The 429,338-nt window shown below is 39.8% G+C and overlaps 6 protein-coding genes, 124 non-coding genes and 1 pseudogene across 136 annotated transcripts; 129 read left to right on the top strand and 2 right to left on the bottom strand.

The window, feature by feature from the left end:
* Window positions 1-55,546: 55,546 nt before the first annotated feature.
* Window positions 55,547-309,967, bottom strand: LOC106929164 (partitioning defective 3 homolog). 6 transcript variants are annotated; one of them, XM_088014937.1, is made up of 25 exons: window positions 309,358-309,965; window positions 264,891-264,992; window positions 222,785-222,968; window positions 217,545-217,732; window positions 217,330-217,473; window positions 195,324-195,415; window positions 191,961-192,044; window positions 189,236-189,361; window positions 186,663-187,033; window positions 182,424-182,563; window positions 177,254-177,382; window positions 173,260-173,295; window positions 159,500-159,688; window positions 158,966-159,136; window positions 152,256-152,406; window positions 143,048-143,234; window positions 141,949-142,100; window positions 141,067-141,111; window positions 133,729-133,959; window positions 131,491-131,740; window positions 124,854-124,982; window positions 117,171-117,440; window positions 70,725-70,848; window positions 64,075-64,217; window positions 55,547-59,840 (listed from the first exon to the last, which is right to left on the bottom strand). In XM_088014937.1, exons 1-25 carry the CDS (start codon window positions 309,475-309,477, stop codon window positions 59,447-59,449), a joined length of 4,152 nt encoding a protein of 1,383 aa, XP_087871063.1. In that variant the 5' UTR covers window positions 309,478-309,965; the 3' UTR covers window positions 55,547-59,446. The 6 variants fall into 6 exon arrangements, with proteins under 6 accessions (XP_087871063.1, XP_087871064.1, XP_087871065.1 ...); XM_088014938.1 differs by lacking the exon at window positions 173,260-173,295 and having other exon boundaries at window positions 309,358-309,966; XM_088014939.1 differs by lacking the exon at window positions 141,067-141,111 and having other exon boundaries at window positions 309,358-309,966.
* A 7,011-nt stretch (window positions 309,968-316,978) lies between these two features.
* LOC106931314 (cAMP-responsive element modulator-like) lies at window positions 316,979-329,494 on the top strand. Its single transcript, XM_015009370.2, has 8 exons — window positions 316,979-317,075; window positions 318,386-318,484; window positions 318,567-318,695; window positions 321,246-321,334; window positions 321,409-321,551; window positions 322,273-322,449; window positions 327,218-327,377; window positions 327,920-329,494. The coding sequence occupies exons 1-8, from the start codon at window positions 317,022-317,024 to the stop codon at window positions 328,062-328,064; spliced, it is 996 nt and encodes a 331-aa protein (XP_014864856.2). The 5' UTR covers window positions 316,979-317,021; the 3' UTR covers window positions 328,065-329,494.
* Window positions 329,495-335,186: 5,692 nt separating this feature from the next.
* Window positions 335,187-337,481, top strand: LOC106931311 (tripartite motif-containing protein 16-like). Its single transcript, XM_015009366.2, has one exon. It carries the CDS (start codon window positions 335,194-335,196, stop codon window positions 336,451-336,453), a length of 1,260 nt encoding a protein of 419 aa, XP_014864852.2. The 5' UTR covers window positions 335,187-335,193; the 3' UTR covers window positions 336,454-337,481.
* A 3,664-nt stretch (window positions 337,482-341,145) lies between these two features.
* On the top strand, window positions 341,146-343,569 carry LOC148154563 (tripartite motif-containing protein 16-like). Its single transcript, XM_088014590.1, has one exon. It carries the CDS (start codon window positions 341,231-341,233, stop codon window positions 342,914-342,916), a length of 1,686 nt encoding a protein of 561 aa, XP_087870716.1. The 5' UTR covers window positions 341,146-341,230; the 3' UTR covers window positions 342,917-343,569.
* Window positions 343,570-349,533: 5,964 nt separating this feature from the next.
* trnal-cag (transfer RNA leucine (anticodon CAG)) lies at window positions 349,534-349,616 on the top strand. Its single transcript has one exon. It is a non-coding gene; the product is annotated as a tRNA-Leu (tRNA).
* Window positions 349,617-349,913: 297 nt separating this feature from the next.
* trnal-cag (transfer RNA leucine (anticodon CAG)) lies at window positions 349,914-349,996 on the top strand. The gene has a single exon. It is a non-coding gene; the product is annotated as a tRNA-Leu (tRNA).
* A 339-nt stretch (window positions 349,997-350,335) lies between these two features.
* Window positions 350,336-350,418, top strand: trnal-cag (transfer RNA leucine (anticodon CAG)). The gene has a single exon. It is a non-coding gene; the product is annotated as a tRNA-Leu (tRNA).
* A 339-nt stretch (window positions 350,419-350,757) lies between these two features.
* On the top strand, window positions 350,758-350,840 carry trnal-aag (transfer RNA leucine (anticodon AAG)). The gene has a single exon. It is a non-coding gene; the product is annotated as a tRNA-Leu (tRNA).
* A 288-nt stretch (window positions 350,841-351,128) lies between these two features.
* trnal-cag (transfer RNA leucine (anticodon CAG)) lies at window positions 351,129-351,211 on the top strand. Its single transcript has one exon. It is a non-coding gene; the product is annotated as a tRNA-Leu (tRNA).
* A 339-nt stretch (window positions 351,212-351,550) lies between these two features.
* trnal-aag (transfer RNA leucine (anticodon AAG)) lies at window positions 351,551-351,633 on the top strand. The gene has a single exon. It is a non-coding gene; the product is annotated as a tRNA-Leu (tRNA).
* A 288-nt stretch (window positions 351,634-351,921) lies between these two features.
* On the top strand, window positions 351,922-352,004 carry trnal-uag (transfer RNA leucine (anticodon UAG)). Its single transcript has one exon. It is a non-coding gene; the product is annotated as a tRNA-Leu (tRNA).
* Window positions 352,005-352,301: 297 nt separating this feature from the next.
* On the top strand, window positions 352,302-352,384 carry trnal-cag (transfer RNA leucine (anticodon CAG)). Its single transcript has one exon. It is a non-coding gene; the product is annotated as a tRNA-Leu (tRNA).
* A 300-nt stretch (window positions 352,385-352,684) lies between these two features.
* Window positions 352,685-352,767, top strand: trnal-aag (transfer RNA leucine (anticodon AAG)). The gene has a single exon. It is a non-coding gene; the product is annotated as a tRNA-Leu (tRNA).
* A 288-nt stretch (window positions 352,768-353,055) lies between these two features.
* trnal-cag (transfer RNA leucine (anticodon CAG)) lies at window positions 353,056-353,138 on the top strand. Its single transcript has one exon. It is a non-coding gene; the product is annotated as a tRNA-Leu (tRNA).
* Window positions 353,139-353,426: 288 nt separating this feature from the next.
* Window positions 353,427-353,509, top strand: trnal-cag (transfer RNA leucine (anticodon CAG)). The gene has a single exon. It is a non-coding gene; the product is annotated as a tRNA-Leu (tRNA).
* Window positions 353,510-353,848: 339 nt separating this feature from the next.
* Window positions 353,849-353,931, top strand: trnal-aag (transfer RNA leucine (anticodon AAG)). Its single transcript has one exon. It is a non-coding gene; the product is annotated as a tRNA-Leu (tRNA).
* A 288-nt stretch (window positions 353,932-354,219) lies between these two features.
* Window positions 354,220-354,302, top strand: trnal-cag (transfer RNA leucine (anticodon CAG)). The gene has a single exon. It is a non-coding gene; the product is annotated as a tRNA-Leu (tRNA).
* A 339-nt stretch (window positions 354,303-354,641) lies between these two features.
* trnal-cag (transfer RNA leucine (anticodon CAG)) lies at window positions 354,642-354,724 on the top strand. The gene has a single exon. It is a non-coding gene; the product is annotated as a tRNA-Leu (tRNA).
* Window positions 354,725-355,024: 300 nt separating this feature from the next.
* trnal-uag (transfer RNA leucine (anticodon UAG)) lies at window positions 355,025-355,107 on the top strand. Its single transcript has one exon. It is a non-coding gene; the product is annotated as a tRNA-Leu (tRNA).
* Window positions 355,108-355,446: 339 nt separating this feature from the next.
* trnal-aag (transfer RNA leucine (anticodon AAG)) lies at window positions 355,447-355,529 on the top strand. The gene has a single exon. It is a non-coding gene; the product is annotated as a tRNA-Leu (tRNA).
* A 288-nt stretch (window positions 355,530-355,817) lies between these two features.
* trnal-cag (transfer RNA leucine (anticodon CAG)) lies at window positions 355,818-355,900 on the top strand. Its single transcript has one exon. It is a non-coding gene; the product is annotated as a tRNA-Leu (tRNA).
* A 339-nt stretch (window positions 355,901-356,239) lies between these two features.
* On the top strand, window positions 356,240-356,322 carry trnal-aag (transfer RNA leucine (anticodon AAG)). The gene has a single exon. It is a non-coding gene; the product is annotated as a tRNA-Leu (tRNA).
* Window positions 356,323-356,610: 288 nt separating this feature from the next.
* trnal-cag (transfer RNA leucine (anticodon CAG)) lies at window positions 356,611-356,693 on the top strand. Its single transcript has one exon. It is a non-coding gene; the product is annotated as a tRNA-Leu (tRNA).
* A 339-nt stretch (window positions 356,694-357,032) lies between these two features.
* Window positions 357,033-357,115, top strand: trnal-aag (transfer RNA leucine (anticodon AAG)). The gene has a single exon. It is a non-coding gene; the product is annotated as a tRNA-Leu (tRNA).
* Window positions 357,116-357,403: 288 nt separating this feature from the next.
* trnal-cag (transfer RNA leucine (anticodon CAG)) lies at window positions 357,404-357,486 on the top strand. Its single transcript has one exon. It is a non-coding gene; the product is annotated as a tRNA-Leu (tRNA).
* A 339-nt stretch (window positions 357,487-357,825) lies between these two features.
* On the top strand, window positions 357,826-357,908 carry trnal-cag (transfer RNA leucine (anticodon CAG)). Its single transcript has one exon. It is a non-coding gene; the product is annotated as a tRNA-Leu (tRNA).
* A 300-nt stretch (window positions 357,909-358,208) lies between these two features.
* Window positions 358,209-358,291, top strand: trnal-uag (transfer RNA leucine (anticodon UAG)). The gene has a single exon. It is a non-coding gene; the product is annotated as a tRNA-Leu (tRNA).
* A 339-nt stretch (window positions 358,292-358,630) lies between these two features.
* Window positions 358,631-358,713, top strand: trnal-aag (transfer RNA leucine (anticodon AAG)). Its single transcript has one exon. It is a non-coding gene; the product is annotated as a tRNA-Leu (tRNA).
* Window positions 358,714-359,001: 288 nt separating this feature from the next.
* trnal-cag (transfer RNA leucine (anticodon CAG)) lies at window positions 359,002-359,084 on the top strand. The gene has a single exon. It is a non-coding gene; the product is annotated as a tRNA-Leu (tRNA).
* A 339-nt stretch (window positions 359,085-359,423) lies between these two features.
* trnal-aag (transfer RNA leucine (anticodon AAG)) lies at window positions 359,424-359,506 on the top strand. Its single transcript has one exon. It is a non-coding gene; the product is annotated as a tRNA-Leu (tRNA).
* A 339-nt stretch (window positions 359,507-359,845) lies between these two features.
* On the top strand, window positions 359,846-359,928 carry trnal-cag (transfer RNA leucine (anticodon CAG)). Its single transcript has one exon. It is a non-coding gene; the product is annotated as a tRNA-Leu (tRNA).
* A 300-nt stretch (window positions 359,929-360,228) lies between these two features.
* trnal-uag (transfer RNA leucine (anticodon UAG)) lies at window positions 360,229-360,311 on the top strand. The gene has a single exon. It is a non-coding gene; the product is annotated as a tRNA-Leu (tRNA).
* Window positions 360,312-360,650: 339 nt separating this feature from the next.
* On the top strand, window positions 360,651-360,733 carry trnal-aag (transfer RNA leucine (anticodon AAG)). Its single transcript has one exon. It is a non-coding gene; the product is annotated as a tRNA-Leu (tRNA).
* A 288-nt stretch (window positions 360,734-361,021) lies between these two features.
* Window positions 361,022-361,104, top strand: trnal-cag (transfer RNA leucine (anticodon CAG)). Its single transcript has one exon. It is a non-coding gene; the product is annotated as a tRNA-Leu (tRNA).
* Window positions 361,105-361,443: 339 nt separating this feature from the next.
* trnal-aag (transfer RNA leucine (anticodon AAG)) lies at window positions 361,444-361,526 on the top strand. Its single transcript has one exon. It is a non-coding gene; the product is annotated as a tRNA-Leu (tRNA).
* A 288-nt stretch (window positions 361,527-361,814) lies between these two features.
* trnal-cag (transfer RNA leucine (anticodon CAG)) lies at window positions 361,815-361,897 on the top strand. Its single transcript has one exon. It is a non-coding gene; the product is annotated as a tRNA-Leu (tRNA).
* A 339-nt stretch (window positions 361,898-362,236) lies between these two features.
* On the top strand, window positions 362,237-362,319 carry trnal-aag (transfer RNA leucine (anticodon AAG)). The gene has a single exon. It is a non-coding gene; the product is annotated as a tRNA-Leu (tRNA).
* Window positions 362,320-362,616: 297 nt separating this feature from the next.
* On the top strand, window positions 362,617-362,699 carry trnal-cag (transfer RNA leucine (anticodon CAG)). The gene has a single exon. It is a non-coding gene; the product is annotated as a tRNA-Leu (tRNA).
* A 288-nt stretch (window positions 362,700-362,987) lies between these two features.
* Window positions 362,988-363,070, top strand: trnal-cag (transfer RNA leucine (anticodon CAG)). The gene has a single exon. It is a non-coding gene; the product is annotated as a tRNA-Leu (tRNA).
* A 339-nt stretch (window positions 363,071-363,409) lies between these two features.
* On the top strand, window positions 363,410-363,492 carry trnal-aag (transfer RNA leucine (anticodon AAG)). The gene has a single exon. It is a non-coding gene; the product is annotated as a tRNA-Leu (tRNA).
* Window positions 363,493-363,789: 297 nt separating this feature from the next.
* On the top strand, window positions 363,790-363,872 carry trnal-cag (transfer RNA leucine (anticodon CAG)). Its single transcript has one exon. It is a non-coding gene; the product is annotated as a tRNA-Leu (tRNA).
* A 337-nt stretch (window positions 363,873-364,209) lies between these two features.
* Window positions 364,210-364,292, top strand: trnal-aag (transfer RNA leucine (anticodon AAG)). Its single transcript has one exon. It is a non-coding gene; the product is annotated as a tRNA-Leu (tRNA).
* Window positions 364,293-364,580: 288 nt separating this feature from the next.
* On the top strand, window positions 364,581-364,663 carry trnal-cag (transfer RNA leucine (anticodon CAG)). Its single transcript has one exon. It is a non-coding gene; the product is annotated as a tRNA-Leu (tRNA).
* A 339-nt stretch (window positions 364,664-365,002) lies between these two features.
* Window positions 365,003-365,085, top strand: trnal-aag (transfer RNA leucine (anticodon AAG)). The gene has a single exon. It is a non-coding gene; the product is annotated as a tRNA-Leu (tRNA).
* Window positions 365,086-365,382: 297 nt separating this feature from the next.
* On the top strand, window positions 365,383-365,465 carry trnal-cag (transfer RNA leucine (anticodon CAG)). The gene has a single exon. It is a non-coding gene; the product is annotated as a tRNA-Leu (tRNA).
* A 297-nt stretch (window positions 365,466-365,762) lies between these two features.
* trnal-cag (transfer RNA leucine (anticodon CAG)) lies at window positions 365,763-365,845 on the top strand. Its single transcript has one exon. It is a non-coding gene; the product is annotated as a tRNA-Leu (tRNA).
* Window positions 365,846-366,184: 339 nt separating this feature from the next.
* On the top strand, window positions 366,185-366,267 carry trnal-aag (transfer RNA leucine (anticodon AAG)). Its single transcript has one exon. It is a non-coding gene; the product is annotated as a tRNA-Leu (tRNA).
* A 288-nt stretch (window positions 366,268-366,555) lies between these two features.
* Window positions 366,556-366,638, top strand: trnal-cag (transfer RNA leucine (anticodon CAG)). The gene has a single exon. It is a non-coding gene; the product is annotated as a tRNA-Leu (tRNA).
* A 337-nt stretch (window positions 366,639-366,975) lies between these two features.
* trnal-aag (transfer RNA leucine (anticodon AAG)) lies at window positions 366,976-367,058 on the top strand. Its single transcript has one exon. It is a non-coding gene; the product is annotated as a tRNA-Leu (tRNA).
* A 288-nt stretch (window positions 367,059-367,346) lies between these two features.
* trnal-cag (transfer RNA leucine (anticodon CAG)) lies at window positions 367,347-367,429 on the top strand. The gene has a single exon. It is a non-coding gene; the product is annotated as a tRNA-Leu (tRNA).
* A 339-nt stretch (window positions 367,430-367,768) lies between these two features.
* Window positions 367,769-367,851, top strand: trnal-aag (transfer RNA leucine (anticodon AAG)). Its single transcript has one exon. It is a non-coding gene; the product is annotated as a tRNA-Leu (tRNA).
* A 288-nt stretch (window positions 367,852-368,139) lies between these two features.
* trnal-cag (transfer RNA leucine (anticodon CAG)) lies at window positions 368,140-368,222 on the top strand. The gene has a single exon. It is a non-coding gene; the product is annotated as a tRNA-Leu (tRNA).
* Window positions 368,223-368,561: 339 nt separating this feature from the next.
* trnal-aag (transfer RNA leucine (anticodon AAG)) lies at window positions 368,562-368,644 on the top strand. The gene has a single exon. It is a non-coding gene; the product is annotated as a tRNA-Leu (tRNA).
* Window positions 368,645-368,932: 288 nt separating this feature from the next.
* Window positions 368,933-369,015, top strand: trnal-cag (transfer RNA leucine (anticodon CAG)). Its single transcript has one exon. It is a non-coding gene; the product is annotated as a tRNA-Leu (tRNA).
* Window positions 369,016-369,354: 339 nt separating this feature from the next.
* On the top strand, window positions 369,355-369,437 carry trnal-aag (transfer RNA leucine (anticodon AAG)). The gene has a single exon. It is a non-coding gene; the product is annotated as a tRNA-Leu (tRNA).
* Window positions 369,438-369,725: 288 nt separating this feature from the next.
* On the top strand, window positions 369,726-369,808 carry trnal-cag (transfer RNA leucine (anticodon CAG)). Its single transcript has one exon. It is a non-coding gene; the product is annotated as a tRNA-Leu (tRNA).
* A 339-nt stretch (window positions 369,809-370,147) lies between these two features.
* trnal-cag (transfer RNA leucine (anticodon CAG)) lies at window positions 370,148-370,230 on the top strand. Its single transcript has one exon. It is a non-coding gene; the product is annotated as a tRNA-Leu (tRNA).
* Window positions 370,231-370,530: 300 nt separating this feature from the next.
* On the top strand, window positions 370,531-370,613 carry trnal-uag (transfer RNA leucine (anticodon UAG)). Its single transcript has one exon. It is a non-coding gene; the product is annotated as a tRNA-Leu (tRNA).
* Window positions 370,614-370,952: 339 nt separating this feature from the next.
* On the top strand, window positions 370,953-371,035 carry trnal-aag (transfer RNA leucine (anticodon AAG)). Its single transcript has one exon. It is a non-coding gene; the product is annotated as a tRNA-Leu (tRNA).
* A 288-nt stretch (window positions 371,036-371,323) lies between these two features.
* trnal-cag (transfer RNA leucine (anticodon CAG)) lies at window positions 371,324-371,406 on the top strand. The gene has a single exon. It is a non-coding gene; the product is annotated as a tRNA-Leu (tRNA).
* A 336-nt stretch (window positions 371,407-371,742) lies between these two features.
* On the top strand, window positions 371,743-371,825 carry trnal-aag (transfer RNA leucine (anticodon AAG)). Its single transcript has one exon. It is a non-coding gene; the product is annotated as a tRNA-Leu (tRNA).
* Window positions 371,826-372,122: 297 nt separating this feature from the next.
* On the top strand, window positions 372,123-372,205 carry trnal-cag (transfer RNA leucine (anticodon CAG)). The gene has a single exon. It is a non-coding gene; the product is annotated as a tRNA-Leu (tRNA).
* Window positions 372,206-372,542: 337 nt separating this feature from the next.
* Window positions 372,543-372,625, top strand: trnal-aag (transfer RNA leucine (anticodon AAG)). Its single transcript has one exon. It is a non-coding gene; the product is annotated as a tRNA-Leu (tRNA).
* Window positions 372,626-372,913: 288 nt separating this feature from the next.
* trnal-cag (transfer RNA leucine (anticodon CAG)) lies at window positions 372,914-372,996 on the top strand. Its single transcript has one exon. It is a non-coding gene; the product is annotated as a tRNA-Leu (tRNA).
* A 339-nt stretch (window positions 372,997-373,335) lies between these two features.
* trnal-aag (transfer RNA leucine (anticodon AAG)) lies at window positions 373,336-373,418 on the top strand. The gene has a single exon. It is a non-coding gene; the product is annotated as a tRNA-Leu (tRNA).
* Window positions 373,419-373,706: 288 nt separating this feature from the next.
* Window positions 373,707-373,789, top strand: trnal-cag (transfer RNA leucine (anticodon CAG)). Its single transcript has one exon. It is a non-coding gene; the product is annotated as a tRNA-Leu (tRNA).
* A 339-nt stretch (window positions 373,790-374,128) lies between these two features.
* trnal-aag (transfer RNA leucine (anticodon AAG)) lies at window positions 374,129-374,211 on the top strand. Its single transcript has one exon. It is a non-coding gene; the product is annotated as a tRNA-Leu (tRNA).
* A 297-nt stretch (window positions 374,212-374,508) lies between these two features.
* On the top strand, window positions 374,509-374,591 carry trnal-cag (transfer RNA leucine (anticodon CAG)). The gene has a single exon. It is a non-coding gene; the product is annotated as a tRNA-Leu (tRNA).
* Window positions 374,592-374,928: 337 nt separating this feature from the next.
* Window positions 374,929-375,011, top strand: trnal-aag (transfer RNA leucine (anticodon AAG)). Its single transcript has one exon. It is a non-coding gene; the product is annotated as a tRNA-Leu (tRNA).
* Window positions 375,012-375,299: 288 nt separating this feature from the next.
* trnal-cag (transfer RNA leucine (anticodon CAG)) lies at window positions 375,300-375,382 on the top strand. The gene has a single exon. It is a non-coding gene; the product is annotated as a tRNA-Leu (tRNA).
* Window positions 375,383-375,721: 339 nt separating this feature from the next.
* On the top strand, window positions 375,722-375,804 carry trnal-aag (transfer RNA leucine (anticodon AAG)). Its single transcript has one exon. It is a non-coding gene; the product is annotated as a tRNA-Leu (tRNA).
* Window positions 375,805-376,101: 297 nt separating this feature from the next.
* trnal-cag (transfer RNA leucine (anticodon CAG)) lies at window positions 376,102-376,184 on the top strand. The gene has a single exon. It is a non-coding gene; the product is annotated as a tRNA-Leu (tRNA).
* A 286-nt stretch (window positions 376,185-376,470) lies between these two features.
* On the top strand, window positions 376,471-376,553 carry trnal-cag (transfer RNA leucine (anticodon CAG)). The gene has a single exon. It is a non-coding gene; the product is annotated as a tRNA-Leu (tRNA).
* A 339-nt stretch (window positions 376,554-376,892) lies between these two features.
* On the top strand, window positions 376,893-376,975 carry trnal-aag (transfer RNA leucine (anticodon AAG)). Its single transcript has one exon. It is a non-coding gene; the product is annotated as a tRNA-Leu (tRNA).
* A 288-nt stretch (window positions 376,976-377,263) lies between these two features.
* Window positions 377,264-377,346, top strand: trnal-cag (transfer RNA leucine (anticodon CAG)). The gene has a single exon. It is a non-coding gene; the product is annotated as a tRNA-Leu (tRNA).
* Window positions 377,347-377,682: 336 nt separating this feature from the next.
* On the top strand, window positions 377,683-377,765 carry trnal-cag (transfer RNA leucine (anticodon CAG)). The gene has a single exon. It is a non-coding gene; the product is annotated as a tRNA-Leu (tRNA).
* Window positions 377,766-378,065: 300 nt separating this feature from the next.
* Window positions 378,066-378,148, top strand: trnal-uag (transfer RNA leucine (anticodon UAG)). The gene has a single exon. It is a non-coding gene; the product is annotated as a tRNA-Leu (tRNA).
* Window positions 378,149-378,487: 339 nt separating this feature from the next.
* trnal-aag (transfer RNA leucine (anticodon AAG)) lies at window positions 378,488-378,570 on the top strand. The gene has a single exon. It is a non-coding gene; the product is annotated as a tRNA-Leu (tRNA).
* A 288-nt stretch (window positions 378,571-378,858) lies between these two features.
* Window positions 378,859-378,941, top strand: trnal-cag (transfer RNA leucine (anticodon CAG)). The gene has a single exon. It is a non-coding gene; the product is annotated as a tRNA-Leu (tRNA).
* A 337-nt stretch (window positions 378,942-379,278) lies between these two features.
* On the top strand, window positions 379,279-379,361 carry trnal-aag (transfer RNA leucine (anticodon AAG)). The gene has a single exon. It is a non-coding gene; the product is annotated as a tRNA-Leu (tRNA).
* Window positions 379,362-379,649: 288 nt separating this feature from the next.
* On the top strand, window positions 379,650-379,732 carry trnal-cag (transfer RNA leucine (anticodon CAG)). Its single transcript has one exon. It is a non-coding gene; the product is annotated as a tRNA-Leu (tRNA).
* Window positions 379,733-380,071: 339 nt separating this feature from the next.
* On the top strand, window positions 380,072-380,154 carry trnal-aag (transfer RNA leucine (anticodon AAG)). The gene has a single exon. It is a non-coding gene; the product is annotated as a tRNA-Leu (tRNA).
* A 288-nt stretch (window positions 380,155-380,442) lies between these two features.
* Window positions 380,443-380,525, top strand: trnal-cag (transfer RNA leucine (anticodon CAG)). Its single transcript has one exon. It is a non-coding gene; the product is annotated as a tRNA-Leu (tRNA).
* Window positions 380,526-380,864: 339 nt separating this feature from the next.
* trnal-aag (transfer RNA leucine (anticodon AAG)) lies at window positions 380,865-380,947 on the top strand. The gene has a single exon. It is a non-coding gene; the product is annotated as a tRNA-Leu (tRNA).
* Window positions 380,948-381,233: 286 nt separating this feature from the next.
* Window positions 381,234-381,316, top strand: trnal-cag (transfer RNA leucine (anticodon CAG)). Its single transcript has one exon. It is a non-coding gene; the product is annotated as a tRNA-Leu (tRNA).
* A 339-nt stretch (window positions 381,317-381,655) lies between these two features.
* Window positions 381,656-381,738, top strand: trnal-aag (transfer RNA leucine (anticodon AAG)). Its single transcript has one exon. It is a non-coding gene; the product is annotated as a tRNA-Leu (tRNA).
* Window positions 381,739-382,026: 288 nt separating this feature from the next.
* Window positions 382,027-382,109, top strand: trnal-cag (transfer RNA leucine (anticodon CAG)). Its single transcript has one exon. It is a non-coding gene; the product is annotated as a tRNA-Leu (tRNA).
* A 288-nt stretch (window positions 382,110-382,397) lies between these two features.
* trnal-cag (transfer RNA leucine (anticodon CAG)) lies at window positions 382,398-382,480 on the top strand. The gene has a single exon. It is a non-coding gene; the product is annotated as a tRNA-Leu (tRNA).
* Window positions 382,481-382,819: 339 nt separating this feature from the next.
* On the top strand, window positions 382,820-382,902 carry trnal-aag (transfer RNA leucine (anticodon AAG)). The gene has a single exon. It is a non-coding gene; the product is annotated as a tRNA-Leu (tRNA).
* A 288-nt stretch (window positions 382,903-383,190) lies between these two features.
* On the top strand, window positions 383,191-383,273 carry trnal-cag (transfer RNA leucine (anticodon CAG)). Its single transcript has one exon. It is a non-coding gene; the product is annotated as a tRNA-Leu (tRNA).
* A 339-nt stretch (window positions 383,274-383,612) lies between these two features.
* Window positions 383,613-383,695, top strand: trnal-aag (transfer RNA leucine (anticodon AAG)). The gene has a single exon. It is a non-coding gene; the product is annotated as a tRNA-Leu (tRNA).
* Window positions 383,696-383,983: 288 nt separating this feature from the next.
* On the top strand, window positions 383,984-384,066 carry trnal-cag (transfer RNA leucine (anticodon CAG)). The gene has a single exon. It is a non-coding gene; the product is annotated as a tRNA-Leu (tRNA).
* Window positions 384,067-384,405: 339 nt separating this feature from the next.
* Window positions 384,406-384,488, top strand: trnal-aag (transfer RNA leucine (anticodon AAG)). The gene has a single exon. It is a non-coding gene; the product is annotated as a tRNA-Leu (tRNA).
* A 288-nt stretch (window positions 384,489-384,776) lies between these two features.
* On the top strand, window positions 384,777-384,859 carry trnal-cag (transfer RNA leucine (anticodon CAG)). The gene has a single exon. It is a non-coding gene; the product is annotated as a tRNA-Leu (tRNA).
* A 339-nt stretch (window positions 384,860-385,198) lies between these two features.
* trnal-aag (transfer RNA leucine (anticodon AAG)) lies at window positions 385,199-385,281 on the top strand. The gene has a single exon. It is a non-coding gene; the product is annotated as a tRNA-Leu (tRNA).
* Window positions 385,282-385,569: 288 nt separating this feature from the next.
* On the top strand, window positions 385,570-385,652 carry trnal-cag (transfer RNA leucine (anticodon CAG)). Its single transcript has one exon. It is a non-coding gene; the product is annotated as a tRNA-Leu (tRNA).
* A 288-nt stretch (window positions 385,653-385,940) lies between these two features.
* trnal-cag (transfer RNA leucine (anticodon CAG)) lies at window positions 385,941-386,023 on the top strand. The gene has a single exon. It is a non-coding gene; the product is annotated as a tRNA-Leu (tRNA).
* Window positions 386,024-386,362: 339 nt separating this feature from the next.
* On the top strand, window positions 386,363-386,445 carry trnal-aag (transfer RNA leucine (anticodon AAG)). The gene has a single exon. It is a non-coding gene; the product is annotated as a tRNA-Leu (tRNA).
* A 288-nt stretch (window positions 386,446-386,733) lies between these two features.
* On the top strand, window positions 386,734-386,816 carry trnal-cag (transfer RNA leucine (anticodon CAG)). The gene has a single exon. It is a non-coding gene; the product is annotated as a tRNA-Leu (tRNA).
* Window positions 386,817-387,153: 337 nt separating this feature from the next.
* Window positions 387,154-387,236, top strand: trnal-aag (transfer RNA leucine (anticodon AAG)). The gene has a single exon. It is a non-coding gene; the product is annotated as a tRNA-Leu (tRNA).
* Window positions 387,237-387,524: 288 nt separating this feature from the next.
* trnal-cag (transfer RNA leucine (anticodon CAG)) lies at window positions 387,525-387,607 on the top strand. Its single transcript has one exon. It is a non-coding gene; the product is annotated as a tRNA-Leu (tRNA).
* Window positions 387,608-387,946: 339 nt separating this feature from the next.
* Window positions 387,947-388,029, top strand: trnal-aag (transfer RNA leucine (anticodon AAG)). The gene has a single exon. It is a non-coding gene; the product is annotated as a tRNA-Leu (tRNA).
* A 288-nt stretch (window positions 388,030-388,317) lies between these two features.
* trnal-cag (transfer RNA leucine (anticodon CAG)) lies at window positions 388,318-388,400 on the top strand. The gene has a single exon. It is a non-coding gene; the product is annotated as a tRNA-Leu (tRNA).
* A 339-nt stretch (window positions 388,401-388,739) lies between these two features.
* On the top strand, window positions 388,740-388,822 carry trnal-aag (transfer RNA leucine (anticodon AAG)). Its single transcript has one exon. It is a non-coding gene; the product is annotated as a tRNA-Leu (tRNA).
* Window positions 388,823-389,108: 286 nt separating this feature from the next.
* trnal-cag (transfer RNA leucine (anticodon CAG)) lies at window positions 389,109-389,191 on the top strand. Its single transcript has one exon. It is a non-coding gene; the product is annotated as a tRNA-Leu (tRNA).
* A 339-nt stretch (window positions 389,192-389,530) lies between these two features.
* On the top strand, window positions 389,531-389,613 carry trnal-aag (transfer RNA leucine (anticodon AAG)). Its single transcript has one exon. It is a non-coding gene; the product is annotated as a tRNA-Leu (tRNA).
* A 288-nt stretch (window positions 389,614-389,901) lies between these two features.
* Window positions 389,902-389,984, top strand: trnal-cag (transfer RNA leucine (anticodon CAG)). Its single transcript has one exon. It is a non-coding gene; the product is annotated as a tRNA-Leu (tRNA).
* A 288-nt stretch (window positions 389,985-390,272) lies between these two features.
* On the top strand, window positions 390,273-390,355 carry trnal-cag (transfer RNA leucine (anticodon CAG)). The gene has a single exon. It is a non-coding gene; the product is annotated as a tRNA-Leu (tRNA).
* A 339-nt stretch (window positions 390,356-390,694) lies between these two features.
* Window positions 390,695-390,777, top strand: trnal-aag (transfer RNA leucine (anticodon AAG)). Its single transcript has one exon. It is a non-coding gene; the product is annotated as a tRNA-Leu (tRNA).
* Window positions 390,778-391,065: 288 nt separating this feature from the next.
* Window positions 391,066-391,148, top strand: trnal-cag (transfer RNA leucine (anticodon CAG)). Its single transcript has one exon. It is a non-coding gene; the product is annotated as a tRNA-Leu (tRNA).
* A 339-nt stretch (window positions 391,149-391,487) lies between these two features.
* Window positions 391,488-391,570, top strand: trnal-aag (transfer RNA leucine (anticodon AAG)). Its single transcript has one exon. It is a non-coding gene; the product is annotated as a tRNA-Leu (tRNA).
* Window positions 391,571-391,858: 288 nt separating this feature from the next.
* Window positions 391,859-391,941, top strand: trnal-cag (transfer RNA leucine (anticodon CAG)). The gene has a single exon. It is a non-coding gene; the product is annotated as a tRNA-Leu (tRNA).
* Window positions 391,942-392,280: 339 nt separating this feature from the next.
* trnal-aag (transfer RNA leucine (anticodon AAG)) lies at window positions 392,281-392,363 on the top strand. Its single transcript has one exon. It is a non-coding gene; the product is annotated as a tRNA-Leu (tRNA).
* A 288-nt stretch (window positions 392,364-392,651) lies between these two features.
* trnal-cag (transfer RNA leucine (anticodon CAG)) lies at window positions 392,652-392,734 on the top strand. The gene has a single exon. It is a non-coding gene; the product is annotated as a tRNA-Leu (tRNA).
* A 288-nt stretch (window positions 392,735-393,022) lies between these two features.
* Window positions 393,023-393,105, top strand: trnal-cag (transfer RNA leucine (anticodon CAG)). The gene has a single exon. It is a non-coding gene; the product is annotated as a tRNA-Leu (tRNA).
* Window positions 393,106-393,444: 339 nt separating this feature from the next.
* On the top strand, window positions 393,445-393,527 carry trnal-aag (transfer RNA leucine (anticodon AAG)). Its single transcript has one exon. It is a non-coding gene; the product is annotated as a tRNA-Leu (tRNA).
* A 288-nt stretch (window positions 393,528-393,815) lies between these two features.
* Window positions 393,816-393,898, top strand: trnal-cag (transfer RNA leucine (anticodon CAG)). The gene has a single exon. It is a non-coding gene; the product is annotated as a tRNA-Leu (tRNA).
* A 339-nt stretch (window positions 393,899-394,237) lies between these two features.
* Window positions 394,238-394,320, top strand: trnal-aag (transfer RNA leucine (anticodon AAG)). Its single transcript has one exon. It is a non-coding gene; the product is annotated as a tRNA-Leu (tRNA).
* A 288-nt stretch (window positions 394,321-394,608) lies between these two features.
* On the top strand, window positions 394,609-394,691 carry trnal-cag (transfer RNA leucine (anticodon CAG)). Its single transcript has one exon. It is a non-coding gene; the product is annotated as a tRNA-Leu (tRNA).
* Window positions 394,692-395,030: 339 nt separating this feature from the next.
* On the top strand, window positions 395,031-395,113 carry trnal-aag (transfer RNA leucine (anticodon AAG)). The gene has a single exon. It is a non-coding gene; the product is annotated as a tRNA-Leu (tRNA).
* A 288-nt stretch (window positions 395,114-395,401) lies between these two features.
* Window positions 395,402-395,484, top strand: trnal-cag (transfer RNA leucine (anticodon CAG)). Its single transcript has one exon. It is a non-coding gene; the product is annotated as a tRNA-Leu (tRNA).
* A 339-nt stretch (window positions 395,485-395,823) lies between these two features.
* Window positions 395,824-395,905, top strand: trnal-aag (transfer RNA leucine (anticodon AAG)). Its single transcript has one exon. It is a non-coding gene; the product is annotated as a tRNA-Leu (tRNA).
* Window positions 395,906-396,193: 288 nt separating this feature from the next.
* trnal-cag (transfer RNA leucine (anticodon CAG)) lies at window positions 396,194-396,276 on the top strand. Its single transcript has one exon. It is a non-coding gene; the product is annotated as a tRNA-Leu (tRNA).
* Window positions 396,277-396,615: 339 nt separating this feature from the next.
* On the top strand, window positions 396,616-396,697 carry trnal-aag (transfer RNA leucine (anticodon AAG)). Its single transcript has one exon. It is a non-coding gene; the product is annotated as a tRNA-Leu (tRNA).
* Window positions 396,698-396,985: 288 nt separating this feature from the next.
* On the top strand, window positions 396,986-397,068 carry trnal-cag (transfer RNA leucine (anticodon CAG)). The gene has a single exon. It is a non-coding gene; the product is annotated as a tRNA-Leu (tRNA).
* A 339-nt stretch (window positions 397,069-397,407) lies between these two features.
* Window positions 397,408-397,490, top strand: trnal-aag (transfer RNA leucine (anticodon AAG)). The gene has a single exon. It is a non-coding gene; the product is annotated as a tRNA-Leu (tRNA).
* A 274-nt stretch (window positions 397,491-397,764) lies between these two features.
* trnal-cag (transfer RNA leucine (anticodon CAG)) lies at window positions 397,765-397,847 on the top strand. The gene has a single exon. It is a non-coding gene; the product is annotated as a tRNA-Leu (tRNA).
* A 2,061-nt stretch (window positions 397,848-399,908) lies between these two features.
* Window positions 399,909-399,991, top strand: trnal-aag (transfer RNA leucine (anticodon AAG)). Its single transcript has one exon. It is a non-coding gene; the product is annotated as a tRNA-Leu (tRNA).
* A 218-nt stretch (window positions 399,992-400,209) lies between these two features.
* Window positions 400,210-402,173, bottom strand: LOC106931313 (uncharacterized). The gene is made up of 4 exons (XM_088014785.1): window positions 401,104-402,173; window positions 400,802-401,019; window positions 400,377-400,699; window positions 400,210-400,218 (listed from the first exon to the last, which is right to left on the bottom strand). Exons 1-4 carry the CDS (start codon window positions 401,238-401,240, stop codon window positions 400,210-400,212), a joined length of 687 nt encoding a protein of 228 aa, XP_087870911.1. The 5' UTR covers window positions 401,241-402,173.
* Window positions 402,174-410,572: 8,399 nt separating this feature from the next.
* LOC148154688 (uncharacterized) lies at window positions 410,573-411,346 on the top strand. Its single transcript, XM_088014786.1, has one exon. It carries the CDS (start codon window positions 410,645-410,647, stop codon window positions 411,344-411,346), a length of 702 nt encoding a protein of 233 aa, XP_087870912.1. The 5' UTR covers window positions 410,573-410,644.
* Window positions 411,347-412,442: 1,096 nt separating this feature from the next.
* LOC148154689 (G2/M phase-specific E3 ubiquitin-protein ligase-like) lies at window positions 412,443-415,134 on the top strand (annotated as a pseudogene). Its single transcript, XR_015765858.1, has 5 exons — window positions 412,443-412,731; window positions 412,869-413,047; window positions 413,123-413,296; window positions 414,146-414,360; window positions 414,445-415,134. The product of XR_015765858.1 is annotated as a G2/M phase-specific E3 ubiquitin-protein ligase-like (transcript).
* The last annotated feature ends 14,204 nt before the right edge of the window (window positions 415,135-429,338 follow it).

Raw genomic sequence — 429,338 nt, forward strand, 5'->3', positions numbered from 1 at the left:
CACATAACGGCAGAAATATTCATGTTTTCAACGGGAAAAAAATAAACAACATTACAACCAGCATCATGTTCAACCATCAGAGAAGTTTCCAGTGGTTTTCTCACATTATTTCTTGTACAAGCAACATAAAGGATGTTTTAATAAATATTTGGTCATAAAAGTTAATTTTTTACAGCGTTTTCCATAAAGTGGCGTATTATCATCTGACCTGAAGGCAGCTCCAAACTTTATTCATGTAAATACGCAGCACATGATGGAGACAGTGAGTAAATAAGGAAAACGCTCAGCAGCGTGAGAAAAGAAACCTTTGTGCATGAAGGTCAGCTGAAGGACGCCGGTTTGAGGAAAAAACCCTCGTCTAATTGGAAACATTACAGCCTGGGTTAAGGAAATGCCAAATTAAAAGTGGCATTAAGATTAAAAAAGGAATTTGAGGTATTGGAGAAAAACAGCGACTGTGACGCTGTTGTTCTTCGCTGGGAAATCCATGGAGAAGCTCTTAGAGAGAAGTTATAATGATGATGAAGAACAACCTGGAGTGAGTCTGAGCATAAACAGATAAATCACTAACAGCGCCTCTCAACGCCAACGCAGAAAACCACGACTTCCTTACAGCGATCCACTCACTGTTTTAACAATCTGCATTTCTAGGAAAAAATCCCCCTCAAGGCAAAATGTATAAATTCATTTTATGCACAAATTACACTTCAGGCTACAAAGTATAGACCCCAATAGCAAGGCATGAATACAACTGGTAACTATAATTAGCATACTTTGCATATTAATCAGCAAAACCTTGAAAAATCAACACACATCAATGGGACTCCGAGGCGAATGTTTGAGGGGAAATGCCTTCAAAGCAAAAGTGGAAGTAGTGCTGATCTAGGAGTTATCGGATCTGTCCGAGAAAAACTAAACGGGTCTCTAGTTTCACCAACTCAAGACTTTTTAAGATTTAATCTCCACAGAAATGAACCAGCAAACGATAAATCTGCACTTACCCACTGCAGATCCAAAATGCTAGCTAGCTACCTAGTTAGCAACGGTGCGTTAGCAGCTAGTTAGCGGTAGCGCCAACCGCCTCGAGTCGAAAACACTAAGAAAATGTCCGAGTGTGACTCAAACTTTTGCCTGACAGAAAAATTCAGTGAGAAAATAAAAAACATTGAATATAAGAAATTAAGACAATTTAAGACCCGTTAATTAAATTACTTTTTTAAACTGAATTTAAAAAGTTAATTAGATACATGAACGCAAGACCATGTAAGACTGAGCAAACACTTTGTTTGTAATGGAAAGTTAAGTGGAAGGAAAAAAGGTTTTGTAGAAAAAAATAAATGCTAAGCCATCAGGAATAACTGCAGCAACATTAAAGGTCAACTTAATTAAAAAAATAATAATTTAAGGCCTTAATTTTAGATACATTAATTTAAGACTTTGCAAGAATGTGAGGACGCCATGTTTGTAATGGAAAGTTAAGTGGAAGGAGAAAGTATGGTAGAGAAAAAAAGCCTAAGTGATGGTAGCAGACAGTAGGATCAGAGTTGGATTAAAGTCCATTCAGAACCACACAGACATCTGGGACATAGAATAGAATAGAATAGAATAGAATAGAATAGAATAGACTTTGTTGGGTCATAAATTAGCTGTGAAGTCACTCCTGAACCAGAGTCGATGCCAGAAGAGTCTCACTGTGCCAAAGTCTGGAGGGAGAATCCAAACTGATCGAGGTTTTCTAAACAATCAATTAAATCAATCAGGTTTATTTTTCACACATTTCAGCAACAAGGCGGTTCAAAGTGCTTTTCGCCATGAACTCATCATAAAAACATTGTGATCATTAATAATTGATCATCTGATTGACTTAAACATCTGATCTACTGATAATCTGCCAGAGTTGGTCTGAAAGTCGCATTTTTTTTAACTGAACTGAAACAAAGTTCCACAGCACGTCTACGTTAAGGTTTTCATAGTCAAGCTAGCATAACTGACCTACTTCTCTGTCCATTGCTATTCTTTTTAAAATAAACTTTTTCTTGACCTTGTTGTCCAGCTGTAGTATTTACTAAGCTCTTTATCTAGACACCATATTTAAGATGGAACGTGTTATTTTGACAACTTGACAGCTAAAACCAAAGCTAGTCATCGTTGTGATCAGTTTTTCTCGCGTGACGTCACATTGCAACAGGCCCAGCGGCATTGAATTGTCTAAACATGCTGCAAAGGGTGACAATAAATTTCACTGCTCCAACTTATCCAGATTAACCCTTTGATTTACTGAACCTTTAAGTTGGTTCAGTAAATGATTCTCCCATGGTCATGAACTGGAAACCTGTGGGATCTAGTCGGGATTACCGAAACAAAACTAAAACTACTGGAGGTTTAAAAAGAAAAAAGTAGAAAAAATGGAAAATGCATCCATTAGCCTGAAACAGGGGAGTCCAAAGTGTGGCCCGGGGACCTTCTGTGGCCCTTAAAATGATTTTGATCAACTGGTAAAGATTTAATAAAAAACTAATTTCTTCATTTAAATTCAACCCATTTTGTGGCCTGCAAGTTGTTTTAATGTGCTGGTGAAAAGTTTGGACACGAAACAATCAAAGTTTGTATAAATAATTATCCACAGAGAAAAAGTAGTTCAGCATCTGTACCAAAATAAAAACCAAATATTTATTAATCCAGCAATCTGTCGCTTTGCTGCGCTGGCAGAAAACCGGCCGAGTGAACAAAGAGTCCTTCAGAAGCTCAATGACTTATGAGACAATAAGATGTAGAGACGGTGCGGCCGCGACAGCCGCGTCCCATCCATCAGAGCGGTGAGTTTATAGAGGCCGTAAACCATTACGCGTCATCATTCAAAGTAAATGTCACGCTGTCAGTCCGGGCAGAAGCAATATCGCCGGCTTATTGTCAAACTATTGATGGAGAGACAAACAGCACAGCAATGACTGCAGGAAAAACTTGGACATGAAGGAACAAGGTCACGAAGGATGGAGAAGCTGCAGCGTCTGATGGGCGGAGAAATTACAGCGTTTCTGATTCTGCTTCATTTGCATAATCGCACCTGTCAAGGGGAACGGCGTCTGCGGCGGTTATTACCGAAGACGGCACTGGAATCAGAGCGCGCTTCGCCCGGCGGGTCTTTGCAGCCAAACACCTTCAATCCAGAGTTCAGCCTGTTTGTTTAAAAGACACAAAGGTCCTTCACACCTTTTTTAACCCGTCATTTAAAAACCGTTCTCAGTTTAAATTAAATTTATGGAACGATGCATGAATGCAAAGCCTCAGAACATTTTTAAATATTTCGGTGGCGAACAAAAACACGCAGCTGAAAACGATGATGGTTCTGTATAAACAATTTGATTTTAAAAGATGTGCTGTGGTGGCACAGGGGTTAAGCACAACCCACATATGGAGGCCTCAGTCCTCAACGTGGCCGTCGCAGGTTCGATTCCCGACCTGGCGATCTTTGTCATGTGTCCCTTCTCTCATTTCCCACTTTCCTGTCAATTAAGGCCACTAGAGCCAATAAAACCTTTAAAAAAATCTATATATACAGTGCTGCTTGAAAGTTTGTGAACCATCCAAACATGGCCATTGTTTTCTAAAGAAAAATTATAATAATCATGTAAAATGAACATCCAAAGCTCAAATTGTAATGCGGACCTTCCAGATAAGGAACACAAAGACAAAAAAGATGCATCTTTTTATTATTTATTCAACAAAAGTATTTTATCTGTCAAAGACAGAAAATCTGCCAAGTGCAAAAGTATGTGAACTCTTTCAGTTAGTACCTTGTGGCACCGCCTTTTGCAGCCATTACTTCAACTAAACGTCTTCTGTAACCACAAACAAGTGTCTCACATCTGCTTTTTGGGATTTTTGTCCACTCCTCCTTGCAGAACTCTGCCAGTTGAGAGATGTTGGAGGGACATCTGGCATGTACTGCCCGTTTCAGATCTTGCCACAGCATTTCTATGGGATTGAGGTCTGGACTTTGACTGGGCCAATCCAGAGTGCAAATCTTCTTTCTCTTAAGCCATTCTTTGGTACTTTTGCTGGAATGCTTTGGGTCATTGTCTTGTTGCATAATCCATTTCCGTCCCAGCTTCAACTCCCTGACTGATGGCAAGAGATTCTGATCAAGAATTTGTTGATAGCCCTGGGAATTGACGGTTCCCTGGATAATATGGAGTCGTCCAGGTCCAGAGGCAGAAAAGCAGGCCCAGACTTTCACATTTCCACCACCGTGCTTCACTGTTGGGAGGAGGTTCTTCTCTTTAAATTCAGTGTTTACTTTTCTCCAAACATGGCGCCTGTGATTGTGGCCAAATAATATGAGGGGCCGTTTAGGACAAAATTTACGTTTTGTCTCTCACACACTACCAAAAAGTCTCGCATACTCCAAAAAAGTTGCCTCGCATACTCAAAAAAATTACGTTTTGTCTCTCACACACTACCAGAAACTCTCGCACACTCCAAAAAATTACGTTTCGTCTCTCACACACTACCAAAAAGTCTCGCATACTCCAAAAAAGTAGCCTCGCATACTCAAAAAAATTACGTTTTGTCTCTCACACACTACCAGAAACTCTCGCACACTCCAAAAAAATAGCCACGCACACTAAAAAAAATACTAAAATGTCACACACACACAAACGTTAACTGTCTCGCACACATACACTGCTACCAGCTCGCACATTCACAAACGTTAACTGTCTCGCTCACATACACTGCTACCAGCTCGCACACACACACACACAGACGTTTATCTCTCACATACACAAGACTAAAGTTGAACACACAGTACTAAGACTCGTTTTTTGAATGTGTGAGAGCGAGACTTTTTTTGAATGTGTGAGAGCGAAACTCTTTTTGAATGTGTGAGAGCGAGACTTTTTTTGAATGTGTGAGAGTTGTCACGGAAGAGGCGGGGCATAATTTTTGGATCAAACTGCGCATGCGTAGATCCTAAACTATAATTTTCCATTTTTGACTCACTGTATGTTCTATTACTTAGTATATTTGTGCTATATATATTTTAAATATATATAGAACGTTTAACTTTCTTGTAGATTAAATGTGCTATAGAAATAAATTAATTTGATTGATTGATTAAAAATAGCAAAATTGCTGTAGTACAATCTGTCCACTGGGTGCCAGCATTACAGGAATTATTAAGAGGTCTTGTGAGAAATTCTGTTCCCCCGTGAAAATCTGCCCCCTGTGACGGGAGCGCGCATTGCAGCCAGAGACGTGGATCCGGTGAATCTGACCATTTTCACGGCACTTCTGATCGATTTCTCGGTAAAAACTACTCATATGAGCATATCAATGTGTAACTTTCAGTTTAATCGGCAGCTATCAAAATAAAAATACATACATAAATAAACGAGGTCCGGTGTGGAGGTCTTTTTTCGCTGTTTTGTGTTATTTTGAAAGCGAAGAAAATCGATCTTTTTTCAGCTTTTGTCTCGTAAGCCTGACAAATAAAAGTCAGTCAACAAACACAGGTTCCCAACACATAGTGTGCATTTATAATTTTTCATTTCTGATGAAGGAGGAAGGAGATTAATATACCTGCAAGATCTTTTACTTTGTTTTCAAAATATTTGCACTATGTTTGACATTTGTCCTTAACATAGTTTAATATAAGGTAGCTATTGAAAGATAGTTTCAATATATTTATATATATTTAAAAGCACAAATATACTAAGTAATACAACATACAGTGAGTCAAAAATGGAAAATTATAGTTTAGGATCTACGCATGCGCAGTTTGATCCAAAAATTATGCCCCGCCTCTTCCGTGACAACTCTCACACATTCAAAAAAAGTCTCGCTCTCACACATTCAAAAAACGAGTCTTAGTACTACTGTGTGTGTGTGTTCAACTTTAGTCTTGTGTATGTGAGAGATAAACGTCTGTGTGTGTGTGCGAGCTGTTAGTAGTGTATGTGAGCGAGAAAGTTAACGTTTGTGAATGTGCGAGCTGGTAGCAGTGTATGTGTGCGAGACAGTTAACGTTTGTGAATGTGCGAGCTGGTAGCAGTGTATGTGAGCGAGACAGTTAACGTTTGTGAATGTGCGAGCTGGTAGCAGTGTATGTGAGCGAGACAGTTAACGTTTGTGAATGTGCGAGCTGTTAGTGTATGTGAGCGAGACAGTTAACGTTTGTGAATGTGCGAGCTGTTAGTGTATGTGTGCGAGACAGTTAACGTTTGTGAATGTGCGAGCTGGTAGCAGTGTATGTGAGCGAGACAGTTAACGTTTGTGAATGTGCGAGCTGTTAGTGTATGTGTGCGAGACAGTTAACGTTTGTGAATGTGCGAGCTGTTAGTGTATGTGTGCGAGACAGTTAACGTTTGTGAATGTGCGAGCTGGTAGCAGTGTATGTGTGCGAGACAGTTAACGTTTGTGAATGTGCGAGCTGTTAGTGTATGTGTGCGAGACAGTTAACGTTTGTGAATGTGCGAGCTGGTAGCAGTGTATGTGAGCGAGACAGTTAACGTTTGTGAATGTGCGAGCTGTTAGTGTATGTGTGCGAGACAGTTAACGTTTGTGAATGTGCGAGCTGGTAGCAGTGTATGTGAGCGAGACAGTTAACGTTTGTGAATGTGCGAGCTGTTAGTGTATGTGAGCGAGACAGTTAACGTTTGTGAATGTGCGAGCTGGTAGCAGTGTATGTGTGCGAGACAGTTAACGTTTGTGAATGTGCGAGCTGGTAGCAGTGTATGTGTGCGAGAAAGTTAACGTTTGTGTGTGTGTGACATTTTAGTATTTTTTGAGTGTGCGTGGCTATTTTTTTGGAGTGTGCGAGAGTTTCTGGTAGTGTGTGAGAGACGAAACGTAATTTTTTTGAGTATGCGAGGCTACTTTTTTGGAGTATGCGAGACTTTTTGGTAGTGTGTGAGAGACAAAGCGTAATTTTTTTGAGTATGCGAGGCTACTTTTTTGGAGTATGCGAGAGTTTTTGGTAGTGTGTGAGAGACAAAACGTAATTTTTTTGAGTGTGCGAGGCTATTTTTTTGGAGTATGCGAGAGTTTTTGGTAGTGTGTGAGAGACAAAACGTAATTTTTTTGAATGTGCGAGAGTTTTTGGTAGTGTGTGAGAGACAAAACGTAATTTTTTTGAATGTGCGAGAGTTTTTGGTAGTGTGTGAGAGACAAAACGTAAATTTTGTCCTAAACGGCCCCTCATAAAATAATTCAATTTTGGACTCATCCGTCCAGAGAATGGACTTCCAGAAAGCCTCTGGTTTGTCCAAGTGTTCTCTGGCAAACTTTAAACGTGCAGCTTTGTTCTTTCTTGAGAGCAGAGGCTTCCTTCTAGCAACTCTCCCATGAATGCCATGTCTATTGATATTTCGCCTGATTGTAGACGCATGTACATTTATCCCAGACGCTGACAGAGAGGTCTGCAATTCTCTGGAGGTGATGCGTGGGTTGGCCTTTACCTGCATCATTATTTTTCTGGTGCTTCTTTGTGAAAGTTTTGACGGCCGTCCACATCTGGGCAGAGTTGTAGTGATGCCTAGTGCCCTCCATTTGTAAATGATTTGTCTTACAGTGGATGGATGAAGCTGGAATCTTTTGGAGATGATCTTATAGCTTTCCCCAGTCTGATGGGCTGTCACCACCTTCTTCCTGACGTCCTCAGACGTCTCCCTTCCTCTCGGCATTGTTGATCTGGTCTTTATGCCTTGACACAACAGTGGTTTGTTTGGTTTCGTCTCCCTTTTAACCAGTGCACCTCCAAACTTTTCCCAAGGACGTCTCATTTGATTGGTCTGCTTAATTGATTACTCAAGCACTAACATGTGCTTCACCCGAGTCTTTTACCTGATTGTCTTTACCAGTGCAGCTGTGGTTCATTTACTTTTGCAGATGCTCTGATTCCGTTTTTCATTTAGTTTGCTTTCAACTCCCACATTTTCCTCAAAACAAATGAATGGAATTGATGAACATAAACCTGACATTTCATATACAAAAACTGGTAATGAAAAAATAAGAAAATCATGGTAAAAATAAAGAAAAATCTAAACTACTCAACTAGTTCACAAACTTTCAAGCAGCACTGTAGATATATATATGTTTCTTCTGGTCGAATGTGATAAAAATACAGTGTTTCACTGCTGCTAATGCGCTAACAGTGGAGCTAATTTGTCATGTAGTGCTTTTGCTAACCTTGAAAACATTTAGCGCATTTAGATGTCGAACTTTGAGCTGAATTCAACATCTGTGTTGAAGTTTTGGTTTTTGACTGTTGAGAACAAGTAGTTACACATTCAATCATCATTAAACAAATAAAGCATAATGGACATAATAAATAATACAAGGAAGGACAAGATAGTCGATTAAAAAGGAAGGACACAAAGGAGGACTGGTCATTTTTAGACACTGGAATAAAGAAAAATATTTTTTCTATTTACTTCTTTACTTTTTCCAGTCTGGAAAGTGGTGAAATATTTAATTATTTTCTACTTTCCAGGCTGTAAACTCAAGATTTAAGGCTGCGGAACATAACTTTTATACAAATATATTATTATAACTATTATAATATTTTTTAAAAGTGTCACCATGTTGTGACAGTTTAGAGACAGATAGTCTGTGAAAAACTGAGCTCCTCTGATTTCTCCAAGAGCTACATATTAACAACCAATCAGAGCCAGGAGGCGGGCTCTATCGCTGTCAATCACCCTCTGCGTGGTGCTGTTCAATCCCACCTGTCATGAATGCTAATACCAGTTAGCTTGGCACTGATGACGGCGGATAAACGGTTTTCCTGTAACTGTAAGTCGTTTCTCTGCCATCTGCCTCATTTAGCAGCGAGAACATGAGGATGATTGACACCCGCCTCCTTGCTCTGATTAGTTGTTTTTGGTGTGCCTCATAACATACCGTCATGACATGGCGACAGTTTTGACAAATATGTAAAGATATTTATATGAAAGTCACATGCTGCACTGCGAAAATACAAAATCAAACTAAGTGTTTTTGTATAGATTCCAGTGCAAATACCTTAGTACACTGAAAATAAGACAAAACTAAAACTAAGAAGATATAAGAGCTTTTTTAACTGAATAATTCCTTAATATTGATGAAAATTATTTATTCCATTGCCAGATTATTTCACTAATAACGATACATTTTCCCCTTGTTGTACCGTAAGTTAAATAATTAGTATTTTTCACCAATATTAAGGAATTATTGGCTGTAAATGGAGCTGAAAAGTTACCTGTAAATTAGTTTTGTCTTATTCCAATTGTTCTAAGATATTTGCACTAGAAACTTTGTGTGATTTTGTGTTTTTGCAGTGTTTAACTTCACAAAACCACAATAATTAGCATAAAGACCAAACCTAAATGAGTGCCTATTACATCACCGCTCTGAGAATTAATTTCCCTGTTCAGGATAAAAGGATTAAAGCAACGCGGCCCTTCGGCAATCCAACCCCGGTTTTAACCAGCCGACCTCCAGCCTCAAAGCTTTCCACCTGAACCAAAGCCGTAATTAAGAAAACATCTGTTGAACATCCTCCACCAGGCCACTGTCATTACATGCATATTAGGAAATTTATCGCCAAGGAAAACAGGCGGCCGGTCCGCTGGCAGACGCATCAAAGGCTCGGTTCTCGGGAGACGGATCTGAAAACGCCGTCCTGATTAAATCCCCCATGTGGCGGCGGAAACATCCCCGTCCTTCATGTCCGTCTCTCAAACGGCCCGGTTCTGTTACGTTTCATTATGCGCCTCGATAAGAACCAGAGCCGTGTTTTTGCTGCGTGTTATTCCGGCTTTATGAGTCAGTTAGGAGTTTAAGAAGTTACATCGGTATTGATGTTTAAGAAATGCCAGACAGTGATGCAGAATAAAGGGCTTGGAGGAAGGATTTTCACCACGGAGACAATAAAGGTGTATGACCTTTCATATGTGAATGGAGTGTGTTTTATTATCTTTCCCTGATAAGGTCACAGCTTGAGTCTCTGCTTGGAAGCAGCACATCTGGCGTGAGCCTTTAAGACCACATCGTGCAACATTTTTATCATTCCCAGAAGAAAATCTTTTGGACTGTTGTTATAATGAATATTGTGAATCTGCAGGTCAAAATGAAAAATCCTAACTACAGAAATAACTTGTGAAGATTACAGCTAGCTAAACAGATAGCTAATGCCCTAATCATAAACATTAGTTATGCTAACGCTAAACCTCTACACTGAGAGGGGATTTAGCAGAAGCTAATGCTAAAGCATTACACTAACATTTTATTTAGCAGAAGCTAATGCTAAAGCACTACACTAACATTTTATTTAGCAGAAGCTAATGCTAAAGCACTACACTAACATTTTTTAGCAGAAGCTAATGCTAAAGCACTACACTAACCTATTTAGGGAAGCTAATGCTAAAGCACTACATTTAACAGTGTTGATACTCGCTGTCACTGTGCTACATCTTCCTCCTCTGGGTCTTATTTGTTTTTGGACAGTTACCTGGACGGTTTGCACATCAGGAAGTGATTCTTTGAAACAGATTGCGCACCAACAGTTTCAATTTCATAGTTGTTAAGTTGTTAAGTTTTGCTGTTGCTGATTTTGCTGAATTGACCAAAGTAACCAAGTAAATGTTAGCTGACCAAGTTTTTCTTTGTTTGTTTGTGTTGACAAACTTTACAGGCGCTAACGAAGGCGCAGTCACAATGAAGTTGGCCGCAGTCTGAAGAGCATGACGTCATGTTTAAAGGGTCAATACCTCTTTTTAAACAATCTTCACCCACCTCAAAACAAAATAACTAATATAAACAAACTGAAAGTTTACAAAAATGCCAAGTAAATTGGTCCTTCAAATTAAATGCATCTGGAAAAGTTAGCTTAGGGAAAGGAAGGTGTGCTGCTAAACGAAAGATTAGCTCCACTATTGGCGTATTAATGGAAGTCAATAAGAGAGATTTGCCTATATGAGGGACAGAAAAACAGTGCAAATATTTGTATTTTCTGTGAAACTCCCCTGCTGTTTGGCTGTCACCAGCAGAGAAGTGAGCTGCACCTCTTTCCTCTCCTCTCCCACCTCATTATCAGAAATCCATGTCGGCTCCGTCAGGTGTAAGCGTCGGGTGTGAACCTCGTCTGTAACGTGTCACAGCTGCTCAGAGAAATAACCAAACTGCTGCTTCACTTTACCTAAACTGGGGATTTCAGTTGCGCAGAAATCAGCTTTGCATTCCTCCAACTTATGAAAAAACGGTCCGTCTTTGGGGCTTCTTCTTTGTAAATGTCACCCTCCTTCAGACGTCCCTCAGAAAATGTCACCTCTCCACCCTTTTCATTAACTCAGCAGCTCGCCTCTCGATTATACACCATATTCCATTACAGGGATCACAAGCCGAGGGCGAGGTTCCCCCTGCCAGCCGCTGTGATTGAGAGGCCGAGGATGGCGGCTCTGCATGTCCTGCCGTTACGGTCGATCAGCCGCCGCTTATCGAGATTTTCCAACATTCACTGCAAACCTGCAAAAGGGAGAGGAAAAGGTTCACTCCAGATTTTTTAAAGTGAAATTATATAAGTTTAGACGTTTATAGGAGAGAGAAAAATGACTTTTTCCTGCCTGCTTCCTTTGTTGAAGTTTTAAGCTGTAAATGTATTTAGCAGAAGCTGATGCTAAAGCATGACATTAGCATTATAGCATTGTATTTAGCAGAAGCTAACGCTAAAGCATGACATTAGTGTTATAGCATTGTATTTAGCAGAAGCTAACGCTAAAGCATGACATTAGCGTTATAGCATTGTGTTTAGCAGACGCTAACGCTGAAGCATGACATTAGCGTTATAGAATTGCATTTAGCAGAAGCTAATGCTAAAACACAACACTAGCAAGGTTTGTACTCATTAAGATTGCTTTTCTAGTAATTTGTGTCTTTCGTCTGATAATACTGCATCTGTACTCTCAAAGTTTTTCTCAAAAACTCTTCGTCTTACCCTGATAATTTGTTGTAGCATTTTAATTCATTCCTAACCTTCTAGAATGTGTCAATTATATTTGGACTGATTAAATTATTGGTAATTGTCATTAAATTAACTTTGAACCCCTTTAAGGTCATAGTAAGATAACATATTAGCAATAATATAAAGCTCTGAAGGATTCTGGTGTCTCTGCATCGTTACTTTTTAACTCTGGTTGTAAAGAAGCTACCTCAAGCTAAACACATTTTTTTATTGTAGTTTAGGGGGAAAATAGTAACATTTCAGCTTCTTGAAACTATTTATGTCCTTGGTGCAACCCGGTAGATTTAAGAGTGCCAAAGAAATGGTCGATAAGTCAATGGTAAATGAGGTGATTGGGTCTGTGTGCTCTAAATAATTAGCTAATTCCCAATGAGAAGATCCTGAATTTAAAAGCTACACAGGTGAAGAAGAAGAAACAGGTGGGCTTCACCCATTTTCATAAATTTTAAAAAGCTTTCTCTATCTATGATCAAAGATTAGATATTAAAAGTAGTAATGTTTAAATTTGGAAGTATTTATTTAGAGATCACAGGTGAAATACCCAGGACTGGTTCCAGTGGTGTCCACCAGGACTAAAGTTAGGAACCCAAACTTTTTATAATTAATATCAAAGTTAAAGGGTTCACTTTAAAAAACAAATAAATAAATAAATAACTGTCCAAGGTAGAAATGACTTGTAAATGATTAGTTAACAACCCAGTAAACACTGAAATCTCTGAAGCAGAATTATACAAGACATGTAGCTTTTACAAGATAAAGCCATTGGGTTTAGCCAATGACACTAAATCGTAAATGTACGACATATAGAAAAGAAAAAGGGATGCAGTGCTTTGCTACTAATTGTCAACACTATGACAACTAGAAAAGGTCAAAGGGCATCACATATCACTGAAAAGATTTTATTAAGAGAGAGAAGTGAGTCAGTTATGCTAGCTTGACTATGACAATCATAACATGTAGCTGTGCTGCAGAATTCTGTGTTTCTCTTCGGTTAAAAAAAAGGAAAGATTAAGCAACCTAAACACCGACTCTGTCAGATCATCAGTAGAGCAAGTGTTTAAATCAAGCAGACTGGCAGCAAATTAATAACGGAAAAATAAACATAAAAGCCTGAAAACATAAAAACTGTAGCTGACTGAATGTTCTGCTCTTATGTGGGAAATGTTTGAGTGTTTTCTGGTGTTGAATTGTGATGCATTAGTGGAGCTGTTGGAAGTCAGTTGCTATGGCGACGGGTCTGTTAGCGTGGTTTTGAGTTCAACTTTTTTCTACATTATTTTCCCTTTGGGCACTAAATTAATACCTTCAAACTTCTGGTTTCATTTTGTTGATGCAAAATTTTTATTTATATAAATATATGTATTTCTTTTTTTATATCTTAGAATGAGTTTTATTAGAGTTTGAGATTTGGGTTTTTTTCCCAAGTTTGATGGGGTTTTTTGCTGAAAGCTGTCAGATCTGGCAACCCTGTTTTACAGAGATTCAATAAGGCAACATTTCTTTAAAGTGGTTGGTGGAGCTGGTTTTTGTCTTCTTTAAAAAATAAACTCTTAAGGTCTCGTCTCATCTCTTATGTTCTGTATTAATCCCGTCTCGTCTGTATACATCAACCCACCTCATGTTTCATTTAAGCCGTTTTACTTTCAAAATGAAATCTGGAGACCTAATACAGTCTGAAAAGTAGGTGCAGCGACGCGGAGGCTCTATAAATGCAAATTGGACGAATCTCAACGAGAGGAACATCTTCCAAATGAATACAAACGCCCGAAACAATCCTCTTAGTCCTCTCATATTACTGTCAGCTGTAAACCTTTTTACTCGACGCCCGCCATCACTCAAAGTCAAGGACAATATTTGTTGCTGCTGTCATGGAAACGGAGCAGGAAGTAGGAGTTGCACTCTTGACACCAAGCCATAAACAAGCCACCCAGGCATCTGATCCACGATGCATAATGCAGCGCTGCGTAACCCCCATCCTTCTCCACCTTCCTCTGCCTCCGTTGGTTCCCTCCATCTGCTTTAATCACATCCAGCTCTTCCCCCTTTGCCCCTCGCTCCGTCCCACATCAGTCGGAGGTGCGGAGAAAATTAGCTCCTCTAGAAAGCATGCGGGGGAATCAAAGTTCACGTTCGGTCACGGCGTAATTAAAGATGAAAATGTAGATTGCGACATGCAGAATGAAAATAAATTTAATTCAAGATTCAAAATTAAAATTGCCCCCTGAATCGGTCTCCGGTGGATACTTGAGCCGATCGAAGAGGCATGCAATCGTCTTAATGCGTCCGAGAGCCACAGCCGCGTCGTATTTTATGATTAACTTCGGTTGTGAAAAGTTAAACCCACCTTTTGTCTGATGAACAAGGATTCAGGGCTGCGTGGATCCAGGTGAAAGACAGAACAGCAGCAGGTGAAACCAATTAAATCTAATGATGAAATCACATCCACCTGCAGCACCAAGGAAAAAAAAATCAGAAACTTCGCCGTAAAATGAAATAAACCAAGACATATGCATCGGCGTGGTTTTTAATACTCATTAGCGACATGTTTTATTTTCTTCTGCTGTTTACTGACGCTGCACGTGACGTCACTCTCTTCAAACTCCACCATGACGGACGTCATAACAACCACTTTAAAAACCGCACATGTAGTAGTCGTAGTAATCTAATGCCGCTTTTATTTAGTTGATTTCGATGCAGCTCAAATAGACAAGGGTGAAAACCAAACTGCCCATTTTATTTTATAACTTTAATGAGGAAAGATGCGCGGTGGTTGACAGCAGCCGGCAATCGACTGTCGGTTTAATCACGGATTTCCAGCGAACACTTTTTACAACGTTCATATGCTTTATAAATAAATATGATTAGAAAAATATCAAATATTGCCTTATGGAGAAGGTACGTGTCTGACCATCAGTAACCATGGAAACAGTGCTGCGCCGTCATGTAGCCTAGCATGCGTGGGTAAAAACTGGTTAGCATCTCGTTTTTTGAGCGTTTTTAAGGCTGCTGCGGTGTAAAAGGGAAACGCTGTTCATAACATAGTGACAAATCATGTGGTGTGAATCCAGGGAAAGCCGGTAATTAGATCAACACGTCAGGTGGGAGGAGGTTCGGGTCGGTTTCTAAGCTAGCTAGCGCCTCTATGAGCTCCAGCCAGGTGTGTTACGTTCAAGAAGAAGCCATGAATAAACCGATAAAACAACTTTGGTAAACAGTTTCAGTCACTGATCAGTTCAACACTCCCCATCCTCATTTCCAACGTCCATCATGGCGCTTCGAATGATTTTGTGACTTGCAAAGGGTCAATTGTGTTTGTGGCTGAGCTGAAAATCAAATATATTAGGGAAAAATATTAAAAAGCTGCAAAAACATGGTTGCATAACAGAGAAAAACACATCAACACAGCAGGCCAATGCGACCCAAAGCGGATCATTTTAGTTCAGACATAACGTTGACAATTCAACAGCTGAAACCAGTAATGGCCATCATGAGGCTGAATGGGTCTGTAAGTGAGGTAATCAACTACTAATCACTTATTAATAATCAATAAAACATAAAACTGTGATGGACTGAAGGTTCTGTGGTCGTAGACTCCTTCACTTCCTGCTCACAAAACTCGTCATAAAAACAAATTTTTATTCTTTGGTTCATCCTCTAGGATTTGTTTCAATTGTTTTTACTTGTGTTACTTCATATTTTCAGACAGTCATGTGGAGCCCTCTTTCTGTTTTAAAGTATTTTCTGGATACAGTTTCATTGAGGTTTGATGACGGTTCTCCACTCAGGGCGACAGGTTTCACCGTCAGCTCAGCACGGATCTCGTTACACGAAGGTTTCCTTGGTGCCCCGTTCGCCACGGTGACGCCAGATGACGCAGCTCTCGCTCCCATCTGCCCCGGCCTGCAGACGTCTTGCAAACCAGAAGCAGCACAGATTGTGACTCTTGTGTGACTTCGCAGGCACAGCGGGCCGCAGCGCTTTCTCCGAGCCCGACGGTCCTACGTCCCATATGACCCGCGCTGGACGTGGGAAAAGCGCCGGTTGTATGAATGCTCAGTTGGGTATCTCTCAATCTGTGATGACCGTCGCATCGTTTTCAGACTGGACGGCTTCTTTTGAACACGTTCAGCTGGAAAAATGAATAGGCTTGTTGTTAAACCTGAATGCAGTTGATTATATAGACATCAAACGCACAGGATCCCGCCCCAGCTTCCTGCTGGAGGGCAAAACAGGTCGCCACTTCATAACAGTTTAATTCACCAATTTAAAGGTACATCCCAGTAAACCAAAGAGTAAACCTGTTTTATTAGAGCAGTGAAGCTTATTTTAAACATTTAGACACGTTCCAATGTGACTTCATGCGCAAAATCAAGGGGAAAAGCTGCTCACCAACAATGACTACCATCGGAGAAGCAGTGAAGATGTCAGGATAATGTGCTAAATCTTACATGTGCACATGATACATTAAAGAAAAAGGGACGCAGAGCTTTGCTACTAATTGTCAACACTAGGACAACTGGATCAGGTCAGAAAAAAGTTTTTAAAAAAATAGCGAGGGAGAGGGAAGTAGAGAATCAAAATTCCTCTTAATATGTCAGGTGATGCTAGCTTGACTTTGACAACCGTAGCATGTAGATGTGCTGTGGAATCCTGTGTGTTTCGGTTCAGTTAAAAAACAGCAAAAAAAGGCAACCTACACACCAACTCTGACAGATCAGGAGCAGGCAGTTACACTCAGCTAACCGACCACCGCTGTGTTCAGACAACCACTTAGAAATCCCAAAATAAAAATCAAGCCTAAAAACATAAAACTGCAACAGACTGAATGTTCTGTTCATTTTGTGAGAAATGTGTGTGTGTTTTTGGGCGTTGAATCTTGATTTATAGCAGTTTTGTTGTCAGTTGCTACGGCAACAAGTCTGTGGGTAGCGTAGCCGACAAAGCAAAAAAAAAAAGTGAGCGGTTCTGATTTATTCTTCAATGTTTTTCTGCGTTATTTTTCCCTTTTCTGTGGCGCAGTGCAGTAAACTAACGATGCCTACATCTCCTGGTTTAATTCTGTTATTGGATTCGTTCTACAGCAGCAACGCGACTGTCAATGTAAAAGAATCATGTTTCTGTCCTCCAGTGTAGTGCACATGTGTAAAATTTGCAAATTACATGCAACGTGTCTTATATGTAAAATCTGGCGCCATCAACATGATTTGCTTTGGTTTTTTGGAGTTGGACAGGTTTTACGTCATTTTTGGGCTGAAAACTGTCAGATCTGGCAACCCTGAGATTTTATCTGCTTTACAAAACAAATTAACACTTTGACGTAAAGTTGAGACAAGATTCATAGACAAATGTGAGACAATTTTAGGACGACATGGAAATAAGACTCGGATTGTTTTGCGTTTATACAAAAAAATAAAATTGGGCCCATTTTGCGTTGAGCTTAATTTTTCATTGAAGGACATAATAATTACACTTCATGTTGTGCTCAGTGGAGCCCTCCACATTATATTCTGTTCATTAAAGAGTCTTTGGTAACATTTTTAATACGTGGTCATTATGTCAGGCATCATAGAAACACAAGAGGGTAATGAATCAGTGAGTTTCCATCATTAGCTTCTCATGTTGTTTTACTAATTGAGTTTTAAGATGCGGACGATCTCTCACATTTAAAATCACTTGAAAGTCTCCGCAAACACAAGTTGACCAAAAGGCCTTTCGTCTTTTTATATTTGCCACGTCTGATTAATATTTATACGTAAACTGTGTGCAATTTACATAAAATAAAAAGCAGAAACATCGTCCTCTGGGGGAAAAAAACTGGCTTGAAAAACCTTTAAAACGCACCAGATTGCTCCACCTGAAAACATTGGCTTTTCTCTGGTTTCCTACGACGGAGTATTAGGGCCTCGCTAAGGAAAAAATTATTTTAAAGTCATAAAATGAGAAGGTAGTAAGAATAAGGTCGTCGTATTTCTAGAGTCAATTTTACAACATTATTCTCGTAATATTACATTACTAATCTTTTTCAACTATCCTTGTACGACTTTATTCTTGTAATATTTTGTCTTTGTCCTCATAGGGTTGTGACTTTATTCTCGTAATTTATTTAATATATTTTTTAATAGTAAGCAATACTTTGTTGTAGTTTCCTGCACAACTATTAACGCAACATCACTGCTTTAATCAACCATCAAACATGCAAATCTTTGTTCTCTGGTAAGCAAAGCACGTGCAATGTACCTATTACTGATGCATTAAACGCATTTATAAAGCAACAACTCTCGCATTAACTACAGATTGCCACCATCAATCACTATTAGTGCTCCTGACTGCAAAGCTTCGTCCCGTTCTCTGCATCCGATCTCTCCAGTCAACTATCTGTAAACTTACATAACCCATCTGGTCCTCAGGAGGCTGCGGCGGCCGGCTGAGATCGTATCAACGCACGGGTCAAGGAAGGCGATGACTAATTCATGAGGCTGTTTGCAGAAACCCTCATTGAAAGTCATTAGTCGCTTGTCAGCCACGGCGCAGGCAGCAGTGGGTGTCTGGCCGTGTTGTGTGTCATGATGGGGACTTTCACAAACAAGATCTTTCTGTGCTGTTTAGACCCTGCAGTCACAAGGAAGGCAGCAGAGGTGCAGATTGATGCATCAATCTGGACTACGGTTTCTTTTGAATGTATTTGTGTGTTATTTAAAACTGATAGAGATCTCAAATTTAGCACGGTTTTATTCCTGTTTTAACCAATTCCCATAGCAGCCGGTCCTGTGATGGGAAGCTATGTTCACGGTTGATTTCATGCATGTTATGCAACAGTTTTACCATTTAGAGCGATTAAGTCCCACCTTCAGACTCATCCTAGGTCACTTGATCTCATCTAAACATTTTAAGTCTGCAATTTATGCACAGTGTTCACTTACGTTTCATAAAGGTTTGGTTCATCAGGGCATTTTGTTGGCAGGAACAGGTTTCAGTTATACTTCCATAATGCCGTTACCTAGCAACCCCAGTGGAATCCCGCCCGTTACCTAGCAACCCCAGCGGAATCCCGCCCATTACCTAGCAACCCCAGCGGAATCCCACCCGTTACCTAGCAACCCCAGCGGAATTCCGCCCGTTACCTAGCAACCCCAGCGGAATTCCGCCCGTTACCTAGCAACCCCAGCGGAATTCCGCCCGTTACCTAGCAACCCCAGCGGAATCCCGCCCGTTACCTAGCAACCCCAGCGGAATTCCGCCCGTTACCTAGCAACCCCAGTGGAACTCAAACTTATTCACTGTGATTTTGATTGCATTTCTTATTTAATGGAAACACTGCAATTGGGAAACTGTATTTTTTCAACAAAGATTTGCAAACATTTGAAATGAAGAGCAGACAGTCATGTTCCTATCCAATTTTCAAGCAAATTTTTAGTGAAAAACAAAATGTGAATTATGTCCAAACAGGGTTTTGATTTGAACTGCAACACCAACAATAGTTATTATTTGAAACAATAGATTGCCCACAGGCAGGAATAAAGCCGTAAATGAACTGGACAATAGATTTTACAGATACATATAAACCCTGGAAACTATTTTTGCTAGTCTAAATTTGAGCCTGTTTTTTACAAAACTGGAGTCTCTTGAGCTTTAAGATCAAATAATTACTCATGTCACTGAGCCTTTAATAAGTATTATCACAGGACATCCAAATAAAGGACAAACAACACATTTTTACAGACAGAACGTGCCTTACAACAAAAACACTTGAAGAACTGTGTGCTTCATGCCCACCCGACTATGAAAGGACTGAAGACATCTTTCTCTCTCTCGAGGCTCTAATTAAAGTTGTCAGTAGGTGTTTGTGGCACGAGAAAAGGATTATGAGTCCTGGTGCTGGGTCTCAAACTGCGCCGACAATATGGTCCAACCACAAAGCCAGGGACTTCTGGGACCCGCGCCAGGCACTGATAGATCCATCAACATGACGGCTTGAGTCAGTGATGATTGCTCTCCAGAGGAGCAGCTGTTGACAGGGCACTGATGCGTGGATTTTTACCACATCTTGTTCTTCGTGTATTTACACTCAGGATCTAAACAGGTCGAAAAAAACAAGGGACTCGTTTTGTCTCCTTAATGCCACCGTGGGGCGATACAGCAGCTGATCGAGTCCTTTACTAATGTACAACATGGATCTCATGTAACTTTCTGAAGTGTTCTTGACCAATACTACTTCATGAACATTTAAAGGAAGATGAACAGTATCTGAAACTTATGTCTTATGGGTGATCCTTTTTCCACAAAATCATTACTAATTCTAAGTTAGTCTGGTCAAGTTCTGCCTATTTTGAGTTTCAGAATGAGATGTTTTAGGACGTCTTGTCACTTTAAATCCAAATAAGCTGCTGCTGGCCACGCCCCCAACTCAGCGTTTATACTGGTGCGTGAAAATGGCTGCACACGCAATTATACAACTGTACATCTTTGAAAAGCATTAGTAGAGGCTCCTGCACAGCCAACAAGAACTCTGGTTGGGAAGAACAAACACTTGACCTTTTGGTTTCACCACTGATTTTACAGTGGTGAAACCAGCTGACCAAATGTGCTGGGGCTCAGCTTGAATTGCTAAAAAATGATGCAGTGCCATTGAAATGTGACTTAAGAATTGGGAGGGTTTTGAAATGGCTCATTTTCTAGTCACCAAAAAACTAACTTAATGGCAAAAACTGGCTTGGTAGTTGTTTAAAAAAACTTATGCTGTTTCTAAAAGCAGCTGAGATCCACATGGAAGTACAAAATCATGCAAAATTTGAATTTAGCATTATAGGTCACCAGAAGAAAAAGTACCACACTCTGTCCTGACAGCAGAACTCCAAGCTCCTCTGATCCTGATATACCTGCACTATCAACACTTTAAAACATGACCGAATTTGATTTTCCACATTTCTTCCTGCTTTCCTCACATTCAGACCCATGCAACATTTTTAATGTACTCACTTACATGCACCTCATCTTAAATGCATCATGAGACGATCTTAGTTTATTTGACATGGAATTAACTTTCACTCTAAGGAAAGGGGTGTAAAAGTGTGGCTTGGGGGCCATTTGTGGCCCTTGGAACAACTCTGTGTGGCCCCTGTTTACAGTTCAGGAATACTGCATGTTTGTCTCTCCAGTGGGAACTTTTATAAGTTTTTAGCACAAGAATTTCAGTGACCAATTAAACTTTTTTTTAATAGTAAGGGTTTTCTTTTAATTTTAATTTACTAGTAAATAGCTGTTTGGGATTCTGGACACCCCTGCTTAAGGTTTACTATCCCTCTTTTTGTGACCTTTAATCTGAGTTTCTTAAAAAAAAAAAAAAAGTCCTTTCTAGATAATCTGCTGTGACTTTGCCGCTTCCTCAAACAACAAGTCTTATCTCAGCTATTAGCCAAAGTTTGGTGCATGGCTGCAGAGATAGAGGAGCCACAAAGCAGTTCACACCCACTTCCTGGTGCACCATGTGATAACATTGTCACCAAAATGCATGAGTGCACACCCTCTTAAAACGCTGCCTTGAAAAGCTAATTTTAGGCAAGAAAACACAAAGATGTGTGTGTGAACTACGTCACACACAATAGTTCACGTGAGGAAGAAGGTAAACTAGAGAAAAGCCTCACTGGGACGATGAATACTACGTTTCCTTCCTCCAAGTGCTTTCAAAGGCCGGAGTCACACAGACAGGAAAAGACGAGGCTGCGGCTGATAAGACGCGTCAGCCGCTGCAGATTCATACAGTACTTGCGACTTTGTGGATCAGAAACGTCAGAGTAACTTTATGAGAGGTAAACATGGATGCACAAATCAGCATCAATGAAAGGATTCCTCAAAGTACGAACACAAAAAACAGCAAAATGTGTTATTAGGTCACTGCAGCTTCCTGTTCTGATAAAGAGACACGTTTGAGTTCAGTCCAGCTAAATAAAAACTTATTTCTATAGAAATATAAATGCAGGAAATCTGCTGTTGAATTATTTTATAATATATAAGTGATAGTCATACATTTGACAGAAGACTTAACCTAATCCCCAAAGTAAATACATAAAAAAGTTGAACGGTAGAAAAACAAACATAATGGAAAAACTAAACTTATTTTCTCAATTTCCTTCATAATGTCTCAAACTCAGTTTCTGCCAAATCTGCTTCCTCTGCAGTCAACGACATGATTCGTCCATTTTCTTAAATCTGTTGTAATTTTTAAGAGCAGCCATTTTATCCATATTTTTAGGTTTTAATATAAAAGGAAAACAACTTTTACAAAAAGATAAGTATATTTTCTTACATACTGTGTTGTTTTTATGATGTGAAGCACTTTAAAGCTGAAATGAGCTAAAGAAATAAACTTGATTGATTTATGAGATGCTTATATCTGGACATAATTTCCAGCCTAATATTAAAAACTGGATCTAAATGCAAACAAATTAAATGCAATTCTACAAAGAAAATTTGAAGAAAAATCTAAAACCTGTATTTGTTGTTCCATTTTTAAACCTTCAGTTTTTCTTTATAATTTTCCATCCTAATTTTGTCCCATTTTAAGGTCCAAAGAGCCTCGTCTAAAAAACTAATTAAAACACATGTATGGTTCAGTTTTATATGTTTTTGTTCATAGCTATATTTGATGATTTTCACCCAAGTTTTAAAAAGGTTGGACATCCAAGGCCTTCATGTTGCTAAGCAACACAATAATGATGGATGCTAATCTGTTCGCTAACCACTTAGCAGCAACAGTAAATAAAGGCGACTTGTTCACCCCTAGTGGAGGATCCTTTACCTCTAGTTTATATTACGGTAGTACAGAAGTTTTTGTCTGACCCAGATTGAGTGATACTGTTCATCTTTTGTCCTTTTGCAGTCTTTAAATCTCAAAAGGAGGAGAAAAAAGCCCAAACTTCAGCAGCGAGGTGCCAGTCCATCTGCAGCGCCGCACGGCCTGGTTTTCCCTGGTACATCGCACAGCCTGCTGATTGTGAAAGATGATGCACTCGCACCCTGCTAGCAGGTTCACACAAGCCCACATGCTTAAGCCACCTTGGGCTAATTCAATTCCTCTGCCATTCCAGGGTAATGGAGAGCGCCGGTGCCTCCCTCTGCAGTCGCAGCGCAGACAAAAAACTGGGTCGGCAAGGCGGGGCGTCTGAATGTGGTCACGCCAACACCCCTGTACACCCAGGCTTTCCATGTGCTTTGCATCCGGTTTGGATTCATTTCATGCATCATTCGCTGTAGACTGTGAAAATCAGTTTTTGGCATCTCTTAAAAGGGGACGCATTATGTAAAAGTCACATTTTGCCAGTTTTTTTTTGTACTTCCATTTGGGTTTCTACTCCTAAAACTAAAGCTGGGTGGCTGTTAAAAAACAATAAGTTGCAATAAGTTAATGCTTCATGGTGCCTGGCAAATTAGACATTTAAAAAATCTTCCACATGTTGAGTTACAAATAGGCTGGCACTGCCCCTCACCTGGCAACCCCAGCAGAGTTCCCCCGTTACCTGGCAACCCCAGCAGAGTTCCCCCATTACCTGGCAACCCCAGCGGAGTTCACCCATTACCTGGCAACCCCAGCAGAGTTCCCCCGTTACCTGGCAACCCCAGCAGAGTTCCCCCGTTACCTGGCAACCCCAGCAGAGTTCCCCCGTTACCTGGCAACCCCAGCAGAGTTCCCCCCTCACCTGGCAACCCCAGCAGAGTTCCCCCGTTACCTGGCAACCCCAGCAGGGTTCACCCGTTACCTGGCAACCCCAGCAGGGTTCCCCCGTTACCTGGCAACCCCAGCAGAGTTCCCCCGTTACCTGGCAACCCCAGCAGAGTTCCCCCCTCACCTGGCAACCCCAGCGGAGTTCCCCCATTACCTGGCAACCCCAGCAGAGTTCCCCCCTCACCTGGCAACCCCAGCAGAGTTCCCCCGTTACCTGGCAACCCCAGCAGGGTTCACCCCTCACCTGGCAACCCCAGCGGAGTTCACCCCTCACCTGGCAACCCCAGCGGAGTTCACCCCTCACCTGGCAACCCCAGCTGGGTTCACCCCTCACCTGGCAACCCCAGCAGAGTTCACCCCTCACCTGGCAACCCCAGCGGAGTTCCCCCGTTACCTGGCAACCCCAGCAGGGTTCACCCCTCACCTGGCAACCCCAGCGGAGTTCCCCCGTTACCTGGCAACCCCAGCAGAGTTCACCCCTCACCTGGCAACCCCAGCGGAGTTCCCCCGTTACCTGGCAACCCCAGCAGAGTTCCCCCCTCACCTGGCAACCCCAGCGGAGTTCACCCATTACCTGGCAACCCCAGCAGAGTTCCCCCCTCACCTGGCAACCCCAGCAGAGTTCCCCCCTCACCTGGCAACCCCAGCAGAGTTCCCCCGTTACCTGGCAACCCCAGCAGGGTTCCCCCCTCACCTGGCAACCCCAGCAGAGTTCACCCCTCACCTGGCAACCCCAGCAGAGTTCACCCCTCACCTGGCAACCCCAGCAGAGTTCACCCCTCACCTGGCAACCCCAGCAGAGTTCCCCCATTACCTGGCAACCCCAGCAGGGTTCACCCCTCACCTGGCAACCCCAGCAGGGTTCCCCCCTCACCTGGCAACCCCAGCAGAGTTCCCCCCTCACCTGGCAACCCCAGCAGAGTTCCCCCCTCACCTGGCAACCCCAGCAGAGTTCACCCCTCACCTGGCAACCCCAGCAGAGTTCCCCCCTCACCTGGCAACCCCAGCAGAGTTCCCCCCTCACCTGGCAACCCCAGCAGAGTTCCCCCCTCACCTGGCAACCCCAGCAGAGTTCACCCCTCACCTGGCAACCCCAGCAGAGTTCCCCCCTCACCTGGCAACCCCAGCAGAGTTCCCCCCTCACCTGGCAACCCCAGCAGAGTTCACCCCTCACCTGGCAACCCCAGCAGAGTTCACCCCTCACCTGGCAACCCCAGCAGAGTTCACCCATTACCTGGCAACCCCAGCAGAGTTCACCCCTCACCTGGCAACCCCAGCAGGGTTCACCCCTCACCTGGCAACCCCAGCAGGGTTCACCCCTCACCTGGCAACCCCAGCGGAGTTCCCCCATTACCTGGCAACCCCAGCGGAGTTCCCCCATTACCTGGCAACCCCAGCAGAGTTCCCCCCTCACCTGGCAACCCCAGCGGAGATCCAGCAAGTTTGGTCAGCTGGTTGTACCGCTGCATGTGAACTTTCAAACCTGAAATAATTTCCTGGAGGTCCTGTGTCAGGTGTTCAGGGGAAGCTCACCGAATTTTCAATTTAAGTGGGACGTATTGGGCAAAATGAATGTGTTTCACGCTTTTGTATTTCCATCTGGGTTACTCAAGATAATCTACAAATCCGACTTAATTTTACCATCTTTCTACCAAAGACAAACTGGACTTCAGTTCGAAAGCAGAGAATTTATTTGGTTTTTTGTATTTTAACCCTTGTGCGTGCGAGGACTGAGGCAAACGTAGAAGTCTATGGAAAATGATACAGGTTTTACATGTGTGGGTTCAGTTGGACCCCATTTCGACATACAAGGGTTAAATGCTCTTCCATGCAGTTAGTTGTGTGTTAGTTTTAAAGTGAGATTCTCCATAATGCATAAAGGTTTCTTTGCTTCTGCCATTTATAGTGAATTTAACTTTGGTGTTTTCCCACCTTGGTTCAACTTCTTTCTTTTTTGGAAGAAAAAGAATCTAAAGTTCAGTCGGGAAGACTCAGAATGACTTGGTTAACGTTTTCCATCACGTTGATGCTTAATTCCCAACCATAACATCCTTCTTCCACATTTATGCATATGCATCTGCAGCCATGAGGGTTGGATATTGTAATAAAGTCAACTCGGCATATTTTTTGCATACTCTAAATATTCATCAAAAGTGGTTTTTCCCAGAGAATTCCTATTTTCTTGAAAAGAGATGAAGAGTTTGTTATTGCACTCCACTCCAGTGAAGGAGAACAAGCCGAAATTGCAGAAATGCAATCTGCTGTGAATGACTGAAATGGTGCATGAGTGGACGTCGAGCCTCCGCGGCACTAATCGTCTCTTTTTCTCTCATGTACTCCGACTGAACGGCGGTGAATTTTTACAGTGTCTCTGCCTCCTGCCAAACATTCATCTTAAGACCGAAAGTCTCAACAACTTGGCATGAAATTGCTTTTCAGCGTAAAGTCAGTTGATATCCATCCATCCATCCATTGTCTAATAAATCAATTTTAATACTAAAGTGAGGTTAAATGTACTTTGTACCAAAAATAAACTGCTATTACTCTAACCATGTGGGGTTTTTTGCAATTATGTTTGCCTAATGGCTAAGCTTGACTGAGGAGCTGCTAACCTGCTTGAAGGCCTTGCAATCACAACAAAGCTAATGGTATTTATCGTGTCACATAAAACTTCATTAAGAGAGGAGGCTTCTAGCAGTCAGCAAGACTGATGGGCCAAGTTAATAACCTCATTAGCATACTGAGTCAGTTGGAGAACAAATATTATTCATAAAACCACAAATACCCTTTGGGTTGAACAGAAATCACAACTACCAGTTTGGTGCAACGTAAACTTCAATCGTTTTCTTAGGATTGACTATTTTTTTAATAAAGTTATTTTAATTGGTTTGATTAATTAATTGATTTAGTATTTAATTTTCTTTTTGCTGGTGATCTGCGCCGCTCGAGTATGTGGCAGTCAGTTGTGTTGCCTGAAAACTTTCATCTCAGATTTTATTGAATTAAGTTAAGCTAACTTGATGCTAGCTAAAAACATAACTTCTTCAACTGGGTTAATTTTCCTGATAAAAAACTTTGTCTAATTTCACTGGAAACTATTTTCACCTTTATTTGTGTACGTCTTTTTAAGCAGTTGGGTTAAACAACTTCAGTGAGCTTTTGAAGTTTTGGGAGTTGAATTTTGTGGAACAGTAATTGATTACAGTGCTAACTGTTTAAATCAAGCTAAGCTAACTTGAGATATTGAAGCAATAGCAATATTATTAGGTTATTTAAGTTCTTTTTGAAGTGTAGCATCTGACGAGTTTCATCAATTCTCCTGCCAGAAAAGCTTTGTTTAATTAGGATGCTAACTATTTGTGTATTAAGCTAAGCTAACCTATGCTAGCTACAAATATGACACCACTTTTTAAATTTGGTCAATTCTCTTGCCTGAAAGGTTTTGTCTCATTACAGTGCTAACTATTTTTATCTTTGGATTGCTTTGCTTTATAAGTATTGCTATTATGTTTTGGGAAAAAAATAATTACAATGCCAACTACTTTTACATTAAACTAAGCTAACTTGATGCTAGCCAGAAACATAAGACGACGACTTTAATTACTCTCCTGCCTGAAAAGCGTAGTTTAATAACAGTGCTTACTACTTTTATATGAAGCGAGGCTAACTTGAGGCTTGCTAAAAACTACTTTTTTCTAATAAGCCAGCATCAACAGGTTTCAGATTTTCTAAGTTGAATCCACCTAATGATTGCTCAAATGCTTTAAAGAAAAAACATTTTAAAAAATTATAACCAACATCTCTTACATCAGATGAACCAGAACTGTTGAGTTTAGCTCTGAAAGCTATTAAAAAACAAAGCGATATCTCTTTAAAGCAGCCGTGTGACCATTTCATTACAGAAATGAGCTGAAGGGGCCTGACTGTAGAGAAGAGAGTGGCAGGTTCAGCATTTACAACCAGATTAGTCTCTGGAATTAGTCACGATGAGGATGAGGCGGCGCGCAGCCCGAAGCCATCCATTAACTCAGTGTCACCCAGCTTCCTTCATTTTGTTGGTGTTTTTCAAATAAATAAATGAAAAAAAGATTTATGTCAAATTGTGTAATACAGGCATGTTTGTGTTAAATAAAAAACATGTCAGGCACCAGAGTAATTCCTAATCTCACGTCCTGCTGTCAGATGATGCACGCCATTTTCCATTTTATGATCAGGTTTGAGTTATTACCGATGATTACATCATGTCAGGAAAGACGGCTGTACTTCTGCTGTAGGAATCGCGTGACAAAGGGAAGATTTCCCCCGTTTCTCCATAAATCACACTGTTGCTTTGACACAGGCAGTATCTCTGACTTGATGGTTGTAATGCGTTTGATGAAACTACAGAAACATGGAAACCGGCTGCATGTTCTTCCAACAAAGCAGTCATTTTAAAAACAATAACGGTGCTGATTGGGATTCCAGTTTAACACGGACAGTAAAAACATCAGATGTCTGGAGTCGGTCTGAACCTCAGGAATGAACTCTGCAACATCCCAGGGAGGCTAAAGGACTAACATTTCAACCTGCGAGGTTCAAATCCATGCACATCTGTTGAAAAGAACAGCAAAATGTCCAGTATGTGTAAAGAGCTGACACATTATGACTGTTTAAAGAAGCACTGGCCACATCTGGGGCTTCAAAACAGCTGAAATATGTTAAAGTATGACAATACAGCCACGTTGCATGTTATTGTTTACATCCAGAAATTTTGCAAATGTGCACAAGACGATTTTTTTTTTTACATGCTAAGTTGCTGCGGTTGAACGATTAGTTTGCAAAAAGAAACCCTGGGGATGTAGATATTATTCATTTAGTGTGGAACGCTGCAGCAAATGGAAAAACAACAGAAAAACTGCTGAATAACTCAAAACCACTCATTTTTTCTCGCTCTTTGTGTCGGCTATGCTACACACAAACCCGTTGCTATAACAACTGACAAAAAAAACCCTAAAAAACACGCAAACGTTTCCCGCCCGTTTCAGTTCTCTAACGATGACCTGTCAGAGTTGGGTTGCCTTTTTATTTTGTAATTGAACCGAAACACCAGATTCCACAGCACATCTACATGTTAAGATGGTCAAAGTCAAGCTAGCGTAACTGAGCTACTTCCCTCTCTGTTTTCTAATTAAAACTTTTTCCTGACCTCATCTAGTTGTCGTAGAGTTTACAGTAGCAAACCACTGTGTCCCTTTTCCTTTTATACATTACGGGTAGATTTAGGATTTAGCGCATTATTTTGACAACTTCACAGCTAAAACCAATAGTAGTCGTCGTCGGCGAGCAGCTTTATGCCTTTTAGCAGCGTGACGTCACATCTGTAAGTGAAAAAGTCTTTGTTTTTGTTTGGGGGTTTTTAATGGGCACACCAAGAAATTTAACTAGCTGTTCACTTCGGATATCTGTTTTTTGTGGAACAGTAGCCATGTTTTTGTCAACATGTTTTATACCAATTTTTAAGAACTGCAGTAAGAAATGAATAACTTAAATAACTTCTTCAATTTCTTAAGGTTTCTATGCTCACTATTTGTTGGCTTCTCTAAAAAGAGTTAATGCGCTAAAAAAATGGAAACATGTTTTCCAGTTCTGACGTAATGAATCACCAAACCTTCAGCTCAGATTGGAGGACTCTCCATTTTCTGAGATGTTTGGTCCATGGTAGTTTACTACGTCTACTTCCTGTTTATTACAGCCAAGCACATTGTCAACGTCTGATAAATTCATGTTTTTAGCTCCAAACCGCTAGATGGAAACACGCCTAATTCGCATTTTCTTTTTTGCTCAAAACTTGCATACCAGAAAGTCACAAGCTACTTTAGCTAGCTAGCTAAATATTTATTTAATAAATTATAATATATACCATACAAATGAAACATTTAGCATTATTATGAGCACCTGTTTGTACAGGTTCAGGCTGAGGGATGTTAAGAAGGATGTAAGAATTGGTTTGCATCAGTGAGTTTTTCCTCAGGAAGTTTGAATAACGTTCCAATAGAAATCTGTTTTTGCCATAATCGTGTTTATAGAGAAAGTTGGGAGCTTTGCCCCTCAGCTGGCCTCTTACATCTGATGCTCCGCGGTGGATCTGGCAGGAAAGCTCTTCAAATACGGGGATTTTGTCTTTAACCGTTTGTCTTGGAAGCTTGAACTTCCATCTGTCACAAAACAGCAAAGAAAACGCACACAGCTACCTTTTATGGAGTGACTTTCAGAAAATAAATTATCTCCAGTAAATAGCTTGAAAGAAAGTAATTACCTCCTCTTATTATCGTCATGGGATTTTGACTTGTTCCTTTTTCTCACCAGACAACGGCAGAGCTTGTTTAAAGCGTCTTATGCATCCGTCATGTCCTACCGAATGTTTTAATGGAGGATCTTCAAATATGCAGCAAAGATTCAAAAGTCTCCTGTTAAAAACCCCAAACATCTGCATGTGGTGCTGCTTGTGAATGAAAAAAACATCTAACATCATGCTGTTAATTTATATTTCAAACAAATGTTTAATTAGAAAGCTAAATATTTAGCCTCACCTTACATAACTAGCTCTAACCTAAATACTTGGTTAGCAAGCTAAATATTTAGCCCCAAATTAAAAGCTAGCAAGCTAAATTTAGTTTGAGCTAAATATTTGCTTCAAAAAATAGCTAGGAAGCTAGATGTTAAGTTAGAAAGTTAAATATTTAGTGTATAAACTAAACATTTAGCTATAAATAGCTAAGATAGATAGCTAGCAGAGTTAAATATTCCTGCTAGCTAGATGTTAGGTAGCTAAAAGTTATCTCTGATCTAAATATTTGGTTAGCAAACTAAATATTTAGCTACAAACTAAATACTGATTTAGAAAGCTAAATATAGAATTTTAAGCAAAATTTAGTTTGAAGGTAAATATTTTGCCTCAAACAAAAAAAATTAGCCAGCAACATAATATTTAAGTTAAGCAAAAATATTTAGTTAGCAAGCAAAATATTTAGCTCCAACCTAAATATTTAGCCATTATATAAATTCATGTCGATAAGCGGACATAAATCATCAAAATAAAAGCTGGTTATATGTAAACACCTGCTGATGAGACCGTTTAGCTTGAAGCTAAACAGCTAATTATTTAGCCCCCTAACTAAATTTAGCAAGCTAAATACTGACCTCTGATCTAAATATTTAGCTAAGAAGTTAAATATTTTGTTTATAAACTAAAAATTTAGTCATGAAGTAGTTAAAATCCATAGCCAGCAGTTAAATATTTAATGAGCTAGCTATATATTTAGTTTTCTACCTAAACATCAAGTTTGAAATTGTTAGATTTATAAATGTGAAAGTGTAACCTTGAAAAATAAACTCCTAGTTTTATTTCCTTCTATAAAATGCGAAGTAATCCAAATTATTGCTGTTATTTAACTTGGCTCAGACGCTCAGGCACAACGAGTTCCCACGTTTTGTAGAATAATAACTGCTGAAACATGTTGCTTAAACGTTCACACAAGCTTTGATTTGCTGCAGTTTCCCTTTCCAAACATCTTATTTAAACACCAAAACGATTTCACATCCCAGTCTGCTTCATCTCCGTGCTGCCGCCGTTTTCCATGCTAATGTGGGAACAACACGCAGCACTTCGCCGGTGGATCCACACAGCAGCTCAGCAGAGATGAAGCGCAGGACGGCGGTGTGCGCTGCGAGCATGCATGTATGGATTTGTTTGTGCAGGAATAAAAAGAGGATCAAGCGAGTCTGAGTGAGCGAACATCATGTTCCTGTGTTCTTCGTGTGTCTCCAGACCCTCAGCTCTAATCTATCATTCGACAAGTTCATTAGTGTGCGATTCATCAGGCATCTCTCGCCTGGGAATCGACATTAAGCAGCGCATCAACTCGCCATATGTCAAGCTCAAGCAGGACCAGACGTCTCATCCGCACTTTTAACCGGATAGCAGGAAACAGATTAGTTCATGTATTTAATGGAGAAATGAAAATAAAGGCAACAGAGCAGCAAATAAAGAGACCTGAGGAATATAAACAGATTTATAACTTCATTATCAAACACATAATGTTTAAAATAATAACATGCCTGCAACATTCGGCGTGCCAGCGTCTATATGAGGATAATAAAAGGTGTTGAGGTGTGATCAACAGTTTCCAAGGTAACACATGTTTGTTCGCCTATGTGATCTGCAACTAAATTTATTTGGAGTGGATGAAATCAGCAGGCTTTTACATTATAGAGTCTGCAGGAGATGGAGCTACTTCACAGGTATAAAAACACATTTTCTTTAGCTATTATGCTAACATGAAAACCATTTCAGTGTAAATATGGAGCCATTAAAGCAACAGTCTCCAAAACAAAAAAAGAAGCTTTTTAAATATTCACAGTTTTTCCAATGGTTTTGAGAGCAGATCAGTAATTTGTAAAATGTTTTTATTTAAATTCAGGAGTTCAATATGATTTGAGTCTCCCACATTTCATTTATAAAGAATCACCAGAAAATGAGTGTTTTATTCAGATTTATTCTTTAAAAATGTTAAAATGTGTTGTCAACATAAAAAATGTGATATACAAAAGGAAAAGGGACGCAGAGCCTCACTACTAATTGCCAACACGATGACAACTAGGTAAGGTCAGGAAAAAGTTTTAATGAAAAAAATAGCAAGGGAGAGGAAAGTAGTTCAGCTATGCTAGCTTGACTATGAAAACCGTAACATGTAGATGTGCTGCGGGATTCTGTGTTTCAGTTCAGTTAAAAAAAACAAAAAACAAAACAAAAAGACCTAAACACCGACTGACAGATCATCAGTAGAGCAGGTGTTTAAATTTAGCTAATCAACCGTCGCTGTGTTAGCTTGGCTAATAGCAGCGGAAGCTAATCTACCACAAGGATCATTTATTAATAATCATGAAATAAACATCAATCCTAAAAACACAGGACTGTTAAACTTAGTGTTTTTTGGTATCGAATCCTGAAACGTATGGTGGCGTTATTGTTAGTTGCTATAGCAACAAGTCTGTGTGTAGCGTAGCCAACACAGATGGCAAGAGGACAGAAGAATACGAGAGATTTTGAGTTTTTCTGCGTCATTTTGCCCTCTGCTGTGGCGGACTGCACTGAATTAATAATTCCTCCATCTCCAGGTTTAATTTTGGTTTTATTTTGTTAACCACTTCGTTCTACCAGGCAGCGCGGCTACGAACGGCATGTAAAAGAATCGCCTTCTGAACAATAACATGCAACGTTTCTGTTGCTGGTTTTCTCGTTGCTATTCAGTCGGCATGTTTCAGAAGCAAGAGAGATAACAAGAAGTTTCAAGACATTTCATATCTGTAGCCCGGTTTCATGCGGAGGTGAAAAGATGATGACTTTCTGCAGACGAGACAACCTGGACTTGATGCCTTGCACTTATCTCAGCTTTCTTATCAACAGAAATACTTTTATTTATTTTTTTGCAAAACGGATTTTGCTTCAGTGGCAGAGGAGCTTCAGATAGATTACAATCAAATTAATCTTCCTGCTGAGTGACTGGAAGCATAAGGTCTGCATGAGGCACCGAATGTGAAACGAGGAAATGGTGAAAGAAAGGAGGAAAGACAGAAGAGGGCAGAGAGAGGGGCAATAAAACGTCAGTTAAGCCTGTCAGGAGTTTAAATAAGTCATAAAACAGAAAAGCAAAGCAGCCCGCGCCTCATATTTTGGAGGAAATGAATGAAAACGTTTTTTCAGGCTGAGCCAGGCCAAATATTTCCATCCGTTTCCACATTTTACGCAAAGCTGGCCGAGTTAAGTAGCTGCTGGTTCTAACAGACATGAAGCATATCAGATTTCATAGCAGGCAACAAAAAAAAAAAAAGAGTCTAAAATTATTGATTCAGTGGGGAAAATTTAACTGGTTTCTATGGGAAACAAGAAGGAAAATATCCTGATGCTTGTAGTTAATTTTGCCCTCTGGTGAACCGAATGTTTTCATGAAACGAAGAGGTTCAGATGGTTTGTTTTGTTTTTTTTTTTACAAAAGTCATTATGTTTGATTTACCCATTTGTGTGATTTCTGCAGATGAACTCAGTTTTGAAACAAATCCTTGCCAAGATAATTAAACGCGAAGAGAAAGAAAGTCATCTGAATGCTGCTAAAAAACTGCTATTTTATCATTTAAATTCTTAAGTTTTTCTCCGTTTACATCCAGTACTTTCAGGACAACAGGTAAGAAAAATGGTCTATTTATTATTTGCTGCAGCGCCCCCAGAGGCGAGGAGGGGAACAGGTTTTCCAAAGGTTTGGTTTGTTTGAGAAATAAACCGCAAACGCGTTAGGTTCCCATTCGAATCGAGTCTACTGGACTATTGAGTACAAAAAAATGTAAAAAACACCCCAAGGCTCAGTCAGACTAGATGTAAAGCAGATTCTCAGTTTGATTCAGGTCAGCACTTTGACTAGGCCATTTCAGCTCATGACACTGCTTTAATCTAACTGGGAATCTCAAGGAGTAAAGGACAGCAAAGCCAAAGTAAGACTATATACGGAATTACAGAAATTATACCAAGTTATTCTGTCCAGTCATTAACCAAGATTATTTATCTCTCAGATGTTTTGTGACTTCCATTATTGATTATTGATCAATCCAAAGCTTCAGTTAATCAAAACTAACTTTGTTATTGTTTTATAGCTTTTAATTCCCGGCTGTAAACTCCACAACATCTGGATTGCTCTGTGCTGCGTTTTCTGCCATTAATCATGAAGAGTAGCTCAACCTGACGACTCATATGCTCTGATTTACTGCCTCAAGAGAAACTCTGCAGGAATATCCGACCGTAGAGTCTCATGCTAAAGCAGAGCATGTCCAAGAAAACTGAAGGATTTTAAATAAAATGTATATTATCTACTACTTGAAAGTTAATAAGCTTTCAATCTCTTTACTTCAAGCTAAAGAATGGCTCACAATGACTAATGTAATTAATGGTGTCTAAAAAGAGCCGTAAGCAATGATGCAGTGACTTAATCTGCTTTCTGCTGCCGGGCCCATATTGAATCTGTCAATCCGCCCGAGTGCCACAAAAGGCTTTTGTTCAGAGGGGGACATGAAGGATGGCGACTGTCTTTAATGTTAGCTTACACCTGAGTTAACACACGTCTGCAGCTTAAATGGGCTGAAACACCGTCTCTGCCGCTCCATCTGGATGTTTTCTATGATTTACTGGAGAACAGGTGGAGTATTTTAAGAGTTTTTAAGGCTTTTTGTAGAAAAACACCTTCTTTGGTCACAGTGTTGACTCACCATGTTTGTAGCTCCAGTTCGGTTTGTTGGCCTCGGTTTAAGAACTGACGACCGGTTCTCAGTGGGGTTAAAACCTGCAGCGTGTCCAGGCTGCAAGTCCAACAAACTTTCCCCAAATCAGAACATCAGCTCGAAGATCCACGGTTCAGATCGATTGAAGTTGCATCTGGAGGACTTTTGACCCATTTGAGCAGTGGACTGGAAGCAAAGCGACAGATGTAGCACATCAGGATGCCTCGATGTTGGCGAGTTTTAACTTTTTCACTCTGGAGAGGGATGAACAATTAATCAACAATATACATCGCAAGAGACACATTACCAATGTCAATGAATGAAGCGTTGGATTCACTGAACTATGATCCACAACCGCACGGCATTCTGGGAGATGTAGGCGGAGGAAAGAAATAGCAGCTCAACTTCTCACAGCTAGCAAAGTTATGTTGGTGGGATCAACTCACTCTTTGGTTGCCTAGCAACAACCTGCCTAGCAACAAGCACTTCCAAGTTCCGTCCAACTTCGGTTGCCTGGCAACAACCTGCTGAGTAACTGGCGCAGCAGCAGTGCAAATTTTCCCCACCGTGCCTCATAACTGCTTAAAAATAAAAAACAATGATGTGGAGAGAAAACTTGATAAGACAGGAAAGGTCACGACATCAGTTTGGCAGTATTTCAGATATTTATTTGACACGGATTTGTCATCATGAACCCCGAGTTAAAAGTTCAATAAAAGTTTCTGTGATTGAAAATATTTGACTATGATCAGACAGAGAACCCAAAAATTGTACTCAAGTAAAAGTAGCACTACTGCAACATATTTTTATTCAAGTCAAAGTAAAATCTAGCCACCGAAGAAATTACTTGAGTAAAAACGTATTTGGTTGAAAGTACAGAGTAACTGATCAAATTATCAATCATTTAATATTTAAAAATTACATCATCAGAAGAACCAAAATGTAAAATTAAGTGGAAATTTTGGACCAGAATTACAATAATTCATGTAAGTAACAAAAAATAAAATTGGGCAAAATATTTTTTTCCAGATCAGCTTCTATCAATAATAAAAGAAACTTATGATGAAACTTTACCAAAATTGCTGGTGTGTATCTGGTGAATTTTTCTTTAAAACATGTTTGATTTTCAGAAAATCCAGAAATTTTACTCAAGATTAACGATGCTAAATAATAAAATTACTCAAGTAAACGTATCCAACTCTGGCTATGACTTTATGAAGCATTTAGATCCATCAAACCTCTGTGTAGAGCTTTCAGATGTTTTGCCACTGCCAATTTTAAACATCAGGAGTTAACAATATTAATTTTAACTTTCCTGTAAGTGTTTACAACTCATAACTGAATTAAAACTGAAGCATTTGTATCCAAGAACAGTAGAAAAGCAGGAGACAGACGCACACTGCCAACACAAATCTTGCTGTTCTTCACTTCGTCTGGACGCCTGTGTTCAGGAGCCCAGAGGGCCGCAGGTTAACAACTTCCCCGGCCGCCGCTCGACAAATGGATACGAACAATGAATGGTGATGTGGCTGATAAAGTCGGCGCTCGGAGAGGCTGCGAGTCTTTTTGTCTCCACCGCTCCTCGATTCATCAGCCTGGACAGACGGGGCCGGACCTGATGAATTACACTCTTTTCTTTCTGTGTGTTTGGTTGGAGCGTACTGTAACCTGAACGTTACTCTCAGCGTCACAAAAGATACAAAAATATTCAAATATTCTAATTTACCGTAGAATGCAAAACGCCTAATTTACAGTCTAAACGATGATTGTTCAAGATTTTCCCAAGCACATTAAAATATTGAGAGAATTGAGAAATTGACTGTTAACATAACTCAGAGTGAAGCAGTTTTTTTTTGCCCCAAATACAGTATCACAGAAATACAAAGTCATATAAGATAACATACAGTCAACAATATGACACCGGCCCCACCCACATGCAGAAGTGGAGCGAAACCTCAGATTAGGCAAAGACCATGGGCAAGGAAATTCTCCAACCAGTCGTACATCAGGTCTGGAAAGTTATTTGCAGGAAACAGAAATCAACGTTATAGCTCAAGTCCTTCTCAGCAAGAGGACTAATGAGAGGCACAACGTCTCAGTATGAACGCTGTGCAAACCGGGTGAGTAATGACATAAATATTACAGGCTTGTGAAAATCTTCCTTCAGAGAAATGCTTAAAAACAAACAGGAGCATAAAAAGGTGCTTAAATGTAAAAACCGCAGTTACTGCAGCACATTTTCATCCTGCCACAGACCCACCACTGGAATTTACACACATAAAATGAAGCATACCTCCACTTATTGAGCTTTGATTTGACTATCATGTAAAAAAACGGGATATTTACTACCAGTTACCTTCTTGCAGACGAACATGTTAGTTGCCGTTGATAACAGTTCCATTCAACTGGACATGAGGAGGGCTGCAGGCCTGGATCCATTCCAGACTGTTTTGGTTTTGGAAATGTGATAAATTATATTCCGTCCTCTACACGCTTTGGGTAACGGCTGTCAGGATTCCCCTCTGGCAACGTTGGACAATGATTTCCTATTATTTTCCTCAATATCTCTCTGACGTGTTTGCGATGATAAATGTCGATGTTGTTGCAGGTTCAGCTCCTCCAGGGCGGGTTCTTCAGGACAAACCACCTGGACCGACTGATGGAGGATTGCTCTACGTCAGCATGGGGGCGGAGCTGGCGTCATGTCAACTGAGTTGTTGGTCAGTGTTGCATTTATTTTGGTTCTAGTGAAACTAAGTAGGTGGGTTTTTAGTCCAGATTTAAAGGCTCTCAGTGTTTCAGCTGTTTTGCAGTTTTCTGGAAGTTAGTTCAAGATTTGTGGCACATAGAAGCTGAGCGCTGCATCTCCATGTTTGGTTCTGGGGATGCAGAAAACCTGAGACGTCTGGAAGGTTGATATCATTTATGGATATCTCGGTGCAATTTGTACCTGTAATTTTGTTATTCTGCACATTTCAGTGTTAATTTTCATTGAAAATCCAATCTTAACTTCAAGAAATGGAATATTTGTTTAGAGGGTCCCTTCCTTTCACAACGTGTGTTTATTGTTTACATAGAGTTTCACACACCGTATGCGCAGAGGTAAACATACTGTACAATGCACACACACTCACAGTTCATTAATTCAACTCAGCACTTCACAACAGGAAGCAGCGTGGGAGACCGACTCAGTATGCTCTTCTTCAACCCTTCACGTTTATAAACATCTACTGGAAGAGTGGGATTCTCTGCACACCAGGTGTCAGGACTGTAGCAACCATACGGTAAACAAAAGGCTGCTAAGCTAATCAGAGGGAGCAGCTTATTATCACCCAACATCTCCCGCTCATACATGCAGACGTGGACAGGAGCCGCTTTCATTACTGCGTCGCATTAAAAGACAGCACAATGGAACCGAAATGACTCCACACTCCAATAGCTTAATTGCTAATCTCTTCTTTTAGGACAGTGTTTATTCCATTAGCCTCGTTTACGCCAGTGCCATCTCCCCACTAATTAACTTGTTTGGATTGGACGTCTACCCGCTCTTACCAGGGAAGGAGGAAAAACTGCAAGGACCACCGTGACTGCAGCCACAGCAAAAAACAAAACAAGGAGAAGATGATTAGTTTACATTTACTTTGTTTAAAAAGAGCCAAAATTAGAAATAAAACCATCTTGAAGTGAGCTTTTGCCACTCTGACATTATTGGTCCACTCTGATCCGAAGATAACAGCAGGAAGTAAAAGAGAAACAATTTCAGAAATGTTGATGAATCAGTTGGAGATCAAAGAGGATGACCAGGAGGTTATTGTGAAAATATTTTATGTATTACACATATATTTGTCCATGTAAGACAGTGTTCCCACTTTTTCAGACAAAGAACCCATTGAACAAACGCTCCCGGGTCGCCTGACTTGAAATTCAACATCTCCATTTATACCTAAAATTAAAATATTTGTCTCTTAACTCTGTCTTTGTTCATCCTAATGTGAAGGGTGGTAAATGTGATCAGCATAACACTGTGCTGCTTTATCTCCATCTTAAGAATATTTAAACAAAAACATTCATTGAAGGTGCGAGAAAAATAAAGTTTTGATCATTACTGGTTTATGCCTTTGCATGTTTTTGTTCAAAGTTGCTTCTTCATCTCATGTCTGAGTTTGGAAACAGTAAAAAGGGTAAACAGGAGAGTTTCAGGAGCAAACTATCTTAATCCTGCACTTTGAGAGAAACAGGGAGCCGGAGTGATGGAGATGATGAAAGGCAGGCGGTGAGAAAAAGAAAACGCCTCCTCCTTCATGTGTTTCTTTTAACATACTCGTACGTATAAGTGGTGCAAAGGAGCAGAGTGATAAAGGAAGCAATAAGAAAAAGAGAGGCGACGTTTAGAGGAGGGAAGAAAGCGAGCTCTGAACTACTGAGCGCCGTATCTGGCTGTGCACCCAGCCATCTGTACGCGGGGCCCTGAACCCATTTAAATTCACTACGATTGCACTGTTTCTCAAATCCTTCAGAGGCGAATTGCTTTTTGCACCCCGTCGAACAGACTGAACACTGCAGCTGAAAACCCCCAGCATCAGCACATGGAGGACAGGTCTCCGTCTGCTTAGACAAACCAATATTACCTGCCTTCAGGAGGGGAGTCTGGGGCTTTCTGTGTCTTTATGAATAACAGAGAAAAAACACTTTACCCTCTGGGTAAACACTCACTGATTGGCTTTAAAAACATCCTTACAATACATAATATTTAAATTTATTTAGCTCCAGTAACAAACTTTCATCTCAAGAGACTTTTCAACTGTATCCAAGACTTTCTGCTTTAAGTTTCCACAGCAGTTTGGTGATTATATTTTGTGAAAAACTGGCACCAACTTAACTAAAACTGATGACAAATGATAAAAAGCCTTGCTGTTCAGTCTGAATTAGCACCAAAACAACTCAGGGATCAAAATCTGTGTTTCCATTGCAATGTGCTAACCTATGCTAGCTTGACTTTGACAACCTCAGCATGTAGCTGTGCTGCAGAACCCTGTGTTTCGGTTCAGTTAAATTAGCTAATCTACTACCGATCACTCATTAATATTCTCAAAAATAAACATCAAGCCTGAAAACAAACTGTAGTGGACTGAATGTTCTGTTCTCTGTGTGGGGAAACGGTCTCAAAACAACAATATTATCGTTTATCGCAATAACTTCTGGGACAATTTATCGTTCAGCAGAATCTGTTATCATGACAAGTCTTGGCATGTAAAAGATTTGACTTTTTGCCCTCCAGATGTAAACAATAACATGCAACGCGTCTATACTGCTTTCAGAAAACTCATTGCAGTTTTGACAACCTGCAGACAAAAGGTTTAAATAAAACTGTATCTGTTGCAGGAGTCCATAAACAACCATCCCTCGGCCTCCTGGGACGCCACACAGCACTCAAATCAGCGCATCTCATCAGCGTCCTTTCCATCAGCACCTCAACGCCGACACTCAAGGGCAGCTTCCAATTTTAGCCAGTGATGGATGGACTTGAAGGGGCCGGCGGGACGGAGGGGGGCTGGCGAGGTCCAATCAGGGCGCTCCTCCGGGATAGTCATCAATAGGCTACTTCCTGAAACATCTGCTGCCCGGTTATCAATCATCAGATGACCAGAGAAACAGTCAGAGGGGGAATGAAGTCTGGAGAGAGGAATGTGGCAGGAGGCGGACACACAGTAATTTCTCTTTGAACAGGTTTTTGTTGGCTTTACGTGATCAAAATGATAAAATAAGTTGGTAGAAAGAGACTTCGCACGTTCAGCTGGAACAAACATCCAGAAAACTGCAAAACAGCTGAAACATAGAGATCCTAAAGATCAAGGCTAAACGGACACATGGTCGGTACGGAGAGTCATTTCATTCAAAATTAAATAGCGTTATTATAAAAATCTTACATTAAATCAATAAATGTTCCCATGAAATAAAGTACAAATAAAAAAATATAAATAAAAAAAAGAGCTAAAAAAGAAAAAGAGAAAAAAGGTTAAAAAAAAATAAAATCCCTGAAATGCAAAATAAAACAGTCACAAAATGAAACCCAATTAGGAAATGAATAAATAAATCTTGAAATAAATAAATATTGGGGGAAAAATATTTCTATTTAAATGTTTCATTTCATGGGAAAAAAATGTCAAAATTAAACTCAATTATGAAAATCAAATAAAGAGAAATTTTGAGATAAAAATTAACACATTAATTTAAAGGAATATTTAAGACATTTTTAATAACCATTTAATTTTGAATAAACTATTTCTCCATAGTTTGAAGTTTGAACCATAATAACTGGAATATTGACCAACATATTTGATGTGTTTTGATGATGTAATATGTGGTTTCACAACTGTTGACTATATGATGTTTTAATATAAAGCACTTTATATTAAAACATCATATAACCTTGCATAAATAACCTTGTATAACCTTTACAAGGTTATTTGTAAGATATTAGCTGATTAAAGCTAATATCTTTGTTATAAATCTATAATGTCCTCAACAGATAAAATTGTTTATAACCTACGAGGGAGGCTCAGTTCTCTCTAGACTCGCGTCTCAGATACGGTGTTTTCTGCTTTATTTTTTTAACTTGGAGATTTCTTGTCAACTTGCTGAAAGTGGTTTTCTGCACCTTGTACTTAATCAAGCAGCTTTTCAGATGAAATCTTATGAAAATATCAGACCCGATTTGGTTTTGCTGGTGTTTTTATTCCTTAAAAGCTTAGGATGTGTCAAGATCAGAGCGATAAAGTCCAGAGCGTCGGGTGTGATTACTCCAGATGGTGCCTGGTGTGTAACTAATGAGTCGTTCTTCACCCTGGGTCAAGTCTAAGGCTTCTGCTGGGGCTTTGAAGCTTGTTTACCTGCTGCCTCCATGCCCCCATTCCCACTCTGCTCTTCCCCTGGCTTACCTTACAGGCAAATTAAGCCACAGTTCAAGAAATACAGGTCATCCACATGCTGTTTGGTCCTTTATTTGTTTGGGTGTCCTTAGGAAAAGGACTAGAGTTCCATGCAGAGGGAAACCTGTGATGCTAATGCATCAGGGCAAGATTTGATCAAAGTACAAATTAGTAGAAAATTTGAAAAAATCCTTTTTCAAAAACATCCTAAACAGGTACAAATTAAATCAAACTATAATTACATTCAAGTGAATATTAGATTGCAAAAAGGTTGGATATTTGCAATTATAATTCTGTTTAAACGAAAATCTGAAGTGGAGTTCCTCAAGGCACTACGCGTGGACCACCTTTATTCGGTAGCTCCTTGCTAACTCTAGCTAAAATTCAACAATACTTATCCTAATGATCCACAACTTTGTTTCTGCACCACCTCATGACAACTTCCTTTCAAAGCTGAAATGCCAGCATATAAACATGCTAGCTGCTAAACTGTAACGGACAGCTAACAAGTTATGTAGCTAGCTCTTGCTTAGGTACAAGCTAAATTAGCACAACAGCACAGCTTGCAGCTACAAGAAATTAATAAGGTGGCTAAGAGTTTACATGCTGCCTCTGATTTGATAGAGGAAAATCAGCTCAGCTAGCAGTTACAGGAAGTTAGTCAAATATATTGGAGTGTTGGAAGACAGAATTTTTCAGAAATAACTGAAAAATATCCAGTTTACTGCTCTTAAATTTGTCTGGTAGTGTACAAGCTAATGCTAAAGCTAGCAATGGAAACACATAAAGGTTAAAGCTGGTTACTTTACCCATTTCAATGGAGTAAACATGATTCCAAAACATCTAGAAAAGGAACAGATCAGAATAAATACTGAATCTGAACATTGTTGTTAAAGTTTGGGGAATATTTTGATCTATTCTTCAGGACTTTATTACTGCCAGCTCTGTAACCAATCTTGCCTCATAGCAGGTATCCTTGACCCAGTGTCCTGACCTGGAAATAACACATCATTCCAGCTATGACACAGCTGTACCGGCTACCAGTGAGATGCTTTATTGATTTTTAGAAAGTTGTTTGTTTTCAAAGTCCCTGAGGGTTCAGCCCCATTGTACATTAGTGACACGTTAAACTCCTTTTTCCGCCATCAGAGGCCTAGTGTACAAACAAAATGAACACGTACGCTAAAGGGCAGCATATGCTAGTTTCACACACAGTGGCATGACAGTGCTGGCCGTCACGTAATCTCTCTGTGCTAAATTGTGAACTCCTGTCCCTATGTTACTCCAATTGCTGTTTTACCAACCTTTATAACTTGAAGGTGAAGTTAGACATCAAAATGTTTTTATTTTTGAATAGTGACAATGGAAATGGAGAGCCAGAGATGTCAAAAATATACATTACAATCCAAATTTACATTGTTTTTAAAGCAGACAAGTAATTTTGAAATGCAATTTTGACACAAAAAGGCATTGAAGCCAAAATCCAATGAAACAAATTCACATTATCGTCTGTTGACAGCGATTCATTGTCTGGACTCAATTTTTTGGATCTTACAGAGGATTAGGGCCATGATAAAAAACACAAAAAGGAAGAATTCATAAGTCTTCATTTTGGCCGGAGTTTTTATTATCAATTATTTTTAGTGCCAGTAAACACTAAGACGATTGATTTTTGTGTTTAATAGCTAAAATAAATTGTTTTTAGCTATTAAAAATGATTGATTTTAATTGCTAAAAATCTGTTGTTTTTGATAGATTTTTGAAAGGCCAAATTGCATAAAACTAATCGATTTCCTCGATATCCGCCTACATGTGGAAAAAGTCCGTAGATTATTTAAAACACAAGATTACGCCTAAAACCAACGGCAAACATGTACAAATATTTGGATAAAACCTGAAATGTTAAAATTTAGAATGACAAATAAAAATGGCAAACTAATAATAATAATAAACATAATAATAAAAAACAATAAATGAATAATAGATGGTGTGCTGCTGCCAGTTTTGACTAAGATTCTCTTACAAAATGGATATTTTTAAATCCCAGGATTTTCCTGGTGAATAAATAAAACTTTCCAAAAACTTTACTATATGATAATCTGTCATTTCTGAGCGACTGTAGCTCAGGGGCACGTGAAGGAGAGCAGCTGCTAGCAAATAAAAAGCATGGTGGGGTGAAAGTCCCACCTTCCTCCAACCGTAATGGAGAAAAGCCTGAACGTCTGAGGCGGATAAGTGTCGGGGCGAAGAGTCAGGTGGCTCAGAATCAGTCGAAAATAAAAAGTCAAGACGGATTTCAGGGGATTTGCAGCATCCAGCACCGGGTTCTCCAAGAAGGACACGTCTTGACCTCGCCATAGCGAATCCTTTTCTTCTTTCCAGTGCAAGCGGAGAGCAAGGTCGCACTGATTTGACGCTTCAAAGTCATCCTGCTGCTTTTTCCCCCCCAGAGAGTTTGGTTAACAGGGTTTTATTATTTCTGCAGCCCTCATGGGACGGGTCAAAAGTCAAGGGTCAACCAATTGCATCTCTGGTCGCCGGTAAAAGGGGATTTAGTCGCTTTAATCTAAGAGAAGTTATGGCCTTCACTTGTATCCGACCCAAGGGAGGCAGAAGGGCAGAAGATAGTCAGGATCAAAGCCGGTGTGAATCTTCGCTCCTCCATAGATAAACATGATGTAATATCTGTGTAAGCTGGCAGCTGCACCTACCAAGTCCTCCGTGTTCCAGCGGCACTCGAAGCTGGACTTCGATCAAAGAGGAAGGAGATGATTGAGAGGTTTGAGACGCCGGTCGAAGCGCGTAACGGGAAGAGGAGACGGCTTTAAAGGAGGCCGCAAAATGAAGAACAGAGGCGACAAATCTGCCAGGCTCGTCTCATGTGCAATACGGGCTTAAAATTGATTTATAGAAGGAACAGAGGTTGTGTTTTCACTGCTTTCATCTGTTTGTAATCATGTATATTTCATAAAACATCAGATGGAGCTCATGAAGATTTCACCTGCCTTTACTCAGAATGAAAGCTCAATTAATCAAATGATTGAAAACTATAACTAAGCAACATTCTCAATTCAAAAATACTAATGAATAGACATACGAGCAGAGGTGCTGGAGGAAAAGTCAGGACAAAAAGGAATAAAACAAAATCTTACAAAGTAGTTTTGATCTAGTTTGAAGTTCAAATATTTTAGTACACTTGAAAGACAAAACTAACTTACAAGTAACTTCTCAACCAGATATAAAATCTTGTTTTAACTCAGTAATTCTTTAATACTGATTTATAAAAGTGCTAGCTCCATTGGCAGATTAATTCACTTATAACAACATTTCCTCCTTGGTATAAGCTTATATGTTAAATAATCTGCCAAAAGAGCCAGTACTTAAAAAAATAAAATAAAAGAATCAATATTAAGAAATTACTGACTTAAAACAAGCTTTTATATTTTTCTGAAAAGTTACTAGTTAGTTAATCAAGAAATGGATGTAATGTTTTATACTGTTTATAGGTAGCAGTATAAGTTTAAGTAGTATAGAGACAGGAACGAGGCGAGAGCTGTTATAGGCTTGTGGATTGCTTACTGTTGTCATAGCAACTCCATAGCAACGGCCTGACAAGATGACGGTCAGTTACAAAGTTCACAAGTGTGACGTCACATGAGAACTACGTGTAAGGGTCCCGCACGAAAATGGGACAAACATCTTCTACATAAGTTAAAGAAAAAACATTCTTTGGGCCCCTGCAAATAATAAAATATGTATTTTTAATTGTTTTTGGCAGTAAAAGTAAAATTCTGTCTCTTCCAGACCAAAAAAGCAAACGTATCCATATTTAGTGAACACCCCCCTGCATCTGCATGAAATGGTTTGTTCCTGCTACGGCGCACCGACGGACGGTGTTTACAATGGATGACAATAACGATAACATGCTGCCGAGAAAAATAAAACAGGCATTCAAAAAAAGGGAAAAGAACGACAAAAGACAGAATTTCAGCTTTCAATCCATTTTTTCTCTGAAAGAAGCGGGTAGACTTGTGTGTGATTATCAACCTTTTAGCATAGTTAGCTTAGCTGCTACCCTCCATTTTACCACTATTTAGTCAGTGAAGGAAACTACTTACCAAGATATTTATAGATTTAAACTTGTCCCTCAGCTTCTACCGCATTTAACAACAGATGAGTCAGACGTCACAGGAACAACCGAATGATGTCACTGGCGGAAAACCAGAGAAATAAGACAGGAAATACTATTTGGACCGTGGTGCAGCTTGTTTTTTAATTTCTTAAAGCGTGAGCTAACGTGCGATTGCGTAATAAATTGCGTTTAATGGAAACTGCAATTACAAAATTGTGGTTTTTCAACGAAGTTCTGCACATATTTGTAATGGAAATGCAGCTAGTGTGATGTATTTGGTCTTTAAATGCCTTTGTGAGTCTTAGGTCTACTAAAAAGTCACAATAAAAAGAGGTAGTTTAAGTTCAACAGATCCACAAGTTTCACCAACGTTCTTCATCTACTCCTATTGAGCCATTAATCACCAAACAATAAGCCTGGCTGTTGGAATAAAAGTGATACTTTGTGTGTTTTAATCCCTGCAGGTTTGAGGAGAAACTGGAGCAAACATTTCTGTATGCTGCAGCATTTCTGCACGACGGGATCAGAAAATTGCTTCAATTCAGAGAGAGTAGGAGCAGAAAGACTTATCTATATTATATCCATAACCCCAGAGTTTATGGATAGATGGGCCCAGCCTTTTATTTTGATGGAGTGTAAATGGACAGAACCACGTAATGCATGTCAAACAGCTTCGCTCCTAAACACGATAAGGCTGCTGGAATTGGCTGTAAGCAGAAGAGAGCAAAGATGAGCCTGAAATGTAAAACACACGGTGCGTAAACGGCCCCGAAGTGCGTTGTAATGAACATTTAGCTGCTCTCAGTCTGGTTAAATCGCATTTATTGTGGAAATACAGGATCTGCTTCTGTCATCTCTAGAAAGAGCAGCAGAGTCAGAGCAGCAGGAAGACAGGATTCACGAAATGTGATCTTTGGAGGAGGACATCCAGGAGTTACAGCAGGTCTGCATGTGGAACAGAAATCAATGATATCAGCAGGTCTGGCAGCTGATGGACCAGAGCAGATGTGAGCAAAGGTTAACTGCCAAAGGAGCGCAAAACATTTGCTCGTTGAGGAAGATCTATCCGCAGCGGGGGGGACGAGCGCCGCAGTCATTACCGAAAGGTCAAAGGAAAACATGAGTTCACAAAATGTGAAGCTTGGAGGAATGAAACTTGATCTTTCAGACTGGTTTGCATTTTTTTAAACAACAGTAGAAAAGCTATGAATGGAATAATAATTCAGGGACATTTAATAGAAAAGGTGATTTAATTTGTTATTTTTAATCTACCTGCTGTGACTCTGGAGTGTGTTTCGTAAAATTACCGTCAGAAATTTTAAATAACTGGGTTATTTAGCCTGTCATGGTGAAAATATTTACTTATGTTATATCTTATGTTATAGATTTATTTTTAAATCTCAGTTTCAGACTAAATATTTAGCTCCAAACTAAATATTTAGTAAGAAAACTAACTTTTTACCCCATAAATATTTAAAGTTAAAGAGCAAGCTAACTTGTTGGGTGCAATCAAGCTCTGAGTTGATTAAATGGTTAATTAGCTCTGAACTACTTAAATATTTACTTAGGAAACTAAATATTTTGTTTATCAACTAAATATAGACCCAAATTAAATGTTTTTAATTCCGTAAAATATTTAATGAGCCAACTATTAACCTCCAATTTAGCTCCGAGTTAAATATTTAGCTAGCTCTGATCTAGCTAGTTTTTGTTTACTAAATACATATTTAGCTCCAACCTAAATATTTAGTAAGCAAGCTAACCTTTTAGCTCTATAAATATTTAGTGAGGAAATCAGTAAGCTCCAATTTAGCTCACAGTTAAATATTTAGTTTGCTCTAATCTAGTTTTTGGTGTTTCCCAATTAAATATTTACCTCCAACCTCGGTATTTAGTAAGAAAGCCAAAGTGTTCATATTTAATGAGCAAACTAAATTGCTTCAATTTAGCTCTGAGCTAAATAAATAGTTAGCTCTGAGCTAGCTAAATATTTTGCTTTCCAAGTACATATTGAGCCCCAAATTAACTATTTAGTTTGAAGGTAAATACTTACTTATCAAGCTAACTAAGTCACTTACTAGCTTAGTTAGCTTCCAACCAAGTAGTTTAAAGGTAAGCCTTAGCTTCAAACTAAATGCTTAATTTAGCTAGTAAGCTTAGTTACCTCAAACTTAATGTTTAGCTTGAAGCTAACCAGGTTAGCAAGCTTACTAACAAAGTTGTTAGCAAACTCATATCTAAACCCAGTGTTTAGTTAACCACTAGGTTTTTTTTTTTTAATAATTCAGTTGAACCAAATGTTCAAAAGCAACATCAGGTTTTTATTGGTCAATGATTAGAACATTTATGTATTCTTACCTTTGTCAGTTTCAAGTTATTTTAGTGACTATTGTGGGCTTATTTGGTCATTAACAGACAAGCACCAACCATTTTGTCCATATATTTATATCAAATATAGATCTAACTAAATGCATGTGCGACTCCATGTAGAAGAGCATGATGGGTATAAATGAACGTCTGCAGCAGCTCAGCCACAGCCGCCTGTTTGACTGAACAAAGAGTTTTTGCTTGAGGCTGAGGAGAAAATCTGCCGTCTTGATGGCACCAAATCCCTTATTTAGTTTTGTTTCATTCAGTCCCTGCAGTCCCAGATAAGCTGCATGTGTAGGATAAGCGCAGGCTAACCCCGTCTGCCATTACATGCTGGGACCAGGGGCCAAATCTGGACCATGACTGCGGTGGTGGGCGAGCTGTTCGCAGGGCAGGCTGCGGAAACAACGAGGAGAGGATAAAGACGCAAAAAGGAGGAGGAAAGTAACTGTAATCCAATCAGGTTAAGACTTCTGCATAAAATCTGCCTCAATCAGGGTCATCTTATCTGAAACATTCACTGTAAGCCTCCAGGTGGGAGTTTTTCTGCACTTCTTATTCTGAAGTATTATTTTACCAACATAGCTCAGAGCAAGGCCGCTCTTTTAAATCCCCTCTCTGTTATAAATCTACAGATTTGCTGTAGAAATGGACGTGTTGGAGACCATTTCATAACAATATTTACCTTCACCGACTGAAATCTGGGCAATCTTACCGCGCCTCATCTGTCCCTGATGAACTCTGCAGATAAACCGGAAAACAAACGCAAAGTTGAAGGAATAAAATTAATCAGGCTAAAAAAATCCCAGGTGTTTGTTTTATAAAACAACTTCTTCACTTGGGGACTCAAATATTTCTTTAAAAATGTGACAAAGTTTTAACAATGATATTGGCCTTTTACTCTGATAATATCAGATATCTGTTATCGGGAGAGAAAAACGTGGATTGGTGGATCCAGAGTTCGACTTAAACATATGAAAATGCATTCCTGGCAGTTACCAGACAGGAAGTGGGACGACATGCAGTAAGACATCCCGGTCTGAACGTCCCGCCAGGAGCCGCAATGCGACACCCAGACTCAGCAGGGCTTCTGCTACAGAGTGGAGAATTAGCCAAACCAGAAGCTAATCACAGTGATTGATTGGAGTCGCCTTGTGTGTCCAACGCTGATTGTTGGTTTTGGTTAAAGAGAAGACGTCAGAACGTGAGCGAATGGTTCTGCTTCCTTTGTGTTATCGACGTCGGGACGCGTACATGTGGCGGCCGGACCAGGAACGGGTCCAGTGATGGTCCAGATGAAGATTAATGACCCAACCGGGTCGCTGTCTCTGGCTTAATAACGCTTATTCATCACTGTCACACAGGAAGAGCTCAACGCCGGCTTCATAACCGCCTTTATTCTTAATTCCTCATGTTTGTGTCTCTTTCTGTAGATCTGTCCGAGTCGAAGGTCTTGTATGAATGGAAACAACGTGATGTAACTTTTGTAAATGATTAGGAAAAAAATGTGTCCACACGACAGGATGTAAAGGAAATGGTGTAGTAGGTCTGCCAGGCCTGTCGGTGGCGCTGTAGCACTGCCAGAAAACAACAAAAACCAGAAGGGGCCGAATTTATTTACTTTGAAAAGCCGAGAATCTGTTACTGAAGAGTCCATGACGGCGTTTAGGGACAATGTATGTAGAAAAAGAGAAAAGTAAAGTTCTGCCAAAAAGACCCTTAAATTTTGAGATCTCAGAAATTTTCTAGAAAAAAAAAAAAGCTTCTGAAAAGTTGAACATTTGCTAGAAAAACTGAAGGCGTAACAGCGCCATTGGAAATAGAAAACAAATTTTCACAAAAAGCTCAGAAATTTTGAGATTAATCTCAAATTTTCAGAAACAAACTTTAGATTTTCAAAAGCTGGAAAAGTCTAAAATGTTCCAAATTCCTTCTAGAAAGGATTGACCTCAAAATTTGTGAATTCTTTGCAGCTAATTTTTGACTTGAGGAGCGTACAGATTTCCATGTTTTCCAAAAACAATTATTCTCAAAATGTCTTAGTTTACTTTCTTTTATTTATTTTTATTACTTTTGGATCTAAAATTGTGTAAATATATAATATTTATCTACGAATTTTAGACTTTCTACCACATTTTTACATTTTTCACCTTTGAAACTTAGAAATTTACAAAAAAATTTACAGAAAATTATTAATATAAAATAGTATTTTGATGGACATTTACTCTTTTTAAAAAAATCTACAATAGCCCTAGTACGCCTTTATGAGACATTTTATTCTTTTCAACTCAAATTAAAAAAGAATAAATACGTATCTCAAGATATATATATGATAAACCTTCCTTTGTTTTTAAAAACTGGAGCTATTTTGATCATCATCGGTTTAAACAAACTAAAATATATATAATTAGTTTTGCTTTAATGAGACACAAACTTACTTTTTTGTTAAGTTCATGTTTCCCCCTGGTTGCTCTGAATGACTAAACTTTTGCAGAAACCCCTAAAATGTGAGGATGTGACCTGAAAATGGGTGGATCTGCAGCCAGCTCAGCCTGCGGAGCCAATCGGAGCCACGCGAAGCGTGTGTAAACACGTTTTTATGTGATTTGAAAGCACAGGGCTGAGAGCCGATGAAAGGAGGCTGGAAATAAAAAGCAGCCGACATTGTGGAGGAGAAAATAAGGCACCTCTGGCCTTCCACTGCTGCGTGATTGAAAGCCATTTTGTTTCGTGTGCTTCTGCCTTCTTTCTGCAGCACTTCTCCTGGTTAGGCATTTCTCTTTCTAATAGGAAATAAAGAGCGGCGAGCGGCCCAGATAGGGACGCCAAATGAAAAACACGGAGCCAGTGACCCGAGGCCGGGACCCGTCCATCTACGTCGCCCAAAGTCTGAGCTTTTCTCCTCCGTCTGCAGAATAAAGACGTCGTAATATTTCTGCTGCAGACTTGAAGCGTTTCCAGGCTGTAGGTGTGATTTCTATTTATGTGAACGACCGATATAGACGAGCAGAAGGTGACGAGAACGCCTTAATCTCCGTCTTGGCGCAAATTGGATCCTTAAAAAAAAGAAAATCTGTGCTGTATGAAGCCTAATGCACATTAAAATGTTTTCACATCCCTAAACTTTCGCCTTTTGTCTCGATTTTATGTGGAGAACCAACATGAAGTTGTTCAGATCAGTGAAGTGCCAGGAAAATAAATCAGTTTCAATGTTTCCAAAATGTGTGGTTATTTTTTTAAGTGCGACTCTGAAACATCTACAGACTGAAATTCTTCACCAATGACTCAAATTTACTCAGATAGAACTGGGAGTTATTTCTGTTTTTGGCTCAGATTATCCACTATGTTTAGGTCTGGACTTTGACTAGGCCAAGTGTCTGCAACCTGCAGCTCTTTAGAATGATAAAATAAAATTAGAGACTGGATTAGATTAAAATTAATTGACTAAATCACAAAGTTTGTAATTAATTGCATTTTAATCAAAAACCATAACCAACATTCACAATTTAAGAAAATGTTTTACTGCTAAGTTACATTTAAGCTAAAAATGTAAGTTTTTTTTATAGCTTAAATAAATAAATGTATTGTTTTTAATCTGTTATTTTGGCTTTTAAACCATCAGATTTCAGCTTCTGAGTAATAATTCATGAAAACTATATAATTCTTTAGAAATGTGTACCGCGGAAGCTAACATTAGCGTTAGCATCTGTCCTGAGGCTACATGTTTAGCATTGAGATGCTATTTTAGGTTTGAATAATTTCGCTGTTAAGCTAACTCCTTTTAGCACAATAGTCTTTTTCAGCATCCAATCAGATCAGGTTTAAGAAAAAAATTAAACTCCAGTGGGACAAAGGAGAGGCTTTATCGTCTCCGTTAGCGGACGCAACTTGTACGTCAGATTTAGAGGCATACCAGAAACACAATACAAAGGTTCCCCTAGAAACTTCTGTGTATAAAAAAATAATGCAATTGTGTTAAACTAAAATATAAATCATAACTGAACAGTTATTGTTCAGGCATTTTAATGGAATATTTAGAATTGACCATTAGTATAAATGAATACATTTTATCTACATTCTTTTTCATAATATTCAAGTGATTTTCAATAAAATTGTAATGAGATGAAATAAAAACGTGTTCGTTGTTTTATACCCATAAGGGGCATTTGGTCCTCACAGTGTAGTATTAGTTAGAGAAAATTGTCCTCACAAGGTGAGAAATGTTAAAACACACTCAGCTTTCATGCATGTTGTCAGGTTGTGTAAATCCAGATGTTCAACCGCAGCAGGTGGAAATGACCCTCCGCCATGTTGATTTATCCCAACATCTGGATCTGTTCAGTGAATCTTTCCGTCCAGTAAAAACTCAGCCAGAACCCAGACAGTCATTTGTTTTTTACATATAAAACAAACAATAAAAACCATCAGAAACATTTAAAACCCAATAAGAGCAGCTGACTTTACTTCAACTTCTCCAAATATTAAAGTTTTACTGAAATAGAAAGACTAAAATATTAATTCAGACCTTAAATGTGGATGGATGGATGGATAATTGGATGGGGATATAGAATATTGCTCTGCTTCATGTTTTATCGCAATATAAATATTAAATTAAATCCATTCACACTTTAAATCTGGAAACTGGAGCCGCTCAGTTTCCTAATCAGTGCATCTTTAACTTCCTGTTGGTAACAGCAGTTTTCCAAACCAGAACCTGGCTTCCCTATCCGTCTGTTTTCAATATGGCGGCTGCACTTTTTATCCGCTACAAACAGAAAAATCCCTCAAACTGACAGAAATATCACAAAGTTAAAGTTGGGCTTCTCGGCGCCTGAACAGCAAACACTCACCTGCTCCTGAAAGACGACAGGAGCAACAAAACAAAGTTTCTCCACCTGCAGACACGACGGAGAGAAGAAGCGGGTTTATTTTTAGAGGACCAGCAGGCCAAGGAGGAAACACGCTCCAGGTTGGAGAAGCGGATTCAACAGGTGGCTCTGATTGGTGGGGCAGGTGGGTCCATCATGGCGGACAGGAAGCACGGAGAAAACACAACAATAACAATAACAGAGGCCGATCAGCAGCTTCAGGCTCACTCGGGTGATGAAAAGCTATCAAAGTTAGAAATACATTGAAATAAGGGCCTAAATATTAGAATAAAGAAACGCCTCATTAATAATTTACGGATGGATTATTGGATGTTTATATGTATTATTCACTCCACCCAATTTGTTTTGCTGATTATAATAAGTTCGTTTTCCACTGTGGTTCGTTAGTTTGTTAGGTTTTATGTCCCGCCTTAATCAGCAGATATTTCCTAGATGTCATTGAATGCTACCGTTTAGTGCGTTTCTTTTTTAGTTGGTTCCGCTTCGTTCTGCTGAGGAGCTTTAATCACCGAGTGAAGCAACGTGATTTATTTGTGTCAAGGTAAATAAAACCTTTTTTTCCCACAGACATCCTGACGTCATCTGGGCCTGATCCCAACTGGCTGCATCAGAACCGATCGACTTCACTTCTGATTCACTAAAACACTTTAGTTCAGAGGATCAACTTATTCTGCAGCTGTCATTTAAAAAGGCTTTTGGTCTTTTAGATAATAAAACTGTTGTTACATAAACAGTTCTGACTTCGGTCGGCCATTTTGACCGGTAGTTGGGAAAACCAGCCGGTTTGGCCACGGATCGTTATATATTCGCTGTAAATCTGTGAGCGGTCCAGGTCGTTTCACGGGCCGGTTGGGAAACTCTCACCCTCTTTCCAGATGTCTGAGTCCAGAGGTTTAATCTGCAGGATTTCCTCCCCGGTTTCCTCCGCCCCGCTTCGACTTTACAGAGAAAACTAGCAAACATCACCTCCGTTTCCCCTTAAAAAAAACAAAAAAACATTCCACTGGCTTCTTATTTATTAATCTGTCCCCTGCAGAGCTGAAATCTGCAAATTAACCCCCCAAAAATGCAATAAAATATGGATTGTTAATTTATTTAGGTGCATTAAAGGTCAGAAAGAAAAGTAAAATATCCACAATAATTGATTCCATCTTCCGCTCCCTCGGAGCGCCTGCTGCTGATTTATTTGAATGCAATTTAATTAAAGTTGTTGCTAATGAAAATTACTTTAACCAATAAACAAATGAGCTCTACTTTCGTTCCGTCTTTTTCTAAACAAAAAGAAGTGGGTAGAGAACCCAAAAAATTTCACTTCAACATATTATTACTCAAATAAAAGTAACGGCATATGCATATAAAAAGTAAAATCAGAGAAATTGTTCATTTTAAGTAGTCAAGTTTTTCCAGAGCTGTATTTGAAAAGCAGAAGTGGAGCCTCCTGTGCAACCAACAAGAATGCAGCAAGTGGTTTCTTCACAGTAATTCAACAACAAAACACTTGTCTTTCCCAGCAGCCATTGTACAGCATGCAGCGGTAAAACCAGCTGATCAAACCTGCTGGAACTCAGCCACGGTTTCTAGGTAACGGGCGGAATTCCACTGGGGTTGCTTGGTAACGGGCGGAATTCCACTGGGGTTGCTTGGTAACGGGCGGAATTCCACTGGGGTTGCTAGGTAACAGCTAATGTGTGATGTTACATTCCAAAGATATTTCAAAGGGCTCACTTTCCAGACACCAAAAAAACAATTTATAGACAAATAGCAGCTGGGTGGGTTTTTTAAGTGTCTGGTTTGTTTTTAAGTCTTTCAAATGGAAAGACAAAAATGTGCAAAATGTGAATTTTTCATAGTAGATTCAATGTAAGTGCTAAAAAAAATTAAAGAAAAACAAGAAATGCTGCTCACAGCAGTCAGAGGACTCCTCTGACTTTCCCCGTCTGAAGCAGCTTTAATTGTGTTTGTCTGAACGTCACCTTTAACCTTTAGAACAAAACACAGTAGCAGCTCAACAGGTCCCCAGTGAACAATGAGGCCGGACTTAACAGGAAGCCCCGCGGTATTTATGGAAATTAACTCAAGAGACATGCTTCACCGTGGTTTTCACATGTGTGAAACATCCTGCTGTGACGTCAGGAAGCAGTGATGTCATCACATCACCAACGTCTGATTGGATGATCAGAAACAAACAAAACAGCACGAAACAGGAACAGCTTTCTGGTTTATTCCCAACTTGATACGTACAGAAAAAGTGTTTATATTTCTCCAAACATCATGTAAAAGACTTCTGGAAACAAAACAATTGCACATCAGCTTCTTTTTTTTTTTCTTACTTCCATTTCAGTTATGCTTCATCAAAACAAAAAAAATAAACAGTATGGCTGAAGATAAACAGGATAGAAACACTGACGGTGATGGCCGCCGTCGATCTGTGAAACAAATCGCATCGCGTCGACTTTGTGTGAAATGTTCAGATTTATTTTCTCAGGCACTTTTTGAGATATGAGAGAAACACTTCATGTGGTCTGAATGTGGGATTAAAAGCATCAAAACGTCACAGAAAAGGATCTCTGCATGTTTTAAAATCTCCTCGGTAGAAGTAAAGACTCATTTTGATGAAATCTGATCTTTTCATCCGTTTCGCGGCTTTTATTCATCACTTCCTCTTTAATGTTGGACCTCCATCTGGTTTGTTTGCTAGTTATGGTCAGTTTTGCACTCAAGCTCCTCTGAAACTAATTTATTCTTTTTGTCCTGGAGCAGAAAATCTGCCTATCAGCATTTTCCAAGCTGCTGGGAATAATAATAATAATAAAATTACCACCTCCAGACGCTTCAAACCAAGCTTGTAATTAAATTTTTCCAGGTTTTTACCGACGCTAACACACAGGAGATCAATGCAGTGTCACTTGTGGTCCTCGCAGCATCCAGCCTAAGGGCCGATCCCAGCAGCTTTCCACATTAAATCATCTAAATGTGATCCACAAACAGAAACTCATCCTCTCTTTGGTTTGAACTAAAACTTTCTGACACTTTGGATTTTTTATAGCTCATTGACAAAAACCTCTTTTTCAGGGGAAAAATACCCAGTTTTCTTATCTTCTCCAATTATCTCCATGTCACCGTCTATAGATACTGCTGTACATTTTCTTATCGTCTTCTCCTGATTGATACCTTTGTGCTCTGAGATTCTTCTGATCTTTTCTAATTTCTCTGCAAACTTTGGCTTTTAGCTAACAAATCAGAGGAAGAAAAATCCCAGTAGTACAGCTGAAACTTTATCTATGCTCAATCAGACAATCTGTAAAGGTTATTAAAGGTTATTTTGTGAACTGGATAAATGGATAAATGACACGTTACACTGTAAACACACAAAATCTTACCAAGTATTTTCAAGTTTCTAGTGCAAATATCTTTGTGCACTTATGACTTATAAGTAACTGCAAGATAAATAAGATTGTTTTAAGTCAATAATTCTTCAATGTAGATGCAGAAAGTACTAGTTTCATTGGCAGATTTTTCACTTAAAACAGGAAAAATGTCTCGTTATAAAACTAGTCGTTTATCTAGATACAAGAATTATTTACTTTTTCTTGCTAAAAAGTTTCTTCTATGTTAATTTTGTCTTGTTTCAAGTGTGTTAAGATATTTGCACTAGAAACTTAAAAATACTTGGTAGCATTTTCTGTTTTTTAAGTGTAAAGTGGGGAAAATTCTAAAATTTTTCATCTTAGTTTAATTTTTTGCATCATAAAACCTGGCTAACTAGTGGCGGGCATCGCTAGCCATAAAATTAGTCGAGCTAACGCTAAAGCACTACCTGTAAACATTAGTTCTGCTAAGCAATGCAGCAACACAATATTTAGCAGAAGCTAATGCTAACGTGCTAGCCTCAGTTCAAATGATATCTGCTCTTGAGAACCAATTTAATATCTTATTCTGGACGTTTTATTTTGCTAAAAAGACAGAAATGAGGACAGGAAGTGGAACTGCTTTGTAAACAGTCTTCACCCCCTTCAAAATAACAGCATGAATATAAACATTTAACTAGTTGAATAATTTTCAACTAATGTGACAATAAAACTCCAACACAGATGCTGAACTTTATTCAAATGAAAGTTTATAAAGTTGTAAAGTAAATTTGAGCTTTCTTTAGAACATTTTTTTAGGGGAAGCTAAGTGCGCTAAATATGTTAAAAGTTAGCAAAAAGCGCTAAGCAAAACAACCTAGCTCATTTTCTGATTAATCAAATTTGCTGTTTATTTTTTTGGAAAATCAGATTTTTTTTTTTTTTACCAATTGACATTTTGAGTTTTTTAATTCGGAGTAATGTCAGGCCTACCATGTTTTATGACCTGGTTTATGTTTAATTACATGCTTTCAGCTCATTTTAAAGTTAATATTCCATCAGGTGCTAATCCACCTCATTTGCTTTTGCCACCCCTCAAAGTACAAAGTGATCTTTAGGGGGTGTACATACTTTTTAAATGAACTTTCCCAGCTGAGAGCCATAAATGTGACTGCATTAACCTCCATTGTTGTTGTAACAGAATCAAACTCACAACTTGAACCCATCTGCATGAAGAACCTCAGTTTTTTACGCGCTTCCTGTGGTTTTCCAACCTGCTCTCTGTAATCCAGCAGCATTCGGTTCATTTATCGACTGCTGGTTTTAAAAGCAGGATGCGCCCCCCACCCCCCACCCACCTGCTGCCTCTATTTAAAATCACTGCAGCGAGGAGTGTCTGCTAAATGCTTAAAAAGGTATAAAAAAACAACAAAAAAAACACAAAAAGCAATTATGGCAATTTGGAGCAATTAACTCCAGAGGACAATTTTGCCTTTTGTTAAAAACCAGCATAAAGGGGCTGCTGCTAATTTCACACTGGGAGTGGCATTGTCTCCCCGCCGATCTTTATTCTGCCTCCTTTTATTCGGCTCGTCGTGTCAGAAGCCGGGCCCTCTGTCGGAGCCTCTGGTGGCGGCGTTTTTCTGGCTCCGGGAGGCAGCAGGTGGCTTCTGATGAAAAATTCAGTGCAGAGCGCCGACTCGGGAGAGAGGAGGAGGAAGGGAGGCGGGGGGATGAATATGGAGGTGTTGAGGTAGAAGAAAGGAGCGTAATGAACAGAGAGAGGAAGAATGAAAGGAGAAGATGGAGCTCCAGACAGACAGGCAGGGAGGCGGGCGAGCGAGTGGAGCCCAGCGCTGCGCTAAGGGGCCAGGCTAGAGGATCAGAGATGCCTACCCTCTCTGCCTGAGTCTCCTCCATGGAGATAACACACACTATGAATCATTTATGAGGAGGGCTTTTATTAATAACACACACACACACACATTCTCTCTCTCAGGCCTGTTTTCATTCCTTCATAGCAGTTAGCTTTCCGAAGCTAACAGAAAAAAAAATGGCAGTTGGAACGCTATTTCCTTCAGAGCAGTTAGCTTTCCAAAGCTAAGTCCTTTAAGTTAACTGTTTCAAGGAAAGAGCGTTCCAACCACTATTTTTCGGTTAGCTTCACAAAGCTAGCTGCTCTAAAGTTAAGAACATTCCAACTGCCATCTTTCAGCTAGCTTCAGAAAGCTAAGTGCTCTAAAGGAAAGAGCGTTCCAACTGCTCTTGTTCAGTTAGCTTCGGAAAGCTAGCTAAAAAATGGCAGCTGGGAATTATTTCTCTTTCAGAGCAGTTAGCTTTCCAAAGCTAACTGAAAAACAGCAGCTGGAAACTTATATCCTTCAGAGCAGTTAGCTTCTGAAGCTAACTGAAAAATCTCAGCAGGAACCTTCATTCCTTAAGAGCAGTCACAGTTAGCTTTCTGAAGCTAACTGAGAAATGGCAGTTGAATCGCTTTCTCCTTCAGAGCAGTTAGCTTTTTGAAGCTAACAGAGAAATGGCAGTTGGATCGCGTCATTCGTGCGCCCACTCCTCTGCCTGATTGTCGGTCCGTTATGGCGACGAGGGTGGACAAGGCACCGGGGCGTCTGGTGGTTGTTGGTGAGTGACTGATACTTGGTGCGGGTCATCAAACACCCGCATGCCGTTCAGATAGTCGCTAAGCTATAAGACCGCTACGCAGTCCGTTGTCTGCGTTCTGATGCTAATTTCTCCCCCCTCAGGAATAAAAAAGTCTTCCCTTTTCCGACCCCAGTCTGTTGAGCCGAGCTAGCTGCGACGGCGAAGGCGGGACGTCGTGTCGGTACGGGCCCTTCGGCGACCCCGGCTCCTTCAGGTGGGGGACGAACCCCTCGTAGGCGCTGCTCCCGCCGCCTTCCTGCAGCATTTTTCCTTTGGCTTCCTGCTCCCTGCGCCTCTGCTCCTGCCGCAGCAGCTCCTGGGCCTCCAGCAGGACTCTGGCGTTCACGCCGCCGCCGCCCGGGTAGCCGTTCCGGGAGCCCTGGTAGCTTGAGTACCGGGGGTTGTCTTTGGCCGTCTGGAAGACGTCTCCAGGTGGGTACGCCTTGTCCCAGGAGTCCTGGGAGACGGTGCTGGGATTCTTCCTGGGTTGTCTGATGGAGGAAGAGCAAAACAAGGAAACGACTGAGAGCAGCTTTCGATGCAAAGGGGCGCTGCGCTACAGAGGGCGCCAAACAACAATCACTCCTACTGGAGAAGGGCAAGAAGAGGTTAATCAGACAAAATCTAAAATTTGTTGTTAAAATGTCAGATTATTATTATTTTAACGGCAATTTTTCAATATAACAAGAACATTTCTGAAAGATGAAACTCAACGTGAAAAAACTTTGTTATAACAAGTTTATCTGATTAAAACAAAACTAACAAAAATTAATAACACTTTGTCTCGTACATAAGTTTTTCTTTTATCTCATTAAACATGGTCAATGACAAAATGACATTTTTTCATTTAAACAAATTTTTGTTAAAACGTCAGATTATTTTAACCAGAATTTCTTGTTATAAAAATAAACTTGTTGAAATAAGATAAAGCTCAGATTTTTCTCAATAAAACAAGAAACCTGTTATAACAAGTTTTTAAAATCATAACGAAAAATTAACTTCAGAACAACGAGTTTTATTTCTCATTTATACAGCAAAAACAAAAACATTGTTCTTGTTTAAATGTAAAAAGTCGCAACACATCCAGAAGAAACGGATTTCAGTTCAGAACTTTTCATTTCTCGTTAAAACGAGACGCTGCTTCTGAATTTAACGCGCCGCATCTCTGCAGCGGGAAGTTTATACAAATTTGTAATCATAGAAAGAAACCCAGTGAAAAATGCTTTAAACTGACTTCTTGACTCAGACCTCAGTCAAAATGGCCGATGATACCAGCCAATCCAGAAGCACCATTTGTTTTTCTGGTTGCTGATTGGCTGAACCCAAAAGATGAAGACCAAGCGAATCACTAAGACCGTATTAATGCGTCTTAAGGTATATTTGATGCTTGAACTATTAAAACAGTTAAAAAGTCTTTTTTGTTTCCTTTTCCTTCCAGAAAGTTAGAGCGGTGTGAATAGTTCCCTCCAGAGCAGCTTTGGCCAACATGTGACATGAAACCGGCTGTCGGCGACGGCGTCTCTGAAAACAGCGCAGCGTGAAGCATCAACCTGGGCCGACTCGTCCCATCTCACCCATCAAGCAGCGAACCCGTCCTCAACTGGAACCAATCTCCACCGAACGCAAAACAAAGCTCTGCTCTGTTCTCATTAAAGGATTTCCAACAGTTTTTACCCTTTTGTCGCCACTTCCTGCTGAAATCTAAACAGAGGAATAATGCGATTTCTCCACAGCTGGGAGATAAACGCGATAATTATGCCTGGCTCTGAATCAAAAGCGCAACGATCTTCTTCCTCCTCCTCCGCTGCACAAAGGCAGAGCGGCCGACTGGAAATGGTATCTGATGACACACATCTGCATCTTTCTCTTCCACCTCCTAAATGTTTTCTGAAGCTGCCCAGATTCAAAACATATTTTATTTCATACAAAAAGTATTTAGATTTTTTCTTTACCTGCTCAACCATAAACTGAGCAGGTAATTTAGGAAAGTGATGTATAAATCATCAAAGATCCAAACTTTTAAAAAGTAATCCAGTTTTTTGCGTTAACCTGGGGGACCGCAATAAATCAGCCCAGGGGCCGCAAAAGGCCCCCGCTCCACACTTTGGACACAATTTAACATTTTTCTGAGAAACTACGTCTTCGGTTTTCAGCCACAATAATTGATGTTAACAGAAATAAAGATTTAAAGCAGACCTGAACATTCAGGAACACATAAAGGCAATTACAAAGTCGGCCTTTTATCACCCGATGAAAGGAATTAATCCACGAGTTTGAATAAAAAACAAAAACAGATCATTTTTTAATGATATTCCAGCTAATTGAGTAGAATATAATTAAACAGCTCAACGGCCTCCTTGCAGAAGCGGCTGAGCAGAAATTATAACTGATGTCACACATCTGGATCTTTCTCTTCCTGCATGTTTCCAGGTGAAGCTGCCCAGACTCGTGATGCCCGGCCGCCTCGTTTCTCTGGGTTCGCCGCCGTTGCTGCGTGTCAGGTCCGATGCGCGTTCCAGTCGGTCTCGGCGCGGGCCTAATGGTCCGGAAGCGGATGCTGAGGCAGTTAGGGATCCCCGTACAGAGCTGCTGGGCTGGTAGATGCCCACAGGCGGTTTCTGTGAGGCTCATTTCTTATTGAATCTGATGTTTTGCCCTCTGAGGACGCCCACAAACACAAATCTGCCCCTCGAAATCCAACGAGCTTCGAATAAAATCTCAAAAACGTCACAATCTATTCCTGAAGAGGTTTCAGATTCAGTCCTCTATGGTGGAAAAGACACTTTTATTTTGATAAAAAAAGAGACTTTTTGAACTATTTTCCCCAAACGTCCTGAAGCTACGGAGCTCAGACTGAGGAAAAACTCAACTTTGTGCCAAATACCAACCATTCCACCTTAAATTATCCGACATCGTCACATCTTAGAGGATTTTAAGCACAAAATACATTAAAATGATCAAAAAACTGAACAAAATAGATTTAAACACAAAGTCTTAAACTTTCTGGATATGTTTTGTGACTAAACACCAAAATCTGACAAGAGAAAAAACATCTAAAAAAATGTTGGTTTAATTATTTTAAGTTGTAAACAAACAGTAGGCCTGGAAAAGTTTTTCAAGGTTTCATTTAAATTTTTGAATTATTTTTTTTTTTTTTGCTTGCAATAATTTTGGAACAAATTTCTCTCCATACTATAAATTAGGGCCAAAATTTTTGAAACTGAAAACATTTTTACTTAGGGGGGAAAAGAAAAAGATTAACATGATCACAATCTGTGACCAAGAAGATTTTTTTACGGCAGTCAGAGTGAGAAAAATCTTAATTTGGTGTCAAATATGAGCCAATCCACCGTAACTTATCCCACATGACGTTTTAAAAGGTTTCCTGACAGCAAAACACATTAAAAATGATCAAATAACTGAACAAAGAAAGATTCAACCTCAAAGTCACAAACTTTTAGGAATTTTTTCTCAATTTACAACTGAAATCCAAAATCCGACAAAAAAAGAATGAAACTTCTTAAAAAATATTTTTTTCCGTTTCATTTTCAAAATGCATTTTTTTTTACTATTTCAATTTTGAAACATGTTTTTTTTTTTGTTTTGCTTCCAAACATATTAGAACAAATTTCACTCCATACTAAAAAAATGTGTGTGTGTGTGTGTATATATATATATATATATATATATATATATATATATATATATATATATATATATAATATATATATATATATATAAAAGAAAAAAAGATTTGAAAACAAAAAAATGAAAAAAATTTCAGCTAAGTAATTTTTTGGTGAGTTTTAAACATTTTCTGAGAAAAATGCAGAGCAAACTCATCAACATAATTTTTTGTAAGATTTGTGTCGTCTGTCAACATTAGTGGCTAATATATATAATATCAATTAAAGACTGAAAATAAATCCGGACCAAGTGGTCGACAGGTAAACAGGTACCTGGTCCCAGTGGAGGCGGGCCCCTTAGGGCCTGCGACCCGCCAGCTGGCCCAGAAGAACCGTAAATAATAAACACGTCAGCGCTTCCTGGAACCGGCAGATCTCACAGATCAACCGGAATTAGATTATGGAAAAAGGAAAAGATCCATCTGAGACCAGGTCTGTTTCTTCCAACCAAAGCTGTAAACATGAACGAGGGGTTGGAACCGACCGGTTCTGACACAATTTCTGCTGCTATTTAATGCTAATGCTAACAATCAGCCGCTATCTGAGGATAAAGCACCGAGGTTATTACAGAAAACAAAACAAACAAAATAACAACAACTGAATATGACAAAGCATTCTAGTTAATGATAACTCATGGGGAATATCCTTTGTTTTTGTGTTCATGTATCGATTTGACTTTCGAACCGATGTGACAGATTTATTTTTTACGTTAGCTGTCGGTACGTTATGGCGCCGTTTATGCTAGTCCACAAAATGTTCAACAATAACTGAATAAATGTTTTGAAAATGGTGACTTTTGCTAAATATTCATCACAATTGATGTAAAAATGATCAAAATGCTCGTAAAAATGAACAAAAGTAAGAAAAGCCTAAAACTACTACTTTAATAAAAACAAAGCAATATTAACTAATAAAAACAAACAAACACACCTTTACTCTTTTGTTTGTCTAATTCAGCTCGTTTTAAACTACAATGAAAAACCCCAAACTATTATAAACCTGGAGCATGCTAATGCTAACGCTAATGCTAACGTCTCACCGAGGGAGAGAGCTGTACTGCCGCTGCGCCTGGGCGAATGAGTCCCTCTCCTCCTGCCGCTGCTTCTGCATCTGGACCTCCACCGACACCGAGTGCCGACCCGGCTGGCTGTACCCGCCCGGACCGTTGCTGCTGGCGCTGGACTGCAGAGGACAAAACAACATCGTATCATTTTTTCCAGAGCTGCAACACAGATGAAGATCGTGATTAAAAAACATTTATTTTTAGGTAATAAATAGGTTTGACTGCAGCATTCAGCCACAAACAGAATAATGGCTCTCTTCAGGAAGCCAATTACTGGAAAAAATATGATTTATATCAACAAACTGCAAATACTGACTGCATCTAATCATATTTTTAAATGTATTGATATTTTATTGATGAGCTGGTGGAACAAGAAGTGAATAAAATAGTAAAAATAACTTCATTTCCAATCGTCAATTTAAAAAAAAAAAGTTAAAAAAAAAGTTAAAAGTTGAACTATGCATTAGAAGGGTTCAAAGTTTAGTGGAAGGAAAAATTACTGTCATATCATGCTGGGATTTAGTGCATAATACTGTAAAGAGAAAATTTGACTTTAAATCCTTTTATTTATTCAGAGAAACTGAATTTTAAGTTTTCATTCACTTCAAGCCTGAATCATTGATATCAAAAATAAAAACTTAAACCTCTAAAAAAAAATCTTTAAAATTATATTCTAATTATATTGTAATTTATTGAATAAAATATATCAATATTTATATGCAGTCATAATTTATTAGGATATTAATTTTTTTAGTTCAATATATTGTTTTACAACATACTATGTCAACAAATAATCATTTCCTACCAATTAAATAATGTTTGTTTAATTACAGGAAATGAAAACATTACATCAAATGGAATATTACATTAGACCAATAAAAGCTGCATTTTAAATACAGAAACATGTAAAAAATTAAAATTTAGCTGCTCAAAGGCACTTTTTGTATCTTTAATAAATATTTTTTTAACTCTAAGATGTTTGAATGTTTAAATAAATTTAAAACCTTGATAATGTTCCTGTCAGAAGGTTCTTATAAGTTGATGAAAGGTGACATTATGTAGGAAAACATGAGCCGTGTCGCCTCATGCACACGGCGGGAACAATGACACGGTTTCAGATTAACGGCTTTGTGACGGAAAACTGGCGACCTTCCCGTTGACCTCTGATCCGGCCGGAAGGTCGTCGGACCGAGAAAATGATTTCATGATGAAAAAGATGGGATTAAACGCTGGACCTTTACACGCCTCTGAAACTCACCGGTCAGCCGGCGGGATTCGCCGCTCCTCGGAGTGAAGGTGAGACACAGGCAGGCAGGTGAGATGGGAGGAAGAGGAGGGGAGGGGAGGAAGACCATGCTGCAGGCTCAGAGACAGGTTATGGTGATGACATGGATGTTAGTCGGTGTTAATGAAACAGACACTGTGGCGGGCGGCCATTTTCTGGGGTCAAACGCCCCACAGACGAATCATCGGCCCACATTTCTGTTTTTAAAACTCAGATTTATGAATGTCTGCACCAAAAAGGCCTTTTTACTTTATAATCTGCATGTTTGGGTTTTTTCTCTCGGTTTGCAGGTGTAGGAGCAGATTAACAGCCTCTTCCCACACCTTTCTTTACCAGCTACCACATCTGACATAAACCCAAAGCAACTTCTAGTAAAACTTTTCATATTTATCTATATTAAGTGGAGAATCACAGCTGAAGCTGTAACGCTCCACTGGTGAAGGTAAACCAGTTGTGTTTCACCTTCAGCCAGTTTGACAGGCACTCTGCTGGAGAACACACAGAAAAAACACAAAATACTCATAATTTTGACAAGTTATAACCAACAATTTTCACCAAATGTATTTTTATTTCAACCCACAAGAAAAATATTTAATTTAAATAAAAATTTATTATAAAGATTTATAAATTTTTATTATTTATACAATAAAGATTTCAATTTAATAAAAATTAATTTAACAATTTAATAATGTTATTTTGTTATTAGGTTATTATTAAACCTTTAAGCTCCTGAAACTAAGCTCCTCCCTCTGACTGAAGGTTCCTCTTCATCCAAACGTCCCTGCAGTAAAAGTCGAGCAGCAACCCGAGCCGCCGTTGCGCAGCAGCTCCTCCGATGCTCGTTAGCGGCTGCCTGCCGATTAGCCGCCACACAAAGCTGATATAATTACTTTTTATGGGAGCGGCGCAGACATCAGCCGGTGCAAAGGGCCATAAAACGATTACGAGCGCTAAATAGACTCCCCTGTACAACCGAACCAATCCGGGTCCAATCGGCTCCCTGACGGCGCCGGAGGACCGTAAACGTCCCGTTCATCTTCCCGGGTCTGGAGGGAAGACCCACGGTTTCACATGGAGGAAACATTTCTGCAGAGGAGCTTTGAAACGGAGGTGTACTAACTTTTTGGAAACTGAAACAACTGATTAAAATTTATTAAACTGAAGTTACAAGAATTAGTTTATCGGGATTTTCTTTATATTTATTTTTTTATCTACTCAGTAATAATACAAGAGTATAAGGACCATACAAAAATGAAATTACAAGAATAGTCATAAAATTACAAATATAAAATCTGAACATTTCATGAATAAACTCAAAAGGGAATAAAGTCATAATGTCATCTTCATTATGACTATTCTTAAAATATTACTTTATTCTAAGTAAAAACCTCACTTTAATTTTTCTTGTATTTGTTATATTCATTCCTTTGACGTTATTCTCGCATTATTTCAACTTTATTCTCATAATTTGATTATGTTTTATTTTCTTATTGTGGTTCCACCACACTGTCATGTAATTATAAACAGATTTTTATTAAATCTGTAAATTATTAAAGATCTAAAACCCAAAAATGATTTTATTGATTGTTTTCTACTTTGTTGGCCAAATTTTTCTTGACTTCTGCTCAGGGGCCAAACAAAATAATCTGAAGGGCCACCGAAGGCCCCCGCGCCTCACTTTGGACACCCCAGTTTTAACTGAATGTTTGATCAGGATCAATAAAAACTGTTAAACGCTACAGATGAAAATGTTTTACCTCCTCTAAACTCTGAGGTTTAATGGCCGCCATAAAGCGCCCATCACTCATCTGTGATGGAATTAGACCACGTTACCCACAATCCTTTGGTGCTCAGCCACACAACAGAAGGGACCCAGAGGAGGCGGCTAATTGCAGTCGGCTTGTTCTGATATTGGACAATAAATCAGCGGCCGGACGGACGGACGGATCTCAGAGGAGGTTTGATGGAGACAAATAACATTTCTACCTCTGGTTTTATGACTGGAAAACATAAAATAAAAATGATATTAAAAACTATTATTTTTAAACTTATTCAAATCTTTATTTCATCTATTTTGTCTCCTAGAAGCCAAAATTGTTTGACTTAAAAAATATCAGAAAATATGCAAAATGCTAAGATTTGAAAAGATTTTTTTTTATTTTTTTTTACATATTTTTAATTTTTATATTTAACTCTCTAATCTTGGCTTGAAGAAACCAAATGAGATGTGATTTTATATTTGGAATAAAAAGACTGGAAAACAGTGACTTTTTTTAATGATTTACTTTTTTTATTTAATCTTATTTATATATTTGTTATATACAAAACAACTCAGAAAAAGGAAAATAGCTAAGATTTAAAAACGTTTTAAAATTATTTTCTTCAATTGTTATTCAATCAATTATATTTATCTATACATTCATTTACTTAATCTTGGCTGAAGGAGACAAACAGAATATCCACCTGTGATTTATTAACATTTTATTAAAATTTTAGGTTTTAAAAATGTATTTACATTTTTACGTATTCTTTTACATTTATTTGATTTTGTTTAAGGAGCCAAATAACACGTCTATCTGTGATTTTATGAATGGAATGACTTGTTTAATTTGTAAATTTATTTCTTTTTTGGCAGGAAACGGTAGGTTCACAGAAATCCTCTCTGTTTTTACGGCCTGCAGTCGGTGCCCTGCTTCCAAATCTTCATTTGTTTTCGTCGTTTGTATTTTAACGAGTCCAAACTTCACACAGTTCAATCAAACCGTCACTGGAGGCCTTCAGCCTCTGCTGGAGGCTCATCACTCGCATGGAGCAACAAAATGCAACGCGTGCACCTGGACAGGTAATTGAATTTCAAAGTTTTCCATGTGGCGCCTGGCACGACCAGGGCCCGGTCCAATAACAGGCAGTTATTACGGGCGACCCGGTTGGAAGCAAAAGGGACAAGAAAAGAGCATTAGAGGGAAACAGAAATCTGGTTTCCAGTTTTATTTTTGGATTAAACAAGCTTTAATATTCACATAGTTCATGTTTTATTTATGGTAAAAAAGTAAAATATTTAAGGTGCTCTTGTGGGAAAACTAATGAGTCTTCATGGGAAAATGAACAGGATAACAATAGTGCAGGGAAGTGAGGTTTAACATTCTAGTTTTTAATTTAGAGCACCCTCGGTTGTTTCCGGACAAAAGCTCGGATGACCTGCGGCCTCGTTTCCCACACAGTCCTGCGCTGGAATGCGTCCACAGCGGGCCTCTGGTTAACACTGCCAAGAAGATACGTAACACTACACAACACCAGAGCGGAAAACAGCCCGGGTGAAATCCAGCAGGTCTCAACGTTTCCGAAACGAGACGCGCTGCAAAGCCACAGCGGGAATCCCACAAATACAGGAGTTCATGCACAGGAGCAAAACACACAAAACAAAATCCCCAGGAGTGTTTTCATGTGAGTTCTTGTGAAGGACACAAAGTGCAACACACCTTTTTAAGAGATTAGTGCCACCCTTTTCACCCTGAACGTCGATTAATCCGATTGTACAGCAAAGATGTAAAACGTGCAAACTGACTCATTTCAATGAGAAGCAGCTAAAAACAGGAAAACAGCTGAACAGGTTACTTTCTAGAACCTACAGAGAGTTACAGGCTGTTTTTATCATTTTACATGTTTCATTTGAGGACCAGGCTGTCTAGTGAGGCATGAAGTGATACTTTCTAGAACTTACTAGTTACTTTTCCAGGTTGTTTTTGGGTACCAAGATTTTCTATGAAGCAACTTGCAACCTGATACTTTCTGGAACTTCAAGATAGATCTTTAGGTTACTTTCCTAAAACCTGGAGATCACAATTTCCAGGACTTATGAGGTACTTTCTAGAACTTATTTTACTGAAACCATCAAGCTGTTTTTGGGTGTCAGGCTTTTTCTGAGGGGATTTATAAGTTCATAAAGGGCACACACAGGAAATGAGTTACTTTTGGTAATTTACAGAGTACTTTCAATAAAACCAACAAAGTACTTTGGGATAACTAATGAAATTACATGCAAGTTAATATTTTCAAGGACTTAAAAGTTGCTTTCTAGATCTTTCAGGCTAATTTCCCCAAAACAGAAAGGTTTTTTTGGGGCACCAGGGGCTTTTCTGATACTTTCTAGAACTTAAAGATGAACCTTTACAACTTATAGGGTACTTTCTAGAACTTTATACAGCTTTATTATGCAGTAATCTGTAACCTTGGACTTTCTGGAACTTTAATCAATAATTTATAGAACGTATTTACTTCCAATTGTTTCAACTTTATTTACCTTTAAATAAGTTAATTTCCTGAACTTTACAGGCTACTCAAAGCTCAAGGCCGCTATGTTAGAAGTAGCTTCATATCTTCTAAAACTTACCGGCTCCCTTTTTAGAACAATCCAGGAAAGTATGGGTGGTAATCCGTACTGTAATCAAAGTATTAAAATCTAATCTTCAGCTGAGTGTTCTGATTGGCTGCTGAAAATAATGTGAAACCAACAAAAACACAAAACCTTGACATGCATTTCTAGTGCAAATATATTAGAACACTTGAAATAAGACAAAACTACCTTAAAAGTAACTTTTCAGCTAAATATATAATCATGTTTTAAGTGAGTGATTAAAAAAAGTACTACTTCAATTGGCACATTTTCTTTTAAGTGAAAAAATGAAACTGTCAAATGAAACTTTTTGCATCTGCATTCAATAATTATTCACTTAAATTAAGTTTATATAACTTGCTAAAAGTTGCTAAGATATTTTTCCTAGAAATACTTGATAAGATTGTGTGTTTTAGCAGTTTGTTCTTCAGTTGCAATGTGAGGAAGCAGTGATCTGAAATAAATAGGTAAAAATATGACAAGTCATTTCATCACCTTAAAAAAAAGAAAAGAAAAAGAGGCGCTGCGATTTGTTCGCTTCAGGATTTCCCTTCGTTGCTTCACACAAACTAATCATCCCTCGTCTCTTCTCGGCCAACGAGGCGCCGATTTAAACACAAGTCTTAAAAATCACAGGATCCTGTTTGAGGTGTAAAAAAGGCACCGATAAAAGTTTAAAAACAACCCAGCAGTCTGTGATGTTGTGGGCGAGGTCTGTGCGGATGACTGACGGACACAAAAAATGGACGACGGATGAGTGGAGCGGGTCGGGGTTAGTGATGGACTCCGGCATGCAGTCAGTTAATGAATTAGCTCCGTGGAGGTTAGCGCCGCTCCTGAAGTCTGGTTCTCTGCTGGTGGTAGTGGGGTTAGTGATACGGGATCACCACCGGTACGGGTCAGTTTCCGTCCCTTTCTCTCTCGACGTGGATCGGATCAGACACTCACCCAGGACTGCTCGAAGCTGTAGGTCCGCCTGCGATCGTCCCGGTCGTCAGGAACGTTCTGGGCCTGCTGGAACTCCTGCCGCAGCCGCTGTATCCGGTCGTGGTTGCTGGGAGTTAGCCGGTTGCTAACAGGAGAAGAAGAAGAGATGAATGAGCGTGAGAGGGGCCATTGTGTGCGAGTGACCCGGTTCTATCAGCGCCGCAGGATGGAGTTGTTTAAAGTCCGGCGCGCTTTGCCCGCCGATTGATCACATGCGCCGTTGACATTGGCAAGGCGGCGCGGACTCAACCCAGAGAGGATATGATAAGTGAGGGCAGAGCTGAGAGCCAGCAGCAGTATGAATCAAACTAATGCACCTCTGATGTATTATTCAGAACAATGAACAAAGACTGGTGGTGAACACCGAATGCTTCGCTGCAGGCCCGTGGTGCCCACTTCAAACGGCGCTGCCATCAGGGCCACTTCCTCCTGCTACCAAGAACAAATTCATGTTTGGAACAGAAGAGACGCAGAAACGCAGACAAACAGCAGAAAATCTACTTTCATAAATAAAACCCAGTTTTGTTCTCTTTTTAAACTTATTCTAAGAAAATACAGCATACAGTTGCCTGAGCCTTTTGGGACACATAAAGACAGTTACAAAGTCAGCCTTCCATCGCCTGTCCCAGCAAGAGGAACTCATTCATGCTTCACCTTTCCTGCATTGATTACTATTAATGCACTAATTACGACAAATAAACTGGTCTTGATCTGAGAGTCATGGTAAAATCAGCTGCATGTGAAATAATAAAAGATAAATCAGATTTTTAACCAAAATATTAAATAATTTAAAAAAAATAAAAAACGTAAATTTTCCTTAGTTTAGTCAGTGAACTACGATGGAGGATTAGGGCCAGAGGAAGATGTCTCTTAATTTGAGATTAAATTAATAATATTAAAAGAATAAAGTCATAATTGTAATATGAAAAATAAAAACTAAAAAGTCTTACCAGCAATGTTTTCCAGTAATTTAATCAAATTTCAAAGATGCTAAAATAAGTGTTATACTTTTTATTCTGCTCTTTATCAACATTTTAATGTTATTTTTAATGTTTTCTGCACTAAAATAAACATTTCCAACTTTTCCACCTGCTTGTAGACATGAAGATTTTGACCAACATGTTTATTTTATCATCATATTTCAGCTCACACCTCGTTGTTTTGAGTAAATTACCAGGTTTTCCTGTTTCTCTCTGGGTGTGAATGAAGCAAAGTGTCAGGATGTGTGAATAAAAACAGCGAATCGGAGTCACACGTCGACTTTTTAACTTCCTAACAGCTGCCAGGAAATTCCTGGGAAACGTCTCCGAAACTCTTAAGGTCGAGCCTGCATCTCTTTCCCAGGGATTCGGCTTGAAGGGGAAACTTTACAGGTCAAAGGTCGCTAACGGACACCAGGGGACGTTTCCGAGAAAGAAAAAACTCCAGAGACTGAATGAATTCAGGAAGCAGCATCAGTATGTCGGCCTTTAACTTCCTGTTTAGGAGATCATAATGCTGGTTAGTCATCGCCAGGAATATTAACATTTATTTAAAGATGTTGTGAAAATATTAATTTCCACATATTTAAAAGAAAGAGAAGATTTGCAGTGATTTCAACTTTTTTGTGAAAAAAAAAAGCTTAAAAAATGTGTAGCTGACTACAATTTTTGGAAAAGGTGCCACAAAATCAGTAATTTTAACAGAATAAAACAACACAACATCTTGGAAAGATGATTGATTATTAGTTGGAACGCATTTTAGAAAGAAAATAAACTTTTTTCACTTCCAAATTGTATATTTGAGCTGTAGATTCAGTCGATCCGACAGAAAAACAGCTGATTGACTTAAAAATATATATCTTTAAAACACAAACGTACTGAATTACAATTATATCCGTCAACTCTGCACCATTGCAGCAATCTTAAATACACAAACTTGTAAAAACAACTTTAATTTGTTCAATTGGGAGCAAAATAAATGGAAAATAAATAAAAATGTAATATTTAAAAATTACATCAGCAGATGGACCAGAATATAAGGTCAAGTGGAAACTTTGGCATTTTAAGAATGAAAATGACAATAATTCATATCAATAAAAAAACGTAAAATCAGACAACATGTTTCCAAATCAGTTTCTTTTAATTAAAAACGTATGAGACTTTAACAGAAACTGCAGGTTTGTGTCTGATTCTGGTGAATTTCTGGTTAAAACATGTTTGGTTTTCATTCAGTGGGAAGAAAATCCAGAAATTTTCAATTTCTCAAGTCAATTTCAAATTCAAAGTAAAAAGTTCAGCGTAATAAAAACACTCAGAATATTTTTTCAAAGTAAATGTAACTAGTTACCATCTAAGGTAATGTCATTGCTCATAAAACGAATAGAGGCAGCAGGAAGACGGAAACCAGAGGTGGGAACCGGTCATGTCCGCAGAGCGCTGCCGACCCAACGGGTCCAACCGGACGGGTCAGAGCGACGGACATGCAAACAGACTGAGACCGTCAGACACAGAAAAGGTGCAGCAATTTGTCTGGATGTAAGTGTGACGTCTGTTAGATGAAAGATGGCCGCCTCTCAGCCCGTAATCTTCACTACCTCCCGACCCGAAGCGTCCAGACGGGTCGGACGTTTCCCGTCCTGACAAAGTGCTGCAGATCAAACAGAAGCAGAGCAGCGGCGACCGAAAACCCCAGAGAGCCGGCTGGAAGGTCAGCAAACGACTCAGTCCGTGTCTGCTACGGCACAGGGGTGAAAGGTCGCACGGCGAGGCCTGAGCCGCGGTCGGCCTGAGCCGCTGTCGGCCTGAGCCGCGGTCGGCCTGAGCCGCGGTCGGCCTGAGCCGCGGTCGGCCTGAGCCGCGGTCGGCCGTGTGCGGAGGAGGAAGGAAGAGCTTTGAGGAGATGAAATGCTGCCGACCGCGAGCCGACGCTTCGCTGCAGAGCCGAGATCCAACGTAGCGCGAAGCGCCGGGATTTAAAGAGGCTAAAACGAGAATAAAACGCTTTTCTCTTCCTCCAAACTGAACGGGTTTTGGGTCGTTTCTATGAAAAGGCTACGGAAGACCACTGAAAAAAAAATTCTGGCTTTAATGTGCCGAGATCAAAAGTCACAATTCTGAGATTAAACTCATAATTCTGAGAAAGAAGTTAGAATTATGAAATTGAAATAAAAATTTGGAAAAATCAAAGTCAGAATTCTGAGATAAAAGTAAAAATTCAGAGAGAAAAAGTTGAAATTCTGAGATTAAACTCAGGATTCCTTATTTTCTTAGTGGCCCTAATCCTCTCCTGTAAAATGCTGAAAAGTGTGAATAATCCGGTAAATTAGTGATCATTAAAAGCAAACGGAGCCGCTCTAATTAACTTTTCTACAACCTGAAGACGAGGCAAGCAGCAGATCTTGATGCAATTAATTATTTTGACGTAGTGAAATATTGTTTGGCTCCAATAATGAGTTTCCAGACAGAGACCGGGAGGAACAAATGAACTAACCGAAACACTGTGGTGTTTCTCGTGGAGTTCGGCTCATTTCTCACTCTGCTGAACGAGAAATAAAAAAGGAATAAAGTTTTCTGGCACAGGGAAGCAGGAGACCCACTAGCCAACAGGACGACATTAACAAGTTTAATTACAGTTTCAGTTTTACAGAGACGTTAGTTAAAGCTGCAGTGTCTAATTTTTATTAAAAAAAAACAATTGTTGCTGAATCAGTTTGTTTTAACTTTGAAGATCTGAAACATTTAACTGACAAAAAACTGCAAAAATAGAAGAAATCTGTGATAGATTAACAGCTAACTTTTATTTAAAAATACGCAGACTTAAGATAATTTTAAGGAAAAGATAAAAAGCTCCAGTAAAAGTTGTTTGAAAAGAACATGTGATTTCTGTAAATCTGTCCTACTTTGATCTCAGATCAATAAAACCTCCATATTTCACAAAAAGTTAAAATCAGACACGTCTTGGTGGAAAACAAACTTTAGTGAGAAAGATCCGACACTAATAGCAGCTTTCCGGAGTTTTGTTGGTCATAGACGAGGAAGCAATCTAACAGGATTTATCGGATCTGTGTCGTCGCTTTAAAACCCCCTGACACTGATACCAATCAAAGCCGGCCAGTTGGAGACGAAAGGCGTCCGCGGTTCGCCGTGCGCTAAATCACAGAGCCGGCCTGATCCTCCAGATTAAAAACCAACGCTCCCACTCCAAGACGACTCCGGTGGATCTCCGGAGGGTTGAACACCGACTGCCCGGCAGCTTCACACTCACTCTAAACTCTTCCTCGTTTCATTTTTTCTCTCCTCCTTTGCATGAACAAATAACATAAAATCCCATCTCAATCATAACAATGCATGGATTGTATTCAGCGATAGCCCAAGCTAATTCATTCGCCAATAATCCCCACTTCAAAATAATAAACTTTTTAATTAAAAACCGCCATCTTAATTAAAGATTTAATTAGCCATGGGTAGTCATGGGACTCCGTGACTGTTGTACCGACTAGCTCTGTTAAATAAACATTCCCTGATGCAGAGATAGGGGCGGGAGGAAGCCGGACCGGGTCGTGAATGTGCGTCCAGCTGCGGCGTTTGGTTCAGTAAATCTTATCAGATGGGTGAACATCCTCTGACAAAGAGCGAGCAGCCGGTGGAGCCTTCAGCTGCAGTGAGGAATGAGCCGAGATGCTGAAGATGATAATCTGGGTCTATTGATCGGAGGCTCGCAGACAGCCAGGAGGGAGACTGATGCCCTCGCTAACCGATGCTAGCAGCTAGCGCTTCATATTCGAGCTGTTGGGAGTTTTCTTCACTAACCTGGATACTGCTGGCCCACATTGGTGTGTTTATAAAAAATTCAGTTTTTTCTATTGCCACCATGTCGTGACAGAATGTGACAGACAAAGCTAAGGCTAGTTAGCATGTCCACAGATGACGGAAGATAAATGGTTTTCCTGTAAAACTAAGATTTTTACAGAACCTCAGTTCAGTTGTTTTTACAGACAGCTACGATTTAAAGCTGCAGTATGTAACGTCTATGAAAAATATTTGTATTTATATTTGTCAACCTGTGACAGTATGAGGCCGATAATGTGTGAAAAAAAAAAAAATCAAGCTCCTCTGCTTTTTTTGTCCCAGTACTAGCTGGAAACAACCAATCAGAGCCAGAAGGCAGGGCTTAATGCTGTCAATCACCCTACATGTTGCGCTGCTAATTCCCCACTTCCTCCTAGCTGCACTGCAGCTAGCATAGCTTGGCATGAATGCTAAAGCTAGTTAGCATGGCCACGGATGACGGTGGATAAATGGTTTTCCTGTAGCGGTAAGTTGTTAGCACATTTAGGAGTGATTGACATCACTAAGACCCGCCTCCTTGCTCTGATTGGTTGATTTTGGTTGGGAGTTGTGGAAATGGAGGAGGCGGATCTTTTACTAGATTATCTGTCTCAAACTGTAACAACATGGTGACAGCATCAAATACCTTAAAGACATTTTTAAAATAAGTTACATACTACAGCTTTGAGAAGCATTTAATCACATCAAATTACTTCTAAATAAGTGTATCTTTTAATAATATGGTATCTACTTCTAGAAGGAATATTTCTATGCTAGTAAACCAATACATCATGGATAATTCTCAAGGCTTTCCAGAGTTTTTCTTTGGCATGTTTTGCTCATTTTGGTTCGGGCCATTTGTCCAACCAGTATAATTCTGCAACATGTTGAAATAAATTAGACAACTAGACAAGTGGGTTTAGTCATGTCTTCAGTCCATCAGAGACCCGACGACACCTTCATGCAGATGAGACACAGATCTACATCAACTTGTATCTATACGACCGCACAGCAGCGGCGCCGATTCTGAAAATCTAATTAAATTACTAAACAGTTAAAGGTTACTCTAGTGTACTTTGGCTGACTCATGAATTTAATTTGGCTTTTGTATTGATGACAAAACAACAAATACAATGAATTAAAAACTTATTTAAATTTGTTGATGTTGCTCAGAGGTTTGAGTAGTTGTGTATCTGCTTGATACACAACAACTAAAGGATTTGTTAATATTCCAGATTCTTTGGAGAGATTGAAAGATCCAACATGCTGCCATTTCTGAGCCACTTAGCTTCTTGTTGTCTTTGCTGTGGATTACATGGGCTTAACCCAAATGACCCAAAGGAACATGGCAATTAGACGGAGATCGATACAGTATCGCCACACTTAGCAGCTCATTATCAAACCAGCACCACTGGCCCATTGTGTCAGCGCGCTAAGTGAGACGGATCGGGTCGGCAAAATGCACAATCAAATCTGTTGGTATGCAGAGGGAAGCCAACAGATGAGCAGGACTTGTGGAGAAGCTTGTTTTGACGGGAAACCTGAAGAGGCCACCATCGGATCAGAACCAATCTGTCTTCACGGCTCTCAATAAGACGCAAAGCTGAAAACTGATTTCTTTATGATTGTGAGTAAAGATGTCGACTGTAGGGGAGGTGGAGCAACACTGGGTGGTCTGAATAAACATTAAGCAACTAATTCTTAGAAGGTTCTGATCAACCAAGCAGTGGATCCACACAGTCTAAACGGACACGTAGCTTCTCCTCTCCGTCCAAAAATAAGAAAGGATGCATTCACACTAACCCTGCTTAGTCCACTTCAATCAAACTCTAGTCCGTTTGCCTTGAAAGTTCTATTCATTCTGGGAGGTGTGAGTGTGGAATCAAACCCTGGTGTCGGTTCGGTTGAAGTGAACTCTGGTGCGGTTCTAATTCATATGTGAAAGCCAAACGGACTGGAGGCAGCTCCAAAAGCAGGAAGTGGACTAAAGCGCAGGGGATTCTGGGTAAATTCAACCAAAACAAACTCGAAAGTTTAGCATAAGTGAGAGAAATGGCTCCTCATCTTTTACCAAAGAGAAAAAAGAATTCCTCCAACCGCTAAAACCCGATGCTACTCCAGCCTGGCGGGCCACCAGGCTTCACTTGCTCCCCCTCCAGGCTAAGTGTCATTTGTTTATTTCAGATATGGTTTTTAATAGACCAGTAACAGATTCAAAGACAGATTTCGCCCGGTTTACAGTTGAACTGTGTGCATCAATGGCTTCACCAAGGGGTCAACACTTCGACGGAACCGATCGAGTTTAATTGGTTTTAAATTTTATAGGGCACTTCCATTTTTCCGGGGGCGCTGCTGGTCAGAGATATCAGCGATGGTAACACAATCTGTTATTAATGTGCGCTCTCACTCACAGACATTTAAAACGAGATGGGAAGCTGCTCTTCCATTTCAAGCTGAAGGCAATAATGGTGAGGTGTGCAGCGATATGCCTCCTTTTAATTCACGGCCCAATTACAGGCTCGCTGTCATGGGCCGTGTTCACTTACGAAATAATAACATGGGACTTCCTTCCTGCTATTTGTAACACTGCCCTGCTCATAAAAAACACAGGAAGTTTCCTGGGCTACATGGGGCATCTCAGATTTCTATTGCATCCATTAAAACATGTACAAAGATTTAAGGAAAATTTAATGTCTTCTCACCTTTTTAAATAGAAACTTTTAGTAGTGGATTGCAACATGGAAGTTAGCTCTAGAAAGAATACTATGGTTTTTGAAAAGAACCCATTAAGATCCAGAAAGTGTGCTTGATAAAAATTTAAATAGACCATAAAATACTTTTTGTTACGGTATTATTTTAGCAATATTTTAATATTAGTAAAAATTGCTTTGTTTAAACTTCCAATTTATTTTATTCAGTCGAAGTTATTTTCGCCTGACGTTTACTGCTTGCTCTCGGCAGTTGGTGGTTACCGTGGCAACCGGTAACCGTCAGCTCCTCCCCCTTTTCCCGTTGCTGTTCTGTGGCGTCTATTATTATTATTATTATTATTATTAGAATCAGCTCTGTCTCGTCTTTAAAGTGTTACATTTTAAGATGTTTTAGACATACTTCATGTGTAATTTTGCCATGTGTTGTGTATGTTTTTAACGGCTATCAGAATTCAAGCTGCACGATTTAGCCGTGTTTAATTTAACCACTATTAACCGCTGTTAACTGTTCATTGGGAAACATTGCTCTGTAGTTTCTTCAGGGTTACTTTTTGTATTTTATTTAATGTATGATGATGATGATAAACACCAACTTGATTTTCTCTCATGCAGAAGCAGCATTCAGCACTTTGAACTGCCTTGTTGATTGATTAAATAAGTTTTAAATGTTGAGTAACTAAAACGTTGCATTTGTTTCATCATTTTCTAAAACTAGAGTTGTTTGTAGATTAAGTTTTAAACGGTTGTAAGAGTTAAATTTTTTTGTGTGTGTATACATTCCCAGCTCTTATGGTGAAACCAGGAGTTTATTGCCATGGAAACGCAGCATCAGCATCAGCTGATGTCAGGAAAACCCAAAACAGGGAGGCCTGCTCTCCTAACTTTTTTCCTCTGAGATCTCCACGGTTCCCTGGCTGAAGAATCCATCAAACCAAACGTTTCTGACAGAGCTGAACCGACAGATTAGCCTCTTATTGTAATACATCAGCGGTTATGATCCCACCAGTCATAACTAACGCCTCTCATGGTCGATCGGCGTGATTCAGCGCATTCAGTCACCTGTGAAAACTGTAACCAGGCAACTGTGCTTTGGTGAGAGGGTCGTCTGAAGTTGATGGCTTCACCGCTTCCCCTTAATTATTCCTCTTCTGTGTCAACATGGCCATAAAATAGGCCCTCACAGGCCATTAACTTGTAGTGGTGCTTTTACAACTCTGCAGAGAAGTGAAAACTAGTTTCGACCCGCCGCTGCCCACGAGAGCCGTGTTTTCCCCCACAGTTTGTGCAAATTACTGCCGGAGTTTGAGAGAGCGAGATGAAAGTGTGCGAGAGAGAGGAGAGGATTTCCAGCCCAGCGGGGCGAGTGCCGTCTTATCAGCACTGGATTAGCCAGGCATTAGAGTCCAACTTGTTCTTTTTAATTTTTATGAGGTCTCAGCCAAACTAAACACTGATAACAAGGGCAGGCGTTTTCAGACTCATGAATAAAGTTTGGTCTGGGTGAGAAACCACATTTACACGAGCCGGGCAGATAAAATCTCTCAGCATTATGGTGAAACAGATGCCTTTGTTTTCACAGTTGGTAGGAACTTTTACTCAACTACATTTACTTGGGGAGAGTTTTTTATTTTCAAAAATGTACTTTTAGGAGTATTTTTACTAAGCTGTACTTTCTACTTTTACTTGAGTAATTTTATTTGTAAGTATTGCTGCTCTGGAGTAAAACTTCTGGATTTTCTACCCACTGAATGAAAAAAACAAGTTTTAATCAAAAATTCACCAGACACAGAAACACAAACCTGCAGTTTTTGTTAAAGTTTCATAACTTTTTTTTTCAGGAAGAAACTAATTGTTTATTCTAATTTTGTTATTTCTTTTGTTACTAAGGTGAATTATCATTTTGCTCCCTAAAACCAACATTTCCATTTAACTTCATATTTAAATGGAATTTAAATATGAAGTTAAATATTTAAATTTAACTTCATATTAAATGAAGTTAAATTTAAACAGATGTAATCATCAATTACATCTGATGATGTAATTTTTAAATATTAAATGACTGATAATTTGATCTGTTACTCAGTTCTTGAGTCAACTTCTTGTATTTACCAAATACTTTTTAACTTTTACTTTAGCAACAATTTGTTGAAATATTTATATTCTTGAGTAAAAGTTTTGCCCCTCAGTTTTAATGAGGTACCAGGGTTTTGCTCTGGATTTGGTGCAACATTTAACGTCAAATGAGACGTGATCAACAAATTCTCTGGATTGTTTGTCAATGTTTTAACTCTCTGAAGTTTTAGATTAAGAACCAGAAGAACCTAAATCATATTTTGCTTTTGCCGCTGAAATGCACATTTTAAACATATTTTTGAAAATTCCCCCCCCAAAAAAAAAAAATGTGAATTAGGGGTGTTTACATGTACTGGTTTGGGGTGAATTAAGCGTAATTTAATCAAATGTTGACGTCATGCCAGGGTACAATAAACAAGATGTAGAAGTTGGAACCAGCATGGAGCAAGACTCAGATTTATTAAATTATACGAGTTCATGCCTCTGGTAAGGCACAGACGCACCACTTGGTAACTGAATCTAACAACATAAAATGAAAACTGAAACTGAGAAAACATTTTCGTTATCTGAAATAAGATCAGTAATTAATGGGGACTAACTGCAGCTGAGACTGTAGCTTATGTTTATAAAACTAACTAAAACATAGTGAAATTATAGGTGGAGCATCGTTTGTTTTTGTGTTTATGAATTGAATAATCCACCAGACCTATTGATCATGTGTTTATCCCAATATTGTTACTGATTTATTGTCCAGTTCTGCTGATATCCATGTGAATGTGCCTCATGTCAACCTAAAGACTGTGCTGGAGGTGAAAAAGATGTTTCCTTCTCTGCACCTCAACATGAATGAAGATAAACTGCTGTAAAACTTCATGGGTTTGTGAATGACAGATAATAAAAGAGCATTCAGAAGGAAAAGCATACACTAGAAGAATGGGAGAGACTGCATAAGCAGCCAATAAAACTGAAGATATTGGTTGGATATTGGGCTTTCAAGGAACCCAACTTATTATATTTATCCATAAATGCATTAAAGCATGAATTATGCAACGCTGCAGAAGCTCAAAAGAACCCCTCTTTTCCACGGCGGCACAATGAACCTTCATAAGGGAAAAAAGGTGAGGAAAATGGCGAAGTGTGAGGAGCGCAACTCGAGCGATGAATTAGCAAGCAAAGGTTTGACTGATGCTTATCTCCTGATCCAACAGACACATTAAGCCAAGCGGAGAGCTGCAGGAGAATGAAGGGGCGGCAACACCAGGGGACCAGAAGGAAATCAAACTGGAGCAGTCTAATTTCTGGGGCAGCCGTCCTGGTCCATCTCTCTCTCTTGATGACTTCTGGGTGACGGATGGATCCCTACTTGTAATGGTTCCCATTTTCAGAGAGCTGCATAATACTTCCAACGGAAGTGCGCGCAGCATCTGATAAATCATAATCCAAGTCAAATTAGGATCCATTATCATCAAGAGGCAGGGGGTCCTTTTACCTCTGTTTCAGGGCAGCGAGGGAGGTAAATGAGACTAGAAGCATCTTGTGACAGCAGGCAATTTTGAGAGAAAAAGATTGAGCGTGTGCTGCATGATTGCCACTGTAATGTGCGTCCTAGATGGCAGCGAGGCTGCTCAGACAGACTGGAGTTTGGCAGAACCTCAATGCAAATGGAAACCCATTTTAATACGCCCTTTAACAATCCATATCAGCACTACGTCACGTTTCCTGACATTTAACTTCTTTTATTATGCATGAAATATGCAATATTTTGATATTTATGAAATAATGCGTATTTTTTGGAGGTAGCACCTCCAAACTTAAAGTGACATTAAAATTATACAGAATAATAATAAGCCTTTTACTGGATTGGACGTCATGTGATCTATCGCAAGTCTCAATCGCTTTGCACTTAGTCGGGAATATCGATGTTCAAGAAAGTACCGTAACAACACAAAGAATCCGAAAATAAACTTACTGAATCAAATACAGCAACTTAAATTCTGCAGCGCTTTGTTTTCAAAAATGGTGTGGATTCGTCAAACTTTTAGCATCACTTAGAAGGGAAGCACTAAGAAAGGTAAGCTAGCTAGCTAACGTCATCAATCTGCCTTTACCCCGCCATCACAGAGATTTTGTCAATATTAGTGGAATATATTAAGTTAGCTACCTGGGTATAGTATATACTAGTCTCCATTTCTTGTTAGCGGTTTGGCACGTAGCTAGGAGCACAAGCTAACATCACTTAATACTAGTGCGGTATGCTGGCTTTGGTCAATCCAGTGAATGCTGCCAACCCAATAATGTTGCCATAGACTCATAATTACTAACGAGAAGGAAATAGGCCTTGGCCCGGTCGAGTTTAAATATATTTCAGAGCTTTGAGCAATATTTCCTAAGATATTTATGGTTATGTTTGATCATGTATATAAAATTGTGACCCTAAAGCTCCACTGCAAAGTCAAACTTGTGCAGCCATTTTTTTTAATAGCTTTTTTTGCATAATTATTCTATACAGGAAAAAAGTGGTTCAAATGAATCATTAATAGCCCTAAATTACTCTGGTATACCCATGAATATGAGATGTGAACTTCTGACCGAAACTATATACACGTCCCTTTAAAGAAAGACATAAAAAAGTCAAATCAGGGTTTTGTAACCGAGTCATACCATGTATCGTGCATTAGCTGCAAACAGGAAAATATTTGTTTTCCAAGACATTGCTCCTGGGAATGTAGCTAAAGTGCAGCGTTGGTTCAGCAAGCATTCATTAAGGCCTGGGACTCTACACAACGGCCTCATGAAATATTTAATACACAGCAGCTTTTAGAGGACATGTTTTCCGGACGACCAAAGCAAATGAGATATTGAGCAAGAAAAAGTTGCACTACTGTTTTGTAAGCTCTACAGTCTGGAAATATGAGGAGCACAAGAAGTTGAGCTTTTAGCACAGAAATGAAAACTAGATGCCTAAAACTAAACATTGCCTCTGGTATTTCAAGATAGAGTTCACTAGAGGTCAATTTGAGAAACAAATCAATAAATCTGACAACAAAAACAGATAAATAATTGATTTTAAGACTATAAAAACAGTTTGGATGGATGATTTAACCAAACGAAATGAGTCTTAGTCACACTTGAGGTAAATTAATTATTATTATTACTAATATTTCCATTTTTGTGGCAGTAGGGGTCTTTGTATACACACAGGTAAGATTGGGTTGCTAGGTAACGGGGTGGGCTTGGCTGGGGTTGCTAGGTAACCGGGCATTGCCTTCTAGTTTGTGAAGTTACACTCAGAATAAACATCAACTTTCTACCTAAAAAACAGATGGGTGGTTTTTCTAATTACCAAAAGTTAGTATAAAAATATTCAAAATGTGAATTTTGCATAATACGTCCACTTAAAACTCGGTGGTGTCCAAACTTTTTGACATTTGGGTTAAAATTGGAAAGTTGAAAGTATTTACAGGAAGGATATGTAGATCATTAGAGCTGAGACATAAAAATTACCTGGCACTGTTGCTTAATAATAAAAAAACTGACAATTTCCTAATTAGTTGGATCATCAATTGTGTTTTTGGATGGGTAGATTTTTATCATTCATGACTATTAGCATATTTTCTAGGCTGTAAGTTTTATCAGTCAAAAATGTGAGGAAAAATAATTTGCAGGACCAGCAAAACTATGAAAAAAGTGACAGTCTGTAAAAATATGGTATATTTATATTTCAAAAATATGCTGTTGGTGTTTTTATGGTTTATATGTTGTGATATTTTACTTCATGTAACTATGGATGTAAAGTTTGAATTGAATCAAATTGTGATGAGGGGTGAAAACATACACCAAAAAATTACAAAGGAGGAAGAAAAGAGACAAAGAGAGAAAAGAAACTAACAGAAGTAAATACAAAGAAAAAACAAAAAGAAAGAAAAACAACGGCAGGACAAGGCAGGAAGAATGGATGAAAACCAGAATGAAACAGGTGGTAAAAAGAAACTAAGGAGCAAAATAAAGAGCATTTAGAGAATTATGTCTGGATTCAAATAATTTACCGGACAGAAAATCAGCCAAAGAACTAAACTACAACTAAAGCTAAACATGAAGAAAACAGTGATGACTTAAGACTTCTGCACAGTATTCAACAGCATCAGAGTCCAAAAATATCCTGACCTGTGACAAAACGTCACCATGTTGTTGTGTAATACAATAAACCACTAAGATCGCAGTGAACAGCCTCTCCACACATGCAGATGAGTGGTTTTCACTCTGTTGGTAAAAATAGCGTTCCTGAACCAAAGCCGGCTCACCAGAACCAAAACGGGTCTTTCCCAGCGTAGCTGTGGGAACGGGGAAGACGCCGCTGGACCGCTCAGCTGCAGAGGTTTTGGACCTTATGTCAGTCTGTGATTAATTTAGCAGAAGAAACCCTCTAATTAGCTTCATGAAACATTTGCTGAAAAGAGAGGAATCGCTTCTGATCTCATTTTCTTCTCCCCGTTAGCAGCAGAGCTAACGCTTAGCGAGAGCTCCTTCTGCTCAGAGGGAAATAAAACGTGATAATCCTCTTAACATTAACTGCAGATTGTTTAACACTCCCAAACTGTTACAGCGCAGCAGATGTTAGGTGTAAAAACTCGCATCTGTTTGCTTAAAGGGGCAGTACGATATAAAATTGACTTTATGGAGCTTTACATCATGTTATAACGTTATTCCTCATCAAAAACAAACCTGGAGTCTTGAATGCATATTTGATCAATCCTTTAATCTCCATGGCAACCATTCAGCTTTGAAAAACTGCCTGGGTGGACTTAGCCCCACCTTCAAGACGTCACTGAGTTTCCAAGCTACCGAGCTTCTCGCGACTTCCCCTCTCAGCTCCTTCAGACTAGCCAGCAGCAATTAGCAAACATCTGGTGGAGCTGTGCATCTGCTGAGCTCATTACAGGAGCTGCTTCTCAGTGAAAACATTGTTGGAGGGTTAATAGAGGAGCCATGTTGTGATGACTTCCTGAAGGCGGAGTTTGAGAAAGAGCAGGAGCTTCTTAAAGAGACAGAGGCCCAATTTCAAGGTGTTAAATTATGAAGTCTATCAACTTATTTGATGTGTGTTGATTTTGGTGATGGCATTCATCAAAATGTAAAGTTTGTTACTGGTTTTCTCTGTTTTTCTGTCTTTGTAATTTTGTGTTTCAGAAAGAGCAGAAGCTTCTTAAAGAGACAGAGGCCCAATTTCAAAGGCATTAAATCGGGAAGTAAAAATTCTTTCAAGTTACATTTGATATTTAGAGCAGTTTTATAACAACTGAAGGAAACACAGTTGCTTGATTGTGCTATAAAATGGCACTATGTACCTTTAAATCTCAAAAACTTCTAAAAATCATCTTGAAGGAAATCCAGGGAAAGCTCAACTGGAAGGATCCCACTGAACCAGCTGCAACCATTAAAACCAGCAGGCAAGACCTTCCTGCTTCTCTTCCAGACTGACGGATGAAAAGACGGCCATCATGAAACATGCGGGGTGCAGACGCTTCCTCCTTTAAGCTGCTGTCCACATCACACTGTTCCTTCACTTCCTGCCTTTCAAATGAAACTCCACTTTACGCTTACTGGTGGGACTGGGTCGCAGGGCAGAAAACCAGTGGGTTTAAAGGGAAAGTATTATGTAGTTTCCAGTCACACTGTGCCACTTTAAAGCATAATCAAGCACATCAAATATGACTTAAAAGAATTTTTACTTCGCGATTTAACACCTTGAAATTGGGCTTCTGTCTCTTTGAAAACTTTCTGATCATCACAACATGGCTCCTCTATTAACCCTTTAACAACAATTTTACCAGCGATGCACTGATAAGTAGCTCCGATAATGAACTCAGGAGATGTGCAGTTCCACCAGGTGTTTGCTAATTCCTGCAGGCTAGTCTGAAGGAGCTGAGTGGGGGAGGGGGTAACTTATCCACTTTAAGCGTAGCGGATATGCTAACAAGTGTATTTTGAGATTAAACATAAAAGTGAGAAAGTGAAGGAATTTAAACATAAACAACTAAATGTAATTTAAGACCTTGCAGGGTAAAATATAGCCGCATGTAAAACATTTTGAGTTTCAGATTCAACAAAACAAGGCCTTAAAAATGCCTGATATTAATACGTTGTGCTATTTCAGACCCCTGGAGTGTTTTTTGCCTTTTTCCTCATATTTACCAGCTGTGCCAGTAATTGTTGAGGGTGCTGTAGGATTCTCAGCCCTGAATAATTCATATCTTGTCTACCTTTTTCTATAGAGCATATAGGAGGGAAATAAAAAGCAGTCAGGTCCCCACTGAGGTGACTGCCTGCCTGCCTGCAGAAAAAAGCTCCAGACTCCTGTCAAAACGTCTTGGAAGCAGGCAGGAGGAGCAGCAGGAGTCCCTCAGGATGGAGGCCTGACGGCACAGACAGCCGTCCTGTCAGGGCGAATTCACCCAGGGTGTCTGTGTGTGTTTATATACAACATGTGAGGCTGCAGGAGGTACATACTGCTGCTCTTTGCTTCGTCAGAGCAAAGTACCTACCAACAAAAAGTCACTTTTAAGACTCAAACAGTTTGTATTAACAGATTTACATGTTTAAAATTATTTTTTAAAATAAAAATAACCAGAATATGTAAAAATGTTTCATCATAATTTTATATACCTACAAACAAATTGGACATTTGTAAGACTTTTTTTATTTATAAAATAATTAAACACAGATTTATTCACACTTTCATGATTTAGATGAATTGTTTTTTAGAAAAGATAAATGGAAAATGTAAAATATGTTTTAAGATCATAATTTCATGTACCTACAAACAAAAAGTCACTTTTAAGACTCAAGTTTTTTCATGAATAAAAAAAAATATTTAAACAGACATTTTCATATTTCAGATGAAAGTTTTGAATAAAAATATTTTTTAAAATCTGTTTTATGATAATTTTAAGAACCTAAAAACAGTCATTACGACTTTGCCAGTTTTTTAAAGAATCATTTTCATGTTTTCTGTGATGTTTTTAGTAAAAATAACCTGAAAATGTGAAAATAAAACTGTTCTAAGATGATAATTTCATTTAGAAGTGGGAGAAAAATGAATTAAAACCACAACCTTAACTATATTTAGCTCAAACATTTTTAAGAATTTGAAATTTTAAAGACAAGGCCACCAAAGATAATCTCCAAACGGAGCCGTGTCTCAGCCTGATGCAACAAAAAGACACCTAGATGAAAGATGCCCCATCAAAGAGCACCCATGGAAATCTCAAAGGGCCGTCACGTGGTTTCTATCAGACAACCCGTCAGCGCTGCTCGCCACGGTTCAAATCCCTCCAGGGAGGGTGCTCACCATCCAGAGAGCGCTGTCAAGATCCAGAGACGGGATCGCTGTTTGAAGACAGCGCAGAGGAAGATGGCTGAGGGTGGAAGATAAAGAGCCGGAGAGGGAAGAGACGAGGTGGAAGGATAATGGCAGGTAGGGTGACGATAACGACTGATAAAGAACAAAAGGGCCAGAGAAAATGAAAAATGTAAACCTAATTTCATCTTTCCTTTACGTTTCTGTTCAAAACAAACCGAGAAACAGAAAACAAATGCTTCAATTTATGCACCAACTCCAGAGAGCCTGGGCCTAAGCTTACTGGGGTGAACGCCAATGCTTCCAACGCCAAATTAAACGCATTTATAACCACGTGCGCCTGAAACATTCAAGATGTGCTTCTACTGCCAACTTTAAACAGGACATGAAAGTAGGCGAAGCATTCTGCGGATGGATTTTCCACCCAGAGGAGGAAAATATAAAAGCCTTTCAGTTTCTGGATATGGAATCCTCATTCGCTTTTAATTCAAGTGGGAGCAAAAAGCTGAGCTGGAGCGGGTATGGGAGACGGCGACAACAAGTCAAGGACAGGATGTGGGAAAGAAAAAGACAAAATATTTCAAGATAAGGACGAAGAGTTCAGTGGAGACTTAAAGAAATCAGAAGGGTCGGGATGTGTGAGGAAGTTTGGCTTTAAAATTCACATTATGCACATTTTTGTGCTTCCATTTGGGCCTGATAAAAACGGCCCAATCGCAGACAAAAACACCCAGATATTTTCTGGCAATAAGTTAACGATTTTAGTGTCTGGAAAATGAGCCGCCTCAAAACCTTCAATTATTAAGTCACATTCCATGGGCACAGAGCCGTTGCCTAGCAACCCCAGTGAAGGCCGTTACCTGCTGGAAAAGACAAGTGTTATCCTGTTGACTTTCCTTCCAGAAACCACTTGCTGCATCTTTGTTGGTTGTGTAGGAGGCCTTACTAATGCTTTTCATAGATGTACGGTTGTATAATTGCGGATCTGTTTGCAGCCATTTTCATGTGAGTGTAAACGTTGGGTTGGGGGGGCGTGGCCAGCAGCAGCTTCTTTGGCTTTAAAGTGATAAGAGGTCCTAAAACAGCAAAAAATACAGAACTGTTGAGACTAAAATCTCATTATATTGTATAGTGCATAGACATATAAATTGTTCAAGGACACATAATAGTTCACTTTTAAATCTAAAAGCACCTGTTAATCACCTGTCTAAGCATTTTGTGACGTGTGGATGCAGAGCATGACACCCTGTTTGCTGGGAAGCTAACAGAGGGAGGCGAGCGGGTGCAGACTACGTCCTGGCATGAAGTGAATTAATCCCTGGAGATCCTGCAGCCAGCTGCTGACACAGCCTGGTTTCACAGCGAGCCAGGGGACGATAAATAAGGCATTATGGGTAAGACTTGGCTTAAGAGTGCCACTTTAAAAGGCCTGTTTGCCATTAGCGGAGAGCCCATGTAGCTCCAACAGAAAGACCAATGACTGTTTGATCTGGGAGTGACCTCACCGCGACAGAGGGGCATTTTAAAGGCTCGGACCAGACAGAGGAAGGATCCTCAGGGCCCCCCACTCCTGACTGAAGCGCTGTTAATCATACTGTTTGAGCTGCTGTGTAATGGCGTCTAATGGTGGCCATCTTGTCCAGGAATAAAGCTCTTCAATCACTTCTAATAAATTTTACATCGTATTGCCCAGGCTCGAGATGTTGAATTGATTGTGCATATTAAAGCACTTTATCCTTCGTTTATTAGCCTCCTAGATTTTTTATATCTGCTGCAGGTCCAGAAATGGACTGGAATAAAATTTATTCCCCATTTCTCTTTAGATTTTCTTTATCCATCGCATTAGCTCCCAGCTACAAGGAAAATCAATGGCTACACAAAATGGCAACTCTTTAACACTTAACACAAAGAGTAAATCTAACCCAGCAAAAAATATCTTATAAGAAGCAAAGAACACATAAAATACTCCAAAACATTAGCAAAAACAAGCAAAGTTTGGGATTATTACAGCTTTGTAGTTATATTTTATATTTTAAGTGATTTCCCTACAAATGGAGACAAGTGGTTTTATTTGCTACATTTTGCTACAGCAAAGAGTCACGCTGTGCTCTGATTGGCTGGTGGTAGATGAGGCCCCGCCCACAAATCTATAAAGCAGATCCAAAATCTAAAATTAAACATTTATAAAATGAGATTATGAGCTAAAAATATTTTTATGATTCCTTTCCAAGAAACTGAAAACTAAAATGATAATAAAAACAAAATCTTTTACCATATTTTTTTCATTACTGAGTTGGATGTTTTGTCTGATTTCAGTTATAATTTCTTGATAATTGGCTTTAAAAGTATAACAAGTAAACAAATAAATACAGATATATAATGGGTAAAAGCCAATAGTGGGCACATCTCTGCTAATGGCAAAAATACATTTTCATTTAGATTTTTTATTGTGTTTTTCTAACTTTGAAAATGTTTTTAGGTTTTCTTAAATTGATTTTCTGCTGGGTAAACAGTCTTCAACTTCAAAATAAGAGCATCAATATAACCGTAAACTTGAAAAACTGTGAACAAAATTTCAACAGCCAAGTCAGTAAGCACTTTAGAAAACATCAGGAAAAATTAATTTAGGGGAAGCCAAGTCGCTAAACATTTTCAAAGTTAGCAAAAGCGCTAAAATGCTAAACAAGACATTAGCAGAAGTGTGCCCACCAATGAATGATAACTGACTTAAAGGGTAAATTATTTAAAGAAAAAATACACTAAATCTACCTGAATTTGTAGGATTTTTCTGAGACTTAGAAGAGGTAGCATTCAGACAAATTGAAAACAAAACAAAAACATGCTACAACTTGTCTTGATGCCATTCAGTTTCACAGGAAAATCCAATCAAATACAGAGCGCATTTGTCATTTCCATGAAGTTTGTTGCAAAGTAGTAATTTTGCAACCGTGTCTGGATAAAAGCTCCATTTGCATATGCAGCTTTGTTGTGTCTCCATGGTAAAATTTGCCACAAAAGGACAAGGCAATGACCTGTAATTACCACCAACTTGAACATACGTGTGCAGACAAAAGCAATCATCTGTAATGAGCTGTGTGACTAATTCCTCTGCATTGCCTTGAACTGCAAATCTTCACCTTCCTGTTCCTCCCAGGCGAGACAAACGCACCACCTGCAGCTATACATGCAAATGCAATCGCACAATCCAGGAAAACGTCTAGGAAGTAAAACTACAACAGCTATTATCATATAAATAATTGTCATTACCTGCTTCTGTGAGAGTGCGATCACTGGAAAATTCGTCGTCCATGAAGCGGTAAAAACAAAATAGAAAAAAAATCCAGAAAATTTGACAGGATGCAAGCGTTATTTCAGTCCAACAAGTGTTCAACAGTGAAAACTGAGAGAAATTAGCTCCTGAAATAGACGAGGGAACATGGCAGGGATGGAGCGTGGATTAGTGTTAATGATGGAGCGTGTTCAGCCAAATCTTGTGTTTTTTGGGAGGGATTAGCACACTTAATCAGGATGTGATACATGTGGCATTAAATGTTAAAATATGGAAAAGACACTGTAAAAAACTCATAAGCTCCTTTTTATTGAGGATTACTTGTTATTTAAGTGATACAAAGTGAAACCAAATAAGGAGCCGAAAGAGTTCAAACTGGGAGTAAAACCAAAACTTTCTGACACATTGTGCTTCAAAACATGGAAACGATAATCTGGATATTAAACGCACCGCCTGTTTTCGTTGTTTGGGAGCTTTTGCTGTAATTATTCCATATAAGCCAACTTTTGAGCAGTAAGTGTTAACAGATAGTCAAGATTTAACCCACAGGCAAGACTTTAAATGCTGCTTATACAGACATTTCCATATGACCAGAGTATTTTTGGGCGTATCACATGAAGGTCTAGAAAGAATGATTGTTTTTACAAAAAGATTACATTTGCTTTTTTGCATTTTTATTTCTTTTCAAGCTTGTTTAAAGCCAGGAAATGTGTCTCAGTCAATTATAATAAAACATTATACATTTTATTGTTCAATCTTTTGAGTGAATTTGGTGCTTGACCTCAACATATATAAAATCTGAGATGCTGGATACTTTTTTTTTTACATTAAAATTACAGATTTTGCAGAGTTTTCTGTCAATTCACCCACTTTTAAGGTGTAAATAGAAAATATTTAATGGGGATTTTGGACAGATATATTGGCCAAGTTTTGATTTTGATTCCAGAAACATGACAAAGAAAAATGATGGAATGATCAATAGATGGATGGGCAGGTAGAGTGATGGATGGATGGATGGATTATTGGATGGGTACAGATGGATGGATGGAAATGTAGATGGACGGATGAACAAACAAATGGGATTTCAGAAAGATAAAATTGTGGATGAACATGGATAACTGGACAAACAGATGGACGTTTAAATGGCCGACAGACCAACAAATGGATTGATACGACTTTTAGACAGTATAACCTCTGAAAAACAACCATCTTTTCATTCCTCTTTTTCATCCAGCACTGACAACTCCTCCTCCAGACAACGTAGGAACTCTGACATATTTGGCCCGTCAGCTTTCGTTGTCGCTCAGCCGACTCATCCTTAACGCCGGACCTCCCTGCTCATTAAATCGCATTAGCTACAGCGATCGCGTATGGATGAAACATCAAACACACCATGATTGAAGCGGCAGACTTGACAAAGTTGAGAAAAATCCCATCTTGATGGAGTGATCAGCCATTAGAGTTTGAGCGATGATCTCAGATTGACAATCTTTACCAATCTGCATGTCGAAGTCAGAGGCCGAAGCGCTAAGGCTGTTTACTAACAGTGTGAAAGTCCAGATAAAGTATTCATCTTTAAGGTCCAGATGAGGACTTTACTGCGACTGGTGAAATGGACCGGCTGGTAAGCAAACGGACTAAGAAAGAGCTTGGCATAAATCAAGTGTTAAAACGACATTTGCAGGGACTCCAGCGCATATTGATTAGCCATTATTTGTACTAACAGGCGCTGAGGAAGGGGGCTGGAGCTCGGAGAGGACGTGATGGCAATCCATTATCCTAAAGGGGGGAGGAAAAGATGCTGGAAGGGATCGATAGGTCCTGGCTGGGACTGGCAGGTCCACTATTCAAATTCTATTAGGACACTGGAAGAAAAATGAAAAAGGTCTACTGGAGTACCAGAGAAGGGGGAGTTGTAGTCTGAAGCCGTGTTTGTCTAGGAACAGTCACCTCGGGTTGCACATTACATCCACAAACAAACATATTTCACAGAAATTTAAGGTGAAATATGAACATAAAGAAGCGCAGACATATTGCATGTTATTGTTTACATCTGGAGATTTTGCACGTGCGCGCAACGTTGGAGGGCATGAAGGCGATTCTTTTCCTTGCCATCCGAAGCTGCGCTGCCTCTGTAGAACAATCAGGTTAACAAAATGAAACCTGGAGGTGTAGGGATTATTAATTTAGTGCTCCACAGGAAAGGGAAAATAACACAGGAAAACACTCATTCTTCATCATTCTCTTTGTTGGCTATGCTACAAATACACTTGTTGCCATAGCAACTGACAACACCTCTACATGTATCAAGATTAAATACCAAAAAACATGCAAACATTTTCCATCCAAAGAACATTTAGGATTTGATGTATTTTTTCTTGATGTTCATTTTGAGATTATTAATAAGTGATCGCTGTAGACTAGCTACCGCTGCTGTTAGCTAATCTAACACAGTGGCAGCAGATTAGCTAATTTAAACCCTTGCTCTACTGACAATCTGTTAGAGTTGGTGTGTGGGTCGCTTTTTCTGATGTTTTTTATTTGAACTGAAACACACAGGATTCCACAGCACATCTACATGTTACAGTTGTCATAGTCAAGCTAGCGTAGCTAAACTACTTCCCTCCGCCTCGCTATTTTTTTTAAATTAAAACTTTTTCCTGACCTTGTTATCTAGATGTTAGTGTTGACATTTAGTAGCAAAGCACTGCGACCCTTTTTATTTTGACAGCTAAAACTAATGGTAGTCATCGATAGTTACCAGCTTTTTAGGAAGAAGGGGGCGGGATCTCTATTTCACAGTTGAACACCGCTTTGTGTTGGTATTCCACATTAATTTCCAATTAAATATATTTATGTGTGTGGTTGTAATGTGACAAAATATGGAAAGGTTTATCGGGTATGAGGACTTTTACAACCCACTGCAAATGTAGTTTAACAAGACACAAGAAAAAGCAGCAGAAAACCGATTTAAAACACTTGAGGATTTAAAATTCGGCTAAAAAAAACATCATAGAGAAAGAAAGAAAATATCTAGGAAAAGAGAAACTGAAGACATTTTTCTCCCCGAGGCAACAGAGCTGTCATCACCGACTTCTCCACTAAACTCTAACTTCCTTCTCTTCAAGAACATTTCCCAAGATTGCTGGAGAGAAAAGAGGAAAATAAAAAATAAAGCTTTCCTCAATCTCTTTCATCCTAAATTGTCCTCCTCCTTTTCCACCCATGAGAGCAACAGGCTGGCAGTTTGACGCCGGTTGATGTCCGGAGCAGAAAGGCCAGCAGCACGGAGACGTCTGGTTCTAGTCAAAAGTCAACAAGTGGACGTAATATGAAACAGGACATGCATAATACGGAGAGGGAGTGTGATGGTCTGACATCTTGAAAACATCAAGTAATTTTGATCCCTTTAATCTGAAAGGTTTCCTGTGTGTATGATTCAAGAAGATGGTACCAATCAGAGGCAACTTATTGAGTCATTACAAACCGACATGACAAAGACTTTAAATGGAGTCTTATTTACTGAAAAACAAAGAAAAACTGGATAAGTAGATGGAAGAGTCTTACCACTGAAGCTGAAAGCTAAAAACAGATAAAGATAATCTTAGTCTTTTATAATAAAAAAATGTAGCAGCGTGGCTCGTTTAGAGATATGACTATGGAAAAACAGTCCACTGACCAGAGAGGGCTGTGTTATGAAAATATTATATCCCAAGATATAATTCGATGGTGGCTGAACAGGATCACAAAGACTATAAAAACTAACCATTCAGCTGCTGTTGGAATAAAATCAAGGATCATGATAAAAAGCAAGTCTAAGATCAAAGTAAAATTTCACCAACTCCGTCACAAAACCAGAGCTCATGTCCTGCTGCTCAACTACTAATTCACTCCCTCGCATCGGCTAATTTGCTTTAAGCAAACGGAAGCTGAAAGAAATAATTACGTTTTGTCCGGGCCGTGGTTATTACAGCAGCTGCCGGCCGTATTCACAGCACAGCAAAGTCATTTCAGAGCCGCCGTAAAAAGGCCGATGCATATCACCACTGAAATAAAAGATCCAAACATGTAGATTCACACTTTGCTCCAATCTCCAACACACTCCAGAAAAGAGCTTGGAGAGTCTCCTAATTAGATTAATAAGCCTTTTCTTTTTTCCCACTATGGTGAAATGATTGCATTTAATTAAATATGGGAGCAACTTTTTGGGGCTTTATGTGTGTGTGAGTGGAAGAGTGAAAGTGGGTTGCTGTAATTACTTTGGAGCTGTTGAAACAGGAAGTCTCTTAATCTCAAACGCAGTTAAGACTTATTAAAGTGGAACGAAGGAGGAGGAGAATCCAAGAAACATTCGCTTAATTTAACTCCGATGGGAAACAAATAAACTTAACCATCTTATTCTTTTTATAAACCAACAACGCTAAACTAAAATAGGTTACATGAAGTATCAAACGGAGAAAATCAACTTCATTCTCCTCATCCAATCAGTAATTCTGAACTTGAATTATAGTTGATGATTATATTTAGAAAGAAAAAAAGACCTGCTGAGCAAGAAGTACTGAAGCACTTGTTGCTATGGCGATTCCCGCCTTTCTGCTCCCTCTGGAAAAAGGCGGGAAAACTTAAAACATAAACCACATAAACCATTATTATGCAAAAACTGAGCTGTACTGAATGAAAAAAATTTAACCGTGGTAAAAATAACTTTCTAAGAATAGTTAATGTTGGTAACACTTTATTTGAAAGGGGTGAATAAGACTGTCATGACACCGTCATAAACATGACATAACACCTGTCATGAACATGAATAAGCCTTCATGAATATTTATGACTGTTGTCATAAAGCGTCATTCGGTAAATTATGACACTTTTAATACAAAGTTGACATTATTCAAAATGTCTTTGTTATGACAACTTGACATTAACCAGGAAATCATTACTGTTTAAACTTTACCTTTAATAACATAAAGTTACCTGATTTTTAAAGTGCAATCAGTAATACTTTTATAACAAATTTATATCAGTAATGATTTCCTGGTTATTGTCAAGTTGTCATAACAAAGACATTTTGAATCATGTCAACTTTGTATTAAAAGTGTCATAATTTACCGAATGACGCTTTATGACAACAGTCATAAATATTCATGAAGGCTTATTCATGTGCATGACAGGTGTTATGTCATGTTTATGACGGTGTCATGACAGTCTTATTCACCCCCCTTCAAATAAAGTGTTACCTTAATGTTTTGCTTGGGATGTAAATTAATTAGGAAAGTGATATAATCAAAAGCAGGTAGAATAATAGTGTTTACTTCATTTTATGAAAAAAAAAACCCAAAACAAAAGTTAATCAACTAACGAAACAAAACTGTTTCAGCTCTAATATAAAGGTTATGATCATTTTTATTGCATGTTTCTGATTAATAAAGGCAGCACAGTGGGACTGCTTTACTATGCTTTAGTTCTGACTCTCCTCAGCTTCTCTGTGCTAAATAAAAACTATCCACAGATAAAGAGACAGCAGCTGACAGCGGGAGAGGAACTTCCTTTATTTTCCGCTCTCCATGTGGGAAACCCAAGGTGGGAACCACGCTGAGCTGAAGACAAGACTGGGAGCCATGATGCCCATTTCCTGCAATCGCACACGCAGCTGAACGAACTGGGAGTGACATTTAACTCCTGCACAAATGAAGCTGCAGCGATCAAAGCAGCAGCAGAGGCTGAAATCCTTCAGATATCTACAGTCAGAGGATTCAGGAAGGGCGATTGAGATGTTTGCTGGTCCTGACCAAACATCTCTAAATGATAGAATAGGTGGTAAAACAATTGATTTTTATTTACAGGGAAGAGGAAACAAAGAGCAGATTAAAAGACGTCAGACATGACCAAACTACGTTTTGCTTCCTTCGCTCACACACAGAAAACCACAATAATCTGAACAAAGGAGTCCAAGATAAAAATACACAACATCAAGCAGAAACGGTTGTACTCTGTAGTAAATCCACAATAAAACACAGAATCTCACAGAATTAACTGATACCTGAATAAACTGGTCACCTATGGAATAAAGGTCTGTACTTGGTCTTTAGCGCAGCAACAGCAAAGAAGCCAGTCTCTCAAAGACATGATGCCCACAGCCTCCTGCCCTGAGACTCCCTCTCTGCACTCAGTGCTCAGATGTCATGTCCTCTGCAGAGCTGAAACCAGTAGGAGCTGGTGCACTGACAGGATCTCTGACCCAGTCAAACTGGGAGCTGTCGTCAGGGAAGTACTTCCCAAAGAATCCCATCAATGATGAAATATGCTGCTTGATGCAGGGAATCACTGAGGTGGCATCATAGTCAGGAGTGTCAAACTCATGCAGGTTCTCGAATGAATCGGTATTTCCTTCGTCAAAGTGGTCTGCCCCACATTGCAAGCTTTCGAGTGAAAGAGTTGATCTTGCCTGTGGCCTGAGGGAGGCGTTTATCTTTGCCTTGAAGCTGTAGATTCAGTTCGTTAAGCTTTCCAATTATGTCACTCAGGAAGGCCAGTTACGCCAGGAAGGTCTCACCACTACATTGTTCTGCGACTTCATGCTTGTGCTCCTGGACCAAAAACGTTCTCATCTCGACTCTGAGCTCAAAAACTCGGGACCAAACTTTTCCTCATGACAGCCACCGTGCTTCACTGTGAAACAGCACAGCCTGACGTTCAGCTCCTCACAGATGGTAGAGAAGACTCTATAAAACTGACCATACCTGTGATTCCTCATTTAATTCAGAGGAAAGGGGCCTTGAAGCCAGTGCTTCTCTATGTATAACACAGTGTCTCCACTTTTTGATGAGTGTCTGAACTCCTTTTCTCATCCCTGCCGTGGTCTGTGCAAACACCGATGCAGTTCTCCCATTTTAGCCCATTCTCAGTCGGGAAACAGTGCAGGATTTCAAACAGCTCTTCAGCTGTGCCTCTGTTTCTGACATATTTACAAAAAAGTAGATCCTCACACAGGGAGTTTATCACGTCAAAACATACATAGAACACAAAGTCTTTGTTGCAGTCGGTCGCTTCGTCGAATTGTAGGAAAAATGTTTTTCTTTGAGTTTATCTACCAGCTGACCTTAAAGATCGTTAGCATTGTCATTTATACATCTGGCAACAGTGTCATTGCACAGAGGGATAGTTTTTACTTTTGGAGCACTTTTGTCATCCAGCATGACGGAGACCATGTCCAACGCTGCAGGCAGCATCAGCTCCTCCACTGTGGTGTGGGTTTATTACACTGAGTATTTGGCACGCCACCTCGTAAGATGCTAACGGTGCTTGCTGGTTTTCTGAAGTAGCATTCATAAAGCGGGACGATTCCTGGCAATATTCGTCACGTTTTCGACTAAGCATGTGATGACAGTGGAAAGGAATGACTCTTCAACAGGAGTGAACAAAGAGCAGAACCTGGCTGTGGGTTTAAAGGAACAAAAACCAATCAGATGCATCATTTACAGCTCAGATTTGGGAGGCTAACCAAAAAAATCCAGCTGTTAACATGGCAGGTGCCTCCCAGCAGAGCTCTGCTGCACATCTGTTTTGTTCAAGTAAAATAATAAAAAAAAGACAAAGTTGCTTGAGGCAGGAGTCATATCTGAACATCAGAACATGAGCATGGGCCAAAAGCCTTTGTAGAAGTTTACATCCGGAGCAAAATAATGAGGAAGAAACATGACCCAGAGTGTTAATGACTAGCACATCACACATCATCACACAGAAGACGACTCCTTATCATCAGCGTGATGCTTAATGCCCCGAGGGAACAAAAAGACGACGCACGAACACACTTTCCCTCCAGAAGACATTATCTACGAGCTTCATAACCGATGCCCCATGCTGCGCCTGCCGCCGCCATAAAAGCAGCCGTTTTCACGCAGAGCGCTTTGCTATGACTAATGATTAACCGCAGTCTGGACGGGCACAGCCATTCTCCCAACACTTCAAAGGCAGAATGCAAAGAAGACTCAATTGCTTTAATAGGCCCCGGGCCGAACCGGCGCAGAGAGGACCCACTTCAGTCCATCAATAAATGTCACAGGCTATTTAAAGATGAGGGCTCTGATGTAATTTTTATGTGGTGTATGGACAGCGTGCTGCAAGGGAGCTGGGAAAAATGTGCAGCGGATCGAAGAGACGGGCGGGTTTTCTGGTAACGAACTGCCACGAAGTCAAAGTCTGATTTTTACTTTTGTGTTCAATGTCTGTTTTATAACACCTTTACCACCAATGAGAGAAAAGATTTTTACTTTTCCGCTAAATTTATCAACTGTACAAATCTTGTCTCTAAGCAGATAAATGGTATATCAAAAGAGCAGATCAACGATATTTGTCATTAAATTGTTGAGATGAGTGAGTTATCCATCACTAATGACAAAAAAAATAATTTTCTGCAAATTTCACCAACTGCACAATTCTTAGTAAGAGCAGAAGAAATCATATGTTTTTTGAACAATAATATTTGTTACCCGGTTGCTAAGAGACGAGCTCGTTTTCTGGTGACGAAGTTCCACGAAGTAAACGTCTGATTTTTACTTTTCTGTGTAATGTTTGTTTTATATTTACTAGCAATGCCAAAAAGAAAAAAAATCTGCAAATTTCACCAACTGCACAATTCTTAGTAAGTCCTGTTTCAAAAGAGCAGAAGAAATCTTATGTTTTTTTTTTTTAACAATAATATTTGTTACCCGGTTGCTAAGAGACGAGTGCGTTTTCTGGTAACGAAGTTCCACACAGTAAACATCTGATTTTTACTTTTCTGTTGAATGTCTGTTTTACATTATATTTTTCACCAATGACAAAAACATTTTCACTTTAATGCAAATTTCACTGCACAATTCTTAAAAAGAAAGTACTATAAAACAAGTAGAATTTCAAAAGAGAAGAAGAAATCCAATTGTTTTTGAATAACATTTCATGTTAACTGGTTGCTAAGAGACGAGTGTGTTTTCTGGTAACGAACTGCCACGAAGCAAAACTCAGATTTTGATTTGTGTGCAAAAATTTACCAACTGTAGATTTTTTATTTCTAAGTAGATAAGTTCTATTTTATAAGAGCAGGAGAAATTTTTTGTTTTATAAACCATATTTGCTGAATTTTGAAATGCAACGCTTTGATTGAAGGCCAAGATGATGAGGCAAATAAAGGAAAAGCAATCTCCTCAGTCCTCTTTTAACCCCTCATCAGCTCCAGCTATTTTCTAACAGAAGAAAACGAAACAAGAATAACTTTGTGTTTGCAAGCGACGAAAAACAAGTGGTGCATAAATACATTAATAGTGAATGTTACATGTCGCTGGAGAGTAAGCAGGAGAATATGTGATGAGGAGGGAAGGAAAATGAAGGAACAGGAGCCTGGAAATTGTCTGAGAGGATGCTGCAACACGATGCAACTTCCAGCAAACTCGTGCGCTTCATCCCTAATGACTTCTCTGTTCTGTATGCATCAGTGGACTAAAGCGTTGTCCTTCTTTACAACCAAAGTCCCTGCTGGTAAACTGAGCATTTATGTATTGTGTGTTTCTCTAGCTTTGTGTATTGGGGTTGGGAGGTCATTCAGGAAAATGAAAGAGGAAAAGGACAAGTTGATGATGACTGTGGATAAAGGAGGTTGTAGCCAACAGGAAAACAAAAATTTGACCTTTCAGTTGTTTTTAATAACCAGCAACACTGAACATGTCGATACGTTCAGACTTTTTGACACTGCAAACTCTCTATTATTCAAGAATTTCTAGTTTAAGTGGGTCACGGTACCAAATGCCTTGTTTACACAGGAAGATTTTAAAATTGTTGAACGATTTTCAAAACTTGAGACCACACACACACACACGACAAAAGAAAATCGTACCATCTTACATTTTACAATAATATCCAACATGTATTTTCCAGGCAAAGTGTCATTTTGTAGTACAATCAAGAAATTATGTTAAATTATTATAGAAATGATACATACATATATACATATATATATATATATATATATATATATATATATATATATATATATATATATATATATATATATATATATATATACATATATATATATATATCCAGCACACACACCCAAATCCAGCACCCTGAGACTGTACACGAGCCGTAAGGAAGGAGGCAGAGGACTAGTGAGTGTGAGAGCCACTGTCCAGGATGAAACATCTAAGATCCATAAATACATCAAGGACAAAGCCTCAACGGACGATGTGCTCAGCGAATGTCTCAGGCAATGGGGAACAGAGGACGAGGTGCTGGAGGAACCATCATGGGAAGACAAGCCCCTACATGGGATGTACCACCGACAAATAACTGAAGTGGCTGATATCAGGAAATCCTACCAATGGCTGGAGAAAGCTGGACTCAAGGACAGCACGGAGGCCCTCATCCTGGCCGCCCAGGAACAGGCCCTAAACACCAGAGCAATAGAAGCTCAGATCTACCACACCAGACAAGACCCAAGGTGTAGGTTGTGCAAGGAGGCCTCTGAGACAGTCCAGCACATAACAGCAGGGTGCAAGATGCTGGCAGGGAAAGCGTACATGGAACGACATAACCAAGTGGCGGGCATAGTGTACAGGAACATCTGTGCAGAATATGGACTGGAAGCCCCGAGGTCAAAATGGGGGACACCCCCAAAGGTGGTGGAGAATGACCGAGCTAAGATCCTGTGGGACTTCCAGATCCAGACAGACAAGATGGTAATGTCGAACCAACCGGACATTGTGGTGGTGGATAAAGAACAGAGGAAAGCCGTTGTGGTGGATGTAGCAATACCAAGTGACCACAACATCAGGAAAAAGGAGCATGAGAAACTGGAGAAATACCAGGGCCTCAGAGAGGAACTGGAGAAGGCCTGGAAGGTGAAGACCACAGTGGTGCCTGTGGTCATCGGGGCCCTCGGGGCAGTCACCCCCAAACTGGAGCAGTGGCTCAAACAGATCCCAGGAACAACATCAGACATCTCAGTCCAGAAATGTGCAGTTCTAGGCACAGCCAAGATACTGGAGGAACCCTCAAGCTCCCAGGCCTCTGGTAGAGGACCCGAGCTCAGAGGATGAAAGAGACCACCCACGGAGGGTGAGAGGGGAATTTTTTTTTTTTTTTTTATATATATATATATATATATATATATATATATATATATATATTTATTTATTTCAAATATGACTGAAAATCATTTGACTTTGTAATTTAACCAGATATTTGCTGATTGCTGCTGGCTAGTCTGAAGGAGCTGAGTAGGGGAGGAGATGCGCCTCGAAGGCGGGGCTAGGTCCAAGCTGGCATTTTGCACAGCTGAATGGTTGCCATGGAGATTAAACAATTTCTCAGACATGCATGAAAGAATCAAAACAACACTTTGTGGAACTGCTGTGATGACAATAAAAGTGACATTAAGAACTATTTATTTTATAGGTAACTGTATGGTTGAGTCTGCAAGACTAAGCAATCACAGCCTCACAAACGCAAATCATCTTCAACATCCATGTGTAATACAATTATTTAGGATGCCAGTCACCTAAAAAAGTGTAATTTGAACCACGAATATGCAAACATTTAGTCTTATTTTCATATTTATTGGTATTTATTGATACTTTAATTGAATAAACTATGTAGAAAATAGTAAAGCCAACAATCCAAAAAACACAGTTTTTGGGTTTTTAAAAAATGCTTAATTTTCATCTATCGTGAAAACAAACGGAAATTCTTAGGTTAGAAAATTCATACAATAAATGATAACTCACATTCAGACAGTTACCTAAAAAAGATAATAGTCACTTTTATTCTTATCGCAAAATATTGCAATAAAATGTGTCCATATTGCCCAACCCTACACCAGATCTTTATTTTCTTGTTTTGGGTCAACTGGACATTGTGGAGCAAAACATCACGTTCTTCATCATCTTCAGAATAAGATGAAGCTCGGTGCTTCGGTCCTGACTCTTTTAAAAGATGCCCATAACTAAACAAAGCAGCACTTAGTAAGAAGAGGCAGAGCCGCACAATGCAGCACATCCATAAAACATGCGACTTAAGCACACAGTCGCACATGCGGGACTGCAGTCTGACAGCCGAGCGCTGCAAAGAGCCGTTCATGACACCAAATGTGGGTCAGCATCCTTTTAGGGTCAGACCGAGCTCTTAGCCATGCGTGTTGGTCTGGTGCTTAAACCCAAATGGTCAAAAGAACCCCATTTAGACTCCCACTCCCCCCCCCGTTGGTTTTTTCCTACTGGGACGGACTGGATCCGGCTCGCAGCGGGAGACAAAGTGGAAAACGTCCCGCGAGCCGTGGCCATTACCACCACACTAATGTGCAACACACTGGGAGAGTTCGCCCGACTGCAGCCGAGCGCTGCTAGAGTGCTATTAAGGAATGTTGGCAAATTGTTGGATCTGATGAATATTAAATATCATAAGTGGATTTTATGAAGACATTTGTGATGGTAATGGCTTCACTGCTTTCAGGTCCTTCTGTGAGTGGAAGCTGAGGGCTTAAATCTTTGGTTCGGTTTGAATAAATCATCTTTTTCTTTAAAAACTGGTTTTATCAGAAGCTTTCCTGGAAAGCAAATCAATGCTAATGCAGTACAGTATTAAGACAATGCGGTTTATGCAATAATTTTACCTCCAGCGCATCATGAATTAATCTGATTTTATTTTAAGATGGCCTCTTTTCTTGTGTTTTTGAATCTATAATGTTTGAGCTTATTGATCACTTTTAAAATGTGGTTTAAATCTTTAATATTCATATTATAAATTTCACTTTTCTCCCTCTTCTTTTCAGATAATCTAATTTGGTAGTTTTGTGTATATAGTTGTCTTAAAAAACAAAAATACATACTCCTTAGATTGGATTAGGGTTTTTTTTATGCACTTTGTGTTGTAACTTTCATCTTTAATAATCAACAACTCAAGAAATTATTATTATTATTATTATTTTTTTAGATTAGGATTAGATTGTAAAAGTACCAACTGTTCCCCCTGGGTAAAGGTTTCTTTATGCATTTTCTTGAGGAAGGGTTCAATTTATCATATACATTTCTGCTGTAGTTTCATCTTTAATGGGTTTTGGCTTCCAACACCACAACTGATTAGATTGTGATTTTATTTTTGTTTTAACCAAAACTCAAAGGGTTTTAAATGGACGGACAGTCTGGCTCCAAACAGGCCCAAATGACATCATGCTGCTATCAGACAGGGTCAATACTGGGTGGAAATGGCCCTCAACTCGTCCCTCAGCACACACTAACACAGAAAAACAGATGCATGACCTCAGAGGCTGCAAATATACCAACAATAAATCCCCTTTTCCATCCTTTGGAAGCTCCTTCTTCTCTAATCCCTCGCTGTTTGCCTGTGCAGCACCTATTTTCACAGTAATGACTCCATGTTTTCTGCTATTCACTGTAATTCCTCCAGAGTCCCACAGGGATTTTGTCTGCTTCTGAGGGCTTGTGGACAATGTTACTCACAAATGGATAAAGTTATTGGACCAAATACGGAAATATGTATTTGAAGAAGAATGATGGCGACATTTTAGTGGATGGGAGACACAAATGCTGATTGATGCGTCTATCGAACAGCAAACTGGTGTCATGACCGATGAGGTGAAGATGTAAAACTTAACAGCAGAATGAAACAAGATGGAGAAACACAGTTTGATTTAAAACTAAGATAATAAGGTGATGGAGAAAGAAGCCCATCCATCCAGCTATCCTCAACTTAACCAACCAAACAACCATCCGAAAAACCATCGACTGATCTGAACAACAATCCATCCATTTGAACAATCATCCAACCTTCCAACAATTCAAACAACCGTCTAAACAACCATCCAACCAGTCGAACAATCCAACCATCCATACATCCAGGAAGCAAATACAACTAGAAACGACAGGAGACATCAACATGTTGGGCTCTCCATCTCTCTTCAAACACCCTTAGGAAATGTTCAAAATGTCCAAGATGCAATCTGGTCAGCAGAGAGAGCAACCTCCACCGACTGTTTTCAAATCTCAGTGGCGGCTCTGCTCAAAGGTTCTCCCAGAGAAAGGGATTACTCCTCCTCAGGTCAGCATACTGACAGAAGAAGGATCCTGCACTCAGAGGATCACAGCTTTGGACGACTGGAACATTCAAAGGTACAAAACTGGAAATGAAACAAAAAAAAAATGTGCAAAAATAAATGAAAAAAAAAAATTATGAACTTCACCTCACAGATTCGTCAAACAATATTAATCTTGGATTACAGCACACACTCAAGCAGCTTTATACCCAACTCTTAATTTGGCTCCTGATTAGGACTCAGAGGGGGGTAATTTTTGGTGTGATCACAGCACGCCGCCTGCTATTAAAATGTTTGTACCCCCCCAGCATCAATAGTCATTACCGAAAGATGAGACATAATCCTTCTTACTGTGTTAGTCAACAATACAGAGACATTCTGTCATCCCTTTATAACTCAATTTGAGACATTGCTAATGTGTCAACTGTTATAAAAAAGAAATAGCAGTAAAATATAATTACATGACTTTAAATCAATGGTGACTGTTATTACCACTGTTAAGATTTACCAGGTTTAATCTAATGCTGCAATTCAAACATATTAAGGCTCTTTAATCTTCTCTGTTCCAGAAAAGGCATTAAATTGTTTATAAAATGTGACTGGATGACCAAATGTCAAATCTGTATCCTTTTTTATTCAAACATATTTTCATAAAAGGGACCAAAAATTATATTTTGCAGTTTTTTTTAATAAATTCAGATGAGACAGGGAACAAAATGCTTTTAAACTCGTTTCTTCCCAATTATTAACATCATCGATGTCCAAATGTTTTGTCACATGGGCCAAAATAATCACATCAGAATAACTTGGGGACCAAAAAACTATGTAAAAATCAGAGAAATTATTTTTACTCAGCGCTACGATAAACTAAGCATACAACAGTTCAATACAGTAGTAAAGATTTTTGAACGAATGGGGCGTGTAAATCATTATACACCCATAAAATATGGTTTTTGCACATTTGCCTTGTTAAAAAAGGCATCCAATTTCCAATTTGTTTTGGTCTATTAAATAAATCTGTAGGATTTGGGTCAATTTCTTTTAATCAAATTTTGGTGTATTTACCCATTTTATATTAATTAATTTAAATTTATTACACATGTAAATGAACAGGCTTGTCTTTGGTGCACAAAAGTCGACTTTTACAATAAAACCAAAGAGAATGCAAAACGGGAGATTATAAAAATATATTTTCTGTTGCATCAAATATTTTCCAATATAAAAAGATTTTAACTTAATTTTGCCTTGTTCAGTATTAGCCACCAGTGCTAGCGAACCAAACTTGATAAATGTTTTAATAGTAGTTGGGGGGTCACACATTGGACGCCCCTGATTTACATGAAGTCTCTTGTGATTTGGAATTAAAACTAATATTTTCTTTTACTCAGCAGACACAGTCACTAAAAGAACAGCCAGATGTTCCTGGTTTTCCACCAAGGATATGTAGCAGTAAACCTCTCAACAGCTTACTTTGTTCCAACCCAAAAGCGATCCAAACGGCCCATAACAGGCGCTGAACCGAACCGCCTCCCGTATCCCTCCTGCCTGTAGCTTTTGGCCCTGATCCAGGGATTACACATGTAAACGAACGCGCCTGTCTTTATGATTTACAATAAAGCCCATTCCCCTCTATAGCAGCATATGGTGGCCGACAGAATGATTGAAATAAAACAATCTCCTGCTCTGGAGTCGTACACACTGATCTGAGGGACCATTTCACATTATTTTAAAAGGACGTCTCTCATCAAACAGATGTGAGCAGCACAGACGTGTCAACACGATGCCAAGAAGTAAATATAACTATGCTAATTTTTTATTTAGCGCTTCTGGTAACTTTGAAACCATTTAGTGTACTGAGCTTCCCCTAAATTAATTTAGCTAAAGCGCTAATTTACTCTTATTTGAATAAAGTTCAACATCTGTGTCAAAATTTTGGTTTTGGACTGTTAATTCTTCGAGTAGTTAGACGTTTATATTCATGCTCTTATTTTGAAGTGGACGAAGACTGTTCAACACAATATCAGAGTATTATAGAACATGTAAATTAAGTCAAAATGATTAGCTTCTGCTAAATATTGTGTTGTGTAGCATAACTAATGTTTATGATTAGCACTATTACCTTTTTAGTTAGTAAACTATTATACAATAAATTTGTAGGCTCTCAGAACTAAAACATAGTTCATGAAGACAAATATGGTAAAAACAACGTAGAAGAAGAAATAAAAGCTGAAGAAGAGACAGCTTTTGGTGGTTCTATGTGCTAACGAATCATGCTTATCATTTTACGTATTTTAAATTTGTACAATTGTTTTAATATTCAAAACTAAAACAACTAGAAAGATGGTGCACTTTCTAAATATATAGCATTATCCTATTATGCATAGTTGGAAACGGTTCAGTTTTACACCCCTTTAGTTTCCTTCAGTTTATTAAAAACTGTCCTGCTGCAGTCAGTTATTTTTGTTTTATGCAAATGTTTTTAATTAAAAGTCTGAGTTTGGTGGCACCAGTTCAGATTTCTGTCCCCGTTCTCGTCTGCAAACTCCGGTCCCGATATTAGAGCGGCGATTTGATGACCTCCGGCGCGGAGATGTTCCCCGAGCCGCAGTGAGACATCCTGTTCTGCTCAGTAAAGTGGTGAGAACACACATCCATATTCCTCACCGCGGTGAAAGCCAACATTTTGATGGCGAGACCATTGGCACGTTGCGCGCCAGACAGTGCAGCAGCTGAGGCACGGAGGGATGTGACTGAGCTTGTTGCAACGGTGGGGAAAAGAGCGAAAAGTCACAGCTGCAAGTTCTGCCAGTTCCAGGTCAGTCTGGCAAGAAAAGACGCCATTTCTCCACAAATTTCCAGCTCACGCCGGGTTTCACGCAGGCTTAGAAAGATGAGATTAAAGCACCCAAGAGGAGAATATTACGTAGAAAATACGTGGTGATTCTATGTAAATGTGTTATGAAGACAAACTGCTGTCCAAACAGATGAATAAACAGATTAGGAGACTCGTTCAGGTCAGATGTGTGGGATTACAGAAACTGGAGAGGGAAAAACATCAGGAGGCGTCTGATGCTAAATGGATTGTGGGGGATAATGAGAGTGAAAGGTTGTTTCTACAGCTGCAGTCATACAGTGTTTACAGGGCGATGCACTCATTTGCATGTGATTGTGAATGTAATGAGTGTTTGGTTTTTTTTGTTTGTGTGTTTCGGGGTTTCCAACAGGAGCCTCAAAAGAACCTGAGTGATTGTTTGTGCTCTTATGCAACATTGAATGCATTCTGTTGTTGCTTAATTAGCCGCAGCGATCTAAGCTCTTTAGGAGCCGAAGCAAACGTTTCTTTTTTTTTTTTAAGATTTCTGTGTGCTGGGTGCCTAGATGAATTATCTCTGTGTTAATAGGCACAGACAGTGGATACAGGAGCTATACACACTGATTAAAGATGACTTATTAAACTGCCTTGAACAAGTTAGGGTAGTTAGGAGGGGCATTTATTCTTAGATAATGAGATTTTAGTCCACTCTTTTCTGCTCCTTTCAGAATGAGATGTTTAAGGGGGGGTCCTGTCACTTTAAATCCAAATAACGTGCTGCTGGCCACGCCCCCCAGCTCAACGTTCACACAGGCATGTCAAAATGGCTGCAGCCAAATGCGTACTTATACAACCATGTAACATACAGCAGCCATTTTACAGAACATGATGGTAAAACCAGCAGGCCAAAGGTCCTGGAGTTCCACCTGGTTGCTAGGTGACGGCTGGGCTGGCTGGCGTTGCTAGGTAACGCCGGAATGCGTTTGGAATGCGACTTAATCAGGAGGTTTTAGAAACGGCTCATTTTCCAGACACTAAAAAACATCAACTTATTGGCAAAAAATATCTAGGTGGGGTTTTTTAGAAGCAGCTGAGCTCGAAATGGAAGAATAAAACATTCAAAAAGTGAATTTAGCATAATAGGATTATTTAATACAATCATTTCCAAGTCTGAAGTCAAACTATGCAAGAACGAAATAAAAGCCTTACATAGAAAAAGCTGCCAAAGAGCATTGATGAGATGTTAGTAGCACTGAATTATGTTTTGGTGGAAAACACGGCAGCCACCAACGACAGCAGTAGTGAGAGCAACGTCTCCAGCTAGAATGTGATCTCATATATAAACACAATAATAATAAAAACATGTGAAATGTTTGGTGACCATTTGTTTTTGAGGCCTTAAAGTAACTAAGGGATTGGGACAAAGTTCTGTCTTTTATATCTAAAGGTTTATTCCCTCCAGTCCTGTTTAGTTCGCTTTAATCAAAAACAGTCCATTAGCACGACTCGATTTTGGATAAGCGGAATAGGATGGACGGACAGACAGACTGACAGTCCCTTAGCCTGGAAAGTCCAGTTCATTTGGGGAGGTATGAATATTTAATCGAACCCTGATGAGGACTAAAAGAAAAAAAGAAGCATACTCTGACTCGCCTACAAACATTGGCCTCAGTTTGGTTGAAGTGAACTCTGGTGCGGTTTGAATGCATATGTGAATACCAAATAGATCAGAGACCGCTCCAAAAAGCAGGAAGTGGAATACAACGCAGGGCATTCTGGGTAAATATAACCAAAACAAACATGAAACTCAAGCTAGTGGGAGAAAAGGCTCATGGTCTTTTATCAACGGAGAAAAGGTTCATGGTCTTTTATCAACGACAAAAGAGAAATCATACGAACGCTAAATTCTGATGCTACTCCATTTTTGTTTTCATTTTGTGGAGAACAAAGTTGCTCTCAGGTTTTTGAATGTAGTGGTTCTTGGTATAGCGCCACCACAGGCAAGGAGGGGAACATGTTTTTCAAAGAGTTGAGTTCGTTTGACGGTGCAGGATGAAAAAGAGCCACAGCAGCTGAAAATCCAACAAATGTTGCAATTTTGGTCTCCACTCAAACAAAGTCTACTAGACTATCAGAACCTCAAGACTAACATCACACTACTCAATTTTTCAGCCATTTCTTTTGTGTATTAATGGATTTTAACAATGGAACTTAACAAAATGTACCGTCTGTTACTGATTTTCACAATTGTTGACTATATGTTCTTGTATTTTCATAATGTAAAGCACTTTGAACTGCCTCGTTGCTGAAATGTCATGCTGCCAGGTGTGAAAACGCACTAAAATACTTTTTCTCTGAACTGAATTTCTACATAAAGGAACCTGCAGTAATTCCTGGTGTGGGAAGCTGGCGTTTGTACGCACCACCTCGCTGGTTAATTTAGGCCTCGTTTGATTTCGCCGTCAACACCGCGGTGTCTTATTGAAGCCAGAAGCTGCGCAATCACTGCAGGCTACTGCATACCTGTCACCGTTCTCTGTGTACGACACCCACTCACCTTTTAATTCGTCACCGTCGCTCCTCCGCGTTTACAGCAAACATATGTGGCACCGCGACAAAAACAGACAGATACACATGGATCTAAACAGGGACGGATGTTGCTGGCACAAACGCATCTAAAATACAAGAAGTAAAGATGAATTAAGCTCGCACATGCACACTCTCTCCTGTCTTATCAGCGTACGAACAGGAGCAAGGCGACGCTGCCTGTTCGTTTGCTGCACCGCTGTTTTCTGGTGTGTTTGTGATACAACACGGCCCACTCCGAGGCCTCCTATTCCCCCGGCGGAGATGAAATGTAATGGAGCCGATTCAATAAGAAGCGCTGCCTCCTCAGGAAAAAAAAAGAAAACACAAAAAACGCCAGGAATCAAATCACACCGATTCCCCGGGGGATTTCCCAGCATTCACCGCTGCCGCTTAGACGAGAGGGGGGGGAATAAAACAATAGCGCCTAATTCGCTTGGCTATTCATGCAGGGATGGAGGGTGATGCAGCAAACGTCGAGGTCCAACATCCTGGCTGCAGAGATTTTACTGGAGTAACTAATTAACTGCACCAGACAAGGACGAAATGCAGGAGTAATGAGCTGGGAAAATACTTTTTGGATATCCTTCCTGGGGGAAATGATGGAAATCTGCAATATTTCTCTTAGATTTATTGATTTATTGAGTCTCAAAGGTACGATTATGTAACCTGAATGGGAGCCAAAACTGAAACAGAACAATAAAAAAAGTGTTAGTATCATATTATACCTTTCCACCTACACTCAAAATCACAAGGTAACATGAAGTTACTTTCAGGGCTTTTCTCACAGTAAAATTCAAACACAGTAAGTTTTTACCGCGAGTGTGGAACTAAAGATGGTTTCAATTCACGATTACATGAACTTTATTACTAGGCCTGTTGCAATAAGCAATAAATCAATTAATCACATGATAAATTAAAATGAGATCAATAATTTTCTTTTGCATTTTTATCTTTTGTCTCTTTTTGTACCAAAAACTGGATGACAAAAGTCTTCAGTCTCATGTTTTGGTCTCAACTCTTTTTGTCTTCCAGTTCCAGTGTTAAAATATTTATTAGAAATTAAATGCTAGTTGATCTTTGAGAATATGTTCCTGTATTTTTATGCCATTACTTGAAAATGGACTGAAACAATAATATTAGTTTATCGCAATAACTTCTGGGACAATTTATCGTCCAACAAAATTTGTTATCGCGACAGTCCTATTCATTACTGTTGATGATGATACCAAATGATAGTATTTATATTCTACAGCAGAGACTTTATCACAAACCAAGTTTGACGATTAAGCACTTTAAAGGTCTTTATAGAGAAATCAAGAACTTTCCAAACCATTTCAACCTGCTTTGCATAAATTAAAGACATCCAGGGAAAGAAACGCCATATTCTAAATATTGCTCCGTAGCATCGTGTCTTTGTTGAGCCCACCAGACTTTACGGACACGACCAATAAAAGCAAAGAAAATGGAAAACGACTCCCGGCGGCTCCTACTGGTCTCCTTCCCAGCCTCCTCTGGCTGTTTTTGTTTTTCTGCTGTTAAATTGAAATTTGTGACGCCGTGGCGTTTGAAGGAGGAACAGGCGATTAAAAATGAATTGCAATGTGTATTTTTGCAGCTGCACAGACCAGGCAGTTGTACGTGTCACGGCTCCGCCAGGAACCGGGAGAATACGAGCGGTTCTGGGTTTCTCATTAGGGTCGGAGTGAAGGTTAAACACAAATTTCCTCTTGACCAGCACAAGTTGGGATAACATGCTGCAGGAAGATTAAGATGACCGCTTATTACATGGGACTTTTCACCTTTATTCATTTCAAAATGTTGGCAATAATCCCACTTTAATAAAAAATCCCTGCCCCTGTGTCACAACCCAATAAACTAATTCAAATTAAATGCAGATTGGTGTCAAACATTTTTAACTGAGCCTTAGATTATCAACAAATGCATTTAATAAATGCAACGGGAATTTATGTTTTCACTAAAATGTGAGGTGAAGATGTCAAGTTTTTTCATCCTGCCAAGGCCAAAAAGTCAAATTTAAAATTTAAATTTATACTTGCACTCAAGGGCGTAGGTTCGGTCTAAGTTTTGGTGGGGACCTTAGAAGCTGTGGTGTGGTGCATAGAAGCTGAATGCTGCTTCTCCTCGTTTGGTTCTGGGGATGCAGAACAAGAACCAGAAGACCTGGGGGGTCTGGAAGGTTGCTATGACAACAGCAGATCTTTAATGTATTGTGGTCCTAAACCGTTCAGTGATTTATAAACTGACAACAGCATTTTAAAGTCTATTCTCTGAGCTACATGGATCCAGTGTAGTGACTGTAGAACTGGCTGATGTTCTCCATCTTCCTGGTTTTAGTCAGAACTCAGCAGCAGCGTCTGGAGCCGATTGGTTTTTTTAGTCAGACCTGTGAAGACGCTGTTGCAGTAATCAATGTGACTAAAGATGAACGCATGGATGAGTTTCTCTAGATCTTTCTGAGACTTTAGTCCTCTGATCCTGGAGATGTTCTTCAGGTGATAGAAGGCCGACTTTGTGACCATCTTTATGTGGCTCTGAAGGTTCAGGTCAGAGTCTATCCCTACATCCAGATTCGATCCTGATCGCAGGTTTTTAGTTGTAATAACTGAAGCTGCGCATCGACTCCAGAGCGTTCCTCTTTATGTCCAAAGATAATAACTTCAGTTTTGTTTCTGTTCTGCATGATGAAGTTTTGAGTAAAATCCAAAGTTTTAAGCTAAATTACCTGAATTTCTTAGGGATTAATGACATATAACTGAATTGAAAATAAAACACCAGGCACTTACACAATTATCCCAGTTGGTCTTTTGCCATTTTTGTTATGACTGGACTTTTTGTTTGCAGTTTAAGAGGTTTAAAAGGTGGCGTGTAATCCTGCTGAAACACTTGCCCTGCGGCTAAGTACATTCTCTTCAGTATTATAGCGAGACAACATCGCTTTATAATATTTTTGACCCCTATTAGTTTGAGTCTGAGTCATAATCTTGTGATAGTCACAACACAGCAGCAGTACACAGTGTAATAATAACCCACTGTGACAGTTTGAAAGCCACCTCATGCCTGATTAAGGCCATCAGCGACGGACGCTGACCCCAAAAGAAACGTGAAACTGTTTATATTCCAGCTAATTGTAGCTGCCCTGACATTTTCATCTGGGAACTCATTGGTGTAAAACAACATTTCCTCTTCAATATTTTCTATAGAGTTGTTTTTAGTTTGATATCAGCTCACACTGCCATTTAAATCCCAAAACAAACAAAAACACTTTCTGAGACGCGCTGGCCGCCTCTGCCTACCACAGCAGGGGTCTAATTCACTTCCTGCTCAGACGAGAAACAGGAAACGCGCTTCCTGACTTTCCCAGAAAGTCTATTTGTTTTATGTTCTGGTCGCATCTGGGAACAAAACCAAATAAGTCTAAAAAGGTTCGATCTGTGGTGCCTAAACCGCCTCGCCAAGCTTGAAGGAAACACACTGGATACTTTGTCCAGAGTCACATGAAGGCTTATGGACAAATGAATTATTCAAACTGGGAATATGTGAACATGCTTCACGCTCTAAAAAGACCACCAGAGGCAAACTGCAGCGAGAGCCGAGCCTAAGCTCGACAGAAAAGAAACATAATATCTGAAAATGTAATTTCCCCCTGTTATAACCAAATCATATAAAATAGTAATGTCTCTGAAGGGTTTAGAGGGGCGAAAGCCTGAAGGGCAACACTAAGAAATCTAATTACCTAAAGAATTTATGCAGACATTTTTATGTTTTAGGGCTACAACCTTAAACTGCAGTAATCTCACTGAACTTCACTGAAATGTTAACAGTTAGGATGTGAATAAAGATAAAAAAATGCGGGAAATTATTGTTTTTTTGCAAAATAAAAAAGATAAACATGTTTAAAACATGTAATTTTGCTCCTACAATCCATTTGATCAAACATTAAACATCCATTTTTACACACTTTTCACAGGTAATATAATTACAGGTAAATAAAATATGCACTTCATGAGTCAGAAGTAGACATGATGAAAACAAAACAATGAAAAATTTATCTTGATGAAACAGTTACATTTCCATTTTGCTTCTGCATGTTGTATTTGTTTGGTCTTGTGACAGTAACTGAATCAGATGATCATGTTGTCCAACTATTGGCTACTGGCTATTGACTGTAACAATAAAATGTATATTGGCCAAAATGTTTATAGTGCATCCCGAAAATCAGGAAATAAATAAAACAAGCTGTTAAATTTAACTAGCTGGAACGGATGTTGCCTGATCAGTGGGTTTAAAGATAAAAATTTTACAGCTTGTTCGTTCACTCATTTAAAATTGTGAAGTTTAAGACACTAAAGCAGCAAAAAGTTTTTAGTAACACTAAGGGGAAAAGTTTTTTTTGGTAGTAAATGATATAAGTGTGACGGAGTCATAATGTGTTTTCTCATCTGATGGACCAAAGTTGCAACATTTCTTACATTTTCAGCTGCTGTGGTTTGATTTCACACCACACTGTCAAACAAACCAAACCCCTTGAAAAAACTGTTTCCCTATTTACCCAGAATGCCTTGCACTGTAGTTCACTTCCTGTTTCTGGTCCACTTGAGACCAGCCTCTGGTCTAAACTGAGATTGAGGTTTGTAGGCGGATTAGAGATTGATTTTTTTGGTCTGCATCAGAGTTTGATTCACACCTCCAGAAACGAACCGCACTTTCTTGGCAAACCGACTGAAGTTTGATTCAATCAGACCAAACTGGACCATTGAAACGGCACTATATGATCAAATTCTGTCACTGAATAAAATAAAATTCTACCTGTAACGTACACTGAGCGCAGCACTGAAAACTGACAACAGCAGCACAATAAATCACAATACAACGCGCTACATCTAGGGCTGGGCAATAAAACAATAATAAATATTGCAATAGACACGTGATCAATATCAATAGATGGCATGTCAGATTTCCAACAATTTTCAATTTTTTCACTGAATCCTGATCCAGACATTAAAGTAAATGAAAAGTATAAAGACATTAGCAGCTCAACCTCTCGTGGCCGGCTATGCTAGGTTGGTGGAATCCACTAACTCTCTCACTCTTTGGTTACCTAGCAACTCTCTCACTCTTTGGTTACCTAGCAACAACCAGCTGAGTAACTGCAGCAGTTTATAGTTTTGCTGTTTAGGAATAAAAAGCAAGGGTGTGACGGCGTACGTATTGGGAGAAAATGAGTACAACTCCAAAGAAAACTGTGGATAAATGAGGAAACATCACCAGTTTGTCAATATTTCAGATATTTAAATTTAATTCAAATTAAAAATATTTATTGATCCCAAAAGGAAATTAAATGTTGTAAATGTAGATGGACAGGAAAGATCTCCTGTAGCGATCTGTATTGCAACAACAACAAAAGGAATCAATAGTTATCAGCATTCGCTGATATAAACCCTTTACTTGCAGCCCAGACACAAAGGAGTTTAGAGGTTTGGTGTGCATATTTCCCATAGTGAGGCTAAATATGAATGCAAAATATGAGTTTTCTGGAATAATGGACAGCTGCCAATCAGCTGTCAAAAGCTCAGGTCACATTCTCACCACAAAGCCTGGAAAATGCTGCAAAGTGAAAGGTTACATTAAGGTGACATCAACAAGAGAACAGATGATGGAAAGAAAAGAGGTAGAAAGGTCAAGGGAGACAGAAAAAGAGACGGATTTTCAAAGGTCTCCATTCACCCGCCGCTTCTCCTCTGAGCAAACCCCCAGAGAGCGGCGCGTGGCGACTCACAGCTGACATTTACTGCCTGCCTTCTGTTGCTGTGATTATTTTCTTCTCCAGGTGTGAGAGCCAACCTGCGGTTTGCTGCTTTTGGATGAATGTGACCCTAAACGAGTCCCCGAAAGACCGGGTTAGATAAATACTGAGAGTATGACGGCTGAGGCAGAACCAATGGTAAAATGGAGGACGATTGGGAATCTTATAAAAGTTATACAAGTAAAAGGTGAGAAACTCTGAAGATAAATGTCATGGATTTTGTATAAAAAGTCCTAAAAAATTAATGGGTGACTTTTTATGCTTTATTTAACAGGTTAGAATAGGTTTATGATGTATACAAAACAAGTTCAGTACATTTTTGGCTAGAATCTTTCTTAAAGAGATTTTAAATCCAAATGGCTGCTGGCCACTCAACGTTTACACTCGCACATGAGAATGGCTCCAAAAAGATGTAGAATTACACAATCGTACATTTTTGAAAAGCATCATTACACAACCAATCAGAATGCAGCAAGGGTTTTCTGGATGGTAAGTTGACCAGAAAACACTTGTGTTTTCCAGCAGCCATTGTAAAGCGCATACAATGGTAAAACCAGACCAACCGTGCTGAAGCTCAGTTTGGGTTGCTAGGTAACGAGCAGAGTTGTTATGCAAATGGCTGGAGTTGCTAATTTTGAACATTCGGGAGGTTTTTGAAACAGCCAGTTTTCCAGACACCAAAAAACATGAACTTTTGTTTTTTTTTTTTGTGAGTGCTTAAGCTGTTTCTAGAAGCAGTAAAGACCCAAATAAAAGTACAAAAATGTGCGACATGTTAATTTTTGCATAACAGATCCCCTTTAGTAATGAAGGAGACATCAGTTTGTTAGCGTAGCCACACAGCTGCTGCAGGAAGCCTACCTGTCTGTGGATGGAGGCCGGTCGTTTCGGGCCCGGCTGACCGGCGAGTAGAGAGAGTCAGAGTGCTGGTGTTGGTGATGAACGTGGGAATATTCGTCACGGGGGCTGTGGGCCCGGCTGTGACTGCTGTCCATGTTCAGAGGGTTCACGCCGGAGTAGGTGTGATCCTCCTCAGAGGATCTGACCAGCGGGCGGCTGACATCCAAGATCTCCGCGTAGTCCCGTTCCCGGGCTTGGCGTTCCCTCAGCTCCCTCGTCTTGGCTTGAATCCTGGCAGACGAAGAATAGATTTATTAATATTTATTACTGAAACAACTTTCCTGCCTTTAAAAACATAGCTGTGCTAACCCCAAAGCACTAACAATAAACATAAGTTCTGCTAACATTAAAGTGCTACATCAACATAGCATTTAGTAGATGCTAATGCTAATGCGCTAAGGGCAGGCTCTTAAAACAAATCATATAGTTTGTTCTGTGCTGCATCCTTCTGTATAACTCATTTGTTCGTTTTCTGTAGTTGCCATTTCCTCAATAAAGTTTCTTGACACACAAAAGGAAATGGAACTACTCACTTCAAAATAAAAGCATGTACATAATTGTCTAATTACTTGAAGATTTAACTGAAAGTTTAATAGAGTTGTTGATTTTTAGCAAAACTGACACTGACAAAATTGACAGCCATGTAAATAAGCGCTTTGGAGTTTGTTGATAAAATTAACAAGAAGCTATGTGTGCTAAATATGTTCAAAGTTAGCTAAATGCTAAGCTAAAAATTAGCTCTGGTGTTGGCGGGTTAGCAGAAGTGACCCCACCATTGCTGACTATTGCTGCTTGCATGTTTAAAGTTTTCAAGCGGATTGTTTCTAAATGGTCATATTTAAGATTTTTTACATGTTTAAATGACGGTGGCTCATTTCACTTTCAATTAAGCAAAATTAACCATGGAGCTAAGAAATAACTTTGTTCATCTGTAAGTTCTGTCATATAACTGGAATTGGTTTTATTTCACTCATCAATCCTGAAAAATGCATAAAAAGTTCTTTATATATCTAAAGATATAAACTGACTTTTTTTTAAATCTAAAACAAGTTAAAGGAATTTCTGACCGAATTATTTAAAAAAATAACTGCAGTTATTTTTTTCTTTATTATTGCTATTCATAAATCACAAACTGAAGGCCCTACAACAATTTTACTTAAAATTAGTGCATATATTTATGTTTTTTTATTTTGTATGTTCACTTTATAGATTTATGTTGATGACATTCTTGAATTCCTAAAATTTTGCCAGATTTTTGTCATATTTTGTCCTTTTAGCTGAGAAAAATGTTTTCATATCTGAGCAATAAATCAAGAATACATTGGGTTATCATATAAAAATCAAGAAAAGGCTAACAAAGGTTTAATTAGAAACACACTAAAGATGAAATCCCAACATTCATTTTAATATTAAATGCAACTATATGAACTGAGTGCAGAGGTCATCTTTGATTAAACTGAGTTAATGAAACCAACACAATACATGAGATAATATCCACACTGTCACCTCACCAGCGGTGCAGGCATGTATTTTTAGACCAAGTGACTTCTTTCCTACTGCCAGAAACAGCCTAGTTACTCCCTGTGTGCTGGGAGTTGGAAGCCAACTGATGCTACCACAGAAATAATGGGAAAGAAACGGGAAGTTGTGACATTCGGCTCAGGTTCTGTGGAACAACTTTCTGAGACAGGATGAAGAATCCAGAGAGCTGTCTGCTGCTACACTAGCTAGCAGCAAGGATCGTCTCCAACCTGCAGGCAGGTTTTACTCTGCAGACACGGATTCTGGTTCAAAATCAACAAATATTACAGGCAAAGGAGGTTTTATGGAAAATAACAAAAAAAAATACATTAAATTATAAAGGCATATTGCAGAATAAAAGCAGTATAACTCAGTCTCTTTCTTTTTGAAAATAAATAATCTGATTTTTTGTGTGTATTTGAAATATTTCTAATAATCTTTGAGTTGAATAATTTTATTTTACATGAATAGGGAGTAGATATTTAAACTTCTTTCTGCTCCTTTTCATTCATGATTTCTTAGTTGCTACATGATTTATTCATATTTATTAAGTGAATGAAATAAAAAATATAATTAAATGAACCATAAAGCTTGAAATGAAAAGAAAAAGTATTAAAATGCAAATAGTTACAGACAAAACATCAACCAAAAGACTTAGGAAGGATTAAGAATTAATGTAAATAACATTATTTAACCATAATTCTTACAAGATAACACAGCTGTTAAAAAAATTGTAAAAATATTGTCTTTTACGAAGTTTGTATCTATCAAAGGTTTTTAAACTTTAATTAATATAATTCAGTCAAAAGTCTCAGCCAAGATTAAAATGAAAACGCAGAAGAGGAAGAAAAATAATCATAATAAAAAAACAATAAGCCAAGAAGATTAAACTTTTAAAAAGTATTAAAATGCAAATAGAGATGAAAAAGTCGCCAACAAACACAAAGGAAAAAGCTGAAGGATGATTGGAAAATAACCTGAACAGCATATTTTACCACAGTTCTTTCAAAAACACTGTTTTTATTAAACGTTTCTAAACTTCAAATCGATATTATTCAGGGTCAAAAGTCTTGGCAAAGGTTTAAAATGAAAACTTATGAGAAAAAACAAAACATTAAGAAAACAACGATGAAACATTTAAACATTTCCTGCATTACATCTGAAACTGCTGAATGAAAACCTCGTTTGATGCGGCTGATACAAAGTGGAGCAGCATCTCAGTCTCACATAAGACGCTGCGTCGCCTGACGGCTAATTCTGCTTTTCTTTTTCAGTTTCCATTAAAGCAGAGAGAAGACGTGGAGTGTTTACTCTGCCCCCTGTGAATAATAAACTACTACAAGACTTAACCAACAGTCCAGGCGGCCGATGCACCGAACTACACAAACACCTCTGACATCTTTGTGTCTCGCTAAAATAAATAAATAAATCAGCATTTCTACTCCAGACGTCAAGCTTGTGAATAACTTGCACCAGTTTTTAGTGGCAGAGGGGGACTAACGATCGCAGAGACATGCAATTAGAGCCTTGACAATTATCAGAGCTTTACAGCTAGCAATTATCAAACTGCTCTGCTTTCTTTATAGGTCGCTTTCTAACGACGCTGGGAAACAGAACGGGACATCGCCCGCTTGGGAAACCCAGAAACAACTCACAGAAGAAATGAGACCTTTAAAATGTAGGAAAATAATTATAAGCAGACATTTAAGGCCGTTCCCAAACACCCTAGAGCAGCGTTTCCCAAACTGTGGTCCGTGTTTACATGCCAGATACTGCATGCCGTGAAACGAGCACAAAGTACGACAGGTAAAGTTAGCCTACCAAAAGACTGCGCTTGGAAATAATAATGGATACTGGCTTAAAACCGGATTGCTCCAAAGAAAACCGGAAGAGACAGGTGGAAAGTTTCCCAGGGTGAGCTGCAGAAATGTTTTTTAGGTCTGAGCCTGGGCTGAGTGCAATAGGGGTTGAGCAGCGCTGCGCCCCACGCTGACTAACTGCATCTCAACACCTAAAATAAAAATGTTAACAGTCAGAGTTTAAAGAAGCTTTGTTGGTAAAGGAATCAGTTTAAATCTAAAGGCAGTGAATTCAGTTTAAGATGTATTTTTAGTTGCAAGGCAGATCTTTTCGCTGTGTGGATGCAATGGAGAAAAACCATGGCTTCGAAGAGATTTCACAAACAGAAACAAAATTAATAACTTTACAAGAAATTTTTTCAACATAAAAAAAATCTGATGAATCCTATAGCAGGAAAACCTAAAATTTATATGAACAATTTTCAAACTTGCATAGAAACAAAGGCAGAGCATAGGAATATGCTTTTAAGCTGAAATTTTCCTGAACCCCCAGGGGATGTTCTGGAACGGCATGTCAGATTTGTTCTTGCTGTGCGTTGAGTCAGCGATTACCCGACAGCCCAGAGGGATCTGTGTGTAAACCCAAAGGGAGAGCCGTGTTTCCCTTCAGGGCAGCGGCAGCACTCCGAGCAGCTACTGGTTGTATACACAAGGCCAGATAAGACAAGGCCAGAGACGGGACTCTCACCGGAGCCGGGCTTTCTACACGACACGATCGGCTTCTCGTCAAGCGACCCGAGTGAAGAAAAGCCTCTTTTCATAACTCAGTCCAGCTCAGCTTAGATCAGGAAAAGCTCATAAAATCCAAAAATATGTATTTTCCCTCCACGAAGAAAGTCTAAAATTTATCAGACTATTTGTTTCTGCAAACCAAAATATGTGGAACACAAAGGAACTTTGTAACCGACAGGACAGCGGTTGCTATGGAGTTGCTATGGCAACAACAAGCCACAAGCCTAGACCGACCTTTCGCCTCGTTCCAATCCAACTTATAAACAAAATACGTACATTACAATTATTACTCAAATGTACTTTTTGAGATAAATATCAGTGATATTTACTGTAATACTTACTGCCGATTAGCAAAATTAGCCTGGCTAATGTAGCTTTTAGCTGCTAGCTAATGTAGCTTTTAGCTGCTAGCTAATGTAGCCTACATGTTTGGTCCTACATGTACTTACTCTGCCAGTCACTAGAACCTTGTTATTCACAGGAAGAGTTTTACGCCCTGACCTCCATAGTTCAGGGTTAAACGTCAGGCAGAATCTGTAATTGGAAAACCTAAGATCGGCTTGAAGCAACAGTTTCTGGATAAATACTGCAGAACTAAAATTTACATTGAAAAATGTCAAAATTTTCACACAAATATAAAGAAAAAAAAAAAGTTGATCTGGGGTTTGGTTACACTTTAAAAGTCTCAGGCTGACATCTGCCCACCTACTTTTAACTACGATAATCTCTATCGTTTTGTCTTCTGCTCATTTGTTCCCTCCTGCAATACAGCAAATGAAACAAAACCGTTTACTTTTTTAAAGTGTGGAGACCCAAATCTTTACCTATTGTCGATCCTGAAAGCTTTTATGACAGTAGTTTAAAAAAATTCACAAATACCATTAAGCGGTGAGACAGGAAGGAAACCCGAGCTTCTAACGTTTTATTTTTAAAAGCCAAACTCGGTGAGAGACGATTTGAAGCACAAATAATAAAACAATAAAATAAGAGTTGGTGGCAGGGCTACAAGAGAGGCAAGAGACGGTGAATGAAAGAGGGTAAAAATGACAGGATGGGACATTATGGCTGAAGAAATGCATTTGATGAGTGACCTTTCTGCCACATCAGGACAGAACAATGGCCCATTATGTCCCATTGTATTCACAGAGCTACAAAATGGGCCTTTTAGCCGCAACACTGACAAAAGTGTCAGACCGGAGTGAAAGGCAGGAAGTGAAAGAAAGGAAAAGGTCTGGAGGGATAAGATGGCCGCTGAAGCTTCTCCTGTACTGATAACGCACGTTTGGGTTTGTTTTGTTAAAGAGTTGGTTAAAAATCAGCTTTAAAGAGCCAGTAACTCACACAGTACCTGCAAGGAGATTTTTAAACATTTCGCAACTGAAACACATGGAAATCTGAGCAGCTGTGGAGGTCAGAGGAAGTTCAGCAAGAAAATGACTTCATGTTGGACAAACTGTCACCCCCTGCACACAGGCTGGGGTCCTGCAACAACCATGTGGAGTATCAGCTTATTTTAATCCACAGGTGGCTAATAAGCTAGCGGCGGTGGCGGCGGCCAACAGAAATGTTGATGTTGGCCGTTTCTGGATTTCTTTTGGTTGGGGCATGAGGTGATTTTTCAGATCTTTAAGCATTTTTATGCCATCAGGAAGTAACACAGCCTCCAAACGCTTCATGAATTTAAACCAAGTTTTAAAAGAAAGTGGTTAATTATTTAATAAGTGAAATAAATCACAGATTTTTATACTCAGGTTGATCTGGAAAGCATTTCTCCTTCAGAAATGTAGATGTACTTTTTAAATGCTTAGATTCAGGTCAGTGTCTAAAAATACTTTTTCCACAGTTCTGTACAATTTTAGGAAACCAGTATAATTAGTGATCCTTTGTAGCTTTTGTCATTTTTGTATTGTAACGTATTTTTAGAAAATGAACGCCTTCAAAATAAAAGCAAGGAGAAAACTTTCTTATGCAAATTTTTAGGATTTATCTAAAGAAACGATCTTTGTACTTTTGAAACAAGACAAAACTAAATTACAAGCAACTTTTCAGCAAGATGTAAGAGCTTAATAATTTAAGTTAATAATTCCTTAATATTGTTGGAAAAGGTGCAGATTATTTCACTTATAACAAAGGAAAAATGTTTTGTAAAATAATTTACCAGTGGAATTAGTACTTTTTTTAAAATCAACAATAATAAAGTATTAACTCAAAACAAACTCCTTGTAAGTTGGTTTTGACTCATTTCAACTTGACTAAGATATTGGCACTAAAAACGATTTTGTGTTTTTGCAGTGGAAAAAAAAAACGTGTTCAGTTTGCATTTTTGCTGAGTTTGCAAATATTAAGTTTATTGACTAAAAATAAGCTTTTTCTTGCTGAAAAGTTATTTGTAATTTAGTTTCGTCTTATTTCAATATGTTAGGACTAGAAACTACTTGGTAATATTTTGTGTTTTTCCTCTGATTCAGAACAATCCACCAGATAGAGCCACTTTACAGCAGCCATTTACCCCTAATATCACCGTTTAATGTTGGATGTTTGGCTTTAAAAAGCAGCTATTTGGTTCAAAGGTCAAGGATTAAACCAGTTCAAGTATGTGACAAGATTTATTTTTAAATAAAACCTGATCAGCTGCAGCTACCATGAGATAAAACGGCACCAGGTCCATCATCTAACTCTTAATTCAGAGTATAAAACCAAAACCGTAATGGCGGATAACCACATGAAAGACCTGCTGTGAACTTTAAACAACCCAAAACATCAGCTGTGGCATTTGCGTTGAATTAAAACTAAAGACTGCATTGTTGTATTATGCGACTGTCAGCACTGCAGGCATAAAGACAGAATACAAACCAGACTTTTTACAACATGAGATGTTGTATAAACATGGGCTTTAATGACTCCTGCCCTTCAAGCAGTGCATGGGAATTAATTAGCTGACAGAGCCGTAATGGTCTTGGCATTTATAAACTGCTGCCCTCCCCCCCGAAAACAAAACAAAACAAAACAAACTGGCCCGGCGCCCGGCTGGCATTTCAGATTTACCATCCTGGATCCGAATAGTGAGACTTATTAGTATTTACATCTTATTAAAAGTTTGAACAGACGTGGAAGTTTGAGCCCAATAGGTTTGATGATTATCCTTCCTGTTGACCAAATGCATGAAAAATAATCAATAAAAATTGTTCCTGCTAAGGTATTCAGCATTTACAAACAATTCTGATAAAACAAGAGGAGTTTGGTTTAACTTCAGACAGAGGAAATATTTCTCATTCGTCAAAAAAACAGATTTTTACTTCAACTGGAGCAGAAATTCAACTCAATCCCAGTTTGATCCTTTTATGTCACTTTGAATGAAACTGGATGGATTTTTCCTGTCAGTCATAAAAATCCGTATATATGCTTTCATGTGAAAACTGGGGAAAAGTCCGTTTACATACAATTTAGTTCAGGTACACATAAAACTCCAATCATATAAGCAGGTTCAAGGGATTTCCAGGTATTTAACAGGAATAATAAAAGTTTTCTTCACCTCTCCTGCTCCATCCTCATCTTCATCGTTTCCTCATCAGAAACCTGGGTCTCCTCGGACCTCCACTTGCTCGATCCTTTCCGGTCCATCTTCTCCGCTGGCCGCTCATCTTTTCGGTATTTCCCAAACCTGGAGCACCAAACGTGAGTGTTTAATTAAAGTGGGTAATTTACTGGCTCAGTAGATTTAATCGAAGGTGGAACTACATGAAAATGGATGCAAGAAGTTATGGAGGCATTTTTAAGAATTTAATAAGGAAAAAATAGACAGAAATGTTTTATTTTAACTCTCAAATTCAATGCATTTCCATCTTAGTCGCTCTTTCAGTACTTATCCAAACCTGGAAAATGCTCTGATCAAATTCCCTGACTTTCCAGACTGAATATTGAGAGATGGGCAAAGTACCAAAAAATTATACTCAAGTAAGAGTATCACTACTTCAACACATTTTTATTCAAGTAAAGGTAAAAAATGGTCGTCCAAGAAATTACTCGAGTAAAAAAGTATTTGGTAAAAACTCTACTCGAGTACTGAATAACTGATCAATTATCAGTCATTTAAAAATCACATCAGACCAAAATGACAATAATTAATATAAGTAAAAAAACAGCAAAATATTTTTTTTTTCCCCAAATCAGTTTCTTTCGATAAAAAACTGATGAAACTTTAACAGAAACTGCAGGTTTGTGTCTGAGTCTGGTTTGATTTAAAAATGTTTGTTTTTCATTCAGAGGGAAGAAAATCCAGCAGTTTTACTCAAGTCAGAGTAAAAATACTTCATAATAAAATTACTCAAAGTACAGTAAAAATACTCCTAAAAGTATTTTTTATTCAAAAGAGTTGCTCAAGTAAAAGTAACTGAGTAAATGTAACTAGTTACTACCCAACTCTGACCCACAGAGACGGAAACATAAAATCCCCTTGAGCCAAATTGCAGCAATCTGACTGAAAATGCGACTGAATCTCTGCAGAGCGGCGACTTTTCACCGAATCAGTCTCTCAAAATGAAGCATTTAAAAAGTTCTTCTCATGAGTTCAGACCCAATTCAGCTCGTTTAAAGTTGCGGAGCGGACGCAGTAATTATATTCATGGGGAGGGAGCGATGCCTAATGAAATAGGAGCCTTTGCAGAGATATTTCAGCTTGATTGACCCGGTATAAAGCTGCAGCCTGTTGAAGAAATGACTTTGGCACTGAACTCGCTTCCACAATGAACCTGTGTGATTATTCACAGGGAAACTGGTCCGCTGAGAATATCTACGACTTCCAAAGTAACAACGGAGATAGAAACCAAACGGCTGCATGTGAATTAATGAGAGAAGGCAGAGGCAGAGAAAGAAGAGATTTTTTCTTCCCTGAATCAAAAATAAGAATAAAGCCAAACTAAGGAGAACAGGGGCGCCCTTAAGTGAGGCTCCTGTGTGTAAAGACGGAGCCCAAAGTCTCAGGATCAAAAGAAAAGCATGCGATGTTAGTCCCCCAACCATAAGAGCGTCTGAGGATTAAAGAGAGAGAACACAGACGACCTGAATTAGTTATAAAGACAAGAGGAAAATAGGGAGAAATGTTGAGAAAGTCGAAGTCCCGTCTGTGAGAAAATCAATGCACAAGAAAGAAAAACGAAAGCAAAACAAATCAATGACAAAATGTGAAAAACCAACAAAACAAGCAAACAAATCTGCAGAAAGAGACGCCGTGTTAAAAGTACCAAAGCTGAAGAAAGAAGACATACAAAACACAAAGAAACATATAATTACAGAAGAAAATCATTTTTAATAAAGAAAAAAAAGTGAAGAAAATGTCTGTATTATTCATCTTTATTTTTACAAACTAATCAATGTCCCTCAGGGGTTTCGATTTTTATATACTGGAACTGGAAAGCTTTGTTTATAATGAAGCCGGGATGGTTAACAAGCATCATTTTACTGCTGAAGAACACAAAAACTGAAAAATAAAACCAGTTCTTTACAGGTTTTTCCACTTAAAAACAAAAATCAACACGTTTTAATATGATGTTTTTTTCTTGCTGCAAAAAATAAAATACAAACCAAAAATCTAAAAAAAAAAAAAATAAATAAAAACAAAAGCTGAATACCGATTTGAGTGTCACAAAGTGACAGTAAAGAAGCTGAATCCACTTAAAATCAGCAGAAACTTTTGGTTCCCAAACAGATCCACCAACTGGTTCACAAACTGCTGATCTGATTTTCACTGGATCATTTTTCCATCCATGAGCAAAACCAAAAATGTCTCAAAGAACATCTGGGATAAGATTTCTGAGCTGCTATAAAACACAAGAAGTTGGTGGATAGAAACTTCCTAACTGATCAGAACTAAATCATATTTTTGTGAAATTTATGACGTTCCTTTTCAGGTTGTATGTTTGCGTAGCAGAAAGAAGAAGTTTTTTTTCTGTACGTTTTAAATGTGGAACAACCAAATAATCGTCAAGTCGTATAAAAACAAAAAAGAAACTAATGGTTCCAGATGGAAAAAATGGTCAAAAGTTAAAAAGTCAGAAGAAGAACTTTTTCCCCCAAGTTACAAGTGGAATAATCCGTCAGTGGAACTGGTACGTTTTATCAATATCAATTAACCCCTAGCCCCTTAAAACAAGCACCTATATCTTGCTGAACTGTTACTTGTTAGCTTTGTCTTATTTCAAATGAAAACTGTGAAAACGCTGCTGCAGAAATCAATGCAACTAAAGATAAACATGTATGAAATGTTCTTCAGGTGGTAGAAGGCTGACTTTGTAACCATCTTTTTGTGGCTCTGGAGGTTCAAATCCATCAGACCAGACCGATCAAAGGAGAAAATGAGGTGAAATTTCCCTGCGACAGGTGGAAACCCAAACAGGCAGGAACCAGAGGGAGAAACTAAGCAAAGCAGGGAGATAGGAGGTGTGAGGAAAACTGATGGAGTGATGTTCCAGCGCCTGATTAATGTGACCGCAGCCGCCTGAAACGCTCAGACTGACAGCCTGAAGTTAATGCTAAGAGCAGGAGTGATCTATCACAGCTCCACATGGCTGACACGTTCTCTCCCCACACCACTAACTTTCATTAACAGCCCATTAAAAACAGCCTCGTCATACACAAACACACACGCACACGCACACGCACGCACTCGCAATGGCATGCAGACTAAGATTTATGACAGCAGTGGAAAACTTTGCAGAGGAGAAAGAATATCAACCACGACACAAGGGAATTTAACGATCTTGTATTCAAAGCACGGTGAGGCCGGCGGCGGCGCTGAGCCCGACGTGATCGATACGGAGTCTTTGACGGTGGTTCTGCGGTTTTAAACGATCACTTTAAAATGTCAGGGGTTCTGATTCAATTCAGCCGAACGCCTGAGTGTCACTAATAATCCCTTCATTAGGAGAAAAAGCTAAAAGAAATCTGCAGTGGGAAAGGATTTGTGGCATTACAGAGCTGCAAAAAAAAAAAAGTTTTCCTGAGAAAAGCAATAATTAGTAAGAAAAAAAAGGAAAAACAAAACCCTTTGATGAAGTTTTGCTCAAAGAAGCAAAACAAATGGGACAATAAGTTTGGCTTAAACTTTTGTGTTGTTGGTAGAAAAAGCTGGAAATGTGACGTGTATTTGCCCAGCATGGAGCAGAGAGTATATAGCTATAAAACGGTAAATTTTCAAATTAGTCTGCCAAATAATAGCATAATGGCAGTTTTAACAAATGAATAAAACATATATTCTTTCTAAAAGTTACAAAGCATTGGCTAAAGAAATGAAAAGAAATTTGTTACATTTATATTCCCAATTTTCTGCATGTTGGGTCTAAAAATAAATATTCCAGCAACTCAATGTGGTGCTAAACAAAAACAGATTCTAGATACAAATTTTGACAATCTTTAATAGTTAATTCATTTAGAGTCTGTAGCTTCAGTAGATCCCAAAGCTAAATCCCCTCCCAGTCAGAACCTGCTGCTCTTTAAACGCGTTCCTCGTGTGGCATCTTCTCCTTTGGCTGCACGCCACGTCTTATTTTGTAGACACAGCTGGTGCAACATGCAACAGATTACAATGAACACAACATCAACTGCAGCTAAGACTGTGAAGATCAGAGCATGATGCATCAGAGTCCCTTCACCCAGAACAAATCTGAGCGGAAAACCCGTCAGCTGACAGCAAACGGCAACACAAACAAGCTGCGCGCGCACGAAGATTGTAACTGTGCAGTTTCAGGCTTGTTCGCTTGTTTAAGACGCACACAAACACAGAGTACGCCGTTAAATTAGTGCAGCCCTCGGATTTCTGGGCAACAAGCGTCCCAGCAGATGCCAAGCCGACAGACCGGGTGCAGCTTCTGAGTCCAAGAGACGATCAGAGAGAAAGTTGGCAGGCGGCGCTGCTGGCAGGCGTTGATGGTAATGATGCTTTGATTGGGACTGAGAGCGAGGCCTCAGAGACATGAGAGGGTCAGGCTGATCACGCAGCGCCTGACGTGTCCTCAAACACGCCGCCGCCTCACATCAAAGGCCGCTTCCTCACCCTGTGCCCACCCGGCTCCTGCACCGAAACCGAAAGCTCTCCTGGGATCGCCCCGCTCTGCAGAGCGACACTTTCTGAAAAACACACGGACTTTGTTGCCTTCACGTCCAAACCTCTGTGGTTTGGGACGGCGCTCACATCAACACACCGTTTCACCGCGACAAGCCGCCACAGAATCCGACGTGTACTTTCCCCCCTTTTTCTGCTAAACCAAACGTCATCCTCGTTTGTTAATGTCTCTTTGAAACACACCAAGTATTTGTCTTAAAGTGGCAGTAATATTTTAAATCGACTTTTTTATGTTATCCCCTCATCAAAAACAAACCTGGAGTGTATATTTGATTATTTCATGAATGTTTGAGAAATCCTTCGATCTCCATGGCAACCATTAAGTTGTGCAAAACATGTGGGTGGACCAAGCCTTGCCTTCAACAATGAGGCTCCTTCAGACTAGCCAGCAGTGATTAGCAAACACCTGGTGGAGCTGCTGCACTCGTTATGGGAGCCATTTCTCAGTGCAACACTGGTAAAAATGCTGTTAAAGGGTTAAAAGAGGAGCCATATTGTGACTTCCTGAAGGTGGAGATTCAGAAAGAGCAGGAATTTTTAAAGAGACAGAGGCCCAATTTTAAGGCATTAAATTATGAAGTCAAATTTGATGTATTTAGCCTTTTTATAGAAGTTACTTGATTGTGCCATAAAAACATTGAATTTGGAAAGTTGTTTTGAATATTTTTCAGTTTAATTTTTTTTTTCAGTTTCAAACATTTTCTTTACTTTCAAAACGATTTTCCAGTTTAAAATTTCTAATTTTTTTTTTCAGTTTCAATTGTTAAACTTTATGGGCCCAATTTAGCTCCATAGAATGATTAACAACAAAGTTATAGAAAAAGACAGACGTTTCAAAGAGATAAATCAGCCTTTTGTTTCAGGTTTGATGCATCCTAACGTTGCTGGACGGTGGAACTCATTCTGACAGGCAATGAAGAGAAACTGAATAAATACTATGAACCATCCTATAGGTGAAACAGAACAGCTGGATGCCAATAACTTGGTTAGTTGTGTTGTTATTACATCTGTAATTCTGCTGCACAACTCTGTGCTGCATAATGATAATTTAATTGAATCCAGACTCTCCACAGATGGATTAAACATATCTCACATCAGCCGGCGCTGCCAGTAAACCTGGATAAGGATCAAACAGACGCACTAATTGACTCTTAATGGGGCCAGAAATGAGACCATGTTTTAACAATGCACATCGCTCCTGTGGTGCAGGAAGACTTCAGTCTGAAAGGAAAGATATTAACTTCCAGTTCTGTTATAATAAGCCTAATTCATTTTCTGTAAGACGCCACAGAAGTAGTAGTTCTGCAAGAACTCCCAAACTACAGGCACAAGAAGAAAATGAAGTCGTCTTGTTCCTGCAGTTCCAGGTGAAAACTAATTTATTTGTTCTTGTGGAGAATATTCTGTAAAAAAAAAAAAACTCTTATGTTTCCAAATAGGTGCTGAAGTCGTCTTGCTAAACATTTCAGACTTTTCAATTCGACGTTGGCCGCATTTTCAGCCACCTTTAGTCCATGTTCTGATCCTGATCAGAGGATTTTTAAGTGTTTAACTTTGACCCACAAATCATTTACTCAAGAAAAAACCTGGTCTAATGTCGTCCAATAACAGACAACCTCCAAAAACTTCTAATCAGATCTTCAACAAAATTTTTCTGTCAAAATACAGAATTTGTTCCCATTAATTTAAATTTTTCTTCCAAGACTTGATTTATTGTAAAATAAAATTAAGGACTTGGCGAATGTTAAATTAAGTGTAATATACCTTTACAATTCTGATATGAATTTAAAGTTATTATTCTGAGTATTATTTTTAAGCTTTAAATTGAAAGTTTAAAATGTTGTCTACTTAGTATGGCACTGAATAAATAAAAAAATTAATGTCTGATGAAATTAATCTAAAACAGAGTTTTTTTGGTGATATTCTAATTTTTGGAGATGCACCTGAACGTCTAAGCTCTCGATCGATAATGCCGTCATGAAGATATTGATCAATATTGTATTGATGCATAATGTGGCTCTCAGCTTTACAATGATCTGAATCCTGTTTTTACCTGAACATGTCTCCAAGTCCCTTCAACATTCCTTTCTTTGGTTTTCCCTTCTCTTTGTCCTTTTCCTTCCCTCCATCTTGTTTCTTCTTCTCCTTCCCTGGTTTGTCTTTGTCCTTCTTCTTCTCCTCCTTGGTGCGGTTGGTGCCGTTGACCAGGGGCTTTTCGGGGCCGGCGGACAGCGGCGTCTGGTCCGCCATGGTGGAGACGGAGTCTCTCCCAGATCGGGAACTCTCCTCCGTGTCTTCCTCCACTGCAGAGAAACAAACATGGAGACGATTTGGAAACAGAAAAAAGCAGAAAACCTTATTTTAACCTTAATTTGTAGGTTCTGTAAATGTCGTTAGGTTTCTGATTAAACCAAAATACATGTCCATGATGGAAGAGTTCTTATTTACATTTAAATGGAGGCCAATAGACTAGGGGTGTCCAAACTGTGGTCCGTGGGCCATTTGTGGCACTCGAAGTGATTTTTATCTGGCCCTTAACCAAAATACAAAAATGGTAAAAATGTGTTTTTTCACCTCAAAATTCAAGGTTGATGCACTTAAAAAACACCTTTTAGTGAAATTTTTGCTGCCATTGCCAAATAAAGTCCCCTAAATGTAAAATTACTTGTTAAATAAATTTTGTAGCAAACAGAATCACAAACTGTCAGTGGGTTTTACTTTACGCCTCTAAATAAAGCAAATGTTTGTGACAAATGAGCGACCCATATCGTGATGCTGAGAATAAACACAAACAAATCCAAATAGATAAACCATTGACATTTAAGATATAGTTGTTTTTTTAAACTAGATTCAAATAACTGGATTTTATGTTACATATATTTAGTAACTTACAGTTCCCTTTTCTATGGAAATCGCACTTTATTTTATTAAAAAATGTGTGAAATATTTAGTTGTTTTTTTTTATATATTTAATTACAAGATTTAAAAATGTCAGTCTTTTGTTGCCTTTAGTTACTTTCCACCAGTGAATTAGACGCTGGGAAAATAAGGAGAAGCAATAAATTACCTTCTGTTGGTAAAGAAAATAGTAATTTCTGTTTAACTTCTTACAGATTTCGTCAATTTTTTGCTTCTTTGTCCCATTTAATATTTCAGATCAACTAGCAAATACTAAAGTTTAAGATAACTTGAGTAAATACGAGATGCTAATTTTGGGTAAAAAAAAAATATATTTCCAAAACCAACATGATTTGTAAAGGAAAAAGTTAAATTACGGTTTAATTCAGTCCAATTGGAGGGTTTTTGAGAATAAACATGACTTTGACTAGATAGTTTAGTTTTATTTGTTTTTGCTAGTGGCGGGACTTTTAATCCAGCTAATCACAGGTACATTAATTTAACTCAACAAATCGCTTTTTAATTAAACATTAAGCACCATTTCCAATTAAAATACTTTTTGATGGTACATTTCTGAGATTTGAATATTTTGTTTACTTGGGTTATGTTAGTGTTTTTATATTCTTTTTTTCTAAACAGTTATGTCTTGTTTTTTTTATTATGAATGTTTACTGTAAATTACACTACTTTAAGTTATACTTTGAAATCTGTCATAAATCATAGGCCATGTTTGTTTTTATGTATGTTTATCATACTTTTAATTATTTCCATGAACCTGCTGGAGGACTAAATCTGGCATATTTACGTGATGGATTCATGTTGATTAATATGTATTGTCCACTTCATGAAGAATTAAAAAAATCTAAAAATTTTGTCTGATCAACAGTTTGGTGAAGTAAATAAATGTGTAATGGGCAAATACTTCACTGAGTTCCATATATTTTGTGATGTGTCTGGATGCAAGAGCGTCAAACAGAAATAAATCTTCATACATCAACCTACAAGTAAAAATCCTCCTCTGGAGCTAAATCTGCTGCATTTTTCCTTTAAAATAAACCTGTTAAATAAAAACCTGTCCCAGCTAACAGAGAAATGTCTTTGATTTTCATAAAGGTTACAAACCTGATTGATTAAAAAGCCACAGCCGAAAGCATCAACACTTCCAGATATTAGCCATTAGTCAAAATGGCGCCACTCCCATGCAGTAAACAGATATTAGTGGTCGACGCATTAATTAATTAGTGTTACGTGGCTCCACACAGCAAAAAACAACTGATTGAGAGTTAAATCATTTCATAAGTCAGGAAACGTCCGGGGAAACTCAGACTTCTGCTTTGGTGGATCATACCTGCAACAAGAGTTCAAATATTAAATTGATTATTTGACATCTTACAAGTCTCCATGCCCTCGTCGTCGTCCTCCAAGGCGGCTGGCCGGTCGTAGGATTTGTCGATGGCGGCCCGGAAGCTCTCGTTGCAGCCCCGCCCCCTGATGATGCGAGGGCGTGGCCGGTGGAACGGGAGGTCACCGTTGAGGGTGACCTCTGCTACCGCCGTCTGGAGGCTCTCTAGAGAGCTGGACTTCTTGAGACCCAGTGAAGGTCCAACGTCCTTAGTGGAAGAACCTGACGGAGATGATAGAGGGGAACATTCTCTAAATGGACCGGTGATAAGTAACTTTAAGATCCAACACCATCTAAAATGAAGGTGAGGCTCGTTCATGTCTGAATTACATATAAAACTTCTATTTGCTTTAAAAATTTGTCATTTTATTGAAGAGTGATGCAGACATAACTGAGGTAACAATTTATTGTCAAATCAGAAAGGCAAAGTTCACACAACACGCAAATGTGATAGAATATTCAATATATAGAATTCAAGCTGAACTCTGACCCAGAAACTCAAGACAATTCCTTGGTTACCTAGCAACGACCTGCTGAGTAACAAGCAGTTTCAAGTTCCCTCCAACTTCGGTTACCTAGCAACGACCTGTTGAGTAACAAGCAGTTTCAAGTTCCCTCCAACTTCGGTTACCTAGCAACGACCTGTTGAGTGACTTCCGCAGCAGCAGTTTAAGATTTTGTCACCACGTGCCTCATAACTGCTTAAAAAAAAACAAAAAAAAAAAAACATCGTAGGGTGAAAACTAGATAAAACAGGAAATGTTAGGCAAATCGTCGGTCTCCAATTTAACTTTAAGCATATTTTTGAAACATATGGAGAAAATTGATTTCCTGTTTTTTAAGTTTTGCTTCAATGCAGCTGAACTTTAGCGTATTTGCAATTTAATTCTGATCAATTATTCAGGCAGGAAAAAATTTCTAATCTCAAAACAGAACCAGATTCTGTTTACACATACCAGACGACTTACTGTCTATGTTCATGTTGGACAGGAAAAGAACCAGAAATTTAATTTCAACCCACTTAACCTCCAAACAAACTGATGATCTCCAAAAAATGCATCAAAAAATGCTTCTGCTAAGAGAAACATCTGGTCCACTTGAACATGAGAACCCTCCTCAGGGATGGTAAGCAATAAAACTTGACACCAACATGCTGTAACTACAACAGGATATTGTTTTCCAGTCGATCGTGTGTTCACGTGCGTCATTCCTCCTGACTGACTGAAAACTTCATTACAACATGCGGCTGTAAATTAAAATAACCATCAGCAAAATTGGAGAAACATGACACTTTAATTAAAGTGGGTCTGTTGCACAGTTTTAATCCCCATATGGCCCGCTTTTACATGATCAGAAAACAAACAGAGGGAGTAATAAAGGTAAAGAAGTGAAATTATAGAGGTGAAAGGCTTTCTTTACATTAACTATATTAATGTTGCAAACCCAGATCCTACAAGAGGAGCTAGTAAAAATTTAAAATATTAGACAGGCATAGTTGTAGTCGATTAGAAACTTGAATCAATAGACTTTTAGTACAATCAATTAAAAACAAAATTTTAAGTTGTAGTTCAACAGAACCTAGATCATTGCTCTATTTTTAAGCAATTAAAAACCAGTATTTCAAGTATAAAACTATTCCAATTTCTATATTATCATAGTTGTTGTATTCATTTTATTCTTCTAAGCCTATGAAGGTTTTAAAAATGTGTTCTGACACTGAATATCTGGAGCTCCATGTTGGAGAGGAGGGCCGGCGGTGGAAGCAGCATTAGCGTGCAAGTTTGTGACGTTTTTTATGGGGAAAGAATGGGCTCTTTGCACCTAAGGCGTTGACGTCACATCTCCAGGAGCTAATGCGGCTCACTTTTTTCCGCTTTGAGTTACCATGACTGGTAGAAAAGACTAAGTCGTATTTCAGATGCAAAAAAACAATACTATTAGCATTGTTGTCTTCCTAATATAATGGGCTTTTAAGTTTTCGTTAATTTCCAAGCGATCCTGAATTAAGAAGATGGCTTGTAAATATCTGTCGCTACCAGCTAATGCCGCACAGCAAAGTTTGCAGCCTTCACTTCACTCCGGATCAGCCTAAAACTACCGGGGACACGGATGGTAAATAAAGGAGCCTCCCTGAGTTATTTCCATGGAATCACTTCTATATTCAGCCTGAAAGAGTTTATGGGAACGAGAGAGCAGACCAGAGCCAGACAGCCGAGCGACTGATCCGCCTGTACATCCTGCTGTAAACACCGTCCTATCTGAGCTCTTCACAAGAAACATGCAAAGGTAATAAAACGAAATAACACGGAGACATGAAGCAACACGGTCATATTTTTCTAAAAGCAGCAACTTTGAACCTGAACAGCTGAACCAGATCTCTGACACCAGAGCTGCGCTACTGTTAAGCTATGAGGCTTGTTGAGCTCCGTCAGGCTTCGGAAGCTAAAAGCCCGAACCGGAACCTCCCCGTTAGTCTGTGACACTAACGACAATAAACACACATAATATACTTGAAAATAAGATAAATACATTGTCCGTTAGAATGTTTAGATACTTAAATAGCACATTTTACAAGAACAATGTCCGAGAATATTGCCTACTAGCATAAGCTAACCTTAATGTTAGCCACAAAGTTTAAGTAAAACTCACCTTCGTGTCAGTGAATGTATAACGAGGCGAACATCTTAAAACCTTTCTCCAGCTGACTTGTTGGGGCTTCGGATCGATGTACAAACTTTGGCCAAGCCCTGAAAGCACCTAATGTAAATGATATTTGTATTGGATCGGAAACAATCGAGCCGCTTTACCCCGAACGCGGAAGCTGAGGTGCAAAGAGCCCATTTAGTTTTAAAAGCTTCCCAGTTAGAATTTTGGCAGGAAAAATAAAAAATAATTCTTTGTCAGTTGTTGCCATGGTGATTCCCGCCTTTTGGTTATTACGGAATGCAAACACTGACATTAATTTAAAAAAAATCAGAGCAAATAAAGTTAGCAATAAAAGCTGTTTTTTCTAACATCTTTAAATGATAATTTAATTCTATTTTTTTTCTTAATCAATCGTGGGAATCAACGAACAATTGTGGGTTTTTCTTCTCTCATATTGAAGAAAAACAATATCATATTGTGTATCATCAGATTTGAATGTTGATTTGATCAATGCAGACTATATTTATGGGGCGAGTTGTTTTTAGCACCAGTCCAGAAAAAAGAAATGGAAAAAAAAAATCTTTGGGTTTATTTCAAATGATTATTGTGTAAAAGCATTTGTATATAATATAGTATGGCATTTTAATAACTTTTCTTCTTGTAAATTTGAGCTTGTCGATCACTCTTGCTTTTTGTTAAATATGTTTGTTATATTAGTGTGAATCTACAAGCTGGTACACCTGAATTTCTCCATAATCGAGGTTATTTCTATTCTTTTCCATTTTTTATGGTTTTATCTAAGATTCTATTTTTAAAATGCAATTCTGAATAAATTTGCAGGAAAAAATAGTTAAATTTCATATCAAAATAGCAGAATATTCCCAAGTACTTAATGTTGAATGCTTGATTCTGCTAGAAAAAATAGAAATAAACAGATAGAGCCAAAAAAACTCAACTGGAAAATTGAATACATGCAGAGTGAACAAGGCTCTGGGTTAGCGGCCTCCCATTTATTCTCATCAACCTGTCCTGTTCCCTCAGCGTCTCAGCCAGAGCTGGGCTGATAGGCTTTCACGCTGCACACCCACTTTATTTAAAGGCTTTGCCTGCTGCCATTCACAACAGTCACACATCAGTGACAGCATCACAGGAAAAATAAATAAAATGGAGAGTAATTTACACGTTATTGGAGATCTGACAAATGGCACGCAGCCACAAACAGGCAAACTTTTTCTGACTTCGAACTTGGCAAAGTGATTTCTTGTGAAATTCTGCTCAGTCAGCCACCTGCCCACAAACTGAGGAGGAAACACAAGCTAAAAGAAATTAAAATGGGAAGAAAAAACCCAACTGCCAATAAAATCAGGTCACAATGCAATGTTTACAAATCTGGTAAACATTACTCTTGTAATTCCAGCTATAACAAAAAGACTCCAGCTGAATTTAAAGTTATTTCTAGGGTTTATGTCGCTGGGATTGTTCAGACTCACATTTTCTCACAGAGATTTATGACATGACTAACAGATCCTGAACACCAACAGCAGTTCAACACTGTCCTCATTCACCATGTGGCGGTGGTCTGCGTCAATAAACGCTTCAGCCAATCACAGAGCAGGACGAAAACTCCCTTTGGAGACCAAAACATCGCCGGTCTTTGGTTTCAGTTGAACGGCTGGGTTTTGACCTGTCTAAGTGGACTATGGACCATTTATATTTAAGACAAATTAAAATAAATGGTTAAAAATCATCCCCAAGGGCACAAAAAGTGAAAATAAACCTGAGCTAAATGTGAGAAAGTGAAAAACTTTCACAGAAAGTTCACTGTTGATGTTCGTCTTGGTCACAATAGTTGAAATCAGCACCTGTGAACCGTAAGGATTACTAAAACCAGACAAAAGGTTCCTAATTAAAACCGAGATTATCTGAAGGAGTGAGTGCTCTCATGGTATTTGGTCCATTGTTTAAAACTGGAAAACGCCTGAACAAAAATTTAAATGAGGTTTTCTGAGAAGAAAAAGCAATTTTCATGGATCCAGCAACACAGAGACTATAAATATGGAAAATAAACTTTTAAAGCTTAAAACTAAAGATATAGTTTTGATAATGATACATTGGTATTGACATTGATGCCAATGTTAATGTCAATTTATTGTGCATCCCTATAAAACCTTTTTGTTTAGCTAATTAAGACAAATTTTATTTTTCATCAAAGAAACCAATCAGTCACTCTATAGCTTTCCACAATGCATCATCAGCCTGGCGGGTGACCAGGCATCACTTGCCCTCCCTCCAGGCTAAGCTAGCTTTACAGTTCAAACATTGACGAGTTGATCTCGCGCTCTCTCTCTCTCAACACTTTGTCATGCGTCTCTGAATTTTAGTATCTTGATGCGGATTGTGCACCACCTCTCACTCAAAATGAGGGCTCATTTTGCACCACTTTGTGCACCAAGTATAAAAACTGCACCGCCTGCACAATCAACAGTTTCCAACCCAATGGAAAAAAAAACATTACTGGTGGTTTTGGAGTCATTCTTTTGTGGATATTTATTGCAATCGTTCCATGAAAAAAATCTTTAAAACTGCTGAAATTTGCATTTGTTATGTTAAGTACATCAGTTGGTTCAAAGTTTTTAGGAGTCACTGTGGAGGTCTATCTAATGGAAACATAGTTGTTCAGGTACTTTGAGACACAAATTACCAATTCAAACATAACATTAGTTTCACGCAAACCTTTGAAACCCTCCTTTTGGTTTTTCTGGTATTAAAATGTTTACTTTAATCAGAGGTATCGGCGGTTTCTGCATGCCAACTCTTTACTTTTCCTGGCTGCTATCAGATCGTAAACACGGCAGACTCATCTGTTGCCACCATTTGGCAGAAACACCTCATGAAATATGCAAGAACCTTTTCGTTTTTTGACTCATGCTGCCATAACGACAGAAAGTTGGAATCAAACTCCTCTCCGTCTCGTGGTTGCCAACACAGGTTTCGATTAAACCATCAGATCGACGCGTCAGTTTGTGTTTTTTTCCGCGGTTTCACACTCTTTCAGAGACATCTTCATGTTGCTTCAAAACATTTTCCCTCTCCAAGAGTTAAACTCCCTCCGCCTCTTGGTTCTCCTCCTCTACGTGCCGCTGATTTCAGCCTTTTATTCAGTCAAGGCGACAGCGAAACTACACGAGACCTGACAATGACGGATGACTTGCTGTCAGCTCGCCGCCTTAGCCGAGGACAGAGAGCTTTCTGCGCTCTCCCTCTCTGAATCTCAGGCAAAACAATTAGTGCTAAAGCTGCATCTGAGCCAAAAACAGGAGAAAATCAAATCTGCAGTCACCCAAGTGCTTCCACCGCTGTGTTCAGCAGCGACCTTAAACTCACAGGAAGGACTGCAAGCCTTCAGACGGCACGCTGACAAATTTGTCTTGTCAAGAGCGAGCCTGATGCTAAAAGGGTGGGAACGCTGCGGGAATGCATTTAGAGCAAAGCAGTGGGTAAACTGGACAGAAAGAAAAAAAAAAAAACAATCTGCAAGTCTGCTGGTGGATTTATTTTTCTAGATCAATGCGATTTAATGCCTGTCCCGTGTTTTCCTGTACGGTTTGAGTCGCATCCTGTTAGGAATCGATCAGATCCACAACGCCACACAGGCAGCGGGAAATTCATTTGTTCCCAGATGAAAACATGTCCGACTGAGCAATTAAAAACATCTCCCAAAACCTTTAATTGTGCATATTTTAAACACACATTGATCTTCTTTTCTATAAATATTTAACAACCACACACAGATGGATGTGAGACAGAAAAAATTGGTTTGGAGGCATCAAAATCACTGGTTAGAAATAAATTCATATATTTTGATGGGATTTGTAACAACATTTAAGATATTAAGATCCAGCAGATCAGTACTGGACACTCTTCTGCTAATGCACTAATTTTCCACTAATTAGAGGCTGAATCGCTAAGAGCGTTAAACTATGATATTTAGCACGTTTTGCTTCTCCTACATGAATTTCTCGTTCTATATATAAATATATGGCTCATAACTTAATATTAAAAGTCAAAAGAGTGCATTAAAGTACATGTGACGGTGTTGTAAATCGTTTAAAAAAGTAAACAAGCTAGAATAAAAACATTTTCTTTTAAAATTCAGCAAACAAAAATTATCAAAATACCTCATAAAAACAATTAGATCAAAATAGAAAAACTTATTTAATTTTAAAATTGATTTAACATATTTGTGAAACATACAATAAAAGTATATAAATTATCATGACTATGAATTTGGTTACTTTATAACTTAATTTGGTAAAATAAAGTAATGAGTTTCTTTATAAAACTAAAAAAAAGTGAATAGTGAAGTAAATAAGATAAGATTGTGAAAAATGCAAAATAAAACAAGTTCTCCCCCACCCTATTTTTACTGCTCATTTTTGGGGATGTTTTCAACCTTTTGCTGCAAATTGTTTACAACTATTCAGTTCAGAAATGGGTCTTTTCTGCAGTTTTTAACTCTGATTTGGCTTTTTAAAATCCTAAAACAGTCTCTTGTAAACAACTTTCTCTAAAGCATCTAACTGAGTGACAAATCTCCAAAATGCACCTTTTATCAGAAGATGTGAGGCAGAAGGATGTGAAAGGAGAGAAGCTGATTGGAGGTTTCAGTGCACCGGTCCTTACCTGCGTCGGTGTCGGCACGAGGAGTGAGGTTAATCTCGTCGGCTACTGTTAAAGGAAGGAGGAGGGATACAAACATCTGGGGTTAGGTTAAGTGCTCATGACATTCCACATGCAACATCCAGGCTGAGCTGCAAACATCACAAAGGGGCTTCGTCTCAATCAGGACCGGACGCCATGCGAGACGAGGAAGAGGAGGAGAGGTTGGAGAGGTGAGAATACAGTTTGAGAATAGCAATCAGAGTCGTCGCGATATGAACACGGCACGCAGCGGCAATCTGGTCGAGAAGATTAGATATGATTACAGAGAGAGTGCGAGCTGAGAGCCTGTTGCAGCCAAAGCAATCAGCCACTGTTTGAAGACATTTCAAGGTGAATCAACACAGAAGTTCTTGACTTTGGTGAGAGAAGAAGTCTGTTTTTCGTACCGAGAGAGAAAATAGGAAGAGTTTGAACAACAAACCTGGAGCGTGCAGGGAAGTGTCGTCAAGGTGACGCAAATTTCAGGATTTAACCTTTTTGAGATGATTAGGTGTATAATTATGCAAGGAGTTATTTCGAAAGAAGAAAGTAGAAGTTGCATAAGAGGAGGCGTTTCTGGAGCGTTCACTTTTACAGAAACCTGATATTAATTACAGAAAAACAAACTTTCAATTCCTTTACAAATTAGCTTACGCTGTAATCTGGTTCACCGCATCAAATGGTGACATTTATGTTTGAGCTGTATGTTGTTGGAAATAATTCTGCTTTTAAGCTGGGGGGAAGAAGTACTATGAATAATTTGTTTGGTTCACATAAACTGGAATTAATTGGAGTTTTTTGTTCTCTGGGGAAATGTGTAAATATTAAAATAAAACCCAAGCATTGCAAATCAGAGTTCGGTACCTAGATCCATGCTCTTGGACTTGCGCGTCTTGATGATCTCGAGCTGAGCGGCGTCTCCGAACTGCTTGGTGCGTTTCTCCGACATGCTCTGGCGTCCGAAGCCTTCCCTTTGGAACGAGACGTCCGGATCGTTTTCATCTGGACTCAGAGAGCTGCAAGTACAGAGAGAAAAGCCGATTTCACAGGACGGATGTAACTAATATTTATCAGCTCTTTTCAAAGGCAGCCTGTTGCAGAGACGTCAACGATTTTAAGTTGCTGTGCTTGAAATGGGCAGGAAATCATAAGATTTTTTTTCTGCTTTTACTTGTTATCAAGCAGTGCAGTTCAAGTACACCTCGCTGCAGCAAACAGAAAGTGGCGGGACGGACCACTGTCGGTCTCAGACCTTATTTGGAAATGAAACCATTGCACTCCCGAAGTGAAGGTGGCGCTATTTCCTATAATATCCACGGTCTCCCGTTTTTATTTTCTTTTAAAATCTGTGATATATCTTCTTTAGGAAGGAGTTTCACTCTCAGTATGTATTTGAATTTTTCTTATTTTCTCCAGCGCAGCTCACAGTTTTTAACAAAGCTTTCTGTGTACTTCTAAATCTGCTCCTTAGTCGCATCTTTTCCAGCCTGCTACTGCCTCTAGTGGCGTGGGGGTGGTAAAACATCTAATATAATTAAATTACTAATCAGAATACCATTAAGTCTTTATTATTTAAGATTAATTCTGGCATTACTGGAACCAAAAAAGATACATTCCCTCACAACACACCATACCTTTTCAATTTCTTAAGGAACTCATTAAATGACAACAAAACCAGAAAGTGGTTCCAGTTTCTCTCGATGACCAACTTGTTAAAACTACCTCGGATCATTCCTGGACAGTCAGCTCAACTTTGCTGAAAACACTGACTATATTTTTAAGAAATGTTCCCAGTGACTCCATCTTTTAAGAAGACCATTGGAGTTACCTAAGTAGAGGTACAGTTTGCTCAATTATTTATTCAAAGTAGCTTAAAAAGTTTCAACATAAGGAAACCCTGCAGGTTGCATCTACAAGAAGCTGCAGATGAAAATATTTAGAAAAATGAAGCATTTAAATGCACCTTTCGTTGTGAGCAGGCAGCTCTTTGGCCCACGCCGGAGTCACATCAGCCACGAAGCCCACATCGTCATGGGAACTGGACGAGGACTGGTCGGACATGTTGGACGGCAGGAGCGGCGGGCGGTCGTCCTCGATGATCACGGTGTCGTCCTGCGGCATGTTGACGGTCGGAGAGAGCTGATAGTTTCCTGCAGGAGATGCGATTTATTATTCCTCTCATCTCTTTCCAAACGTGCAGTTTTAATCTTCCAGCTGTAAAAGCTGCCAAGCGCATCCTGACTCCGACTGACCAGACATGGTTCAAATGAATAATAAATGTCAAGTTCTTGTGTTAGTCGTCAGGAATCAAAGGGCAAAAGGCTCCTTTCTACACCGAGAACTGATGCAAACTAATATTTCAGAGAGAAATCCATCAAAACTGAAACAAAAGGCCGGCGCCCCGCAGCTTCAGCGCCTCCAAATAAAATACTGCAATCTGTGTCACATTTTAAATCATCCATGTTAAAAACTGACTGGAAAGACTGAATTACCCTCTCCACATTCAGCGTTCACACATATCCCTCATGTTAAAACAACTTTTCCAGAAGCAAATGTTTGCAGTTCAACAGTTTTCACAGATTTTTAGCCATTTTTGAAAGAAAAAATGAGAAAAATTTAGTTTGAATTTAAGGCAGAGGTTCATGTAGCAGACAGACTTTAAACAGGGAAGCTAAAAACGGGTGTCAGGACAGACGGACTCAGATAAACAGATGGATTAAAGGGTGGATGGATAGATGGACAAACAAATTGATTTTTTAGTGAACAGAACATAATAAATATGTAAAGACCTGATTATTTTTACCAACTTTATGGCTGTTTTTATTTTAAAACAACATTCTAATCATAAATATAATTCTTAATTTCTTAAACTGTGATGTTTTTTATTATTTTTGATCCATTTGTGCTCGAACACAAAGTAGTTTTTCCCCCCAAAACTACAAATGCACATTGGTGATGAATTATTCCTCCCTCATTAAAAAGAAACCAATAACAAAAATCATTTTGCAAGTCTTTGGTTTCCCAGTATTTAAAACTAAGTCTACAAAGGTAAACCACATACTTTGGTCCAAAATAAAAGTTGATTAATTATTCCTTTTAGCTGCAGGCAAAAACCTACCAAAGTTCAACCAACAGGAGGAGAAAAACTCATTAAAACTGTCATGAATGTATTGGCCAGAAAATAAAAAACTCCATCAGGAGTGACGGTTATTAGAACATCTATAATATAATTGGAAACTTTGAAGCCCCCCAAAAATACTTTGAGGTCTAAAAGCAAAGAGAAAACGCTCGAAGTTAATCAGCTTTTACCAAAAGCAGTTAGTCAGCGGGGCACAATGGTGTTTCTATGTCAAAACACAAAGATTAATTCAAGCTGTGCCCTCACAAATACAGATAAAAGCTTTCCTCAACTGAGGGGAAAAAACATATAAAAGTCTTCTTTTCCCAGGCAGAGAAAGCACAGCTTAAAAAAGGCATTGATATGCAGCGCATGACTCGGTCTTTAATCTGCGTTTTGAAATTGGCATCAAAAACCGGGGAGCTTCGACGCTTCAGAAAGGGCTTGTGTACCGAGCTTAGGGAGAAGTTTGTTTGTCTTTAGACAGCGTTTGGATGCGTTTGGAGTTTAAAGCTGCAGACCTGAGCCAGCCCTGCTGTTTGTTTCTCATAACTGAGCGCAGAGACGGCCGACGTGCCGCTGGGCCTCCGCTGCTTCCAGCCAGCGGCTGAATGAACCGATGGAAACGAGCTCAAAGGAAAAACAAAGACGGGATCAGGAGAGGCCTGAAGGTATGCAAGTCCGGGTCAATTAAAAACTCTCTGCTTGGTGTTTTCTGTTCCTGAGTGGGACGCCTCAGGATCCACATTTATAAACATATTTCTGATAAAGCATCACTTCTGCAATTAAATCACTTTAAATGGCCAAAAAGAAAAAGAGTTCAGCCCCCAGAGTGAAAGGTCCAATCTGGACAAGATCTGGTTCACAAGACGACCAGCAACAACACAGATTATTCAGTCAGCCAGGAGGAAATGCTTCTGGAGAAGAAGTGGAGCAACAATGACATGAAAAATCTCTGCTGCACTGAAAATTCAAGACGTAAATCAAGATTCAAGGTTTAGATTTCACTGATGTTTAATTTTAATATTTTGTGAAAGGATGAAGAGGCTGGACCTGTCAACAGATGGTGCGTTCAGGGGTAAACGGTTAATAATGACTTGAATAACCTGGACGTGTTGGTGGTACTAGTGCGTGCATGTAGCCTTTAAAAGTGTCAATCCTTCATCGTTTTAGTGGTTTTAGTGGAAAATGCTGCTCCTTCAGCTCCTCCCTGCTGTTCAAGTTGATTCACTGTAATTTTGGGAGTCTGAGTGTTTCAGCTCAGCATCTCTCTCTCCAAGACCACACACACACACACACACACACAACAACTTAATCCCATTTCCCTAAGCAGTCCAGTGTGCAACACTGAGAATCCCATCAATGCCACAGTTTGAATCACCGCAGCACAAAGCACAATCAACTGGCAGCTACTGAGTAGAAAACCAATGAATCTGTCAACTCGGTGGCCTGGTAAGAGCGGAGCGTAAAAAAAGCCTCTTTGTTTTAGAGCCAGGACCCAAGGGCAGCCGTCGTCCAGCAACAATACGCCTGCCAAGCGGAGGGAGAGCACACCCAGCATCACCTGAGGATCAAACCGCTGTTTACGCTCTAATGATCCCCGAGGACATAATAACTTCTGGACGGAGCTGCAGGCAAACAATAGGTGGCAGTTTATTTAGATTCAGCTGTAGAGGCTATTATAATGCTGCAAAGAATGACTAAATACCTGGAGGTAAAGGGGGAAAAAGACGTTTTTGTTGCAAATGGAAATAGGATGGAGTGAGAATAACATGAGGCGAAAGACGGGCAGAGGTTTTACGTCTCCCCTTCATTTCGTCTTGTCTCGATCCATTTGCATAATTAGTAAGGAGGTTATTGCCAGGGGTGCCGGGCCTTGAAAGCCTCTGGCCTGAAGGAATAATTAAGCCGCTCTCTTATCCTTGGCATCTTGAGGGTGAAAAACCAGCGAGTGATCTAAGAGCGTGCAGCGGGGCCAGAAAAGACGATACATTCTGAATAGGAATGATGTTGTCTTCTAAGAAACTCTAATGCATGATTTATGTTTTGTGGCAGCTTTACAACAGACTTATTCCAGGCAACTGTGAAAGGCTCCCCCAAGCACTCTCAATAATCTATTCAAGAGAAACGACCGCCGCCGCGCATGCAGAGCTCCGGCTTTGTGTTTACACGCGCACACATCTGGGAGCCGACAGCCACACGTTCAGCCGCCGACTTCCCAAAGTTTTCCAGATCCGTCCTCGATCCAGTGAGGTCATTTATAAAAAAGCACAAAGTGTGGCAGCAGTAAATTACTCTGCAATGTCTTCAGTAGCTTCAACTGGAGACCACACATGAAGAAACTTGCACACTGTTCTGCTGATCCATCATTGCAAACACAAACTCCCTGAAGCTTTTTCTTTTTAAGCTAAATTAACCCAAATTGAAGACAGATGCACCACATTTGTTGGCCTGGTGGAGGTGGTGAGAAGCCAAAAGGTGATTAGCAATCACTGAAACGGTTTGGAGGGACTTTATTCTGCAAACTACAATATCAAACATCTCATTTACAATGAAATCACAAGACAGTGGGGCCCTGGTATTCACGGCGGCTAGGGGATGCAAACTGCTAAAATCCACAAATTCTTCACACGAAAAATCAGGAGAGGCTCGTCTGCCAGATGTACTGCAATGCATCAAAGTCCCAGAACAAAATCTGGAGGTGCATTCACACCTGTCCTCTTCAGTCCGCTTCAATCCAACTCCACTCCATTAGCCTGGAAAGTTCGGTTCATTTGAGTTCTGGTCGAAATCCGATGCAGACCAACAAGCGAACTCTAACCCACCTGAAAACCTCGGTCTCGGTTAGGCTGAAGTGAAGTCTGGTGCAGTTCGAATGAATATAAGAATGTCTAGCAAACCAGAGTCCGCTCCAAAGCAGGAAGCAGACAAGAGCAGGGCATTTTGGGTAAACGCAACCAAAACAAAAGCGCCAGTCTAGCGTTTCAGGAAAAACGGCTCATGGTCTTTTACCAACATCCACTAAAATCCGAAGATATTCCATTGTTGTTTACATTTTGTGAAGCAGGAAGTTGTCTTCATGTCACGTCTTCTTCTGAGGTTTTCATGTCGTTTCCTTCAGTGGTTCTTGGTTCAGCGCCCCCACAGGCGAGGAGGAGAACAGGTTTTTCAAAGGGTTCGGTTTGTTTGACTCAGTGCAGTGTGAAAGACAATCACAGCAGCTGAAAATGTAACACATGTTGCAAGTTTGAACCGAGTCTACCTGACTATCAGGTGTGTAAACACCTTTGGTGACTCAACAGTAAGTAAGAGAGACTTGGCAAAAATGGCTGCCAAAAAAATAGATCCAAAAAGTATTATGTGTTTTCCAGCCACACACTGCTTCTTTACAGCACAATCAAGTAACTATGTTACCTTGAGTTGCTATAAAAAAGCTTTATATAGCAAACATGACTGATTTTACAAACTGATATATGGAAATTGGGCTTCTGTCTCTTTCAGAAGGTTCTGCTCTTTCCAACATGCCGCCTTCAGCATGTCATTTCAACAATGCTCCTCCATTATGCTGTTTATAGCCGTTCTTAGGAGAGTTGGATTGAAGCGGTTCATATGATGCCGCTAGTCTGGAGGAGCTGAGTGGGGGAGGCGCTTTGAAACAATCAGAGTTGGACAAACTAAAACACACATTAAAAACAATAAAAAGGCTTTTAATTCACAAAATTACCAGCAAAAAATTTGCTTATTTTGTTAATATCTGATTTCTCCATTAAAATTTTAATCAAGTCCAACCACTAAAAATAAACAAACATTTGGTGGCAATGAAAACCTCTATAAAAGCATCTAGGAGAAGTTTGAAGCTTAAAGTGCAACCCTGGAGGTTTTTATCCTCTCTACTTTCCACCACACAGGCAAATTAAACTTTAATCCCCATCTGACCTCTCCAGTCTCCCTCTGACCCAACGCTGCTGAGTAATGCTTTATAACTCAAGTCCTTGGACACTTTTAGGTCAGCAGAAATTTATTACACACTCAATTTTAAATCCATATGAAGCAGAAAGATCCTGTTTTTTTTTTTGCTAATCATATCCGGGTTCAAGTTGCCCCTTCAGATGCACAGACTGTAACAGAACGATCAGTGTTTCATAAGGAGGGAATAAATCATGAGGTTTTGGTATCCAACGCTTGGACCATCATGGATGTTGGACATGCTTTGTGTCCCATTGTGCGGCAGATTCCACATTCACTTTCCTTCCTCGATCGGGTCAATCCGGTGTCACACGTGACGAAGGATCAGAAACGCATTTGTGGAAAGTGTCGGGTTTGATGAATCAACGTCTGCATGGAACGTGTCTTAATCCTCACATGTTGGAAGTGACGAACGGCGGGAGGACAGACGTGGCGGCTGTTAACAGCTGGATTCTCATCAAATTTTTAACCATATTTTACCCCTTATTTAAAGTCAGAAGAATCACAACTTTCAAATGGGTTGAACTTTTAACACATTTTTAATTTCTTTGTGAAAATGGATTTAAATTATTAGTTTTTCTTTTCAACTGCATGCTATGTGTGCTTTCTAAAACCTTTAAATCACTTATAACTTTTTATAATTGTGCTTTAAATATAATCCAAACTAGGTTTTTAACTAAAAATCTTGGATTTTTGTGTTTCTGATTCCTGATCATGTTTGTTGCGTCCCTAGAAAAAGTGCCTAAACGTCCAATTTAAAATACTAAGCTACAGTGGTTTTTCATTTAGGTTTTTTATTTTTGAATCACTTGGGACTGGACAATAAATCAATAAGATATATATTGCGATAGACATGTGATCAATATCAATACGCATGACAGAAAATCCAATGTATAGCACATTTACCAAACTCCAATCTAGAACTGCACAGCATTCTGGGAGACGTAGGCAGAGGAAAGACTTTAGCTGCTCAATCTTTCCCAAATAGCTAAGCAAGACTGGTGGCATTGGTTGCCTAGCAACAACATGCTGAGTAACAAGCAGTTTTGAGTTCTGCTTAGCTTCGGTTGCCTAGCAACAACATGCTGAGTAACAGGCGCAGCAGCCGTTTCAGGTTTTTTCTATGTGCCTAATAACTGCTTAAAAATAAAAAACAACGGCGTGGAGAGAAAACTGGATAAAACAGGAAATGTTAGACTAAAAGTTTCAGATATTTAAAATAAAAAAAACTACTCGATAATTATCAATATAGACTGACATAAAACAGTTAAATCACAATTCAGCCACATTCTAGAATAACTTAAAAGTCAAGAGTTGAAAATGAATCTGAAATGAATCAGATACTCAAAGAAAACTTTGATAAATCATAATAAATAAATCTACATAGAGAAATAAAAGAACATCTCTAGATTTGTGCACAGTATGACATTATGCATAACCTCAGTAAACACTTGCTGCTCTTGTTCTAGAGATGTAACAATCAGCCTGTCTGCTCGGCTAAGTGACAGAGATCTTGTTTGCATGAGTTAAGTCAGGCCCGTTTCTCCTCACTTTCGACCCTGCAGGCTCATTATAAGTTGTTGCTGTTTGTTAAGCATGGCTGAACGTAGCCGCTGCAGCAGCATGATGGAGCTTCACCTATTAACACTTCCTCTGTCACCCTCCTTTGTTTACACTCACAGCGGTGCCAGTGTCAACCAATTTGCATGAAGGGAAAACAGAGTTCTCACTTTAACATTATGTTGCACTGATTAATGAGGCAGAGTTAGCGGAAGCTCATTTAAAAAGCTGATTAAAAGTTGGTGCATCAACTCTTCCTCGGTTAAATCTGTTTGCACTGTGAGGGGTTTTCTGTCAGATTTCCTGTTTGGAGTGACTTGCAATCATCTATCAGAAGCAGAAGAGTTGCTCTCTTTATTTTATTGCATTTTTCATGAGAATAAAAATAAGGCTTTGTGAAATGAAAACAGGGAATTTGTGTCGTTGCACCATCTGGTGTGCAGAAGTCCTTCTTTTCAAGTCATCAGGAAATTTAACCAGCAATCCATCAAGCAATAATTTATGTACTGCACACATGCAATCCTGCACAGCTGCACCTAAAGCTCTTACATATGCATACGAAAACGCTAATCTCCACTTTGTCCGACACACACGTTTCTACAAACCCGCCGACTTCAAAGCCATGTCAGAGCCCGCTTTGGGTCACAGCAACAGAAAAGGTTTTAAGACGTGCAAATCCACACAAACAGACACTGTAAGAGAGAAACTGTAAAAAGAGACAAGTTTTGTTCAATCTGTTGCTCCCTGATGTTGCTAAGAGTTTGAAAAAAGGCAGAATGTGACAAAAACAGAGCAGATGGCACAGATGGCTCACGCGGACGAAATAAAAAAAAATGTAGGGGATTTTTTTTTTATTTGTCGTTTTTCTTCCATTTTAAGAGTCAGAAATCAGCTTTTGTTGCAACACTGGGGAGAACAGAATGAAATAAAAACAAACAATTTAGTTTGATCTGAAATTGTAGCAGCAGGAGGCAGATGTTGTCCTGGGTGGGTGCTCAACAGCATTTAGGGTTAATTTCTGCAACTCCATTTCTTATTTATACCCACTCTACTCAACTTTTAAAGTCGGCTCCTTTTCTGAACAGCAGCGGCTTTTGTCTTCATATTACATCATTAATACTTAACATTTAAATTATTTATTCCATCATATAACTTCTGCAAGTAACTAAGGATCGAATAAATGATTAGTTTAAAAAAAGATTCCTAATCTAATGTGTTGTATTATGAGGTTTTTATGACTATATTGTATCCGATCCGATTTCTTGAATGTTGGTTTTCTCTCTTTTTCTAAAATGGTTGTACATAGGTTTTCTTAATTTTTTAAAATGTTTTTGTTCACAGAAAAATTTTTTATTCTCAAATTTCCTGTTGAACTAAGATTTGTTGTTTCATGTTTTTGTGAAACATTTTTGCAGAAAATGTGACCAAGTCAGATTGTTTTTTGGTGTGAACAAAGAATATTTGTTTTTTTTTAAAAACATTATTGGAAAGTTTGTCTATTTGTTTTAACTATACATTTTTATATTTTTTATGTATTATTCAGGGAAATTTTGTGTACTAGCATTTTTTGTTTAAACTATGATTAAATTTTATCTTTTTTATGTTTTTAACAGCAAATGAGTCTATTCACAAACTGTTTAATTTACATCTTTTTTAATTTTTTGTGAAAAACTAATCGATCCACACACTTTGTTGTATGAAATAAGAATATTCTTTTTTTTATGTTTTTTGTGGAAATTTTGTCTATTTATATTTTGTTCTGTGAACTAATAATATTTCTTTTTTTCTTTAAACTCTGTTGTTTCTAATGTAAAATCTCAAAATTGTATCCATCCATCCATCCATCTTCTTCCGCTTCATCCGGATTCGGGTCGCAGGGACAGCAGCTTCAGAAGGGAGCATTACTTTAATTTTCAGTCATATCCCCCAGCTCTACTTTGTGCTAGTTTAATGAATAGATTCCTGATCTTACGTTTAATTTGTGTTATTCAAGACAAAAAAAACCCAAAACGCTCAGCTTGAGTATCATTAAAAACCCGGACTAGTATTGCAATAAAAAGAGCTCAGTGGCTCATCTTCTACTTGATTTAACATCCCAGGTTGTTAATATCAGTCTGTGTACTTCAGGGAACAGCTCTTACAATCACCTTTTCCAGCTTAGTCTGTTTGCAAGTCCGTTTAGAAAATCTATTGAGTTTTTTTAATATTATCAGATGGTGTTAATAAATCCAGTTTGAAACAGTGTGAAGCTCATAAATATCAGAAAAAAATGAACACAAATACTGACTGCAGTATATAAAGACTCATATCAGGGCTTGTGTTTTATGGGAAAATCAGAGAAATAAAGAGAAGTGGGAAGTTAAACTGTCAGGCTGCTAAGAAGAGATGATCAGAGGTGATGAAGTCTACCGCTCCACGCATCACAAATTTGAAATCCAACACTTGAAAAAGTAAAATCCTTCTGACATTTTATCTGTAAAGAAGCCCTGAGTAAAAACAGGGGGAGCAGAGAGATTTGCATCGTTACCTATTGTGCGTGGAATCATTCCTTGACGTGGCATCAAGTTGTCATCGAGGCCTTCCAGGCCACCGTAGAGGGAGTGGGAGATTCTGCGCTCGTGGTCGTCCAGACTGGTGTTTACCGTCTGCTGGGATCCCAACGGGTTTCCTGGAGAATCCTGAAACAAAGGGAAGAGATGGAGGTCTGAGATAGTTGGCGACTACAATCAGCAGTCAACACATTCAGTTTCAGTGACGCTTCATGAAAAACAAGCAATGATTCACTTTGGAGACAACTTCTCCCAACACTTCCCTGTGTTCTTACAGACATCGTTTGATTGTCGAGTATTGTAGCTAGTTGATTGGCTCATTGTGTCCGAACGACGAATGAATAATGATGAAAGAGAAAATGGATGAAGTGCATACTAGAGGGAGAGAAAATGATTTTCTTTCCATGTTACAGTATAGACATGTTGCAGCATTGTAGCTGCTAGCTAATAATGACTAGCATTGGTATTGGCTGTCAAGATGTTAACATAAAATCTTAAATATATGCGCCATATATATAAAAAAAGGGACGTGGTGCTTTGCTACTAATTGTCAACACCATGATAACCAGATAACAAGATAAGGTAAAAGGTACATTTAAAAAAATACAGGAGAGGGAAGTAGATCAGTTAAGCTAGCTTGACTATGACAATTAGAACATGAAGATGTGCTGTGGAATTTGGTTCAGTTCAGTTAAAAAAGAAAAGAGGCAGACCTCATCCCAACTCTGACAGATCATCAGTAGAGCAGGTGTTTAAATTGGAATATGTCTAATAAAAACAGCGTTCACTTTGACAACAACCAATCACAACCAGAAAATTAAAATACAGCGGTGAATTTAGGAAAACTTAATACAGTAAATACTTTAATTGTGTACTTGAAGGATGTATAGTTAAGCATACACATACTAACTTATCGTTGTCCATTTTGGGTAATATTCCTTTCAATTTGTTTTTAAATATGACCAGCCGGGAGCCAAAAACATTGTATTTCATTGTCTTTAAGTGTTGTCAATAATGTCTTCCAATAACATAATAACCAGTGTTAACATTTTAACACTGGGGAAACCATTAGTGACATTCTGTCATGTATGTTTAGATGCATTAAATGTGTGAGAACTAATGCTGTGCCAGTTTCTTAATAATGTGTCTATTTTCTCCATGAAATATATTTACGACTACTTGAATACAGTGAATAGATGTAGTTATAGTGGGTAGGCCTGTACCAATAAGCAATAAATATACTAATCACATGATAGATTAAAACGAGCTCAATAATTTCCATTTGCATAATCTGTCGGTTTTGTCTTTTCTTTCTTTCTACCAAAAATTGGACGATTTTAATCTTCAATCTGGTGCTTTGGTCTTAACTGGCCCTTTTTTTGAAGAGAATTTTCGATTCCGTAGACATATTTTATTTGTGGTTTCAGTTGTTATATTTCTTTTCTTTTTGATATTTAAAATGTCTTACAGTTCCAGTGTTAACTGTTTTTTGGTAAATTAAGGCCTACTGATCTATTAGAATGCATTCTTGCATTATAGTTCATGAAAACAACAATATTATCGTTTATCACAATAACTTCTGGAACAATTTATCATCCAGAAAAAACTTTGCTATCCTGTCAGGCCTAGTAGAGGGTTCTGCTAAAGGTAGGGATACCCCTAAGAAATCAGATTCGGCCTTATTGTCGTATTTGTCTGACCAGTTTCAATCTTACAGATGTCTATTGACAATGTGGACCAGAACAAACAAAAAGCGTTTTCTCCACTGCGGTCGTCAGAAAACATGCCTGGAGGGAAGCAGCCTTACTAAAATGCTGTGAGCACTAATGGACGAGCAGAGGAGCAGGTTTCCTTGCTAACGCGACCTGTATGATAAGAATAAATGAGCTCAGATTTTCAACAGGCCATTGAGTCACCGGCCGTTAACAAGCCACCTGAGCCATGCAGAAGAAGGTTAACTCGCCACCAGCCTGACATTTCCCTCAAGACCCGCGATGACACTTCCTTGTTTGCTGGACAAATAGACCATTTGCAGAGTGTGTCACCCAGCAGCTCCGGTCCGTGCGCTGGCGTGGGCGTCTCTGCCCTTAGTGTTTGTCCATTGGATCGTTGACTCCATTGATTTGCTGGGGCTTCTGCATTTCTTGCTGACGGTGATGACAGCCCTCGCTATGAAGATAACCACCGTGGCTGGCATCACGTAACAAGAGATAACGCTAGAGTCGATACTGGAGCCAAATTACCCCAATCGATGGCTGTAACTGGCCAGGCTGGGATTCGATTTTGGCAAAAGGTCTTTGACCAATGATCCTTGCTTCTTACTAAACAGCTAAGGTGCCGCAGTAACCACCACAGACAGGATCCTGGAGCAAACATCTGTTTTTTATAAAGGACTCCGCATATGAGAACTACAGCAGAAGAGAAACGTGAAAAAGTGGGGATTTATTAGGTCATAGGTCAATCACATAGCAGCAACTCAATGCTTTTAGGTATTAAAGACAGTTTGTCGGTACGAGATGGACTGGTCCAAGATTGTGTTGTTGTTTCCACCATATAGGCACGTAACATATCAGATATGACTTAAAAATATACATATTTCAGGTCTATTGGGCTTCTGTCTCTTTAAAAACTCCAGCTCTTTCTGAAGCTCCGCCTTCAGGAAGTCATCGCTACATGGCTCCTCTATTAACCCTTTAACGTTTGTTTTTACCTGCGTTTCACTGAGAAGTAGCTCCTATAACAAGCCAGGTGTTTGCTAGTTGCTGCTGGCTAGTCTGAAGGAGCTGAATGGGGAGCAGACCAGGGTTGATTAACTGTTCATGTTAGGGGTGCAACGATTGGAGTTTTCTGGCCCGTTGAAGGATGCAGTCCCTGAATTTGGACACAGCTTGTATCAAATTTCATCAGTTTATTTTTAAACAAAAATTGGTTCATGTATAAAATTCTGAACCTTAAATTACCAGAATTGACCCTTTGCAACTACGTCACTTAATCACTCAAAGCGCGTGACGTATGTCGGAAGTGACATTAGTATTGAACAGAGCGACTGAAATTGTTTTCCAACGTTGTTTTCATCAGTTTATTCATGGCTTCTTCTTGTTCGAGTCGAGCTAATTTGTCTGTGAACGTAACACACCTGGCTGGAGCTCATTGATGGCGCTAGCTAGCTTAGAAACCGACCCAGGCCTCCTCCCTCCTGACGTGTTGATCAAATTACCGACTTTGCTTTAATTCACACCACATGGTTTATATGACTGCGTCATAAACAGCTTTCCCCTTACACCGCAGCAGCCTTAAAAACGCATAAAAGACGAGATGCTAACCAGTTTTCTCCCATACATGCTAGGCTACATGACGGTGCGGCATTGTCTCATGGTTAATGGTTAAACGCGTACCTTCTCCATAATGCGATATTTGACATTTTTAATTACACACACTTATAAACTATATGAACATTAGTCTTCTTACCTTGTAAAAATGTTTGCTGCAAATTCACGACTACACCGAGTGCTGCCAGTCATTATTATTGACAGCTGCTAGTCGTTATCGTTATGTTTAACAGCTGCTATCCATCTTTCCTCATTAAAAGTTACAAAATAAAATGACAAGCTTGGTTTGCACCCTTGTCTGTTTGTGCAGCCAACCGCGCAGCACCCTATGACCATTTTTAAAGTGAAGTCATCAAAATAGAAGCGATTTTAGACTCTAGATGTCCGTTTTTAGCCGAGCTTTACAGGAGCGCTTTGGTTGTTTTGATGTCCGTCATGGCGGAGTGGGCGGAGTTCTGGAGAGCGTGACGTCACGTGCAAAGGGTAATTAGGTTAGCTTAGCTGCATGGATTTTTCTTAAATAGAAATCTTAAATTATTCAAAAATATAATTAGACAAAGAATTAAGCAGACTAAAATATTTTTGAGCATTCTGAATTGATTCAGAGGATTTCTCTACAGAATTGATTCTTTTCTGCTTGTCGGATGGCAGCAGCAGGGTAATCTAAAGTTATTTAATTCATTATCAAATCCTTTGTGTTTAAGAGTGTGACGGCGCCAAACTCCCCCCCAACAGGACAATGATCCTAAACAGTGAAGACCTAAGAGGCATGGGGAAAAAATATTGATTTCTTGGGCCTGAACAAGATTGTGCAATTTGAGGCGAAATGTCAATAAGCAATTGAGACGACAATTAAAATGTTTCCACATCAATACTTTTAAAAACACAAATGCGGCCCAGCTGGCATCCAATATACATTGGGAAAACGGAAGGAAGTTTGAGCAAATTACCTCTGAACAATGGTCAGGAACTGACATTAATGAACGGATAAAGTTCTGATGGAGTCCAGATTTCACTAATACCAGATAAGGTCTTCATTAGCAGTCTCTTTGTTTTAAAGGTAAACAAATGACTGAAATCACAGCAGAATGAAGAAAACCAATCAAAACTTCACACGGAGCCAACAAATCAACTTCGGAAACAAACTAATTTCAAAGGTCGCCATATGGCGCAGCGACTGCTGGCTGCTCTTGACTCTAAATGAGGTAGTTAATGAATTGGCCGACCGAGGAGCGGGGCTGAAATGCCTCCGTAATAGCAGAGGGGATTTAGCAGGCCGACGTCGCATTGACAAATCACGCCGCAGCTCATTGCATATTCTGGCGGGTAGCTGAGCTGGATCCCAGCGGTGGTGTGGAAGTGTGCTGCTCTCAGTTTGGTGTGTTTCTGGGTCTGGGTGAAGGAGCGGGAAGCAGTTGGGCTTGTGATTTATGCAGCGACAAACATTTCAGATTGATTTGAGATTGGCTGTCAGGGGATGGAGACATGGGGAGGAAAGTAAATACAGGATTATTTGATCCCATATGTCAGGAAAATGTCAAAAATGAGCCAAGGCTCTCGTCCCACGGTAATTAGTTATTAGAAGAGCTTTTTTAAATATTTGACTGACAGGCTGGGGAGGACACCATTATTCTCCAGTAGCTTAAAGCTGCAGTGTGTAACATTTATAGAAATGTTTTTTACATGTTTGTTAAAGCTGTCACCATGTCGTTACAGATTAATATGAGCCAGATAATCTGTGAAAAGACTGATCACCTCAACCTTCTACCTGAGCAATTATTGCTGTCTGAAGAAAAGCATCGATCCCGACCAAAAACAACCAATCAGAACCAGAAGGCGGGTCTTAGCACTGTGCATCAACCTCATGTATGCGCTCCTCAATGTTCTAATGGTGGAAAAACAGCTCACAGTTACAGGGAAACCGTCATCGGAGGCCATGCTAGCCAGCGTTAGCATTCATAGCCTTGATTTAAAGGAACTCAGTGTTTCAGCTGTTTTGCAGTTTCCTGTGAGTTTGTTCCAGATCTGTGGTGCATAGAAGCTGAATGCTGCTTGTAAATCATCTCCGTACAGTAAAAAAAAAAAAAAAAAAAAAAGTATGAAAATGATTTTCAACCTTCTTTTGTGGAGAGTTTTTCCTATAAACAAGCAGACACTTGGTCAGCCGTAGGCCAAGCCTCCAGCTATGCATGTGAAACAAAGAGAAGGGCTCTCCAAGGCCGAGTTTTATCCAGTCCTAATTCTCCCTGAGAAGTCTTGCCACCCGACGCATCGTCTAAGCAAACAAACGCAGAAAAAGACCTGAAAACACACACACGCACTACACACTCTTATATGCATACATAAATGGGAGGCTGATGCAAACATGTGCATACACATCGACGCACAGCGAAAAACACCTCCAGGCTGAGCCCCTGCTTTCAATTACCAGGCGGACCGAGGGGAAATCTAAACTTTGACACACCGGGTTGGGGAAGGAGAGCGGCGAAGCCTGGTAGCGCCAGAGGCGTACACTCGCACACCAACACTCACTCAGCCTTCGCTTTCAAGCAGGCGACAGGCCGAGGTGTACAGGGAATGTAAAGACATGACATTGAGGGGAGGTAAGAAAAAAATAAATAAAAATGGCGCCGCTTGGTTTGCAGCCTGTTTTCATTCCTGCCCCCTGGGAGGCGTGTTGGTGTGTGAGGGAGGCATTGGTAAATCACTCTAACCTGGAAACTTCCTGGTTCTACATGAAATAATTAACCGATGCTCACATGACCAGGCGGTCGTGTTTTTACCACTGAAGCTTCACGTTGGTACTAAAGAGTGGAGGCGATAACATCTTCAACAACTATGCTACATAAAGCTGTGCAAAGTGGGATTACAAAATAAATTAGCTTAATGGAAACGTTTTTCTGTTAAATGTTTATGCGGCAGCAAGAGGTGATTTTTTTCAAAACCGGAAGTTACCACTGGTGGAAACGACAAAGAAAACAGTAAGTGGAACTTATCTAATGGAAACAAAGCAATTGCAAAATTGGGTTTTTTCGATATTAGCAGAATATTAAAGTTTTGGACATATTTGTAACAGAAACACAGCTGGTGTCTTGGGAAGGTATTCCTAAGAAGCATTTTTTTTTTACTTTTTGTTGCATTTTACTTTGATTTTATGTAGACCAAAAAAAGTTATGTAGATAATCACGCAAAAAAATAGATTAGGGAAAATGCTGCTTTAATGGCAAAGATAAAACAACTGTTAAAAGAAGACCTTTAAGAAAGTGTAATTGGATTCTGCTGGAAGCTACATAAGGTACATTTATCTTGTGATTAATTGATTAATTAATTAATTGCTTAGTATGACAGTCATTCTTTACCTCGTTTCTCTTGGCCACTCGTCGGGCCACGATCAGCTGGATCATCCCGCGCTTGTTGCCTTCTGTTGACATCGACTTCCTCAGCGTCTCCATGGCGTCTTGGTTGGTTTTCCCCAACAGTGATTCACCGTTCACAGCAATCAGCTGGTCGTTCACCCTCAGTCGTCCATCCTGTTGTCAAAGAAAAATGGTTTATATATTCAGTATTTTTGGTCCAGTTTCTAGTGAAAATACTTACAAAATAACATACAAGTAACTTTTCAGAAAGTTACAGGGACTCATTTCAAGTTAATTCCTTAAAATTGATTTTAAAAAATCCTAGTTCCACTTTTATTCAATCAATATTGAAGAATTATTTACTTAAGCCCCCATTTGTTGCTGAAAAGTTACTTGTAAGTTAATTTTATCTTATTTTAAGTCTAATAGGATATTTTCATTAGAAACTAGACTACAAATACTTGGTGATTTTGCATGTTTGCAGCGTATCAATAGGAAACTTCTCCTTTCTGCTCTAAACAACAGGATGCTCAGTACCTTGCAGGCTGCTCCACCGTTTATGATTGATTTGACAAATATGCCGAGGTCTGCATGGTTTTCCTTGGAGCGGTTGCCTTTCACGCTGACGCCCAAACCTGCAGAACCCGAGTCGCTGAGCGGGATCTCGAAGGTCAGGAACTCTCTGGTCCCGTCGGGAGTCAGGACCAGTTCATCCTCCTCCGTTTTCTACAACAGGAACAAACATCCAGATATTTAACTCGGGGATGGTCAAAGTGCGGTCCGTGGGCCATTTACGGCCCTCTGAAGGATTTTGTGCGGTCGCCCCGACATTTTTCGATCTTGTAAGAAATTTTTTTTTAACAGTTTAAAAAAAATGAGGTACAAAAATATATTCCCAATACTTGATGTTTCTGTATTTGTCTTTGTTTGGTGCTTCAACCATTGGTCCACTTTTACTCAAACGCAAATAAGCTACAAATAAGGTTTGAAACTGTCTTACATTTATGCAATTGTGCAAAACTTTTGTTATGATTTGTAGTATTTACGTTGCGATGATTTCCTGAAGGCAGAATGTCAGGAAGAGCAGGAGTTTCTTAAAGAGACAGGCCCAATTTAAAGGCATTACATTACAAAGTCAAATTATGTTTAAGTCATTATCATATAATTACTTGATTGTGCTATAAAATGGCATTATGTTGCTGCAAAGCAGATAATACTGCCCCTTTAAAATAATTTTTGTGGCTCCGAAGTGATTTCAACTTAACAATTTTGATCTTCATGACAAAAACTTTTGGCACCTCTGATTTAATTGTTTGCTAAAGGTTTATAAAATGTGTTTTACTGTCAATGTGGCAGAAACTGTGAGCATTGTTTCTGCCAGAAAGTTGTTTATAAAACCTGTAGTGCACCTACTTATGCAGGTACACAAACATTTCCCAGGAGATGAATCTCAAGTACCGGTGCATTAAAACTCGCACATTTAGAGACCTTTCTATTGTGGAGCATCTGCAGGTGCAAAACAGTGTTTCAGTTACATAAAACATGATTTTCTGTTGATGATTAAATCATATTGGTGGGCGTATTTTGGCTCCTTTTTTGTATGTGGAGTTAAAGAATGGAAATAGATGCTCAAACTACCAAGCTAATAAAAAAATAAATAAATAAATAAAGCTACCAAGCAAACACATAGGTGTGTAAAATAAAAAGCTAACGGCTAACTAACAGCCCAGCTGTGTGTAAACTTCCCAATCAAAAGCAAACAAACAAATGAGGCATTAACAAGCTAATTTTCATTTCAGTCAAGCCTATTCACCACCAGGCTAACAGCTAACTAGCAACTGAGTTATTCAACCAAACTACCAAGTAAGTTTAGACCTTAAATACTGACATTTAGCTAACAAGACTGCTAGTTTTTTAGTAGAAAAACTAACAGCAAACAACACAGCTATGATTGTAATATACGAGGCTAACACCTAACTAGCAACGTAGACAAGCTAACAGCTAGCATCATTGACTTTGCAAGAGTTAATTGTTTGCTTACTTGTCTTCTAGTTTATTTTCCAACCTCAAAAACCAAGCAAAGCAGATTAAGATGCATGCCAAGAGTTACATGTGTTATGTGTTTTTAAAACAAACATCAAACTGAAAACACCCACCCACAAAGAAAAACAAAAACGCTAGCTAGCATCAAGTCTCAGTGGGATCCTACCTAGTCAAGCCTGGCACAATTTTCTCTGCGTTATAAAAGTCAGCCCAGCAGCATGATAAGCTAGTTTCTAGTGTCAGGGGAAGGAGAATCCACATGAAAACATGGCACAGATCTACTTTACGAATTGGCCTGGTGGCTGGCAGCTAACTCGCAGCCCTGCGGTCCAGGGAAAAAAGAAATAACTTCTTCCCCTCAGAACTTATCATGCTGTCTGGTTCGCCACAGTCAGCGGCACACTTGACTGACATCTCTTCCTGATTTCAGAGTTTACAGGTTCTTCCTGGGAGCTATAATTATAATAGGCAGTGTGCTGCATTTATGTGCAGTGCAGTAAAGTTTTCTTCTGCTACTGCACTCGTTTCAAAACCTATATGTGTCTAAATAGTTGCAGCTTTGATTACAAGTTTGGAAATAACTCGCAATATAATATTTATAGAAAATATAATGGAAGAAGAGATTGTAGCAGGAGAGAAATATAGTAAAATCTGTACCTGAGCCCTGATGTCACCCAGCAACCCGGCACTAACACATCAGCCTAATTGACATGCTGAGAGCTTTCTCGCGCTTCCCTCTACAACAGGTGCTTCTCTCACTTCATTTCTTATATTCATTCTCACTCTCTCTTCCAGTGCAACAATAAAAAGCCATTCTCTCTTGCTTGTTATTTGACAGCTGTCCTGTGAAAAGAAGGGTGCGCGCACGCTGCCGCCTGGCAATTATTGTGCACGCCTAATGAATTCAATCATCAGGCTCGGTGTCAGCATGTCATTAGCCCCCTTTGTTTGCTGGGAGAGAGATGGAATTACTCTTTGTGGAATGGAGGGCGGAGAAGAAGAGGCAAAGAGGGGTGGGGGGCAAAATGAAGATGGAGTTCAGATGAATGAGAGGGAACACAAGAAAAGGGGAAAAACAAGGAAGCATAAAAACCACAGTCAGCCTGGCTATATGTTCTAAAAAACAAAAAAACAATGCAGAAACCAATTATTAAAAAATAAATAAATACATCGGAGGCAGGAATTTATTTTCTAATATTCAAATTATTCCAACAATTTATTTTTTAGCACAATTAACAAAAGTGAGTATGGGATAATTAAACCCGTCTAACTGCAATTTGACTGAGTGAGAAAGAAATCAGATTAAAAGTAATTATAACATACAAAATCTAATTCTGTCTGACGGCTAATGCTAACGTCCTGCTAAATGAATCAAAAGTCAGTCTTTTGAACATTATGCAAGATGTCAATTTATTACCACAAACATAAAGATAACTATTGATGTGTTTTTTGTTGGAATACTTATCAAAAAATGCCATCTTCTGGTTAGAGTAACAAAGTTAGCATTCTTATGTCCCGTATGGAATGCCTGAAATGCCAAGAAAGGACTTCATAAAAAACAATCTATTTTTAGTTTTACCAATATTACAACAAATGTTAGCTAATTGGCTTAGTTTAGAAGCACAACTATTTTGCTTCTTGTAGTTAGCATGATTCAGTTAATTAGAAGATCTGTAAATTATAAGCCTAACTCTGTCTTTCTTTTATTTTTTTTAATGGAATAGAAACTGACTTTTTTATCCTGTAAAGTGGAAATTCAGCTGTTAGCTTGAGGTTGTTCATCTCTCTTCTGAATTTTGGTTTGAAATAATGACGTTTGTTAGCCGTTAGCTTGCAGCTAACAACAGATTTGGTTGTTTACTGTTCGAGTTTGTAGTTTATAAGAGGCCCTTGGTTGTTGGCTTGTAGTTTACAAGCCAACAACTTGTAAACTACAAGTTGTTGGCTTGGGTGGGTGGGTTGATCACTGACAGCTTGTAGTTTTCATCCACAGCTTAATAGATTTTGGTTTATAGTTTACCAGCATGATTTGGTTGATAGCATGAATATATCTACTATATAGATATATTCTATACATCTATATAATATAGACATTCTATAGATATCTATGTTTAATGTTTCTTAAACCAATATGCTACAATAGCATATGCTTATTGTAGGCTTTCGTAATGTTATTTTTTATTGTGCTGCTGTGTTGGCCAAGTTGCTCTTGTAAAAAGAAATGTTTAATCCTGGCTAAATAAAAATGAAAACAAAAATGTAATTTAGATGCATAAATTAGTACTGTATTTTCCATATTATAAGGTACACTGGATTATAAGGCGCACCTTCAATGAATGGCCTATTTTAAAATGTTTTTCATATATAAGGAGCACCGCATTATAAGGCGCATAGAACAGACATTACAATAGAGGCTGGAGTTACGTTATGCATCCACTAGATGGAGCTGCAGTAAAGGATGAATGTCTAAAGCCACTTTGTTGACATAAAGTATGTTAACAAAACAGTCCGACTCCGGTTGACGAAGAGAGCCTTCCGCGACTGGGCCGGGGCGTGGCCGGACGATGGTCACCCTTCTCTGTTCGCGCACAGCATGTTGGTGGAGAACGTGGTGCTACATGACCTGCAGTCGACCTGATTATAGACCGTCGGTAGGTAGATAGGTCAGTCAAACTTTATTAACAAACCAACGTTCTGACGCGCTGCTTTTCTACGGGCGAAAATGAAGTCGGCGGCTGCTTACTGTAGTTGCTAGACCTGTTGTGGCTCAATATTGGTCCATATATAAGGTGCACTGGATTATAAGGCGCACTGTCGGCTTTTGAGGAAATTGAAGGTTTTTAGGTGCGCCTTATAGTGCGGAAAATACAGTAGTTATTTAGCTTTTGGCTGGTAGTTTTTAAGCGAGACTTAAATGTTAGCTTATAGCTAGCAAGTTTATTTTAGTTTATAGACAGTCTGTAGTTGAAATTTACACAAAATATAGATCTAATAACTTGTAGATATAGATTATTAAAATAATACAATAGACTTAGTGAGGATGTCTTATTTTAGATATGTTGGTTTTCTGTCCCAAATCAAATTTAAACAAAAAATGCTAACTTGATCAGTGAAAGTAAAAAAAGAGAAATATACAATTTTCAATAACAGGATTTGCTGGTATTGAAAATAGTAAGTGATAATGTTTTGGTAGAAATAATATCCATTTAAAATTCCTTCATTTTGTTGAGCCAAAAGTGGCCAAAGGAAATGAAAATAGATTTCTTATCTCAGCCCTTTAGACGTACATTAGGTCACACATTCTAAACGTTTCAAAGGATTTTACAATAACAATGAAGACAGGAAAGAGGGAATGCAGCAAAATGTGACAAGGTAAAATTAAATTAAAGACAGCTGCTGGAGGGAGGCGCGACGGCACAAAGAGGCTGAATGAAGGTGAGGGGAGAGAGAGCAGTGATGTGCTGAGGAGATGAAGGACAGAGACAAGCACAGCGAGGGTGAAAAGCCGAGAAGAAACGGGTGAAAAGAATGAGAGAGCGAGAGCGTGACAATGACAGAGCGAGCGGGCGACTGAGTGTGAATGAAGGGCCGCCAGAAAGGGACGAATCCATGTGGAACACAAAATGAGAGACACTGCATCCCTTCAGTCTGAATCTTTTACTTTGTCCCACCTTTTCCTTTCACGGCCGTCCGTCTTTTTATTCACCTGTCTCCTTTTGTGGCGCTTTCCTAACTTCTTCACTCTTTTCCAAACCATTTCTGCTCACGTTCTCGTCTCAACTTTCATCACTAGCTCTCCTCTTTTGTTCCGGTTATCTGTATTTTACTAATTTAAGAGAGAAAACTTAAAGTCGTGAAAATTAAAAATGGAAAACGAAACCTATGATTGCAGAAATGACATCCAAAGGTCTGATTATGTTCAATCAGTTCAAATTATTAAAGTACAAACACAGAAAGTTTTACACTTTAAAAATCACTTGGGAGTCATTTGTCTAAAATAAATTATATAAAAAATAACCGATCAGAATAGGGGAAAAGAAATACAATTTTTTAAACTCTAGTGTTTTTGTAAGGATATTTGTAATATTTGTGATTTGTTGTATTTTTCCCACTTTTGTGTAAACAGTTATGTTTGCAATTTTTAACATTTTTGTTCTTGAGAAATATTGATTTTCTTGTTTGTGTGAGTTCATAAAAAGATGTTAATCGATGTTTTGAAATTGGTTTTGCTTCTGTTTCACATTGTAAGCTTTGTTCAGAATGTGTTCATAATTTAATGATAAAACTGGTTTTTGATTTGTTTCAAACAGGCTTTTAAAAACAAGAAAAAAAATCAATCAGTAGTAAAACACGTGCATACTTAACAAAAACTAAATAATTTGTTTTCCACTGTTCTGTGTGAAAAGGAATAGAAAGAAGTGAGCACTAATTTAATCCTACACCAAATATATTGATTACTGACTCAATATTTATCAAACCAGTTGCTTTAGTTTGCAGTTTAAAACCAGGATTTGGTCATTTTGAGTTCAGATTTTAGTTCGTGAGAATCCCTTGGTTGTTATCTTAGACAGTGAAGCTTAGAAGCATCTGTGTTTGTAAATTAATGATGAATCTGTTAAATTGAGTGAATAAACTGATTAATTGATCTGATTTAATATGGTTTTCTCCATTGGCTGCCACCATCTTTAAAGTTTCTTAAACCAGTTAAATTTCATTTACTTGCATTAGGCCATTTCATAATACGTCATCTTCACAAAAAAAAGTAAATCAAACTTTTAATGGACATCTTACGCCCTGAAAATCTTTGTTATATTCAACAGATGACTACTGTTTGCATTTTAAGAACTACAACTCCACTTTTTCCCCTCTGGAATGATTAAGAGTTTGGCGGCAAACTCAAACAACCCGGACAATTTGATGTCTTCTGGAAAAGTTACCAGAATGAAATTAAAAACAGAAAGTTGTGGGTGATGATTGCTAAGGAGGAGACAGAAGGAGACGGTGATGGAGGTGAAGAGGAGGCAGTGAAGGGTGTAATTGGTCAGGGGAAGTGGAGCGTGGCGGCCATTGTTGGCTGCTGACTGTAGCATCCATCTCCACATGCTCATCCTCCGATTCTGCTGCTGCGTTTATCCGCCGCCATTTTGATACACGCGCTTCGTAAGTTCGTGTGCGACCTGTTGTGTTTGCTTGATCCTCCATCTTTTAAGTGAAAATAAATCCGCCCTCTCGTTTTAATCCGTCCATCAGTTTCTGGTTCCTCCTTTCCGCTGTCCGTCTCTCCCAGCGGCTGCGATGCGCCGCGATGATAGACCATGAATATCAAATACCTGCTTGATCGACTGGGCTGAGAGCGGCTCAGCAGGGGAGGAAGACCGCTGTGTGTGTGTGTGTGTGTGTGTGTGTGTGTGTGTGTGTGCGTGTGTGTGTGTGTGTGTGTCATGGTTCATGTTTTCATTTTAAAATTCTGTACATATTCAGAATTTCCAGGTTGATTTCTTTATGGCAGATATTTCCAGAGAGACTTCAGATAAAACACCTGCAGAGAGAGAGAGAGAGGGATGGATGGATGGATGGATGGATGGATGGATGGATGGATGGATGGATGGATGGATGGATGGATGGATGGATGGATGGATGGATGGATGGAAGGAAGGATGGATGGATGGATGGATGGATGGATGGATGGATAAACGGATGGATGGATGGATGGATGGATAAACGGATGGATGGATAAAAAGATGGAAGCACATATCTTCCAAACGGTTGACTAAATACTCAAACCCAAATTTCTTTACCAGACTTTAAAAAACCCAAATCAAATCCCACAGCTGATATTTTTCCTGCCTTCCTGTGAGAACAAACTGAATAAAAACTAAAATGGCTCCTAAAAGACGAGCTGCCGTTTGGAGGAGGAACCATCTGATGCTCACATCTAATCAGCCGCCCTCTCTCCGTCTCCGTGGCGACCTCCAGAACCCGTTTGTGTCCCGATCCGATCGGAGGAATCACACTAGCAGCTGCTACCAGACGCTGCACATATGTGAGCGCCAAGAAATGGAGCTGCAGCCTGAGACAGAAGAGAGTTTCTCAGTTTGTAACGTCACAAACGCCGAGCGACGGCGGCGGGATGGGACTGAGTTCATCATGACAGATAAGGGCTTTAGACAGGGCAGGGTTGGATGGACGGTTGGATGGATGGATGGATGACTAATCGGACGTACAGCTCTTAGCGTTGGGTGTGTTTGGGTCGACTGACAGCTTGAAGTGTCGCTTTAATGAACCACTAAACCCGTTTTTCCGTTTTTGTTTTTCCATTTTTCTGTTTTTCCATTTTTCAGTTTTTATGTTTTTCCATTTTTCAGTTTTTATGTTTTTCCATTTTTCTGTTTTTCCATTTTTGTGTTTTTCCATTTTTGTGTTTTTACGTTTTCCTGTTTTTCCATTTTTCCGTTTTTGTGTTTTTCCATTTTTCCGTTTTTGTGTTTTTCCGTTTTCCTGTTTTTCCATTTTCAGCGACTCGCCTCATCAGCAGCTCTCAACGCAGCACAGAGATTCTGAAAGAGCTGCAGCCATTCATCAGCTCCACTGTGACAAAAACTTACTCCATGATTCCCTCCGACTTTCCTGCATCTCTGCTCACGTCCAAAACTTACGCAACCTGCTGAAACACTTGGTTTACTCCATATGCTTCGCTGCTTCCTGAAGATCAACTTCAATTTGCTGATTTTGAGGTTCATCAAGACAAATTTTATTAGCAAAACTTCACAAAAGTTTTAAACTACCCTGATTTCTGCCATAATTTTATGTATTCATAATTATATTCATAATTTTATACTAACTTACAAATAACTTTTCAGCCAGACATAGGAGCTTGTGGCAACGTAATATCTTAAAATTGGCGTCATTGGCAGAATATTTCACTTGCCACAAGACATTTTTCCCACGTTACAAGTGAAATTATCTGCCAATAAAACAAGAATTTTTCATTGATATTAAGGAATTATTGACTAAAAACCAGAACGCATTTCTTGCTGAAAAATTACAGCAAAATTTTAGAAACTAAAACACTTGGTAAGATTTTGTGTTTTTGCAGTGCTGGTTCAGTTGAAGTTCGGTTTGAATGCATATGTGAACGCCAAGCAGACCGGAGACCGCTCCAAAAGCAGGAAGTGGACCACATTGCATGGCATTATGGGTAAATACAACCAAAACAAACGACGCACTAGTGTAGCGAGAAACGACTCATGGTTTTTTACCAACGACAAGAGAGAAATCCTACAACTACTAAACTTGGACTCCATGTTTGTTTGCATTTTGTGAAGTGGGAACTGAACTCAGTGTCTTCTTTGTGTTGTTTCCTTCAGTGGTTTTTGGTGTAGTGCCCCCACAGGTGAGGAGGGTAACAGGTTTTTCACCGTGCAGTGTGAAGGAGGACTGCAGCAGCTGAAAACCTAACAAATGTTGCTTCTTTGTCACTTAAACTCAGTTTTCGTGCAAATTTTGGAGATTTATGAAAAACAGGAGGGACTTATTGATGTAATTTGCAGAGGGCCACATAAAAAGCTACGGCGGGCCAGATTTGGCCCTGGGCCTCGAGTTTGACACTCGAGTACCCCATTATTTATTTACTTCTTGATCTGGGACCTGAGTTCGAATTTCGTACCACGAGAAAATGATGTGACAATAAAAGTCCTTGAATTTTAACTGAAAATCACCAGAAAAAGAACAAATACATTAAATAAACTGCAAACCATCAGAAACATTGACATATTTTTGCTGTGTAACGCTTTGCCAATCGCTACCAGCAACAAAACCCTTCGTCATTTCTCCACATTGCAACAGATTATTGCTCCATGACGGCTTTGTGAGCCGCGAGGAGACAGACAGCGTCTTGGCACAGTGTTGATGCTGCACTGCTGCTGCTCCTCTTGATGGCTTCTCAACGCAGCATTGCAGTAATTTTCCATAAGCCTGTGTGACTAATGGCGTAAACAATAGGGCTGAATGTTCATGTTATGGAGCCATTATGGAACTATCAGAGCGCGGGGACGGGGAGACGGATGCCTTTGATCAGCTGCATTGTGGGAGCCAGGTGCTGGGGACGGGGATTTGTGTCTTAAGAGTGGCTTTTAAGAGCCTCACTGACACAACGAGACGGCGCAGAGGAGGAAGAAAGAGATGCAAGAGCTGATGAGGAAGAGACAGGAGAATATCCAGCTAAGTGTTTTGTTTTTACAGACCATTGGTGAAGCAATGGATCGCTAAAATCACTCCTAGCCTTTTGTTGCAGCCGCACAAATTAGCTAATTTTCTTATACAGAATAATGGGCTCAGTGTTGCCATGCAGAAGTTACTTCAATCAGCAAAAGTTTAGCAACAGATCACTAAAAAAAACAAACACAAGGCTGGAAATTATATTTAAAAAGTGTCACACAAAGTTAGGGCAGGAATGTGGCTCCAGTTTCAGTCTCTGGAGAAATCTCAGTAATTTTTTCCACTTCAGTTGCATCATGTCTGATGTGAAAACCTTCAGCAGAAAGATGCTAATCTAAAAAAATCCCAGCTGCAGCCCTGGGAAGGCGTCCAGACATCCATCTGCATGCAGCACACTGAATTAATGTCAGCGCTACATAAAATATTTATGGAATATTCATATAATAATGGAGCAATTCTGATGGCAACCATACAACTTACAAAATAAAACATATTAATAGTCAGTGTAATAACTGCATTGACTATTAATGTAGTTATTACATTGACATTGGTACAATGGAATAATCAAAACATAAGTAAATAAAATTTATGCAACCGAGTTAAAAAAAAAGAAAAACTGAAAAAATATGTAATTAATGCATATTTAAAGGTTATTTTAAAAAATCAATAAAAATGCCAAAAAGTAAGTAGAAAAAGTGTCATTTCATTGTACTAAAAAATAAAACACAAAATGAAAAATTAAAGTTTTCTCTCAACGCTAAGTTTGCAGATTTTTGTCTTTTTAAACAAAAAGGGTAAAAAATGACAAAAAGCTAAGATGGAGAATATACATAATTAAAATATTAAAAAATAAAATAAAATACAAACTAAAAATGATACAGATTAAGTTGCAAAACTAAATGAAAGATTAAACAAAACTCAAGGTATTTTTTTAAATAAAAACTTAATATGAACATTTTATTATTATCTGATATGTGCAAAAAGATATCTAAAAATATTTTTAAAAATAAGTCATTTAAGTTAAAACAAAATCTAAATATTCCAATTTTTGCCTTTTTAAATATTTAAAAAATAAATGTTCAATGTATCCGTTTTAAATGTATTTGTGTAAAATAAAGAAAATCTTTTAAATTAACCAAGTAATCTTGCAAAAAAACTTTTTTAGACAATGCAGTACTAATAAATAATAATATTAATTAGATAATCATGATTACAGTCAGAAATCTGACCTTCTCTACTGGAAACGCTTCCATTTATTGAAATGGGCGTCCATTAACGGGCCGGTCGGCTCGGCTCAGAGTCCATAAAACCTCACAGCATCACCGCGCGCGGCTTTATGGGCAGCAGCATGTTTAAAATGAGGTGCCTGACAGCAGATAACATCTGAAAGGCGCTGAATCCATTATGGCGGCTGATGTTCCGGGAACGGAGCGGAGCAAACAGACTCATCTGGAGGTTCGGGGGTAAGAAGAGACGGATGGGGGCAGGAGGAGGCGGCCCGCCGTGGAGCAGCGGCTTTATCTGCTTGGCTTTTCCTCACATGACTGCACTGATTATCAACAACAACCAAGACCTGACAGATTCACCCTGAGTGGGAACCAAGAAAGGCTTCCTGTGACATTACCAACAAGTTTTAGGAGAAAAGCAAATCAACATCTCATTTCTGATCATTTCTAACAGCTGCAGCAGTTCCACAGCTAATGGTGACCAACATGGACTCAGTGCAACACTGAAACCCAGAACTAAATATTTAGTTAGCAAGCTAAGGATTTAGCTTCAAGAGGAATTTTTAGTTTGCAAACTAAAACAACTTAGCTTCAGATAAATATGTAGCTTGCTAACTAAATATATAGCTTGACGCTACAGATTTATCTTGGTATCTAAAAATTTAGTTTGAAGCTTAGTGTTTAGCTTCAAAATAAATGTTTAGCTGGCTAAATATCTAGTTTGCTAAATAAATAATTTGGAGCTAAATATGTTGCTTCAAAAAATATTTAGATGCTAGCTAATCAATCAGATTTCATGTGTATAAGCAGCTTTCAGCAACAAGGCATTTCAAAGTGGTTTACATCAAAAACACACAGTTATAGAAAACACAGCCAACATTACACTTTGCACATCAGATTATTGATTAATGTTTCATGATTAGGTTTCAAAAGTGACTCTAAGCAGCTGAGTTGTAGTCTAGACTTACAGGAATTCAGGGTTTCGGCTGCTTTGCAGTTTTCTGGAAGTTTGTCCCAGATTTGTGGTGCAAAGAAGCTGAATGCTGCTTCTCCATTTAGCTTGAAGCTAAATACTTAGCTTGATAACCAAATATTTTGCAGCAAAATATTTAGCTTGCCAACTAAATATTGATAATATACTGACTGAAAGGAGCCTCCATTTTTTCCCCTCCAACGAGCCAAATTAATTTCTGACTGTCTAACGTCACAGTCGCCATAAAAAACGACGCTCAGTGATGTAATAATTGCCGGTGTGTTTGTCTGCATTCATTTCAACGCCGCTGATATATGTCACCATGTCTGAACACCAGCTGCCGTCACGGCAACCATGAATGTCCCGCCATAACACCTCGTCATGACGAGCATCATCCACACAGCTGGCCGACACAACCGCCAATCAAATTAACTGGCCGATTAAACTCGTAATGCGGCTCGCAGAACATAACCAATTACCTGCAGTCGGCCAGATGCAACCTGAAGGTAAAGCCAGATGTTTAATTACAAAACTGGATGCAAATTGAGAATTATGGAAAACTGAAGGGCTTTCAAACACAAGCCCCAAAGAAGGAGATGAGCTTTTAATGGCCGATTCAATGACAACGGTTTCAGAATAATGTTGGAAAAGAAGATATAATTGAGATTCTGTGAGATCCTGTTCTGCCCGTCAGGCTGCATGTTGTTTGGAGTCCTGATTTATGTCAGCAGTGGTTCTAATAACTCGTAGCAACGCCTGTTTTTGTTGGATTTCAACTTCAGAGGTTTTCCCTTCAGAACAGAAAACCTTAAAATAACTTTGGTCCAGACCCTCATCTCATCACAAAGGTTTTGTCTTTTAGGTCGCAGAGTTTTGTTAAACCTTTTGAGATCTGGATGAATCTCAAAAGGTTTTTACCTTCATCTCTTTAGTGTCCATGTTTCCCTCTCTTCACCCTTTGAATGTGAGAAAGCGGGCCACTCCGCCATGACGACTGACAGCTTTTATTTAGTTCATTTTATTGTAAAACTGGTCATAGGTTATCATTTCATTGTTTAACGTTTGATGAGGAAAGAAAACAGTAAAGATCTCAGTGTGTTCGCAGATTTGAAGCGAATAGTTTTTACAAGGCAAGAAGATTAACATTCATGTACTTCATACGTAGGTACGTTTAGTATCAAATATTGCTTTAAGGAGAATTCACATGTCTAAGCATTACCAAGTGTCCCATCATTCTTAGCATCTAGACTTTTTAAATCCTCTAAAGATAATTCTTGGATTTTAATTTGTAATTCAAACATTAATCCCATAGCCATTAAATTTCCTCTTCAAAATAAAATAGAAAAAAAGTTAGTATTGATCGTTAGTCATTATGTGAATCAGAAGTGAACAGATATCAGTTTGATTAGTAATAAATTAATTCTATTAGAGACAGCTCCTTGGAAAAGTCAACAATTTAAGGTTCAGGCGGATTTTTTAACATTTTTAGTTTGACGTACTTTAACATCACAGCAAAATATTTTCCAGCTCAGAGAGAAGAAGGTCAGGTTGATGTTATCGCAGGCAGACAAGAAAAAGCTTTTCTGTGTTTCGCTCGAAGGGGAGTTAAGAAGCAAATTATCCTGCAAAACAGCCATTAAACTGTGGTTTGACAAAGCAACTTCAGGAAGAGATTAAAATCAGATTTACGGACTGAATGCATGCAAAATCTAATGTTTTGATCCCAAATGGGTGATAAGGTTTACTGTTCCTCCCAAAAGAAATAAAGAACATTTATGCAAAGAGATGTTGCGGATAAATAAAGGAGCAGAAAAGTGTTGGCTGGTGTCGGGTCTTACCAGGTCTCTGTGGGAGTGCTTCTGGGGTTCAGGGCTCTAAAAAACGTGGAGGGAAATGGGGAGAGGAGGCAGAAGAACCAAAGGAGTCAAGCAACAGATATTCACGAACTGAAACTGTTCAAATTTGATGGTGTGAGTTTCTGCAGATGGAGGAAGATGGAAACATGAAACGGAGAAACGATGAACCTCAGCCGACAGTTTCACAAATCAACCTCGACTTTTTAACTACCTAATAGAAATAATCATTAGTTATGATGGAAGAGAGGTACGGCTCTCCGCCCAGGGTGCTACACCGGCAGAGGGCAACACGAGCGCCTCCAAAAAGACAACAAAAAAAGTTAGCTGCAAATGTAAAGGTTGCCATTTCACTGCTTTTAAGGGATTTTCTAGAACAAAATCTAAAACCAATCCTGAATAGATACATTTATTTTATTTATAAAGGATAAAAAAACAACATGAAGTTTAATGCTTCTTTTTTCTAGCATCTGAACCACATTAGATTGTAAAGCCATGATGCACAGTAAAACTGACCTAATTTTATCTGATGAATTATTAATAAAATTACTGCATTTCAATTTTTAAAAAATGGCAAAATAAGCAATATTTTCAATTGAGAAACCCTTTTTTATGCTAAATTTTGAATAAACAGACATATTTGCTCTCCAAATGAGATATTTGTTGTTTTAATCTGTTATTTAGGTTTTTCAACCATCAGATTTCAGCTTTTCAGTGTTTCAGGAACCCATGAGTATACATGGAGCTTCTTTAACATTAGCGTTAGCAGCTCAGCATGTTTAGCACTAAGATGCTACTTTTAGGCTCGAATAGCTTCGCTAACAACTTGAACATAAACCTTTCCAGCGACCAATCAGATTTTTGTTTTAAAGCAAAATTAACCCTCAGTGATCCAAGAGATTTGGCTACATTGTTCATCGTTGTCGTTAGCGGATGTAGCCTGTGCGACAGATTTACAGGCGTACCAGAAACACAACACAAAGGTTCTGACGTGAAACTGCGACCATGTCTGCAGCTCACACCAGATATTAAATATCTTTGAAAATGTATTTTTATTGCTGCCTTATTTTATTTAGCATTTTTTATTTGTAGTATTGTTTTACAGATTAAATGCATGAACCTGATGAAAACGACACGGAGCAGCTCACAGCAATTATCCTCCAAACAAAACGCCGTTCATGCTGTTCTTTTCTTGACAAAGCATCAAACAACCAAGACTTTTTTTTCCTGCTTCACAGACAAAAAAAAAAGGTTTATTTTGTTTGGTGGGAACGGATTTGTTTCAGCTAAACTATAAAAGAAGAAAATACAGCGAGGCATTCCTGGCAGCTATGACGCCCACACACAGACTCAGAGGATCGGGTTGCCAGATCCAGTTCCCATCCGTCTCCAAGCAGCTGATACAAAGACTTGGATTGTTTTTGTTTTACAGTTTGTTTTGTTGCCTGATTTTATTATGCAATCCATTTGTTATGCAATGATAAATACAGTGAAGTTGGACTAAATTGTTAAAAAATAAATCAGTGCAGGATTTTAGATAAAAACCTCAGAGTTAGGGAATGTTTTCAACTCCGCCTGATCAAATTCAGTCATTTTATGCAGGATTTTTTGTAATAGTGCCAAAGTAGAATAAGAAGTAGCTAAATAATAAAAATAATTTGAAATATGACATTTTATATCAGTGATACAAGCTTTTAAAATACCAGCAGCAGAAACGGTTTAACGCTGACTTGTGTGCCACCTGTGGCAGTAATGTAACAGCTGCTGATTTTATGTTTTCATTACTCTGCATTAGGTGTAATTTATAAGACTGAGTGCCTGTTGATTCATTTAAATTCAACTTACAGTCAGAAATTTAAATCCACTCATCGTGGCCATGAGTATTGCATCATTTTTGATTCACTTCAACTTTTTTCTGCTGATAAAAAGATTAAATAATTATATTTCTATAGTCTGCATCAGGTGAAATTTATACACAGAGGTTCATATGTATGCATATACTCATCTAAGTGTTTTGTTGCCACTTCTAGCCAACTACAGAATCAGCTGTGAAGCATGGTGGTGGCAGAATCATGCAGAGGGATTGTTTCTGTCAGTGTGAAGAAGTCATGAAGAAGTAATACCTCCAAATTTTTCAACTTGACCTCAAATCAGCAGACAGTTGGAATTTGCATAAAATTGTGTCAATGATTCAAAATGTCCATCAAACTGGTTTTGAAATGGAAGCATGGAATAATACCTGACCTTTGACCCCAAAGAGAACAGAGGAAGCTTAAACCATTGTTTCCATCAATCAGTATAAGGATTGTATCCCCTACTTCAACATCTCTGCAACCACACAGCCAGGCGGAGATTTAAAGTGGAGCAGCAAAAGCAAATGAGGTGGATTAGCAGAGCTAGCTAACAACCGAAGGTGTCTCTGCTGCTCCGGTTTTGATCTCTTAACCTGTCATAATAGTAACAAAACTGTCTTACAGCAACAGTCTTCAGTCAGAGGCTTCTTCAGATTAGTTGCAGCACTCACTGCTACTGGAGATCAAGTTCAAAGTTCAAGTTTACTTTCAAAAATGTGAAAATACATTCTCACTGCCCACAGAATCACCATCCACAACGACTCTCTGAAGATACTTACAGGATATCACTGAGGAAAACATTTAATTTCCCTTTGAGATAAATGAAATATTATGGAATTTAACTGAATTTTTTTCATTTAAAACTGCTGCTGCTTGATAACGGACATTCAGAGTTTAGTGCAGGTTAAAGTTTTAACACACTATAAAGATATTTTTGAGTCACTACATGTTAAAAAAACCCCAAAAAAATTCAAACTTATTGATTTTTACACTTCAGTTAAAGCTGCAGTATGCAACTTTAATAAAAACAGAAGATTTGTTCATATTTGTTGAAACTGTTTCCATGTTATGACAGGTTAATATGAGACAGATAAACTGAAAAAAAAAAAATCAAGCTCCCCTGCCTTCTCCCAGTGGTAACTAGAATCAATCAATCAGAGCCAGGAGGCGGGGCTTAGCGCCATCAATCATCCTCAATCTAGTATAGCCGGTTATGGATATTCAGGCTAGTTAACGTAGCCAGGCATAACAGAGGATAAATAGTTTTCCTGCAACAATAAGTTGTTTCTTTGCTGTTAATACATTGAACAGAGTACATGAGCTTGATTGACAACGCTCTGACCCTCCTACTGGCTTTGATTGGTTGATTTTGGTCACATTTTTGTAGACAGCAATAGAAGCTCGATGTAGATTGATTTTTTGAAATTGTCTCATTTTGCACAGTCATACCAGAGTGAAAGTTAATAAATATTTAAATAAAATTTTTTTTTTTATAAAAGTTAAATACTGCAGCTTTAAAGTTAGAGGATGTTTGACAATTTTACTCTGGAAAAGGGAACAAAACAGATGAATATAAGAAATAGGATGCATTCTTTAGTCCTGAATAAGTTTCAAAAAGCTGCAAAAATTGGCATATTTGGATTTAAAAGCTTTGTTTTCAAGTCTATCTGTATTTAGACCTGGATAAATCTTCAAGTTCAACGTTTAGAAACTCCAGACACGTTTCAATCATAAAGATTTCCGTCTCCGTTTGTCGGCAGTGAGATGTGAGGATGGCGCCTGATTGATATTCAAGCCCAGTTTGTTTATTCCCTCCCTTCTTGCAACCTGGCCTGCGTCTGTCTGCTTGTTCCCACATCCATCAATCTGAGAGTCAGCTCTGAGGTAAAACACACAGATGGAGGCGGAAGTGAAGAGATGCAGAGGGGAATAAGCAGGAGAGATAAAGATAAAGAGCGAGATCTCTGCGGGTTTGCCTCCTGATAACAGAGGAGAGCAGCGACAGGGCGGGAAAATCGATCTGCACGCTCAGACGGAGCGAAGTGAAAAGTTGTGACAGCTCACTGCGAGAAAACACACAGAGGAAGATGAAGGGATGAAGAGCAGCAGCGGAGGCGGAGACTTACGACTTCTCTGGGTGGGAAAGCGTCTTCCTGGCGTAGAACCAGCAGCCCCACCGCACCGCCCATCGGAGTGTTCCTGAGCAACGAGACGACCTCCTCCTGCGTCCGGCCGTTCAGGTCCACGCCGTTCACCTGGACCGGAGCAAACATGGCGTCATCAGAGAGGAAACGCAGACATGGCGTCAGAGAAAACGCAAACATGGCGTCAGAGAGGAAACGCAAACATGGCGTCAGAGAAAACGCAAACATGGCGTCAGAGAAAACGCAAACATGGCGTCAGAGAAAACGCAAACATGGCGTCAGAGAAAACGCAAACATGGCGTCAGAGAAAACGCAAACATGGCGTCAGAGAAAACGCAAACATGGCATCAGAGAAAACGCAAACATGGCGTCAGAGAAAACGCAAACATGGCGTCAGAGAAAACGCAAACATGGCCTCAGAGAAAACGCAAACATGGCGTCAGAGAAAACGCAAACATGGCGTCATCAGACAGGAAACGCAAACATTCCGTCATCAGAGAGGAAACGCAAACATGGCGTCAGAGAAAACGCAAACATGGCGTCAGAGAAAACGCAAACATGGCGTCAGACAGGAAACGCAAACATTCCGTCATCAGAGAGGAAACGCAAACATGGCGTCAGAGAAAATGCAAACATGGCGTCATCACAGACAAAACGCAAACATGGCGTCAGAGAGGAAACGCAAACATGGCGTCATCAGACAGGAAACGCAAACATTCCGTCATCAGAGAGGAAACGCAAACATGGCGTCAGAGAAAACGCAAACATGGCGTCATCACAGACAAAACGCAAACATGGCGTCAGAGAGGAAACGCAAACATGGCGTCAGAGAACACGCAAACATGGCGTCATCACAGGGAACACGCAAACATGGCGTCATCACAGACAAAACGCAAACATGGCGTTATCACAGAGAACACGCAAACATGGCGTCATCACAGGGAACACGCAAACATGGCGTCATCACAGACAAAACGCAAACATGGCGTTATCACAGAGAACACGCAAACATGGCGTCATCACAGAGAACACGCAAACATGGCGTCATCACAGGGAACACGCAAACATGGCGTCATCACAGGGAACACGCAAACATGGCGTCATCACAGACAAAACGCAAACATGGCGTCATCACAAAGAAACCGCAAACATGGCGTCATCACAAAGAAACCGCAAACATGGCGTCATCACAGACAAAACGCAAACATGGCGTCATCACAGACAAAACGCAAACATGGCGTTATCACAGAGAACACGCAAACATGGCGTCATCACAGAGAACACGCAAACATGGCGTCATCACAGGGAACACGCAAACATGGCGTCATCACAGACAAAACGCAAACATGGCGTCATCACAAAGAAACCGCAAACATGGTGTCAGTACAGACAAAACGCAAACATGGCGTCATCACAAAGAAACCGCAAACATGGCGTCATCACAGGGAACACGCAAACATGGCATCATCACAGAGAACACGCAAACATGGCGTCATCACAGGGAACACGCAAACATGGCTTCATCACAGGGAACACGCAAACATGGCGTCAGAGAAAACGCAAACATGGCGTCAGAGAAAACGCAAACATGGCGTCAGAGAAAACGCAAACATGGCGTCAGAGAAAACGCAAACATGGCCTCAGAGAAAACGCAAACATGGCGTCAGAGAAAACGCAAACATGGCGTCAGAGAAAACGCAAACATGGCGTCAGAGAAAACGCAAACATGGCCTCAGAGAAAACGCAAACATGGCGTCAGAGAAAACGCAAACATGGCGTCAGAGAAAACGCAAACATGGCGTCAGAGAAAACGCAAACATTCCGTCATCAGAGAGGAAACGCAAACATGGCGTCAGAGAAAATGCAAACATGGCGTCATCACAGACAAAACGCAAACATGGCGTCAGAGAGGAAACGCAAACATGGCGTCATCAGACAGGAAACGCAAACATTCCGTCATCAGAGAGGAAACGCAAACATGGCGTCAGAGAAAACGCAAACATGGCGTCATCACAGACAAAACGCAAACATGGCGTCAGAGAGGAAACGCAAACATGGCGTCAGAGAACACGCAAACATGGCGTCATCACAGGGAACACGCAAACATGGCGTCATCACAGACAAAACGCAAACATGGCGTTATCACAGAGAACACGCAAACATGGCGTCATCACAGGGAACACGCAAACATGGCGTCATCACAGACAAAACGCAAACATGGCGTTATCACAGAGAACACGCAAACATGGCGTCATCACAGAGAACACGCAAACATGGCGTCATCACAGGGAACACGCAAACATGGCGTCATCACAGGGAACACGCAAACATGGCGTCATCACAGACAAAACGCAAACATGGCGTCATCACAAAGAAACCGCAAACATGGCGTCATCACAGACAAAACGCAAACATGGCGTTATCACAGAGAACACGCAAACATGGCGTCATCACAGAGAACACGCAAACATGGCGTCATCACAGGGAACACGCAAACATGGCGTCATCACAGACAAAACGCAAACATGGCGTCATCACAAAGAAACCGCAAACATGGTGTCAGTACAGACAAAACGCAAACATGGCGTCATCACAAAGAAACCGCAAACATGGCGTCATCACAGGGAACACGCAAACATGGCATCATCACAGAGAACACGCAAACATGGCGTCATCACAGGGAACACGCAAACATGGCGTCATCACAGGGAACACGCAAACATGGCGTCATCACAAAGACACCGCAAACATGGTGTCAGTACAGACAAAACGCAAACATGGTGTCAGTACAGACAAAACGCAAACATGGCGTCATCACAGAGAACACGCAAAAATGGCGTCATCACAGGGAACACGCAAACATGGCGTCATCACAGGGAACACGCAAACATGGCGTCATCACAGGGAACACGCAAACATGGCGTCATCACAGGGAACACGCAAACATGGCGTCATCACAAAGAAACCGCAAACATGGCGTCATCACAGACAAAACGCAAACATGGCATTATCACAGAGAACACGCAAACATGGCATCATCACAGAGAACACGCAAACATGGCGTCATCACAGGGAACACGCAAACATGGCGTCATCACAGACAAAACGCAAACATGGCGTCATCACAAAGAAACCGCAAACATGGTGTCAGTACAGACAAAACGCAAACATGGCGTCATCACAAAGAAACCGCAAACATGGCGTCATCACAGGGAACACGCAAACATGGCATCATCACAGAGAACACGCAAACATGGCGTCATCACAGGGAACACGCAAACATGGCGTCATCACAAAGAAACCGCAAACATGGTGTCAGTACAGACAAAACGCAAACATGGCGTCATCACAAAGAAACCGCAAACATGGCGTCATCACAGGGAACACGCAAACATGGCGTCATCACAGACAAAACGCAAACATGGCGTCATCACAGACAAAACGCAAACATGGCGTCATCACAGAGAACACGCAAACATGGCGTCATCACAGGGAACACGCAAACATGGCATCATCACAGAGAACACGCAAACATGGCGTCATCACAGGGAACACGCAAACATGGCGTCATCACAGACAAAACGCAAAGATGGCGTCATCACAAAGAAACCGCAAACATGGTGTCATCACAGACAAAACGCAAAGATGGCGTCATCACAAAGAAACCGCAAACATGGTGTCAGTACAGACAAACCGCAAACATGGTGTCAGTACAGACAAAACGCAAACATGGCGTCATCACAGGGAACACGCAAACATGGCGTCATCACAGGGAACACGCAAACATGGCATCATCACAGAGAACACGCAAACATGGCGTCATCACAGGGAACACGCAAAGATGGCGTCATCACAGACAAAACGCAAAGATGGCGTCATCACAAAGAAACCGCAAACATGGTGTCAGTACAGACAAACCGCAAACATGGTGTCAGTACAGACAAAACGCAAACATGGCGTCATCACAGGGAACACGCAAACATGGCGTCATCACAGGGAACACGCAAACATGGCGTCATCACAGGGAACACGCAAACATGGCGTCATCACAGGGAACACGCAAACATGGCGTCATCACAAAGAAACCGCAAACATTGTGTCAGTACAGACAAAACGCAAACATGTCGTCATCACAGAGGAAAACTTAGATTCCTCCACTGAAGTTTAAACTGATGTACAGAAATTGTAATGATTTAATGATTAACCTTTATTTTAATCATTGCAAACAATGTAAGTTCATGGTTGTGAACTGAACACATTAGACTTTGTTGTTTTTATTAAATTTCTAAATATTGTTTTAGTGATGTAAGGAAGTGAAGAGTGGATTAAATGGACGGAGGATTGAAAATTTGAAAAGTAAATGAATGGGAAAATGAATGAGTGATGGACTGATGGATGAATGACTGATAGACAAATGGACAGATGGACGACTGGATGGACGGACTGATGATTGGATGAACAGCATATTGGATGGATGATTTGACGGATGAAGACAGAAATGATTAGATAAACACAAGGCCTGACGAATGAATGGATGGATCGATAACGAGATCAATTATTGAAACGTTGGGTGGATGGTCGGATCTTTGGTAGATGCGAACTTAAAGTAAATTAATCTGTCGGTTTTGTCAACCATCCCATCAAACCTCATAAAGACGATTGTCAGAAAGTTGAGCAGAAAATCAATAAGAAATCTATCAGTTTAGAAACTGGTCAGTTGACCAATCAGAAGTGATTTTGGTCGAGAGGAGGAACCGAAAACAGACTGAAAATATTCTACTAAAGGAGGATTACAAACTAAACACAAGCAGATGCGTCTGCTTTTCTTAAACTTAATCCACAAAGTGTCTTCCAAACAGATTTAGTCAGTTTTTACATAATTACATTGAGATTCACCGCTGAGTTTCTGATTTGAGCCAGAACGTCTGAGCCTCGCGGTGCGATAATCTGTTATGCAAATTACTTGCAAAGAGGGATGATGCAACTTTAGACGCCGTTCTCTCACTGCAGCACGAGAGTTTGGGAAAACGCTTTGATTTCTGAACAAGACGCAGAATTTCCACATCAAAACCAGGAGCTTTAATTAACAAAACAGTTGGCAGGCAGGTTTGACTGAAACTCTCATCACGTTTAAACCCAGAGAACGTCTCACCTCCAGCAGCCGGTCTCCTGCCTTAAGGCGGCCATCTTGGATGGCGGCCCCCCGGGGAAGGATGTTCTTGACGTAGATCGGAGCGGAGCCGCCGATGGGGACGTCACGCGACGTTATGCTGAAGCCGAGTCCTTCAGGGCCTTCGGGAAAAACAAAAAGCAAAGGACGGAAGATTTAATGGTGGGATTTGGTTTGACCTGAAGGCAGAAGTGAGTAAAAACGCGTTTAGATCCAACTGGCACGGTTCGCATGGATCTGATGTAAGACACGGCAACAATGGAGGAGAAAGAGTTCAGAACGAGGAGGAGAACACGACACATGTATCTGGGTAATTACATCAGATGTTTACAGGAAATAACAGCCGACAACTGGCATATGCAGCGAGTTACCAGATTTATGTCTATATTTAAACATATTTATATTCAAATAAACGCTTCAGTCTCCTCAAATAACCTTTGCAGATTTTCTGGATAATTATCTACGTGGAAAATCTATAATCAATCATTTTCTGGTTGCCACTAAACTGACCACAAGATGCCAAGTTTTTGCCCCAGATCCTTTGTTTTAAGGCAAGGAAGAAGGTAAGGAAGAGGGTGAGGTGAGGAAGTAAGTAAGGAAGGAAGTAAGGACAGAAAGGAAAGAAGGACGGATAAGGAAAGGAGTGTGGTAGGACACAAGGAAGGAGGAGAGAACGGACAATGATGGACGCCTTGAATCCAGCCAGACTGAATCCAGCCAGGTTGAATCCAGCCAGGTTGAATCCAGCCAGGTTGAATCCAGCCAGGTTGAATCCAGCCAGACTGAATCCAGCCAGACTGAATCCAGCCAGACTGAATCCAGCCAGACTGAATCCAGCCAGATTAAATCCAGCCAGATTAAATCCAGTCAGGTTGAATCCAGTCAGGTTGAATCCAGTCAAGTTGAATCCAGTCAGATTGAATCCAGCCAGATTGAATCTAGCCAGATTAAATCCAGCCAGGTTGAATCCAATCAAATTAAATCCAGTCAAGTTGAATCTAGCCAGATTAAATCCAGCCAGGTTGAATCCAATCAAATTAAATCCAGTCAGGTTGAATCCAGTCAAATTAAATCCAGTCAGGTTGAATCCAGTCAGATTGAATCCAGTCAAATTGAATCCAGTCAGATTAAATCCAGCCAGGTTGAATCCAGTCAAATTAAATCCAGTCAAATTAAATCCAGCCAGACTGAATCCAGCCAGACTGAATCCAGCCAGACTGAATCCAGCCAGACTGAATCCAGCCAGACTGAATCCAGCCAGACTGAATCCAGCCAGACTGAATCCAGCCAGACTGAATCCAGCCAGGTTGAATCCAGCCAGGTTGAATCCAGCCAGGTTGAATCCAGCCAGGTTGAATCCAGTCAAATTAAATCCAGTCAAATTAAATCCAGTCAAATTAAATCCAGAGAGATTGAATCCAGTCCGATTGAATCCAGTCCGATTGAATCCAGTCCGATTGAATCCAGTCCGATTGAATCCAGTCCGATTGAATCCAGTCCGATTGAATCCAGTCAGATTGAATGCAGTCAGATTGAATGCAGTCTGATTAAATTCGGTCAGATTAAATCCAGTCAGATTAAATCCTGCTATAAATAAACTCAGTCTCTCTGTGAGAGAGAAAGTTCTGCTAAGTCCTTTAGCTTAGCTTCCGTTAGCATGTCTGGATGCTTCTGCTGCCGTTTCATGACCTCTATCACCACCAAGCTGAGGAAGACCTCCTGTGAAAACCTTCATCCTGCAAAATAATGTTCTGCTGTGTAAACCTATTGTTAAAAGAAGTTTATTTAAGGGCGATGCTGGTTTTATCAGAGTGTTGGCTTTAATCCCACAACAGTAAAACATTTCCCATCCTGTCTCCTCAAACTAATCCCCACACTGATGAAGCAATCAGCTTCCCGCTGCAGACAGGAGCCTCTGTCGGCGCTTCCTCCAGTAAACCGGAGCAGGAGGAGGATCTTTCACTCATTAGCGTGATTAGGACACACCTCGGCCATCTCCAGGACTCCCATTGATTCTGATACTTGACAGGATTTATGAGGGGACCGGTGTCTGATTTGAGGCGGGAGTTTAATCTGCGCTCGAAGCCGTCGGCTTAAATCGGCACTCGGAACAAAACGAGGAGCCACAGCGGCTCCTGGGAACCGCCGTTAATCCCTGCGAGTGTCCGCTCTGAAAACGGCAAACAAAACGGGGGGAATGAGAACAGATTGCCTCTCTGGACGTGAACGGGGCTAAAATACAAGTTAGAGAAACAAACTGACTTGTCTAACTCAGTTTTAATTTAGCTTTTAGAGTTTGTTTACCAGTTTAAATTAGTTTTTATTTTTAATTTAGCTTTTAGAGTGTGTTTACCAGTTTAAATTAGTTTTTATTTTTAATTTAGCTTTTAGAGTGTGTTTACCAGTTTAAATTAGTTTTTATTTTTAATTTAGCTTTTAGAGTGTGTTTACCAGTTTAAATTAGTTTTTATTTTTAATTTAGCTTTTAGAGTGTGTTTACCAGTTTAAATTAGTTTTTATTAGTTAAATACCGTTTTGGTTGTATTGGTTATGGTAGTAATTTTAGTGTTTTTTTCATACTTTGGTTGATTTTTAGGTGCAGAAATAAAAACAATGTAAGTATTTTGATTATGCCTCCATTGGGTAATGCATACTCAACATTGCTGAACATCCGACTGACTGTGGCGTATCGTAATCTGCCCACAGCTGATGAAAACAGCCTGTGTGAGGAAAAAAAAATCTATTTCACATCAGTTCGAAAGGCTAAAAATATTCATAAAAACAAAAACAAACGTATCTATTTATCACAGATCCGAATGCATGTGCAGAACAGTTTTATAACAATTTTGGGTTTTCCATTATAGTTTGTTTTATTTTTTGTGACTTCCTTGATTGTCTAATCCACCTCGTTTTAATTAGTTCTTAGAAATTGTTTGCTAGTTTTTATTAGTAAGTTTTTGGCAGGAATAGCAGACTATATAGGATTGTTTTTCTTCAAACTACTCCTTTTCTTGCTGAACTTTTGTGTTGTGTTAAGATGCGACATGTTCACTTTAAACTGTGAATGAAAGAAATAAAAAAATAAACAGTGAGGAGTACGGAGTATTGTCATTTACTGATAAGCTGCTTGAGTGGAGAGGAAAAAAATATTTCACATAAGTTCAAAAAGCTACTAAACAGATTCATAAACACGAAAATGAAGACTATATCTACATGTTTTATAAACACAACACAGTTCAAATTAGCTACAGTTTCCCCCTTAATTACAGGTTTTATTTATTTCTCAGTTTTTATTATTCGGTTAGTTTGGATTTCGTCAAACCGAAGGAAGCAACAAGCAGCTGGGTGCCGTTTTTTTTTGTCGTTTTATTTTTGTCAGTCTGGATTGATCCCAGTCCAATGAGAGCGGACAGATTTGGGTGAGGATTGCAGTGACACACGATGCAGCCCCGTCAGACTCCTTTCAGGGACCAGCAGCTGCTTAGCAACAAGCTTCCTGGCGCTGACACCTGAAATCCTGCTGGCAGAGGATCACACCACCTGGGCCAGCTGTCACTCAGAACCGCACCGCAGAGAAGACTCAGTCCTGACCCAGACTGCAGCTTCACTCGGTTCTCACTTTCACATCAACTGGACCGGTTCTGGTGATTCTGTGGAGGCTCATCAAGACCATTTCTATGCTAAGATAAGGGAATGGACTCTTTAGTTTTAAATAGAACATTACAGACAAGGTTTGGGTGATACGGACTTAAATTTTTATCACAATATTTTGTGGCACTATCGTGATAATGATAAAAATGACGATAATTATTATTTATCGCTTCCGTTTTAGGTAACTATATGGGTCTGACTGCAATCACGTCCCCACAAACACGGCTCTTAAAAATCATTTCCATTTGTAATATGCTTCTTTAGGATACCAGTCACAAAAAATGGTGATTTGTATCAAACTAATTAAATACCTGCGGTGGTATAACTGTGATTGGACAGCGAGGAAAGTTACAGACACCTACCAAGATGGCTGTCACCTACAAAGTTCCCGGAAGTGTGATGTCACATGAGAACCATGCATTACCAAGAAATGTTTTTTTTTATAAACACCTTGGCTGTTTTTATAAGCAGCAGAAACCAAAATATGGTACAAAATGTGCATAAAAAGTCCCTTTGGAACATAAAAGAACTGATTAGCCTTAAAATCCTGTGGATTGTATTCCATCTCACCTTTCTTGAGCTGAATGTTGAACCGCCGCCCCACCTTTTTGGTGAACCCCGGCGTGGGCGTGGAGCTCAGCGCCCTCTGAGGCGAGTGGGCGTGGCCTGTGGGAGGCTTGGCTGCCGTGACGGCAGGGTGGCTCAGAGGTGGGTAGCCGTTGTTCGGGTCTGGGTGGGTCTGCGTTTGGGATCCGTGGCGGTTCATCCTCTGCGGGTTGTGGTCGACGCCGGACAGCGAGTCTGGGCTGAAGCGCCCCGAGGAAAACGAGGGGTTCCTCTCGGCGTGCGACAGATGCTCGTAGCGGGCCTTCATGGACGACGGCACCACGTGGAACATGATGACCGGGGAGCGCATGGCCTGGCGGAACATGTTCTGAGCTCTACAACAAAGAGCAGAGAAACAACAACAGGAGGATAAGCAGGGGAAGTTTTATTTTGGGTATGAAAAGAGCATCACACACTCATCCAGTGTTAATCACGTCGCCGCCTGGTGAAGCACTCCACCTACCAGATGTCCATCTTCGCCCACCTGAACAATCTGACATGTTAATTAACACTTATTGCCAACGCAAGCAGCTCTAAAAAGAAACCGAACCCTCCCCGACTCCTCCATCACATAATCTTCTCATTTGGCTGCAGATGAAGCAGACCGCTACGCGTCGGCTTGTTCACAGAAAATCCTCTTTAAACCCCTTCAGAAGGTGTGAGTGGAAACTTGTGTTGCCTTGTTAGCACCACCTGTTTCCGTGCAGCACACCCTGACAGCTGAACGGACGTTTAGGAAACTAAAAGGCTCCAGAAACTGAAACGCTTCCCCCTCCTATGGACTAACAACTTAAACTTGAAGGGTTTTTTGGCCGCATATTCCCAGCTGCTAATAATGTTCCCGAAAGACGTCGGGGTCTTTTCACGGCATCTTTACAATTTTTGGCCTCACAAATGGAGTGGGAGACAGGATGTAATATGCAGCGCGCCTCGATAAAAACGCCTTTAATACCAAGGACAACTGCTGCTCTTGTAAAGTGCCTTTGCCTGGAAGGTTTATTCTCCGTCTCTCTGCAAAGGTTATGTTTCAGATGCTGGAAGGCGAGCTTTAACATAACAGGAACAATAAGGATTGAATTACTTTTTATTCTACTGCCAAGAAACCGGCACTGTGCAAAAGTCTCAAGTCGTGTCTCATTACTTTATGTATTGCTTTTGAGAAGTCAGGTTGTCTTGCCAAGTCTTTCTGCAGCTTTCACTGAGATTTGCACCGACTCACTTCTGATACCCATATCTGAGGTTCCAGCCAACAGCGATCGATACCGAAAAACAAACCTGAATTAACTTAAAAACAAAAATTGAATTAGAAATTGACAACTCTGCACCAGTACATAATTAAATACACCAACAGTTTCACAAACTCGGTCAGACATGAAACGACAACTTTCAGTTGTTCAGTTAGGAGAATAAAAACCAAATACATAAACCGACAAAAATAAACTGCAACAAGCCTTCTGTCTTCTAGGAATAATGTAAAATAAATTATAAAGCAAGACGTCGCTCAAAGCATAAATCATAGAATTAGACTGAATAGATCTGCTCTTACGGATCGGGATCAACGTCATCGATACCCGATCTAGAACCATTTTCAATATCGGAACCGATAGATATTAAAACTGGACCGGTGCATGTCTGGTTTTACGTTTGTGTTTAGGGGTCGTTGGCTAAACACAACACTGTAACCGACTGTTTACTTTCACCCAAACTGGGGGATAAATCTGTGTCGACATGCAGGTTACTTTTCAAAAAGTAAGTTTAAAAAACTTGTTAAGAAATGGACAGATTTCCAAGAAACAACCAACCGATAAAGTCCAGGTAGAGTCTAGAAAGCAGTCATGAAAATACTAACAATACTGACGTCAACATTGTAGACATTAGCAGTTCAGTATTAGCTTTTGGTATGTTAGCATAGCACTTTAGCATTAGCAGAACTGATGTTTACGTTTGGAGCTTTAGGGTTAGAAAAACTAACTTCTCAGTTAGAGATGCTCACAAAACGGCATTTCTAACTAGAAAGTGACTTCCTTTAATTTTTTCTGAGCTTTGCTACCGACTGAGAGGAAGCATGGATGCTAAAGCATTGACTTTTGAAAAATGAGAAACTGAACAATTCAAGCTATTGATGAATAACTTGTTTATTTTCTAAATTAGAGAACATATCTGAGTCTTTTCTTAAGCCGTGTGATAGATTTCTGTCTTCTCAGAACAACACTGATGTGAACAAGCTTCCCAAAAATAAAAAACAAACACACAGCCGTGAAAAGCAGGAGCTATAAATGTTAACAGGCCTCCATATTTAGGAATGAAGAAAGTGTTAAAGCAGGAATGAGGAGCAGCAGAGAGGATTTCAGGGTCAGCGTCAGAAGTTAGGAGCTACAGGAGCTAAACTGGGAAAGGTTAGCTTGGCGCTGCGCAGACATCAGAGGAGCCTGGCAGGAGAAATGCAGCGGGTTACAGCGAAGGGACAGGTTCGGGATTGAAGCAAAGATCAGACGCTCCAGAAAACTGAGCCACAGCAGCTTCAGCTTCAGGCTTACTGTTCGAATCGGATGTTTCGCAGGTCTCCGTTATTGATACGGATGATGCAGTCGTTCTCCTGGAAAAGGCCCTGGTGCTCGGCCTTCCCTCCCCTCTCCAGACGCTTGACCAACAAGCCAAGAGTCCTGAAAGGTTCGAAAGCTCATGTCAAACAGATTCAACACAAAATAAAACGAGTTTGACGAGTGAAGAAACAAAATGATCATCTAAACTTAGGCTTGCGTCTCGCAGAGCGTCTCCCTCCCCCGGTCAGCTCCTTCAGACTAGCCAGCAGCAATTAGCAAACAGCTGGTGGAACTGCTGAGTTTAATGAAGGAGCTGCTTCTCAGTGAAACGCTGGTAAAAACGTTGTTAAAGGGTTAATGTGATGACTCCCTGAAGGTGGAGTTTCAGAAAGAGAAATGTTTTTAAAGAGACAGAGGCCCATTTTCAAGGCGTTAAATTAGGAAGTAAAATTTAAGTCATTTTCTTAAATATATGCAGCTCTGGAAAAATCAAGAGACCACTTAAAATGATCAGTTTCTCTGATTTTACTTTTTATAGGTAAATGTTTGAGTGAAATGAACATTTTTCTTTTATTCCATGAACTACTGACAACATGTCTATGAAATTACAAGCAAAAATTTAGTTTTTATTTGCAGAAAATGAGAAATGGGCAAAATAAGGAACAGATGCAAAGCTTTCAGACCTCAAATAATGCAAAGAAATTCATATTCATTTAGAAACAACAAAACTAATATTTTAGTTTTAGACTTTTAATTCAAGATTAAAAGATTTAGGAATCAATATTTGGTGGAATAACCAGGAGGCTTTCAATGCAGTGGGCTCTTAGTTGTTTACATGTATATATAAATATGAAGCTTTTTTTATAACAACTGATGGTAACAGTTACTTTATTGTAATTTAAAATGCCACTTTGAAGGTCCTTATTTAGCTGCTTTATTCCCTTTCACCTCTTATGGAAACAGTAAGGGTGTACTTAGTTTTTTCCCAGTTAGGCTTTATGTTTAATAAATAATCAGCTTGGATGCTTTGTACGTTTCAGGTTGGGTTTGGATGATAGCAGAACATGAATTATTGCTTTGATGCGTAAATTAGATCTTATAAAAATGAGGATGTTATTTAAAGCTCTTTGGTTTTTGCTTCATTCTGCAGGTACTGAGAGAAACGTGTCCGTCTCATCAGGGGAGGCTGTGTTTGCAGCTCTGCTGACAGTTTGCATGTTCAGGTTCCTCTGCTGAGTTTCTAGGTGCTTCAACCCCCTGAACGTCATTAAGGCTCGGGGAAAAGTCGCACAAAGGGAAACCACGCTGAGCCGACAGAGGAAAACGGTTTACGCCCAGAGGCGAACTCCACCTGAAAGGATTACTGACCGGCAGCTCAGGAGGAAAGTCAGCCTCACACAGATAATCACTCCTTCTTCTTCTTCTTTACCATTATTTTCTTGAGGTAGCGTGAGCTCCTGCGTAAATTAGGTTGATTTCAATGTAAGATGAAAAGTTCTGGAGTTTGAAAAAGTAGAGAATTTTTTTTTTGATTGAATCACAGTAAAAAAAAAAACACAATATGATTTGCAGAAGAGGAGGAGAAGCCATTCCTCTGATGAAAGTCGGGCTTCTTAATCTTACTGCTACGCTCGAAATGACGTTTGTCCCAATAAAAAGAAAAGTGCATTATAAATTTGCTTTTAGGCTGATGAAGCTGGGAGTTGGAGGGAAAGGGGATATTATGCTTCGGTTCTGGAGAGTTTTTCTGAGTTTATGGGGCAGATTCATGCTTTTATGGTTTATGAGGGATGCACTGCAAAAACATAAAATGTTACAGGTAATTTTGGTCCAGTTTCTAATGCAAATGCCTTAGTTCACTTGAAATAAGACAACCCAGCTCACAAGTAACTCGTTTAAAGTCATAAAATGGTAAATTATTTCACATAAGTTTGGAAAAATGTCTTGTTAGTAAAATAATCTGTCAGTGGAACTAGCACATTTAAAAAAAAGATCTATATTAAGGAATTATCGACTTAAACCAAGCTCCTGTATCCTGCTGAAAAGGTAATTTTGTCTCATTTCAGGTGTATAACGACGACTAGAAATGAGATTAAAAGTATTTTTATGATTTTGTGTTTCTGGAAGCTCAAAAGCTTTTTCTGTTCGTTAAACATCTGGAAGTGTAAATTTTTCATCTCAGATTCCAGAGTTTTCTTTGCTGCACTGGAATCCTGCTTGTATCTAAACCAGATGCTGAATTCAGCTTTTCTCCATGTGTGTTTGCACGGAGCTGAATGTTGTGAACGCAGCTTCGCAACAACACATTGAACAGCAGCCATGTTGGAATCCGACGGCCGTTTGAAAACAAAAACCAGCCTGATGGAAAATCGGAAACTGGGAAATGGTTTCACGATGCTAAAGCTGGAAAATGAGTGAGTGTGTGTGTGTGTGCGTGTGTGTGTGTGTGTTTCATACGGGTGGATTCAGGTTTGATGGAGTAATGGGGCATCCGAGAGGAATGCCTGTTGTGCATGTATATTTGGGTCTGATGTGATCCAGAACAGATTATATTTCCAGAAGGAAATACTTTTCTTGTTTTAGTAAATCACCAAACTTGTGCTGAGAGAAGTGAGGAGGGGTTTTAATGATTAGAAGACATAACAGCTTTATTTCTTTTATAAATATGGAGTGTTTTTGTGCAGGTTTTGGTCACTCGGAGCCCTTTGGTCATTTTTACCTGCGGTCCCTGCCACTGAAAGGCACCACGTGGATCCCCAGAGGCCCCCCGTCGTTCGACACCTCCACCAGTTTCACAATGTCTCTGGGAGACGCAAAGGTGGCGGAGGGGAAGAGGAGGCAGCATGTGGGTAAAACAAAATAAAAACAAGAAATAAGGCAAAAATAAACATGCAACAAAAAGGCTCCATGTTAATTCAACCCCCATTTTACACTTTTAGTTGCTCCATTTTATCCTAACCTGCTTTTATTTTGTGCAATGGAGAATAAAGGCCACATTAAGCAATTAAAATAATAAAACTACAAGAATAAAGCAGAAATAATACCAGAATAAAGTTGCAGTATTTCAAGAATAAAGTCATAATATAACGACTTTATTCTCATACAATTATTTTCATAATACTGTGACTTTATTACCAAAATATTACTTTAATCTCATATTAGGACTTTATTCTCATTCTTGCACAGCTTTATTTTCATGAAATTATGACTTTATTCTTATACTATGATTTCTGATTCTCATCATATTGTGACTGTTTTCATAATTTTATTATGTTATTTTTGTTTAGTAAGGCCCTAACATGTCGAAAATGAAACGAACTCATCGTGTGGATTTAACCATTAATTATCTCTCTGTTTGTTCAGGTTATTTTCTAATGGTTTTATTTTCATCCAACTGTAGTTCTGGTCCACATTAGTTAGTTATGATCAAACCAAAATATAAATAATGTGATTATCGGAGTTACAACAAAGCTTTGTTTTGTTTTTTTATAACTCATCAGGTTTGGATTCACTGCACTTAAAGGAAATGGGAAAATGTTAGGAAAGCATCAAGTGAACAAACAGACAAATTAACCGAATCCTGGTCATTTCATCTCTTCATCCATTTCATAATTTTGCAGCTTCAGGTTCCTCAAATCCAGAAAAATGAGGAGAAAAACATTTCTAGAACTTTACCTTCTTTGACAACTGAGGACTTGAGCAATAATCTAAATCTGCTGTTTGCTGTCAGGACCTGTGACTAAAGGTTTCTGGTTTGATCAGAATAAAACTGAAGGGGTGAATTAACAAAGAGGCTAATTAAATATGAAAATATGTTGCAAAGGTGACAAACGACAAAAACTTCAAATAAATCATGATGGAGGAAAAAAAACACAACTTTTAAGACCAAAACCCAACACGTGCTGCAACGTAGTGAATAAAATAATGTTCATTTCTTTATATTTTTCTCCTTCGTGGAGATTTTTAATGTGGTCTTCCTGATACTTCGGGTGGTTTTTTCACCCATTTTAGATGCTATTTTTTAAGCAAGAAAATATGTTTGTGGTGAAGCACAAGAACTAGACTGGAAATTTCACAAAAACCTGGAGTAGAAAATATGATCAGTCGTCAAATTATTGCAGAACAAAAACAATAAAAACACAAACAAAGCAGGACTTTTGAAAACAAACCTTGTCGAATTGATCCTGGGGAGTAAAAATGAGTTCCCTCAGGATAAATGTAACTTCCTCTGCTGAAAGAAAAGTCGTAAAAACTTCCTAACAGGATGTGGGATCAACTCATCGGCTTGTTTTCACTCCATGTCGATGAAATTTGGGCCGACCGGCTGCTTTTATCAGCACTTTTATTGTCATTTAGTCTAATTTTCTCAATAACAGAAGATAAAAAAACACCACAAGGCAGCAAACAAGATGCAGAACAGCAGATGCTTTTATTTTGGAAGCAAGAAGCAGGAAATGAAGGAGAAAAAGAGCAAAAAGACGCAGTTTATCCTTCTGCGACCTGCACAGGATGGCTTTTAGGAGAGGCTAAACGATGCCAGCGACTTTGACCCTTTAAATCACAGTGTCAAACTAAAGGCCCAGGGGCCAAATCCGGCCCGCCGTAAAGCTTTATGTGGCCCAGAAGGGAACAGAACCTTGAAAATAACCATAGGAAGATAAACAATATTTTATCAATCAAATGAAAGCAGTTTTCAATGGAAGAAGGTTAGGACCACAGAAGAAACTTTTACAATTTTTCTTAGGATTTTTACTTTTTTTCAAGGAATTTTGATCTTTTTCTCAGCATTTACCAAAATTATTCTGACTTTAATCGTCTAAGATGAAAATTTGAAATTTTGAGAGAAAAAAAGAGGAATCAGTTGAGAGAATAAAAATGTTGAGAATTCTTCAAGTTTACCAGAATTATTCCATTTCTGAATTTCAGCAGAATTATTCTGATCAAAACTCAGAAAAAAAAAATTCTGGAGGGAAAAAAATACATTTTGAGAGAAAAAGTGAAAATGTTGACATTTTCTCAGAAGTCTGACTTTTGATCTCAGACGATTAATGCCAAAATGGTTTACTTTTTCAGTGGCAGTAATCATCTTCCATAGTTTCATATGTATTCTGCCAAATTACATCAGTGTGACCTGATGTTCAACGTTATTTAACTTGTAGTGCAAAGGCGGCTATTTACTCAAATGTTAGAGGTTTGTTAATTGGTTTTATGGATACCTGCCCTTTAAGGACATCCATAATCTGCTTTAAATATAAAAAACCCACCTCAATGGTCTAGGTGTGTTTTTCCCCTCTCTCAGCTGTTTTCTTGGCTGTGAAACATGCACACTCTGGCATATTTTAAAAGCCGTCCCATCTAATCCGCTCGCAGCTTAGATGCGACGGCTGTGATTAGCTCGGGGAGAAAAAGGCCCCCTTGTTGACAGCTAAGAAGGCGGGAGGAAGCCAGACTCAGTGAAATCACAGGAATAATAACACCATACCTGCATATTAAGCTGGAGGCATGCGACAGAGCAAAATAACAAAACAAAGCACAGTTGTTAATAACAGGAGCAGAACAGGTTAGCGCGTGGGCGAGCTCTGACGGCGAGATGAGGATCATTCTGCTCCCACAAAAGATAATTATGTAAATCAGGGAGCGGGCTTTAACGTGAGATTTTGCACAAACAAACCCGGACTGCGACACAGAACCTGCTGCACGGAGCTTTTCACACACGGTTAAGTGTCGAAAAGAGAAGACAAACTCATTCATCCTGCACAGGAAACGCTGTAAAAACAAGCTGCTGATGAATTATCAGAGGGAGAACATTAAAAAACATGCGTTTTATCTTTGGTTTAATAAACCAAACACCATTTCCGACTCCATTTTAGTTTTGGACTTAAACAAGTAAAACTACATTTTGAGATAAGAGTTCAATAGCGAAAATGTTGTTTTTCAATAGAATAGCAGTGTAAAATCTGCCTTGAAACTAATTTAAATTCAGCAGAAAGGTCACCTCACTCAAGCGTTTCCCTTCGGATAGCAAACAAGAGGGAAGTGCAAACAGGAAGGCTAATTAATAAACCCGACTTGGCTGACTTACTCCAGAGATCTGACGGGGGTGTGCTCCATGCAGGAGTCGGCTCGGCCAACCGGCTCGATTCGCCCGTTCTCATCCTCCCTGCTCTCCTCCTCCTGCAAGACAAAACAACCGAGGTTGGAGAGAAAGAAGACCGACCTCTGCTGCATGCCGAGTTTTCCTTCATATGTCTGAGGATTGCCTCAGATTAAAGCGATTAATAACGGCGGTGAGTCATCCTGATATGGTGTTATGAATCTGTGCGGTTCCAGCAGATTTAGCTTTACAACTTCTGGCAACAGGCAGCTGTCCTTGGCAGCTTCCTGCTACAAATTAGCTTTTATTAGCCGATTCTGCTGCCGTTTGTTTGTTTCTTCTGGAAAGAACAGTCAACAAAATAAAATCTCAGATTTTTTTCACGCAGATTCAACTTTAATTGACTTTTTTTCCCAGCTTACTTTTCTAAAATAGAAGTATCAAATAGAAGAAAACATATTCAAAAAGCGGCTTTAATTTCAATCGTTCCTTTTGGGAGTGACCGAGTATTAGTGCCAGATATTTTACTTAAAAGAGTATAATCACACCACCAGCAGAAAAAAATATGCAATTTTACTACAAAAATGTCTTAAAATTATGAGGAAGAAAAGCAGCTTTAATATTAACAAAAATAAAAGCTTGGATAGTTTATTTTTTGTTGAGTTTTGCATGGGAGTTCTCATATAAACTTACAACTTTATTGTCGTATTAGTTCAATTATCATAAGATTTTATTTTCATATTAGTTCGATTGTGTTCTTGTAACATTACGACTTAATTGTCGTATCACTTTGACTGCATTCCTCAAATATTATAACTTTATTCTAGTAGTAAAAATAGAAAAGAATCAGCCAATAAAATTAATGGAAGCTGTAAAAGAAACTTAACAAGAAACCCAACGAGCGCGTTGGTGAAAAAAAGTCCAGATTAATCAATAAAATGTATCGATTAATCGCCCAGTCCCAGTTAACTGAACCATGTTTCTGTAATCCAGTTTTTATGGTTTCTGGCTTTAGGTTCGACTTCACCTTGAGAAAAGCATCTAAATGCTGGATACAGACCAAACAGACGGTGGAGTGATGGATTCCGTGTGAGATTCTGGGAATAAATCGGGAGAATCAGGAATGTTGCATCACAGACTGGAGGAAAAAATATTCAACAGATGAGGGTCAGTGGAGGGTCGGGCGTTTTTACTACTCATCCATTCATTCCTGTGTTTGTCCTTCTGTTCTTGTGCTAAACTAAACTCAGGTAATTTATATGGCAATAATTTAAATGGATTTCTTCCTGCTGAATCAAGTGTTTGCATGATAGGAGAAATGTTCCCCGATTTCAAAACTGCGGCTTGTAGTTCCAGTTTCCAATGTACCAGCTCAAACTCCAGCTCTACGTTAAAACCCTGAAACCTTTGGTTAAGAACAAGCGGTCCATGTGGAGGACGTTGTGAATCGTTCATAGTTGTTTAGTTTCATCGGTTTGTATACAGATTCTGGGGCCACAGTCTGTGTTTTCTGTTACCCTGAAGAAAAAGACACACATTCATCTGCTTGATGTGCATCTTGTGTGGATTCTGAGTTAAACTTTTTGAATATTAATTAAACAGAATGAAATTTAAATGCAGTTTAATGTGTCATTATTGTAAAATCTGATGGGTAGACATGGATTGACAGAATTTCCTTGAAGCAGCGAATCAAAATGACACAATGAAAGAATCCAACGCCATGACTGATCCCACCTAAACCTGTCGCAACAAGCAATACATCAATTAAACACATGATCAACTACAATGAGCTCAGTCATTTCCATTTTCAGTCTGTTGTTTTGGTCTCAACTACGCAGGCTTCATAATTCATATTATTTGTTGCGTCTGTTTTATTTATTTATTTTGGACACTTAAAACGTTTAACTTCCAGTGTTAAATGTTCATTAGAATTTAGAATGTAATTTTGCATTATTATTACCATTAATAATAATAATATCATTTATCGCAATTTATCGTCCAGGAAAATTAGCTACGTCGACAGGCCTGGTCCTACCTTCACTGGTCAACAAGTCAGAATCTCTGAATGCTTCGTCTTTGGAGAACAACTTGGTGAATTACTGCCCCCTAGAGTTCTCAGTATGCTATTGCTAGGATAAATACAACCTTAAGTCAGATTTCTTCTCCATGTTGCCTCCAGTCATCCTAAACGCGTTAAAATCCTCAAACCCAGAAACGAAGCTGAGTGTCAAACCTGCAGACGCCAGGAGCTGCAGACTGGAGGAGGTCCTCCTAACGTATAAAAATACATGCCCTTCAAACGGTCTACCGTCTTCAGACTCGCATCGCCTTTGTTCTCCTCACCCGTCACACTGTGTGTATATGTTTGAACAGTCGAGTTGAGCGCGCGCACACACACTCAGAGGGCACCGTGAGAGTAGAAAAACGAGAAGCAGAGGAAAAAAAAAAGGTCATTAAAATTTCAGGGCGACACCGGAGAGGAGAGACGAGCAGCAGCGGCGGCGGCGGCTCAGACCTCCCCGGCAACTGGCCTCATCAGTATGAAAATGAGCCTGCCGTTACCGTGGCTGCCGTACGGTTGCCATGACACTTTGGTTGCCTGGAGGACATGCCGCTGCAGGGCGGTGGATGAACATGTGTGTCAAACAGGGTGCAAGGACTTTTGACTGGGAGGAGAAAAACTGAGGCGATGTCTCAGGATCCAGACATTTAAGTGTTTATTGGATGAAAAACATGCAAATATCTGTAGTTTATAGCTGCTTTAAATTCAGATTTGACCTTTCTTGGATGTTCTAGATTGAATATTCGCATTATTTTGACTTTTTCAGAGTCTTCACCTAACGTAATAGTATTGAAACGGTATAATCTTCATAAGCAAAACTCCAGATCTGTCCTATTCAGTGCCTCCAAAAAGATGCAAATCTGACATAATTAGTAAAGTTTTCTTTAATGGTAAAGAAAACTTTAAGGAGTAACAATAGGCTATGGTCTTGAACTTCAAGTGACTTTTAAATGGGATTTTGTTTGTACTTATTATTGCGATTTATTATGCTGCCATTAAAAATTGCCAAACGAGTAATAATTTGGATTTTCTTTCTCCAACCCTGCTGTGTAAAACTAAATTAATCTTTCAATGCAGTAACATAACTCTCTACGAAAATATTGGTAAATTCAGCCTGTAAATGCATCATTTTAGTTGCAGCACTTAGTGTGCTATAAAGTTTCACGTGGTTGGAGCGAAACGGATCTGCAGAGAGACACAGATCTTCTTTCTAGATCCTCCAGCATCGTCGTTTCTCTCTTCCTTTCAGTTTATTCTAAAGATGTTTTAACCGGGTTTAGTTCTGGGAAACGTTGAGGCAAAGAAAAAGCTTGATGTTGTGTCTGGTTTGGTGTCTCTGTTGATTTGAGACACATTCTGGATTATTATTCTGTAGAAACACCTCATTTTTCACTGCAAGAACAAAGTCCTACCAAGTATATTTGTCCATTTTGAAGTGTAAATAACGGTGCAGTTGAAATAATATGTGCTTGTTCTAACAATTCCTTAATTTTGATGAAAAAGTTCTGGTTCCATTGGGAGATTATTTCACATATGACAAGATATTTTCCCCCTCTTAAAAGTTAAATAGTTTTTCATCAATGTTAAGGATTTATTTTTCTAAAACAAGCTCTTCTTTTTTGCTGAAAAGGTACTTAAAAGTTTAATTTGTCTTATTTCAATCGTACTAAGATATTTTCAGTAGAAACTAGACAAAAATACTGTAAGATTTTGTGTTTCTGAAGTGTTGAGCCATTTTCCAATTACTGGCAAATACCAGGAATTTTATCTAACATTTCGTGGCATTTGTGTTTTTAAATCTAAAAAGAAAAAAATATTCAACTATACAGTTTCTCAACCTGTCTGATGGATAAAATTAAACCTAAAAAAGTATATTTCTTACCCAAAGTGGGGTTGATGTCGCCGATAAAGGGAGGAATTAAAGGTTGTAAACTTTACTATAGATATTAGTTTTGATTCTAGTGAATGTGTATTGGATCGGTATCGGCCGATACTGAACCTCAGATATCTGTATCGGTATCGGAAATGAAAATGGTGGATAATATCTGTGCTGGAAAGACGTACATCTACCTAATTTAGATGTTTTTCTTTGTCAGCTACTGCAATTAATCTTTACAGGGGATGCCAAGCAGTGTGGCAGATGCTGAGTTTTAATCTAGAAAGGGAATGAGGCAAAATCTGCTGCTGATTCAGGGTAATTATAAATTTTAAGCTGCTTTGTTGCTGACAGACTCCTGAGTTTAGCAGCTGTGAATGACGAATGGAACGATAAACTCCAACTTCTGGCTGAAAAGTCCAGCTGGAGACACTCGGAGAGACACGCCGCCATCAGGACGACGCCCACTCCTGAGGCAGATTGATGGCCGCTTTAATAATTCAGGGTTAATGGCGAGCAGGCAGGCAGGCAGGTAGGCCGGGCTACGAGTGTTTTCCAGCCGAGTCATTGTTTGTTTCCTGGATGTGCAGGGGGAAGAAGGCAGAGCCGGGGGCTCATTAAAGATTAATGGGAGATCCATCGGGGCCTGTCCTTTCTTTCTCTCAGAGTAAATGAAGTGGTTCTGTGGACCTAAGGAAGAGACTCGGCGCAGTAATGAAGTGCTACCTGCTCCTCCTTTTCTTGCTACTTTCATCTTGCATGTGGATGCAAGCAAACGCATCCAGCTCTCTGAAAAACGAACAGGTGTAAAACATCACTTAGTTCCTTGATTGGGAACTAATGGGAATAATAAGTATTCCTTTCCTCAGACTCCACTGGGAATATTGGGAATCAGGTCTTTGAAATGGTTGAAAATACTTGACTAATCCCAGATTAATGTATTATACAAGTTTCCTCAAAGAGTTGTTGGTGGCAGGAAGGATCTCCTGTAGCAGTCTGTGTTACAGCGGCTCTGACAAAGCCTCTGACTGAGGCTGTTGTCTAGCAGGCTGACGAAGAGGAAGATCATGGTTTTGGCTGATATTGAGTGAAATAAGAACCCCATAAAAGAAAATAAAAATAAATATGTATTTTTAGATTGGACTATATGTTAATTATTAAGGCATTTATTTAATTTATTTCATAACTGGTGGAAAAACTCCCTGAAATACATCACATAACTTCACAAAATAAAATTATGAAATAGAGTATTTGCTATTAACACTTTTTTATATATATTTCTAAATGGTGAAAAAATAAAAGTCTCTGAAATATGTAAAGTAGTTTTGCAACATAAAACACCGTTATGAGATAATTAAAAAAATAAAACTCAGTTGTGATTGACAAAATAAGCTCCGCATTTGAAAAAACAAATTTGTATGTAGTTTTTATTTCATGGGGCATATATTTATTTGACAGAGTATTTATCCATTATTTATATTTTTTTATTATTTCATAAACCAAATCCCATTATGAAATAAATAAAACTGTGACCAACTAGGCTCCTACATAAAAAAAATAACTTATTTTATTTGGACATTTTTTTATGAAGTATTTATTAATTTGTTCATTTAATTGTCAATAAAACTCTCTCCCCATTTAACATCAGTGTGACCAATAACCTTAGATTTTGGAGAAAAAGCTGCAATCCCTCCAGATCCACTCAAAAACTTTAAAGGTTTATATGAAATACGTTCTGCTCAGAAAGAGAGTAAACACCGGTGTTTGGGTCAGAGAGTGTTTGACCCTTTCACAGAAAGCAACAAGAAACGACGACTCAAACACTCAACTCCCTGCAGGTGAGCACTTTGCTGATCTGACAGGAGCCTTTACATTTCCACTCAACCCTTATAGGAAGCACTCAAAGCTCATCAAAAGCTCCCTGAGTGGACGATAAAACATCGCCGCGCAAAACTCTAATTATTGGGAAAATCCTGAAAGTAAGAAAAACCCAGAAGATGTCAGCCTCAAAGCAGCCAGTAATTAAATTAAAGCCAGGAGTTTCATTCATCCATAGGTGAGTGTTATGGTTTTTATTTAGAAATATCCTTGAAGGACCAAACAAACAAGGTGGGCCTCATAACGTTTAAATCACGGTGAATCTTCCCACGACGTTTGACAGATGTCGATTCTCGACTCGCGGCAGGACCGCAGCGCATCATTAACAGCAAGCGCTCCGATCCCTGCGCTAATTCAATTAGTCTCTCCAGAAGACAGTTTGATAATGAGATCCAGATGAGCGGACGGCGTCGTCAATAACCTGAGGATTCACTGAGCCGAGGGGGCATCTTCAGGGATTTCCCACACAGAGCAGCGTTTTCCGTTCGGGTTTGAAGGCTCAGCAGTCTCTGTTCTCCAAAAGAGTTTACTATTCCTCTACGTTTTTACATTTGTAGGTTTCAAATGTTGGTCACTTTGGAATATAGTGACTGAATTCATAATAAATTATAGCATGGCTCATCGTGAGTTTGCTTCTGTAGTTCGTTGACAGACTACAAGTGAATGCTGCCACCAGTTCTGCGTTTTCATTAAAATGTCCGCAAAACTTTGCCAATATTCTGCTAATGGTGAAAAAAAAAACCCCACAAGTTCGCAATTGCAGTGTTTCCATTAATTAAGAAATTAAATTAAAATCCAGCACGAACAAGTTTGTTCACACGGTAAGTCATTAGCCATGTCATCTTCGTCGTCGTCTTCATGGTTTGGACCAGTAGAAACATCCGGTTGTTGATCATGTGTTTCCTTTGCAGTTTTACAAACCAATTTTTATACGGCATGAAAAAATCCCACCTCATCCTTCCGCCAAAAACCTTTTATCAAAAAACAAGAGTTTTATCAAAACTGGCATGCTTCCATTATTTATGCAACTTTTATAAAAACAGATTTTTTACACATTTGTTGAAACACAGCTTGGTAAAAAACAGATAATTTATGAAAAAAGTAAAAAATACAAAACTGAGCTCCTCCGCCTTCATCCAGTGCCAACAAGAAACAACCAATCAGAGACAGGAGGCGGGTCTTATCGCTGTCAATCAGGCATGTGTGACCTTCCCCAACATCTCTGCAGACCCCAAACATACTGGACACAAACTGGTCTTTTACTTTAAGGTCTGCTCTACAAGGCAAGGCTTTTAAAAACAGTCACCACAAGAAAGTTATTTATTTATTGTGCTTTCTACTGTTTATATTTCAGACTGAATTTCATCAATAAAAAGGTTCCAACCTTTAAACATGTTGCGCGTCACCCTGGATTAAACTATTTTTTCAGTCGCCTATAAAAAACAAAGATACAAACTCCTTAAAAAGAACCTCAGTGATGTCAAGGCAGCTGCATTTGACTGCAGATGTAATATCTACTTGCTAAAAATGTTCAATATCTAAGTGTGTACATGTAATTTGCCTCTTTTCAACTTGTACTCTGGCATTTCTTTCCCAAGACACTTGTTAAAGAGAATATTAATCTCAAATGTCACCATAAGTCATCGTTTGACCTAAATGCAGACATCAAATGTGTCAGGGAGAATTATGGAAGTCATAATGAACAAGAATCAACCCTATAAATATCAACTCACACCCAAAAACCAAATTAGTGCACCAATCAGCTTAGTGTGTATCCTAATTTTACTGCCTTTCATTTGGTAGCAACTTAATTTCAGCAACAATTTCTCTGCAGTCGACTCCTAAAGCCTCAGCGGTAATCTCAGATGTTTCTAAACTCAGTTTTAGCGTCGGCATAAATCTCTCAAGGGTTTGGATCTCGCTTTATTATGCCAAACAGTTGTATCCTGCAGATGATACGGAGCAATGCATCAGAAAACAGATTTCTTTCCCGCAGAGTGCAGAGGAGATAAAGTGAGTGATGGGACAGAAAACAGGAAAAGCAGAGAGACATAGAATGACAGACGGGGGGCACAGGCTTAGACAAACCGCGACAAAGCTCATTCACAGGCTGAAGAACGACAGGTGGGAGGCTTACAACTTCAAATGTGGAAGGATTCTCTGCTTTTCTTTTAGTTTTAGAACAAAAGCTGCAGTTTAAAAATCTGCAAAAACAATGTGAGAGAGACTAGAAGCCGGCATCAGAAGCTGAGCTAGGGAGGGATTTTGAAATTGTCCTGCCAGACCGTCAGTTCTCGTAACAACATGAGAAAAAAAACTCGTAAAAGCGTACATGAGGTCAGTGCAACCCCGCACAGAGTAAAAGGTTTGTGGCATCCAAAGCACTCCATCTAGGTATAGTTAAAGGAAAAGTTATAGCTACAAAGTATTTCTCTTTCACTGGCTTTTTAAAAAAATATAGAATAGTTTGTAGGACCACAAACATTTAGTAATGTTTCTCAGACACATCTGTGGCCCACCAATTTGTTAAACTTGGCTAAACACTGCAAGGATTTTGAAGAAAGACCTTTTTTTGTAGAGGAGAGGAGACTGACACCATTTTATTTACCTTTTTTTTTTTAAATCAGACCTTCATATTGGTGCTCGACGATTTTGACAAAAAGTTTGTACACTGTTCATCTGAGGATGAAGATTGTGATGAGAGAGAATGAAATACTCTTGAAAATAAAATTTGTTTTTCTGATGAGTTTCTGAAAAATGCAACCATGAAACTTTAATGTTGAGCATCGTGAAGCATTTTTAGTAGCACGACATGATCAATATCAGCACACATCACATCCAATACAACGTTCAATAATTTCAAAGAACTTCTAATGCAGAACCGCACAGCATTCTGGGGAATGTAGGCAGAGAAATTAACTCACTCTTTGGTTACCTAGCAACTCACTCACTCACTCTTTGGTTACCTAACAACTCACTCACTCACTCTTTGGTTACCTAGCAACTCACTCACTCACTCTTTGGTTACCTAGCAACAACCCATTGAGTAACTTGCGCAGCAGCAGTTTCAAGTTTTGACTCCAGACCTCAGAACTGCTGAAAAATAAACACTTGCGTAGCGTGAAAAGAGAAAACGAGAAAAAGGGCTTGAGAGGAAACTTTGTATAAAATTGGTTATTACAGGTCAGATATTTAAAAACAAAACGCTAATCAATATTTATTTATATCAACTAATATGAAGCACAAACTGATAGGTTTTTCACTTTTCTCCAGAAAGAAAATATTTTAGGCAGAAACTAAGTAGAGGCCAAGTTTGCTTTCAGATCAGAAGCTAACCAGAGTTTTTCGCTATAAAGATCTTTACCTATAACTAATGTTATGGCACTGGAGACATTTTTACAGCTACCATAAACCCTCTGTGTGCATATTAACCTGAAACAGACTCCATGTTCTCAGATTTATAGCAACAGCAGCTTCAGCGTCGGGTTTCTGCTGCTGCATGTCGTTTCATCAGATGTAAGGGAGCGACGAGGGGACCTGGGTGGGCTGCGGCTGCTCATGCAGCTTGTTGCAAGATGCACCATTTACCAGGATGGGACTCCCAACGGAGCTGCAGAAATGAGAGGTAAGGCCGGCTAAACAAGACAAGGCGGCTAACGGCAAACCTCACACACCGAGGACGAGGTGTCACAATGAAGGCTGTTATTCTGCACGACTCCAACAGCAATGGCCGCTTCCTCTAAATAAACGGCTTTTTTCAGATGTTTTCTTTGGTTTGCAGCAGAGAAACTTAAGAGAAGATCTGACGAGGTAAATCGATCATTTCTGAAGACATTTTCACTGCTTCTTATTCTTCAGTCAGTTCAGAGCTATAATGTCACTTTCCTCTTATAATACCAGCTGTTTCCAAATCAGATGGGGGCGCTAGAGAGCAAAGTGAAGGGAAAGGTGTTTATCAAAAAGGTTTACGAAAAATAAAGCAAAAATAATAAAACATCTTATTAATTCAATCCCAATTTTGCACAAAACAGCTTTTTGGAAGCTTCATGGCGGTAAAAGTGATGTAAAATGACATCAAGACGTATGTCAGTATAAAACTCATCCTGTGCAACGTGCCTTCCTCGTAAAGGACATAAAACTGTCCAGCCTGATCCAGCACGCGCATTCAGGTTGCTTTTTCCCTTTAACTGCATGCTGAAGCATTTTACTGCTGTCACAATAAAAACAGGACTGCAGTTAGAGCGCCAACAGCACGGCCGCTCTGCCAACTGATTTTATACTTTATGCAGCGGCTAAATGGTTTTTAAAGTTGGCAGGACATTGATGATCTCTGTTCAAAGGCAGCAGGAGCGTCTCACTGGGATTACAGGCAGGATTTTACTTTAACTGGTTCAGATTCTGTGAAAATAAAATAAAAAGATTTTAGGATTTCTGTAGTTACTTTTAGTCAATCTAGTTTTTTGCGGAAATTCACGCAAAGACAACAGATCCTCGCAATTTTTCATGCTAATGCATGATTATAATTTTATTGTGAATTTTCTGTAAAAATGGTAAAAATATCAGATTTAAGTGATGCTAATTCCCACCTGCAGGTGGCAGTATTTCTTCAATGACTCCGCTGAATTAACTTTACTTGATATCAAGTAATGTAGCGAAAAAAGAGATAATTAAAAATGTTTGTGTCCAATCTTCTTCGTTCAGCGGGTCCAGAAATTTTAATCAACGATACTTTGTAGTAAAATTACACAAGTAAAAGTAAAAACTACTCCTAAAAGTATTTTTTTTCCCAATAAGTTACTCGAGTAAATGCAACCATTTACCACCGAACTCTGAATCTCTAACACAACTTCCTGTTTCTGGACCGCAGGAGGAAACTGGAGAAAACCCAAACATGCACAGGGAGGAACTGCATTGGCTCTGAAACCAAACATGCAGAGTATTTTCATGTTGCAGATGGAGAATTATGCATTTCTTCCGGTAGGCAGGATCTTCTCTGCTCACCAGACTTTTAATAATCAGCGGCGTTCCTGTTCCGTCGTATCGTCTCCTCTGATCTCAGCCGCTGTTGTCGTCCGTTTCATCCCGTCTTTGATCGTTTTATAAACCGATGATAAACTCTTGTTCATAAACCTGCCGAGCGCAGCGGCTTTACATATCTGAGATTTTCATCTCTGATTTGTCGCTTTGCTGCGCGCAACTCTGAACCTTCAGAAGCCTCAACAGGTGGATTTCATTCCTGCAAACACCTGCCATCTGTCCAACCCGAGCAGGCCGCTCTTCTGGCGTAATTAGACTGGGGTAGCAGGTGACGAACACGTCGTTTTACGGCTGTGCAGGTTTCTGTAGCTGCAGGAGCCCCTCAGGTGAAGGTTTCACCCTGGAGACGAAGAAAGCTGCCTTTCATCTCTCTGCTCCACGTTTCCCCATCATGTCCCTCCCAGCTGGAGAGGAACCGCGCGCCCAGAGATCTCCAAAGATCAAATGTGATAAGGAGAAGAAAAGCTCAGAGAGAAAGAAAAAGGAGGGGAATAACAAAGACTGGTGTGAAGAGGTGGAGATTTACGGGTTATGAGGCAAAACCTTCTTCGCAAACTCTAAAACGTTAAAATTCAGACGAAGATGGTTTATTTATAAAAATTAAACTTTAGATTTGAAGAAGACAATTCTTAAATTAAATCAGAGTTCACACATTTTTCGGTAAAATTTACATTTTCAAGGTAAGTTTTCAAACGTTTCCAGCGCCTCATTTTGGTGTTAAAAATTATACAAATTAAATAAAAAAGACTGAATCAATTCAATATTATATTATGTAATTTATTACTTATTTGTGGTGGTATTCTACCTTATACAGCAGGGAGAAGTCTAACCAAAATATAATAAAGTGTGTGTTTTGAAATGTCTCTCACACACAACACACACCTGACAGGTCTGAGAACAAAACACTTAACAAAAAAAAAACAATTTCAATAACGTTTAATATGCAAGATATAAGACAATCAATAAGTAATTGAACAATTAGGAATTATATGTGTTCATTACATTGAAACAATCCAAACTAATCCTGTTAAGGTAAATAACTTTCCACATAAAATCCTCAAACACAACATACAGAAAAAATTAAAAAATAAAATCCCTAAAAAATTTTCTCAATACGTTTTCTGGCTTTTAGCAAATATAAATAATTTTGGTCATTTAAACTGACCTAAAAAGGAAATTTTAGTCAGATTTAACTTCAGACAGAGACGAAAATATGCTGTGTGTTATTTGGTTTCAACTATAAATAATGTTTTTCAAATTTTAGCCATTATCCAAATGGTCGATTGCACTTGATTACAAATCTGTGCAGTTTGAATATCAAGCACCTTCAAGGACTTTACACAGAAATCAAGGACTTTCTAAACCTTGAAAACGCCTGATTGAAATTCAAGCATTTTCAAATCATTTCAAGCGTACAAACCTTGAATCTCCTCCTCTAAACGTGCTCTCTGCCCGCTTCCCCTTTTTCAGAGAGAAAAAATACGATTCGACAGAAATCAGGCTGAGACGGGACGTCACCTGGTCTGGCAGCAACTTCAGATGACAGAGATTTTTTTTTTACCTTCTCTCTCCACAGAAGAAGAAAAAAGGTTGATAGCATCCAGGACTCTGGATGATTTAGAGAGATCCACAAAGAGGAATCACCAAAGTTGCACAGACAGCTGAGCAGAAGAGCAACTGATGGCAGTTTGAGAGCAGAATCCAGCTGAAATGGTGTAAAATGGACACCGCTCGATTTAGAGTGCAATACTCCCAAAACGTTAACAGTATCCCTCCTAAAAATGAATTTTATTGCGTCAGAGCCCAAGAAGCAGAAGAAGCTTGTCTGGCAGACATATTTTAGGAAATATTTACAGTGCACTCCACCGAAAATCACTTCAGTATTTACTGATGTTTTAGTGGAAATCTGACTCCACATTATTTGTGGAATGGTATTCTGACCCACAATCCTCACTTTGCCCACCGCTAAAAACTCAAGAAGAAGAAAACGACGACCTCACATTGTGCAGCAACGTGGCTAATCTCTGCGCCGCACTGACAGCCAGCAACGGCTGCCTGGTGCCAAAAAATGGCGCTAGGCACTCGGCTAGCTCATTAAACATGCTGCTATCCAGTGGCAGAAAGTGTGGGAAATGTAGCTAGCGCTATGCTAGCTACTATGAAAGTGCGTATGGTGCCCTTTTTTTTAGTAAAATGAAGCAGCGTATTGTAAATGGGAATGTTTTTCAGGAGAAAATGTTTGTGGCGACACACAGTTGCATAAAAATAGGTAATAAATGGGCTTTTTAATCATAATCTTTATCTATAGTACCATAAAATACTGCTGTAAAATTCTAAATTTTATTGCACGGCTCTCGAAAGTGTTAGATAACCAACTGGCCAAGAGATCTAATCGATTCACTTGGTTTTCTTAATTGATATTGATCGTAATGCATCTTTAGCCTAAAGCATGTTTGATAAATTAGATCACTACTGGTTTCAGGTCTGAACTCTTGATTGGTTGTTTTTGCAACATGCAGAAGCCACTTCATTATGTTCAGAGAGCCAGAAAACCTTTAACTCGGCCTCGTATGCCGGCCACACGGTTTCTAAACAAGCAGCCTGGACAAAAAGACCAAATTACTGTAAGGTGCTACTAAATTACATCTGATGACAGAATATCAAAGGCAGAGAGTGAAGATTATTGGAGGTGAGACGAAAGAGGAACGCAGATGAGTAAGTGGAGACGATGAGAGAAGATATAATGATCTAATGTGAAGCCTGGAAACGGAGCGGTGAGTAAGAAAAAAGCTGCTAGGTGTGAGACAACAATAAGGTTCACAATACAGATGGAAAAGTGAGAAGAGAGTCAGACTAAAGGCTCATTATAACAAGGTGACTGCAGATTAACACTGAAGTGTTCAAACACAAACACACACCTACAGCATTTATCTGTGCATCCATTCACACACCACCAGCATATAGTACAAACAGAAGAGAAAACACACACACACAGATTTACAAACACACCAACCTGCAGGACTTCAGTAGCAGCTCCACAGCAGCACCTGCTGGCCACTCGCTCTGCACCGACACACACCCTGCCGCCCCGAAACGCCGCAGAGCTTCACTTTCATCCCTCTAACCTCCAAACACACAACATGCACAGCAGAGACACACTCACAGCACACAGAGCCGGTCTGAGCGCGCCGGGTTTCCTGTGCATTATGCATGCACATTCAGGTGAACGTTCACACAGTCTGAAGTGATTTATGGGCATATGGCTCAGGCTGGCATGATTTATCCCTCTAAAGATGCAGCGTGCACCTGAGGGACTCAACCCTCCGCCGCACGTACGCGCTGCACGCAAACTTGTTAGTCCGAAGGCAGAGCCGAGCTGTAAGATGTTTGTAGCACACGTTTCCAGTGTAACTTTGTGCTCTGTGTATATCAGCACTCCCGCATTGAAATGATGCATTTATTCTACGAATCAGGTCTGGAGGTGTCTGAGTGGAGTGTGTGCAGATGTTTCCACAAAGCCGTGAGGGATAACGCTGATCCTCTGCAGGCTAATAACCGAGGACGCAGCAGCAGCCGTGCAAACAAAAACCCAATCAAACTTAGCTCTTCTGCTAACATCTCAGAGTGAGAAACAAACTCAATGTTTGTTACAGCTGGTGGAGAATTAGCCCAACCTTCACCTGGGGAGCAGCATCCCCAGGTGAAGCAAAGACTGTTTGAAAAGAACTGGAGTTTGAAGGAGATATTGCAGGCAGAATGGATGTTTTAGATCTTTTTACTGAGCCTGGATTCACTATGCTCAGTTTATTTATGATCTTCAATGTCTGCCGTTTGCGGAAACAACCTGAAGTGTTTTCACACCTCGTAGTCCGGTAGACTCGATTTCGGGGACCAAAATGCCAACATTTGTTACATTTTCAGCTGGTGTGGTTCTCTTTCACACTGCACTGTATCAAACAAACTAAACCCTTTTAAAAATATGTTCCCCTCCTCACCAGCGGGGGCGCTGCACCACTGAAGAAAACATACAAAAACCTCTGAAAAAGACACCGAGTGCAATTTCCTTCCTCACGAAACGTAAATGAAAATGGAGTGGCATCAGATTTTAGCGGTTGTAGGATTTCCATTTTGTCTTTGGTAAAAGACCACAAGCCATTTCTCCCGCTAGCATTCGACTCGCGCGACTGTTTTTGTGTATTTACCCAGAATGCCCTGTGCTGTAGTTCATGTTTTGGAGCGGTCTTTGGCCTGATTGGCATTCACATATGCATTCGAACCGCATCAGAGTTCACTTAAACCGAACAGAGACCGGGGTTTGTAGATGGATCAGAGTTTGATTACATATCAACACCTCCGCAAACAAACTGGACTTTCTAGACAAACTGGTTGGATTAAAGTGAACTAAACAGGGCTGGTGTGAATGAACCCTAACAGAAGTGTGATGTTCGATATGATGGCCCAACAGAAAGGTAGGTGTGATGTTTTGACCGAGGTGTTGGGAATAGAGTGGGTTTTTTTTCTCTCTTTTAGATTCATGAACCAATGTTGAGCAGGAAAAGGAATCAAACTTTTCCAGGGTTTTGTTCTGTGTTTGGAGCAGGTACTGCTCCAAACACAGACTTCTCATTCAAAGGCATTACAGAAATATGCGTTCTCATTACAGAACGCATATTTTGCATATTTCCCCTGTTTTAAATAAACTATTAAACTAAATTTGGAATATCAACAGTAAACGCCGTCTGTTTCTACCAATTTCCCCTCCAGAACCAAACATGGAGAAGCAGCATCCAGCTTCTATGTACCGCAAATCTGGAACCAACACCCAGAAAACTGGCAAACAGCTGAAACACTGAGTTCCTTTAAATCAGGACTAAAAGCCCACCTGTTTTGCTTTTGGAGCTTTGAGTAACGCATTTGATGTGTATTGATGACGGCACAAAATGTAATGTTTGTTACTGGTTTCTTAATTGGTGCCTGTTTTTATGACTTCTTATTCTTCCATTTTTATGATCCAAAGCACTTTGAACTGCCTTGTTGCTGAAATGTGCTTTACAAATAAACTTGATGGATTGACTGACTGATGAACGTTGAGCTCTTCAGCTTTAATCTCCACTTTATTTCGCTGCAGCATTTCCACTGGAGGTCTCAGACGAACACAAAGAGCTTCAAACAAAAGCATAAATTGGCGATTTAAAATAAAAAGCTTCAACAAAAAGCCCCGCTAACCAAGTGAGGAGATGTTCAAAAAGCAGCAGAGTGGATGTAACAAACACAAGCCGACACGCTGCGACACTTGGAGTCCGCGGAGACCGCCGTTCGCCTGCAGAGGTGAGGACTGAAGGCTGACCCAGACAGCGCGCCACACGTGTGTGTGTGTGTGTGTGTGTGTGTGTGTGTGTGTGTGTGTGTGTGTGTGTGTGCGTGTGTGTGTGGCAGCGATGATTGCTGCAGGTTCAGCTCTCTGACACCGCAGGAGGCTGGCTCGCCGGCTTTTTGCCTCTTCCTCTGTAATTGGTTGATTTGCAATGCAGTCGAAGACTTCTCGGATTTTTTTTTGACATATGAAATCATAAATACACACAGACGCACACACACAGACGCGCGCACACACACACACACACACACACACACACAGATGCAGAAACGACTCCGTGAAACACCCACACGCACAGCAGAGGAGGCCTGCTTTCGTCTTTTTGCAGCCGCTGCACCTTCAACCAGCTTTCATTAATACACACTCGACTGACAGCTCCCTTGTTGCCATGGCGACCCCCAACCTGTTGCCAACCGGCGGCTCCAAGCCTTGGTGGTTCCTCCCTCCTCTTCATTTTTCCCCCTCCGGCTCCGTACGTGCCGGCGCACACGTCGCCACTCCGGATCCGTTCGTTTGGACCGAGCCGAACTCGCGGCATTCTTCATTACACGAGCCTCCGTTCGGAAAGCGGCCCGCGCCGTGTTATTTATTCTGGGAAGATCAGATGGAGCCAACTCCAGGAAATTGCTTCGCCTAATTCATCATTCCCAAGCCGCTCACTTCTAATTAAAATCACTGGGTATCCTATTCTCGGCGTCTGATTCTTCTTCCACTTACTGTTATAATTTGTCTTGATAAAGGTTTCTGACACTGCAGGATAAAAGGCGCTCTTGCCTTATTTGGGCCAAATAGTTTCAGTGCGACTGTTGTGTGAAAGGTCAATAAAAATAATCAGAAACTGGCTTCAGTAGGAGAATTTTCTTCAGATTCACCCTTTTGTCACCTCAACCTGCAACTCCTGACCCGCAAGTGGGTAAAAATGTAAAAAAAAACAAAAAAAACAACAGTTTTTACATTTATATGCAACAAACTCAAGTTTTCAACTGTTTTTTTTTTTGTTTATGAAATATTTCTTTTGCATTTCTGTAACAATTACAATAAAAGTACAAGTAATGTTTTTAGAGCTGCACTTTACAAACAAAAAGCTGAAATCCCAAATATTTAAATGAAATGGTGCTTCTTTAAAAATAACATTTTCTAAGTTCTACGTTGTCTTTTTTTAAATAGTTGTGACATTTACAGCTGGAAATGAGTTTTATCCGTCTGGTTTGAAAGAAAAAACGACTCTGGTTGTAAAAGTTGCAAACCTACGACTGAAATGAGGCGTTTTCTTCAAGGTCTGTTCAAAAGGTTCTTCCTGAACCATAAAGCTGGTGAAAATAAACTATTTCACACTGGTGGAGTCACAGCCACACCCAGACTTCTCAATCACAAACAAAGTTTCCCATAAAAGTTAAAATATGCACAAAAAAAATTAAAGTTTTATTGATTTATTTTAAGATTTAAATGTTAATTTCAAGATCAATTTTTGCATTTACTTCATTAAGGTGTTCTAATTATGTTTCTAGAGCAAATATCTCTTTTTAGCAAAATAAATAAGCTTGTTTTAAGTCAGTAATTCTTAAATATAGATGTAAAAGCACTATTTTTAGTGGCTGATTTTGTTCACTTAAAACAGGAAAAATGTTTTGTTGCAAGTGAAAAAAAATCTACCAATAAAACTAGAACTTTTTCATCCATATACAATAATTACCGTATTTTCCACACTATAAGGCGCACGGGATTATAAGGCGCACCTTCACTGAATGGCCTATTTTAGGACTTTTTTCATATATTAGGCGCACCGCATTATAAGGCGCATAGAATAGACGCGTCATACTCTATTATTACACATCCACATTAATAAAGAAATGGTCCCCGAGTACTTTATATAGTAGGCTGGCCCAGTTGTTTCACTCACGGTGTTGGTGTTGCGATATTATGCCCAACTGCTTTCTGGGTAACACAGACCAACCGACATGCTGCAGAGAGTCTCTGTCTCTCTTCCCCTGCCCCTCCCCCCCTGGCTTTAAATGTATTATCAAACTTTATTAACAAACCAACGTTCTGACAACTATCCCAGCATGCACCGCGCATTTCTTCTTCTACGGGGGAAAAAGAACCGTAGTGGACCAACTACGTAAGCAGCTTACTGCATGTCTGTGTAAACATGAGGTCTTTCATTTCGATCTGAGTTAATTAGCGTAGCATTTCTGCCGGATTTTCACAAAATATCAGCCACGACAATGGACAGGGGAACCAACAAGTTCATGTCATCTTTTTTGGACGACATCAAGGTGTTTGAGCCACTGGATGCCTCCAACATTGTGCGCGTCACAGCTAAAAGCTACCGACAGATGAGGAAAACAGCAGATCCTCACACCCTCAGCATAAATATAGCTGTGGACAATATCACTGATGCCTATTGTTCTTGCAAGGCTGGGTAAGTCGGCATTCATGGTTTTGATGGTCCACAATGTACATTAGCATGTGTTTAGTACTGTAGCTTGTGTTTGTGAGACGGTCACGCACGTGGTAGCTGCACTGTGACCTAAAATGGGCATTAGCCAATGAAACGCGGCCCCTGTGGTAAGGTCCGTTGCTGGACCTGTTGTGGCTCAATATTGGTCCATATATAAGGCGCACCGGATTATAAGGCGCACTGTCGGCTTTTGAGGAAATTGAAGGTTTTTAGGTGCGCCTTATAGTACGGAAAATACGGTATTTACTTAAAACAAGCTTCTATATCTTGCTGAAAAGTTACTTTTCGGTTAGTTTTGTCTCATTTCAAGTGTTGTAATATATTTTCACTGGAATCTGGACCAAAGGTTCTTGGTGAGATGTTGTGTTTTTGCAGGGTTTTTTATGGGACTTTTGTTCTGTTGTTTTATGTGATTAATCTGGACCGGCACCAGCGCGGTTCTCGTCATCCGGCCGTGTTGAAACATCCTTCCAGGAACAAAGTGAGTTTCTCAATCAGAGAGACGTTAAGCGCTCACAGCAGACTGGGAGACCGGGCAGCCTGAGACGCTGTAATCCAACACCAAACGCATACATAACATGTGTAACGCGCTCAGTTTCCACCTTTACATCCGAGAACCAGAGTTCATTTTGGAGTCCAGAAAGAAAAAAAGTTCCACAGGCATCTTGAACACCTTGTAACTTGTTTTCTGAGAAATACTTTTTATATTCACACACATTTTTTTATTAAATTACCCAGACATGGAAAAGTAACTAAAACTAAAAGAATGAACCAAAAAATGTAGAAAATAAACGTTAAACTGGATCTTTGGGCTCTTTGTAACCAACAATCTGATCCGTTCTTTGGTCATTTTTATAGTTTCAACTAAACAGACAACGTTTGAAAGAAAGGAAATAAATATTTGTGTTGGTCAGGGTCTGCAGATTCATAATTTTTGTATATTTTTCTATTTGAGCTTTATTTTATCATTTTATTTTTCGATCATTTGTTTTCATATTCAGTTCAAAAATACTTCATTAATCCTGAAGGAAATAAATGTTTTAACTCAAGAATAGTGGTGGATGATGATGGGATCTCCAGTAGCAGTCAGTATTGCAACGAATCAGAAGAGGCCTCTGACTGAAGATTGTTGCCGTTACAGTTTAATGATTGTAACGACATGCTAACAACTCAATATTCTGGGACAGAGAAGATATTTCACAGCAACACGTCCTGGACGACAGAATCAAGTTTTGACCAGCTCTGCTAACCCAGTTCGTTTGCTTTTGCCGCTTCTCTTTAAATCTTTGTCAGGCCGTATGGTTCGAAAGCCAGGCAGAGAGATGCTGGCGTAGGGAATATGATGTTTTGAACTTTCTCCTTTTCTCTACCATCCTCACCTTTATCATGATTGCAATGCATTTTTCATAAATATTGTTCTACGTAACTCGTAATGAGCATCTACTGCAGGAAAACTCCATTCAAAAAGCTGTAATTAGCCTTAGCTAAAGTAATTAGCATGTAGCTAAGTAAATGGATAACGGATACTACATTTCACTTTGAATAGTAATTTCAATCAAGTTTATGTGTATAGCATATTTCACAACAAAGTGCTTTCCAGAAATAAAAAGTAAAAACACCATAAAAACTAGTAAACATTAAACTTTGACGAGCGTCAAAGTCATCAGCCCACATCAATATATGTTCCATTTGTTATGGTTTAAAGTGGCTTTGTAGCCTGGATTTAAAGGAACTCAGTGTTTCAGCTGTTTTGCAGTTTTCTGGAAGTCTGAATCGGATTTGTGGCAGCAGAGGAAAAATTGGGAGAAAGAAAAACTTTCTTTCACTGTGAACTCAAGTCCAGCTGATTCACCGTCACACAGAGAAAAAGGATAAAACAACAGATGAATGTTATGATGATGCTCGGGTTCTCAGAGCGACGCCCGTCTTACTGAAACATGGCGGAAAACCGATTAGCAAAACGCTTCAGATAGACGGAGAAAACCTAAACCTGCTGTGGGAAAAGCCATTTAAACATGGAGGAAACAGATACATGGATAAATCAGCATGGATGCACAAAAAAAGCCACATCGATAATTATCCACTTGCCTTTTACTGTAAAGATGTGACTGAAAAAATAACCGTTTCCCGAGACATGAAACGGTTTACGAGTTTGTGGTCTCTAGTTACACGACTCGGTAAGTTTTAGCATTTTTCAGCAAAATGAAAACTTCACACTCGGCTTACTAAAACAGTCCGACCGAAACCGGCGCCTCATTCATGTCTGTTAGTTACAATGAAACAGGTTCTCTCAATGTTGTTGAGAAAACTGGGTTTAACCCAACAGTGTCCAAACTACCTGCCACAGGAGTCAACAGGGTAAAATAAAGTGTTAATTTAATGATAAAGGTTTCAACACATTCAAACTGTAAATGCAGGTTGGTGCATTTTTTATTGATTTTAATATAAATCTGATTTACAATCGACAACCCATTTAAAAAAACAATCTGATCTCTGTTGTTGAGTTTATATCTCTATTTATCCCATAATTAAGCATAAAAATGTTTTTAATTGAAAATATGTGTCAGTATATGGTTGATTAAAAATTAAAGTTCGTAAAATTAACTTGATCAAAAATATTAATAGAGTCCCACCAATATTTTTTTTTACAATAGAAATAGTAGAACGTTATTTTATTGTTATTTTATTCTTATTTTTAGCTTTTTAAAAATAAACTAAGCATAGCGTATTTTAATGAAATTAAGAAAGTTGTCATATTTTCCATATTAAAAGAAAGTCACACCTCTTCCTCAGTTTTGGGTTGAAATATTTTCCTTGTACTTAATTTTGTATTTTCAAGCAATAAGAACAGAACATGGACCCTCTTAATTATTCTTTATTTTGCCTAGTTTACTGAATGAGTTGCAACAATGATTTTTTTTCATCTGAAGGTCAGTTGAAGGTCACTATCAGTGAAAACCTTGCAATAAAGAATTTAAAAAACTGTTAATTGTCATAACTGGAAATGCAATTGAAGGTTAAATAAAATCATTCCAAGTGTCACAACATATCAGTCATGTTGGGGTTTGGACTTTGACTAGACCATTGCAAAACCTTTATTTTCTTTTTCAGCCGTTCTGCAGTAGTTTTGATGCTGAGTTTGGGATCATCACAACCAAACCTCTCCGCTTTGATCTCATCTGTCCAGACGTTTTGGTCAAGAAAAATTTACCCACTTCTCAAAAACAAAAAAAAAAACCCGATGCAGATTTGAATCCAGGTAGGGATTTGTTTTAGTTTGGTGTGTGCTTGGATGTGTTTGCTCACCTGCTCTTGCTTTTCCAGCCAGCGGTCCACCATGGGGTGGTTGGCGCTGAGCGACGACCTGGCCGTGTCTCTCTGAAACTCCCTCTGATTGGACCAGGTCCCTGCGTCCCTCGGCAGGCTGCGGTACGTGTCCAAACCTTTGCTCTACACAGAAAACAAAAGCTTTACCCCTGAAGTAGATGTGATTTCCAGTAGACCATCGGTTTAACACCCACCTTCCTCTCCAGGCTGTTTGTGCCGGAGGAATGGCGAGCTTTCAGGAAGCCGGCAGTGGTGGACCAGCGAGTCGGGTTCTTCCTGGATGGAGGCTCTTCGGTTTGGACCCGCGACTCCGAGGCGCTGAACGGCCCGTTGATGGTGATGAGGGCGGGGTCGCTGCTGCGCCGGACATGGAGAGGCATATCTGAACAAAGATATGAAATTAAATGTGTACCGGAGAAGTTGGATCACTCGTTTTATTCCCATAATTTAGCCTATGAGACAAATAGTATGAGACAGATAATCTGTGAAAAACATTTGAGCTCCTAGAAACAACCAATCAGAGCCAGGAGGCGGGTCTTAGTGCCGTCAATCACCAAACTTTTTAAAATAAGTTACATTTTGCAGCTTTAAGTTAAATCAGACAAAAAATGTTCCTGTTTTATGCAAGTTAGAATCACAAGAACTATGTATCTTTTCTAAAATAAGAAAAAGAGAATATCTCAAAGATTTATTCGAAATCTTTCGATGGTCACACCAGAACATCGACTTTTTGTCCATTTGGAAGATCCAACCTTCAACTTCTTGGTTGATGCTGCTTCAATATTTCCACATGTTTCTGCATACATTTTATGAAGTGCACCACAGCATGATGCTGCCACCTCCGTACTTCACAGTTAGGATGGTAAGATGTTCATTATGGTCTGTGGGCATTTTGATGATTAGGCATTCCCATCATGTCTTCCCATCATGTCTTCCCATCATGTCTTCACTTGCCTATATTTGTTTTAACAGATTAAACACCTTCCAGCTTCTGCAAATCGTTCCCAACTCTCGCCCTGACATCTTGTCTAATTTATTTTCACTTTTTGCATCATGTTGAATGAGAAACCAGGTGTGTCTTTAAAGGAGGTGTGCCCAAAAACTTAACCTGTCAATTAGCCTACGAGACGTTTTCCAGAGTTGAATTTCCTTTTCTAAGGTTAAAAATAAATGAAATGTCATATTTTTCTTTGCTCTTCTGGAACCTCAGACTGTATTTTCCTCAGTCATTAGTCATGGTTGATGAGACTGGAGGGCAGCATAATGAAGCTGCATTAATCACGATCTTCTGGTAAATTAGTCTGATTTATTCCTAAAGATTCTACTTCCTGTGGGAACATCAAACTTTGGTGATGGGCTTCCATTAAAACCCTTCACTCCATCTAAAAGTCGCATCATGTGGGTCCAAATACTTAAATGATCCCAACAGGAACAGCGAACACGACGCCGTTACAACAGCAAAAAACCTGCTGCTTCTCAGAAAACATCGGCTTATAAAACGACAAACGTTTTAAATAAAAGTGTTGTCTTTTGGTAGCCAAGAGGTCCGGTTCCCATGTTCTGCTGGGAAGCGGCTCACACAGGAAACACTGATCTGCGTGCTGGGTCAGCAGTTCTGCAGCTCTGACTGAGTCCATCTGTGTGTTTGTGCTCCTGGCTGTTTATTTCCTCGTTCTCTCATAAACTGATGAGTCTGGGCATCACTCTGTTTCTGTGTCGCAACGCTTCCTGCTTTTGTTAAACTGTGTGTGTGTGTGTGTGTGTGTGTGTGTGTGTGTGTGTGTGTGTGTGTGTGTGTGTGTGTGTGTTGGTGCAAACTGAAGTGGAATCCTATGGCTCTGTGTGGGTTTGTCAACCATTACTCAACTGTCCAATTGTAAATCTGTTCACTTGTTTGGACGTCTTTAAAGAAGCAGCTGAAGTATCTGTTGATTCAGCACATCTGTGTGTGTGTGTGTGTGTGTGTGTGTGTGTGTGTGTGTGTGTGTGTGTGTGTGTGTGTGTGTGTGTGTGTGTGTGTGTGTGAGTGAGCTTGTTTATATTATCTAATAAGGACCTTGTCTGGTGTATTTACAGTCCCTCTGAAGACAGACGGGCCCGAGGGGCCAAAGCGGGTCCAGGCCCCCTTTCTCATGCTTACTGGTAAAATGTGATTTAACTTTTGGTTATGGTTCGTAGCTCAGGTTAACTGTGGTTGTTAGGCATAAATGTAGTTATTAAAATTAATAGAAATGAACTCAAAGTCCTAATTTGGCTAGAAATAGTGAGTTTCAGACGGCATTGATGTAGTAAATGTTTGTTTCAGCCGTTTTGACCTGACATTTTTAAAAAATTTTAAATAAAAGTGTAAAAACATTTCCTTAAATGCCTAAGTTTTTTTAGATATATAGATTACTTTTGACCAAATCTCCTTTCCTCCCTTTCAAAAAGTTGTAAAAAGTTAGTTTTCTAGAGTTCTCACCTTCTATCAGTTATACTAAATTACTAACGTAGTAATTGGTTAATGGTTAACTGGAGTATACAAAGTAAAAAAAAAGTCAATTTGCTGAAAAAATAACATTCAGAGCAGTAATTAAGCCAAACCTGTACAAAAATATATAAATTTTATTTAAGGAAATAAAAAATCCTTATTTATCTGCATATGTTCTCCCAGAACTCCTCAAGTTGTAGTTTTAGCTTCATTCGATTCAAATAACTTTTTAAAAAAATCTCCCACTAAGCACATTTTGCTATCCAATAATCAGAAATTAGTCAACAGCTCAGCCTAAAGCTGTATTGATGCTAAGTAGAGCAGAAAGGCTGAACTTTTAACGTTGTTTAAGCTGCAGATGCATTCAGTTCTCCAGTCTGGATTCCTTTAAACTGCAGGATTTTATGTCAGGTGACATAAAAGTCTGGTATTTTAACTCCAGTATATGTGCACAGTCAGTCTCCTCCTTCTGTTTGGACACAAATATTACAGAAATTATGCATATTTAGTCTTTTAACAGCCAAATCAAAAGAAATTATTTTAGCAGCAGCAGTTTGTATCATTCTCTAAAACATGATTTATTGAAGATATCTGGATGCAGTAAAACATGACGGGAAAGAGAAAAAACAACAATACCAGGTGTAACTTCTTCAACTTCTTTATAGTTCTTGCATGAGTTTTGTTGCGTGATCTCTAAACTTGATTTATTTTCAGTTTACAAAGCGGCCGCCGTCGCCGCAGTGAGCTCATCTGAGAATCTGGGCCAGCGAAGCCCAGAGTCCAGCGGCTGAAACTCCTGCAGCATAAATCAGTCACTCTGAGCCGTTCTCATTAGGAACTCGCTCAAAAAGAAAATTAATCAAATCCCCTCTCTTCCATGTCAGACATTTTGCTTAACACGTATTAAAATTCAGCTGATGAGACTCTGTGTAGTCAATTAGCAGGGCTGGAATTTATTACGAAGGCGGCTAAATTGGATGTAACCGGCAGGTGTAATTATGCCAAAGATTTCCGTTTCCTTCAGAAAAATTCACGTTCAGCATCTCATCCAAAATGCAATTAGAACTGCAGCGACCAGACGCCTGAGCAGATGCTTTTATATACGTCTATCTTTAAATCTTTCATTATAGTTGCATAAAAATCTATAACTTTAAAATTACTGCAGATATTCTGAGGGAAGTAAAACTGTGTTCATGTTCATATGGCAATACCATTTTTAAATATAAATGGTACATTTTTGCTTTTAAAAGTTGAGCTTTTTATTGGAAATCCATGACCTTAAACAACAACGGCTCTTTAGTATCACTCTTCAAAATGGAAAAAAAATAAGAAAACATGATGTTTAAAGAGCAACTAAACCCCAAATCAACTTTTATTCTGGGTAGATAAACCCAGAATGGACGCTATATTTAGATGTCTGTGCGAATTGTGACATTTTTGTTTAAATGCGTTTAATTCTGATACATTCACTCTAAAACCGTCTCAGTGCTGCCCCCTTTAGGTTGAAAGGTAGCTGATGCAGTAGGGTTTTCCTACTGGCTAAAGCTTGGTTGGACCTTCTACTGAGTCAGGAGTTGCATTTTTTAGCTTTACACATATGTATTTATTTACAATGTGTTTCCATTAAAGAAATTTATTTGTGAAATGTCAAATTGTGAAGTTGGCCAAAGGAAATGCAGCGACAGAAATGGCAGAGCCGGTAAAGCTCATGAATTATGGTGGGGTAAAGACTCTCAGTGGCTGGTACTGAAACCCCCGTTGCAGTTTTCTGCCACATCACCGTATTTATTTTTATCTGATATTGCGAAACCTCACCAGACACAAACGTTCACTTTTTTTTACAAGAATATTCAGTCCCCGTATTTTCCCAACCTAGCAAAGGTTCACGTTTACTGTGAGAGAGCAGTTATGTGTGCTTAATGTGTTTTAAAACCAGAGTTGGACAGTAACTAATTTACGCAATTACATTTACTTGAGTAACTTTTTTTGAAAAATTAAATGAAAAATTACTTTTGCTATGCTGTATATTTTATTTTTTACTTGAGTAATTTTATTTTGAAGTGTCTCTGCTCTTGAGTAAAATTTCCGGATTTTCCACCCACTGAAAGAAAAACAAACACGTTTTAACCAAAACCTCACCAGACACAGACCTGCGGTTTTTGTTAAAGTTTTATAAGTTTTTTAATAAAGGAAACTGTTTTTGTGTTGCTTATATGAATTATTGTCATTTTTGTCCGTAAAATACAAAAATTTCCACTTAACTTTATGTTTTGGCCCTTCTGATGATGTAATTTTTAAATGATTGATAATTTGATCAGCTACTCAGTACTTGAGTCGACTTCTTACCAAATATGTTTTTACTCTTATTGGAGTAATTTCTTTGCACTTTTACTTGAGTAAAAACATGCTGCAGTAGTGCTTCTCTTAACTGAGTATAATTTCTGGTTCTCTGCCCACCTCTGTTTAAAACAGCTAATTTACGCATGATTCCTCCTTTTTCCCTCTTTGCCTTCTCGTTTGTTTAAAATTGTTTAAAATTGTTTGCTTGATAGAAACTGAACCAATCGTCAACAAAAGGCAGCTTCTTGTCGACACTCATGGTAATTAGAGCCAAAGCAGCGACCCGGCCCGGGGAAAACCACGGAGGTGAGCGCGCTCGGTGACAAATTTGATTTAGGAGGCTTCGGATTGAACCAATTAGCCACTTTGGCCGGGGATCAAACGGCTAACTGCGCCTGAAAAAAGTCGCCTCCTGTCCAATTACCTGAATTTATGAACAATGCTACAGCGCAGGGTTATAAGGTGATTTGTTGGGTTTACTGTATGCTGCTGTAGCTCCTGACATTTAACTCAATAAAGACGACAACATGGAGAACATACGGCGAAAGGAATTGATCATTTGGAAGTAATGGCTTCGTTTCTAATTGCATGTACAGTCTCTCCTCCTCTGGCGGCGGGACTCACTGGTGCGCAGGGCCGAAGGCGTGACTTCGATCTCGCTGGCGTTCTGGTAGGGCTGGAACGCCGAGGCGACGCTGCCAGCGCCGAGGTCTGCGGCGAACAGGTCAGGGCTCTGCGTCCCGGTGGAGCTGGCGCTGGTGCCGTCGCCGCCATGATGGGGTTCCTGCTCGTCGTAGACGGCGATCAGCTGCAGGAGGACAGAAGGAAATGGAAATAAGGAACGGAGGTAAAGCTTTACAGAACGATGGATGGATGGAAGGATGGATGGATGGATGGATGGGTGGGTGGATGATGGGTGGATGGATGATGGATGGGTGGATGGGTGGATGGATGATGGATGGATGATGGGTGGGTGGATGGATGATGGATGGATGGGTGGATGGATGATGGGTGGATGGATGATGGGTGGATGGATGGATGGGTGGATGGATGGGTGAATGGATGGATGGGTGGTTGGATGGATGATGGGTGGGTAGATGGATGGATGGGTGGATGGATGGGTGGATGGATGGGTGAATGGATGGATGATGGGTGGTTGGATGGATGATGGGTGGGTAGATGGATGGATGGATGGATGATGGGTGGGTGGATGGGTGGATGGATGGATGATGCGTGGTTGGATGGATGATGGATGATGGGTGGATGGATGATGGATGGGTGGATGGATGATGGGTGGATGGATGATGGATGGATGATGGATGGATGGATGGATGATGGGTGGGTGGATGGGTGGATGGATGATGGATGGATGGGTGGATGGATGATGGGTGGATGGATGATGGATGGGTGGATGGGATGATGGGTGGATGGATGATGGGTGGATGGATGATGGGTGGATGGATGATGGGTGGATGGATGATGGGTGGATGGATGGATGGATGATGGGTGGATGGATGATGGGTGGGTGGATGGATGGGTGGATGGATGGGTGGATGGATGATGGGTGGATGGATGGGTGGATGGATGGATGGATGGATGGATGGATGGATGGATGGATGGATGATGGGTGGATGGATGATGGATGGGTGGATGGGTGGATGGATGGATGGATGATGGGTGGATGGATGATGGATGGGTGGGTGGATGGATGGATGATGGATGGATGGATGATGGGTGGATGGATGGGTGGATGGATGGATGGGTGAATGGATGGATGGGTGAATGGATGGATGATGGGTGGTTGGATGGATGATGGGTGGGTAGATGGATGGATGGGTGGATGGATGGGTGGATGGATGGGTGAATGGATGGATGATGGGTGGTTGGATGGATGATGGGTGGGTAGATGGATGGATGGATGGATGATGGGTGGGTGGATGGGTGGATGGATGGATGATGCGTGGTTGGATGGATGATGGGTGGGTGGATGGATGATGGGTGGGTAGATGGATGGATGGGTGGATGGATGGGTGGATGGATGGGTGGATGGATGGGTGAATGGATGGGTGATGGGTGGTTGGATGGATGATGGGTGGGTAGATGGATGGATGGATGGATGATGGGTGGGTGGATGGATGGGTGGATGGATGGGTGGATGGATGGATGATAAAATAATCCTGAATCCTTCACGTAAACAACAATAATTTAAATCTGAAATCAGCCTCTGAGTTTAAATTCAAGTTAATGAAACTAAAAGGAAAAATAAATAAATCCCAAATATCGAAATACTCTAAAACCACAAAGTCTTAAACATTCAGTGGAAACTGAAACTCAGACTGTTTACCTTCCAATAAACCTAATTTATTCTCACTAAACCAGATATTTTTACGGCAGAGTTTCACTCTGAACTTGGTCCAATCGATACTCAGAAATTCTTCCATGTTTTTAAGCTGAAATTAAAGCCTGGGATGAAATAAACTCTGTTCAGACATGGACAGCGTCAGAAGACGACCCGGTGGTCCCATCAGAGCTGAAACGGATCAGGACCGCACACACAGCCTGGAGGAAGAAGGTGATTCTCCTTCAACACGACTCTCCTTCATTACGTCCAATCGGATTCTCTTTCCGCCCAAAATGCTTCCACACTTTTTCTCTGCTCATCCTCCTGTTCAAAGCTCCTCTCCCTAACAGATCTGATTAATTCCAGCCTCCGCAGAGCCTTTATTAGATTAAAGATGAGATTCGTGGCGTCGCTCTGCGACTCCCACCAGGCCCAGCTGGCTCTACTTAAATGAGGAAGAAAATGAAAAACTCATCCAGCGTTTGCCAATTCGGACCTTCAGCTGTCCCTCGTGGTGAGATCTGATATAGAAGCAGAGCTTGATAATGTCAAAAGTTCAGGCCGCGATGCGGAAAATATCATCCATAAAAGCAGATTCAAGAAAGAGAAAGGCTGAATTTAAAGAAAAAAGTCAAACATCTCGTGCCGAACAGGGAAAATATACAAGGTGTTCTGGTGTCGCCGTTCAGTTTCACTTACAGCTCAACTTTGCTTTTGAGTCCCAAGTAGAGTGAAAATCAGCATAGATGGGATGAAAAGAAAACCACAACTGATGACCCACAACAATAAGTCAATGCACCTTTATCCCAGAAAACACTGACAAGTCAAGCAAGGGAGGTCTCTGGAAAACCGGGAGAGATTAGTAGTTTGGGAAAAGTTCAGATGCTGCTATTTATCCTGAGAGTTAAAACTCAACAAGCTCTGAAGATCAGATACCTTTAAAGTTAGGAGGAAAAAAGAAGAAATTATTGTAAAGAACAAAAATCTACACTTCTACTAATTTGGAAGCTAAAGTTTCCAGATTAGCTTAGCGTTTAGCACCTCTGCTAACTTAAAAAAAGGTTTAGTGCACTTAGATTTGAACAAGCTAAAGCCACACCTTTACTGTTTTTGAAAAAGGAAGAAAGTTGAGTAAAAGGCAGTGATCTACTGACATCTACATTTTTGCTATTCCGCTAATCTGGAAGCTAAGACTTAGCTTAGCGCTTTAGCACATCTGCTAACTTTGAAAGTCTAATCTAGTTGCAGCTCATCTCCTCTGAATGCTGCCAATCTAAATAGCTGCCAAGAGAGGGAATCATGGATATAATAAATGGCTCATAGTTTAAATGTCAGACCGACTTGAAATCATTTCAATAATAAACTGAATCCATTTTTTAAATATTTGAGAAATCTCAATGGGAGTTCATAAATCTGTAAAATATGAACAGAAGCATAGATGTAGTCACAACCCTCTCTGATGGGCACATGGTTCAGCCCCCAGCAGCAGTTTTCCGGTCCATTAAACTTTCTTTGCAGCCACATTTAGTCCGATAGCCCAGGAGTTTTACAGCGTGCCGGACAGACACCCCGATGAGCGGCAGCAGCTCTCCAGGGCACCCAAACATTTTTCCAATTAGCTCCTTTACATAAATGTGAACACATTTAGTTCAAATTAGCGAATTATGCAGCTTGAGGCTACACATGTAGACGCGGTGAAAGGTTGGGAGTGTGTGCGCACCAAGGAGGGAAACGGTAAAACATAACAGTAAGCATGTTTGCTCAGGTGTGTGTGGTTCATGTTTTAGCAACACACGTGGGAAAAGGCAGTAAAAAGGTTTCTCTTTGTCTCGGATTGTGTGTTTTTATGCGTGCAATATAAAACTTCCTGCCTGTGTGACTGACAGAGGACTTCTACTCTTCCCTCATTAGAGCCCGACTCAGTCCAGAGGAGCTGAGTCAGGGAAACATTCCCTTCCCCGGACCTTTCCCTGAGGACTCCCCAGCCAGCCTGGAGTGCTGCTGCAGCCCATGTGGTCGCCATTACAAGGCAATCAGTTCAGCTGCAGTGCACTATATAGGAAAAATGTGTTCAGGCTGATCCGATCTAATCTCAATTAAAACGCAAAAACAAAATGAAGAAAGCAGAAAACACACCCAGCATGCCTCATAAATTTCCTTACAAGTTATAAACCCTCTAAGAAGTCTGAAAGTTGCATTTTAAAAAGTGTTTTTCAATCATTCTGCGGCTGCAGAAAAAGCCCAAAGGGATCTGAAAAGTTTCTGCTTCATCCAATTAACTGCGGCCAGAAAACATGCATCTAATTGTTTTCAACATATGAGTGTTTGAGATAATTTTGCTTACAATATGCACACATTCAGATCACGACACAGCAATACGCATTTCTCTAATAGGGAAACAAAAGCTTGCTGCAGGGAAGCTGATAAGAAACAAATGTAACGGTGATAAGTCCAGCAGTAAACACGCCTAAAGCCTTTCGGACCAGTCAGAAATAATTGTTCCTGTGCACCAAACTGCCTCCATATTACAAACAAACAATAAATAAAATGTTTCGGATATTAAAAGCAGCTCTGCTCTCATTTTCTCCTGTTTTATTGGCGTAAGCTGCAGCTGGATGGACTTTGAAACTCAGGTTCCTGCAGCGTTTCTGTACAGACGCAGAGCCCTCAGAGTGTCGACTGGCTGTCGCCGTTTCTGTTAAACAGATTCTCTGTTTCAGTTGCAACTTGAGCTTCTGATAAAAAAAAAAACACTCAGAGATTAAATCAGACTCTTTTTAACCGCTGGACGCAGAATTAGACCAAACTATCGACTCTCATCACTTTTTTTATTTTATTTTGTTCAACCTTTAACAAGATCGTCATCAAATATTTGGAAAGAAACTTGGAAATATGCTGGATTTCCTTTCCACCAAGAGTGAGCACTTTTATGGTGAACTGATATGAATGAAAAGTGATGCACAAGCAAAGATTAGATTAAATATTTCAGATTTTAGTGTCTTCAGACTGTACTTGCTTGTAAATCTGTTGCTTTTCATGCTGTTCTTCACACCTTGTGTCTGGTAGAGTGACCGCAGTCTGATTAACGGATGTAAACAATCAGGTTGCCATGACGATGCAACAGCTTGCTCAAACGCTCGGCTACATTCTGCAATGCATTTCAGTCGAAGGAAGTCCGAAGACCAGAAGTGATTCGGAAGTTTCCCAGCTGCATTTCCTTTTCAATATTTTAGATCCACAAAAATGTGAATTTTCCACAAACTATCTTGAGTTTAGTGGGAAAAAAATCTATGAATAATGAAACGCAAATAGATGGGGGTTCACTGTACTGAATTTAAACAATTTATATCATCTTAGTTAATCTTTAATGCCAGTTTCCCCCCAACTCTTTTGTAAAATGAACAGAAGAATGTTTCGACTGACAGCAGCTCCCTCCGGACTTCCTGTTTTATTTCAGGTGTTTTGTTCAGTGAACAGTTGTCCATGAAACGGCTCCAACTCAGATCTAATGGCTGAGCTCTGTTGACAAGCATGACCCTGACCCTGCCACAGGAAAAAAGCAGCACACACACACACACACACACACACACACACACACGAAGAGTGTGACAGCCTATCAGCAGGCCGGCGCTACCTCAGGAAACCGACGATGTGAACTAAGAAACAGGTGTTGATTGGCTCATGATGGTGTGATAACTAGGCTTAGAAAAAATACTAAGAATAACACAACTGAATCTTTTATACTATTCATGTCACACCTTCAAAGATGCAAACATGTTACCATAGCAACAAATGCGCAGTTAAGGAGTTAGTTACGGAGTTTCGATGAGATACAATCCTTCAAAGCGATGAGCAAAGCAAACAAAGTCTAAAAGTCTGTTTGGTTGAACTTTTCTCCACAGAAATTCCTTTAAACTTCTTAAAAAAAAAGAAAAGAAAGAGAAAAGCATCAAACAATAATCGAAAAATAAACTACAATGGAAAGTGTGAGTCAGTCCACTTCTGTTGCAGCTCATAAATCATCATCATAGCCGCGGCTCGCTCCAACAGCGAGCTGGCAGCCGGGCCGGTGAGAGGTGAGCGCGGGTCTCCCAAAGGGGAATTAATCCTCAGAGATTGGTGTTGGAGGGATGGGGTTGGATTTAGCCGGAGAAAAGTCGCAGCTTGCACCACATCAGCAACTACTCGCTTTTATTTCATCACAAACCACAGGGCTTATGAGGTTCGGCCGTTAAAGAAATTACATCTGCCTCAGCTCTGCCTCGACCGTCTCTCGATGCTCAACGTCTGGTTCGTTTATTCGCACGTCATTAAAAACTGCAATTTCACACAAACTGACAGAAGTGGTTTCCCCTCGCGTCAAGCTTTATGTTGGTTTATATTGTAATTGTAAATGGCAGATGAAGAGGACATAAAATCAAGAGAGGACTGCTGGTTTAAAGAGGGAACATTTTTCCCATCATTTGAAATTTAAAGAAAATGTTGACTGCAGTTACGAGATAGAAATTAAAGCCTGTTTCCATTTAAATGGTTGGAATAATAGTTATTGTATCTAAAATAAAACTACTGATTGGAAATGCGTTACGTCTTTGCTGCCAAATTAATTATAGGCGAAACTTTCCATGACATAACTTTGTGGCTAAATCTACTTCATTTGTGTTCACAGTGATCTGTAAAAGTAAGAAAGGTTATAATATGACTGCAATATAATCTAACGTAAACAGACATTTGAAGGGTAAACACAGAAATTTGGTGCGTTTGGCCTGCAGTTTGTCAAGTATTTGCATGATAAACACAACGAACCCAGTAAGAACGTTAATGCCAGACAAAATACACCGTATTTGAGAAATTATGTTTTACTGGAAACAGGAATAAAGCAAACATGGATAATTCATAATATAAAAAGTCACATAAAAGTTTCCACTAAAGCAGCAGGAAGTAAATATAAACTGTTTGGGGTCAACCTGCGCAGATTCACCAGTTGGTGGATTTTTTTGTGAAATATAAATCTAGATTTTTTTTTCCATACCTAAAAATTTAGCTTTGGAAGCTGAAATATGAAGGCTCAACCTTATCTGACACCCCATTGGCTGCCATTTGCAAAGCAGCCAATCCATAAGCAGCATTTATTTCCTTGCTGCTGATTGGTTGAACCCACAAGAGGGGAGATAAAGAGTGAAGATATTAGCTTCGCTAGCATAATTTCTACTCTACCTATTAATGCATTATGTGTTTGAACTATTAAACATTTGTTCTGTGATTTCGCAATCGTTTTGTGACATTTCTACAATTAAAAATTGCTGATTTCGTTGCGCTACTTTAGAAAAACTTCCAAGGAAATTCGCTATGATTTTCTTCATTTAACTCCGTTGAAAAAATTACAAACATCTTTATTTTTTAAATAACTTAACTGTTACTTGCCTTATTCATCATAAACTACATGATATCAAGCAGGGTTGAAGCAGCAGAGTAGCAGAAGAAAGAAATACTGACCCCTGCTGGTGGACGTTAGCATCACTTAAACCCAATGTTTTGTTTTTCTGTTGGGGGGTTTTTTAACCATTTTAGTGGGAAATTTAGAATAAACTTGCAATTATGCGTTAGCATGCAAATTGTGTGAAACGGTTGATTTTGTATGAATTTCAGCGAAATTCGAGTAAGTATGTGAATCCCAAAGGTCCACTGTTTAGTAAAATAAATACCGTATTTTCCGCACTATAAGGCGCACCTAAAAACCTTCAATTTCCTCAAAAGCCGACAGTGCGCCTTATAATCCGGTGCGCCTTATATATGGACCAATATTGAGCCACAACAGGTCCAGCAACGGACCTCACCACAGGGGCCGCGTTTCATTGGCTAAAGCCCATTTTACATCACAGTGCAGCTACCACGTGCGTGACCTCTCACAAGCTACAGTAGTAAACATATGCTAATGTACATTGTGGACCATCAAAACCATGAATGCCGACTTACCCAGCCTTGCAAGAACAATAGGCATCAGTGATCTTGTCCACAGCTATATTTATGCTGAGGGTGTGAGGATCTGCTGTTTTCCTCATCTATCGGTAGCTTTTAGCTGTGACGCGCACAATGTTAGAGGCATCCCATGGCTCAAACACCTTGATGTCGTCCAAAAAAGATGACATGAACTTGTTGGTTCCCCTGTCCATTGTCGTGGCTGATATGTTGTGAAAATCCGGCAGAAATGCTACGCTAATTAACTCAGATCGAAATGAAAGACGTCATGTTTACACAGACATGCAGTAGGCTGCTTACGTAGTTGGTCCACTACGGTTCTTTTTCCCCCGTAGAAGAAGAAATGCGCGGTGCATGCTGGGATAGTTGTCAGAACACTGGTTTGTTAATAAAGTTTGATAATACATTTAAAGCCAGGGGGGGAGGGGCAGGGGAAGAGAGACAGCAGCGTGTCGGTTGGTCTGTGTTACCCAGAAAGCAGTTGGGCATAATATCGCAACACCAACACCGTGAGTGAAACAACGACTGGGCCAGCCTACTATATAAAGTACTCAGGGACCATTTCTTTATAAATGTAGATGTGTAATAGAGTATGAAGCGTCTATTCTAAATGCGGTGCGCCTAATATATGAAAAAAGTCCTAAAATAGGCCAGAAAATACGGTAATATAAAATTGGATTCAGGGCAAAGATGCATTATTGGTTTATTATTTTCTTTTATATTTTTTTTTCTTTTAATATAAATTTTATCATCATCTCTATTATTGACCAAAAACAGCTGTGGGGCAGAGATTACCTTACGTAAATCAAGTGTGTAAATCTGTAGTTTACACACTTGTAAAAAGCTTTAAAATATATTATTGGGACTACTTATGATCGATCAACACAAAGTAACATCGATTTGTGAAGTGGAATGAAAAGTTTTTGCATTTTTTCCCCTCATCTAACAAGAAAAGTATTCTAAGATTCAGAATTTAATGTCCCTGTTGATCCTCACCCACACAGCTGCAGGCTGGAAGACAGATTAACAAAAACAACTTTAATGCCTAAGAGTGAAAGAAACGGGAGGGTGTCAGTAAAACAGCAGACACAGCCACAGCGTTTTGGCCTACGCAGCGTTTTGAAACAAAGCGTCTTTCCCAGACTCTCCTCATTTGTCGGGAAGGTGCAGACTATAACATTTCTCTTGGTGAAGTGTGAAGCAGTAGCAGGCCTTCACCCAAAAAAGACAGACATCAAAACATTGAGGAAACGGGTTCCGCAACCAAAAACCACTGAGACGCAGACAGGCAGCGACCAGTTACTGCTGGGTCAGAACACCACAATGTTTATGCCGGGAGTCGGGTTTTAAATGGAGATGTACGGCGATGTGGGCGGGAGATAGACGGACCAGAAATAACTTCCTAAAGGCAACGTCAGAAGATAATGATGTTTTAGTAGGTTATGTTTCCTTCACCACAGTTCAAACTGATATTTTTTTATTTGGTCAGGATTTATTGCTCCAACACTAATAAGACAAACGATCAGATTTCTTTGCTTTTTTTAAGTTAGAGGGGAATTCAGTGGAAGAACCGAGCTGAAGATCTGGTGCTTTGGATCTGTCCATGTGGTATTAAAAGTAATTTTCAAGTTTTCTGTAGGTCTATAACACGAATACAAACAATTAACACACTTACGATTGGCGATTAATGGTTTATTAAATTAAAATGAGCTCCATTCAGTTAAATACCTTCTGCTAAGACCTTCTTTCAGTTTTGTAATGTACATGCCATCCAAAAGAGGGCGCCACTGGTCATCCTTATTAAGAGTCAGTTACCAGAAAACGTCCTTTTCTGATGAAGCTCATAGCTAGACTGGCTTCGGTTATCTTGGACTATTATGCTTCTGTAGGCTTAGGCAACTGGAGGACAATTTTACCACTTTTCTCACTTTGTTCTCCTACTACTCTCCTAATACTCTGCAGTATTTGCTGTTCTTTCCACTATTAACTTTTTGTTTCCTCTCAGTTATTTTTCTCTTCATAAAAGCTACACCTGGTCTGGTGGTTTTTAAAATAATTAAATAAACATTTTATTGTTTAAAAAATGCAACATTACAGCATTCCTTTAGCGAATTTGAACCAGGTGAAGCTAAAACTGGACCAAAGGAATGTTTTGGGAAAAAAAAATACGGTTACAGATAAAGTTATTTTTTATATTAAATGCAAAATGTTTTTATATTTTGTAGAGTTACTTACTGCTCTGAATACATATTTTTTGAGTCCATTTGTTCCAGTTAACGATTAATCGATACTAAATTGGTTGCCGATTATTTCAGCAATCGATTCATCACAATTAATTGGATTAATCGTTTTAGCCGTAGCCGTTAGTCCATAACTGAGAACATTTCTTAGAATAATTTGAATAAATTGAACTTGGTGCACTGTTTTAATAACCAGGACCAGTTGGAATCTGTGATTGGATTGAAATGACTCAAGCAAACATTTGTTGTGAAATGAAAATATATAAATAAACTGAATTGAATTGAATTTCTGGATAAATGGGTGGATTCCTGGATTAGTGGATGGAGAATGTAAGATATTTTAGCATATTTCAGACACCTTGTAATCCTCGTCATGTTCAAGTTTGAACAACGTAAAGCCCAAAGGACTTACTGCAGAACAAAATGTTTTTACTGTGCTCGACACGGTTTTGGTATTGTAACTGATACATGTAATATCTATGCTAAATGTCACGAAGAAGCCATTTTTCCAGTACATTAATTTACCTCTTTTGGGAAGTCTGCACCTCGAATGAAAACACTCATAAAACATGTGTTGAAAGTTAGAAAATCTGACTATTTTAAGCAAAAAATTGGCCGTCTTCCTTTCTGGACCTCTCCATTAATGCTCGTAAAAAACATTCGACATAACCAGAGCAGCCATTCTCATGGATTGGCGCAGAAATCAGCCTGACATTGTGACATGTTTGGAAAGTTTCCCATGGATGTGGAAAGGTTTTCTTCATGAAACAGAAACAAGCAGTTTGGCTTGGAATAAAGACAGACTGCTGGTTCAAACCCAAGACCTGCGAGATGAGCCAGCAGAGAGACGGCCAGGTCCTCCTCAGGATTTAAGAATAATAAATTTAAAAAACAAAACTATTCTTATAGAAACATCTCAATCCAAGAGTTTTAACTGTAAAGCATAAGAACTGACATCGACTTCTCTTATCAGGTTTTCCTCCTCATCACATTCCCTGAAGCACTAACGCTCTTTTTTATCCAAGTTTTATTCATTTCACTCCAGCAATGAATAAAAAACACATTTGAAATTAGATCTTGCTGGAGCACCATCATTTTTTTGCCCATTACCATCACAGTCGAGATAAATTCAAATCAGTTCAGACAGACTTATCTACAAGTTTTATAAGGATACATCTCAGAGCTTTACTGGCACTAGAAACAACCTAAGCAACAACATGCAAGGATAATTACCAAAATGTTATTTGTCCATATTTTTGCAACATCCACAACACAAGTTGTTTCAAATTTTGCCAACTTTTATTGAAAACGAACCAAACTAAAGTCTAAAGGTGACATTTGGTGTGTTTAGAGTTAGCTGAAGGCGGTGGAAGAGCAGCGCAACCCCAAACTCCCACAGAGACTGTTCCAGAGCGAGCAAAGGCAGAGCAGACAGACCTTGACCTCTGCGAGTTCACACAGAAACTCAAACTGAGACGAAGAAAGAGGAGGAGGAAGAGGAGGACACGGATCAAATGAAGGAGAATTAGATGAGACATTACACAGGTATGAGCTCACCTTTTCAGTAACTTTGCAGACACTTTGGTGGTGTTCAGTTCAAAACCGTCTCCGCCTTTGAAGGGGATCTATTATGCAAAATGTGAATTTTGTATAATAGATCCCCCCAAATGGAAGTTTTCTTTACTTCTATTTGAGTCTCTAATGTTTCTAAAAAAAACAGCCCAAGTGTTTAAAAATAAAAGACACCCAGCTGTTTTTTGGCAATAAGTAATTTTTTTCTTTTTTTTTTGGTGTCTGGAAAATGAGCCGTTTCAAAATCCTTCAAAATGAAACTTCACAAATCAGCAGGCATTGCCCGTTACCTAGCAACCCTAGCAGAATTCCACCCGTTACCTAGCAACCCAAGCAGAATTCCGCTCGTTACCTAGCAACCCAAGCAGAATTTCAGACGTTTGGTCAGCAGGTCTTTGTTGCTGTATGAACTGTACAATGGCTGCTGAATAAAAAGTGACTTAACATCCAGAAACAACTTGCAATCAATCAATCAACTTTATCTATACCATTAGGTAGGTTTGGTTACAGTGATGTGAGTCAGTTTTCTTGCTAGGAAACGTTACATCATCACAACAATAAATGTAAATGGAACATGATTCAAAATGGCCCTGTGCTCAATACTTTTGAAATATTAACCACAAAAACAGTAAATGACAAAATAAAATGAAAAAAGACCTAAATACAGTATCAATATTAGGACTAGCTTGAAACAAAAATAAGATAAAATGAAATTAAAACTATGCCAAAACCTGCTGCACTGTTGTTGGTTGTGCAGGAGACTCCACTTCTGCTTTTCAAAGATGTATGGTTGTATAATATTTGAGTGTAAATGTTGAAGTGAGAGGTGTGGCTAGCAGCAGCTTAAGATTTAAAGTGACAAGACACCCTAAAACAGTTCATCATGAATTAAGTAGACTGAAATCTCATTATGCAAGAATGGTTTAGTGTAAAAAATGTAACCAACATACTAGGTGTATAATAATTCGCCTTTAATATCCGTCTGAAAGCGCATCAACATATGTATTGAAGCAGCCATTATGACCAAAATGAGACATTGTGGGAAAATGTACCTTTTGTTCCAGATGATGTGGAGAACATGTTGGGAAACACGAACAGCCTGAGTCAAGGCCAAAGTGACAAAATGAAAATCAGACGGCGCGGTCACGGAGTGTAGGAGGGAGAGGCTCTGAATGTAATTTAATCCCCAGAATGAGAGTCGTGCTGAGTGGTGACTCAAGTCCCTTGTTAGATATTTCTCTGGTTTTATAACCAGGATTTACAGCGAGACCTTGGGCTGAGAAGCGAACGAGAAGACACGACGCGTTAGAGAAGAGGGAAAAGCTGCACACAGGAAGATATTTACTGTGACGAACTCGCATCTTCTCTTTTCTTTTCCATCATCATGACCTCCCCATGACTCTAGTGTTTCTCATCTTTCCAAGAAGCTGCAGCGTCTAGAACAGGTTTTACTTTCTAACTGGGTTCCTTCACATCCTCCACTTCATGTAGAAGATTCAGACTTCCAGCTTTCCAGAGTTTTCAATTCAAGCTGCAAAACATTGAGTTATTACACTTACTATGATTTAAAGAGATTATTTCAGCAGGCTTTAGGGAAGGAAAAATTAATAAAATTGGATCAAGTTCAGCTCGAAAGACTAGGATGAAAAAGAGTAAAGAAAGAAAGGATGGCAGAAGAAAGCAAGGAAGGCATGAAGGAAGGATAAAAAGAGGGAAAGATGGAAAGAGGAATGAGAGAAAGGATAAAAGAAAGGAAAGATAAAAGAAAGGAAGGATAAGAGAAAGGAAGAAAGAAATGAACAAAGGAAGGATTCATGGAAGGAAGAATAACAAGGAAAGAAGGAAGGAAAGACAAAGGAATAAAAGTCAGATTGAAGGACCAGTATGGAACAGAATGAACAGTTCTGGAGGATTGTTGATCAACAACCACTTAAAAGCTTAAAACTTTAGTTTGATGATAAGAAAAATGCATCTCAGAAAACATGACTGGCTTTAAAGCCAAAATGCAAAAACTCATCTTTCATTAAATGTAAATATATGACGTAAAAAGTCACTTTTGGTTGCTTGAATTAGAGCTTCCAATAATTTAATCCCCACTGACTTTTTACTGTCCTGGACATAAAAACAGCAGATACGATGCGGCTCTTCCGGCGAGTGAAAAGTGGGTTTAATTCAAGCAGAGCAGACGGTAAATCCACCGGAGAGGCAGAGAAAATGTTCCTGTGGCCTGAACCGTCATATTGCATCATGAACCCGGAGGAGCTGTCGTCTGCTGTGATCGGTGGAGGCAAAGTGCCGCCGTAGCAGTGAGAGCAGGTTTGTTTCCCACTGAGCCAATACAAACCGAAGATAAATGCACTCAGGTTACTGTGGGGTTTATTCAGAACAGAAGCTTCATTAAATCAGCCGCGTTCGCAGAGACTCTGCTTCAAAACAGAAAATAAATCACACCTGACAAATGGCAAAACCTGCCGGATCTTCTTTGTTTTGATGGATTTCTTTATGCAATAGCTGGAGTTCAGAGCAATAAACTCATAAAACTGCACATATTCTAAGCATGTTAGATGAAAGTAAAACATAATTCGATGCCATTTCAGCATTTTATTGCTTAAAAAACAGTTACAGCTGAAAAAATAAAAGCTTTCGCTGCCATTAAGCATAACCAAGTCTGGTAAGTTTGGATTTCACCAGGTTTTATTTCAAGCTCAGATAAAAATTAACAACATATTTGAAATAACTGTAAAAATCCTTCCTTCACTTAAAAAGCTAAAATAACTTCAACTTTTTTGAGGAAAATTTGCTGATAAGAAATTTATTGATACATTTTTTATAGGAATTTTTGTTCATCGTTGCCAAGGTAAACTGACAGTCCTGCAAAAAATTGTTCACTATTTTCTCCACTATTTGTTAAATAAGAGCATCAATAAGCAAAAATAAATGTGAAAATATGATTAAATTAAGTCACTGCATCAGCTTAGAGATTACAAACAGGAATGTTTTTCAACATCAGTATTTGTGTCTGCGGGGCCATTATTGGTGTGACACACAGTCACAACCATTCAGTTCCCTAAAAATTGTTATTATTTTCCCAATAGTAACATAAAACATTATGATGAAAGTCTTTAAGTCCATGTCAACCACCGAAATGAAAGCCCTAAACAACAAAAATCAGAAATAATCAATTAAAGATGGATTTCATGTTTCAGTAAAAACCTTTCCTACATGTGGAAATATAAAACTACATAACTTTTACCGTTTTACATTTATTTTATGAAGAAAACATTCAGTATCAGGGTCACTTAATGAGTAATCTGTATGTTTTTGCCATCTGCTGGCTCTGCAAAGGTGCATTAGCTTTTCATTTTGCATTCCTGTCTGCAAGAAACTAATACATATAACTCATTGTAACAATGAAGTTGGGGTGAATTTTCCAACTTAAGGAAGTTAAAAATGTCGTTTCCATTGAAAAGTCTCTTCTTTTTAAAATCTATAGGCAGCGTTTGCTGGGTTTCCCCATTAAAACGCTTCACTTTGAATTAACCTGAAGGTTTGTCAGGTATAACAGCTGCACACAGAGAGCACCTTAACGAAGTCTACCTTGCTTTCATTTTATTAGTTTTGGCAGCTTGCACTGATCTCCAGGCTGTATTTATAGGACATGCAGATGTGATTGAAAAGCAGAGCAGCTTTTTCTCTAAATTAATGAAAAAGACACAATCTCTGCGTGTGTGAGAGTGTGATCAGTCGGTTGGGGTGAAAGGGTTGTTAGCTTGCACGCTAATGAGCGCCATACATCACCCTGTATCTGTGCTAGTCACACGTAGGGCTAAATTTAGTCATTTAGTTTCCATTACCTGTTTTCTGTGGGAGTAATCAACACTTAGTAGGCGACAGCGCTGCTGCAGATGTTGCGCCGTGTGCAGCGCTGATTTGTGGATGCTTGGATACTTTGTGTAATTAAGGAAGCACAACTGCACACAAGCATATGGACCTAATGGCTCCAGGCACAAAATGGAAGTCCTCACCTTGAGATCAGGTCAAACTAAGACTTCAAACTTGTTTCTGCTAATGAGTTTATTCAAGAGGAAAAAAGGTTTCCAAACCTACCGGCCCTATGCGAGAAAGCAATCACTCCCTCCTGCTAGAACATGAATAGAGCAGAAACTAAGTTAGTAATCGATTAGTCTCACATTAAAATTATTGGCACGTCAATCAGATTTTTGCAGCACTATAAAACCAAGACTTCTAGCCAGTTTCCTTATAAAACCGTATCTGTTCAGCCTTTTTCATATTGACTACACTAACTGGTGACTGCAGCTGCTAAGCTACGTTCACTCGCCACGCAAATAAGTCCAAATCCACTTTTTTTGTCCGTTTGCGACGCATCTGACTTTCACTGCAGTCTGAACGGCCCGATTCAATCTTTTAACCCCCCAAAAATATCTGTACTGCTTCCATATGTGGTACTAATTTGAAAACATGTATGATTGTTTTCAAAGCGTCTGCAGTCTGAACAGGCATGTCGCATTTTATTCTGCCTTTCTGTCACTGATGTGAGACATGCGTCATAATTCTGCACCAGGAAAAGCGAAGCCAGGATGTAAACATCAGCTAAAAGTTAAGACTAACTCATGAAAGATGTCTGTGTCAGAGACTGAATGCCAACCTCATAAGAACACTTATATTTACCACATTAACTCTGACAAAATGCAGATAATGTGGATGTACGACCTGTCGACAGCATAAAGAATTAGAAGTACACATGGATTAAATTAGCTGAGCTAGGCAAGTTCAAGCGGAGAGGGGAAAATAATGAATAGATAAGAAACAGGGCAAGGAGGGGAAGAGGTTAGATGGAGAGTGAAAGGGAGTGAAGAGGGGGAAGAGGCTTTCCCAGTTCTCAGTAAGAGTCTGGACGGAGACCAACTGTGCTCTAAGCGAGCGATTTCTCCACAGATTCTGGCTGCGACACTCGGAACATGGAGAACTGGACCGCTTCTCTTCGCTCCTTGCCGGGAATCATTCTGTCACTCTCCTGGCCTGGAAAACGCGCCGCGACTCGAGAGCAGATCTATGCGTGAGTGCGAGTGTAGCAACACAGGTGGCACGGCTCGCCCTGGTTCGAGTGACGGGGGCCGTTTCTGTTGCACAACAAGACGGCCATCAGGCCCGGGCGAACTGCTCCTTTCACAGCCAGAAACAAGCTGGATTAGAGACTGTGGGAAAATGGAGGTAGAAGAGCCTGGAAGTAAGTTAAAGAGACATTTTCTGTTAGACGTCAGCAAACAAAAGTAACACAAGGTGTTCATCCCGAGTTCATATGCATCAGTTTTTATTTGAAGTTTTAGGAATTTTGAGAGTAAAGTTTAAACTTCAAAGCAAAAACTAATTAAAAGAAATTAAGGATAGAACACATTGAGGGTATCTGCAGGTTTCAGAAAGTCAAAGCCTTTTTAATGCAACTTTGAATGAAATTTAAAGCAAAAATCTATTAAATATAGGGGAGAGTTGGGGGATCCGCTGTACAAACTGTTAAATTTCTATGGCTCTTGTTGGCTTTGTGCTTGCCGCGCTGCATACGGCACCATAGTGTCGAGCTTAAATGCGCTTAGCCTCGAATCGGTTGGTAACAGAAGTGAGGCGAAAACAAAAGCGTCCAACGTTTAAGGATGCATGGACACCCTGACAATAGATCCTAAATTCTCTAAGTGTTGGAATCAGTTGACATCGCTGTGTGTGAATTTTAAATCAGCTATACAAATGTGTACCCAGGTGTTGTTAGGTTTAGTTGATAAAGTTCTATATTTGTTGTATGTTTGAAACAAAACAATTACAACTTATTTTAGTGACAAAATGACTTTGATTTTATCCTCGTTATCCTAAACCGATGATTGAAATGAAACACTAAAATGCCAATAAGATCAAGATATTTGTTTTGTTGTTATTTGGGCAGTACGGTTATATTCCCATAAATGTAAATAATGTAATTAAAATTCAAACATAAGCAACTCTATAGCTCATCAGCCATGATGTTTGAAACTGGTGTCCCTCAGGGCTGTGTGTTTAGTCCTTTGATAGACCAACAAAAACAATTATGACACAACTGTGTTAGAAAAATAACAAACATACTTCAAAACACCAGGCCTTATAACTAAATGGCACTTTACTATTTGAAAACAAAATGTTTGCTAATAGGGAGAGGGCAGAATGAAAATCGATCGGTTCCTGCTGATATACGAGTCACTCTGAACGAGTCATGAGTCTTTCAAATGACTCATATTTTCCAAAGAAAAAAGAACTCAGACTATAGTTAGGAAGTAAATTCACATGTCAGGGGAAATGTCTCTCCGAATCGTATAGAAAGCGCCAACACAAGCAGAGAAAAAGAGTGCAGCTTGGATTCCCCCTCCTGAAGCCACTAAAGACGACCGAATCTGACCCAGCAGCAGCTACTGGGTTTCTACAGATGTTTCTGTCAGAGGTATTCTCTTAAACCACCCTGGTCCGGGTCATGAGCTGCACAAGAGGAAAGAAAACACACTACAGAGGGTTATTAAATGGGAAAAGAACATCAACAACCTACAGCTGCCCTCTCTAACAAACATACACAGAGCCTGAAGCCTGCAGAAAGCTGCAAACACAACAGAGGATTCAGCTCGCCCCGGTAGCCACATGTTTACTCTGCTGCCTTCTGGGAGACACTCCGGGTCTATTTGGAGCTGCAACTCTTAACTCCTGCTCAGTTTCATCCAGGTGGTATAAAAGAAGCCAAGTCTCAACGGAAAACTGCAACATCACAGCTAAGTGCCATAATTTCATCCTGTGGGTATTGTGAAATACACTGACTCTGCAGGATCTATTTATTATGCTGCTAGCAGATTATGGTACAAGTTACATGGTCTTACTTGCACTTGTACACATTTTGTGTTTGTGACTTTTATCCTTTTTGTGCTGCTGAGATCTGAACTGAAGTCAAACATTGAAAAATAATAATAATAAAAGGTTTTCCAGTTCTTTAAACCTTTACTACAATCCTTCATTTAAGACAGAATCTTCATCAAATCAAATTTAATCAGAGTTCACACATTTTATTCCAGGGAAAATAAAAAATAAACTTTGAAAACAACCAGATTCTGGTCTCTTTTGGTAAAAGTATGATCAGTGTTGACTGGCTGGCGTATGGATGGACAAACGGACGGGTGAATGAAAGATGGATGGACTGAAAGATGAGCGGACGACGAGAAAAACGCATGATAGACAAACAGATGAAAGGGCAAACTGACAAATGGAAACAACTTAAGAAATAAAGTCTGGAAAAACAATATTTCTTCCTGTAAATTTTTCCTTTCTTGTCCCAAACCAGACGTTGAAATTAGTTTCCCAGACTGTGAAGAAGCCATAATTACAGTCACTTAGAAACACCTGAAAACATCTGAACAGAAAGTCCAGGTCAACGTTTCATCTCTCCGATGATTCAGTGTTTTTACACGCTGCCAGCTGAGCAACTTCAGGCTAAACTTTATTTCACCGACTTCAGCTTTTCCAACCATCTACGCTCTTCTTCTAGCTTTACCTTGAACCTATCTCGACAATCCCCCTGGAGAAGTATTTGTAGCACTCAGCTGTGGTTAAACATGCTGACGGATGGAAATCCTCGGTCACTCTGGCATCGTATTGCAGCTACATGCGTCCTGTAATCAAAAGCAACAACAATAATCGCCGATGATGGCTTTCACAGACTGCCACATGATACGGCCTGGTAAGTACGCCGGGATCGATTTCCAAAACCGCACCGCGGTGATTGTTCCTCTGAAGGCTTTATTAAAGAAAACTTGCAGAGCAACTATTAGTGCCGGGCTGCGCCGGTACCATAAATCTAGAGTGGATTTGTAAAAGAGCAGCACCAATGGGAGCATAAGCGCTAATACCAGACATGTTAACTCCTGTGAAATCTGCAGAACCACTCTGCTGCACGGTGTACACGGAAAACATTGCCTCTCTGCAAATCATCCGAGTTTATATGCATTTAAGTCTGGCCAAGGGTTTTAAATCTCAACATGTGGAAATGACCCAGATTTACTGTCTTTTTCCAGCCGGGCGGACGACTCAGAAGCTCGGCTGTAATTAAGGGCCAAGGGAGCACCTCAGGAGTGACGGCCGCTTAATGAGAAATTAGAGTTTTGCTTACGCTTTCAGAAAAACCTGAGTCCATTTCATAGTAATTACATCTCAAATGGTTTGATTGCTCCTAATTTGGATTAAGAAATACTACGACTAAAATAGCAAATGATGAAGCCAGCTGGGACTTTACTGCCATATGAGAGAGCAACATGCAGAACACACACAGATAAAGTTTAGATAAATGTCTGTGGTTACATAAATATGCCATTCTGGTAATTTATCCCAAATTACTGAATAAATCACTGGTTTTCTGTCAACTATGCAGCAGTTACTCCCATCAGTCCAAGAGAAACACAAAGCAGGACTTAGTTAAGGTTCTGGAGGGTCAATAAAGATTTTTTCCCCGTTTGGACAGTTCGTTACCCTAAAAGGAAATCAGGGAAGAGAAATCCCGAACAGCACAATGACTGCATCCTTCACTGGGCTAATAACTGGAAACATAATGTGAAATAAATGTTGAAAGAGTGACAAAGAGAACATTTACATACAATGTGACTGGCTACCCCTGCCGAAGTTGGTATGTGATTTACAGCCTAAGCTAAAGAACTGTTTTTTAGGTTCAACACATTTCTCCATGTCAGCATTCAACACTTTCACCAGAGTAAAAATATCCGTCCTTTGACTGAATGGTTTGAAGAATAAGCGTATGGACAAGTAAATGGAGAAACAGGAGATTAAAAAAATTAAATGGGCAGCCAAACGAACGAGTGGACGGTCAAATGGACCAACAAGAGGACAGACAGGTGGACAAATGGACCAACAAAGAAGTAGGCAAGTGAACCAACAAATGGACCAACAAACAGCAAATGGTGGTGAATTATCAAACCACAGGACGGACTGACGAACGTACAAATGGATGAATTAAGAGGAAATGGACAGATAAGCAGAAAGAAAAAGGGATGGATGGGGAAAACAGAGGGGCGGATGGACGGATGGATCAAACAGCAAAAGCCTGAATACAGACCAAGCAGGAATCCTGGGATCTGGACCGCATTGGACTGTCTCCTGATCAAAATCTAAAATAGTTGGACTGACAAAACCCAAGTTCTGAAATGCACTGATCTTTAAAAGTCAGTTTCAGATACATTCAGCGCTTACAACAAAAAAACCAAAATGCTATTTTTAAAACCTTTCCTGCACCAAACCCCCCTTACGTGGAGCGAAGCATGAAAACCATGCAGCGACTGCTGCCTCAACCGTTAAAGGCGCATTCTTGAATCTCACCAGCCGCCGTACTGTTGGCACCAAGTGGAAAGCCCAGAATCCTGCAGGCAGCAGAGACTTTCCTTTCACTCTAAATATTGCCCTTGCAGATTAAGTGGTTCCTCTGAGTAAGAGAGAGTGGATTTAAGGTGTGATGGTATTAGCCTTGCTAGTTTAGGCCTTAATCCAGGCCGAGGTGGAACGCATGTGAAGGTTTGGCACGTCTCTCTCTCACAGGCATGAACACACAGAAGTTGGCTTCTACCTTAGAAGTACCCAAAGTTCCCTCATCTCTTTTTACACAAACCCATCATCAAACCCCCTTTCCCCACCTCCATCCCCAGGAGACGAGCCCGGCTCTGAAATCTAATTAAACACTCCGAGAGCGCAGCTCAAATGAAACTGTCACATCAAAGTCACAGCTGGGACAGAATGACACAAATCAATAAGAGCGAGAGCTTCGGCACATCCCCGCAGACCCTGGAGAGTCCGGAGCCGACCCGGGCTGGGATTAGAGGAGTCACACTCCGACTGAGGGGAAGGGATTCCTCAAGCTGACTCTCTGTTCATCGGTTTCTGAGCAACAACAAGAGTTTTCTCATTATGCATCACATTAATGCATCAACACTTTACTTTTATTGTGTATGCCGTTTTTTAAGTGGTTTCACAAGACGTCAAAATAAATTCCTGTGTATGGAAACAAATATTTTCTGATTGTGATTCAGAAAATACTGGAAATTAAAACAGTTTTCCATATTTGGTATATTTTTTTTCCCATACTTAACCAAAATATAAGCATATTTTGTACTTTTCCAGTTGATTCACGACTGTTCAAAACCATTGACTCTAAATGCAAATGCTTGCCACACTTTTCAGAATTTTATCAGGTAAAAATTTTGAAAACCAATCAGCATTTTCCTTCCAATTCATTACTTTATGTTGCGCTGTCAGATAAAATCCCAATAGAAAATCAAGTTTGTGGCTGTAACATGAGAAAACGGTGAAAAGTTACTACTTTAGCAACACAACTACTTCTACTTCACTCAGTTTTAACTTATTTTGATGCTTTTAGTTCATCCTGAAGTCACCTCAGTCTCACCTCAGCCAACATGTCCAGAAACTTCCCAACACAGCCAATAAATCCATTCTGCATTTTACCAGACCTCGTAGGATTTACTGTACTATAAACTAGCGGCCAAGCTGAGGAGGTGAAAATCCTGGGTGGCTTAAATTTCTCGCTATCTTTCATCCTAATACCTTGCTGAGGTAGTTCTTAGGGCTTAATGGAGATGCGGGGCACCAAAGTTATTTTCTCACCTACTCAATACCAGCAAGACCAGAAAATATATATTTTATGACCAAATGTAACCATTTGGGGAATGGTTATAATGAGAACAACAATTATTAATATAACCTTTACTACTCATATTAATGTCACAATAAATAGAGAATAAATGCTTTTCGATCTGAGCTTCAGATTAGGGATGGGCGTTTTGACCTTTACACTTTATCAAAACATTTTGTTTTATTTCTCCGACTTTCAAAAAACTCTTTAAATCTACTTTTTCGGGACAACTGTCAATATTTAAACATGAAAATTAAACTTATGCAGTCCAGCAGGTGTAATACTGCTAAGGGAATAGATGGGAGGGCAAAATGTTCCAGCTTGGGGAAATAAAAATAAGAAAAAAGGAGGGATGAGAGGAAGAGGGACTGAAAGAAAATAGGATGGGGAAAAAAGAAAAGAAGAAGAAAATGCTCAGTTTCTGAGAAAAAAAAAACAAAAAAGGGGGGCAAAGGAGACAAAAAGAAACATTCATTTTAAAAAATAGGGGAAATGGAAAAAGTAAAGCCTGGTTTCTGAGAAAGAAAGTGGGAGAAAGGGAAAAATGACAACAGAAAAACTATTTTTGAAGATTTTTAAATAGCAATTTTGTTTTTTAATCACATGTAAATGTCAATAACTTAGGTTTAATACAAATGTATGCCACACTTTTCAGATTTTTATTCTCCAATCATAATAATGAAAATTATTAGATTGTTTTGTGCTGATCCATCGCAAAATTCCCCCCTAAAAAAGTGTTAGCTTGTGGATGTGAAAGTGTAAATGTGCAGTTCATGCAGCTGTAAATCCAGGCTGCAGGACTCTGACGAACTCGAACCTCTGCAGAGTTTCGATTCCCTCCATCCCTCTCAAACCGAAACACTTGACTGAGCCGGAGCCAGGAGACGTTTGGTACAACACCAGCCTGTATTAGCAAATCCATTTCATTTTGTGCTGAATGATCTGAGCCTCCCTGCAGGCCCCAAACTCAATTATGCAGAACACAAAGTTAAACTGCCAAACAACAAATGTGTTGTTTTGCTTGTTTACATCAATCCACCAAAGCGTCCCCATTTCTGCCGAGACAAAAATACACAAAAGGCTGTTTTATATCATCGCTGGGCATCTGCTCTGCAACAACTGATCCCGGGTCTGAACCGGATCCAGATTAGTTTTACAGCTTCGGTTTTCCGCTGTCAGTAGATGGTTACTGGATCTCAGTGGAAGAGAGAAAATAAAACATTTTTAATCCTCCGCAGACGGGAGAAAAAAAGCGACAACGATACCTTTCACAATGCACATTGTTAGAGACGCAGCAGAGAGGGAAGAGAAAGCAAACAGGCTTATTTGCTGTGTGAACAAAGGGATGCATGTGACAGCTCTGCTGCTGCATTAGGAACAGAGAAAGGATTAGAAAAGAGCGCGTGACCCCGCGTTGTACGGCTGTGATCTTCGTTAAAAAGATGCTGCATGCTTGGCAGAAAAATGTCAGCAGAAAGGAAAATAATGGGAGCTGCAGCAGACGTCGTTTCCGTCCTCCCCACGATGTTTATCCTTTATCCCCGCTAAGGAAACGCTGCTAACAACGGTGTCGTCTCACAAGTTTCACAGATGAATCGCACATTTTTCCCTCGACTCCTACAGAGACGAAGGCGTCTTCCTCTTCATCACTGGTACAGTGATGAAGAGGTACAGGCTTTAACTTGTTAAAGTCAAAGCTTGAGGAAAAAATGAGCGGTTTTAATTAGATTTGTTCTAGGTGCAAAACAAACTTTTGAAGAAAAATATCCAGAAGCGATGGATTATTAAGATTAGGTTGATCGCAGCTCCAGGAAGTAAATACCAAACAATCACCATCAATACGTTTAAATTAGCTTTAGGATTTTAATTATTAATTTAAGCTTTTTTCTCAAAGCAAACAACTGAACTGCAAAAGTTTGAATCAGTCAAAAATGTTGACAGACTGAAATACAAGTTTTTAATAAATGGGGTTGTACTTTGTATTTTCTTTACAGGACCAAAGCCAACTAACTCAGTTGTGAAATTTTTTTGCAGATACTAAAATCACTGATTTAGGACAACAATGCTTCAAATGCAACTGGATAATACCGACAAACATTAAACTCCTGGAAACTCAAAAAAAAACTCACCTCAACTGGAAACTTAAAGACCAGAATTGGACAAGATGATTGCCAACGGCCAAAAAAAGTATATATTTAAAGGAGTATGTTTAATTTTGAACCAATGAGGATGTAGTGAGGAAGTGGGCACTTTGCATTGCCTTGTTGCTGAAAATGTGCTGTATAAATAAAATTACCTTTAAGACCAGCTCTGATGGTCACTGCAGGAAGCAACGCTGACTTGGAAACCACCCAAAAACTCTAAACTCCGACTTTCAACTTTTCTGAAAACTATTGAAATAAATATGAATTATGTATTTATCTTCATCACCGCAAATCCTTCTAGAAGAAAAAGGAAACAAAAGACTATTTCAGTGGTGAACAAATATAAAATAAGTCCAACAAATCTTTCAGATTCTCACCTTACAGAATAAAAGTTTTCAGCCAGACTTTGGACTTCTCCTGTCAGTGCCTCATTTTTCAGGTCCATTTACCTCATCGCAGATTCACGAGCAAAAATGAAACAAACCGTGACCCAGGAATATTTTACAAACTATTTAAAATGCAAAACATTTCAACGTTTTCAACCGAGCATTCATTCCCAAACATTCCCAGCCATATTCTCTGAATTTCCTCTCATGAGCTAAGCTGCAACTCCACGTCCGCGAATCTTTTCCTAATTCCTCATAAAGCTCCAGAACTAAGTTCCCATGACTGGGATAACACTCATCAAACCTCTCACATTACAAACATTGCACAATAATTACATCATTTTCATTGTACCATTAAAAAAATAACTGCTTTCTCTTTAGTTGATCCCAGATAGATTCGGTCTAAATTAGCCGTGATCAACAAAAGTTCCCAGCGGGACGCCAACTTCACAGGAAATATTCCCGGTCGCTGGTGGCATTAAAGGCTTTATTATACAGAAATGGATATAGAAAATAATACGAACATGAAAAACAGAGAGAAACCTCAGTGGCTTGGCTGCAACATGACTGCTCAACGGCTCCGACATTAATTCAACTAAGAGGACAACAAGTGCTGCGCCGCTCCTCCAGGCAATTAATCTTGCGTGAGTCGAGCGAAGAGAGATTTCAGAGAGGACTAAATAAGTCTGCATAATTTTTCTCAGCCAATTACGGTGACAGGATGAAGAGAAGGGGGGTGAAGGTTGGGAAAGTTGGAAAAAGGTTGAGAGAGAAAACAACAGAGGAGGTTGGCGATACATTTGAAACGACAAAAACTGATAAAGTGTGAAGATTTGAAGTGTGCAGAGGTTCTTCTGTTGAGGCAAAAAGTCCAACATTTTTGCACCAGGGGCCAAAATCCCCAAGTTTAAAGTATTCATGGGCCATTTTTATTTCCCCCCAATAAAAATGTTTAAAATATATTATTGGGAATTATCTCTGCTTTTTAAACCATAAAAACTACATTTAACATGTAACAGTTTACATTTTATTGAACTTTTACAGTCATTTAACTTTTTGGGTTTATTACTTTCCATTTATTTAAAGTCTATAAAATGTTTTTACTTTATTCTCAGCAACAACAGTCAGACATTTCTACTACAGACTTTGCTGCATTTGGCCAAATGGAGTGGATGTGTGTGTCCAAGCCTGCTGCACTGATCCGATTTTATTTTTATAATTAAATTTTTTATTGAGTTTCCACTTAGAACAAACACAACGAGCATAATCTGGTTGGTAATTTACATTAATTTCAGTATATTCTACATATTATAACTGAATGAATGAAATCTGTTTGACCGTCTGGTTTCTGATTTCTTCGTCTGCTGCTTTAACTTAGCAGTGAGTCGGTTTCTGGCCTTCAGACTCAGAGTCGTAACCACGGCCTGTGTTCAGAAAACTACGCTGATATTTTAGTTCCTCTTGGTGGAAGATGGTTTTTAGTCTCTCTCCTCATTATGATCCTGCTTCTGCTCCGTCACGTAGCGCCTCAAAAAGGAGATTTAACTGCTTTTTCATTGAAGGGAACATCACCATCTATTGTACATGTCCCCATAAATGAGTTTATGCCTCTGATAGCGACATCATTGGATGTTTATGGCTTCAATAATGACGGTTATCTGTCAGTGTAAGTGCATCGCTGACAGCTAAGCTTACTGAGGCAGCCAGAAAACGAAGCTTTTCACCGTCATACAGAACCAATTCACAACAAATGTTTTCTGCAGGCACTTTGAGACAATCCATGTCTAATAACATGGAATCCAATTCAGTCCAGATTGGAATCGGTCCAGTTCATTATACGGTCGTGGTGTTAGTCGTATTCTGACCCGGATGCACTCGGTACCAGCAGAGCTGATTGCATCGAGTCATCCTGAGCAAGCACCTGGTGACAGTGGAGAGAAACGTCTCCCTTTAAACGCGCAGAAAGCGGCCATTTTTCCGAAACCCAAAACCCGAATTTAATCTCAAAATTCTGCCAATCAAACACAAATAAATTAGCCAAAAGTTTCCAGTGGTGTGTCAATTACATTGTGAGAATAATATGCATAACAGGAGCATTTGTAGGTTTTCATTTAATTCCCCTTTGGGATCATTAAAGTATTTTTGAATTTGAACTGAATTTAATTGAAACTTGTACACACAGAAAACCTGTCCCAAAGCTGTTTAGTAGATTTGAGTTTTAGGATAAGGTTTGTTTAATTGTGCATAAACAGTTTAAACAAGAAAAAACAGAATTCTGTCAAAATTCTGAGGATAAAGAAAATTCAGATTAAAATTGGAATTTTGAGATTAAAGTTGAATTTTGAGATTAAAGTCAAAATTATGATATTGGATAGATTTTTTTTTTTTTTGGTGACCATAACTCCCTTTCATAGCCATGCTTTAAATTTAAACAAAATTTAAATTTTAACCAGCTCATACAAACTTAACTACGTATATCTGCCTGACTGGGATGGGAATTTATCAAAATTGTGAAAATTTTCTTACAAGAACTGTGATTCATCACAACAATGATAAATTAGAAATGATGTTTAAAAAAACTCAAAGTTTCTGTTTAGTCCATTGTTTTTACCATTTTCTGCACTGCTGGTTGTATAAAAGCATCAACAAATTCAAAAATATGACTAGATGCAGTTACTGTGTGTAGGAGTTAATTAGCTTCATCGTTGACTTTTTGCGTCAATGGTGAAGCTAATTTCAAAAACTGTATGTTTTCTAAGTGTGGCAAAGAAGTTATAAATATCTATAATGTTATCACAACAAATACTAAATACCAGGAACAGATTTTAGGTCGATATTTCTCACCCTACTGCTTTATAAAGCGATTTATTTTCCTTCACTGTTCAAATGTTGGCACAGAAAGTTCAGATAAGAGGCTGAGGTCACATATTCTAAGTTTTGAACTTCTTTGTGAGTTGCTCTTTTTTAATAACTCATTATCAAATAAGTTTCAGACTTCTCAAGCCGAGCAGAAGAAAGTTCATCCTTTATCTTCCACTCTGCAGTTAATGTTAAATAAAGTCAGACAGGAGACCATGTGCCAATTACAGCCCGGCCTACTTTCTGTCGCTGGGCGGCCACACACCTTTTCTCATTTAGGTGCATCACTGGCCTCATGTGTGTCTGCACTCTCCCCTGCTGCTCTGTCTGAGATTGCAGAGGTTATTTCATAAAGGTCCATCTGCAGGCCCGCCTCAGACCCAATCATCCCCCCAGCAAATCTCATTTACACCAAACCCCGGGGACGCCGCAGCCATTTCTGCCGCCAAGTCTGTACAGCAGCAGCCTGCGGCGGCGGCGGGTTAAAGCTGCAAAAACATGGCGGCGGCGGCGGCACTGAGGCCGTCCTTCACATCACTGTGATTCTCATCAAACTCTGGGCCGAGAACGAGATGATAAGAATAAAACTGCTTAAAGACGGATTAACAGAGACCTGGAGGGATTCAGATGGGGCAAAGAATCGCATCTGAACTAACACTCTGGAAAACAAACTAAGAGAGGGAGGGGGGGATGGACAGAGGGACGGATATACGGAGGGAGGGAGGGAGGGATGGTGGATGGATGAATGTAAGAAATTCAATGCTCTGATTTAAATTAAAATGAAAAAGTTAAATAACTTCTAATCTTTTAAAAACAGAAATATGAGCTGATGCTGTGAAAAGTGAGGAGTTTTCCTCTCGTTCTTCATCTGTACTTTAATTCTGGTCGGGTTCTGGCGCCGGCCCGGCCCGGTCTCCTCTGTTCTCATGATATTCTGCTTCAGAGCATCAGAATCAGGAAGCTGCTTCCTCTCTAATGCAATCAGGCTAAAATGAATGTAAATTCAGTGCCAATGCGACATGTAGCAGCTTTGTGACAAATGAAACCAAATTTTCATCAAAAAGACGACATTTTAAATGTTATCACTTATTCTGAGTGTTTTATGCAAATGCAGCGAGAGCAAAGTGATTAAAGATACACTCTGCTCTCCGTAGATGGTGAAATTAGCATTTTTCCTCCAAGCTGAGGGAGACGGCAAGGAGGGATGTGAGCCTGATAAAAACACTGTGCTGCTCCCTGCTGGGCGGAAGATCTCCGAGGACCTGCTGCAGCAGCAGCAGCACCAGCAGCAGCAGCACCAGCAGCAGCAGCACCAGCAGCAGCAGCACCAGCACCAGCACCAGCAGCACCAGCAGCAGCTGCAGCAGCACCAGCAGCAGCTGCACCAGCACCAGCAGCAGCTGCTGCTGGTGCAGCAGCAGAGTCTGACGATGGAGAGAGATGAAGGTCTTTCTTCATCGTCAGACTTATCAGCGTCTCTGCTGCTTGCATCATCACCATCATCATCATCGTCGTCGTCGTGTTCAGCAGCATCTCTGTTATGACAACCAAACATTCTGTGTTTGAAAATGTGTTTTGGGAGCCGTGAGGAAATAAAGCCGAGCAGTTTGAAGGTTGCTCAACACTTTGCTGAACAGATTCAGCTTTCAGTTTGGAGAATCAAATGATTCCCTCGTCTCATTTCATTTTTTTTCCAGAAGTAAAACCCTACGCAGGGATACATCTGGAAATCTTTTAGGAACCACAACCAATAGCGGCTTAGGAAAATTGCAAACTATTTTTTTCAGTAATTATGAGAAGATTTTCCAGCGCCACTGTCTGCGGCGCTGGGACTTTTCAGCATTTCCAATAAAACCTGACTCTCGCGCTTTCTCTTTTCAAATGTCATACCGAGAAGGATCTCACAGCAAATATGGTCAATTCAAAAGTAAACGTCATGTCTCAGGATTAAAAACAGCGAATCCAATAGTTTCAATGTGTTTGAAGTTTGAACAGTCTTATTGAATTTTGTCCGACTGTTTTGACATCATTCTGCATCGGAAAAAAACTAATCAGGAAGCAATGACTGAAAATTATAATTATGAGATTATGAGAGAAGTCAGTAGCTGCATTCCCATTTCACATGGAAATGCAGCAACAAATCCTTGTTGCTAATGATGAAAAAACTAAATTTTGCATTGAATAAATGAAATTAAAATCACATGAATACGTTTGTTCACGTGATAAGTCTTTACAGAACATGGCATGATGGATGTAAACAGCTACATGAGATTTACTCGTAAATTAGCGACGGTGTCATCGCTCATCATCTACCAGCCAATCAGAGGAGACCCTGGCGTCTTATTCAGGCGTCATGGAAGCGGCTATGTATGCAACATTTTAGGGAAACTGTAGTCCAACACGTTTGAATGAGACAAAACATTTATGCTGTCAGAGGCCTGATTCAGCCAGCCGCACATCGTCTGTAGAAAAAAAAACAAGCAGTCATCCTCACGCTACTGTCGTCTTTTTTGTCGTTTCTGCCAGTAGTAACATCCAGCTGTTGATCATGTGACTTGTGTGATGTGAAAATGACGTTTCCATTGTAGTTTTGCTAAATATATCCATTTCAATGCGGCTGAAAAACCCACCATTCATCCTAGGACAACAGTTTTTTTTGTGAAGAACTTGACTTTTTTTTTTTTTTAAATTGAATTTCTGAAAATAAGTTTGCTTAAAGAAAATATGGCAGTTTGTGAAGTTTTACGGTTAATGGGAACCCAGAAGTGCATCACATTAAAATCCGGCCAAACTTGGTTCCGACTCCTCATCCAAACAGACAGGAGTTGTAGTCATCGCCATTAGTTGTGCTTTCTTTTCATTAGTTTGACATCATCTTGTGACGATACTGTTCAATCTCTCTAAACTTTAAAGTCAATTCATAAACAAATCCATTTATTATAAATAGTTCTATAAGTGCTGCTGCTTCTTCTGTGCATCCGGGTCGCTTTTGGGGACGTAAAACATTTACACAAAAGTCTCATTGCAGTCGAGTTAATTAGCAGTATGAACAACTACACAAATACAATCAGATTTCAGCTAAAAATTGGTGTTGAGTGTGAAGGCCTGCTGTGCGAACGCAGCCACAGCGTTGCGTCTTTAAGGCCGGAGTTGACCTTCTCAACGGAAGTGCCTCTTTCCCAAACACCTCACATCCTCGCTCTTTAGTCACTTCATGCATCAGCCGATAACAGGATGTCTCACCGCTCGGCTTCGGTGTTTGGCTGGGATCTGATAGAGTCAGAAAGCGGAGCGACTGGCCACGAGTCAAGAATCCGCTCGTTTGAAAAACAGGAGAAGGGTTCCTGAGATTTTAACGCCGAGGAGGAAGACACACTTCCGCGCGCCAGCCAGCGCCGGCTTGGCCCTTGCAGATTAGAGGTAATGGCTTGAACATGTGCTGAGTGCAGAGAGGTGGCCGGCCTTATCCTGACGGGTCAGAGCCAGTCAATGAATGAATGCATGAATGAGTGAATGGCAGGATATCAGGGCAGTCAATCACATCTGACAGTCCTGCTCCAACTAAACCCAGGAAGGTTTTCTGCTCCTACAGAAGCAGAAAACTAAGATTCCTTGGACTCTGATTCCAGATTATTAATGGAATATTTGTATGTTTGTGGATTTTTCCATATATAAAACTGCAGTTTGGAAAGTGATTTATACCTCATCAGTGCTTCCATAACAAGAAAGCCAAACCATGCAGGGTGCAATGATCGTTGACGCGTTTATGGCTGGTGTTTGCAAAGCAGCCAATCCAGGAGTGCCACTTATTTTAATTGGTGTTGATTAGTGAAAATAAAGTCTGTAGGTATTAGTATCTGCTGTAGTGCTAAGACGGTTTATTTAAGTATTTAAACTATAAAGTAGGCAGATAAAAATGTTTTTAAGAGACGGATTTAGCTGTGCTCCCTAACCTCTGCTTACAAGTAAGTGTACTTTACCGTTATATAAAAAACTTCAAATAAAGAAAGCTGATAACAGTGAAGCCATAGCATGTTTTTTTTATAGAATAATGATGATAAACATGAGATTTTAGGTGGCCACATCATGTGGTGGATCGATGACAATGGATCTTTTTCTTGGAGGTCAGGGAGTTGATGAGTCGAGTCGAAACCTAACGCTAAGAGAACGTCTGCAGTGCACTGTGGTGCTGGTCATCATTTTTTATAAATTAATCATTTGTAAAGCCCCAAATAAATTATCAAACAAAGTTTGCTTATTAATCCGTAAATGCCTGTCTTATCGTAAATTACAGTAATAAATTACGGTTTATTTTCCGACTTTGATTTATTCCCATGCACCAACAGTTACAGGAAGTGACTGCACTGATTTCAGCACAACATCCTGTTTGTTCGCCGATCAGATCCGTGTCACTTCCTGAAGTAGGAAGTAAAACCTACGGAGGAATTTATAAAAAATGTTAAAGTTTTATGTGTGTAAATCGTATTTTACTGCTCATATAAAAGTTATTGAATGTATTCTGCTTGCGTCTGCCCCCCACCCACCACTGGACCGTAACACAGAATACGAGCTTCTTCCTGTCAGGCTGATGCTCACAGATACTGTAAAAGCAGCTGAACGTTAAACACATTCCCAGCAGACAGGAAGCCCCCAGCGGGGTGTGATGTAAGGCCTTGGAGCCTTATTAAGAGTCCAGCTTCATCCTCCTCATCCTCCTCTTCTGGACCCCTCTAAGCAGCAGGTTCATGTCAAACTTCTCAGCATTAAGTGCTTCTACACTCGGATCCACACTGCCCCCTGGTGGTGGAGGAGGAGGATGAATCCAGGAGCGTTTAGATGAGGAAAACCTCAGTAAATTGAATTGTGAGGCAGCAGATCCAGTCTGTTTAACATCTATGTCAGCCTTTGTTAAATAAGAGACGAAGCAGACCCACAATGCACCAGTACCAAACCCAAACAGGCGGTTCTCACACACCAAAGCTGGCTGGTCCTGCAATATGTCCAGAACTCCTTCGGTTTATTCAAACAAAGCAGAAGTTTGGCTTTTTATTTGTTTTTTTCTGTTAAGATGAAACTACAAAGATGAAGTAGGTTTGGTCAAAGCAAATTGCAGTACTTTAAAATTTCACCCACTGACGAGAGAAATTTAAATGGATTAAGAGATAATTGGATGCATTTGTTGTACATAAAGTATTTCTCCAGATGTTTCAAACCAAAATCCAATCCAGACTCAAATTTCTAAAGTTTTTACCTCTAATTTTCCTTTCTCAGACTGAAATGCTTGCAGTTGTCGGTCTGGTTTTGTCTTCCAGGTTCAAATTTCCGGACTTTTCACTTCAGATTTCACTTTTTCTGACTGAAATGTCCAGAATTCTCAGCCTGGTTTTGTTTTCCAGGGTCACATTTTCTGAATTTTTCATCTAGTTTTACTTTTTCAATTGTAAGTGTCCAAAGTTCTTGGTCTGGTTTTGTTTTCTGGGTTCACATTTACCCTACAGTTTTACTTTCTCAGTCTTAAATTTCCAAAATTCCCAGTCTGGTTTTGTTCTCCAGGTTCAGATTCTCAGAGCTCTCCCTCCAGTTTTACTTTCTTAGATGTAAAAATCAGTAGTTTTTGACTCATTTTCAGATTTTCTTTTGCAGGTTGAAATGCCCAGAGTCCAACATTTCTCTCCAGATTTAAATTTTCTTCAGTTATGCATTATATTTTTACTTTTCAAAGACCAACTTTTTAATTTTATCAGCTTTGCTTCTTTTTCTTTTTTTAAATCAGTCCAAATTTACTGGTAGTGCTCTACCAGTGCTCTAATTAGCGGCTTCCTCCAGTCTTTGTGCTTTCTCAACACTTTCACCCTGTGCAGTTTATTACATCAGATAATAAACTGGCATTTTATTGTCGTAACCTAGGCCCCCCAACTCTGCTGCTAAATCCACAAACATGGAACCATTCCAGGGGAAATAAACAAGCTTGTTTCAGCAAAGATCTTAATCAGCAAAATACAACTTTTCTAACTTTTGTCCTAAACTTAATAATCAATCTTTGGTTTATTTTTAACCAGTAAAAGTTGAAGCAGCCTATTATTAGAGACATAATAGGTTGCTTCAGAAAACTGATTTGTGTAAATTAACAAACACAAACATTAATAACCCACAAATTCAGAAAATTAGAGTAAAATCAAACAAACTTGAGTTAATTGATTTAAATAAAATCGTCCTCTGGCGCCCCCTGGTGTCTTAAATGTGACTAACACTGACAGATTATTTTCAGCATCAGGTTTGAATCAATCAGCCAGACCAGAACCAGAACTGTTCCATCAACAGTCCAGATTCATCCGTTTCTCCTGTTACTAGATCAACACACATGACAAACTAAAACAGCTTGAGGTTGAAGTAGAAACAGAGTGAGAACTTCAAGATCTCACCAAGAATTCAAAACACCAGCCAAACCCTCATTAAGTGCTTTTAAAAACTGATGTTTATTTTTCTTTATTTTGGGAGGGAAAAAGGAAAAATAATTTGGTTATTTAACCCCATAAGATTCAGTGTTGTCATACTAAAACATCTCTATTTCAAGCAAAACATTTTTTTTTTTACTTTTCCTCTTTTCTTTATCCAAAACGTTGCGTTTGAATCCTGTCGTTCAGTTTTGGAATGTCATTGGAGAGAAAATTCTCTACAAAGGGTCACAAACTTTAAAAAAATTTATAAAAAATATTTGTAATATTACATTTTCATAAAAACATTCTGAAAATATATTTTTTATCACTAAAGGACTCGTAAAGAAACGTTCATCATATTTTCCAAGCAAATATAAATAAAACCCTATAATATTCTATTGAATATACACAATACATATTAAACCCTGATAAACGGAAGCAAACATCTGCACCACCACATCCGTTAAAGTCCATAAATCATATAAGAAAAGGTAAACCACATAAAGACACCTGCAGTTACAGAACGCCACCACTAGAGGGAAGACCAAGCCTGTGGTATCAGCTTTTCTTTAGCATCATAGCGACAGGGGGCAACATGAGGACTACTGTTGAATCAAAGCTGCAAACCTGCGACTGCAACACATATTAAAGCCTCAAATAACCTCAAATTACAGAGATGTTTGTAAGAAAAACGTATTTTACAGCCTGAACCAAAACATCTGATCCAACAAGGGGTGAAGGGTGTGCAGATAAGACGGATGAAGAAAAGATAAGAGAAGAATAGGCAGAGGATAGAAGGGGGAGTCCTAATCTCATTACAGCCGACACACACACACAGATATCTGTTGTAATCCTGACAGTCCTGTTGGCTCCACATACAAAGGCTTTGTCTTCTCCTGACACCTTCCTCTGCATAATTAAGACAAAGCACACACATCCAGAAAACCCAGCATCTGCTCTTCAGTTTCTCAAACGAGATTTCGCTCCTCATTATCATATATTGTGACAATGCAAACAATTCACAAAAAACACAGGATTCCTTTAACTTTAATCACTAAAAGGCAGATGTGTCCACAAGTTATCAGTTTTTAAATGCCTTCAAATCCTGGAACATTGTAATTTTTGGAGTCGTTGACTTCATCCCTCTAAAATCTGTTTTTTCCTCGATCCAAGGTGTTCCGGAGATAAAACATGTTGGTTCGATGACCCATTCAGGATGGGAGTTTTAGGAGAAGAAGCCTTGAAGCAATCGTGGAACGAGGAAGCAGACTTGTTAAGATAATTGAAATAAAAACCTGCAATTATCCTGAGGGACTTGGCTTGCACAAAGTTTAGGCATGTACGACACACACAGGCAAACAACGTCGTAATCATGACTCAGGCTGTGTGGGTGACAATTATCTAAGGCGAAATTGCTGAGGCTGCCCGAGTGCCTGAGTAACCACTTCACAAAGCAGCTTGGACTTTAGAAAAGGTGCAATTTTATATATTTAAGGCCTCAGTCGTATTATCTGCTGTAAAACTTTGTAGGTTTGGTTCAAATGATAGAAAAACCTGGAAACTGTTGTTGGTCTCTCCACAAAAAATCTATCGTTTTCATTTGGGGTCAAAGTTCAGAGATGCTAAACAGCTGCTCCCCGTCATACAAAATATATTAATGCCAAAAAGGATGAACAGAAATCTGCAAAACAACAAATCAAAACCGAACAGCGCTAATCTGGAGATAACAGCAAAATACAAGAAAACAAGTTAAACTGGGATCAAGTAGTTTTATTATTGTTGGACTTAAAATAATAATTTCCTGTCAGCTGAAGTGGCAGTAAAGGTTCACTTCAACACCAACTGAGGACATTTCATTGTAATAAATACATTTCTGTCTAGTTTTCTTATAATAAGTGGAGTTGCTGCTTCATGTTATGAATAAAAATGTCTGAACTTTCTAGGTAAACGTTGGTACGGTTGCAGTTCAGACCAGAGGAAGCAGCTTTCAGCCATCAGGTGGGTGGGCAGAGTCACTGTTTGCAGAACAAAAGGCTGGAGGTTGGAACACGACCAGCAGAAACGTCTCCAGGTTTCAGCAGCTTCCAAAGCATTTTTTGCTACATGCGTTTAAACTTGCGGCTGCTTCTTTCTAGATGTTAAACCATAGGTTGACGTGAGGCAATTATGAAATCAATCTGAACACAGACACAGGACAAGCCGTAACCTGAAGCTGCTAGACGGTTTCTGCCTGGTTAAAAGGCCCTTCAGATAAGGTGAAGTGGTGCAGGCTTTGCTGACAGATGGACTTCCTCTGCATCACGTTTTAAAGCACCGATTAGTTCATGTTTCCTTCAGTCAAGGTGACAAATACTTGTTTTACAAATGGGGAGAAAAACAAGAATGTCAGAAAGGCCTCTGCTCTCTGAAACCACCCATTCTGGACAGGGAACACACTACTGGACTAAAAATAATTTAACGTTCCTTTGGGATTGATAAAGTATTTTATAAAAATACTCCCTGCACTGCAAACACACATTTTAATGGCATCTCCAGCTTTTTCTGTTCACCTTCCTAAAATATTTGTCTGCTTTTCCGATCATGCTGCCAAGTTATTCACTTCAAGGCTGCGTTCACAGTGGCAAACCAAAAGCAGGAAGTGGACTACGGTGCAGGGCATGCTGGGTAAATGCAACCAAATCTAGAGTAAAATCCTACAAGCACTAAAATCTGACGCTGCTCCATTTTTGTTTCCATTTTGTGCAGAAGGAAGTTGTGTTCAGTGTCTTCTTCAGAGATTGCGTCATTTCCTTCACTGTTTCTTGTTGCAGCGCCCCCAGAGGCCAGGAGGGGAACAGGCTTTTCAATTATTTTTAGTTCATTTGGCTCAATGCAGTGTGAAAGCAAACCGCAGCAGCTGAAAATGTAACAAACATAACTGATTACTCATGGTTAATCTGATTAATCGTTTCAGCCCTATTTGCAAAATTTTAATTATCACCTAACTTTCACCCATTTTGGTCAGTATGGGTCCCTTAATGAGGGACTTCCTAAAACACCTCTTCCATCCAGCTGAATCTGGTATAAAAACCATCCGGTTCTCATTAGGAGGGGAAAGAGAGGACGAGGAAGAAGAGGAGGGCCAGTGTGGAAGAAATGAGGTCATCAGCCGCCCTGCCTCTGGAGTGAGACTGGAGGAGGGGTCGGTTCGATGAAACGGAGACGCTCAACTCTCAGCGTTACGATGAAAGATAAGACAGGAAGTCATCAGGCTTTCTGAGTTTTATCATGAATCACATCCTGCATTATTCACCTTTTATTCGCTGGGATGTCTTGGAGGAATTTCCTGGTAAGAGAAAATTCTCAGGAAATCATACTTATTTCTGTTTGCAAACCGGAAACCACGTGGAAACTGTTCCATCATCGGAGCAGCGCGTCAACCTGGACCCCAGGAATGTCTTCCAAACACAAGAGGCTGTTCTGGTTCACCCTTTAAACCACCACACATGCTCTGGCTGACCTCTCATCCATCCCAGCAATGCTGTTGTTGGAGCAGCTCCACTCAGGCACCGGTCCAGGCCGCAGTCCCGTCACAGCAGCTCTATCTATGGTCTCCATCTCGCTAGATGGCTTTCAGGCGACGTGACAGACAACGCTTCGGTTAGTTTTACCGGGTAACGGCGAGGAATCAGGCGCCAGAACAGCAAAACTACCAAGTTTATATGAAACGGTGCCAAATGTTGTCCAGATTGTCCAAAATATAAGTATTTAAAGGAACGCGTTATGCAAAATTCATATTTTTCATGGTTTTGTACTTCCATTTGGGTTCCTGCTGCACCTAAAAACAGCACAAACACTTTAAAAAACATCCAGTCACTTTGTGGCAATACATAGTTCTCATGTGACATCACTTCTGGGACAGCCATCTTGGTAGGTATCGGAAACTAATTGTCATAACAGTTGCTATGGAGTTGCTATGACAACAATAAACAAGCCACAAACTTAGAACTAGCTCTCACTTCATTCATATCTGACTTATAAACAACAGAAGTACATTACAACTACTTAATTACAGTTTTTGAGTATTCCATCTTTATTGGTTTGTCTGTGCTCTGGCTGCGATTACCTACCAAGATGGCGGTTCAGTGGCGCAGATCACTTCTGGTTCAGACTTGTGGGATCTTTGTGCAAGTTAATGTTTTTTGGTGGAAAATGAGTCTTTTCAAAAACCCTACGGAATATAACGTCACAAATTAGCAGGCACTGCCTGTTACCTAGCAACCACAGCTGAGTTCCAGCATGTTTGGTTTTACTGCTGTACAATGGCTGCTGGAAATGACAAGTGTTTTGTCGACTCACTACCCAGAAACAACTTGCCGCCTTCTTGTTGGATGTACATGAGGCTCTACTAATGCTTTTCAAAGATGTACAGCTGTATAATTGTGCATCTGTTTCATCGTGAGATTTGGAGAGGTGTGGCCAGCAGCAGCTTATCTGGATTTGAAGAGACAAGATCCCCAAGCCAGCTAAAGGTACAGAACTGATCAGACTAAAATATCAATCATTATCAATGAATGATGAAATATAACGAACATGTTATGCTTCGCCCACAGACATGTCCTAACCTGTTCAAGGAAGCACCACAGGTCAACTAAGTATTTATTCAGAAAAATATCCAGTCAGCACCTCCAGCTCAGGAGGCCCGGTGGGATTTCTTTCACTGCATCTTATCGTCTAAGCACTTAGAAAAATCAATACAGAAACAAACACCAGGTCAATAACTGTAGAGAAACTCTTCTTTTGTGGTGAGTCAGCCTTTCTTTCATCCACATGTTCTCAATTATGACGCCCTCCAATTACCAGGCTCATTATTTTATCACTTCAGCACCTTGAAGTCAGTCCGTTTACTCTGAGACAGTTTAAAACGGAGCATGGAGCGCCTGGCAGCCTGGGAGCCGGCTCTGCCGTAAACGGAGCATCGAAGCGGCCGCTTGGGGAAACTCCTCTGGGTTTATTTAACCTCCTGGCCGCGTCCCGACCGTCACTCCGCCTGTCTGAAGCGCAGGCAGGCTGCTCTATATTCAGCTCATACCAAGAAAGGGCTGGGATCAGCAACAAACACAAAAATCAACTATCTGAGGTGGCCTTCATAACAAAAACTCAAAATCTGCAGAAAACTGGATGCTGACTTTCAGCTAGAACGTCTGTGTTGGATTATTAAAATGAGAAAATCTAATTATTTTAAGAATAATGCACGCAGAGAGCCTAAAACCCTCCGTGGTCGACGCATAAACACAGAAATGTGGCGTTTCCATCACGCCGGGTTGGGCAGCTCGAGTTTCTGTCGAGGATCTCCGTGTCTCCGTGTAATTTGTGGACAGTGTGAGCAATCCTGCGCAAAGCAACTAATACTGAACTTTTTTTTTGTTTTTAGGTCCAGATGTGACTTTGCTTTTTAGTTCAAAGACATTTTAATGGAAAAGAAAAAAAATCAGAGTCTTCCAGACTGGAGTCGTTTTGAGAAAAGAACATTTAAAGACAAAATGCAACAAATACAAAGATAGAGCCTGAAGGAAGAATGAATGAATGAAAGAGGAAGAAAAAAGAAGGAAGAACAAAGGAAAAGACTAAAATGAGAGAAAGAGCACAAGGAACTTCAGCAAAAAGAAAGAAAAGAAGGGAACATCTAAAGAAGGGATGAAGGAGGAAGCAAAGGTTGAAAGACAGAAAGTTAAGAGGAAGAAATACAAGAAAGAGAAGAAGAAAGTTTCAGACAACGTATAAGGAATAGAAAGTGAAAACAGACGTTTTCTAAACTCAGATTTACTTTCCAGTTTTGCCCAGACAGTGCGACATCTGTCTTTACCTTAAATAAACATCTGGACACAAAACGTGCAACAGTCATGTGACTTTTTTCAGCTTAACATTTTAAATATCGACCAAATACTGAAAAGCATCAGAGTTCAGATATGATACGCAGGACAGATACTGGAAACAGAGTTCAACCAGTTCAACTCAAAACTGGACTGATTGTTTTCCAGTTTGAACAATAAAGAAACATTCAGTCTCAAACTGGCAGCCAAGATAAATGAAGTATTTCCCATTAAATTCTCAGAGAGCAGAGCTAATAAAGGTCATTTATCAATAAAAAAGAAACTGGTCTCATTTTATAAGAAGAAGATGGAAAGGGAAGGAAACGGTGAGTGAGGGAGGAAGGGCATATGGGAAAATAATCAACAAGTCTGAGGACGAGCTGCCGCTTTTCCTGGCAGACGTCACACTTTCTGAATCCGTATAAAAGCTGATAATTGCAGACATGACTGGGCTGCAGGGGCCTCGATCACAAAGCGAAAGCACCAGAAAGCTTCTGGATATTACACTCTGAAGATTCCAGCGTGAGCTTATAAATGTGTCCCAGTGTGAAGAGCCAGACATTCCTTCCAGCCTTTAAAAAGCTCCAGAGGAATATCAGAGCCGAGTCGCCAGGAGACCACCAGTCATGTTCAGAGGGGCAGACACCCTCACGCATGTTTTATGTTCCTCCGTCTCATCTCGCTCCAGGTCTACGTCAGCCCGGATCAATGGAGAGACGAGGCCGACATCAAAATAAATACAGCTCATCTTCACCCCTCAAGGGCATCAAACTGGACTTTAACAGGGCCAAAATGGCACCAGCAGGCCCAAAAAATGTTTCACACATATTCACCTAAATCACATAGTTAGTGGTGCTGAGGTTTCCAGGAAGCAGCTTTTAGTAGCTGATGGCTTCTCCACGCTAGTGTAACAGGTTAAATGTGTCTTTAAGTCAGGGGTGTCCAAAGTGCGGCCTGGGGGCCATTTGTGGCCCTGAATACTTTAAACTTGGGGATTTTGGCCCCTGTGCAAAACGTTTGGACACCACTGCCCCAAGCCTGAATTTCACCAAATCACCCATTACTTGTCATGTAAATGTGTTTGTTTTATTTTACTAGTTCCTGTTTGAAGTGAGCATTTCCCATTGCACTTGAACGCACCTCATGCAGCGCAGCCATATAAAGTGATGCATGCAGGAAGGGGTTAAACGCTGCGCTGGGTCCAGATTAAAACATTTTTAACTCACATTCATAAGTTATATATTAGTGTGTTTGAGCGGATGTGTCTTTTCTTTCATTGTGGGTTTTTGTCTGGAAAATTGGATAAGAAATTAAATCATATTTAAATACACTAATATAAGTTCTTGTGTTATGCAACATTAGCTTGATTTCACACAGTTGTGCAGGGTTTTGTTATTTTGTTGGTTTTTTGTTTGATTTTTCTAATTTTTCTTCATTTTGTATGCATTTTCTTGTAAGGGGAGATCAGATTATTCTGCGTTTCTGATCATTTCAGTGCCGGATGAAAATAATCCAAACATTTAGACAGAAAACCAAATCACTCACCAACCAAAGAGTGACGCTTCAATGCTGCCAACAAGGCAGGTCAGTGAATCTAATAAATCTTTTGAATATCAGCCGGCTCTCAGTTCTTCTTTGCACGTTTTATTGCAGATATATGCATATTATAAACAAACTGAGTAGTTTAGATAACCGATATGAGTCAAAATCGTAACAACAAAGAGCCCAGACCTCCATAAACCTTAAAATAAATCCGTTGATTCTCAAGTTTTCAGCACGTTCAGTAAACCATCACAGAAAATCACACCCACACCGTTTCAATGTCCGGTTTGCATTACAAAAACAAAAACAAGCAAATACATTTCTCAGCAAGTCTAACCTCTGACCCCATGTTACAACAGCTTCTGCTCTCAGCCACCGTCCACGTTTTGTTTCAGATAACAGAATTTGACCCCGTGACCTCTGAGCGATAAATCGCGGTTCGCTTCTCTGATGTCAGGTTCACACTCTGAGCACTTCCAAAGACGATGAGAGGAACAGAGGAGCCAAACTTAGCCGGGACGTCAGGATGACGAGTTCAAAGGGTCCAGGATTTACAGCCGAAACCGTTTCACTGATCAATGTAAACAACGGCGCTAATGTCTCAGACAAAAAGAGGCACAAGTGTATAAAACCCATCAGGTTATCAACTCACTCTGTCTTTGTCGTCAGCCACGTCACAAAGCACGTCGTCCAGGTCGAGGATCCCGCCGTCGCCGTGCTCCAGTCGGTGGACCTGCAGCCAGTAGTTCGCATCCTGTTAGACAGGAAGACAAGGAAAAACAGTGGTGAATAAACCCAATAATTAACACTCATAGTGATTTATTTAAAACTTAAACCAAAGAAAAACAAAAAGGTTAAACTTCCTACACATTTTTCAGTTTATGCTCTCCAAAATTCAATTTGCAATTCAAATTCATTTCTCTCTCCCTTGGATATTTTTACCTTTTTCATACAAAGGACAAATACTGGATGGACAAACCGAAGGACAGACTGACTGGACGGACAGATGGATGAACAACAGGACCGTGAATGAACTATGGAAATATTTATGAACTTTTCTCCCTCCTCCATTCAGATATGAAATAAAAAAACATTTCCAGTCAGATCAGGAACATCTTAAATAAACTTTAAAACCTTCTGACACGAACGGGTGAACATCTTCAAACGAGAACAAACGTAACAGGATGGGCTGGCGGTTGAAAGCGTAACTGGTACAAGAACGTAATTATCCTCTAAAAACATCATGGTGGCTGAAATCAGAGTTTATCAGGGGATATGTACTGAAACACGACATTCATCTTCTCCAGATGCCACTGATGTTCACTGAGGCCTCAATAATCATCAGAGCTTGACGGGAATCCACTCACAGCTACTGCAGATAGACTCCCACAGCCAATGTTTTCACATTTAGAAACACAAAAAAAACAGAAATAAAGATCTTTATCAATTTGTCAAAGCTAGCAGGAAAACTTCAGATATGCATTTAAGGCAGAAATTATCAATAAATGGTAGATTTAAAAAAAAGGTGTTTAAAGGATTTACAATGATTGCACAATCAAGAATGTTTATCCAAGGGTTTTGATATGCAAAATGTACACCTTTGTGTAATCACTCATGAGAACAAACAAGGTCTCGCCCTGGTTAGCTTGTGTATTATGTTCATTTGTGTTCAGCTGCAGAGCGTGCAGCACGTGGGCATCAGTCAGCCTGGCAGGTACAGCTTCGCTAAACGCACGATAAACAGATGAGAAAGACGAGCAAAGAGGCAGAAAAAGCATGAATACGGCGCTGCTTTTAATCAGCGTGAGGGGATTCACATGAAGGCTGTTAAACAACAACATGTTGCTGATAAAATGGGACAATGGATCCTTTTAGTGAGACTTTCATTTCCTCTTAAAGTCAGAAACAGTCAGCAGATTGGTCAAAAAGACGGTTTTTAAAAGTCTGTAAATACATGCAGGGTCCAACAAGTCTAAATTTAACAGCATGAAATTTATGTGGTTTCTTTCTTTCTATATTGTGAATAAAATGCCAAATTTATTTTTTAAATATTTATTTTGAGGATCCACCTGTTCAGCCTTTGTCTGTCCCAGTTAAAAAAAGGATTTTTTTCTAAACATCCATTCTCTCTCATGTTACTGTACTAAGGAATCACGTTTCACTGCATTACATTCAGCTCAACACCGTTTGGCACCAGGCGTAAAACATGAATAAAACTTCTTCAATTTAAGTGCATTGCATTACATTATGTACCAGTTTTCGTAAGGAATAATGGATGCCCCCAAATGTGGATTGATTTTAAAGCTGTTGAGCATTCAGAAGAGACAAGTGTCACAAGATCATAAGACAAAGGAAGCCAAGAAAAAACAAACGATGCTTCAAACATGGTTTATGTCCCCATTTACCACATGTGGCTTCTTCTGGTGCAGAATTATGCATACAAATAGAATAAAATGAGACATGCCCTTTAAGCTTTGAAAACTTTCAGATACATGTCAGATTTAGTACAACGAATCGGATTTTCTGGAGGTGAAAAGATCAGAATCATGTTGTCCAAACTGCCTTGAAAACGTCGGATATGGGACGCATTTGTCTGCTGTGTGAATTTAGTCTAAAACCAAAAACATTCAAAGGAGTCACAGTTCAAACAAACAGGATGAGAAGACCTTTCATGGAACACTGTGAAGTGAAATCTGCCATAAAGTTAAGTAGAAACAGTTTACCTTAAACTAGAGCAGCCCAATCCCAGGTTTATGGAATCATTTCTCCAACACACCTGAGTTCCTTCATCAGCAGTTCATCCTGCAGAGGCTTGGTGACGAGACATTCATGTGGTTCAGGTGTGTTGGAGACGGGTTGTTAAATCTGACTGACAGTTTCCAGCCCAAATACAGGGCTTGAACTGAACACAGTGGAACATAGTGACACTTTATTAACCAATGACTATTAATCGATGATGTCATGTTCGACAGATTCTTACAATTGCGTTGTTCAAAAGTCAAACATTTTCAACTTTTGAAACTCTGAAATTTCTAAGTTTTTTCTAGAAATTTCTCAGATTAATGTAAAGTTCTGAGTTTTTTTTCTTGCAGATTTACTCCTTTTTTCTCCCTGCAGGAATATGTTATAGATAAAACGAGTACAAGAACACAGCATTTGAATTGGACTTTCCTATCAGCACTTCCTAAAAACTCACCACATGTTGTGAAAAGCAGCCCAAATTTTAACAACCCGCCCTTTTTTCAAACCTCTGAAAAAAATCAGCTCAACTGAGGAGAAACTCGCCCAATCTGGCAACACTGGCTGGAGAAGGGATGCATCTAAAAGTTGCAGGATCTCCAGGAGTGGGCTTGAACATTCAGAGCTGCAAACATGTTCTATACCAAGAATCCTATTGTTGTTGTTTTGGTTTCAACCAATAAAAGACTGAATTCTCTTCCCACATTGTGCGAGTCTTATGTGAAGTTTATTCTGTTTTCAGGGCCACATCAAACCGTGTGTAAAAATTAGGGCTGTTGTAAACGAATATTTTAGTAATCGAGTAATCTATCGATTATTCTTACGATTAATCGAGTAATCGGATAAAAAAAAAAAGTAAAATGAAATATTGGTAAATCTGGCATAATACCGATGTTACTATCAGATATCAATATCAGTCCAATTTTTCATATTTGAGCATCCCTAACAGTTGCTTTTTTGTAGTTTAGAAAACTAACCTGTAACAATAATAGCTCACTTTCTAAGTTAACCAGAAGAAAAGTTATAGAAAAATCTGAAATTATATTGAATTTAATAACAAAGAGGCAGGCTCACAAATATGCTTATAAAAAATGTCTACAATCCAGCTTTTAGTTTATGTATTCATCTTCAGTGAGTTTAATAGATTAATTAAGCTCACCTTGCCACCTAACCTGTCACGCTTTGGGTTTGAAAATACGGGAAATGCCGCCTGGAGTGGGAGGAGAGGGCGAATGAACGAACGTAAGATGGGGGGGAGGAAATAGACCAGCGGACTGACGAACCGTTAGACCGGGGGACGAACACGGGGGGAAGCAATACGGGATATTTACGACACCTTCACTGGTCACACTCAGAAACTCATCTACCAGCCATGTACGATGCGCTCCGCCACCCGTTTCTTCAGACCGGGATATGAAATTTATTGTGCGGTTCGTCGGTAAAGCTACATTTACACGGTAAGCATCAGCTACTCAGCCGCCCGCCCTGTTCAGTCTATCCGCTCACCTCAGCGCTCTTCCCGCCGTTCGCTTTCAACCAGCAGCCCCGGAGGAGAAATGCTGCCGTACTCCAGGCATTCCCCCAGTCATTTTAAGGATGCTTATTGGTTCCCCAAAAACGATAAAAAGTCGGGCATTATCATCAATCCATAAAATCCCCACGGGCCAATCTTGAAGATTGGACTTTATGCCGCTGAGACTTAGCTTTTGTCAACAACAAAGAGGCGGAAGTGAGAGCTCCGCGCAACGCAAATGAAGTCCCGGCCGGAACACGGTGCGCTAACTAATAAAACATAAATTAACGAAGCTTCGAGGCAGGTAAATTTTCCTCGAGGAATTTTAGTAATCGAGGTACTCGAATCATTCGAGGAATCGTTTCAGCCCTAGTAAAAATGCATGTGTGTGTGTGTGTGTGTGTGTGTGTGTGTGTGTGTGTGTGTGTGAGTGTCATTCTGCGAGGCCAAGCTCGTCGTGCAAAAATAGCTCACAGCAAATTCCCCATGACCAACTGCAAACAGAGGACACATAGTAAACAAGTCAAAAAGCCTGACAGAGGCGGAAAAACGAGTCACACCCACAAAACAGAGTTTCTACTGACGTGGGTCAGCGTGGAAATAACACACGTCACATACCCACAATCTCACTCTCGCCTGTTCCATTTGGTAGCTAATAGAGATTTACACACAGCCCTCGTCTGAGGGGGACATTAAACGACGAGGGACAGATCTGGAGCTGGATCACAGCAGCCGTCGCCTATTGTAGCGCTCATCTGTCCGACAGCAGACCTGGAAGGAGGCCAAAGGCAGGCGCTGGGACAGTCGGCGGGAAGCCCGGTTTCTGATTTAAGGCAGACAAGCCGGCCTGCAGAGCTCACTGTGCAAAAAGAAAAGACCACGCAGCGCGCCGAGGTCCGATTGAAATGTACCGTCTGCTGTATAGTAATGAGAATTCAGGATACAATAGTGAGGTCATTATAGCTTATGAGTGCAGACTGAAAACAAGTCATTGCAATAACACAAAATATAGTTTTGTGTTGTAGTGAAAATGTAACAGCAACAGAAGCAGGAAACATCAAAGTGGAGCAAAATATGACTCAAAATAAGACGAATATTAAATGTATTAATCATGAGGAAAGAACAATATGTGGAAATATTGATGCAGCATTTCAAGACATCAGCCAAGAAGCTAAAGCTTTGGAACAACTGGGATTTCTATAAGTGGAACATTACCCTAATTATGAGTTACAAAGTGACCTGAAGATAACTTCAAGGTTGTTGAATGGCCATCACTAAGCTCTGATTGAATTATTTTACGAGTGTTTTCACACCTGATTGAGTCGGTTTGATTTGTTTGTTGTGTCAAACAAACCAAAACCCTTTGAGCAACCTGTTCCCCTCCCCGCCTGTGGGGGCGCTGCAGCAAGGACCGCTGAAAGAAATTACATGTAAGCCTCCGAGAAAGACGCTGAGCGCAACTTCCTTCTTCACAAAATGTAAACCAAGATGGAGCAGAATCAGATTTTAGCGTTTGTAGAAATGTCTACCAGAAGCCATTTCTCCCGCTAGCGCTAGGCTAATGTATTTGTTTTGGTTGTATTTACCCACAATGCACTGCACTACAGTCAACTTTCTGCTTTTGGAGCGATCTCTGGTCTGCTTAATGTTCACATACACCTTTCAAACCTACAGTAGGATTGCAACTAATGATTATTTTAGTAATGGATTAATCAATTAGTTGGATTTTTATTTAACCACTTAAGAGCTTATTTTTTTTTACATAAAATAAGTAAAATTTTATTTGTATAGGACATTTCAGCAGCAAGGCATTTCAAAGTGCTTTACATCATAAACACAGTCATGCAACAGAATCAACAATAAAAAAATCACAATATTAGGCAAATGAGCAAATACTTTTTATGCATAAAAAACATTTTACTGCATAAAATGAAAAAACAATTTAATGAGTGTGTCATTTGTAGCAAAGGACGCACCTGCAGCTTATCAAATAATGTCTTAATCTGTTGATTATTTGTGAAGATTAAGTGATTAGTACTTGGATACTAAAAGGGGTATGACGGGATTACTTTTATTTTACAGAGTCTGAACCAGGTGAAGCTAAAACTGCCATGTCAGAAGTTCTGGGTCGAACATATTAACTAATAAAGACGATTTTTTTATCTGAAATGTTAAATTTATGGATTTTTTTGGTCATTACCGCTCTGACGTTCTTCCAGCAAATGGCCTGATTTATGGCATGATTAATACGTTACTAAAATAGTTGATTATTTCAAAAATCGATTAATCACAAGCATTTGATTAATCGTTTTAGCTCTAGACTAACCATAATATTTAATAATTTTGGATATGACAACATTACACTGTCTAGGATTTAAATCATTCATAGAAGCCGTCTTTGCATCAGGCCTTTCAAACCAAAACACCTCACAACACCCAACAGCAGAACAGACCTTAAGAAGAACTCCTGATTTGAAGCACAACACCGTTTCCCAGCACCGTAAACACAGCACAAACGTGGCAACAACACTTGTGACCCATTCTGGCCACTTTCAGGGGTCTGTTAACACCTGCTACGCTGCTGTGAGTAAACGTAAAGAGTGAAATGTCTCTGGAGGACCAGATCCCGGACGTGGAGTCGTGTGAAAGTGACAACGAGGTTCAGCAGAACCAGAACCCTGAAGACCAGGAGGAAGATCCCAACAGCCTCTTCAACAATCTCACCTCATTCCAGGGCATTTACACAAACAACCAAATAATCGACAACGAGGTAATGCAGAAAATAGGGGTGCACCGATTGCAGTTTTATGGCCGATCGCAGATTACTGATCTTCAAGAAGCCTGATAAAGGCAGAAACTGATATTTTTTGTCTGAAAAGTAGCTAAATTGTTCTTGATGTCATGTGTGCGAAGTCCCACCCCCAGCTCCCTGCTGTAGGGCAAATCGCTGATCACTGACGATGACTAGCTTTGGTTTTAGCTGTCAAGTTGTCATCATATGATGGTAAATCTTAAATGTACCGTGTGATGTATAAAAGAAAAAGGGGCGCAGTGTTTTGTTATTGTCAACACTACGACAAATGGATAATAAGGTCAGAAAAAGTTTTATTAGAATAAAAACGAGAGGGTGGGAGAAGTAGGCCAGTTATGCTAGCTTGACTTTGAAAACCTTAGCACTTAGATGTGCTGTGGAATTTGGTGCGTTTCGGTTCAGTTATAAAAAAAAAAAAAAAAAAAAAAGGGCGACCCTCACACCGACTCTGATATCGTATCGTGTTTAAATTATTTAATACCTCTGCTGTTCTCAGACGATCACTTACTAAAAATCGCAGGAAACATGATCACCTGAAAACATGATACTGTAACGGACTGAATGTTCTGTTCTGTGTGTGGGAAATGTTAGCGAACACTGATACACTAGTGGAGCTGATGTCAGTCTGTTGCTATGGCAACTCGTCTGTGCGTATCGTAGCCGACACAAAGCAAATAGAAAATAAGTACTCAAAAGTGTTTTTGAGTTGTTCTTAAACGGTTTTTCTGTGTTATTTTTCAGTTTGCTGTGGCGCACTGCACTAAATTAATTATACCAACATCTCCAGGTTTCATTTTGTTACGTGAATCGCTCGACCGCAGCAGCGCAGCCAGCAAAGGAATCGTCATTTCACCTGCCAGTGTTGTGCGCCTGGACGAAATTTTCAGATGCAACATGTCTACACCAAGAAAGTCTCTGAGTTGGAAACAGTGGGAGGGGTTAATGTTACCTGTGAATATGCAGACAAGACCTGTTGGGTGGGTGTATCGGTCAAACCTCTCTCACGGCAGAGGACAGCACTTGATCATTAAGACTTTTGTCGAGGCAGGTAAGAGCAGATCCACATGGAAGTACTGGCTGGTCACTGAACTCCCAAAATTCGGAAAACATAGGCTGATTTATCGGTGCACCCCTACCAAAAACAGATTATTCTTTACTGTAGCTTCACCTGGTGGCTTAGTTTTTAATGCAACATTAACAGAAAGTAATAAAGTCGTACCGAATCTTTGTCCACAGCACGCAAATGAAGCTGCAGAACGACAAGTCACTTACAGCCTGGTTTCAGAGGTGCTTGAACTGTTTCTAGAGACCACTTCACCAGACGAAGACCTGAGCTCGGGCAGCGAGGACGACGACATTTTACAGGAGCTTTCAGGCCTGATTGATGATCTGTTTGACGAAATGTTCTCATCGTCGTCTTCCAGTGAAAACACTGAGCTGGAGGACAGAGACGCGGAGGCGAGGGCAAGGGCTTTGAGAATGGCGGAGGAGGATGAGGTGGCAGAGAGGGCATCAGTGGCACCGGTGGCAGCAAACGAGGGTGAACAGAACAATTCAGAGGAAGTACAAAACCAACAACAGGGAGAAGAAAAGAAGTGAAGCTACGAGAAGCAATCCAGTCCAAACAGATGAGGGGAAAGTGCTGATATTCTCTTAAGAAGATCATACAGAGTGTGTTTTGCCCTTGCAGGTCTTTAGAGAGGATCTAAATTTTTAACATTAAAAGCTTCTCCAATTTTACCAAAAATACTTTCATCTTGTTTGTGGAGCTTCTGAAACTTTTCCCACTGTTGTTGGAAACTGTCCTTTTGACCTAACTATCCATATCTGACAATCTCATCTGGTCATTGTGGTTTTACATCCACTGCACCAAATGTTACGATTTCTGGGGTTTCAACTCAACAAGTTGCACTTCTAGTAAATGCACCGTTCTGACTATCCTATTTTAATATTTAGATTTAGTTCAGTTTTATTACAAAAGAACAGCCATTAAAGTCACGTCTCTCCTCTTGAATATGTCATTATACAGCAGATAATTCAACTTTCTACCAGCAGATAGAGATCTAATGTTTAAATCTGCAGCTAATTATTATTTTATTTACAGAATTTTCTCTTACTTGCTCTGCCCAACAGGCAAAGGGTCTCTTATTTATAGGTCTGTTGCAATAAATCAATTAGTTGCATGATAAACTAAAACAAGCTCCATTTGTATGATTTGTAATTTTTTTCTTTTCTCTCTACATACCAAAATCTTAATGATAAAAGTCTTTGGTCTCAACTAGACCTTTTTATCAAGGACAATTTTCTTCACAATTTAGTTTATTTGTCGTTCTGTTTATTTATTTTGGATATTAAAAATGTCTTCCAGTTCCAGTGTTAAATATTCATTAGAATTTAAAGTTTACTGATCTTTGAGAATGTGTTCTTACATTACTTTGTTGTTATATTACTTGAAAATTGTCTGATCAACAAGATCATCATTTATTGCAACAACTTCTGGGACAATTTATATTCCAGAAATTGTGACAGACCTAATCAGAATATCTTGTGGTGTCGTTCACCATGATAAAGACAAAAATGACATCATCGTAAGGAGTTTGAATATTGATACAGACCAAAACACCCATGACAGTGTGTGAAATATTATTTAAATGTCACAAGTTTTGAAAAGCTGGTCAGTTAATCTGATCTGTAAGTGTTGCTCTAACGTTTAACATCCCACAATTCAGAATGATAACTGCAGACTAATGGAAACCTAGATTACATCAGTTCTTATCCAAAAAGGGACACAAACATGAAGCTGTGGAAGTTGATCCATGAATAAAGGAGGACATGATGGCAGTCAGTGAGTCAGTGCCTGACCTCGCTCGTTGGGGTCAACATAGGGTCTTAATCGACTCCCACTTCATTTAATCTTATTGCCTGCGATACCATCTGCTGCTATTCAGCAAAGGGCCAAAACACATTTATTATTTGTGGGCAAATATGGGTGGAAGTTTGTTGATGAATGCACCTGATTGAGCAAATTTTTTACATTATTTAAACATGCAGCTGAATTTTCAGTCTATTCAAGCAAAGTTTTGGCTCAGTTTGCACCAAAGCGAAACCTTTTCCCTGATCTGTTATAAGAGCTACCTTAAAGCAGGGAGACGGCGTTCTGTCAGTACGACCCAGAAACATGAGCACTGTGTGGAAACCTGCAGACGGCAGCCGTTCCTGGCAGATCGCTTTGTTTTGTTATAATCTCCATCGTTTGCCATGATGGGTTAAAAAGTCTCAGGTTGTAGCTGTACAACCTGAGGCAAGAGGTTGTACCTGTACAACATATGGATGTTTTATGGATATTTTATCCATAAAATATTGACTTATTTCCTCTTTCCCAGCATCTTCACAGGGGAGTTTTGACTCGCTACATGCACGTTGTGAAGCATCAGTGGAGCTTTAGTGCAGATCTGATCTACTTTTAACTCAAGCAGTTGAGCGTGACACTGTTTCAACGCGTTCCCCAGTGAAATGCATCCCCTGAAAAATGCATTTTGCTGCAGCTTTCTTCCCTCCACATTTAGAAAGACGGAGCTGGAAAGTGACTCTGGGGACACAGAAGATCTGAGGGAATAATTAAGTAATTGTAGATTAAGGGTTTTAGAGCAGGGAGGGATTTGGTTTAAACCCAACCAGAAGGAGAAACTGGGATGAACACAATTAAAGACAACGAGATGTAAAACAACATGACACTCATCTCATGATGATTAAAAAAACACGACCCGATACCATCGGGGACAATGGATGCCGCATCCTCACCGCAGGCAGCACTAATAAGCTGTGGATTAGGAGCACACAGCAGGCTTATTGGCACTAGAGCGTGCTGATGGTGTGTGTCCACACACAACCTGTGGAAGAGCTTACATCACCCTGACTATCTGCAACAGGCATCTGCAATTAAACCGGAGGATTTGGATGCCTGCAGCGGTTTCTGGGGCAACGCAGCAATGTATTTATTTTATAATTTAAACCTGTCTTATGTTCATGTTTTACAAGCAGAGAGCAAAAGCATTTGCTTTTTCCATCTGTAAATTCAGAGGACATCAAACCCAAACAAACTGATGCAAGACAGAAAGATTGATCTGAAAACGGCTTGAACTGTTCCACGTTGATGACTTTCATCAGGCAAAACTATTTGGAGTCACTGCTTTCACCCGAAAGTGGAGTTAGTATCTCACACTAACAGAGCCTGGGGGAGGCTTCTTCCACACACCACTGACAAAATAGGGTCAATTGTGACGATGACTCGATTGAAATAATTGTCAGCTGATCTCGTAATGCAGCAGTCATTAGCCCCTAGAACCCGACAGACCCACCGGTGGGTCCAGCTGCCGGGACCTCGGCTCGCTCTGTAAACAAAGGCTCCACGTGCCTTTAAATGTTTTTTTATTTTTTATTATCCGCTAAAAGAGGCTTTGATCTTTCAAAAACTATTCCGCATAAAGGTTTTGCCCAAAATGTTAAGATTTAAATTTATTTATACCCCCTGAGGGTGTAAGAGGTTAATTGGAGTATACAGACTCTAAAAGAACAACAGTCAGAGCTGCAACCAAACCAAAACTGTACAGAAAATATGTACATTTCACATTTAAGATGAAAACACTTATGTCTTTAAAAATTATCTACCCAGAATTTCTCAATTGACAGTTTCAGCTTCAAATTCTGTATAATAAAAAAAAAAAAAAAAAAAACGTATGGCTCATAAAAAATAATCACGAGATCAGCTCTTATCTGATCTTGCGATGTGAACGGCTTAGTCAAAGCAAGACTGAGAGAAAACCAAAGATCCTTTCATAGAGCCATAATGACGCCAGTGAAAAGAATTTGAAATTGCAAAATGTGATTAAAGTGTTACAAGACGTGTGCAGCAAATGTCAGGCGTTCATATTGTAATAAAATAGCAGATTGGATTTGTGCATGCAGACAAGCCTGTGCTTTGTTTGCTGTGTAACAACTGAGGCGCCAGAAACAAAGTCACTTCAAAGCAGGGAATACGTTTCACGTCTGAAAAGTTAGCAGGATGTTTGCGATAGTGGCTGTAAATCCGATTTGTGTAGAAAGAGAATCTGCATGGGGAGAAATCTGCAGAAAACCTGACAATCTGCAAACAGCCTCCAAATGCTTTAGCATGAAGTTAATTTTTAAAAATAATGTGTGAATTTGCATCCTAACTACATCTCTCCTGCCCATCTTCCAAACTTTCCTCCCCAGAGCGGGATTCAAGGACTCTGAAACTCAACCTGCTTTACAGTCAGTCAGGAGTGAAAGGAGAAGGAAGGACGTTTCAAACAAAGCTGAAAAACACAAACAACTTGTCAAAACTCTAAGGAAACATTTACTTTTTTTAATTCACCTCCTGATATTTCTAATCCATTTTTATAAACTCAACATCAGATGAAGTAATATCTTCATGTCAGACTAAAACAGTCGATCCCGGTCAGACAAGCCCGCTCTGTGGTTGTGCATTTCCACTCATTTCCTCCAACTTGTTCCCACTGTGAGTGTTGGATCAGGGTCAATGTCCTCGGGTCGCAGCGCTATCACTCACTCTTTTGTCCTCGTATTGAACCAGTCTACCTTCCCCGACGCTGAACCCCATTTCGCCGAGAAACCGAGGCGAAGGCAGGAAAGACCCAGACACAGAAACTGGAGAGAAACCGCTGGCAAAGAACAAACAGCCTAATGGCAACGAGGAACAATGTCGCCATTCACAGAAACTCTTATCTGATCCAAGCAGGCCAGAGCTTGACAGGTTAACATATTACACTCTAGAAATAGTCAAAATTATGCCGTTTATAAGTCGACATTAAACTGAGGCAGGTAGGACATTTTATTTAGGACATTAAACTTTTAAAACTTTTAACAAGAGGGTTTTTGTTTCAGCGTGGGGGATTCACATCCACATGATGGGTTAGTGAATGTAAACACATGAAGCTAAAATGGAAACCTGTGCAGAATGCAGAAGAGCCTGCAGCCTGATTAACTTTATGAATAATGAAGAGTCACACAGAAGCATCGCGAGTTCAGCTTTCCGTCTGTGGAGCAGCCGGAGAGAACAGAACGAGACGGAGGACGAAGCCGGTCTGCAGGGAGGCTGAGCAACAACACGGCCTTCACAGGAGAGCGAAAAAAGGAACTTTTAATCGCTGAACTGTTATGCAACTTTTTTTTTTACATCGCTATTGCATGGTTTGGTTTTGCTTTAGAAGGCAAAACTGTTTTCTAATTCCAGTTTTATTGCAGTACAGGGGCTCACAGTTCGGCCTGTCACGATAAGTTTAGATGGATGGTAAACAGAAGTTATCAATACAATCATTCCCAAAGAACTTTTAATCTGAAACACTGAACTGGAGCTGGAGGACATTTTAAATATCCAAAATAAATGAAACAAGCAAACAACAAATACAATGAATTATGAAGTCTCTCAAACAAAACTGTCCTTCAACAAAAGAACCAGCTGAGACCAAAACTCTAGACTTTTTTCATCCAGTTCCAAGTAGAAAGAGAGAAAAACAGATCATACAAATGGAATGAGCTTGTTTTAATTTATCATCTGATTAACTGATTTATTGCTACTTACAGTTCATGCAAATCTCCCAGTTATGTTCCGTCATAATTAGTTCATGCTTCATCTTGCAACATCAGATTACAAAACGATGCATCTTTTTCAAAATCTTCCTTCCAGACTGCAGATTTCAGCTTCAGATGCTGGTTTTATTTCTCTGCTACATAAACGTCCATTAGCTACAGACGAACCTTCCCAAAAGTGTGCAGTCGACATTAAACCACGAGATGAAAAAGGTTTGCAGGTGCTACTTTACTGCTCAACTGTAATGCAATGCATGTGCAGCTTTCAAGAAAAAAAGAAAACATTGCAACTGGCAAACATGATTCAAACTGTAAAAGGAAGAATGTGAGGATCTTTACTTTCATTTAAACTCAATTCAACTCTTTGAAGAATCTTGGATAATATGAGTTACAAGATTTTAATTCCCTTTAGGATTAATAGTGATTTTGAACTGAACTGAGTTGATCAGACTGACTCATAATGGAGTTCAGCAGCACAGAAACAACATCAATAAAAAAAGATATCAAAGCCTGAATCCAATGAGAATTAAACACTTTCTATCAGTTCTTGGGTAAGAGACTCAAAATAAAAACCAATCAGGATCAACACAGACCCTCATGACTTCCTCCTGTGTGAAGGTCACCAAACTGACCTTCACGCAGGTTTCTGTTTAACCAACACGTCCTAAAAATCAATGGGAATGTTTCCCCATACAACACCAGATAAACAACGAGACTCACTGATGTTTCTCATTAACCTCCTCTGCTGTCATCCACCTTTGGCTTTAGTTTTTACTCGACGACGAGCCGCTCTGCAACTCTGCTTTGTTCCAAAATATAAATAAATGAATCAAATTCACAGCAGCTAGATTTCATGTTTACTCACAGCAAACCAGAAACTGAAAGCAACATAAATACGTTGTAGAATGTCATCTTTATAAAGCGACTCGACAGGGAAGGAATTAACTCATGAGGAACGAAAATAAAAATAAAAATTATTTCTGTGATTCTCTCCATTGAGCTGAAGCAAACTGGGATAATTCAAAGCCCAAACTACAGAAGTTAATATCCAACTTTCTTTTGAAAAAGCATAAAATCTATTTAGAAAAAAAATAAATATAAACCAGTCAAAACTTTAAAGTCTTTTTGTGATTGAGCAGAAGAAATCTGAAACAACTTTAGTGGAGAATATATGAATAAATAAATTAAGTGACTTGATAAAATCCATCCTCCTTTTCCAGATTGCTTCCTCTTAAAGTGCATTAAATCAATTTTGAGAAGATAAAAACAAACATAAGTGCTTCTTTTCAGCTTCACCTATTTTTACTTGCACTCTTTTAGTTGCATCTTAAAAATGTAAATAAAAACTTACAGAAAGGCTAATTTATATCATAATCACTGGGTTGTAGGTTCAATGGTAACCCAGCAACAAATAATCAGCTTAATCCACATCTTTCATCACCAGCTGAACCTGACAATACAGGTACTTTAAAAATACTCTAAAATATTAGAGATTATTGTCAACTCAACTACTTTTTATATTTAATAAGAATTTCACTCACTGAAATTGTCAGTCTCTTAGAAACGGGGAGGAAAATGTAAGACTCGTAGCACAGCTTCATCTAACATTACACTCAGACGAGTCTACAAAATCTCTCCTGATTCTCAAACCTCATGGAAAACAGGAGTCAAAACCGAGGGGAAAATAAAAACACCAAATGTTTACAATTCCAAATAAGCCTCACTTTTAACTACGGCAAAATAAACTGAGCAGAAGGTGAAGGCTGAGGCAGTTTCACCAGTTTCATAGACTAAATGATGAGGTAAAATGTGTTTTTTTATTCATACACCCAAAGATGCTGCTGCAAACCACAGGAGGAGTTAAAAAAAAAATAAGAGGGAGATCCCATCGTTCTAATTTCCATAAAAACCAAACAAACCTGTAATTATTAAATATAGAACCGCAACAGGAGACAGGAATGTGGAGATGAAATCAGAGCGACTCGGCGGCATCAGAGCCAGGCACCTTCAGTTCAACGAGACACCGAATCCTCTCAGCGTGACGTCACTCCTTACAGCTTCGCTCAAAACTGGTTCCAACAAGAATTCAGTGAAACCAATCAGCCGCATTTCATAGCATTTAGCCACCGATTCCTCGAAGTAAAACAAACCACAACTGAAACACAAATCCAGGTCCAAATCAGTCAAAAAGATTGAAATGAAACGATTAATCGTGATTAATCGTTTGTTGACATAATCAACAAATTTAGTTATAGATTCATCGTTAACTGCAGTATACAGACTGAAAAAAAAACTTTTTGGTGGAAAAATATAATGTATTCAGAGCAGTAATTAAGCCAAAACTGTACAAAAAAATATACATAGTTTACATTTAAAATGAAAACATGTTTTCTGTATGCATGTTTTAGCCAAAACTGCTCAAGTAGAACAGTTTTGGCTTCACTCAGTGCAGGAATTACTAAAGGAATGTGACGGTATTGCATTTTATTCAATAAAATGTTTTTTTTTTTAAAAAGAACTTAAGAGTTGCTTACTGGCGTCTTATAGTGTTTAAAATATTGCATCAAAAATGTTTAAGCTGTCGAATAAAAAATCTGTAGAATGTGCCTTTTTTTATCTGATTGTCAGACTAATAGATTAATTGATCACTAGAATAATTGCTAGCTGCAGCCATATCTGGCTCTAACACTGACTGATTTTCATATTTTTATAGTTGGATGTTTTCTGCTGCGTCAAACAAGTTCAGATCTAAGATCACTTATAAAACCTTTGGGATTCCAGCAGGGTCGGATCTGGGTCCATTATTCGTTTTTACATCCTCCCTTTAGCTGCCATCATGTCATCTTTTAATGACACTTCTTGCATCACTTTTATGCAGATAATATTCAACTGTATGCGACTTTTTAGCCTCTTCAGGTGGATAGGCTGTCACAGATCAGTGACTGGCTTCTCAGCAGCCAACACCAAAAACACTTGGAGCCTGTAGTTCCTTCTTGTTGTCCAGGATTCATTGGTGTAATGTTTGATTATTCGATGGTTTTTGACATGTAAAATCCATCTCGATCCAAGGAACATTTTTGAAACCGTCTGTTGTTCAGGTGAACAGAGGTATTATAGTTCTCCACTTCTTCTCCCATGATGGAAATAGTGTTCAACCTTCCCCCGGTTCTCTTCAAATCTGCAGTCATCTCCTGTGTTTTGCTCACTTTCGGGATAAGATTATTGACACAAAGCAGCTTCATGTACTCTGATCCACCCGACGACTGCAGAGTCATCTGAGGATTCAGCTCGGTGAATATCCATCAGTTGGTAGATTTTCTCCTGCACAAGTTCCTCCTGACTTCTTCATGATGCTGCTTGTTCACCAGAGTTGTCAAACAATCCTCTGATGTCTTCACCAAACAACTGGATTTATCCCGAGGGTAAATTATGCTGGATTTTTAGAAATTGTTCTCTTTCCACTTCACAATCACAGGCTTATTTGAGTTGGTTTGGTACATAAAACCACAATAAAAAACATTTAGGTTTGAGGTTGCAGATCAAAGGCTATGTATACATTGTTTTTTCACCAGAGAAACCTCATCATTTACAGTCGAGCCTCATATATCAGGAATAATTGTGCACCCATGTGAGAACCGTTGCTTTCCTTTCTTCTGCGCAGTAGTTTGGTTGGACGCATGCAGTGGAGTCAGACTTTTAGGAGAAACCAGGGAGGGGACACATGCTGCAACACAATAACCTGGTTTCTAACTTCAGTGACAGTGCGGCTCGGATTTCAAGGAGCAGCTCTGGTTATAGACACTGTGGTGGGGCAACAAGAAACCACACAGCCTGAACTGAGAGAGAAATTATCCTGATACCAAAGCGGCAAGCTGAAGCTAGCGCAACCTGCAGTCATAGGTCGTGTTTTAATAGATGTGAATCTGGTAGTTAATTAGCACCTCATCTGAGTCTTGAGGGTGTTTACTGTTATAGTTGTTACTGATTTATTTATCGTTTTGAAATTCTTCCAGAAGTCTAATTTTATCTGTAACTGTGCATTTCATGTTTGGAATCAGAAGCCAACGTCTCCAAGATCTAAAACACGTCATCGCCAAGACCTGAACTGCTCGATTATTAAGATGCAAAGGTGTCGAAGTGGCGGCACAAGAATGCCGGACGTGCAGGACTGATGAAACGGAAACAAATGCAGCAACAGGTGCAGGCAGCTGACTCGGATCAAAAGGCTGGACAAAGTAAAGCTGTCAGGCAGGGAGGGATCACAGGGTGCTTCATGTCACAAGCCTCTACAAATTAAAAGCCTTCATTGTGAAATTCAGAACCAAAAATGTGGCGAAGTCAACCCCATCTCCACCTGCTGGATGAAAGAAGCCAAACATGGTCAGACTGAGTCGGTCCCTACGTCGCCGTGATTGACTGCTATTAGACGATCTCGTTGTTCCAGTCGGATGGTTTCTGGAAGAATGTGGCAGCAGGAAATCCCGTCTGCCAGAGGTGGAAGTTTTACCGTAACGAGGTTCTTCCACCTACTTCCCACAAAATCAAAGAACCAATTAAAGCCTCAAAGACATTTCCTGTAAACCTAAAGCTCATCAAACTGGTACAACTTGCTAAACTTGTACATATCATCAGCTATGAAAACAAAAAACTTGAGTTGCATCTGTAGTTTGTTTACTTTGGTCAGAGAGTTTGTGAACTTGTAACTTTTTTGAGAAGAAATATTTCAGTAAATCCTGGAGATCACTTTTCATTCACTTTGGTGTTTTGTCTTTACATTTCACAGACATTTTAAATGTTTTATGGATCCATGAGTCCACTATCATTATGTAATGCAATTAATGCAAAGTTTAAAAGTACTTAAATTTACTAATATAAACAGTTTCTTACAACAAAAACATTTCTAAAAATAGTAATGAAAATATATAGTGTGTTTATAAATAAACAAAATCAAACTAAATAATTTATATATTTTATGTCAAAGCAATCGAATGTGAAGTATTTTTAAGTCAAGCTGGTCAGGACCTTTAATAACTTTGAAAATGACACTTAACACCATTTTGTCAAAGTTTAAACATCCGAAGACGAATTTTTTAAAGTGATTACATATTAAAAACAAGAAGAAACTACATATCTCTTTCACAAATGCTTTCTTGTAAGGGAAATAATGTCTCTGTAAAGTTCTGCAGAAAGAAGCCTGTAAGGCAGGAAGTAACTGAGGCTGATGGAAAAGGTTTGATTTTTCATTGCTTCTCGTTTGCCAAGGAGGCGGCCGGAGCTCGTAGAGAGGGTGGGATAAAAATGATCCAAATGTAATCAATCATGTCGTCACTGATGGCAAAGCTGCAGGCAAAGCCGCAGGAAACACCGACTGCTGTCGAGCTTTGTTGTATCAACGTTTTCAGAAACTCTGCGGTTCAAACCCATGTCCCCAAACGCACATTCAAGCCTCCAAGTCCTTGATAATGAAGTCGCCTCTAACTTGGCACAGAAAGAGGCCGATCCAGCAAGAGTTTTCTTTGGTGCCTTTTAAACATTTGTTTTTTAAAAAGCACCCCAGTTTGTCCCTCTGAACGACATGCAGAAACCACCGCCATGGAGACGAGCTGACATCACCACCACACGCGCCATGAAGCTCTCGTTTCAGCCAATCAGGGACTGAAGTGGGCAAAGTGAGCAGAAAAAAAACAAAGTTTGAGATCCTGAGGGCCGTTTGTGGGTAGATGGAGGAGAGGACCGAGTCTGAAGCTACAGAGATGCAAAAAGGTTAAAAAGCTGATAGTAGAAATAATTTGAGCTTTTCAAGATGAAATACCTTATGCAGAGATTTTGGAGCGATATCCAAATAATCGGATTCAACCAAATTTGATCTGTTGCTGTTATTATAAGACAAACTAAATAGCAACATTTATCAGCCAACAGGCAAAGTTAACTACTACCTACTTTATGTTTTTTAGTCAACTAGAGATGATGTCAAACAAAAGGTGGGAAACACAGCAGTTAATGTGAGGTTTGGTTTTGGTGCAATCCAGTGGAGGCTAAAAGAAACGAACAACATTTTGTTTTGTGGCAATAAAAATAAGGATTTATTAAGGATAACCTCTGTGAGATTTCACATCATTTACTGTCTTATATCAGTTAAATACCGTTTGTTACACAGGGAGTTTGGATTCAGTTGTTTACCAAGACGCTACCTCGGGTTGCCGCTAAATGCATCTTGGATTAATCCTTTGGCAGACGAGACCCCTCTGTGTCACTTGGCAAATACAAATTTGAACAAAGGTCATATGTGGAGTTCCTCAAGGCTTTTTTCTCAGGCCAGATTTAATCTTTACTGCTCAGCAGAGAAGCCAGAAGCTGAGATATGCAGAAACAATTGGCTCCTTTTGAATCATCACATTATTGTAGTTTTCCCATAGAGACTGAGGATTACTTCATCAGTCCATTTGTTTGAAATTAGCGTTTTAACATTTCAAAATGATCAAAATGTAATTTTCTTGCAAATTTATTCTTTTATTGCAAATACTCTTGCCTTACTTGTTTTCAAAATGTTTTGTAAATCACATTGGATTAAACTTTACCAGCCAGGACAGTACAAAAAGAAAGAGAGCATTGAATATGACAGACTGGATAAATCCCACCAACAATAGTTCAAAGTTTTGAGGTAAAATGGCCTAAGCCTTCAGGATCTGTTGTCCATCACATTTCATGATACAATAAGAGACGTAATTCCTTCTTAAAACACGGTTCAATCCTTCAGGTTCAGACACGTTTTATATCAAATCTGCACACACCTTCGGCCATTATTCTTCTCATCCCTGTGCTAATAAAAGGCTTCTGAGAGGTGGTTCGAATTAAGACCAGCGACTTGGCCCCGGCGAACAATCCAGCAAACAATCGGTCCCAACTGTCATCTGGCTAAAAACAACCCAAGTACGAGCCGCGCCTGATCCAGTTACGAAGTCCGACGTCATCAGTGGGATTTGGAGACGTATGAGGGGTGAAAGTAGCAGGAACAGTTGGTAAAAAGGCAAACATGAGACACAGCGCATGGGATTATTTCTGCCGAGTCAGAAACTCTGCAGCCTGGTGGCATCATGTGACCATTTGCTGTTTCAGACGGGAATCTTAAACCAAAAAAGTTCAAATACATCATGTATTGCAGGAAGATTTGTTCAACTCCAGCACTTCACACAAGTCGTAACAGGTCACTTATTGACTGAAATGAATAAATTTCCCATTCCTTATGATTCATCATGTCACCGTGAATTCATCAAAGGCAAGAGCCCCAGTTTTACTGGAACAGGTTAAGAAGCATAAATGATAAAAACAACGACCTCAGCAAAGATAGAAGGGGGAAAAAGATGGAACCAGAATGAAAAACCACACAGTCTTATTACTGTACCCTGTTTATAAAGGTTTATAAAGATAGGCTATATCTGCCATCTGCCTTTCCTACAGCTGTTGTGGCGACCTGATACGGTTGCATGCTACATCACCCTGAGGGCGCACAGTGGTTCAAGGCAAACAAGTTCAACATATGTTTAGAAAGCCACAATTTACTACATGCAGCTGAACAACCGGATTATAACTCAGTTAAACTGAATCAGTTTCAGGCTCATCTGCTCTGTAGGAAACATTTAATGTGGTCAAATCTTAGTTATCAAAGCTAAATTAATCTGTGTAGCATTCAGGTCTACATGGGCCTGAACTGCAAACCCATTTAATCACAGACTTAAAGTTTTATCCTGGTGTTTTGTGGTACCATTGTAAAAATGAGGATAAGAACCATTTATTATGTAGGTAACTGTATGGCTGCGACTGCATGGCGCACCAACCACAAACTCAGAGAATGCTCTTGAAAACCATTTGTAATGTACTTCTCTTGGACAAGAGGCAAATAAAAAAGTCCAACTTGTTTCACTGAAAAACACAGTAACTGCATTTACTTATTTACATTTTATATAATTTAAATAATACATATTTATTGAAACTCCTATTGAAGAAACAGTGGAGAAAAAGTAAAAAATAATCCCAACAAAACTGACAATTATTTAGATTTTATTGTGAAGACAATAAATCAAAATTGTCACGATAAGTAATTGATCACCATTAATGATAAACGATAGAATAAATGGCCATTTCTACATCCCATCATGCATAATCAAATGTCTCAGGGTTTTGATGTTTATCTGGAAGCTGAATCAGCGATCTGCTGTCGCACCGACCACTAGAATTAGAAGCACCACTTCAGCCAAAGTTTTGAAATCAGGGAACATTTCTCCATGTAAAGAGATCTCAAGACGTTGAACTGTAATTTGGAGTACCTCCAAATTCTTTATAAGTTGAGAACAAATTCTCATTTTCAACAACAACCTGATCAGGATACAAAAAAAACAAGTCTCTACAATAAAGTAAGTGAATAGGAAAGGGTCTTTTGAAAGTTGCTAGGTGGCGCCCTTGAGCCGTTTCTTGTGCGATTCTTCTGAGTACCTTAAAATACGTAAATTTTCACCGGGCTCTATGCGCCCGCCAAGTTTGGTGAGTTTTTGAATATGATAAAGCCCCCAAAAAGCCAATTTATTTTACGGAAGAATAAGAATAATAATTTACAGCACAATAATAGGCCTTCGCAGCGCTTAGCTGCTCGGGCCCAAATATCGTACAGCAGGAAAAATAATGGTTGAAACATGTTGGATTCAGTTTAAAATCAGTTTGCCTCCTAAACTAAGCTTCAAAGTGTCCAGATACACCAAGTCCCAGCAGTATGACCTCAAGCTTTTATTATTTAGATAACTGAGGAAAGTATGCCCTCACTGTGGGATGTGGACATACCTGTTGACATCTTTGGGAACTTAACAGACTTTTAAGTAGAAAATACTCGTTCTTGTTCCTGACAGGAACAAAAACATCTCTGATGCATGACAGACGCAGCTGGGAGGCAGACGTTTGTTAAAGTGAGGATGGAGAAACGTCTGGAAGTGGAAACAGGACTACTTATGATGCTGCTTATCCTGCAGCCTATTCATTCTTGTGACAACTCTGATCCGTTTCTCCTTTCTCAATCATTTTTAAATGGAAACCATGAGGAGGCCCTCGTAAGGCGGCAGATATGCAAGCTACTATAAAAAAGAAGACAAACTTAGGCCTTCAAAGCTGTAAACATAAGAGAGGAAGGCTTCCTCCAGGACATGGTGGGGGAGGAAAGGAAACTGGGATGAAGAGATGAATGTGGGCAGAAGAGAGGAAGAAGCTCTGGGAGGTGGAGACAGCTAATCAGTCGCTTCCCTTTTGTTCTGGAAAGGAGCTAGAGGGTGTTGGTTACAGAAAAATATGATAATTTCCCTAGTATTAGAAGGAACCCTGGTATGAATCCGACTTATTAAAGTCTCATGTGACTCACCTGTGAAGATTTAATTGAGAATTCCCATCTGGTTGCAAATATTAAAGGCAAATTCTGGACACTGTTATGAGATGTTGAACATGTTCTAACCAAGTCCAGACGTCTAGTTTAGATTTGCACTCTGACAGCAGCAGTGCGGATGCTTACGGTGCGATCTGCACTCGTTTACCCTCTGCAAGTGTAACTCCGGTGACGTAAGAGGATAAACTGCAGGGCCGGGACACTGTCTGCTCCAGTGAAACACGTGGATTTACATGGAAAGCAGGAAACTTTTCTGCACCCAAAGCACAATCACAATGTCACTCATCTTCCTCCAGTGGAAAACACAAAACGCGCCTCAGTCAGTGAGTTGCTGAGGCCGTTTCCCACATGCAAGGCATGCAAGTGACTTCACGTGTTAGTTTTAAATTTAGCTGCATTCATTTGCTTTACAAATATGCTCCTATAATAGCTGCATATTGTAGGAGCATGCTGCCTGTATATTGGGCTGAAATGGCAAAAATAGTGCATGTTTGGAACGAGATACAATCTTGATTTATGAAGCATTTTCTCCCAAAAATACAGTGGATCAAATCAAAACATGCAGAATGAGAATAACTCTTCGACTGCTCATAGGGAGCCAGCTGTACCAGGGCCACAAACGGTCCTAATCTCTGGCAGGAGTCAAAGTGGTTTTCTTTTTAATCCGTCTAGTCTGGATTTTGAAGATACGGGTATTTATGGAGTCTCTTTCTCCATGCCAGCTTTCCCAAAGCCTCGCTGGTCGCTGAGCTTTGACTGCGTGTCAAATGGTGGAAAACAAGCCGAAAACACAAACAAGGCAGAGTCCGCAGCAGATGATTCTGATAAAAATAAAACTGATTGTGCTGTAGCTCAGAGGTGATCAAAGATCTGGGAAATTATCCGCACGAGGGTCTGGATGTTAAAACTGAAGTACCGGCAGGATCCTAGCGAGCGCCTCCAGGGTTTTCTGGTTGTTTCACAGCAGGAAAAGCTTCTGCGGTTGGTTTGTGAATGGAAACAAGCAGAGCGTGTTGACTTGGAAGCTATGGCCACTTTAAATGTAAATCAAGAGTTGGAAGCTGGGGGCATTTCTGCTTGGACAGCAGCTATAGTGATATTTACCCAAACTGTGCACCAAACGTAACAGCAACTCGTCTTTTATTCAGCTTCAAATGTACATGATCACTTATTGCAAAGCAACCGGGAAACTAAGGTTTTATTATGGTGGAGTTTCAGTTTCTATTGGTGGCAGTAAAAAAATGATACAGGTGGTAAAGAAGTACCTTTAAACACTTGTAATGGATTTGCAGCCAATAAAAAAAGAGAACGAAATGCACTAAGAGAAGGAAGGTACAAGCACTAACCTACTGTAAATAAGTAGCTACAAGGTAAAAAGTCACAACCTGTAAATCATCATACGCTTGTAAATCCCAGCTGATACCTGGACATCATGTCTGCATCATGTTTAAAGTGTAACCAGCTTTCCTGTGAAAGCATGACTCCGCCCCCAAATTGTGCCCGAATTCAGAGTCTGCATCCTTCAAAAGGACCCGGGTCCGTGAATAAACGATTCATCGGATTAATCGTGATGAATCGATTATTGAACAAATTTACGAATCAATAGTTAAATAGGGTATGCAGACCCACCATTTGCTGAAAAAACATTTTCAGAGCAGTAATTCATCCAAAATTGTACAAAAACACATGCATATTTAACATTTAAGATAAAAACACCTGTAAATTCCAAACTCCAAATTCAAAGAAATGCTGTGTTATTGCATTCAGACAATAAAATGTTTATTTTCCAATTTAAAAAAAGAATTGAATTGTTTTTTTCCAAACATTTCTAATATTGTATAAAAAGAATGAAATCAGTACAATGTGCCAATGTTTGTATTAAACTACTCAATTAATCGTCAGGATAACCAACAGGATAATTGATTACTAAAATAATTGTTACCAAGACTCTCAAATTCACGTAGCAGCAAACATTCAACTCAAAGAGGGCAGCACTAACATGACTAAACTAAACAAAAATATCACAATTTTTACAGAAACATAAAAAAAAAAAAACATTTACCATTTTATCTGCAAAACAGAAGATGGTTTGGGGTTTAGTTGCGCTTTACGGTTAATTTTTCTCCACTTTGAGACTCTGATAAAGAAAGCAGGATCGGCTGTGGCTGACCACACCAATAGGTTACCAAGGCAAAGGGACGAATCGTTGAGACATTGACCTCCAGTGAAACCTCTGAATCCCCCCGTGGATCCAGACTCGCGTTCTGCGACATGCGTGAGGCAGAAGGAGGAACGCGTCCAGCAAACCGGGTTGAAATCTGGCCCACAATTCAATACATGGATCAAGATGGTCTAAATGGGGCGCTGTTTCAAACAAACGGGCTCCTCTTTGAAATGCCAGGCGTGTTGGGTTGGGTGTCCTAATTCATGTGTGTGACAGAGCAAACTTCAGCACAGACACAATCTTGTCTGATCATGTCAAAGAAGGGAGCAGTCCCACGTCTCTCTCACAGCAAGCTTCCCATCCAGAAAGAGTCCCTTTCTTACCTCAACTGCCACCAGTAAAACAAGCTGCATTCAGGTCTTACAAGAACACACAACTGTTCACTTCAGATGAAGTGAACAGTTTCAGTCTGTGGATGTCAACAGCCACAGACTATTTTCTGCAAAACAAAGCTCAATAGAAGACATTCTACAAGACATTTCGCTGCACAAACTTCATGCATTTGCAGAGAAAAACCAGTTGGAATATTTGCAAAAGCAACACATAAAAAATCCCCCCTTGAATCTGAAGGAATACATGACCAGGGGTTTGGTATTTTTCTTTTGTCGAGCAACTCTTTCTGCAACATTCTTGGAACTGAGCAACAGAAGACACTCCTGCACATCATTACAGACAAAGCACTGCGTTTCCCAACAAACTCCCCACAGCGTTATCACGGCTGCAGCCTCAAACTCTGCAGCCACAACAGATACACCGATTACATTTTCATTTCAGCAGCTAAAGAGCCGCCATTTGCAGGATATTTTATATTAGTGCATCAACAAGAGGCAAAACGATGCAGTTGACATTTGCTAAAAGAAAACAGTGACTTTTCAGGATTTATATTAATCTGCAGAGATTTCTTTAAATTATATCTGGAGGTTCTCATGCTGTAAAAGACAGTGTTTCTCATAGATTAAGTTGCTGCTGCAATGAAAGATTTCAAAGGTTTTTACTCGTCTTTACCAGAAAAGCAACAAGTATAAAGAGAAATTTACATCTACTGCTTTAATATCCCAGTTCAATCGATATAAGAAGCACTGCTGGACAAATACACAAATGCAATATTTAAGAATCGAAATTTCAACATTTATAAAACGTACAAATTATGGAGGAAAAAAAACAAACAAAAAAAAAAAAACAGACGCATAACTACTTTTCTGAGTCATGAATGAATAAAGGGGAACAGACTATCGGTGCAGCTCTGACAGCTGAAGCATTCTGTTTTATGGAGTTTGCATTTTTAGCATCAAACATGGCAGATGAGCAGAAATGATGAGTCAACAAAGAAAATGCACAAAGCACTCAGACGAGCAGTTCTTATTAGCGTGCAACTATCTTAGTTAACTATTTGAACAATCAGATAAAAAGAAAAAGCCACATTCTGCAAAATTTTTTATTTAACCATTAAATTACAATTTTTCTTCAAGAAAAGTTTTATTGTCAAAAATGAATCAACAGCATTCTCTCAGTGAAGGTTTTGTACATTAATTGATTAATTGTTGCATTTAGCAAAAGGTTTAATAGGAGATTTTTTTATAGTATAAAAAGCTGAAACTGTCATTTGAGATTTGGGTAAAACATTTACATACAAAGGATTTTTTTTATCTTAAATGTAAATGGAAATATTTTCGTACAGTTTTAGTTGTACAAATGGACTTTTTGAGTCTATATACTCCAGTTAAACCTTATTTGAGTACTAAATTAGTTGATTATTATGTCAAGAATCGATTAATCGCGATTAATTGTTTCAGTCCTGATTCTTACATCACCCAGTACAGTTGTTGGAATTCATGTTGTGGTTTGGCTGAAGGCAGCAACACAATTTTGAAAGACATGAGAAACGTTGCAGGTTATCGGGTCGCGCCGGTTCTCCCTGTGTGGGTGACACATTTGATCTGTGGATCATCAGCTGGTCAGTCCAAAAGCAGCTTTTCCTGCTGAGCAGCAAAAACTCACAGCGTCTTCGTCTCTGTGGGCTGTAAAATCTGGGTCTCGTGAAACCAGTTCCATCACTTTATAGTCCCACCCAATAAATATATGGGGCGTGAGAAAACATTTTATATGTCATCACATTAAAGAACTGGACCATAAAAGACCCGCCACTAAGACACCACAGCAGACAGAGGCGTTGCACATTTGAAGAGTGGCTCTAATGCCTCTTCTCTGCCCAGAGGCCAATAATCATCCGTCAGAGGCAGAGCTCTCATTTGGCCCGTCCTATATTTAGCAGACAAAGCCTCATCAGACTAAGTACTGAATTCAATTTCTAGGGACATCATTAATCTACACTCATAAATAATTTGAGCCGCGGTGATGTTCGGCAGCTTCATGCTCATTTCCACTCAAAACCACAGCTGAGAAATTTAAGATATTGAATTCATTTCAGGGTTTCTGTGAAGAACGTCATGGTAGGGATTAAACGATTAATTGAATTCATTGGGATGAATTTAAATATTTGTTAATTTAGTAATCAATTAATCACTAACTGGAGTACACATACTTTAAAAATAAAACATTTGGTGAAAAAAACAATCAGTAATTAAGCCAAAACTGTGCAAAATATAAATACATTTACAATGAAATCACCTTTTTCTGTAAATATGTTTTACCCAAACTCCTTAACAGTTTTAGCTTCACCCTGTTCAAATTCACTAAATATCGCTGTATGCCAAGGCATTTTAGGCCATAAAATAATTTCTCGTTTAAGTAATTGAAGTATATGTGTTTAGCACCTTTTCATGCATTTCTAATATTGTAAAGAAAAAAAAAGGTCTGTAGAATGTGTCAATTTTTTTGATCCAATTAATCAATTAATCTTCAGAATAATCAATTATTCTGGAACAACAGATTATTATTGTTTACAAAAAGGAGCTTCAGTTTCCAGACTGAAAACCGTCATTGGGATTCCAGTGAAACAAGCAGGAAATTATCTCAACAAACCAAACATTGAGAACTTGATGGGAATCTCCAGTGATCTGGTTCAACGTCCAGCCTGATGCTGGTCTGGACAGAGACGTACAGTAAATCTGGACCTCGCTGCATCCAGGCAGTCCTCCGAGACAATCCCCTCCTTGTGTCCAGCACACAGCAGGTCCCTGACGTTTCAATCAATTCCAGTCCAGTTGGTGGAAATGGGTGAGTCAGCACTGCCAGCAAGGCCAGTCCGACCCGTGAACAACAAACGTGCATTTATTTTACATCCACCTGATGGTTTGATGGTCGAAACAAGTTTCTGCAGCTTTTATATGCTTTATAAACTCTTATTACAGGGTTTGTAAACTTTTCCTACAGAAAAATTCAAGCATTTTCAAGGTAAGTTTTCAAACTTTTCCAGTACCACACTTTGGAGCTAAAAAGATGGTGTAACTATTATATATCAGTTATTAATCATTTATTTGTGGTTGTATTCTACAGCAGGGACAATGTAAATTCAAGTTTAGAAAATTTTATGTTTTGAAATGTCTCACACACACACACACACACTATTGATTTGACTGGTCCGAGAACAATACACCAATTTAACAAAAACTTCCCCAATTTCAATTACGATGTTTGGCGTGTAAAATATAAGCCAACTTTTAGCCAATTACAGAGATCAATAAGAGATTAGGAATAAATATTCGTCATGCTGAAACAATCCAAACATGTTAAGGTAAATCACCTTCTTGCTCATATTAAATGCTTAAACACAACATGCAAAGAAAGTCACAAAAAAATCTCTAAAGGATGTTCTTGTTAAGTTTTGTAGTTTCTGGCAAATAGAAATAATTCTGACTGAAACTAAACAAGAAAACTTTGGTCTGATTCAACTTCAGACAGTGACGGTAAAAAAAACAAACATGTTTTATTAGGTGTATGAAAATATCCAGTTTAAACTGTAAATAATGTTTTTGAAATTTAGGCTTTTAATCAAACGTTAGCTTGTACTTTATTACAAAACTGCACCGTTTGAATAGCAAGCACTTTCCAGGCCTTGAAAACACGCTGCTGCTAGAAAGGTGATGATAAAGGAAAAGTTTCTATGTGCATATAACGGCATAAATACAACAAATCCCTAAACAATCCTGTTATTATGGTTGTAAAAATCGATACTTAAAAAAACATTCTCAAAAATGCTCATTGTGTCAAAATCAATACAAACTAGCCCATTCAGATTTGCCCAAATTGTGGCATTTGTTGCAGCTGTGCAATAACAGAGAAACTCAACGCCTCCTTCTCTCTGCAGAAGGGTTTAAACTAACATGGCGAGGACATGCAGGGAAAACATGCGATCCTCTGCAGCCAAAAAGGCAATGATGAGAGATACTGTCAGATTCTGACACTTAAACTCAAAAACAACTGGTAGGAATTGTTTTGTGTCAAAATATGAAAAATAAAATCCAAGAAACTGGGTTTAAAGCTTCTAATTTGTTGAAAAGCTGCAATTGTATGTAACAAATCTAAAAGAGTTACATAATTTGAATTTAAAATATTAAGATGTATTACATTTTGAACATTCCTCAGTCTGAGGGAAGACCTTCAAAAAAAAGATAAAGCATTGTAGGATATCAAATTAACGTCTGAAGGTCATTGTATTGAAATAAACGACTGCTGCTTCTACCCACTCAATTCAATGATTTTCAGCCATCATGTTACGTTGTAGCAGAAAAGATCAAATGTTGAATTCACCTAATCTAATTGACTAATCCAATTAGCTCTGCTTCTTTAAATAAATGTCAAACTTTGAGATTCATCTGCTGTACTATAATTTAATTTTTTTACAAAGGCCACCTGTATTTCACTCAGTTACCGTCCAACACAATAGAACCTGATTTTTCTCATGTTTTCTCCTTCCGGTTGTGTTTTTTCACACAATAATCAGCTTTCTGGATCGCAACGCGAACTCCAGCTCAACGGCTTTTGGCACAATTCAGAAAAAATGTTGGAACTTTCTGAAATAAAAATGTGACTTTTGATAAAGTACACAGAAAACGTTTAAGTTAGTTGTGACGCTACAACCACAATATCCATATATTTTACCGTCGTTATTTTTATTTCCCCCCCTCTTTTACTCTTAAACTTTTATTCTGTCGGTTCTCAGAGGTTTAGAGAAAGCCGTTAAACATTAGTGAATTAAAAAACAACCCGAAGACGAAGAAACATAAACATCTCAGAGATGAAGATGTGGAGAAGTTTAAAAAAGAATTGGGTTATTAATGGGATTTTTAATTGCTGAGAGAAATTTCCTAATGTTTTAAATAAAAATATTTCTTAGTGGTAATGTGCTAGAAACTAGGAATGCATTTACTTTTATTTAGTTTGAGATAATGGGTGCAGGTATTTGTGAACTTCCAAATTAAAAAACAAAAACTGTAAACAGCAGGGGTGACGAAAGTCTATTTGTGGCCTGTGGGCTGATTTCATGTGGCCCCCCAACTGCAACTGTCATGACAGCATATGGATGGATTAATGCAGATGGAGACTTTTGATTTTTGAATGAGCAAACTTTTTACAGACAAATTAAAATCTTATGACTGAAGATGTTAGGTGAAACATTGCTGCACCGAAATCAGCTTTTAAGTAGTTTATTACATTTTCTTATTTACATAAGTGTAAATAAGAACATTTATGTTGTTATTTACATTTATGTAAATAACAGGGGGTTTTTTTCTAGTTGAACACAAAAGAATTAGCAACCTGGATGTCTTTCTTTTAATAATGCAACTGTCCTTTTTAAGTTTTGGATGTACCATCAGTGGAAAAAAAGCATCACAAAGAGGATAAAAACATACGAGTCACACCTGACTATAAATTGCAAGATTAGCCAAATTATTAAAGAAAATCTTCAACTTGTGGTCTGGAAAATACAGTACAATGATTTACACAAACCATTTTACCACAAAATGTGATCACTTTCATTTCTTAATTAAAACACTGCAATCTTAGCTTGTTGTCCGGTCTACCAACCCGACCAAACAAACATATTTTTGTGATTATTTTGTGCTTTTAACTAAATAGTTTAGACACCACTGCATAAAACGTGACAGATGTGCTTGTGGCAATAAAAGCAAATCTCTGTATCGTCCTAATGTGACCTACTCTGATCATTTAAACTAAAAACAACTTAATCCTTTCCATAAATTCAATATTAACATGACCAGAAGACTTTTGGGAGCCAAAGGGAGACATTGTTCCTTTCTTTCTGTGCCTGGAGAAAATGTTTAGGCTGTCAGGAACCTCCATGTTTATTATGGGAGTAAGATGATGACTACCCTCCTGGTTGCAGCTGGAAGGCTCACTATAACCCATCAGTCTGGAGTATTTAAGTGTTGCCGAGACTGAAACCACAAAAACTCTGGTGAATTCAATGTGAGGGAAACAGAGGCTTTCACAGGAGCACAATGATGAATACAGTGTAGTGTTCCCAACACAAGCAGTGACATTGTTCCATCATGACCCCAAAAATGCTAATATAACTTTAATGACGTCACACCAAGTAGTTAAAATTTATTAAGTGATATTCTAATAAAATGATCCGTACACAGATTAATCACTGGATTCTCCTGGAAACACAGCAGGTCTCTCAGCCACATGCCTTCATTTTTCCACAAACGTCTTTCTGTGAGGAATAACAAAAAAAACTCCTTTATAAATAAAACCATCGATGACACATCTGAAAGTCCTGGTTCACCAAAGGAAAAAAAAAAGCAGAAAGTCAGACGACGATGCACTTTTATGAGCTTCCTGATTCTTCTTCTTCCCTCCACGAGTTTACATTCAAGCACTTCCCCTGTTTACACAAAAAACTCCACAGCTGAACCAAACAGGAGGGGAAAAAGTGACCTGGCCTCAAAACAAACTCACACAAAGTTCAAGAGTAGCCGATTATTATCTCAACCAGGGTGTCCAAAGTGTGGCCCGGGGGCCTTTTCCGGCCCCTGGACTGATATCCTGCGGCCCATGGCTGCACAGGTGCTTGATGCAGATGGAAACTTTTTATTTTTAACCAGGGTAAAAATGTAACAAATTTAAATTGTACAACAGAAAATGTTGGATATGACAAAGTATCCAATAACCACATCTGTCCCAGCAGGCTTTTATGAACCAATTTCTGCTTTTGGTTTATTTATTCACCTTGGCTCTATAATTGTAATAACAGTGACATAAGTCTTGCTTTTATTACCAAGAACTAATAAAAGAATAAAGTTATATTATTTACAGACAAACCTGCAAATGCCTTTTTACATTTTGGATCTACAATAATTTACAAATCCCTTTACAACAAAAACACTGGCTACTTGTTTAAAGTATAGCACCTTAGCTTATTGTTGAGTAGGTAGAGAAAATATATATATATATATATATATATATATATTACTGTATTTTTCTGTTTTCCCCCCTTATTTTTTGGCTTCAAAGTCCTTTAGACTTGACGATTTTGCCCATGTGACAGAAAGTTTTGACACCTCCGATCTAAACATGGCCTCTCATCGTTTGGGCGTGTTGGATTAAAAAAAGATCATATAATTTATTTTATAGCACTCTGTTAACTTTAAGCCCCCGTCATTACGTCTTATGATCTGGACTGTCATTAAACCGGGCAATCCCTCTGCGTCTCTCCCGCCTCCTCCTGCATGGGGAGGAAATCTGTTTGCAACAAGAGAAGCTTTACAAGTTTTATCTCCAGCAACGCTTTCAAGGACGAGTTCATCTGCAAAAAGCATCTGTGTGGACAGTTTAGGATTACACCAGTTTCCCCAAACAGCCTGTGCTCTGCTTATGCAACGGCTTTATTCTGTAGAGCTCTACATACTTTGATAAAATGAGACCAGCGTGAATCTTAGAACTTTTTACCCCTTTAACATGACCTCTGACCTACACAAAGGAATCTAAATGATTGGAAGAAAATACTGTTTTAGTACAAGAATATTTTCTTGCATAATTTTGCAAATTGTTTTGGAAAGCCAGAGAAGTACCAGTTGGTCATTTGGAAAAACGGACATAACTAGTTTGAAAGTTGTTGTGAAATAGCAGCAACAACAACAGACACCACCTAAGACAATCATCCAAAGCAGGTTTCCCTACAAAGGAGGGAAAAAGGACAACGATGGGCCGTCTGTCTTCCAATAGTCCACAATCACTTAATTATAAAGTTCACAAATGTTTGACACCCAGGACAAAGTAATTAGTTTGTACTTTACAAAAGTCCTGACGGTTTTGCCTGTCTGAGTCTTAATGATTAATATTTTTTAAAAGGCAATTTTGTTCCCAGACTCTTCATTTTATTAATTGTGTCTATTGTGTGGGTTTTTTTATTTCTGTCTTTGTTCTTCATTCACATAAAAGTCAAATTAAAGACGTTTTAAAACCTTTGAGACCTTTACAAATGAAACTTAAGATCTGCATCACAACAGAAATTTACAGAAAAAATTGCATATTTTGCGACGCTCTCTCCATCCCCGTAGCGTTTCCACACAGAACGCAGCTACAGCCTCGGGGTTGGCAACAGATCAGGCAACAGGGAAGACGAACATTGTAAATTTGCTCTTATGTTAAACGCAAAAGCCTTTGTTAGCTAGAAAGAGGATATTTATCAGCTAATATCTGGCAGCTTGAACTGCCTCAAGTCACAGAAAGCAATAAAGATGTCCGTCTGTGAGGGGAATAAACTACTTAGAACATGAGATTACATAGTTCTCCTCAAACACAATTTAAGAGCTGGGATTGATGAATTTAAGACCAGATCACTTTTTACTTAAATAACCGAGACATCTAAAGGTTATATTTTTAGATACACGGATTTAAGACTTCTTAAGGACGTGCAGACACCATGATTGAAGTGCATTTTGTCTTAATAGAGACCGTTTTATTTTTTGTTGTTTTGTTAATTTATTTTGGATATTTAAAGTCTCTTCCAGTTCCAGTGTCTATTCTTCTTTAGAAATTCAAGTTAACTGATCTTTGAGACATTATGTCTCAGATTTTTGATATTATTATTATTATTATTCTTGTAATTGCATTATTATGCCTTTATTAGTTGGAAATGGTCTTAAAACAACAACATTTTAATTTATTACCAAGTTTCTGGGACTACAAGACATGACTAAAGATGATAATAGGAAAAGCTGACAAGAAAACTCAACTTTGGTGTTAATCAGAAGTAGCTTAATTTAACGTAACATGACTGAATATGATGGTTAAATGTTACTTTTTTGACATAATGGATTTATATTTGTTTTTCACATTAGATTGTACAGCTTTTAAATGCCATTAAAGGCAGAACAAGCTGTGAAATAATTGATCTTGGCCTCATTTTCCCAGTTGTGTAGATGTTTCAGATCTTCTTCACTCTTTAGTCAAGAGTGTTAAATGCTAAATGTACGTGATCCTTTCAGGCTCCGACACGGTTTCTCTCATGTGGCTACAAATCAAACGACTCCAATGCAGAAACCAAATGGCTCATATTATACAGCTGCTGTTCTCATTCTTTAGAGAAAACAAAAATCAATCCAAGTGTTTACAGACCAGAAACCTAAGTGCCTAATGGTTCTGATAAATCTTACGGGGCCCGTTTGCTTGGCGGACATGGTGTGGAAATCCCTGTCCGCTGAGGAAACGGATTACATTTGCAGCACATTGCTGCTCTCAAGGTTGTCTCACCAAAACACTGTTTACATTTCTCCAGAAGAGAAATTATGTTTAGACAAAAAAAGAGCACATTTGTGGTTTCAAAGGGTTGGTACAAAAATAGAAACTATGCATATTTTGCACCTCTGCAAAACTACCAACCTCTAATTATGACGTTAGAGTGGAAACATGTTTAAAAACACTGATTTAGCCAAGTTTAGCCCTGAGATAAACTAAACAACAGGGTTGTAATGAACTATGAGGCTGACTGCTGAATCACAGCAAGATGAGTTTAACTGGTCTGAGCTGTTGGAAACGCCAAAGCTTCTGCTGCATTCGTGTTTATGTTCCATCAGGTTTGAATCAGCTTATATGTGTTATTAAATGCTTCAATTAGATCAGTGTTTCTCAACCCTGGTCCTCAGGCCCCCCTTCCTGCATGTTTTAGGCATTTCCCTTCTGCCACACACCTGAACTGCATCTCTGGGTGATTTACAGGCTTCTGCAGAACTTGATGGTCATGCAATCATTTGAATCAGCTGTTCTGGAAAAGAGGCACATCGAAAACATGCAAAGCAGGGAGGCGGTGAGGACCAGGGTGGAGAAACACTGAATTAGACCAAGATATTAGTTTTACACCAATCTTCAGATTTCAGTACAAAACATAAACCTATTTGGATTTTATTGCAAAAATTATTAAACATAATGCTGAAGTTGGCATCTGATTTGGCGGAGCAGTACAGAGATATTTCACTATTTTTGTTCTCGTCATCTAGACAATTTTAAGATTAATTTAAAAATCCATGTTTGGACAAGATTATCCTACATTAAATCCAAACTTATTTTAAAACTGGAGTTGTTCTTGTGCTTCGTTTGGCATTTAAACTAGAAGTTTACGAATCACAGGTTGAGATTAAACGCCCCGATCTTTGAGGGTGAAAAAGTCGTCAAGCTGCTTTTTTTAAGAGTGAACTTTCTGTTAAAGCAAAAACAAAAGGTGGGACAAAAAGCTTTACAAGATGAGCCATTTATTTGATTTAGAAAATCTACCGGTCATGATGTGTCGAGTGAAGCCTGTGGATAAAGAAAAACTCCTACAGCAGTTTGGGTGGTGCTTCTCCTCCATGTTTGTTTGTTTAGGAGTAGTCGGCTATCAAGTTCAATATTTGATTAGTCATTTTCATTTTTAGTGGTTGTACTTGCCCCACTTTACTGGGAAAGTTTTGTTTGGTTTTCATTATTTGAGGTGAACCTCCTCTCTTTATCTTTCTTAAGTTTCTTGTAATAAACCTTTTTCAATTTATATTCTACCAGCTGGACCCTTTTCTCATGTTACCTCCACTGATCCCTTGCCGAGTTGGGTTGTACCAGCAGAAGATTAGCTTCCTTTAAACAGACAATATTTATAATATCTGAAAATATAAGGCGGTCTCGAGGTTCGATTAGGGACCAAAATGACAACATTTGTTACAGTTTTTGCTGCTGTGGTTCTTTTTCACATTGAACTGTGTCAAAAAAAACCAAACCCTTTGGAAAACCTGTTCCCCTCCTCGCCAGTGGGGGCGCTGCATCAAGAATTACTGAAGGAAATGACACAAAAACCTCTTAAGACACTGAGCACAACTTCCTTCTACATGAAATGTAAATAAAAATAGAGTAACTTGAGATTTTAGCGGTTGTAGGATTTGTAGTATCGTATAACACAAGCTATTTCTCCCGCTAGTGCTGGACTCTTTGTTTTGGTAGGACTTACCCAGAATGCCCTGCACGATGGTCCACTTCCTGTTTTTGTAACGATTTCCGTATTGGCATTCATAAATGCATTTGAACCTCACCAGAGTTCACTTCAACCAAATTGAACCGAGGTTTATAGGCAAACCAGAGCTTGATTACGCTTTCACATCTCCCTAAAAAAACTGATTTTTGTAGGGAGTTTGAGAAAAGCTGACTAAACAAGACTGCTGTGAATGCAGCCTAAGAAAGAATCAGGAAAGAACTTTGAGACATTAGCTCGTTTCCTTCAGCACGTCTCCGGTTTCCTTTATCTCACCACAATCTGAAAATAAACTGATAATATTTTAAGCAGAGAGAACTGATCCGACACAGGTTGTGTGCTCCGTGGTTGAATGAGTTCATGTGAGAAAACCGCTTCACTCCTTAAATCTTAATGAGCTCCTTCAGGACGGCAGCATTCTTCCCACCGTCGTCACATCTCTGCAACCTTCATCTTCACCAGGCCAAGCGGCTCAGATTCACCAGAAACTGCTTCAAAATCTCGCCACAAAGCAAAGAAGCTATGATTAATATAATCCATGTTTTTAAATCATGATAAGGCTGACAATTTATGTAAATTCCTCACGGTGAAGCAACATAACTGAGGTGGGTGAGGGGGGGGAAATGGATCTCATCCAAAATGCCGAGCACAGCAAAGAAGCACGATGGGAACGATGGTTATGCGAGCGTCATCAGCCGGAGCGGAGGGTGCAGAATTTCTCATGCCCGAGGAAAAAGCTGCAGGCTGTAATCGTCCGTCCTGTTGTTCAGAGGGTTTTATGTAATATCTGTCATCTTCTTCAACTGCCAACCCAGTTTTTTTTTTTTTTAAAGAAATATGACTTATCTATTTTTTTACAGTGTGAGTTCAGGAGCAGAGCCTCAGATGGTCACATCCTGCACCAGCTTCTTTTTGGGTAAATTTTTCCACTGTGGTTTGGTCAAGGTCAAAGTCAGCGGCCCGCGAATCATCAGCGAAGCTTTTAATCCTGCGCTGTGCTCGTTTTTAGAAGCAGAACCCCCTGGCTGGTACAGCCTGGTGACACGAGGATCAAACAGGTGAACTGTGAAGTTACCAAGGCTTTTCAGGTTGACTGGCCCCCCAGCACATCCTCTTCTGGTGCAACCAGGCCTTAAAAGCTCATCTGTGTCCAAGTTCAGAAAACCAAGAAAGAGAAGGAAACGGATCCAAACCGGACCAATCATGCCTTGGCTGTTTTCACATAAACGTGGGGAACTGGACGGCTTGATGGTCCCAAGTGAGAATCAGGAAATAAACACGTTTGGTGTGAAATATGAAATATCTGCTGCTTATTGCTCTGTTTCAGAGATAGAAGGAAAACAAGTGAAATTCACTGGAAGTCCACACAGCATGACTCCATTTGCACCAATCATGCCTTGTTAGCAAAACGTATAGCAGGGGTTGGGTATGGACCGGTATGAGAGTCCAACACCATGAGTAAAAATACAAGTTTCACAATACTGACGCAAAGATGTGTCAGTATTAAACTGACAAAGATTATACTGACGAAATGTAAGGCTTTTTAATAGGACTGGGATTTAAGACCTTTATATCCACAGAAATAAAAATAGACAATATTAAATTCTCCTGGGAAGGTAAAATTTAAGACCTGTAATTATCACCACCTTCCTAGAATAGTGCGCCAAGTCATCTTTTACCATAAGTGACCATTTCCTTTTTTTTTTTTTTGCAAAAATACCTTTTAGAAAAAAATGACTAAGGCCATTGTTTTAGCAACGTGACGATATTAAAGGAGAACTTAATCAAATGAATTTAAGACATTTTAAGGCCTTAATTTTAGATAAATGAATGTGGCTTTTCAACATTTATTCGCAAATGTTCGTGCAAAATATCGCAAATCTGTTGTCATTCCAATCCATTCATCTGCCACATATCCGGTTTAACTGCCTGAAATGAAATGACTCGGTTCTGAGCTCCAATTCAAAGAACGACGTGAGGACATAATGAAAGGAAAAAGGAAGGATGCAAGAAAGGAAATAGAAAAACAATAAAACGCAGATGGAATAAGGAAAGAAGGAGGGACACGATGTACACAATGTAAAATAGAATAATCTGGAAATAAAAATGTTCATCCATTCTGATTTCCAGATATTTCCAGTCTGTGTAGAAACATCTTAGACAGATTTTGTTAATGAGAAAATGTCAAAAAGGGGCAATTTCTGGCTGCAGAGGTTGCTAGTCCATGACCAAGGCGTTGGAGGAACTTTAATTTACATTATGGGTGTCAAAAATGTGGCTCAGGGGCCATTTGTGGCCCTTGAAATCATTTTATTTAGTCACTGACCACAAGAATGGTAAAGATTTGGCCAACAAGATAGAAATTGTCCGTTTTTCTTATGAAAATGCAACAGTCTGGAGAAATTTTTATGTCTTGGATCTTCAATGTTATTAATGTTCATTAAAGAAAAGCCAGTAGTTTGAATTTTCCAGTTTTGGTGCCCAGGGCAAAAGGTTTGGACACTTCTGACACGCATCAATGGAGTCACACAGAAACTCCGGTAGACAATGAATGTTGCTGTTGAGACGCTGAAGCAAGCTGTGCACAAGCAGACACATTATTATGCTGAGTGCATGTGCTGCTTCACGCATGCATTAACGTTCAGAGCCGGATCCACAAGCTGGAGCCTCTTCCTTTGAAGATGTGGCAAACATGTGTATCTGTTGGCGATGAATGGCATCCATCAGACACACTGAGCAGCGGTTAGCATCTCCAGAGCCCGTCTGCCATCAAAGCCAATGAAGCATTAATTAAAAACAGTCATTTCTACAATGAATTGAGTCATATCTTAAACACTGCAGAGAAATAGCATCAGAACACAATTAAAAACAGACTCATAGGTTTGACTTCATCTGCAGCAAAGCATGTTTCCTCTGAAAGAGGGAGGGGCTCCTCCAAAGGAAACGGCGTGAAACTGAAAGCTGGTGAGAAAAACTCAATTCAGACACCTGGAATCCCGAAGGAGGCTTCTGAGTTTTAGGCAAAAAGCTAAATATCGAGCGCATCACATGAGAATTAGACGCACAAAGTCATTTGTCTTCCATTGAAAGGAATCATTTTAATTGTTATGCAAAAAAAACTAAAAGCTTTCGGTAACACTTTATTTGAAGGGGTTGAATAAGACTGACATGACACTGTCATAAACATGACATAACACCTGTCATAAACATGACATAACACCTGTCATAAACATGTCATAACACCCGTCATAAACATGAATAACCCTTCATGAATATTTATGACTGTTGTCATAAAGCGTCATTCGGTAAATTATGACACTTTTAATACAAAGTTGACATTATTCAAAATGTCTTTGTTATGACAACTTGACATTAACCAAGAAATCATTACTGTTTAAACTTTACCTTTAATAACATAAAGTTACCTAATTTTTAAAGTGCAATCAGTAATACTTTTATAACAAATTTATATCAGTAATGATTTCTTGGTTAACGTCAAGTTGTCATAACAAAGACATTTTGAATAATGTCAACTTTGTGTTAAAAGTGTCATAATTTACCGAATGACGCTTTATGACAGTCATAAATATTCATGAAGGCTTATTCATGTTTATGACAGGTGTTATGTCATGTTTATGACAGGTGTTATGTCATGTTTATGACAGGTGTTATGTCATGTTTATGACAGGTGTTATGTCATGTTTATGACAGGTGTTATGTCATGTTTATGACAGGTGTTATGTCATGTTTATGACAGGTGTTATGTCATGTTTATGACAGGTGTTATGTCATGTTTATGACAGGTGTTATGTCAGTCTTATTCACCCCCCTTCAAATAAAGTGTTACCAAGCTTTCTAAGAAAAAGTGCACTGACTGCTTCCATCAGGGTACGTCCATTTTCCATGTCATGTTTCTAGAGTTTTCAGTCCTTCTCTGCTCATCTTAAAAGGACTAACATCCACTATTAATTTATGGCAGAAATTTTCTGTGTATTCGGGCTTCAAATATGGATTCTGCGAAACAGGCGTCTCCATAGACGTGTGTGTGAGATTTAAACACACACACTAAACACTGTTCTTCGTATATAAACAAATGTGCTCACATCAGTCTCACTACACGCAGTGAGGTTTTTGTTTGACGTGTCCTTTGGTTCAATATTCTCTGAAAAGATAGCCTTTGTAAATCAAGCCTATAAATTCAGGTACATATGAACCCGCTCTGCAAGATCTCCTTCCAAGTCGGCCATATTGAATGAAAGGAGGAGCGAAGGATCCGCACAGAGTTCATTTTGTCAACTATAAACCTAGCTTAACCTGTCTTTGCCATCACTGTTACTGGTATATAGAAAACTATTTAAAATAAATAAATAATTTAAAATAAATAAATAAACAATGATCAGCCTGGTAGGGAGGCAATTACAGCCTGGCAGCCCACCAAGCTCATAACAAACTGAGGGAAACCCTGGAAACCGAAAAGGCCTGGGAAGACATGTTTTCCCATACCGTATCTTCTTTTTCCTTGCATATCCAAGCTTATTATGTCTTTTTTAGGTAACTGCATGGAACGCAGATCCTTAAATCCAGTTGTTTGTGGTGCAACCATAGCACCACAAACAAAAATACTGCTCTTAAAAAAAAATTCCCATTTGAAATTGGCTTCTTCAGGAAGCCACTTACTTAAAGAGTGATTTATATCACTGAATTTCACACAGCAATTACTTTTAAATTATATTTTTTTAATTTAAAGATGCATTTTTGATGCTTGTGGAACAAACAGTGGAGAAATTAGTAAATACTATAAATAATAAATGTAGTAAGACAATAATCAATCAAAATTCTTATAAGTCTTTACACTACATGATAACATGATAAATAACCAAGCCAGTCATTGCTACACCCACAAGCTTGTTCTGCATCACTATTAACGTCACATAGCCAAACACCCCAAACCAACGCCTTCATCCCTTCCACACACACACAAACAAGTTGGAAATAAATACTGGGAATTAATATTGGTCCAGTTGTACTTGTCGGACCAATACCAATGTGGTGCTTCCCACCCCATCGCCTTTGAACCGTGATCTAAACAATCATCATCTCCATTTCCCTGCTTCTGAAGTCTCCCCAGAAGAAGACTCCATTTATTTATTTAGTTTTTTGGTTTCCTGCAGAAAGCATTCCTCTCTAATGATAGGGGAAGTTACAAGGGGGGTCCATGCAAACACTGTGGCAGGAGAAAACACCCAACCTAAATCTGGTCCTCCTATTAAGACAGAGGGTGGGGAAACGGAGCCGAGATCTTCGACACCACATCTGTGACCACCAGACTTCCTGAGACGCGCTCAGGGTTGGTTAGATTAAACAGTCTGGGAGGAACTGGAGCAGTAAACATGGCTATAAGGAGTTCAAATGACAAGGGTGTTGTGTTTTGAAGTAGTGTGTTTTGTTGTGAAGTGTCTACTAACAGTTACACTTATTTCATGCTTTTAATTTGACCAAACGTCTTGGATGCCTCGCTGTCAAACATCAGCATCCAACAGAAGCAGCAGCAGCAGCAGCAGCAGCATAACTCTCCTGCTCTGAAACCACAGACCGTTCACAGCACACTGAGAAAGATGCAACATGTTTTTGCTGGAAATAGTTTGGCTGTACTTGTTTATGGCTCTTGTTGTGGTTTATGTTGTCCTTTCGCCCTGCAATAAGTCCAAACTACTGATGCAGATACTGCTCTTTATTTTAACTCTAACTAAACCTCCAAGGCTTTTTTACCTGGTCAGCCTGCAGACCAGAGCTCTTTGGGTTTCAGGAGCCAAAAAACTAAAAGAGAGACTGGTCGGTAACCGGTTTGGCTGATTAATGAGAAAATTTTCAATGCAAGCTTGTAAAAAAAAAAAAAATCAAATTATGTTCCTCAACTGGAAAGTTAGTTTCTTTTCAATAAAAGGTTCAGTTTTCGCAGATTGTTTTGTGGAACGCGACTCCTAATTGTGGATGTAAATCCTAATGGTTGATATTTTTTTTATGCAGTATATCTGACATATTCCACAGAAAATGCAGCTTGGGACACTGCAATACTTAAGCGCAATCCTACTTGACCCACTATTGGCTCACGTTTGGAAAACAGCAGACCCATGCGCAGCATTCAGCTTCCTTGGCGCTAAACAAGCTGATAAAGAAAACTGGTTCTGTTGTGGGATTATTCTAGAACCTCTGCAGATGATGGTGAAAAGAAATGAAGAAAAAAAATCAAACTGTGAGCATCTTTTTAATGAAGAACCTTGAATGATATGAGTTACAACAACATTTAATTTCCCTTTTGGATTAATAAAGTAATTTTGAACTGAATTGGGTCAACATGCTCAAACTGAAACCAGAGTGTCAAACAAAGTCTCTAGAAAATAATTTACAAATAAACTCAAACAATCCCTGCGATACGAGCATTTCTAATCGGTTGATCTCTAGAAATCAGGAACATAATGACGTCTCGTGGTTTTACAACAGAAGTACAAACAGATTTAGGAACAGCAAAGTGTGACTCCAAGAGTCAGTTTTGTGCATTTGACTCAGATTTTCCATAAGCATCAACTTCCAGTCCTCAAGAACTGCTGTTCTGAAACACACCTAAATCAAGAGTCAATTCCCTAAATCACAAACTGAAAAGGATTTTATCCAAAGTTGATTTCAGCTTTTATTCAGATGCAGAACCTCAGACCACCCCGTTGCTCATTTCTCCACTTACTCTAATATCAGCTAATACACTGAAAATATTCCATCAGTGTATCGTACTTGCAAACAAAAAGCTTTAGTTTGTCATATTGCATGACTTAAAGAACAGAAGCTAAAGCATTGTACTCAGAGAGCAGCTCAGCAGAGACGTCCTCATACCTGCGTCTGTCTGCTGCCGGTGAATTATTCAGAGGAGAGGAAGGAACAGGAAAGTTTCTGGGTCACCATTATTACAGCAAAACAGGCAGGAAGTTAGCAAAGAGAGCAGCAAGGCATCAATGAGTGACATCATTTCAGAGCGAGTTGTGCAATTAGAGATGCACCAATCAGACGTTAACCTCAATTTTCTGATGCCAACAAAAAAATAAAAAATAAAGGAATTACAAAATTATCCACATTTATGATTTAATGCACTAGCCCCTAAGCTGAATCTAGTTATCACTCAAAAATGTTGAAAACAGGGAGAAGTTTTTCTATTTTGATGCATTTAATGAATAGGAAAAAATTATTTTCTCTCCAATTTGACCACCTGAGTATCAGATGGAAAAATCAACTTTTTTTTACGTCTGGACAGTTAAATTATGCATCTCCTAAAACTTAAATCAATCCATTTGATCAACTAGACAACACCTGAACTGAATCATAAGTATGTTCTTAATTTTGAGTGATCAGTCAGTCGATACTTTGATGCAAAACTGACCGGAAAACATGGCAACTCTAGGCAGAAAGACTTGGTGCAACAAAACGGTGCTACCAACTGTTAAACCGTGCAAAATTTAAAGTCACAAATATGATGGATGTCAAATAGCCTTGCAATTTTCTCTCCCATCTTATCTGATCCAGGTGGGGGAAAAATCCCTGCAGGCTTCTGCACCAAGTTAGTTGAGAGGTTATCTGCAGCTGCCTCATAACCTCTGCAGGTCTTTTATCTCCAGGATTTATGCCTCTGGTCCGTGCCTGCACTGGGAGCTTTCCATCAGCATCCTGCAGGATCTGGAACGAGCTAAGGACTCAGAAGTCTCATATAAACTTATTTAAATGTCTCTTTTGTGCATTTATGTCAACAAACGTCTCTGGTTAGCAGCTCTAACTCACATAAAGTTAATCACACTGTCTGGCTGGATTGCTTTTATTAGGAATCCTGCAGAGGAAAATGATGCAGTTCTCCTCAGCTGGCCCCTAAACGCCTCACAGCAGACCTACTTTTACCAACTTGCTACCTTCCTGATGAAAAAATAAATAAAAACTCACTCCCAGTCGAGCTGGAAACTCTAGAAAAGTTCGCAAATTTGTGAAAACCTCCGCTCTGATCCTGGAAAATGCAGTGTGCCTTGCAGCGAGGCGCAGGGAGAATCCCTAAGGAAGTTTTTCTGTTGGTTTACAAACACTGGAACCACAATGGCGGTGCGCCTTTTCTTTGAAAGCAGCAACGTACACGGCGCAGTTTGTGCGCCTTCTTATCTCCGCAACCTGTGCACCAAAACAAGCAAGACAGAGGGGGAAACTAAGCGCCGAACCTCCTTCCTTCCCCCCCTGCAACTGCTTTGCGTCTGCGAAAAGTTTGCGCCATTTTTGAGCGAGCTTGCGGCGCTTCCAGGACAACATGAGCGGGGAAAAGTAGCCTCCACTCACCTTGGCGATGGCTTTCTTGTACCGCATGACAGCCTGCTGGATAAGTGCGTGGACTTTAATGTTCCCGTCCCCGCACGGAACCACCACCCGGGTCCTGCCGAAGCACACCGTCACTTTCATGGCTCAGGCTCCGAGGACTTCCCCAGGTTCGGAGCAAAGCCGAGACGAGGAGGACAAATCCGAGTGGGAAGCACACGGGAGCATGGAGGGGGTTTTGTTGTTGTTGCCCGAGGTTATCCCGGTATTCCTGCCTGGAAAAAGGAGGACTAAATGCCGTCCCGCTTCTCCCCGCCGGACGACATTGTTGTCTGTGTTTTCAGACCACCTGTTTAGCTCCTCTCTCTCTCTTTCTCTCTCTTCTTCCTTCCTTCCCTCTCTGGATCCCAATCCTTCTCTCCGGGCTGAGCTAATGCTCGCTGCTGCGTTCAATGGCCAACAGGAGTATCGGAGTCAAGACGAGCAAACTTTTGTTTAAAAAACGCCATTTAATATTCAGGAAATAATGCTTTAATCTTAAGATTTAAAGTTTTAAAAAAGCATTCCTCCTGATATTTTACAATTATTTATCGCCCTGTGATGGAACAAGAAACTAAGAATAAAACAAGTCTTAAATCCCTGTATTTTGTCAGAGTTGCTAAATTATGTGATTGGATTCAGTGTCTCTAAGATTTTTTTAACTATTCAACGTTCAATTTGTAAATCAAACTGTTTTCACATCACCTTTCATGAAAATACTTTTCAGAATAAGAAAAACAATTAAAAAAATAAACTGTGGGTGGAAAAACTAACCCTTTAGAAGTGACAATGAAAAAAGGAAACTCATAATATATAAAAAATGAAACACCATATTTGTGAATAAATCAGCTTACTAATTTGTAAAGATTTATTTAACTAATACAAATGTAAGATGTATACAAATGACTATTAATGAAAACAATTACACACACGGGCAAAAAAGATAAAAAGCAAGACATTTGGTTTTACTAAAAAGCAGTAACAAAATATTCCATTTATTAATCATTCAGATAAAACCCCAATTTCCAGGTAAAGTTGGATATTTGATATGTTTGATATTTAAGTAAGATTCAAATATCTGTTACAAAAGAGGAAGGTATCAATCTGTGAGCTCTGACTGTGTTTTTCAGAGAGACAGCCTAGATCAGTGTTTCTCAACCCTGATCCTCACCACCCCCCTGCTCTACATGTTTTAGATGAGCCTCTCTTCCAGAACAGCTGATTCAAATGATTGCATCAAATACTGCAGAAGCCTGTTAATCACCCCGAGATACAATTCAGGTGTGTGGCAGAAGGGAAACACCTAAAACATGCAGGAGAGGGGGTCGGTGAGGACCAGGGTTGAGAAACACTGACCTAGAGGAAGAAACAGTTTCTGTAGTTCTTGTGTCATTGTTGGTACAACTTTTATTTTAACCAAAACAAATGCATGATGTTTATAGTGATTTGTAAAAGTACTTTTATTAAAAATAAAAACTAGAAAAGCCCCCAAAAAATAATCAATAGAAATGTTGTCTAAACTTTCCCCCTAAAGTTCTAAAACCTGCTGATAATCAAATTATAAGATTAACTAAACCTAAAACTTCTGAATCCCACAAAATTGCAGTTTTTCTCTCAAGAAGCTGAATAGACACTGTAAATCAATTTCAAAACATTTGGCGATTGTGAAGCTGTAAATTACGAGCTGCTCCTGAACGCCTCAGACAAGCGAGCTCTGGCCCCGCTGTGTGGTCAGGACGGGTAATGTTTGAAGAGCCAGACTCAGCAGTGTGTGGGAGTGGGTAGATCCACTGTAACTCTGTAAGTTACAGCGGTGATTTAGGAAGTCAGTGAAGAGTTTTTGATATAGAATATGATATTTTTTTATTTTGAGTTTAGGATGACTAATAGGAAATAACTGAAGGCTTTAAACAAAGACAATCTAGACTAAAAACCAAACACTTGTTATAAAAAAATATGCTATGCAAAAGTTTTAAAGTGCTACATATTTAATTAATAATTGTTTGCCAAACAATTCTGCTCTTTTTAATGTATTTTTACTGTTTTTTAAGATGAGCAGCAATCCTGTAGTCCTGACAAGGACTGAGGGTATCAGGGATAAGGTCATTTGTGTCATAGTTTTCCTACATGTAACCAAAGAACTTTGGGGAAATCTGCTAAAAGTTTCCATTTTAAATAAGCTCTTTGTTAAAGTCTAACTTGTGGTTATGTTGATGCCATTTTGGTTAATCTCCTGAGTTAAAGACTCTTTTTTATGTCTGAATCTCAGCTCAATTTATTGGCTTAATAAAAAAGTTAATTCAAGAGGGTGTGGAGGGGAAAAAACAGACAAAATCCAAACAGAAACTCCAAAAGAACTCCTTTATTTACTCAGACAGAGACCACAAGGAAATCTGGCAAGTTAGAAGTCAATACAAGGATTAGGATCATAAATGACCCTAATGACCCCATTCTTTGGGTTTCAAAAGCCTTTGGTCCTCAGAAAAGTTTCAGTTTTATTCAGTGAGGAATATAAAAAAAGAAAAGAGTCTCCAGGTTCTGGATTCATGGAAACTGTGTGTGTTTTGTGGCTTAAAATGGGCAGAGTTAAAACAGAAGCTCTCCATCATGTGATGCCAGCACAGCTGGGAGGTTATTTGAACTCCCAACGCAGCTGGACTCCAGCCTCAGCCTCAGCAGCTGTCACAAACCATGTAAATAGCTTCACATGTGGAGAATATGACCAAGTGTTTATGGGGATATTTATGAAAATGTGCAACCAAACCATATGGAGCAAAAATAAAACATAAACATTAGACTAATGCTTGGTGATTGTTTATCTCTTCTGTGCAAAACCACAAACTAAAGATAAAACAGTGGAAAAAATGATTAAACTCAAAGTAGCTTTGAAAAAAGGAAAAAATTTAGCATCTTGTTGTCATTTGTATCCATTTATGGCTTTTTGGTGAGTGTTTACTGAGGAGGAAGTAGATAAATTAAACCCTAAATAAATTAAATAAAAAACAGCAGCAGTGCTACCTTAAATCTGCTTCATCATAAGGAAAACTAGAGCTTACCTGCAGTAAATCATGTTTTCCATAAGAATCCATATGAGTCTCTACAATTTCTTTCATTCAGGCCTCAAAATGATAAAAATATATCAAATTTATTTATTAGTCTGTTTTAAATAGTCATTTATTGTTTCCATGTTTTTTGTGTGATGCTGGAAACTAATCTAATTATAGTATTTTTTTTAAAATGTCAATAAAATAATACTATAAAATAATGTGGAATTAATATTAATATAAACAATTTAAGTAAATGTAGTGAAATCAGGTTTAAAATAAAAATAATTAATAAGCTTAAATGTTTTTAGCACTTTTCATAATTACTTAAAAAATACTATTTTATTTTTCCATTACTTATACAGGTTAAATCTCTCTGAGAAAATATGTCATCGTGTTTAAGGTTTCCACGATTAGTTTGAACACGTTGGCCTAAATGTGTTGTAACTGAAAAAATGCTATTTGTGACACGTCAAAACTCAATTATTTAAAAAAAAATTATTTTGTTACATTTTTCACCCATGGAGGTCGCCATTTTTTCACCTGCGCAATGCATGCTGGGTTGATGACATGATATGTCCATTCTGTACTGGAACACACACAGGAAGGCTAACATTACCCGAGTTGTTTATTGCGCTTGAGTGTAAATTTAGACAATGCCACATTTTGCCGCTGTTGGCTGTAATTTAAAAAATTAAATAGTGAGGTGAGTCTGGATCATTTCCCACATGAAAAAAAAGAAGAAGAGCGCAGTGGGAAAGAGTGGAACACAACTTCTGAAGGTTCCATGGTTGTGTTCTCAACATTTCTCTCCAGAAGACTTTGAGTTATTTGTAAGAGCAAAACTGATAAAGCCTCTAACAGGTGGTTGTTACCGTCACAAGCTAAATCCAAATGCAGTGCCACGCCAGTGTTTTGACAGTCTGTGCTACCTTGCCACATTTTTTGACCACAGACAGCTATTCACATTGCTACATTTACCCAGAGTGCATTGCAGCATAAATTATACGGCAATGTCCATGTGACAATAAAAAGCCTACAATATTATTACTGTATTGTTTATATTTGATATTTTTCAACTAAAGTCTATTGCTACAACTTTAAAGAAATACCTGTTTCAACACCAAGTTTTTAAAAACTATATTAATAACACTAATATTAAAATTAAAATAAGCAATTGTAAATAGTAATATTTTCCAAAATAACAATTAAAAATACATTGACCAATAAAATAATCAAAGTGTGAAAAGCGAAATTATTTTATAAAAATTAAATAAAGAGAAGTATTAAGAGCAGCTTTTTCAAGACTGCAATAAAATAAAATGCAAAAATAAAATTATGTTTGAATATATACACGTTTATAATTGGATTGAAACAAAAGTACAAAAAAATTTCTTATATCTTTAAAAAATATTCTAAACATGAAATAAAGATCAATAATAGCACCATTAAATTTTAAGATAAATTCATTAAATGGGCTGCGATGGACTGGTGACCAGTCCAGGGTGACACCGCTTCTCGCCCGTTGACAGGTGGAGAGAGAGACCAGCACCGCTCCCGACCCCAACGGGATAATGATGTAAGATACAGATGTAAGAAAATGCATGGATGAATTACATGGGCACTATAATAATATTTTAAAACTAAGACAAAAAAAACAAACAAGTTAGTTGAAATGATATTGACATTTATGTTTATAGTATTTTTTAATGATCAAAAAATAAAATAAAGTTATTATAAAGTAAAATAAGCTGCGTAAATTCAAAATGCATTACATTTTCCAAAACGAGTCAGACCTGACGTTCACTGTTAACTGAGAACTGTTTCCGGATTAGTGGTGACATCTAGTGGTAGACTGCATGAAGTTAATATTTCCTCTGCAAGTCATTTATAAAAACAAGCTGTTGATTAATCACTGCACAAAATCTATTTCAGTAAACAGTAAGTTAGTAATGAATTAAAATATAAAAAAAAACAACATATAGAAAATGTTACATGAAAGAATAATGGATCAGGAAAAATGAGCAAAAGCTGATGATCTCGTCCCCATTTAAAGTCTATACATAGAAATGGTTTTAAACAAATGTCATTGGGTTGGTAGCTGTTATTTAAAGCTGTGATCTGGTTGTCATTTATGCCATTTTTCATACATTTTTTGTCTTAAAATTCATGCAAGAATAAATCTACAGATATCATCACAATTGCTATTAAAATTTGAAAAAAGTAATTAAATAAAAAATATGAATAAAAAAAGAAATTTAAGCATTTTAATGTATATGATCTTCTGTAACTTTTTATTGAGATGGCTTCCTGTTTCCTTGTGGTAGAAAATCTACATTAGTAAAACAGTATTCAAAATGGAGAAAACTAGAAAACATTCCATTTAAGCAAAGCACATGTGTGTTGATCTTCATAAGTCAGGAAATGATTACAAGAGAAATCCACTGACTTAAACTTGCCTATTATCTATAACTGAATCTGAAAAAAATAACTTCATTTCTTGCAGTGAAAAGTACTTCAGTAATCAGTTTAATCATAAATTTTGAAAACACACTTACATAATTTTGCTTTTCATAAAGTATTCTTACTAAAACTCAGCATGAAGCTGAATTTTTGCAAACAAAGATTGGTTAGGATGGAGGGCACTCAAAGCATCTCAGCTCTAATCTCTGTTCTAAAATCACTGTTTTAAAATGCAGCAATCAAATTCTAGCATTATCTCCTTTTAAACATTAAATATATTTATATTAATTTATGTGCTACAATTATAAGAAGCTACTAAGAACATAAATAAAGACATCCTCAAGTTTGATTTAACTGAAATATTTGTGAAGTTTCTTAGGTTATGATAGGCAGGAAAAGGGCACAGCAGACGCCTGAACGCATCTTTGATGGTATTAACAGCATGAAATTGTGTTCTAGTCCCAGGCTAATTTTGTGTTAAAGAGAGTCGGTGTGACTCCCTGCTGTCGGCCCTTTGAGCCACCCGAGGGTTCCCCTTCTGCTGCCGGTCCCCGGCCATCTGGACCTCCGTCGGCCATGATGAGGGACAGCAGCAGGGTAAGATGATACAGACCTGAGAAAATAAAATACAACAGCTCTAACTACTTACATATGTTAGTATGTAAAACTTAGAAACAACCAAAATGAAAACATGCTGTATTTTCCATTGTAAGAGACTTTTTCTTACCTGCAAGTCATAAATTTTGCCTCATACCAGAGAGATGGTGGAAACACTTTCTTTTGATCATTTTTTCCTCTATTTATTTTTATCACACTGCTGAGTATTAGCAGAAGATTTGCCCTGTTGGATGGCGCTCTTTGATAACAGCGGGGGCAGTGTTTGAACAGCACGGTCTCCTGTGGCATGCACAGGGGACAGATGGTGACTCTGGGGTCAGTTAGAGTCAGATCTAAATAAAGATTTTTTACCAAGAACACAGAAGATTACAGTACTTTTAAATTACAATGGGAACACAGACGTCATGACATCTAAAGACTGGGATCAACTTAATTACTAACATTACTGATAAGCACTATACTTCATAAACAAAAGCATTTTTCCCTTGTGTTATGCTAGTTATGACTTCTGAATTTTAAGATATAGTTTTATCAAAGAAAACTAATTTTCAAAAATTAAAATGCTTATCTACTGAGAATTTACACATACAATATCTTCAATACATTTTAAAAAATAGATTGTATTAATTTATTCATAGGTTACTTTTTAAAAATTTGAACTATTTTATCATATCGAATTATTTATTAACTGAAAATTGACGCATGTTTGATAAAAGAAGAAGATATTTGAACGTTTTGGTTTGTGCACGATTTCGTGTTGATGTAATACTATCTATTAGACATTAGGGGGCGACATTACTCTGCTCTGATAACAAAACATCCACAAAACCAGACAATATAAATATAATATCTTATTTAGTAAAACATATATTCACCAAAACTGTTTTGTTTTGAACATTACTCTGCTCTGACAACAAAACATCCAAAAAACCAGACCATATAAATTTAGTATCTTATTTAGTAAAACATATTTTCACCAAAACTGTTTTTTGTCTTTCAGGTTCACGTCTTGATATACCTGTCAATACTGTTAAAGTAGGCTCAAAGTAAAGATAAAGTTTCAGTCATTAATATGATAAAATCCTTCAGTTTACAAAGTCAACAAAACAAACCAGAGCCAAAGTTAGTAAAGCGAATTAAAGTACAACGAATTATCTTTAATCTCTACATGTGCCCGCTACTCTATGTAAATAATGCGGTTCGGTCGTAAAAAGACGGGTTACACGGAGAAAAACAGCAAAGTTCAACATCTTATAGAATTAACTTATTCTGGTACATTATGTGGAAAATCGTGGCTACAAATGTCCTCTTTCCCCCCTTTGGCTAGCTAAAAGTCTACAAAAGACGATTTGTGCCAACGGTTGTTTTGTTTGTACCCTTCGGGCTAACTAGAAGAAAAGTAACGAAGTGATTCCTCTTGCGTTCCCTAGACGATCTTCGAAGTTAAACTGACACGTCGAGCGACATTTTCGGCACAGCGTCATCAGCGCTGACGTTCGGGCTACGTGAGAGAAGGCGAGGCGCATGCCGTCCACCCATACTGTCATTAGTGACGAGTCAGACTACGTAAAAACTTCGGTAAGTCGCCGTAAAGCTGTCACTTTCTTTTTAAGAGGGTCAGCGCCGAGCCGCTGGAAAGTACGCAAACGCATCCCCGGTGCGAACTTTTTCCTTGATAAAAGTTTTTTTTGTTGTCGTCAGTAGACAGCAGAACAACATGGTGAGGAAAAAAATTATATCAGAAGGTTCGGCTGTCAGCAGTTTGTGCAGCTCTGCGTCAAGTCCGAAAGTGTAGCGTAGATCGGGAGGACGAGTGAAATATTCCTCTTCAAAATAAAACATCTTTGAAGCAAAACATCTTGAAGACGTCAGTTATTTTAACCTAATGTCTCGAGAAAATATACTTACTTTATTTAAATAAATATTCACAGAATACAGGAGTGAAATCTAAAGATGAAGTAAGAGAATAATATTTTTAAGACTTGAAATTTTATTTCTAAAACTGAGAGTTAAAGTTTTGTCCAACCCGTTAATAAAACGTTTAACTTTTCACGTTCATTCGCTGTCATGTTATTTACCCAAGGCGTGGTTGCGTATAAATAAAATATCACATAGGCCTCTAAAATCGTGACTTCTGCATCCATTAAGAGTTTTGTTTTTTCTCATGAGTAAAAATGTAGAGCTTTAAAGCTGAGATTTTAAAAGTTTGTCATCTTCTTATAATAAATACTGGTATTTTACCTATAAAGTAGAGCCAAACATCGCAAAACAAACATTTCCCAAAGTTAATAATTTAAAAAATATTAATTATTTAAAAAATATAAACAATCTTCTTCCAAACTCTGAAATTGTAAATTTAGGGGAATATATGTATTGTGGAAACTCATAATTTAATGGTTGAAAACTATAGATCTTCTGTTTAATGAATGAAAACTCTGGGTCAGAAGTGGTAAACATTTGGGTCCCAGATATGTTGTGGAACTTGAACTGGTTACCAGTTACACCAGTGGGCAGCCACATATAATAAAGACATTATGTAAGTCAGTGCAAATATTTCACAGACTGAGAAAACAATTAGTTTCATCAAAGATTTGAATTTAAATCAATTTACTTACAAAAGTAAGCAATTGAACTTTTGCCACGTGGAACATGACTTTATTTGACAGCTCTTAGAAAAAATGTAACGTTTCAATTGTTTATTTTTGTGTTTTTATGATGCAAAGGACTTTGAACTGCTTTGTTGCTGAAATAAAATTAAATAAAATTTGATTTGATGTGTATAAAGGAGATATTTGCAATAAATGTATTGTCGAGAAGCCCATTGGCTCTGCCTGATACCGGTTGGTGTTCGTCTCTGTTGCCATGTTGATAATTGTGCGTATGCCTAGGTGACCATGGATTCATCGGTGTCGTCTCAGCTGGAAAGCAGTTTAAATGATTCAGTGACAGATGGAGAGACCAACCAATCTCCTGCAGACTCCAGTCAGGTACGCTCACATTGAGCTGTTGCTTCCTGTCAGGTGTTACGTCAGCAGATTTCTGTGTGACGTCATTGATTTGTACCAGCAGGTTTTGTTGCAAACAGAGGCTGAAGCTGCTGTGGTCCAGCTGTCTGATGGTCAGACCACGTCGGTTCCAGGAGTCATCCAAGCCCCTCAGACCTCGGTGATCCAGTCCCCACAGGTCCAGACTGTTCAGGTGGGACTCAGAGTTTTAATAGTTTCTTTACAGTTTAGTTTTATTTTGATGTGGCTTCATGTTTGTCTAATTCGGTTAGTTTTAATTCAAGTGTGTTTGCTTGTGTTTATTAATTAGATATGATTTGTTTTTAGTTAAGTTTAGTAGTAGTTTTAGTTTTTTGCTACATTTTTCACTACAGAATTTAAAAAGTCAAAGTTTTGTGTTGTGATTATGTATACATTTACTGGGTAATAAACACTCAACAACAGATTATTCAATTATTATTATTGAACAACCAACTGACTCTTGTGTTTTCTCTCAACTTTTGCTGTCGTCATTTTGTGGACTTGTGTAAGTTCCTCATCAGTTCAAAAGGCTAATAAATAGATTCATAAACATGAAAACAAAGGATATGATATCTGTAATTTCAGTATATTTTAGTTAGTTTTATAAATATAGTTCCAGTTAGTTATCGTTTTTACCCCATTAACCCTTTAACCTGCAGTAGAACAGCCGCGTGCCGTTTCTCCATTGGCTCTGGTGTAATTCTAGTTGCTTATCTGCATCCAAATAAAACTCTGAATCTCATTTAGGTCCACATCTAAACATCCACAGATCTAAAGCTTGATTTCATAATGTAGCAGTGTTTGTGAATGAACAGCAGCTCTGTGTGTAGGCGAGGTAAAGCATCTGTTGAGACGTGAAGAAAGTGAGAAGCAGAAACTGAAGTTTCACACTTCCGAAACTAATGCAGAAGATTTTCTGTTTGTTTGTTTCTCACTACAGTAGCAGAAAACAATGCAGACCAGAGAAAAACTCAGCTTTTGGACTGAGAAATAAATATAGTTTCTTTTTGAATCCAGTGCACTGAACAAAGATCTCAGCACATTAGCACTAAAAGAAAAAAAACAAAACAGAGCTTAGAGAAGGGAAATGAAACAATAATTAACAGGAAACAGCATCAGCACATGTGCAACATTAGTTGCAAAGTGGAGCCAAATTGTCATTTCATAAGAACGTGTTTTTATGTGGAAACCAGCTTGCAGAAAGATTAAATCTGTGAATTGCACGGCGGAGCTGCACTGATAAACACCACAAAGTGGTTTTGTTGTCTGTTTCCAGCTGATCCTTCCATTCAGCGTTTGGTAATTGTGTTTTCAGTATTCTGTTTCAGATTAACAGTTTTAGAAAATCCTAATTTAAATGTATTAAAAGCTAAAATAAGATACCTGGCATGCTGTTTAGGATTAACACTACCACATTATGCACATGTAGAATAATTTCTTTCTTTTCAGAGCATGAAATCTGTTATTCTACAACACAGTTGAAGGAAATTGCTGATAAAGCCGTGTTTAACTTGGCACTGTGGTGTAGTGCAAATATCCTCGTCTAATGATACCAAAACAGCCTTTATGTTAGTAATACACAACTATTGCGCCTCAGTCTGAGTCATAAAAGCCAAAAGAGTGATGACACAACCCCAGAACTACTGTATATTTAATTTTAATCCAATAATACACTTTAAAGGCGAGACATTTACAAGCATATTCATGCGAAAATGGACCCACACTTAGAGAGCAATGATTATACAGCATTAAATGGAGTCTGTAGAGTCTCTGTTGAGACTTGTAATGGGTTGAAAAGATTAAATCTGAAAATTATATCCATCTCAAATTCCCTCTTTGACGTCAAAATGACTTGAGCAAAGAAAACACCCCCTGCTCCAAAGTAATAACAATAAACATTAGAGATCTTTGACTCACAATTTGTACAGTTTCTGGCTGAAGGACTCGTATGCTGTGCTGTTTTCCACATTTAGTTACGGATAAAATACCCGGTATTGTATTTTATTTGGATTTTTTATGTTAGATTAACACAAAACAGTGCATAATTGTGAAGTAGAAGGAAAACATGTTGTTTGGATTTTTTTTAAATAATTAAATATCTGAAAAGTGGGTTCAGAAAACACCTGTGTGTAGTTTAACCTCAGTATAGTTTGTTAGAGAACAAAGAGACTTATGCATATGGGGCTGTATTAGTGTCAAAATTTAGACTATTACACACCTGGATAAGGCTACTGTACTCAGTCTGACGTCAGCTACTGATCTGCAGACTGACAGCGGTAACTGAGCCGCAAATGAGAAGGTGAATACTCACTGTGTTAGCTTGAAGAGGCTGGTGGTGGCAGCATCATGCTGTGGGACTGCTTTTCTTCTCCAGGGACAGGAACAATGTCACCTGATGGGAAGATGGATGGAGCTAAATGCAGAACAATCCAGATGGAAAACTTGTTAAACTAGAGTCTAGTATGGACAATTACCATGCACAAATCTATGCATGTTCATGTTTTAGAATGGCCTAATCAAAGTCCAATTTTTCCCAAATGAATTGGATTAATGGAGGCTGAATAGAAATTCGTTCCACGTTTACTTTCCACTTTATAACTATGTACCCTTTTGTTGTATAAAATGCTTTTAAATAACAAAATCAGTTTGTAATTTGGGGAAATGGGGAAAAATCAGAACGGGGATGAATCCCAGGTGTAGCAACTGCTGCCTGTTTGTTCAGATTGTTACAGTTGCTGAACTGGGGGATGGCGGGTCGGTTGGGGACACGCAGAAAAGACGGGAGCTCCTCTCCAGGCGTCCGTCGTATCGGTGAGATCCGATCAGCCGAAAGCGAAATGAAGACAAACAGCCTGTTGTTGAAAATCTGTGTTTGTTTCCTCCAGAAAAATCTTAAATGAGCTGTCGACGGATTCACCGTCGGTTCCTAAAATCGATGAGGAAAAGGGAGAGGACGAAGCAGCGGTCTCCAGCAGCTCCATGGAATCAGTTCCCAACTCAATCTACCAAACCAGCTCCGGACAGTACAGTCAGTACAGGAAAACTTCACTCTGGTTCTAAACACTGGAGACACTGTGCTTTTATTTCCCTGCTTTCCTTCCTTTTCTTTTTTTCTTGTACTATTCTGATTCAGTTTTTAAAGATTTTAAATTTGATGCAGTAGTTTGAATTTATTCTGGATTTTCTCTAATTTGTTGTGTCTGCTTCATAAAATGACACAAACATTTGGATGAAATCCCTGATTCATCCCTGAGTTGTTCCTGGACTAATTTCCTTTAATTTTAGGTGGCAGTTTGGGTAAGATGTAAAACTTTAGCAACAGGTTTCTCTAAACACACATCAAAAATCATTTTGGAGCTCATGAAACTTTACTGACACTAAGCTTCTGGAAACACGTTCCCAAAACCCCGACTTTAACCCTGGTGAAAGTTTGTGTGCTATACTTAAAAATATGATGTATGCGAGGAAACCATTCAGTTTAAATGAACTTTATCAGTCCTGAGAAGATTCAGCTGGATTAATGGAAAATGAATAAAGTATCGATTTGAGTTTTTATGTATAATTTCGACTGAGAAGAAGGAGAATAAATTAGAAACCTGCATCCAGTTTTTGTTTTCATATATCAACAAAACTGCTACTTGTACAGTTGTTAAGCTGTAGCTGAATAATTATTGAAGTGAATTAGTAAAATCTTCATTAAAGGCCATTTGAGATGGCAGCCTGGTTAAAACTGAACTCTGACCTCACAGTTGCCATCGCTCAGGGCAGAGCGATCCCACTGACCACCCCAGCAGTGGAAACCCTTCAGGGGACCCAGACCCTGACGGTGACCGGCTCCCCGACCCCCCAGACCGGAGCCGCCGTCCTGCAGGCTGCAGACTCATCACACCAGTTCTTCTTACAGGGAGGACAGGTGCTCATCCAAGGTAATGTGGCTCATCATCACAATGAAAAAGCTCCAGTTCCACTGGCAGATTATTTCTCTTATAAGATGGGAAAAATGTCTTGGTTTAAGTAAAATAATCTGTGGAACTAGCACTTTTTCATCAATATAAAGGAATTGTTGACTTAAAACAAGTGGCTATATTTTGCTGAAAAGTTGCTTGTAAGTTAGTTTTGTCTAATCAAGCATATTAACATATTTCCTAGACCAAAAATACTTGGTAAGATGTTGTGTTTTTGCAGTGCATGAGTAAAATTCATAGTAGTTTGCCCAGGAGGAACCAAACCAGTGGCTTGATGTCGCTCACTTCTCCCTCAGGACAGAGCAAAACTGCAGAGCGACTTGTTCCTTCACATGTTGTCACCATTAAAGTCACAAAATCACTGCTAGATTTGTCGCGAGTTATGGAGCCCCCTTTTTTTGCATAAGCAGTTTATTTTGTATATAGTCACAAATGTAAATTTCAAATTTCAAATATATACACATTTAAAGAGCCTCAGTGAAAACAAGATTATATATTCCTAACTCTGTGAAAACCTTATATTGTAGCAGAAGTACGGTGACCCCCGTAAGAAAGACTTTCAGTATTAAATTATGCCGCATGAACTGATCAGTACGTTATTGTGCGAGAATGCAAAACCTATTGCGAGGTAACGCAAACGTTTTGTGAGGTAATGGAAAAGAAAAAAGTGTTTCCCCTGGCGTGTGGAGGGCTCCCCAGCTAGTTTCTTTAAAAAAACAAACCGTCGTTACAATCTCAGATCTGCTTACCCCCCCTCAGCTCATCCCCACTAGGCCACGCCCCTCAGCGCCTATTGGCCCCGCCCACTTTGGTGAATTTCTTTCAGCATTTGTCTGAGGGCTGGGTTCTAGTTTCTCAGAGGGGTTTGTTACTTTTTAAGAGTTTGGTGTTAACACCAAGAAAGGAAATAATGACTACTGTGGATGGAAGACGGTTTTCACTGTGCATACTAATGCATATTGAGGTATAGTTGATGTTTGGATGGTTGTCATTAACATTTTTCTGAAGTATTCACTGGTATCGGCGACTCCCAGGCGGCTGCAGTCGCTGCGCCGTGCGAACACTGAGGTCCACTGTGTGGGGAAGGTTGGGTGAATTCAAACTTTTGCGCTCCTTATTACAAACAGTAACTCTGGTTAATGTTGCGTAATAAGTAAACACCCTGGAAAGCCAATGTTGCCCCTTAATGAGTGTTTGCAAACTTTCCCACTCAAACTGTACCTTCCCTGTTTATTATCAGTAGCAGAAACGTTATTTTTCTCCAGCAAAGACCTGCAGTTAAAATGTTTTCCTTAGGCTCAACTCTTATTCGGTTGGACTCAGCTTGTGGATATAACCTCCAAAATGATGTCAAACCTCAATTATCTTTCCCCTCCTTGTTTTTACCTTCTTCCAACACACACAGGCAGTAAATAACCGCCCGACTGTTTGCATGGCAGCCACTTGGGACACAATATCCTCTTGTTTGTTGAGCGTCTCTGTAGTTGCGTCACTGGTTCTAAAAATACACCGCCCTCCTCCTCCTGCTCTTCATCCTCCCTCCCTCTCTGCCTGGCTCACATTGTGTTTCTCTGCCTCTCCGTCTGATCCGCACGGGCGGAGAAAGGGGAGGAACCAGCGCTATAATCCAGGCTGTTTTACTGACTTCAGCGGGCACCAGTGATGTCACAGTGATGTCAATGCCTGTAATTGTAATCGGGCTGCAAAGTTGGAGTGTGAGCACTCTCAAAGAGGGAGAGCAGAGAGAAAACAGGGAGTAAAGAAGGAGATTTAGATTCAAAAAAGAAGTAGAGGAGGATTTTTGGAAGATTCTTTGCTGAGGTTTTCTCCTTCCTGCCGTGGTGCTGGATTATTGGAAACAAGAGATGGCTGTTACCGGAGATGAGACTGAGTCAGGTAGTTTACTCACTTATTTTTATACTTAAGATGCTAAATGTTAGTTATTGGTGCTATTTTGTGAAATGGAAACAATCTGTAAGTGCAAACTGATCCATTTGGATAAGCTAAGAAGTAGATTTGGACATTGTAGCTTTATGCTTTTATTGGAAATAAGAGATTTGACGACAAATCTGCAAGTGTTCAGTTTATTTGTGTAGAGCTGTCTTTTCTGAAGCAGTAAAACACACACAGATCTTCTTAAGTGGTTGTCAGGCAGGCAGGCAGGGAGGAGGTGAAGGAGCGGGGCGAGTGGGAGGACCGGTGGTGGGGGGGTGAGATAGATGCTGCTTTGACGTCACCGTGTTTCCTGGAACACAAGCAAGGCAGCGAAGAGAGAATGCAAAACGTGCGGCAGAGACGCACACGCTGACGTCAGCCCGAGTCACTGCGTTATCACAACCCGAGAGAAAAGAGTGCAGCGCTCTTTGTGTGTGTGTGTGTGTGTGTGTGTGTGCGCGCGCGCACCTGTTGCGCCTCTTTTTGAATGAGTGAAACTATGTTAGCTTAGAGAAGCGGGAACAGAGCAGAGCAGTTTCTTGTTGAGTCACTTGTCACTTGTGACTCAACTCAAGAAGAACATGAAACCACAAACAGAGCTGCTGCTCCCCCCACTTCACCACAGATGACTTTACTTTCCTTTTTAAGAAAAATGCTGCTTTCCTGCAGTTATCAGCCGCCAGCAGGGCTTCGATAAACACAGCACCACCTCCCAAGTACAAATGCTTTTTCCTCCATGCTGATAATGTTTAGCTTGAATGAACATTTATGAAAATGACTACTATTTGTTTATTTTGGCCCATAAAAGAATGAAAGGATGCAATATATTATAGTCTGACTGTCTTTGAAAAAAGGAGGAGGAATTAAGTCATTCACTATAAATGCTGTTCCAACTATGCTCTGTGATGCTCGTGGTTGTAACAAATCTGGAAGCGTTCAGCTTATTTGTGTAGAGCTGTCTTTTCTGAAGCAGTGAAACACACACAGATCTTCTTAAGTGGTTGTCAGGCAGGCAGGGAGGGTATTTGACTGTATTTATGCAAAAACAATTTACTTATTTAATTTAAAACAGAAGAGCTGCTATACAGTCTAATAGTTATTGTCATAGTTATAGTTATGAAGGTTCTGGGCTCAAATCCAAAGCTCTAAACATGCATGCATGGTTTCCTCCCACACTTAAAAACATGACTGTTAGGTTAACTGGTCTCTGTTAGGTATGAGTGTGTGCATGGTTGGGTGTCCTGCATGTCTCCATGTTGCCTGGCAACCAGTACAGAGGGTACCCCGCCTCTCGCCCAATGGCTGCTGGAGATAAGCACCAAAATGGATAGTAGTTTAGGAATATTCTTCCTTTTTGCTGAAGTTCACTTTAAAAAGTAACACTTGAATTAAATCTAATGTCAGCTCCCCCCAACACCTCTTAATACTGCATTTACTTTAATAAGACTAACAGGTGCCACTGTGAGAGTCCCTATTTTCCACATTTGGAAATATTCTCCATCGGCTTGAATGTGTCCTTCTGTGTTGGGCTTTTTCAGCCAGTTGACAGGCAGTGTGCAGCAGCAGTTCCACACTTCCAGTCCTGTCTTTGAACTTACTCTAAACCAGTAAGTTTAAAGTAACTTACTGGTTACTTTAAACCAGTAAGTTACTTACTGGTTTAAAGTAAGTAAAGTAAAGTAAGTAAATTCAAAATCCTTTTTGAATCGAAAGGATTCCGATTTGAATCCTTTCAAATCGGAGGTACCAATTTGAACGTTTGGGCCGATATCGATATCCAACAGTAATATTGTTGTTATGGCCAATAACCGATATTATATATGTTTCACTACCATTTTGACACCTTTGGAAAAAATCCCAACCAGAAACAGATGGCAACAAGATAAAAATAAATATTGGTTGTTCATATCGACTCAGTTTATTTATCAGACCGATACCAATGTGATAAAAAAAATGACTGAAATCGGCTGATATGATGTTGGTGTGGATATATTGTGCATCTCTACTTTAAACCACAGAAAAATGGTTTGGAAGCCTTTACACTGATTACTGACCCAATGCTTGTTCCAAACGTATATTTTCTATTATCTGCAGATTTTGGGCCACAGAGCTAACCCTGATGTAGCAAATGTGAAACACATTGATGCTTCTTCTTAAATATTTAAGCTGATGCTGAAAAATCTGTTTAATTAATCAGATGACAGATTCATCAATCTGTCCTCCAGAAAGCAATTTAAAGTTCTCCGCAGAAAGTAGAGAGCATAATCATCAACAGATAAACAAAAATAAGTGAAACCAACCATAAACTTTATCACCTCCTGTATAGACAGTAGGAGGTGATTGAGCACCTTCCCATTTTCCCCTGGACAAAAAAAGTGCCCTTCTGAAATCTGGATTCTCTTTCTTTTCTCCTGCCGACCAGACATGTGACTTCCAGGGGCTACAGCCGTTTAATCCTGGAGCGTCAGTCACTGGTTAAGTCATTTACAAGGGGAAAATGAATGAACACATGAAATGACATTTGGCAGCCGATTTCCTGTTTATAGATAATTGCTTTCAGGGATGCAGGAATTTGGAACATGATGACTCCTTTCAAATAAATAGGTTTAAATCAGAGATCACAATGGCGTGTTTATATCTGGCGCTTTAAAGAACCACATATAAACATAGAAAAGTAAAAGCTGCAAAAATTGCGCACCATCTTTATATTTTATGCAGTTTAGGTGAAACAAGAGTGAAAGAAGTTTGCAAAGTGGTCAGTAATGCTTTAGTTTTCTTTCTTGTTGGCCCACAGCTGCCACAGGAGACATTCCGGCCTACCAGCTGCGTTCGCCCAACTCGGGCCTGGCTCAGAGCATCGTGATGGCTGCGTCTCCCAGCAGCATGCAGAGCCCGTCGTCGCAGCACGCCGAGGAGATCACCCGCAAGAGGGAGGTCAGGCTGATGAAAAACAGGTAGGAAACGGAAACTTCCCAGTAATCTACCATTAATGAATGAAACTGGAATGGGCATGGTGTAGTTTTGGGCTTAAACCAATAAACTTGAATGATTCTTGTCAATGACTGGTTTTGTATTGACCAGTGACATTGAAGCTCTAAATCTTAATTTGACATGAGTGAGCCTCAGTTATTAGACACACATTGCTCTGAAACGTTTTTCCATGAAAAATATGAATTTAAGTTCATATTAATCTAATAAAATCTCAGTATAATTTTAAACGTTTAATTATTTAGTGTTACTATGCAAAGATAAAGGGTTTCTGTAAACATTTTATAGCTTATTTCACAGTTCATTTATTTTATTTAGTATTTTCATGTCTTTTATAAGTACAAACACGTATAAAAAACTTATTTTTTCCCTTTATTTTAATTCTGAATGGCTAGTTGGATACATTGTTTTTGCTCTGTAGATGAAAATCAGGTCTGAAGGAGTTAAACCAGTGTTGTTTTGTCAGTTTGCTCTCTAACCGTCGGGGTTTCTCTTCTCTTTTCTGCAGGGAGGCAGCGCGCGAGTGCCGCAGGAAAAAGAAAGAATACGTCAAATGTCTGGAAAACCGCGTAGCTGTGCTGGAAAACCAAAACAAGACACTGATCGAAGAGCTGAAAGCACTGAAGGACATTTACTGTCACAAAGCCGAGTAGCAGGAGACAGTTCACAGACTGCTGCAACATATCAGAAAAGAAGGACTACAGAACAAAAAATAAACTGCTTTAATCGTCTTTGTTTCTTTGCTCACTCAGGCCTGACGTACGCCAAATTATAAAGTGTTGTGGAGATTTCAGACAGCGCGAGCTTGCCAGTTTTGCTCTTGTTCTTAACCTGTGCTCTTTGCATGTGGAGACTCCTGAGTGTCGTAAACTCTGCGCTTGCTGTGGCTGATGTGCGCGAGGCGAAGCCAGCCAATGAGAGCCGGTCAAACGGAGGGGGAGACAGGAAGAGGAGCCGCAGATGCTTCCTGGAAGTCTACTGAGAATTTTTACCAAAAAAGAAAACAGCTGGAGGTGATGGAGGTGGGAAGGGTCAGCCAGGTCTCACAACCAGCAACTGTTTTTCTTTTTCTGTTTGAGTTTTTTATTTTTGTGGAACCTGGGTCAGATGAGCAGGAGGCACCACAAGATCCACCAGCAGCTTCGACTCAAAGCGTGTTTACCTGAAGATGTGCTTCTGTTCTGAAAGCTTCTGTTTTTGGTTGTTGCATCCTCAAAAGCACAATTAGGGAGATGTGATGTCACTGATTTCATTATTTCCGTCTTAAGAAATGTTTCTCTTAAAATTTAAATGAAAATAAAAGAGAATTCATTGTTTATAAGCGAGACTTCAACACCTGAATGTAAACCATGTTAGTAAACATCAAAATAAATTTATTTTTCTCTGCTAAAGTGAAACGAATATAAAATTGAAATCAAAGCACAGAAAGTAACACAATATTTCAGATTTAATTCTTTAAAATAACATATATTCTGTGAACATGTGTTTCCTGTAAAGAGAAATCTATATTAAAGTCTCCACATAAACTGTTTTTAAGTTTTAAATGGGCGTTTCTGAAATCCCCTGATGATGAAAGAAAACTGTATTTGTTTCTGATTATTGAAGATACTCTGTTCAAAGGGTGATGCCAGTTTCTTAATCTGTTTTTTAAAGGACACTTTATTTTAAAATGCAGCTTCTTCTTAATAATTCTGCTGACAGTTAAAAAATTGCTAAATTTCTGTCTGTTTTGACATTGTTGAGTTTATTCTATTAATAATTGTATTAACTTGTTTTAATTTCTGTTTATCATACTGAAATTTTGCCTTTTGGCTGCTGAAGCTCTTCTAGTGGCAGTAAAGTATTTATTTACTGTTTAACTCCTTAACATCTGCACATTTGTCATCAGATTTCCTTTTGCAGTTTGTACTTTCAGAGGAGTTTCGTTCAGTTCAACTCTTAATATAAAGTGAGGTGCATTTCTTTGCACTTAGCTTATTTGGGTTTAAATAACTTCATCTTTTGTGTTCTCTTCTCTTGGTGTATTTTTGTGTTTGGATTGTACAACTGTTTTTTGTTTATCTAATAAAATTTTTAAACCTGACAGATTTTGATTATTTTATTGTCTGTTAAGAAATCAGTTACCTCAGTTTTGCTGTCAAAGCCAAGAAAATGTTAATTAATGCAGCAAAAAGTTGAAGAACACCAACATACAGAGTCAAAAATAGATTTTCCTCACTATATAATAAACTTTTTCTGGTTTAGATCACTTAGAATGATCAGAATTATAATTTACAAATAAAAAAATTACATGATTTTTAATAAACTTTATTACTTTTCTTGAAATTAAGAAGTTTGATTGACTGTTCAATCTTTTAATTTTACCAACATCTCATGATTTATTTTGTTAAAACATATTTGTTCTTCATTCAGTGGGTAGAAAATCCAGAAATTTTACTCAAGAGTTTTAATTTTACCAACATGTGTCTTTAGACTAGAAGTAATATTAATATTTTGAGCAGACCAATCAGAGTCCAGACTTGAATCTGATAGAGAATCTTAAACAGAGCTAACGATTAGGGTTATGGCAAGGAGGGTTTCCTACCTCACAGACTTGGAGCTCATCAAAAATAAATAATAAAAATATCAGTGAAAACCGGTAAAAACAGGTATTTATAAAAAATTGCTTGATTTTACCATGATAACACAAAAATGATCCGTTTTACATCATGAGCCACGATTCCTAATGCCTCTATCCAGCTTACGCTCATCCTGCCATAATTCATAAACAAGACGGGGAAGAAAAGCAGAATTTATGTTACAATTAGGCCCAAAAAGTATAACTTACATTTGTGAATGGGGAGTAACACTGTAAGAGAAGTCCACTGACACCTTAGTCTTTTAATTAGTTGCCAAGTGCTTCTTAGGGGTATTTATCTGATTTGGACAAATTGATTTATAGCCTTATAGATACATAGGGTGGAGTTAAAGAAACACACCAGGTGTTAAGACACTCAAAAAACAAAATGTACTAAAGTAAGAGAAAAAGTTACAACTGGTCTAATTAAATAACTTAAGTATATCATTTAACTTTTTTTTTTTAACTTTTTCATGAGTACTTTTAGTTGATACGTTTAGACAATGTTTGCTTCTTTCTCAGTGAATCTGATTTATTGCAGTCTAAGCACCAGCTGTACTGCTCTCTGCTCCTTCCTCTCTTACGTCAGAACCAAAAGAGAAGGTGAAAGTTTAAGTGAGTTTGTCCTGTTAACGTTTCATGACGCTGCTTTTCAAACATCTTCACGGCCTTTGCTCCAGCTCGGCTAGAGTGGAAATTTCCACCTCGTTTCAAGCCGCCTACAGGAGAGCTGAAGCCGGTCACCCTGGCAACGCGATCGGTGATTCCTTAAGGCGGCAGCGGGAGCCCTCTGCTGGTCATAACACCTTACTGCAACCAAAATCATAAACCGTGAACAACCCCTTGAACATCCATCCATCCATCCATCCATCTTCTTTACATCCTTGTCCCTCAGTGGGGTCGGAAGGGTTGCTGGTGACTATCTCCAGCTATCGTTCCGGGACCGAGGCGGGGTACATCCTGGACAGGTCGCTACATTTATGTAGTCAAAACGTGCCCAAATATTTTATTTTTTCCAAATGGAAAATAGATTATACCCTGCGACAGACTGGCGACCTGTCCAGGGTGAACCCAGCCTCTCGCCCAGGACGTTAGCTGGAGAGGCACCAGCACCTCCCGACACCAACAGGGACAAGGGTGTAAAGAAAATGGATGGATGGATGGAAAATAGATTAGACTATTGATATTAATATTGAACATTGTAGAACATTGTATTCAGTCTGATACATTGATTTGCATGTGTTATGATTAATTTATGTTCATACACTTTAAAATTCAACAGAGGGGGTGCTGTGGTGGCACAGGGGCAAAGCACAACTCATGCATGGAGGCCTAAGTTCTTGACGTGGTCGTGACAGGTTCAAGTCCCGGCCTGCAGACTCTTGCCTTCCTACACTTTCCTGTCTGATCACTCAAATAAAGGTCACTAGAGCAAATAAAATGTTAAAAGAAAATGTAACATGTAAAATTGCTTACAGTTCTCTAACTTATTTCACTATACTTTGCAATACATGTTAGCACACTCCTTGACACTAATGATTATTGTGATCTTTAAAATACTGAACTATCATATCAAGAAATCATTAATAATAAGATATGTACATATACAAGAAGCACGCCCTGACATGTTACTTATCAAAATATGGCAATTCATTTGTCGTAATAAGATGTGTCTTGGTATAAATGCAACATTAGGATGGATGTATATAACATGTTGCTTCCTTGGAGATGCCTGAAAATGTTGTTTATGAACTTCATATAAAGCAATAATCCAGTCAACTTGCATTAAACCTAGCATTATGTCAGGGTCATCTTCATGTAGGCTCATCTGGTGTCTTGGAACAATGCTTATTTTTAATTATATTTAATGTTTAGAAAGAAGATTGTTTAGAGGCATATAACTACTACAAAAGAGAAGCCTGATGTTTCTAAACAAACATTCCTCAAACTTTAGCAGGTCTTTCTCCAAGAAAAGATCTGTTTGGAGATTTTTGCTTGGGTTGCATCCTATTCTTTAGGATGGTGGAAAATGCTGACCTCTGAGGAACACAGTCTGACATCTGATTAGTGCCATGTCACTGGTTTCCAGTTATACTAAAGGGGAGATTAACACAGGGACATGTCTCAGGTGCTAAATGAGCTTCCCTCCAGTCAACTGCTCACATTTAGCTTTCCATTGTGTTTCTGCATGGACTCCTTTAAAGCACTTTCACATTAATTATTTTGAGACAACTGCAATACAGATTGTACAATAGTACATGGCTCCTCTCCATGCACATCTCCAGTTTGAAAAATGGGTAAACACAACCTTGTGAATATTATATATGTTCCAGATACTTTTCCCACGACATAGTTTAAGAAACATCCTCCACAAATGCAACATAAAACCTCTCAGCCACTTATGTTAAGAGACCCAAATTGTAAGTCAATCTTTCAATTGTATCTTCTACAATCGGAAAAAGAAACACAAGAAACCAGTGCAAGTGATCAAGACTCCCCAAACTTCCCAAGTTTCCAGTGACAACCTGAAGCTGTAACTACCATCTGAGGCTGAAATAGCGCCATCTACAGGTTGGACAGACACAGGTCTTCAACTCCTGATTTGTTCTCTCCTGGAAAATAAAAACTCCCAATGTTCAGTGATGTGCAGACCATTTTTGGACATGCATGAAGTGGATCATTCTAGAAACTACTTTAATATTTTCATAAGTTATTCTGATTGTGTGATTTTTTTATGTCTACTTGATCTGTTAAGATTTTGGGTTTGGTTAAAACAACATTTGTAAAAAATGATGGCTTAACAGACATGAAGCTTCTTTTTCTTTGTGAAATGTCTCCTTATACATGGTCTTAGGAGCTCTTCAATGAAATGATTATGTAAAGTAGCATCTAGACATCTTCTTTCAATTTTGAACTTTTAAAAAAGCAGTAGGACACAGTGTTTTGAGTTAATTTAATGTAAAATTACAAGTAATTTCATAATAACTCATAGGCAACAAGTTTTGTCTTCATTGCTTTTCCGTGAATCATCTATTAGTTTTTGCTTTTCAAAGCTTCAGTGTAGGATGTCCACTAGGGAATACCCTTAACCTGGAATTTTCAGCATGTGGAAGAGCACAACATGCCACTTTTAAAAACTGCGGTTTCAAACTTTCTGATGACCTAATGAAGTTTTTTAATCATTGTAGCATCCATCCATTTCTGTCCACCCTTGTCCCTAACGGGGTCGAGAGGTGCTGATGCCCATCTCCAGTGAAGATTTCGGGCGAGAGGCGAGGTCACCTGGACAGGTCGTCAGTCTGTCGCAGGGCAACACAGAGACAGACAGAGACAAATCCACACACTCACATCTAGGGACAATTTGGAGAGGCCAATTAACCTGAGAGTCATGTTTTTGACTGTGGAAGGAAGCCAGAGTACCTGGAGAGAACCCACCATGCACAGGGAGAACATACAAACTCCATGCAGAAAGACCCCGGGCTGGGAATCGATCCCAGGACCTTACAGTTATTCCAACTGTGCCACTGTCATTGTAGCAGTTATTAAAAATAGTTAATCATTCCAAGGTTTTCAATATTGACCTCTTTGGTGGCCTCTGGTGGTCAGAAGTATGAAGAGTTGTGCGATTCATCATATTGACTGATATTTGTCTCTTGTGGTGCTTTGAGCACATATTTGTTGGAGTGAAAACAAATATGTCTATTTCATTGTAAGAATTAATTTAACTCTATTGTTGGAACATGAGTGGCCTCAGTTTGTCTATATTTTCTGATGCTTGTACACATAAAAAGAATATAAATTAATACACATATCTGCTTTGGAGCATGATTATGCTGTGAGGTCTTAGTCTTGCCGTACCCGTGTATTTAACCTATGAACAGGTTGAGTTTTAACTATATATCATAATGTAACTTTGGACAGACGTCCTGCCCATCGCAATGCGGAGAAGCAGTCGCTCTACTCTGAGCCACTGCTGGATAACTGAGATTCTCACCCTCTCTCCAAGGGACAGCCCAGACACCCTGTGAAGAAAACTGATTTCGACTGCTTGTATGTGCAATCTCTCATTCTTTCGGTCACTACCTAGACCATAGATGAAAATAGGACTCGACCGGTAAAACGAGAGAGGTGGAGCTGTGTACTTTTTATGTTCCAGCAGGTCTTTCTAGTCAGTCAAGCTGGATGTTTTTCCAGTGCCGCATCCTCAGGGTGCAGATGCCAGCTGTTGAAAGCTTCTTTCTATTACAGCCACATTAAACTTAATAAGAAAGAAAAGGCTCTAAATGTTCTTCCATAATTGGAAGCACAGTTTCTGTTTCATTCCTCTTATGCATGCAAGGCAATGAGCAACTCTTTGAACCTTTTGGAAAAACCATTTGACGTATTTTTAAATTTGGACTGTTGTGTTTCAGGGATACCTAATGAAAATTTCTGAGTTTCATTAGGTAATTTCCTGATTTTAAAGGTCACCTGATTTAACATCAGGTGAGCCTGAGATTATATAATAGTTTGAATTGTTTCCATGTGAAAAATATTGTTTAGAGGATTGAACAATCATTAGAAAAAAAAATGCTGTTTGATTAACATAAAATCCTTGGAAAATTAGTTTTATTCAACTGTACTTGTGTTTATATTTAAAATATATGAACAATTTAGAATTTTTTCAAAATAATAATGTGACATTCTCTGATAAAGACTGATTTCTTTTGATGCACTAAACCTGTATACATAAGTTATGACTACTGTGGGATTTGAAAAGAAAAAATCTGACCCAACTTAATTTTTTTCTGCCTGTTATTCTAACAATGTTGTGTATGTATCAATTGTGTGACATTGTACTGTATTTTTTGTAGCTATGAGACTTACTGTGGCAAAAACATAAAATTTTCTATCTGTCCTAGGCATACAACTTTGTAAAATATATTGAAGCTCCATCGTTTTCTCTAAAGTCACTCCATTTCCTGGAATCCAAGCTTGATATTCTTCCCTCGTCTGCCTGGTTTGATTATAGCAGTCACACCTTGATTTTAAGGTGTGACTAAGAGATGGGAGTATTTAACGTGGTGAAAGTCTATTGGTTGCATTGTTTTTGCATAAGCAAAGAACTTATAAATCAAAACTCAGGTGGCTGAAACACACACAGTTACTGTTTCTGAAACAAGCTGATGGAGCCGTCCAAGAACCTCCAGGAGAACATCTGCTCTACGCATGATGAGGTGATGAAGATGTTCTGCCGCACTGATCAGAAGTGTATCTGCTATGTCTGCTCTGTGGATGAACATAAAGGCCATGACACAGTGACAGTAGCAGCAGAAAGGACTGACAGGCAGAGAGAGCTGGAGGAGAGACGAGGAAACATCCAGCAGAGAATCCAGGACAGAGAGGAAGATGTGAAGCTGCTTCAACAGGAGGTGGAGGCCATCAATCACTCTGCTGATAAAACAGTGGAGGACAGTGAGAAGATCTTCACTGAGCTGATCCGTCTCCTCCAGAAAAGAAGCTCTGAGGTGAAGCAGCAGATCAGATCCCAGCAGGAAACTGAAGTGAGTCGAGTCAAAGATGTTGAGGAAAAGCTGGAGCAGGAGATCACTGAGCTGAAGAGGAAAGACGCTGAGCTGGAGCAGCTCTCACACACAGAGGATCACAACCAGTTTCTCCTCAACTTCCCCTCACTGCCAGCACCCAGTGAGGCGACACACTCATCCAGCATCAACATCCGTCCTCTGAGACACTTTGAGGACGTGACAGCAGCTGTGTCAGAACTCAGAGACAAACTACAGGACGTCCTGAGAGACTCATGGACAAACATCTCACTGAAGGTCACTGAGGTGGATGTTCTACTGTCAGAACCAGAACCAAAGAGCAGAGCTGGATTCTTAAAATATTCATGTCAAATCACTCTGGATCCAAACACAGTTCACCGAGAATTGGTGGTTTCAGAGGAAAATAGAAAGGTGACACGTATGAATGAAAATCAGCCGTATGATCAGAATTCAGAAAGATTCACTGTATGGACGCAGGTCCTGAGTAGAGAGAGTCTACCTGAGCGTTGTTACTGGGAGGTCGAGTGGAGCGGGAACGAAATTGAAGTAGCAGTCGCATACAGAAGTATCCAGAGAGGCAGCGGAGATGAATGTTGGTTTGGACATAATGATAAATCTTGGTCATTACATTGTTACAAAGGCAATTATACAATTTGGCACAACAACAAGTCAACCTCCGTCTCAGGTCCAGTTTCCTCCAGAGTCGGAGTGTACCTGGATCAAAGAGCAGGTGTTCTGTCCTTCTACAGCGTCTCTGGAGAAGGACATACACTTCCTTCTTTCCTCCACAGAGTCTACGCCACATTCACAGAGCCGCTGCATGCTGGGGTTAGGCTTGTCTACTTTAAAGACACGGCAGAGTTTTGTAAATTTACATCTTAAATTGAATTGCTATATTTTTGTAACGACTATTGATCGTTAAAAGAAAACTCCTGTCTTAACTTTTTCTTAACTACGATTCTTTGAGTGTGTTTATGTGATTGTGCACTATAAATGTCCTGTGCTGCTGATTTTTTATGACCACAGACGTCAGAATATAGCTGACATCTTGGTCCAGTTTTAGTCTTTGTTTTCACACCAACACGCAGAAACAGACAGAAAACACACAGAATAAGTTAGCCTTTTAATTATAATAACTATGAGTCTAGAAATACTGTACAGTTGGAGTAGATTCTGGTTCCAGGTTGCATCAAAGGTGGAGGTGTCTATGTTTTATATACTGCTGCAGGTTTTTCCAGTCCAGTGAGTCAAGGCTTTTATTTGGTGGCAAATATGTGAGGTATACTTCACAACTGAAAATGTGTCTGGAGGAACAATTACAGCATTTTCTATTTATTATTTCCTTAACCTTCTAGATTTATTCTTAAAATGCAATGAAACAATACTGATAACAGTCCAGGGTCTGTATTCACAAAGATTCTCACAGTCCTGTCCAAGTTATCCTATTATAACTGAAAAATTCCTGCTAAAGAGTCTCAGCTAAAGAGTGATTCAGTCAGCTGCTGAGAGCATCTCTAAATGAGGAGATTGATTTTATTCTTCCTGGCAAAATATTAGAAGCTACTTTTGATCTTAGATTCTTTGGGAATTTGGGTCCTGGTGTTTAAGCTGTTCTATCTCAATCACACCTGACTTCACTGGTTACATCAGGTGTGACTGAGACCCAATACGTTCTGCAATTGAGTTTCAATGTTTGGAATTAATTCTTTAAAAAAGTAACTCTTTAAAGAAGTTCAGACGAAATCTGAACTTCTCTAAGTTCAGATTTGTAAAACATTTTAATTACTTAAACTGTTCTTGTGGAATATGTCTGTTGTAAATGTGTGAACACTTTTGAATTTTGTCAAATATAATTTCAGAGGGGGTTAAATGAATATATGTGGAAATGTAAATAAAAGAATAATACCTGACACAGATTATATTTATTTTTTATATTTCTATTCATTACTTTAAAAAGCTGGTCTGCACCATATTTAAGCTATATAATGATCCTTGTTTGTGCATCATTTTCATGTAGACAGAAGGCAGAGTTGTTAGACTTTTCACCATGGGTAAATACAACTTATCTATATTCTCCCACTAGCTCAGGTCATAAAAACAAATAAGATTAACTACCATAACTACACAGATGATAAACAGCTCTACATTACATTGTCACCAGGTGACTCTGAACCCATCCAATCACTGAACAGATGAATATGTGGATGTGGGATAACTTCCTCCAGCTGAACAGAAACAAAACTGAATTCATTATCTTTGGACCTAAAGAGGAGCGAACTAGAGTCAGCACAAAGCTTCAGGTATTACAGCTGGAAACTAGCAATAAGGCCCTAAATCTGGTTGTGATGATGGACTCTGACCTGAACCTGCAGAGCCTCATAAAGACAGTTAAAGTTACAGTTAGATAAGTTGGCCTCCATCACCTGAAGAACATCTCCAGGATTGGAGGACTAATTTCTCAGTGAGTTCTAGAGAAACTCATCCATACTTATATCTTTAGTCACATTAGCTGGGTTGGGGGAAAGGAGCAATGGCTTACAGTAGATGGGTATTTAATATAAACTGTAAACTCTAATTTTGTATTTAAAGAAATAGACTGCAACTTGTTATGGATTCTGTGTCTATCATCTACCTCTTTTATCTACTTACACACACACTGCTGCTTTCATAACAATATGACATAAGACTGGCAACAGTCACACATAAACACAATGAAACTGATTACACTACACTTTACTTTTACACTCACTTTTAATGACAACTGCATGGTCAAAATTTCTGATGACTTAATGAAACTTTTTAAAGCATATAATCTGTGCTGTTATTAAAAATTGGTCATTACACCAAGTTTTTCAACACTCTTTGGTGGCCTCTGGTGGCCAAAGGTATGAAGAGCTGCTTGAATGTGCAATTCTTGGTGATTGTCCATTTCACTGAAATGACAATTTTTGCTTAATTATCATGTGATTATTCTGCTGTATATTCTATAGTCATGATGCATTGAACAAAATTAAAATTAATTAAAATTAATTAAAATTTGAATGCAATTACAAACATAAGTGTATTGAGAGACAATTTATGATCATTTCCTGAGGTAAATAAAAAAATTACCTCTTTACAGTGAGAACATATCCTCACTGTTTTTCATATGTTCAGTTGAACCAGCTTATGACATTTGCCGTAACTTGCCAACCTGATTACAACTTCTGCATTTTACATTAATTACTTTTCTTTTTGTGTATCATATGGTGTTTTAATGAATGCGGATGATATCAATATTTTTGTCATAGTAAAAACACCGCACTACGTATCTATAGTTTGCATGTGTGCTGCTATCGTGTCTTTAGAGAGCTTTTTTTATCCTAAGGGTTAACCTGCTTTTTGTTTAAATATTGTAAGGAAAATATTCATAAATCAGTTTCAGTCTATTCAAATGAATCTGATTCAGCACTTCTCAGAATGTTGCACAAGTTGCTTTACAGAAAGTAAAATCAGAAAGACACATTGAACCACCAAAGACACAAACACTGTAATCAGATTATTAAGTGAACACACCTTTTAGAAATACGTGCTGGGAGTCAGGAAGTGCTTAACCCTTGTGTTGTCTTGCAGGTCAAAAGTGACACATTACCTTGTTTAGCTGTTGAAAAAATACCCTAAACTATCTTTTTAAAGCTTGAAATTTTATAACGTTTCCTAAATTGACTCCGTCATTAGAAAAAGTGATACTTATTTTTGTATATATTTCCATGTGGGCTGTACAGCACTAGGATACAAGGATTGTCTTATGGGTCATTTTGGACCCGTGAATTATAAAACCATTTTAACACCAGAAAAAGGGTTCAAGATGTTCTTGAATATCTTGTGTTCAACATTTTCAATATCTTGAATTGAACATTTTATGTTCAACGTGGTTCAATGTGGGGTTGAACCACATAGGATGATCTTTGTCTTATGTTGAAGATGTTCAGAGCATCTTCACAAGATGAACATCATCATCTCGTAAAGATTTTCTTCATCTTCAATAGCTTGAGATGTTCAACATTAAAAAAAAGTATATTTCTTCAGGATATAATTTTTCAGGATGTTCAATATCTTATATTATTCAGATACATCTTATGTCAACATTGACATAAGAGCTGATGTCAAACTGTTCAGAAAATCAAGTTTTGTTTTGTTGTGTTACGAGAGGTATTTTTATAGTCCACCTCTTAAAAAATATAAAAGTATGAACTGTTGACAAAAAAGTTCTAAATTGTTGACTTTGTGTCCTTTTCAGAATAATTAATTCAGAAGTAATTACTTCACATTTATATAATTACAATAATAAACCTTTACTGTGTAAAAAAATAAATAAAAAAGACTTATGACATTTGGTTTGTGGTAAAAAAAAGAAAGTGTAATACTGTTGATCGTCTTTTTGTATTGTATAACAAAAAATATGACAAAAAATGAATTTAATTCAGCTGAATTGATAAATAACAGATTGCTCCATCATGCAAAATAGGTTTTGGATTTTAGATTTTGTTCTGCCTCATCGTTTATTTTTGTATTACACTTCAAGATCATCACTGGCCTCCATTTACCCCTGTTGAAAACCCTCTGGATACACACCTGCTCAGCTGTCTTAAGAAGGCATTTATTACAAATAATATTCAAACCTTGATACCTGTAAATATTTTGAATATGTTGTACTAAATTAAAACTCAATTAAGTGTTAAACATAACAGGTCTGATGCATATTAATAAATATTATTAATTCAAACTTTTTGTTCTTTGCTTCCACCTCTGTGCTATAATCTACTCAGCTTGAATGCGATGCAAAGTGTGCTATTTATATGTTTTTGATTATCTTTCAAAAACAACGTACACCATCTGTCAGTTTTAAGTTTTTAGCACAAAAGGATTTCAGATAATCAAAAGAGGTAAAAGCTTTACTAACATATAGTAAGTCTTTAAACTTTAAGTTTCTGCTTTAATTTGAGCATAAGAGACTATCCTTCCTCTGAAACCAAACTATAAGGAGAGAGATCTAATTTGTTACTTAAGTTCTCGCCCCTTTGTTGTAATTTATATGTTAAATACATTGTCCCTCTCATTCTAGAGGATCTTTGTTACTCTTACGTATTCATGTGCTTCTGCTCCTCCCCAGATCTTTGACCTCAAAGTGTGAGAACTGGGTAGTAAAGGTCAGGTTTGCCTTATTCTCATTTCCTTGTTCGCCAGGCTGACAGCACAGACCTGCTGCCTTTCAGAGCCAACGCTACGTTCTGTTTCACAGAAAGTGGAACTGTGACAGAAAATGTCACAGTGAGGGCGTCAGCTTGAGCAATTAAAATTCTGCTGGATTTGCTGAAGTATCCAGTAAGTATTCCCAGTGAAGACAGCTACTGTGTGAAGTATTACAACCCTTTTAAAATTCTGAACCTTGAGGCATCAAATTGAGCTAAAATAATAATCTTCTTCCTGAAAAACAAGAAAACAACAGAACTAAATTCAGTTTATTCTTGTCTCATTTCCTTGTTTCACAGAAACACCTTAACTCACGCTGCCAGTTAACCATGCCACTCCTACATATTTCTCCTTTTCCACCGTCAGAGCAGATGGGAAGTTCATATATCAAAATTGAAAGTATTTGAGGGTTACAGTTAAGAGGAAAATGGCGCAGCAAGAAAATCAACCTGACCGACTAAAATTCTGCTGTTCGATCTGTCTGGATTTACTGAGGGATCCTGTGACGATTCCCTGTGGACACAGCTACTGTATGAACTGCATTAAAACCCACTGGGATGGAGAGGATCAGAAAGGGATCCACAGCTGCAGTCAGTGCAGGAAAACCTTCGTTCCAAGGCCTGTGCTGGAGAAAAACATCATGTTAGCTGATTTAATAGAAGAGCTGAAGAAGACTGGACTCCAAGCTGCTCCTGCTGACCACTGCTATGCTGGACCTGAAGATGTGGCCTGTGATTTCTGCACTGGAAGAAAACTGAAAGCCATCAAGTCCTGTTTATTCTGTCTGGCCTCTTTCTGTGAGAAACACCTTCAGCCTCATTATGATTCAGCTACATTTAAGAAACACAAGCTGATGGAGCCGTCCAAGAACCTCCAGGAGAACATCTGCTCTAAGCATGATAAGCTGCTGGAGGTCTTCTGCCGCACTGATCAGAAGTGTATCTGTTATCTCTGCTCTGTAGATGAACATAAAGGTCATGACACAGTGTCAGCTGCAGCAGAAAGGACTGAGAGGCAGAGAGAGCTGGAGGAGAGACGAGGAAACATCCAGCAGAGAATCCAGGACAGAGAGAAAGATGTGAAGCTGCTTCAACAGGAGGTGGAGGCCATCAATGTCTCTGCTGATAAAACAGTGGAGGACAGTGAGAAGATCTTCACTGAGCTGATCCGTCTCCTCCGGAAAAGAAGATCTGATGTGAAGCAGCAGATCAGATCCCAGCAGGAAACTGAAGTGAGTCGAGTCAAAGATGTTCAGGAGAAGCTGCAGCAGGAGATCACTGAGCTGAAGAGGAAAGACGCTGAGCTGGAGCAGCTCTCACACACAGAGGATCACAACCAGTTTCTCCTCAACTACCCCTCACTGCCAGCACTCAGGGAGTCGACACACTCATCCAGCATCAACATCCGTCCTCTGAGACACTTTGAGGACGTGACAGCAGCTGTGTCAGAGCTCAGAGACAAACTACAGGACGTCCTGAGAGACTCATGGACAAACATCTCACTGAAGGTCACTGAGGTGGATGTTCTACTGTCAGAACCAGAACCAAAGAGCAGAGATGGATTCTTAAGATATTCATGTCAAATCACTCTGGATCCAGACACGGCACAAACACAGCTGGCACTATCAGAGGGGAACAGGAAGGTGACCAGAACAAGTAAAATCCAGTCTTATTTTAGTCACCCAGACAGATTCACTCATTACTTTCAGGTTCTGAGCAGAGAGAGTCTGACTGGACGTTGTTACTGGGAGGTGGAGAGGAGAGGAAGAGGAGCTTTTATAGCAGTCGCATACAAGAATATCTGCAGAGTAGGAAGTGGGAAAAAATGTGGATTTGGGTATACTGACAAATCTTGGGCATTAAATTGTTCCCAAGATGGTTATAAATTTGGTCACAACAATGACTGGACCTCCGTCTCAGGTCCAGTTTCCTCCAGAGTCGGAGTGTACCTGGACCACAGAGCAGGTATTCTGTCCTTCTACAGCGTCTCTGAATCCATGACTCTGATCCACAGAGTCCAGACCACATTCACTCAGCCGCTGCTGGCTGGAGTTTATATTTACATCACTGGAGATTCTGCTGAAATATGTAAACTCAAAACAAGTAATGCTTAGGTTCAGTTTCTAACTTTTAGTTCAACTATTTACACTTTATTTCAGGTCTACAACTATATCAGTTCATCACACAAAAAAGTTCTAGTTTGATTTGTTTGGTTTATTTCAGTCACTGAACTCTGAAGTGCAATTTATTCCAGAAAGTGAAAAAATGTGGGAGATATTTTACTCATGTTTCCCTTTGAACACAGTTTGTTGCATCATGACATGATACAGAGTTATTGTGATTTGTGTTATGTTCTAGATATCTTCAGTATAAACTTCTAAATAAAGTTTTTGCTCAATGTTGAACTGTTTGCAGGTTGTAAAAATCAAATCTTTTAAATGTATTTTGTCATTCCAAAGGTAAGAGAAAATAGATGCTGTTTCAAGATTTAAGTTTTTCTACAGCTTCAGCTCTGAAACATTTAGTTAAAATGTAACCGTCTCAATTTCAACCTTTTGTCCACATTTTCATTTTACTGAAACAAACACTTGAAATCAGTTTGTTCATGTGAGTCAGACCCTTTAAGATGGCAAATAGCTTCAAACTTGTCAGCCAGCCTAGAGCTGTAAAACTGCATGAAGCTCAAAGAAAAAGATACAGCTGTGTTGAAAGCTGTTTAAGGTTCACATACTGATTTCTCCCTAAATCAGTTCAGCAAAAAACAAAAGATCAAGGCTAATTTTACTGAAGGGCCTCTAAAAATCTACACTGTAATTCCGATAAATATTCTCAAACTGGAATAAAAATGTCAGCATAGCCCCTACTAGTTCCCTGCAGTCTCATCTTTACTGGCTACCTCCAGTGTTATATAAAAAAGGCAGTGCCTAAATTTGATACCAGAACCACACATTTAAAGAAATGCATGAGTACATGCGACATTCAACTCCACAAAGAGCAAATAGTTTGACAAATTTCTCATTAAACTGCATGGAAGTTGACCCTCTAACCTGGAGTTTAATCAACTTGGGATATAAGCCAAAGAGAATGGAAAAAAATAAATAAAATAAATTAAGGTGGAAGTCAAGAAATGCTTTTGAAAGGAAACACTGGACATGCATATTTAAAGTTATTGCAAAGTGACAAATATGGAAAAGTGAAAATCAAAACATGTGATAGTGTAACATAGTTAAAATGGTTCAGGTTAAATCCTGCTAAAATGCACCATCTGCTAGTAAAAAGTTGTATTGCATTCACCCTAGAAAGAGCGGGGTATTATGGGTAATCAATCCTCAGAGCCATGAGGATCACCGACGAGGTAACGTGTCTCTGCCATGTGATGAAGAAATATTATTTATGCATTTTGTGAAGTGTGTTTGTGGTTTTTGTTTTTGCATATTGTTGAAATATGTTCGGTCTGGGCCACGCTAGTTCTGTTATTATGTCGTTTTTGAGAATGTTTAGTTCATGAGAAAGTGCAGTGGGTATTTCCCACGTGGTAACATTTTGGCTCCTCCTTGCAGGAGCTTGTTTTATCCCAGAGACTGATCTTACTTCCATGCCCGTTGTGTTAAATGCAGGTATGTTTTACCAAATGTCCTGTAGCAGATGGTTAACATGAGACTAAGTTTTATATTAACAGTTTTATAGAATGATATGGTTCATTTATATTTCTGCATTGTTCCAATATGCAAGTTTGTATAAACTAAAATATAAAAACAGAATCCAGTGAATAAAATGTTAGCATTTTATTTCGTTTTTCAGAGCATTTTAATTAATTGCTTTACTTTCTTGAAAAGGACACTCATTGGTTGTTCCGTTATTGTAAACAAATTCCACTATACTTGAAATTCTTGAATAATTAGTTTTTATTCAGCTTGAAATGTTTTTAAAAGATAATAATATAACTGAGAAGTTTCAGTCTGAGTTTAAAGTTGCTCATGGCACTAAATCTGCCGCTCCGAGTGTATAATGATCTCCTCTTAACAGTTGATTCAGGCAACGTTGCTGTTTTATTACTTTTAGATTCGATCTCTGCATTTGACATTGTAGATCATCAGATTCTCTTACATAGATTAAAACACTGTGTTGGCCTGCGAGGCTCAGTATTCGAATGGTTTAAATCTTATCTGGGAAACAGAACTTTCTCTGTTCATCTTGATCAATCCTGTTCTGGGGCCAGACCTTTAAAGTATGGTGTTCCCCAAGGGTCAATTTTAGAGCCCATTTTGTTTATCTTGTATTTACTGCCTCTTGGTAAGATCTTCCAAAAATTTAATATTTCTTTTCATTGCTTTGCAGATGACATCCAGATTTATTTGCCCCTTAGAATGCAAAATGGTACAAATGATTATCTTCAGCTGTTGATAAACTGTTCAGCTGAAGTTAAATTATGGATGGAAAAAAACTTTCTTCACCTCAATGAAAGCAAAACTCAAGTTCTTTTATTTGGTCAAAAACTTCAGACTACAAATCCAAATCAGATTCTTGGTTCCTTGGCTCGGTGTTGTCAGACCTCTGCCAGGAATCTTTGTTTCATTCTTGACAGCTCTTTAAAGCTAGATAAACAAGTTAGTTCTGACGTTAAATCGAGTTTCTACCACCTTCGGCGTTTAGCAAAAGTTAAATCTTACTCCTGTTTTAAGGACATTGAAGGACTTATCCATGCCTTCATAAGAATTCCTTACTGCAACTCTTTATATAGAGGGATAGAAAAATCACAGATTCAGCGACTTCAAATGATCCAGAACGCAGCAGCACGGCTTCTTACAGGAACCAGGAAGCATGACCATATAAGGCCAACTCTGACATCTTTATACTGGCTGCCTGTCTTTTATCGAATAGATTTTAAGATTCTTTTGTTAACTTATAAAGTTTTAAATGGGTCGCAATCTCTCCTGGAGGCGTGGGTTCGAATCCCACTTCTGACACATTCCTTTGCACTTAAGAAAGTGCATCATGTTAGTGCCAGTAATAGGTGCAATTTGCCTCATTTGAGGCAGAGCAAGATGATCTATGGTCAGGTCTGCCAACATTTGTGGGAGATGTTCAGTGGTTCTCCAGAATAAAATCATTCAAAGCTTATTATGGTAACAATTAATAAGGGGGCCATGGCCGGAATGCAAACTCAACCCGTAATTTGCAGAAAACCTGCTGAATTTTGCTTCTTGCTATGTTCAAATAGTCTATTTTCCTTCTTGAATTGTCGTGTTGATCGCCCTTCGAGCATACCGCCTGCGGACGCATTTCACTCTTTGCTCATAGAAGTCAGAATTGCCGAGCGGTCTAAGGCGCTGCGTTAAGGTCGCAGTCTCTCCTGGAGGTGTGTGTTCAAATCCCACTTCTGACAGATTTCTTTGCATTTAAGAAAGTGCATCATGTTAGTGCCAGGAAAAGGTGTCATTTGAGGCAGAACAAGACAGTCTGGTCAAGTTTGCCAACATTTGTGGGACATGTTAAGTGTTTCTCTAGAACACATATGTCAAACTCAAGGCCCGCCATGTCATTTTATGTGGCCTGCCCCAGCATTTTATAGGCCGATGATTTACTTAAAATAGGTTTTGAGCACAAATTGACTACAAACTACATCTGTAGAATGCATGCTGGTAAACATGCATTCCGATGTTTACCAGCCAACATTACGGCTTCTCGCCACTAGAGAGCAGCAGAGTCAACTCAAGCTGCTTATTGATTTTCCCAGCGAATAAAACTGAGACATCCGCAAGCTAACATCAAAACATCCAAGAAAAGAAAAATCGATTTACAAGTAAGACTGTGAATGAAGATGTGTGTGAGTTGGTGTCAGGGCGGCAGGTCGCGCTAGACGTTATCTTGACCGACAACATAAAAAATAAATAAATAAATAAAAATCAGTCATGTACTATTTTTATCCGTGAAATTACAATCATATTAACATCGGCTATTTAGTCGCATTTTATGCGGTTTAGATAATATTCACCGTGAATCCAGATCCCATCACCAATTAAGCAGATAAATGTATCCACATCTAAGCGACTTCACATTTCTAAGTCTTCACAGCGGCGGAGCCTCGTCCGCAGTGGTTGAGCAGCGGACTGCGCATGTTACAGTCTAATTAACTTTTGCATCGTCATTTATTTCCTCCAGATAAACTGCCGGCTCCTCAAATGGATTAACACAACGTTGATTTCTCTTTAGTTTTCTCTGGTCTGTAATGGAGACTTGAATTGTCAACCAAAAGTTTGTAATGCGCTTCCTAACCATTTTTTATTTGCAAGAATTGATTTTACTTTTTAGTCATTTAGCCAATACTCTGTAGAACCATTCGTCTCTGCAATATATTTTTTGATCCCAGGCTTAGTTTATGGACTGAACAGACAGAAACAGTCACCATTATACATTTTGAAGTGTTGATTTTATTTTTGAACCATTTTTTTTAATTGCAAGGTGTTGATTTTATTTTTGAACCCTTATTTATTTTTGCAGTGTTGATTTTATTATTGAACCCTTATTTATTTTGCAGTGTTGATTTTATTTTTGAAACCTTATTTATTGTGAAGTGTTGATTTTATTTTTGAACCCTTACTTATTTTGAAGTGTTGATTGTCTGAAAGACCTTAGACATGAATTGCCCCATACGGGGTTTGAACCGACAACCTCAGCATTACCAGCGCCGTGCTCTAACCTGCTGAGCTAACTCACCTACCTTACAAACTGATGAGTTTCCATGGATTTAAGAACTCACATGATCTTACCACAATGAAGATTTGATAAAAGTGCTTATATTCTAATGCTTTTCAAAACAACATACATAATATTTTATTTTCCAGAGATTTTGTATTTTGAAGTGTTAATTGTATTTTTGAACCATCTTTTATTTGTAAGTATTGATTTTATTTTATAGCCATTTAGCCAAGTCTCTGTAGAACCATTTGTCTCTGCTAATGACATCTTCAATCAATTTTTTGATCCCAGGCTTAGTTTATGGACTGTAATGTGAAATTAGGCACAAGTATAAGTCTGACAGTTTGTTCACCAAGTTACTGTGCTCTCTGAGAGGATCTGTGGTATTTGACATTGTTCCATGCCCATCATTGACGTTACTCTCTAACAAAATGTGGATCATCTACCAGGAACACTGCAAACAGCATGAGTTCCTGTAGTGTAGTGGTTATCACATTTGCTTCACATGCAAAAGGTTGCTGGTTCAAAACCAGACAGAAACAGATTTTGCATGTTCTATTTATCACAGGTGTTTAGTAAAGGTCATCACGGCTCTGTGGTGTCATGGTCTGTACTCTGAATCCAGGCATCTGAGTGCAAACCTAAGTTGAAATTTTCATGTTGCATCTCACATCATCAACTTTGGGACCTCAAGCTGAAACAAAGCACAGAAGTTCAGTTCCTGTAGTGTAGTGGTTATCAAGTTTGCTTTACACGCAAAAGGTCTCTGGTTCAAAACCAGATAGAAATGGTTTTTGTAGGTTATGCATCTTTTGGGGTGCAGTGAGACAAGAGCCTTCCTCTTTGGTGATGGTTCATTTGCCAATCGACTTCAATGTCAGCTTCTTTGAAATCGAAGCTACTTTACTTCAATTACCAATTGGTAGTTCAATGGCGTAATGCACATGTGTCTACATCTACATTTTTCTCATAGTGACAGAAACCACCCCAATAACTTTTAATAAATTAAATTAAGCGACTTCACTTAAATTAGCATCACTTCACCCGCTGGGGTCTGAACAACTTCCTTCTGGTTCCCATCTGCAGAAAAATCTGCGCTAATTCATCAGTCAGTTGGATCTGTCTGATCCAAACAGATCAACTGAACTCTGAGTGTTTTACCCTGTGAGGTCCGGTGTGAGCTTTTACCAGGATTTTTATTTTTTTGTTTTGCGTGGTTTCGCTTCTCCAAAACGGACAGATGTTACGTCTGCAGCTCCTCCAGACGCTCCAAAGCGTCCGGTCCATAACTCTTCAACTCGCTGTCAGCTCTGGTCAGAAAGACGCATTTAGTTCAGAGTCCATGAGATGATATTCAGAAAGGATTTTTAAATTAATTGGTTTCAGTTGCCTCTGAGACTAAATCTTTGCATAAAGTCTATAATGTCTGCCCATGTGACTTGTTTTTATTATTTGCTTGCTCACCTTTAAATATTTAAATATTGTAATTTTTAAACTGAGCAGTAATTTTACATCCATGGAAGCTCAAATGTAATATTTAAAACTTCAATACATAAAATCAGTTATTTAACAATATGAGTTGTTTAATGTATTTTTAACATTGTATTTTTATACATTTATGCTGGGGCTGCCCAAGTCTAGTTTTCCAGAGCTACCATCTGCAGCTTTAGATGGTTCCTTCTGTAACACACCTGGACCATTGACTCATTATAAGCCTCTACAGAACTGAACGAGGGAAGTCAGCCTTTTGTCTGGGGTGTGTTTTAGCAGGGATGCCCTCCTCATTTGTACCGTCAATGTGGCCCATTGAGGGGGGCCAATATGCTGAAGTGGCCCTGGGTGAAACTGAGTTTGACACTCCTGCTCTAGAATAAAATAATTCAAAGCTTATAATGGTAAACTCAACCCGTAATTTGCAGAAAACCTGCCAAATTTTGCTTATCGCGATGTTCAAATAGTATATCGTCCTTCAATCGTGATTCGCCCTTTGAGCATACCGTATGCGAAGACATCTCTCACACTGCTTATGGAAGTCAGGATGGCCGAGCGGTCTAAAGCGCTGCGTTCAGGTCGCAGTCTCTCCAGGAGGCGTGGGTTCGAATCCCACTTCTGACATGTTTCTTTGCATTTAAGAGAGTGCATCATGTTAGTGCCAGGAAGAGGTGCAGTTTATGTCATTTGAGGCAGAACAAAAGAGTCTATGGTCAAGTTTGCCAACATTGGTGGGACATGTTGAGTGGTTCTCTAGAATAAAATCATTCAAAGCTTATAATGGTAAACTCCACCCATAATTTGGCAGAAAACCTGCTGATTTTTGCTTCTCGCTATGTTCAAATAGTCCATCATCCTTCAATCGTTATTCGCCCTTTGAGCATACCGTATGCGAAGACATCTCTCACACTGCTCATGGAAGTCAGTATGGCCGAGCGGTCTAAGGCGCTGCGTTCAGGTCGCAGTCTCTCCTGGAGGCGTGGGTTTCAATCCCACTTCTGACACATTTCTTTGCATTTAAGAGAGTGCATCATGTTAGTGCCAGGAATAGGCGCAGTTTATGTCATTTGAGGCAGAAAAAAAGAGTCTATCGTCAAGTTTGCAAATAACATTTGTGCGACATGTTCAGTGGTACTCCAGAATAAAATCATTCAAAGCTTATTATGGTAACAATTTATAAGGGGGCCATGGCTGGAATGCAAACTCATCCAGTAATTTGTAGAAAACCTGCTGAATTTTGCTTCTTGCTTTGTTCAAATAGTCTATTTTCCTTCTTGAATTGTCGTGTTGATCGCCCTTCGGGCATACTGCCTGCGGACGCATTTCACTCTTTGCTCATAGAAGTCAAAATTGCCGAGCGGTCTAAGGCGCTGCGTTCAGGTCGCAGTCTCTCCTGGAGGCGTGGGTTCGAATCCCACTTCTGACACATTTCTTTGCATTTAAGAGAGTGCATCATATTAGTGCCAGGAATAGGTGCAGTTTATGTCATTTGAGGCGGAACAAAAGAGTCTATTGTCAAGTTTGCCAATAACATTTGTGGGACATGTTCAGTGGTACTCCAGAATAAAATCATTCAAAGCTTATTATGGTAACAATTTATAAGGGGCCATGGCCGGAATGCAAACTCAACCTGTAATTTGCAGAAAACCTGCTGAATTTTGCTTCTTGCTATGTTCAAATAGTCTTATTTTCCTTCTTGAATTGTCGTGTTGATCGCCCTTCGAGCATACCGCCTGCGGACGCATTTCACTCTTTGCTCATAGAAGTCAGAATGGCCGAGCGGTCTAAGGCGCTGCGTTAAGGTCGCAGTCTCTCCTGGAGGCGTGGGTTCAAACCCCACTTCTGACAGATTTCTTTGCATTTAAGAAAGTGCATCATGTTAGTGCCAGGAAAAGGTGTCATTTGAGGCAGAACAAGAGAGTCTATGGTCAAGTTTGCCAACATTGGTGGGACATGTTGAGTGGTTCTCTAGAATAAAATCATTCAAAGCTTATAATGGTAAACTCAACCCATAATTTGGCAGAAAACCTGCTGAATTTTGCTTATTGCTCTGTTCAAATAGTCTACCGTCCTTCAACCGTGATTTGCCCTTTGAGCATACCGTATGCGAAGACATCTCACATGCTGCTCGTGGAAGTCAGGATGGCCGAGCGGTCTAAGGCGCTGCGTTCAGGTCGCAGTCTCTCCTGGAGGCGTGGGTTCGAATCCCACTTCTGACACATTTCTTTGCATTTAAGAGAGTGCATCATGTTAGTGCCAGGAATAGGCGCAGTTTATGTCATTTGAGGCGGAACAAAAGAGTCTATTTTCAAGTTTGCCAATAATATTTGTGGGACATGTTCAGTGGTACTCCAGAATAAAATCATTCAAAGCTTATTATGGTAACAATTTATAAGGGGCCATGGCCGGAATGCAAACTCAACCCGTAATTTGCAGAAAACCTGCTGAATTTTGCTTCTTGCTATGTTCAAATAGTCTTATTTTCCTTCTTGAATTGTCGTGTTGATCGCCCTTCGAGCATACCGCCTGCGGACACATTTCACTCTTTGCTCATAGAAGTCAGAATGGCCGAGCAGTCTAAGGCGCTGCGTTAAGGTCGCAGTCTCTCCTGGAGGCGTGGGTTCAAACCCCACTTCTGACAGATTTCTTTGCATTTAAGAAAGTGCATCATGTTAGTGCCAGGAAAAGGTGTCATTTGAGGCAGAACAAGAGAGTCTATGGTCAAGTTTGCCAACATTGGTGGGACATGTTGAGTGGTTCTCTAGAATAAAATCATTCAAAGCTTATAATGGTAAACTCAACCCATAATTTGGCAGAAAACCTGCTGAATTTTGCTTATTGCTCTGTTCAAATAGTCTCTTTTCCTTCAACCGTGATTCGCCCTTTGAGCATACCGTATGCGAAGACATCTCACACACTGCTCGTGGAAGTCAGGATGGCCGAGCGGTCTAAGGCGCTGCGTTTAGGTCGCAGTCTCTCCTGGAGGCGTGGGTTCGAATCCCACTTCTGACACATTTCTTTGCATTTAAGAGAGTGCATCATGTTAGTGCCAGGAAGAGGTGCAGTTTATGTCATTTGAGGCAGAACAAAAGAGTCTATGGTCAAGTTTGCCAACATTGGTGGGACATGTTGAGTGGTTCTCTAGAATAAAATCATTCAAAGCTTATAATGGTAAACTCCACCCATAATTTGGCAGAAAACCTGCTGATTTTTGCTTCTCGCTATGTTCAAATAGTCCATCATCCTTCAATCGTTATTCGCCCTTTGAGCATACCGTATGCGAAGACATCTCTCACACTGCTCATGGAAGTCAGTATGGCCGAGCGGTCTAAGGCGCTGCGTTCAGGTCGCAGTCTCTCCTGGAGGCGTGGGTTTGAATCCCACTTCTGACACATTTCTTTGCATTTAAGAGAGTGCATCATGTTAGTGCCAGGAATAGGCGCAGTTTATGTCATTTGAGGCGGAACAAAAGAGTCTATTGTCAAGTTTTCCAATAACATTTGTGGGACATGTTCAGTTTTACTCCAGAATAAAATCATTCAAAGCTTATAATGGCAAACTCAACCCATAATTTGGCAGAAAACCTGCTGAATTTTGCTTATTGCTCTGTTCAAATAGTCTCTTGTCCTTCAACCGTGATTCGCCCTTTGAGCATACCGTATGCGAAGACATCTCACATGCTGCTCGTGGAAGTCAGGATGGCCGAGCGGTCTAAGGCGCTGCGTTAAGGTCGCAGTCTCTCCTGGAGGCGTGGGTTCAAACCCCACTTCTGACAGATTTCTTTGCATTTAAGAAAGTGCATCATGTTAGTGCCAGGAAAAGGTGTCATTTGAGGCAGAACAAGAGAGTCTATGGTCAAGTTTGCCAACATTGGTGGGACATGTTGAGTGGTTCTCTAGAATAAAATCATTCAAAGCTTATAATGGTAAACTCAACCCATAATTTGGCAGAAAACCTGCTGAATTTTGCTTATTGCTCTGTTCAAATAGTCTCTTGTCCTTCAACTGTGATTCGCCCTTTGAGCATACCGTATGCGAAGACATCTCACACGCTGCTCATGGAAGTCAGGATGGCCGAGCGGTCTAAGGCGCTGCGTTCAGGTCACAGTCTCTCCTGGAGGCGTGGGTTCAAATCCCACTTCTGACACATTTCTTTGCATTTAAGAGAGTGCATGATGTTGGTGCCAGGAAAAGGTGTCATTTGAGGCAGAACAAGAGAGTCTATGGTCAAGTTTGCCAACATTGGTGGGACATGTTGAGTGGTTCTCTAGAATAAAATCATTCAAAGCTTATAATGGTAAACTCAACCCATAATTTGGCAGAAAACCTACTGAATTTTGCTTATTGCTCTGTTCAAATAGTCTCTTGTCCTTCAACCGTGATTCGCCCTTTGAGCATACCGTATGCGAAGACATCTCACACACTGCTCGTGGAAGTCAGGATGGCCGAGCGGTCTAAGGCGCTGCGTTCAGGTCGCAGTCTCTCCTGGAGGCGTGGGTTCGAATCCCACTTCTGACACATTTCTTTGCATTTAAGAGAGTGCATCATGTTAGTGCCAGGAATAGGCGCAGTTTATGTCATTTGAGGCGGAACAAAAGAGTCTATTGTCAAGTTTGCCAATAACATTTGTGGGACATGTTCAGTGGTACTCCAGAATAAAATCATTCAAAGCTTATTATGGTAACAATTTATAAGGGGCCATGGCCGGAATGCAAACTCAACCCGTAATTTGCAGAAAACCTGCTGAATTTTGCTTCTTGCTATGTTCAAATAGTCTTATTTTCCTTCTTGAATTGTCGTGTTGATCGCCCTTCGAGCATACCGCCTGCGGACGCATTTCACTCTTTGCTCATAGAAGTCAGAATGGCCGAGCGGTCTAATGCGCTGCGTTAAGGTCGCAGTCTCTCCTGGAGGCGTGGGTTCGAACCCCACTTCTGACAGATTTCTTTGCATTTAAGAAAGTGCATCATGTTAGTGCCAGGAAAAGGTGTCATTTGAGGCAGAACAAGAGAGTCTATGGTCAAGTTTGCCAACATTGGTGGGACATGTTGAGTGGTTCTCTAGAATAAAATCATTCAAAGCTTATAATGGTAAACTCAACCCATAATTTGGCAGAAAACCTGCTGAATTTTGCTTATTGCTCTGTTCAAATAGTCTACCGTCCTTCAACCGTGATTTGCCCTTTGAGCATACCGTATGCGAAGACATCTCACATGCTGCTCGTGGAAGTCAGGATGGCCGAGCGGTCTAAGGCGCTGCGTTCAGGTCGCAGTCTCTCCTGGAGGCGTGGGTTCGAATCCCACTTCTGACACATTTCTTTGCATTTAAGAGAGTGCATCATGTTAGTGCCAGGAATAGGCGCAGTTTATGTCATTTGAGGCGGAACAAAAGAGTCTATTGTCAAGTTTGCCAATAACATTTGTGGGACATGTTCAGTGGTACTCCAGAATAAAATCATTCAAAGCTTATTATGGTAACAATTTATAAGGGGCCATGGCCGGAATGCAAACTCAACCCGTAATTTGCAGAAAACCTGCTGAATTTTGCTTCTTGCTATGTTCAAATAGTCTTATTTTCCTTCTTGAATTGTCGTGTTGATCGCCCTTCGAGCATACCGCCTGCGGACGCATTTCACTCTTTGCTCATAGAAGTCAGAATGGCCGAGCGGTCTAAGGCGCTGCGTTCAGGTCGCAGTCTCTCCTGGAGGCGTGGGTTCGAATCCCACTTCTGACACATTTCTTTGCATTTAAGAGAGTGCATCATGTTAGTGCCAGGAATAGGCGCAGTTTATGTCATTTGAGGCGGAACAAAAGAGTCTATTGTCAAGTTTTCCAATAACATTTGTGGGACATGTTCAGTTTTACTCCAAAATAAAATCATTCAAAGCTTATAATGGCAAACTCAACCCATAATTTGGCAGAAAACCTGCTGAATTTTGCTTATTGCTCTGTTCAAATAGTCTCTTGTCCTTCAACCGTGATTCGCCCTTTGAGCATACCGTATGCGAAGACATCTCACACGCTGCTTGTGGAAGTCAGGATGGCCGAGCAGTCTAAGGCGCTGCATTTAGGTCGCAGTCTCTCCTGGAGGCGTGGGTTCAAATCCCACTTCTGACACATTTCTTTGCATTTAAGAGAGTGCATCATGTTAGTGCCAGGAATAGGCGCAGTTTATGTCATTTGAGGCGGAACAAAAGAGTCTATTGTCAAGTTTGCCAATAACATTTGTGGGACATGTTCAGTGGTACTCCAGAATAAAATCATTCAAAGCTTATTATGGTAACAATTTATAAGGGGCCATGGCCGGAATGCAAACTCAACCTGTAATTTGCAGAAAACCTGCTGAATTTTGCTTCTTGCTATGTTCAAATAGTCTTATTTTCCTTCTTGATTTGTCGTGTTGATCGCCCTTCGAGCATACCGCCTGCGGACGCATTTCACTCTTTGCTCGTAGAAGTCAGAATGGCCGAGCGGTCTAAGGCGCTGCGTTAAGGTCGCAGTCTCTCCTGGAGGCGTGGGTTCGAACCCCACTTCTGACAGATTTCTTTGCATTTAAGAAAGTGCATCATGTTAGTGCCAGGAAAAGGTGTCATTTGAGGCAGAACAAGAGAGTCTATGGTCAAGTTTGCCAACATTGGTGGGACATGTTGAGTGGTTCTCTAGAATAAAATCATTCAAAGCTTATAATGGTAAACTCAACCCATAATTTGGCAGAAAACCTGCTGAATTTTGCTTATTGCTCTGTTCAAATAGTCTACCGTCCTTCAACCGTGATTTGCCCTTTGAGCATACCGTATGCGAAGACATCTCACATGCTGCTCGTGGAAGTCAGGATGGCCGAGCGGTCTAAGGCGCTGCGTTCAGGTCGCAGTCTCTCCTGGAGGCGTGGGTTCGAATCCCACTTCTGACACATTTCTTTGCATTTAAGAGAGTGCATCATGTTAGTGCCAGGAATAGGCGCAGTTTATGTCATTTGAGGCGGAACAAAAGAGTCTATTGTCAAGTTTGCCAATAACATTTGTGGGACATGTTCAGTGGTACTCCAGAATAAAATCATTCAAAGCTTATTATGGTAACAATTTATAAGGGGCCATGGCCAGAATGCAAACTCAACCCGTAATTTGCAGAAAACCTGCTGAATTTTGCTTCTTGCTATGTTCAAATAGTCTTATTTTCCTTCTTGAATTGTCGTGTTGATCGCCCTTCGAGCATACCGCCTGCGGACGCATTTCACTCTTTGCTCATAGAAGTCAGAATGGCCGAGCGGTCTAATGCGCTGCGTTAAGGTCGCAGTCTCTCCTGGAGGCGTGGGTTCGAACCCCACTTCTGACAGATTTCTTTGCATTTAAGAAAGTGCATCATGTTAGTGCCAGGAAAAGGTGTCATTTGAGGCAGAACAAGAGAGTCTATGGTCAAGTTTGCCAACATTGGTGGGACATGTTGAGTGGTTCTCTAGAATAAAATCATTCAAAGCTTATAATGGTAAACTCAACCCATAATTTGGCAGAAAACCTGCTGAATTTTGCTTATTGCTCTGTTCAAATAGTCTACCGTCCTTCAACCGTGATTTGCCCTTTGAGCATACCGTATGCGAAGACATCTCACATGCTGCTCGTGGAAGTCAGGATGGCCGAGCGGTCTAAGGCGCTGCGTTCAGGTCGCAGTCTCTCCTGGAGGCGTGGGTTCGAATCCCACTTCTGACACATTTCTTTGCATTTAAGAGAGTGCATCATGTTAGTGCCAGGAATAGGCGCAGTTTATGTCATTTGAGGCGGAACAAAAGAGTCTATTTTCAAGTTTGCCAATAATATTTGTGGGACATGTTCAGTGGTACTCCAGAATAAAATCATTCAAAGCTTATTATGGTAACAATTTATAAGGGGCCATGGCCGGAATGCAAACTCAACCCGTAACTTGCAGAAAACCTGCTGAATTTTGCTTCTTGCTATGTTCAAATAGTCTTATTTTCCTTCTTGAATTGTCGTGTTGATCGCCCTTCGAGCATACCGCCTGCGGACGCATTTCACTCTTTGCTCATAGAAGTCAGAATGGCCGAGCGGTCTAAGGCACTGCGTTAAGGTCGCAGTCTCTCCTGGAGGCGTGGGTTCGAACCCCACTTCTGACAGATTTCTTTGCATTTAAGAAAGTGCATCATGTTAGTGCCAGGAAAAGGTGTCATTTGAGGCAGAACAAGAGAGTCTATGGTCAAGCTTGCCAACATTGGTGGGACATGTTGAGTGGTTCTCTAGAATAAAATCATTCAAAGCTTATAATGGTAAACTCAACCCATAATTTGGCAGAAAACCTGCTGAATTTTGCTTATTGCTCTGTTCAAATAGTCTACCGTCCTTCAACCGTGATTTGCCCTTTGAGCATACCGTATGCGAAGACATCTCACATGCTGCTCGTGGAAGTCAGGATGGCCGAGCGGTCTAAGGCGCTGCGTTCAGGTCGCAGTCTCTCCTGGAGGCGTGGGTTCAAATCCCACTTCTGACACATTTCTTTGCATTTAAGAGAGTGCATCATGTTAGTGCCAGGAATAGGCGCAGTTTATGTCATTTGAGGCGGAACAAAAGAGTCTATTGTCAAGTTTGCCAATAACATTTGTGGGACATGTTCAGTGGTACTCCAGAATAAAATCATTCAAAGCTTATTATGGTAACAATTTATAAGGGGCCATGGCCGGAATGCAAACTCAACCCGTAATTTGCAGAAAACCTGCTGAATTTTGCTTCTTGCTATGTTCAAATAGTCTTATTTTCCTTCTTGAATTGTCGTGTTGATCGCCCTTCGAGCATACCGCCTGCGGACGCATTTCACTCTTTGCTCATAGAAGTCAGAATGGCCGAGCGGTCTAAGGCGCTGCATTCAGGTCGCAGTCTCTCCTGGAGGCGTGGGTTCGAATCCCACTTCTGACACATTTCTTTGCATTTAAGAGAGTGCATCATGTTAGTGCCAGGAATAGGCGCAGTTTATGTCATTTGAGGCGGAACAAAAGAGTCTATTGTCAAGTTTTCCAATAACATTTGTGGGACATGTTCAGTTTTACTCCAAAATAAAATCATTCAAAGCTTATAATGGCAAACTCAACCCATAATTTGGCAGAAAACCTGCTGAATTTTGCTTATTGCTCTGTTCAAATAGTCTCTTGTCCTTCAACCGTGATTCGCCCTTTGAGCATACCGTATGCGAAGACATCTCACACGCTGCTCGTGGAAGTCAGGATGGCCGAGCAGTCTAAGGCGCTGCATTTAGGTCGCAGTCTCTCCTGGAGGCGTGGGTTCGAATCCCACTTCTGACACATTTCTTTGCATTTAAGAGAGTGCATCATGTTAGTGCCAGGAATAGGCGCAGTTTATGTCATTTGAGGCGGAACAAAAGAGTCTATTGTCAAGTTTGCCAATAACATTTGTGGGACATGTTCAGTGGTACTCCAGAATAAAATCATTCAAAGCTTATTATGGTAACAATTTATAAGGGGCCATGGCCGGAATGCAAACTCAACCTGTAATTTGCAGAAAACCTGCTGAATTTTGCTTCTTGCTATGTTCAAATAGTCTTATTTTCCTTCTTGATTTGTCGTGTTGATCGCCCTTCGAGCATACCGCCTGCGGACGCATTTCACTCTTTGCTCGTAGAAGTCAGAATGGCCGAGCGGTCTAAGGCGCTGCGTTAAGGTCGCAGTCTCTCCTGGAGGCGTGGGTTCGAACCCCACTTCTGACAGATTTCTTTGCATTTAAGAAAGTGCATCATGTTAGTGCCAGGAAAAGGTGTCATTTGAGGCAGAACAAGAGAGTCTATGGTCAAGTTTGCCAACATTGGTGGGACATGTTGAGTGGTTCTCTAGAATAAAATCATTCAAAGCTTATAATGGTAAACTCAACCCATAATTTGGCAGAAAACCTGCTGAATTTTGCTTATTGCTCTGTTCAAATAGTCTACCGTCCTTCAACCGTGATTTGCCCTTTGAGCATACCGTATGCGAAGACATCTCACATGCTGCTCGTGGAAGTCAGGATGGCCGAGCGGTCTAAGGCGCTGCGTTCAGGTCGCAGTCTCTCCTGGAGGCGTGGGTTCGAATCCCACTTCTGACACATTTCTTTGCATTTAAGAGAGTGCATCATGTTAGTGCCAGGAATAGGCGCAGTTTATGTCATTTGAGGCGGAACAAAAGAGTCTATTTTCAAGTTTGCCAATAATATTTGTGGGACATGTTCAGTGGTACTCCAGAATAAAATCATTCAAAGCTTATTATGGTAACAATTTATAAGGGGCCATGGCCGGAATGCAAACTCAACCCGTAACTTGCAGAAAACCTGCTGAATTTTGCTTCTTGCTATGTTCAAATAGTCTTATTTTCCTTCTTGAATTGTCGTGTTGATCGCCCTTCGAGCATACCGCCTGCGGACGCATTTCACTCTTTGCTCATAGAAGTCAGAATGGCCGAGCGGTCTAAGGCGCTGCGTTAAGGTCGCAGTCTCTCCTGGAGGCGTGGGTTCGAACCCCACTTCTGACAGATTTCTTTGCATTTAAGAGAGTGCATCATGTTAGTGCCAGGAATAGGCGCAGTTTATGTCATTTGAGGCGGAACAAAAGAGTCTATTGTCAAGTTTGCCAATAACATTTGTGGGACATGTTCAGTGGTACTCCAGAATAAAATCATTCAAAGCTTATTATGGTAACAATTTATAAGGGGCCATGGCCGGAATGCAAACTCAACCCGTAATTTGCAGAAAACCTGCTGAATTTTGCTTCTTGCTATGTTCAAATAGTCTTATTTTCCTTCTTGAATTGTCGTGTTGATCGCCCTTCGAGCATACCGCCTGCGGACGCATTTCACTCTTTGCTCATAGAAGTCAGAATGGCCGAGCGGTCTAAGGCGCTGCGTTCAGGTCGCAGTCTCTCCTGGAGGCGTGGGTTCGAATCCCACTTCTGACACATTTCTTTGCATTTAAGAGAGTGCATCATGTTAGTGCCAGGAATAGGCGCAGTTTATGTCATTTGAGGCGGAACAAAAGAGTCTATTGTCAAGTTTTCCAATAACATTTGTGGGACATGTTCAGTTTTACTCCAAAATAAAATCATTCAAAGCTTATAATGGCAAACTCAACCCATAATTTGGCAGAAAACCTGCTGAATTTTGCTTATTGCTCTGTTCAAATAGTCTCTTGTCCTTCAACCGTGATTCGCCCTTTGAGCATACCGTATGCGAAGACATCTCACACGCTGCTCGTGGAAGTCAGGATGGCCGAGCAGTCTAAGGCGCTGCATTTAGGTCGCAGTCTCTCCTGGAGGCGTGGGTTCGAATCCCACTTCTGACACATTTCTTTGCATTTAAGAGAGTGCATCATGTTAGTGCCAGGAATAGGCGCAGTTTATGTCATTTGAGGCGGAACAAAAGAGTCTATTGTCAAGTTTGCCAATAACATTTGTGGGACATGTTCAGTGGTACTCCAGAATAAAATCATTCAAAGCTTATTATGGTAACAATTTATAAGGGGCCATGGCCGGAATGCAAACTCAACCTGTAATTTGCAGAAAACCTGCTGAATTTTGCTTCTTGCTATGTTCAAATAGTCTTATTTTCCTTCTTGAATTGTCGTGTTGATCGCCCTTCGAGCATACCGCCTGCGGACGCATTTCACTCTTTGCTCATAGAAGTAAGAATGGCCGAGCGGTCTAAGGCGCTGCGTTAAGGTCGCAGTCTCTCCTGGAGGCATGGGTTCGAACCCCACTTCTGACAGATTTCTTTGCATTTAAGAAAGTGCATCATGTTAGTGCCAGGAAAAGGTGTCATTTGAGGCAGAACAAGAGAGTCTATGGTCAAGCTTGCCAACATTGGTGGGACATGTTGAGTGGTTCTCTAGAATAAAATCATTCAAAGCTTATAATGGTAAACTCAACCCATAATTTGGCAGAAAACCTGCTGAATTTTGCTTATTGCTCTGTTCAAATAGTCTACCGTCCTTCAACCGTGATTTGCCCTTTGAGCATACCGTATGCGAAGACATCTCACACGCTGCTCGTGGAAGTCAGGATGGCCGAGCGGTCTAAGGCGCTGCGTTCAGGTCGCAGTCTCTCCTGGAGGCGTGGGTTCAAATCCCACTTCTGACACATTTCTTTGCATTTAAGAGAGTGCATCATGTTAGTGCCAGGAATAGGCGCAGTTTATGTCATTTGAGGCGGAACAAAAGAGTCTATTGTCAAGTTTGCCAATAACATTTGTGGGACATGTTCAGTGGTACTCCAGAATAAAATCATTCAAAGCTTATTATGCTAACAATTAATAAGGGGGCCATGGCCGGAATGCAAACTCAACCCGTAATTTGCAGAAAACCTGCTGAATTTTGCTTCTTGCTATGTTCAAATAGTCTATTTTCCTTCTTGAATTGTCGTGTTGATCGCCCTTCGAGCATACCGCCTGCGGACGCATTTCACTCTTTGCTCATAGAAGTCAGAATGGCCGAGCGGTCTAAGGCGCTGCGTTAAGGTCGCAGTCTCTCCTGGAGGCGTGGGTTCGAACCCCACTTCTGACAGATTTCTTTGCATTTAAGAAAGTGCATCATGTTAGTGCCAGGAAAAGGTGTCATTTGAGGCAGAACAAGAGAGTCTATGGTCAAGTTTGCCAACATTGGTGGGACATGTTGAGTGGTTCTCTAGAATAAAATCATTCAAAGCTTATAATGGTAAACTCAACCCATAATTTGGCAGAAAACCTGCTGAATTTTGCTTATTGCTCTGTTCAAATAGTCTCTTGTCCTTCAACCGTGATTCGCCCTTTGAGCATACCGTATGCGAAGACATCTCACACACTGCTAGTGAAAGTCAGGATGGCCGAGCGGTCTAAGGCGCTGCGTTCAGGTCACAGTCTCTCCTGGAGGCGTGGGTTCGAATCCCACTTCTGACACATTTCTTTGCATTTAAGAGAGTGCATCATGTTAGTGCCAGGAATAGGCGCAGTTTATGTCATTTGAGGCGGAACAAAAGAGTCTATTGTCAAGTTTGCCAATAACATTTGTGGGACATGTTCAGTGGTACTCCAGAATAAAATCATTCAAAGCTTATTATGGTAACAATTAATAAGGGGGCCATGGCCGGAATGCAAACTCAACCCGTAATTTGCAGAAAACCTGCTGAATTTTGCTTCTTGCTATGTTCAAATAGTCTATTTTCCTTCTTGAATTGTCGTGTTGATCGCCCTTCGAGCATACCGCCTGCGGACGCATTTCACTCTTTGCTCATAGAAGTCAGAATGGCCGAGCGGTCTAAGGCGCTGCGTTAAGGTCGCAGTCTCTCCTGGAGGCGTGGGTTCAAACCCCACTTCTGACAGATTTCTTTGCATTTAAGAAAGTGCATCATGTTAGTGCCAGGAATAGGCGCAGTTTATGTCATGTGAGGCGGAACAAGAGAGTCTATGGTCAAGTTTGCCAACATTGGTGGGACATGTTGAGTGGTTCTCTAGAATAAAATCATTCAAAGCTTATAATGGTAAACTCAACCCATAATTTGGCAGAAAACCTGCTGAATTTTGCTTATTGCTCTGTTCAAATAGTCTCTTGTCCTTCAACTGTGATTCGCCCTTTGAGCATACCGTATGCGAAGACATCTCACACGCTGCTCATGGAAGTCAGGATGGCCGAGCGGTCTAAGGCGCTGCGTTCAGGTCACAGTCTCTCCTGGAGGCGTGGGTTCAAATCCCACTTCTGACACATTTCTTTGCATTTAAGAGAGTGCATGATGTTGGTGCCAGGAAAAGGTGTCATTTGAGGCAGAACAAGAGAGTCTATGGTCAAGTTTGCCAACATTGGTGGGACATGTTGAGTGGTTCTCTAGAATAAAATCATTCAAAGCTTATAATGGTAAACTCAACCCATAATTTGGCAGAAAACCTTCTGAATTTTGCTTATTGCTCTGTTCAAATAGTCTCTTGTCCTTCAACCGTGATTCGCCCTTTGAGCATACCGTATGCGAAGACATCTCACACACTGCTCGTGGAAGTCAGGATGGCCGAGCGGTCTAAGGCGCTGCGTTCAGGTCGCAGTCTCTCCTGGAGGCGTGGGTTCGAATCCCACTTCTGACACATTTCTTTGCATTTAAGAGAGTGCATCATGTTAGTGCCAGGAATAGGCGCAGTTTATGTCATTTGAGGCGGAACAAAAGAGTCTATTGTCAAGTTTGCCAATAACATTTGTGGGACATGTTCAGTGGTACTCCAGAATAAAATCATTCAAAGCTTATTATGGTAACAATTAATAAGGGGGCCATGGCCGGAATGCAAACTCAACCCGTAATTTGCAGAAAACCTGCTGAATTTTGCTTCTTGCTATGTTCAAATAGTCTATTTTCCTTCTTGAATTGTCGTGTTGATCGCCCTTCGAGCATACCACCTGCGGACGCATTTCACTCTTTGCTCATAGAAGTCAGAATGGCCGAGCGGTCTAAGGCGCTGCGTTAAGGTCGCAGTCTCTCCTGGAGGCATGGGTTCAAACCCCACTTCTGACAGATTTCTTTGCATTTAAGAAAGTGCATCATGTTAGTGCCAGGAATAGGCGCAGTTTATGTCATGTGAGGCGGAACAAGAGAGTCTATGGTCAAGTTTGCCAACATTGGTGGGACATGTTGAGTGGTTCTCTAGAATAAAATCATTCAAAGCTTATAATGGTAAACTCAACCCATAATTTGGCAGAAAACCTGCTGAATTTTGCTTATTGCTCTGTTCAAATAGTCTACCGTCCTTCAACCGTGATTTGCCCTTTGAGCATACCGTATGCGAAGACATCTCACATGCTGCTCGTGGAAGTCAGGATGGCCGAGCGGTCTAAGGCGCTGCGTTCAGGTCGCAGTCTCTCCTGGAGGCGTGGGTTCGAATCCCACTTCTGACACATTTCTTTGCATTTAAGAGAGTGCATCATGTTAGTGCCAGGAATAGGCGCAGTTTATGTCATTTGAGGCGGAACAAGAGTCTATTGTCAAGTTTGCCAATAACATTTGTGGGACATGTTCAGTGGTACTCCAGAATAAAATCATTCAAAGCTTATTATGGTAACAATTAATAAGGGGGCCATGGCAGGAATGCAAACTCAACCCGTAATTTGCAGAAAACCTGCTGAATTTTGCTTCTTGCTATGTTCAAATAGTCTATTTTCCTTCTTGAATTGTCGTGTTGATCGCCCTTCGAGCATACCGCCTGCGGACGCATTTCACTCTTTGCTCATAGAAGTCAGAATGGCCGAGCGGTCTAAGGCGCTGCGTTAAGGTCGCAGTCTCTCCTGGAGGCGTGGGTTCGAACCCCACTTCTGACAGATTTCTTTGCATTTAAGAAAGTGCATCATGTTAGTGCCAGGAAAAGGTGTCATTTGAGGCAGAACAAGAGAGTCTATGGTCAAGTTTGCCAACATTGGTGGGACATGTTGAGTGGTTCTCTAGAATAAAATCATTCAAAGCTTATAATGGTAAACTCAACCCATAATTTGGCAGAAAACCTGCTGAATTTTGCTTATTGCTCTGTTCAAATAGTCTCTTGTCCTTCAACCGTGATTCGCCCTTTGAGCATACCGTATGCGAAGACATCTCACACACTGCTAGTGGAAGTCAGGATGGCCGAGCGGTCTAAGGCGCTGCGTTCAGGTCGCAGTCTCTCCTGGAGGCGTGGGTTCGAATCCCACTTCTGACACATTTCTTTGCATTTAAGAGAGTGCATCATGTTAGTGCCAGGAATAGGCGCAGTTTATGTCATTTGAGGCGGAACAAAAGAGTCTATTGTCAAGTTTGCCAATAACATTTGTGGGACATGTTCAGTGGTACTCCAGAATAAAATCATTCAAAGCTTATTATGGTAACAATTTATAAGGGGCCATGGCCGGAATGCAAACTCAACCTGTAATTTGCAGAAAACCTGCTGAATTTTGCTTCTTGCTATGTTCAAATAGTCTTATTTTCCTTCTTGAATTGTCGTGTTGATCGCCCTTCGAGCATACCGCCTGCGGACGCATTTCACTCTTTGCTCATAGAAGTCAGAATGGCCGAGCGGTCTAAGGCGCTGTGTTAAGGTCGCAGTCTCTCCTGGAGGCGTGGGTTCAAACCCCACTTCTGACAGATTTCTTTGCATTTAAGAAAGTGCATCATGTTAGTGCCAGGAATAGGTGCAGTTTATGTCATGTGAGGCGGAACAAGAGAGTCTATGGTCAAGTTTGCCAACATTGGTGGGACATGTTGAGTGGTTCTCTAGAATAAAATCATTCAAAGCTTATAATGGTAAACTCAACCCATAATTTGGCAGAAAACCTGCTGAATTTTGCTTATTGCTCTGTTCAAATAGTCTCTTGTCCTTCAACTGTGATTCGCCCTTTGAGCATACCGTATGCGAAGACATCTCACACGCTGCTAGTGGAAGTCAGGATGGCCGAGCGGTCTAAGGCGCTGCATTCAGGTCGCAGTCTCTCCTGGAGGCGTGGGTTCGAATCCCACTTCTGACACATTTCTTTGCATTTAAGAGAGTGCATCATGTTAGTGCCAGGAATAGGCGCAGTTTATGTCATGTGAGGCGGAACAAGAGAGTCTATGGTCAAGTTTGCCAACATTGGTGGGACATGTTGAGTGGTTCTCTAGAATAAAATCATTCAAAGCTTATAATGGTAAACTCAACCCATAATTTGGCAGAAAACCTGCTGAATTTTGCTTATTGCTCTGTTCAAATAGTCTCTTGTCCTTCAACTGTGATTCGCCCTTTGAGCATACCGTATGCGAAGACATCTCACACGCTGCTAGTGGAAGTCAGGATGGCCGAGCGGTCTAAGGCGCTGCGTTCAGGTCGCAGTCTCTCCTGGAGGCGTGGGTTCGAATCCCACTTCTGACACATTTCTTTGCATTTAAGAGAGTGCATCATGTTAGTGCCAGGAATAGGCGCAGTTTATGTCATTTGAGGCGGAACAAAAGAGTCTATTGTCAAGTTTGCCAATAACATTTGTGGGACATGTTCAGTGGTACTCCAGAATAAAATCATTCAAAGCTTATTATGGTAACAATTAATAAGGGGGCCATGGCCGGAATGCAAACTCAACCCGTAATTTGCAGAAAACCTGCTGAATTTTGCTTCTTGCTATGTTCAAATAGTCTATTTTCCTTCTTGAATTGTCGTGTTGATCGCCCTTCGAGCATACCGCCTGCGGACGCATTTCACTCTTTGCTCATAGAAGTCAGAATGGCCGAGCGGTCTAAGGCGCTGCGTTAAGGTCGCAGTCTCTCCTGGAGGCGTGGGTTCGAACCCCACTTCTGACAGATTTCTTTGCATTTAAGAAAGTGCATCATGTTAGTGCCAGGAAAAGGTGTCATTTGAGGCAGAACAAGAGAGTCTATGGTCAAGTTTGCCAACATTGGTGGGACATGTTGAGTGGTTCTCTAGAATAAAATCATTCAAAGCTTATAATGGTAAACTCAACCCATAATTTGGCAGAAAACCTGCTGAATTTTGCTTATTGCTCTGTTCAAATAGTCTACCGTCCTTCAACCGTGATTTGCCCTTTGAGCATACCGTCTGCGAAGACATCTCACATGCTGCTCGTGGAAGTCAGGATGGCCGAGCGGTCTAAGGCGCTGCGTTCAGGTCGCAGTCTCTCCTGGAGGCGTGGGTTCGAATCCCACTTCTGACACATTTCTTTGCATTTAAGAGAGTGCATCATGTTAGTGCCAGGAATAGGCGCAGTTTATGTCATTTGAGGCGGAACAAGAGTCTATTGTCAAGTTTGCCAATAACATTTGTGGGACATGTTCAGTGGTACTCCAGAATAAAATCATTCAAAGCTTATTATGGTAACAATTAATAAGGGGGCCATGGCCGGAATGCAAACTCAACCCGTAATTTGCAGAAAACCTGCTGAATTTTGCTTCTTGCTATGTTCAAATAGTCTATTTTCCTTCTTGAATTGTCGTGTTGATCGCCCTTCGAGCATACCGCCTGCGGACGCATTTCACTCTTTGCTCATAGAAGTCAGAATGGCCGAGCGGTCTAAGGCGCTGCGTTAAGGTCGCAGTCTCTCCTGGAGGCGTGGGTTCAAACCCCACTTCTGACAGATTTCTTTGCATTTAAGAAAGTGCATCATGTTAGTGCCAGGAAAAGGTGTCATTTGAGGCAGAACAAGAGAGTCTATGGTCAAGCTTGCCAACATTGGTGGGACATGTTGAGTGGTTCTCTAGAATAAAATCATTCAAAGCTTATAATGGTAAACTCAACCAATAATTTGGCAGAAAACCTGCTGAATTTTGCTTATTGCTCTGTTCAAATAGTCTCTTGTCCTTCAACCGTGATTTGCCCTTTGAGCATACCGTATGCGAAGACATCTCACATGCTGCTCGTGGAAGTCAGGATGGCCGAGCGGTCTAAGGCGCTGCGTTCAGGTCGCAGTCTCTCCTGGAGGCGTGGGTTCAAATCCCACTTCTGACACATTTCTTTGCATTTAAGAGAGTGCATCATGTTAGTGCCAGGAATAGGCGCAGTTTATGTCATTTGAGGCGGAACAAAAGAGTCTATTTTCAAGTTTGCCAATAATATTTGTGGGACATGTTCAGTGGTACTCCAGAATAAAATCATTCAAAGCTTATTATGGTAACAATTTATAAGGGGCCATGGCCGGAATGCAAACTCAACCCGTAACTTGCAGAAAACCTGCTGAATTTTGCTTCTTGCTATGTTCAAATAGTCTTATTTTCCTTCTTGAATTGTCGTGTTGATCGCCCTTCGAGCATACCGCCTGCGGACGCATTTCACTCTTTGCTCATAGAAGTCAGAATGGCCGAGCGGTCTAAGGCGCTCCGTTAAGGTCGCAGTCTCTCCTGGAGGCGTGGGTTCGAACCCCACTTCTGACAGATTTCTTTGCATTTAAGAAAGTGCATCATGTTAGTGCCAGGAAAAGGTGTCATTTGAGGCAGAACAAGAGAGTCTAAGGTCAAGTTTGCCAACATTGGTGGGACATGTTGAGTGGTTCTCTAGAATAAAATCATTCAAAGCTTATAATGGTAAACTCAACCCATAATTTGGCAGAAAACCTGCTGAATTTTGCTTATTGCTCTGTTCAAATAGTCTACCGTCCTTCAACCGTGATTTGCCCTTTGAGCATACCGTATGCGAAGACATCTCACATGCTGCTTGTGTAAGTCAGGATGGCCGAGCGGTCTAAGGCGCTGCGTTCAGGTCGCAGTCTCTCCTGGAGGCGTGGGTTCGAATCCCACTTCTGACACATTTCTTTGCATTTAAGAGAGTGCATCATGTTAGTGCCAGGAATAGGCGCAGTTTATGTCATTTGAGGCGGAACAAAAGAGTCTATTTTCAAGTTTGCCAATAATATTTGTGGGACATGTTCAGTGGTACTCCAGAATAAAATCATTCAAAGCTTATTATGGTAACAATTTATAAGGGGCCATGGCCGGAATGCAAACTCAACCCGTAACTTGCAGAAAACCTGCTGAATTTTGCTTCTTGCTATGTTCAAATAGTCTTATTTTCCTTCTTGAATTGTCGTGTTGATCGCCCTTCGAGCATACCGCCTGCGGACGCATTTCACTCTTTGCTCATAGAAGTCAGAATGGCCGAGCGGTCTAAGGCGCTGCGTTAAGGTCGCAGTCTCTCCTGGAGGCGTGGGTTCGAACCCCACTTCTGACAGATTTCTTTGCATTTAAGAAAGTGCATCATGTTAGTGCCAGGAAAAGGTGTCATTTGAGGCAGAACAAGAGAGTCTATGGTCAAGCTTGCCAACATTGGTGGGACATGTTGAGTGGTTCTCTAGAATAAAATCATTCAAAGCTTATAATGGTAAACTCAACCCATAATTTGGCAGAAAACCTGCTGAATTTTGCTTATTGCTCTGTTCAAATAGTCTACCGTCCTTCAACCGTGATTTGCCCTTTGAGCATACCGTATGCGAAGACATCTCACATGCTGCTTGTGTAAGTCAGGATGGCCGAGCGGTCTAAGGCGCTGCGTTCAGGTCGCAGTCTCTCCTGGAGGCGTGGGTTCGAATCCCACTTCTGACACATTTCTTTGCATTTAAGAGAGTGCATCATGTTAGTGCCAGGAATAGGCGCAGTTTATGTCATTTGAGGCGGAACAAAAGAGTCTATTTTCAAGTTTGCCAATAATATTTGTGGGACATGTTCAGTGGTACTCCAGATTAAAATCATTCAAAGCTTATTATGGTAACAATTTATAAGGGGCCATGGCCGGAATGCAAACTCAACCCGTAACTTGCAGAAAACCTGCTGAATTTTGCTTCTTGCTATGTTCAAATAGTCTTATTTTCCTTCTTGAATTGTCGTGTTGATCGCCCTTCGAGCATACCGCCTGCGGACGCATTTCACTCTTTGCTCATAGAAGTCAGAATGGCCGAGCGGTCTAAGGCGCTGCGTTAAGGTCGCAGTCTCTCCTGGAGGCGTGGGTTCGAACCCCACTTCTGACAGATTTCTTTGCATTTAAGAAAGTGCATCATGTTAGTGCCAGGAAAAGGTGTCATTTGAGGCAGAACAAGAGAGTCTATGGTCAAGCTTGCCAACATTGGTGGGACATGTTGAGTGGTTCTCTAGAATAAAATCATTCAAAGCTTATAATGGTAAACTCAACCCATAATTTGGCAGAAAACCTGCTGAATTTTGCTTATTGCTCTGTTCAAATAGTCTACCGTCCTTCAACCGTGATTTGCCCTTTGAGCATACCGTATGCGAAGACATCTCACATGCTGCTCGTGGAAGTCAGGATGGCCGAGCAGTCTAAGGCACTGCGTTCAGGTCACAGTCTCTCCTGGAGGCGTGGGTTCAAATCCCACTTCTGACACATTTCTTTGCATTTAAGAGAGTGCATCATGTTAGTGCCAGGAATAGGCGCAGTTTATGTCATTTGAGGCGGAACAAAAGAGTCTATTGTCAAGTTTGCCAATAACATTTGTGGGACATGTTCAGTGGTACTCCAGAATAAAATCATTCAAAGCTTATTATGGTAACAATTTATAAGGGGCCATGGCCGGAATGCAAACTCAACCCGTAATTTGCAGAAAACCTGCTGAATTTTGCTTCTTGCTATGTTCAAATAGTCTTATTTTCCTTCTTGAATTGTCGTGTTGATCGCCCTTCGAGCATACCGCCTGCGGACGCATTTCACTCTTTGCTCATAGAAGTCAGAATGGCCGAGCGGTCTAAGGCGCTGCGTTCAGGTCGCAGTCTCTCCTGGAGGCGTGGGTTCGAATCCCACTTCTGACACATTTCTTTGCATTTAAGAGAGTGCATCATGTTAGTGCCAGGAATAGGCGCAGTTTATGTCATTTGAGGCGGAACAAAAGAGTCTATTGTCAAGTTTTCCAATAACATTTGTGGGACATGTTCAGTTTTACTCCAAAATAAAATCATTCAAAGCTTATAATGGCAAACTCAACCCATAATTTGGCAGAAAACCTGCTGAATTTTGCTTATTGCTCTGTTCAAATAGTCTCTTGTCCTTCAACCGTGATTCGCCCTTTGAGCATACCGTATGCGAAGACATCTCACACGCTGCTCGTGGAAGTCAGGATGGCCGAGCAGTCTAAGGCGCTGCGTTTAGGTTGCAGTCTCTCCTGGAGGCGTGGGTTCAAATCCCACTTCTGACACATTTCTTTGCATTTAAGAGAGTGCATCATGTTAGTGCCAGGAATAGGCGCAGTTTATGTCATTTGAGGCGGAACAAAAGAGTCTATTTTCAAGTTTGCCAATAATATTTGTGGGACATGTTCAGTGGTACTCCAGAATAAAATCATTCAAAGCTTATTATGGTAACAATTTATAAGGGGCCATGGCCGGAATGCAAACTCAACCCGTAACTTGCAGAAAACCTGCTGAATTTTGCTTCTTGCTATGTTCAAATAGTCTTATTTTCCTTCTTGAATTGTCGTGTTGATCGCCCTTCGAGCATACCGCCTGCGGACGCATTTCACTCTTTGCTCATAGAAGTCAGAATGGCCGAGCGGTCTAAGGCGCTGCGTTAAGGTCGCAGTCTCTCCTGGAGGCGTGGGTTCAAACCCCACTTCTGACAGATTTCTTTGCATTTAAGAAAGTGCATCATGTTAGTGCCAGGAAAAGGTGTCATTTGAGGCAGAACAAGAGAGTCTATGGTCAAGCTTGCCAACATTGGTGGGACATGTTGAGTGGTTCTCTAGAATAAAATCATTCAAAGCTTATAATGGTAAACTCAACCCATAATTTGGCAGAAAACCTGCTGAATTTTGCTTATTGCTCTGTTCAAATAGTCTACCGTCCTTCAACCGTGATTTGCCCTTTGAGCATACCGTATGCGAAGACATCTCACATGCTGCTCGTGGAAGTCAGGATGGCCGAGCAGTCTAAGGCGCTGCGTTCAGGTCACAGTCTCTCCTGGAGGCGTGGGTTCAAATCCCACTTCTGACACATTTCTTTGCATTTAAGAGAGTGCATCATGTTAGTGCCAGGAATAGGCGCAGTTTATGTCATTTGAGGCGGAACAAAAGAGTCTATTGTCAAGTTTGCCAATAACATTTGTGGGACATGTTCAGTGGTACTCCAGAATAAAATCATTCAAAGCTTATTATGGTAACAATTTATAAGGGGCCATGGCCGGAATGCAAACTCAACCCGTAATTTGCAGAAAACCTGCTGAATTTTGCTTCTTGCTATGTTCAAATAGTCTTATTTTCCTTCTTGAATTGTCGTGATCGCCCTTCGAGCATACCGCCTGCGGACGCATTTCACTCTTTGCTCATAGAAGTCAGAATGGCCGAGCGGTCTAAGGCGCTGCGTTAAGGTCGCAGTCTCTCCTGGAGGCGTGGGTTCAAACCCCACTTCTGACAGATTTCTTTGCATTTAAGAAAGTGCATCATGTTAGTGCCAGGAATAGGCGCAGTTTATGTCATGTGAGGCGGAACAAGAGAGTCTATGGTCAAGTTTGCCAACATTGGTGGGACATGTTGAGTGGTTCTCTAGAATAAAATCATTCAAAGCTTATAATGGTAAACTCAACCCATAATTTGGCAGAAAACCTGCTGAATTTTGCTTATTGCTCTGTTCAAATAGTCTACCGTCCTTCAACCGTGATTTGCCCTTTGAGCATACCGTATGCGAAGACATCTCACATGCTGCTCGTGGAAGTCAGGATGGCCGAGCGGTCTAAGGCGCTGCGTTCAGGTCGCAGTCTCTCCTGGAGGCGTGGGTTCGAATCCCACTTCTGACACATTTCTTTGCATTTAAGAGAGTGCATCATGTTAGTGCCAGGAATAGGCGCAGTTTATGTCATTTGAGGCGGAACAAGAGTCTATTGTCAAGTTTGCCAATAACATTTGTGGGACATGTTCAGTGGTACTCCAGAATAAAATCATTCAAAGCTTATTATGGTAACAATTAATAAGGGGGCCATGGCCGGAATGCAAACTCAACCCGTAATTTGCAGAAAACCTGCTGAATTTTGCTTCTTGCTATGTTCAAATAGTCTATTTTCCTTCTTGAATTGTCGTGTTGATCGCCCTTCGAGCATACCGCCTGCGGACGCATTTCACTCTTTGCTCATAGAAGTCAGAATGGCCGAGCGGTCTAAGGCGCTGCGTTAAGGTCACAGTCTCTCCTGGAGGCGTGGGTTCGAACCCCACTTCTGACAGATTTCTTTGCATTTAAGAAAGTGCATCATGTTAGTGCCAGGAAAAGGTGTCATTTGAGGCAGAACAAGAGAGTCTATGGTCAAGTTTGCCAACATTGGTGGGACATGTTGAGTGGTTCTCTAGAATAAAATCATTCAAAGCTTATAATGGTAAACTCAACCCATAATTTGGCAGAAAACCTGCTGAATTTTGCTTATTGCTCTGTTCAAATAGTCTCTTGTCCTTCAACCGTGATTCGCCCTTTGAGCATACCGTATGCGAAGACATCTCACACGCTGCTAGTGGAAGTCAGGATGGCCGAGCGGTCTAAGGCGCTGCGTTCAGGTCGCAGTCTCTCCTGGAGGCGTGGGTTCGAATCCCACTTCTGACACATTTCTTTGCATTTAAGAGAGTGCATCATGTTAGTGCCAGGAATAGGCGCAGTTTATGTCATTTGAGGCGGAACAAAAGAGTCTATTGTCAAGTTTGCCAATAACATTTGTGGGACATGTTCAGTGGTACTCCAGAATAAAATCATTCAAAGCTTATTATGGTAACAATTAATAAGGGGGCCATGGCCGGAATGCAAACTCAACCCGTAATTTGCAGAAAACCTGCTGAATTTTGCTTCTTGCTATGTTCAAATAGTCTATTTTCCTTCTTGAATTGTCGTGTTGATCGCCCTTCGAGCATACCGCCTGCGGACGCATTTCACTCTTTGCTCATAGAAGTCAGAATGGCCGAGCGGTCTAAGGCGCTGCGTTAAGGTCGCAGTCTCTCCTGGAGGCGTGGGTTCGAACCCCACTTCTGACAGATTTCTTTGCATTTAAGAAAGTGCATCATGTTAGTGCCAGGAAAAGGTGTCATTTGAGGCAGAACAAGAGAGTCTATGGTCAAGTTTGCCAACATTGGTGGGACATGTTGAGTGGTTCTCTAGAATAAAATCATTCAAAGCTTATAATGGTAAACTCAACCCATAATTTGGCAGAAAACCTGCTGAATTTTGCTTATTGCTCTGTTCAAATAGTCTCTTGTCCTTCAACCGTGATTCGCCCTTTGAGCATACCGTATGCGAAGACATCTCACACACTGCTAGTGGAAGTCAGGATGGCCGAGCGGTCTAAGGCGCTGCGTTCAGATCACAGTCTCTCCTGGAGGCGTGGGTTCGAATCCCACTTCTGACACATTTCTTTGCATTTAAGAGAGTGCATCATGTTAGTGCCAGGAATAGGCGCAGTTTATGTCATTTGAGGCGGAACAAAAGAGTCTATTGTCAAGTTTGCCAATAACATTTGTGGGACATGTTCAGTGGTACTCCAGAATAAAATCATTCAAAGCTTATTATGGTAACAATTAATAAGGGGGCCATGGCCGGAATGCAAACTCAACCCGTAATTTGCAGAAAACCTGCTGAATTTTGCTTCTTGCTATGTTCAAATAGTCTATTTTCCTTCTTGAATTGTCGTGTTGATCGCCCTTCGAGCATACCGCCTGCGGACGCATTTCACTCTTTGCTCATAGAAGTCAGAATGGCCGAGCGGTCTAAGGCGCTGCGTTAAGGTCGCAGTCTCTCCTGGAGGCGTGGGTTCAAACCCCACTTCTGACAGATTTCTTTGCATTTAAGAAAGTGCATCATGTTAGTGCCAGGAATAGGCGCAGTTTATGTCATGTGAGGCGGAACAAGAGAGTCTATGGTCAAGTTTGCCAACATTGGTGGGACATGTTGAGTGGTTCTCTAGAATAAAATCATTCAAAGCTTATAATGGTAAACTCAACCCATAATTTGGCAGAAAACCTGCTGAATTTTGCTTATTGCTCTGTTCAAATAGTCTACCGTCCTTCAACCGTGATTTGCCCTTTGAGCATACCGTATGCGAAGACATCTCACATGCTGCTCGTGGAAGTCAGGATGGCCGAGCGGTCTAAGGCGCTGCGTTCAGGTCGCAGTCTCTCCTGGAGGCGTGGGTTCAAATCCCACTTCTGACACATTTCTTTGCATTTAAGAGAGTGCATCATGTTAGTGCCAGGAATAGGCGCAGTTTATGTCATTTGAGGCGGAACAAGAGTCTATTGTCAAGTTTGCCAATAACATTTGTGGGACATGTTCAGTGGTACTCCAGAATAAAATCATTCAAAGCTTATTATGGTAACAATTAATAAGGGGGCCATGGCCGGAATGCAAACTCAACCCGTAATTTGCAGAAAACCTGCTGAATTTTGCTTCTTGCTATGTTCAAATAGTCTATTTTCCTTCTTGAATTGTCGTGTTGATCGCCCTTCGAGCATACCGCCTGCGGACGCATTTCACTCTTTGCTCATAGAAGTCAGAATGGCCGAGCGGTCTAAGGCGCTGCGTTAAGGTCGCAGTCTCTCCTGGAGGCGTGGGTTCGAACCCCACTTCTGACAGTTTTCTTTGCATTTAAGAAAGTGCATCATGTTAGTGCCAGGAAAAGGTGTCATTTGAGGCAGAACAAGAGAGTCTATGGTCAAGTTTGCCAACATTGGTGGGACATGTTGAGTGGTTCTCTAGAATAAAATCATTCAAAGCTTATAATGGTAAACTCAACCCATAATTTGGCAGAAAACCTGCTGAATTTTGCTTATTGGTCTGTTCAAATAGTCTACCGTCCTTCAACCGTGATTCGCCCTTTGAGCATACCGTATGCGAAGACATCTCACACGCTGCTAGTGGAAGTCAGGATGGCCGAGCGGTCTAAGGCGCTGCGTTCAGGTCGCAGTCTCTCCTGGAGGCGTGGGTTCAAATCCCACTTCTGACACATTTCTTTGCATTTAAGAGAGTGCATCATGTTAGTGCCAGGAATAGGCGCAGTTTATGTCATTTGAGGCGGAACAAAAGAGTCTATTGTCAAGTTTGCCAATAACATTTGTGGGACATGTTCAGTGGTACTCCAGAATAAAATCATTCAAAGCTTATAATGGTAACAATTAATAAGGGGGCCATGGCCGGAATGCAAACTCAACCCGTAATTTGCAGAAAACCTGCTGAATTTTGCTTCTTGCTATGTTCAAATAGTCTATTTTCCTTCTTGAATTGTCGTGTTGATCGCCCTTCGAGCATACCGCCTGCGGACGCATTTCACTCTTTGCTCATAGAAGTCAGAATGGCCGAGCGGTCTAAGGCGCTGCGTTAAGGTCACAGTCTCTCCTGGAGGCGTGGGTTCAAACCCCACTTCTGACAGATTTCTTTGCATTTAAGAAAGTGCATCATGTTAGTGCCAGGAATAGGCGCAGTTTATGTCATGTGAGGCGGAACAAGAGAGTCTATGGTCAAGTTTGCCAACATTGGTGGGACATGTTGAGTGGTTCTCTAGAATAAAATCATTCAAAGCTTATAATGGTAAACTCAACCCATAATTTGGCAGAAAACCTGCTGAATTTTGCTTATTGCTCTGTTCAAATAGTCTCTTGTCCTTCAACTGTGATTCGCCCTTTGAGCATACCGTATGCGAAGACATCTCACACGCTGCTCGTGGAAGTCAGGATGGCCGAGCGGTCTAAGGCGCTGCGTTCAGGTCGCAGTCTCTCCTGGAGGCGTGGGTTCGAATCCCACTTCTGACACATTTCTTTGCATTTAAGAGTGCATGATGTTGGTGCCAGGAAAAGGTGTCATTTGAGGCAGAACAAGAGAGTCTATGGTCAAGTTTGCCAACATTGGTGGGACATGTTGAGTGGTTCTCTAGAATAAAATCATTCAAAGCTTATAATGGTAAACTCAACCCATAATTTGGCAGAAAACCTTCTGAATTTTGCTTCTTGCTCTGTTCAAATAGTCTCTTGTCCTTCAACCGTGATTCGCCCTTTGAGCATACCGTATGCGAAGACATCTCACACGCTGCTCGTGGAAGTCAGGATGGCCGAGCGGTCTAAGGCGCTGCGTTCAGGTCGCAGTCTCTCCTGGAGGCGTGGGTTCAAATCCCACTTCTGACACATTTCTTTACATTTAAGAGAGTGCATCATGTTAGTGCCAGGAATAGGCGCAGTTTATGTCATTTGAGGCGGAACAAAAGAGTCTATTTTCAAGTTTGCCAATAATATTTGTGGGACATGTTCAGTGGTACTCCAGAATAAAATCATTCAAAGCTTATTATGGTAACAATTTATAAGGGGCCATGGCCGGAATGCAAACTCAACCCGTAACTTGCAGAAAACCTGCTGAATTTTGCTTCTTGCTATGTTCAAATAGTCTTATTTTCCTTCTTGAATTGTCGTGTTGATCGCCCTTCGAGCATACCGCCTGCGGACGCATTTCACTCTTTGCTCATAGAAGTCAGAATGGCCGAGCGGTCTAAGGCGCTGCGTTAAGGTCGCAGTCTCTCCTGGAGGCGTGGGTTCGAACCCCACTTCTGACAGATTTCTTTGCATTTAAGAAAGTGCATCATGTTAGTGCCAGGAAAAGGTGTCATTTGAGGCAGAACAAGAGAGTCTATGGTCAAGCTTGCCAACATTGGTGGGACATGTTGAGTGGTTCTCTAGAATAAAATCATTCAAAGCTTATAATGGTAAACTCAACCCATAATTTGGCAGAAAACCTGCTGAATTTTGCTTATTGCTCTGTTCAAATAGTCTACCGTCCTTCAACCGTGATTTGCCCTTTGAGCATACCGTATGCGAAGACATCTCACATGCTGCTCGTGGAAGTCAGGATGGCCGAGCAGTCTAAGGCGCTGCGTTCAGGTCACAGTCTCTCCTGGAGGCGTGGGTTCAAATCCCACTTCTGACACATTTCTTTGCATTTAAGAGAGTGCATCATGTTAGTGCCAGGAATAGGCGCAGTTTATGTCATTTGAGGCGGAACAAAAGAGTCTATTGTCAAGTTTGCCAATAACATTTGTGGGACATGTTCAGTGGTACTCCAGAATAAAATCATTCAAAGCTTATTATGGTATCAATTTATAAGGGGCCATGGCCGGAATGCAAACTCAACCCGTAATTTGCAGAAAACCTGCTGAATTTTGCTTCTTGCTATGTTCAAATAGTCTTATTTTCCTTCTTGAATTGTCGTGATCGCCCTTCGAGCATACCGCCTGCGGACGCATTTCACTCTTTGCTCATAGAAGTCAGAATGGCCGAGCGGTCTAAGGCGCTGCGTTCAGGTCGCAGTCTCTCCTGGAGGCGTGGGTTCGAATCCCACTTCTGACACATTTCTTTGCATTTAAGAGAGTGCATCATGTTAGTGCCAGGAATAGGCGCAGTTTATGTCATTTGAGGCGGAACAAAAGAGTCTATTGTCAAGTTTTCCAATAACATTTGTGGGACATGTTCAGTTTTACTCCAAAATAAAATCATTCAAAGCTTATAATGGCAAACTCAACCCATAATTTGGCAGAAAACCTGCTGAATTTTGCTTATTGCTCTGTTCAAATAGTCTCTTGTCCTTCAACCGTGATTCGCCCTTTGAGCATACCGTATGCGAAGACATCTCACACGCTGCTCGTGGAAGTCAGGATGGCCGAGCAGTCTAAGGCGCTGCGTTTAGGTTGCAGTCTCTCCTGGAGGCGTGGGTTCGAATCCCACTTCTGACACATTTCTTTGCATTTAAGAGAGTGCATCATGTTAGTGCCAGGAATAGGCGCAGTTTATGTCATTTGAGGCGGAACAAAAGAGTCTATTTTCAAGTTTGCCAATAATATTTGTGGGACATGTTCAGTGGTACTCCAGAATAAAATCATTCAAAGCTTATTATGGTAACAATTTATAAGGGGCCATGGCCGGAATGCAAACTCAACCCGTAACTTGCAGAAAACCTGCTGAATTTTGCTTCTTGCTATGTTCAAATAGTCTTATTTTCCTTCTTGAATTGTCGTGTTGATCGCCCTTCGAGCATACCGCCTGCGGACGCATTTCACTCTTTGCTCATAGAAGTCAGAATGGCCGAGCGGTCTAAGGCGCTGCGTTAAGGTCGCAGTCTCTCCTGGAGGCGTGGGTTCAAACCCCACTTCTGACAGATTTCTTTGCATTTAAGAAAGTGCATCATGTTAGTGCCAGGAAAAGGTGTCATTTGAGGCAGAACAAGAGAGTCTATGGTCAAGCTTGCCAACATTGGTGGGACATGTTGAGTGGTTCTCTAGAATAAAATCATTCAAAGCTTATAATGGTAAACTCAACCCATAATTTGGCAGAAAACCTGCTGAATTTTGCTTATTGCTCTGTTCAAATAGTCTACCGTCCTTCAACCGTGATTTGCCCTTTGAGCATACCGTATGCGAAGACATCTCACATGCTGCTCGTGGAAGTCAGGATGGCCGAGCGGTCTAAGGCGCTGCGTTCAGGTCGCAGTCTCTCCTGGAGGCGTGGGTTCGAATCCCACTTCTGACACATTTCTTTGCATTTAAGAGAGTGCATCATGTTAGTGCCAGGAATAGGCGCAGTTTATGTCATTTGAGGCGGAACAAGAGTCTATTGTCAAGTTTGCCAATAACATTTGTGGGACATGTTCAGTGGTACTCCAGAATAAAATCATTCAAAGCTTATTATGGTAACAATTAATAAGGGGGCCATGGCCGGAATGCAAACTCAACCCGTAATTTGCAGAAAACCTGCTGAATTTTGCTTCTTGCTATGTTCAAATAGTCTATTTTCCTTCTTGAATTGTCGTGTTGATCGCCCTTCGAGCATACCGCCTGCGGACGCATTTCACTCTTTGCTCATAGAAGTCAGAATGGCCGAGCGGTCTAAGGCGCTGCGTTAAGGTCACAGTCTCTCCTGGAGGCGTGGGTTCGAACCCCACTTCTGACAGATTTCTTTGCATTTAAGAAAGTGCATCATGTTAGTGCCAGGAAAAGGTGTCATTTGAGGCAGAACAAGAGAGTCTATGGTCAAGTTTGCCAACATTGGTGGGACATGTTGAGTGGTTCTCTAGAATAAAATCATTCAAAGCTTATAATGGTAAACTCAACCCATAATTTGGCAGAAAACCTGCTGAATTTTGCTTATTGCTCTGTTCAAATAGTCTCTTGTCCTTCAACCGTGATTCGCCCTTTGAGCATACCGTATGCGAAGACATCTCACACGCTGCTAGTGGAAGTCAGGATGGCCGAGCGGTCTAAGGCGCTGCGTTCAGGTCGCAGTCTCTCCTGGAGGCGTGGGTTCGAATCCCACTTCTGACACATTTCTTTGCATTTAAGAGAGTGCATCATGTTAGTGCCAGGAATAGGCGCAGTTTATGTCATTTGAGGCGGAACAAAAGAGTCTATTGTCAAGTTTGCCAATAACATTTGTGGGACATGTTCAGTGGTACTCCAGAATAAAATCATTCAAAGCTTATTATGGTAACAATTAATAAGGGGGCCATGGCCGGAATGCAAACTCAACCCGTAATTTGCAGAAAACCTGCTGAATTTTGCTTCTTGCTATGTTCAAATAGTCTATTTTCCTTCTTGAATTGTCGTGTTGATCGCCCTTCGAGCATACCGCCTGCGGACGCATTTCACTCTTTGCTCATAGAAGTCAGAATGGCCGAGCGGTCTAAGGCGCTGCGTTAAGGTCGCAGTCTCTCCTGGAGGCGTGGGTTCGAACCCCACTTCTGACAGATTTCTTTGCATTTAAGAAAGTGCATCATGTTAGTGCCAGGAAAAGGTGTCATTTGAGGCAGAACAAGAGAGTCTATGGTCAAGTTTGCCAACATTGGTGGGACATGTTGAGTGGTTCTCTAGAATAAAATCATTCAAAGCTTATAATGGTAAACTCAACCCATAATTTGGCAGAAAACCTGCTGAATTTTGCTTATTGCTCTGTTCAAATAGTCTCTTGTCCTTCAACCGTGATTCGCCCTTTGAGCATACCGTATGCGAAGACATCTCACACGCTGCTCGTGGAAGTCAGGATGGCCGAGCGGTCTAAGGCGCTGCGTTCAGGTCACAGTCTCTCCTGGAGGCGTGGGTTCGAATCCCACTTCTGACACATTTCTTTGCATTTAAGAGAGTGCATCATGTTAGTGCCAGGAATAGGCGCAGTTTATGTCATTTGAGGCGGAACAAAAGAGTCTATTGTCAAGTTTGCCAATAACATTTGTGGGACATGTTCAGTGGTACTCCAGAATAAAATCATTCAAAGCTTATTATGGTAACAATTTATAAGGGGCCATGGCCGGAATGCAAACTCAACCTGTAATTTGCAGAAAACCTGCTGAATTTTGCTTCTTGCTATGTTCAAATAGTCTTATTTTCCTTCTTGAATTGTCGTGTTGATCGCCCTTCGAGCATACCGCCTGCGGACGCATTTCACTCTTTGCTCATAGAAGTCAGAATGGCCGAGCGGTCTAAGGCGCTGCGTTAAGGTCGCAGTCTCTCCTGGAGGCGTGGGTTCGAACCCCACTTCTGACAGATTTCTTTGCATTTAAGAAAGTGCATCATGTTAGTGCCAGGAAAAGGTGTCATTTGAGGCAGAACAAGAGTCTATGGTCAAGTTTGCCAACATTGGTGGGACATGTTGAGTGGTTCTCTAGAATAAAATCATTCAAAGCTTATAATGGTAAACTCAACCCATAATTTGGCAGAAAACCTGCTGAATTTTGCTTATTGCTCTGTTCAAATAGTCTCTTGTCCTTCAACCGTGATTCGCCCTTTGAGCATACCGTATGCGAAGACATCTCACACGCTGCTCGTGGAAGTCAGGATGGCCGAGCGGTCTAAGGCGCTGCGTTCAGGTCACAGTCTCTCCTGGAGGCGTGGGTTCGAATCCCACTTCTGACACATTTCTTTGCATTTAAGAGAGTGCATCATGTTAGTGCCAGGAATAGGCGCAGTTTATGTCATTTGAGGCGGAACAAAAGAGTCTATTGTCAAGTTTGCCAATAACATTTGTGGGACATGTTCAGTGGTACTCCAGAATAAAATCATTCAAAGCTTATTATGGTAACAATTTATAAGGGGCCATGGCCGGAATGCAAACTCAACCTGTAATTTGCAGAAAACCTGCTGAATTTTGCTTCTTGCTATGTTCAAATAGTCTTATTTTCCTTCTTGAATTGTCGTGTTGATCGCCCTTCGAGCATACCGCCTGCGGACGCATTTCACTCTTTGCTCATAGAAGTCAGAATGGCCGAGCGGTCTAAGGCGCTGCGTTAAGGTCGCAGTCTCTCCTGGAGGCGTGGGTTCGAACCCCACTTCTGACAGATTTCTTTGCATTTAAGAAAGTGCATCATGTTAGTGCCAGGAAAAGGTGTCATTTGAGGCAGAACAAGAGAGTCTATGGTCAAGTTTGCCAACATTGGTGGGACATGTTGAGTGGTTCTCTAGAATAAAATCATTCAAAGCTTATAATGGTAAACTCAACCCATAATTTGGCAGAAAACCTGCTGAATTTTGCTTATTGCTCTGTTCAAATAGTCTCTTGTCCTTCAACCGTGATTCGCCCTTTGAGCATACCGTATGCGAAGACATCTCACACGCTGCTCGTGGAAGTCAGGATGGCCGAGCGGTCTAAGGCGCTGCGTTCAGGTCGCAGTCTCTCCTGGAGGCATGGGTTCGAATCCCACTTCTGACACATTTCTTTGCATTTAAGAGAGTGCATGATGTTGGTGCCAGGAAAAGGTGTCATTTGAGGCAGAACAAGAGAGTCTATGGTCAAGTTTGCCAACATTGGTGGGACATGTTGAGTGGTTCTCTAGAATAAAATCATTCAAAGCTTATAATGGTAAACTCAACCCATAATTTGGCAGAAAACCTGCTGAATTTTGCTTATTGCTCTGTTCAAATAGTCTCTTGTCCTTCAACCGTGATTCGCCCTTTGAGCATACCGTATGCGAAGACATCTCATACGCTGCTAGTGGAAGTCAGGATGGCCGAGCGGTCTAAGGCGCTGCGTTCAGGTCGCAGTCTCTCCTGGAGGCGTGGGTTCAAATCCCACTTCTGACACATTTCTTTGCATTTAAGAGAGTGCATCATGTTAGTGCCAGGAATAGGCGCAGTTTATGTCATTTGAGGCGGAACAAAAGAGTCTATTGTCAAGTTTGCAAATAACATTTGTGGGACATGTTCAGTGGTACTCCAGAATAAAATCATTCAAAGCTTATTATGGTAACAATTTATAAGGGGCCATGGCCGGAATGCAAACTCAACCTGTAATTTGCAGAAAACCTGCTGAATTTTGCTTCTTGCTATGTTCAAATAGTCTTATTTTCCTTCTTGAATTGTCGTGTTGATCGCCCTTCGAGCATACCGCCTGCGGACGCATTTCACTCTTTGCTCATAGAAGTCAGAATGGCCGAGCGGTCTAAGGCGCTGCGTTAAGGTCGCAGTCTCTCCTGGAGGCGTGGGTTCGAACCCCACTTCTGACAGATTTCTTTGCATTTAAGAAAGTGCATCATGTTAGTGCCAGGAAAAGGTGTCATTTGAGGCAGAACAAGAGAGTCTATGGTCAAGTTTGCCAACATTGGTGGGACATGTTGAGTGGTTCTCTAGAATAAAATCATTCAAAGCTTATAATGGTAAACTCAACCCATAATTTGGCAGAAAACCTGCTGAATTTTGCTTATTGCTCTGTTCAAATAGTCTCTTGTCCTTCAACCGTGATTCGCCCTTTGAGCATACCGTATGCGAAGACATCTCACACGCTGCTCGTGGAAGTCAGGATGGCCGAGCGGTCTAAGGCGCTGCGTTCAGGTCACAGTCTCTCCTGGAGGCGTGGGTTCGAATCCCACTTCTGACACATTTCTTTGCATTTAAGAGAGTGCATCATGTTAGTGCCAGGAATAGGCGCAGTTTATGTCATTTGAGGCGGAACAAAAGAGTCTATTGTCAAGTTTGCCAATAACATTTGTGGGACATGTTCAGTGGTACTCCAGAATAAAATCATTCAAAGCTTATTATGGTAACAATTTATAAGGGGCCATGGCCGGAATGCAAACTCAACCTGTAATTTGCAGAAAACCTGCTGAATTTTGCTTCTTGCTATGTTCAAATAGTCTTATTTTCCTTCTTGAATTGTCGTGTTGATCGCCCTTCGAGCATACCGCCTGCGGACGCATTTCACTCTTTGCTCATAGAAGTCAGAATGGCCGAGCGGTCTAAGGCGCTGCGTTAAGGTCGCAGTCTCTCCTGGAGGCGTGGGTTCGAACCCCACTTCTGACAGATTTCTTTGCATTTAAGAAAGTGCATCATGTTAGTGCCAGGAAAAGGTGTCATTTGAGGCAGAACAAGAGAGTCTATGGTCAAGTTTGCCAACATTGGTGGGACATGTTGAGTGGTTCTCTAGAATAAAATCATTCAAAGCTTATAATGGTAAACTCAACCCATAATTTGGCAGAAAACCTGCTGAATTTTGCTTATTGCTCTGTTCAAATAGTCTCTTGTCCTTCAACCGTGATTCGCCCTTTGAGCATACCGTATGCGAAGACATCTCACACGCTGCTCGTGGAAGTCAGGATGGCCGAGCGGTCTAAGGCGCTGCGTTCAGGTCACAGTCTCTCCTGGAGGCGTGGGTTCGAATCCCACTTCTGACACATTTCTTTGCATTTAAGAGAGTGCATCATGTTAGTGCCAGGAATAGGCGCAGTTTATGTCATTTGAGGCGGAACAAAAGAGTCTATTGTCAAGTTTGCCAATAACATTTGTGGGACATGTTCAGTGGTACTCCAGAATAAAATCATTCAAAGCTTATTATGGTAACAATTTATAAGGGGCCATGGCCGGAATGCAAACTCAACCTGTAATTTGCAGAAAACCTGCTGAATTTTGCTTCTTGCTATGTTCAAATAGTCTTATTTTCCTTCTTGAATTGTCGTGTTGATCGCCCTTCGAGCATACCGCCTGCGGACGCATTTCACTCTTTGCTCATAGAAGTCAGAATGGCCGAGCGGTCTAAGGCGCTGCGTTAAGGTCGCAGTCTCTCCTGGAGGCGTGGGTTCGAACCCCACTTCTGACAGATTTCTTTGCATTTAAGAAAGTGCATCATGTTAGTGCCAGGAAAAGGTGTCATTTGAGGCAGAACAAGAGAGTCTATGGTCAAGTTTGCCAACATTGGTGGGACATGTTGAGTGGTTCTCTAGAATAAAATCATTCAAAGCTTATAATGGTAAACTCAACCCATAATTTGGCAGAAAACCTGCTGAATTTTGCTTATTGCTCTGTTCAAATAGTCTCTTGTCCTTCAACCGTGATTCGCCCTTTGAGCATACCGTATGCGAAGACATCTCACACGCTGCTCGTGGAAGTCAGGATGGCCGAGCGGTCTAAGGCGCTGCGTTCAGGTCACAGTCTCTCCTGGAGGCGTGGGTTCGAATCCCACTTCTGACACATTTCTTTGCATTTAAGAGAGTGCATCATGTTAGTGCCAGGAATAGGCGCAGTTTATGTCATTTGAGGCGGAACAAAAGAGTCTATTGTCAAGTTTGCCAATAACATTTGTGGGACATGTTCAGTGGTACTCCAGAATAAAATCATTCAAAGCTTATTATGGTAACAATTTATAAGGGGCCATGGCCGGAATGCAAACTCAACCTGTAATTTGCAGAAAACCTGCTGAATTTTGCTTCTTGCTATGTTCAAATAGTCTTATTTTCCTTCTTGAATTGTCGTGTTGATCGCCCTTCGAGCATACCGCCTGCGGACGCATTTCACTCTTTGCTCATAGAAGTCAGAATGGCCGAGCGGTCTAAGGCGCTGCGTTAAGGTCGCAGTCTCTCCTGGAGGCGTGGGTTCGAACCCCACTTCTGACAGATTTCTTTGCATTTAAGAAAGTGCATCATGTTAGTGCCAGGAAAAGGTGTCATTTGAGGCAGAACAAGAGAGTCTATGGTCAAGTTTGCCAACATTGGTGGGACATGTTGAGTGGTTCTCTAGAATAAAATCATTCAAAGCTTATAATGGTAAACTCAACCCATAATTTGGCAGAAAACCTGCTGAATTTTGCTTATTGCTCTGTTCAAATAGTCTCTTGTCCTTCAACCGTGATTCGCCCTTTGAGCATACCGTATGCGAAGACATCTCACACGCTGCTCGTGGAAGTCAGGATGGCCGAGCGGTCTAAGGCGCTGCGTTCAGGTCGCAGTCTCTCCTGGAGGCATGGGTTCGAACCCCACTTCTGACAGATTTCTTTGCATTTAAGAAAGTGCATCATGTTAGTGCCAGGAAAAGGTGTCATTTGAGGCAGAACAAGAGAGTCTATGGTCAAGTTTGCCAACATTGGTGGGACATGTTGAGTGGTTCTCTAGAATAAAATCATTCAAAGCTTATAATGGTAAACTCAACCCATAATTTGGCAGAAAACCTGCTGAATTTTGCTTATTGCTCTGTTCAAATAGTCTCTTGTCCTTCAACCGTGATTCGCCCTTTGAGCATACCGTATGCGAAGACATCTCACACGCTGCTCGTGGAAGTCAGGATGGCCGAGCGGTCTAAGGCGCTGCGTTCAGGTCACAGTCTCTCCTGGAGGCGTGGGTTCGAATCCCACTTCTGACACATTTCTTTGCATTTAAGAGAGTGCATCATGTTAGTGCCAGGAATAGGCGCAGTTTATGTCATTTGAGGCGGAACAAAAGAGTCTATTGTCAAGTTTGCCAATAACATTTGTGGGACATGTTCAGTGGTACTCCAGAATAAAATCATTCAAAGCTTATTATGGTAACAATTTATAAGGGGCCATGGCCGGAATGCAAACTCAACCTGTAATTTGCAGAAAACCTGCTGAATTTTGCTTCTTGCTATGTTCAAATAGTCTTATTTTCCTTCTTGAATTGTCGTGTTGATCGCCCTTCGAGCATACCGCCTGCGGACGCATTTCACTCTTTGCTCATAGAAGTCAGAATGGCCGAGCGGTCTAAGGCGCTGCGTTAAGGTCGCAGTCTCTCCTGGAGGCGTGGGTTCGAACCCCACTTCTGACAGATTTCTTTGCATTTAAGAAAGTGCATCATGTTAGTGCCAGGAAAAGGTGTCATTTGAGGCAGAACAAGAGAGTCTATGGTCAAGCTTGCCAACATTGGTGGGACATGTTGAGTGGTTCTCTAGAATAAAATCATTCAAAGCTTATAATGGTAAACTCAACCCATAATTTGGCAGAAAACCTGCTGAATTTTGCTTATTGCTCTGTTCAAATAGTCTACCGTCCTTCAACCGTGATTTGCCCTTTGAGCATACCGTATGCGAAGACATCTCACATGCTGCTCGTGGAAGTCAGGATGGCCGAGCGGTCTAAGGCGCTGCGTTCAGGTCGCAGTCTCTCCTGGAGGCGTGGGTTCGAATCCCACTTCTGACACATTTCTTTGCATTTAAGAGAGTGCATCATGTTAGTGCCAGGAATAGGCGCAGTTTATGTCATTTGAGGCGGAACAAGAGTCTATTGTCAAGTTTGCCAATAACATTTGTGGGACATGTTCAGTGGTACTCCAGAATAAAATCATTCAAAGCTTATTATGGTAACAATTAATAAGGGGGCCATGGCCGGAATGCAAACTCAACCCGTAATTTGCAGAAAACCTGCTGAATTTTGCTTCTTGCTATGTTCAAATAGTCTATTTTCCTTCTTGAATTGTCGTGTTGATCGCCCTTCGAGCATACCGCCTGCGGACGCATTTCACTCTTTGCTCATAGAAGTCAGAATGGCCGAGCGGTCTAAGGCGCTGCGTTAAGGTCACAGTCTCTCCTGGAGGCGTGGGTTCGAACCCCACTTCTGACAGATTTCTTTGCATTTAAGAAAGTGCATCATGTTAGTGCCAGGAAAAGGTGTCATTTGAGGCAGAACAAGAGAGTCTATGGTCAAGTTTGCCAACATTGGTGGGACATGTTGAGTGGTTCTCTAGAATAAAATCATTCAAAGCTTATAATGGTAAACTCAACCCATAATTTGGCAGAAAACCTGCTGAATTTTGCTTATTGCTCTGTTCAAATAGTCTCTTGTCCTTCAACCGTGATTCGCCCTTTGAGCATACCGTATGCGAAGACATCTCACACGCTGCTAGTGGAAGTCAGGATGGCCGAGCGGTCTAAGGCGCTGCGTTCAGGTCGCAGTCTCTCCTGGAGGCGTGGGTTCGAATCCCACTTCTGACACATTTCTTTGCATTTAAGAGAGTGCATCATGTTAGTGCCAGGAATAGGCGCAGTTTATGTCATTTGAGGCGGAACAAAAGAGTCTATTGTCAAGTTTGCCAATAACATTTGTGGGACATGTTCAGTGGTACTCCAGAATAAAATCATTCAAAGCTTATTATGGTAACAATTAATAAGGGGGCCATGGCCGGAATGCAAACTCAACCCGTAATTTGCAGAAAACCTGCTGAATTTTGCTTCTTGCTATGTTCAAATAGTCTATTTTCCTTCTTGAATTGTCGTGTTGATCGCCCTTCGAGCATACCGCCTGCGGACGCATTTCACTCTTTGCTCATAGAAGTCAGAATGGCCGAGCGGTCTAAGGCGCTGCGTTAAGGTCGCAGTCTCTCCTGGAGGCGTGGGTTCGAACCCCACTTCTGACAGATTTCTTTGCATTTAAGAAAGTGCATCATGTTAGTGCCAGGAAAAGGTGTCATTTGAGGCAGAACAAGAGAGTCTATGGTCAAGTTTGCCAACATTGGTGGGACATGTTGAGTGGTTCTCTAGAATAAAATCATTCAAAGCTTATAATGGTAAACTCAACCCATAATTTGGCAGAAAACCTGCTGAATTTTGCTTATTGCTCTGTTCAAATAGTCTCTTGTCCTTCAACCGTGATTCGCCCTTTGAGCATACCGTATGCGAAGACATCTCACACGCTGCTCGTGGAAGTCAGGATGGCCGAGCGGTCTAAGGCGCTGCGTTCAGGTCACAGTCTCTCCTGGAGGCGTGGGTTCGAATCCCACTTCTGACACATTTCTTTGCATTTAAGAGAGTGCATCATGTTAGTGCCAGGAATAGGCGCAGTTTATGTCATTTGAGGCGGAACAAAAGAGTCTATTGTCAAGTTTGCCAATAACATTTGTGGGACATGTTCAGTGGTACTCCAGAATAAAATCATTCAAAGCTTATTATGGTAACAATTTATAAGGGGCCATGGCCGGAATGCAAACTCAACCTGTAATTTGCAGAAAACCTGCTGAATTTTGCTTCTTGCTATGTTCAAATAGTCTTATTTTCCTTCTTGAATTGTCGTGTTGATCGCCCTTCGAGCATACCGCCTGCGGACGCATTTCACTCTTTGCTCATAGAAGTCAGAATGGCCGAGCGGTCTAAGGCGCTGCGTTAAGGTCGCAGTCTCTCCTGGAGGCGTGGGTTCGAACCCCACTTCTGACAGATTTCTTTGCATTTAAGAAAGTGCATCATGTTAGTGCCAGGAAAAGGTGTCATTTGAGGCAGAACAAGAGTCTATGGTCAAGTTTGCCAACATTGGTGGGACATGTTGAGTGGTTCTCTAGAATAAAATCATTCAAAGCTTATAATGGTAAACTCAACCCATAATTTGGCAGAAAACCTGCTGAATTTTGCTTATTGCTCTGTTCAAATAGTCTCTTGTCCTTCAACCGTGATTCGCCCTTTGAGCATACCGTATGCGAAGACATCTCACACGCTGCTCGTGGAAGTCAGGATGGCCGAGCGGTCTAAGGCGCTGCGTTCAGGTCACAGTCTCTCCTGGAGGCGTGGGTTCGAATCCCACTTCTGACACATTTCTTTGCATTTAAGAGAGTGCATCATGTTAGTGCCAGGAATAGGCGCAGTTTATGTCATTTGAGGCGGAACAAAAGAGTCTATTGTCAAGTTTGCCAATAACATTTGTGGGACATGTTCAGTGGTACTCCAGAATAAAATCATTCAAAGCTTATTATGGTAACAATTTATAAGGGGCCATGGCCGGAATGCAAACTCAACCTGTAATTTGCAGAAAACCTGCTGAATTTTGCTTCTTGCTATGTTCAAATAGTCTTATTTTCCTTCTTGAATTGTCGTGTTGATCGCCCTTCGAGCATACCGCCTGCGGACGCATTTCACTCTTTGCTCATAGAAGTCAGAATGGCCGAGCGGTCTAAGGCGCTGCGTTAAGGTCGCAGTCTCTCCTGGAGGCGTGGGTTCGAACCCCACTTCTGACAGATTTCTTTGCATTTAAGAAAGTGCATCATGTTAGTGCCAGGAAAAGGTGTCATTTGAGGCAGAACAAGAGAGTCTATGGTCAAGTTTGCCAACATTGGTGGGACATGTTGAGTGGTTCTCTAGAATAAAATCATTCAAAGCTTATAATGGTAAACTCAACCCATAATTTGGCAGAAAACCTGCTGAATTTTGCTTATTGCTCTGTTCAAATAGTCTCTTGTCCTTCAACCGTGATTCGCCCTTTGAGCATACCGTATGCGAAGACATCTCACACGCTGCTCGTGGAAGTCAGGATGGCCGAGCGGTCTAAGGCGCTGCGTTCAGGTCGCAGTCTCTCCTGGAGGCATGGGTTCGAATCCCACTTCTGACACATTTCTTTGCATTTAAGAGAGTGCATGATGTTGGTGCCAGGAAAAGGTGTCATTTGAGGCAGAACAAGAGAGTCTATGGTCAAGTTTGCCAACATTGGTGGGACATGTTGAGTGGTTCTCTAGAATAAAATCATTCAAAGCTTATAATGGTAAACTCAACCCATAATTTGGCAGAAAACCTGCTGAATTTTGCTTATTGCTCTGTTCAAATAGTCTCTTGTCCTTCAACCGTGATTCGCCCTTTGAGCATACCGTATGCGAAGACATCTCATACGCTGCTAGTGGAAGTCAGGATGGCCGAGCGGTCTAAGGCGCTGCGTTCAGGTCGCAGTCTCTCCTGGAGGCGTGGGTTCAAATCCCACTTCTGACACATTTCTTTGCATTTAAGAGAGTGCATCATGTTAGTGCCAGGAATAGGCGCAGTTTATGTCATTTGAGGCGGAACAAAAGAGTCTATTGTCAAGTTTGCAAATAACATTTGTGGGACATGTTCAGTGGTACTCCAGAATAAAATCATTCAAAGCTTATTATGGTAACAATTTATAAGGGGCCATGGCCGGAATGCAAACTCAACCTGTAATTTGCAGAAAACCTGCTGAATTTTGCTTCTTGCTATGTTCAAATAGTCTTATTTTCCTTCTTGAATTGTCGTGTTGATCGCCCTTCGAGCATACCGCCTGCGGACGCATTTCACTCTTTGCTCATAGAAGTCAGAATGGCCGAGCGGTCTAAGGCGCTGCGTTAAGGTCGCAGTCTCTCCTGGAGGCGTGGGTTCGAACCCCACTTCTGACAGATTTCTTTGCATTTAAGAAAGTGCATCATGTTAGTGCCAGGAAAAGGTGTCATTTGAGGCAGAACAAGAGAGTCTATGGTCAAGTTTGCCAACATTGGTGGGACATGTTGAGTGGTTCTCTAGAATAAAATCATTCAAAGCTTATAATGGTAAACTCAACCCATAATTTGGCAGAAAACCTGCTGAATTTTGCTTATTGCTCTGTTCAAATAGTCTCTTGTCCTTCAACCGTGATTCGCCCTTTGAGCATACCGTATGCGAAGACATCTCACACGCTGCTCGTGGAAGTCAGGATGGCCGAGCGGTCTAAGGCGCTGCGTTCAGGTCACAGTCTCTCCTGGAGGCGTGGGTTCGAATCCCACTTCTGACACATTTCTTTGCATTTAAGAGAGTGCATCATGTTAGTGCCAGGAATAGGCGCAGTTTATGTCATTTGAGGCGGAACAAAAGAGTCTATTGTCAAGTTTGCCAATAACATTTGTGGGACATGTTCAGTGGTACTCCAGAATAAAATCATTCAAAGCTTATTATGGTAACAATTTATAAGGGGCCATGGCCGGAATGCAAACTCAACCTGTAATTTGCAGAAAACCTGCTGAATTTTGCTTCTTGCTATGTTCAAATAGTCTTATTTTCCTTCTTGAATTGTCGTGTTGATCGCCCTTCGAGCATACCGCCTGCGGACGCATTTCACTCTTTGCTCATAGAAGTCAGAATGGCCGAGCGGTCTAAGGCGCTGCGTTAAGGTCGCAGTCTCTCCTGGAGGCGTGGGTTCGAACCCCACTTCTGACAGATTTCTTTGCATTTAAGAAAGTGCATCATGTTAGTGCCAGGAAAAGGTGTCATTTGAGGCAGAACAAGAGAGTCTATGGTCAAGTTTGCCAACATTGGTGGGACATGTTGAGTGGTTCTCTAGAATAAAATCATTCAAAGCTTATAATGGTAAACTCAACCCATAATTTGGCAGAAAACCTGCTGAATTTTGCTTATTGCTCTGTTCAAATAGTCTCTTGTCCTTCAACCGTGATTCGCCCTTTGAGCATACCGTATGCGAAGACATCTCACACGCTGCTCGTGGAAGTCAGGATGGCCGAGCGGTCTAAGGCGCTGCGTTCAGGTCACAGTCTCTCCTGGAGGCGTGGGTTCGAATCCCACTTCTGACACATTTCTTTGCATTTAAGAGAGTGCATCATGTTAGTGCCAGGAATAGGCGCAGTTTATGTCATTTGAGGCGGAACAAAAGAGTCTATTGTCAAGTTTGCCAATAACATTTGTGGGACATGTTCAGTGGTACTCCAGAATAAAATCATTCAAAGCTTATTATGGTAACAATTTATAAGGGGCCATGGCCGGAATGCAAACTCAACCTGTAATTTGCAGAAAACCTGCTGAATTTTGCTTCTTGCTATGTTCAAATAGTCTTATTTTCCTTCTTGAATTGTCGTGTTGATCGCCCTTCGAGCATACCGCCTGCGGACGCATTTCACTCTTTGCTCATAGAAGTCAGAATGGCCGAGCGGTCTAAGGCGCTGCGTTAAGGTCGCAGTCTCTCCTGGAGGCGTGGGTTCGAACCCCACTTCTGACAGATTTCTTTGCATTTAAGAAAGTGCATCATGTTAGTGCCAGGAAAAGGTGTCATTTGAGGCAGAACAAGAGAGTCTATGGTCAAGTTTGCCAACATTGGTGGGACATGTTGAGTGGTTCTCTAGAATAAAATCATTCAAAGCTTATAATGGTAAACTCAACCCATAATTTGGCAGAAAACCTGCTGAATTTTGCTTATTGCTCTGTTCAAATAGTCTCTTGTCCTTCAACCGTGATTCGCCCTTTGAGCATACCGTATGCGAAGACATCTCACACGCTGCTCGTGGAAGTCAGGATGGCCGAGCGGTCTAAGGCGCTGCGTTCAGGTCGCAGTCTCTCCTGGAGGCATGGGTTCGAATCCCACTTCTGACACATTTCTTTGCATTTAAGAGAGTGCATGATGTTGGTGCCAGGAAAAGGTGTCATTTGAGGCAGAACAAGAGAGTCTATGGTCAAGTTTGCCAACATTGGTGGGACATGTTGAGTGGTTCTCTAGAATAAAATCATTCAAAGCTTATAATGGTAAACTCAACCCATAATTTGGCAGAAAACCTGCTGAATTTTGCTTATTGCTCTGTTCAAATAGTCTCTTGTCCTTCAACCGTGATTCGCCCTTTGAGCATACCGTATGCGAAGACATCTCATACGCTGCTAGTGGAAGTCAGGATGGCCGAGCGGTCTAAGGCGCTGCGTTCAGGTCGCAGTCTCTCCTGGAGGCGTGGGTTCAAATCCCACTTCTGACACATTTCTTTGCATTTAAGAGAGTGCATCATGTTAGTGCCAGGAATAGGCGCAGTTTATGTCATTTGAGGCGGAACAAAAGAGTCTATTGTCAAGTTTGCAAATAACATTTGTGGGACATGTTCAGTGGTACTCCAGAATAAAATCATTCAAAGCTTATTATGGTAACAATTTATAAGGGGCCATGGCCGGAATGCAAACTCAACCTGTAATTTGCAGAAAACCTGCTGAATTTTGCTTCTTGCTATGTTCAAATAGTCTTATTTTCCTTCTTGAATTGTCGTGTTGATCGCCCTTCGAGCATACCGCCTGCGGACGCATTTCACTCTTTGCTCATAGAAGTCAGAATGGCCGAGCGGTCTAAGGCGCTGCGTTAAGGTCGCAGTCTCTCCTGGAGGCGTGGGTTCGAACCCCACTTCTGACAGATTTCTTTGCATTTAAGAAAGTGCATCATGTTAGTGCCAGGAAAAGGTGTCATTTGAGGCAGAACAAGAGAGTCTATGGTCAAGTTTGCCAACATTGGTGGGACATGTTGAGTGGTTCTCTAGAATAAAATCATTCAAAGCTTATAATGGTAAACTCAACCCATAATTTGGCAGAAAACCTGCTGAATTTTGCTTATTGCTCTGTTCAAATAGTCTCTTGTCCTTCAACCGTGATTCGCCCTTTGAGCATACCGTATGCGAAGACATCTCACACGCTGCTCGTGGAAGTCAGGATGGCCGAGCGGTCTAAGGCGCTGCGTTCAGGTCACAGTCTCTCCTGGAGGCGTGGGTTCGAATCCCACTTCTGACACATTTCTTTGCATTTAAGAGAGTGCATCATGTTAGTGCCAGGAATAGGCGCAGTTTATGTCATTTGAGGCGGAACAAAAGAGTCTATTGTCAAGTTTGCCAATAACATTTGTGGGACATGTTCAGTGGTACTCCAGAATAAAATCATTCAAAGCTTATTATGGTAACAATTTATAAGGGGCCATGGCCGGAATGCAAACTCAACCTGTAATTTGCAGAAAACCTGCTGAATTTTGCTTCTTGCTATGTTCAAATAGTCTTATTTTCCTTCTTGAATTGTCGTGTTGATCGCCCTTCGAGCATACCGCCTGCGGACGCATTTCACTCTTTGCTCATAGAAGTCAGAATGGCCGAGCGGTCTAAGGCGCTGCGTTAAGGTCGCAGTCTCTCCTGGAGGCGTGGGTTCGAACCCCACTTCTGACAGATTTCTTTGCATTTAAGAAAGTGCATCATGTTAGTGCCAGGAAAAGGTGTCATTTGAGGCAGAACAAGAGAGTCTATGGTCAAGTTTGCCAACATTGGTGGGACATGTTGAGTGGTTCTCTAGAATAAAATCATTCAAAGCTTATAATGGTAAACTCAACCCATAATTTGGCAGAAAACCTGCTGAATTTTGCTTATTGCTCTGTTCAAATAGTCTCTTGTCCTTCAACCGTGATTCGCCCTTTGAGCATACCGTATGCGAAGACATCTCATACGCTGCTAGTGGAAGTCAGGATGGCCGAGCGGTCTAAGGCGCTGCGTTCAGGTCACAGTCTCTCCTGGAGGCGTGGGTTCAAATCCCACTTCTGACACATTTCTTTGCATTTAAGAGAGTGCATCATGTTAGTGCCAGGAATAGGCGCAGTTTATGTCATTTGAGGCGGAACAAAAGAGTCTATTGTCAAGTTTGCAAATAACATTTGTGGGACATGTTCAGTGGTACTCCAGAATAAAATCATTCAAAGCTTATTATGGTAACAATTTATAAGGGGCCATGGCCGGAATGCAAACTCAACCTGTAATTTGCAGAAAACCTGCTGAATTTTGCTTCTTGCTATGTTCAAATAGTCTTATTTTCCTTCTTGAATTGTCGTGTTGATCGCCCTTCGAGCATACCGCCTGCGGACGCATTTCACTCTTTGCTCATAGAAGTCAGAATGGCCGAGCGGTCTAAGGCGCTGCGTTAAGGTCGCAGTCTCTCCTGGAGGCGTGGGTTCGAACCCCACTTCTGACAGATTTCTTTGCATTTAAGAAAGTGCATCATGTTAGTGCCAGGAAAAGGTGTCATTTGAGGCAGAACAAGAGAGTCTATGGTCAAGTTTGCCAACATTGGTGGGACATGTTGAGTGGTTCTCTAGAATAAAATCATTCAAAGCTTATAATGGTAAACTCAACCCATAATTTGGCAGAAAACCTGCTGAATTTTGCTTATTGCTCTGTTCAAATAGTCTCTTGTCCTTCAACCGTGATTCGCCCTTTGAGCATACCGTATGCGAAGACATCTCACACGCTGCTCGTGGAAGTCAGGATGGCCGAGCGGTCTAAGGCGCTGCGTTCAGGTCACAGTCTCTCCTGGAGGCGTGGGTTCGAATCCCACTTCTGACACATTTCTTTGCATTTAAGAGAGTGCATCATGTTAGTGCCAGGAATAGGCGCAGTTTATGTCATTTGAGGCGGAACAAAAGAGTCTATTGTCAAGTTTGCCAATAACATTTGTGGGACATGTTCAGTGGTACTCCAGAATAAAATCATTCAAAGCTTATTATGGTAACAATTTATAAGGGGCCATGGCCGGAATGCAAACTCAACCTGTAATTTGCAGAAAACCTGCTGAATTTTGCTTCTTGCTATGTTCAAATAGTCTTATTTTCCTTCTTGAATTGTCGTGTTGATCGCCCTTCGAGCATACCGCCTGCGGACGCATTTCACTCTTTGCTCATAGAAGTCAGAATGGCCGAGCGGTCTAAGGCGCTGCGTTAAGGTCGCAGTCTCTCCTGGAGGCGTGGGTTCGAACCCACTTCTGACAGATTTCTTTGCATTTAAGAAAGTGCATCATGTTAGTGCCAGGAAAAGGTGTCATTTGAGGCAGAACAAGAGAGTCTATGGTCAAGTTTGCCAACATTGGTGGGACATGTTGAGTGGTTCTCTAGAATAAAATCATTCAAAGCTTATAATGGTAAACTCAACCCATAATTTGGCAGAAAACCTGCTGAATTTTGCTTATTGCTCTGTTCAAATAGTCTCTTGTCCTTCAACCGTGATTCGCCCTTTGAGCATACCGTATGCGAAGACATCTCACACGCTGCTCGTGGAAGTCAGGATGGCCGAGCGGTCTAAGGCGCTGCGTTCAGGTCACAGTCTCTCCTGGAGGCGTGGGTTCAAATCCCACTTCTGACACATTTCTTTGCATTTAAGAGAGTGCATCATGTTAGTGCCAGGAATAGGCGCAGTTTATGTCATTTGAGGCGGAACAAAAGAGTCTATTGTCAAGTTTGCCAATAACATTTGTGGGACATGTTCAGTGGTACTCCAGAATAAAATCATTCAAAGCTTATTATGGTAACAATTTATAAGGGGCCATGGCCGGAATGCAAACTCAACCTGTAATTTGCAGAAAACCTGCTGAATTTTGCTTCTTGCTATGTTCAAATAGTCTTATTTTCCTTCTTGAATTGTCGTGTTGATCGCCCTTCGAGCATACCGCCTGCGGACGCATTTCACTCTTTGCTCATAGAAGTCAGAATGGCCGAGCGGTCTAAGGCGCTGCGTTAAGGTCGCAGTCTCTCCTGGAGGCGTGGGTTCGAACCCACTTCTGACAGATTTCTTTGCATTTAAGAAAGTGCATCATGTTAGTGCCAGGAAAAGGTGTCATTTGAGGCAGAACAAGAGAGTCTATGGTCAAGTTTGCCAACATTGGTGGGACATGTTGAGTGGTTCTCTAGAATAAAATCATTCAAAGCTTATAATGGTAAACTCAACCCATAATTTGGCAGAAAACCTGCTGAATTTTGCTTATTGCTCTGTTCAAATAGTCTCTTGTCCTTCAACCGTGATTCGCCCTTTGAGCATACCGTATGCGAAGACATCTCACACGCTGCTCGTGGAAGTCAGGATGGCCGAGCGGTCTAAGGCGCTGCGTTCAGGTCACAGTCTCTCCTGGAGGCGTGGGTTCAAATCCCACTTCTGACACATTTCTTTGCATTTAAGAGAGTGCATCATGTTAGTGCCAGGAATAGGCGCAGTTTATGTCATTTGAGGCGGAACAAAAGAGTCTATTGTCAAGTTTGCCAATAACATTTGTGGGACATGTTCAGTGGTACTCCAGAATAAAATCATTCAAAGCTTATTATGGTAACAATTTATAAGGGGCCATGGCCGGAATGCAAACTCAACCTGTAATTTGCAGAAAACCTGCTGAATTTTGCTTCTTGCTATGTTCAAATAGTCTTATTTTCCTTCTTGAATTGTCGTGTTGATCGCCCTTCGAGCATACCGCCTGCGGACGCATTTCACTCTTTGCTCATAGAAGTCAGAATGGCCGAGCGGTCTAAGGCGCTGCGTTAAGGTCGCAGTCTCTCCTGGAGGCGTGGGTTCGAACCCCACTTCTGACAGATTTCTTTGCATTTAAGAAAGTGCATCATGTTAGTGCCAGGAAAAGGTGTCATTTGAGGCAGAACAAGAGAGTCTATGGTCAAGTTTTCCAACATGAGTGGTTCTATAGAATAAAATCATTCAAAGCTTATAATGGTAAACTCAACCCATAATTTGTCAGAAAACCTGCTGAATTTTGCTTCTCGCGATGTTCAAATAGTACATTGTCCTTCAATCGTTATTCGCCCTTTGAGCATACCGTATGCAAAGACATCTCACACGCTGCTCATGGAAGTCAGGATGGCCGAGCGGTCTAAGGCGCTGCGTTCAGGTCGCAGTCTCTCCTGGAGGCGTGGGTTCAAATCCCACTTCTGACACATTTCTTTGCATTTAAGAGAGTGCATCATGTTAGTGCCAGGAATACAACCCCTGGCAAAAAGTATGGAATCACCAGTGTTGGATGAGCAGTCATTCAGACATTTCATGCTGTAAAACAAACTCGGATCAAAAACATGATACAATATTAAGGTCATTCCAAAGTGCAACTTGTTGGCTTTCAGGAACACTCAAAGAAATGAAGAGAAAACATTGTGGAAGTCAGTGAATGATACTTTTATTGACCAAACACAGGGAAATAAATATGGAATCACTCAATTCTGAGGAAAAAAGTGTGGAATCACTCAAATTGGAGGTAGAAAAAAGGACACACCCAGTCTATTTCCTTTCCCTAAATGGACACCTGCCCCAGATTAGATGTGCCCGTTAGTGTGCAGTTCAAAACACCTGCAGTCATGACACCTTGGAGGGCTGCTGGACGAAGTGGAGTGGCGAGAACCATGACTCCAACAAGAGAAATGTCCCTTGAAACAAAAGAGAGGATTGTGAAACTTCTTGAAGAAGGTAACCCTTCACGCATGGTTGCTAAAGATGTGGGCTGTTCACAGTCAGCTGTATCCAAGATATGGTCCAAACACAAACAGCATGGAATGGTTGTTAAAGCCAAGCGTACTGGTAGACCAAGAAAGACATTAAAGCGTCAAGACAAACAACTAAAGGTCATTTGTCTTGAAAACCAAAAAAGTACAACTAAACAGATGAAGCATAAATGGGAGGAAGCTGGAGTCAATGTATGTGACCGAACCGTAAGAAATCGCCTAAAGGAGGTGGGATTTCAATACAGGAAAGCTAAATGAAAACCAGCATTGACACCTAACCATAAAAGAACAAGATTCCGATGGGCTAAGGAGAGGCAATCATGGACTGTGGATGACTGGATGAAAGTTGTCTTCAGTGATGAGTCAAGAATCTGCATTGGACAAGGTGATGATGCTGGAACTTTTGTTTGGTGCCGTTCCAGTGAGATTTATCAAGAGGCCTGCCTGAAGAAAACAACCAAATTTCCACAGTCCTTGATGATATGGGGCTGCATGTCAGGCAAAGGCACTGGGGAGATGACTGTGGTTAATTCTTCTATCAATGCACAAGTTTACATTGACATTTTGGACAGTTTTCTCATCCCTTCAATTGAACAGATGTTTGGAGATGATGAAATAATTTTCCAAGATGACAATGCATCGTGCCATAGGGCAAAAACAGTGAAGGCATTCCTTGAAGAAAGACACATTCAGTCGATGTCATGGCCTGCAAATAGTCCAGATCTCAACCCAATAGAAAACCTGTGGTGGAGATTGAAAAAAATGTTCCACAAGAAGGCTCCAACCTGCAAAGCTGATCTGGCAACTGCTATCAAAGAGAGTAGGCACCAAATACTGTTTGTCCCTCATCAAGTCCATGCCTCAGAGACTAAAAGCTGTTATAAAAGCCAAAGATGGTGCAACTAAATACTAGTGATGTATTTTGAATGGTCTTTTGTTTATGTGTTTTTCATGATTCCATACTTTTTTCCTCAGAATTGAGTGATTCCATATTTATTTCCCTGTGTTTGGTCAATAAAAGTATCATTCACTGACTTCCACAATGTTTTCTCTTCATTTCTTTGAGTGTTCCTGAAAGCCAACAAGTTGCACTTTGGAACGACCTTAATATTGTGTCATGTTTTTGATCCGAGTTTGTTTTACAGCATGAAATGTCTGAATGACTGCTCATCCAACACTGGTGATTCCATACTTTTTGCCAGGGGTTGTAGGCGCAGTTTATGTCATTTGAGGCGGAACAAAAGAGTCTATTGTCAAGTTTGCCAATAACATTTGTGGGACATGTTCAGTGGTACTCCAGAATAAAATCATTCAAAGCTTATTATGGTAACAATTTATAAGGGGCCATGGCCGGAATGCAAACTCAACCTGTAATTTGCAGAAAACCTGCTGAATTTTGCTTCTTGCTATGTTCAAATAGTCTTATTTTCCTTCTTGAATTGTCGTGTTGATCGCCCTTCGAGCATACCGCCTGCGGACGCATTTCACTCTTTGCTCATAGAAGTCAGAATGGCCGAGCGGTCTAAGGCGCTGCGTTAAGGTCGCAGTCTCTCCTGGAGGCGTGGGTTCGAACCCCACTTCTGACAGATTTCTTTGCATTTAAGAAAGTGCATCATGTTAGTGCCAGGAAAAGGTGTCATTTGAGGCAGAACAAGAGAGTCTATGGTCAAGTTTTCCAACATGAGTGGTTCTATAGAATAAAATCATTCAAAGCTTATAATGGTAAACTCAACCCATAATTTGTCAGAAAACCTGCTGAATTTTGCTTCTCGCTATGTTCAAATAGTACATTGTCCTTCAATCGTTATTCGCCCTTTGAGCATACCGTATGCGAAGACATCTCACACACTGCTCATGGAAGTCAGAATGGCCGAGTCATAAAGATCATCATCAATCTGTAAAAGACTGATGATTAATAATGAAATTTAATGGGAGCAACACATTAAATACATGAAGAATAAGAATCCTAACCTGCTCACATGAAGGGTCAGGTATAGAAGTGTTTGCTAGTAATTGACCCCTAATCCACAATTGTTGTGGTGATCTGCCTTGTTCTGTGGACAGTGAATGCCTTTCCCAAGCCACAGAAAATACCTCTAAATGCCGGTTTAGTCTTGGGAGCATTACAAAATGAATGCAAGCCAAATCCACTTCATTATCTGGATCAAAATCTGCAGTATCAGCCAAATATTGCAGCGCATAGCGGTAGTTCACAGTGACAACACACCAAACATCTCTCCACATCCTCGCAATTCTTTGATTATGGACACTGCGTCCTGTTATAAAACTTCTTTCTATAAAGAGAGAGAAAAAGAATGCATAATCAGGTTTAATGTTCAGAGACATGATGCTGTGTTACAACGTAAATAAAACTGGCATAATACTAAGTAAAATACCTGCTCCTTTCTGGCTTTCTGGATGTTGCAGCATATGACAAGCAACTTCTACATTTTCTCCTCCTCTGTTGCTTCTTACTCTGATTGGCAAGCCAAACTTTTGCACAGCAGTAATGAAGGCTTTTAGAACTGTGGATGCTCGGTTGTTATTGCTGGCAGTGAGGAACATTATCTTTCGACTGTATCCGTCAATGCCACCATGAATCACAATTCTCCACCTTTATATCGAAAGATATGTTAGATAAATACTTAATATAAAACTGTTATGAAAAACATAGTTACATTTTACATGAAGAGCTTACCGTATCAATTTGTGATTTCTGTCAATGTGCCAAAGTGCAAGTGGTGATGGTACAGAGTAAACTCTTCTATGTATTACAGCAATACCAAGTCCACGACAGATGGTGCCCACAGGATCCACCACCCTCATGGTTTCCATAACTCTGGATGTCTGCACTCTGCAAAAGACATTGAAATGTTTATTTAATACACCTTCATTGGAAAATATGGGTATGCAATCATTCACACATTCATTAAAACACTTACCTTATTCCCACACTATTTAGATAACCCAAAACTGTTTTTGGGTTATCACTGTGAAGACCACAGTGGTGCCTGTGGTCATCGGGGCCCTCGGGGCAGTCACCCTCACACTGGAGCAGTGGCTCAAACAGATCCCAGGAACAACATCAGACATCTCAGTCCAGAAATGTGCAGTTCTAGGCACAGCCAAGATACTGCGCAGAACCCTCAAGCTCCCAGGCCTCTGGTAGAGGACCCGAGCTCAGAGGATGAAAGAGAGAGAGAGAGCACCCGCGGAGGGTGAGAAGGGAATTTTTTTATATTAGTGATAAAATACATAATATAATAGTAATAAAAATTGAAAAGACATAAAATCTAATAATCTAGGGTAGGGTATCTACCCTAACCCTCTCCCTACTCTTATTATTATTATAACAGGTGTTTCATTTGATTCATATTCCAATCTGGAAGGCGGTAGGTAATACACCTTAAAGATTTATTTTTTTTTGGCAACCCTTATATGAAAAAAAAAGCATAAAAAGCAAACCCACACTGATTGGTTGTTGCGCTCTTTTGTTTTTGTTATAACCAATCACTGTAGGACCACTAAGTCCTCTAATTCCAGGTTGAAGGTGAAATTTTCGCGCGAAATATCATCATTAGCGCGGCAGTGTGCTGAAAGGTAAGCTCACACTTATGAGCATTTCTAAACGAATATCTGAAAATGTTTATTTTAAGTGTAGACGTTATCGTTATCATCTTTATTAAATTCATAGTGTGTGAGCTTAATTTAAGAAATGTATGCGTGTACCTCCAGTTAACTGTACGTAGCTTATTTAGAAAATAAGACAAAAAAGTTGAATGTGTTAACTTAAAATTAAAATACTAAATATTAGCAAAATGGTACTCCTTTGAAAAATATTGAGTTGACTTTACGTTATGGTAAAATGACTATGTCCAAGCGTTATATGTAATAGATATTCTGCATTATTTTATTTATTTATAATTATGTTTCATTACTTTAATATTTAAAATAAAAACTCAAAATAATAAAATTGCATCAGTCTATACTTTGTGACGAAAGATTAGTAATTATGTCGCAGTGGAAGTATTTTATGAAAACTATTAAGAGACGAGTGGGGGAGGAGGTTCGAGAGCTATCACGTGAACGTGATATTTTATTGTATGAATCTGATATGTATCTAAATGTGGTAAACGTGATTAAATTATCACGTTTATCAACGTTTATCACGTGCACACTACGAAAAGCAGTATTGTGCTTTTCGTACAAGATTAGTACAATACTTGAACAACTTCTGTTCAAGTTTTCCTTTATTCTTGGTCAAAAACATGGAGAATTGCTGACGGTGCTTTGCATAGTTATTTTAACCATTAATTTTATGCACACTCTGAGCAAGATTCTAAGTAGAACGGGACTGCACAGAAGGAAAGGTTAGTCCGATCCTCCGGCTGTGGCGGAGATCCTAACTGACTTTCTGGAACAAAGCTGACGTTTTAGTCCGATTGTAGCTTCTAACTCTGGAAATGGCTAAGCCCAGCTCACACACTACACGATTTTAGAATTGTCGGCCGATTTTCTAAATCTGAGACCACACATTAGCCGACAAAAATATCGTAGGTATAACGTGTAACGGCTGCTATCGTGTTGTATGTAGTATTCATCCACACAGCAAGAGCAACACACCGAGATTAAGATTTCATACAGAAAGTTCTCTTAAAACCCACTACATCATACATGTATTTAAGTAAATACGGCTAACGAAATATAAGCAATGTCGATAGTGGGTGAGCTTAATTTAATAATAAGATACAAAAAAGGGATAAAAGACTGTCGAGTGGGCGAGCTGCGTATTTATTTATTTTTTTATATATATTTTTTTGTTTATTAAGATTCTTCTGTTGATATGTGTGTCATTGTAATATTTAAAAATTATATTTAGAATAATGGCTACACAAGTCCTGTTAGGTCCACTCTCGCATTTCAAAATATCCAAAAGGCAAAAAATGCCAGAGCAGCCCAGGAGGAGGGTTTCGACTCGCTCAAGCAAATAAAGCACTCGCGGAGACTCCTTTCTTGTTTCCAAAAGGTTTCTTTTACTTACAACTATAACAAAAAGTAATCTCCGAGTTGACTTCTACAAAAAACTTAATTTGCGGTACAAAGATCATTTCGCTCCTCACTCCTTTGTCAAACAATCAGCTCAGCCCCAACAGCTGTTTGTGCCTGATAATCACCACCCGCTGCTGACTGACAAGGAGGAGGGTCTAAAAAAGGAACAATTAAATACATACATAATTGAATATACAAAATTGAGCTACCATTAATTTGTCATTAAGTCTGTGGAAATTAATTTAGCAAAGCATAAATTTATCTAGTTCTTAATAGGCTCCAACATCCCGGCCCCTAATTGTTAGCCTTAGCAAGATAACAATTACGAAATAATATTCACAGGAGCCAAATATTTAGCAAAAATCATCACATAAATGTAATTATGATTTTCAAAATCCATATCCATAATCCACTTTTCCATACATTCTAATACTTAAAGCAGTCCTTCCTAATAGTAAGGATTAGGAAGTCTTTTATTTCAACCTGCTGCCTCCATTAAAAGACAGAGCTTATCTATTGGTCTCTGGATGACATTAGCTTTGGTTTTAACCAAAACACTTCTAACAAAGCCTTTGGCATCAGAAAAGGTCTTTATAACACGGCCCATTGTCCATGCGCTCCTTGGTGCCGAGTTATCGACAAGAACAACCAGATCTCCAGGGCTGAAGTTCCTTCTTTTGTTGTTCCACTTGTTTCGTTCTTGCATGAGTGGGAGATACTCCCTTATCCAACGTCTCCAGAAAAGATCTGCAAGATACTGTGCTTGTCTCCATCTTCTTCTTGAATATTGATCTGTTTTTTCAAAGACTCCTGGTGGTATGGTTACCTTTCCTTTCAGCTGGAGTAAGTGGTTTGGTGTTAGTGGTTCTAAATCATTGGGGTCATCCGACACTGAAGTTATTGGCCTGTCATTTAGGATGGCTTCCACTTCACATAGCGCTGTTGCCAGGGTTTCATCATCCAGTGTTTGTTCCTTTAGAACAGATGTGAGGGTCTTTTTTATTAGACGTATTAGTCTTTCCCAGACTCCACCGTGGTGGGCTCCAGAAGGAGGGTTAAAGGTCCATTTTATTCCCTCTACTAGGAGAGTGTTCTGAACTTTCTGATGATTTAGCGCTCTTAACGCTTCTTGTAATTCCTTTTGTGCTCCCACAAAGTTTGTCCCACAGTCTGTTCTGATGCTCATCACGGATCCTCTTCTGCAGATGAATCTGCGTATAGCCTTTATGCATGAGTCTGTGGTCAGGAAATTTGCCATCTCCAGATGGACAGCTCGACTCACTAAACAGGTGAATATGACTCCCCATCGTTTCACCTGAGTTTGTCCCCTTTTTACTTCAATAGGGCCAAAGTAGTCAATGCCAACATGACTAAAAGGAGGTAGATCTGGAAACAGACGGTCTTCAGGAAGGTCTGACATCTTCTGTTCACCAGGTTTTGCCTGCATGCGTCTACAGAAAACACAGCTCTTGATGATTTTTCTAGCTAAGGAGTTTGCACGAGAGAGCCAGAATTTCTGCCTGAGCTTGGAGAGCATGTAGTTCCTTCCTGAATGTCCAACTTGGTGATGAATATCCTGTAAGATGATGTTAGATATATGTGAACCTTTAGGTAGAATAATCGGGTTTTTCTGGTGGATTGGCATTGCGCTTTTGTTGATCCTGCCACCAACTCTTAAGATGCCACCATCAAGCTTCGGATCCAGTTTAAGGATGGAACTTCTTGAACTGAGAGGTTTGCCTTGTTCCAAATAAGTAAATTCATAGTCAAAGTAGCGTCTTTGTTCAAAACAAATGATAGCTTTCTCTGCGTTCTGCATATCCTCCACTGACAGGTTTCGGGTCTCACATTGATCTTTCAGCCTCTTCATCACTTCTGAGGACAGGTGAGTTTGACCTTTTCTTTGCTGGCTTAGTAGAAGAAGATGTCTTTTCACTTTTAATATCCAGGCTACAGACTTCTGAAGTCGGTTCCATGATGAATGGTACTTGATTAGCCTGCAAACTGGATGTTGATCCTCCATTATCACACTGTTAATTGTGATCTCTTTCCTCACCTCAGGATCATTTGCTGGTATTTCTTCCAGACCTCCTGTGGGCTTTGGCCAAGTTCCCTTTTTTTTTACTGAGATATTCAGGACCGGTCAGCCATTTTGATCTTAAGAAGGATTCCACATGAAGCCCTCTTGATGCGTCGTCGGCTGGGTTGACTTTGGAACTGACGTATCTCCATTGTCCGGTGTGGGAGAGGTCATGGATTACAACAACTCTGTTGGATACAAAAGTGTGAAATCTTTTAGTTTGGTTGTGAATATATTTCAACACAGATGTACTGTCTGTCCAGAAAGTTGAGTCTTTAAGTGGTAATTGCAGCTCCTTCCTTAGCATTCGATCCACTTTTACAGCCAATGTTGCTGCTGTAAGCTCCAGTCTGGGTATAGTCATCTGCTTTAGAGGTGCTACTCTAGCTTTTCCAAATATGAAGCAGATGTGGATTTGGCCTTGGTGATTTGATAATCTGAGGTAGCTTACTGTACCATAGCCTGACTCACTTGCATCACAAAAGTGATGCAATTCAGCAGTTTCTACTGGATTAAAGTTTTCAGGCTTCATACATCTTACAACTTGAAAATTATGTAACAGCTTTAACTCTTTGAGCCATCTTTGCCAAGGCTTTATAAATTCCTGTGGAATAACATGATCCCATCCATACTTGGCTTTGCAGAGCTCCTGGAGTAATAGTTTTGCTTTCAGGATGAAAGGAGAAAGAAATCCTAACGGGTCATATATTGAGCTCACTGTGGAGAGCAGACCTCTTCTGGTAGCAGGACGACTTTTGATGGTCACTTTAAAGCTAAACGTATCACTGAAAGTATCCCAGTGGAGTCCAAGTGCAGACTCAACTGTTATTTGTTCTTTCAGCTTTTCTTTATCCAGATCCAGCTCCTTAAATCCTCCAGCTCTATGATGTTCAGGGATGCTAGCCAGCACTTCAGGGCTGTTGCTGACCCATTTGGTTAATGTAAAACCTCCCTCTCCGCATACTTTGGTGAGCTCTGTGACAAGTTTTACTGCCTGATCCACAGTTGCTACTGATCGAAGGCAGTCATCCACATAAAAGTTGTTTTGAATGGTTTTAATAACCTCATCGGAATAGTGCTTCTGGTTGTCGGTAGCAGTTTGGCGGAGAGCAAAATTAGCAATGCTTGGGGATGATACAGAACCAAAGAGGTGAACTTTCATCCTATAAACCTCAAGAGGTTTACTAATGTCCCCTTCTGGCCACCACAGAAATCTCAGGAAGTCCCTGTCCTCTTCATCCACATAAACTTGATAAAACATTGCCTCAATGTCTGCCATAACAGCAATAGGCTCTTGGCGAAACCTCAGCAGTACCCCAATCAGGGTGTTTGTTAAATCAGGACCTTGTAGAAGCTCCTTGTTCAGAGAGGTTCCTTGAAATGAGGATGTACAGTCGAACACCACCCTAAGTTTGTTCTTTCGTTTATGGTAAACACCATGATGTGGAATGTGCCAGACATGTCCATCCTCCTTGTAAAGCTGCTCAAGTGGAACCTTTTCTGCATAGCCTTTTTTCAAAATGTCCTCCATAAAGGATGTGTATTCTTCTGCATACAACCTATCCTTCTTAAATTTTTTCAAAAGGTGCAGTGTGCGTTCCTTAACTATTTTATAGTTATCAGGCATGACTTTGTCTTTATTTCGGAAAGGAAGTGGTAAGTGATAGTGTCCGTCTTTAATATATGATGACTCGGAAGCAATCTTCATAAAACACTTATCCTCAACCGACATCTCATTTTTCTCATCATACATGTTCTCTGAGAAATCCTGGTTATATTGTTTGGTGAGCAAATCCTTCAATTCAGTAACGGAAATTCTGTTACTTGACACTGCAATAGGCCCAACATATTCTGTGGTACTATCAACACTAAGTGGTCCCGTTACAACCCATCCAAGAACTGTTTCTACTGCGTACGGTCCATTCTCATAACTGTTTATTATTTTCCACGGCTCTAACGCTCGAGGAACATTAGTACCAATGAGGAGTTCAATGTCTGCCTCAATTTTCCTTAAATGGACACCTCTGAGATGAGGCCACCTCTCCAGATCAGCTTGAGTGATGATGTTTTCTTTTGAGACAGGTATTTTATCCTGTGTGTAAACCTTTGGCAGGTCCAAATATGTACAGCCCTCCAAGTCTCCCACCTCTAGTCCTCTGACCTCATAGGTCCCTGCAGGCCTTTCCTGTCCCATTGTTCGCAGAAGTATCTCTGCTTTGCGTCCCTTCAAATTTAGCCGGTTCATCAAGCTTTCAGTACAAAACGTCGCTGTGCTGCCCGGATCAAGGAAAGCATAGGTCTGAATGTATTTATCCCCTTTTGCCACCTTAACTCGGACGGGAACTATTGCAAGTGCACATTCTCTCCCGGCCCCGGTTCCACCACCTGCTGAAACCAGAGCACTGCTTATGGGAGTTTCTTCAGACTCAGTTCGACTGTCTTGCTTTGAAACTTTTGCATTTACGATATGGAGTACTGTTGGATGTCTCATTTGACACACTTGACACATTAGCCTACGCTTACAATTTTTGCTTAAGTGACCTTTTAGTAGGCAGCCAAAACAGTATCCGTGACTTCTCAAAAATTCAACTTTACTGTCATGTGACTCTGTTTTAAAACGCAGACAGTCAGTTAAATTATGTTTACCCTGGCAGAATCCACAGTAAGGCATGATGGGCCTGGGTGTGGTTTCAGGCGGTAGTGGAGTCAAAACTGCTTGCTTTGCAGCACATCCTGTCTTCTCTGTAACTATTGAAGTTGCAAAGCTGCTGTTTTTACCTCTTATCGATTTTAGTTCACCTTTACCCCTTGGGAATGGTTTTTTGGTTGCTGTTTGGTCTTGCAGGTCTCCAAACAACGGATCCAAAAGCATGTTGGCGTGGTTTTCCACAAACTCAACAAGATTTTTAAATCTGACTCTCCTGCCAGTTTTTTGTTGTATTTCATAAGCTGTGGTTCGCCATCTTTCTCGCAGTTTGTAAGGTAGCTTGGATGCTAGCAGCCTTAAATTTGATGGAATTTCAAGTTCCTCTAAATACTGTAAATCTTGCATTGCATTACAACATCCTCTCAAATACATTGCATATGCATACAGCATTTTTCCATCCTCAGCTTTTATCGCTGTCCAGTTCAATGCTTTATCCAAATAAGCTCCAGAGACTTTAATTTCATTTCCAAAGTGTTCCTTTAATAGTTGTTTAGCTTCTCTGTAGCCTCTACTTCCTTCCATATGTAAACAGCTGCGAACCAAATCTCTTGGCAAACCAGATGTAAATTGTTCTAAATAATACAGTCTGTCTTTATCATTTTTAGTCTTGTCTTCGATTAGTTGTTCAAATGCATGAACAAAAGATTGGTATTCTAATGGGTTACCATCAAATACAGGGATATTTCTCGGAGGTAACAACGACAGGTTTTGGTGGTTGACAATAAGTTCTGCTATGTCATTTTGTCTTTGAATGACAACATTCAGATTTTCATTATCAGCAGTAACAGCCACATCTGGATAAACCCGTGCAGTTTGCGATGCATTATGATCATAAGTTTCACTTTCAGTGGGATTCTTATTTTGAGTTTTGTTCTCTCCTGTGCTTAAACTCTTGGGAGAAGATTTGAGTCTCCCAAAAATGGTCTGTTGAAGTGGAGTTTTTGGTATAGCACCTAGCTGCATAAACTCCACACGGCCCTCCATTGAGTCTGGTTCTTGATGAGAGCTGTAGTATTCATTCATGCCATCACCTAAAGATGGTTTCTGGTCCACCTCATCACTTTCTAAGGGTTTTATTTTAGCTGTTGATGCTGCAAGATCAGCTTCTAGCTCAATTTGCTCCATCCTTAACTTCAATTTTGCTTCCTCCATTTGCAAAGCATGCTTTTCTTTCAAGGCAGCAACTCGTGCCAGTGCAGCAGCCTGTTCTGCTTTAGCCTTTTTTAACTCTGAAGAGACAGAGGAAGTCCTGGATGGTAATGATCCAGAGGAAGAGGATGACTTTGATTTCTTTGATACATTAGATATGCTGTCTAATGGCCTGATTGTTGATTGTAAAATGTCTTTTTTCCATGTTTCAACATCTTTCAAAAAATAATCTAGATTAGTTATTCGAGGCTCAAACCAGTCAGTGTAATCATCTTCCTTTTCTTCCTCTGATAAGAGCTCTTGAACCAAATTATGAGCATTTTTAAACTCATCCACAGCTTCCTTAAATGCTTGTACTGAATCATTGACTGTATCAACATTTCCCGCATCCGTCATCAAAGTCTTTATTTCATTAATCTTTCTAGTGCAGGCTCCCAATCTGGCTCTGCGCGAGAGGACGCGCACCCTTAATATGTCCTCAGACGCAGGCGGGGTATCTGGGTCAGACATTGTCAATGATCACACAATCCTCTTTTTGTTGCGATACTTTTCCAAAATCCACAACTTTGCTTTCTGTGGTGATCGATTGTTCCTCTACAGCGCAGCTGCGCTTTCATTCATAAGCTCGATCAGCTGATTTTACTCACGGCCCGCTGGCGGCTTTCTTTGTTCCTCCGTGAGTGATCTGGTGGATCCCACAACTTTGCCTTTGTTCTTCAAGTTGTCGTTGAGGATCTTTGTACTTGTTAGGTCCACTCTCGCATTTCAAAATATCCAAAAGGCAAAAAATGCCAGAGCAGCCCAGGAGGAGGGTTTCGACTCGCTCAAGCAAATAAAGCACTCGCGGAGACTCCTTTCTTGTTTCCAAAAGGTTTCTTTTACTTACAACTATAACAAAAAGTAATCTCCGAGTTGACTTCTACAAAAAACTTAATTTGCGGTACAAAGATCATTTCGCTCCTCACTCCTTTGTCAAACAATCAGCTCAGCCCCAACAGCTGTTTGTGCCTGATAATCACCACCCGCTGCTGACTGACAAGGAGGAGGGTCTAAAAAAGGAACAATTAAATACATACATAATTGAATATACAAAATTGAGCTACCATTAATTTGTCATTAAGTCTGTGGAAATTAATTTAGCAAAGCATAAATTTATCTAGTTCTTAATAGGCTCCAACAAGTCCATTTAACTACTTTTAAAAACAAGCATTAATCAATGTTATACTTGTCACAACTGCAATCTACCTGCAGTGCATGGAGCCCGGTCCATCTTGCAGCAGCATTTCAGCTCAAAATTATAATTTCCAACCTGCTACAAATTTCCACTTCCAGTCTGTTCCACCTCGCCACACTTTTTATCAGCCCCGACCTGACAATGTGCAGGCGCAGTTGTCAAGGTTGTTTCAGCCCCAGCAAGGAGGATCAACCAGTGGGGTTAGAAAAAGGAAGCGGGAGATCCCATGGAGTCATGCTTTCATTTGTCTGCCTGGGGTCCAATCCATTGTCATGCCCACAATTGAGGAGGCTCGCTACTACTCCGTTTGTGGTTTGGGACAAAAAACTGTGTGGTTCCCACACAACGAAGGAGACCATGCTTTCTTCAGGGAACATCTACTCTCTGCCTTCCCCCTTCTGAGGGATGCTGGTGGGTTTGTCCTGGCCCGTGGCAGCAGGGGAAAGGTATTGGAAGAGCTGCCAATACCACCAGAGGGATACAGCCTGAGCTATGTTCGCTCAGGTTGTACAAGGGCTCCCTTATATGTTTTCCCTCTCCAACAAAGCCTTCCCTTGAGGCCCCCACCAGATGATGAGGTTAGCTTTTACCTTTTCAGAAATTTGCATGTGTGCTTTATGTTGTATGGACATTCAACCTATTATTTTTTTGTTGCAATGTGTGTAGATCCAAAAAGTGATGGAAAAATGCCTCATCTGCCAATCCTCAATACCACTGTGTGACTTGGCAAATCATATTGAGTGGTAATAATGACCTTTTTTAAGAAATACAGCTCATTAGATTGATCAAAAGAGATAAATATGCTCTTTATGTATTAATTGAAGATACATCGCAAATTAAAGTAACATCTTTTTCTTATTTCCACAGTAAACAAGAAACATCAAGGAACAATGAGTAAGCCTCATGTCTCCAAAAATACATTGAATAAATTAACATATTTTTTTCTTCATTTAAAATAAACTATTTTCTTTGTTTTTTCACAGAGAGGACATGGATGAGGAGATAGCCATGGCTATACAACAGTCTTTACATGTCAGTTTGTCTTTGTCAAAAACATTATGACAAAGCACTGTTCTGTTAACAAATTTAATGCTTTTTTCTACCTTTCTACCTACCAGCAGGAGAAGACACCTGTGCATCAGTAAGTGTTTTATTGTTTTGACATTAGGAACAAACACAAGGGGAAAACATCTTTATGCAAACCTATGTTTTTTTTTTTGCAGGCAGTCAATAATAGGTATACAGCAGGATGGAACAGCTTTGATGACACTTGTGATAAAGCAATATGTTCAACCTAAAGCCATTACTTCTTAAATTATTGTTTGCCCTCGTTCTTTTTTGAATTATTTTAATACTTTTTTTATTACTTGCTGTTTGAAAGTGAGCAACGTGAGGCCCAAGAACAGAATCCTGCAATTGAGGTAGAAGCTGTTGTTGCACCTGAGGCCGTTCTAAGGTATGTTTTTTAACTTAACCAATATAATTTCTCTTAGTATTAGAATTTTACTTTTCTTCTTCAAATTAATAATAACCTTTTGGTGTCAGTGTTCAAAGCCACATCTGGGAGCAAGAGGACATAGTTGAAGAAGGCATGGAAAATGATGGGATAATCGGGTGAGTTTTATGCACAATTGTATGTTTTTAAAAATATGAATATATCTGGCATTGCTTAAAGTCTTTTTACCCATCATCAAAAGTAATGATGGGTAAGACCATCTGTTTCCACTGTGAGATGCATTGTCTATTCTCAAGAACTCAAAAAATACAGTTGTTTTTGTTTGTGTTTTTACAGGTCTCCCGATTCTGATTTAAGGACTGTCCTGGAAGACCTACAAAAAGGTCTTCAGAGTGGTTGTGCCCCGATCCACAATTGTCTTAACGTGTGCAGAGAGTTCATATTGGAAGGTTCCTTTAGAGCTTTTCGACGTACACGCTTCAACCCCCTTCATCGACTGACAGTTTGTGGATGTTGAGGGACAAAGTGAGGGGGCTGTAGATGATGGTGGTCCCAGCCGTGAATTCCTGCGGCTCCTTGTAGCAGCGCTGCGAGACGGTCGATACTTCAAAGGGCCTGAGGACAGCAAACATCTTTCCCTTGTATCCCGGAGTATGTAGCCATGTATTGAAAAGACTAAATGTTCAAACATGTTATTACATGAAATAGAAACTATTATTTCCTTTCTTCAGTGAGCATTACTCCTGTAATTGTAGGTTATTATTATTAACTTTGTCTTTATGTTGCAGGTCTACAGCTTGGGGACTATAAAATAATTGGGCAAATGCTGTCCTTGGCCCTTCTCCAAGGAGGAGTACAGCCCTCTTTTTTCTCGGCAAGACTGTATTCCCTGTTGTGTGGTGAACAAACAGGCCCAGTGTCATTGGATGAAGTTGGTGGCTGGGAACTGCGCCAGCACCTTGAGAAAGTGGGTAGCACAATTATTTTTCTTGACATGTATTTTGTAAAACATGCTCACATATTATTGTTTCCATTGTCACAGATCGAAGCTGCAGAAAACTTGGAGGAAGCCCAGCAGGCTATTGAGGAAGCCTCGCCAGTACTGTGGCCCCTGGGCTGTGCAAGGTTTCTTCCTGACATGGAGAGCCGGCATACTCTGACTCTGGCAGGCAGCGAGGGCCCATGTTGAAGGTCGCATAAAACCTGCACTTGACCAGTAAGTTAAATCATATGTACTGATTGTAGCAGGTCCACTGTTAAAAAAATATTGGCTCGTTTTTAAATATGATTTGCCAAGAGTTCACCGGTGTTATTTTGGTAGATGTTTACATTATATCCTCAGCTGTTGCTGACAGTGCATGTTTGTGTAAATGACATCACAACCCTGTTCCTCTATGCACAGAATATAAACCCCTGGTTCAGAAACTGCCATTAAAATGACTTTTAGAAATAGTCACAGGAAATCAAAAACCTACAGGGGTTCTCTTCAGTGTACAGGTTGGACTACTCTGCCAGCCACATTTAGATGACCGATCAGTAGCATGATTGAGTGTGTGACCTCCTACATAAACTTCTGTGTGGATGGTACTTTCTCCACTAGAAGAGTGAGATGCTTCCTTAATGACAAATCCTTAATTACCAGTGACATAAAGATACGTACAAAAAATAGAGCCTTTTGGAACAAGAAACTTACTGTCTTTGGGTCACTTCCTGAATACTTGCATTTCATGTCACTGTTAATCTTTAATATCTGAGACCCAATCCTGTCAATTGTGATATTGAGTTTGTATTGCATGATCATTTTGCAGTGAATCAAGGGTATATTCAGTTAGCAGTGAACATTGTAGCAGTTTATGTGGGATTGTCTGACTGAAATGGTGTTTAAATTCGGGTTGAACAGTATCAGATTGACAACAAATGGATAAAGTTAAAGGGAAACACTCTTATTTGTCTAACAATAAAAATTGTTAATTAACTTAATTTTGGTTGTTGTTTATTGCCCTTCGGCTGGACAGAGTCAGCATTATACAATTTGTTATTTTTTTGATGTACTCTTCTCTGACAGGCTCTTAGAGGGACTGGATTGCCTGAAGGTGGCAGAGGCAATGAGGACCCATCCTGAGATCCTTCGCCCCATCTTTGTCTCTGGACACAACCAGCTCACCGTCCAGAACATGATGAGTCTTTTTGACACCGTCTTCTCCCCACTTGGCAGTAATGCCCGACGAGCTGAAAATCTGACACTTATGTTTTGGAGGGACTGGCTTATTGAAGTAGGTGGTATGTAATGCACAAGATTACTATTTAATATTTACAAACTTTTGACAAAAGTAATAAGGTGTGATATTGTTGTTTTTCCTTTAGATGGTTCACGACCAATCAGCCTACAAAATATCTTGACTTTTGTGTCTGGAGTGGACCTAATCCCTCCACTGGGCTTCCCCGAGAGGCCTCAGATTGAGTTTCTTCATGCCCCACTTGAAAATGGATCCCGCCGGTGCTATCCTGAGGCCAACACATGCAGTGTTGTCATGAGACTTCCAATTCATGAAACATTTGAAGAGTTTCAGGAGTATATGGAGTCTGGAATTATTCAATCACCAACTTTTGGTTTTGTTTAATTTTTGTTGTTGTTGTTTTCTGTTTTGCTATTAGCATTAGTAAGTTCAATGTAGGAATATCGTTTTAAAACAGCATTTTTGGCAGTTTTTCCTAGAACAAAGGTATTTATGAAAGAAGCATGTTAAAACTTCTTTCTTAATGAAAGTTAAAGAAGTTAAAACTTCTTTCATTAATGAAAGAAGTTATGACCAACGACATAGGAAAGAAGATACTTCTTTCTTAATGAAAGAAGTTTTAACTTCTGAAAGAAGTATGTTAAAACTATGTTATAGTTTATCAGATTGTAAAATGTTTTTTTCTCTGTACTTTTTTGTTAACTTAAAACAGCATTTTGGTACTTTTTTTCTTGAACAAAGGTCTTTATGTCAGTATGTTACAATTATGTTTGTTAATCAGATTGTGTTCACAATATAAAACATGTTCTTCATAAAAGTTGTTATTGTGGTCTATAATGAGAGATGAGGACAAAATATACTCAACATCACAGTTTTCAATAGAATAAGTGAATTGTTGACTTGAGGAGGAATATGTTTTGCTCAATTTATGTAAAGAGCACATACGTTTTCTAGTTTTTATTCATTTTGGCTGTACAGATAACAGTACTTGCTTAAAATATATCTGGGGTTTTAAAGAAGATTCCAAGGAATTTTAATTTCCACAGGGACATTATTATTATGATTATTATCCTAATGCCAGAATTAATAATAAATAAATACTTTGTGGCATTTTGATCTAGTAATGTAATTATATTAGTTGTGTTACCACCCCACGCCACTAGAGGCAGTAGAAGGCCCAAAAAGAGGCGACTAAGGAGCAGATTTAGAAGTACACCTAAAACTACAGAATTTGTTTAAAACTGTGAGGTACGCTGAAGTAAATAAAAGAGAAGTTCAAATACATGCCAACAGTTAAACTTCTTTTTAAAATGAAGATATATCACAGATTTAAAAAGAAATTTAGCGCCCCCTTCACTGGGCCAGGACCCCTTGGCCTCGTTAGCTGCCCTGACTAATGCCTAAAGAAAATACGAGGTAGAAATCTTAACATTTTTGAAAACAATTTTATTGAAACCACTGATATTGAAAGACCAACATTTTTGTAATATATAATAAACATTTTGATCATACATGACCTACTTCAGGACTTTTTAATGGCGCAGAAAACAGGCAATAGCAACACGGACCAACGACATGAACCAACGACAAGGACCAACGACATGAACCAACAGCATGGACCAACGACATGAACCAACAGCATGGACCAACGACGTTCATACACAGACATGTTCATATCAAGGTCCATTTTGCTTGATTGAAGTGTTTCTATTTATTAGGAAACATTATTATATTTTTATTTTGAATAACAAACAAATTAATAGAAAGCATAAGTTTTCATAAAGATGATAACTGTAAGCATATGAAATAAAAAAAATGACATTGAAGACAGGTTATTTAACAGCTATACAATTTTAAGAGATTGCAATGTTGATCTTAATTTTTTTTTTCTGCTCTTAGGCAATATCTGGTGAATCATTTGAAACCAATATTGTAAAGATGGCCATACCAACCTCATCCAATTTTTTTTTTTGTGGAAGAAAATGACTGGACAAAACTACAGAAGAAAAGACAAAGAAAAACATTCAAAGGACGGAACTGGACTAATGTAATTAGCAAAGGAATTGGATCTATTTATCCGTATTGCTCGTTTGCATTTAAAAGGCATCAACTGAAGGTGTTGGGCTCTACCAAGCCTGGCCCAGAGTTTAGATGTACAGGATACTGCCGATTTGACGACTGCCCTGTGAAAGTGAATGTCGAAGTAGCTAGTGACTTGAAGGCAACAGAAGGGGACCAGAGCGTGCACCGTGCAACACAACTTGTACGGAGACCAGTACGTGCAGACTCTAGAGAAGACATGGCCCAAAATCTAGAAAACACACTACCAAGAACGATGCATCTGAACATGCTAAACAAAATAGACAGCAAAACTATGATTATGGGTTCCAGAGATGAGGCTCCCACTAAAGATGTTTTAAAAAATATTTCTTTTGAGGCTAGAAAAAAAACGATATTTCACAAGAATGAAATGATAAGTCTGCAGAAAATGTTTAATCTGAAAAAAGGATCTGAAGACAACGTTCTACAGAAGATAATCATGCACCCCAAAGGGGTATTGCTGTGGTCAGCAAGGAGTATAAAAGTTTTCCAGGAGCGCAGCTGTGAGGATATCATATATCTGGACGCTACAGGCACCCTGCGCCGGAGCAGCGGGGTCTACCCTTATATTATGTCTATGTGTAAGACGGGCAAAGTGAACTTCAGTTGGCAAATTGCTGCCTCTCACTGGTGGACACCATGTATTACAGTACTCAATCAAAAAGTTACATAATGTCCGTTATTACTATACCGAACTAATAACATTTCCATTTGCCTCAAGTAATGTGAAGCAATTATGAGCAGTTACAAAAATATAATTAAAAGAGAAATGCTTTAGTGACAGTCATTAATATTTTTTTTTATTTTAATTTATTCTCACGTATTGTACTATATACAAATACAAAATCTGCTGTTGTCTGACTGACAAATTAAAAATTTATTTAACAAGGATTTTGAAAGGTCAGGAGATACTGGGTTTATGTAGTTCCACATAACTCTTTATTACTCTTTTATTGTTTTTTATTTAATAACTGTAATGGGCTACGCAGAGGAAGTTGAATTATGTACTTCCGGTAATTAGATTACAAACCGCATAAAAGCGCATCCTTTCTCCTAACACATGTTGCTAATTAATGATGCGTTTATTAGAAGGACTTCTGAAAATTATTAGGCTTCCTAATACAAAGACAAACAAAATACGAACAGTAAAATGGATGCAGAAGTGGGGAATCCTGAAGAGGAGGATGAAATGTGTAAAATGCCATAAAAAAAATGCACTTGATAAAATACGAGTGCAATGGGCTGCGGTGGTAAGTAGAAGCAAGGCTTTAATGCAAAAATATTTTTTAACTTCGAATGATCTTTTATTATTTAAGAAAAGTATTAGCTAGTTTAGCGTAATGTTATAATTTGGCTGAAAATAAAGTAAACTTTAAGTTAATTTGACGCTTCCAACGGTGTATTTCAGTGTAACGTTCCATGACTGTATAAAATGTTTTTGGTTTTTTACATAAGTTGACTTCTCTGAACTTACGAAATACAATATTTATGTGATACACGTAAGCGTTTTGTTTCCCCCCACCACTCTTAGGGTATGTAAACGTCACAATAGGTCAAACTTATCTGTGCGCAATGGATCAATATTCCAAAAGTCTCACAACCCTTTGGCGAAATGGCTTGAGTTCATATTACGGTACAGTATGCATTTTGTTATTTAAGAAAAGAGAATTTTAAAATTTGAAAAAAGACGGTGTCTTTTATCAAATTTTAAAATTTGACACTTTGACACTTCAGAATACTGTCATGAGGTGTGGTTGAGGTGGTGAGGAGATGACGCAGGCGGACCCAGAATGTAAGAATATGATGGTTTTAATAAAGATGATGCTCGAAACAGTCCAAAAACAGGCAGCACGACAGAGAGACAGGCACACAGCCAAATACCGGTAGCAACTGACACACAGGACTGGAAACGAGAGCTAACGCTATCCAGGACTTAACAGTTCTACTGGAGCGAACACAAGACGTAAGACAAACGACACTGACTACAACAAGGATCCAACCAGGAACACAGACAACAGGTGGGTTTAAATACACACGGGGTAATCAAGGGAATGAGACACACCTGGGAAACAATCAACGGGGAGGACGCAGAGACAGACTCACAGGGAACAGGACTACACAGAAACTCAAAAATAAACACACAGAAACACGGAACATGACAAATACGTATATTGCACAATAATGTATTAGTTCACTTTTAGTGTCATTTCACCATAGTAAATTACAGTTCATGACTGTATTATAATAAGTTTTACAATTTAATGTGACATCAGTTAAATGTTTATTTTTCTCTAGGTTTTCCCAAGGTTTGCAATTAAAACAAGTAACCATGATCACTGAGGGTATAGCAGCAAGTTCCAAGACACTCACAAGAATCAATCAATCAATCAATCAATCAAATTTTATTTGTATAGCACATTTCAGCAGCAAGGCATTTCAAAGTGCTTTACATGATTTTCAAAACATCGTTTGACAAGGAAACAGTGAGAAAGAAAAATAAAAAGAAAGTAAAAAGAAAGGATGAAATCGTTAAAAAGATTAAAAACATCAAATACGTTGAAAGCATTAATTGCCATAAGCAACTCTAAACAGGTGGGTTTTAAGCTGAGATTTAAAGGCACCCAGTGTTTCAGCTGTTTTACAGTTTTCTGGAAGTTTGTTCCAAATCCGTGGTGCATAGAAACTGAATGCTGCTTCTCCTCGTTTGGTTCTGGTTCTGGGGATGCAGAGCAGATCAGAACCAGAAGATCTGAGGGGTCTAGACAGTTGGTACAGCAATAACAGATCTTTAATGTATTGTGGTGCTAAACCATTCAGTGATTTATAAACTAGCAACAGTATTTTAAAGTCTATCCTCTGAGCTACAGGGAGCCAGTGTAGGGACTTTAAAACTGGTGTTATGTGCTCTATCTTCCTGGTTTTAGTGAGAACGCGAGCAGCAGCGTTTTGGATCAGCTGCAGCTGTTTGATTGATTTATTAGTCAGACCTGTGAAGACGCTGTTGCAGTAATCAATGCGGCTAAAGATAAACGCATGGATGAGTTTCTCTAGATCGTGCTGAGACATTAGTCCTCTAATCCTGGAGATGTTCTTCAGGTGATAGAAGGCCGACTTTGTGACTGTCTTAATGTGGCTCTGAAGGTTCAGGTCAGAGTCCATCACTACTCCCAGGTTTCAGGCTGATCGCTGGTTTTCAGTTGTAATAACTGAAGCTGTGCATTAACTCTAGTTCGCTCCTCTTTAGGTCCAAAGATAATAACTTCAGTTTTGTTTCTGTTCAGCTGGAGAAAGTTTTGGCACATCCACACATTTATCTGTTCTAAGCACCTATTCAGTGATTGGAGGGGTTCAGAGTCACCAGGTGACATCGTGATGTAGAGCTGAGTATCATCCGGGTAGTTATGGTAGCTAATCCTGTTTTCTGTTATAACCTGAGCCAGTGGGAGCATATAAATATTGAAAAGAAGGGGTCCTAGGATTGAGCCTTGGGGTACCCCACATGTGACCTGTGACCTCTCTGATGAGAAGTTTCCAATTGAAACAAAGAAATCCCTGTTCTTTATGTAAGATTCAAACCAGTGGAGCACTGGACCGGAGAGTCCGACCCAACTCTCCAGTCGATTCAGTAAGATGTCGTGGTCAACAGTGTCGAAAGCTGCACTGAGGTCCAACAGTACCAGCACTGTGGTTCTCCCACTGTCTGTATTTATATGGATGTCATTGAACACTTTGACTAGGCCGTCTCCGTGCTGTGGTGAGCACGAAAACCAGACTGGAAGGAGTCAAAGCGATTCATTATTGTTAGGAAGTTATTTAATTGTTTAAAAACTGCTTTTTCAATAACTTTGCTGATGAATGGGAGGTTGGAGATCGGCCTGTAATTCTGCAGTAGTGATTTGTCTAGGTTGTTTTTTTTTATCAGTGGTTTGATAACTGCTGTTTTCAAAGTCTGGGGGAAAACACCTGAAGACAACGATGAGTTTACTATTTGGAGCAGATCATTAGCAACAACGGGCAGGACTTAAAGAAATGTGTGGGTAGGACATCCAGACAGCAGGAACTGGAGCTTAATTGACTTATAATTTCTTCTAGGGTTTTATAATGAAGTAGTTGAAATTGGGTCATTTTTCCTGCATTTGTTTTGTTTGGGCACAGCATAGGTACTGGCTTTGGAGTGGATGTGCAGATTAATCCTCTGATCTTTTGAATTTTCTCTGAAAAGAAACTGGAGAACTTGTTGCAGGCGGCATTAGATTGAAGTTCAGGTGGTAACGTCACAGGAGGATTTGTGAGCCTGTCAACAGTAGCAAATAAAGCTCGAGCGTTGTTAGTGTTTTTGTTTATGACATCTGCAAAGAAAGCCTCTCTTGCATGTTTTAGTGTGGAGTGATAGTTACGTAGTCTTTCCTTGTAGATGTCACAATAAACATGTAGTTGAGTTTTACGCCATTTCCGTTCGGCCCTACGGCATGACAGCAATGCTCAGAAAGGTTTTTGCAGTACAAACTATTCATCTGTAACAATAATTCATTTGTTTTATTTTAACAATTATAATCTTAAAAAAAATACCAACCCACTACATAGTTATACAATTCATTTTATTTTAACAATTATAATCTTAAAAAAATATCAACCCACTACATAGTTATACATTTATTACATTCAAAAATGTCATTGTAAGGAATTATCACAAGTCAGCTTTCTGATATATAACTTTTAAATTGTAAGGTATGTATTGCTGCTGTAAACGTCTGAGGAAGAGAGGAATGAGAATTGGTGGTCGTCATCGATTTGTTGTCATCGACGAAAGCAATTTGCTCACAAACGAAAGGTAGACTGCATATATTTTTTCTGCTGTTTTGTCACCATAGTAAATAACAGTTCATGACTGTATTATAAGTTTTACAATTTAATGTGACCTTGGTTAAATGTTTATTTTTCTCTAGGTTTTCCCAAGGTTTGCAATTAAAACAAGTAACCATGATCACTGAGGGTATATATATATATATATATATATATATATATATATATATATATATATATATATATATATATATATATATAAAATTCCCTTCTCACCCTCCGTGGGTGCTCTCTCTTTCTTTCTCTTTCATCCTCTGAGCTCGGGTCCTCTACCAGAGGCCTGGGAGCTTGAGGGTTCCTCCAGTATCTTGGCTGTGCCTAGAACTGCACATTTCTGGACTGAGATGTCTGATGTTGTTCCTGGGATCTGTTTGAGCCACTGCTCCAGTTTGGGGGTGACTGCCCCGAGGGCCCCGATGACCACAGGCACCACTGTGGTCTTCACCTTCCAGGCCTTCTCCAGTTCCTCTCTGAGGCCCTGGTATTTCTCCAGTTTCTCCTTTTTCCTGATGTTGTGGTCACTTGGTATTGCTACATCCACCACAACGGCTTTCCTCTGTTCTTTATCCACCACCACAATGTCCGGTTGGTTCGCCATTACCATCTTGTCTGTCTGGATCTGGAAGTCCCACAGGATCTTAGCTCGGTCATTCTCCACCACCTTTGGGGGTGTTCCCCACTTTGACCTCGGGGCTTCCAGTCCATATTCGGCACAGATGTTCCTGTACACTATGCCCGCCACTTGGTTATGTCGTTCCATGTACGCTTTCCCTGCCAGCATCTTGCACCCTGCTGTTATGTGCTGGACTGTCTCAGAGGCCTCCTTGCACAACCTACACCTTGGGTCTTGTCTGGTGTGGTAGATCTGAGCCTCTATTGCTCTGGTGTTTAGGGCCTGTTCCTGGGCGGCCAGGATGAGGGCCTCTGTGCTGTCCTTGAGTCCAGCTTTCTCCAGCCATTGGTAGGATTTTCTGATATCAGCCACTTCAGTTATTTGTCGGTGGTACATCCCATGTAGGGGCTTGTCTTCCCATGATGGTTCCTCCAGCACCTCGTCCTCTGTTCCCCATTGTCTGAGACATTCGCTGAGCACATCGTCCATTGAGGCTTTGTCCTTGATGTATTTATGGATCTTTGATGTTTCATCCTGGACAGTGGCTCTCACACTCACTAGTCCTCTGCCTCCTTCCTTACGGCTTGTGTACAGTCTCAGGGTGCTGGATTTGGGGTGGAGCCCTCCATGCATGGTTAGTAGCTTCCGAGTCTTAACATCCATGGCCTTTATCTCTTCCATTGGCCAGCTAATTATTCCGGCAGGGTATCTGATTACTGGTAAGGCATAGCTGTTTATTGCACGGATCTTGTTCTTGCCATTGAGCTGGCTTCTCAGGACTTGCCTTATTCGTTGGAGGTATTTGGCTGTGGCTCCTGTCCTTGTGACCTCATCGAGGTTGCCATTTGCTTGCTGTATTCCCAGGTACTTGTAGCTGTGCTCTATGTCTGCTATTGTTCCCTCTGGGAGTGAGACCCCTTCTGTGCGGACGACCTTCCCTCTCTTTGTAACCATCCGGCCACACTTCTCTAGTCCGAATGACATCCCAATGTCAGTGCTGTAGATCCTGGTGGTGTGGATCAGTGAGTCGATGTCTTGCTCGCTCTTGGCGATATATATATATATATATATATATATATATATATATATATATATATATATATATTCACTTCCTCCATAGTTTGATATTGTTAAAAATTGTGTATTGCTCCAAGATTTGATGCCTGTGTTGCACCCTAAAAAGAACTTAAAAGAAACTTAAATTAGCTTTTGTGCAACTTTATTAAACAAAATCCACGGTTCGAGCATACAGCATTTGTATTTTTCTCTTTATCCATAATAAATCACAGGTCAGTAACTTTTAACTCCCATCATGGATTGTGTCATTCTTAAAGAGATATTATCATGACAGAAATCTATGAAATAAAAAAAATAAGTTTGAGCACATGAACCAATTGAATTTTTCTAAATAAATGCTAAATGAAATAAATGCTTGCCCAATAAGATAATTGTACTTATTAATTAAACATGATCACGTTAACATATTTTCAGGGCTCTACATCTGCATATTTTGAAAAAAAAAAATGTGTGTCAATTTGATTACTTGTTATCTTGTTTTAACTGCAAATGCTGCTATATTTAATTTTCTGTGAAGAGTCCCTCTTTTTCACACTTCTTTGCATTTTTTTTACTGTTTTTCTTTTACCTTTCAGTACTATCGTGGGAGATGTGGCAAAACATGGCACCGTAAATGCCAGTGGGTCTTCGGGATGCTGGAGGTTGATGGAAATTCAAGAAAACCCATTCTGAGACTGGTCAAGAACCGGTCTAGGCAAACCCTTACATACCAAATACGACGACATATATAAGGGCAAAAACGTCAATCCTCACTGATGAATGGCGTGCATACAAGGGGAATCTTTCCCAGTACAAACAGTATTCTGTCTACCACAAGAACAACTTTGTTGACCCAGTGACTGGTGCTCATACTCAAAACATTGAGTGTGCATGACAAACATACAAGTTGGAAATATGGCGACATAGAGGTAATCGCACTCCAGAGACACTGAAGGATCATCTCAAAATGATTGAATGGCACCACTGGTTAGGTGTTTCCCATAATAATGGTGTCTTGGGCAGACTTTTTCATGATATTAAACAAAAACTTAAATAAATTCTAAACAATGTGAAACATTAATTTTGTTTATGTTGTTAAAAAAACATTGAAAATCTCCAGGTAATGAATGTTTATGTGCAGTTTGCAAAGTTTACAGAGCATTTTCAGAGAAACACAAGTACATATTCGATTACACTGGTCAACACAAAAAAAAATGTCTTAAGTTTTTTCAGCTGACTTAGTAGTATTTCAATGAGCTGAATCCAAAAATCACATTCGTTTTGCTCCATCATGTCAACTTTTTGAGCAATAGGCAAATCTTGATTTTTTACGATTCTGTTTACATGCATTTTTATTTCATTTAAATTTTTTTTTATTTCACGTTCTAGAAATGAAATTACTTACTTATTCAGACTACAAGTTCATGGGTGATGTCATCAATTGTGAAACGTCATTTCCTTAATTTGCTTCCGGTCATAGCATTTTAGTAAGAGTAAAGTGAAAAGCCTCTATATTGCCTAAAAACAAAATGGCTTCAGCCAGAAGATCTTGCAAAAATAAACCTGACTATTCTGTTACATTTGCGGCGAATACACCCTTGTGCCTAACAGGAATCCAGTCACAAGTTTCATAAAGCGTGCTTACCATGCTTATTTTGGTATGAAACTTGGAGATCAGGACAAAGCTTGGGCGCCACACATGGTATGCAAAGCATGCACCGAGTATCTGCATCAGTGGACAAAGGGCAACAAGAGTTGTCTGAAATTTGGAATTCCGATGGTCTGGAGGGAGCCAACAAACCACTGCAGTGACTGCTACTTCTGTGGCATTGATGTTACTGGGATCAACAGAAAGAACTGGAGCAGCCTAAAGTATCCTGATCTTCAATCAGCACGTCGTCCTGTAGCTCATTGTGATAAAATTCCAGTAGCTGTCTTTGGAGAACTTCCTGATAATAGTGACGAAGATTCCACCAGTGTTGAAGAAGAAGAAGACGACGAAGAAAAACTGTTTTTTGACAGTGATGCTCCACATCCTTTTTCCCAAAATGAGCTGAATGATCTAGTTCGCGATCTCGGCTTGTCAAAATCCTTAGCCGAACTGTTGGCATCCAGATTGAAGGAAAAGAACCTCCTCTCTGACAGTGCTCGCATCACCTTCTATCGCAACAGGCATCAAGAGGCTTGATCAAACAGTTCACCAGAGCTCTGGACAAGAATGGTGGCTGCTTCACTTACTTGTGCCAGGCTTTTCCAGGATTGACCATAGAGAAGTTGAAAGCTGGCATCTTTGACGGCCCTCAAATCCGTCAGCTTATCAGAGACTCAGATTTCGAAAAATCAATGAATGGAATGGAACTGGAAGCGTGGAAGGCTTTTGTTTTGGTCGTGAAGAACTTTCTTGGCAATACCAAGACCAGCAACTACGCAGAACTTGTCACCAATATGCTGACTGCTTTCAGAAACCTCGGATGCAACATGAGCATCAAAATGCATTACTTATTCTCACATAAGGATCGGTTTCCGGAGAATCTGGGATCAGTGAGCGACGAGCAGGGCGAGAGATTTCATCAGGACATAAAAGAAATGGAGACCAGATATCAGGGACGCTGGGATGCAGTCATGATGGCTGATTACTGTTGGACTCTGAAGAGAGACATCTCTGTCGCTGAGCATTTTCTGGTTTCCACAAAACGGAAGTTCAAGCCCTAAATTTGGAACAATGATGACGGTAACATGCATTTCACATGTCCATAACATTAATTAATTAATCAATGTGGACTGCTACATTTACAGATGTTTGTAACATTTCATCAATAAATTGTGTTAGAAAACAATTGATATCTTAAAAATCTAATTCGGATGAGAAATATTACTAAAAATCAACCGATAATGTAAAAAAATGTAATTATCCATAATAATCCATTTAGACAAAAAACTCGGATTTAAAAATGAACTTAGCATAAAAACGTGACCTGATTGATAGTGTGGATGTTTGTAATAAATCAGTTGTCAAAAGATAAACTATTTTCAAAAAAAAAATTTTTGTAACCCTGTGTTATTCACTGACATTTAAAAAATATGAATGTGCGAAAGATATGTCCACCCCATGTGCTTAGATGATATTTTTTTATTTGTTTGTGTTCCTTCTCTTCAGTGACCACAGTGAATGGGGTCGTGACACGGTACCAGAAAGCCTTGAAGACGTTCACAAAGTATGGGTCAATGAAAAGGGCCTTCTGCAAAATCAACATAGATTGTAATACGATTGCGAGAACCGCGGTGATTGCAGAACTCGCAATCACTTTCCCTGACGTGTTCAAGGAGCTCATTGCAGTAAAAGTAGAACAGGAGAAGATATGTGAGTTGGCAGACCGATGCCGAAAGGCTATTACTAATGAAATGGCTGAAACCATCACATCCAAAAAAAGAAGTAAAAAACTACTACCCATAATGCACAAATACACTTGAGAATTATGAAAGATAGGATTTCTTTATTGTTCACTTAAAAGGAGGGATTTTTTTTTATTGTTCATTTAGAAGAAGACTGTTTTTATTGTTCATTTAGAAGAAGACTGTTTTTATTGTTCATTTAGAAGAAGACTGTTTTTATTGTTCATTTAAAAGAAGGCAGTTTTTATTATTATTTTTTTTATTTACGTAATACATAATTCCCTTATATTGTTTCAGTAAAAACTGAGTTCAGAATTCATAAGCTGACCTAAACTAAGTTTTTGTTTAAAAAAATAAATAAAAAATGTTTGTTCTGAAAATGTGAACCCCCTGTTTGAGGAAATTATGCAAGTTTCATGCTAAACAAATAAAGACTTTCTTTTCATTTGTCGACTGGTTTGGTTAGGTAAGGATATTTCAAAGTTTGGTTGGTGTAATAACGCTTAATGACATCTTCATTACTAGTTTACTGTGTTACACTTTACTTGAGGTAACCGGAAATGTTCGTGACTCTGTCAGTAAAGCGATAGAGTAATGACACTCAATAGCTGTGTCCGAATTCATCCTGCATCCTTCGAAGGACGGATTTGTAGGCCGATTACATCATAGCGTGGTGACAAGGCCTGTCCGAATTCAAAGACTCCTTCAAATGCGTCCTTCTTTTCCCCAGATTTGAAGGATGGGTCCCATAGACATAATATAAGGATAGACGCCTCATGGACCGCTCTCGCCTATTGTCGCTGACGAGATTTAGAGCAGCCATCTTGGAGCGGTACTCCACTCCACTCAGCGTTGTGTGTTTAGCAGCACAATGACATATCAGCGGATTTAATCGATCATAACACGCTTTTTTGTTACTGGAAACCATATTCAAACATCTATCAAAGCAGCATTTATAAACAATTGTATTTTTTAAGTATGTTTTTAATACATAGTTCATCATATTTAAATATGCTTAGTGGCTATAACAAAAGAATAGGATTTAATATTCTGATATTGATGTATGAAGAGCATATTACAAAGCACACAGCCGTTCATAATTTATTTAATAAATTATTTAGTAATATCAATACATATTTATATAACTAATAAATAAAGATTAATAATGGCACAAATAAATAATGATTAATACTGAATTTTATATATATATATATATATATACATATATATATATGTATATATATATATATATATGTTTATGTTTTTCAGCCGACGAGTCCAAAATCCGATGTGAGATTCATCCGTGCTGCAGTGAATCTGTCTCTCTTTATAGATATCTCCCTCTTCTTCCTCACATCGTGTCTTTATGAAACTTTCAAAACAAAAACGGAAGATTTAGGATGTATCTTACTTTTGACAGAGTGAAAGAATATAAATAATAGTCTTTACCACCTGTGTAAACTTTGCTGGTGAATGTTATAACATAATATAAGTTTTATAATATGTGTTATATTGTTTCATTTCTAATATAGGCTCTTGTGTCAGAAAATCTAAGTCAATGTTAGAGAATAATTAATTTTTTTAGATTTACGGAATCTCAGTTAGCCTTCATAGCGGGACTGAACCCGTATTACACCAAGCACTGTAGCTAATATTAGCTGGTATCTCGCCGGTGGACATAAATACAGTAAAGTAATATTCTAATCACAATATATACACAATAAATGTCCATCTTACTTGTAAAATGTTGTCTGTGGAGCCCTCATATCAATAATCCATAGATCCGAACAACAATATCCCTCAGTGCCGAGGCATCTTCTGCTGTTTTGATTGAGCAAAGTAGGAGGGTATACCGCTCCAAGATGGCCGCCGTATTTCCTGCGCCGGAGCGGCCAATGCGGGGTCTTCTCTTTTATGTCTATGATGGGTCCGGTGTATCCTTCACGGCCCACGATATCCCATAATTCATTGTGGGTTCCAAGTGGGCGTTCAGGCAGAGCGTCAATGGCGGTGAATAGCGACAAATTATTTAGCTATATAACACTTTAAATGACACAACGTGATTTGGTACAACGTTTTTAGGCGAGAATGTAAGTGTGTAAATCTCAAATATCTGCTCGGTTCATCAATACATCACCTAATTGCAATATTGCTCTAACATTTAACAGAGTATTATATTTGTAAATGAATAATTTGTATTCCTTGTAGAAAAGTGCAGTACACATTTGAACATTTTAGAATCAAACTAAGAGATTTCCTTTTTACTATGGAACATCCTTTACTATAAAAGGTGAAGAATAATATAGAAATCAGTAATACATGACTGAAAAACAAACTTCGGCTCCGTTGTTTTTTTTCTTCTCCGCTCTCTGCTTCGTGCTGTCACGGTTGCTTGGCAACATGAGTTACGCTGAGGTGGGGGCGGGGACAGTTGGTGAAGCTACACCTGTCCGAATCCACACATATTTTTCTTCCGGTCTTAGTTTATTCCCGACCTTCGAAGGACCCGTACATTTACAAACATAATATTGTTGACACCTGGTGTAAGGATGGTCAGCCGCTGCCACCTGGTGTCAGGATGGTGAGCTTCTGACACCTGGTGTCAGGATGGTCAGCCGCTGCCACCTGGTGTCAGGATGGTGAGCCGCTGCCACCTGGTGTCAGGATGGTGAGCCGCTGCCACCTGGTGTCAGGATGGTCAGCCGCTGACACCTGGTGTCAGGAGCGAGAGCTGCTGCCACCTGGTGTCAGGATGGTCAGCCGCTGCCACCTGGTGTCAGGATGGTGAGCCGCTGCCACCTGGTGTAAGGATGGTGAGCCGCTGCCACCTGGTGTCAGGAGCGAGAGCTGCTGCCACCTGGTGTCAGGATGGTCAGCCGCTGCCACCTGGTGTCAGGATGGTGAGCCGCTGACACCTGGTGTCAGGAGTGAGAGCCGCTGACACCTGGTGTCAGGATGGTGAGCCGCTGACACCTGGTGTCAGGAGCGAGAGCCGC

The sequence above is a fragment of the Poecilia mexicana genome, unplaced genomic scaffold, assembly GCF_051168715.1.
Source record: "Poecilia mexicana isolate PSO_F unplaced genomic scaffold, ASM5116871v1 scaffold_17, whole genome shotgun sequence".
Taxonomy (NCBI): domain Eukaryota; kingdom Metazoa; phylum Chordata; class Actinopteri; order Cyprinodontiformes; family Poeciliidae; genus Poecilia; species Poecilia mexicana.

Bases quoted from the DNA above. Each gene is read 5' to 3' on its own strand.
- LOC148154688 (XM_088014786.1), top strand. From the start codon at position 410,645: ATGGAGCCCGGTCCATCTTGCAGCAGCATTTCAGCTCAAAATTATAAT.
- LOC106929164 (XM_088014937.1), bottom strand. From the start codon at position 309,477: ATGAAAGTGACGGTGTGCTTCGGCAGGACCCGGGTGGTGGTTCCGTGC. The intron at 222,969-264,890 runs GTGAGTTGATAA...GTCCTCCTGCAG, and splicing joins TGGCTGACGACAAAGACAGA to CTGATCGCCGTCTACGACGA. The intron at 217,733-222,784 runs GTGAGTCCCGCC...ATCTTTGTTCAG, and splicing joins GCCTTCGGCCCTGCGCACCA to ATATGCCTCTCCATGTCCGG.
- LOC148154563 (XM_088014590.1), top strand. From the start codon at position 341,231: ATGGCGCAGCAAGAAAATCAACCTGACCGACTAAAATTCTGCTGTTCG.
- LOC106931314 (XM_015009370.2), top strand. From the start codon at position 317,022: ATGCCGTCCACCCATACTGTCATTAGTGACGAGTCAGACTACGTAAAA. The intron at 318,485-318,566 runs GTACGCTCACAT...TTGTACCAGCAG, and splicing joins CTCCTGCAGACTCCAGTCAG to GTTTTGTTGCAAACAGAGGC. The intron at 322,450-327,217 runs GTAATGTGGCTC...GTTGGCCCACAG, and splicing joins AGGACAGGTGCTCATCCAAG to CTGCCACAGGAGACATTCCG.
- LOC106931313 (XM_088014785.1), bottom strand. From the start codon at position 401,240: ATGGAAACCATGAGGGTGGTGGATCCTGTGGGCACCATCTGTCGTGGA. The intron at 401,020-401,103 runs GTAAGCTCTTCA...TTCGATATAAAG, and splicing joins AGAAATCACAAATTGATACG to GTGGAGAATTGTGATTCATG. The intron at 400,700-400,801 runs GTATTTTACTTA...CTCTCTTTATAG, and splicing joins AGAAAGCCAGAAAGGAGCAG to AAAGAAGTTTTATAACAGGA.
- LOC106931311 (XM_015009366.2), top strand. From the start codon at position 335,194: ATGGAGCCGTCCAAGAACCTCCAGGAGAACATCTGCTCTACGCATGAT.